Source organism: Hemicordylus capensis, chromosome 5 (genome assembly GCF_027244095.1).
Source record: "Hemicordylus capensis ecotype Gifberg chromosome 5, rHemCap1.1.pri, whole genome shotgun sequence".
NCBI lineage: Eukaryota > Metazoa > Chordata > Lepidosauria > Squamata > Cordylidae > Hemicordylus > Hemicordylus capensis.
In genome coordinates this window covers 32,743,043-33,319,758 of record NC_069661.1, presented here as the reverse complement: position 1 = coordinate 33,319,758, position 576,716 = coordinate 32,743,043, and the positions used below count along the sequence as shown (strand labels likewise).

The window sequence follows — 576,716 nt, the reverse complement described above, 5'->3', positions numbered from 1 at the left end:
AGGTAAAAAAATAATAATATATAATATAAGTCACTGTATAATATTAAGGCCCACTGGGAGTTTCTTGCTCTCTTTCTCTCATTTAAACTGTCTTTCTGAAATACTACAATATATATTCCAAGCAGTGACACAGTTTACTCTGCATATCCTTTAATTATTTACAGAGTATCTGGGAAAAGTCAAATTCTTCATTTATTTTTAAAACTTATGTAATGGTGATGCTACAATACATAGTAAAGAATTAGACAGGCACTTCTGTTCAGTTTTCCAAGTACACCACCACATAGTATTTGGGTATTTCATGAGCTCCAGCATACAGAAATTTGTAGTTTTCCAGCATTTTTTGGTCTGGCTAAGTCCACTGCTGAAATAGTTTTTGAAATATTAAAAGATTAACGAGCCTGACTTGTATTTTTCAGCTGATATTAGGGTAAAGTTATCTCAAAGATGGTGTCAGATGCTTAGACAGGGGGCGCAATTTCAGTGTTTGCCCTAGGCGCTATTTTCCCTAGATACGCCTCTGTTGGCAGCACACCTTTAATTCTGGTTTCCCTTGAAGGAAGGGAGTATTACACATACACCATATGTCACTGCAGGCATGTGGTGTCTTTGTAATAGTTGATTTATTTATACAAATTTACAGATTGAGCCTTGGGATGGATGTTTGGAAGATAGCAGATCACACACAGAAGTCCGCAACACACAAGGCAAAGAGGCACCTTTCCAAGTGGTGATTCTTTTTAAACTAAGCAAGGAGTGAGCAGCTGGCCCTATTCAACCCCAGCACAGCACCCCTCCAGTGGCTGTGGTTGTTGCCTACCTTGTGTTTCTTTTTAGACAGGGACCATCTATTTTTATTCTTTTTCTGTGCAAACTGCTTTGCAAACTTTTCGCTGAAAAGCGATATACAAATAATAGTAGTTGTGGTGATAAGAGCAGCATCAGCAGCAACTGCCTGCATAAGTTTCCCATGGAGTGTCCTTTGCATCTTTATATGCTGCAGCCCCTGCAGGGCCACTTCCATTCCAGAATCCAGACTACAGTCTCTGTGTTCTCTTTGCAGCAGCTTGCCTGCTGCTCCTTTTCACAGTGACATAACACATCACTCCAAGGGAGCAGAGCGAGGGGGATCAGGTAATCTTACATCTTCTCTCTGACACAAGTTGTAAGAGAGACACGACATTTCAAGATTCCCAGTGGTGGCTGCTTTTGAAAGTGGTAGCAGCAGGGTCGTGGGACATCCTCCGAACCTTCAGGCATGTGAGCACTGTAAGGCATTCCCCTTAGAGGATGGGGCCATAGCTCAGTGGTAAAGCATCTGTTTTGTGTGCAGAATGTCCTAGGTTCACTCTCTGACATCTCCAGGTAAAGCTAGGAATGACTCCTGCCTGAAACCTTGGAGAGCTGCTGCCAGTCAGTGTAGAAGATACTGAGCTAGATTGACAAATGGTCTGACTCGCTATAAGGCAACTTCCTATGTGCCTATGATTAACTTACAAAAGAATGGCCATTCAGCTAACACACCATTTCATAACAATAACATCTGACCTCTCATGGTGTGACTAACTGGAATTTTAAAAGTACGGAACTCCATTTGCAAAGCATTCTGTCCTAATGTGTGCCTGTAGTTTGCCCCACTACAATGCGAATGGGTTCTTATACCTTTCCCCCTTCCGGGCCCTATTCAAAGTACTGATATTAACCTTTAAAGCCCTAAATGGCCTCGGACTGGGTTACCTGAGACTGGGTTACCTTTAAAGCCCCATATGGCCCTACCTGGACCTTTCTTCGGAGGCCCTCCTCCGAGTGGCCCTGCCAAACGAGGTGAGGTGGGTGGCTACTAGGGAGAGGACCTTTTCGGTGGTTGCACCCAGTTTATGGAATAACCTCCCCAGTGAGGTTCTCCTGGCTTCATCACTTTGTTCTTGGTTTACACCAAGTAAAGACCTTTTTGTTTACTCAGGCCTTTTAAATTTTGATTTTCAAATTTGATTTTTAACTGATTTTAAAAGAGTTTTTAAACTGCCTTGTATTGTATTTTGTATTTTCTTTCCTCTCCCCACCCCCACCCATGCCTTTGGTCTTTTATGATTTAATGTGTTATGTGTTTTTGTTTCATGTTTTATGCTGTGTTGTGAGCCACCCAGCGAACTATTTGTTACGGGGGAAACAAACAAATAAAGTTGCTTTATTAATTATCATTATCATTATTGCACTTGAAGGGGGATGTTGTACAAGCACAAATTTCTTGTACTATCTATTGCACAAACTCTGGAGCTTGTGTTCCAGACTAGTGTTGTGCTCCCTCAACCATGCTTGTGCAGCATGCAAAACCTGGACTTTGCCTCATCTGTTTTAAAGAGCAGTTTTGAACCAAAGCACTGTCATGCAAGAGCACAATTCTGCAGGTCTCCATTTTTTAGCAGTCTTCTTGCATTTGTGCAACATTGTTCATTCTGCAAGCACTTCATTAGTATGTCAGTCTATAAATTTTTAGACCGGTTTGATAATTCCAGCAAGCCAAGCAGGGAATAAATCCACTTGTTTGTTTGATTAGTTGTTTTTGTTTCGCTATATTTATGCTAAAAGCTAGTATCATGTAGTCACCAAGCGACAGAGCTATGAATCAAGAAATCCCTGGTTCAAATCTCACTTGAAGCACAAATTTGCCTTAGATACTTAAGCTCTGCCCCAAATCTGGGGTCCCCCAGCCAGAAGCACAAGACTTCCTGCAGCCCATCCCTGCTTTCAGCAAAGTTTCATCAGGAAAAAGCAATACTTTAAATGTCACAACTCTCGAGATCAGTCAAGGCTGGGCAAGGACCAGTTGTGCCCCTGAAAATATCCTCTCACACCTCCTCCTAGCCTGGGATTAATGATGCAAAATGGCTAGCACTGCTGTAGCAATATCAAATCAATAAAGTATTAAGGAGGAGGCAAGCCTACAGTACCTTCCAAAGCTGGGGAGAAGCTGGTTAAAATATTAGCAAGCAAGCATGAACTCTGTCAGTCTTTTAAATATGGTGATTTGGAAGAAGTCTAAAAAGAAGTGCAAGCCAAAATAAACCCCACTGGTTGTGTTCGCACAGTTCCAGTCTTCATATTACCAGCTGGAGCAAAAAGATCTAGCTTTAATTCTACCTTTGGCAACCAGTATGCTGCTGTTTTCCATATCTTGTATGTAGCTGTGCTCTTCATTCTTTTTTAACATTGGTGCCCAATGAAAATTTGCATCAAGACTATCATGATCTGCTGTTTGCAGACTGCCTTCCTGTCTGTCTGCTCTATTTCCCCTGGAGGGAATGGCACCAATGACAAGGGGAGAAGTTTTATTTTACATAAGCTAGCTACCCACTGTAAATGAATTTTAATAAAAGATTAGTCTGTGTCCAGATATTTGAAATTTAAAAATGTCTTTTGAAAGACTGGGTGCCAAAACATACAGTTCCTGCATATTTTGTTAAAGGCACTGGCTGACATACCACGCAATGCTCCGTTGGCCTAACTGCATTCACACAGTTGTGCAAGAGTGCTCTTATACAAGATTCAGCAATTACACGACACAGTTGCATAATAAGAGGGCCATTATTTCCAGTGGCCCTCTGTTGCTCAACTGCATCTGTGCATTTGTTGCATCTTACCCATGAGCACTCTTGCACAGCTATGTGAACATTCCATTGCTAGGCAGACAGGATATTGCACGACATGTCAGCCACTGGTCCAAACTTTTCTTAAAAGTCTAAAACCTCCCATCCCAGTAAGCTTAGTGCCACAGGCCAATTAAAGGAGGACAAGTCATGTATGGCTTCTGACAGTTACAGTTACACCTCCTCCAAGTAACAAAGTAGATCCATTTCCACTGAGAATCCCAGCAGGGGGCAAACTAGACAGTAGACATACATGTCCTCAGAAAGACTGCACAGGAGAAAGGTGTGTCTGTGAGAACCCATTCACTGTGTGGGACAAACTAATAACCATACACCCATATTTCTGTGTATGAAAATGAAGTTTGGTACTTTTAAAATGGCACTTAGTCATGTGAGGACTTCTCAGGGAGGTAGTTTTGGGAGGCAGAGGTGGCTGCAGAGGGAAGGGGAATCAATGGAAATTGCTTGTGCAGTAAAAAAAATTCCGGCTCATCCGCAGAAGTTTAGCCTGGATGTGGCTGTTCTTATTCCTCCAGAGATTCAGAATTTAACTGGAAATATGCTTTTATTGTTGCTTTAAGCTTGAATGGGTTTATTAAAACATCGTTGATGTATTACATTTAACAATTGTTTTAGCACATGTAAACTGCCTTGAGGATGTGTGTTAAAAGGAGGCGTAGAAATGTGGTAGATAAATATTAAGAGATGGAAAAGCAACATTTTAATGGTTCTTTTTGAAGCTAACAGCTGGAAAATCAGGACTACATTTGAGTTATGAGTCATTGTTTACCCATTTCTAAAGGTAGCTAATTCTGAATCTAGCAGAAACCCTTTAGTTTCCCATCTAATTACAGAACACAAACTACCAGAGTCTCTGATGAATGGCTATTTATTCTTCCTGTTTGCACTTCTTTTTGCCCTTTTGGCTGGTCTAAAAAACATCCCCTGTGCTGGAACGGTTCTGAATCCCCATGATATCTTGCATTATGTTTGGACAAGTGTAGTAAAACACTGTGCATGCTAAATTATTTAGAGGCTTTTAGTTTCCGTGAGGTGACAGTAACATACATCTTTAATGGAACTTGCAATCTGCCATTTCAAATAAATTCAGAATATTTACCATGACCCAACTATATGCATTTCAAAAAGAATAACTCATATTCAGCACAAAGAACACAAATCTTAGCACCCTCAATGCAAGTTCAGTGTACTGCTCTGTTGAATATTATGATGGAGTCCCAGCACAGCATCCCTCCAGTAGCTGTTGTTGGTGTCTACCTTCTGTTTCTTTTTAGATTCTGAGCCCTGTGAGGACCTGGAACCATCTCTTTCTTATTATTTTCATTGTAAACCCCTTAAGAACCTTTCTGTTAAAAAGCATTGTGTTAAAGATAATGATGACGGATTTCCTGCTTTGCCTAGGCAAGTCCTACTCCCAAGAAGGCCTCTGTTGACTTCCCCCTCCTCCTGAGGAGACCCATTGAGAGGCAAGCCCCAAGCAGCCAATCATCTCCTCCTCCTCCTCAGCTGGAACTCAGCTCAGGCATGAAGCTGTCTTCTCTCCTGGATGCTTGAGGCAGGGGGCGGTTCCCAGATAGGGCACAGCTGCCCCGTGGGAGGCACCTGGTTGCAAGTCTGCAGCCTCTGCAGGTGGCAGTGGAGTCTCCATGGGAGCAGCAGGCTCTGGTGGTCCTGGGGATCTGGTATAAAAAATAGCCCCCTCTGCCAAGTTTTCTCTTCCAGTAGTTTTTCTACTAAAAATCTCCTCCCCCACCCCACAGGATTTATTTATTTATTACCTTGTGGGGAAAATATACAGATACCCATATCTTATACGCTGTGAGACAAAAAGCAGTTGGGAGGGCACTGTTTAGAGAAAAGAATGCCAGAGTTGAAAGGGTTAAGAAGGCCCCTGCTGCTCTTCCACTTCAGATTGCACCAACCACCACGGTGTTTTCTAAAAGAAATTTTTTTGGTGATAAATGATATGCAAATGTGGATCACATATAGCTTGTCCCTCAGTGCAGCCCTGGATTAACCATAAGGCAAAACAAGAACGTGCTTAGGGCATCAAGGGAAGGGGGGCACCACAGAGTTTCCCCCCTAGCTATCATGCCCTTAACTCTTTCACTGAACATAAGAACAACCCTGCTCGATCAGGCCCAAGGCTCATCTAGTCCAGCATCCTGTTTCACACAGTGGCCCACCAGATGCCACTGGGAGCCTACAGGCAGGAGTTGAGGGCATGCCCTCTCTCCTGCTGTTACTCCCCTGCAACTGGAACTCAGAGGCATCCTGCCTTTGAGGATGGAGGTGGCCTATAGCCCTCCAACTAGTAGCCGATGATAGACCTCTCCTCCACGAAGTTATCCAAACCCCTCTTAAAGCCATCCAGGTTGTTGACTGTCACCACATCTTCTGGCAGAGAATTCCACAAGTTGATTATGCGTTGTGTGGAAAAGTACTTCCGTTTGTTGGTCCTAGATTTCCTGGCAATCAATTTCATGGGACAACCCCTGGTTCTAGTGTTATGTGAGAGGGAGAAGAATTTCTCTCTATCCACTTTCTCCACACCATGCATGATTTTATAGACCTCTATCATGTCTCCCCACAGTCATCTTTTTTCTAAACTAAATAGCCCCAGGTGTTGTAGCCTTGCCTCACAAGAAAGGTGCTCTAGGCCCCGATCATCTTGGTTGCCCTCTTCTGTACCTTTTCCAGTTCTACAATGTCCTGTTTGAGATGTGGTGACCAGAATTGTAAGCAGTACTCCAGGTGTGGCCTCACCATCATTTTGTAAAAGGGCATTATAATATTAGCAGTTTTATTTTCAATCCCCTTCCTAATGATCCCTAGCATGGAATAGGCCTTTTTCACAGCTGCCGCACACTGAGTCGACACTTTCAACGAGCGGTCCACCACAACCCCAAGATCCCTCTCCTGGTCAGTCACCAACAGCTCAGATCCCATCAGCGTATACCTGAAGTTAGGGTTTTTTTGGTCCCAATGTGCATCACTTTACACTTGCCAACAATGAAGCACTTTTGCAATTTTGTCACCCACTCCCCCAGTTTGGAGAGATCCTTTTGGAGCTCCTCACAATCTGTTTTGGATTTCACTACCCGAAAGAGTTTGGTCTCATCTGCAAATTTGGCCACCTCACTGCTTACCCCTACTTCTAGATCATTTATGAATAAATTTAAAAGTACCAGTCCCAGTACAGGTCCCTGGGGGACCCCACTTTCCTCCATTGTGAAAACTCTCCACTTATCCCTACCCTCTGTTTCCTGTCCTTCAACCAGCTAGCAATCCACACATGTACTTGTCCCTTTATCCCAAGACTGCTAAGTTTCCTCAGGAGTCTTTGATGAGGAACTTTGTTGAAAGCTTTTTGGAAGTCCAGGTATACTATGTCAACTGGATCACCTTGATCCACACACTTGTTGACACTCTCAAAGAACTCCAAAGGGTTGGTGAGGCAAGATTTCCCTTTGCAGAAGCTATACTGGTTCTCCCCCAGCAGAGCCTGTTGTTCTATGTGTTTTACAATTTTTTCCTTGAGGATGCTTTCCATCAATTTGCCTGGAACGGACATTAAGCTAACCGGCCTGTAATTTCCCAGATCACCCCTGGATCCCTTTTTGAAAATCGGTGTTACATGTGCTACTTTCCAGTCCTCCAGTGATCAGTTCTTCTCAGAAAGCAAGAACTGGCCAGTAGATGCCACTCCGAAATTTGCAAGAGGACCTGGCTGTTTGATTAAGCACAGTATGATTAAGCACACTCATGCCAGGATAGAAGATAGAAACCAGCATTAGTGTGTGTGGGGAGAGTATTTGCACTTGGCTCTTGAGCAAAATTATTGCCATCTGGACAGATCCAGAGACTTCAATTGTATGTACACTGTACTTACATGGGAGTAAGTCTCACTGAGCACAGTAGGATTTACTTAGCATGCATAGATCATGCTGTATGACTCTTGTGCCAAATCCAACCCTGTCTTTTGGGTCCTGCTTCTCACCTGTTTTGAAAAGAATGAAACTTGTATCTTCACAGTCTTATATTTTGTGACTGTGTGACAACAGTACATAATTTAGAATTTGACTGGGTAAAACCAGGATTAAGGGATTAGAAACAGTAGGGCTTACAAGTCAGTGTTTATTCATTTCTACCACAATGGCACTTATCTGGGGTGAAGTACACAGGGGATGCATTTAGTTTTCATCTCTTTTCAAGGAAGTGATAAAATTTTAACAGATGCTTATAGCTTGCAAGTTGGTGTGATCAAAACAAAAAAGGAATCCGCTGTCAATTTCAAAGTCTCATTGAAAGGATGAAGAAAAGATTAGCCCTTCTTCACCTCCATTAAGGGAAGGCAAAGAGGGAAAAGGTTGGGATGGAGGCAGGAATTACACAGAAGGAAAACAAATGATTGAAGACTAAAAAACATTATAAAAATCAATAAGCTTGTTTATGACAAAAAAAGGATTACACCCTAATAAGTGTTTGGATAAAAAGATAGACACAGTGAAATGACCCTGAACATTTGTAAGAGTATCAAATACTGTTGAGGAGTGGAATATAAAAATCAAATCAAATCAAATCAATCAATCAATAATATATCAGTTTGATCTAAATCTGCAGTTAAGTGAGCCACTGAACAAAAACACCTAAATGTGTCCTAGTACACTTTTTAAAATACTGACTCATGTCTGCTAGTCATAATTAGCTATTATATGCATGGAGTTAGGACAATTACTTCATAACTGTCCACTATATAATATGTAAATCAGCCTTGAGAAAATGTAACTGCCATCAGAAAGGGTGAGATAGTCTACTTCAAATGGCAGATTTAGGAATACCATTCGGTGGTAGCAAATTGTCAGCTATTTAATTTATTATTCAACTTAGATTTGGATTTTCTGCCTCAGAACTTGGGCCATCTCTGGCACTGAGACACTGGCCGCATTCACATATAACAGGAAACCAGAGGTAAATGGGACATAGGTTGGATTATCTTGAACATCCGAATGCATGGAACCTCTGCCATGGAAGCAACCAAAGCCTTCCCTTACCAAACTCCAATTTGGACCCTTGGGTTGTTGTGAGTTTCGCTGTTCCTACCTAAGGTTTGCGTTCAGCAGCATTACGTCCGAACGCTAAACTGGAGGCAGCCTTCTCTGACAGTAGAGTTGAGGAAAGGAAGCTCCTCCCTCCCTCTGTTCCAATTGGCTGCTACAGCTGTCCTTCATGTGAAGGAGGAAGCCTGGCAGCCAGTTCCCCCACCTGTGCAGCCAGTTCCCCCTTCTTTCTGCAATCTCCCTGACTTCAGTACGGGTCCTGGCCGTTACATCCAAACACGGACAAGTTAGCACAGAGAGGGCAGAACCACAGGTCCATTGGACCCTCAGTTCCACGTTACATGCAAATGCAGCCACTCACTTTGCCCAGGAGAAGACCTGACTGTGACACCACTTCCTGTCCTCCCCAAGCGGGACATAGAGAGATTGCTAGTGGTGCTGGGACAAGCCAACAAAGCCACCAAGTGTGCTAACCCATGATAGCCACACCCCTCCTCCCTACGTCAGCACGCTGATGCAGGGGGCATAGTCTGCATAGTGGCCCCTCACCCTCTCAATCCAGAGAAACACTTTCTTTGCCAGTTGGATGTTGCTTTTTTCTCTTTTTTCTCCCTGCATCATGCAGGAGGAAAGAGCATGGCCAGCATGGCCAACCTCAGTGGTGGGGGTGGGAAGCACTGTGGGTGCACGGGGGCACCCTGGTGGTTCCCACTTCCCACTCCATTGTCCCTATGTGCATGACTCCAAGACTAACAATAACTAATAAGATCGGGACCAGTTTACAGAATCACAGGGTACAATAGCAGTAAAGTAGTTCTTACATCCGGAGAGAATTCTGCTTCTACAAGACAGTCATCTAAGCCACTTGTCACTAGCACAGATTGCATTTTGGCACAGCACACCACTACTAACCTCCCTAAAGAGGGCAGAATGAAAGTGCTTCAAGCAATCCGTTTGCATGGCAATTAGTTCACATTAGCAATTCATTACATGATTGTTTCAAAACATGAGGAGCTAGCCATGAGCACACTAGCTGAGTGAATTTGCCCTTACTTACGGTTGATTATGCTGCTAGGTTCTCCTCTTTGTAAACCACGTCCATTTATAAGGTAACGCTGATAAGAATGCAGTATGGCATTTATTTGTATCCTACCTGTTTTATAACCACTTCCCTCGTAAACATGAAGCAATCATGTAGACTAAAACTAAGATTTTATTCAGAAAATTCAAATAAATAAATAAATAAATGCACCTAGCCAGCAAACACTGTCTGGGAATGAGCTCTGGAGGACTCTTATGGGCCCTCTAGTGAACAGGCCACACCCCTTTTGTGCATGATATCATGTGCAGGTGGGCATTGCCCAGACTCTGGAGGGCCCTCACAAGCCCTCCAGAGCTCATTCCCAGCCAGTGCTTGCTTGCTGGGTGCATCTATTTACCTTTCCCTCCCTTGCTGGAGGGGGGGAAAGTTAAATAAAAGCACCCAGCAAGCAAATGCTGGCTGGGAATGAACTCTGGAGAGCTTGCGCAGGCCCTCCGGTGATCAGACCACGCTCATGTGTGCATGACATCATGTGCAAGGTGAGTCATTGGTGTGTGTGATGGGGCTGCTGGGGACAGGGGAGAACCCGGGCCTCTGCTCCCTGCCTCACCACTGGCTGCTGGGGAAGCCAAGTCAAGCCTTTCCTCCCTCCCTCTCGTCGCACAAAAAAGTTCGTTAGAATGTGCTTCTCTTTTTCACTCACTCGGCCCTATTTCAGTGCCGTGTCTGACACTAGAGCAATGAGATAACAATAAAGAGAATGAGGCTGTTCTCACAGTCAGTGAGAAAAGCCTGGGAAGGGTTAGTGGAGAGAGTGGGCTTAGCCAGCTCTCCTTGCACATGAGCAGGCAGTATGCTCTGGGTGGCCGAAGCGGCTGCCCACACAACTGCCGGCTCCGTGCGGCCCCCGGAAGCTCCAGCATGCCCTGCTTTTCAGCCTCCCGGTCAGGGGTCTACTTTTGAGTTGCTGCGGGACGGAGCTGCACCGCAGCAACTCACGATTGGAAAGCCTGGGTTAGTGGAGCACTCGCTCCGCTAACCTGGGTTTAGGGGAGGGCTACTTAACCAGGTGACCCACTTTGGCTCAACCAGGCTCGGCTGCGAGCCCGGTGAGTCTCACGATTGGTGGGAAGCGGGCTAAGCACCCTTAGCCCGCTGTCCACTGATCATGAGAATAGCTTCTTTGTCTCTCTGAGCATGAGTCATAGGAACCACAAAGAAGCAACTTAACCGTGTTTATGTGTGTGTAGCATTTATTCCTCATCCAAGCTGTAATGTTAATTTTAGCAGGTGATTTTTTTTGTGGTAGGGGCGGGGGAGAGATGAGGTCAAGTCAGACCTCATATTACTCTGGGGGCACCAGAGCAAAATTCTCCATGTGTCTACTCTTAATAGTTGCAACAACTAAACTCTGCATTCTGCTCTGTAACTTGAGTCAGTACCTGCTTAGTGCTCTAATTAACTTGGGGTAAAAATTACAACCCCCAAGAGAGACAGCATTGATAATAATATTTTTTTTTAATGGTTGCTAGATAGAATTCAACACATCCCTCCCCTTTATAATAACCAGAACTGAACAGATTTAAAACTCTGTCACAACATCTCAAAGTCTTTTTGGCAGTCTCCTGTCATGCACACCGAATGTCTCCGAATGCTTTGGTTCTCTGGTACAGTTGCTGGTAAGGATTTGTTTTTTGGTACAGAGTATTGTCCATCACTTTCATCAGCCTCATCCATGAGGTCAAAACTGGAAGCAAGATCAAATTCCTCTACAGTTCCTCTCTTGAGATCTGACGCCCTTCCTTCTTTTCTCATAGTATGCATGTTTGAAGAAAGTCTCAAACTGTTCCATTTGTTTCCGTCATCCAATATGACAGAATCTCCTCAGATTTTGATTATTTGTTTTGGTCCAGAATACCGGGAACATCCCTTTTTCACTTTATAAGGCAGCCGTACTCCAACAAAGTTCTCCACCTGAAATGTCCGTTGTTTTGCACCCCATTTCTGATCAATTTGTATTTTTGTTGCTTTTCCCTTACCTGATCATGAATCTCTGTATCCTCAGGGTGAGATGGCACGGAAAGCCCTATCAGTTGTTGCCATTTAATAAGTGTGGTGGTAGATTTGCGTCCTCTCAGCAGTTCAAAGAGTGGTTTTCATGTTACTACATGAGGAGTAGTTCAATAAGCAAATAACAAACTGCCTCTTCCAGGGTTGGTTGTTGTTGCATTAGTAGCCAGTTCTAAACTTTCTATCACTAATCTGTTCATTCTTTCCACTAAGCCATTCCCTTGAGGATGGTACAAGGAAATTCATCTTGTGCCTCATGGTTCTGCAAGTATTGCAAATCAGATCCCATAAGAATCCAATGATAATCCTATATTTATTTATTTATTCATTCATTCATTCAGTATTTATACTGCCCTTCCAAAATGGCTCAGGGCGGTTTACAATTAAAACAAAACCATTAAAATCAGTTAACGATTAAAACAGAACTTATAAAAAAGCATAAAACAAAAACAATTAATTAAAACATCATAAAACAGCAATTAAACAATCAGAACAATTTAAAAACCCTGAAGACCAGGTTACAGCATTAAAACCAATTGCAAATATTTAAAAACCCTGGAAAGCCAGGCCATTAAGGGCTCTCCTAAAGACCAATAAAGAATTCAAATTGCGGATTTCTGCAGTCAGTGTATTCCACAGTCCAAGAGCAGCTACAGAGAAGGGCCCGCCTCTGAGTCGCCACCAGACGCACCAGTGGTAGCTGGAGACAGACCTCTTCAGATGACCTGAACATGAGGTGGGGATCACGCAGAAGAAGGGGCTCTCTGAGGTAACCTGGACCTAAGCCGTTCAGGGCTTTAAAGGTAATAACCGGCACTTTGTATTTTGCCTGGAAACACATTGGCATCCAGTGCAGCTGTTTCAAAACAAGCATAATATGGTCTCTCTGGGTTGTCCCAGAGACCAATCTGGCTGCCGCATTTTGAACTAACTGAAGTTTCCGAACTACATACAAAGGCAGCCCCTCATAGAGTGTATTGCAGTAGTCAAGGCTGGAGGTTACCAGCTAGTGCACTACTGTTTTGAGGTCGTTGTCCTCAAGGAATGGATGCAGCCGTCGAATCAGCCAAAGCTGATAGAAAGCATTCCTGGCCATAGCCTCCACCTGAGATACCAGGGTGAGTCCTGGGTCCAGGAGTACTCCCAAGCGGCACACCTGCTCCTTCTGGGGGAGTGTAACCCCATCCAGCACAGGAAGATCTAACTCATACCTCAGATTCTGAGCCCCTACAATGAGCACCTCTGTCTTGCTTGGATTCAGTCTCAAATTGTTATCCCTCATCCAGCCCATTACGGTCTTTAGGAAGGCATTTAGGGAGTGAACACCATTTCCTGATGATGCAGATGAAAAGGAGAAGTAGATTTGGGTGTCATCAGCATATTGATAACACCCAGCACCAAGCCTCCTGATGACCTCATCCAGCGGTTTCATGTAGATATTGAAAAGCATTGGTGACAGAATGGAGCCCCGAGGGACTCCATATAACAGCTCCCATTTTGAGGAGCAACTCTCACCAAGCTCCACCATCTGGAATCTACCCAAGAGATAGGAGGGGAACCACTGCAATGCAGTGCCCCCTATCCCCAACTCCCCAGGTGATTCAGAAGGATACCATGGTCAATGATATTGAACATCGCCGAGAGATCCAAAAGAATCAACAGTCACACTCCTTCCATAGATTATGCAGTAGAGGTCATCCATCAGGCCGACCAAGGCTGTCTCAACCCCATAGCCAGCTCTAAAGCCAGTTTGAAATGGGTGTAGATAATCAGTTTCCTCCCAAACCGCCTGCAGCTGGTTGGCCACCACCTTCTCAATCACCTTGCCCAACCAAGGGAGATTGGAGATTGGCCTATAACTATCCATCTCTAAGGGATCCAGTGAAAGCTTCTTAAGGAGAGGTCTAATCATTGCCTCCTTCAAACATGAAAGCATACTACCCTCCTTCAATGATGCATTTATGATATTAACTATGCCACCTCCAACAATGTCCCTGCTAGACAGAAGCATCCAAGTCAGGAAAGCATCCAGAGAACAAGTGGTAGGCCGCACCGCTTCAAGCAGTTTGTCCACATCCTCAGGAGTCACAGATTGAAACTGATCCAACCTAACACTGCAGAGGGATCACTGGCCACCTCCTTCAAAGACCCTGCCGAAATAGTGGAGTCCCAGTTGGCCTGAATACAGGAGATTTTATCTGCAAAGAACCCATTAAAAGCATCACAGCAGAACACCTCTGGGAACTGTTTTGGAGCAGAAGGAGCAGAAATTAAACTCCTCACGACCCGGGATAGCTCTGCTGAACGCGAACCTGCAGATGCAATGCGAGCTGACCAAAATCCCTTTTTTGCCACACGCACCAGTACTGCATAAGCCTTCAAATGGGTCCTATGCTGCATCCTATCAAATTTGAGCCAAGTTCTCCTCCACTTGCATTCCAGTTGCCTACCCAACCGCTTCAGCCCTCGCAGCTCCTCAGTATACCATGGGGTCATTTTTGAAGCAGGTCAAGAGGGACACTTAGGAGCAATCACGTCTACTGCCCTGGTGAGCTCCCTATTCCAGGTTCCTACTAGGGCATCAGCAGAATCACTGGCCACACCAACTTCAAGACCCTCCAAGGCCTTTTGAAAACCTGCAGGATCCAGCAGCCTTTTTGGGTGGACCATCCTAATAGGTCCATCACCCCTGCAGGGGTGGGTCGTGGCTGTGAAACCAACCTTAACCAGGTAGTGGTCCATCCATGACAATGGGGAAACCACCGGATCCCCCACCCCCCTGATCCGAACAAAAGACCAAATCAGCTGCACTTCATGGCCATTAAGCTTAATTTGACAATGTGGAGAAGCAGGCTCTGAGTCTGTCACACTTAAAACACTGTCAGGAAGTGGTTCATTTGCCTCATCCTTATCATATGGTGAATCACTAATGGAGCAGAGTAGACTTGCAAACCTTAGCAAAGTGTCTTCTTTTCTTGCCCCTGTTGAAAGTGACCTTTCAGGTAGGACAATGAGCAAAATTGGCTTTGTGGGCAGTGTGTCCACATTGGTAGAATGGGTCACTCTTCCTTTCTCGTGCTGCCACTTCCTGACATATGAGAAGATTTGGATTGGAAGAATTTAGTCTGAACAGCCTGGATTTCAAGAAGTTTGGGGGTACCAAAGAGAGCAATTTGGCACAGAGAAGAGCACTTTCCACCCTCCTAGCCAAGGTGAGTTTCTGTTCCAGTAGCAATTTTTAATGCAGTTTGGAGCAGTTTGTTTTCATTTATTTTTTATTTTTTGCAGAGCAATTAACCAGACTGAAAATCAGATGAACAGAGAATGTTTTAATGAAAGGTGGTATATAAATTTAACAATAAGTAAAATTATCATTAGGAGCAATTAGCATTTACTTAAACATTGGTGCTGCCAAGCAATTTGTAAATAAAACTAGAAGCCCTTTGAAAATAAGCTGGAATTAATTGTAGGTTGGGCAGGGGGTGAAAGTATATACTTCTAAACATTTATTGTTAAATTTATATACCACCTTTCATTAAAAACAACCCCAAAGTGGTTTGGTTTTAGTCATGGATTTTAATTTTAATTGCTCTTTTTGTCAATGTGATGAAGATTAGTTAAATCTGAGTGGTCTTAGGCAACCAATGTTGGATCTGAAATGCCATTTCATTTTTTTATTGTCATAAATACTCTCCAACCAATTTAAATGGCAAAGGTGTATATTATCGCTTTATTCAATTGCAGGGAATCTCAAAAAAGCAGGATTTGCAACTAAGGCAGTGCATATCTTCTCTAAAATGGCCCTTTTATAGTTTTTCTAACTTTGAAATCGTAACATAAAACAAAGCATAAATGCATAAATGCTTCCTCCTCCATTTGAAACCTTTTCTGGTGTAAATAGCGTGCAGTTTTGGAAAAGGGGAGTCTTTCTTTAACAGCGGGAGAATAAGGAATCTTTAGCACTATCACCCCAGTCCCTCGAATTACTCTGGAGTCCTTGGTTTTCGTTTTGTTAAAATACAGTCACTCACAAGGGAAAGTCAGGAACAGAACCAGGGCGTGAGGGAGGGGCATCATAATCATAATAATCATCATTGCATCATAATTCTGATGTTTGAGATACAAGCCAACTTCCAAGGGTTGTTGTGAGGAAAAACCTAAGTATAATGTAGTATGTATCATCATTGCATCATAATTCTGATGTTTGAGATACAAGCCAACTTCACAGGTTTGTTGTGAGGAAAAACCTAAGTATGTAGTGCATTTTGAAATTTTTGGTAATTTTTGTAATTTTTTAAATTTTTAAAATAAAAGTTTTCTGAAACATGTGTGTCAGTCAGATGTATGTTGGGGGGTGGGGGGGCGCGGCGGGGGGGGGGGGGGCGCGCAATTTCAGTGCTTGCCCCGGGCGCCGTTTTCCCTAGTTACGCCTCTGGATCTAGAACAGAACTTGTAACATTCAGCAATCATATTCAAAGTAGGGTTGAAATGATCATCTAAGGCTTGAAGAACAGCTTCATAAGGTTTATAGGACCTCCATTGTTTCCACGGAAGAGCAGTTTATCCTGGAGTGCACAAGGAAAAAAGTGGTGGTGGGATTTGAGCCATTCCACAGTGGGCATCCAGTGGACAACAGAGTCCAGAATGGATAAGGAAAAATTACCTTCAGGGCGTGGTGCAGGTCAGGAACCTGGAGAAACAATCAGCATCAGCAAAAGTAAATGCAACTGCAGTTCAGGAATGTAGGCCCAGGAATTTATTCAGAAAACAACTCAATTTCTCCTTCTCCTTTCCCTCCCTTTTCTTTCTGACTCCACCCTCAAACTCTAGAGGGTCCTCACTAGGACAAACTTCTAATTAACAAAACATAACAATTAGCTAGATAGAATACGACACTATCTTTCTTCCACGGATCTTGAGCTGGTGTTGTAGCAGAAATCCCCCGGGTTCTCATAGACAGAGACTGGCACCAACAGTTTGAGAGAAAGCAGATTTTATTGCTAACAATTAGACTCAGCGGAATAATTTCCCAAAGGCTGAGCCCCGTTTACACTGTGGCTTCGCCTTTTGTATACATAGCAATTTACATATTAGCAATAGCAATAGCAATAGCACTTACATTTATATACCGCTCTATAGCCGGAGCTCTCTAAGCGGTTTACAATGATTTTAGCATATTGCCCCCAACATTCTGGGTACTCATTTTACCGACCTCGGAAGGATGGAAGGCTGAGTCAACCTTGAGCCCCTGGTCAGGATCGAATTTGTAACCTTCTGGTTACAGGGCGGCAGTTTTACCACTGCGCCACCATATTGTAGATACAATCCTCATTAATAAGCACCGTCATCTTACAATTATACCAATCAGACACTAAGCTATAATTAAGCATTTCCCCCCTCCTCCTCCCTCCATACAGCCAAACTATTTTTCACTCCCTTCCAGATGTGGCCTTGAAGGTACTGCTGGCCAGCGTCTTGTTATCTAGAGATATCAGAGGGCCCCCTTTGCCTGCATTCCAGTAGGTCAGCAAGAATTATTGTGCTTTTAGCAAGTTGCAATTAGAGCAGTTTGCAGACCCTTTTAACCATTTCTTGACCACCACAAACCTGAGTCTGCCTCAGTGTACATAAAGTTCCTAAATTTATTTTCATCCAGGCACTGACCACACCCAGCAGGTCTGGCTCTAGGTTGAGAGGCCTTCAGCAAACTGCCTTCCATGGGCCCCTTCCTACCTAGGTGGGCCCCAATAAAGGCACTCTGCCACCACCATACAAACACTATGGGCCAGGGATATAACGATAGTTGAACAACGGGGAGAGAAATGTCCCCAGGCCCCTGATGGAGGGGGACTCACCTCCTAGGCAGGAGCTCACACTTTGCTCACTGTTGATATTGTATGAATATATTATGTGATTGTAGCAGGTATATATGTTAAAATTTTGTTTCTGAGCTAGGAGAATGCATGCATGTGTGTGTGTATGTTCATGGAGGGTATGTGTTATTAGTTGCATAAGAATGAGAGAAAGGGCATGCGGGGAATGTTTTGTTTGTGACCATGGCCTTACATTTCTTCTGGCCTTACATTTCTTCTGCAGCTAAAGCACAGTGAGGGGAGGGGGGAAAGGGGCAGGAGCCCATCTTCACTTCCAGGGCCCAGCCTAACCTTGCTATGCCCCTGTCATAGGCCTTGAGCTGGTCTCAAGCATCAGCAGTGGACTCTTCTGAGGGCCGTGGGCCAGGGGTGGTGTTTTCATGAGGCAAAGTGAGGTGGTTGCCTCAGGTAGTGGACTATTGGAGCACTAGCAGGGAGTCAAGATGACCCCCTGTAGCCATTAGAGCACCTCTTTGGGACTGAGCTGACCCTTGCAAGGAGTGTCTCTCCCCACATTCCCGGCAGAGCTTTTAAGAAGCACAAAGGAGAAAAGAGGTGGCTGGCAACCTTCCCTCATTCCCATTTCCCATTCTACTTTCAAAGCTTTAAGGGTGGGTTTAGAAAGGGGGCTGTCCCCCACCAGGCTTGTAAGACAGTGACATTTGGCACTTTGCCTCGGGCACCACAGTATCTTGGACCATGCCTAGCCTGAGCGTTTGCCCAACAAACCCCTGATGCCGGCTCTGACACCCAGACCCATTTAGCTTCAGCAAGGTAGGGCTGTCCTTAAGAGAGCCTTGGCAGGTTGCAGGGCCTGGGGCAAATCAGCCAGTGCAGGACCCTCTTCCAGTTAATTTTAATGGGGGTTAAAAGAGTGAGGCCAGGGCGGTCACTCTGCTTGCCCTGCCCTAAGGACAGCCCTGCAGCAAGTTTCCTGCATCACGTGTCTTCAGACTATGACCTAGTTCTTAATTGGTTGCATTAGCCCTTGAATGCTAAATGGAAAGGCAGTAAAGCACATCCAAGTGAATAAGAGGGGTTATGTCACTAGATGAACCAGAGAAGGGAGAAGCGCAATTTGGGAGAGTTTGTTTCAAAATCAGAGCCGGCTAACAAGAGCCCATAATATGTTATAAGCCTGTTCTTCAAAGGGGATGTGTCTACCTTTGGAGAAAGGTTGGTTATTGCTGTTGTTTTCCTAATTAACTGTAATAGAGCATTCTCCCATTCTGAACAGAGAAGAAAACAAAGGTACATGAAAGTATATCTTTGATGGAGGCCTTCCTGGACACATACTGTCAGCATGAGCAACTTGCTCCAAGAATTAATTGGTTGTGCTTCTATACTATGGGGAAACAAACAGAAATAATTCTGTGTTTGCAAGTAGCAATGAGTGGGTTGAAAGAGCCAATTACCCACTGCCACCTGATGTGAGATTCTGAGGGAGGCATATTATCTGGCTTCACAGACATTTAACAAGTTGTTCTAGTAAGAACTAATCTGCCTACTTCCCTTTCACTGTATCTAAAAGTGGACTAAATTTGGTCCAAATCGGTTAGGAAATTAGCCCACTTGCACCTCAAACATTCACGTGTCTGCCATTTTGAATTAAGGTGGATGGCATCACCATAAAACTATGTGTTTGAGGTATCCCTATGTGTCCCTACAACTGTACCAAATTTGGTCCGAATCGGTTCCCACACACCACAAATTTTCACATGTTCACCTTCTTGAACCAGGGTGGATGACATCATTACAAACTACACCCTTGAGCCATCCCTATTTGTCACTACACCTTTAGCAAATTTGGTTTGAATTGGTTAAGCGGTTCACAAGTTAGTCAAATGTTCATGCATCCACCATCTTTAATTGGGGTGGATGACACGATCACAAACCACACCACTGAAATGTCCCTGTGTGTCACTCACTACAACCATACCTAATTAGGCAGTCCACAAGTTAGCCCTCTTACACCTCAAAAGTTTGTGTGTCCACTATCTTGAACTGTGGTGGATGACATCATCACAAATTACACCATTGGTGCATCCCTGTGTGTCCATACAGCTGTAGCAAATTTGGTTCAAATTGCATAGGTGATTCACAAGTTAGCCCACTTGCACCTCAAAAGTTTATGCGTCTGCCATCTTGAATTCAGATGGATGGCATCATCATGAACTATGCTGTTGAGGTGTCCCTGTGTGTTCCTACAACTGTGCCCAATTTGGTTCATATTGGTCCAGGCATTGAGAAGTTGATGCCGGGGGAGGGGGTTACACAAACACACACACAGAAAGCCGGGTGATCTCACAAGCCTACTGGAAAGTAGGCTTTTAAAAAGCCTAGATGATTTTATTAGGATTAGGACTTCAGAACTAACAAGGTGACAAATGTCCCTCTTTTTAAAAGAGGGGATGAGTGAATAGCAGGTGGGAATTTTTGCTTTGCCTTACACCTACTGCTGAATAATCAGCGTGATGGATGGTGGTTATGATTTTAGTCATAATGATACAGAGTCACTGAGATAATCACCAACTAGCCCCAGTAACTAATAAGTTATGCATTGCTTACAGCACGTAAGCAAGTTCAGCACAACATCTGCTTTGAGAAGCAGGACTCTGAAGTTGGCTTTGGCCATAAAAGCACTATTTATGTTACACTTCAAAAGACTAATAGGATAGTTGTCTAAATTGCACAGAGAGCTGCAAAATACTACCATCAACTGGCCCGCCTTCCCAGGCCAGTGTCCATGATAAAAAAGCTTGTTCACCCCTTGCAATAAAATTATATGAAAAAGCGAAATAAAGTAGATTAGCAGGAGGAAGATGAAATGGTCTATGCAGGAAACAAGAAAGGACAGCTTCAGGCAACACCTGAGATATGTGTGTTTTATTAATGTGAACTCATTTTCCAAGTTGCAGCTTTTGACACTTTTGCTATGAACATGCATGCAAATACATGGTAGAATTATTATATTTAATGCCCATGATCTCGCATATTTTGCAATTTTCTTAGCTGGAAAAGATACTTGTAGAAAATAGCTGGAAAAGGTGCTTGTGTTATTGCAAAACTTTCCATTGGAGAGACAGATAGAGTCAGAGATCCATGCACAGTTAACATCTCATTGTGAGTTTTCCCAATGCCCCACTCTTTTCCTCTGATGCCCCCAATGTATGTCCCTGAACATAGGAAGTTGCCTTATACCGAATCAGACCATTGGTCCATCTAGGTCAGTATTGTCTGACTGGCTGAGGCTCTCCAAGGTTTCAGGCAGGTGGCTTTCCCAGCCTTACCTGGAGTTTCTAGCAAGGATTGAACCTGAGACCTTCTGCATGCAAAGCTGATATTCCACCACTGAGCTACAGTCCCATCTCCTAAGGGGAAATGTCTTACAGCAGACAGCCCTCACCTGTGGTCACTCATCCAAATGCAAATCAAGGCAAACCCTGTCTATTGTCAGGCCTTTGTTCGAGGACTCAGAAGTGGAGTGGGAGGCAATTAATTTACCAGAGGATCCCGAGGGCCAGTTTTATGATCAGAGTGAGGAGGCACTCGAGGAGGGCTTGGTGCAGGAGGCAGAGCAGAGTGACGAATCCCAGGAGGAACTTTCGCTGCTGGGATTCATCACGCTGCTCTGCCTCCTGCACCAAGCCCTCCTTGAGTGCCTCCTCACTCTGATCAAAGTGGGCCCTCGGGATCCTCAGGTAAATTCATTGCCTCCCACTCCTCTTCCGAGTACTTGAACAAAGGCCTGACATCTACCAAAGGGGACAATTCATGCTTGCTACCACAAGTCTGGCTTAATGCAGCAGGGATTAAGGAATGAAGGTCCCCCAGCCCTCAGAGACACACTTGGGGGAAGTTCTTTGGGAGCAGCAGAGGTAATGGGGAAAATCATTGCATGCAAGCAATGTGAGGGCAGTGTTAGTCTGGAAGCTACTTGCTGAATTTTGACTATCATGGAAATACCATAACTGGGTGTTTGGTCCTGCAGTTTTGCAGGCAACCTCCTGTATTGCAGTCAGGGACATAGCCATCATTGGGCGACCAGGTTCAAAGAACCTGGGCTGCTGCCCCACAGGGGCCGCGCCTTGTGGTCCCAACATGCCCCGCGCATCTGACATCAGACCCAAGGGGGCTGGTTTACCTCCTGAGCGGGGTCGTGCGGCCCCATTCGGGAATTAAATGGCCATCGCTGCGTTTGCAGCGTGGCCAGGAGCGGATCTTCCTTGCCTTAAAGGCAAGGAGACCAGTTTCTGGCTGTGCTGAGAACATAGCGCTGGCCTTGATCTAGCTCCCGAATGGGGCTGCATGGCCCCATTCTGGAGTTAGATGGCCAGCCCTGCATTCACAGCGCGGCCAGGAGAGACTCTTTCTGCCTTTAAGCCTCTCCCTGCGAACGCAGCACTGGCCTGAATCTAACTCCCGAACGGGACCACATGGTAGCCAGACCACGCCCCCTGTGTCTGATGTCAGGTGTGGGGGTGTGGCTAACATAGGGGATGGGGCAAGTGGGGCTGCGGCAGTGGCTGGACACAGGCAGCCGCTGGTCTGTCCCCGCTACTGGATGCAGTATGTCATAATCTCAACTATTGGCTACAGATGATGCCACTATTAACCAATTTGCCATTAGAATTTGCTTCTAGCCCAGATAGTTAGTAAACAATCATGTTCCCATTAAATGGGCCAGGTTTTCAAATGCCTCAAAGGCTGGCAAGTTGCTCCCAGTTTATTTTTTATTTAAAGATAGCTTTTTTTGTGCCACGTTTCACATAGTCTCCAAGTGGCATTTAATAAAAAAACTAACATAAAATATTCCCAGCACCAACAACAAAGCAGAAGTTACATACAGTCTTGACCTGTGTGAGGAGAGGCCTAACCCAGAGTAATATTTACCTCTCATGTTACCTGGCAGCACACACCTGGTGTGGGATTCCTTTCCTTGGACTTGCAGAGGCTTTAATTACAGCATCCCTCTTAGCCATCCCAGCTTTTATTGTGTTGTATAATTTACCATAAGCTGCCTTGGGGATGTTTTAGATCAAAAGGTGGGGTGTACAGATTTGAAATGATAATAATAAACAAAACCAGTAAAAACTATAGGTTTGCCCAGTAGTTGCAAACTTCTGCCACCTCTATAAAACATTAGCTCTTCATATGAGAGATGGACAAACTGCTAAGAGCATTCTTGAATTTGCTTGGAATTATCCAAGTTAGGAACATAGGAACATAGGAAGCTGCCATATACTGAGTCAGACCAATGGTCCATCTAGCTCAATATTGTCTACACAGGCTGGTAATGGCTTCTTCAAAGTTGCAGGCAAGAATCTCTCTCAGCCCTATCTTGGAGATGCCAGGGAGGGAACTTGGAACCTAGATGCTCTTTCTAGAGCGGCTCCATCCCCTAAGGGAAATATAGTGCTCACACGTTTCGTCTCCTATTCATAGGCAACCAGGGTGGACCCTGCTTAGCTAAGGGGACAAGTCATGCTTGCTACCACAAGACCAGCTCTCCAAACTCGGGAAGAATTCAGATAACTTGCTAAGCCAATTTGAGATGGCTCTGAGAAGTTCTCCACCCCTTCCTGCCAGTTTTCCACCACCACCTTTCTACCTGTCTCCATGGCAGAGGGACAGCAGAAAAAGCAGCAGCAACAGTCATTCATGCAGGCAAGAGAGAGGCTTTCCTTTCCTTCTCACTCTCCCCCCACCCTCCGTCCCCCTTCACAATTGCAGGTTTCTAAGAGTTCTCTGCCTGAACCCCTGGAGAGCCACTGCCAGCCAGAGTCAAAAATACAGGGCTAGATGGACCAGTAATCTGTCTCAGTATGAGGCCATTTCATAGGTTCGTAAATGAAAGTGTTTTCCTCACCAGCCAAATGCAAGGGCCAGGGGCGGGGTGCTTCATGAAAGAATCAGTAGGTGAGAAGGATGCTGAACCCTTCCTTTATCCACCAATTCCTCTCTTCAAATGCCCCCAACAATTTTAAACCTGGATTAGGAGGAAATAGCACCGGAGGGGGGTAGCATTTCCAGAGGCAAATCAACAGGTAGAGTTAGACGTCCCTCCCTGAGGGCTCCCTTCCACCCACTCTCTCCTACAAATACCCACTCTGCCCCCACAGTCACATTACCTGGACAAACAAAGGTTTGAGGACATGCATTTGCCAAGGTGACATATAGCTCATCCCCTGTTCTTCTAAAAGTACATGCTGGCTATGGATGTAGGAGACACAGGTTCAAGTCTGCCCTCAGTCCCAAAGCTCCCTCAGTGGTCTTAGGCAGCGTATTCTTATCTCAGCCCAATCTGTGATTGCGAAGATAAATGAGATAAAGATGGGGAAGCATTTGGTATGCTGAAAAAGATTATAGAAATGATTCATTGCTAAACACAGTTTATACAGCTCTCAGCTCATTTTGTTTGGAAACTTCTGCAGCTGTTTGGCTTGGTGGCTGTATTTCTTTTTCTAGAACACTTTTTGATTGCTTGTTTGGAGTTTTTATTTCCTTTCAAATGCCCAAGTTATTGCTAAATGTACCTTGGTTAATGATTTGTCATTAGTGTTTCAGAGCAGTAAAATCCTGACAATAAGAATGATGAAGTAAACAATCTGCCTGAAGAAAGAAGCACACATGTGAAGGTAATCAGATAATACTTTGAAGCAGAATTCTAGCAGCCTGCCCCTAGTTTAACCACTTCCCAAAGAGGTGAAGTGATGTTTTGGCCAACTTTGGACATAACGCCAAGCCGCAAGTCCAATGGACTCATGGTTCCACATGCCACGTGTGCACACATACACACACACACATACACACCGCTCTCCCATCTGAATTCATACAAAACAGAGAGCTCCCTCTCTGCAGTCTTGCCTACTGCAATCAGGAGGGGGAACTGCCTGCCAAGGCTTCCTTCTTTACTGAAGGATGGCCCTGGCAGCCAATAGCAGCCAGAGTGAGGGAGGAGCTTCCTCCCTCAACTTCGGTTGCAGAATGGGGAAACTGTGGTGCCAGCATTCAGATATAATGTTGGCACCACAGAGCCAGAGCTCCAGGGGACAGACTTTACTTCAAACTGAAGGTACAAATTATAGGAAAACAAGGGTCCATTTTTTTGGTGAAACTGCGGTTGCCCACATTCAGACGTGCAGTTTCCAAAACTGGAGGTGAAGGGACCTCTGGTTTTGTGTTATGTGCAAATGTGGTCTTTCTGTTGGGTCACAAAAACGTGCAGGTAGCCATAATGGTCCAATAGAAAAAAACCAAAAGAAGCAATTAGGTAATACCTTAATTAGGATCAACCAAAATAACATTGTTGTTAACTGCTGTTTACAGCTTTATGTTATTTGAGTTGATCCTAATATTGCCCAATGTGTCTGTTGAATCTGTTTCTGATTGTGAAAAGGCTCACCTGTCCAGAGTTGAGACAGCTCATCTTCATCAAAGGTATTGTTGCATGTTCCCCACATCCCTGAGCATGGAGAAGTTCCAAAGACCAGCACTAATGGGTTTCATTTCCTTTAGAGGAAGAAGTAACTGGAGACTTTTGACATTTTTGTAATACTTGTTTTATTTGCAAATATACAAGCAGCGCTTAAGTGGAGGCAATAGAAGACACTTCTCCAAGGCAGATCCACTAATGCACATCATATCTTTAGATATATATAGCCCCATAGTGCCTTCATCTCTCTCTGGGCCAGACATAATGCTAAAGTCATCATTGGTGCAACCACCTTTAAAAAACAAACTAACTAAAATAGCATTGGTAGCAATGGAAACTTCCTTCCTGGGACTTATAGCAGGTTAATAGAGACCATTGGGGGAGGGGGCGGCTATGACATTGGAAGAAGGGGTTATATTCCCTTTCCCCATGTGTCATGGTCCTGCTTCTGATTCCCCCATCCCCATGCTTGCTATTTTAATCAAGAAAAAAAGATGGGGACACACCAATGATGCATTTAGAACTGAACTGGTTAGATGCTGTCTACTCTCTCTAAAACTACTGCATACACACCTTTCATCATCCCCTCCCTCCCCTTAGCTATGGGGGGATGGACTCATCTTCACCAAACCCTGGTGGTATCTCATCCAAACACACAAAGAGATTGCCAACTATTTCCCAAACATCAGCTTCCACTGAGGAGAAATCAACCAAGTATTATGGGACTGCTAACTAGCATTCTTCCCTGGCCAACAGAAGTCTCCTTCTGCAACAGAAATCTTTGGCCAGCTGCCATAACAGTATTTTTAAAAAAAAAAATAGAATCTATTTAGGCCCACAGAGCAATTCAGCAGTGATTATCTTGTATTACCCTTTATCCTGTGTCATTGTTTTCACAGCCCCAGAATCCTCTGCAATGCACAAGGATAACCTTGCCAAACAAGTTGTAATGGAAAGAGTTTCTTCAAGGCAGATAGAATAAAAACTGCTTTAAAGGATAGATAATTCTGAAGCTCAGGGTGCCCTCATATATACCATATGTTCCATGGGATCCAATGTCCGTCTGACTGTGTTCATACTAGGGCATGGATAGTCAACCTTGGCTCTCCAGCTGTTGTTGAACTACAAGTCCCATCATCCCCAGCCACAATAAATTGAACTTGTATAGTTTAACAACTGGAGAGCCAAGGTTGCCTATCCCTGCAACCCAGGGCTGCTCAACTTCAGCCCTCCTGCAGATGTTGTCCTACAGTTCCCATAATCCCTGGCTATTGGCCAATGTGGCTGGCGATTATGGGAGCTGTAGTTCAAAAACAGCTGGGGGGCCTAAGCTGAGCAGGCCTGCTGTACCCCATGGCCAGAGCAACATTCTGGGCACAGGACCAGACACATTTTATCTGCCTACTAGAGAGAGAGAGAGAGAGAGAGGGAGAGAGAGAGCTGTGCATGTTTGTGGGTTTCCCACATGTATTATATTCTTATATTTCTGCCCAGTTAAGCACTAGTAGATCAGTAGGAAATGAATATTGTAATTCATACCCAGGATGCTGTTAAATAATGCAAAGAGCATTCTCTGTCGCTGCCCCAAGGATTTGGAATGCTCTCTCTGTTGAAATAAGAGCCTCTCCATCTCTGACAACTTTTAAGAAGACAGTTAAGACAGATTTGTTCACCCAAGCTTTTAATTAGATTTACAGTGGTGCAGCAGGGAAATGACTTGATTAGCAAGCCAGAGGTTGCTGGATTGAATCCCCACTGTTATGTTTCCCAGACTATGGGAAACACCTATATCGGGCAGCAGCGATATAGGAAGATGCTGAAAGGCATCATCTCATACTGTGCGGGAGGAGACAATGGTAAATCCTTCATGTATTCTACCAAAGACAACCACAGGGTTCTGTGATCGCCAGGAGTTGACATCGACTCGATGGCACACTTTACCTTTACAGTTTTTAATCATTTTAACATTGTGCTGAATTTTAAATTGTTTTAATTCTCTTTTAATTTGTACTGTTTTTATTGTAAATCTCCCAGAGACATAAGTTTTGGGTGGTATATACATTTGTTAAATGAATAAAATAAATAAAAGAACTCAAGAAAGGCCTTGATGAAGCTTCTGACCAAATCAGCTTCAGCAAAACCTCCCAGTCCTCAGCCACTTTGGTTTTCATTTTTTGTTTGCTCACCCAGGACTTTTACACACAATAGACTTTACCGCGAGTTTACTGGGAGGTTTTACTGCGAACTCATTTTCCCAAAAAACCAACACAAATAGTGGATTTTTTTTTACCCCGGATATAAATCAGGCTACAGTACACTATAAATCAGTGAAAATCCCGAAATGTGTGTGACCTGCTCACCGCTCACTCGTAGGGACTTCAGGGTAAATCTAGCCGATATGTGAATGCAAAAGCCCCATGTGAAAAACTTTCTGGGGCAGAGCTCCTAGTGTTCAAGGGAGCTCCCAGTATCCATCCACTCCCGCCTCCTGCCTCCAGCTTGTCCATCTCCTCCTCTTTCCCTCTCCTCCTCCTGTGCCCACACAATGCTTGGAAGCATTTCCAAGAGTCGCATGGACATCTGAGTAGGAGAGGGAAAGAGAAGGCTGTAGTCAAGGCGAGGAGAATCTTTCTTTCTTCTTCCTCCTCCTCTGACTGCATCACACTTGGAAGTGCTTCAGATGGAATACATGTACTCATTTCCTCCTCCTCTAATGAATACTGTACATTTGTTCTGTGAGTGTTGAAACATAATGTGTATGAACAGAGCTTATTTCTGTTTTAAAAGCTTGCAGAGATATGAAAGAAACAATTGGGCATAAATTTCATAGTTCACTGTACGGTTCTCTTAGAGAACCAATAGTAAGGAGGAGAGAGAGTATTGTATTTAATTTAATTTTAATTTAATTTAATTTATTTAACACATTTGTATACTGCCCAAAACTTACATCTGTGGACGCTTTACAATAAAATACAAATCTACTATATCTACAGATATTTATATACCGCTCTTCAACCAAAGTTCTCAAAGCGGTTTACATAGAAAAATAAATAATACACAGATGAGATGGTCCCCTGTTCCCAAAGGGCTCACAATCTAAAAAGAAACATAAGACAGATACTAGCAGCAACCAGTGGTGGGCTGCTGTGCTGGGGTTGGATATGGCCAGTTGCTCTCCTCCTGCTAAAATAAAAGAATCACCACTTTAAAAGGTGTCTCTCTGCTCAGTTAGCAGAGGTTTAATTTAATTTAATTATTTGTTTAACACATTTATATGCTGCCCAAAACTTACATATGTGGGTGATTTCTAAACAGAATTAAAATGTTAAAACATTAAAATTTAAAATTTAACACAATATTAAAACTATTAAAAATTGTGGATCTAATTAAAAGCCTGGGTGAACGAATGGGTCTTAACTGCCTTCTTAGAAGTTGTCAGAGATAGGGAGGCTCTTATTTCATCAGGGGCTGCATTCCAAAGCCTCAAGGCAGCAACGGAGAAGGCCTGTCCCTGAGTAGCCACCAGACGAGTTGGTGGCAACTGCAGACGAACCTCTGTAGATGATCTCAATGGGCAGTGGGGCTCATGGCAAAGAAGATGTTATCTTAAATACCCAAGGCCTAAGCTCTTAGACCCTCCCTGACCACATCCCCTCACTTGCTCCTCAACAGAGTACCCTGAAGGCAGAAGCTGGGATCAGACTGAGCCACCAAGTCTCTATGAGACATACCAGGTCAGCCCCTTTATCCAGAATCAGATCATGGAAGGTTTATGATTTATTCTGGACCAGCCTGGCATCACAAAGGAGCAATTTAAGACTCTGTGGGTGTTATAAAGGATGAGCATGCTTCTAATCCAGGCTCTGTTCTCTTTCTTTTCGAGCAGAAAATGAATCTGTAAAGAATCTGACCATCAAACTGTATGCAGTCATGCAACCTGGGTTATATGCTGCGATATTCAGCTCACTTGGGAATCTTGCACAGGCTACACATTTATTTTGTGAAGATAGGATTGAAGTGTGGTGCTATGGACAACAAGCAGAAAGCAAAAGAATAATGAGTATATTATAATGAGTATATTATTAAAGTTATTTTAAAATGCAAAAGAATGACTGTGCTGTGTGACGTTCTGTAGGGACTAGCATTCTCTTTTGAACGTCTTCAGCCTTCTGGAATTGTCTTTTAAGCAAATACACTGATCTCTCTGTATATTCAGGGAATTTGATTCTGTTCTTGTATTATTGGATCTGAAATGATGAGGCAAATCGGTACCTCTGTGGACAAACTGGATTAGAAAGATAACTGAATCTCTGTAAACAAATTCCATTTTATTGGACTTGATTTTGCCAAAGATGTGGGGAAATGTGCAGTTCTACAAAGAAAGGCTATCAAATGGATAGCCTTGGTGGTGCACACAATATCATCTCTGCAAAAGAACGCAGAAGCATACACATTCCTTGCTTGCTGTCCCTGCACTGCCTGCCCTGGTTTGCCTGCCAATTGCACAAAATAAAAAATAATAATTCTAGAAATTTAATTCTAGAATTAAAAATAATTCTAGAAACTAGACACGTTTAAAAGAACTTTAAAAATAATTCTAGAAACTTCATTTTGAAGATGTTAAAAACTAAATTTTTAATGTAAGTAAAAATACATGATTTTACTGCAAGTCTGCACATTTAACATACAGTATTGTGAAGCTAGTGGCTGATATTCGGCCTAGTATTGTGTGGGTACAGCAGTAGTGGAGAGCCAGTCTTGTGATAGTGGGCATGAATTGTCCCCTTTGCAGAGCAGGGTTCATTCTGCCAGTCAATGTAGACAATACTGGGCTAGATGGACCATTGTCTGACTCTTGCAGCAGTGTCTGCGACTCTGCATTGTTGTACCCGCACAGTTCTAGTCTGGATGTTGTCAACTATTGTATTTATTGCACTGGTAGCATATAAGCAAATTGTTACTAAAAAGCCCAAGGTCTAAGGTTGCCAGCTCTGACTAGAGCTCCTCCTGGAGATTTCCCTCCAATATTTCCCCCAGTATAAAATCATTAAAACTCATGAACTAGTTTCAGAACTGGAGATTGATGCTGATTTCTGGAAAGCCTAGGCCAGTCCTGGAGGACTGGCAGCCCCACCAAGGTCTCTTTGCTAGCAGCTTTTCAGACTCTGACACAAAGGCAGGGCCATCCGTTCAGAGGGTCATCTTGAGTCCTGAATCCACTGGACTTGGCGTGGAACTCCCCAAGGACCTCTCCGAAAAGGAGGGTACATTACCTGGCTCCAAGCCAGAGAGGAGTAGCTCAAACTCTATAGAGTTTAGAAAGAGGGAGCATAGTTCGTGTAGAGCACATATTTCTCTGTAGAAAGTTCCAGGTTGAGTCTGCCATCTCCAGGCACTGAAGGGAAAGTCCCTTATTGGCAGCTCTGGAGAGCCCACGCTGCTCACTGCAGACAGCCCTGAGCTAGATGGACCAATAGTATGGTTCAGTATAAGGCAGCTCCATATGATAACAGTCTGTGGAAGCAGCCGACAAATGAGATGGAGAGAGAAAGAACCAAGAGGGGAACAGGTGCTTCCTCTGTGAGAAAACCTCTCTCGGAACCATCTGAGGCTTTATCCTTTCTTCTGAGGGGAAACTGAATGGGATGGGGAGAGAGCCCCCTTTTTTCCTTTAGTTTTTGCTTTAGGTGGAATTCCATAGCCACACACCCCATCTCAGAAAATGGCAAGCACCTGCCTTTGGCCAGTGGTGGCCTGCACAGTTGGGGCAGAGGGTAGAAAACGAGCCCCAGGTGCATCTCGTTCCCACACTTCTCTCCCCGCCCCAGATACCTCTGTCTCCTTTGCCTAGCCTCACCATGGTATTAACCCTGCTTCTGTGCTGTGTTTCATGGTTTCATTGTGTATATGTTTTTTAAACTTTTTAGATAGGTTTGCATTTTTTTCTTATATTCCAGTGTAATATTTGTATTGATCTAACAATAAATCAAGCAAGCAGGCCAGCCCTGGATGTGTGGGCTGGTCATTTGCTCAGTTCCCAAACCAGTGAATGACCAGCCCATGTGCCTGTGGTTAAGGGTGGTGGTGGCACAACTACCGTATTTACCTGAATAAAAGGCGACTCTGAATTTAGGATGATGCCTTAAAAGAGGTTAAATACAGGTTTTACCCGTATTTACCCAAAAGAAAGAGGAATCTGAATTTAAGGTGAAACCCCTCCCCACCCACCCAATATTTAACAGGAAAAAACTGGGGGGGGGACTTCATATTGGGTTTGGGTAAATATGGTAAATGAGGAAGAGTGAGGTAACCGGGGAGGAACATAGGAAGCTGCTATATGCTGAGTCAGACCATTGGTCCATCCAACTCAGTATTGGCTACACAGACTAGCAGCGGCTTCTCCAAGGTTGCAAGCAGGAGTCCCACTCAGCCCTATCTTGGAGATGCCAGGGAGGGAACTTGGAATCTTCTGCATGCAAACATGCAGATGCTCTTCCCAGAGCAGCCCCATTCCCTAAGGGGATTATCTTACAGTGCTCATATATGTAGTCTCTCATTCAAATGCAAGCAGAGCAGACCCTGCTTAGCAAAGGGGACAATTCATGCTTGCTACCACAAGACCAGCTCTCCTCATCAAGGTGAGAAGAATAGGAACAAGATGCAACTGTGGCTTGTTTTCTGTGCGCACCCCACCCCCATGTGGGCCGCCACTGCCTGAGGCTCCTTTCCACCTCCTGTGCTCACAAAGCTCTGCTACAAATAAGTAAATATAATTAGAGGTCGGTTTTTCCCCCTTCAGATGGGCCATCTTTGGTGTTTAGTTCCTGGAGGCCACACCCTTTGAGTTGTAAGCCCAGCTTTCTCATGCCATCATCGAATCATACCTGTCCAAATTATTGCTACAGTCCTGCGACCTCTTGCAGGCCTGCCCACATATGTAAACAATTCTGGCAACGCTTTAATTAGACTTGCGATTTCTATGGCATTATTCCTAAGAAAGCTTGTTTATAGTGATTTATTTCCAACAATGCTTCCTCTGGGTATTTTCAGAAAAGTCTTCACCAATTAAAGGCACAAGAGAGTTATCATAAGCGCGGATGGCAAAATGGCTCTACTGATGCCAATCTTTGAAGAATACAATTGACTCATAAGCTCTGCTCCCTTGTACTGCCAGAATGTTTGAAGCTTATGCTAGGAGCGCTGCCGGGCAATTCCATACTCATATGGGGAAAACAAATGTGTCCCTTTTTAATCTCCCTAAAAAAATAAAAAATAAAAAAGCAAGCAATATTCCTGCACAAAATTTCCTGTCAGTTCATAGCTTTGAGAAAGAAAATTCAGACAGCTTCTGGGTGAGCAGAATTGTAGAATAAATGAGGCTGTGAAGCTTGATAATGAAGGTGATGAAACTCCCTTCTGTTGCTTTTAATTGGGGTTGATTCATTTGTCTCATCTTATCCTCAATACAACTAACTGACTATGCACAGTGTAGGCACAAACAGATCTGTGTGCATGGGCAGCTATTCACACATTACATTCAATGCATGTACATTAGTACACATCCTATCTGTACCATGCATTTGAGAGGGCCTGTACCCAGGTTCACTTCTAAAATGAACACATGTACAAATATGACAACAAATATTTATATACCGCTTGAAAAGTTCCCAAAGCGGTTTACATAGATATAAATAAATAAATAAAATGGCTCCCTGTCCCCAAAGGGCTCACAATCTTAAAAGAAAGAAAGAAAGAAAGAAAGAAAGAAAGAAAGAAAAGATAGGCAACCAATGGACCTGTGGTTTGCGCCCCTTCCCCCCGCTCTCCCGTCTGCATTCAGATGTTCAGGAGAGGGGCCTCTCTGCAGTCAGTGAGACTGCAGAGAGGCAGGGGACCTGGCTGTGTGAGCTTCCTTCTTTCCTGAAGGACAGCTCACACAGCCAATAGCAACCGGAGCAAGAGAAGAGTTTTCTCCCTCAACTCCGGTTGCAGAGAAGGCTAACAGTAGTGCCAGCATTTGAATGTAACATTGGCACTGGCACACTGGAGGTTGGGACTACAAAACCTAGAGAAAACTGAAGGTGACAAATGGAGTTTGGACAGGGAAAATGCAGGTCAATTTTTCCCCTTTAACTGTAGTTCACCGCTTTCATATGATTAGTGAAACCGGAGGTGAAGGGACCTGTGGTTTTGTATTGCATCTGAACCCGGTGTCTATCTCATTCTCAGTTTCCTTTCTGTACAATAAGTGTAATGATGTATTACAGGTAATGGGATAAAGAAATAAGGTAGTCAGTCTATACTCCTAAAAACCTGGTTTGAACAGCATCAGATCTAGTGTAAGCCCACTTTGATTGGTGGAAACCATGATATGCCTCTGCCAGTGCTTTGGGGTAATCTCCCCATCAGTCTGCACTCATGAGCTCAGTTACATCCCTCGGATCATCCTAATTCCAAAAGTCAACATCCCATATCCTTCTTGGGAAATCAGACGCTCAGGGAATGGCTAACAACCTCAGACTAACCACCCCAAAACTCATTGTTCACTGCCAGACCCCCAAGTAATCATTAACCTAGGGAAGCCACACTTCAGCACGTAGCTCACACTGCATGAAACATCTCTCACCCTATAAAAGTAGCTAGTAGAAACCCCTCCAATTGGCAAACCTCTGGGATTCATCTTGGAGACTGTAACCTTCTGCTTCCTCACCATCTCTTCCACCCTCACTGCCAAGGATCCAGGCTCCCCTTCATGCTGCTTTATAACTGTCATGGCCTGTCACCATCTGCTCTCCCTCCAGTAGTGACTCAGAATCAGAAACTGAGGGGATGGAGCTGGTGCTGACTCCCACCCTGAATCCAATCAATGCAGCAATCAATGCAGCAGATCATGGGAAGGTTGACCTTTGTAGACAATGCCACCAAGCTAGAAGCAGAGGAAGCCCCGGGGTTGGAAACCATCAAGGAAGCCACTTCAGAGACACTGTGTTAACATCTGGAGAACCAGAACCCACCACAGAACTGGCCTCTCCACCATCACCACCCCTAACATCAGCACAGCAGTGCCACCAGCAATCTAGGGGAGACCAGCAGGAACAGAGGGAGAGCACCAGACTCTGGGCACTGGCCCCCTTAATGTGGGAACACTCTGGGCATGGAGGTAGGGCCTGGGAGGAATAATCTGAGCTCAGGCAATACTGAGCTCAGTACAGTTTGCCTGCAGGCACTAGTGAGTCCACTTATTCCCTGGATTAAGTGAGTCAAATTATTCTGCAGGGTAATCTAGCCTTGCTCTGCCTTACATCCAGCCTTTCGCCTACGTCATCTTGCTTCGCCTCAGCCCTCACCACAGCCAGATCACCGCAAACCTCATGGGCATAAAGGACAGGTCATAACAGGACAACAACCACGCATAACAATCCCACAAGTAGGTAGATAGTTCCCCACATAACAATTAAGTCTTTTCTTTGCATGTGCAATGTTTGTTTATTGTTCTCTGTGCTATGCGCATGAAATGTTTGTTCTTTAATTATTATTATTTATTAAAAGTTATTAATAAAAATAATAAGATCAAAAAAGGTGTCCCAGGCAATGAAGCAAAAAGCAGAATCATATTGAACTAAGATTTCAGAGTAAATCAAACTCTTATATGTTATATTTAATTCATGCAAGGGGAGGGATCCCAGTGAGGCAGGGAAAGCCTCTTCAGCCATGTTGCGAATGCAGTGCTGGCCAGATTTTACACGCAAATGGGGGGCATGGTCCCATTTGCGAGCAAACCACACCCGACGTCTGATGTTGGGTGCGTGGCTGGGGTGTGAGGCGTGGTCCCTGAAGGACAGCAGCCTGTGTTATTTGGACCCATTCGCACTATGGTGGCTCTGCCAGTGGTTGAGACTTAGTAGAAAGCAGCTTCATATATCCATATGGTGCAACCTCCCTTACTACTATTACTACTGCTACTACTATTTACATACCACTTTTCAATGAAAGAGTTCTGAAAGCAGTTTACAGAGCAAATCATCATCATCATCATCATCTAAAAATAAGATAAAACGGTTCTCTGTCCCCAGAGGGCTCACAATCTAAAAAGAAAGACAGGGAAGACACAAGCAACAGCCTTGGACTGGGACTGTGCCACATCAGATGCAGTACTTAGCCATGTTCGGACCTCTCTGCTAGGGATGTGCATGGAGCTGGTTTTCCCGAACTGGACTGGACTAGGGGTGTGCATAAAACCAATTTTCTTGCTTTGGTTCGAAGTGTCCAAACCAGACTCAAACCAAACTGGGCATGTTCAGTTTTGTGGGGAGGCCCGGACAGACCCCCAGATTCACTTGAATTTGAGCTGGTTCAGGGGTTCTAAGGTTAAAAAAACACTTTCTCCCTCAAAAACACTCACTGTCATGACTGGGGTGCTGCAGCAACCGCGAAGGTGGTCTCTGCCATTTTCCACTCCGGGTCTTACCCTGTTCTTCCATTTCAGCCCATTTTCAGGCCATTCCTTAGAACCCCTGGACCAGCTCCAAGCCAGTCCAGGGGGTTTGGCTCAAGGTTGAGCCGAACTGGGCCCAGTCTAGCTCAAGGGTGAGCCCTCGAGCCAGCCCGGTTTAATGATGAACTGGCTTGACCTCGAGCCAGTTCAGCTGAGCCCAGACCAGGCTGGATTCCCCTTTACAAGTATATCCCTGAGCCAACCCATGACCTGGTTCTTCGAACCAGAGGATGGTTCAGTTCAGACTGGCTCCCTCCTTTGGGGGCCAGTCTGGTTTGAATTCAGAATGCCCAAACCAGGCCAGCATGCACATCCCTACTCCCTGGTCATGGAAAGTTACCATGGCAGAAAAGGATGAAAGTGGAAACCCTCATGTGTATATGTATATACAGGAAGCTCTGTAGTCCAAAAATAAAGGAGAGTGCAGAACAGTGAAAGAATGTGGAATATGGCGTGGGTTGGTATGGATTGTTCCAACTTCTTACATAATTTTCTGTAGCATATTGTTAAAAAAAAAAAATCTAACCTGCCAGTTTGGACACATCCCCAATTAGCAAACCATATTAGAAAACCTTATTTGTTTTTCATTTCCAAGTTTACAATTCCTGGAAGGAACCTCTTATTAATATTATTGTTGTTGTTGTTGCTGGAACTTATACCCTTTTCTTTTGAAGAATAAGCACAAGATGACTAATTAGCTCCATTTGTATTCTTTATTCATTTGATATCATCTTTATAAGTCAGGCTCTCTTAAGAAGTTGGAAGAGTCCTGATGGGTCTGTGAGACACTAGAAAATGGTATGATACCCCCTCTAGAGGAACAATAGAGAAAAGCACCAAATTTAAATCCCACCATACCTGTAACTTCATCAGAACTTTGTGGAAAATAAAGCATTTTTTCCAACAGATCAACTTAAAATTCACAATCCATGAAAAAGCTATTTATTCATCATTCTAAAGTATTCATCATTCTACTGTATGTGGGATAGTTTTTATTTATTTTCAAATTCTGAATAATATTTTTATAAACATGTTATTGGTATTTTCCCAATACATCACATTTTGTTATGATAAACTAGAAACATGTAGATCCCATGATATACATATTTAATTTAGGGACTGATGTAACTGATAGAAGAGTTACATTTTTCTGAACATCATCTGATGAATCATCAACATGTCTAGAGAAAAATGTCTCTTCCATTCCATCCTTGGGGTGGGAATTACCAGATCTAATCCACCTCCCCTCTCTAAATCTGATACAAAACATCAAGTTTTAAAATGCCAGTGCCCACAAAGCAACACAGACAAAAGCATACATCAGGCCATAAAAAAATCACTGGTTTAGCATGCTTAACTCTGCAATGAATTGTAGCTGGTGTATTCCATACCTTCAAATACTTTCATTTTTTTTTTTTTGTATTTTTAGAAGAAATTCTGAACATACCTGCCGATGCCAGAGTTTGACTAGACAATCCTCCCTGCCACTCTCCCCTCTCCCTTGCAGACATTTTGCTAAGTACGTAAAAGATCCAGGGCATGGGCCCACAGGACCTGACTGAGGTCCACAGCCTCCCCACATTTTGATATTTAAACACTTCATGCTCTCTAAAAGTATCCAACACTATCCTCCCCACTAGTTTACTTCACCACTAAAAATTAATCTTTTTCTGCTGCATCAGATTTCTCCTGCAATCAATACCCATACAGTTGAGAACCAGTGTGGTGTAGTGATTAGTGTTTTAAGACTAGGATTGGGGGACTTGCGTTCCCCACTCAGTCATGAAACATGCTGTGGGACTTAATTAAGGTGAGACACACACACTCTTTCTCCTCCAAACCTGCCTCAGAACTGTTGTGAGGATAGAAGTGGGGAGGAAGAACATGTACACTACCCAACTCTTTGGAGGAAGAATAGGATATAACATATACATATTTATGTTGACTTTTAGCCACATGCTCTCCAGTCCTAAGTATGTAAACTCAGAAGCAAATCCAAATAGTTTTGTTTTTTTACAGTGATCATAGCCCAGTTTGATCTCTTCTATGAACCACGTTTCATTTAAGCCAGAAGCATATGCAAACTATAGTGTATGTCTATACACTACAGTGTATGTACAGTGTATAGTGTGTCTACACTACAGAAGAAAAAGCCACCAATCTAGTTTGAAACAGGACAGCAGAAAAAGAAAATATATGAGCTACTGTTACATTTATATATGAGCTACCGTTGCAAACACAAAGCAAATAAAGTAGTAAGTATTATAAGCAGGAACATGTTATGAACCATTTCCTCATATAGTTTGCTATTTAAGCCATTTTGAGAACCTTGTTGCTAATCTTATATATATATATATATATATATATATATATATATATATATATGGAAAAAAACCAAAAAAACCAAAAAAAACCAAAAAAACCCACACGCAGAGAGCAGATTAGAGCTATAAGCATCTCAACAAACAGCAGCACATGTCAAACCAAAGCAGGAACAATAACAAATCCATTTTGTTAGAGCATTTTTTTCTTCCCTTCTTTTAAAAGTTTTAAATACTTTGGCACTAATTTCCTCACAAGAAGGCATATTGTTGTGCGGAAATAGTTTCGCTTGCTTGACCAAACCCAAGCCATTTTGCTAGCTTGATGCAAGAGCTTTTTAAGCAGAAATGCTATGCAAAGAGGAAACAAGCAGGCAGGCAAGAAATGGTGAGCTTGGGGTTTGGCTTGAAATAGATTTCGGGGAAAGGTCCCTAGAAATTGGAATAATCCTTAGCAGACAGTGATGGGAACTGCACTTTGTAAAACCCTGTCTAAGAGCATTCTGATCAGCAGAGTAAATATGGATTGTCACTTGTTTTAATATACACATGTAACCCTCAAGCTAACGGATTGAAATGTTTGAGCAGACTAAGACAAATGATGTAATTTCCTCTTTTGACAAGATAAGACGGTGTTCTGTACTTTGCAAGGGGTCTTTGGTAATCTGAGAGAGCACAGGCTCTCTCTGACCCATTTTCAGCTGAAACTGTCTTTATATCAATAAAGCAATCTACTTGGATTTCCAAACATAGCGTGAAGACCACATTTTCTTCCACAGTTGGGACAGGGAGGGTTTTTCTTACAGAAGTTTGTACTAGTTTTGTACAGCTTTGTACAGAAGTGTGTACAGTTTTGGCTTATACTTTACTTTGAAAATGATTTATTTAAAAGTTTAAAAAAATCTCTCTCTCTCTCTCTCTCACACACACACACACACACACAAAACAAACACAGGCACACAAATGGAGATTTTCAAGTGAGTTTGAGGCTTCTCTCACATGTGCACACATACAGATACAGGTGTTGGGGGAGGGGGGAGAGAAACACAGTGGCTGAAGCAGGAGAAACAAATCCACACAAACAAAACAAACAGTCAAGCGTTTACATAACATTCCATCTCTTTACGTGCCCTTGGCCACCAAAAATCTCTAGAGATTAAATGCAACATGTTATAAAGTCCAAAATGACCAGCAGGGTGACTATCATGACACTGTTTCAGAATCATGGCTCGTAATAAGCCTGAAGGCACGTATTGTCGATCTCTATAACATAAAAGACCATTTTTAAAAGAGAAATCTGACTGCTCATCAGGACCTGCTAAAGCCAATTCATGACGAGTCTGAGCAAATCAATCTTATGTTTGTTGATCCCGTAACTGCTCTTTGATTGCAGGAAACTGAAAAATTGCAGCAAAATTTCCCGGCTGCAGAATTGTGGACATCAACTTCAACACAGGCTCAGCTGCATATTCCGTTTTTTGCAAAAGAGCATCCGTCTGGCGATTGTGGGAGCTAGGTATATACGTGACTTTAAACTCAAAATGAGCATAGAACTGGACCCATCGGATCTGCCACTGATTGAGTTTGCAGGCTGTTTGAAGACATTCCATATTCCTGTGGTCTGTCCATACCTCGATAGAATGCTGCACTCCCTCCAGGGTGTCTCCAAGTCTCAAAAGGAGTCTTTATGGCCAAAAGTTCCTTGTCCCAGATGGTATAATTCTGCTCTGAGGTATTCAGTTTCCTGGAAAAATAGGCGCAAGGTAGCAACACCCCATCAAATTGGCTAGGCTGTAATAAACCCACCCCTATTGTCACACTGGAAGCATCTGTTTTCCACAACAAAGGGAGTTTGGGGATCAGGGTGTTGCAAAATAGGTTCTAATACAAAAAGTCTCTTTAACCCATCAAAGGCCTGTTGTGCTTCCAGTCCCCACTGAGATGAAGTTTTGCTTCTAAGTGAATCTGAAATGGGGGCTGCAAGGTGAATTAAGTCAATAATAAATCTGTGATAGTAGTTCACAAATCCCAGAAAGCGCTGGACATCTTTCACATTTCTGGGAGGTTTCCAGGATACTACTACCTCTATCTTTTCTGGATCCATCTTGATTCCCTTGAGTGAAATCCAGTGTCCTAAAGAGTCTACCACCGGAAGATCGAATGCACATTTTTAAAATTTAGCATACAAATGGTGTTCCCGTAGCCTCTGTAAAACAGCCTGAACATGACCATAACGGGCTTGTGGGGTTGGAGAATGAATCAAGATATCATCCAGATAAACAATAAATAAATCTATCTAGATAATCCCAGAAAATATCATTCATTAGATGTTGGGAAACTGTAGGGGTATTGCATAACCTGAAGGGCATTACAGTATATTCATATTGCCCATTCCAGGTCTGAAATGCGGTTTTCCATTCGTCCCCCATTCTGATGCGCACCAAATTGTAAGCACCTCTCAAACCCAATTTGGTGTAAATGGTGGCACCCTGGAGTCTCTTCAAGAGTTCTAAGCTGAAAGCCAGCGGATAATGATTTTGAATGGTAATTTTATTACGGGTCTGATCATCATTACAAAGTTTCAGTTCCCCACACATTTTCTTTACAAATAACACTGGTGTGGTGACGGGAGAAGAGGAGGATCAGATAAAACCCTTCCTCAGAGTCTTCTCAAGGAAATCTCGCAAAGCAGCCAACTCAGGTTCAGATAGGGAGTAAATTCTCCCCACCAGCAGTATAGCTCTAGGTACAAGATCAATAGCACAATCATATGGTCTATGCGGGGGAAATTGATCGGCTTCCTTCTTATCAAATACATCAGCAAAGTCCTGCTGCTTCTCAGGTAACTTCACTGTAGAATCTGAGGACTTCGATTCCATCCCTGCCTTAGCCGAGACTGTCCAGCAATACTCACAACAATGGTCTGACAAAAAACCCACCTCCCTTCAAGACCATGTAATATGAGGGTTGTGCAAAGAAAGCCAATTCACCCCACAAACCAAAGGATAGGGTGAAATTGATTGATTGATTGAGTGCCATCAAGTCAGTGTTGACTTTTAGCGACCACATAGATAGATTCTCTTCAGGATGATCTGTCTTCCACTTGGCCTTTAAGGTCTCTCAGTGGTGCATTCATTGCAGTTGTAATGAAGTCCATCCACCTTGCTGCTAATCGTCCTCCTCTTCTCTTTTCTTCAACTTTCCCCAGCATTATAGACTTCTCAAGGGAGCTGGGTCTTCGCATAATGTGTCCAAAGTATGGTAGTTTGAGCCTGGTCATTTGTGCCTCAAGTGAAAATTCTGGATTGATTTGTTCTATGAGCCATTTGTTTGTTTTCCTGGCTGTCCATCGTATCTGCAAAAGTCTTCTCCAGCACCAAAGTTCAAAAGCATGAATGCTTTTTCTATCTTGCTTCTTCAAAGTTCAGCTTTCGCATCCATAGAGTGTCACGGGAAAAACCATTGTCCAAATGATTCTAATCTTTGTAGGTGTAGACACATCACGGCATCTCAATATCCTTTCCAAGGCCTTCATTGCAACCATACCAAGTGCTAGTCTGCAGTGTATTTCTTGACTGCTGGATCCTTTACTGTTGATGGTTGATCCTAAAAGGCAGAAGCTATCCACCACTTCAAAGTCTTCATTGTCAATTCTGAGGCTGGTTGCTGTACCCGTTGTCATTAGTTTAGTCTTCTTTGCATTTAATTGTAGTCCCACTGAAATTGTATTCCCAGTGAAATAGTAGTCCCCAAATACTGAATTATCATCATATGTCTCTGGACTTCCAACTGGAGAGGCTCGGTCTGCTCAGTTACAGGCCCCAAAGAAAGAGGTTGCCCATCTATTTTTTCCATGGCCACAGGAGAGTCGAACAGTTTCCACTGGATCAGGTGGGCATTAGCAAAATCACGGTCTATGAAATTAGTGGAAGCTCCAGAGTCGACCATGGCAACAGTCCTCACTGGCTTTTGCCCCAGCTGACAAAATGTGACCTGCAAACAGAGTGAAGAGGAGCGGGATCTAATAGGAGTCTCTATTTGACTCCTACAACCTGGACATAGGATCCCAGCTAAGGCTGAGCAGAGTCATTTCCTGAAGAAGCAGGGCGGGACCACTTTACAGGGCAAGCGTTTGCATAGTGTCCTCCCTGACCACAATACAGACACAGTCCTGCTTGCCTGTGATGATTCTTCTCTTCCACAGTAAGTCGAGGATGAGCTCCTCCCAGCTGCATGGGCTCTTCCCCTGACCTAAGAAACGACATAGCCCCCTTCTTCCTGCAGACGTCTGGTGGGAAAGACGACAACTTTCCAGCCAGCTATCAATCCTTGTGCCTAGTTCTATCAAGGCTATGAGAGTGGGAGGTTGCTCCACCCTTACAAGTTCATCCAGGACTTCATCTGGTAAGCCCACCTGAAATTGGTTCATAAGAGCCGCATCATTCCAATCAAGGTCTTGGCTCAACAGACAAAAGCAGCTGGCATACACAGCAACAGAGTCTTTTCCTTGATGCAAACAGCGAATCTGCCTATTTGCAATCTCTGCCTTTGAAGGATCTTCATAAGCGGCCCACAACTCAGCCACAAAAGTTGCATAATTTACAAGAAGAGGTGCCCCTTGAAGCAAAAAGGGAGTAGCCCATTTGGCTGCAGGCCCAGTCAGGAGGCTTACCACAAAACCCACTTTAAATCTATCATCAGGGAAGTCATTCTGCTCTTAATTGCATGAAGAGTTCACATTGTGCTAAGAAAGCATAAAACCTAAACAGAGATCCATCAAACTTATCTGGAACTGCCACAGGGCACTTACGATTTAAAGCCAGTTGTTGAGCCACTACCTGCATTTGAAGAGCTGAAACTGCAGTAGTTAACTGGTCAACCTGGGTTTGGAGTTGTTCTGCCATCTTGTCCCAGCACCCCAAGAATTAATGGGCTGCAAACAAGCTGTGATGAGCTCACTCTACTGAAGAAGCTGACCAGAGATTTATAACACAATAGCAGAGGCGTATCTAGGGAAAATAGCGCCTAGGGCAAACACTGAAATTGCGCCCCCTGTCCAAGCATCTGACACCCATCTTTCAGATAACTTTACCATCACATCAGCTGAAAAATACAAGTCAAGCTCGTTAATCTTTTAATATTTCAAAAACTATTTAGCAGTGGACTTAGACAGACCAAAAAAGGCTGGAAAACTACAAATTTCAGTATGTGGGGGCTCATGAAATACCCAAATACTATGTGGAGATGTACTTGGAAAACTGAACAGAAGTGCCTGTCTAATTCTCTACTATGCATTGTAGCATCATTATTACATAAGTTTTAAAAATCAATGGAGAATATGACTTTTCCCAGATACTCTGTAAATAATTAAAGGATATGCAGAGTGAACTGTGTCACTGCTTGGAATATATTCTAGTCTTTCAGAAAGACAGTTAAAATGAGAGAAAGAGAGCAAGAAACTCCCAGTGGGCCTTAATATTAAGGGTTTCACACTGATTCAAAGACAAACTCACTATTAATAGCCATATTAGCAAGACATCACATTTAACTCACTTATCACAAGAAGCAAAGTAAGAGCAAATGAATACAATCCTAGCTCTTAAGCATCAGCTCAGTATTCACAAGCCCTGATTCTCTGTGCATAGTGCCATTCTGAATATGTGTACAGTGTCTTATATTATATATTTATTATTATTATTTTTACCCGTAGCCCCTTTGGGGGGCTTCCTAAAGGCTGGGGGGGTTGCAAAGATTCCCCCTCACCCCGCTGGCCTCTAGGGCCTTGCAGGGACCATTTGAGCATGTGCAGTGGCCGTTTTTAAAAATAATCTTTTTTTAAAAAAAAAAAAAAAGGCCACTGAAAACAAAATGGCCACCGCGCATGCTCAAATGGCCTCTGCAAAGCCTGGCATGACCTAGAGCCTCACAGAGGCCATTTGAGCATGCACGGTGGCCATTTTGTTTTTGGCAGCCATTTTTTTTAAAATTAATTTTACAAAATGGCGCCCCCTTCAAGTGGCGCCCGGGGCACGTGCCCTGCCTGCCCTACCCCTAGATATGCCCCTGCACAATAGCCAGTTGGAACTGTAACTAAAGTTGCAGCTTTACTGATAAATGGTAAGTTTTAACAGTCTCACCATGAATACAGAAACGAAGAGTGAAAGCACCATAGACCCAGTACATATCTGATAACCAAGGTTTTCCAGTAAACTTCAGAAGCCCAAACTCTAGCATCACAAAATTCTCTGACCCAAGCTCCAAGCAGATTAGACGTGTTGTTTCCATCAGTTTGTTCAAGGCACAGGCTGCCCGATTTATAGTCAGCAGCCACGTGCACTTAATCAACACTCCACCCGCAACAGCTGCCATAGATTCAATCCGGCTCGCTGTCTTCTTGTCACTCAACTACTTTTCTGTAATTCTTTCACCTACGGTTGCTGTTTTTCCCACCTGCATCCTCGAGGAGATAGTGGCCATTCAATCTCTGGCTCAGATCCTGACCCTTCTCTCCAAAGATCATCCGCCCCTGCTGGCCCCTCCTGCGACAAACACTCACCCTGCCCTGTCTCAACTATCTCCCAATTCAAATCACCGCCCTGCTCCTTCTCAAGCGCCTCCCCACTTTCTAGTAAGTCCCCTGCCCCCCATTCCTCTCCAACAGAGGCGTATCTAGGGAAAATAGCACCTAGGGCAAGCACTGGAATTGCGCCCCCTGCCCAAACATCTGACACCCATCTTTCAGATGACTTTACCATAATATCAGCTCAAAAATACAAGTCAAGCTCGTTATTCTTTTAGTATTTCAAAAACTGTTTAGCTGTGGGTGTAGCCAGACCAAAAAGTGCTGGAAAACTACAAATTTCAGTATGCTGGGGCTCATGAAATACCCAAATACTATGTGGAGGTATACTTGGAAAACTGAACAGAAGTGCCTGTCTAATTCTCTACTATGCATTGTAGCATCATTATTACATAAGTTTTAAAAATAAATGGAGAATTAGGCTTTTCCCCGATAATCTGAAAATAATAAAAGGATATGCAGAGTGAACTGTGTCACTGCTTGGAATATATTCTATTTTATATATCTATAATATATTTCAGAAAGACAGTTAAAATGAGAGAAAGAGAGCAAGAAACTCCCAGTGGGCCTTAATACTAAAGATTTCACACTGAATCAAAGACAAACTCACCATTAATAGCCATATTATTAAGACATCACATTTAACTCACTTGTCACAAGAAGCAAAGTAAGAGCAAATGAATACAATCCTAGCTCTTAAGCTTCAGCTCATTATTCACAAGCCCTGATTCTCTGTACATAGTGCCAAACTGAATATGTGTACAGTGACATATTATATTAAATTTTTAAAAATACCTATAGCCCCTTCGGGGGCTTCCTAAAGGCTGTGGGGTGGGTCTGCAAAGGTTCCCCCTCCCCTCGCTGGCCTTTGGGCTTTACAGGGACCATTTGAGCATGTGTGGTGGCCATTTTGTTTTCAGTGGCCATTTTTTTTAAAAAAATTAAATTTTACAAAATGGCGCCCCCCTTCAATTGGCGCCCGGGGCATGTGCCCTGCCTGCCCTACCCTAGATATGCCCCTGCTCTCCAATGTCCTCAGGTGGGGGCATGACATGGCCAGACTTGGCGGTAGTTGCAGGACGCCTCCTCCAATGCCCACCTACCAGTGTCCAGAGCGAGTGGGTTTTGTCCATCACTGAGGATGTGATGACACCCCATCTCTCGTGCCTGGACCCTGCCTTGGTGGAGCAACTGATTTTGATCAAGGTTAACTTCCCCCTGCTGCGCTACCCCGAGCTGGAAGTGGCAGGTAAATGAGTGACTCATGGTCCCCCTCCTCGCCCACCTGCAACACCACTTCAGAGCAGCTCACCCCACCCTCACCCTTGCCAAAACAGCTGTGTCACAGTCTGCCTCTAGTGCTGTCAACACATGCATGCACACACCCCACTGGCACCACCCATTATGCTGACCAACTGGTGCCCCTTTCCAGCAGCACTTGGGGGGCTGTTGTGGAGAACACACAAGGAGCCTGAGTGTATATATTGTAGATCGTTGACAATGTGTAAGAAATGTTGTATATAGTTGCTGTTGCTTTTCTTCTTTCCTAAGTTCTAGCACCCACACTCATACATGCATGCACCATACACACCACCAGTGATGAGTCAGTGGTCTGGTGCCACCACATTTCTGAGAGCCTTGCTATACAGGCTCTCAGCAAAGCGGTGGTGGCCCTGCCAGTCTGAGGCAGAATTTTCTTTCGTTTAGGATGCACGCACAAAGAGAAGAAAGGAAGACTTCTCAGTAAGTGCATAATTTTAAACATTTCTTAAATGTGTTAAATTAAATGTGTGCTGTTAAAATGTTTGCTTTGTTTTTAAATGCTGGTGTTTAATTGCTTTATCAGTAGTCTGTGATGCTTAGTAGTTCGTGATTAGGTTTATGGTTTGCATAGTGGTGTCTCTGTGTGGTTAGGTTTGTCGTGGTGGCTTGCTGGGTCCAGCAGGTTTATGGTCTCTCTTTGTTGTGGTTTCTTGTTAGTTTGGTTTGGGGTTTCTTGTCATCTTGCACAGGTAAGGTTTGTGGTTTGCAGTTAGCTTTGTGGTTTCCTTGATTTGTGGTGTCTGTAGTTGGGTTTGTTGTTTGCTGAGTCTAGGTTTGTAGTTCATTGTGGTTTTTAGTCTGTTCTCTGAAAGCCTTTGTTAGCATAGCAAATTTGCATGCAGTGCTTTTTGGGTTGCAGAACGCCTAGGGGCACCAAAATGGGTTGGGTGGTAGGGCAAGATGGGTGCCAACTACCACCAAACCCACGAAGCAGTCAGGCACTCCGGTAATTTTTAATGAATGTTTACTTTTTTTCTGGTTTCATTTTTCTGGCATAGGGAATAATGGGGATTTGAAGCAGTCCCATTATTTTCTGGGTAGCATCTAGGTGCTCCAAAGGGCACCTAGAATGGTGTCTAGGTGCTCCAAAGTGGGGCACATGGCAGGTCCCCATGGTGTCCAGCCATCACCCAAACCACAAGGCTGTGGGGCACTCTGTTGTTTTTCTGTGGATTTTTATTATTTTATTTATTTTAGATTCTTTGATGTCTCATAACTTTATATGCACCCTCAAAGAGTCTAAACAGTGTGGATTCTTGGTTGCTACATACAACTGAGATTCTCTGATGTTAACTAAGTTTTATGTAGCAACCAAGAATCCACACTGTTTAGACTCTTTGATTTGCATAACAAAGTTATGAGACATGAGAGCATCTAAAATATGGTTCGAGCTCAAGCCAAACCATGGGTCGGCTAGATCAAACCAGTACTTGAGCCTGGGCACCTGGTTTAAGACCGGTTCAAACACGAACCAAACCACTCAAACTGGTTTTGTACACACCCCTAGTACCCTGTTGGTGCTTAATATTAATAGCAACAACAACATTAAGAATGGAAACCGACACCTCTGACATGAAGAACAGATGTGTGTAAATGATCCCTTTGGCACATCTATCAAGTTCTATGAGTGGATTTGCCCTGACATTTTCAAAAGTTATGGAACATAGATATTCTTTATTAAAGCTTCCTACTGAATGGATTAAAGCACACCATATACCAGATTGGAGAGCAGGCATTTTCTTTCATAAAGCAATGCATTGTCAGCAGCAGTCAATCATACGCCTCTAATCTGTGCTGTTTGACCTTTCTTTGTATTACTGAAGTGTCTGCTTCCTTTTCAACTTAGTGCATAATCTAAAATTTCATCACAGGAGGCCATTTGGGTCTCAAGCTTTCTTAATTAGTTAGCAGACTGTCAGTGGATATTTAGAAGTTAAGGTTTCTCATAACAGTTTTTTCATCTTCAGTCAGCCTCTTCATCAAGGCTTTCTATTTATTTATTTTTTAATTTGAATACCTCCCTCATTTCAAAGGGCTTATGGAGTGCAGTATAATGATTTTCCTTCTTCCAAGCAGCACGATGCACCTTTTTAAAGTGGTAACCCATGGGACCCTCCAGCAGAGCTTCTTGTAGGGTTGGTGTTTGGAATATCGATTATAAATTAGCTAGGCATCCCCATGAGGACCCTTATTTCCAAAGATTTCAACCATGAGGGCGGTTGAATTCACCTTCTCCTGTTACCTGGGCTCTTTCCAGGACTGAATGTTTAAGTCTAAATTGGTCTAACTTGTAAGGATTATAATTATCAGTTAAGATTATAGTGAAAGGAAAGTAGGCAAATTAATTCGTGCCAGAATAATTTCTTTTGTTGTTAGTTTCAGACTCAGGTCACAAGGTTAGCCCAGGAAATTGTAACTAAAGGGGAAAATAGAACCTGAAGTCTTTGTGGAACATCAACAAAGAATGTCAAGTCTGTTTTCCTAACTGGCCAAATTTTAGAGTAGGTGGTAAAATTTAGGAAATACAAGGCAGAGTTTTAGGAAGGATTTTAGTTAAAGATAGAGACAGAAGAATCCAAAAGAAGAAAGCCAGAGAGGGAGGATCACAGGCAATCCAGGAAGAAAAGTGAATGAGAAAGCTGCTGGAAAGAATGAAAAAACAGTAAGGCTGTTTGAAAGAAGGATGCAATTTAAAGAGGGCACATTCATCCTTTGGTTTATTATTTTTTAATTCATAGGATTTTTTAAAAGAAGAAATTCATAGAACCATTTTGAAGAATATAAATTGGGTTAATGTTTTGTTTTTCTTTCTAAGTAAAGGCATATTTTTGTTCAGATATCTTGTAGTCTGGGGTTTTTCCCCCTCACCCCATGCTTGCCATCCTGCTCTACCTGAGTTATTTTGATAGATGGGTTGTTTGGTGGAGGTAGCCAAGCAGCCTTCCCTCTAACAGGGAATCCCAGATGTTGTTGCCTACACTCCCAGCATCCCCAGCTGCAATGGCCTTTGGCTGGGAATTATGGGAGTTGTAGTCAAAAACATCTAGGATTTCCTGTTAGAGGGAGTACTGCATCCAAGGAATAAAAGACTTCCACTTGGCAGCAATGGTAAAATCCAAAAAGTAGGAGAGGAAAGAGTATCCAGTGGCTGGCTCTGCTTACCTGCACCCTTTTTCACAGGGCTGGCTTCTCCTGGACTGTGACAGCTGCCTTGAATCCATTGGCAGAAAGGCAGATGTTCTGGGAGGCAGTTCCAGGCATGAAGCAATAACGTCTGGCCAGTGGCTGGCAGTGCAAGAGCTTTCCCCCTCTCCTCAAGCCCTGTTTGAACTCTACATTCTGGAAGTAGAATGGGAAGAGAGGGGAAGGGAAGAGAGCTGGTCTTGTGGTAGCAAGCATGACTTGTCCCCTTAAGCTAAGCAGGATCCACCCTGGTTGCATACAAAAGGGAGACTAGAAGTGTGAGCGCTGTAAGATATTCCCCTTAGGGGATGGAGCCACTCTGGGAAGAGCATCTAGGCTCCAAGTTCCTTCCCTGGCATCTCCAAGATAGGGCTGAGAGATTCCTGCCTGCAACCTTGGAGAAGCCGCTGCCAGTCTGTGCGGGCAATACTGAGCGAGATGGACCTATGGTCTGACTCAGTATATGGCAACTTCCTATGTTCCTATGAAGTGAAGCACTTCAATCTACCAAATTAAGATAACCAAGACAGTCTGAGGCAGAAAAGGCTCATTCACATGCTCAGTTCTACACTTGTGCAACGAGTGTACAGTGTGCACAGGTACAGATCTGTACACAGGTAGAGTTATTCCCACATTACGCTGAACTCAGAGGCAGCAGTACACTTCCTATCTGTACCACACATTTGAACCTGTACCCAGGTTCACTTTGAAAATGAACCCACATACACTCATTCACACACAAACATGTGTACATGTGTACAGACATCTGTACACTTGTACAACGTAATGTCTGAATCAGGCTAAAGTCCAAATAGGACCCCCAAGATAGTAGTAGAAATAGAGCTATACACAATTTGCTGCCCTTTAATGGTACTCCAAGATCTACTGCTTGAGAAAGTTTGCCTCAACCTGATAGGGTCAGCTCTGACTGCTCCTTCCTGTGCTTTGACCAAGAATCAGTCAATCAGCAAACTATTGGACACTGAAAAAGCAGAGCAGGATCTGGGTAGGTCATGTGAATAACTGACTGGTTAAGAATTGTTTATGTGTTTATATGTTGCTTGGCCTGGGAGTTAGTGAGTTAAGCATGGCAACCAGGGGCATCTGGATGGATGGCCAAAATGGCACCAGCCAGGGGCTCAGTAGGTTTATGGGTGCCATTCTCTTGCCACATGGGGGCTGAGAGGGCCAGGGACAATGCAGGAGACAGATCACTGGCCCTGAGGGAAGGACAGTAGCAGGGCGCTTTGCTGTTACAGCAGATGACACAGGAAGAAGCAGCAGCAACCTTCCTTATGTCTCCACCTCCTCCCCCAGTAAAAACAAAACAGGTCAAAAATCTGCTTCGCTGATTGGCTCTGTAGCCAATCAGGGAACTGGATCTTTCACGCTGGTTTTTGATGTGGAGGTAGTGGAGTGGAGGGCTGGGTAGGAAGGTGCTGCTATGGGGGGGGGCTGTTGAGCGAGGAGAAAAGGCTTGTTGTGGGCTGCCTGTGCTTGGGTAGGTGATTGGGGTGTGGGTTGAGCACAGGAGAAAACCAAGTTGCTTCTGCTTGGAGTGCACTGCAGTGAAGGGAGAGACACCAAATGAGGAAGGATCTATGAGGGTAAAATTTGTTACTCTTTGGATGAGTATTTGTTTGTTTGTTTGTTTGTTTAAAGCTGATATCTCTTTAAGTAAAGAAAAAGAGGTGAGCAGCCCAGCTTTGGTGCTGCAGGTTTTTATTTATTTATTTATCATATGTTTGTACCACTGCCTGATATGTAAATCTCTAGGTGGTGTACAGAGGTTTTCCTTCCCCACCGGATCATGAGCAGCTTAGTCATGTCTACTCAGAAGTAAACCCCATTGTACTCAATGGGACTTACTCTGAGGTAAGTGAACCAACACTTGAGAGGCAGTGTGGAGTAGTGATTAGAATGTTGGGTTAGGATTGGGAATGCCTGGGTTCGGGTCCCTCCCTGCTCAGCTGTGAAACTCACTGGGTAATCATAGGCCAGATACTCTCTCATCCTAATCTGCCTCACAGGACTGTTGTCAGAATAAATTGGGAGCGGGTGGGGTGGTACAAGGAGCCCTGAGCTCCTTGGAGAAAGGACAGAATATAGATAGTAAAATCCCCACATACATGTATATTTAGGACCGTCTTTCAATTTTGTGGGTCTACACGTGTTTGGAAATTGGCCCAGTTCTTCAGCCTCCAAGCCTGAGAAGCTCAGTTCTGGAGTGGGTATATGGTCAGTATCCTTGACCCTGAAGACAGATGCAAAGAACTCATTCAGCTTCTCTGCATTCTCCTTATCATCCTTAATAATCCCTTTCACATTTATAAAGGTGCCTCAGATTATTATGCATATTGTGAATTACACAGGCATCATTCTGAAACGTAGTGGGGTTTTTAAAATGCAAAACTAATTTTATTCAGGCACAGATGTACTCAGATTCATTTTTAAAGTGAACACATGTACAAAAACATGTACATGTGTTCACAGCTGTGTAGAAGGACAGTATAGAGGTCCCATGTGAAAGGGCATCTGTACTTTAAGCCCCTCTCCCCAACATAAAGCCACAGCCACATGGGGGCATTACCAGGTAACTTCAGTATGGCTGATGTATCAGGTTTTCACAATTTCTTTTCATTCTACCTACTGGTATGGGAGCTGCGGCAGCTACTTGCTGCTGTTGGAAGTATGGCATGCCTTCTTCCCACACCAGTGCCATTTCTCCAAGGTACTGCAGCAACACTGGCATGGGAAGAAGCTGTGGAATGGACACCTGCTCCTTTGTAATAATGGACTTCTGAACTTATTGTGCAGCATAGGAAGGAACTATGTTGAAGTGGTTCTTTCAGGCCTGCTTTTTCAAATTTGCCCCTGATCTCTACTAGTCCAAACTGAATATGGTCTAAGGACAATGCAAGGGAGTCAGAAATTGTGTCCAACATGCTGCTTGTCTGAGGAAGCAATGGTCCACATTGCTCCTTCTGAACCTGAATCCTGAGGTGGGGTGGTGGTGTCTCGGGGGGGGGGAGTAAACTAGCTGACCTGGTGCAAATCATCTGCGCCCCTAGTTCTCCCCATCTTTCCCCACATCCCTTCAGCCATTCTCCCCCGTCCCTTCAGCCCCAGTTCATTCTCCCCTGACCGCCAGCCTGGCCACAGCTTCCTCTCCCCACCTGGTCTGGCCACAGATTCCTCTGCCCAGCAGCAGGCTGGCCTGGCCGCCACTTCCTCTCACAACCCACTTCCTCTCACCATCCAGCAGACAGCCTGGCAGCCACTTTCTCTCGCTGGCTGCTCGTCTTCCTCTCCCCTTCCCCTCTCTTGTGAAATCTCGCGAGAGCTGCCACACATGGGATTAGCGAGAGATACGCCTTAGAGAAAGAGAGAGAGAGATGGGAGGGGGATGCCAGAGCAAAATTGACCAAGGGCACCACAACCCCTTGAGCTGGCACTGATGGCAACTGTTGCCAGGTGCTTAGACTGACAAGAGGAGTTCTGTAGAAGTGTGTTGTAGAGTCTGCTGGAACTTAACTGCCAAGGAAGAAGCTGGGAGAAAGGGATACAGACTGAAGAAGGGCAAACTGTAACTGGGTGTGCTTTGAACTGTGTATTTCTTGGAAAAGATCAACTTCTCATTTGTCTTTTCACAAAACAATAAATCCTTTTTATGTTTTAGAATTTTGGACTTCCTCATTGGTGTAACACCCCAGCCCATAGCATTCCCCTACTATGAAGGGCAGTAGATATTATAGGAGAGGACTATAGGAGATAAATAGTTGCAGTGGATACAGGAGCCATCACAGAGACTCACACAATAAAAGCAGATGCCTGTGGAAGAATAGTCTCCACAGGAGATATAATGCTGGCAGTTTTATTTGTATGAGTCCAGTACTGTTTCTAAGAGGACTGCAGTTGTGCAGATTTTAGGCAGTGCAGTCACATCACAGGAGCTCTTCCATGAATTAAAAAGTAGTTGATTATAATAACTGCTGGCTGTTCTGCAAAGTACTTTATTTCATGTAAACATTTGTTAAGCTAACCTCATACAAAAGGGTGCAAGTCCCCTTAAATACATATAGTGGGATGTGAATTTGGGCTGCTCTGCCAGAAACAATGGCGACACCAGTTTGCAGCAAAGTACTATATCTCTCTGAGTCATTTGCTTCACACTGTCTGCCCCCTCAGAATGCAGAGAATCTATCAATACTGATTTCTCATTCTCTCCCCCCACCACTTATCTTCTCTCCCTCCCTCTTTTGCTTGTGTTTTCAGAACTGAGAGGGTAAAATTCCCCACCCTCCACCAGGTACGTGGGAAGAGTTCCAATATATTGGCAGCTGTTGAGCCATCTGCTAATGAGACCAGCTGGTTAACACTCACTGTGTTGGCTGTGGAGATGAGAGGAGAGAGAGGAAACTGCATTTGCTGTATCAATATCCCAGCTCTTAAGGGGAGCATGCACTTTAGATTCCAAAGAAAGCCAGTCCTGAATGGAACTGCAGACAGAATGGAGACAGTTGAGTCTGTCCCATTTAGGCGTTGGGTTGAAACTTTGATCACAAGGCTGGAAAAACCTACAAATCTGAAAGAGCAAGTTAATTTTTTCTTGTCTGGGCTCTACTGCTTTATGCTGCTCAGGGGAATATGTAGCCCTATCCAGAAGTTCATCTGAGTACAAATGGAAGTAGCACATTCGATTATATGTCATCGTGGGCACTGCCGAGCAATTGAGACACATGAACTCAGATCTGGGATCATGATATTCTATGAGGGGAAGGCTGGAACCTATAGCTTCACAATGCCCCCACCTCATCCATAAAACTGTACAGACTTTTAATGAGTAGCAAATAAATTATGCAAAAAGCTGAAATCGTACTCCATTGTACATTAAACAAGTGGCCTTTTTGGCTGTAGCCCCTCAGCTTTGGAATGCTGTCCTGGAAGAGCTCCACCATCTTGAATTGGAGTGGATGACATCATCACAAACTACACCATTAGGGCATCCCTATGTGTCCCTACAGCTGTAGCAAATTTGGTTCAAATTGGTTAGGCAATTAGCTTGCTTGCGCCTCAGATGTTCACGTGGGTACCATCTTGAATTGGAGTGGATGACTTCATCACACACCACGCCAATTGTGCCTCCAAAGTTTATGCATCCACCATCTTGGATCAGGGTGGGTGACATCATCACAAACTATGTCATTGAGGTGTCCCTATGTATCCCTACAACTGTACCTGGTTTAGTTCATATTGGTCCATGTGTTGAGAAGTTGATAGGGGGAAACACATGGACAGACACACACATGGACAGACATACACACGGACACACACAGAGAATGCTGGGTGATCTCATAAGCCTACTAGAAAGTAGGCTAAAAATGGTGTTTCAGAAGCTGCAATCACATCAGGACCAAAGAGTGATGATAGTAAATACTTTAGCTGAATAAACTGCCCTGAATAAACTGCCCTTTAGCTGAATAAACTGCCCTCAAATGTTAGCATTTGAGGGTATATCCAACTCAATTCCCAAAGTGTTAATAGATTTAAAAACAGCCTGAGATCTAGTGTAATCATGTTGCGGGAGGCTCAGTTAACCCAATAAAAAGATTTACGAGCAATCTTCAAACAGGGATTCATCCACAACGTAGGCTTTTCATGCTGGAAAGGATCAAAACCATTTCTAGAACCCAAATTTGTCCATATATGCCTTGCAGCTTTAACTCCCGGTAATGACCCAGCTCCACGAACAAATGAAGAACTGAGCACCTGCCAAGATTTCAGTGGGGTCAAATAACTCTCAAGCTGTGCCCAAGGTGTGACGAAGACCTGAAGATAAAATAAATGCCCATTAATAAGCCTGAAAATGTGTAAAATTAAATCCTCCTACTTCAATAGGGTCTTGAACTTTACGAAGTGGAAATCTGGGCAGGTGTCAATGCCATAAGAAGTCATTGGCCTGGGTCATATGTAATCAGGGGCGTTATCTAGGGGAAATAGCTCCTAGGGCAAGCACTGACATTACGCCCCTGTCCAAACAGGGATGATGGGACTTGTAGTCAACAATATCTGGAAATCTCTATTAAAAGGAACACTGTACCATCTAGACTAGAACACTGTACCATCTTGACATGGTTGTTGATCAAAACCTGAAAACATGAGCCATCTCTGTTAAAGACTTAGAACAAAAGTCAGGAGTTATGTGAGGATTCCAAATGTCATTTTCTGTCTCATCTCATGCTTTTTAAAAAAACATGACTTTGTCCTAGAGCAGGGTTTCTCAACGTGTGGGTCCCCAGATGTAATTGGACTTCAACTCCCATAATTCCCAACCAAAGGCCACTGGGGCTGGGGATTATGGGAGTTGGTCCAATAACATCTGGGGACCCACACGTTGAGAGACCCTGTCCTAGAGGATCACCTGCCCAAATAGCCACTAGCAAAATAAGGGAAGAAGAAGGTGGCAGGGGGAGCCTATAAACCAGTGAATGATTCCTGCCATTCTTTGTCTTGTGGTGACTGTTGTCTCATGATGGGGTATATGTGCATTCACCACACTAGTGCTTACTTTGGCACCTGGAGAGAGGAGGATACATTAGTTTGCAACACTAGACAGAGGAATTTGCAACAGGAGCAGATAGCCAAGTTCTGCCAGGGCCAAAACCAGCCCCTGCCAAACTAAGAAATCATTGTCATTTGCCCCTTCCTGTCACAAGCAGTGTGCTGTTCTTTTATTATTGACTCTGACGCTCAGATATCCCAGTCATGGATGGAAAATTCAGGGTCAATTTACAAGAGACACATTTTCTACATGGAAGTTTCTTCTGTGCAGGTGTTGTGCAGAAACCCATGTGTAATGATCAATACATATGTATCTATTCTGCCAGGGGCATAGCAAGGTTGGAATGGGCCCAGATGAGATTTTAAAATGGGTCCCCAGCCCCTCAACGTCCAGGGCCTCCACACACCCCAGGTCCCCAAGGATTTAAGTCTGATATTTCAAAATAAGTATGTTGAATACACACACTTCACAATATATAGTGATATACATTGAGGCTATTCACACGATGGGACGAAATCGGGCTAGCGGAGGCTAGCCTGATTTCATCCCATCGTGTGGACCACTGGGCTCGTCTGCAAGCCCGGTAGTTCCTAAGCGGGTAACCCGCCTAACTACCCCTGCCCTTAAACCAGGTTTGCAAAGCGAGCGCTCTGCAAACCTGGTTTTAAAAATCGTGAGTAGCTGCGGCACTGCTCCACAGCACGGCTACTCACAAGGAGACCCCTGGAGGGGAGGCAAAAAGCCGCCTCCTGGCTCCAGGGGTCTCGGCAGCATGCCCTGCACGCTCATGCAGGGCATGCTGGAGCTTCCAGGGGCCGATCGGCCCTCGCTCCCCCCAGCCCCCGCCGGCTCCATCACAGAGCTGGCAATTGTGTGGGTGGCCGATCCGGAAATGAAATGAAATTTATCCAAAAACTTTCATTAAGTGTGTTAACTGAATCTTATCATATATATGTTTAATAAAATATGTTTTATTATGTATTATTCTTCAATACTAAATTTCTAAGAATTCAGAGAATTTTAATTAGATATTGTTTTAATTGTGTTTTAAATAGTTTTAACATTTTAAATTTTAATTGTTGTAATGTTTTAATCTTTTTATCTGTTTTTATTATTTGGTTGTAAACCACCCAGAGACTTGTGTTTTGGGTGAGCAACAACCAGGACAACATCTTGGAACAGGTGCCCAAATAAGCTTTTTGTTTAGATGACCATTCCACATGCCCTTTCACCATCCACTGAATGAGCAAAGCAAAGCAAAGCAAATACACAATTGCTTTCCTAGAGTCTTCTGTGCTAACGTCAGAAAACAGCAACTCTTCCAATGCCTCACGTCCAACTTAACTTAATGTATTGGATGCAGTTTTAGTGGCTGATAGATTTACAGTTACAGTCAAAAGGGAAATAGGAAGGGGAGATAGTTCAGCATGCTAAGGTGGCCAAAATCCTTTCCGGATGCTATATTTCAGGATGTCAGCCTTTAAATGTGTTATTTTTATGGCTGTGATTTATTCTAAGCCACTGAGTCAAACTGTCCTCTTTTTAAACTTTGAGTACCTATTCAGACCACTGCAACATTCCTTTTTAAATGAAAAGAGAAGTGAACTCAGAAAAATGACTGACCTTAAAGAAGTCTAATATATCCTTGACTGTCTTTGTTTTGCACATTTCAATTATTTCAGTCACAGCTTTGTAGCAGACTGAATTGGAATTTTTGAACATTCAGTCATAGTCAACTTGAATGCTACAAGCCAGGTTCTTCCTGGAGTGGGTGTTCAATCCAAGTCCTCCCAAACGGCCCTGTTCACATTGCTGCTCACTCCCCAAGCCCCAAGCAGTAAAAGGTAGGTTCCAAAGGAAACCGAACCTGAGAAGGTCCAAAGGAAATAGTTGATCCCAAATACTAGATTTCCTTTGGAGGAGAGAATACTAGAAACTTGTGCGGGTTTTTAATAATATTTATTTTTTAAACAAATGTATTAATGCAGAGGTGCAGACAAGCAGCATGTGCATAGTGAGCTCCTACATTCCTACCTGATGAGAGGGAGCAGCAGAGCCGCTTCTTCCCATCAAGATGAGGGAGGAGGGAGAAACTTGTGTACTTCAAGGGCCTTCAGTCAACTCCCAGGCACCTCCCTCCCTCCCTGTTTGTTTTGTTCCTTCACATACAGTACCTTACACCAGTCCTCTCCCCTTATCTGGAAGAGGGTAGGACATGTTCTACCCTCAATGGGGGATGGTGGGCACAGAAGGGGCAACTTGCATTTATGAGTGGGCAAGTTTTGACTCATGTGCTAGACTTCTGAAACAGAAATGGGGGGTGGAGGGGGGCAAACTACTTGTCTGAGGAGATGCTTGCTCACTCAACACACACACCCTACTCAGGAACCACCCTTGATAAATATCCCAGAGAGATATATGTGTCCAAAGACCATCCCCCAACAATTAGGGTTGCCATGTCCCCCGGAATTTAGGGTTGTCCCTGGATTTTGGCTCCTCAGCCCAGCTGCTAAATTCCACCCAGATTTACCAGCGTGGTGTAGTGGTTAGAGGGCTGGACTAGGACCGGGGAGACACGAGTTCAAATCCCCACTCTGCCATGATACTTTCTGGGGAACTCTGGGCCAGTCACTTCTCTCTCAGCCTAACCTACTTCACAGGCTTGTTGTGAAAGAGAAACTGTGAAAGAGTATGTAGTACACCACTCTGGGCTCCTTGGAGGAAGAGCGGGATATAAATGTAAGAATAAGAATAAGAATAAAAGCCACTGCATGGTCAATATTTGCACAATATAACTGGAAAATCAGACATCACCAAGACCTGACAATGGCTTAAGAATGGCAACTTGAAGAAAGAAACAGAGGGTTTAATACTGGCTGCACAAGAACAGGCACTAAGAACAAATGCAATAAAAGCAAAAGTCGAAAAATCAACAACAAACAGCAAATGCTGCCTTTGTAAAGAAGCAGATGAAACAGTGGACCACCTAATCAGCTGTTGTAAAAAGATTGCACAGACTGACTACAAACAAAGGCATGACAAGGTAGCAGGGATGATACACTGGAACATCTGCAAAAAATACAAGCTACCTGTAGCCAAAAATTGGTGGGACCATACAATTGAAAAAGTTGTAGAAAATGAAGATGCAAAAATATTATGGGACTTCCGACTACAAACAGACAAACATCTGCCACACAATACACCAGATATAACTGTAGTCGAGAAGAAAGAAAAACAAGTCAAAATAATCGACATAGCAATACCAGGGGATAGCAGAATAGAAGAAAAAGAAATAGAAAAAATCACAAAATACAAAGATCTACAAATTGAAATTGAAAGGCTGTGGCAGAAAAAGACCAAAATAATCCCAGTGGTAATTGGTGCCCTAGGTGCAATTCCAAAACAACTTGAAGAGCACCTCAACACCATAGGGGCCACAGAAATCACCATCAGCCAATTACAAAAAGCTACTTTACTGGGAACAGCCTATATTCTGCGACGATATCTATGATAACAGCAACAACACTGATAATAAAATTCAGCCATCCCAGGTCCTTGGGAAGGACTTGATGTCTGGATAAAACAAACCAGTCAATAACACCTGTCTGACTTATTATTAATTGAAAAAGTTAAAGAAAATGAAGATGTAAAAATATTATGGGACTTCCGACTACAAACAGACAAACATCTGCCACACAATACACCAGATATAACTGTAGTCAAGAAGAAAGAAGAACAAGTCAAAATAATCGACATAGCAATACCAGGGGATAGCAGAATAGAACAAAAAGAAATAGAAAAAATCACAAAATACAATGATCTACAAATTGAAATTCGAATTTGCACACAGTCGAATCAAATTGGGTCAAATTTGACCTAATTCTATTTGACTGTGGGCAAATTCGGATCGATCTGAGTGAACCTCCACTCTATTCAATGGTTTTGAACGCCAATCAATTTGAGTTAGATTCAAATTCAAATTGATTCGAGCTAGATTTGCACTCATCCCTAGAACTTGCTCTTGATTAGTCATACAGAAGTATCTCTCCGTCTTTACTCATTTATCCCTTTGTATTTGTCCTGCTGTGTCTAAAATTGTCATGGAAGATGTTGCTAACAGCTGATACCGGTGCCGAATAATAGCAGAAAATGTTTAAACTTGATTCAGCTTTTCATCTTGACTTCCTATAAATTATCATAAACTGATCTGTCAACTTGCAAAACTTGACAAATAAACTATGGCTTTTTCAGATGGCTTGCTACCCAATGAGAAGGGCCTAGATTTTTCCAATATCACACCTCATCTCTGGCATTGTGTGGAAAACATCTATGAATGCAATGATCCCCACTGTGTGGTTTAATAACATATATATATATATATATATATATATTTTCCTCCTAGGTGTGCCTGGGGAAAATGCGTCCTGGAAGCCCAGCTGATTGGCTGGGCTGCGGAGGCGCCTGATTGGCTGGCACACCCAGGAGGAGGAGAATTGGCTGGCCCACGCTGGCGGGCCTGGTGGTGGCTGAGAGAGCGACTGAGAGAGGCAGGTGGGGGGGAGACAGGGTGAGCAAGAGAGGCGCGCGGGGGTGAGAAACAGAGCGAGCAAGAGAGGCGCGCGGGGGTGAGAAACAGAGCGAGCGAGAGAGGCGCGTGGGGAAGGGGAGACAGAGCGAGTGATAGAGGCGCGGGGGAGAGACAGAGCGAGTGAGAGAGGCGCGCGGGGAGGGGGAGACAGAACGAGCGAGAGAGGCATGGGGGAGAGAGACAGCGTGAGTGAGAGAGGCGCATAGGGGAGAGAGAGCACGAGCGAGAGAGGCGCGTGGGGGAGAGAGAGCGCAAGCGAGAGAGGCGCGTGGAGGAGAGAGAGAGCGTGAGCACGTGCGGCGCGGGGGGGGAGAGAGAGCGCGCGAGCACGAGCGGCGCGGGGGGGAGAGAGAGCGCGAGCACGAGCGGCGCGGGGGGGGAGAGAGAGCGCGAGCACGAGCGGCGCAGGGGGGAGAGAGAGCGCAAGCACGAGCGGTGCGGGGGGGAGACAGAGCGAGCAAGAGAGGCGCGGGGGGAGACAGAGCGAGCGAGAGAGGCGTGCGGGGAGGGGGAGACAGAACGAGCGAGAGAGGCATGGGGAAGAGAGACAGCGTGAGTGAGAGAGGCGCATAGGGGAGAGAGAGCACGAGCAAGAGAGGCGCGTGGGGGGGGAGAGTGCGAGCACGTGCGGCGCGGGGGGGGAGAGAGCGCGAGCACAAGCGGCGTGGGGGGGAGAGAGAGAGCGCAAGCACGAGTGGCGCGGGGGGAGACAGAGCGAGCAAGAGAGGCGCGGGGTAGACAGAGCGAGCGAGAGAGGCGCGCGGGGGAGACAGAGCGAGCGAGAGAGGCGCGTGGGGGAGAGACAGAGCGAGCGAGAGAGGCGCGCGGGGAGAGACAGAGCGAGCGAGAGAGGCGCGCGGGGGAGAGACAGAGCGAGTGAGAGAGGCAGTGGGGGGGCGGAGCGAGCGAGAAAGGCGTGGGGGGGGCAGAGCGAGCAAGAGAGCTGTTGTGGGGGGGACAGAGCGAGTGAGAGAGCTGCGGGAGGACCAGCCAAACAAACTCTCCCAACTAACCCCCAAAAGGAAGTGAACTACCGCACAGATGCTCTGTGCAGGTTCAGCTAATGTTACTGGTTTATTGCTAAGGAGATGTACTATGATGCTGAGAACAAGAAGAGCTCCAACTACATGTGTTTGCATAGTCCTTCCATAGGGTTTAAAACTGTCCACAATTTCCTTGCAGAAACCTCATCGTATCTGCTATGCTAATATCATCCATCATCTTGGCTTTAAGCAGAAGCATGGGTGCAGCTGGGAAAGATGGGATAGGTCTTCTTCACTCAGTGGAATGTAGGAACATAGGAAACTGCCTTATACCGAGTCAGACCATTGGTCCATCTAGCTCAGTATTATCAACACTGACCAGCAACAGCTTCTCCAAGGTTTCAGGAAGGAGTCTTTCCCAGACTCCATGGAGATGTCTGGGACTGAAACTTCAACCTTCTGCATATAAAGCAGATGTTCTACCACTGAGCTGTTCCCAGACCTGTTCACCTCACCATTTTGGGAGTACTTCAGTGTACTTCCTAAACTCAAGCCTCAGCCATTTCTTATATCTATGATTGCTTGGAAACTGACTGCATTTCAGGTATACTGACAAGGGGTTTTGCTAAAAAGTCAATACTCAGGTCCATTTGAAAAAACTTGCCACAAAACCAGCGTGGTGTAGTGGTTAAAGTGCTGGACTAAGACTGGGGAGACCGGAGTTCAAATCCCCGTTCAGCCATGATACTTGCTGGGTGACTCTGGGCCAGTCACTTCTCTCTCAGCCTAACCTACTTAACAGGGTTGTTGTGAGGAGAGACTTAAGTATGTAGTACACTGCTCTGGGCTCCTTGGAGGAAGAGCAGGATATAAATGTAATAATAATAACAACAACAAACAACAACAAACATCTGACACACAATACACCAGATATAACTGTAGTCGAGAAGAAAGAAAAACTAGTCAAAATAATCGACAAAGCAATACCAGGGGATAACAGAATAGAAGAAAAAGAAATAGAAAAAATCACAAAATACAAAGATCTACAAATTGAAATTGAAAGGCTGTGGCAGAAAGAGACCCAGGTAATCCCAGTGGTAATTGGCGCCCTAGGTGCAATTCCAAAACAACTTGAAGAGCACCTCAACACCATAGGGGCCACAGAAATCACAATCTGCCAATTACAAAAAGCAACTTTACTGGGAACAGCCTGTATTTTGCGACGATATCTATAATAACCAACAGTATTGATGATAAAATTCAGCCATCCTAGGTCCTTGGGAAGGACTCGATGTTTGGATAAAACAAACCAGTCAATAACACCTGTCTGACTGTGTAAACAAGAAATAATAATTTACACGGATTTCAAATGCCCTGCCCAGATTGCCTGGATTTTACTCTGGATGCGATCACATGGAAGAGCAGAGAAGAAGGGGAAAGTATACAAATCTGTCAAATAAATAAATAAATAAAATGCAGATTAGTTGCTGCATAATTTGCATAATGTGCAAATTAGGCCACCTGGGTTTGGGAAGGTTGAATATAGCAACCCTACTAACAACAAACTCCCATAAAAGAAAGCTACTTACCATCAAAGAAAATTAATGTTCTTTTGTCAGATCTCTGACACTGATTAGGCACAGCTTTAAGACAAACCTGTAACAATAAATTGTCTTGAAACACAGAAGCCAAGTCATATGATCTGCTTATGCTGGTACAGAACTGAGGAGAACAGGCCTGTGATAGGTGCAATGACATGGTTGTGTGGAGTCACACAGTCCCAGAGACAGCTCTGAAACAGGAAGTAACCATGGTAGCACACTCATACACTTTGGTTCTTATTTTCATATATTACTGGAGTAATACGGGACTATATGATGTGGAAACAGCACCTAAACACAAAAGTAACATATGAACTGCTTATGTCACATCTACAAGTAGACTGAAGCATCACTCTGTGTTGGAATGCACCATGATCTAAAGGAATGCACCATGAGCTAAAGCAAGAAACAGAAAGGACCCTGACCTGGACGTTTCTCCTTTAGTGAAATTCTCCCTGCACTAGGCTGAAGGATCAGCACTCTATCATCACTTCACAGTTTTGAGCAGTAGACATGTATTATAATGCAACTTTATGCTTTACTAGATATTTTAAGCATCTGCTGTTTATTTCTGTATTATTTAGACAGCTGCTTCTGCATATGTATTTGCATTATTTTTGTTAGGATTATAGGAAGCTGCCGCATACTGAGTCAGACCATTGGTCTATCTAGCTCAGTATTGTCTTCATACTGGCAGTGGCTTCTCCAAAGTTGCAGGCAGGAATCTCTCTCAGCCCTATCTTGGAGAGTTGAAAGCCAGATCTTCTGTCTAGTATGGCACACAGTGTCCTTCCCTTTGGCCTGTGCGGTAGCATTTAAGGAGGTTGAGCAGGGAGGCCTAGCCCTCATATCTCATGGCTTTCTATCAACCAGTGGTATATCCCTAGGATAAGGCTCAGGGCTGTTGTAAGAGATTTTTGCTACCAATTAGAGGAGTTATAGAAAGCAAATGCTTTCCTCCCACCCTGCTAGACAAACCTGCTTAGCATGTTTTATTATGTGGTCACATTCAGATGTAACAACAAATCATGTTTTGTCATTATGGGAAGAAGCTGCAATGAGCCTGAGGCTTCCTGCCCTTTGCACGTGAAGGAATGAGATTATAAGCCCCTGTCAGTAGCTTGCAGCAAACCACAGTTTTACACTGACCGTATTCACATGTAATGCGGAACCATGGATCCAATGGAACATAGGAAGGTGCTGTATACAGAGTCAGACTATTGGTCCATCTAGCTCAGTATTGTCTACACAGACTGGCAGTGGCTTCTCTAAAGTGGCTTCTCCTTGTGTGTAAATCTTGCAGGCAGGAATCTCTCTCAGCCCTATCTTGGAGAGTTGAAAGCCAGATCTTCCGTCTAGTATGGCACACAGTGTCCTTCCCTTTGGCCCGTGCGGTAGCATTTAAGGAGGTTGAATGGGGAGGCCTAGCCCTACCTGCCCTGCAACCCTATTTTGTAACTGAATTCATGTCCTACAATTTTGGAAACTGGATTTTCGTGAATGTCCATGATATGTTCAACCTCCTGCAAAAAACCTGGGTCTCGCTTTTCGCTCTGCGTTGGCGCAAGTCAGCATGGGGCATAGCATGGTGGGGGAAAGGATCTTTCAATGGCAATATCACACAAGTATTAAAAAGAGAACACCCAGACTACTTGAGAGATTTGTTATTCACACTTAAAAAATGGAAGGTTGAACCGGATCTATTTAAAGGATCCTCCTCAATTAAGCAGCTAAGGAAAACAATTTATGGAGAGATTCTAGAAGTGGGTTTCTTAAAACCTGATTTAGAACGTAAACGCTACAAACACCGCACTTCACAGTACTTGTTGCAACCCGATCACCCTATCGCTCTCTTTAAAGAGAAAAAAGTCCCTTTCCATTTATGGGAAACAAGGTGGCGCTTATACCATCAAGTACTACCACTTAATGCGGCTAAGCCATGGCTCCCAGAGGACCAGCAAGAGTGCCCTAAAATCACCTGCAAACAGAAAGCTAGTGAGCTAGGCAAAACATTCAGGGAAACCCACTCACATTTCTTAAAAGAGTGTGTGGTAGCCAAAAGAGTGTGGCAGGGAGTAAGCAAGCTGTTAGAGTGGCCTGATTTGGAAAAACAGACTTGGGAAGAACTAACCTCAGGTTTGAGCGATAGAACCTCCTTTCGAGGTCCCAGAAAGAAACCTTCAAGGAAACGGGAGGGAACGGGTGCCCCCATACTAGGGAATTGGAATGTTCCCCTTCTCGTAATCAGATTAGTAAACTTGTATGTCATTTATGCAATGCTCGTGCATAGGAATAGGGAGGGAAGACGCAACCAAGAGGTTCACGCAGATGAGACAGTAAATCTCTTCTGGAAAAGTTTGTATGGTTATGTGCAAAAAGACAAGAGTATCTCTTCTAAACAGCAATGGGACAAATTATGGAAATGGACGTCGGACGTAACCACCACCACCCCCCCCGATTACCTGATGTGCCTTGTAATCCCCCACCCCTGAGTTACAGTACTACCTGCATATACTTCATAACTTGTGTGTTTCCAAATCCTTGTGTGTAAATCTTTGTAGATATATCATGTACAAACAACCACTTTGTATATAATTGTGCTTTGGCAATGTACTGTGTGCTTTGGTAGTTTGTTGGTTCAATAAAAAAATCTTGTCCTATAAAAAAATCTTGTCCTATCTTGGAGAAGCCATGGAAGGAACTTGAAACCTTCTGCTCTTCCCAGAGCGGCTCCAACCCCTGAAGGGAATATCTTACAGTGCTCACACATCAAGTCTCCCATTCACATGCAACCAGGGCAGACCCTGCTTAGCTAAGGGGACAAGTTATGCTTGCTACCACAAGACCAGCTCTCCCCTAACTAAGTTACCTTAGAGAACCTTTTTAAAATAAATCTATTAATTTTAATGTGTCACAAGTTAGTGTATTAGCTACAGCCTCAGATGAGAGCTAATAAGAGATTGTTCCAAACCAGAGCAAGACTGTGAGATTCCAACTCCTATCATTGGGTTTTGCAAAGTGCTGATGAATGTAATTGACATCTATAGAGCTACTATGATTAACCTCATCCAAAAGTATCATCTTCTGTAAACGAAAGGCTATCATTAGCATGATGAGGCACAATGCAGTCCCCGATCCTTTGATGAACTATATGAACTTAGACTTCACAAGAGACCAAAATGCTGCAGAAAGTAATGAAGGACATTGTCTTCCAGCAATTATTTTGCACTATAGCAAAAAATCAAGTGCTTATAGAGTGAATGACAGTCTGAACTGATTTCCTATATCAGTTACCCAGCTCAAAGGCAATGTTTATCGCAACAGTCCAATAATTTTCTAGTTTTTTGCTCAAGTTCTTCTTAAGAAACTGGATTGTGAAATGGATATCTTGTGTGCTACAGACTACTAAGTGATGCTGAGAAGGGAGAAGGGGTAATGAAAGTTGAAATTAATCAGGATTCATTTGCATTTCAAATAGATTTTCCAATGCTGCCTGAGTGTGCTAAATTCAACTACTGTAGAAGGTCTTGAATAAACTATCAAATGTAGCAAATCCGTATCCTCACAAATGCAGAAATTAAAAGTGCATTAGACTGCTTATCATTAAGTAATTTATTTTTTATACTGCTTCATCAGTGTACATGGCACCTTAAAAGAGTTACACAGGCAATATACACAAGCCCCTGTCCACAAGGAGCTTACAATTTTAATAGACAGTGAGGGAACTACAGAGGGAGGGAGGAAGAGAAGGGAGCGTAGAATGTGGGCAAGCTGCAGTTGGAATGAAGATTAAAACAATAAGCCAAAGGCCATATCCATATTGTGAAAATCCTATTTGCAATACTGTGGTCAAATTTCATACAAAAGATCCAAACCTTAAAATCAGTGGCTGGCATGATAGGCAGCCCTCCATTGATGACAGGGACCATCAGACGCATCTCGCTTCAACAGGTTCACTCATCAAAACATAGGCAGCTGCTCCCCAACAAATAGTCGCCTTAACTCTGCCCAGCCCTATTCTAATGTTCTTGGGGAAAGAATAATGAAGAACTCATCATTTACATCTGCACAGTAATTTGCAGAACTCCCAGTTCTGCATCTGTTCAAAGAAAACTTAACTCTATTGCAATTTCCCAGTCTCTCCAAAGAGACTCTCCAAAGAGGCTGCATTAAAACAAAAACCATACACTATGTATTTATGAAAAGGAAAGCCAGTTTTGTACAATTTCTATAAGAAAGGAAACAAAAATATAACATTATTAAGTAGGGTAGAAGAGATACAGACACCGTTTATTATTACTATGGAACTTAGTTTAAAACTCAAACATTAACAAAGGGTGTCACATTGTAATTATATCTGACCAAAAGAATTAAAAAGCACCTTAAGTGACGCAGTGGGGAAATGCCTGACTAACAAGCAGAAGGTTGCCGGTTCGAATCCCTGCTGGTATGTTTCCCAGACTGTGGGAAACACCTATATTGGGCAACAGCGATATAGGAAGATGCTGAAAGGCATCATCTCATACTGCGTGGGAGGAGGCAATGGTAAACCCCTCCTGTATTCCACCAAAGAAAACCATACAGGGCTCTGTGGGGGCCAGGAGTCGAAATCGACTTGATGGCACACTTTACTTTACTAAAGATGTAGAGAAAGGGAGGGAAACAACAAAAAATGTAATGAAGATAAAGGTGCATTTCTGCAGAAGGTGTTCTCTTTAAAGAGAAGGCTCCCTATGCAATGGATCTCTCGGGAGGGAAAAGGAAATCTACCATCTCCTGCTGCTTCACACTCTGCTTTGTATTCACAGGAACTCAGTCACTGCCACATCAATTTTTAATCCTGCTGTTTCTCTCTGCGTTTCAAGGGTAGAAAAGGATATGTGTGTGAGACTCACCCCCATCAGCTTGCAACCCAGCACGCTGCAGGTCAATGTAAGGGGAGGGGGTCAGAGAGGATTTTTAAAAATGCCTACTGCATTTGCAAATTATTAACAGTGAAGTCTTAACGATCATTAATACTGATCGTCAAGACTATTTCAGACCCTTCTCCACCCTGGGCCTGCAGAAAAGTATTTGACAGATGAAGTATCCTATACCCCGACAAGGGAAGGTGAGAGACAAGGAATGAATAGCACTCGAAAGATCATCCTCACAATCATCCTCACTGGGTAGCTTTTCTTCCTACCTTCCTTCCACACAATCCCTTCTACCCAGGTTTTCCTCTTACCTTGCTTCCACACAACCAAAAATTGGGAGTACACACAGCTCCCAAACCTGGGTAGAACACAGTTTTTGATCGTGTGAATGACCTCATTGTATTGCAAGGTTGTCATAAGTAACTTTCCATCCGCTTCAGCCCATCTTCCCAGTCAGCAGCAGCAACAGTAGCAGCAGCAGTATTCCACTTTTCAGCGAAACAGTTCTCAAAGCCATTTACATAGCAAAAGGAATTTTTAAATGGTTTCCTTTCCCAAAAGGGCTCAAATTCTAAAAAGAAACACAGGTGCAGCATACATGGATATTAGTGGACATTGTTACAATGTAAGCCTCTCTCAGCCATCCATCTATAGAGTGGTGATAATAACACTGGACTATATTACAAAGTTATTATTAAGTTCTTCATCTCAGCACTTCCCCCACCCCCTGGTATATGGAGTAATAGCAGTGGATTATGTTGCATAAGCCATTTGCTCCAGCCTCACTGTCCAACACTACAATCCCTAAGAGAATAACAGAATATCAGCATTGGAAGGGACCTTGGAGATGTTCGAGTCCAGATCTCTGCTAAGAGCAAAAAAAAACCTGCTACAGTTTATTTGCAGAATATGGTGATGGGAGCTGTCGTTCAACAACATCTGGCCTAGCATCTCATACATTTTAGAAATACCTAAATTTGCTTCCTTGTAATTTCAACCCATTGTTGCCCTCAGGTAGTGGTGTGCCCGGACCGGTCCGGAGCCATGGAAAAGGCCTCCGGACCGGTCTGGAATTTGGCCGGTCCGGCGGTCCGGCAGCGGGGGGGAGTGTCACTTTAAGGGTGGGGGGGTAGTACTTACCCCTCCCGCTGCTCTTCCCCCTCTGGCGCTCGTCTTCTAACAAACATTTTTGGGGCGGCAGGGTTCCTCCCTGCTGCCCCTGCCCCCATCATTGGCTGCAAAGTTCTGAAGTAAGTATAAGCTGGTGCTACGCATGCGCCCGGCGCGGCGCACACACACCCATTGTTGCCACCAGCGTGCGCGCATGACATATGCAGTGCGCGTGTGCCGGCGGCAACAATAGGGGTGTGCGCGCCACGCTGGCTGCATACATAGCACCAGCTTATACTTACTTCAGAACTTTGCAGCCAACGATGGGGGCAGCGGTGGCAGGGAGGAACCCTGCCACCCCAAAAACGTTTGTTAAAAGATGAGCGCCAGAGGGGGAAGAGTGGTGGAAGGGGTAAGTACTACCCCCCCGCCGCCGTTAAAGTGACACTCCCCCCAGTGCCGGACCACGCCTCCATGGTTCCGTGCACATCCCTACCCTCAGGAGCAAAAGAGAAGACGTCTACTCCTTCGATGTTATACCCCTTCATATATCTGAAGACGGATATCATATTTCCCCTTAGTCTTTTCCGGGCTAAACATGGTTATTTCCTTCCACTGTTCCTCATAGGATTTGGTTTCCAGAACACTTGTCATCTTTGTTGCCCTTCTCTGAACCCATCCCCATTTACCAATGTCCTTCTAAACATGTGGTGCCCATAACTGGCCTCGGTATTCCAAGTGAGGTCTGACTACTGCAGAATATCTTCTAACCTCAACTCCATCTCTGGCAGAGGTGCACCTAGGTAATTTTGGAGCCTGGACCTAAAGGCCTTTGGAGCCCCCCCCCCAAACTTTCCTGCAAATTTAGCATCATCATGCTCTGCCAGGCGACCACACCCCCTGGGACAGACTAAAGAAGATTTGAGGGGGCCCAGGGCTATGAAGTCCCTGGATTTTGGCCCCGAAGTTGAGGGGTAACAGCACCTCTGATCCCTGCATTCATAATATGGGGGTTTTATTTATTTGTTTTGTTCTGTTCTGTTCTGTTCTGTTCTGTTCTGTTCTGTTCTGTTCTGTTTTGCTTTGTTTATATGATTGATTGACTGACTGATTGATTTATATACTGCCCTTCCACAAATGGCTCAGAGTGGTTTACATCAAAATAAAAACAATTAAAATCAATTAGCCATTAAAATAAAAACTATAAAAACAGCATAAAACTAATTAACAGTTAAAACATTCAAACAGTTAAAAAAACCTGGAGAACCAGGCTGAACATTTACAACAGTTAAAACAGTTTGCATCCATTTAAAAACCCTGGTAGGCCAGGCCAAACAGATAGGTTTTAAGGGCTCCTAAGCCATTCAGGGCTTTAAAGGTAATAACCAGCACTTTGTATTTTGCCTGGAAACATATCGGCAGCCAGTGTAACGTTTTCATAACAGACATAATATGTTCCCTCCAGGTTGTCCCAGAGACCAATCTGGCTGCCGCATTTTGAACTGACTGAAGTTTCCGAACTACGTACAAAGGCAGCCCCCCATGTAGAGCTCATTGCAATAGTCAAGCCTGGAGGTTACCAGCTGATGCACCACTGTTTTGAGGTCATCCTCTTCAAGGAATGGGCGCAGCTGTCAAATCAGCCGAAACTGATAGAAAGCTCTCCTGGCCATGGCCTCCACCTGAGATACAAGGATGAGGCCTTGGTCTAGGAGTACCTGCAAGCTGCACACCTGCTCCTTCCAGGGGAGTGTAACTCCATCCAGAACAGGAAGCTCTAACCCATCCCTCAGATTCTGAGCCCCTCCATCTTGATTGGATTCAATAAGCACCTCCTTCTTGCTTGGATTCAGCTTCAATTCGTTATCCTTCATCTAGCCAATTAATGCCTGCAGGCAGGCATTTAGAGAATGAGTGCCATTACTTGATGATGAAGATGAAAATGAGAAGTAGATTTGGGTGTCATCAGCATACTGATAACACCCAGCAACAAACCTCCTGATGACCTCACCCAGCGGTTTCATAATATTCAGATACTAAAAAGCATTGGTGACAGAATGGAGCCCTTAGGGACTCTATATAACAGCTCCCATTCTGAGGAGCAGCTGTCACCAAGCTCCACCATCTGGAATCTACCTGAGAGATAGGAGCGGAACCACTGCAAAGCAGTGCTCCCTATCCCCAACTCCCCCAGCTGATCCAGAATGATACCATGGTCAATGGTATCGAACACCGCCAAGAGATCCAAAACAACCAACAGAATCATACTCCGTCTGCCAATTCCTCGGTAAAGGTCATCCATCAGGCCAACCAAGGCTCTCAACCCCATAGCCAACTCTAAAGCCAGTTTGAAATGGGTCTACTCTAGACAATCAGTTTCTTCCAAAACTGCCTGGAGCTGGTCGGCCACCACCCTCTCAGTTACCTTGCCCAGCCAAAGGAGATTGGAGATTAGCCTGTAACTATCCATTGCTAAGGGGTCCAAGGAAGGTTTCTTGAGAAGCAGTCTAACCATTGCCTCCTTCAGATAAGGATGCATTTATGATATTAACTAGGCCACTTCCAACAATCTCCCTGCTAGACAGAAGCAGTCACGTCGGGCAAGGATCCAGAGAACAAGTGGTAGGCCACACCACCCCAAGCAGCTTGTCAACATCCTCAAGAGTCACAGATTGAAACTGATCCAACCTAATCCTGCAAGAGGGATCACTGGACACCTCCTTCGTAGACTTTGCAGAAATAGTGGAGTCCAAGTCAGCCCAAATACAGGAGATTTTGTCCATAAAGAACCCATTAAAAGCATAACAGCAGAACGACCCTGGGGACTGATTTAAAACAGAAAGAGCAGAAATTAGACTCCTCACAACGTGGGATAGCTCTGCCAAATGCAAATCTGCAGATGCAATGTGTGCAGACCAAAATCTTTTTTTTACTGCATGTACCACTACCGCATAAGCCTTCTTATGTGGTAGTGGGATAACTTAGCGGTCATGGGATAAGGGGACAAGTACATGTGTGGATTGCTAACTGGTTGAAAGACAGGAAACAGAGGGTAGGTATAAATGGAGAGTTTTCACAATGGAGGGAAGTAAGAAGTGGAGTCCCCCAGGGATCTGTTCTGGGACAGGTGCTTTTTAATTTATTCATAAATGATCTAGAAGCAGGGGTAAGCAGCAATGTGGCCAAATTTGCAGATGATACCAAACTCTTCCGGGTAGTGAAATCCGAAACGGATTGTGAGCAGCTCCAAAAGGATCTCTCCAAACTGGGGGAGTGGGCGACAAAATGGCAAATGCGGTTCAATGTTAGCAAGTGTAAAGTGATGCACATTGGGACAAAAATCCCCAACTTCAAGTATACGCTGATGGGATCCGAGCTGTCGGTGACGGACCAGGAGAGGGATCTTGGGGTTGTGGTTGACAGCTCGTTGAAAGTGTCGACTCAATGTGCGGCAGCTGTGAAAAAGGCAAATTCCATGCTAGGGATCATTAGAAAGGGGATTGAAAATAAAACGGCTAACATTATAATGTCCTTATACAAAACTATGGTGCGACCACACTTGGAGTACTGCGTACAATTCTGGTCACCACATCTTAAAAAGGACATTGTTGAACTGGAGAAGGTACAGAAGAGGGCAACCAAGATGATCAGGGGCCTAGAGCACCTTTCTTATGAGGCAAGACTACAACACCTGGGGCTTTTTAGTTTAGAAAAAAGACGTCTGCGGGGAGACATGATAGAGGTCTATAAAATCATGCATGGCATGGAGAAAGTGGAGAGAGAGAAATTCTTTTCCCTCTCACACAACACTAGAACCAGGGGTCACTCCATTAAATTGATTGCCAGGAGGTCTAGGACCAACAAATGGAAGTACTTTTTCACACAACGCATGATCCACTTGTGGAACTCTCTGCCACAGGATGTGGTGACAGCCAACAACCTGGATGGCTTTAAGAGGGGTTTGGATGACTTCATGGAGGAGAGGTCTATCAATAGCTACTAGTCAGAGGGCTGTGGGCCACCTCCAGCCTCAAGGGCAGGGTGCCTCTGAGTACCAGTTGCAGGGGAGTAATGGCAGGAGAGAGGGCACGCCCTCAACTCCTGTCTGTGGCTTCCAGTGGCATCTGGTGGGCCACTGTGTGAAACAGGATGCTGGACTAGATGGGCCGTGGGCCTGATCCAGCAGGGCTGTTCTTATGTTCTTATGTTCTTCAAATGGGTCACATGCTGCATCCTGTGAGATTTGAACCGAGTTCTCCTCCACTTATGTTCTAGTCGCCTACCCAACCACTTCAGCCCCCGCAACTGTATATACCAAGGGGCCATTTTTGAAACAGGTTGGGATGGACGCTTAGGAGCAATCATGTCTACTGCTCTGGTGAGTTCCCTATTCCAGGTACCCACCAGGGCATCGACAGAAGCACTGGCACCAACATCAAAACCCTCCAAGGCTTTTTGGAATCCTGCTGGGTCCAGCAGCCTTTTTGGATGGACCATCCTAATAGCTCCACCACCCCTGCAGGGGTAGATTGTAGTTTGAAACCAACCTTAACCAGGTAGTGGTCCATCCATGACAATGAAGAATCACTGGATCCCCCCACCCACGGAACACCCCCTGATTAGAACAAAAGACCAAATGGAATGTATGGCCGGCAATATGAATTGTTTCAGAAACTAATTGGGATAGGCCCATAGTTGTCATGGCTACTATGAACTCCTGAGCCACACCAGACAAGCCAGCCCCAAAGTGGATGTTGAAGTCCCCCAACACCAAAAGCCTGGGTGACTCCAGCACCAACTCCAAGACCAGCTCTGTTAGGGAGTCAGTTGAACAGCAGGGTGGATGGTACACCAACAGAATCCCCAATCTATCCCTAGTTCCCAGCCTCAAAAATATGCATAATAATCCTGGACAGATTATTTCTCCCCTCCTAGGGCATGTCTGTGACCCTACACAGTTTACTACACAACTATGATGTGTTATGTGTGAGGGCCCAAAACATGCTTTCCCACCACACACAAAATGAGCGAGTGCAGCATGCCCGCACATGAAAGGCCTACAGTACCCACAACTTGAGGTGCATGGTGGAGAGAGGGACACATGTCTACTTCTCCACATTGGGAAAGGGTTGACCGCCTGAGTGTCTGGCCAGAGACCACGACTTCTATGTACTCTCAACAAATTGGCTAAACACTTGTGATTAGGATTTCCCCTAAAATACATAATTTGGGGTATTTGAATTGCTAATTCACCCAGCTGATGTTCTGAGCTAGCCGGCTAGCTTTTTTCATTCTACCTAGGGAAGAGTTTTGTGAAGCATCTCTCTGTGATTCACAGATGTAATAGGTTGCCTTGGGAACAGCTGATAACATCTGTTGGGGGTAGGGATGTGCACAAATCGATTTTTTTGATTTGATTTGTGCACATAACAAATCACCCGATTTGTTTTGTGTCCAAATCTACCCCCTCCATATCACCCCCAGTTTCTATTTGTATTTGATTCAATTCAATTCAGATTCAGATCGATTGGGACCACTTAACAAGGTCCTAGGGCACCAAATTTGTATGGTGGGTAGGTCCCCATGGGTGCCACCTACCACTCAAATTTTCAAGGTGGTGGAGTGCTTGGTTGATTTTTAATGAATTTTTCAGTTTTTACTGATTTTGTATATTTTCACCATAGGAAATAATGGGGATTCGAAGTCACCCTGTCCTAAGCCTAACATGGATCCCCAGCTTTCATTAAAAAAAAGAAGAAGAAGAAGCTAAGCTCTAGCCCTTGTAGAAGCGGAGTTATGGAGCAAAATGTGCGGTCATTATTTTTCAAGTGTTTGGTTTCTTTGGTGTATGATAACTTTTCCTCATAATGAATCCCTATGAGGATTCATTGCACACCGTCATTTCTTCTGTTCATTTTGACTGTCATTGGACAGTGCCAACTGTCAACTGCCATGTGCCAACTACACACACACCCCACCTGCAAGAAAATGGGGTACTCGTTTTATTTTTTAGGAATTTTTAGGAATATTGAAGTGTTTAGATTATTTTGGTGTCTAACAATTATTTGGTGTCTAATAATATAAGACACCCTATGAGGATTCATTATACGCCTTCGTTTCTTCTGGTCATTTTGACTGTCATTGGACAGTGCCAACTGTCAACTGCCATGTGTCAACTACAACCACACACACACACACACACACACACACACACACACACACTGGGGTACTCAGGGTTTTTTTAATGAATTTTTTAAAGTGTTTAGATTCTTTAATGTCATCATTTCTTCTGTTCATTTTGACCCACTGCTTTGCAGGTGGGGGTGAGGAATTAGTGGCATCCCATGTTCCAACTACCCCCACATCCCACAAGCCACTGGGTACTCAGGTTATATTTTATTTATTAATTTATCACATTTTTATACTGCCTAAAATGCGAATTCTAGGAATTTTTGAGGTATTTATACACTTTTGTGTATAATGAATCCTCATAGGGATTCATTATGAGGGAAGGTTATTAGACACCAACGAACCTAAACACTTGAAAAAATTCCTGGAACATAAACTGAGTAGTACCCCCACTGCCTTGCGGGTGGGAGGGCGGTGTAGTTGGCACATGGCAGTTGACATTTGGCACTGTCCAAAAGACAGTCAAAATGAATAGAAGAAATGAAGGTGTGTAATGAATCCAACACTTGAAAAATAGTGACCACACATTTGCTCCATAACTCCACTTCTACAAGGGCTAGAGCTTAGCTTTAAAAAAAAAAGAAAGCTGGGAATCTGGAGGAATTAATGGGAGGGAGCCGAATCTCAAATCGATTCGAATCGAATCAGGCGTGATTCAATTTGTACCCAAATCTAGCCAAGGGACCACTGGGGTGATTTGTTTTGTCTCCAAATCACCTGGATCAGCCAGATTTGGATACAAATAAATTTGTACCCGAATCAATTCGCACATCCCTAGTTGGGGGTAGTTCCCATTGCCAGGGGCGGAGCCACCATTGGGCCAACGGGTTCAAAGAACCCGGGCCGCTGACCAATCAGGGGCCACGAGAGCGGCCCCGACACACACACACCCACGTCTGACGTCAGACGCGGGGGTGGTAGTTTAGCTCCCGAGCGGGGGCCGCACGGCCCCTTCGGGAGCTAAACTAAGGCTGGCGCTGCATTTGCAATGCTAGCCAGGAGCGGCTCTTCCCTGAAAAGGAAGGGAAGAGTCGCTCCTGGCTGTGCGCTGAGAATTCAGCGCCAGCCTAACTAGCTCCTGAAGGGGCCGCACGGCCTCTTCAGGAGCTAAAAGACTGGCACTGCCTTCTCAACGCAGCCCAGGAGTGGCTCTTCCCTGCATCGAAGAGCTGCTCCTGGGCTGCACTGCGAAAGCAATGCCAGTTTAACTGCCGAAGGGGCCGCGCGGCCCCTTCAGCAGTTAAACTGCAACTCCCGAACGGAGCCTCAAGGCTCCATTCGGGAACCAGACAACGCCCCGCCCCGTGCCTGACATCAGGGGCGGGGGCGGGGCTAGCGGGGGCGCCTGCCGCAGCCACACACGGGCCGCCGGCGGTCTGGCTACGCCCCTGCCCATTGCCTATGAAGCCCATTCATAACATTGCAAGGAAACTGGCAAGAAGAGAGACTCGATTTCATTCTATATTATTTCATTAGTGTATGACTTCTGTAGGAATATTGTCAATTTATCCAGTATTTACAGAAAGAGATGATCCAGTGAGAGATAGCTGCTACCTAATCTAGTCAATAGGGTGATTCATAGGTCATGCATGCCTGTAGTAACAACCTGATTGGACTACTGTAATATACTCTCTGTGGGACTGCTCAGTTGGTTCAAAATGCAGCAGTGGTTTCTAGGTTAGGGAGCCTGGACTGATTGAGGAGAAACTGTATACATTAAGGTTGTCTAGATAACATTAGAAAATGCTATAAACAGAGTTTGTGAATATATATAAACCAAGAGTATACAGAGAATCCAGATCCTTCCACAGATTCCCACTCTCTTTTTTCTGGGATCTGACAAGAAGGTGACATTGGAAGAAGGCTCTTGGTGTGATTTAGGCTGTGCCCCCTGCTGGCCAGCTATTGCTTATCATCATCATCTATATATATATTTCTCTAAGGCGTACCCGTAGATAATCCCATGCATGGCAGCTCTCGCGAAATTTCACAAGCAAGAGGGGGGGAGGAGAGCAGCCAGTGAGAAGAAATTGCAGCCAGGCCTGGTGGGCGGGTGGTGAGAGGGAGTGGCAGTCAGGGCAGCCGCCAGGGGAGAATGAACTGGGGCTGAAGGGAGGGGGAGAGAACAGCTAAAGGGATGGGCGGAGAGAGCCAGGGAGAACTAGAGGCACAGATGTTCTGCACCAGATCAGCTAGTTATTAACTAATTCACCAGAAGAGAAGTTTGAAAGGCGTTTAGTTTATTACAAAAAGCCAGCAGGGAAGTGCAGTGGAAATCACATCAGAAGCCTTCTTCCAATGTGACCTCCCTATCAGAGGCATCATTAGTGGGTGGCCAATGGAGCTCAGAGCCTCAGATCTCATCAGCTACGTCCGTCCTCCATTACCGCTTCCAGAAAGGATGTGCAGCAGTGGAGGCACCTGCACAGAGCATGGGAGAGAGCTTGTCAGCTAGCTCTACTCTGCTTCCACCTTCATAGAGCTTGCTTGCTTGCACATACTTATAAACCACCCAAAACCAGTGTCTCTGGATGGTGTACAACAAAAAAACACAAAGTTTAAAAAAGGGAAAAAATGATTAAAACATTAAAATCATTTAAAACCCAACATAAAAATCTATTAAAACTATAAATCTAATTGAAAGCAAGTCTGGGTGAACAAATGTGTCTTCAGTGCCTTTTTAAAAGTTGCCAGAGATGGGGAGGCCCTTTTCTCAACAGGGAGTGCATTCCAAAGCCCAAGGGTAGCAATGGAGAAGGCCCATCCTTGAGGATTAGAGACTTTAAAAAACATTTGTAGTTATTCTTGGGGATGAAGTATGATTATCAGAAGGAGAGTTGTGGGCCCAAGCCCCTGACCTTTCAAGTACCTAGCAACGCCCCTGCTCCCCATCAATCCTGGAAGAAAAGACAGCAGGAATCTGCAGAAGGATCTGGATTCTCTGTAAGATCTTGGTTTATATTTATTTGCAAGCTCTGTTTATAGCGTCTTTTAATGCCATCTGGAAAACTTCTGAATGGCTTCTTTCCTCTGATCAGTAGCATCAGAAAGCCTATCTGAATATAGATTGTTGTGGGCTGATGCAATCTTGCATCCCACTGAGTTAGTTATGATTAAACATCGTTGAAGTCAATGAGAAAAGTTGGTCATGACTAACAAAAGTCCCATTAACTTCAATTTGACGTCACCTGAATGTGCCCATATATTTTAAATTTCACTTCTTTGGGGATGTTGCTGAACAAATTTGCAGCCTACACAATATTAAATTAAATTAAATTAAAAATGGCTGACATGAGGAAAATTACTCAAAGTAATTGACAACTTGTCCTTTAAATTTTGATGAGAGTATTCTGAGCAATTTTCCTCATCATGTCAGCCAATGACTCTGATTATTGGTTTCCCCCAAGAGATTGTGACTTGAATTCTGCCCTTTGGAAAACCCAGCATTTGCAATCAGAACGTTTTCAAAACATTATCTATATATTTATTTCTCCTGAGTGTGCCATGGAATGTGCGTCCCGGCAATCCATCTGATTGGCTGGGGCTCAGGCCAATGGCAGCGGCGGGCCGGCCTGTTGGCCCTGGGACTGGCTGGCACTGGGGGAGGCAAGCGGCAGATGCGGAGGCCAGCGGCGGGCCACCGAACTGGTACTTGGCCCCCGGCCCGGCAACGGTGGCCGCGAGCCTGGTTGCGGCAAAGCGGCGGTGGGCCTGGCCGAGGTGGTGAGGCGGGCCTGGATACTGGGCCGGAAGGTGGGGTTGGGGGAAGAGGTGGCTGGCCCCAAAGAGACCAGCCACAAAGAGGCCGGGCGCAGAGACTGGCAAGAGGTGGCAGCGGGCCCAGCAGGCTGCGGAGGCGGTACTTGGCATGGTGGGCCCGGCCGCAAAGGGAGCACTCGGCCCGGCGGCGGGCCAGGCCGTGGAGGCGCTGGGCCCGGCGCGGAGGCAGCTCTCAGCCAGTCAGCGCCGGGACCAGCTGCCGAGGCCAGGAGCCCGTGGGAGGCTGGGGTGGGAGGGAACCGGGCGGCGGGACTTTCCTGTTCGTCGCCTGGGTTCGTCGCCTGGCGGCCTGGTAAGTAGAACTTTAAAAAATCCAGAGGGAGGAGAGAGTGGAGGAGGGGGGAGGGGAAGAGGGAGTGGGGCAGGGGGGAGGGGGGAGGGGAGGGCAGGGGAGGGCAAGAGAGCATGGGGGTGGGGGGAGAGTAAGAGAGTGGGGGAGTGCAAGAGAGAATGGGGCAGGGGGAGAGGGGGAGGGCAGGAGAGAGGATCAGGGGGGAGAGGAGGGAGGGCAAGAGAGGGTGGGGCAGAGGGGAGAAGGGGAGGGCAGGAGCAGGGGGAGGGGAGGAGAGAGTGGGGCAGGAGCAGGGGGAGGGGAGGAGAGACTGGGGCAGGAGGGTGAGAGAGAGAGGAGGGAGGGCAAGAGAGAGTGGGGTGGGAGGGAGGGGAAGAGGGGCAAGAGTGTGGGGCAGAAGGGAGGGAGGGGGAGGGGGAGTGGGGCAGGAGGGAGAGGGGAACAGCTGGCCCCAAAGAGCGCACAGATGCTCTGTGCGGGTTGGCTAGTTTATTGCATAATTCACATAAGTCTTGCTTCCAGATGCTGCATTTGTGGCAGCAAACAAAGTATAGCCAGAGTTTAGCTATGACCAGCTGCTGTAGAAATCATATGTTACAGTGTCCCAAACTAAAGTTGTGCAATTAAAAACACAACCGTATCATTCTGCTAACATGGGAGGCAGTCCAGCCAAAGCAAGCCTGCCCATTTCAAGTCCTCTTGGTTTCAGCTAGAAAGTGTTACACATGTGTTTCATTCTTCCATTGAAGTTAATTGGATCTAGAAGTACTTAGTTTTGGCTAAATAATATCCAATAGTATTATGTAGCCTCTATGACCCATTTTCTCCTTCTTCACTAAAATATTAATGCTGCTATGTCGGTCATATGCCAGTCTGTACCCAGGCTAGCTCAACTAGTGAATTTGCATGGAAATCGGGTTATTGAGCAACAACATGCTAATGATCTCTTCTAGTGCCCTCTCTTGATGGCAAAGCATCCATTTGCTCTCATCAGTTCACGGACTACCCTAAGAGCTCCACAAATGTATTCTTCTCCTCTAAGCAACAGCTGGGCTGCCTATCAGCCCCCTGCAGAGTCGTGGCCTCCTCATAGTTTCCTAATAGCATTTCCACGTAGGGAACAGCCCTTGAGTGCCTTCACTAATCTTTCTGGCTTGGCCCACAGCAGGGCTGCCGTTTAGCCTAGTCAGCCAGAGCGGGGTGGGGGCTGATCCGGGTGGTGTCATACCAAAATGTGTGTCACATTTAAAGAGTGATGAGTTAATGGCATCATTATAATTTGTTGTAATTAAATTTTAACATCCTAATTGTGTGATCAAGGGCTCTTTGAATCTCATCAACTTTGTTTGACTGTAGCCAGCATTCTGGAGCGATATTCATATAGCACCCAGTTTATCTGTGTTTGTTGACAGAAATCCATGCATTTGAATGATAAATAAATCCTTCCAGTGTGGGGTCGCCAAGCTTGTCCTGCAAATGAGAAACAAGGCAGGGGAGATAATTTTTGTTTTAAAATCTTTGAAAGGTTTTTAATCCATATAAAGTTCTTTGTGAAATGTTAGGTATTCAGAGCAAAGATGAAATAAAAATTGATTGGGGTTTATTTTCCATTTCTAGATTTTGTGGCTTGATGAAAGCAAGTCATGAGCAGACTACGTTAATTGTTTTACATTTGATCTGCCCAGAGAAAAACTGAAGCAAGTCTCAAGTTTCAAATCTTTTAAACTTCGCAATATGCTTTGTGGGTTGTACAGAACCTGTGTAAGGCAGGGTCCAGTGAGGACTGAAACACTGTTCACAGAGGGCATTGTCACCATTCTTGCATCAGCAGGAAGAATGAGTCAGATGGGAAGTATAAATAGCATTTTGCAGAGAAAGCAACTAAATAAGGTACATTGAATCGGTAAATGAAGAGGATCCTTGCAACCAGGGAGTGGTTTGTGCATGCTACAGCCTCATCAAATGTCCTCCATGTGACACGTGTTGGATACACATGCAGCTGTGAGAGAAGCACCCTGCGAAGAGGTTGTTCACAGTGTCAGGAGGAACTGCCAGGCCTAAACTGGGACCCCCCAGCTCTGTGCACAGATGCCCAGGCCCAAGGACAGACAGTAAAGGCAGTAGAGTTTTCCAGACATTAGAGACCTGCTACCCCTACAGACCAAATATCGGTTGTATAGGAAGAGCTAGAACGGCTTATGTTCAAGCTAGGAATTTGCCAGGGCTACGATAGTATTTCCTGGCACTGGTTGGTTCCAGCTCCCCACGCCCATCCTGGCTGTGTCTCCTGGCTGCAGCTCCTGGTTCCCAGCTCCCATCCTACGACTGCCTAGAGATTAGCTCTGACGCTCTGATACCAAGATCTGCAATAATTTTTGCCATCACAGCAGTAGCTTGGAGCTTCCAAGTGCCACTTATGTTTGTTATTTTTTATTTATTTATCATATTTATATACTGCCTGATATATGCATCTCTATGTTCTAGTTCGTCACCTTAAGTGGTGCAGTGGAGAAATGCTTGACTAACAAGCAGAAGGTTGCCGGTTTGAATCCCCACTGGTACTATATTGGGCAGCAGCGATATAGGAAGCTGCTGGCATCATCTCATAATGCATGGGAGAGGCAATGGCAAACCCCTCCTGTATTCTACCAAAGAAAACCATAGGACTCTGTGGGCGCCAGGAGTCGAAATCGACTTGACAGCACACTTTACCTTTATGTTCCAGTTCACACTATGCTTCCAGGTCACAAAGTAATTACTGGTGTAATCACAGGTATGTGAACTCAAGGATAGACATGAGTCAATCCCAAATAATCCCCCAGAGCCAAAGTACTGGTGCATGAAAACAGCCCCATCATGCCATCTATGCCCCAGGCTTTTTTGCGCAGCAAGGGCACACAGGCATTCATCGTAGCATCTTCTATGTAGACTATCTGTTGGGGGAAGTATGGGAGCAGAGCTGGTCTTGTGGTAGCAAGAATGAGTTGTCCTCTTTGCTAAGCAGGGTCTGCCCTGCTTTGCATTTGAATGGGAGACTACCTGTGTGAGCCCTGTAAGAAATTCCCCTTAGGAGATGGGGCTGCTCTGGGAAGAGCACCTGCATGCTTGCATGCAGAAGGTTCCATGTCCCCTCCCTAGCATCTCCAGAGAGGGTTGAGATAAACTCCTGCCTATAAACTTGGAAAAGTCACTGCAAGTCTGGATAGACAATACTGAGCTAGATGGACCACTGGTCTGACTCAATATAAACCAGTTTCCTATGTTCCTAAGTAGCTTAGAATCATGCAGTTGAAATGAACACAAAGGTCATTCCATTCCATTTCTTCCTGTCCACAAGAGAGTATCCATACATTTATTATTATTATTATTATTATTATTATTATTATTTCTTGTTTACACAGTCAGACAGGTGTTACTGACTGCTTTGTTTTATCCAGACATCGAGTCCTTCCCAAGGACCTGGGACGGCTGAATTTTATTGTCAATGTTATTGCTGTTATTATAGATATCGTCGCAGAATATAGGCTGTTCCCAGTAAAGCTACTTTTTGTAATTGGCTGATGGTGATTTCTGTGGCCCCTATGGTGTTGAGGTGCTCTTCAAGGTCTTTTGGAACTGCACCCAGGGCGCCAATTACCACTGGGATTATTTTGGACTTTTTCTGCCACAGCCTTTCAATTTCAATCTGTAGATCTTTGTATTATGTGATTTTTTCTATTTCTTTTTCTTCTATTCTGCTATCCCCTGTATTGCTATGTCGATTATTTTGACTTGTTTTTCTTTCTTCTCGACTACAGTTATATCTGGTGTATTGTGTGGCAGATGTTTGTCTGTTTGTAGTCGGAAGTCCCATAATATTTTTACATCTTGTGGGGCTCATGTGCTCTGAGGAAGGTGAGAGCTATGCCAGAGGTCCAACCATACTGGACAGGTCTCACCAGAGGAGCCAGACAAAGAGTGCCTCTCCCATCAACAATATGGTGAGACGTAACTTTAATAAATCTATACCGGATCGGTCGTCGCCCGGGTCAAACAAGGACCGCGCCAGGTGCTATAGTCCCCGGACATCTGATGGCAAGTGGGGAACAGGACTCAGGATCTTCAGTTGAGCAACCAGGGCTGGAGACCGCAAGGTTACTGGAAGAAACGTCGCTTAACCGAAAAAATATACGAAAAATGCCAACAAGGAAATAATGATCTGCTATTACAACTCTAGTCCAACTAGAAGAGGTTATTTTAAAAGAATGTACCAAATTTGGAAAGAGAAGCATCCAGACACAGAAATAACAGAACAAAGGCTAGCAGACCAGAGAAGATTCATAATAAGAAATAAAGTATTCACAGAAGTTGAGCTGGAAGAACTGCAAAGAGCAACACAGGCTCAAGATATGGAAGAAGAATTGCCACCAACTGAAGAAGTTGCTCAGGCGCAGGTGGAGGAGGAGGTGTTGGAAATAGAGGGTGCCACTGTTGCTGAACTGTTTCAAAATCAAAACCAGGCAACCTCCCCTTTGCCTTCACCTCAAAAACCTGAATGCCGTTTAACAGAAAAGCAACAAGAACTAAAGCAAAAAATAACTGAGCACATGAACCAAACAACTACCAGGGTTCGACTTCCAGCTCTAAAAACAGTTGCCAAAAAACAACTTGCTCAGGCATTAAAAGATGTCAATGCTGCACTTGCAGAAATAGCAACCAATAATTTGCAAGAAACAAACCAACGAATGTACAGTGCAGCAACAATAACAACACAAGAGCTCGGATATAAGATCAGTGGACCTGTCAAAAAAGAAAGCAGTACATCACCTAAATGGAAGATTAGATTAGAAAATAAAATCTCCAGGCTTAGATCAGATGCTAGTAAATTGAAAGATATGAAAGACAAGAAGCTGAAGAATGAAAACACCAAACAGTATCTGATCCAAAAATACCACCTAGATTCAAGGAAAATTAGAGAAGTCCTGGAAATAATAAAGCAGCAAATAACAGCAGTGTCAAAGAATATTAGTAGATATGAAGCCAGAATTACACAACACAGGCAGAATCTCCAATTCCAGTCAAATCAGAGACGTTTCTACCAAAGCATAGAAGGAGAAACTGCAAGAAATGTAGAAACACCAAATAAAGAAGAAACAGTGCAATTCTGGGGGAAATTATGAGACAATCCAATAGATTATAATAAAAAAGCAGGCTGGATGAAAGAGGTCAAAAAATGTAACCAACAAATGCAAGATCTAATAATAATACCAGAATTAATAAGTGAAAGAGCAAAGTGGTAAGTGGCGCCCTAGGTGCAGTTCCAAAAGACCTTGAAGAGCACCTCAACACCATAGGGGCCACAGAAATCACCATCAGCCAATTACAAAAAGCAGCTTTACTGGGAACAGCCTATATTCTGTGATGATATCTATAACAATTGACAATAAAATTCAGCCATCCCAGGTCCTTGGGAAGGACTCGATGTCTGGATAAAACAAACCAGTCAATAACACCTGTCTGACAGTGTAAACAAGAAATTATTTATTATTATTATTATTATTATTATTATTATTATTATTATTATTATTTCTTATTTACACAGTCAGAGGTAGTGCCTCACTGGGGGATGATGATGATGATGATGATGATGATGATGATGATATAGTATACCCCATTTACTAGTGTACCACAAATAGAACCCAAATGAACAAAGGACACTCTGCCCAAGAGCCCAGGATGATTCAGACAAGTAAGCCAAGGTGCGTTCTGCAGAAGGAAAAATATCTTTGGGCCACTAGCCAATCTGAACTGTGGATCCGTGCTGGATTTATCCATTTTTAAACCTGAAGTCAAACATCAACTTGCCTGCTAGTTTTCAGAGATATCTAGAAAATAAGATGGGAGAAAGGAAACAGTTCCTGCTGAAAACATCTATTTGTCACTTCATTATCATGCTGGCTCTGTTAGGAGGAAAATAGGCTTTCAGCCTCACTTGCATTGAGCAACTGGATCATAGAAATTAAGGTAATTCTACGGATATTTACTCCTCCAGTTAGATCTGTTTTGAGTCTCCTGCAAACAAAGGCACTCTTGCCCCTGGACTTCTAGGCTCCCAAATCCTCTTTAGTCTGTCCCGGGTGGTGTGGCGACCAGCCCACACTGCACCAGGTGGCCAAGAGTTATTGTGACCTACGCCAGCCACCAAGCATGACCTCTGCTTTAGAGACAGAGGGGGGAGTGGGGAAAGAAATATGTGGGATGGGAATATGTTAAGTTGTGTGTTTAAATGTTTCTGCTAATGCCTATTTGCATAAATATACCTGTTTTATATTCTTACATTCTTGTGAGTTCATTTGCTGTTCGTGCCCTCAAGAACCCATGAGCTAAAAATATTTTGTGTGTCTAACTGTGTGTGTGTGTGTGTGTGTGTGTGTGTGTGTGTGTGTGTGTGTAGGAGGAGGAGGATGCTTAACCTCCTCCTAGACACACCTGTGGGGTGGAAGGAGGCCTCCAAAGACCTTTAGGTCCAGGCTCCAAAATTACCTAGGTGCACCTCTGTCCGCATATAAAATATTATGTTTTCTGGCACAAGCCTACCTCATCCAACATCCCATTTCTGGGAGGGAGAGAGGGAGGGAGAGAAAGAAAGATTTATATAGCACTTTTCAAAGTTCTCAGAGCAGTTTTCATAGCAAAAGAAATGAGAAAATAGTTCCCTGCCCCCAAAGGACTCATAATCAAAAATAAACACAAGAAAGCACCAGCAACACCCACTGGAAGGGATGCTATGTTGTGCTGGGATGAACAGGGGCAAAATGTTATTTTGGTACATACGTTTCACAGCAACCAAGAATCAGACTCACTTCTTCAGTGTACAGTCGCCACCTGCTGGGCAAATGCCTTCCTGCATCCACTGTCTGTTTCCAGCCATAGTACGGTAATTCCCCAAGTTTTATTCATGGTTGTCCATAAGGAATGGCTTGAGGTTGCAAAGATTTTATATACATACAGACAGCATGACTTGTCCCCTTAGCTAAGCAGGGTCCACCCTGGTTGCATATGAATAGGACACTAGAAGTGTGAGCACTGTAAGATATTCTCCTCAGGGGATGGAGCCGCTCTGGGAAGAGCAGAAAGTTCCAAGTTCCCTCCCTTGCATCTCCAAGATAGGACAAGATTTATTTATTTTTTAATAGGACAAGATTTTTTTATTGAACCAACAAACTACCAAAGCATACAGTACATTGCCAAAGCACAATTATATACAAAGTGGTTGTTTGTACATGATATATCTACAAAGATTTACACACAAGGATTTGGAAACCCACAAGGTTATGAAGTATATGCAGGTAGTACTGTAACTCGGGGGTGGGGGATTACAAGGCACATCAGGTAATCTGGGGGGGGGGGTTTACGTCCAACGTCCATTTCACTGCAAGATATTCTCCTCAGAGGATGGAGCCGCCAAGATAGGGCTGAGAGAGATTCCTGCCTGCAACCTTGGAGAAGCTGTGTAGACTCAGTATATGGCCGCTTCCTATGTTCCATACATTCATACCATGAAATGTGCATTTATAAATCTAAATCTAGTGCTACTTGTTATGCTAGCAGGTAGGTAGTCAGCTCTAGTTTTAAAATCTGTTCACATGTTATAGTATTATTAATTTAATTAATATATTTATTATTATTATTATTACCTCCTTCTTCCATTTTTTTCTGCCCTGCTTTTACAAATATAATCAAGGTGGCATACAATCCAAAAAGGGAAAAAAATGCCATACAATCTAAAAAGATTTTTAAAAATAACATTAGAACGTAGTGCACCTGTGTACAATGTACACAGGTTCATGCCCTGTCCATGTGAACAGGGAATGCTGATTGTCTCTTGGGGGCAGCTTTGTTATAGCCTGTTCTTCTGGAATTTACCATGATTCCTCCTCCTTTTTCTTGAGTTCAATGCCTAGCCAGCTGCATGCCTTATTGTGCTGAATCTGATTATCTGATCCAGTAGTTAATTAATTAATCTCATTACAAACTTGTGAGTATTCAAGCAGTGTCACTCCCAAGCACCAATGGAAAACCTGATTTAGTTACTGCATAGGCAGAGAATTATCGTGCTTCTGCCAGCTTTCATGCTCTTCCAAGCAAGTGTGCGATACGATTGCCTAAAGAATACGCAGTCAAATTACCCAGCAACTGCAAAGGATACAAAGGCCTTGTCCCGAGTTAGCCCTTGCAGGGAAATCAGGGGCCTTAACTGAGCATATTCCTACCACCCAAGGAGTCAGGCAAGGTTCTCTGCTGGCACCTGCACTGTTTAATTTATTTATTAATGACCTGGTCCAGGTTTTGGGAAAGGTGGATGCCCATTCTCCTAAACTGGCAGATGTACAAGTACTGGCGTTGCTATACGCTGATGACACAGTGCTTTTATCTCAGTCTCAGCTTGGTTTAATGAGACTTTTGGAGGCATTTGCCTAGTACTGTAACACAAACAAACTTTCTATTAACTTTGATAAATCAAAGGTATTTTTGAATTCTTCGAATTAGACGCAGTCAAATTACCCAGCGGCTGCAATGGATACAAAGGCATTGTCCCAAGTTAGCCCTTGCAGGGAAATCAGTTTCTCGGTAGATCACCAGATGAATCGGCTGCGTGTCTAGCTTGGATGTAGACTTTGTAGGTCATGTGACGAAGCACTATTTAAATAAAGGGTGCACATTAGTCATGACTAACTTAAGTCCTATACCTTTCAATCGGATTTAGACATAACTTTGTGCGGGGTTGGGGATTTAAATCGATATTGCTGGATCATAAAGTTGCTTCGCTCTCATAGATGTCTTTGTGACGGATCGCTCACTGCAGAAGCGGTCAAAACATTTTAACACACAGCTTCCCGCAACCCATACTCCACACCTGCTTGGGAGCAGGAAGAGAGAATAGATCCCAGTATTGGTGGATCAGATGGCACAAAAGAGGGGAAAGAGGCTACTGTCAAAAATATTTGGCTGTCAAGATACCCTGGGTGCTGTTCCCGTTGCCATGGCAACGACAATCCTAATGGTGGTGCTGGGGCGTCTCCTTATGTAGCCGGAAATCTCCGCAAGAATGGCAGCCGGAAACAAGAAGTTCGAGAGAGAGAATGCAAAATATTGCTGAAGGTGCACGTTGTGCACGATCCACCCCAAGCCAAGAAAGCTCTTTTGGTCCTCGTCAAATTACATGTGAGACTTACCGCCCAGTCCTGTGTGCGTTTATGCGAAAGTCCCACTATGTGTCCAATGAGCTTTACTCACAGGTAAGTGTGCATCTAGGACTGCAGACTTAAATGTGCCAAAGGTTGCAATCCTATGCATACTTAACTGGAATTAAACTCAAGGGCAGCGCCGGAGGGAGGTGTGCGAAGGCAAGCGCCTCCCACCTGTTTCTGTCCCAGAAATCTAGTATCTACATAAATGCACTTTGCCCCTTCTGTGCCCCTCTAGCAAAAGGAGGAGGAAGTAGTGAAATCTGATGTGGTAGGGGAGAATAAGGCACTAGCGTGTCAGAAAAACCCTACAGTGTATGACTCGTTGATGGACAGGGGAAAGTGGTGCTACAACTCCACTCAATTTTTTTCTCTGGTGCCGCCCGCCGCTGATCAAACCATACTGAACACAATGAATGAGACTTACTTGCGACCATATTACGACGGTTACACAAAGGATTGCTCTGCAAGGCTGCAGTGCTATCGACCTTGAATTTAGGAGGATTTATTTCTGAGTTGGCGCAAAAGGCTGGAGGGGGCTCATACCCTCTCAAACATGTATTCTTGGAGAAGCGGGGGCGCGGAGAGCGGAATATTTGTTTATTGTTGGTTTTGTTTACAACAGCTCCTTCTGGCTTGTCTCTCACAAACGTTAAAGCAGGGGTGGCCATAACCTGCGGCTGCTGTACTACAACTCCCATCATCACCACCGGAGCGCCTCGGGTTGGCCATCCCTAAAGCAGGAGGAAGCGGTAGGATATTGGATTTGGAAGGGCGGGATAAAAGAAAGAATCCGCCACAAACTTTCTCCTTCGAGTTGTTGCCTTAGGTGCACATTTGATTGACACAGCACAGCAGCACCTTCTGGAAAGGGTGGAACATAGGAAACTGCCATATACTGAGTCAGACCACTGGTCTATCTAGCTCAGTATTGTCTACATAGACTGGCAGCAGCTTCTCCAAGGTTGCAGGCAGGAATGTCTCTCAGCCCTATCTTGGAGAAGCCAGGGAGTGAACTTGAAACCTTCTGCTCTTCCCAGAGCGGCTTCATCCCCTGAGGGGAATATCTTGCAGTGCTCACCCATCAAGTCTCCCATTCATATGCAACCAGGGCAGACCCTGCTTAGCTATGGGGACAAGTCATACTTGCTACCACAAGACCAGCTCTGCTCTCCTCCTTACTAGGGTGGGCCTATTAAGCGGCAGGAGGCAATAAACCCCTTCCCTCCTCGTATGCTGCAGAGCCGGGGGGCGCCTCCCCCCCGCCCCCTTCCTGCTCCTGCTCCCCGTTCTTTTTGCAGCCGCCGCGAGCTGCCCCTCCTGGCCTCAGCCCGGTTCCTCCTTGCCTGGGCCGAGCTTAGGAGCGTCGCCGCCAATCCGCTCGCCCTAGCAACGGTGTCAGGTTTACCTTAGCAACGCCCCTGCTGCTGCTGCTGCTGCTGCTGGCGCTGAGAGCCGTTGCTGCAGCGACCGGCGAGGCTCGGCGAAGAAGAGCGAGTCCCCACACAGTACACCACCCACTCTAGCCCCATGGCAGAGCCTCCTGGAGGACCCCCTGAGCCTGGGGAGAACCCCGAGCAGCCCAGCCAGGGCCCCGCTCGGCAGCCCAGCCAGGGCCCCGCTCGGCAGGGCAGCGGCCAGCAGCCGGAACCTGGAGAAGGCCCAGCGCCCCCTGATGAGCCGAGCTACATTCCCTATCAAGAGCAGCAGCCAGCCTTCCAGCCCCAGCGAAGCATCTACCCGCCCCAGGAGCCAAGGCTGAATGTCTACGATCAAGAACCCAGAGGTGCCCTCTACCAGCTTCAACAGGCACGAGGCCAGCTTTTCCAGGAGAGGGGTGGCATTCAACAGGAGCCAAGAGGAGGCATCCCTTGGCAGCCTGTGGGGAGAGACAACTTTCCTCAGCCTCAAGACCCAGCCATGTATCAGCAGCAACCAGATGCCAGAAGGAGCTTCAATGGGACCACGGCAAGGGGCAGCCAGGTTCAGCTGTCTGAAGCCGAGCATGGCCCTTATCAAACACATGAGCCCGGATATGGGCTTTATCAGCTCGGGGCCAACTTATACGAAGACCAGGTTGCTGATCCGGGGCCCAGAGCACTGGCAATAAAGAATGCTAAGGCCTACCTGCTGAAAACGAGCGTCAAGTCTGGCGTGAGCTTGTGAGTAGGCTTTGAAAGAGTTTTATTGCGGTTGTTTCAGGAGAGAGAGAAGTTTTCATGGTGGTTTACATAGCAAACGGAATGAGAAAATGGTTCCCTCTCCCAAAAGGACACACAGTCTACAAAGAAATACAAGGGTGGTATAGTCGAGAGCCACTGTGGTGTAGTGGTTAGACTGTTGGGCGACAACTCAAGGGACCCGAGTTCAAATCCCTGCTTAGCCATGAAGCTCAGTGGGTGACTCTGAGCTTCATCTCTCACATCTCTCAGCCTCACCAACCTACCTCACAGGGTTGTCCTGAGAATAAATATATCATGTACAGCATTCTGGGCTCATCAGAAGAAAGGAGACCAGGATATAAATGTAAAAATAAACAGCAACAGCAGCTAGAAAGACACTGTGCTGGGGTTGGTATAAAGTGGAATGGAAGGAAAGATAGGAACAGAATTGGCAAGGAATGAGTGACCTGAAGGGACTCTGCCATGATTTAATTTCATACACTACGTTGAGGATTATATGTAATTTAATGCACAGGGTAGGGTGAAAATAGCTTATTTAGCTGTAGCCAGTGACCTTTCATATTTCAGCCTTTTTGGAATGGCCCTTCAGGAGCAATATTTGGTCCATATGTTTTTATTTATTCATCATATTTTCACTCTGCTTTTCTGTATACTCTGCAAGATTGGCTCCTGGGGGAGCTTACAAATTATTTAATTAGCTCACAAACATACAATACTGTATAAGAAGAGATGTGTTAGTGCAGGGGTCCCAACCTTGGTTGCCCAGATGTTGTTGGACTACAACTCCCATCAGCCCCAACTCCAACTCAATTGCACTTAAATGCAGTGCTTTTATTTACTTATTCATACTAGTAAAACAGGTTTGCGTTTGCAAGTATTCTTCTGGTGACGGCAATTCCAGGGAGGCAGTGAGAGCAGGGGGTAAACAAGTTACCATCTCCACAGCAATGTTCTGCCATTTTGAGAAGTCTTTTTATTTTTTATATGCATGGACAAAGGAAGCAGCCTTATATCAAGTCAGACCATTGGTCCATCTAGCTCAGTATTGTCTACACAGACTGGCAATGGCTTCTCCAAGGTTTCAGGCAAAAGTTTCTCTCAGCTTTATCACCAGGGAGAGAACTTGGAACCTTCTCTTCCCAGAGCAGCCCCATCCCCTCAGAAGGAATATCTTACAGTGCTTACACATGTAGTCTCCCATTCAAATGCAAACCAGGGTTTAGCAAAGGGGACAGTTCACGCTAGCACAAGACCAGCTCTCCTCCCTTTCTCCTCATGAAAGGATCACCCCTGGAAACCAGTTCCTTAGAAAATTTACTGTAGCAAGCCACTAATGCATCTCCTTTTGGGAGGGGGGTCTCTTTCTTTAATTTGACAGGTATGATCATCTTGCTGAAATGTTGACCAAGATCCTGGATGAGCGGCCTGAAAACCCAGCCGATATAATTGAGAACATCAGTAAGGATGTGAAGTGTGCTCGGTTCCAGAAGAAATTAGATACCCTTCGAGATGAATATGAGAAACATCCTACCTTTGAGCTGGCTGAAATGTATAAGACTCTCTTCCAGAAGACTAGTGGAGAGGGAACAGATCAAGAAATTGAAGAGGAAATGGTGAGTCACTGTGTAGCATGTGTTCACTGGAAAATGCCTCCTGAAAAGGAAATTGTCTCCTTTTCAAGACCTATTGTTTTCTCTCCTACAGTATGTGTATTTTTTCATATACCTGGCTTGGCTTGCCCTGTGTCCTTGAGCCTTGGCATTGCTCTGTAGCAGAGACATACATATAGAACCATAGGGGAATATACTGCTTTAAATGTAGAAGCAGCCAGCCCAGATTCAAAGGCTTTAAATTGTTTTCAAAAGATTCTCAGGCTTTAGTTAGTTTCTAGAAGAAGCAGGTCCCTGCTAGACAGACATGTCACACATAATACATTCACAAAAGAAAAACTAGTTGAGATTGAGACAGGCCATAGGGAAAAAAAACCCTGGTCTTTTCATTTTATCTTAATTTCCAATTCTTTGTGAATCATTTAAAAATCCAATTTCTATTGCAATTTCATCCCATTCATGTTTCTTGTTGACTGGGTTTTTTTAATACTCTTATTGGCTCTGAAACTATCTGTTTTGTATTGATTTTGAAATGTGCATTATACTGTTTTTTGTGTACTGAAACGAAGCCCATTGTTGAATTAACTGTTGTTGAACTGGCTTTTAGGAGTATAGTAGATTTTTGTATCATTGATTTTGCTTTGCTGTGAATTTGTTTATATCCAATTTTGATATATTGCCCTGACATTGTTGCATGAATTGTCTTCTGCTTGCTTATTTTACTTATTTACTGTTTACTTATTTGTAAAGTAAGCCGTTTACTTATTTGGAATTCCTTTGGGAAGGAAAAGCAGATTGCAAATATGAAGTGGAATGTCCCATAGTTGAGTTCCCAACTATGGGTCAGATGTTGTTGGACTGCAACTCCCATCATCCCCAGCCACAATGGCCAATTTATAATTTTACTTGTCTAATCCATGCATATTTTTCTCCCTTAGCCAGAAACGCCTTTGCCCAACGTAATGGAGACAGCCTATTATTTTGAACAGACTGGAATTGGGTTGAGCTTGGAAGAATATTACCATATATTCCTTGCCCTCAAACAACTGGTCACCACACATCCAATACAAACCTGTCGCTTCTGGGGCAAAATTTTTGGTATTGAAGCAAACTACATTGTAGCTGAAGTTGAGTTCCGTGAGGGAGAGGAAGAGGAAGAGGCAGAGGAGGAAGAAATGCCTGAGGAGGGTATAAAAGAAGGGAGTGAGATTAGAGAAGATGAAGAGGATGAAGAGGAAGAAAAAGATGAGCCACCAAAGCCCAACTTCAAGCCACCGCCGGTAATTCCAAAAGAAGAAAACCGGACTGGCACTAATAAATACACTTATTTTGTGTGCAATGAGCCTGGCAAGCCCTGGGCGAGATTACCCCAGGTGACCCCTGCACACATCGTGAATGCCAGGAAAATCAAGAAGTTTTTCACAGGGAAACTAGATGCCCCCATTGTGAGCTACCCGCCATTCCCAGGCAATGAGTCTAATTACTTACGGGCTCAGATTGCTCGCATATCAGCAGCAACCCAGATCAGTCCACTGGGGTTTTATCAGTTTGGAGAGGAGGAAGGGGATGAAGAAGAAGAGGGTGGAGCTGGAAGAGACAATTATGAAGAAAATCCTGACTTCGAACCCATATCTGTGATGGAGATGGTGGAGTCTTTTTCCAACTGGGTGCACCATGTACAGAATATTCTAATGCAGGTATGTGTAGAAATCTAAGTTGATCTCACAGTAGTACTGATGGTATCGCAGGGTGAAAACAGTGGCTGACATCCTAACTAATAGTGCACTTGCACAAGGACATTGTGTTTGCCCAGGGACCAATTGTATACTGTTTGCACTACTGCAGCATTAAACTGGTACTCAACTAATTCTGGAGCATGTATTCCAACTTCATTCCACTGTTGCGCTTGTGCAAACATTTTTGCACTTAGGAACATAGGAAGCTGCCTTATACTGAATCAGACCATTGATCCATCTAGCTCAGTATTGTCCACACAGACTGGCAGCGGCTTCTCCAAGGTTACAGGCAGGAGTTTCTCCCAGCCCTATCTTGGAGATGCTAATGAAGGAATTTGGGACCTTTTGCTCTTCCCAGAGTTGCCCCATCCCCTCTTATACTGCTCACATGGAGTCACCCATTCAAATGCAAACCAAGGCAGACCCTGCTTAGCAAAGGGGACAATTCCTCCTACCACAAGACCAGCTCTCCTGCCACGTCCAACAGGTGCACAATTTGTGATACACCTCAACTGTTTTAAAGGGAACTTTTGCAAAATAGCAAACGTTATAACTAACACTATAACTAATTGATAACTTTATAATAAATAACACATTGCTGAAAATGTCAATAATTTAGTACAGCTACATGATCTTCTTGCATTAGCACAACTGTGTTAATTGCACAAGCATACCAATAGTCAGGATGTCAGCCAGTATTTATTTGCATTGCTGGCTGAAACAGAGCTGTACAGTCCATCCATTTCAACTGTACTTTTTTCTAGTAGTTCCACTGAAATCTTCTCTGTGATTGGAAGGAACGGTCAAGATTGGAGAGGCTTATTGCTTTTGCTCTCCTTATTCATAGCATTGTGTTAGCCCAACTGCATAAGGAACTTAGCATAGCAATACAAATATTTACTTAGACTGCCATCCTGCCCATGTGAAAGCAGAGCTGGGCACAGAACAGCCTCTCATAAAAAGCCTGCGTAGCTCCTCTTCTCCAAATAGGGCATCTCTGCACAATGTTCTTCTCTTGCATTTTGTTACACCACTCAGAAGGCCCATGTCTCTAAATGGCTGGATTGTGGTTTTATTGCACGCTGATTTTTAATCTGATATTTTATGACTGCAACAAAAGATTTGTCTGACTTTATTTAGTTATCATATTTCTATACTGCCTGATATTTACATCTCTAGGCACTGTACAAATTAGAAAACACAACAAATGTAGACAATAAAAGAGTTAAAATTCACAAAACAAAACAATCTCCCAAGATAAAAACACATTAAATAGTTTTAAATTTTTCAGTTAAAAGCCTGGGAAAACAGGTATGTCTTGAGGGTCTTCCTAAAAGCAAGCAGAGAAGGAGATACTCTTATTTCAACAAGCAGTCTATTCCAAAGCCCCGGGGCAGCTACAGAGAAGGCCTGGTCCCGAGTCGCCACCAAATGAGCCAGCGGCAACTCTAACCGGACCTCTACAGATGATCTCAATAGGTGACAGGGTTCATGACAACTTATTATTTGTAAGCTGCCTTGAGTTATTATGAAGTGGAATGAAACATTATTGTTATTTCTTAATCACATTTATATCCCACCTTTCCTCCAAGGAGCCCTGGGTGGTATATATAGGTCCTGGCCCTCCATGCTGCACCCTCAGACTTCTAACAGTCTGCTCATCTCCAAAGCACTTGTGGCTTCCCTCAGTAGAAGCAAGACCAGAGCCAAAAATGGCAACCTGTGCATGGTAGCCAGTACCAGAAGCAGAGCCTGAAGCCAAATCCACATCCTGCTCCATTCAGCCAGAGTGCAGGCGGCCTACAGCCAAAGAAGATTGTTTAGGGTCAAGAGCCGTCATAAACGATGGAAGTAAAAATATGCAACAAACATTCAAGAAGACAAACAGTGCCAGATGTAGAGTAAAGGAAAGGGGAAATCTGCTAGCCAATTTTAAGGGTTATTATAAAACAACCTGATGAAACTGTACTCCTGTTTTGGCTGCAACCAGGACAAAAAGCTGTATGCTCTATTCTATAGGAGGTACTCTTAAATGTATAGGATTGCAACTCTGCTCTCTCCAGTGGAAAAGTAAGTAAATCCACCTCTCTGTCATCAATGCAAAATGGCTTGGTGAGCTGGCCACATACCAATACAGAGCTGTGTGGGGACTTGGTGTGCTAGAGAAAGTGTTTAAATGCTTGTTTACATGAATGGCTGTCCTCAGATAACCCCTGAATTTACTTTTAAGTGCTGAAGATCATTTAGGAGTTGAAGGATTTATTTCTTCAGATATTGGATATAGGATGGGGGGCAGCCACATGGGGCATATCTTGGCAGGTTCCAGGGAACTGACATTTGGCAGCCACAGCTCTCCCTAAGTTATCATGGGCTGTGGCTCCCCTCCAGTCTTAGTGGCATTGTTGTGCTTGCTCCTTTCTCGCAACACCATAAGCAAGTCACAAAAGTGATGTGTCTTGTTCTGAGTCACAAGTTGCCACCTCAGCTTGAAGTTTCAGGACAAAGGCTAAGCAGTCTGCCCAATGACTGGACTACATGCATCTCTTGTGAAGTATTCTCTTCTGATAAACAGAATGACAAAGCAGCATAGATGGAGCTAGCACTGCTACTTACACCATTGACTTATCTGTGGGATCTGGCCTGTACTGAATTATAGTGGTTTGAATTATAGTGGTTTCCATTATATTGGTCATCACATTACCATCATCACATTACCAATAATTAGCATGGTCTCGGTCCTCTTTAAGGGCTATTATAAAGGTCCTTATGGAGTTGTATGGGAAAGAAGAATTTTGCCTAATATTGCTATGCATTTGGCGTAGCCTTTGGGATCTGATCTGCAGTAGAATAGCCTCTGCTTTTATGAAGCAATTAACTCTACACTACTTCAGAGCAGTAGAACAAGAAACATAAAATATTACCAGAATTCTAATGCAGGAAGACATATTTAAGTAATCAGCTGTGAATTATAGACAGATTTTTTTCCTAAAGGACACTCTCCCTGAATGATGATAGTATTTAGATTTAACACTGTTCATCAGGTCTCAGTTTATATGCAGAAGAATGTTAAGTATGAAAGAGCTGATCAAGCGAGGAATGAAACAGTTTAAAATACCAGCAGTTTACCCACAGCACTTTGGGAATTTTGTGGGGTAAATGTTAGCTTCTTGTTTTCTCTTTTGCTTCTTTAAGATCATTATCTACAGGTGAAACTCGGAAAATTAGAATATCGTGCAAAAGTCCATTAATTTCAGTAATGCAAATTAAAAGGTGAAACTGATATATGAGACAGACGCATTACATGCAAAGCGAGATAAGTCAAGCCTTAATTTGTTATAATTGTGATGATCATGGCGTACAGCTCATGAAAACCCCAAATCCACAATCTCAGAAAATTAGAATATTACATGGAACCAAGAAGACAAGGATTGAAGAATAGAACAATATCGGACCTCTGAAAAGTATAAGCATGCATATGTATTCAGTACTTGGTTTGGGCCCCTTTTGCAGCAATTACTGCCTCAATGCAGCGTGGCATGGATGCTATCAGCCTGTGGCACTGATGAGGTATTATGGAAGACCAGGATGCTTCATTAGCGGCCTTCAGCAATTCCGCATTGTTTGGCCTCATGTCTCTCATCCTTCTCTTGGCAATGCCCCATAGATTCTCTATGGGGTCAGGTCAGGCGAGTTTGCTGGCCAGTCAAGCACAGTACACTGTATACTTTTCAGAGGTCCGATATTGTTCTATTCTTCAATCCTTGTCTTATTGGTTCCATGTAATATTCTAATTTTCTGAGATTGTGGATTTGGGGTTTTCATGAGCTGTACGTCATGATCATCACAATTATAACAAATTAAGGCTTGACTTATCTCGCTTTGCATGTAATGCGTCTATCTCATATATCAGTTTCACCTTTTAATTTGCATTACTGAAATTAATGGACTTTTGCACGATATTCTAATTTTCCGAGTTTCACCTGTACTATACTGAGTGAGTTCCCACCAATCTTGCTTTGTATCCTTGGTCCCTTGAATATAGGGACGCTGTACCTGGATTAATCCCTATCAAAAATCAGAAGAAGAAGAAGAAGAGGATGAGGAAGAGGAGAAACCAGAGGATCAAGAAGAGTCACAGCAAGAAGTAGGACCCCCACTTCTCACTCCACTCTCTGAAGATGCAGGTAGAGGACACACATAGCTAATCCATTACTCTTTGCAGGTATAGTGAAGATGCAGTTTGGGGCCAGTACAGTGGGGAAAGCAGGTGCTGGCTTGGGACTGCAGATAACCGAGCACATGGTTTTGCTAACATAAAGTGACATGCTAATTTTAATTGTTATAGTGAACCTTCTGGTGGAGCAAAAGGGCTATATTTTTCATTTCTCATTACTCCAGTTGCAAGATGTACATTTTATGTACAGCTACAAATTTTGCCATTGAACCAAATCTAATAACTCAGTGATTAGCTTTACTAATCTATACTAGCTTTTTCTAGGACATCTATAAAAGTCATTAGCTCACTTGACCAAAGCTTAATGGTAGAGCATCTGCAGAATGTCCCAGTTTCAGTTTCTGGTATCTCTAGGCAGGTTCAGTAAAGACTCCTGCCTGAAATTTTGGAGAAGCTACTGTCAGTCAGTGTAGATGATAATGAGCTAGACGGACCAATGGTTTGACTCAGTATAAAGCAGCTTCTTATATTCCTATGTTCTTTGCATAAAACCTACATCACAGGATTGCTTCCCAATGTACATTTGACGGATGTAGATAGATTCTCTCAAGTGTGAAAATCAATGAAATTCTCAGGTCTTAACACATTTATATCAGACAGACAACATCACCAAATGCAACATCACCAGATGCAGCCCTGGGGACACCTTTTTTCTCTCCACAGAGAATGTCAGTATTATCTCACTGTATTTTCACAGATGTTTCAAGAAAGTTCAGAAACCACTCCAGAGATTGTTCCCATATGCATTTCAACATTATGAGAAAAACCTTTTGTTAAATATCAGCTGTGGAATGTTTGAGTGAGAGCAGGATTGACACCATGAGGAGGGGATGTAGGGAAGTGTTAAAACCTCCCTCCTCTCCCACCACAGTCCTGATTTTGATCACCCCACCCTCCAACTGATAGTTAACAACAACAGCAACAAAAACAGAAGGACAAATGATATGATTAACGTCACATGTAGTCTGGCACATGGACAAACTGTTTCATATTTGCCAACCAAATAGTTCTCAGACAGCCAAGAACCAGTTTGGTTAAATTAAGTATATTTTTTAACAGACATCCAGACCACCCCTCCATGGACGGCGGAGACATCAACAAACTTGGTTCCTCAATATGCCCTCGCAGTTCTTTATGCCAACTTGTGGCTTGGAGCATATTCCTTTGCTATTGGCAGGTGGGTAGCAGAGACTGACTTAGGTTCTTTGATGAACAGGATAAATACATAATTTGTTACTTCTTCCTGTTATTGTAACATTTCTTTTTTAGAGTTTTCCAAATCAACTTTTAAAATCAGGTTGGCTTTCATACTCTTTTACGTGTTTGCAGAAATCCCTATTAATGCTAAATTATGCACACTTATCAAGGAGTAAGTCCCACTGCAGTCAAAGTCCATAGGGCTTACTTCTGAGAAAACACGTATAGGTTCATTTAATACACATAATTATCATGGCTCAGCCAGATTCACATAATATACTTTAACATAATGCAATACATATTCTAACTCTCCCTCTTCTTATAAGTAGCCACAGCACATGCGTCAAGGTAGTCCTAAGAAGGATAGGGTCCCTCCCATCTGTGGCTGTAGCAAAAATGCTACCGTGGCAAGGATGGTCCTGGATGCTGCATTTAACACCCCAGAGTGATGGCAGGTCAACCTGAACTGAGTTATATGCACAGATCTGGGGATCTGCCAATTGAAATAGATCATGGATTATAGATTAACAAATCATTAATTTAGGGTTCTAAAAAAACCAATATTTAATGAAGGGTGTTTAAAAAATGTGTTTGCTAACATTAAAATGGAACAACTAAGAACTGTATGGGCTGCTACTACCTTATGCATCCCATTTTTTTTTCTTTCAGAAAAAAAAATTATGAAAAGAAAACCATGGCTAATATGCAGGAAATTAGTCAAAATAGTATCACTGAAATTAGGACTAACTTGTCCTTTTAATTTCAATGGGACTATTTTGAGTAATTTTCCTCATCACATCCCCCATTAAGTATAACAATTAATAAACTATAATGGATTTCAAATGAGTGATGTTAGTTTCAGCTATATTAGAGGCAAAGCCATAAATAATTATATTAAAAAGTCATGTCGAGCAGTTTCTTTTTCACCAAATATGGGAGAAGGAGGAGGTGGCAGCCAGCATATCTGTGTCACCTAGGCTGCAATGTGCCATCCCATTATCTCAGTCTCATCAATTAATTGGGAGAAGCTTGCATCACATTATGCTATCACCTTGTGAGCTACTCTGTCTTTACTTAATTTAATTGGCTTCCTCTTCTGGGGGTAGAGAAATGCACTGTCACATCATGTTTTGCTTTAGTTAAACTTGTGGGAGGGAGATGAGAAGGAATCATGGGAGGTTTAATTTTCAGCAACTGCCATGCATCAGGCGTAGTGTACTCACCTTAAACCTTGAAAAAAAGCAATTTTTATTGTCTCTTTCCTTTAGGAGATTTGATAATATCTACATTGGCTGGGGTCACAAATACAGTCCAGATAATTACACTCCTCCATTGCCACCTCCAGTGCAGAATGAGTACCTTAGTGGACCTGAAATCACAGAAACAACTGATCCAACTGTTGAAGAAGAGCAGGCACTCAAGGCTGCACAAGAGGAGGCTTTGGCAGCTGAAGAAATGGAAGAGCTGGAGGAGGATGAGGATGAAGATGAGGATGATTAAACTCCAAAGTGCTAGATTTGTTGTATTTTTTTAAAGACTCTGTACACTTTTCTACTAATGTATTAGAATAAGCACAGTTTCATAAGAACATATAGATACCATTGAGTTCAGTACAAAGAAGTGTTTTCTGATGTTTTTGTTCTGGACTGATACTTTAACTTTAGAAAATAATATCTGTTGAGGCTGTTCTCATGCACAGCCTAACCCAGGCTAGAGAAACCCAGCCTGGGTTAGGCTGCATGTGAGAATCACTGGGAGTGAGCCAGATTCCAGTTGGGCAGCACTGCCTAGGCTGTGTAGCTTTGTAGCTTTTAGCTTGGGTTAAGGCAGAGTATTCCCGTAACCCAGGCTCCATGATCACAGAGACAGGCGCCTAGAGTGCACGCCCGTCTCCTGGGGGAATCCCCCAATGTACCATGCTTAGCACACAATGCACTGTGGGATACATGAAGGCCAGGACATATTGTCCTGGCTCTCCAGTGATCACTTGTCTGGGAGCACAGTTTGCGCTCCCAGCAACATTCTTGCAATGTTCTGGGTGGGGGGTGGTGATCGAAGCCAACCACTCCACTTCTATCACTGCCAGAAAATGACAGGTGCTTCAGTCAGTTTCTGAAGTGGAGTCATGCTCTCCATACTAATCAGCTGCAGGAAAAGAAGGGTGGACAGAAAAGAAGAAATGGCCGGTGAGAAATAGTATCTATCCAGTTTTTTTCTAATGTTCTTTGCTGGGGGACAGCAAGGGTAACACTCAGAAGAATTATTTCCCATTGACCATCTGTCACTTCTCAGATTCTACATACAGGAATAATTAATGTATCCATAGATGGCTCTTTGCAGGCATGGCTAACAAAGGAAGCAGATGCTGCAGAATACGTTAAAGAGGTAGAGGGGCGGGGGGATATGAATTGAGACTTCTGTTTTTTTAAAAAAAGACTCTACCTGCAGTGAATAGATTCTATTTTATTTTATACAGCAATTTATGAACAGCTCACATTTTTCCAGAGCAGAGAAACAAAGCACAAATTCTTTCTTGTTTCTAGAGAAATTTTGTCTGTAGTCACAGTAATTTTATTGGCAATCCAAAGGAGTGTCCCTAGCACTCTGCACCTTAAGAGCCAATTTTACAAAACAAATACTGGTTAAAAGCTATGTAGTACCACCCCCAACCAGCCCTGTGTCCCTCCCTTAGTCAGAATCCCCTCTTACCATACCATTGCCCCAGTGACTCAAGAGGAGGAAGGCACAGAGATGAGGGCAGGAGATGGGGTGGCAGCCGCAGGCAAGCAAGTGTAGTGATGCCCATGGTTTACAGAGCCAGCAAGGAAGTAGAGTGGTACCAATGCCAGTTCTGACTCTGGGTGGGGCAAGGCTGTTTGTTGCCAAGCTTAAGTGGTGAACAGCCATAAGATGGCACTGAATGGAATTCCCCAGTGACTGCCCATCCAAGCACTGGCCAGACCTAGAACTGCATAGCTTCAGCAAAGCTACTGCATCATGTGCCTTCAGACCATGCCTTGGAAGATGTAACATCAGAATATTGTGGAGGCAAGAGGGGGGTAATTTGGATCAACAGCAGCACAGTGCAGGAGAGCGGGTTAACTCTCCCACACCAATGCAAATCACACCCTGACCTTGGGTGTGGAGGGAGGCCAGTGGCGGACTGGGCTCAGCCCGCCGCCACAGCCCCCGCAGCCCTGCCCCCTGTATCAGTGTCTGACGTCAGACTCGGGGAGCGGTTAGCGCCCCCTGCATCTGATGTCAGACGCGGCGCGTGGTTTAGCTCCCAAACAGGACTGTGGGGCCCATTTGGGAGCTAAGCCATGCCCCCCACATCTGCCGTCAGATGCGGGGGCATGTCTGGGGTGGGAGTTGTAGCCCAAGGGCTGGCGGCCTGGGTTCTTTGAACCCGTTCGCTCAGTGGTGGCCCCGCCCCTGCCTGACCTGATTAGCTAGAAAGGAAGACATACAGGCACACAGATTGGCCCGGTTCATACATTACAAGAAACTGGGAGTCCTTTCAGTTTCCAAACCCAAACGTCCAAACCAGGGGAAATGGAGTTTGCGGGGGAAAGCGACCCGCGTTTTCCCTCGCCAAACTCCACTCTGAACTTTCGATCAGAGTGAGTGGAGTTCCGCCACCGCAAATTCCATTCCTGTTGTGCCAGCATTATGTAAAAAGGCTGGTACCACTGTTTGGGTCCCTTGGAGCTGGAATCGAGAGAGGAATCTCCTCCTTCACTCCAACCCCATTGGCTGTGCAGGCTGTCCTTCTGTGAAGAAGGACATCCACACAGCCAGCTCCCCCGTCTCTTGGCAGTAAATTTTTTATTACAGTCATCGACCATAATCAACATATGATTTATAGGAAACCAAAAGAAGCTACATCAAGGTAGACATCACTGGCCTCTCTTGACTGCAAAGAGACGCTCCCCCCCAATGTCTGAACATGGATAAGAGAGTGGAGGAGGGCACAGAACGGTAGATCCATTGGACCCGTGGTTCCATGTTATGTAACCGAGCATAAACTACATTTCTTACTCAGCCCCCTCCCACACTGCAATATGGGAATAACCATATTGGACATAAGGTTGTTGTAAATCTCCTGTTCTCTGCCGACCTTCAGTCCAAGCTATTGAGAGCAAAGGAAACCACATGGCTCTGTGGTCACCAGGAGTCGACACTGCTTGACAGCCAACTTTACCGTTACATTACAGGGGTGTCAGCGGCCACTAGCTTAGCAATTGCTGTCCCCAATTTTCCATGTGAGCCTCATAACTATAATCTATTTTCTTTTGCAGAACAATCTTCCAAGCGTTTTAAACCTGAAATCCACTTTTCCCCACACAAAATAAGGCTTGTGCTATGTGCCGAAAGAGCACGAGCTCCTTCCTGTCTTTGCTTCGATCTTTTCGGGGTGCAAAATTGACTGCTCCTCCCAGTCCCAGTCCCAACCATGCTGATATCTCCCGAGTTTCTCCACGGTTTCCTATGGGCAGCTGACAATTTACTATGCAAGCAAAGAGGGGGGGGACATCAAAAATAGCAGGGCAGTCTGGGTAGCCTTTCATTTATATAAGTCTGTGTGTACCGATGACAATACCAACCACAAAGCCTTCCTCTTGCGTAACAGTTGCACCAAAAACTTCTTTCACAGCGCCCAGCTCTTTAAACGCGGCACATTTTTAAAGCAACGCGGCTGTGGCTCCATTCAGCGAATCAGCGTGTTCTTGCCTGTCCAGTCAGATAAGAGAGCTGACGTAAAAGACCCGCCTTTTTAACCCTTTCACTCCCTCGCTCTCTTACCTGAAAGAAAGAAGGAAACAAGGAAAACTTTGCCTGCTCCTTTTCTTTGAGCAGTGGGAGGGAGGGAGAAAAGAAACGCTTCGGGGGAAACGCGCTGCCTTTCACGACTGAACACTGTCTTCCTCGATCTCCCTTTAATGCCGAGGTCGACCCGTCCATCACCCCTACACACCATAATAGTACGGTCCATCGGTGGGCGGGGAAGCGCGATGACACCTCTGCTGCAAACGTAACCAACGGACCAATATAAAGCGACCTCGGTCGAAATTCAAACTCAAGAGCGGAAAGACTAGGGCAAGATGGCGGAGGAGGGAGCGGTAACTGTTTGCGTTAGAGTGCGGCCTCTTATTGCAAGGTGACGATGTGATTGTCGTGGAGAATGGGGTCTTGTCTGTTGCATGTGTGTTTTAAATAAAGTATATTGTTCTCTCTTGGGGAAACTGAGAATCCTATGCATGTTACTGCCTAAGTTCTACTGATCCCATAGCAATAGCAATAGCAATAGCACTTACATTTATATACCGCTCTATAGCCGGAGCTCTCTAAGCGGTTTACAATGATTTAGCATATTGCCCCCAACATTCTGGGTACTCATTTTGCCTGAACTTTGCGTACATTTATTTATTATACATACTTATACGCTGCTTTACCGTCTTCAATAAAGTGATAGAGCAATGCAATAGATGCAATGCAATAGATGCAATGCAATAGATGCAATGCAATAGATGCAATGCAATAAACAAGTAACTCATGATCGTTTCATTGCACGTCTGTGCTCTTAACCCTTCTCTAAAACGTCTTAAATTGTGATTCCTTAAATTGTGTAGACTGCCTTGCAGCATTTTAGTTTCTTAAAATGATATACAATGTGATCATAAATAAATGCAGAATAGGATAGGGCTGGTTAGTGTTTAGGGGGCTTCTTGAGTGGGAGAGATAATCTTTCTCTCCTCCCCTGCCCTGCCTTGTCTCATTTATAAGCATCAGCTTTTTCCTGCCCTTGAGAATGTTTCTTTATAAACATGACTAGCATACTTTCCCCATCCTCAGCAACAGTACTCCTAAATTATCTGCTAATTATTAGAAAATTTAAAAGTATCTCTGCTTCTTGCAAAAACTTTCCTAGCTTCTGCCACCATATTTATGATTTGCTGAATGATTTACTTGGCAAGCTAAAGGAGCTTGTATAAACATTTTTTTCAAAGTGTATGTCTTGCAAATGTGTGCCAAAAAGGGTCTCTGTATACACTACAGCAGGGCTGACAAACCGGAAGCTCTTCAGCTGTTGGGCTAAAGGTTCCATCATCCCAAGCTTCAATAAATTGTGGCTGGGTATGATGGGACTTGTAGTCCAACAACTGGAGAGCTTCAGGTTGGCTACCCTAGTTTAGATCCGTGTTAAGAGTAGGGATACTTCTAAATGGCATTTGACTAAATGGGAATAAATTTTGTTGAAGGCTGTTCTCAAAGCTGTTTGCACATGTACATGGTAGTAGCGGCCGATGAGGGTGCCGGTGGAGGGGTGGTGAGAGGCACTTTTAAGAGTAAATGAATTGGTGCTTACCTCCGCTCTCCAAGCAGTGTTCAGGTGCTGTGAGAGCAGAGGTAAGCACCAATTCATTTAAACTTAAAGGTGCCTTTTGCTGCCCCTCCACCGGTGCCCTCACCAGCTGCTACTGGTACATAGTAGGATCTCCAGTCTTTGGGTAAGGGAGGGTTGCTGGTCTTGTGGTAGCAAGCATGAATTATTTGCTTGGATAAACAGAGTCTGCCCTGTGCATTTGACTGGGGAACTGCATGGGAGCACTGTAAAATGTCCCCCTTAGGAGACTGGGTTGCTCTGGAAGAGCATGCTTGCAGAAGGTCCCAAGTTCGCTCCTTGGCATCTCCAAGATGGGGCTGAGAGAGACTTCTGCCTGTGACCTTGGGGAAGCTGCTGCCAGTCTGTAGACAATACTGAGTTAGATGGACCAGTGGTCTAACTCAGTATATGGCAGCTTCCTATGTTCCTATTTAGCTTTTTAAAACGCTGCCACCACCCTCAGAAATGCATTCTGCATGTAGGAACAGGCATAGGAAGCTGCCATATACTGAATCAGACCATAGGTCCCTCTAGCTCAGTTTTGTCTACACAAACTAGCAGCAGCTTCTCCAAGGTTGCAGGCAGGAATCTCTCTCAGTGCTATATGATTTGAGCTTTGCAAAACAAGATACATCCTAACAATTAAGGTGAACATTCAGAAGCTGTCAATGGTAGGACAACTACCATTGGGACAACTTTCAGGACTGAGAAACCTTAGAATTATTGTGGGGCCGAATATCTCCTTTAAACATGAGATCTATCTATAATTCTAAAATAATTTAATGACCAGGAAACCTCTTCTGTTTCTTCAGAGAGAATGCAGACAATGATAAGGGGACTATTTCATGGAGAAGTGAGAACTGTAACATCTCTCAAGTTGATGGGACCAAGTCCTTTACTTTTGGTAAGTTCTGGCTGTGCACTTGAGTACATATTGAATGACTTTTAACATAGCCATTGGAAGTGGAGAAAGGCACATATAGCATCTTCTCTTGAATTACTAATTTTTCTGATTCTAGCATGTTTAAACTGATTAGCTGGAGATTCGGGGCTGCTGATGGAAACTACCTCGAGGGTGATTGGTCTGCACCCCCAGTTCGGTCGAATGTGGAGAATTTAGCTCAAAAGGAGAGAGAGTTCCAAACGGCCTTAATTTGTGCAAACATATGAACTCAAGAAAATCAGCTTGAGAGAGAGATTTTAATTAACAAAAAGGAGTTTATTGAAAGAATATAATTTACTAGGTGGTTCTAATGTAAAAGCATTGCAAATATGTTTAAAAATAGAATATTGTAAGGCACATTTAGCTTAGTTTCAAATTATGAGTAAATTTCTGGGCAGGCTAGAGAGGTACTTCAAGATAGAGGGGCAAGATTTCAGAAATAAGAGAAAGGGATAGATTCAGCCCTGGAGGAGCTGGGCAAGAGGCTATGCCACCTGTCCTGAAGAGAAGAACACCAAGGTGGTCTGCTGGAGTTTCTTGTTGCAGTCTGATGGAGTCTCAAGCGAGAGGCATTGAGATGTTTTGCAGTGTACACTGGGTCGTGGAGTTAGGGATATTTATATCTCAAAATGTGCCTTGAGGGCACATTTCTTTTGTCCTGCTCTGCTAAATAGGGGAACCCCCCAGACAACCTGTTTTGTGTGATGTTGGGGAGGGATTGCATTGTGCTTCCTGGTTAGGAAGGAGTGTGAATCGCCTATGGTATTTAAGGCTGGTTGTAATGAAAACTAGGGGTGTGCACGGAACCGCGGAGCTGTGGTCCAGCACTGGGGTGGGGGGTTCCTTTAAGGGCAGGAGAGGGTTTACTTACCCCTCCCACCTCTTTCTCCCCTCTGGCTCACGTATTTTCTGTAGTGATACCTTCCTGCCGCCCCCCTGCCTTGGCTGCAAAAGGCTTTTAGAAGCCTTTTGCGCGTGCTCCTTAAAGCCTTTTGCAGCCAAGCAGGGGAAGGGGCGGCAGGAAGGTATCCTGCCGCCCCAATTACTACAGAAAATGTGTGCATGCGTGCGCAAAAGGCTTCTCAAAGGCTTTTGCTGCCAAGCGGGGGGAAGGGGTGGCAGGGAGTTATCCTGCCACCCTTTTACTACAGAAAATACATGAGCTGGAGGGGGCAACATGAGCTGGAGGGGTAAACCCTCTCCCACCCTTAAAGGAACCCCCCACCCCAATGAACTCGAACTGCCCATGTCCGGACCAGTCTGGAGGCTTTTAGAATGGCCTCCGGATCGGTCCGGGCACATCACTAAGGAAAAGTCACTATGCAGATGCATCAAAAGAGTTCCCAGTGCTGAGACTGACTCTCCCAATAATTCTGTCAACAGTTTTGATAGGCACACTTTCAAAATTGCATCACTAACTTATCCCTTTTGTAATGTGGGCTGCAATTGCACTTGTCTTATCTGTCTTTTCTGCCTTCACTTCCTGGCCTAAGTGCTTTGTTAACAACAGGTGTTACCTTTCTTGCAAGAGGAAGAGGGGAGTTTAGATTTCATTCCAAGTCTGAAATGATCTTGAATGCCAGACCCTTGCAGTAGCTAGTTTTGGACCCTGCTTAGCCAGGGCCCCCTCACAGAAAGAGGGAGTGTCAATCTAGCAATAGCACTTAGCAATAGCACTTACATTTATATACCGCTCTATAGCCGAAGCTCTCTAAGCGGTTTACAATGATTTAGCATATTGCCCCCAACATTCTGGGTACTCATTTTACCGACCTCGGAAGGATGGAAGGCTGAGTCAACCTTGAGCCCCTGGTCAGGATTGAACTTGTAACCTTCTGGTTACAGGGCGGCAGTTTTACCACTGCGCCACCAGGGGCTCATCTAATCCCCTTTCTAATCAATCTAATCCCCTTTCCAATTTATGGGGCTTGCAGCCAAATCTAGGGGCAACCAGTCCACTGCCAACTAAGCGACTTGTCCCCGTGTATAACATAGACTGGGAGCTCACATTGCAGTGCAGCTCCTGAACATAACAAAAGTGCAGTCTCCAAGCCTGGAGATGCAGTTGCAACCAGGAAGGCTTCTGGTAATGGGCTGAATAAGCTCAGCTGGTACCAGAGTAGAAAAAAGGAAATTTTTTTCACATAGCATATATATTTGTGGAACTGGCTACCTTAAGATGTGCTAATGGCCATTAGCCCAGATGGCTGCAAAAAGGGTTTAGATCAGGGCTGCACAACTTCCTTCCTCTAGCTGCTTTGAGCTAAAGCTCCCATAATCCCCAGACACAGTGGACAACACTCGGGAATTAGTCTAGCAACAGCTTAAGGGCCAAAGTTGTGCAGCCCTGGCTTAGATAAATTAATAGAGTTCTGTGGAGAATCTGAACCATATTTGTGTAAGTGTGGTCAGCCAGGTTATGAGACCAAGCCTCATTGCAAATAACTTTCACTGAGAGTGTGAATTTGTATTCACACAGAAAACTGCCTTATACTGTGTCAGCCCATTGGTCTATCTAGCTCAGCATGGTCTTCACAGACTGGCAGCGGCTTCTCCAAGGTTGCAGGCAGGAGTCTCTCTCAGCCCTATCTTGGAGATGCTGCCAGGAAGGGAACTTGGAACTTTCTGCAAGCATGCTCTTCCAGAGCGGCCCCATCCCCTAAGAGGAATATCTTAGTGTTCACGCGTAATCTCCCATTCAAATACAAGCATACAGATGCTCTTCTGTTAAGCATTCTGATTCAAAGCTTCCCTTGATTATCAGACTGTCTTCCTGGCCATTTCGGACAAAATATCCAACCAGCTTTATCCAGCATACAGTTAGAGTTGTGAGCATACACATCCTGTTCCCTCCTCTCGGCATGCCTTTCTATACACTTGTGAGAGTGGGCAGTTTTGAACCATTCTCACACAATTATTTTTTTTTAATATTTGAATTGCTTGAAGAGAGTGGTTCCACGCAAAAAGTGGCATGGCACCCTGGGAGGGGAGTGGTGAAGATGCACTCACACACTTAACTGGTCAGCTCTATAATGGCTCTCCATAACGCTCATGTGTTAGCCTGATGCATCACATTATGTGCCTGAAGGCCTTGGAGAGCTGCTACCGGTCAGAAGAGCTTGTGCCGGGCTTGAAAGATCAATGGTCTGACTCTGTATAAGGCAGCTTCTAGACTCGACTGCTTTTCAGCAAATACTCTCGGAATGGTACACAATAAAACAACCTATAAGCACATATCAAACAGTGGATGGCCAACAAAATGAGGATTACCACTTAAAAGCAAGATGCGGAGTAGAAAGGGTAGTTTTGACCTCTCTGTGGGATACCATAAGAGGGAGCCAAATGAACAGCCTACAGAAACCTGGCACATATAACAGTTCAGTTGGGGGAGGAACTATTTTGACTTCCCTGTCCAGCATCTTGGATTTTGTTGCATCTTGGATTCATCTTGGGAGAGTCCTGCAAGTTAGTTCCAGTTAACTCTGAGATATTACTATTTCCTGCTTGCTTTAATAAAATTTTGGTTCAAACAATTGTCATTGGCATACTATAAAATCGATAATACCCTTTTGCTGTGTTAAAGGTACTAATCAGTTTAATGTCCAAGCTGTCAAGCTGACAGATCTTGGTGGTAGAGGATGATATCTACGTGCTTACCCTTCTTTCTTCTCTTAAAGATCGGGTGTTTCATTCCGAAGACAGTACTGCAGAAGTCTACAAAGGAGTGGCTGGTCCTATTATCAACTCTGCTGTTCAGGGATATAATGGTATATGGATGTTCATTTGCATGCTTGCGGTAAATCTAGGTATTGAGCCGAGCTAACTATTGTCTTTTCTCTTTAGGCACTATTTTTGCTTATGGTCAAACTGCTTCAGGCAAAACCTATACTATGTTAGGAACAAAAGATTCTCCTGGTATCTTGCCTATGGCAATTGATGATGTCTTCAGGACTATCTATAGTGTAAGTAATTTAGCTTAATTTTATCTTCCAGATGCCAAGCCTTTGTTGCAAAGCTAGGTCATCGTAGTATCGAACCTGCTCTGAGAGGTACTAACCTTCACATAGAACAGGGCTGCACAGTGTCCTATTAGGGCTCTTGGCCACAGTGGCCAATAGTCAGGGATGATGGGAGTTGTAGTACAACAGCTGGATGGTTAAGGTTGTGTGGCCCTGACTTAGAAGGAAAGGCTGGTACACTCGGCCTCATGTCTTCACCTTACTCGTTTGTGCAAGATGGTAGGCTTCTGACCTCCTCTTGGCTTTAGGAGCATAGGAAGCTGCCATATGCTGAATCAGAACTTTGGTCCACATAGCTCAGCATTATAAGAGCTGGCAGTGGTTCTCCAACACTCCAGACAAAAGCTATTTCCTGCCCTACCTGGAGATGCCAGGGATTGAACCTGGGGTCTTCTGTATACATAGCAGGTTCTCTACCACTGAGTGACAGCCCCCATCCCTGCTTTGTTTCTGAAGTCAGGGTTTCTCAGACTTCGGTTCCCAGATGCTGTTGTACTGCAACTCCCATCATCTCCAGTCACAATGGCCTTTGACTATTGTAGTCCAACAGCATCTAAAGATTCAAGTTTGGACTCCTTGGAAGCAAGGAGATGGAGCCAGGATCCCAGTACAATTGGAAGGTTTTGGTGTGGGCATCAGTCTTGATTCTGCATTTGTAGGGAAAAGTTCTATTGTATCACTTCTCAATCTCCAGGCTTTCTAATACATGCTGCTCCTTCTGTTTAGATTCCAGACAGGGAGTTTCTACTCCGTATATCCTATATGGAAATTCATAATGAGACCATACAAGACCTCCTCTGTAGTAATATTAGGAAAAAGAAACCATTGATGGTTCGTGAAGACATAAATGTAAGTAACTCAAGGCTGGAAGAGCTCTGTCCCCTGGGAATGTGTTCCAGCAAGTGCTTGTAATCTGGAGACCCACCCGTATAGTCAACTGCCTGCTTCTCCTGATGCTGAGCCCTGGTTAATATCTTTGCATTGATTTCTTGTTCTTAAAAAATGGACAGGGTTGTGCATTGGATTATAAACTGTTTAGAGAACTTAATGTTGCTTTGTGTGCAAGTGATACAGAATCTAGAAGAAGTGTAGAAAGCTGAATACAGGTTGAGTATCCCTTATCCGGACATCCGAAATCCAGGCACCACACCGTAACTAAAAGAAAAAACAAAACGCCTCGGCTCACTCACTCGCAGATTCCCAATTTTGCTGCTTTTAAACATGCAGTCAAAACTTACTTATTTCAGAAGGCTGTTACTGGCAGGTTTTGTTTGTAATTCTCTCTAGTTGCAGCTCTGTGTTTATTGTGAAGCTTTTTAATGTGTTTGATGTTCTCACTTTGGCACTAGAGGGAAGAGGGAAAGCCCCCCTCCTCCACTCCCTGCTCAGTTTGGTGCCTGCTCTGTTGGAGTCTGTTTTAGAGCTCTGGGTCCCATGCCCAAGATATATCATTATGCAAATATTCCAAAATCCAGAACACTTCTGGTCCCAAGCAGTCTAGATAAGGGATACTCAACCTGTACTAATATATATACAAATATATATCTGCTCTCTTGTAGAGGACCATATATGTGGAAGACCTGAGTGAGGAGGTGGTGGTTGCTCCAGAACAAGTGCTGAGCTGGCTCCAGAAAGGCGAAAGTAAGGTTTCACATCCAACAATGGATATTTATATACCACTTTTCAACAAAATGCTCCCATAGCAGTTTACATAGAGAAATAAAAAATAAAGATGGATCTCTGTCCTCAAAGGGCTCTCAATCTAAAAATAAAAATAAAAATAACACCAGCAACAGCCATTGGAGGGATGCTGTGCTGGGGCTGGATACGGCCAGTTGCTCTCCCCCTGCTCCCAATATAAGCAAATCACCCCTTTTAAATGGTGCCTCTTTGCTCTGTTAGCAGGGGATGTGTTAACATATCCAGTGTGGCTTAACACATGGGGAACTACTTCATGCACTTCTGAGACTTCTAAACAATTAATTCTGTGTATTAAGCCCTCTACTTTGCTGTGGCTTCTTCTGTACAGAAAACCGGCACTATGGCGAGACAAAAATGAATGAGAGAAGCAGCCGTTCTCATACTATTTTTAGAATGGTAAGTGATTGTGGATGGTTTTCAGGCTAAGTGCTTTTCAGCACCCGGCATACTACTGCTGCTCAAACACACATGACGTAAAATACCAGTTTCTAACGTTCTGCCACACAATTGCACCAAATGAGATGACTCAAGTTGGAGACTGGGGTAGCTCAGTTCTTGGTGTTGGGTTCAGAGCTTAACGGGCTGCAGGGTGGAGTGTGGAAGAGAGAGAAGATGCAGTTCTAACCTTCACTACCGATAATGGAGTGGGTTTAGCTTCTCTCCCACTGGTGAGTCTGTATTGCTCAGGCACAGGAATGCCTGTATATAGAAAAGTAAAACAGCTTCATGTCTTAGAGAAGTATGTAGCTAGCTTTAGTTCACATACGTTATGTGGAGCTGGTGGAATAAAACTTGTGCGCTAACATTGCAGAGGGTGTCTCTCCCTTCACCACCAAGGAGTGTCTGTTGGATGGAAAACGTTCTGGTGAAATGCAGCTCTCCTCTCCCCAGTGACTCCTGCAGCAGATTCTTCTTCCCTCTGAGCTCTGACTCTCACAACAATGAGTGGTTCTGCTGCTGTATATATGTGCATTGTTCTAAAACTGTTTTGTGATTTGTGACTTTGCTTACTGTTTTGAAGATTATTGAAAGTAAGGAAAAGACTGATGCTTCCAGCTCGAGCTGTGAGGGGGCTGTCATGGTCTCTCACTTGGTGAGTTTTGAAATGTAGCATGGGAGTGTCAAATGTGGTCTGAGATGGCAATAGGTAGCTTGGGGGTGTTAAATCTCACTGAATGGAATTGTAGCTTGACTACGTATGTGCAGCTTGGGTGTAAGTCCAGCATCTGATTCAGAACGTAATTCTTGGAAAGCAAAGATTACAAAAAGTCAAAAGTCATACATCAGTATGTTTCTATCTTGAAAAGAACTTCAGGGTTTAATAGCAATGTGGTATTTGCATGTGAGCATTCTGAATCTCACTCAGTTCAACAAGCCATTCCTAATGTCTGTTCAAAAGAAAATCCCATTTGCATAACTGCCGTATGCTTGGGATTTAGCTGGCGTCCCTATGTATACTTCAGTATTTGGCAATGCAGAAAATACCAGGGTGGGGAGGATTCTCAAACTGGTCACAACATCAAAATAAATGCCATACAGATTTCATCCCCCTCTTCAATTTCTTTTCCAAAACCAGGCTCTTTTTGCAGACCCATCCTAGTTCTGAGAAAGCTGGAAACTTCCGTGTTCCCTTTCATTTGATGCTTGCTTTGTTTGATGTTATATGTCAAGGTTTGACTAAAATACACATGCTTCCTTCTCCCAAATGTGACACACACTTTCACTGACCTGCATTTTAAACTTCTAGAAAGGGGCTCATATCTGATAACTTATTTAATAAATAAATTTGATTCTCTGCTGCTGCTCTTTATAGTCTGTATTGCTTTTATGCTTTTGTTTTAAATTTTTAATCAGGTTTGTTTAATTTTTTTTTCACTTAATATTTTAAGTGTCTTTTTTACCATCTTGTGTTTAATTTTTTATTTTATTTATTTATTTATTTATTTTTTGCTGTAAACCACCTTGGGATTGCTTTAATGAAAGGCGGTATATAAATTTAACAATAAATAAGAACAATAAATAAATAAACTTCTACCTCTATCACTGTTTCCCAGAATTTCTAGTGCCATTGTCACTAGAATCAAACATCACTTGCAATTCTAATAAAAGCTTTAATTAAATTTGCAGAATCTGGTGGATCTGGCAGGAAGTGAGAGAGCTAGCCAAACAGGCACTGAAGGTATGTAGCCACTATAAAAATCCCAGTTCAATAAGTCTGCTTCTGACTTGCGCCCAGCCCTTCTTCCAAAGAGCTCAGGATGTAGAAGGTCTTTGCACTCTATCTTTACTACAACAACCCTGTAGCAAGTTGGGCTGGAAGATTGGCACCAAGTCACCCATTACGCTTCGTGACTGAGCTGGTAATGGTGCTATTGCCCTTTACAATGTCATTTACTAAATGAATGCCTGTTGCTAAGCAGATGAGGGCTGCATTTGCACATAACACGAAACTGAAACGAAGGGGCCTCCGGTTTCCATTTCTGTAAGTCTGAATGCAGGCAACTGCAGTTAAGACACAAAATCGACCCGCAGTTTCCCTTCCCCAGACTCTGATTTATACCTTCGCTTTGTAGTGAGATGTGCTTCCTGGACCTCCCAGTATAGTAGTACCAGCACTGGATCCGAACACAGTACTGTAGTCTGGCAGTTTTGCAACTGGAGTTGAGGGAGGAAGCTCCTCCCTCGCTTTGGCTGCTGGGGCTGTCCTTCAATCAAGAAGGAAGCCCAGGCAGCCAGTTCCCCCTCCTCCCTGCAGTCTCGCTGACTGCAGAGAGGGAGCTCTCCATGATGTCTGAATTTGTCTGGGGGGTGGGGGAGCAGAACCGCAGGTCCATTGAAACTGTGGCTCTATGTTACGTACAAAGGCAGCCATTGAGTCCTGATCTTAACCATGGTTGGAAGTGTTCTTATTTACTGCTGTGCCTTTGTGGTACTCGTGGTGGCATCTCTAGGATTCTAGGTGGTCACCCACGTAATCATTCACTAGACCTAGTTCTGCCTACCTTCACAGCAAGGTGGCTTCACTATGCACCCTCAGGCCATGCTCTAGGAAGATGAGAAGGTTACATCTGCACCAAGCTCAGCTGGCAACTGCTAGGCAGAAAAGTAGCTCCTCTCATAAACAATCCAATAACCAGCCTCTTTAGAGTGAATTCTGCCTCACTTGCTGTAATCCTGGAGAATTTTAAACAACCGATTTACTCCATCATGCCACTAACATGCTGAAGATCTGACTTCTGTTCTGTTGCAGTCAAGAAACAAATGAGTTTGAAAGAGTTACACTACTCAGATTAAGATGGTGTTAATATTTACTCCCTAGGACTTCGACTTAAAGAAGGCTGCAACATAAACCGGAGCCTTTTCATCTTGGGCCAGGTTATCAAAAAACTTTGTGATGACCAATCTGGGTAAGGATGGTCTCATTAATGAGGGCTTTTATTTTGAACTATAGTCAAATGCTCTCACTTTGTTCTGGATGTAACTGGTTGGCTTTTGGAACAATTCTGCCTTTTCTAATGAGGACAGGTTCACACTGTCATTCTCTTTTTGCCAGTGGTTTTATAAACTACAGAGACAGCAAGCTGACACGAATTCTGCAAAACTCGCTGGGTGGCAATGCCAAAACTGTTATAATCTGCACAGTTACTCCAGTGTCGCTGGAGGAAACACTCAGTACCCTCCAGGTAAAACTAGTTCTTTTTTCTTTTCCTTAAAGAGTTCTGTGCAATTACTCCTAGAACCAGAAGAGTCATAAAGGGGTTTTTGCTTCAGTATGGGATGCCCATCTGTATGAACCATGAAGTTCATTAATTTATTTCTAGGTAACACAGTAGTTGCAAGGAGAGGAGGGTGGGGATTTAAGTACATATCTTCTACTTGAGTGTTCCCTCTTTGGTCTCTCGAGCTGTGGTGTTCCCAGACATGACAGCTGTGCTCCGACTTAAGCCTAGTGTTGGTTGGCAGCAGTCTACATCTTGGAGTTCTGTGCTATGAAGAGCAAGACATAAAATCTAAAAAGAATAAAACAAAACAATTGCTTCCCAAAGGCTGCAAAAACCATAAGTTGATCACCTTTTCTGTCTTGGTGTAGGTTATTCTGCGATCCTAGTCCACTGGTTTATATGGGAAGGGCTCAGTGGTGGCAAAGCCACACCTGCAGTTCATCAGCATAATAACTAGAATAGCAATTGGGTCTTCGTGAAAGTGGATTTTAGGCAGAAGGATCTCACTTTGACTCGTTCTAATACAGAGATTTCTTGGTCTTGACTCGCATGCTTTTCTCTTCTAGTTTGCAAGTACAGCTAAGAAGATGAAAAATAGCCCCAAAGTGAATGAAGTGCTAGACGACAATGCCCTTCTCAAGAGGTACCGTAAAGAAATAGAAGACTTGAAACGGCACCTCGAAGAAGTAAGTTTGGTATCTAGTTAGATTTCTGAATAAAATTCAAAAAGCATTCAAGGGTGATGCTCCCTGCTCCAAAAGACACTAAAGTTGTCCACGCGAACATAATACCGAGGTTGGGGAGGACTGGAGGGAAGACAGGTTCGCACCTTCCTTTCCCCCACATGACCGCTTGTTCTCTACAGGCGCTGCCACTCATGCATCCACACAATCAGTGCCATAGCAAGCAGTGTCCTGATTCCCAGGCCAGGGGAAGGATGCCCAGCCTCTGGATATCCCATATTGCACCACACTAGCATTGTGGTACATTAGGGTATACGCTAGAGGCTGGGATGCTCCTTCCCCTGGTCTCTATGGTAGAATAGGCTGCCGGTAGCCCAAATGTGGCTGCATGCAGTCTGTGCTGCCACACAGCCGGGGACTGAGGTAAGGGGATGCCTGTGCCCACCTTCTTACCTCTTCAAAAGCCGGGTGGGAAACCCAGGATACCCACCGTGGCACACCAGGATCGGCCAGAATCCCTACGCTTCACACAAGCAGCTGCACAAGTACCCCGGTAGGGCTGTGTGTGTGTGACTAGCCTTATTCTCCCCTCTCCCCCTCTCTCACTGCTTGCATGCAATGCTGCCCTTCCTCGTGACATAAAACTTGCACTTAGCGTGTTATCTCAAGAGCTGAGTGCTGGTTACAGAATTGTATTGGAGTTCCCATCTTAAATGTTTACCAAGCACCTATCAGCAGTGATCCCTCTAAGGCGTGTGTGCGTGCATGTGCTCGCATACCTTTTGATGTCCACTTAGTTAATTTTAGACTCCACTCAGGTTGAATCAGGAAGGTCCCACTCTGAATGCACGTGCACACATACTGCCTTGGTACTGCCACCCAGAACAAAATTCATTCCGCACCCAGATAAGAAAAAATTAGAGAGAACACTGCCTGCCAGTTATTTCGCTGGAAATCTTTTGAACTGGAAGAGTGAAGGAGGCAATAATCAACTGGAATTTTTGAGCATATTCTGGATCAAAATGGCTCCTAGGTGAGCCAACTGCACTCTCCCTAGCTCGTCTCCATTTTAATCCAGTTCTAAGTGAATGGTATGGCAATTCCATACATAGCCACATCCCCTTTAGGGGGCAGTGTGGCAGTGATTTATTGTTAAAAACACTTCTGTAATTGACTGATTTCCTTAATAAATCGAACATGGTTTTCCATGAAAGTGTGTTGCTGCTTCAGTTTACAGTTTGTGTTTGTTTTCAGCTTTCTTCACATTTTCACACCAGAGAAGTAGAAAAAGATCACCTTGCACAGCTCCTAGAAGAGAAGGACCTGCTTCAAAAGCAGCAACAGGACAGCATAAGAGCTCTGACAGAGATGCTTGTCACATCATCCTCTTGCTTACAGCAAGAGTTCAAAGTAAGCTGGAAAGGAAGATATTGGGAGAAGCTGTTGAATCTCTGGGGAAAGTTAATGGTTTACTGCATCTTCTCTAGCAGATGTACTGCTTTCATTCTTGAGCAAATGGTGCCTTTTTAGAGAAAAGGTAGTCTGGAGGGTTGCCAAAAGTGCTATTTGATCAGTTTTCCTGCAACTCTTCTGTATTTCACCATAAGCTATATGTATACATCTTCCTGAGTGCATCTCTTAACTGTACATTTTGTTCTCATTTCATAGTTTATCCTTTTGTAAGAAAGGCTGGATCACTGTATAGATGTATGCTAGCTTTTTACTTAGCAAATTCCTTTCTGATATTCAGAAGGCTTCCCAGTTTTAGGAAAGCCCTTGAAACTTAGAAGTGGCAAAAAGGCTGACTTATTACTGCTAGCTTATATTGCTGTCAGAGGGTTTTTTCAACTTTGCTTTGATTTTGATGTATGTTGTGAAAAGAACCCAAGAGTGACTGAGGAGCCTCCAACTTATGTTTAGTCTTAAACCTATTTGTGAACTGCAAGTACAGGTGGACCTTGTTATGCATTGGCAATCCTGCTGATTTCCATGGATAACAACTGCAGATAACGAGACACTAAGTTTATGGCAATGCGGGGAGTGGGGGTTAGGTTTCTGGAGGGTACAAAGAGGCTTAAAACTGCTAAAATAAAATGAATAAATCAGATAAAATGTTGTACCTTCCAGGTTTCCAGCCCCCGCCCCCCCACAAATGCCAAATTTTGCTGATTTTCTGCAAAAAGTCACAGGAATTTTTTTTTTTATAAAAGAGCCACAAAATGGCTCCATTCAACAAAATGGTAATTGGAGGTTATTTCCGGCCACCTAGGAACTGCAGATACATGGGTATCAACCCTAATGTTTAGCCTAAATCTGTTTCTCTGTGTTCTGTAATTGTTGGTTCTCATCCTCTTGGGAGCAACAGAGAAAAAGTTTGCTCCTTCTGTGTGATAGCCCATATATCTGAAGCCAGGTATTGTCTCCCAGCTAAATATACCCAGCTCCTTCAATGTGTTTAGGTAAAGGTTCTTTCCAGAGTTGCACTTCATTGTAGGTTTTGCCAAACGATTTTGATAGAAACTAGTGTTTGACCGTCTACTGGAGTTACCTCTGCAAAATGGATAAATTGAGGTGGAAGAGAGCCTTATGCTGAACTCTTTGCAGGAAGGTCAAGAGTCTGATGTAACTAATGAGAACTTCATGTCGGCACATTCAATTAAGATCAAACAAGATTTAGCTTGCTTCTAGTTCTCCTATGTGTCTTGACTATTGTACAATTTTACATTTTTAAGGCACGAAAGAAGAGGAGAGTTACCTGGGCTCCTGGTGGAGTATCTTTCCTGCAAGACTTGCCTGGCAGAGCCAAAAAATTTAAAACATCTTTGTCTGTCCTGCCAGATATGGAAGAATGTAAGTGTGTTTTAAGTGTGGTTTTTTTCGGGGAAAAGATTAACAATACATGATACAGCCAGTGTGGTGTAGTTAGAGTGCCCAAGAGCTGCAAGAAACGAATCATTGTTTGACGATGAAATTTGCTAGGCACCCTTGGGCCAAGTGATACCTTTCCACATAATCTGAAACCAGGAGCTGGAACTGTACCCCAATAGTAGAGCCTATGCTTTGCACGCAGAAGGTCCCAGGTTCAATCCTGGCTTCTCCATTTTGACTGGAGATGATGGGGGGGTGGACAGAGGGCCAACTGCACCCTTTTCTGGAAGGGAGTGACCTTAAGACAGTGGTGCCCATGCTGGTAACTTCCAGGCTTGACTACTGCAGTGCTCTCTACATGGGGCTGGCTTTGTACATTGTTTGGAAAATGCAATTGGTGCAGATTGGTCTCTGGGACGTCCCAAAGAGGCAATATTAGTCTGGTTTTAAAACCTACACTGCCAGCAATAGGCTTCTAGGCAAAATGCAAAGTTCTGGTTATTCTCTAGAAATCCCTTAATGGCTTGGGCCCAGGGAATTTAAGAGAGCACCTTCTTGGTTATGAACCCTGCCGTCTATTATGATCTTCAGGGGAGGTTCGTCCGAGGTTGCTGCCAGCCTGTCTGGTGACAACTCAAAGGAGAGCCTTCTCGGTAGATGTCCCAGAGCTGTGGAATACACTTCCTGCTGAGATTAGAGCTGCTCTGTCCCTGTTGGCCTTTTAGTGTGCCTTTGAGTTGGTGTTGACTCCTGGAGGCCACAGAGCCCGGTGGGTTTTTTTGGTAGAATACAGGAGGGGTTTACCATTGCCTCCTCCCATGTAGCATGAGATGATGCCTTTCAACTTCTCGGCTGGTGTAGGAGGTCACCCAACGTGGGATTACATCCCTCCACATGCTCCAGAAGGCAGGAAGTAGAAAGAACTGAAGACTTAACCCCGTGCATGTGGGCGTATACCTTCAGTTCTACTTCCTGCCTTTGCTCCAGGAGGTTCTCCTACTCAGCTCGCTTCGTGATTGTCCCTGTTTTTTCTTCTATTCTTCTAAGTACCCTACCTTTCAGCTTCTTCTTTGTCTTCTGCCTGGTACTGTTTCTACTACTGTCCTAAACCTTAAAAAAAAAAAAAAAAAAGTTCTCTTTTACTTTCCATCCTCGCTTCCCTACTTCTTTGCTGCTACCTTTTCAACCTCCCCTAATTCTCTCACCTCTGGTCGGTCCTCTGTTCGATGGCCGCGAGGAAGGTGGTAGGAATTTTGGCATTGAGGGAACAAGCGGCCCGCCAACGGTCTTTCCCGCCTAAGGCCCGAGCGGGTGAAAAGGACGCAACTAAAATGCCGGCCACTAGGGGGAGTCTTGCTGGCGCCTCCAGGCCACAGCGACTATCCCCTCAGCCTGAAGGCCAGGGTGTGGATGCCAGGTCCGTGACCGGGCACGATCACCTCCGCTCGGCGTCGCCTCCAAGGAAAAGGCACAAGAAAAAGAGTAAGCACGCCGAGCGGGAACGATTGCCAATCGCGCGCAACCATCGGTCGGCCTCGCCTGAGCTGCTGCCGAAGCGCACTGTGGAGGAAGCGGCCTTTCGATCCCCGCCCCCCCTATCGCCGGCGGCCGCGCGCCCAGCACAGGACCCAGCGGGCGGGACATCGGAGGAGCGGCAGCCAGATCAGCTCAGCAGCCCCAGCCCAGCGGAGCATCAGGGCGAGGGGGATCAAGCCGCAGGGCAGCAGATCGAGGACGAGTCTTCTCTGGTGAGACCAGGGCCCTCGCGAGGGAGCGGGGAGGCGCCCTCTCAGCCATTGGGTTTGGGCTCCCCTGGCCGTTCAGCTCCGGGTGGTGGCGCCTCTGCGGGCAGGTCCGGGAACGCAGTAGACCAAGAGGCCTTAAGGAGCTGGATCGAGGAGGCAGTACAACGCTCCCTGGCGGCTGCGCTGCAGGGGCGGCCTAAGGAAAGAGCACCTAGGCGTCGGGAGGAGGAGTCCGCATCCTCGGACTCCCAGGACCGTTCCCCGGTCAGAAAGAGACTAAGAAAATCCATGAGGGTCCCCTCTTACCATCGTTCTCGGGGACTCCGCTCTTCGGAGGAGTCGGGAGAGGAGTCTCCTGATATTATTTACCACGGAGAGGAGGGGGCCGCTACAGGGAGTGGGGATCCTGAGTTTTACTCTTCTTCTGATGAGGAGAGTGAGGCCCCCGAAGAGCAGGGGCCTGATGCTCTCAGTCAACGTCTCTCTCTGAAGGAGGATGCCCAATCTATTATCAACCGATCTCTGCTTGCTCTGGGCCTTAAGCCGGTGTCCCCTGAGGAGGATAACCCCATCTCCAAGGGCTCCCTCGTTCTACCCAGTGCGAAGCCTGTGCAGTCTAAGGCAGTCATGCCTGAGGGCTTCTTGGCCACTATAAAGGAGGAATGGGCCGCCATCGCCACCGCTAAGCGTGCGCCAGCGGCTGCCTCTAAGCTTTATGACTTTGATGAGGAAACTCTGAATCTTCTGAAGACCCCCCTCACGGATGCCCCCTTTGGAGCCCTCCTTAGCGGAGTAGTGGTTCCCAAGGATGGGGATTCCACCTTTAAGGACCCCGCAGACAGAAAAGCGGAAGCTGCTCTACGCAGGCTTCATGATTTGTCTGCTATGGCTATCAGGGCCGACACTACAGCCTCTTTGGTGTCGAGGGCTTCAGTGTTATGGATTGATGAGCTGCTCAATGACCCTCCGTCTGATGAGTCGCAAATGCGCCGCAAGCTAGTACGTTTACAAAAAGCGGCCGCCCTCGCAGCAGATGCCACTTTCGACAGCGTGCGCTTTTCAGCTCGTGCTTTGGGCGCAGGTGTGCTAGCCAGGCGCAACATTTGGCTCAAATATTGGAAAGTTGACAACACCTCTAAGGCAAACCTGGCATCAGTTCCCTATGCTGGGGGTAAGCTCTTTGGGGACGAAGCTCTCAAGGAGGTGCTCATTGAGACCCAGGACAAGCGTAAGGCATTGCCATCTGTCTCACGCAAGGAGGATAAGACCTTTCCTCGCAGATCTAATCAAACTTTTAGAGCCTTCAGACCGCAATTCAGACAGAGGGACTCCTTCCGCTCCTTTCGGCCCCAGTGGAATAGATCTAGGGCACAGGGCAGGCAATCGTTTCCTGCACAGAATCGTCAGTCCTTCACCTCCCAGTCTCGGGGCCCCAAACAGCATTCCTGACTCGCCGACCGACAGGGTAGGGGCTCGACTATTGGACTTCTGGCACGTCTGGAAAGAGTCCATTGCAGACAATTGGGTCCTATCTATCGTGAAGCAGGGTTACAGAGTGGAACTCTCCAGTCGCCCTGGCAACAGGTTCCTTCTCACTCCAAGATCAAAGAAAGTCGCGAAGCACAAGGGCCTACTGCTAGCCATCCAACATCTGAGGGAAATAGGAGCCATAGAGGAGGTCCCATTGCGCCAGAGAGGCCGGGGCGTATACTCTGTAATTTTCACCGTGCCGAAGAAGGACGGCTCAGCAAGGGCGGTGCTGAACTTGCGCCCCGTCAACAGATTTGTGATAAAGAGGCACTTCAAGATGGAAACTCTACGCACCATATCAGAGACTCTGCAGGCAGGGGACTTTTTGGTCTCCATAGACCTTCAGGATGCTTATCTTCATGTTCCCATCCATCCACTCAGTCGCCCTCTTCTGCGCTTCTGTTACATGGGAAGGCATTTTCAGTACCGAGCTCTGCCATTCGGTCTGTCATCGGCCCCCAGGGTCTTCACAAAGATTCTGAGCCCCCTGGTAGCCGTCCTTCGCATGGAGGGCATTCATCTTTACTTTTATTTAGACGATCTGTTGATTTGAGCAAGCTCGGCCGAAGCCGTGAGCTCCGCCCTGTCCAGGACCCTCTCTCTGCTGAAACAACACGGCTTCCTGGTGAACTTAGCCAAAAGCCACCTGACACCATCCCGACGCCTGCGTCATCTGGGAGTCATCATGGACACAGCGGTCTGCAAACTGTTTCTGCCAGAGGACAGGATGGAAGTGCTGTCATCCCTTGCCAGCAGAGTGTTGAGGAAAGACCAGGCCAGACTCCTAAAGCTAGCAAGACTGCTTGGACTAATGGTGGCGGCCATGGATTCGGTTCCCTGGGCAAGGCTCCATCTTCGCAGATTGCAGTGGGCTCTTCTTCCCCATCAGAGCAGGATTGCTCTGCGGCGAGACAAGAAAATCCCCCTAGGCTGGGATCTGAGGGAGGCGATCAGGTGGTGGACTGTGAAGGAAAACCTCGTCATGGGGAAACCATTTCTGGAGCCAGAAAGGATTTTGGTCACGACAGATGCCAGCCTGTGGGGCTGGGGGGCGCACTGCCGGAACCAATCTGCTCAAGGCCAGTGGTCCAGGGAAGAATCGCGTCACAGTATCAATTGGCTCGAGCTACGGGCAGTGTTTCTGGCCTTAAGATCCTTCCGGCCGCTCGTCGAGGGACGAAACGTGTTGGTTCGCACGGACAACACTGCTACCAAAGCCCACATCAACAGGCAAGGGGGGACGAGGTCGAGGTCCCTCCATATTCAGGCAGTGGCCCTGCTGGAGTGGGCGGAACAGAACTTGTCGTCCATCCTGGCGCATCACGTAAGTGGGGCCTCCAATGTGCAGGCGGATTGGCTCAGCCGGCAGCGGATTCAGCCAGCGGAGTGGGGCCTCCACCCCTCCGTATTCCACTGGGTGACAGAGAGGCTGGGAGAGCCATGCGTGGACCTTTTTGCGTCCAGGGAGAACGCCAAGCTGCGGAGGTTCTACTCGCGCTTCCCGTCGGAGGGAGCGGAAGCAGTGGACGCCCTGTCGACACCGTGGCCTCCTTCGCTGCTGTACGCTTTTCCTCCGATTCCCTTACTATCTTGGTGCCTACGGAAGCTTCGGGGGTCCCGGTCCTCCATGATTTTGATCGCGCCCTTCTGGCCCAGGAGACCCTGGTTCTCCGAAATTGTGGCGCTGGCTGTGGAAAGGCCCCTCAGACTACCTTGCCGTCCGGATCTACTACAGCAAGGCCCAGTTCTCCATCCAGAACCAGAATGGTTGCAGCTGACCGCGTGGAAGCTGAGCGGGCTCTCCTAGGCCGGGAAAGTCTATCGGAGCAGGTTATTGAGACTATCCTCGCTTCCAGGAAGGCTTCCACTAACAGGATCTATCAGTCAACTTGGAGGAGTTTTCTTCGCTGGGCGGCTAGACGTGGCCTGCAGCCCGACAACTGTAAGTTGCGGGAGCTGTTAGACTTCCTCCAGGAGGGTCTCTCCATGGGCCTAAAAGCAAACACCCTCAAGCGACAAGCGGCGTGTTTGGTTCAGATGCTGTTTCCGCGTCAGCAGGCCTTCCAAGCTAAACACCCTCTATTGCAGAAATTCCTGAGAGGAGCAGCACACCTGTCTCCACCTATCTGCCATCGTTTTCCATCCTGGGACTTGCATGTGGTTCTCAGAGGACTTCAGTTTCGCCCGTTTGAACCGATTCACTCCATCTCTCTCCAGCTTCTTTCATGGAAGGTGGCCTTTCTCGTGGCCATTACATCAGCCAGAAGGGTCTCAGAGCTGCAGGCCTTGTCTGTTAAGAGTGGCCTGTGTGTCTTCTCTAAGGACGCAGTTCGTCTCATTCCTGATCCTTCCTTCACGCCAAAAGTAAATTCGATCTTCCATAGGGCTGCGGACATATTTCTTCCCTCATTCTGTCCGGATCCTAGACATCCTGCCGAGAAAGAATGGCATCGATTGGATGTCCGTCGAGCACTAAAGGTCTACCTGCGCAGGACGGAGCCGTTTAGAAAATCCGATGCCCTGTTTGTGGCCTTCAAGTCATCCAAATTGGGTTTGAAGGTTTCGAAGGCGATCATAGCCAGATGGGTGAAGTCCTGTATTGGAGAGTCGTATAGATCACAGGGCCTACCAGTTCCCGATCAAATTACAGCACATTCTACGAGATCAGCGGCTACGTCGGCGGCGCTGTCTTCCGCGGCGTCACTGGAGGAAATCTGCAAGGCAGCTACGTGGTCGTCTCCTTTCACGTTTTCAAGACATTATAAGTTGGACGAGCATGCCTCGGCAAGGGCGGCCTTTGGTCGGAGGGTCCTTCAGAGGGTCCTTCCGGCTCAGTAGATCCAGTGTTTGGGGACTCTGTTTCCCTCCCGTGGTTGGTGCTGTGGTATCTCCCACGTTGGGTGACCTCCTACACCAGCCGAGAAAGGTACATTGGTACTCACCGTGAAGGTGTCTTCTGGCTGGTGTAGAAGAGGTCACCCAAGGCCCACCCGGGGTTTGTTTCTTTTCCTTGGCTGGATCTCTGACCCGGGAGGGAGGGCTACTCTGTTCTGCTCTTCATCTTCTCGTCCTGGGTTATGTTATGCTATTTTCCTGTTCATGTTGTGGTTATGTTATTTCTTCTGGAGCTTGAGCTGTTTTAGGTACTGAAGGTATACGCCCACATGCACGGGGTTAAGTCTTCAGTTCTTTCTACTTCCTGCCTTCTGGAGCATGTGGAGGGATGTAATCCCACGTTGGGTGACCTCTTCTACACCAGCCAGAAGACACCTTCACGGTGAGTACCAATGTACCTATCTTCCTATATCGCTGCTGCCCAGTATAGGTGTTTCCCATAGTCTGGGAAACACACCAGTGGGGATTCAAACTGGCAACCTTTGGCTTGCTAGTCAAGTCATTTCCCGCTGCGCCATTAGGTGGCTTTCTGTTGGCCTTTTAGGAAACTGCTAAAGACACATCTCTTCAGCCAAGTTTAAGCTACTTAGCGGTCCTTATGGTTTAGTTTTAATTTGAATGTTTATTTGTTAATTATTTTTACATTTCTTGGTTTGGTTTGTTAACCACCCAGAGACATCAGTAGTGGGCACTATACAAATATGTTAAATAAAATAAACAAGTTTGAAAGTCCCTGCTTGGCATCTTGAGGGGAACTTCTTACTCACTCACTTTCGAGCTCAGAGCCCTTTTGTCCTGTCTTGAGTGCCAGTCCTGCTGCTGCTAGTTTTGCATAACTTGTTTGCTTTCTCTAATAAAACATTTTATTTTTAGCTGTGTCTTCGTTGTTCTCAGAAAGTGATGATCTAGGCATGGCAGCCTGTGCTCTAATACCAGAGGATGAGTGGATTCCAGGGGCTGATATTAGCATAGTAAGTCACCAGAAAGCTACATATCAGTGTTTTGGCTAGTGGGCCTCCAGTATGAATGGCTTTAGGGCAGGGGTGGACAACCTTGGTGCTCCAGCTGTTTTTTGAACTACAGTTCCCATCATTCTCATCCACAGTTTATCTTGGCCAGGACTGGTGGGAATTCTAGTTCAACAGCTGGAGCGTCAAGGTTGCCTACCCCTGCTTTAGGGTAAAACTAAGCCTGACATCTAAATGTTATCCCAGCTGACTACCTATTTCTCTAGTTAATAGGCAGATTGGGACCTCATGCAGATTGGGGGTGGGGTGGGCGCTTTGACCCTACTTTGTCCCCTGCCACTGTATTGATGTGTTGGCTTCCATTGGGTTGGAGGGGGTTTGACCTATGGATCAGGGCTGTAGACCTAAAGCTCCCCTATCCTCCCCTCCACCCATGGTGTCAAATCTGTGGGTATACCCAGTATGTCTACTACTTAACGAAAAGAAAACCAAGCTCTTCAGGGCTAATTATACTTGACATTTAGAGTATTGTTTGGCCTCTAGATAATTGCCTTTATTCTAGCAACATATTTCTGTGAGAACATACAATGTCTTGGCAGAAAAAAAGGAGCTTTGAGGGGAAGGAACAAAGGAAGAATTGTGTATCTCACTTAGGTATTCTCTCTGTTCTAGGTTCATAAAGGTTTTGCAGATTCTGTCCAGCTTTGTGAAACTCTTGTAGAAGAGAGGGTAAGCCGGTTCATTGTGTTCTAAGAATTGGTCTGAAATGCAAGTATAAATCTCTGATTCTTGGCTGGTGTAGGAGGTCACCCAACGTGGGATTACATCCCTCCACATGCTCCAGAAGGCAGGAAGTAGTAATACTTGAAGATCCGTAACCCAACACATGTGGGCGGATCCCTTCAGTTCTACTTCCTGCCTTAGCTCCAGAGGACTCGTTTGCTGTAGCTTGCTTCATCTCTCTATTCCTTCTTATTTAATCTTTGACTCCCCTTTCTGAAATTATTCACTGTATTCTCACTTCTCGTGTAGCCTTTTCTTCTACTGTTTAAAAAAAAAAAAAAATTTGTGATTTCTCTGTCCCCTGTGGTTCTTCTTCTCCCTCTGCTGTCACCCCTGTTGCCCGCTCCCCTCCCCCCCAACCGCTCTGAGTTGGCAATTGATGGCCACCAAGAAGGGCCTGGGCCTCCTCGCAAGAAGGGAGCAATCGGCCCGCCAATGGCTTTTCCTGCCAAATCAGCGGGACGCCACGAAGGGTGGAGACAAGATGGCGGCCACTAGGGGGAGCCTTGCTGGCGCCCTCAAGTCTCAGCGGCCATACCCCCGTTCGGACGGATGGGATTTGGATGCTCACAAACTGGTTGGGCACGATAATCTTCTTCAGGCTGTGCCCCCCATCAAGAAGAAGAAGAAGCACACCGACAAGGAGCGCTCACCAGTTGCTGTTGAGCGGCGCGCGGTTCCGCCGCCCCACCCTTCCATGGTGCTGGAGCAGGAGGTGGTCTTTCACTCGCTGCCCCTTCTCTCCCCGGCGGCCGCTCGACCCGCCACAGAGGCCGTGGGTGGGCTGCAGCAAGAACTCCCAAGGTCCTCGAGCCTTCTCGGGGATGAGGCTGGGGCGGAGAGGCCATCAAGCCGCAAAGCAGCAGAGGCGATTATGCCGCGGAGGCAGTCCGGCCAGACCAGTCTTGGTGAGAGCTGGGCCTGCTAGGGGGAGTGGGGATGAGGCCAGCCAAAACCCCATAGGGAACCACCCTGGCACCCCACAGATAATGGGGGAGCACTCCGTGGGCAATTCTGGGGGCACTTTGAACTCAGCAGTCTTGAAGGGCTGGATTGAGGAGGCAGTGCTTAAAACTGTTAATGCAGCTCTCAAGGGGCGCTCCTCGACTAGGGCATGCAGGAGACGGGAGGACAGCCCTTCATCGTCAGACTCACATGAGGAGTCTCCACTGCATAAGCGCCTCAAGCACACTATGCGGGTCACCCCCTATGCAGGGTCCAGGGGACTGCATTCTTCCGCAGAATCGGGGGAGGAGTCACCGGATGTTTTCCAGCCTAGAGGCTCCCAAGCAGGCTCAAGGCTCGGGGACACGGATGCGGAATCATCCTCTTGTGAAGAGGGGGAGATTCCTCAGGATCAGGATTTGGGCACTAACAGCCAGAGACTTTCCCTTATGGAGGATGCTCAACCGGTCATCAACCAGTCTTTGCTGGCTTTGGGCCTTAGACCAGTTACACGTGAGGAGTCTTAACACGGTTACAAAGGGTTCCCTGGTACTCCCACAATCTAAAGCCCCTCAGTACAGAGCAGTCATGCCAGAGGGGTTTACCTCTTCTATTAAAGAGGAATGGGAGGTCTTGTCTGCTGCTAAGCGTGCAACAGCATCCGCCGCCAGATTATACAATTTTGAGGAGGACATGCTGCAGCTGCTAAAGGTCCCTTTTACGGATGCCCCTTTCGGGGCCCTTCTCAGTGGGGTGGTGGTCCCAAAAGATGGGGACTCCATGTTCAAGGATCCAGCCGATAAGAAGGCTGAAGTGGCCCTTCGCAGAGCCCATGAGTCATCTGCCATGGCAATTCGGGCTGACACTACTGCTTCCCTTGTCTCCAGGGCATCAGTACTGTGGATAGATGAGTTGCTTAATGATCCACCTGCAGATTAGACCAAGATGCATAAGAAGCTTCTTCGCTTGCAAAGGGCTGCCGCCCTTGCGGCAGACATTACCTTTGATAGAGTGCGGTTTTCAGCTAGAGCCATAGGTGCAGGCGTTTCAGCCAGGTGTAATATTTAGTTAAAATATTGGAAAGTGGACAACACGTCCAAGGCTAACCTGGCAGCTGTCCCTTATGTGGGGGGGGGGAGCTGTTTGGGGATGATGCCCTGAAGGAGGTCTTGGTAGAGACCAAGGATAAGAAAAAGGCACTCCCTGCAGCACCACGTAAGGAAGAAGGGCTCATCTCGTAGGTTCCTTCAGGCACCTAGAGCATTCCGACCCCAGTACAGGCAGAGTAACTCCTTTAGGCCCTATAGGCCACAGTGGGGTAGGCCTAGAGGCCAGGGCAGGCAATTTTTCTCTCACCAGAGTCGGCAGTCCTTCCCCGCCCAGGGTAGGGGGGCCAAACAGCAATCCTGACTATCCAAGCGTCAAGGTGGGGGCTCGACTTTTGGAATTCTGGCCCGTTTGGAAGGAATCCATCACAGATTGATGGGTCCTGTCCATAATAAGTCTAGGCTACAAAACAGAGTTCCTCAGATCGCCTGGAAACAGGTTCCTCCTCACTCCCACGTCTTGGAGCGTGGCGAAACACAGAGGCCTCGTCTTAGCCATTCAGCACCTGCTGGTCATAGGGGCCATAGAGCGGGTCCCCCGGCACCAAAGGGGATCAGGAGTGTACTCTGTCATCTTTACAGTTCCAAAGAAGGACGGTTCTGCAAGGGCAGTATTAAACCTTCACCCCGTCAACAAATTTGTAATAAAGAAGCGCTTTCGAATGGAGACCTTGCGTACAGTCGCGGAGGCGCTGCAAGCAGGGGACTTCATGGCGTCCATAGACCTTCAGGACATGTATCTACATGTCCCTATCCATCCTCTAAGCTGACCCCTTCTTTGGTTCTGCTACAGGGGCAGGCACTTTCAGTATTGGGCTCTGCCTTTCGGTCTGTCCTCTGCGCCCAGAGTCTTTACAAAGGTGCTGAGCCCCCTGGTGGCCATTCTTCACACAGAAGGCGTCCATCTTTATTGTTACCTGGACGATCTTTTGATTCGAGCAAGATCAGCAGAGGCTGTGGAAGTGGCACGGACCAGGACCATGTCCCTCTCGAGGGAACATGGGTTCTTGGTAAATGTGGGCAAGAGTTACCTCGTCCCGTCTCTATGTCTCCGTCATCTGGGAGTGGTTATAGACACCACAGTCTGCAGACTTTTTCTACCACAGGACAGGAGGGAGGTCCTTGTTTCCCTGGTTCGAGAGGTCTTGAGTCACCCGTCCATCAGCATCCTAAAGTTAGCACATCTACTGGGTCTCATGGTGGCTGCCATGGACTCGGTGCCTTGGGCAAGATTTCATCTACGTCAGCTACAGTGGACGCTCCTTCCTTTTCAACCAGGATTGCCCTCAAACGCGACAAGTGGATCCACCTGTCCAGGCGTTTACAGGAGTCTCTTGTTTGGTGGACTCAAGGGGAGAACCTGGTCAGAGGGAAGCTGTTTGTGGAACCAGATCGAGTTCTAGTGACGACAGACGCCAGCCTTTCAGGCTGGGGGGCACATTGCCTGAACAGGACCATGCAGGGCCTATGGTCAGCGGAGGAAGCCCGCCATAGTATCAGTTGGCTGGAGCTGCGGGCGGTCTTTCTGGCGTTGCAGGCATTCCAGCCAGCAGTATCGGGAAAGAACATATTGGTGTGCATGGACAACATGTCCACAAAGGCTCACATAAACAGACAAGGGGGAACGAGATCCAAGTCTCTTCACCTACAGGCCGTGGAACTTCTATCTTGGGCAGAGCAACACCTCCTGTCCATTCTTGCTCATCACGTTAGTGGAGCATCCAACATCGAGGCGGATTGGCTGAGCAGGCAGGAGATCCAACCGGCGGAGTGGAGCCTGCACACTTCAGTATTCCACTGGGTGACCCAGAGATTAGGCACGCCGCAGATAGACCTCTTTGCTTTGCCTCAGAACTCCAAGCTGCGCAGGTTTTACTCTCGTTTTCCAACCAGGGGAGCAGAGGCGACAGATGCACTCATTTCGGTGCAATGGCCTCCATGTCTTCTGTATGCCTTTCCTCCTGTGCCGTTGCTCTCCTGGTGTCTCAGAAAGCTGCGAGGGTCGGGAGCTTCGGTGATTCTCATCGCACCCTATTGGCCCAGGAGACTATGGTTTTCCGAGATTGTCGATCTCGCAGTGGGAAAACCTCTCAGACTTCCGGCGCGTCCAGATTTGCTGAAGCAGGGGCCCGGACCCGCAGTGGTTGCAGCTGACCGCTTGGAAGCGGAGAAGTCATTGTTAAAGAAGGAACGGTTGTCGGACGGCGTTATCCAGACCATCCATGCCTCCCGGAAGACGTCTACTAACAAGATTTACCAGTCGACGTGGCGGTCGTTCTTGCGTTGAGCTTCTAGGCATTCTGTGCAGATAAAGGATTGCTGGCTTAGGGAATTGTTGGATTTCCTTCAAGATGGCCTGTCGTTGGGTTTGAAACCCAACACCCTCAAAAGGCAGGCAGTCTGTTTGGTGCAGATGCTGTTCCCTCAACGCAGTTCGTTCCAGGCTAGGCATCCCCTGCTACAGAAATTTCTGAGGGGGGCGGTTCATCTTTCACCGCCAGTCTGCCATGGTTTCCCTTCATGGGATCTACGTGTGGTCTTTAGGGGGCTGCAGTTCCCCCCGTTCGAACCCCTCCGGTCCATATCTCTGCAGTTACTGTCCTGGAAGGTGGCCTTCCTGGTCGCGATTACGTCCGCTAGAAGGGTGTCTGAGCTGCAGGCCCTATCAGTGAAGAACAACTTGTGCATCTTTTCCAGGGATTCGGTGAGACTTATTCCAGATCCTTCGTTTGTCTCTAAAGTGAATTCGTTCTTTCATAGGGCTGCGGATATCTACCTTCCCTCGTTTTGTCCTGATCCTAAACATCAGTCGGAAAAGGAGTGGCATTGTTTGGATGTTCGTCGGGCATTGAGGATTTACCTGGATAGGACGGAGCTCTTCCGGAAATCCGATGTGCTGTTAGTGGCCTTTAAGGAGTCCAAGCGGGGGTCCAAGGTGTCGGCTGCAATCATCACCAGATGGGTACGATCTTGTATTTCAGAATCATACAAGGCCCAGAGTCTTCCAATGCCTAGTCAGATCACAGCTCATTCAACCAGGTCGGCGGCGACATCTGCTGCCTTATCGTCCGCTGTGTCCCTCGAGGAGATTTGTAAGGCGGCAACTTGGTCTTCTCCGTTCACGTTCTCAAGCTACAAGCTAGATGACTACAAGCTAGATGACCACTATGCGGCCAGAGCTGCTTTCGGTCGGAGGGTCCTGCAGAAGGTCCTTCCGGATCAATAGATTTTCTCTGTCTTTGTGTCCCCCCCCCCCCCCGTGGTTGGTGCTGTGGTATCTCCCACGTTGGGTGACCTCCCACACCAGCCGAGAAAGGTACATTGGTACTCACCGTGAAGGTGTCTTCTGGCTGGTGTAGAAGAGGTCACCCAAGGCCCACCCAGGTTGTTTTTTCTGGATCTTTGTTTGGTGTTGGAGAGGTCTTCGGACTTCTCTGTGTCTCTGCCTGTTTCTGAGGTTTGTTTCCTACAACATGGTGTTGCGCTGGTTGTGGTTGATGATTTTTCATGTTATTGATGTTTATTCTGAAGCTTGAGCTGTTTTAGGTACTGAAGGGATCCGCCCACATGCGTTGGGTTAAGGATCTTCAAGTATTACTACTTCCTGCCTTCTGGAGCATGTGGAGGGATGTAATCCCACGTTGGGTGACCTCTTCTACACCAGCCAGAAGACACCTTCACGGTGAGTACCAATGTACCTATCTTTTTCATTTTCCCCTGCCTAGGACACAGCTGTCACTGAATGGCAAACCGTGAAAGCAAAACTAGACAGTGAGCAGTTGGAGAAAGAACAGCTAGCTTATGAGCTCAGGGAACTGAAGGAGAAAATATCAACTGATGAGTTCCTGACTCTTGAAAAAGAGACCAAACAAGAACAGGAGGTAAGAAAATGCCATAATGAGATTCCTCCACTTAATTATTTTCATCTAGAAATAGCTTATCCCAAAAGACAACACAGACGTTCAGAAACAGCGTCTGAATCCAGGGTATGGTCTCAAGTCACATAATGCAGCAACCAATCATGGATGGGACCATAGCTCAGTGGCAGGGCATCTGCCTTGCATACAGAAGGTCCCAGGTCCAATCTCTGGCATCTCCAGGCAGTGGAAGATCCTTGTCTGAAATCTCAAAATTGGCTGTCAATTGGTGTAGACAACACTGAGTTAGATGGACCCAATGTTCTGAGTGGTATAAGGCAGCTTGCTGTTCCTAACCTTGCTGAATTTCAGCGGGTTTGGCCAGTGCTGGGTGGGCGGGGGCCCCTCTGTTGACCATCGGGGGGTGGGCATGAAAGGCAGGTTATAAATGTTGCAAACAAACCCCTAAAAGAGATCAGAATTGTACTTTGTGAGCAACACTTGGCACACATCCATCCTTCTATTCAAAGGGCTAAAAAGTAATGAACTGTGTGTATATTGCCATGCTGAGACTTTTTCCTAAGGTTTCTCACCAGAAATGGAAGACTACAATATTTTCTATGATAACCACTGGAGCCCTACATCTTTTGAGTTACTGCAAGAAAATTCTTGCTTGCTGTGGGTGATGGGCAAACTACACTGAAGGGTGCTTCCTAACAACCTAAGCAATTCTGCTTCAATTGCTCCACAGATGCAACTAATGCATGAAATTTCCAGCTTAAAGGCTATCATTGCAAATGCTGAAGTTTACAATCAAGATCTTCAGGTGAGCTGGTGGTGGTAGTGGTGGCCTTGCATGTAACAAAGCTGAACCCCTGTATGGACCTAAGCTGAATATTTACTCTTTTGACCAACCGTCAGCCATCTAAGGCTCCAGGATGCTCCAGTCACTTCTGCAGTTCTACTTTACCTAAAACCCTGCTAAGGTGGGGACTGGAGCAGGGTACCTAAAATCCCTTTACATTTATTGAATCCTTTTCTTAATAGGAGGACATAAAAGGAAAAGACATGCAGCTCAAGGAGCAAGAGGATAAAATAAAAGCATTGGAAGAGCATGTCAGTGAGCTAAAAAACTTTGTGGAAGAGTTGAAGACAGAAACTGGGAAAACGGATGCATCCTTCTCAATGGTAAGCTTGAGTTTGTTGGTAGCTGAATGGGCTGGATAGTGTGCTTGGAGATCTCAGACACTGGTTGTGTGTAAAGCTGTTTGTTTTTTAAAATAAATGTGCTGCTTTCTGCAGCAGCGTTGCAGGGTTTTAGACAGAGGACTCTTCCAGCCTCGCCTCTGGCTACAAAGGACTGAAACTGGTAGTCTCTCTCTCTATATATATATATACACACACACACACACAGCATGTTCTCTGCTACTGAGTAGGGTTCCCCCTCGCAAGTCTGAGTTGGTATCAAGCAAACACATTTTAAATCTTCTACATCTGGAAGCCGCATCCACATTGCAAAGAAGTCAAAGTAATCCCTGCCTGTCTGCAGTGCAAAGTAGAGCCCATAAAGAAACCCCTGGAGTGGGCTCTAGGGGGCTCACTAAACACACATGGAACTCTGGTGGCACCTGTTTGTCTATGTGAACTGAGACTACTCGGGAGACCCCTGTGGCTGTGCATTCCTGGACAAGCGGAGTAGTGGTGGGCATACTGAAAAGGTGAGACATAATGTGAAAGATTGCTGTCTCCTCATTCGAAGAGGGAAGGACAGTAACTCGATAGATGAGCTTCTCTGTTGCTGGATGAGGACCTCTCGTGCGGGTGATCCTTCCCACGTGCTCCAGAGGCAGGACTTCAGTAAATCAAGTGAAAGCTTTAAGAGCCTGGAAAGGATGACCCCACCCAGTTCTCTCATTCTTGTTATCCAGCTCCAGAGATGGCTCCACTCCTTACCAATCCAGTCATCTACAGGTGAAACTCAGAAAATTAGAATATCATGCAAAAGTCCATTAATTTCAGTAATGCAAATTAAAAGGTGAAACTGATATATGAGACAGACGCATTACATGCAAAGCGAGATAAGTCAAGCCTTAATTTGTTATAATTGTGATGATCATGGCGTACAGCTCATGAAAACCCCAAATCCACAATCTCAGAAAATTAGAATATTACATGGAACCAAGAAGACAAGGATTGAAGAATAGAACAATATCGGACCTCTGAAAAGTATAAGCATGCATATGTATTCAGTACTTGGTTTGGGCCCCTTTTGCAGCAATTACTGCCTCAACGCGGCGTGGCATGGATGCTATCAGCCTGTGGCACTGATGAGGTGTTATGGAAGACCAGGATGCTTCATTAGGGGCCTTCAGCTCTTCTGCATTGTTTGGTCTCATGTCTCTCATCCTTCTCTTGGCAATGCCCCATAGATTCTCTATGGGGTCAGGTCAGGCGAGTTTGTTGGTCAATCAAGCACAGTACACTGTATACTTTTCAGAGGTCTGATATTGTTCTATTCTACAATCCTTGTCTTCTTGGTTCCATGTAATATTCTAATTTTCTGGGATTGTGGATTTGGGGTTTTCATGAGCTGTACGCCATGATCATCACAATTATAACAAATTAAGGCTTGACTTATCTCGCTTTGCATGTAATGCGTCTGTCTCATATATCAGTTTCACCTTTTAATTTGCATTACTGAAATTAATGGACTTTTGCACGATATTCTAATTTTCCGAGTTTCACCTGTACATTCTCTTTTCTCCTTACCAATCTGGGTTTTTCTTGCCAACATTCTTCTGATGCTTTCATCTATTATAAAAGACAAACTTTTTCTTCTATTCTGAAGCATTGCTCCCTTCTCCCCTCCCTGCCCCTTTACCAATCTCAGGGTGTCGATGGGGTTCTGTGGGGTGTGGGGAGCATCAGGAACATCTTTGTTATAAAAAGGACAAACTCCTGCTCGGCATGCAGAAGGTCCCATGTTCAGTCCCTGGTATCTCCAGGTGCTGGTGGGAAATGTCCACCTAAAGCCCTGGAGAACCACTACCAAGTCAGGGTAGTCAACACTGAGCTAGATGGACCAATAGTCTGACATGGTGTAAGGCAGCGTCCTCTATATAAGCTATGACAAACTGCTGAGAAGCACAAAAGTTGCCCAAAACAGTTAAGTACAAGTACTCGTAGCTGCCTTGGTAAACTTATTGACTGATTCTTGCCCCTCGTAGAAAACTTGAATGTGTGATGTTCATCACATAAACCAAGCTTACAGGAACACATTGCTCTTGGATGATTGTTAGTTGGGAGGCCTGCCAAACTTAACCAGTTCTTGTATATTAACAATGAATGCAAATGTTTAGTCCTTCCAGGAGACGTCAAATAAAGTGACAGATGAAATCCAGCAAATGAAACGCTCTCTAGCGGATGCTGAAGCAGTGGCCTTGGATGCCAAGAGGGAATCTTCATTCCTCAGGAGTGAAAATCTAGTGCTAAAGGAGAAAATGGTAACCGTGTTCTGTAGCATTTGATGATTGTGCATGGATCAGTAATAAAATAATGTAAGATAATGTCCTTGTTGTACATTAGGACAACAAACCTCAGTAGTCTGGGAACCGGAAAAGAGTGGATATTAAGTCTCCTTTTGGTTCTTCATGTAGACTCTGAATGAACGGATATGACTTCTGTGGCCTCCCACGGAATATTTAGGATACCTTTGACTTTTCAACAAAGTTTTCAAGTAGTTTGCATAGCAAAAGGAATGAGAAGACGAATTCCCTGTCTCAAAGAGGTGCACAAGCTAAAAAGAAACACCCCTCTAACAGCTCAGGGAGGCATACTGGCCTAAAGTTAGGAGTGGTAGCTCTTCTCCTTGTTAGTAAACGAGAGCCACCACTTTACAAGCTGCTTCTTTGCCAGATAGCAGGTGTGTTTTCCTAACAAGCGTGGAGGCAGACTAGACGTAAGCCTTTTGGGTGTGTACATTTGGGACCTTGCTTTGTAAGTTGTGCTGGTTTCCTAACATAATCTTGATGACAGTTCTGAGGTAAAGGTGGGTGGGGTGGCATTAAAGGAAGCTTGAAGATACTGCTGTGAATCCTGCATACAGGGTGTTAAGCATCTTCCCCGCAAAAGGTAACAATAAATTGTTTCCATGTAGAAAGAACTCTTGGATACTTACAATCAAATGGAAAAAGATGTTCTGTGTTATCGGAGCCAGTTAGAAGCTGGGAAAACTAGCAACAAAAACATGCAATCTGACTTGCAGAAAGAACTGCAATACTACCTGCAAGAAAATGCAAAGTTAATTTCGCTCCTGGAGGGTAAAGTTCCCAAAGGTACTGTAAACGAGGATGCCTTGGAAATGTGCTTGCTCTATCTTTTACTTAGTCCCATGTTTCCCAAATATCTGGTGGCTGAGGCATGACTTTCCTGCATTAAAACTGGTCTTGTAAGAGCTCTTGTTCAGTCTTGTAAGAGGAGATTATTTATTTATTGAGTTTGAGAGTCACCATTTTGAGTGCAGCTCCTTTTGAGGGCAGGTAACTTGGCGCAGTGGGAAAATGCTTGACTAACAAGCAGAAGGTTGCCGGTTCGAATCTGCTGATATGTTTCCCAGACTATGAGAAACACCTATATCTAGCAGCAGCAATATAGGAAGATGCTGAAAGGCATCATCTCAGACTGCGCTGGACGAGGCAATGGTAAGCCCCTCCTGTATTCTACCAAAGAAAACCACAGGGCTCTGTGGTCACCAGGAGTCAAAATTGACTCGACGGCACACTTTACTTTTTAACTTTGCTGGAGCTATTAAGTTGGGATTGGTGGGATAATTCAATCTGTCTTAATAGAAACACAGCAGAATAACCTGCACCCAGCAGAGGCTGCTCAGGCCAGAGCAGTAGCTCATCAGACTTGGTGGGCAGCTGCCTCCTATTTATTTTGTTTTTCAACAGAAATCTGCTTTTCAACAAAAGTTCTGAAAGCAGTTTACATAGTAATGGGATAAAAAGAGAGGGTTACCTGTCCCTGAACATCTTGCAATATTAAAATACACACATATTGTTATCTATATTGTTATCTATATTGTTATCTATATTGTTATCTATATTGTTGTTGTTTGTTCTATGTACGTACACACACACACACACACACACACACACCAGCAACAGACTACTGTCTATGCACTGACATCTTTAATGGTGTGGGTTTTTCCTAGACTTGCTGTCCTGTGTGGAATTGGAAGGGAAAATCAAAGACCTGACAAATGAATTGAATAAAACCCTGGAAGAGAACACAGCTTTAAGGAAGGAAGTGACTACATTGTCGGCAGCTGGCTTGGAATCTGACCTTGAAACCTTACAGAAGGAGGTAAACGGTACAGGTTGGGGGTTGTTCCAAGGCTGCTTCTCACGCCAGGGCTTTCTAGAATAGGGTTAAGGTTCTGGAAAACCTTTTCAAGAACATCAGCATTCACCTGTACAATTCAGGAAGACAGCTGGTAGACTGGAAATCTTCCCTTACAGATGTAGTAAGTGGCACAGGCAACACTAGTGATTGTGTCCTAGTAATTTAATGGATGTGCATTTCTTGGTGTAACTCTTGGAAGGTTACTTTACTCTAGTTCTAGTATGTAGTGTCCAAACTGAATCATGGCTTGTTAGTGCCTTGGTATCTGGGATTCGGGTGACTGAATCTGCTAATGATTTTTTAAAAACTTTATTAAAACAAATGTACAATGCTAAACAATATTAATCTGAACACAAACAGCAAAACCTAATATGACACACCCCAATTCATCAATCCATCCACACTCTAATATTGTCTGGGGTAAGAAAGGGACTTGCTTCAAAGAGCTGTGAAGAAAAGGCTTCACTTCTTAGGCCTGGACTACGTCTGCTCCTCTGCTTAGACTCCATAACAACCATATGAGCAGATAGTATCTGGTTTTCTTGTATATTTTCCTGTTTTCATTTGCAAACTTTATTGCTTGGAAAGTGTTATCCTCTTCCCCACCCGCACCCCTTTCTTGTTTTAAACAAACTTATCACTTTACTATGCTGGGTTTTGTACTTACCACTCCAAGTTAAGCGCACATAAAGGATTCTTTGTTTTGGAATCTTTCTTTGGCTCCAGGAGATTCCCAGTTAAGTGGCTGAACACCCCACATCTACTTTGGAGGTTCAGGACCGTGTCCTGCCCTTCTATAAAGGACAGGTAGTGACTGTAATAAGCATTGAAAAAAGTGTTAGATTACACCTGAGGTTTGGGACCAAGGTGTGACTTAGGCATTCGGATGCCTTAGGAGAGGAAAGCTGGTCTTGCGGTAGCAAGCATGACTTGTCCCCTTAAGCTAAGCAGGGTCTGCCTTGGTTCCATATGAATGGGAAACTAGAAGTGTGAGCACTGCAAGATATTCCCCTCAGTGGGGATGGAGCCGCTCTGGGAAGAGCAGAAGGTTCCAAGTTCTCTCCCAGGCTTCTCCAAGATAGGGTTGAGAGAGATTCCTGCCTGCAACCTTGGAGAAGCCGCTGCCAGTCTGTGAAGACAATACTGAGCTAGATAGACCAATGGTCCTACTCAGTATATGGCAACTTTTTATGTTCCTCTGTTGGTGCATACACCAGTCCTCAACCACAGCATGGTTACCATATAGGATATGAAAAGATTAGATGGTTAGTGATTGTGATGTAGAGGGAAGAGTGTTGAATTTGACTCAAGGTTTAGATGCCTACTCAGTCATGCTGCTTTCTGGGCCAGTGGGTATATTTGTCTGATCTACCTCACAAGTAGATATTTCAAAATAAAATGAGATGCCATTTAATCTTTGGCAATGTGCTCTTTGGAGAAGAATGTTAGAAATATGAGAGTATTCTGGACTGCAACTTCCAGTCTTGAGGAAAGAAGCTTAAAAACACACACCCCTCTCTTTTCTCATTCAGCTAGAATTAATCTTATCAAAAAGGGTAGCCGAGAATCTGTCCCTCATGCTTGTACTCCTATTTAAAATATGCAGTGATTGTTCCTCTTAACAGATCCTTGAAAAATCTGAGATGATTGCTTCTCTAACGTCGGAAAGAGAGACCTTGCTTTCTCAAGTGTCTGAAAAGGAGGGACTACTCAATGAAATGACCGAAGCACTAACATCAAAAGAGGAAGCACTGAGAGAGAACGATGCAGCTTCTCAAGAGCTGAAACATCAGTTTGATGAACTAGAGCAGAAATTCTTGATGGATTCAGAAGAAAATATGCAGAGGAAAAGCCAGATAGATCTTTTGTTGGATGAGAATGTCAAACTAAATGCAACCATTGGCATTTTGAGAGAAGAGGTGAGTCCCTCCTGGTTCTAATAGAGCCCCTTTTTTATATAGTTGTTAAGGACTTGGTCTTAGAAGTAACCTGGCAAACAGCTTTGCACTTCAGTGGCAGTATAGTGAGATGCTTCCTCTGAGCCCTCGTGGTCTTTCGCATATGCCTCTCGGTTCATCTTACAGCAAAGTCTGACCTTTTGTGCAACCGCACAGCAGCATGTTCTCAAACTCTCCATCTGCTTAAAAGATGCAAGTGTTCATGCCTTTGCTATGCAAGGACTCAAAAGGGGAAGATGAACTACCTGTTAGCCCTTGTAACCTGGGACATTACATAGTTCGCACTGCAGGAGGCACGTTTGGTCAAGCAGTTCTGTGAGGGCATGCCTCTGCCAATAAACATGGAACTTGCTTCACTTTTTCCTCTGACCTGGCTTGATTATGTCTTGTATCTGCAGCTGATGGTGTTCTAGTCATGTGGATTTTTAGATTAGGTGCCTTGGAGTGTCCACCGTGTAGTACAGGATGACAATCTTTTTATGGGCAAATGATGGATCGGTCTGTGCGCAACTCATTTGTGGTTAAAAGTTCTTGGACAAAAAGGGACCCACAAAACTCTATGGGAGAAAAGCTGGTCTTGTGGTAGCAAGCATGAATGTTCCCTTCTGCTAAGAAGGATCTGTCTTGGTTTGCATTTGAATGGGGGCTACATGTGTGAGCACTATAAGATATTCCCCTTAGGGGATGGGGCCATTCTGGGAAGATCATCTGCATGCTTGCATGCAGAAGCTTCCAAGTTTCCTCCATGGGATCTCCAAGATAAGACTGAGAGAGCTTCCTGCCTGCAACTTTGGAGAAGCTGCTGCTAATCTGTGTCAACAATACTGAGCAAGATGGATAATCGTTTGATTATCCATCAAACTATGCAGCTCATCAACCATGTAATGGTTGTCATGCCATGTGCTTGAAAACTGTTGGTGGGTATGTGTGAGTAAGTGTGTGGAGGGGGGGGGGAGAAATGCAGGCCCTGGAAAGCAGCAAAACAGGAGGTTTATTAAACTCCAAGTGGGCTGTATTTGGGTTGGAATGTTCCAGGTTGATGCAGGCCTGAGTTGTATGACACGTCTTGATAGGATTTGGATAAGCATACACTAGAACTGGGCTAATGCACTTTGTCTGCAAATAGATGCAAGAGAAGGACCTGGAGCAAGAAAGGTTTCTTAATATGGAAGAACAACTCGGCCAAGCACACCAGAAACTGAGCGAAATGGAAAAACTGAAAGATGAACTGAAGGCCTTGGAGTTGAAAATGGAGGCTGGGGAAACTGAGAACCTGGCCCTAGCTCAGAGGCTTCAGGATGGCAAAGAAGAAATAAGAGCACTGACAGAGGAAAGGGATGACCTGAAGTGGAAGCAGGAGGCTCTTGAACGTGAAAAAGAGCAGATGAAAGAAGATATACAAGAGACAGTGTCGCTGGTAAGCAGAATTAGCCAGTGTAAAATGAGAGCATCTTTTGTTTGTAGCACCTCTGCAAGGAAACTCCAATGTCACATTAATGCTAATGCACACACTTTGCTTTTTTTGTTTTGAAACACAAGAACATTGAAGCACAGGAAGAACTTCGAAATGCCCAAAACTCCCTGCAGCAGTACCTAAATCATATTGAAGAACTAAAACAAGCCATTTTGGAGAGAGAGGCTCAGATTTCAAGTGCGAAAGAAAGTCTGGGGATCATCGAGGAGCAAAAACTACAGGTAAGACCCCAGTTTAGCAACGGAAAGTTCTGGGTCAGACTTAGTGTGCTTTTTCAATGCCCAAGCAAGGTCATGTACCGGGAGAAAGAAGCCAAACCTTTTGGGCGGAGGGGGGACTTGGAAGTAGTGCACAGAGCTGGTTTGGTGCTGCTTTTCGAACCGGTTCGAAATGCTGGTGTTTGAGCCAGTTTGGAGGCCAAAAGGGTTACTTTTAAGGGGCAGGGGGGTGCCTCTTACCTGCCCATCCCTGCCCTGCCGCTTGCCTTCCGCCAGTGCTCTCCCAAAAGGTGTGGGCGTGGGGCTGCAGCATTCCTCCTTGCTGCACCGTTCAGCATCACGCCACACAAATGGCCACCGTGCATCAAATAATGTTAGAAATACAGGACCATGGAGGTCTTGTACTCCAACGCTCTGCTCAGTGCAGAAAACTGCCCAGCACCCCTGACACATGGTGGGGAAGGAACAGCTCTCTATTTCTCCTAACCTTTTGCCACTGCCACCAAGTAGCCTTTTTTGTATGGCTGAGTCCACTCAGAACAGCCCTTCAGAAATACCAGAACATTAGTAGTGTGGAAAGCCTTTATAGGTGTGGGGTGGAGATAAATCCACCAGCCTGATTTTTATATAAGAAGTTTAGATTTAGGGGGAAAATTGGTTCAATTGAAACACTACTCCAGTTACTTGCAGAGCAGGTCAAGGAAAACAAAAAAGCTGGAAAAACACAATCACTACCTAGCTCTATACTGGTCCCTACTCAGTCCTCGGTACTTTCTTTCTTCTCAGCTTCTGGCTTGCTGGTTACAGCACAGCTCTGGGGCACAATCCAGCCTGGCTCTTCCTTTTCTTCTAGTGATTTCAGCTAGGTTCCACTTCTTGCTGGCTGCTCACTTTCTGCTTTCCTGGGCTCACTTTAGCATAATTCCAGACTCTCTTCCTTCTTCTGCAAACTCCAGCGGGGATCCAAATTTATCAAAAAAAAATTTTTATGTAAAGTACTTCTGGAACTCTGAAAAACACAAGTCTGGATGTCAACCTGTGCCTGTGAGTGTCTCCTTTGGGGAAGCATTCAGACATATGGTTCCCCACCTGTAGACTTCAGGATACTTGCAAAACTGTGACCATGTGCAAAGGTTGTTAAAAGACAGTAGTGAAACTGATGGTCTCTCCCCACTCCACCCAACTTCTGATGCAGAAATCTCATCACTGTAGAGGCAAAATTGACAAGTGCTTCAAATAGTATTTGGTTTCCCAGGGCCAGCAGCTAGAGGCACAATGATTGTGTCTCAAGCGGGGGAGAACACGTGCCTAAAAGCTGTTTGAAAATCTTAGATATTCAGTAGTGTTGGGAGAGTGGAACTGTGGGGAAACTACATGGAACATAAGGAAGCTGTCTTATACCAGGTCAGACCACTGGACTGGCTAAAAAGCCTCTTCTATTCTAAAAACAGAAACAAGACTCAATAAACAACTCTTAATTTTTTGTTTAAAATTCAAGTTCTAGCTTCTCCGTCTTCTATCTTTAAAATAGAAGCTCTTTTAACTAGCTAGCTTAAATGAATTCAGAGACTGATCAGTGTGAAGTGAAGAGCTAACGTATCCTTGTAGTAATCTCAGAATAGAGCAGAAAATGTGAGCTTACAATCTAAGAACATCAGTGACTTAAATCCTGTGTCCATTTCCTCCTTTAAAAAGTTAGCCAGCAAGATCCAAGAATTGCAAATGCAAATTACGGAAGAGGATGAGCTTAATAGGAGAAAACTCAGCCAAGTACAGGAAAATCTGGGTGAAATAGAGCAACTGAGAGAGCAACTCCAAGCCAGCAAGACTCAAATTGAAGCAGAAATGATGGACAAAAAGGCTATTGCTCAGAAACTTCATGAGCACGAAGAAGTAATTAAAACTCTAATCCAGGAAAAAAATGACTTGAAGCACAGGCAGGAAGTTCTCCAAAAAGAGAAGGATCACATCAAAGAAGAGATGCAAGTGGCCCAATCAATGGTAAAGTAGGACTGGTTTCTGTTAAACTTATTACTCTGCAGACTTTGAAAAAAAGGTGGTGTTCGTTATGTAGCTGGAGTAGACATGCATTTGTGAGTGTGGCAAAAGGAAAAACTGAAATGTGCAGAGCTCTTCTTCAGTTGAGGATTGTAAGCTGCCATTGCTTAGACCTATAAGCAGGTCTAAGCGAAATGATCAGCTATATTCCCATCCATCAAAAGGGAGCCTTTCCTCACCCAAACTCTGGTTCTGCAGCTGCAGGGCTTCTGCAGTGCAGGGAGCTTTTCAATCTGGTTTCTGATTGGCATTCAAGCAGGGTGGATAAAAATCAATGGTTTTTTATTTAAATCTGATTTTTTTAAATAAAATGCTTTGAAGAAAAAATCTATCTAAAGATAGTTTTCTGTTTAAGATACATTATAGTCCAAAGGTTATTCATCGTGAAATAAGGATTAGTTTTTAATTATGTAGCATGAGGCTGTATATATTCAATGTGTAAATTTTTTGGTAAATGAATTCCATTAATCCATTCACAATGTCATTCTTTTCCAGAGGCTTCTGTAAGATTATTTTGAGCAATATTTCTATCTACAAGATATTATCACAGATGCTTGGTTTTTCAGTTCTCAAAACTGTGATTTTGTGTCTGCAGAGATAACATGCCGCCTCTTCACAGCAAAAATGTTGTAAAATAGTTGAGTTGAGAAAGACCTCTTAATCCCATTGTTCCTTTGCAAATCTATGTACATAGAATCAAGTTGATTAACCGATTAAACTGGAGATAGTTCACCTTGCAATAATTTCATAATTATCTATATATTTCTAATAGTATAACCAAATGAGTAATTTTTGATATAACTGTAACTAATCTGAAAAGTTGTTATTCCAAAAATGAAACCTTCATCTGGTTGTAAATATTAAGATTATACCAGCAAGAATGACTTTACCATGATTTAAATCTAGTCTTACTGACTAGTGATTTAAATCGAATCCACCCTGCATTCAAGGTTTCAGTGTCAGTCCTGACCAGTTTCTGTCATTAGTGGGGAAGAGCCTGAAGTAAAAAATAGTGGTATTTTTTAGCGAGTTTATTTTAATGATAGAGTTCTTGCTCTTTATAAATAGAGCCCCAAACCACAGAGCAGCTTTCTCTAACCTTGCATTTGGCAGAGTTTGCAAACAGGGTCCTCAGACTTGTGGACTCCTGGATAAAAGCTATTGACTTCATTCTCTCTTCAGTACTAGAAATAAGCCATGATCACACGTTGGGTTCAACACATGGAAATCTGTGTATAGCCTGTACACATACAGATCGGTATGCCCATACAGTTTCATAAGTTGAATTGCACTTCCGATCTGTACTTGTATTTAAGAAAGTCTGTGCCAGGTTCACTTTTTAAAATGAAGGCATGGTACAGTCACTCACACTAAAGCATGTGCGTGTGTACAGACACTTGAATGCATAATTATACATTATCCTAGCTGGAATCCTAGCATGAAGTAAGGCCAGACATGTGCACGCTCCCTCCCTCTCTCTGTTATGGGCATCGAAATGAGACTGATCTTGAGCACACGGGAGTCCATAACTGACTGCAAATACCCTTTAATATGTTTAAAGTATTAAAGTTCTGTCTCAAGATGCAGGACCAAGGCGGGGATCAAGAGGAACTGCTGCTCAAGATAAAGGAACAGTTCCGTGAAGCCCAAGAGAAATTGAGTTCATTGGAACACCTGGAAGGACAATTAAAGGATAGAGAATCTGAGCTTGAGGCTGAAAAGCGAGAGAAGTTGGAAATGACTCAAAGACTTCATGAAAGTGAAGAAGAGAGGAAATCTCTAACCCAGGGGAAAAATGACCTGGAGCAAGAGCGTGACTCTCTCCATTTGGAGAGAGAGGCACTCAAAAAAGAGGTGGAAAAGATCACCTCCAAGGTAAGCAGGAACGAGCCACAAAAAGGGCTGCTTCCTCTGTCTGAAGCAAGCCTGACTTTGAAGATGGGGAGATACAGGAGAGGGGACATCTTGGCTAAGGGACGTCCCCTCTCTTCAGTCCAACAGCTGGACTGAAGCTCTAGGCAAGTGTTATGTGCCAAGGGCAGGCAATGGGGGAGGGTGGTTTGCTAACAGGGATGGGAATGATTTTGAGCAGACATTCTTGCCACACTTGCTCGGGTACCTGTCCACTGTCACCTGTTAACTACACTGTTAGTCAAGTTGGAGGAACTGGCTGAGTTAAATCTTACAAGTGTGTAGAACGGGTCTGCAGTGTGCGCACAGGCAAATGGCAGAGAAATGAGGAAATGACACATAGAAATAACAGTAGCACAGTTCAAATTGAGGTAGTTGGCAAACTTGGTGATCCCGGGAATTTAAACAATCTGAGCAAAATGTGTACAGGGGAGAGGAGAGCAGGGCAAGGGAGTAATGGGTAGGAAGGAGAAAGAGGTAAAAAGCATAGATTTGGGAGAGGCGGGGTGAGGGGAAGTCCTGTTACCTTTCCTGAATTTGCTGTTTTGTGTGCGTGAAGGAACAAGGCCTAGACCTCTCGGGTTTCTGTAAATAAGCCCTGCTAAATGAATTGTATTATATTCCCAAACCTTCATTATTGTAAATAGGATTCTTGGGCTGCAAATCCCGATGCATGGAGAAGGCTTGCAGGGACAAAAGTTCATTTGTGTTTCACTTTTGGTTTAGCATTTTGACAGTTGATTTTTTGGAGGGGAAAGGGTTTTCTCTGTTTTGTTTTTTTAATGAAGAGGGAATTTTTGTTCTGATTGGCTGGATTAAGGAACTGTTGGGCCAGAAAAACTGTATATATTGATAGGGTTTAGAGTGGTCAGAGTCCTGGAAGGAGAAGTCAAGGGTTTGCACCCTCGAAGGGAGCTGTGGGCCCACTGCCGCCGCTGCTGCCACCTCCTCCAAAAGGGAAACTTCCTTGTTAAAATAAAAAATAGAAGTTTGTGGATCTGTCTCCACCCCACGACTACAAACCTTTCCACATTACTAGAGTTTTGGAGTTCTGGTAATTTTTGAAGGGCTGTTGCAGTAGACTCAGCCACTCAAAAAAGTCTACTTGGTGGCAGCAGTAAATAGGTTAGGAGTAATAGAGAGCTGTTCCTCAGTGTGCAACGCCAAAGGAGTGCTTCCTACCTGTTGGGAGGGTGGAAGCTGGAGTGAGTCTTCCTGGGGTCACGCTAAGACTGCAATGGGGTGCAAACACAGTACCCAAGCTGTGTTTACATGAGCCTACAGCATCCGGGGGTGTGTGTGTGGGGGGGTGACACTGAGACTCCCAGGCAATCGGGCACAAGAGGTTAGCTTGTGACAAGCTCATCCTGAGAAGGATTGGGCCTCAGAGCAAGCCAGGGAGGGAACTTGGAACCTTCTGCTCTTCCCAGAGCGGCTTCATCCCCTGAGGGGAATATCTTGCAGTGCTCACACTTCTAGTCTCCCATTCATATGCAACCAGGGCAGACCCTGCTTAGCTAAGGGGACAAGTCATGCTTGCTACCACAAGACCAGCTTTCCTCTCCTCCAAGATAATCTCCAATGATTGTGTGGAAACCCAACTCTGAGTCTTCCAAAAGCTCTGGTGGTTGAGAATGGCCAGGGCAGTACTCTTGGTCTGGAGTACTCAAAGCTACTGATTGCAGTCCAGTCTTCTCAAGGGGCTTAGCAGCCCAAATGATTCAGCCTAAGGAGAGGGTTTGGTGCAGTGCAGGTGCTCAGCTTTGGCCTACCTTCTGGAACAGTGAAGTGGCACAAAAGCAGCAGGCCTTGACAGCCTCTCGCGGGAAGCATCTTTTCCCAGGAACAAAGTACTGAGAGAACCACTGATTGGGGGAAAGGCAGGGTTTTTATCGGACTGGTTCACCTTAAATCCCCTCAAAGGCAGGAAAACATGTAGGCTATTCCTTATTCAGGTGACAGACATGGCGATTTGGACAGGAGGAGCATGCCTATGTGGCTGATGATTGGGACAAAAGGACACTATTGTCTCAATCTACATACTTAATTGTATGTTCCTGGATATGACTGCATTCTCAATAGTGATGTGCACGGTCCGGAGAAGTCCGGACCGGCACCGAAGGGGGGCCTTGTTTCTAGGGCGGGGAGGGCTTGCTTAGCCCTCCCGCCTCCTTGCCCCCGCCAGCGCCCGTATTGAACAGTATAGGGGCGCTGGAAACCAGCCGCCCCGCCGCCGCCGCCGCCGCGGCGAAATAACCCCCAAAGCCAGCCAGCCAGCCCTCCCTCCCTCCCAGCTAGCTGCCCACCCACCCACCCGCTCGCTCACCCGCTCGCACACTGGATAAAAAACGAGAGGAGCTCTGGCACAGAGCTCCTCTCGTTCGGAAGGCCTCCTGCAGAATGGCGGCTTGCGCATGCGCGCACCGCAAAGCACGCCGTTCTCCGGAGGCCCGGTCTACCCGGCGGGAAAGGGCCGGGTAGACCGGGCCTCCAATCGCTGAGTAGACCGGGCCTCCGATCGCCGGAGGCCCGGTCTACCCAGCGATCGGAGGCCCAGTCTACCCGGCCCTTTCCCGCCGGGTAGACCGGGCCTCCGATCGCTGAGTAGACCGGGCCTCCGATCTCCGGAGGCCCGGTCTACCCAGCGATCGGAGGCCCGGTCTACACGGCGGGAAAGAGCCGGGTAGACCGGGCCTCCGATCGCTGGGTAGACCGGGCCTCCGGAGAACGGCGTGCTTTGCGGCGCGCGCAAGCAACCATTCTGCAGGAGGCCTTCCGAACGAGAGGAGCTCTGTGCCGGAGCTCCTCTCGTTTTTTATCCAGTGTGTGAGCGGTGTGAGCGAGCGGGTGGGTGGGAGGGCAGCTAGCTGGGAGGGAGGGAGGGCTGGCTGGCTGGCTGGCTTTGGGGGTTATTTCGCCGCGGCGGTGGCGGGGGGGGGCGGCTGGTTTCCAGTGCCCCTATACTGTTCAATACGGGCGCTGGCGGGGGCAAGGAGGCGGGAGGGCTAAGCAAGCCCTCCCGCCCTTAAAGGCATACCCCCCACCCAGACCCGAACCAGGCAGGGCCGGACCGGTCCGGCAGTTCGGCCATTCTTTGGAATGGCCGCCGGACCGGTTCGGGCACACTGCTAATTCTCAAGGTAACCAAATAGTACCTTGAGAATGCAGTCACATGTGAAGCTCCTTGCAGCTTCAAGACACTTCCATTTCCTTGGTCCACCAAGAACTCATGCTTCCTCTGAAGCATGCTTAATTCAGCCTGGAGCAAATCTTTCTGCTGCAGCCAACTATCCTACCAATCAAACTCTTTACCTGGCAGAACCCTCTGGTCCACCGCAAAGTCTAATCCCCTCTCTGTTGCACCAGATGCCTCCCTGGGCTTAGGCTACTGAAAGGCAAGGCTTTGGTTCTGGACACGGATAATATGAAAATGGAATTGTGTTTTAATAGTTTGATTTTAAGTGTTAATTTGTTTTAATTGTTTTTATCATGTTGTGAACTGCCCTGAGCAATTTTGGAAGGGCAGTATATAAATCTAATAAATAAACAAATAATATGGGAAACACTGTTCCTTCTAAAACATGTGCATGTATGCGCACTCACACATTTTCTGATATCCACTCAGCTACTTTTAGATCCTGCTCAGGTTGAATCAGGAAGGTCCCACTCTGAATATGTGGGCGCACACACTGCCTTGATACTGCCACCCAGAACAAAACTCATTCCGCACACAGATTAAAAAAATTAGAACACTAATGGGAAAGCAGGCTGTCTAACGATGTACAACTCCACAACAGACTACTAACTAACAATCTTTAATATGTTAAAACTTTGTCTCGAGATGCAGGGCCAAGATGGGGAGCAAGAGGAATTGCTGCTCAAGATGAAGGAGCAGCTCCACAAAGCCCAAGAGAAACTGAGTTCATTGGAACACCTGGAAGGACAATTAAAGGATAGAGAATCTGAGCTTGAGGCTGAGAAACGAGAGAAGCTGGAAATGACTCAAAGACTGCATGAGAGTGAAGAAGAGAGGAAATCCCTAACGCAGGAAAGAAATGACCTGGAGCAAGCACGTGACTCTCTCCAATCGGAGAGAGAGGCACACAAGAAAGAGGTGGAAGAGATCACCTCCAAGGTAAGCAGGAATGGGCCAAGAAATGGGCTGCTTCCTCTCTCTGAAGCAAACCTGACTTCAAAGATGGGAGGTACAGGAGAGGGGATGAGCTGGCTAAGAGTAAGAGTTGGTGGATTGAAAGTGCAGTTTCAGGACTAAAGCTCTAGGCAGGTGATATGCCTAAGGGGGCTAATGGGAGTGTGCTGATCAAATGCTCTCCTGCTGGACCATTGTGTGTCCAGCTCTGTAGACACTCAGGCTGTGGCTGGCTAGTGAATCTGGTTCTGCTGCCCCACCATGCATTCACTATCAACTGGCCCCAGTTTGGGAGCTGGAGGATGTGTAAGCCCTTGAGGCAAAGACCCCACTGACATGAACAGGGCCTGCATGCTCCAGCATGGGGAATTCTTGGAGATGGGCTTGCACCATGGCAACCTGGAGCTGGGTTTGCACCCCCGAAGGGAGCTGTGGGCCCATGGCCGCTACCTCCTCCTCCAAAATGGAAACTCTTTCTAAATTGAGTAAAAGAGCAGGAATAAGTGCAGAACTGCTTGGCCCATCTCAGGTCAAACAACTAGAAGAAAAGTCCCTTGACCTGCAGCAGCTGCTTGAGCTGAGAGAACAGCAGAGTCTGCAGGCTGCAGAAAGGCAGAATGAAGTGGAGCAACGGATAGTCAAGAATGAATCCAAAATGGAAGCTATGCAGAAGGAACAAGAAGAATTGCTTCAGAAGCTCCATAGCACTGAAGAAGACTTCAGAGCTGTAACCCAAGAAAGAGAGAAGTTGGAAACCACGGTAGAAGTTCTTCAGGCTGAGAGGAGTAACATGAGCCAAACTCTACATCGTCTTGGCGAGACTGTGGAGAAGGCAGTTGCAGCGGTAAGAACTCTCTCTTTTAGGAGAAATGCTCTGTCTTGGTGTTTATTACCATTAATATAAACATTCTTGCTGACTTAACTGTGTGTGGTATTCTTATGTATTTAAAGAACTTGCAGCTCCAAACACAACTCCAAAATGCTAATTGTTCTCTTGGAGAACGTAACAAAATGGTAGAAGAACTGAAACAACAAATTGCAGACAAGGATTCCCAGGCTTCAAAACTGGAGGAGAAACTGGGCCAGACAGCTGTTCAGCGGAAGCAAGAAGTAAGAATGCTTTAGTATTTGAAGAGCACTTGAGTATTCAAAGTGTTTCACCTACATTCTCAGTAATTCTTAAACCAAAGCACTTGTGGTGAGCAAGTCCTTTAACAATTCTGTTTGCCTGACATTTTTGCAACATTTTGGATTGGCTTCTGGAAATGCAGCTAATGTCCTAGCTCGCTCCATTTTGGAGGTACTAGTTGATGAGCCTGACTCCATATTTGTTTTGTTTATTAAGGCTGAGGACAGTCAAGAAGAGAGACAGAAATTACTAGCAACACTGAAACATCATGAAGAGCAGGCTGACAGACAGAAGGACTTGATTGCTGAGAAAGACGAGCTGCTTCAGAAACTGGAAGCAAAACTTGTAGAAGAGACAATGCAGCTAAGAGATAAGGTAAGGAAATGACACAGTACACAGCTGAGGAATGTGGAAATGTGCAACATAGAAAGAAACAAGATCCTCTCATCAACCATGTTTTATATTCTAAAATCTTATAAGGCTTTCAAACTTTGTGTGGACTTTAAAATGATTTTTAATGATAGTTTTGCTTCTACCTCTTTTGCTACTTTTTAAAATAATCTTAAATAGTGTTTGATTTTGATATTGTTTGATTATTTCAAGTCTCTTTGCCCTGGGCAAAACTTGCATCTCTAACTTGGGAGTGGGGTGGAACATAGACTTAAAACACATTTTACTGCTCTTGCATTTTTGAAAAACTTTGAGTAACACTAAACCTTAAAAATAGTAATGTAATGGGGGGGCAACGACGGTGTGCAAGTGGGGAGAGGCTGGGTGAGAATCAATGACAGCAGAGGAGGGAAAGAAGGGAAGAGGACGAGAGAAAGGAAGAAACAAGGAGAGAGCAGCAAGAAGCAGGGTGAGGGTGGGGCAGTATCTGGGGTGAGGGGGCTGTGGCGGGTGCCAAAGGGAACAAACAAGCCCTAGGGCACAGATGCTCTGCATGAGTCACGCCAGGTTTTTTAAGATAAAAGGATTCACTTTGTTCATAGGAGAACTTCTTATTCTCGGGTGCTGGAAGCCAGGGGCATCTCATTAGGGTTATCCCTCTCAGGAGCTCCAAAGCAGGACAGAATTTGATTGGATAAAAAACAAGTCCCGCCTACCCGAGCCCGAGGGGGATAACTCCTCCCCAGTTCTTTCTGTCCTCGGCAGCTCCAAGCAGTTTCTTTTCCTCTCTCTGCACCTTTAGCGTGTTTGTTTGTTTGTTTGTTTTTGTTTTGGCTTTTCCTTGCTCTCCTTTGCCTTCTTTATCCATTCCTTTCCAATATCAATTGCTTCACTCCTCTGCCTATATATATTTTTTAAAAAGAAGGAAGAAAAATCTTTAAAGCTTTTCGCTCGTCTGTCCTTCCCCCCCCCCCTCCCCTTCTATCTCTTGCGACTCCTTTAGAGGGCAATGGTTCCTCGGGAAACCACTCAGGTCAACTTCGGCCCGGCCGCTCTCAGCCTTTCCAGGGCCCGCCCCTCGCGTCACACGCCCTGCAGGCTGCAGCGGAACTCTCCAGGCGGGAGCTACATCACCCTCCCGCCGGGCAGCCGTTCCGGCTGCTCCACAAAAGCAGCACTCTCAGACACCCCTGACCCGCCCGAGCTCCCTGCCCGGATTGCGTGGGCGTCGGCTGCTCTGCAGCCTCCTTCGCCTCACACCTGAAACCCGCTGAGCGTCTCCCGCCCTTGGGCCACGAGATGCACTCGGTGGCAGTGGCCTGCAGACGAGCAGGGGCTGAGTCCCCTAAAGAGCTAGAAGAGCTCCGTTTTAGGAGACGCCTGTCCACCTACCCACCACTGACCGTGGAGGAGATACGGGCTATCTTGCTGCGGGCCCAAGAGCTGAGAACGGCAACCAGCACACAGGAACGAACCGCAAGTACCGCCAGTGGGGCAACGGGGGATGGGGGCGGACAGTCCTTCCCGTCTTCATCAAAGGATCGGGGGCAAAAAAGTGAAAAATCTGCTGCTGCACGCCCGAGCCCATCCCCTATAGTTGCAGCTGCCAGCCAGAGTCCAACCTTGTCTCTGCCAAAACAATTCCCCCTGAGTGGCAGGCCTGGTTCAAAAATGCCATGGTGGATACAGGGTTTCAGGTCAGACCACCCAAGAAACCTAAGTCAAAGAAAAATAGGCGTAAATCTAGACACAGGTCTTCCAATCCTGCGTCCTCTCGGTCACCACTATCCCCGCTGGTACAGACCCCCTCTCTTCTGAGGCTTCTGACCATGAAGGGGAACCCCCACTGGAACCCCAACACCCTGTCCCTGACTTGGACACTGTCCCAGATAAACAGGAGAGCAAAGGGTCAGATGGGGATGGAGGAGAACCATCAGCAGTATCTCAACACCTGTTTGGGCAGAGGACTATCCCTCTCTTATGACAAAAATTAGTGAGACCATTGGTCTACAGCAGGCCTGTTCAACTTCGGCCCTCCTGCAGATGTTGGCCTACAACTCCCATAATCCCTGGCTATTGGCCACTGTGGCTGGGGATTATGGGAGTTGTAGTCCAAAAACAGCTGGGGGGCCTAAGTTGAGCAGGCCTGGTCTACAGTCTAAGGCTACACCAGAACAGGAGACAACTAAGGGTGATTTGGTCTTCCCCAGAGCAAAGCAAAAGACTTCGTGTTGCCTATGCCTGAACTCTTTGCTAATGTGGTGAAAGAAGAATGGCTTCTGCCAGCTAAAAATCGTAAACCCATGGTTGTAACTAACAAATTTTACTCTTTTCCAGCAGAAGCCTTTAGATATAGGCGAGAGCCAGCGTGGTGTAGTGGTTGGAGTGCTGGGCTGGGACCAGGGAGGCCCGAGTTCAGGTCCCCATTCGGCCATGGTGCTGGCTGGGTGACTCTGGGCCAGTCGCACTCTCTCGGCCTGGCCTGCTCCGCAGGATTGTTGCGAAGGAGAGACTTGAGTATGTGGTGCACCGCTCTGGGCTCCTCGGCGGAGGAGCAGGTTATGAATGTAAAATAATAATACTATGCTTAGGACACCCAGTACCAATGCCCCCTTTGCCCAGCTGGTGTCAAGTTCACTGGTGCCAAAGGATGGCGCAGCATCCCTCTAAGATCTGGGAGACAGGAAAGCAAAACTCTCATCTAAGAGGGCCCAAGACAACTCAGCACTGGTGACATGTGCCACATCAACGGCTTCTATGGCAGCCGGGGCCTCCCTCTTATGGGTAGTCGAGTTACTCAGTAACCTCCCATCTGACCCAGTGCGCATGCGCCGGCAGCTATTAAACATTCAGAAGCCTCAAGCCTTTATGGCTGACACTACCCTAGACGCCATCCACTTCTCAGCTAGGGTCTCCACAGCCGCAGTGGTCGGCAGACACCATTTATGGCTCAAGAACTGGCAAGTGGATCCTTCATCTAGGGTCAGTCTTACCTCTGTAACATATGACTCCACTAAACTATTGGGGAATCTGACCTACAGGACGTGCTCATAGAGTCCAAGGCAGAAAAAAGATCATTCTGACCTCTGTACGCAAAAGGACCGACAAGCTCTCCTTTCGTAGGCCAGTCCAGAGAACATGTCATTCCTTCAGAGGTGCAAGGACCTTCAGGTCTACTTCACCCTCTAAGCCCAGACAACAGCAACAACAATGTCGCCAGGCCTACCTGGCATGGGGGGCGTTTGCCACTCCTCCTCCATCCTACAGGTTCCTCCCGACGCCAAGGCTTTGGTCCTTCGAGAAGCACCCCAGAATGCTCCAGGTCATTCATCATCTCATAGAGATCAAGGCAATCAAACCTCGAACCAGTTCCCTCAGAAACCCTACGATCAATAGCGGAGGCACTGCACCGCTACAACCGTCTGGCGTCAATCGACCTGAAGGAAGCATACCTCCATGTTACAATACACCCGGACAGCAGGAGGTACCTTCGCTTAAAATATGCGGGTCGCCACTTCCAGTATAGAGCTCTGACATTCGGCCTGTCATCTGCCTCCAACGTATTCACGAAGGTTCTTGCACCACTAATGGCATGGCTATGCATACAAGGGATCCAGGCCTTTGCGTACCTCGACGGCTTGCTTCTGCAATCTTACTCCACTCAAGAATCCCAGAGGGATCTCGAGGCCACTTTCTATGTCCTGGATCTCCACGGGTTCACAATCAATGTGGGGGGACAGACTATCTGACCTTCTCTACAAAGTCACCTTATAAGAGTCGTCATAGACACAACAGCAGCCACTCTCTATACAGCCAGACCGTTGCATATCTCTCCAATCCGAGGTCAGACATGCGTTAGTAGTCCCAAAGGCCTATCTTAGCGTTCTACCGAAGTTCCTGGGCCTCATGGTGGCCACAATAGATGCAGTACCTCGGGCTCGCTTCCATCGCCGCGACCTACAATGGTTCCTCCTTCCACACCAGAAGGCGATCGCCAATGATCCAAGATCCTGCTGGTTATTCCATCTCCAATCCGGTCATCTCTCCAATGCTGGCTGATACCAACAATCTTATAAGCGGCAAGCCCTTCTTGGTTCCTCCCTGGGTCATCGCCTGCACAGCTGCAAGCGACCAAGGATGGGGAGCTCCCCCCAAAACATATCCGCCCAGGGTCTCTGGTCCCCCCAAGAAAGGGATCACAGCATCAACTGGAGGGAACTCAGCCATCAGGCTAGCCCTCTTAACCTTCCAGTATTCCACACAAGCGAGCCATGTCCTGGTAAGACGGACAATATAGTGGCCCAGGCTTATATCAACAAGCAAAGAGGGACCCGATCTCGGTCCATGCACCAAGAGCCAACACTTCTCCTATCCGGGGCAGAGCACCACCTAGAGTCCATAATGCTCATCATGTGAAGGGGAAACTCAGCGTAACAGCAGACTGACTTAGTCACACTGTCATCGCACCAGGGGAGTGGAGTCTACATCCCACGATCTCCAAACAAATCACAGAACGGTTGGGCATGCCAGTCCTAGACCTCTTCGCAGCCCTGTTCAACAGGAAACTGACCAACTTCATGTCCAGATTCCCATGCCCAGGCGTGACTGCAACCGACGCCATGTCAGCACCCTGGCCAGAAGGGCTGCGGTATTCATTTCCACCAACTCTGCTGCTAGCAAGAGTGTTCCGCAGAATCCGACTGCTCCGGGTGGTAGTCATCCTCTAGTCACATTCTGGCCCAGGCACCCCTGGTGTTCCGGAGCTACATCCCATGGAGGCGTGGACGCTAGATGAACACCCTCAAAATCAAGACCTGCTGTCACATAGACCCATTCTACATCCCGATCCAGCCTGGTTGCGCCTTGCCGCTTGGAGACTGTGCGGCGCCTCCTCAGGCGGAAAGGCTTCTCTGGCACACTCCTGAACACTATGCTGGCCTCTCGCCGACCCTCAGCTGAGAGAGTATATCAGTACACGTAGAGGATGTTCCTGCGTTGGAGCTCTAGACACTCCATTCCACAAGGCTCGGAATCCATCCGACACCCTCTTCAATTCCTTCACCATGGCCTAGAGAAAGGCTTCTGTCCTAACACCTTAAAGCGACAGACAGCGTCCCTGCTTCCTATGCTGCCCAGCACGGACTCCCAGATTTCTCAGGCTCACGCTGACCTTTGTCGGTTCCTAAGAGGCGCTTCCCTCCTGTCGCCACCTACAATGCATAGGTTCCCCACCTGGGAGCTACACATAGTCCTGCGAGCTCTTCTATCATAACCCTCTGAGCCACTTTGAACCATTCCTATTCGGATTCTCACGTTTAAGTTGGTTTTCCTGGTGGCCGTTATCTCAGCAAGGAGAGTCTCTGAGCTTCGGGCTCTGTCTGTAAATAAATCCTTCTGCATCTTTCTCGAGGACGCGGTGCGCTTGATACGGACCCTTTCCTGCTACCAAGGGTGTCATCAGCACTCCATCTCTCCCTCACTCTGCTAAAAAGAAGTGGCACAGGCTAGACGTGCCCCATTGTCTCAAGGTGTACATCACACGCTCTGCCTCGTCCCAGACCTCGGACGCGATGTCCGTCTCCTTCCATCCACTCCCTAAGGGGTCAGCGGTGTCGTCAACTGCCATTGCAAGGTGGATCAGAGCCTGCATCTCGATGGCATACGAGTCCCAACGCCTCAGACCACCAGCCTCTATTGTAGCCCATTCCATGAGGTCAGCAGCTGCATCGGCGGCTTTCTCTACTGCTGCTTCGGTCGAAGTAATTGGCAGGGTGGCCACATGGGCTTTTTTCATCTACATTCATCAAGCATTACAAAATCGTTGAATTTGCATCTGCCAGAGCCTCCTTCAGGAGACGGGTGCTGCAACAGGTCCTTCCTCAATAATGTCAGACCGCCCCTGCCCGCGTTGGTCAGCTGTGGTATGTCCCAATGAGATGCCCCTGGCTTCCAGCAACCAAGAAAGGAGCATTGGTTTCATTTACCGTGAAGGCTTCTTCTGGTTGCTGAAGCCAGGGGCATCTCGGCCTACCCAGCTACGGCGCTCTGACCTACTCGCTATCAAGGAATGGGATTCATAGGGCCCAGGCCTGGGGTTTCCTCCTGGTTTCCCCTTCCTGTTGTTTCCTGTTCCTTCTCATTCTTCTCTATCGGGTGCAAGCCTAGTTCGCCTATCGGCCCGAAAGAACTGGGGAGGAGTTATCCCCCTCGGGCTCGGGTAGGCGGGACTTGTTTTTTATCCAATCAAATTCTGCCCTGCTTTGGAGCTCCTGAGAGGGATAACCCTAATGAGATGCCCCTAGCTTCAGCAACCAGAAGAAGCCTTCACAGTAAGTGAAACCAATGCTCCTTTCACACCCATTCATATGAATGCAGTGAATCCTCCCCCCCTTTTTTAAAAAAAAATCTGTTTGGAATTTTTAAAAATTGTCTTAAGTTCCCTACTGTTTCCTCTACTAGATAGACAAAATAAAATGTCACTGATGGCAATGAATACCAGAAGTCTGATCAGATAGGCTCGGGAAGCATCCATGATATTTGTATTCCATGTACCTTCTTATCTTCCTAGTTAGAAAAGTTGACGGAAGAATTAAGCGTACAGGCTAGTGAAAAGAATCTGTTGCTAGCCGAGCAGAGAGCACAAGCACTGAACCTGCAACAGCTGGCAAAGGAAAAAGCCTTGCTTCAAAAGGAGAAAGATGACCTCCAGCTGACAGTGGAGAGCATTAGAGCAGAAAATGACCAACTTCGGGATAACTTGGATGAAAACACTGAGAAGGTATAGGAAGCTGTTCAGCACATGGAATCCTGGTCCTGTGTGTTGCCCTTTTGGAGTCAGATGTTCAGATCCAGCACCTGCCTTTAGACTGAACCCCCACAGTGTGACTGTCAAAATGCTGCATATAGTTTAATGTGCTCCTGGGAAACTTCCTAAAAGTACCGCATCACAGTGGTGAGGCAGGGTGGTTACAAAGCTGTATCAGGGCCTTAATCTTGATTGTGTATTAACTTGTAAATGTATGGGTTGGATCCAAAGCTTCTGTTACTTTTACAGAAGTGCTCCTTGCACTGTGGGTGCTGCCCATTATACAGGGCAGTCAAGGAACTTGGGCATATGCCCACATCTTCTAGATTAAAATGCTTACGTTGGAAGAATCTTGCAGTGTTAGAGTAAGAAGAAGAGGAATTGCGGTTTGTAACCCCAGGGTTTAGATACTTCTGATAGTTGCTCTGGTTTGAATGTGTTTAAGAGATGGAGACGCTAAAACTGATGGAAACTCCTATTTCCTTTCCAAGGTCAGCTTGCTTGGTAGATAGAGCCCTAAGCATAATGGGGCTTACCTAGAAGAAACAAAGCTGTTAAGCCATAGGTTCTCAAACTTGGATCCACAGATGCTGGTGGACCACAAATCTCCAGAACTTGGCACCCCAGTTGCTGGTGGACTACAGCTTCCATTGATGACAGGAGTTGCATTGTTGGATAGGCTAGGTTTGTCTTCAGCTGAGTTTGATCACCTAGGTATTAGAAGGACAATATCAGTTTCATCTTGGAGGTGACATTTAGTGATGTGCCTGGACCGGTCCTGAGGCCATTCTGCAGGCCTCCGGACCTGTCCAGACATGGGCAGTTTGGGGTTCGGATGGATTGGGGTGGGAGGTTCCTTTAAGGGCGGGGGAGCATGCACGCACGTCACAGAGATGTGAAGCACGCGTGTGACATACACACGCTCAAACGGCTTCTTGAAGCCTTTTGCAGCCAAGCGGGGAAAGGGGCGGCAGGGAGGTATCCTGCCACCCCGATTACTAACGAGAATATGCGTGCCGGAGGGGGGGAAATGGCGGGAGGGGTAAGTAAACCCTCCCCTGCCCTTAAAGGAACCCCCCCACCCCAGTGCCGGACCGCAGCTCCGCGGTTCTGTGCACACCCCTAGTGACATTATCATATGCATCACTGCTTAATCCATAGTCCATGTCTTCCAGTTCTCCGAAACTAATGCCAAGCAGGAGTGTGCTTTAGATGAACTGAGAGAGCAACTAAAAGCCATCCAAGAAAAACTGCCAGAGGGTAAAGATGACCACCACAGGGAACGTTTGGAAGGCAAAGTGTTAAAAATAAAGGTAAAATAGAATTCCACAACTTTTTAATGTGCACATAATACTGTGTCCTTTTCCTGTACTGATGTGCTTAAATTATCCTGTTTTGCATGCCTTGTTCATCAAATTCCCATTATAGGAGGACACACTGTCTTTATATGATCTTGTAATTAAATGCGGGGGGGGGGGGGTGTGATATGATAAACTTAGTTTGTTAGCCGCTCCTTAACAAATTATTCTCTGGGTGGCTCACAACAGAGGAGTGTCCCTATAATACAAAGCTGCTTGGGCCTCACTGACAGACATGCAACACCCAGATCAAACCACAAGAGATAGAAACATGCCATTCTTGCAAGTAGGTTCCAGACCTTGCCCAGACTACCAAAAATACCCCAGAAAAACACATTAATACCCCAGGAAATTAGCATGGCTCATGGCCAGTGTGCCCTCTAAGGTGTGCGTGCGCATGTGCCTGCGCTCACAAGTTTTCTGATGTCTGCTCAGTTAACTTTAGATCCTGCTCAGGTTGAATCGGGAAGGCCCCACTCTGAATGTATGTATGCACACACTGCCTTGATACTCCCGCCTGGAACAAATCTCATTCCACACACAGATGAGAAAAATTAGAGAATACTGCTCATGGCCTCATAGAGCTAGGAAAAGACAAGAGGCATGGCAACATAAGGCATATGTTTGCAAACTGCAAGGCATATGTGTCTTTCTGCCTGTTACTAATTCCATGGCCACAGAAGGCACTATGGCTTGGATTCAATGTGCCCTTCTGCTAGCTAGAAGCCCTTTCTATTCACAGAAGGGCTGTTCCTGACATAGTGTGGAAAAAGCAAGCGTGACTTGTCCCCTTAGCTAAGCAGGGTCCACCCGGGTTGCATATGAATGGGAAACCTGATGTATGAGCACTGTGAGATATTCACCTTAAGGGGTGGAGCCACTCTACGAAGAACAGAAGCTTCCAAGTTCCCTCCCTGGCATCTCCAAGACAGGACTGAGAGAGATTCCTGCCTATAACCTTGGAGAAGCCTCTGCCAGTCTGTGTAGACGATAGGGATGTGCAAATTGATTCAGGCACAAATCAATTTGAACCCGAATCTAGCTGATTCAGGTGATTTGGAGATAAAACAAATCACCCCTGTGGTCCATTGGCTAGATTCGGATCCAAATAGAATCGTGCCTGATTCGGATCGATTTGAGATTCGAATCCCTCCTATTAATTTCCACAGATTCCCGGCTTTCATTTTTTAAACAAACGCTAAGCTCTAGCCCTTTTGTAGAAGTGGAGTTAAGGAGCAAAATGTGTGATCACTATTTTTCCAGTGTTTAGATTCTTTGGTGTATAATAACTTTCCCTCAATGAATCCTTACGAGGATTCATTACACACTTTCATTTCTTCTATTCATTTTGACCATCTTTTGGACAGTGGGACACTAGAACCTAGGAAGCTGTCGTATACTGAGTCAGACCATTTGTCTATCTAAATCAGTACTGTCTTCACAGAATGGCAGCAGCTTCTCCAAGGTTGCAGGCAGGAATCTCTCTCAGCCCTATCTTGGAGATGCCAGGGAGGGAACTTGGAACCTTCTGATGCTCTTCCCAGAGCGGCTCCATCCCCTGAAGGGAATATCTTACAGTGCTCACGCTTCTAGTCTCCCATTCATTTGTAACCAGGGCAGACCCTGCTTAGCTAAGGGGACATGTCATGCTTGCTGCCACAAGACCCGCTCTCCTTCCATGACACTGCCAACTATACCCCCCTCCCACCCACAAGGCAGTGGGGTACTACTCAGTTTATGTTTTAGGGATTTTTTCAAGTGTTTAGGCTCTTTGGTGTATAATAACCTTTCCTCATAATGAATCCTCATAATGAGGATTCATTACACACCAAAGAGTCTAAACATCTCAAAAATTCCTAAAATATAAACTGAGTACCCAGTGGCTTGTGGGTTATGGAGTAGCTGGAACATGGGATGCCACTAATTCCCCACCCCCACCTGCAAAGCAGTGGGGTCAAAATGAGCAGAAGAAATGAAAGTGCATAATGAAGACACAAAAGACTCTAAAGACTCCAAAATATCTAAAAATAAACTGAGTACCCCAGTGTGGGTGGAGGAGGGGGTGTAGTTGACACATGGCAGTTGACAGTTGGCACTGTTCAGTGATAGTCAAAATGAACAGAAGAAATGAAGGTGTGAATGAATCGTAGGGATTCATTATGAGGAAAAGTTATTATACACCAAAGAATCCAAACACTTGAAAAATAATAACCACACCTTTTGCTCCATAACTCCACTTCTACAAGGGCTAGATCTTAGCTTTTTAAAAAATGAAAGCTGGGGACCCATGTTAGGGTTATGGTTGTTGTTGTTTTATAAATCAAATTAATAAAATAATAATATGATGATGTCGAATCCCCATTATTTCCTATGGCGGAAATGTTCAAAATGTTCATGGGGAACTACCTACCATTCAAATTCGGTGCCCCTAGGACTTTAAGTGGTCCAAATTGATCTGAATCTAATCAAAGCAAATACAAATCAAATTGGATGCTTTGGGGGCGGGGGTAGATTTGGACACAAAACAAATCAGGGGTGATTTGTTTGGGGCACAAATTGAATTTTAAAAATCAATTTATGCGCATCCCTAGTAGACAATACTGAGCTAGATGGACCTATGGTCTGACTCATTATATGGCAGCTTCCTATGTTCCTATGACTTTGCACAAACTCTTTCACATGTCCTTTTTATGTTCCTCTAGGCTGTACGTGCTGCTATATGTCTCTCCCTTATTCAGCGCTACTCATATAACCCCAATGCATTGTGCCATTGTACTGCAAGAAGTTTGCTACTAGCACTTCTGCAAGAGAGCACTAATACCCTTTCTCCTGTCCATGCTTCTGTGGATTCTAACCATTATCTCAAGTGAGTCCGGTCTTTGAATCCTGGGTCAGAGAGAAAGGGGTCATCCCTCGGACTGATATAACATTCATTAATTAGACAAAATAACTTTGTCCTACAAATTCATTCTGTAGCAGGCCGAGTTACTTCAGTTGCTTATGATCAAGCACTACTGTTGTGGTTATCTGGACTCTTGCATTTTGGTCGTGCAGTACTTAAAATTCTCCCGTTGGAATAGGTAGGAGTTAAATGATTTACTTTGGCTGAGTTGTGCCCTATGAGCAGTGAGGTATATTTAAATGGTTGATTGGCCCCCCAGAAAGCCCACAAAAATGGAATTTCCTGATATAAAAATATCAAGTTTTTCCCAGCATGCCCAGCAGATCCCCAGCAACTTCCAGTTTAAAGAAATTTGTGTGGTTAACTACTTCCTAACACCATTATTCCTCAACAGCTTGAACTGAAGCTTGTTTGAACAAATAAGTGTGCATGCTCCCTCCATCTAGTTCTGTGACAGGAAATTAGTTAAATATTTTGACAGTATGGGAAACTATAGGATGTAGATGGTGGACTTCTGTGGGCAAAGACCTGTTGCTTTTATTTCTATATAGCACCTAAAGTGTAGTAGTAATTTTGTTGATGGGTTAGAACTATAGATGTTGAACTATAACTCTCATCACCCACCCACCCATCCACAATGGCCCATTGTGGTTGGGGTTGATGGGAGTTGTAGTCCAACATAATCTGGGGTCACAGGGTTGTGGAACTCCTGGGTTAGAAAGATTCGCTTCTGTCAGTAATCCTCTCTAATAAAACGCTTGGTGTCCGTCCGTGGACGGACACCAAGCGTGCGTTCGTGCCTTGACTGTTTTGAGCATGCGCAGAGCGCATGCTCAGAACAGTCCAAGAGAGACATGACCGCCAGCACCCGGCGGCGATGTTGAGCGGCCACAAACGGCCACCCCGAAGAAGCCGGGACTGCGGAGGAGGAAGAGACTGGCTGAGGCGGCGGCTCTGCCGCCGCCTCGGCCATTAGCGGCGGCAAAGGACCAAGCGCCAGGAGCCGCCAAACATCTTGGGTGGCCAGAAAGAGCCGCCCCAGGAAGACAGGAATGGGCCCGGGCAGCGGAGGGCCCGGCCGGAGCCGCGGCGGGTGGCGGGCCCGCCGGAGCCCTGGATGGCCGGCCCGGCCGGAGACGCAGGCCGTGGTGGGTGGCGGGAGGGGGAATGGCGGCGGGGGTCCAGACCGGCCCAGGGAGACAAAAATGCTGCCGCCGCCGAAGTCCCACCCTTCCTCCCTCCCAACTTCCGAAACCACCTTACCCCGGCCCGTGACAGTTGAGGAAAGGAAGAGCTCAATTGAAGAGGGAAAGAGGAGCTCGCAAGCAGTGTTCCTCCCTCTACAAAGGCTCTGCCCGAACTGGCGCTTTAGGCAGAAAGGACGTAAGAGGCGTCCTTTCCGCCCCAAGCGCCAGTTCGGAAAGAGGCTTTGCAGAGGGAGGAGCACTGCTTGCGAGCTCCTCTTTCCCTCTTCAATTGAGCTCTTCCTTTCCTCAACTGTCACGGGCCGGGGTAAGGTGGTTTCGGAAGTTGGGAGGGAGGGTGGGACTTCGGCGGCAACGGCGGCAGCAGTACTTTAAAAAAAAGGGGGGGGGAGGAAAAGGCTAGCGCCCGTTATTATAACGGGCTTCAAAATACTAGTATATTTATAAATTCGTCGACTGACTTGCAGCTAAATGTTCATTGTCTTTCCTTTTCAGGAGATTCTGAAGAAATTTCCTGTGCTGGAGAAGAGGTCTGAATATCTTGAAAGAGTCTCTCTCAATGTAAAGTCTGATCTCAATGGTCCAAAAGAACTTGTAGCCAAGGGACTTGTAGATCTTTGCCGTGAGGAAGCAAAAACCATCAGAAGGCTTCAAATGGAGCATGAACTCATCAGTAACCGTCTTCACAGGTTGCTGAACAAACTTCAGGTATTGTATGCTACTGGTTAAACAATTGCTTGTTACTTCTGAAGCACCTCACTTATACCTATACAGTTGCTTATATGAAACATATAAAAACATCTCTTGTGGGATGCCTTCACTTAGGAGTGTGCATGGACCAATTTTGGCAGTTCGGCCCAAATTTCGAGGGTTCGCGCTTATGTTTTGTGCATTTTTGAACCGCAAGCTGGTTGTCAAACAGACCATCCAGTCCATCCAACCAAACCAGCTCAACCCAGTCTGAGGGGCTGTGCTTGTAAAGGGAGTCCTGGCTTGAAAGGGCTTCTAAAGGGCAATGGAGGGATTGGCAGTGAGAGGGCAACCTTTGAAAGTAGATGTAAGCCGCTTATTGGGGCAGCTGTCACTCCTCAAATCTCCTCTGGCGCAGACCCAGTGCAGAGCTCTTCCTGCCCCCCGCCAGCAGACCACCCACATAGTTGCAGCACGGTTCCGTGACTACCTGGAATGCATGGAGGCCAGTCGGTTATGGAACCACGCCACTGTGTGGGTGCGCTTCTGGGAGGAGCCTTGTGCTTGGGGCTGTGCTAGGAGGGTTTTGAGGAGTGGCAGCAGCCATCCCAGTAAGCACCTTACATCTACTTTCAAAGATGTCCTTGCACAGCCCCACCCCCTGCCATCCTTTGGAAGCCCTTTCAAGCCTGGATTCCCCTTTGCTTGTAAAAGGGAAATCTCCCCAGATTCCCCTTTTTACAAGCATAAGCCCTTGAACCGGTCCACCACAAAATGGTGGGCCAGTTTGATCTCTGACCAGACCGCCTTTCCTGAAGGCCAGTCTGGTTCACGACTGAACTGGACCAGTCTGCAGCTCACTGACTTGTGGTTGAACCATTTGTACACACCCCTCTCTTCAATGGCTTCGCCACTTCTATAAATTTTGTGCTTCAGAGAAGTGCAATTTGGATAGTGACGGAAGTGCTTCCCTCTCATAGTTGGACTACTGTGTTGAGTTCGCTTGAAAGCCAGCATATAAGGGTTCCTTCATAAAAGGTTGTGTAACTGAGTGGTAGAGCACATGCACTGCATGCAAGAGGCCATTCTCTGGTATCTCCCCAGAGCCGAAAAGGCCCCCTGCCTGAACTCTGGAGAGCTGCTGCCAGTCAGTGTTGACAGGGCTGGCCTAGATGAACAAGTAGTCTGACTCTGCCCCATACTGCTTCATGTGTTAATATAATTCTGTCTTCCAGTCCCACACAGGCTTGTCTGCCAAAGTGTCCTTTTTGCATCTCCCCAGAATTCCTGCTGCTGTTACAGTGGAGACTGCTTCTGAATTGGGGCATCTCTACTATGGACATAGGCCAATTCTTTGGCTTCATACCCATACCAATGACTGGCAGTGGCTCTCCCAAGGTTTTAGGCTGGAGTCTTTCCTAGCCCTAACTGGAGATACTGAGAATTGAACCTGGGACCTTCTGCATCCCAAACATGTGCTGTAATGCTGAGCTATGGCCCCTTGATATACTGTCACGCCCAGGACTACCTGCAGCATCTCCTGCCCCTCTCCTTCTGCAGGCAAGAGCCTGGAGCCTCATCAGAATCCCCAGTGGTCAGGGCCCAGAAAAGACCCATCAATACTTCATGTATCCCTATTACATTGTACCTTTCAAAATCTAAACTATAAAGTCAGGAGCTAATCTTAGCTGGAAAGCGGGGTGCCATTTGGCTTGGGATGATGGGAGTTGTAGTCCAGCTTCTGGAGACTCAAGGTTGGGAACCCTGATGCAGAGTTCTTTAGCTCCTTTTTTAACCTCATACCTTTTTTCTAGAATGCTTTCAAGAAACCTATTCAAATGGTTGGTTGGTCTTTTCTCCCACCCCCTGAACTGACATGGAGGATAAAATTCAGGCAGACATCTTAGATTTCTCACTATATGTTATTTAAAATGCTACATTCTCCCTCCGAAGAGGGTTGTATCCGCCATTAGTATGGGTTGTCTCGACCTCCTGCTCCTAGATAGGGCCAATCGCTGAGTTTTCATGTGACCAGGAAGGAGGAGCAATCCCTCAACCTCAGTTTTTCACCTTGTCTTGCTCCTACAGGTTCTACCCATCTGCTTCAATAAGCCAGTTCCTGGGGGTTTTGCAGAAGGGCTTGGTTGAGGGGCTCCAGCCTAATACCCTCCTATGTCAAGTCTTTGCCCTGTCCTTGGTAATGGAAGGGCGAGGAGGCTCTTCCCTGACCAGACACCCACAAGTACAGAGGTTCCTAAAAATGGCAGCCATTCTTAAAAAAAACCCCGCAGTACACAGGTTCCCCACGCGGGACCTGAACTTGATGTTGCAGGCTCTTGCCAAGCCTCCCTTCGAGTCTCTGAGGTCTGTTTCACTTAAGCTCCTGTCCTTAAAGGTCTTCTTATTATAACATCATCTGCAAGGACGGTATCTGATCTGGGACCACTTTCCGTGCGGAAGGACTTGGGTTTAGAAGAAGAATATGATCTTCTTCAAACTGACCCTACCTTCTTACCCAAAGTTAACCCTGTCTTTCACAGCTCTCAGGAGTTAATGCTGCCTTCCTTTTGCCTCAGGCCTGCTTCCCTGAAGGAAGAGCAGTGGCGTACCTTGGGTGTGTATAGGGCCCTAAGGGTCTATTTAAAGAGCACAAAGACCTTCAGGGTCTCAGTCTCTTATTTCTTTTCAAGATTGCTCTCTGGGAAGGAAGGTGTCTACTTCCACCCTTGCTAGCTGGATCTGCCAATGTATTGAACAGGCTTACGCAGCAAATGGGGTGCCTTCTCCACGGGGTACTACGGACCACTCCACTAAGAGTTTAGTAGCTTCGGCCACTTTCTCCACCTCTGCCCCATTGGTAGACATTTGCCGGGTCGCCACCTGGTCGTGTTTGTCTACCTTCTTGAAACATTATAAAATACTGGGCCTCAGCCGCTTCTGCTTTTGGCAGGAGGGTTCTGCAGCAAATGGCTCCATCTTAGGGACCAGACTCTCCAAGGCCCACCCAGTATCTTTCAAGGGGCTCTAGAAGATCCCGTACTACTGGTATATACAACCCTCTTCTGAAGGAGAACGAATCGTTGGCACTTACCTAAAAGGTTATTCTCCTCAGAAGTATGGGTTGTATCCACCCAACCCGGGTTCATCTGGGTCTTATTCTTCTGTCCTTTTGACTGTGAGCAGTGTTCCTTTCTGGGTGGACTGTTCTCCCTGGAGGGTATTGTGTTATTGTTAAGCAATATTCCGTGTGGTACTCTCTTCCTTTTGCATGTATTGTGGCTTGTCACAGTGGGAAGTTTATTAATGGTTTCTGGCAACAGAGCATAGAGAGCTGGCTACATACCGAGGTTGAGGGGATTGCTCCTCCCTCCTGGTCATGTTGAAGCTCTGTGATTGGCCCTTGTCTTGATTGGAACAGGATGTCAAGACAACCCATACGATTGTCGGATACAACCCACACTTCTGAGGAGAATGATCTTCCAGTTAAGTGCCAATGATTCATTCTTGAGTTATGTAATCCTACAAAATAATGCCTGGTGTGCTCATGAAATGATCTTTCCATTTCAACAGTACTATTATAGCCGCTTGTACAAAAAGAAAAGTGAATACTATGTTAATATCAGCAACTACACCATGGAGCTGCTTGATGAGAGGAAAAAACAAGAGGAGCTGCTAACTCAGATTCAAAGCCTGAAAAAGCCTGATTTGGAGCAACATGGTGCTGTTTCTGAACAGCTCGATATCCTTGAAATGAGCCAGAACTTGGATTCCTACATAGAGGTAGCACTCTGTCAAAAATCTCCTGTGGGGAGCTAGCCTGTCTTAAGCTGCTGTTAAATTTGAGATGTCAAATCCTTTTCCTTAATGCTTCTTTCTAGACATTAAAGAAAACGAAACCACCAGTCTTTCTAGAATATCCAGTATAAACTTCGGCCAGTACTCTTATTTCTAGTAGATGTATTCCATGCTAGGGGTGCGCGAAAAACTGGAAAACCTGGTTCAGTTCAAGTAGAACAAAACTCGAATGAAACCAGGTCCAGCCCGCTTTTGTGCACACTGGGAGCCAGGCCCAGTCTGGCTCAAGTTCAGGCCTGGGGGGTGGGAGAGGAGAAAAAATATTTGTCCCCCCCCCCCAAATGGCCAACTTACTGCCATTGTGGGGCTTTGGGGAGTGCTGCCATGGGGGGGGGTCTCCTGAGGTTCCCACCCCCCATGGCAGCACAGCTTTTTTACTGGAAAAATCTCCCCCCCCCCCCCACCAGTGCAACAGGTTGCAATGCACTGATGGCCAGTGGCTGGGTCATAGATGGCCAGTGGGCATGCGTGGCAGTCTCCAGATTGGCCACCGCCAACACTGAGAGGCCAGAAATGGGCTGTTTGAGACCCGGAGGGAGGGGGAACCTCAGGACACACACACACATAGCCACAGCAGCACACACACCCAGAAGCCCCGCAATGGTCGTAAGTCCGCCATTTTTTGTGTGAATTTAAAAAAAAAAACCAAGCCCCTGGACCGAACCGGTTAGTTTGGCTCAACCTCGAGCCACATTCTGAGTGCAAGCTGGCTTGCATACCCCTAATCTATGCCTATCAGTGATAGGGCAGGATTGATTGTACTCTGTACTTCAAAAAAGGAAAAGCAATATTGCTGCTGTCGCTGCCACCTCCACTCGCCAAGTGAAAGAAGCTTCTAGAAATCTTATTGCAAAGGTGGAGCCTAGGGAGGTGGACAATAAATAAGGCAACTTTACGCGCTATGGGGACAGGAAGTAAATGTTTGAGATGCAGCAGAGGCAGACCCAGGCACATGCTACTTGAAAGCATTTTCTGTCAGAACTCTCATTTTCCTGAAAATGAAGACTGAGAAACTTATTTCTGTTGCTTCCTAACTTCTCCCCCGCCCCAAAGCTGATATTCAAGTTACTTGCCTGATTCGATGCTACACAGAATGCAAAGTCTACCCAAGGCACAGCATTGGTGTCTAAACTAGCTCAATACACTAATCATATGTTTGTATCTTTTGATGCAGCAAGTTCTGAAAGATGCCTCAGAAGCTGAGGAAGAATTACTTGGTATTGAGATGACGTTGCAACAAATGGAAAGTGATGGTAAAGAAGCAAAGCAGTATTTCGACCAGTGTTCAGTTCGTTTTGATTTACAAGCCTTTGAGGCAGGAATAAAGCAAGACAATGAAAGACTTTTGTCCGTGGGCCGGCTTTTGAAACCTAAATCTCAGGTACAAGGGACACTTTGATATATAGCTGTAAAAATATTGTGGTGTATGTGTGTCTGTTTAAACCCACTTGCATATGTGCAATTGGAATAATGTTCGTATTCAGAATATTGTTTGAATTTGTGTTTTTTAGAATGTCTTTTGTCTATGGCAGCTTACAAAAAAAAACAGCAAAGCCTAAGGCAGTGATGATGGATAGTGAGTGCTGAGTGGAAAAGATTCTTGGGAGCTTCAGTCCTATTGTAGTCTGGAAGTGTAACTTAGATCCAGGAAGTAATGTTTGAGACGAAGGGATGTGTGCGTGTTATCAGGCTTGCGCACGCGCCCTCTCTCTCTCTCTCTCTCTTATTTTTTTTATATATATATATATATATATATATATATATATATATATATATATATATATATAATATCTCCATATGGCTGCTGTGGGGGAGGATATGATGAATGGGACTGATAAGTTGTCAACCCACAGTGCGTGCATTTGTGTACACACACACACTCTCTCTGTACATTTTACACCTACTTTCTGGGGGCATTTTTAAAAGGCCAGGCCAGGACTGGTGAAAGGGAATGGAATGGTAGATCTAAGGCATGAGATGAAAAAGTAGTATTTACAGACTACAGAATGAGACATTCATAGAGTAGGAAACTATTTATTCTATATTCTGCTCCTCCAGTGCAATACTGCTCAAGGTGGCTCACAAATAATAAACACGATAAAACAATATATAACATTAAAATTAGTAAAAATAGACTTTGCAGTCCCCCAACTTGGGAAGAGGAGAAAGGACTATGGTCAGAAAAAGATGTGGAATATTCTACATCTCTCTTTTGACAGCAGGTAAAAGAACTGGATAGATCTGAAGTATATCTAGCTTTCCATGTGCATGTGCACATGTGTGCCTCAACTGCATGATTGATGTTGCATTCTAGGTTTTCATTCAAGCTAAATCAGAGCTAGAAAGCAAAAATGCTGACTACTGCAGAGAGACTGAAGCTGCACTGAAAACATGTAAGGAAAGAACTAGAGAACTTCTTCAGAAACTGAATTCACTTAAGGAACAACAAACACCTTGTGGCATTGCTAACCTTGCACTAGAAGAAGAAAACTATAAACTTGGAAACGAACTGAAAGCCTCTCAACAAGGTATTAAGGTATGCATTTGTTGAAAGGCCTCTTTTATTCTGAACATGTGTGCTCTCTTTCAATCAAGTCAAGAACATGAATGTTAAACAATGTAAGCACATCTATTCTATTGATCCATGTTTTGTGAGGCTTTGCCTAGTGGATCTTTCCGGGATTACTTTTATGTGAAATAACAGCAAAACCTATTGGACATTTGGCCTCTGCCAATTCTTAGATGTTGATGTGTGAAGACCAGCAGTTCTGCTTTTGCCTACCTGGTAGTGTAATGTTAAACGTGTGTGATAACTAGTTTAGTTTCCCTGCCCCACTCCACCTCATTCACTACTGCTTATGTGGGTGCAGAAATGTGAATGCAGTGTCATTCTTGCATTTTCTCTTAGGAAGAGAGGACAAAGGGCACACAAATATAAACAATAGCAGGTACAATACAAAAAAACCCTTAAAAATGGATCTTGCCCTTAAGCTTATTTTAAGACAAGGCACATTAGGGAATAAAGACAGAATTCGTCAGAAAATCATGAGGCTGCTTTCCTGAGCTGTAGGTAGATTCCCCCGCACCGCCCGCCCCCCCCCCCCCGAGCAAGCAACAGGTGTCAGCCAAGATCCATCCAGGGGAAATAACTGGGTCCACTGGTACTTTATATATTGCTAAATACATACTGGTTTCTCCTAACTGGAGTCCTAGAACTTGTTCGATCAGGGCCAATTCACTTACTCGGGTTATAGACTTTTGGGCTATAACTGTAACATTTTGTGTTCCAAAGTGAGTATTTAAAAGAAGTGCAACAGGCAAATGCTGAAGGAAAGTCTGGACTGATGGCAGCTCCCTGCTAGGTAGACCCATATGAGAAGAGAGTGCTTTTTACACACAACATGTAAACTGGCATCTGATGAGGCATGCTGATCTAAATGGGTTGTTTTTAATCCATTCTCTTGCTCGATATTTTACCATTCTTTCCCACTCCAGTGGACAACGGGGGGAGGGCGCGGCACTGGTATAGCTTTCTGAGCACCTGCACCAAGCATTTGGGTCACACTTCTCTAAAGCGTCCAGAATTCTGACAGTACTTGAGTTGCCATGATTGTCCTTGAGATTCTATACCAGATACTCAAAACCAGCTGTCACTAACACTTTGTTACATTGGACTGGTGTTTCCGATTGCCGAACGTTGATGGTATTGGGTTGTCCACAGTTTAGAGCTGCTTGTCAAATATTCAAATAACTGGTGTGTTTGCTTGTTCAAAGGCTCTGAAGCTGAAAATTCAAGAGCTGGAAAATGTAGCAAATGAAGCCCTAAGGAATCTCCAGGAAAAGGAGAAAAGAATAGCCATGTTAGAAAATGAACTTAAAGTGAGAGCTTCCAAGAGTGAGATTGTCCAACTGAAAACTACATTAGAGGAGAAAGAAAACTGTCTAAGAAGTGCACTAGTGGAGAAACAAACTCTTAAGGTATGTGCGAACCTATTAGCAAAGCTGTTCTCCAATTTTGTGTTTCCCATTTCACATGAGTGACAACTCTCTTGAACCTACAGTTTGCAAATCAATATGTTGCAATGGGGGGTTGTAGCTCAGTAGCAGGCTGTATGCTTTGCACTCAGAAGTCTGCAGGTTCAGTCCCTGGTATCTCCATGTACGGCTTGGAAACACTCCTCTCTAAAGTCCTGGAGAGCTCCTGCCAGGTAGCATATACAAGATTACAAATTCAAGATTGGATTGACCGATGGCTTGATTCAGAAGGCCGCTTAATGTCGCAGACAAGACGTCTTATCCAGAGCTATTGCTCAGCTTTACAGAGTGATGTATTGCCCCCCCCAAAAGACATCCAGACCAAAGTGCAGTAGTAGTAAGTGACCAACATTTCCTGCTAAGAGGAGCATTGTGCTACAGTTCAGTCCTCCTTGCATATTCTCAACAGTACTTGAAAAAGAGAAATATTTCTAAGTATTGCCTGTAATCCTTTAAATCTGTACGCAAGAATAAATAGCACACTTTTCCTTTCTCATTGCACATATTCCTTTCTCCCTCCTCAATCTAGGCACATCTAGAAAAAGGAGCTGAATTATTTAAGGAAGAAATTGAGGACCTCAAAACTCAGCTTGCGAAAGCTGATATGGCAAGAATGAAACAGTCCAAATATTTCGATCAGGAGTAAGTCTCATTTTGCTTAGTGGCAGTTGTATATAGTCTTTATTTTCAATGTATTTCCTGGTTTACAATTCCAAGAGCAGGTTCAATAAAATGCTGTCTTGGAATATTGGAGGTTCTCAAATGCTTCCTTCTGGCAACAACCCATGGAGCATCTTGCAGCAGAGAATGGCAACACTCCTAACCTCCCTTTGTTTTGCTTGTGCTGTATACGTTTGCATCTCAAAACATGGCCGGAGGTGGGGGGAGCTATACCTTACTCCCTGGGTCCTTGAAGTCTTCTAAAAGTGCCAAATGCCTCCATTTTGAGAGAGTTTCTATTAAATATAGAGTACTCTTTAGTCTACATACTAGAGGCATCAGAAATTGGTTGGTATGGAATATGCGTTAGAAGGGCTTGGGACAAAATAAAACTTAAGACGTGTGGCAATGCCTCATCTGTTGTGGAGTCATATGCCTGGAGATGTCTCAGGCTGCCTCTGGCTTCTGCTGGCAAGTAAAGACTACCTTATTTTTGCAGAGATTTTTCATTATGGATGATATTTGGACTGTGGTTTGACAATAAATACGGTACTGCAGGCCACAGTCCTCTGCTGCTTTAAAATTTGTTGTGTTGAAAGCTTTCATAGGCCAGAGCCCACTTCGTCAGATGTATGACCTATAGGGCCATGAAACTTTGTGCCACAATAGCCTTGAAGATGTCACTCAGGATTCTTCTGTTGGTTTTTGCCACAATAAACTAACATGGCTACCCCCCACTGGAATCTGTCACAATAAATACTTCTCAGGGTGTCTGCTCTGTGTTGGAACATACCATGTATTGAATAGTTTCCGAAAGGGGGAATGTATTAATATATTTGTGTAAGTTGCTTTTGAGTACATTTTTAGATTATCTATAAGCAAAATGTAGGACAGCAACCTTGACAAGACAGTCTAAAACTGTGGTCTCTTTATTAGAATGGCAAATGCAAATGCTGTTGCAGAACACAGAGAGGAACAATTAAGAAAACTAAGAGAAGAACTCCGTAGAATGCAGCAAGAACAAGATGTAACTGGTAAGAACAAAAAAAAATGTCCAAGACTGGTTCTGTTTCAAATGTTCTGAAGGTGTAATTGCAACAAAGAACAAAATGTAGCAATCAAGCAGCCAGTTATAGACCCATGCAGTGGGAAACGGAGACTGTTATGTGCTACAAATATCAAAGCATCCTACATAAGAAATGAACTTTGCATCTTTGCGTTAAGGCTAGCATTCACAAATCCCTTTATCTGCACCCAACATGCTGATGAGCATCATAAACTCATTTCAATAATGTTCCACTTGAGACTATGGTATGTAATGCCTGTGGTTGGACTGCATAATCAACATTTGTGTGCATTAGATCTTAATTTGCAGTTTTTGTTTTTTGTTTGGCAGGTTTGTTTTGTTGTTGTTTGGAAGGTTTGTTTTGTAAACTGCCCAGAGAACTTGTATTTGGGGCAGTATAAAAATATGTTAAATAAATAAACATCCAACCCTTTTCTAGCCTTCACGGCAGCTTACAAACATTCAAATAAAACCTAGTTTCAGCAAGGCAGGCTCCCATATGTAGATCCTCCACCTAGAACAAACCAATAGACTCCCATTTTACTTGGTGGAGGGTTATGCTTGGTGTTGCCTTCCACCCTTGCCAATGTGAATGACGGTTCTGGCTGTCCCAGTAGTGGAGGAGAGAAGAACAGGTCCTTCCTAGAAGCATCCACCCTAACTCCCAACCAAATCTGGAAGCAAAATATGACGTCTATGTCAGGTCTGCTCCTGTTGCATAGTTCTTCCCACAAAAGGTTGGCTTCATAGCAGTTAAAATCACTGCAGGCAGATTTGGGATGGAGTTGCTTCTGCCGTTACCAATGTCCATGGTAGTCCTGGGCATCTTGGTCTTAGCAGCATGGCAAAGAACAAGCACACCTCAGGCCAAATCCTGAAGCAGAGAAGATAACACTTTAATGTCTGATGCTTGAAACTGTGCTAAAATCTGCAGCTGGGACAGATCTACATGCTTTGAAATGTTTTTTGATGAGATTCTTTTCCACTACAGTTCTTCAGGTTGGGGGAGTAATACTTGCAGGCAAAGCAGTGCTGGTACATGATACCCTCACTACCCACTATTCTCTGTGTTTATCCAGAGTGCCTTTTTTTATTTTTGAGCTTCTAATACACTCCTCTGCACTGTTTTCAGTAATAACAACAGACAAAGATATTTCTCGGCCATCCCTACCAATTACTTGTGGTGGTGGAAGTGGAATTGTCCAGAATACTCAAATACTTATGCTAAAATCTGAGCAAGCAAAATTGGAAAAGGAACTCTGTCAGCTAAAGAAACAATATGAACTTGTGTTGAAGTAAGTCTTAAGAACAGGTTTGAATTTTTTGTTTCCAGTTACCTTCATCCCATGTCTACTCTTTGAGCCTTGATGTTTTTACAAATGAGTCTTCTGATCTTGGATTTTCAAGAAAATTAACTTTTCATTCATGGTCAGGTCATGCAACTTGTGAACCACCAACAAGGGACTCAATGAGCCACCCTTTGTGGCTGCTTGCCTGTCTAGGACTACAAAGCAGATGGCTAGTCAGCCAATCAACAGGCCACATAGGCTGCACTTAACTTGGTCACAAGTTGCATAACCGGGCTTATTGAAACATCCTATGACCTGGCACTTATTCTCTTCACAAGAAGTCACTTCAGTCTCCTTTTTAAAAGATAGCTTTTTCCATTAACCTGGGGAAAAGTCAGTTTTTACCTCCGCAGTCTCATTTCATTTGTGTGTTTATAAAGTCATTTCATGACATCCCACTTCCAGTAGACAAAAGCCCTGGGCAGCTTGAATGGAGGCATGCTGGGGCATATGAAGCTACCTTATCTCGCTTTCTCGCTGACATGAAACTCCCAGACCAAACCATAAAAGATAGAAAATGCCAGCCTGTGAAGACAATACTGAGCTAGATCTGACTCGGTATATGGTAGCTTCCTATGTTCCTATACAGTTTTCACAGTTGGGTTCCAAGCCTCTCCCAGCACACAAACAAAAAAGAAAACCCTGGGCTAATTAAGCTCCCCCCAAATGCAGGAAAACAATCACTTTGAGAAAGTATGGGTTAGGGTCAGTGTAAGCATGAGAGATGGCATAAGTGTTGGGGCTGGGGTTGTGGTTCAAACAAATTCTGGCAGTTTTCTTGGATACTTCTACACAAGTCCCAACTTTGATACAGGATGCATTCTTGCAAACTGCAAGCCATTTTACTAGCACTACATAAGACCATTGGTCCATATTGGTCAATGTTGTCCACTGGCTAGTAGTGGGATCCCAGGGTCTCAGACAAGGGTCTTTCTTGGCTCTACCTGGAAATATCAGGAATTGAACTTGGGACCTTTTGCATGAAAGGCATGTCCTCCATCATGGAGGTACAACCTCCCCAACATTTCCCCCCCCCCCTTAAAGCTAGTGATGGTGCTGAAATACCGAACAAGGAATGTATTGATCAAAAATGGATTTACCTCTGATTAGAGAATGAAACAGTACATGCAAGGCTCAAAAGGTCAGGCCTATCTCATTGGGATGTGCACGAATATCTTCGGCGCTGGCGGGGGTAGTACTTTAAGGGTGGGGGAGGGTGTACTCACCCCTCCCGCCACATTTCCCCCATCTGGCGCTCTTATTTTTCAGCCCCTCGGGGCGGCAGCATTCCTCCCTGCCGCCCCGTTTCCCCTATTGGCCGGAAGTGGCCAGAATTGGCGAGCGCGCATGCACCTGATGTGTGCACGCGCGCTCACTACTTCTGGCCACTTCCGGCCGACGGGGAAACGGGGCGGCAGGGAGTAACGCTGCCACCCCGAGGGGCTGAAAAATAAGAGCGCCAGTGGGGGAAATGCGGCGGGAGGGGTGAGTACACCCTCCCCTGCCCTTAAAGTACTACCGGCACCAGAAACCCTCCCACAGCGCCAAAACGTTTCAGAGGCCTTTACAATGGCCTCCGAAACATTTTGGGCACATGCCTACTACTCCTAAGACCAGTCCTCCCTACTACCTAGTCACACATTTTTCCACAGTAGGAAGTAGTAGTACAAATCATAGGCCAAGAACACATGCCTTAAAGCAGATACAACTCATCTTGGCCATAGCAGCACAAATTCCTTCACAGAGCTATGAGCAAAAATTTCTGTGCAAACATGAAAATACTTGGAATAGCAACCAAATATCTTTCCCTAGCTAAACAAGAAGTCATACCTTGTTTGCAAGACACGAACTTCTAGGGCAGGCATCCCCAAACTGCGGCCCTCCAGATGTTGCTGAACTACAACTTCCAGCATACCCAGCCACAAAAAATTGCGTCTAGGCATGCTGGGAGTTGTAGTTCAGCAACATCTGGAGGGCCGCAGTTTGAGGATGCCTGTTCTAGGGTGTGATCTCTAAGCATTCTGTGTTCAATCGTACATTTTTAACATGTCTCATTCATTTTCTTAAGAAATGAGCACATCTTGAAAGAGGAAGTTAAGAAGTGGAAGGAACGAGCTTTGAAGAGGAGAGAGCAATCCTCTACTGATGACCAAAGACTAAAATCTCCAAGAAAGACTGCACCTCCCACCCTCGCAGTGGCACCATCCTCCCCCTCAAAAGGATGCTATTTACAACCAGCCTTACCATTGGAAACTCCTCCTCCTTTGGCACTGAATTATCCAACAAATTTCTTTGATAACTCACATTTAGGAACCTTTCCAGGTAGGTAATGGAGGTATGGTTTTAGGGCCCACTTCTTAAAGAAGGGCTTAGAACCCAACGTTGGTTCCCCAGAAGTTATTGGACTTCAACTCCCATAATCCCCAACCAAAGGCCGCTTGGGCTAGGGTTTATGGGAGTTGAAGTCCAATAACTTCTGGGGATCCAACGTTGAGAATCCCTGGTTTAGAGTAATAAATTAGATTACTGCCTTCTAACTATAAAACACACAAGAGTCGCATAAAGTACCACATACATGATTGGCCTGCTAAAGAAATTAGGTCAGGTGGTGGTTTGCCCACCACCCCCAAGTCATCTAGTGGGTTTGGCATATGCCAGCCTACACCCCCCCCTCCTGTCCATCCCACTCTACCTCTTTCTGAAGGCAGAGAGTGGCAGACAGTGTCTTTGCATCACTTCCTGCTGCTCTATTCCTTGTCCTCAGCCTCTTGAAAAGTGGAGCAAGACAAGGAGTCGCATCAGCTGCCACTGCCACCAGATAAAGCAAAGTTGGAGGAGAGATTGAGTCGGTTGGGGGATAGGTGTGCGCCAAGAAGAGACGGAGGCAGAGCAGCTTGCCATGCTGCCTCCGGTACTGGTGCGAGGAGCAGCAGGCCTGGCTATAAAGTTGACTGTGTGAAATCTTCTGAGCTGTCGTTCCCTCCCCCGCCTCCAAAAAAAAACGCCCTCTGCTATAGGTTACTTGAATGTTTCAGTTCCTAAGGTGCTATTAGACTTCCCGAATCTAGATCTAAAGACTAACTTTGAATGCTTCAGAGCAACAAGGTGGCAGCACCAGCGAAACTTCCCTGCTTATTGCTCAGTAGGTCTTTTGGCTCGAAAATCTCTCATACCTTCTTCAGGAGGATGTCCAATTCTAATTGAACAAGAAGGAAGAATAACAGTGCAAGAACAGCCTTTTGAATACCAGGTTCTAGAACTCCAAGGAGACCTGACATGCGTGCTTCCCTAGAAGTACTAATAGCACCTGTGGCTGATGTGCATGTCTAGGACTGTGTTCTTAGAATTCTACAATATGCTTCAGAGTAAATGGTCCATTCATGGATATTGGTAGATCAAGGCTCTTTGCACTGTCTGAATCGGATTTGATTTTTCTTGTTGGGATAGGTTGGCTTTTTCTTAACACCTTGCAGGAAATGCCATCCTTGGCAATAAACTGAGGGAGTAAATTCTGTCATCCCCATGGGATCACACAGCTTCCCCTCTGCATTGTATTTAACTCTTTGCAGCCATCTTGATTTGATGTGGAACCATGGCACAGAGCTGGTTACAAATTGTATTTGTCCCCTTTTAATCTCAAGGCATATAGAAGCTTTAAATTTTATATTTGGAAGTTAGGATATAGTAGGGTTGTCACAACCAAAAAAACTCAAATCCAGGAAACCAACACTGTGAAACACTTCCTGCCTGTCACTTAGACACTTCCTGTAACATAATTTCAGTACATTCCATCTTTCATTGTCTAAGAGCTTTGGCTGTGTAGATCCCTTAACAATCTCTCCCTTTGGTACAAGTCTTTATCTTGTGTACAAATGAAGCTTGCTTGCAGCTGTATGCAAGTCATGGTTTAATTGCAAAACATCAGACACCCAGTACACTGACAGCTGCGGCAACAAATTGCAGTGATACAGCTGAACTCACTGTCTTCTACTCACTCGCTTACCTGGAAGCAAGCACCATTGAATTCAATGGGATCAGCTCGATTCAGGGGCAACTGCCCCCATTTGCCCATGCAAGTAGACTGTGCACCTCTGTCCTCAAGTGCCATACTTTCTCTGTTTTTGGATGAGGATATCTCCTGTGAGTTATCCTTCCCGTGTGCTCCAGAGGCAGGGTTTATGTAAATTAGCTGTAAGAGGCTGGGAAGGATGATCCTACCGAGTTCTTTCTAGTCCAGCTTCTAGCTCCAGAGACAACCCTTCCTTTACAATTCGGGCCTTTTCTCTATAGTTATTGCTTGCCCTTTTTTTCTCCGACCTTTCTTTCTCTGTGTATTTACATTTGTTTTTCTTATGTCGTTGGTTTCTAAAAAAAAAAAAAGCCTTTGCCCTCTATCCCTTCCCTTCTTTGCAATCTCTATCCCGCCATTTCTCTTTGCGGAATGCAATCCTCTGGGAAGCGGACCAGGCATGTCCTTGTTCCTAAAAGAAAAACAGCATTTTGCAACATGCCTCGCAAGCCGCCTGGGGAAATGCTGAACAGCACACCAAGCTTCACTGGGCCTTCATCTCTGCCTCTCTCCCAGGCCACCAAAACCTACATCAGGAACTCCCGACAGAGGGCCCCTCAGGTCTGCCACCCAGCACAGAGTGAGGAGACCACACTTCAACAGGCCCCAGATGCCGACCTGTAACCACGGTCCAAAAAACAGCCTTGTGGCATCTTACTAGGCATTTCTGGCCCAACCTACCATCTCAGAGTTCCAAATGCCATGTTTTCTTCCCAGGCAGTTCACAGGGCTCAGCAGGTCCAGCCACCCCCACAGATATTGGCTGCGCCACCTGGAGTAACAGGACCATCAGGACGAGCGCACACCAGGATATCTCAAAGAGTAGTCCCAGGCAGCTGCCGCCAGAGGGCCCTGGCCACAACACCACTATCATTATTACCAACTCTGGTCCTGACACCAGTCTGGTGAGGCCTCCACATCCCCCACACTCCCCCTTCACAGGAGCCCCCACCACCTTCTCTTCTTCCTCCCTCCCATCCTCTTCCTTGATGGACAAGTTTCTTCCTGCTTGGTGGGACTAGTTTCAATCTGTGCTGTCCCAATCCCTTAGCCAGAACAAAAAATCCAGAAGAGAGAAGCACAAAAACAAAAGGAAATCTGCTGCTGCTGCTTTTTCTTCCTCTGCATCACCAAGTCCTCCACCTAAAAAGCAGAAGAATAAGCATAAACCTGCAAACAAGTCCTCCAAGTCTCATTCTGCTGCCAAAAATAGCAAAGAACAACCCTATTCATCAGAACATAGGAAGCTGCCATATACTGAGTCAGACCATAGGTCCATCTTGCTTAGTATTGCCTACACAGACTGGCAGCAGCTTCTCCAAGGCTGCAGGCAGGAACCTCTCTCAGCCCTATCTTGGAGATGCCAGGAAAGGTCCCAGAGCGGCTCTATCCCCTAAGGGGAATATCTTACAGCGCGCACACTTCTAGTCTCCCTTTGTATGCAACCAGGGCTGATCCTGCTTAGCTTAAGGGGACAAGTCATGCTTGCTACCACAAGACCAGCTCTCTTCATGGCTAATCCCTCACTTGACTCTTAGATTTTTCAGCTCATTCTGCAGTTGTAGCCCAGCATAGTTTATGGCTTAAATGCTAGCAAGTGGACACGGCATCCTGTTCCAACTTAGCTGCAGTGCCAGATGATGCGGCCAAACCTCTTGATGATGACTGACTTCAGGCAATACTGGTTGGAACTAAAGACATGCGGAAGGCCTTATCCTCAGCTCCTTGTAGAGATGAGCACAGACAAAATAGGAAATCTTTTCAGTCCTTTCATCCATTTTAGAACTACATTTAGACCCAGGGGTAGTGACCAGCACCCACAGTTGCTCTCCTGGTGCCACAAACAAGCCCAATACTCAATCCCACTCAGATTTCTCCAGCCGGCCCATAACGGCCCTGTCCAGTAGAGGGTTGTCTCACTGGTGCCATCACCATGACATCCCTGAGGGCTCAGCCAACATTAGAAGACTTGTTATTCCTTCAAGACTGACTTTAATGGTTTTGTTTTAATTGCAAACCGCCCTGAGGCATTTTGGAAGGGCAGTATAAAAATCGAATGAATAAATAAATAAACAATAAATTAATAAATAAGACGGCTTTGACAAAGAACTGAAGGCCAACACTCTTGAACATCAAGTGGCATCTCTATGGGGTCTCATCTCGGGTATTAAAAAAACTCCTTACCCACCATTCACATCTTAAACACTTCAGGGGAGCCACTCTACTATCACCAACTACAATGCACTGCTTTCCCACTTGGAATCTTCACACTATCTTATGTTCCTTCACGTTGCTCCATTTGAGCCTATCCACTCCATTTCACTTCAGCTACTTTCCTTCGAAACTGCTTTTCTCAAAGCCATAACCTCTATGAGACACATTTCTGAACTTAAAGCCCTGTTGGAGAATAAAAAAACTCTGTATTTTCTCATGGGACTCAGTCCGCCTCATTCCTGACCCCTCATTTTGGCTAAGGTTTGCATCTGTAGCAAATTAAAGCCTTTGTCTCAGAGCAAGCACACGTGAGGGAAAGAAATGCTGAATCATCTCTGCTGAGCTGCCTGGCTAGGCTTCTAAAACTATTCTGTATTATCGGTAGGTTCAAAATGCTGTCACCACCACCACCCCTTATCAATGGAATGTGAAACTCACTGGGCTTGGGGTGGAATCCCAGGGGAAACTCTGGGATTTATTTTGTTTTTTAATTTATTTTTTTTGCTATTGGAGAAGTACAAAAATCTTCCACGTGCAAGCCTACATGGTGAGAAAACTGATAGCTGCTGGATGTGTTTGCACCAGAGACATCCTCCTGTGTTCCCGCCCCCGTTTTTTCCCTGAGTTAAAAACCAACTTGGAGAAGCTTGTAAAAAAGATTGCTTCCATCTGAGGTTTTCTTGCATTTAGATGCAGTTAAGAATACTTAGTAGGTTACAAAAATAGGTTGTCTTAGGCACACTTAAATGCTTATAGAGTCTTTTGCAATGCCCTAGATAGGGTGAGTGTAGGCTTGTGTTCTTTATTTTAATTACGTTACAGGTAAACAATAATGGCGTGGGGGGAAGTGACTTGACTAGCAAGCCAGAGGTTGCTGGTTCAAATCCCCACTGGTATGTTTCCCAGACTATGGGAAACATCTATATTGGGCAGCAGTGATATAGGAAGATGCTGAAAGGCATCTCATACTGTGTGGGAGATGGCAATGGTAAATCCCTCCTGTATTCTGCCAAGGACAACCACAAGGCTCTGTGGTCACCAGGAGCTGACACCGACTCGATGGCACACTTTACCTATATCAGGAGGTAAAAGAGAGGAGAGCTGGTCTTGTGCTAGCAAACATGACTTGTCCCCTTAGCTAAGCAGGCTCCACCCTGGTTGCATATGAATGGGAGACTAGACGTGTGAGCACTGTAAAATTTTCCCCTTAGGGGATGGAGTTGCTCTGGGAAGAGCAGAAAGTTCCAAGTTCCCTCTCTGGCTTCTTCAAGATAGGGCTGAGAGAGATTCCTGCCTGCAACCTTGGAGAAGTCACTGCCAGTCTGAAGACAGTACTGAGCTCGATAGACCAATGGTCTGACTCAGTATATGGCAGCTTCCTATGTTCCTATCAGGAATATGCAAAATACACACACGAAAGAAATATAACATCTGTAATGCAAAGCCTGACTAAACAGACTTTCCCCTAGATTAAACTTCCTGAAGCCGTAAGCCCTGGTTCCTTGCACTGAACTCACCAAACACCTGATGAGAGTTCAAGCTTCCTGCCCTAATTTTCAAGGATCTGCAGAGTTATTCTCCTGCAGCCAACCTCCATGGCAACATGTCCTCCTCAGCACCTCCAGCCTAGCTTCTCTACAAAAAACTCTTTCTCCTTGCAACTGCTCTCTAGGTCCCACCCACCTGGTGTGCTGATTGGCCGGCCCCTGGAGTTCACCAGCCTGTCAAACAAGATGGGGCTCAGTTCCTGTTAACCCTTTAGGGGAAGCGGAGGCTGATCACTACACCATCAGTCGCAGGATGTTTTCCTTCTGCCCATGTCCTGTCAAACCTGATGAAAAAGCATGGCACAAATTACACATCTGTAGATGCCTCAAGGTTTATATTCAATGTACTGTGCCTCACCGTCTGTCAGAGTTGGTGTTTGTGTCCTTTCTGCCTACTTCTATGGGACAAAATGTTTCTGCTCTGACCATCAGCAGATGAATTAAGGCATAGCTTATGAGATACACAATCTTCAACCTCCTACTCATATTATGGCTCATTCCACTAGATCCACATCATCTGCCATGCTTTCCAACAAAGCTCCTCTCTGAATTCTACAGAGCATCCACTTGGAAATGCCCCTCTGAGTTCACCAGACCCTACAAACTAGACGCCTAATTGTCGACACAGGCAGTATTTGAAGGAGGGCAGGATGCCTCCTTGTCTTAAGGAGGCAATCATTAGACTGCTTCAAACTGGCTTTTGGGCGGGCTATGGGGTGGAGACTGCCTTAGTTGATCTGATGGATGATCTCCAATTGGGAATTGACAGAAGGAATGTGACACTGTTGATCCTTTTGGATCTCTTGGTGGCTTTTGATACTATTGATCATAGTATCCTTCTGGAACGTCTGAGTGGAAGGCACTGCTTTGCAGTGGTTCCGCTCCTACTTCACAGGCAGATTCCAGATGGTGTCTCTAGGAGACGATCATTCTTCAAAATCTGAGCTTTCCTATGGTGTCCCTCAGGGTTCCATATTGTCTCCGATGTTTAACACCTACATGAAACCGCCGGGAGAGATTATCAGGAGATTTGGTGCAGGGTGTTATCAATATGCTGATGACACCCAAATCTATTTCTCCATGTCAGCAACATCAGGAGAATGCATAATCTCTCTAATTTCCTGCCTGAAGGCAGTAATGGGCTGGATAAGGGATAACAAAATGAGGCTGAATCCAGATAAGACGGAGGTACTTATTGCGCGGGGTAGGAACTTGGGAGATGATTTTGATCTGCTGGTTCTGGATAGGGTCACAGTCCCCCAGAAGGAACAGGTATGCAGTCTGGGGGTGTTTCTGGCTCTGAACTTCTCCCTGGTGTCCCAGGTTGAGGCAGTGGCCAGAAGTGCTTTTTATGAGCTTTGGCTGATATGCCAGCTATGTCCTTTCTTGTGATGAACGACCTCAAAACGGTGGTACATATGCTGGTAAGCTCTGGGCTGGATTACTGTAATGCAGTCTATGTGGGGCTGCCTTTGTACGTAGTCCATAAACTGCAGTTGGTCCAGAATGCAGCAGCCAGGTTGGTCTCTGAGTCATCTTGTAGAGACCATATTACTCCTGTGTTGAAAGAACTACACTGGCTGCCGATACGTTTCCGGGCAAAATACAAGATGCTGGTTATTACCTAGCCCTAAGCACCTTAGGTCCTGGCTATTTAAGAGAACGTCTTCTTCACCATCAGCCTCATAGCCTGTTAAGATCATCTGGAAAGGTTCATCTGCAGTTGCTGCCAACCCGTCTGGCGGCCACTTGGGAACGGTCCTTCTCCATTGCTGCCCTTGGGCTTTGGAATACGCTTCCTGTTGAAATAAGAACCTTCCCATCTCCGACAACTTTTTAAAAGGCATTAAAGACACACTTATTCATCCAGGCTTTTAATTAGATTTATTATAGTCTTAATTGTAATGTTGTGTTTTAACTGATTTAAATGTTAGTGATTTTAATTGTTTGACTTATTGTTTAAATAGTTTTAATTGTAAACCGCCCAGCTATGCAGGTTCCAGGCAGTATAGAAATGTGTTATAGATAGATAGATAGATAAAATTTGGCAAGCAAGCACTTACCCCTGAGCACATGGGAATGATAACCCACAATGCTCCTTTATGAACAAACCCTTATGTTCTGATTGTATCTAATGTTACAGGCATTTTTCAAGCCAGTACTTTTAATACATGCCCACTGTTCTTATCTCCAACAGACACAAGGACTGCACAACCAACCTCTTCAGAACAAGGTCTTAAGCACTGGATTGAAACCACTGGGACGGCAGATAAAGATGTGTCTCAGTGCAAGCCACAATAATCTTGCTCTTTTATTTTATTCAAGTGTTCTTTTTGTATCTTTTGTAAAACTTCTAAATAAAGGCTAAATATCCCAAAGCCTAGATTGTTCACCTGAAGTCATCTTTCTAAAGTGGTGCCTTAAAATGAAAACTCTATTTTAGTGTGTGTTCCTCCTTTCAGTTTGCTGCCTCTGTCTTTCTTTTGTCCTCACAAAGAAATGATAAATGTGTAGAGAAGTCTCCTGAATATAGTGGGCACAATGTTTTTCCCATGACATTCTATGGATGTGAAAGCTGGACTTTGAAGAAGCAAGATAGAAAAAGTATTGAAGCTTTTGAACTTTGGTGCTGGAGAAGACTTTTGAGGATACCATGGACAGCCAGGAAAAAACAAACAAATGGATCACAGAACAAATCAATTCAGAATTTTCACTCGAGGCACAAAAGACCAGGCACAAACTATCATACTCCGGACACATTATGCAAAGACCCAGCTCCCTTGAGAAGTCCATAGTGCTGGGAAAAGTTGAAGGAAAGAGAAGAGGACGACCAGCAGCAAGGTGGACGGACTTGATTATGACAGCAATGAATGCACCACTGAGGGACATTAAAAGCCAAGCTGAAGACAGATAATCCTGGAGAGAATCTATCTATGTGTCCCACAGAAAGTCAGCCACAGTTGAGTGTCCCAGACCTGAGTCGCAGTGGGAAGTCGGCAGGACCTTCCAGGTCCTGGAAGTGCACAGTGTGCACTGAAGCACGGTTGAGAAAGACTGAGGAGATGAGGAGTGGTGCAGCCGCATATAGCAGCTGGGGGTGGGGTTCCCGCCCAAAGCAAGGAATTGAGCTTATTAGGTTCCAATGAGATCTCTGTGCAGGCGCATAGCCCATTGGTGTAAAAAACAGAGACCACGTCAAAGAAGCAACAAGATACTAGATATTTTATTTAGTATACTCAAAATCTAAGTCTCTGGGTAGTTTACAATAAAACAGCACCAATTAAAACAAAATTAAAATGTTAAAACTTTTAACACAATTTAAAATTTAACACAATATTTAAACTTCAAGCCTCCTGGAGCAGCCCAGGTGCTGCTTTGTGGAAACCTAACCTCATCTTTTTGTATTCAAATATCAGTTTTAACATTCACAGACTTTTCTGGTAATGTTAATCTTAATCTATGGAATTCTCTGCTATGGGATGTGGTGATGGCCACTCACTTGGATGGCTTTAAAAGGGCATAGACAAATTCACAGGAAATCGGTCTATCAATGGCTACTAGTTGGTGGATATAGGCCATCTCCAGCCTCAGAGGCATGATTCAGCTAAATACCAGTTGCAGGGGAGCAACAGCAAGAGAGAGGGCATGCCCTTCCCACTTGTCTGTGGGATTCGCAGGAGGTATCCGGTTGGCCACTGTGTGAAATGGGGTGCTGGACCAGATAGGCCTTGTGCCTGATTCAGCTGGGCTGTTCTTTGTCAACATTTTATTGATTGATTAAGTGCCATCAAGTTGGTGTTGACTCTTAGCAACCACATAGATTTAAGGTCCCTCAGTGGTGCATTCATTGCTGTCATGATCAAGTCCGTCCACCTTGCTACTGGTCATCCTCTTCTCTTTCCTTCAACTTCTCCCAGCATTATGGACTTCTCAAGGGAGCTGGGTCTTTGTGTAATGTGTCCGGAGTATGATAGTTTGTGCCTGGTCAGTTGTGCCTTGAGTGAAAATTCTGAATTGATTTATTCTGTGATCCATTTGTCTGTTTTTTCCTGGCTGTCCATGGTATCCTCAAAAGTCTTCTCCAGCACCAAAGTTCAAAAGCATCAATCAATACTTTTTTATTTTGCTTCTTCAAAGTCCAGCTTTTGCATCCGTAGTGTCATAGGAGAAACCATTGTCCGAGCAATTTTAATATTTATAGGTATAGACATATCATGGCATCTAAATATCCTTTCCAAGGCCTTCATTGCAACCCTACCAAGTGCTAGTCTGCGGCGTATTTCTTGACTGTTGGATCCTTTACTGTTGATGGTCGATCCTAAAAGGCAGAAGCTATCCTCCACTTCAATGTCTTCATTATCAATTCTGAGGCTGATTGCTGTACCCATTGTCATTAGTTTAGTCTTCTTTACATTTAGTTGTAGTCCCATTTTTTCACTGTGCTCCTTGACTTTCATTACTAGAGCTTGCAGATCATCCACATTCTCATCTATCAGAGTGGTGTCATCAGTGTAGTGCAGGTTATTGATATATCTTTCTCCAACTTTAAAATCACACTCATCTCCTTCCAATCAAGCTTCCCTCAGTATATGTTTAGCATATAAGTTGAATCAATAAGAAAGTATACAGCCTTGTCTTGCTCTTTTGGCTATCTGGAACCAACCTGTTTCACCATGTTCCATCTGGACTGTGGCTTCCTGTCCTGTGTATAGGTTTCTCATGAAAACGACGAGATGTTCTGGGACACCCATTTTCCAACTTGATATGGTCAACACAATCAAAGGCTTTTCTGTAGTCAATGAAGCACATATTGACCCCTTTTTGGTATTCTTTGGCTTTCTCAATTATTCAGCATACATCAGCAACGTCTCTTGTTCCTCAGTCTTTTCTGAAACCAGCTTGAACGTCCGGCATTTCCCTTTCCATGTAGGGCTCTAATTTGCATTGGATGATCCTGAGCATTATTTTGCTAGCTTGTGAAATTAAGGATATTGTGTTATGTTATTGTTTGCACAATCTGTTAAGTCTCTCCTTTCTTTGGTATGGGTAGACTGACCTACATACATCCTCTAATTAATGCCTGCCATTAATTAAGGAGCAGATTTCTATTTAACTGCACAGTGCACAGCATTCACAGTACATGCACTGCATTATCTTATAAATGAAGCGTGTCCCCACCTGCACAGAATGTCTTGATGTGCATATGTGTGCTTTGACAGCTCATGTTCAATGTGCATAACAAATATAGCTTGACCAGACCATTGTTCTAGATTGTGTCTTCCAGTTCTGTCAACTGCCTAAGAAGAATAAAAATTTGGCTTCTTGACAATCTTAATCCTAGCATATTGGTAAATCTATTCTTGTTAGCAACAGATACGTGTATCTTGGATAACCTGCACACATTAGCCCTATTCAGTCTGTCTTATATGAGTGTGTAGATGTCTGTACACTCATACATGTGTTTGTGTGAATGACTGTACTTGTATTCATTTTACAAGTGAACCTAGGTATAGGCCCTTCAAATGCATGGTGCAGATAAGTGTATTGCTGTACTTTTGTTCAACATAACATGTGAATAACTGTATCTATGCACAGATCTGTACCTGTGTACACCATAAACTTGTATGAGTGTTCAACATAATGTTGGAATATTCCTATTCAGATGTTATGCTAAAAGACACTATACTCACAGTGTCTAAAGCAAGGTCAGAAGTCGTGGCCCCATCACTCACCCCTGCAGTGTGGTGTTCATAATTACAGTGGCATTTTGTCTGAAAGGGTAAACACTGTATCTGTGAAATGGCAGACACTCCCAATTATGGAAGTGCCCCGCCCACCCATCTTAGATGCGACATTGGTATCTCCAGATGAGCGGTGCGCTGTAGGGGTGAGTGATGGGGCCAGGGCAGGCTTCCAGCCCCACTTTAGACGCAGTCTTTTAGTATAACATCTGAATAGGGCTTGTGTTGTACAAGTACTCTGTGTGTGTGTGTGTGTGTGTGTGTGTGTGTGTGTGTGTGTGTGTGTGTATCTATCTATCTACACACACACCCCACTTTGGGTATTCTTGTTTAAAAGATATATAAATATTCATCCTTGTAAGTGTACAGATGTCTGTACTTGCACACATGTTTTGTGTAAAACTGAATGTATCTGCATTCAGTTTAAAAGAGAACCTGAGTACAGTCCCTCCCTGAAGAGCAGGATACAGATAAGAAGCGTACTGTTGTACCTGTGTTCAAAATAATGTGTGGATAGCTGTGCCTGTGTAAACTGCACACAGATTGTGCAAGTGTTGAACATAACATATGAACAATTAATTAAAAACTGTCCAAATGGATACTAGGTTACCTTTTTCACTTGTAGCTGTCTTGATGCCAGAAACACTGTTGCAACATTGTTCCTCCTTGTTGCAATAAACCTATAACTGTAAATCTCACTAGATGGCAGCAGATACACTTCTACATCTGTAAATGGAGTCTTGACTTGGAAGTAAATTTTGCCAGTTCACTCAACTACAAATCCCAGCATCCTTTCAGAAAAACATGAAACCGCCTCCTGGGCAAAGGTCTTAAACCACTGGTTGCTGAACTTCCGAGGTAAGTCATGTTTGCTCCGCTGGCAAATCTTATTAATACAATCCCCAAAATACAATTGGGGACAAACTGGTTTGCAATCATGCACATCTTTTTGAGTCTTTTGCATACAGAAGCTGTTAGGAAGTATTTCCAGACTTAAGGTTTTTGCTATGTGAGCTGTAAAGGAGACAAAACTTCTCCATGTAGAACCGTCTGCATGCTTGATCAGTATCCTGTGTGTGTTAGAAGGGTACACGTATTGAGTGCCTCTTATTTACACTTCATAAGATATGATCAATGTCAAAGCTATAGGCTTGACTACTGCAATGCACTCTATGTAGGGCTTAGTTCAGAAACTACAATTGGTACATAATGTGACTGCCAGATTGCTCTCTGGGTTTACCCTGAGGGACCATATAACACTGATTTTGAAAGAAATTGCACTGGCTGCCAATATGTTTTCAAATGAAATACAAAATGCTGCTTATTACCTATAAAGCCCTAAATGTCTTGGGTTCAGGGTACTTACGAGAGTGCCTGCTCTGTCATGATCCCTGTCACCTATTAAGATCAAATGGAGAGGTCTAGTTACGGTTGCTGCTGACTTGGGACTGGACCGTCTCTGTGGCAGCCCCGGGGCTATGGAATACATTCCCTGCTGAAATAAGAGCATCTCCTTTTTCTTCATTTTTTAGGAAGGCCCTGGAGGCATACCTGTTTTCCCAAGCTTTTACCTGAAATTAAAATTTCAATGTTTTTTATTCATTGAGATTGTTTTTACCTGTGTTATGAATTTTAACTGTTTTATATTGTTCTTATATTATGTTTTAGCTTGTACACCATCTGGAGAGTAATATATCAGGCACTATAGAAATAGGATAAATGAATAGTAAATAAATAATAAATGTGGAGGTTAGGAATGGGACATTCCGCTGTGATACTGATTTCCCCCATCATGCACTGACGGTACCCGCTTTAAGAAAGTCCACACAGGTTTGCTAATTTTCTCATGAGGCTCTTAATGATGTCTGGACAGGCTGTGGTAGAAATACTGTACCCAAAGCTTCAAAGGGCACTTCTAGACCTACCTGTGAATAAATGTATTTGCAAGAAGGCACTTCTTTGGTGCATTTTGTTTCAGTGTAGTTCCTTTTGTTGTTGCGCATGCATAAGTAATGCGCATGCATAAGTAAAAATAAATAACTAGCTGGGCCGGGCGCAGAGCATCTGTGCCCCCAGCCTGCCAGCCGCCACTGTCTTCCCCTGCTGGCCTGCACACTGCCTTTTTCTACACACACACACACACACACACACACCGCTTTCTAGCTGTCCGCGCACGTCTTCTTCTCCCTCCCACTGCCCTCCTCGTTTCTGGTCAGCTGAGCACCAGCTTCTCTCCCCCTGCCTGCCACTTTCTGGCAGGCTTTTTCTCCCTCCCCCTGCCCCCATTTCTGGTTGGCTGGCCCGCCTCCTGTTTTCTGGCTGGCAGGTGGGTGAGCCGACTTCTCCCACCCCAATTTCTCGCCACCACTACCCGCTTCTGGCCAGCCTGCCGGCATTTTCTTCGCCGGCCACAACCACCATTTTCCTCCCTCTCACCTGTCCCATGGCTATCCGTCCACTCTCCGAATTCTTGCGAGAGCTGCCACACATGGGATTCGCCACATGTATGCTTTAGAGAATTAAATATATAGATAATAATACACTTTATTTGTTAGCTGCCCCATAACAAATTATTCTCTGGGCAGCTTACAACAGGGAATTAAAACATACAATAAAAACACATATCATGTTAAATCATGAGACTAAAAAAAAGTGAAAAGCAAATATACAATACAAAGCAGCTTGAAAACTTATTTAAAAATTAGTTAAAAATCAGAATCAAATCTGAAAAACCCAAGTTTAAAAGTCCTGGTTGAACAAAAAAAGTCTTTATCAGGCATCTAAAAGAGCAAAGTGATGAAGCCAGGTGAACCTCACTGGAGAGACTATTCCATAAATGGGGTGCAGCCTCCCAAAAGGCCCTCTCCCTGGTAGCCACCCGCTTCACCTCATTTGGCAGGGGCACCCGGAGGAGGGCTTCCGAAGAACTTAAAGTACAGGTAGGGGCAAGTAAAGTGCATATGAGGCAAGGCACTCCCTCAAGTAACACGATCCCAAGCCATTTAGGGCTTTAAAGGTTAAAACCAGGACTTTGAATTTGGCCTGGAAACAGACTGGGCCCTATTTTGTACCAGGTCCAGTTTCAGGACCATTTTCAAAGGCAGCCCCAAATACAATGCATTGCAGTAATCCAAGCAAAAGGTTACCAGAGCATGAGTAACTGTGGCCAAGCTATCTCACTCCAGGTAAGGTCGCAGTTGGCGTATCCGCTGAAGCTGATAAAAGGTGTTCTGAGCCACAGAGGCCACTTGAGTCTCTAGTGACAGTGCTGGATTGATGAGCATTCCCAAACTGTGAACCTGGTCCTTCAGGGAGAGTGCAACCCCATCTAGAACAGAAGTGATTCTTCAGGAGTAAACTACAAAGTAAAGAAATAGTATTTATTATTTATCTTTTTAAAAAAAAATCTATAGCACCCAAAACTTGCATCTCTGGGCAGTTTACAATTAAAATCATTTAAAAGATTAAAAACATTTAAAACACAGTATTAAAATTATTAAAAACTATACATCTAATTAAAAGCCTGGGTGAATAAATGTGTCTTCAGTGACTTTTTAAAAGTTGCCAGAGATGGGGAGGCTTTTATTTCAACAGGGAGCGCATTCCAAAAGGGGCAGCAGCCTCAGGCGAATCTCTCCAGATGATCTTAGCAGGTGGTGGGGCTCATGGCAAAGAAGATGTTATCTTAATGACATCTATTAAGCATTTCTTTTAAATACATAAACTACACTTTCTCATCAGAATTCAGTCAGTCATGTTACATCTAATTGATCTTTAAAAGATCTATTAAAATCAGCTGATCACATTTATAGATACAAAGTACAGAGCATTCAAATATATTTTAGGTATTTACATAAACAGTTCCTGCAACTAGTTTGTTCCTTTCATTGGCACCAGTGAATAAGATTCCACAACTTATTTGAACCCACAGGGTGTGTACGATGGGTCGGCTTGAAGGGAAGGTGGTATTGCTCTCTGCTGCAGCACAAGGAATTGGCCGAGCAGTCGCTATTGTAAGTCTGGAAGGCATATTCCTTGGTTTTCTCCTTTTAATGTATTAGGTTATGGCTTCCATAAACAGCTGTTACAAAAGTACTGGTACTTGTGCTTTATGGCATTAGATCAAAAAATGGAATGAAAGAGAGAAAGAAATGCTTAGAAGAATGATCACAACACTGGGAAGAGTGCTCTGTCTTTTTGTAGTGATCAGCCACCCTTCCTTCTATAGCAGGACTTCTCAATGTTTTGGTCCCCAGATGTTACTGGACTTCAACTCCCATAATCCTCAGCCCCAGTGGTCTTTGGTTGGGAATTATGGGAGTTGAAGTCCAGTTACATCTGGGGATCCACAGGTTGAGAAGCCCTGCTCTATAGCGTTAACAGGGAGTCAACCCTTGTCTTGACTGACACTCTGGTGAACTCCAGGGCAGCCAATCAGTACATCAGGTGGGTGGGACCTAGAGGGTGGTTGTAATTTGTGGGGAATTCTGTGTACAAGAAGGGCAGTCTTTGTTGGAGAGAAGTGGGTGCAGAAAGGCTTAGTGAGAGGCAATGGAGGTTTGTTCCCTTGTTGGTCAAAGCCAGCATGGAGGTTTCTCTCATGGGATAACTCTGTAAATCCTTGAAAGAAAGGATTACAGGAAGCTTGTTTCTCATCAGGAATTTGGTGAGTTCAAGGGAAAAGGGAAGTTTAGTCTAGGGAAAATTTGTTTAGACAGACTTTGCATCAGGGAAGGTATGTCTTTGGTGTGCGTGTTTTGCATATTCCTCATACTGTTCTATTATTGTTTACCTGTAATGTAATTGAAATCAGAAACAATAGCCTACACCCATCCTACCTAGGGTGTTGCAAAAGTGCATTAAGACAACCTATTTTTGTAACCCGCTAAGTCTTTTTAACTTTATTTAAAAGCTGAGAAAGCCTTAGATGGAAGCAGTCTGTAGTAATTGAATAAGTCTGGGTTCTTTTCTTTTAAAAAAGACACAAAAAACTCTCCCAGTTGGTTTTTAACTTGGGGGAAAGTGGGGGCAGAGGGGGATTTTTCTCTAGTGCAAACAGGTCCTCAGATATTCAGCAGTTATCAGTTTTCTCATCCCGTGTAAGTTTACACATGGATGGTTTTATTGGATTTGCCCAATATCCTGTTAGCGAGGAGCCTGGATTACAGCACCCAGTCCACTGAACCAGTTCCCTGCATGTTTTAGGGTGACTGGTGGCAGTATTTTGAACCTACCGATAATTACAGAATAGTTTTATGAGAAGCCTAGGCAGGCAGCTCAGCAGGAATGATTCAGCATTTTCCCTCATGAGCTTGTTCTAAGACAAAGGCTTTAATCTGCTACACATGTAAACCTAAATTCTTCATGAAAGCATCTTTAGAGATAAGCTGCATCTTTGTAAGTGTGCCTCCACTGATTTTACCAAATGCACTGCTGTGGACTTGCTTTGTTCCATACAAGAGGTGGTCGGTATGAATGGTCATGTTGGATCACTGCCATCTAAAAGTGAGCACTCTTGAATGTGAAAATCAGGGCAGATGCTGTAGGGCAAAGGTTCCCAAATTTGAGCCCCTAGATTCATGTTTGACTACAACTCCCAGCTTCTCCAGCCACAATGTCCTTGTGGCTGGGCATGTTGGGAGCTGTAGTCCAACAACATCTGAAGACCCCTGCTGTAGGAGAAACTTCTTGTCTTTGTTCCATGCTGCCCTCCTCTCCAGAAGAGAGATCTAACGTTACTGTTAAAGCAGATTCTTAGCAAGCTCCCTACCAGAAGAAAATGTTTTACATTGGGGAGCGACCAAAAATTATATCCCCCACCTGATGCCTGAAGTTGTACATCCCATTCTCCCACCTCATTAGGCACTGCAGCAAAGCCCTAGCACGCACAAGCTTTTAGCATTAAGAAAAGTTTTGTGTGTTTTTAAAAAAGCTGGTGCGAAAATGCTATTGTATTAGAAATATGTTTCAGAAACAGAAGTTTAGTTTGTCTGACACTTCTGAGAACTGTAAATTGTAATGGGGCAGCACACAACCCACAGGGTTTTCTTTTGAAGATTCCGTGGGTATGAAACCCAACTTCTTAGTCTTGTCCCTTCTTCCCTCTGTCTACCTCCTGTTCCTAAGGCTCTTTAGGGAGGGGCTGGAGGCTAGTCAAGATTGTTCAAAAATACTTTCCCCTGAGCTAGGGCCAGCTGCTTCAAGCTGCCCCATAAGGGCAAAGGGCACAGAGATGGTCTTGGGCCTTGCTAATGGGCTCAATAATGCTAGCCCTGCCTTAACTCCATTCTAGGACATGTTGCTTCTTAGTCGAGTATGTGCAAAGATGCATGGTGATTAATTACAAAAAGGAGGCTGAGTAGGCCAAGAAGACAATCCTGCTCACAGGAAGTAGATTCCCATTTTATTTATTTTTTGGCTAGCTCTAGGAGCTGATGGAAGCCCTCCCCTCTTGGTGTCATTTGCAAAAGGACCCTGCCTGTTATCCAGAGGAAGTGCTTTGCCCAAAGTAAAGATTGCCCAACTCTTTCTCAAAGTATAGAATTAATATCCCCCACTGATATTGGGGATTTACAGTAAGGTGAAGTTTCCCTTCTCAAATTTTGTTTTCATTTTGTTTGCTTGCTTGCTTGTTTGCTTGCTTGCTTGCTTGCTTGCTTGAGTGAGTGAGTGAGTGAGTGATTTATAAACCTCCCCATCCAAGGGCTCTGGGCAGTGTGTGGGGGACAATACTCTTTGCCAAAAGAGAAAATGATCAAACCAGCCAACCCTCAGTTTTGACCAACAAGTTGGAGGCAGCCTATGATTTAATGTCTAGCCAGCGTGGTGTAGTGGTTAGAGTGCTGGACTAGGACCAGGGAAACCAGAGTTCAAATCCCTATTCAGACATGATGTGAGGAGTTATCTTGAGGAGAAACCTAAGTGTGTAGTACACCGCTCTGGGCTCCTTGGAAGAAGAGCGGGATATAAAATGTAATAAATAAATAAACAATTGATACTTGCTGAATGACTCTGGGCCAGTCACTTCTCTCTCAGCCTAACCTACTTCACAGGATTGTTGTGAGGAGAAACTTAAGTATGTAGTACATTGCTCTGGGCTCCTTGGAGGAAGAGCGGGATATAAATGTAATAAATAAATAAATAAATAAATATTAACTGTTGGTGGTTTTGTTTTCTAAGGCTTTTGCAAAGGAGGGAGCAAAGGTCATCGCAACAGACATCAATGAGTCCAAACTCCGAGAACTGGAAGCTTGTCCAGGTACTTCTTTATCTGGAACCTAGATCTCCTAGGTTCAAGATAAATGTCTTAATCTCTATGCCAGGGGTTCCCAACCTTGGGTTCACAGATGTTGTTGGACTACAACCCCCATCATCACCAGCCAAAGTACCAAGAGGATGATGGAAGTTATAGACCAGGGCTGCTCAACTTCAGCCCTCCTGCAGATGTTGGCCCACAACTCCCATAATCCCTGGTTATTGGCCACTGTTGCTGGGGATTATGAGTGTTGTAGTCCAAAAACAGCTGGGGGGCCTACGTTGAGCAGGCCTGTTATAGACCAACATCTAGGGACCCAAGGTTGGGAACCCCTACACAATGCTACTCTGATGCAAGGTGAAATCCTATGCTTGCTTACTTGGGAGTATGTGTAAATTGACTCTGGGAGAAATGCTTCGAAGTGAGCATGTATCAGATCTAGCTGTAGAATCGGTCTTTAACATTGCTTGCCAGCAAATTCCCTAGCAATTCCTCTTCCCTTTCACCAAACCCCTCAAAAGTTCAAAAGCTGTTAACTGAACCCTTTTTCAGAGTTTAGTCTGGCTTCAGATGAATCAGGAGCTTGAAGCAAAAAAAAAAAACACCCAGTGCCAATTTAATAGCACATTCTGTCATCGGTGTTCAGTCATGATGGCTTGATTGCAGTTAATAAGCTGCAGGCAGCTGGGGATGAACAATTTTGACTTGAGGTGCAACACAACAGGGAAATTATTCATGATGATTCAGTGGGAGGTGCATGTGTGAGGCCTTTGTCTTTGTGTCATAATTGCTGGAGTCTGGTGCTTGAGGCATGATTTACTAAGGTGGCGGGGGGGGAGCCACAATTTATAGACTTGTCAGAGTCTCTTGCAATAGTTCTAAAGTTCAGTCAGAGGATAATGGTGTTCCATTCAAATGACAATATGACAGTTTCATTGCTGACTTTAGTTGTTCCTCTCTTGTCATTGTAGTCATTGGGCTGCAATACAAGCACAGTTCTTGACAAATAGTTAGCATTTGTCTTGTGGGTGTATGACACACTGCCTACCAGTAATACAAAAACATTCCAGTGCTAAACATGAGGACATCTAGACATCCCTTAAAGCTAGTGGAGACGTGGCAACATAGCTTGGTGGCAGAGCACATGCCTTGCATCCAAAAGGTGCCAGGTTTGATCACTGGCATCTCCAGTGGTGAGCAGATTATGTGGGTGACCCCAGAGAGCTGCTACCAGCCAGGGTAGATCAGGAGTTCCCTTCCCAACACTGAGTCTCCATAAGTTATTGGACTACAAATCCAAAATCCATTGTGGCTAGGGGTGATGGGAGTTGGAGTCCAACAGCATCTGGGACCCAGAGTTGGGAACCCCTGGAGAAGACAATACCAGGATAGATGGAACAATACATAATCTGATCCAGTGTTTTTGTTCTAGTTTTAAAAATTGTGGGTGGCTTTTCATATAACACAAGTGCAAAGGAGAAGTAGGGACCTTTCCAGACATGAGTAAAATGTAGGCTTTGTAAAGCTTCTGCCAATTTTTTTAAGATGACATCTCGCTCACAATCCAGATTGTCTTCTAGAAAGCCAGAGGTCCTTGTTCTCCTTTGCAGCATGATATTTATTATTTTATTTATTTATTTATTGGATTTCTATACCACCTAATATACAATCTCAAGGCGCTGTATAAAACGAAAAACATAATAGAAAATATAAATATTTAAAATTCATAAAAAGAGAAAAATTATAATAAAATTATAATAAAATTATAATAAAAACCCACACAGTATGAGATGATGCCTTTCAGCATCTTCCTATATCGCTGCTGCCTGATATAGGTGTTTGGGAAACATACCAGCTAGGATTCAAGCCAACAACCTCTTGCTCCCTAGGCAAGATACTTCCCCACTGCACCACCTTTTAATTAACCAAATGATGATGCTTCAAAAATCCCAGGAGCTCTTAGGCTCTAGCCATAGAGTCATGATCCCTGCTAACTTGGCAAAGAGGCACCTTTTAACATGATGATTCTCTTTATTTAGCAGGGGGAGAGTAACTGGCCCTATCCACCCCCAGCATAGTACCTCCAGTGACTTTTGCTGGTGTATAGCTTATGTTTCTTTTTAGATTGTGAGCCCTTTGGGGACAGGGATCCATCTTATTTATTTGTTATTTCTCTGTGTAATAACTGAGCCATTTTTGGAAGGGTGGTATAGAAATTGAATTTATATTGTACTGCAAAAGAGAATGTGTGTACTGCTTTCACAAGAGTCATATTATGAATGAGACACAGTTAGAAACTTGTGTTGAAGCATTAAAAATCCCACACTTTATATGAAAAGGTTCCTATTCAGGAGCTTGCCATACTTTTTTCTCGAGTAATATTCAAAGAGGGTTTGTGCATGTAGGGAGATGTGTTCCAGATGTGGCAGCAGAAAGAATGAGAACTCAAATGTATACAGGAGACTAATGTACTGCCTAGCACATTTCAAGTATTAATTCTCTTCCTCAAGGGTGTTTCTAATGCAATTCTTACAAACAGAAACCAAAACTGTCTTCCATACCAGCTGTACATTGTGCAAATGCCAGACTGACTGCTAACAACAAATAGGGTTGTATTGCTAAGTAATATTGAAATGGAATAAAATGTAATAGTTGGAGATATGAATTAGAATATGAGAAACTATGACCATTCTTCTGGTAAAGGCTGGACATAGGAAGCTGCCTAATTTGGAGTCAGACAATTGGTGGTTGCCTCCTCTTTCATTCCTGTAGTTGGAGGAATGTAGAGACAAATAAGTTACACAGAAATATGTATTCTTCAGCTAAACTCCAATAACAAGAGGAAAAATTTCTGGCATAGACAAACATACACAACAGCAGTGTGTTTTCTCTACATGAACTTTGTGGAAAGTGAATCATTTGGAAATAATGGAAGAATAACTGGTTCATGTGGTTATTATTCACTGGATTTATTACTGTGATTTTATGTAGTTCTTGGATCAGAATTGATATAATTTTAGATTATTTGTTTTTATTAAAGTTATTGGATATATAGTGGAAAATAAAATACCTGGTTTTCACATTTAAAATATACTACGATTTATGTCATAGCATAAAGAGGGTGGGTTGTTTTGATACTCCAGTTGGTTTCTTTACCTACAATTCCTTATTGAATGGTTTAATTATGAGTCAGACCATTGGCGCTTGCCTCCTCTTCCATTCCTGTAGTTGGTTCCTTCCTTTCTTTCCTCTGGAGGGGAAGTGAGCAAACTTCTTTGCATTTTACATGGGAAGTCTGCGAAGAATGACCAGAGGCACGCTGGGGTCATGTACTAAGGCAGACAAGCAATTGCTTGGTCGAGTAGCACAATTTGGCTGGAGAATCAAGTCTGAAGCAACCTATTAGGCCCTCATTGGTTCCTAGGGTCACCTGACCTGGGTGGAGGAGCTGCAGTACCAGTTCCAACCATTATATGGGTGGCGCTGCTCTGCAGGCTGATTACTCCCTCTGCCTGGGAGCTGCTATGTTACACAAGGAGTAAGGCACCTGAGCCCTTACTCCTTAGTTCATGACCCCCAGCACTTAACACCTTTACATGCCATTTCTGCAGAACATGCACAACCACTTTGCAGTCTCAGTGAAAACAATAGTAGCATTGTCTGAATCATGGCCCAATGATTTCTGGGTGTGTTAAATATTTATTATTTGTCACATGCAAGCTAATCCTCTATCTCAAGATAATCCTTTTTAATATCACAGCATATATGTTCACATCTTTAATAGGCATTCAAGTTCGAGTACTGGATGTCACCAGTAAAGAACAAATTGAAAATCTGGCCAAGGAACTGAAGAGAATTGATGTTCTTTGTAATATTGCAGGGTAAATATTGTGATGCTTTCACTGCCTTTCCTTTGCAATAGCCTTTATAAAATCATTCTGGTTCTGCTTTTTATTTCCACAGAAATATTAATACGGCAATCTTGGTTACTTAGTTTCAGCAATACTGCAACATCTGATCTCCCAGACCGTTCATTGGGCTCCATTTTCTTATGCTCCTAACCACTGAGTTCTTGCAACACTCTTATTTTACTAATGTTTGAACCTAAGACTGCCCATAAACTTCAGTTTGTTTGGAGCCCACAAACCAGGATCTGAAACCACAGTTTGGAATTAATTTGTAAATTATAGTTTGTGCTAACTGTGTTTTCCTGTTATATCTCTACTTGCTGGTCATTGACTAATCACAATTTGGACTACTGCTCCATCTCAGGAGGTTGCTGTGCTATGGAGACAGTAGTGAACTAAAGAGACTGACTCCTGAGCAAATGGGAAACAAATGCAGACAAGCAACTCTAAACCAAGGTTTGCTTGTACATCTGGGATAGCAAACCACGGTTTGTATTCTTTAATTATGGTTAGTGCAAACCATAGTTTAGATCAGCTTATCTGCTTTTGTTTCCCATCTGGTCAGAACTCGGCTCTGTATATTCAGTCATGTCTATGGCCCTCACTGTGGTTTGTCAATGGTCTATGAATTCAAACACAATGGGAAATAGCACAAATTAGCAGGCAAACCATCTTCATCATCTCAAATCCTGGTTTGTCCATTCCACACAAGCCATGGATTGTGGGAAAGTAGGGTTCAGGCATAATGCAAAGCCATGGATTAGCTAAACAAATGGCTAACTACAGTTCCAGGGTTCTCTTTGAGGATGTGCCATGTCTGTTAAGTTTCTATAAAATCCAAGTGGGTTTGTAGTGTAGAAATACCATGAGTGCTACAAAACAAAAAAATACCATGAGTTATATGAAATTGCTGTATGGCTTTGTAGTTGGAAGCTACACCTTGTCACCCAGCTATTTAATATTCAGGATCCTTATTGTGATACAGAGTTAAGTCCTGTATTCCTAGAAAATAATCAATTGTTTGTTTTTATCATTTATACCAGAACTGTCCATCATGGAACCATTTTGGATTGTGAGGAAAAAGACTGGGATGTCACAATGAATGTCAATGTTCGCAGCATGTATTTGATGATTAAAACATTCCTTCCTAAGGTAAGGCCAACCTGCCTTCCTCGTCAGACTAGATACATTGTTCAATCAATTTAATACAAGGCTGGTTTAGGTGAGGGAGCAGGGAGCAGAAAAACTACAAGAAGGGAAGACACATATTTATCCCACTTAATCTAAGCAGAGGAGCCTATGAAGAACTGACACCATCTTTTTAAAAAGTTGAGTTACAAATTGTGTTTATATATGTTGCTTGGGTTGGGAATTTAGTGAGGTAAGTATGGAAACTGTTGCCAGGTACCTGAATTGACAGGAGTTCTATAGATGTCAGAAAATATGCTGTAGAGTCAGTTGGACGTTAACTGCCAAGTAAGAGACTGGCAGAAAGGAACAAATGAAGGACAGAAAACGGTAACTGGTTGTGCTTTGAACTGTGTTTCTTGGAAAGGATCAACTTTTGTTTCATTTTTTTTTTCTTTGTGAAACAATAAATCCTCTCTATTTTAAAAATATTTGGACTTCTTCTGCTGGTGTCACACCCTGTGCCCATAGCATTCCTCTTCTATCAAGGGCAATAGCTATTATGAGAGAGGACTGCTGAAGAGAAATGATAGCAGTGGATACAGGAACCATCACAGTGCCAAATTAAAAAATAATCTTTTGATCACCTTTTCAAAAATAATTAAAGTCTGATTACACTGCTGTTCTAGGAAGACCATTGCAAAACACGTGTATAGCATTAACAGCAGGGGTTGCTGTATTAATTTTGGTACAAGTTTTAAAGTTTAGTATTGTCTTACCACTTGACTAGCAGCCATTTAAAATCCTCCAGCTATTTTATTGCATTAGGCCCACCAACATAAACTTTGAAGCAGGAATTTGCTTTAAAAATTTTTATTGTTTTTTACAATAGCTTAACAATCCCATTACATCTAATTAAGTAAATATTGACTTCCCACTCACCAATCTGTGCAATTCATTAACTATACAAATCAACCATTGCTATAATAATTAAAAGCATATATCCTACACATTACAAACTCGATTTTACTCTACCCAACCTGCTATTATTACTAAATTTCAAACCCTGCTGAAAAATTGATATTAAAAAAGTAGTTCTTTAAGTATAGTAAGAATGGTTTCCAATCTTCTTTAAAACATTCCAAATTTTCATCCCTTATCAGTACTGTAAGTTTTGCCATCTCAGCATATTCCAAATTTTTTATCAGCCAATCTTCTTTTGAGGGCATTTCATTGTCCTTCCATTTCTGCGCATATACTATTCTGGCTGCTGTGGTTGCATACATAAAAAATGTTAAATTTCTTCTGGAAAACTCTCCTTGCATTATTCCCAGCAGGAAGGATTCTGGTTTCTTAGGAAATGTCATTTAAAAAAATTTCTTCAACTCATTATATATCATATCCCAAAAGGTCTTTGCCTCCCCGCAAGACCACCACATATGAAAAAAAGTTCCTTCACAGTGTCCACATTTCCAACATTTGTTTAGAACATTTTTATACATTAATGTTAATTTTTTGGGTGTCAAATACCACCTGTACATCATCTTATAATAATTTTCTTTTAAAGTATAACATGCAGTAAACTTTAAATCCATTTTCCATAATTTTTCCCAAGCTGCGATATCTATATTATGACCCACATCTTGAGCCCATTTTATCATAGCCACTTCATCTCTTGTCTCCTCCAGAAGCAGCAGCTTATACATCTTAGAAACTAATTTTTCATCATTTTCACACCTAATTGAAGTACAAAACTTGGTTAGTAACTGGTTTCAGTACCATCAGTTAAATGAAATCTATAAGAAGGATCTTAAAGTTGGATTTGAGGATCAAATGTTGAGATTTGAGAAGGACCTGTGTGAAGCAGGAATTTTAGACAACCACCTTTTCAATGCTAGCATAGCTGGCAACCATGCTCAGGGACACGACATCTAGTCTAGTTCCTCTTTGCATCAGAAGTTTAATGTATTTGAATGCTCCAGATTCAATAGCAGCTTTTAATATATGCTTGTGAATCAAAAGTTCTGCTCTGTTTGAAACTGATACTACTTACTACATCACAACATTCTGTTTGGTTTTGGTAAACAGATGCTTGAGCAGAAATCTGGTAACATTATTAACATGGCTTCTGTGGTATCCAGCATCAAAGGTCAGTAGCTTCTTGAGCCTGGTTCTAGTATTACATTGTTCACATGATACTGATATACCTAAACAGGAGCTGAACTTGAATTTATAATGGTTCAACTTCCTGGAAGGGGACTGTTGGTATGTGCAAACACATGTTTTAGTAGAGATAAATGAACTGAAGTTCAGAGTATCTCAAGATTATTCAGAGAGCCAATGAGAAAGCAGAAAAAGGACCTATAGTCAGATGCATGCAACATGATCATTTTCTTGCTTTTAACATGATTGGGTTTCCTTCTCTCTCTCTCTCTCTCTCTCTCTCTCTCAGGAACTACTAACAGGTGTGCTTATGCTGCCTCAAAGGGAGCAGTTATTGGTCTCACCAAGTCCATAGCTGCTGACTTTGTTGACAAAGGCATCAGATGCAACTGTGTTTGTCCTGGTAAGTACTGTTGCATAATCTCTGTTCTGTCTGCACTTTTGAACAACTTGAAGGAGTCCAAGCTTTTCAGATCAGCCATGAAGACCATCCAGCCGATTTTATTTCAGTCTCTTAAGCCAGGATTTTGATACTGCAAAAATTACTCTCTAGCTGTTTGGAAGCAAATCTAGGATTGCAAACAGCAAGATTGGAGGCCTTCAGGAGAGCCTTAAAGACCCATCTTTGTAGCCTTTAAATGTGTTTGGATTTTAATGTAAACCACCCCGAGCCACTTTAGGAAAGGTGGTATATGCACTGAATGAGTGAGTGAGTGAGTGAGATTGGAGGCCTAGGACAAAAGCTGGACCCCTGTCCCCAACTCTTCTTCAGAGAGGCAGGAGGGGGAGAGTGAAGATGAAGCTGTTACTCAGCTCAAAGGCTCCCTCTTCCTTAAGGGCCCAGTGACATTTCACCGCACGCACACACACCTTGTTGAAGTATAGCTATGCCGCTGACTGCAAACAATTATTAAGGTATCTTTAACACTTGTATGGAGAAGGGAATTTTAGCAGCAGGGCCACTTTACCATTACAGAGTACTGCAGATGCTTAAAAAGACATGCCTTGCCAGAATCCCTGTGTGTGTAATCTCATTGGTTAGCCTTTCTTTCTCCCAAAGACAAGCAAACACTCTCCACTGTGTCGCAGGCAGCAGGGCTGGCCCTAGGATAAATGGCCCTCGAGGTGAGGAGTGCTTTCAGTGCCTCTCCCATGGATAGTTTATCTGTGTTGCCAAGTTGTGTGGCTTGCAAGCTCATCTCAATGCTCCCTTTAGATAGGTGCCCTGGGCAGCTGACCAGCTCTCACAAACCCCTAAGCCTAGTGGGATCTTCTAGAAAACTCATTCTAAGAAGAGCAGCTTGAGCCAAAGAGCCTAGATTGAATGGAAACTTTCCACATCTTTTAGCCATCTAAACCAAGATTTTGAGGATGAAACCAGAGGATGAGTGAAGAGCCAAGAAAAGGTGCTAGCCCAAACAGGAAATAAGCCTTTATATGCCATCCTGTTTAGGAGGGTCCAATGGCTAATCCAGGTGGGCAGAGCCAACCCAGAACTTGAAAATCTGTAGTGCTAAAAATGTACTCCTGGTGGCTAAACCCATGGGATAGATGTGCACAAAGCTGAAGGTTCCTAGTCCTAGTTTCAGGGGCTCCTGACATTCTGCCTGAATTATGCACTAATCAGACCTCATCTGGAATACTATGTCTAGTTCTGAGTGATGTCCTTGAAGACAAATCGGAATGAGTTCAGAATGGGCAATGAAGATGGTCAGGAGTCTGGAAAACATGTTAGGAGCAAACATTAAAGGAGCTATTTAGCCTCAAAGAGAAGACTGAGGGAGACAAGATAAGAATACCTGAAGGACTGTTACATAGATTAGATATCAAAGACTTATTCCCTGCTGCCCTAGACAGGGCTACATCTAATGGGTTCAAGTTACACAATTCGAGGATAGTTCTGCCTGTACTTTAGGAGAAACATAATGGTAAGGCAGTTTGGCAAAGGAACCAATTACCTAGAGGGGTGGTAAGTTGTCCTTCACTGGAGATCTTCAAACAGAGGCTGGACAGCCGTCTGTTGGAGATGCTCTAGTTCTGGATTTCTTGCATCAAGCAGAGGTTGAACTAGATAGACTACTAGGTCCTCTTCAACTGATTCTGTGAAACACATTCTTCTGTAGGCCCTATTCAGGCATTAAATAAAACAAACAAACCAGGGATCACCCCAGGTTGCCTATCATGGATGCAGCTGCCATCACGTTTAAGGCACTTCCCTCTTCACACAAATGCTGCCCTGTCCATGAGCAGTGAGGGGAGCAAAATGATTGACATGCAGAAGTGGGACTTCCAATCCCCTCTAGGCAGCCATAATTGTGTTTGGGGCTTAAAAAAAATAAAATAAAGCCTGGACAGGGCTAATGAGGTCATTGAAGCCTACCTTCTGAGGGGGGTTTCTGGAACATATGGAGGCAGTATAACTATGAGAGCAGGGAGGTGGTTGAATGGCAAACCCCTTAGATTGGGAGTGGGAAGTAAAGTGGCCTTTCCCCTCAGAATAAACCCCTGGGAATTCCAATGATGGGGATTTCTTCCTGACATTACTTCTAGGACACAGTGGGCACTTGTGCTCACCATACCTAAACTGATGTAAATAGTCTGTGATTATCCAGTTGCTAGGGATGGACCTGGACCGGTCCGGAGGCCATTGAAAAAGCCTCCGGACCAGTCCGGACCTGGGCGGTTCGGTTCAGGTGGGGGGGTAGCTTTAAGAGCAGCGGGAGGGTTTACTTACCCCTCACACCGCTTTCCCGCTCTGGCGCCGTAATTCTAGGAGTAATTGGGGTGGCAGGATACCTCCCTGCTGCCCCTTCCCCGCCGTTGCTGGAAAAAACTCCCAGGAGTCCTTTGCGCACGCGCATGCACGTCTCAGAGACGTGAAGCACGCGCACGATGTCTCTGTGACGTGCGCGCGCGCAAAGGACTCCTGGGAGTTTTTTCCAGCAACAGCAGGGAAGGGCGGTAGGGAGGTATCCTGCCGCCCCAATTACTCCTAGAATTACGGTGCCAGAGCTGGAAAGCGGCGGGAGGGCAGGAAGTAAACCCTCCCGCCGCTCTTAAAGCTACCCCCCACCCCAGTGCCGGACTGCAGTTGGCGGTTCCATGCACACCCTTACCAGTTGCTCCTGGACTGTTTCATAGGTTACAGATTTGCTGAATGCAAATATACTCAAAAGTCAGGAAATGCACTTGCCTGCAATGAGGGTCCCATATAAGTGTCAGCTCTTCCACATCTGAACACTTTTTGCTGCCCACATTCCTGCTGGATATGTGAATTGGAGCAGAGGGGACTGTCGCACATAAGGACTACTTACACTAACAATAAGGACATTTCCCAATGGGCAGATGTACTTGCATACTTGCAGTTATGGAAACTGCATCATATACAGCCACTGTTCGAATAATAGAATTGTATTTATGTTTTTATTACTTACACACACAGACACACCTGATTCTTCTTCCAAATATTTCAAAGGGGCTTGTATGGGTATCCCAGGCTTTCCCCTTTGCTCCAGCCAGTTTACAGAGCGAGCTCTCCCACCAGTCAAACTTCATCCTATGCCTTTTCACCATGCTCTCTGGCATTCTCATGTGCCTTCACCATTCTTATACATACAGAAGTTGGGTCGACCAGACTAGCTCTTCCTTGCACGTCAGAGAGGATCCTTATTTATTTATACATACATACATACATACATATCCCTCCAGTACACTACTGCTTGGGGCAGCTCACAATAAAATAGATACAATATATAATAAAATATATTTTATGCCCGATCATTTTAAAATATGCACATCAGAGAGGAACCTCCATGCCTGATCATTTCAGAATCGCTAACCATTCAGTTCATATTGTGGTGCAGGCAGAGTTCAAGAAGGACTCGGGTGTCTGTAGGAAGCCAACTCAGAAAGACTGCTTCAAGGGCTTGTGCAGTTGAGTTATGTTTGCCACATACCCCACATTCACATTAGTGGGTTAGAACAGGGAGACCCAGGTTCAAATCCCCACTCAACCCTGAAATTCATTGGGCCAGTCATATTCTCTAAGCTTTCCCTACCTCACAGGGTTGTTATGAGGATAAAGGGGTGGAAGAACCATGTGAACCCTAAGCTCCTTCAACGAGCAAACAAGTAACAAATGTTATCAAGACTTTTTTTGTCAGGGAGTGTATTTGTCTTCATGTTCAGTGCTGTAGCATTCTGTTGATATTGATATTTGAATATTTTCCTAGGCACTATTGACACTCCTTCTCTACGTGAGAGAATGCAAGCCAGCTCTAATCCAGATCAGGTGAGCAAGCTATTTAATATTTCACACACAATGACACAATAGGGACCTTCAATAGGACCTAGTTTTCTAAGGGGCACTTCAAATGTTCTTTTTTTTTAAAATGGAAAGTACTTTTGTATGGAGGAATACCTGTGAACACTGAGAAATGTAGATCACCAATTCATGCATCTCTTAAATGTCTCAAAGTCTTAATGTGTTCCTTATTTTGAAGCCCTTTAGGTGGCAAGCCTAGTCTGAATTTGCATTTTAAGGTTTTTCTTTGTTTTATATGTGTGTTTCTTTCTTTAGAACAGGGCTGTACTCCAGCCCTTCTGCAGATGTTGTATTATAATTCATATAATCCCCAACTATTGGCCACTGTGGCTGGGGGTGATTCAGCAGTCCCTGAACAGCTGGAGGACTGAAGTTGTGCTGCCCTGCTTAAGAAACTTATAGAGCCAGTTCTCATGACCAGACATTCCTCGGAATCTTCTTCTACTACTACAAATATTTATATATCACTTTTCAACAAAAGTCCCCACAGTGGTTTACATAGATATACACAAATAAACAAACAAAGATGGCTCCCTGTCACCAAAGGGCTCACAATCTAAAAGAGAAACAGGATAGCTACCAGCAACAGCCACTGTGCTGGGGATAGATAGGGCCAGTTGCTCTCCCCCTGCTAAATAAAGAGGACCACCGCTTTAAAAAGGTGCCTCTTTGCCCAGTTAGCGGTGGTCTGTGGTCATCGGGGGCACCAGGAATCCTCCTGACCCAGCAGCCCAGATCCACTACCCAAGTTAAAAGTGAGGCAGGACAAAAACGAAGTCCATCCTACCATTTTGTTTTGGTCATCTCTGCTGCTGTGCCTTTTCAAACTGTTCCCAGGCAGCAGCCAGCCATGTTTATCATAGAGTCCTGTGACTTGCGGGGCCAGGCAGAGAAGAGCTGCTGCAGTACTGAGGATGGCTTCCCTGCTGCTTGTGCAGACTGTTGTGGGGTAGCTGGCAGCCCCAGCGCCTGATGTTGGCAATGGCGATCCCCTCTGTAGCATTCATGTGACTGTGCAAACTGCAGAGCCAAAAAGGAGGCTCTGGTTGTCTGGGAGGCACAAGGCAGGAGCGTGTCTTCCCTCCAGCCCATCCCCATAGGGTTGTGAGAACAGGCCTATAGCCCAAAGTGGCATTCAAAGCCACTTACAAATCATCCTCAGCATAAAATCCCATTAAAGCATAGGTATAGAAATCATGTGGTTTTCACATAAAAGGTAAGAGTGTCGTCGAGTCGGTGTTGAGGCACCCACAGAGCCCTGTGGTTTGCTTTTGGTAGAATACAGGAGGGGTTTACCATTGCCATCTCCCGCACAGTTTGAGATGATGCCTTTCAGCATCTTCCTGTATCGCTACTGCCTGACATAGGTGATTCCCATGTCTGGGAAACAAACCAGCAGGGATTCGAACCGGCAACCTCTTGCTCGCTAGTCAGGTCATTTCCCTGCTGCACCATTATCATAAAGTTATTTGGGCAGATTTCCCCGCTTCCATCCTGACACTTCATCTGCTGGAGGCGTTTCTGGGAACTGAGGCTGAGCAGCTGGAACTCAGTCAGCTCTTCACGAAGGCCAGTCTGTGTTTTGCCGGCAGCAAGCCTGCTGGCAGGTGCGAACCAGCAGCAGCTTCTGAGGAAACAGAGTGGAGTTGAGGAGCTGGAACTCGCTACCTGCAAGGATGGACTGAGATTTGTGTCCGACCATGAAGGGCTGAGCAAGTTCCAGCCATCGGCCCCACCCCGTTGCCTCAGGAGGAGCTGCTGTCTAGCGAGCGCCAACAAGGGAAGACTTGTTGCCAGCAAGAGGAGACTCCCCCCCCCCCGCCGCCATGAAGGGGGACTGATCACACCCTATACACACGTTATGTTCGTCAGACCTCCAGTTGATGTGCGGTGTACACATGGACCAGTACACATGTAGCTATTCACATGTGATGTTGAACACACACGTACAGTATCACTTCCCATCTGTTCTCTGCATTTGAGGAGACCTGTACTCAGGCTCACTTTTAAAGTGTCCACAATCATTTGCATATATGTACCTGTGTACAGACATCTGTACGCAAGTCTGAACAGGGCTTCTGTCTTCTCTTGCTGGCCGTTGGCCGTTGCTAAGCGACAGCTCCGACTGAGGCCCTCGGCAGCAAGGCAATAGGACTGAGTAGCTAAAACTCACCCAGCCTGTGAGGGAGGCTAGTCTGCCCTTGCTGACTATTGCTGAATGGTGTCTTGGGAGTGACACGGATATGGAATTTTAGCCCTGTTCAGGTGCTCTTCTGCTTGTGGATGCTGTACCTCTGAACCCAACCCTGCATCTCTGGGATTACAACATTGGTCTAAAGAGACAAATGCTGGACTTGTGGAGAGATTCTTCCCATGATTAGACTGTTGGAGTGCATAGCGTTCCACATCACAGGGAGGATCTCTCCACATGTACAGTACTTGCCTCTTCAGACAAATGTTGTAATCCTGGAGAGGGGATGGGGTTTCAGAGCAGGGACAGAGCTTCTAAGCACACACTCATGGATGCTGTAAGCGAATACAACACCCCCACTTTCCAAAAACAGCACTTTTGAAGCAGTTCAAACTACTCCTACTATGAATATTTATATACTGCTCTTCAACCAAAGTTCTCAAAGCGGTTTACAAAGAAAAATAAATAATACATAAATAAGATGGTCCCCTGTCCCCAAAGGGCTGAAAATCTAAAAAGAAACAAGGTTGACCCCAGCAACAGCCACTGGAGGGATTGCTCTCCCCCTGCTAAATAAAGAGAACCTCCACTTTAAAAATATGATTCTTTTTTCAGTTAACAGGGGGAGAAACCATCCTAAAGTAGTCTAGGTGTGACTCTTAAGGCTGTGATGGTGCAAAATAGTTGGAGGTAGCTGTGGTGAGGACTGATAACAGAGAATGTTTTTCATCTCCAGGCACTGAAAGACTTCATAGCCAGGCAAAGGTTGGGTAGGCTTGGGACACCTGAAGAAGTAGCCCACCTCTTTGTATTTCTGGCTTCTGATGAAGTAAGTTCTTGGGACAGCTACCATGTCATGTGAAATGGTTCTTTCAACCACTCAAGTTATGGCTGCTTATACAGATTTTTTTAATTTGCTTATTTTCCTATTATATTTCTGCAATCATTTTGTAAGATGATAATTCATGTTTATACTGGGAAGTTTGTTCTTAAACTCCTCTCCATGCTGCTCTTTCCTATCAGAAAGTAAAGGGTATGTGATATCAAGCAATGGCTTGTGGATAAATCTTTGTAATAATAATTTTTCTGATCATATAAATTAAATATTTATATACTGCTTTTCAACAACAAAAATGTTATTTGGACAGCTACCAATCTCAAAGCAGTTAACACAGAAAAATAAGATGGCTCCCTATCTTAAAACAGCTCACAATCTAAAAAGAAAATAAAGTAGACACAAGCAACAGCCACCAAAAGGATATTGTGCTCTCTCCCTGCTAAAAAGAAGAGAATCACCATTTTAAAGGTGCCTCTTCGCTCAATTAGAGTTTATTATCATATGATTAAATAATAAACATGTTGTGAATGTAATGTTGTTTCCCTTACAAACTGCTTCAGCGCAATGCAAACAGCACATGGTAAACATTGTAGCACATGAAAAATATGCTACATATGTAAACTCATTTACCTTAATGCATACAGTGGAAAAGATAATGGTGAGCTTGGATAGAGTAGATTAACTCCAATAGTCAATTTTATTTAGGACTTTTTTGCTCTGCCCTTCTCACTAATATTTAATGTGGCTTACAATCAATTTTAAAAACACATACAATCTTAATAAAAACTACGCCAGAATATTAAAACCGAGACAGAAATAAATCCAGACAAAAACATTATCCAGAAGCAGCTTAAACAAGACAGACTTTAACTGGTCCTAAAGACAAGCAGAGGGAACTACACAAATCTCTTATTGGGAAGGGAATTCTAAAGTGTGATGAAAACTACAGAAATGATGAAAACTACAGAAAAAGACCTCTCCCATGTAACCTTGGGGTGATTCTCCAATGGAGCTGAAATATACAGGCTGGCCTCTCAATCTTCTCATAATGGGAGCAGAATCATTGGAGGAAGGAAGTCCTTCAAGTTTGGCCCAATCTGTTTAGGGCTTTAGGGGTAATAATCAACACTTTGAATCATGCTTGGAAGCAAACCAGCATCTATTGTGCGCACACACTAAAACATGCATTACGTGTTCCTAGAATCATATACTAGTTAGAATGCTTGCAGCCACATTGTGTATTACACATGTATTATAGGTTTTTGAAACAGGGTGAAAAACATGTTATTGAATTTGGCATGCAAAATTTTTAAATCTTTAATCAGCTATATAGTCTGCATAGTGTTTGCTTTTTCATTCCACTTGATGAGGAACCTGATGCAATTCAAAAGTTTGCATACTCTTGTACCCTGTTTTCCCCCACTGAATCTGGCATGTGGCCCTATCCCTCCATGTATGGTTAAAAACTCTGCACACGTTTTTATTTGTTTGATTTTTATACTGCCTTTCATTAAAATAATTTCAAGGAGGTTTATAACACATTTAAAATATTGAACTATTAAACAGTTAGATACAATTATTAATTTGGAATATAAAATACAAATCTAATTAAATATTTTTTAAAATACACAATAAGACCATAGAATACAGAGCAGCAGCAACAAAAACACTCAGTGAGAGATAGGAACATAGGAAGCTGCTGTATACTGAGTCAGATCATAGGTCCATCTAGCTCAGTATTGTCGACACAGACTGGCAGTGGCTTCTCCAAGGTTGCAGGCAGGAATCTCTCTCAGCCCTATCTTGGAGTTGCCAGGGAGGGAACATGGAGCCTTCTGCTCTTCCCAGAGCAGCTCCATCCCCTGAGGGGAATATCTTATGGTGCTCACACTTCTAGTCTCCCATTCATATGCAACTAGGGTAGACCCTGCTTAGCTAAGGGGACAAGTCATGCTTGCTACCACAAGACCAGCTCTTCTCTCCAAGAGGAGAGGAGAGCTGGAAAAATAAACGGGCCTCAATTGCCTGGACAGTTTCCCTCTGCAAAGGCCTGCCCAACTCCCACCACCATATCTCCCTCTGCCCACTATCCGGTGAAATCACCACTCCTAAACCTATCTCCTCAGCCGAACCACCCCCAGCTCCTGTGTTTCAGTAACGCCAGGCAGAAGAGCAGCAACTATATGGCAAACCCACCCACAGCCAGGAATGCTCACACAAATCCTGGGCTGAGTGATTCCTGCCCTGCCCCACTCCCACTCCCATAACAAACACTCCAATCTATGTTACCTTCACTCATAATAAAATACCATTCCCTAGAGTTGAAAGGGGGAAGATTTTTAAACTAAGGCCTCCGACATGGGGCAAGTCCAGAACAAGAGCTGCTTTCACCAGTCCCCATCCAGCCCTCTCCCCACTCCAGAAGCAATCAAATACTTGTCGTCCCCCACAATTCCCTAAAAAGAAAATAGCCCCTCAACCATAAGACAAACCTCCACCAGCAACTTGCTGGCACAGAGTTAGCCAATACTGAGGAGGTGCTACCGTTACCTTCCAACGCCTCCACATCTCCATTGGAGGCAGATGATAAACAATGGCCCTGGGCCAATATCTCTTGATGCTCTGTTGAACTTGCTAACTCTTTGTTGAAAGCCAGGGATGTTCCATTTGTTCTTTCTGCTTCCGAGGCCCCAGTCTGCTCACCCTCAAGGCTGAGAGCTGAAAGGGTTAGAGCCCTTGGGCTCTTGCTCTCCGGCTCTCGCCAAGAGGCTTTTGCCCCTGGTGCAGTCTGTTCTTAAGTAGCAATCGATCACCTGGAGGGGTTGGAGCAAAAGCAAAGGTTCCGAACATGAATGTTCAGAGGCACCTTTTATTCACCTAGGCAGCTCCTGGATGGCAGTCTGTGCTCAAAGTATTGCATCATTTTAAAACGTTTGCCATTTAATGCATTTAGTTTAAACAAACCTGAAATGCTTAGTGTTCAGTTTATTTTGCTCTTGTGATGTGAGTATTTTGTCCATGGTTATTTCAGTCTTCATTTGTGACTGGCAATGAATGCATCGTTGATGGTGGCTGGAGACTGTGACTTTGTGCCAGAGGCGTCCATGTGCAAGTGGCAAAGAGTTTCCTGGAGAACGGGAAGAAGCTGCTGCTTACATTCCAACAACCATGGCCTGCATCACTATCTAATGGGTATAAAATGACTGTTCCCCTGGGCTTATCCATATTCTTGTTCTATCTAACCATGTAGCTTTGTAAGCTGGTTCACAGACAGAATTTATTTCATTTCATGAAATAAATATGAAATAAATTAAGAATAAAAATTAAATAATGAATTGACTGAAAGTAACAATGAATGAAAAAATGAATGAATGAAAGAAACGATAAGTCAAAACAATGAAATAAATGGCACCTGCTGCTCTGCTGTCTTATGTAACTTTCAAAAGCATGGGAGTCCTACTGAGACAAGAAGGTTGCTCACCATATTCACCTATGCTGCTTCCAGAAGAATTCCACTGCTAAAGCTCTTCAGTTGTTTTTTTTTTTAAATTAACTTTGTCACAGCTGTTATCTCTTTGTTATTGGGGATTGACAGCTGGAGATTCCTCTCCACCCTTGTTCTATCATATCCTTAGCTTACTTTCAGAGGGGGACCCCAAACACTGTCACCAGGGCCCAGGATTTGCCCTTTATTCACCCTCTAGCTATCATAGGTCCTTGTTGCCGTTTGGTTTATAAACCATGCAAAAAGTGGGCATGAGTTACAGATAAGAAGGTCTGCCATCCTAAGAACTTACAATTACCAGTAATTTCAGACACTCAAGCAAAATATGTGTGTGGGCATATGTGATTATATGAGAAGGCAGAACCCAGCAATGCAAAAGGCAACAGGAGTCACAGAAGATCTAGGCCATTGGCCAATGCAGTGCTGTCTTGCTTGGATCTTGCACTCTCTCAAGCATGCCTTTGTGTGGGGACTCCTCTCAGCCTTTTTGAGTGGAAGATCACCGCTGCCACAGTTTGAACCAGGAACCCTCCCTCCGGCATGTAAAGTGCTGCTATTCTCCAAATCTAGCACTCTTGATGAAGTCCTCTTGGTCCTGATATATATTTTTAAATTTATATCCCATTCTCCTTCCAAAGATCCCAGAGCAGTCTACATGATTTATCCTCACAACAAGCCTGTGAGGGAGGTTAGGCTAAGAGATAAGTAACTGGCCCAGAGTCACCCAGCGAGTTTCATGGCCAAAATGGGATTTAAACTTGGGTCTCCCTAGTCCTAGTCCGGCACGCTAACCACTACACCATGGTGGGCCTGTGATCCAGTGACTGAAGGATGATAGGTATCCTCCTCTTGCCTACTGCTTTGGGTTGATTAGATAGAGAAGTGGTCTGTGAAGGGTGTGATGTGAGTTCTATTCCTGCCTGGTCCCTCTCTGACATGACTGTTGCTGACTAGGCATGCAAGAAAGCAGTCTGACCTTAATTCTCCTGTTCCTCCTACCTCGCCCATTTTCTATCTTTGTTTTCTATGCCGTGAGCTAATGGGATGGCTCTTGTAAGTTTGCAGGTATGACTTCTCTTGTTCACATTTACCGTGTTTACATGAATCAAAGATGATTCTGAATTTAAAATAACCCCCTTAAAAAATACAGGTTATATTGTATTTACCCAAAAGGAAATGGACTCTGAATTTAAGACAACCCCCTGATTGGAACTTGGAAAAAACCTAATCTTGGATTCAGGTAAATACAGTACTTGTTAGGGATGTGCATGGAATGAAATTCACATTCCATTCTGAGCTCGAAACAGAATGTGAATGCCCGGAATGTTCCATTGGAACAACTGGGCAAGCCGGTTGTTCTGACAGAATGAGCTTGGAACATTTCAGGGATTTCGAGTGCCATTTTGGAGGTCTGTTTTTCCCCTTGCTGACTGGTTTTGGCACTGGCTTCCGATTGGCTTGCGATCTCCTTGCTTCTTGGTTGGCTTATTTGCATACGAATCAACCATTCGTAAAACTATATTGTTGCATGGGTATGAGTGACATTATATTCCTTCCTTCATGTTTCTGTACTGGTCAAAGACTGTAATAAAGTGTATCTATCGATGATGTCATGCTGCCATCAACATCTAAGGCAGGACTACCAGCATGGCAGGACAAGAAAATTGCCCAGCTCGCCCCCTCGACAGTAAACGGATAATTTTACTACTACTGGATGAGTAAGTGTGCAGGTTCTGTTCAGGTTTCCCAAGGCCAGAAAAACAGCTGCTCTCTACAACTGGCTCAAATAGACTGTGAGTGGCTGTCTGGCAGTGGGTGGTTTTCCTGTCATATTTCCTATTCTACAACAATTTATTTAAAATATTTCTGTTGGTTAGCAGAACACATTTTTACACACTAAAAAATATGGGACAGGCACAAGCAGAACATCACAATAACTCAATAACTAGGTATACTTTGTAAAAGTCTGAAGTGAGTAGTGGTGTGTGTGTGAATGGAGGGGCAGGGAGAACAGGGACACTGACACCTCTTCCTAATCACGTGACAGGATTTTGCCGTGCTCCTAATAACTTCTATGTTTACAATCAGATACAAACCAGATTCACAGCACACAGGAAGGGGGCCTAGGCTATTCTGGCAATGGCATTTTCTCCTCTCATCCGCCATGTTGAAACACAGAAGCAGTCAGTCACTTTATAAACAGCGCTCTTTGAAATCTGTTTTGGAGAAGAAGAAAAAGGGGACAAACAAGTCAATTTCCAAGAATAGTAATCATACTATCAAATGGATTTCATTCTAGAGCTGTACTGCCATGTGGATGTTGAAGGGGAAGTAGAAAGGCTTGTTCTACTTAGAACTACTGAATGCTCCCTCCTGTAATAAATAAACAAAAATCACCCCCTCTTTAGCTATAATACTAGCACTGTAGGAGGGAGGGGAGAGATTCTGTTTGCAGAGGGTCACTCACAAAGGGGACCATTAAATATGTGATTCCAATGGCTGCAGTCTGATGAGTAGTTAATTGTATCACCTCATTCTGTGACAGGTGTAGACCAAGCCTGTATTGACCAGTGTAGCCCTTTCCCATGCTTTCCTCTTACAGCTCTTAAGAGGAGGGTTCCCTCTCACCTAAATGGCCGGGATGTGCACGAATCATGATTTGCTCACCGATTCGAAGCACAGCCCAGGGACCTTTAAACGGGAGGAGGGCAGGTCTGTACTTGCTCTGCCACTCGCTGCAGCTTCCTGTGCTGGCACATCCCCCAGCGGCCCTCGCACGGCAGCACACACATGGCTTCTGCACATGTGCAGCAGCCATTTGCGTCATCAGCAACTGACCACGCAAATGGCCAGCAACCACGCTGACGATGCAAATGGCCACCATGCATGTGTGGAGGCCATGTGCATGCCACCGGCATGTGAGGGCAGCTGGGGTGGGGGGCACCAATGCAGCAGAAGCTGCAGCAGGGCTGGACTGGGGGCACTGAGAGGGCAGTGGAATGTCTGTGGGGAGGGCACTGGGTTTTGATCAGAATAGGAAATTGAGGGTGGGAGTTGGGGCGCAGGGGCACCACATGGCCGGGGCGCACCAGGAATATGCCGTGTGGGCCAGTAGGAGCCTGAGCTGCAGTGAGCGGTGGAAGAGCAGGTACAGACCTGCTCTCTTTCCTTTTAAAGGTGCTTGGCTGTGCTTTGCATTGGTGTGAGAATCACGATTTGTGCTCATACCTACTAAAGGGCTCTCCCAGCACAAAGAAAAGTGCAGTACTGTGCAGGTCAGCACAGTGGGAAACAGTTCTCACATTGAAGGGCTTTTCCATCCTTAATGGTTGCCACTTCAAAAATAGTGCAGATCCCTGGTATGTATTTGGTGAGGGAGAGTTAGCAGAGAATTATTTTACAAATGAGGGGACATTCAAAAAAAGCCCTATCCCTAGTGGTACAGTCCAGTAGGATTGTTCAACTAGGAGGACTCTACCATCATTGGTAGTCTGCACGCTGGTAGGACCATATTTGCTACCCTCCTCCTCCTGCTTCTGAAAATACGATTCTCTCTTCCTCCCTTTAACAGCTTTTCCCCAGGCGTGGGAAATTTCTCGCCATTGACGTCCGCTGCTGCTTTGGCAATTAATCTCTTGCTCCGGGTACCGGCGGCTCTCTCCTTCCAGGCAGGCACTCCTCTCATGGCGGGGAGAAGGGGGGGCCCGTTACTCACACCGGCGCGGCAGAGGAGGAGGAGGAAGAAGAAGAAGAAGAACTGGGAAAGGCTCCGGAGCGAAAAGGACAGCTCTGAGCCATCGGCTCTATGTTTTACCACAGCGCGTTGAGTTACTCGGTAGGAAGAAGGAGGACTCTCCGTCTCCCACCGCGAGCAACAGCAGTGATCTCAGCCGGGGATCCTGATTGATCAGCTGCCGCTGCCTCGTTGTGGTCACTAGGGAGGTCCTCCCCACCATCAGCCGTCCCTGAAAGCCGCCTGCCGCTGCTTGGTAGGGTTTTGTTCCTCCTTCCTTTTTTCTCCCACGGCCTAAACGCGGAGGCACGCCCTAACATGCCGTCTGCGTAATTAAACCTCCTGGTTCAGTCCAGGACTGTACTTGGGGTTTGGGTTTGAGCCGACTTAGCAATCTTATGCACCCTTACGCGCGAGGGAGTCAGGCTTTCTCCTGTGCCTAAATCGGCGCAGTGGGACTTGTTTTTTCCCCGAGTGTCCGTGCGTGGCGTGTCTTAGTCCAAGTAAATGAAGCCGAGCTGGGAGGATGCATTTGTCAGGGGGCGTCTTGGCATCGCCTTTTGCAAGAAGAATGGGTTTGCCCAGTGCTCCACCGTCTGGCTTCAGTGGAAGCGTTGGCTCTTCTTGTCCTGCTGTTGCACCTGCAGATTTAACCAATGTATTATTATTAATAATTATTATTATGTGCTGTTTTTCAACCTGTGAGAGCAGTTTTACGTAGAAAAAAGGATGAGAAAATTGCGCCTTGTCCCAAAAAAGGCTCGCCATCTAAACACAACGGAGGCAGTGGAGCTGGAGGCACACTTGGCTGGGCTGAATAGAGACAGTTGCTTCCCCCCACCCCCTGTTAAATACAGGAGATTCTCCACGAGTTTACGCTTTGCCCAGATAGTAGGGCACACACTAGTACTGTACCTTTAAAACTCTCTAGGATGTGCATCACACACCAGAGATCTGGGATTGCCCACATGTCCTTGGCAAGTCGGGATGTCTGCACAGAGTGAGCTTATTATCAGTACAACTAAACAAAGATGCCTTGTGCTTAAAGAACAGAATGATCCTTACAGTACACAGATAGGAAGGAGCAAAGTTTCTGACTTTGAAGGGTGCTCCTTCATATTTGCATAAGGTCTGTGGTGGCAGCAATTCTGGCACATGAACTAAATAAGGTACTTGCAAGTTTCGAAAAGTCCTTTTGTTCATATTTTAAAACAAAGCAAAAATATCAAAATAATCAGGGAAGAATATTCAGTTTTGAACGTGTTAAAAAAAAGGCTGATTTATATATCATATTTATATACCGTCTGATATATACATCTCTAGGCTGTGTACACAATCCAAATTAATATATATATATATATATAAAACATTTGCACAGAATAAAAACAACGAAAAAAAATTCACAGAGTGAAACAATTAAAAATAATAATTTGACAGGGTTATGTGGCTGCCCCAGGGCTTGGGAATATGCTCCTTGTTGAAGTAAGAGCATCCCCTTCTTTGTTTTTAGGAAGATGCTCAATATGTACCTGTTTTCCCAGGCTTTTAACTGAATTTTTAAAAATTTAATGTGTGTTTATCTGTGATTTCATTTTTAGTAGTTTTATGAATTTTAGTTTTAACTGTTTTAATATTTGATGTGTTTTATTTGTACACCTAGAGCTGTTTGAGGTGCTTGTAACGTTTGCCTAGAGTTGTTTGTATCAGGTGGTATAGAAATATGATAAATTATGTGTTCCCAGCCACACCCTCGGATATGCATGTAGATCAGGCCTGCACAAATTAGGCACCCCCGCCCTGCTGCTTTTGGACTACAACTCCCATAATCCCCAGCCACAATAGCCAGTAGCCAGGGATTATGGGAGTTGTAGGCCAACATCTTCAGGAGGGCCAAAGCTGAGCAGCCCTGATGTAGATGCATGTAGTTCCTGGCTTTGAAACTGAAAATCTCTGTTACCAAAACACTGAACAAATTATTGAGAGCAGATAGCAACTGCTGAGGCCCAGGTAAGGTAGTGCCACTCTGTTTACCTCCCTATTTAGAGAGGTCAGTGTTTGAATATGATTTGATACCAAAAAGTCCTAATGCAGGTGAAAAATATCTGAATATATGGCACCTGAAAAATCAGTTTCACATGGTCTTTTGTGTGTGTTTAAATCTTAGGTTGGTCAACATGGGAGAGGACACGGCAGCTGGGAGAGAGGATGTAGTCTCATCTGTAGCTATGAGCAATCATGATGTTCTCATGCATCAAACAACTCAGGTATTTGTTGGTCTCTTGTATATCTATAGTGATGATGTAAATTAAAAACAAAACAAAAAGCCACAGACATAGGAAAGTATTGAACTCAGTGGGCTTCAGGATGAGAAGAATTACTCAAAGTAGTCCCATTGAAATTAAAAGGACAAGTTAGAAAGACTCCTACCTGAAACCTTGGAGATGCTGTCAGTCAATGTAGACAGTACTGAGCTAGATGGACCAATGGTCTGCAGTCAGTTTGGACTGTATCCTCAGTTGTCTGGTATCTCAGTGGAAACCTACAGATTACTGTTTGTATGAATGTTTCTTTGTTTTGATTCAGGGGAGCAATCGTTTAGACTCCAAAGCTGCCAATGGTAATAGACAGACAGAAGAAACTGCTCTGCTGAACAACAGTGGACAACAGCCTCCAAAACTGGCTGAGTCAAAGACATCAGGGAAACTGAGGCAAATATGGGCTTGTCCTCCACAAGGCATAGCTGCCAGAACAGTAACACATGGTAGGTAAAATAAAGGGGGAAGGCTACTTTTCTGTGGACTAATTTTTTTTATGTATTTAGATGTTTAACCTGATCTTTCTGCAAACATTAAGGGTAGGGAACTTCTGCAGATGGTCATTCATCCACAGTTATCTTTGCCTGCCTGGTACATGGCAACCTCAAGTTTTCTCTTCCAGCACAAGCAGAAGGTGCATGGAGTTTCAGAATATTTCATTTCAGTGTATTTCTCCCACACCCACTTACACTCTGCCTTATCAGCTCTGTTAGCTATCTTGAATTACTCATAGGCTACTGTTTTCCCACTATAAATTCCACCCAGTGCAAGAACTAACAGCACTGGCATTGTTATGCGATTTCTCATTCTGGGGTGAAAAGACCCCCTGATTTCTCAAAAACTGTTGACTCCTTCAGCCTCTGATTCCCTTCTACCATGTGGAAGAAAATCAGTGGTTCTAAGCAAACCAGATGGTGATTATTCCAGGGGGATGATGTAAATTGGACCTTAGCATCACTGAAAAATATGTGCCACTTTTCATGGCTAGAGAATGGTATGAGGGCACATATGCAGTTCTGCTGCAGAAGCCAAACTAAGTGTGGGTTCATAATGCAGAACCTGGTTCCACCAACCTGAAACATGGAGGGAATCTCCATATTTTGTGCTGCAAAATTCATATTTTGCACTGCAAAAGATCACCTATCTTGGCTACTTCCAACAAACCAAGATATGTAATCCAAGATATGTGATCTTGGTTTGTTGGCTACTTACAACAAACCAAGTTTGAGCCAAGGGTATGCTCCCTGGCTGGGCCTTCCAGCAAGGCCTGGATATTATCCCAGCCTGTCTTGCACTGTTTCACAGCCATTGGTGCTGATTACAAAGGGGGTAGGTTCACCTGAAACAAAGCAGAGGTTCATGAAGAGCATAGGTTCAGACATAACACACACACTTTAGTGGGAGCAGCACTTGGTTTGGCATTGGCAAGCCAACTTCAGATCTTGGTTACACATCTTGATTTGATGCTCCGCCCCCAAGGGACCCTCAGGTTCCTGTCTTGATGTGGGTTCAGAGAGTTGCAGACAAGTTGGTTACTGACTTTGCAAGTAAGTTCCACTTTATTTATTTATTTATTTTATTATATTTATATCCCGCTCGTCCTCCAAGGAGCTCAGAGCAGTATACATGGTTATTTTTTATTCTCACTGCAACCTTGTGAGGTAGGTTAGACTAAGAGATACATGATTGTCCTAGAGTCACCCAGTGAGCTTCATGGTTGAATGGGGATTCAAACTCAGGTCTTCCTGGTCCTAGTCCAACACTCTAACCACTGTGCTATGCTGGCTGTGTGTGAACCCTCCCTAAATGTGATGATGTTGCACAGATTTAGTCCCATAACCTGATAGTAACAGATAAGAGACTGCCTGAGAACTAGATGTCTGCTGCTCTGAGCTCTTTGAAAGGAAAATGGAGCATGTGTGTATGGTAAATAACATTTTAGGGTCCTGAACCAAACTCCACAAATATCCACTGCATTTTTTTTGCCTCAAATAAAACATGCCCTCCATTTTGTTCCATTAGTTTTGCAGTTCATTGGTTTTTGCTCATACTCTCTGTTGTTTTAATCTTATTGTAAGCCTTTCATATGCCAGTTCTTTGTGTTCTCACCCATAAGTGAACTGCCAGAAAGACTACAGTGAGACTTCATTTCTTTTGATGTGTTGAAACTGGTCATGATCAGGGACGCTTCTTGAGATGCCTTGCTTTCTCACGCAAGCAAAGTGTAGTCCAAGAACTTAATGCACTGATATCAGTAGGACCGATGCCTAAAGCACAGAGTTGGTTGTCTACAGATCCTGGCTTAAATGCACTCTGGCCTACATAGGAAAAAGTTCCAAGCAAAATCATTGCATAGTCAGCATTGATTACTCTTTCCCCAAGTTTGACAGATATCCTAGACATTCCCAGCTTTATCTTTTGTCAGCCCAGATATTATTCTTGAGCAATTTTAAAATTTGCTTCTCTCCCCTAATCCTGTCTGGATAATTTATTAACATTGCAGTGAGTGTTCTAGAATGCTTGTTAGTGCAGTCTTGCTGAATCTGATCAGTAATCTTAAGGGAGACCACAAGGATCCCCAGTTGTTAAAACTAAATTTAATTTAACTAAATTTAATGCAAACCTGTTCACACAGTGGCCTCCAAAGGCAGTCTCTGAGGAACTGCATTGCTCCACCATCAAGGAGCATCAGGAGGTGCTCTGGGGGCATCCTGAAACAAGATGCTTCAAAAGGGATCTGCATTATAAGTTGCTACACTGCAGTCATCAGAAACGTATAATGTAAACAGGAATAGAGCAATGTGCAAAGGAAATATTTATTGCACAATAAAAGAAAAGAATAAGTATGTGATAACATACTTGTTAGCCTCCTTTCCAAAGGGAAGAAGGCATATGAAATCGCCATGCCTGTATGTGTCTGTTTCTATCCTACCCCTAATAACATTTGTTGTTAGTTCATTATAAACCAGATTAACAATACATGGGATGGGGTGCTAGGAGATTGTGATGGGGATACACTGAATTGCAGCTCACATATTGAAACAAGATGGCAGCCACTCAACTTATAAGCACCACCCCTTTAGAACTCATGTGTTTATGCTCCGATACAAATCCATCTTTGATGTTTAAAGAAGTGGAAGGTAGGCTCTGTTAATTCTACTTGGAACCAAGCGTACTAGGCCCAGTGACATCCTTAAAATAACATCTAGTTTGACTCCTAAAGTAATGCTTATGAAGCTAATTCATGCTTGTAGAGTTCTATGCCTGGAGTATTCCCCACTCAAACCTATGTTTTCTCAAGCTGTTTCTGCACTTTCCAGTACCGTCCCCTGGCTTGGCAGGAAGCAATAGGAGAGTTTGCAAAGCAATTGGTACCCATGAACAGTTTATGATATGGGAAGGCATGGCACTTGCATCTCGCTAAACCTCATTGAGATGCTAGCACAGCAACTACATCAGCAGTCGTACCAGTCTACGTCCCATAGCTTGGTTGCACATCAGTGCATAGTTGGTTTTCAAGTGACTTATTGCATGGTGCAGTACAGCGTGGAAACAAGCTGTAGTAATTGGCAAAAGCCATAAATAATATATAGGAACAAGGCATAGTATTTAAAACGACACTGAAAATCCTGGCATGAGAATTACAATTTTTGTTTCTTGCAGCACTTGAATTACAATTCACTTTCCCCTATGAAGTTTTTATAAACTTATTGTCCATTACTTAGAAATTTTCTAAGGAATTAGCATTAAGCATTTGTTTTCCATTTTCTTCCAGTGGCAGCAGCTGCCCTGGTTTGGGCTGTGGGCTGGTCCATTACAGGCCGTGAGTGTCTTCCTGGTGGGAATCTCTTTGGAATTTTGTTTCTTTTCTTTTTTGCTGTGATTGGTGGTAAAATCATGGGGCTAATTAAACTACCTGGCCTGCCTCCTCCACTCCCTCCCCTTCTTGGTGAGTATATTATTGTAAGGATGCATCATTTTATTGTTATACATAAACTTGATTTGTTCAAAGAACAAAGGGCTTAATCTATAATCAGATTATAATCTGTTGATGTGAGCTAGGAATGCAAGTTTAATTGGCAGAGTAATCAGCTAAAGCTTTAACTGATTAATTGATGAGAAATAGGTTTCATTGGTGCAGGCAAACTTTAATTGCTGAGGCTGTAAGTAACAGAGTGTGTGTGTGGGTGGGTGGGTGGGTGGGGAGGGAGGTTACCCTATATTGTTTCTGGTATTTCTGTAATAAGGAATGAAAATAAAATATTAAAAATGGCCTTACCTTCTAACCAATGTCAGCTTTGTCCTATTACTGTAAGTTAGCTGATGAAGATCCTTCAATATTTCAAATGTCACCTTTGCTGAGGCACCTCTGTACATATTTGATTAATCAACTAGAAATTCTTTTTTACTAGTTGCTTTTTCTGATGTGAATGTATTTTGTTAACAAAGGTTCCCATTGGGGATTGGCCATAGATTTGCTTCCTGCAGGTCACTAAAATGTTTCACAACACGTTCTTGGCTCTTAAGAATGTATTTTTGGTCATCTCCCCGCCTCATTTTGTGTGTCTTGAATCAAGCTGATCCTTCTACTTTGAATATTATATTTGAATGGCCCACTGCATGGTCGCTGGATTACCTTCTCCCTGTTAAGCTTTTGGTACAAGTTGCATTTTTGACATGGTAGAAAGGTTGCCGCTGTAGGCATCTGACTTTCTTCAGAGCTCTCTAAATATTATCACTGCCTACCTGTGATATAGATAGTCAACAAGATGCTTTTCTCCATTCCTTTTAGGAATGTTGCTTGTTGGGTTTCTCCTCAGAAATGTCCCAGGATTCAGCGATATAGTCCGGATCGATGTGAAATGGTCAGCTTCCCTGAGGAATATTGCTCTCTCCATCATCTTGGCCCGTTCTGGTCTTGCACTTGACCCAAAGGTGGAGTACGAAACTGTCCTTGCTTAACAACTGCAAAACCTCATGCTAGAGCACAGAGGAACTCATAGGAACATAGGAAGCTGCCATATACTGAGTCAGACCATAGGTCAGTCTAGCTCAGTATGGTCTACACAGACTGGCAGCGGCTTCTTCAAGGTTGCAGGCAGGAATCTCTCTCAGCCCTATCTTGGAGAAGCCAGGGAGGGAACTTGGAACCTTCTGCTCTTCCCAGAGCGGCTCCATCCTCTGAGGGGAATATCTTACAGTGCTCATACTTCTAGTATCCCATTCTTATTTAACCAGGGCAGACCCTGCTTAGCTAAGGGGACATGTCATGCTTGCTATCACAATACCAGCTCTCTTCTGAATGGACTCTCAGATGGAGCAGACTTGGGTCTGGTTCCTTCTAAAATGGAAAATATGTCTGGACTGTAAAATCTCAGACTGCAAGTGAGGACTCATACATTGATTTTTCCTTCATTAAAAATAAATAAATCACACAACACAGAAAACTAGCATGTTAAGAAGAAGGCTTAACATGTTTGAAGCCTACTCTAAGAAGGACTCAGGAGGTAAGCAAGCTTTTCTAAACAAAACAATATTAAGCCTTGTTCCTTCAAACTAACAGGAAAAGGGGAGATTTTGAGGGGCTGCTTTCTCTTTAAGGGAGAAGTTCTAGTGTGTCTGTGTTTCTTTCTTGCCAGGGCTAGCATTGGGGGGTTGTCTGGCATTTAGTTGTTGTTTCTCCCTGCCTGGAGGGGGACAGAGGCAGGAGTCAGCTAGGGCTGTAGTGAGTCACATCTGGTGGCCACATTCCTGTGAGCCACATTACTATATCTCAGTTTGAAGCCTCTCTCTATATAAGAGGTGAAGACCTGAGAGCATAGTGAACAGTGATAGCAAACAGAGCATTGGAATTTTGCATGGGGTTTAGCGGGGAAGTGTGCGGGGGAGCCTGAAACAAGTACCCTTGTCACAAGGAGCCCAGTGGGAAGAGAAGGTAAGTACTACTCCCTCCTTCATATTCTTGAGAAAGGAAGTTTGAACGGTTAAATAGCTGACCAATACAGCTAAGACCTAACTTTCTAATAAACTATCTCGAAGTATAACAAAACCAGTTATGCAGATAGAAATCTGGCAGGGGAGGGGACACTTCCCAGTGTATTGCACAGAGTGTCGCATGTATGACTATTTGCTCCGTGGGCAGAAGTCATGGGTTTTTGCTCGGTGCAAGGAGCTCCTGGCTCTCAGGGAACAAGTTCATTCCCTTGAGACCAAGGTGGCAGATCTAGAGAAGCTCAGAGAACAAGGCATGCGGATGAGACCTTCAGGGACATGGTTGAGGCATCCCACTCCAAGGCCAGTAGCTCATCTGCTGTGAGGGAAAATGAAGGTCTTGGGGAAGGAGGACATTGGTTTGAGGAAGAGGGAAATGCTCCTTTAGTAGGGACCCCTTCTGTGGATGATGAGCCCATATCCTCTCACACAGAGGATACTCCTCCAGGGAGTGGGGGGCCTCCTTGTAGTGGGCGATTCAGTCATTAGAGGTATAGAGAGATGGGTTTGTGTCCCACATGTTGACCGCACAGTGACTTGCCTGCCTGGTGTGAAGGTTGCGGACATCACGCAGCACCTAGATAGGCTGTTAGGCAGTACTGAGGAGGAGATAGCTGTCGTGGTGCACCTCAGCACCAACAATGTGGGGAAATGTAGCCGACCGGTCTGGGAAGCCAAATTTAGGCTGATAGGTAGTAGATTGAAGTCCAGAACCCCCAAGGTAGCATTCTCAGAAATGCTACATGTTCCACATGCAGGTTCAGCGAGACAAGCAGAGCTGATGGGTCTCAATGCGTGGATGAGACATTGGTGCCGGGAGGAGGGGTTTAGATTTGTTAGGCACTGGGATACATTTTGGTGTTGGGAATTCTCTCTGGTAAGAGCAACCCTTTTTCATTATAGCAGAGGGCACAGAGGCACAACACAGTGGAATTTAGTTAGGCATGTGTGTATGCTGAGAGTAAAGTAACTTGGAGCCAGTTCATAGTTTCAAATCAATATACATGGCATTTATTAGAGAACTCCATTCTTGTAAAAGAGATCAAAGGGTCAAAAGAAAGATAGCATGCACCAGGTAAGAGATTCAGTGTATAGGTTTATATGCCAATGCCAGAAGCCTCTGAGCCAAGATGGGAGAGCTGGAGTGCTTGGTTGCTAGTGAAAAATTAGATATAGTTGGCATAACAGAAACATGGTGGAACAGTGAGAACCAATGGGATACTGTTATCCCTGGATATAAACTCTATAGAAAGGACAGGGAGGGGTGCCTTGGAGTAGCACTGTACATTACAGTGGAGTAGCACTGTACATTAAAGAAGGTATAGAATCTAACAAGCTAGAAAACCTAGGAGGACCAGAGTCCTCCACAGAAACCCTGTGGGTGACAATACAAGGCCTGTTCTTATGATGTAATGTTATGGCTAGGCTAGAACATTTCTCCCCAAAACTTGTTTTTCATGCGGAAGGGATGTTTTATATGAATGTGAATCCTTACCTGCAGTCTGAAATGGTGCAGCCCAGAGAGAGGTTTACCACTTTGGGAACTTTTCTTGAAAAGCGGTATATAAATATTCATTGTATTCGTACTTCAGTGAGAACGAGCCCTGTGACAGAATGCACTGTTGTAGGATCTATTTAGTGCCCCATTCAACATTGATGAATGTGTGATGCTCTTCTTTATGGTGCATGTTTAAGAGGCATGGTTTAAGTTCTTGCACAAGTTCCATTAGGAAAATAGTTGCTCTGTGTATGGAAGCCTTTCTCTCCTACCCTCTTTGCAGAAGTGATTCTCTACATCACTGCCTTTTGGGCCCGTAGTTAGTTTCAGTCTATTTCTCAACCAGATTCAGGTGGCAGTGAGTCAATTCGGATGATACTTTTCCAGCCTGTACAATTTGAAAGGGAATGTGTTGAGAGCACACCCTTCAAAATGTCTTCCATGGATATCCCAATGTCCTCCCATCATGGAGAGCTGGTCTTGTGGTAGCAAGCATGACTTGTCCCCTTACCTAAGCAGGGTCCACCCTGGTTGCACATGAATGGGAGACTAGAAGTGTGAGCACTGTAAGATATTCCCCTTAGGGGATGGAGCTGCTCTGGGAAGAGCAGAAAGTTTCAAGTTCCCTCCCTGGCTTCTCCAAGATAGGGCTGAGAGAGATTCCTGCCTGCAACCTTGGAGAAGCCACTGCCAGTCTGTGAAGACAATACTGAGCTAGATAGACCAATGGTCTGACTCACTATATGGCAGCTTCCTGTGTCCCTGTGTCCCTTGTTCGCATGGGGGTGGGCTATACACCCAAAGGCTTGGCAAACATTGAACAGCCCATCCCCATGCAATAAAGGGGTATGCCAGGAGGGCACTGGGTGCTCCCAGAAGATGTTCCAACAGGTGTGCTCTTGGTGCATCTGCTTTGTAATCATGTGGGTCAGTAAGATATCATCCAAATTCGCCGTGTTACTAAGCTGTCATAACTTCAGATCAAAGGGAAATCCTCTCTTCCACTACCGTTTCCAACCTGTATGTTTACTTGACAAGATTCTGACTTTAATTCCATATCCCAATTTTGTCCCCGTAGTGGGAACATTTGCTGAACCCAGAGCAAATGACATGACATCCCATAGATTCAAGCTCCCTCCTTCTCCATTGTGTTACGGAAATTGTGTAGAGCTAAGCAAATCTCAAAGGGTGTTTTGTCTGCTTGGCATTTAAGAAGTGTCATGTGAATGTGTTTCATCTCTCGCTGTCAATGTGTTTTATCTTTCAGGCGCTGAAAAAATTAAAGGCTGTCTGCTTAAGATTAAGCTTGGGGCCGTGTGTCATTGAAGCCTGTGCGGCAGCTGTCCTGGCTCACTTTCTCATGCACCTACCTTGGCCATGGGGATTTATGTTAGGGTAAGAGATGACTCTGTTTCACCTGCTTACAAACTCTGTGTTGCCTTTTCTTGAGCTGAAGGTACTTTCCCTCTTTTATGAAAACATTGATTGCAAGTCAGTCTCTCTCTCACACACACACACACACACTCACACTCACACTCTCTCTCTCTCACACACACACACACTTCTAAAGTAGTGGACATGAGTTCTAGTGGTATTTGCATCCCAGTCTTAAAGCACAACAGCCCCTTCAAGGTACGTACAGGCATAATATTATCTGAATGGTAGAGCCGCTCACTTGCTGTGTTCTGTTCAAATTGGGCCACAGTGATTAGTGAACTGACTGATTTAAGACATTTTGACGGACTGAAAATAAATCAGCCAGCGGATTAAAAAGGCAACAAATTATTTTTAATACAAGGAGTTAGGGAAACTGCAGGTGACAGGCACCGTCTTAGAACAGGCTTCCCTCCTGCATGAAAGAGAGCCGAGAATGCTGTTGTGAGATGATGCCTCCTGCAATGAATGTGTGCAACATCTAAAAACAAGATGAAGCTATTCTCACGATTGTTCAAAACTGGGCTAACGGAGTCCAGCCCAGCCTAGTTCTGATCAGTCATGGGAACCACCAGGCTCATGGGCAAGCCCAGTGGTTCTCTGGCAGCTAGCCCGCCTTACAACCCCTCCCCTTAAACGAGGTTAGCAGAGCAAGTGCTCTGTTAACCTTATTTTTTGGGTCGTGGGTCAGCTGCGGCTGCTTGCAGCCATGGCTAGCACACTCGGGGTGGTGGGGAGTGGGGGGGCCCCCTGGAAGGCACTGGACACTTGTACATTGCCTTCCTGAGATTCGGGGGCCAGGGCGCTGCACAGCGGCATTCCCTTTCCCCCGACCCCTGGAGCTCCCAATGGAGCCACGGCCGGGCACAGGAGCGCCCGACCCGAGCAGCTGCTCATCTGGGCGGCTGGTTCGCCCACCCAGCAATGAGCGACTGCTCTAAGTCCGCTCTCCCCGCCAAACCCCGTCTGGTGCTTCACACGGATCACGTGAAGTGCCTCAATGTGGTTTTTTTTCTTTTTATGGTGTACAAATGTATGCAGTTTTAATAATCTACCACTACCACAATCCTATGCATGCTTACTCGGAGGTAAGTCTCCCTGGCTGACATCCTGACCCATGCTGTAAACTTGTACTAGTTAACCCAGGAATCTCTGGTTGTCTGGGGCAGTGGGACCCCTCCCATCCCAGCTGTACTGAACCTTACTAGCCCAGATTCGCTACCCACTTTAAAAGTGAGGTAGGAGGACAACCAAGCCTGTCCTACCTTCTTTGGTTGTATGTCTAGCCATATTGTTTAAAGCTGCTCTCGGGCTGCCAGCGGCCATTTTAACCACAGAGACAGATGGAACGAGAGGCCAGGCAGGGTGGAGCTGCTGCAATAATGCAGGCTGCCTCTCTGCTGCTCCAGCACTGGAGTATGATATTGTTGGAGGTCCCAGCTCCCGATCACAGCTCCGGAAATAGAACTGCCCTGTGGTGTTCGTGTGGGGTGTATCCAGCAGAGCCAAGAGCAGGCTCCGGTCATCTGGAAGCAGGAAGGCCGGATCCTTGTTATCCAGGCACAAACACGTTTGTGATAGAACAACACTGGTCTGGAACACAAGCTCCAGAGTGAGCACGACTAGTTACCACAATAACCTTGTGTTAGTCATCATGTTGGCTACTGTTCTTAGTGGCCGTTTGCTCCCTGCTGTGTTTAGGACTTCTTAAAACTCAGTAATCAAGTAAGATTTCTTGAATGTTTGACAGCTTTGATTCAAACGAACCGCCTCTGGCTGATGTCTCCTTAATCACTTTTATGAAGCTGTTGATTGGATGCGTGGGCCACAACCCAGTGTGATCCTTTGGGTTGTGCTTGTTTCTTTGTTTTTGTTTTTTGCACAGTCAGAATTTATATCTGCTATATTTATATTCTATTACATGCAAATCCAAAGCACAGGGGGCAGCTTGGCACATGCTGAGCCGTCTTGTTCACATACTTTATGTTCTTAAGTGTTAGCAATGCATAGTTGAGTGTGGGGAACTAACTAGCTTGCACTGCTGCAACTGGAATCTTTTTTTTTTATTTTTTGCCTCCTTCAACCAATGCAGAGAACAAAAATGTTCACAATGTTGCATAGAAGGTTGTCCAGTAAATGCAACACTGAGAATGGAAATGCAGGGAAGACATGATGTGCTCCTCCGTCCATCAAAGGCCTGATATTGTGTGCTCTTAGATTTGTTCTAGGTGCTGTGTCTCCTGCTGTTGTGGTCCCCTCGATGCTCATTTTACAAGCGGGAGGATACGGTGTTGACAAGGGCGTCCCGACTTTGCTCATGGCTTCTGGCAGCTTTGATGACATCCTGGCCATCACAGGCTTCAACACTTGCTTAGGAATGGCCTTCTCCTCGGGTACCGTAACTGGCTGCTCTGTAGAACAGATGAGCCCCTTCGCATGCTTCTCTCCCTCATGTGCTGACTTACCATCTGCACGTTATCTTTTATATGCAGGGACGTTCAAAAATATGACCCACCCTACTTGTACTCTGAAGTGGTACAGAAGCCTTTGTTGCTGAGGTTTAGAGCAGGATAGAAGCTGATCGTGCCTTGTCACAGGGCCTCTTGACTCCTTCCCATGCTTTGTGATCTTGCTATGTGCAAATTGTTGACTAGTATTGTTGATATTTTTTCTGGCAGCAGAGACTATGCAGAGCCAGCGTGGTGTAGTGGTTAGAGTGCTGGACTAGGACCGGGGAGACCTGAGTTCAAATTCCCATTCAGCCATAATACTAGCTGGGTGACTCTGGGCCAGTCACTTCTCTCTCAGCTTAACCTACTTCACAGGGTTGTTGTGAGGAGAAACTCAAGTATGTAGTACACCACTCTGGGCTCCTTGGAGGAAGAGCGGGATATAAATGTAGTGGTAGTGGTAGTGGTAGTGATGGTAGTAGTAGTAGTAGTAGTAGTAGTAGTAATAATAATAATAATAATAATAAATAAAATACTAGTGTAGAGAAATAGCATAGAAACCCAATTGAAGCTTCTTCCCCTGCCTTATACAATGTCAGACCATCTAGCTCAGTACTCTCTACTCAGTGGCTTTCCAGGGTTTCAGTTGGGTCTTTCCCAGCCCTACCTGGAGATGCCAGGGATTGAACCTGGGACCTTTTGCACACAAAGCATATGCTCTTCCATTGAGCTACAGTCCTTCCTCTGTTTGCTTTGCCCAGACAGGCTCCACCCTTGACAATATCCTCCGTGGTTTTCTGGAAGTTGCAATTGGTATAACAACTGGTGGTCTTCTAGGAATTTTCGTTCATTACTTCCCAAGCAAGGATCAGGTAAAGAAAGACATATTTTTTAACTATCAGTCTCTCATCTCCAAGTGTGAAAGCAGAGAATTCTTAAAATTAAACTACATGCTATGACTGAGACTAGTAAAACATAGTAGATGAAGTCCAGAGAGGTTGCTCTGAACTCAGCCTGAGCGTTGCCAAGTAGCAGAGCATGATTTTTCTGCCCGCCTGCCCCTGTAAGTGCTCTGTGCCTTCCAAACATATGGCCTTGAAGGCTGTGCGACCTTCAAGGACATATGTTTGTGGAAAGCAAAGACCACTTACAGGGGCAGGGGAGAGCAACAAAAATCACTCCCCGCACATGCTCTTTGGCAACACCCTGGCTTAGTTCAGTGCAGCCTTTCTGTGTGGGGACACAGCTTGGTTGCACCCCAAATGGCTGCTTGAATAAATAATGTTTTCTTATCTCTTGAGAGTAGCAAATTACATTTCTAGCACATTCGTTATTTGGGAGGCAAATCCATTGAATTTTTTATCCTCTAATCTTTCTTCTTATCTATGTTACATCATTTGTGGAGATCTTGCTTTCCCTCCATCTTTATTTCCTGGTCCCAGGCATCTCTTGTGTGGATAAGAGCATTCTTTGTGGTGGGCCTATCCGTGCTTGCTGTTTTCAGCAGTACATACTTTGGCTTCCCTGGAACTGGAGGGCTGTGCACTATTGTCATGGCATTTCTGGCTGGTATGGCATGGTCTGAGGAAAAGGTAAGCATTCGCACAAGAGAATTCACTTGGATTCTAAAGCATTGGTTTGTGTGAAATAGACTGCATGCCAGTAAGCCTGCTTTACAGTAGTACTGGCCACACTTAGCTTATGACCAGAGTCAATTGCCCAGGGTAGCAAAGGAAATCCTTGTACGGAAGTAAGCTTCTGTGCATGCACCTGATACAGATGCACTCCCGAATCTGCCTTGTGATGATCATTCAGGCTCCATTGAACTGGATGGATGCTGCTCTTGATGCGAAAGGAGATGTGTGTTGTTGTCCAAGAGGACCACTATTTCTTGCATCTATATCCAGGCTAGTGAGTTCCAGTGAATAGAGGCTGAAAATTGGGCAAACAGGCAACTACATTTTAGAACAACCTGTTTGAAAACTTTGCTTGTGAAAAAAAGTTTCAGCTTGGCCAATTAAGATCTTATCTAATCCATGTTAATGGTTGATGTTATCAGAATGATCCCTTCTGCCCTTCTTATATTTGACGGCTGATGATGTCCTCTTTATTAATAATGGTAGAATCAAGCTTCTAGGGTGAGATCAAACAACTTAATAGTTCATTTGGGCCAACTAATGTTCAAAATTAGTTGTGCAGTGCTAGGAAAGGAGTTAATGCCACACATGCCTTCTTTTTTTTAAACATTAAATAAAACCTTTCTTACAGTGCTGTGCATTTTTGCTCCTTTGTTACAGAGGAAGATAGAAGAAATTGTTGGGGTTGCCTGGGAGATTTTTCAACCTTTTCTTTTTGGTTTAATTGGAGCTGAAATATCCATTACCTCTCTCGTACCTGAAACAGTTGGTAAGTCTGTTAGAATTGCTGTAGCACTTCACTCTGGCTATTTTACGAGGGGCACTAAATAAGTGCCTCTCCCAAACTGGAAATGCCTGTATTTCTCTAAGCAAAGTTAAAAGAAAGTAGCCCTAATAATAATAGTACTTATTTTGTGCCTTACAGTGTTCCGGGCACTTCACATACATTTTCTCGCTGTAGTCCTTACTGCAACCCACATTGCAATTTGGGATCTGGTAGTAATTAGTATGGCTTGCCCAAGGCCTCCTAGTGAGTTCATGGCAGAGATAAGACTCAAAGCAGGGAGGGACCTTCTGATTTTGACCTGAGTGGGCTGAGACAGGACCTGCATCCCTCTGTCAACACTGAGGATGGTTGTGTCCCTCACCTGTTTTCCTTTGAATAACATCACAAAGGTGGAAATCCGTAGAGGTTATGTCTCAGAAAGGTGTGTGAATTGGACCCTAGGTGTTTTAGTTTATTTTCTAGCTACTATGAATAAAACACACCTGCCTTGAGTTCTTTGGCTCATCCAGACAGTGGTACAGTATATTCCACCTTGAGTGCAAAAAATTAAAATGGGAAATTAACGTAATGTACAAGGATGCCATGTGGTAGTGGTAGTGCAGTCTGTGGCAATCCATGAAGCGACTGTATTTTTCCCAAGCTCCTTTTATTTTCTTGGAAAAGAAAACCCAGTTCCCTGTTTTGTTTTGTTTTTTGTTGTAATTTGTACTCAGGTTGGAATATATCAATATCTGGAATCACTATCTCTTTAAAAAAAATAGAAATATTTAAGAAATATAAGGCAGGGTTTGCCTATATACTAGTAACCAAACGAGTATTTCTGGTTCCACTAACGGATCACTTATGTCATGAGGGCCTGGTTTGCAAAAATAGGTGCAAACATGTTCAATAGGTTTTAAACTGCAGTTGTTCTACAGCTGTTGGTCTCCTCTGACCACAGCCATTGTTGCCTGACTCAAGACATCTTTACTCTCCCCATTAAATATAAGAAAGTCCCCACTTTATAAGGTATCTCTTTGCCTACAAATGGCTCAAATATTCATCTCATTAGAAAGCACAACTGAAGAAAAGTGCTTCCCTTGTGAGTCTTTTGAGGTCCCCCTCCCCACATTTCTTTAGCTATGTAAACCACTTTGAGCACTTTGTTTTGTTTAGAAGTGGTATATAAATGTTTGTTGATGATGATGATGATGAATTTCTCGGCTGCAGGGCTGTGTGTGGCCACATTGAGTATTGCATTATTAGTACGAATTATTGCCACATTCCTGATGGTGTGTTGTGCTGGATTTGACATCAAGGAGAAAGTATTTATTTCATTGGCATGGATCCCCAAAGCAACTGTCCAGGTGGAGTATTCCTTTATAGCACTTGGTGTTTTTCACATAGAGCTTTTAAATGCCTTTAGCTTGCATCTCCTCCAAAATGGAGGTACCCAAAGTCCCTATGAGCTATCGAGGAGCACTTCACACATGATTCGGGTTTTTCACTACCCGTTAGAGTGTAGCCCGATTTATATCCAGGGTTAAAAAATCCACTTTTTACATCGCTTTTTGTGGGGACAACTTCGAGTTCACAGTAAAGCCTGCTGTCTGGGAAAGCTCCTGGTGTTGGTCCCGAGTGTCAGTACTTAATTATTAATTTCAAAGTATACTCCACATTTCTTACGAAACAACCCAAAGTAATAGTAAAAGTGATGTTATTTATTAGGCTCACCTTTGGTTGGTATTATTTTTGCTCCTCATGCACTTAATGAGTTTTAGTGGGTCAGTGCAGCTAGTAGCAACCTGTTATGATGTCAGAGGACGTTCCAACGTACTCTCAGTGCATCCCTTTATTGAGTGGGCAGGCTCTTCATCTGAGTTGACCTTCTATTCATGCTCCTGCCTTCCTTCCATCATGCAACTCAAGGTGGCATACATAGGTTGCCCAGGAGATCACCAACCAGGCACTGCCTAGACCTAGATCTGCTTAACTTCAGCAATGATGCTGCATCACACATGCTCTGGATTGTGCTGGTAAGGCTCTGTAAGAGCCAATGCAGATTGTGAACCATTATTGTAATGTGTGAAGAGGCAAGTTACTAAGTTCTATACCCCTTGTAGCCTCCAACTGAAGTCCATTATGGTTCTCGGGCTTTGAAGGTAGTATAAAAGGAAGGAGCTGTTGACCCCCTGTGAGACAAGGAATTGTGCTTCCTTGAACCTCTCCCTGAAACTTCAATACTGGGAGACTCTGAACTGGCCAGGTTTTTAAAAAAGTTTTCTTAACGACAGTTGTTCTTTTTTTGTTTTTTGTCCCCCTGCAGGCTGCAATTGGTTCTGTTGCCTTAGATACAGCACGAGTGCAAGAAGATCAAAAGCTAGAACAATATGGCATGAATGTCTTGACGGTTGCTTTCCTATCAATCTTGATCACAGCTCCAGTTGGAGCTCTGATCATTGGCCTGGCCGGGCCCAAGCTGCTCCACAAGGCTGCTGATGTAGGCAGTAAAGATCCTAAACATGGGAGAAGAAGAGAAGAAGAAGAAGAAATTGAAACATCTGGATGGGTATAGGGAAATGAATGAGCCGAAGAACACCCAGTTGGCATTCCAAGCTGCCTAGGAATCATGACTGCAGAAGTTATGAAGGCCTATGGAATGCATCGCATTCTGGCTAAAACAGCAGAAGTACTGATAGAAAAACAGACTGTATTAAACCAGCATCCAGATTTCTTTTCAACCTAACCCAGGTATTTAAGGAAAGAAGTCACAAGCCAAATAGTATTTGGCCAAACCATTGACTGGTGAAAATATACCAGTGGCCCAATTTGGAGACATGAATGCCAGCAAGACAGAAGAAATCACTTGAGATGGTGCCTAAAAATATAACTTAGTCAGTAAGGTGGTCTTGAAGTAGAAAGAAATATAGGATCCAGAACTGACAGTAAATTACTGATTGAGATCATGGGTTTGGAAATTAAATGGTAAGTTAATATTTTCAGAGGTAGTATGTGCTGACAGTGGGTGTACAGTCTTTAGAACAACCCAGTACCCTTCTAGGAGATGGATATTTCTTTTCCCTTCTTGTACCTTTAAAACCTAAAGTGACAAAAAACACAAGTACTTGTAATTAGGGCTGTCACTCAATTAAAGAAATCTTCATTAATCAACCGATTAATCTGCATATATTTGCGTATTTTAAAAATGGTTTTAAAGGGAAAAAGTACTTTCTTAGTCTTTAGATCTTCATGCCCATGTTGTAGCAAGCATCATCTTTGAAGAGGCATTTACCGTTCTCTCACACAGGACAAAATGCTTCTTGTCATCTGGAATTTTTAGAAGTACTTCTAAACATAATACACTTAAAATTAAAAGCAGATGCCCAATTAATTGGGGGTATCTTTTTAGATTCACCAAAGTGTTTTAATCTTTTTTAAAATCTCCATTTTAATTTCCATTTCCAATGTAATCTCCATTTCAAGTTGGAGATGCTTTGGAATGCACTCCAAATACTGTATAGCTCAAAATAAGAGCTGCTCCATCTCTGATTGCTTTTTAAAAGACTCTTAAGAAACAACTCTTTTCTCAAGCTTTTAAAATTAGTTTTAAATTGTTTTTATCCTGTGAAATTATTTTAATTGTTGCACTCTGTGAATTGTTTTTAACTGGTTTTTATTCTGTGAAAGGGTTTTGTTTTTATATTGTAATTTGAATTGTGTACACTGCCTAGAGATGTATATATCAGGCGGCATATAAATATGACAAACAAATAAATTTTGAAGCAATGAAGATCTGTGCTGCCAGTAACCTATTATAAACTATTATTGTAGCCTCACTTGTAATGGTGATGGGATCTAGATCCCTCACATGAAGCTGATAAAGCTCCTTAAAGTTTTCTCCCTAGTTCCATGCATCATACCTGCATTTAACTGCTGATACCTTTTGTAAAGCTTGACCTTATAGAAGAAGATTATGTTTGGACTGAATGCAGTGAGGGCTCTTCCAGAATAATCTCCTTCTCTAAAAAATTGATATGTCTTTTCACTAAATGTATGAGCACCTCTACGTTTTATGAAGGTGCATCAAGTATGTTTTTGCATCTGTGAAGCAGAAAATAGACAAATGTCCATGTCTACAGTGGAAATTATACAAGTTGGTCTGTTACTCCTACAAAGGAGCATGGGAATTATAGTTTTTTCAGAGATTATGAAACCATGCACACTGATACAACTGGCTATAAGAATCAGCAGTGAAAATATCTTCAACTGCCTGAATTATCCAGTATTGGGCATTTCACAAAAGGTCTAGGTTCAATAGCCATCTACAGACTCATAAAACCTATTAAGGTGTAGGCCACAGCTGTCTTTGCTTGTGAACAGATCATGATAATTGCTAACTCAAATTGCTACGACATGGAGCACATTTAAAGATCTATGCTCAGGCGATACGTGCGGCAAAGAAGCGGTTCTTTTCTGCCCGTATTGCCTCTGTGAGTTCACGTCCGGCAGAGTTGTTCAGGGTTGTGAGGGGACTAGTATCTTCTCCCTCTCCCTTGAACCAGAATTTGGAGGCATCAGTTACCCGCTGTGGTGTGTTTAATGAATTTTTCGCAGAAAAAATCTCTCGGATTCGGGCCGACCTAGATGGAGACTCCACAATTAATTTCATGTCTGAACTGGAGGTGTCCGACAACTCCTCTTATACAATTCGACTGGATCAATTTCAGTTTGTGACTCCTGATGATGTGGACAAGCTGCTTGGAGCGGTGAGGCCTATCACTTGTCCTCTTGATCCTTGTCCAACATGGCTTGTTCTATCTAAAAGGGAGGCTGTTGTAAGTGGCCTGGTAAAAATCATAAATGCTTCTCTGAGGGAGGGCAGGATGCCTCCTTGTCTTAAGGAGGCAATTATTAGACCTCTTCTAAAGAAGCCTGCGTTAGATCCCTCAGAGTTGAGCAATTATAGGCCAGTTTCGAACCTCCCATGGCTGGGCAAGGTAATTGAGAGGGTGATGGCCTCTCAGCTCCAGGCGGTCTTGGAGGAAACTGATTATCTAGACCCATTTCAAACTGGTTTTCGGGCAGGCTATGGGGTGGAGACTGCCTTGGTCGGCCTGATGAATGATCTCCAATTGGCAATTGACAGAGGAAGTGTGACTCTGTTGGTCCTCTTGGATCTCTCGGCGGCTTTCAATACTATCGACCATAGTATCCTTCTGGAATGTCTGAGGGGGTTGGGGATGGGAGGCACTGTTTTACAGTGGTTCCGCTTCTACCTCTCGGACAGATTCCAGATGGTGTTGATTGGAGATTGTTGCTCTTCAAAGTCTGAGCTTAAGTATGGTGTCCCTCAAGGCTCCATACTCTCTCCAATGCTTTTTAACATCTACATGAAACCGCTGGGAGAGATCATCAGGGGATTTGGAGCTGGGTGTTACCAGTATGCTGATGACACCCAGATCTACTTCTCCATGTCAACTTCTTCAGGAGCTGGCATATCCTCCCTAAATGCCTGCCTGGAAGCAGTAATGGGCTGGATGAGGGAGAATAAACTGAAGCTGAATCCAGATAAGACGGAGGTACTTATTGTGCGGGGTCGGAACTCTAGATACGATGTTGATCTGCCTGTTCTAGATGGGGTCACACTTCCCCAAAAGGAACAGGTTCACAGTCTGGGAGTACTTCTGGATCAACGTCTCTCCTTGGTTTCTCAGGTTGAAGCAGTGGCCAGGGGTGCTTTCTATCAGCTCCGGCTGATACGCCAGCTGCGCCCGTTTCTTGAGATCAATGACCACAAAACAGTGGTACATTTGTTGATAACCTCCAGACTAGACTTCTGTAATGCACTCTATGTGGGGCTGCCTTTGTACGTAGTCCGGAAACTTCAGTTGGTTCAGAATGCGGCAGCCAGGTTGGTCTCTGGGTCACCTCGGAGAGACCACATTACTCCTTTGTTGATGGAGTTACACTGGCTGCCAATAGGTTTCCGGGCAAAATACAGAGTGCTAGTTATAACTTATAAAGCCCTAAACGGCTTAGGCCCTGGGTATTTAAGAGAACGTCTTCTTCGCTATGAGCCCCACCGACCGTTGAGGTCACTTGAGGAGGTCCGTCTCCAGTTGCCACCAACTCGTTTGGTGGCTACACAGAGACGGGCCTTCTCGGCTGCTGCCCCGAGATTGTGGAATGCGCTCCCTGCTGAGATATGATCCTCCCCATCTCTCGCAATTTTCAGAAAACACCTGAAAACACACCTCTTCAACCAGGCTTTTTCAGCTTTTTAAAAACTTGTTTTTAAATAGTTCTGAATATTTAATTGTTGTTTTATGATGTTTTTAATTGTTAATTATTGTTTTATGTTTTATAATTTTTGTTTTAATGATTAATTGATTTTAATGGTGTTTTAATGTAAACTGCCCTGAGCCTTTTGGAAGGGCGGTATAAAAGTTTTAATAATAATAATAATAATAATAATAATAACAACTACTACTACTGTGAATTCTCAACAGCCCCCCAAAATTACAGGCTCACATAACTGCACAGCATCCTGCTGACAGAAGAGCAGTGTGCAAACGCTCCTTCTGTCCTGTCCTCCAAACCCCATGGATGCTGCTTGCAAACACATCCAGTCGCTGCAGTAGTAGTATTTCTATATAGCTTTTCAATATTTCCAAAGTGGTTTACAGAGAAAAATAAATAAATAAAGTCTGTCCCGTCCCGAAAGGACTCTCAAACTAAAAGAAACATAAGGTAGACATCAGCAACATCCACTGAAGGGATGCTATGCTGAGTTTAGATAGCGCCAGTTGCTCTTCCCTGCTAAATATAAGAGAATCATAACTTTAAAAGGTGCCTCTTTGCTCAGTTGGCAGGATGACAAAATCCTTAAGAGCCATGGAGGCTCTGCGCATTTGCAAGCAGCGTCCGTTGAGTTTGGAGAAGGACAGAGTGAGTGTGTGTGCCCCGTTCTTCCATCAGCAGGACACCGTGCAGTTATGTGAGCCATTGTTCCCAGAGTTCTTTGGTGGAAGTCATGCCAGTTAAACTGGTTCTGAACCTATTTAAACTGGTAGTGCAAATGTGCCTAAAAGCCTACATAGTCACCCATATATACAAAAAGCGGGCTAATTTCTTCTTATAGGATGTTAAACTGCCAAGACTGGGAGCTTCAATGGAACAGCATGTCTAGCACAGTTTATACATCTAAAGGAACCTGAAAATATTTAAAAACTCAAGTCTGCTATTACAGTTGTTGGACTGAAACTATCCCATGTGAGTACTGGACCCTTGTCTCCTGTTGTTGACTCATTGTGCTTCTTGTGAGAGCCATCAAAGACTGATAGAGAATGCCAAACTATATATTATATTAAAAGTGTAGTTTGGTTGGGGTGTGTGTGTGTGTGTGTGTGTGTGTGTGTGTTATAAATAAAATTATAATTACCAGCAATAAATTCACAAAGTGGCTTACAGTGAAAAAGGAATAAGATGGTTCCCTGTCCCACAAAGACTCACAATAGAGAGTGCAAATTAAGTGTAAATAGCACTGTACTCTAAAACAAATGTAATTATGATGCTAATTTATGTAGTATTACATGCTTATTTCATTTGGCATACATGACTGGTACTAAACTCATCACTGACAGTTGGAGCCTGTAATTTTGCCAATTTCAGATGGGTTCTTTCAGCACAAAGTGTTCTCCGGAGGACAGAAAGAAGCTGCTTGCACTCTTAACAATCATAACTTGCATAATTTCTAATAACTAAAATGATAGATTCCCTGGGCTTACCACAGCTGTTTGCTAAGTGCTAGTACTCTTCCTGAAGGTCTTGCTGTGTACACATTTATTGTACAATGTGTATTTATTTCTCATTTTTTTACACCCAGTCTGTGAGTCTCGCTCTCAAGGCTGTTGCAAAGATATTGCATTTTCCAAGTAAAGCACAATCTTTTGAAAATAAGACGCTACATCTCCGACACTAATATTCATTTCTCTTGTGACTTCTGCTATGAACAGCATGTAGTTGACTGAGGAATTGTACTGCTAAACCAAAGGGAACACACAAACCCACTCACATCTTGTACCATATTAAAGGCAAACAGGTTTATTATGGCATAAGCTTTTATGGGCTATAATCCATTTCCAGTGATATAATCTCTTTAAAAACTATGCCAAGAAAAATGTTGACTTTCAGATGCCACAGGCCTTCATGTCTGTTGTAACATAGTTTTCCCCTTAAGAATTTGAAAACCAGGGGAGTATTTTGAGTGGAATGAAAAGTAATAGGTAAAACGTGGTGTTCAATAATCACTGTTTGAGAATCAAAGGCAGGCTTGAGCTGTTGGAAGTGTAAAACCCAGAAATAATCTCCAGGTCTCCTTTCCTCCTGACTCAACAGTTATCTTCAGGCTCACTTCTGTTCATATAATCAAACTGAACCTTTATGTACACTTTTCTATAGGTGGTTTGCTGGCCTCTGCCAGAATTGTGCCCAGTATGGGTGTATATTTTCTGTATGAACCTGTTCATTATAGCTTTTTGGGGTTGGATCACACCTCCAACAACTAGTGTATATTTTGCGAGGCTCAAGACATTAAGCATCTACAAAGAGCCCTGCTGCATCCATTCAAAGGTTCATCTAGTATAGCATCCTGTTTCCCACAGTGGCCAACCAGATGCCAACAGAAAGCCCACAAACAGCATAAGGGCAAAAGCCCTCTCCTGCTGTTCCCCAGAAATACTGCCTCTGAACATGGAAGTTCCACATAGCCATCATGACTAATAGTTATCAGCAGGTGCATTTGGGTTTGAGGGAGAAACTTCAAATGGAGTCTACGTTGATTTTTTTAAAATGCCACAAAAGTATATGTATATTTAATATAGTAATATTTTAGATTGCACTTGGTGTGTAGATGCTGGGAAGGTGCACCCAACTGCACCATCCTTGTGCCTACACAGAGTTGAAAAGCTACAATTATCCTTGTTGCCAACAAAGGATTACACAGGGGCTTTATACTAATTTCTGCAAGGATACACTTTGTGTGTAGGAAAGTTATCCTATACAGTTTGTATAGGGTTTCTACTATTATCTGTGCTTCTGGTTTCCCTCTAAGCCTAGGCAGGCATTGTGGAGTATGGATGCTTGACTGTCAGCAGTTGCAAGGTACTGATTTGGCCAAATGTTATGTTTATTTTTAGATGCAATTCTAAAAATTCTGCCATTTTGGATTTTAAATATACTCTAGCGGCTATATCTCTCCACTTACAAGATTTTATTTTACCTTCCAGGAACAAATTGCCTTCCAGACCCAACTTACATTAAGTTCTTACACACAATTTTTTTAAAAATAAAAAATAAGCACAAAGACTGTGACCAGTATGCAGTCCTCACTCACTACAGATCAAATAATTGTTGGGGGTGGTTAGTTTTACCCCCAGTAGGTAAACAGCAGAGCACTAACGAATGAGCACACACTCCAGTTACAGAGTAGGTAGCAGAGGGTTGTTGCGTTGTTGCAGTTATTTAGAGAAAACACATGGGAATTCTTCTAGAACTAAACACTATTTATTGATTAAGTACACTTGGATAGGAAAGTCATAATCTAAAAGACCACATAATGAAAAGGTGAAGAGAGAGAGATGTTTCCGTCCGCTCTCTAAGAGGAAAGGCAGGATTGTGACTCAGCACAGGAAGGGCTGAAGAGTCCGATCAGGGGTCATAGATTAGGGGCAGATAGGGAGACCCTGACTCACTGTCTCTACTCCCAATGTGGTCATTAGGACAGTTGGTGCAAAAGGTCGAGGCACCGGAACTCCATCTCCAGCAATAATAAACCCCGACTGCTCATCTAGCAGAAGGAACCCTCTCAGTAGATCCCTCTCTCAGTCTGTAACGGCACGATCATCAGGATCTCCAGCCCCGTGGTATTAAAAGAAACAGCACCCAAGAAGCCGAGGAAGCGAAATTCGAATCGGGGCTACTACAGTCGTTTCGGAAGAGACGGCCAACACCCCCACCCCGGTCCATTTGCCCGATTAAAATCGTCCTCCACTCACAATTGCTCCGTGGCAAACAGAGAGAGGAGAAGGATGGAAAGAAGGATGGAGCATCGCGCGTGTGAGTGGAAGAAGCAGCTTCCCCCCCCCCCCCCGCAGAGCACACCGAGAGCGCTGCTGCTGCTGCACACTGTGCACGTTTCGAGCCACAGTCGAATCAGGAGTCGCCGCCGCCGCCGTTCTGCAGCGGCCACAAGCCAAGGGACGTTTCCGGAGAGAACTCTCTCTCTCTTAAGGGAAAGAAAGCTGGATCCCATCTCCCTCTGGAGCTCAAACGCCCGGCGACCTTTCCCTCTACGCCCTCCTCGCACCAGCGGGCTCCCTCTTTTCAGCCGCGCTGCCTCCCAGGGCAGGGAGAAGCCGTTACGTGCCCCCGCGCGGTCTTGGAACTAGGCGGGCGTGCTTCGGGAAGGAGGAGGAGTAGGGCGCCTCCGGGTGGCGAGCCACCTACTCCAGCCGTTTGAGTTAAATTGGCCGGCAGAAGGGATCCTCCTCCGGCAGTCAGCGGCAAGAGGTAGCAGGGAGAATTTAGTAAATCAGCCGGGCTGAGTCGCAAGCGGTGGTCGGTCCGCCAGCGCCAGCCAGACCCCTTTTCTCCCCCTGGCTGGCTGGCTCCGACTAGCCACTAAACGGCCTCTGCAGCCTTTCGACGATTGGTAGGCGCGGCGGTTGCTTTTAAATGAAATCACATTACGAAATAGAATTAAAAGAGGAGGCGTGTGTAGAGCTCAGGTCAAGGGATAAAAATATAGAGAAACCAAAAAAAGCTGGGTGTGGGGGAGGAGAGAGATCCGCCCCTTTAAAAGCTGCCTCTTTGATCATTTAGTAGCCATAAGCTACTTTCAGCACATCTCATCTTTCATAATTATTATGCCTATTTCAGGAATTGTTACCAGAGATCAACTCTCCCAAGAAATCCTTGCTAGGTTTTCTTCCTATCAGCACACACAGATGACAATATACAAAATGAGGATTTGTTTTCACATGGACCATTTAACTGATCCTGCAGGTTCAGTTAATCAAGTTGCTTGGGATTAAAACTTATATTCAGACATTACGCTGTACAGGTGCCTGTACACATATACTTTGTGTGAATGATAGTCCATGAGTTCATTTTAAAAGTGAACTGGGCACAGGCACCCTCAAAGGCAGGGTGCAGGTAGGTAGTATACTACTTGTATGTGCATTGAATATAATGTGTGAATAACTTACATGTGTACAAATCTGTATGTGCGTACCCTGTTTGTAGATTGTATGTGCACTGAATGTAATGTATGAATAGGGCTCAATTTACAGCTCTATTTTACTTAAGGAATTTTTATCCCACCTTTTGGCTTTAAAAAGGTCCCTAAGGCGGCTTACAAAATTAAAAATACTAATTTAACTTAATTGAACATAATACAGTTTTAAAAAATAAAATAAAAAATCTAAAGCATTGCAAACCCATTAAGCAGCAAATTAACACTAAAAGGATTGAAAACAACAGGCTATGTATTTATGCTTATACAGAAATAAGTTTCCCACTGAGTTCAGTTGTGGTGTCTGTCTGTAGTAAGGAATGTAATCTATAGTTATAGTGAAATTGTCACAATCTGATGTAAAATCATGCAAATTCACAAGGATTGGTTTAGATTCAACTAGATCCAAGTTTTCCTTTTCTTCGGTTGGGCTTACTGCCAAGTAACTGTGGATTAGATTGAGCTGTGCAGCCCAATCCTTTTTCTGTTTGGAAGTAAATTTCACTGAGTTCAATGGAACTTACAGGTAAACAATTACGTTTGACAGAGAGTAATGAATTCAGTGGCATTGAGTTCCAAGTAAATATGTATAGGATTGGGCTATTGGTTTCATAAAATATTAATTGGGACACATGTTAGATATCTTGGCACTAAATTTAATGTTTTAAAGGGAAAGTGTTTTGGTATCAGTTTGCATGCAGATCTGCTAATTATCAGGGAGAATAATCGGATGCAGAAGTGCTCCTGTTTTAAGGAGCCAAGGAATCCCAATAGCCTTCCAATTTAGCAATGCCTGGCTGGTTGTTTTTAGCATTTAAAATATATTTTGTGTATTTTCAGAATCCTTCCCAAAGCAGTTTGAAATCAAACCTTCAGGATTTTAATTCTTACCAGTGAGATACCAGTGGTATATTATAGGGCAGTGGTCAGGCATACCTTGAGGTACTAAAAGTCCTGCCTCTGTTTCCAAGCTACTCCTATCATGTCTTCCCTTGAATCCAGCCTTCCCAAAGTTCCTTTTATATGCTTCATCCAAACTCTACATATGAAAGTTCTTCAAAGAGATAGTGCCTCTGAAAATGGAGGTTCCACTTAGGCAACACAACTTATAGGAATATGCTGGAGACAGGGAGGGTTATTGCCTTCATACTCTGCTTATGGATTGCCCGGAGGCAACTTCTGGGAACAGAGTACTGGACTTGATAGAAATGAATGACTTGTCTAAGACCACAAACGGAGTACAAGGCAGAGGTGATGTCTGAGACCACGCCTTTGATCTTAGATCTGATGCTGCAATGTCCGTTTCCAAGAAGCCACACTAGTGAGGCAGAGGGTAAAAGTAGATGTTGTTACATTCCTGATCTGGATGGGTTTACACCACAGAGGTTGGAGTATTTAACCCTTTCTTCCCATGCTGTTTCATGCTGAAATTGATAGTTATTAAGGCTGTCACCTTAAAGAAAAGAGATCTAATCAACTAGATTGGCATAAATTGGCATATTGCTAGAACAATCTGCCAAGTACTTAAACATGGTTAATAAGACTTGTCTGAATTCTGCTGGAAAGTATCTTAAGCAGGTAGGATATACAGCATCTGAAAAGTCAGTTTGTTAATTAGAAACCACATTTTTTAAAATCTTAGGTCGGTCAATATGCCAGAGGATGTGGTGGTGAACCGTGAGGAAAACACATTATCTGGAAATATGAGCAATAAGGTTATGCCCATGCAGAACACTACTAAGGTATATGTTGTTAAGATCTTATAGAACTCTCTTGATGGTGTGCAGGGAGAATTGGCAAACTTTCAGAAGTGCCAAGTGCGGGATGGGAACTCAAGGCATGCCCCCTTCTGAAGCATGCGTGCACAAGGCCGGGGGGGTCAATTGCAGCAGTGGCTTCAGCTTCTGCCATGGGAAGGGTCTCTGTCCTTTGCTGCTGCCTCCTGTGCTGCCTCCGCTAACACCTCCTCGGTCTACCCCTCTGCCGCGACTGCAGTGCACTCTAACTCCCCGATAGCAGCAACAGAACTGGTAGCAGCATTGAAGCCCTGCTCTGCTCTGTTTTCCCTTCCTGCTTCCTGTTGACAAAAGGAAGGGAGGCTGTATGGAGCAGAGCAGGAGGTCGATGCTGCTGGCACTGCTGTTACTACTATTGGAGAATTAGACAGTGATAGAGGCAAAATGGAGAGCTCTCCACTTTTGGCACACATGCCATAGGTTGCTGACCCTGGATTAGTAATTTAAAGAAAAAAGAAAGCAGGTATAGAGGACTGTGGTACATTTGCTTAGGATGAAGTTCCATTGAACTACATAGGATTGGGCTATAGAAGTATGACAAATATCATGATGCTCCTTTTGCTCTCCCCACATTTCAGCCACATCAGACAAATTGAGATGAATGTTTCAATATGGAGTTTGAATTTAGATTTTTTAATTTGCCTTATTCCATACAGTTAAATATGTATGGCAGTGTCAGTTTGTTTTGCCGTGTAAGTATTGTTTTGCCATAACGTGTTTATACCTACAAAGATTAGAATCGTTCGGACAGCGGTTTTTCCCGCGACACTCTATGGATGCAAAAGCTGGACACTGAAAAAGCAAGATAGAAAAAGCATTGATACTTTTGAACTTTGGTGCTGGAGAAGATTTTTGAGGATACCACGGACAGCCAGGAAAACAAACAAATGAATCATAGAACAAATCAATCCAGAATTTCCACTTGAGGCACAAATGACCAGGCTCAAACTATCATACTTTGGACATATTATGCAAAGACCCAGCTCCCTTGAGAGGTCCATAATGCTGGGGAAAGTTGAAGGAAAAAGAAGAGGAGGATGACCAGCAGCAAGGTAGATGGACTTGATTACAACAACAATGAATGCACCATTGAGAGACCTTAAAGTCCAAGTTAAAGACAGGTCATCCAGGAGAGAATCTATCTATGTGGTCGCTATGAGTCGACACTGACTTGATGGCACTTAATCAGTCAGTCAGTTTGTTTTAATTAAAAGTGTCAGAGCTGACTGTACAAAACTATCCATCTAGTTTTGTACAGTCATACAAAGTCATACAGTCATAGTTTTGTACATATCTACCAAAGCTGGCAACAGCTCTCCAACATCTCGATTTTTCTCGACCCTGCTACTTAAGATCACTTTTTAACTGGAGGTTATTTGGAAGATGTTTGTTGTGCCCATGCTACCTTTTGAAATTTCTTCATATAATAAAAGCTCTAGCATATAGTAGAATATCCTCATTGTAAACATTTATTTGCTATCGATAAAATCATTACTCTAGTAATTGCCCAGTTTCATTGAACTAAGATGGTCTTAATCATTTCTGTCTACTAGCTGAACTATTAAAATGGTTCTCCCCTCCTGCAGTGGAGCCTTCATATTTTTCGCAGGGCAGCTCCTGGACAAATGTAGCATAATAGTGAAGAGTGTGAGCCCCTCTGTTCAAATCCAACTAAAGCCACGTACCATTCAGTTTAAGCCCACCCCATCTGAAATACAGGAATACTAAAACGGGTTTACTGGTATAAGGTAAGCTGGTGTAAGGATGGCTGAGGGCCTGTTCTGACAATACCAGCACAGCGGCACTCACCACACATAAAGAGGGTGGGAATGCGCTGACATCAACGGAAGGATGAGGGGACCCATCTAGAGGGGTGTTTCAGATGAACACCCCTCTAGTCTCACGCTGTTGTGCAGGGGCATAAGAAGTGGCCGGTGCCTGGGAGACAAGGTCTGGCTGGTGGCCCCACCACTCTGGGAAACTTGCACATGCAATGCGCATGTGTCCTGACCACACCTCCTGCATCAACATGAGCTGCAGGGGGCTCAGCCAGTATCAGGAATGGGGTGCTTGGCCTCGCTCCCATTTCTCCCTAGTAAACGCTGTATTCTGACCAGGGAGAAATAGGAGCGAAGCTGAATGCCCGTTCCCACCACGCCCCCTAGTATGTCTGATGTTGACTCAGAAGGTGTGGACAACTACCTAGAAGAGGGTCCCCTGCTCTGATACTCCTCAGTCAGCATTTTGTTCCAGTGCTGACTTGCAGGGGTTTGTTGTTGTTTTGTTTTTGCCTTGCTGGGAGCAAGGCAGGGAAAGAAGCTGCCAGCCAGCAGACACTGGAACTTTGTTTGCCAGGTGCAAGAGGAGGCAAGGGGGTGCCCAGGGTGGGAGGGTTGCCTTGACACACCCCCAACCCCAGCAGCCTGGGAATTCTTGCCCTTCCTTGCTCCATTGTCCCCATGCCCCTGAGGACACCTGGCCTCCTTCACTTTCTTATTCCTATTTCCCAAAACACGCTTAGCTAACCAGTTCCCTTTGCTCCACAAAACGTGTCCTGGTCTATTCAAGCTGTAGCATGAGGTGGTTCAACCTGAGATGGTAGAAATGGACTGTATCACTTAACACTGAAGGTAGAAGAGACACTTTTTGAATACTCCCTCATGAAAGAAAGAAAAAGAAAGAAAGAAAAACACACAGCACAACAGGAAATAAATTCGAGGCCACCCTCCTTCCTGATATATTAGGTTTATACTTGGATTGAGTCTTCTGTGTTGGACAGCATTCACATACTATGAGCCCCCATATGGTACAAATGATACAATTCTACCATGTGTCTACCACCTCCTTCTGCTGCATATGTGGACCAGGCTTCAGTGAGTTCTAGGAACATAGGAAGCTGCCATATACTGAGCCAAGCCATTGGTCTATCTAGCTCAGTATTGACTACACAGACTGGCAGCGGCTTCTCCAAGGTTGCAGGCAGGAATCTCTCTCAGCCCTGTCTTGGCGAAGGAAGTCAAGGAGGGAACTTGAAACCTTCTGCTCTTCCCAGAGTGGCTCCATCCCCTGAGGGGAATATCTTACAGTGCTCACACTTCTAATCTCCCTTTCAAATGCAACCAGGGTGGACCCTGCTTAGCTAATGGGGCAAGTCAGGCTTGCTACCACCAGACCAGTCTCCTCTGGTTCTTGCTGACTGGCTGTGACTTCTCCCACCACGGACTCACAAGCAATCCTGGGTTTACTGGGCCCCTTAACTGCAAGCCTGTTAATAACACTCCTTTAGAGATTTAATTAACTGCTTTGCATACATGGTAGCTACTGAGCACTGAGCTGTGAAACAGGAAGTCCTTGATTTAAATCTAAACTGCAGCTCTGAGTTCAAAAGAGGGTATCAAACAGCCCGAGCCTCTTCCTCCTCCTTCAAAACAAAGGCATAATAATACTAGGCAACTTTACGTGGTTCTTCTGAGGTAATGCAGGTGAACATTTGAAATGTGCTCTTACGATTGCTAACAAGTGCTATCTCTCAGTAGTGCCTGTTTCTGCAGCTTGTCAGGCCTGTAAGTAAGATTGCTGTCACCTCTCCATCCCTACAGGCATGCCACCTAGCTTACCCCTCTAGGTTTTTCAGCTCAACCTCTTGCCTCCGGGTTCTAGTTCCTGCTGGTTGCTACTTTCTCTATTTCTAGCCATCGACCCATTGGACATTCTGCCTCCTACTTTTGGTAATAAGATGTTTCACCTGTTTCCTGGAGTTCCCATTCCCCATAATAATAATTAACAACATGTATATGTCCCTTTAGAGTTTTTTAATTGCTTTACCTACATTATCACCCAAGTCCTTACAACAACCCTAGAAGAACAGAAACTTGTGCACCACAGTGTGGGAGAGTAAGGGACAGGAGGGTGTTTTCTCTGATGCGTAAACACTGATGCACGCACACACACAAAGTGCAGCAAAGACCCCTATTTCTTTCCCAAAGCAACACGCTAAAGTTGCTTAGTGGTAAGGCCAACTTTGTATGCTGCCTGACATGACATGAACATCTCTGAATGTTAGCGCCGTCTTCTTTTAAAATCTTATTCATTTGAATACTGGTTTCTTTTTACATTTCAGAGACATCACCCACAATACTGTTTGTCTTGATGCAAAAATGTATTTTTTTAAAAATCAAATGAGGGGTTTGGGGGGGGGGGCTTGTCACTCCAGAATCAATATACTGGATTACTTGTTTGTAAGCACCCCTCAAAGCAAAATCTCTCTGTATGTTGACAGTTTATACTTCAGGGGGCAGTTCTTACTTTTTATTATCCCGTTGTTCCTTTACAACTCTTATCTGATATCTTCTGTATTAGCTACTTCTCTTGGCTTTGTTAGTCTAGTTGTCTTCTGCTACACCAATGGGGCACAGCACCCTTTTAATGGGACAGATGGGAAGCTAAATGCAGAATAGAATCTGTTCTCTCTGGTCACTGGAAGAAGCTGCATGTTTGAATAGCATTTATTAGATGCTGCCCACACATTTTTAAAAAACAAACTTTTCTACCCCCATGAGGACTAGAACTTTTTCCTATTTGTTGAGGTTGTTAAATAAGACTGATAACTAGTTTTACTGGTAATTAGAGTCCCACATATTCCATTGCTCTTGAATTTCTAGGATAAGACTGTAAAACTTTGCAGCATTGTTCACTGCTTGTAGAACTCTTATTCATCTTGATGTATGATCACTTACACTTAATTTTTAATTTAAGTAAGAGCCCAAACTGAAACCTATTTACCTACCTTATTGGCAGCCAGACACCACTGGCTGCTGATAAGTTTCCGGACAAAGTACAAAGTTTGGGTTATAACCTATAAAGCCCTAAACAGCTTGGGCCCTCGGTATTTAAGAGAATGCCTTCTTTGCTATGAACCACACCGCCCATTGAGATCATCTGGAGAGGTTTGTCTGCCCTTGCCACCGGCTCATCTGGTGGCTACTCGGGGACGGGCCTTCTCCATTGCTGCCCCGAGGCTTTGGAATGCGCTCCCTGCTGAAATAAGAGCCTCCCCATCTCTTACAACTTTTAAAAAGGCAGTCAAGACACATTTGTTCACCCAGGCTTTTAAATAGACATTGTTTTAACTGTGTTTTAATTGTGTTTTAATAGTTTTAACATTTAAAATTTTAATGTGTTGAGCTTTTTATTGGTTTTTATTGTCTTGTAAACCACCCAGAGAACTCGCGTTTTGGGCGGTATAAAAATGTGACAATTAATTAATTAATATTTTATCAGAAGCAAGTCCCCATGGAATTCAGTAGGATTTACTTATTATTATTATTATTATTATTATTATTATTATTATTATTAATAATAATTTATTCAATTTCTATACCGCCCTTCCAAAAATGGCTCAGGGCGGTTTAGGAAATAAAATAAATAAATAAATAAATAAATAAATAAATAAATAAATAAGATGGCTTCCTGTCCCCAAAGGGCTCACATTCTAAAAACAAGATAGACACCACTAACAGCCAGTGGAAGGTTGCTGTGTTGTGGGTGGATAGGGCCAGTTACTCTCCCCCTGCTAAATAAAGAGAATCACCACGGTAAAAGGTGCCTCTTTGCCCAGTTAGCAGGGGCAAAGAGGCACCTAGGGGCAAAGAGGCATTTACTTCCCAGTAAGAAATAAAGCATAGATGACAGGCTTAAAGTAGCTGCAGCAGTGTGCAGCCAATTTGGTGTGGAAGTCTAGTGTGTTGTGATGGTTTCAAAAACATTTTTCTGCTTCACTGTTTTTGTGCTGAGCCTGCCCTGCCCCCTCCACATCAATTTGCTCCAAAGAGTCGATTTACAGAAATAAGCACTTTGGGGGCAAATAGTCACTTCAGAGAAATTCTCAATGCAAAAACAAATGGGGAGGAACATGTTAATCTCCCCCTTTCTGGGCACCATGCTTCTGCACCAAATCAGCTCCCCACACCCTGCAAGGCTGTTTAAGGGCTTAATAAGACTATATTCTTGATCCACTTCCTAATTTAAGCCCATCTGTTACAGACAGGTTTAAGGTAATGTACGGTTTGGCCCTCAGTTATCTGATATAGGAGGTCCTCAGATTTATGATACAATTGGTTCCTGAAAACTATTTTTGGAAGCTGAGCCTAGAGTAGGAGGAGCTGAAGTGGCAGAGGTGGGAGCATCTTAGGCAATCAGTCAATCAGTAAGTCAGCCAATCCCTGCATAGCTTAGACACTGCAGCAGCTGCCACCAGGACCACCAATTTCAATGACAATGTCGCCTCCTCTTCTATTCGAGCCTCCCCTCCCGCAACAACTGTTGCAAAGTTGAAATGCATTGTGAAGTTGAACCAAGGTGTCAATTTACAAATGTCTAAAGTGCCATTCATCTTAATTCAGAGTGTCAAGTCAAGGACTTCCTGTATCTTGTTGGAAAGCTGTGTTTTACTGTTATTGAGAATATTTCTTTGTTTTAATGTAGGAACCCAGTCCCTTAGAATCCAATGATGCCGATGGAAAGCAATTTCAGGAACCTGTGGCTGAGTCAAAGAAACCAGGGAAACTAAGGCACCTATGTGTTTGTCCCCCACAAGGCATAATTGCCATAACAATAACAAATGGTATGTAAGAGAAAGGAGACAGGCAGGAATGCTAAAGTAAGAGCAAATATAGCCCTCCCCCTTTAGTTCTCTGTGGATTGCCTGCTTTTTATGGATTGTTCATCTGAACAAAAGAACAGCCCCGCTGGATCAGGCCCAAGGCCTATCTAGTCTGACATCCTGTTTCATACAGTGGCCCACCAGATGCCTCTAGGAAGCCCACAGTCAAGAGCTAAGGGCATTTCCTCTCTCTTGCTGTTGCTCCCCTGCAACTGGTTTTTAGAGGCATCTTGCCTCTTAGGCTGGAGGTGGCCTATAGACTTGATAGACTTGTCCTTCATGAATTTGTCTAAACCCTTCTTAAAGCCATTCATGATGTTGGCTGTCACCACATCTTGAGATAATTCCATAGGTTAATTTAATTATGCATTGTATGAAAAAGTACTTCCTTTTGTCGGTCCTGAATTTCTTGGCAATCAGTTTCATGGGATGACCCCTGGTTCAAGTGTAATGAGAGAGGGAGAAAAATTTCTTTTTATCCACTCTGTCCACACCATGTATAATTGTATAGACCTCTATCATGTCTCCCCTCAGTCCTCTTTTTTTCTAAACTAAAAAGCCCCAGGTGTTGTAGCCTATAATTGTAGGCTGCAGTTGTATAATTCTTGTAGCTTACATTCAGGATGGGTAACTCTTAAAAACAACAAATGTCTATAAACACACATATTATCTTAAGAAATACACTTGATAGTTAAAGAACGTTCTGTTTAGATGTGAAATACTTGCTCAGTGAAAAGCTTTGGGGGGATCCTTAAGATCGGTTCAAACTATTAGTGCCTGACACTGCACAGTTCTCTCACAGCTGTAATACGATTTTGTGTATGTGTGGAGTGGGGTGGGAGTGGGTAGGAGGGAGACTAGTTTGCGACTGCCTTCATGTCATAGTTGTGCTCCATATGGAAAATTTCCATGTTGGAGAGGAGAGAGGCACCCCAGCTCAGTGAAAGAGTACTTGCTCTTGCATGCAGAAGTCCCAGGTTCAGTTCCTGGACTGGCACCTCCAGTTAAAAGGATCTTAGACAGCAGAGCTGGCAAAGACTTCAGCCACTCCCATGTGAAATCATCTCCACCTACTCTGTGACTGCTATTCACCATTGAAGGGAAACTACCATTGGCACCAATAGCAACTCTTAGGGGTGTCCAGTCTCGATTACAATCATGGTGGGCGCCAAGGGTTAACGGTCCTTTCCCCTATCTGGATTCCGCACACCCAACCTAGCCCACCCCACCCCACCCCACCCACATTCAGCAAACAAATCAAAGCACATCAGCTTTAATGACACACTTAACTAAACACAACATGTAGTTTGGCCTGAAGGACAATAAAAAATTCAATCAGCAAAACTCAATAGGATTCAAACCTAAGCAATGAGTGAAATATCTACTAAGCATCCTGCCTCAAAGGCATTTGCTGGGGAAAGTTTTGCTGCTCAAGCAAAATTATGGCACAGCTAAAGTTGATAGTTCTTCTTCCAAGAACAAGACTGCCTTCTGAAGGTTCTCAACCATTTTGTCAACTCAGTCATACCTCTGCTTCAGCAGTGTGTGCATAAATAAATAAATAAATAAATAAAAACAAAGAATATTGCGTGTGTGTATGTATACAGTATGTGTGTTTGTGTGTATACACACACACAATATTCTTTGTTGCATTTATTTATTTATTTATTTATTGGGGGTGGGGTGATGTCTTGTATCTAAAGGGTCTTTCCTCCAGAGGAAGATGCCCTTCCATTGGAGAAACCCTGCCTCTAGAGAAAGGGAACCTTTGGATCCATCCCATTATTTATGACATAGTATAGAAGAGTAAGTGTGAACATTCCCTTATGCTAATAAAACTTTATAACCTAAAATATGACAGACTGCAAAGGCTATTTCCGCTCTGAAATGAGGAACAGTGTGTTGTGGGAAGATATGGTACTTAAATCTCTCTAAACCCCATTCAGATTCTAGGGCAGCAGTCCCATGAGCATTCACACTGGTCTATGGTCTCAGTTGCATGGCATGGGTTGTACATCAGCCAACTTGCAGGTAATCCAGTGGATGGTGCAGATTACCTAGGAACAAGCCTTAGCATTTGGTGAAAGCCATAGATGAAAAAACAGATAAGGAAATTTAAAATGGCACTGAAAAGAATTGGCATTACAAGCACCATTTTTGTTTCTTCCACTAGAGATCACCTTCTATTCTAGATGCTTTATGAATGTATCAACAAAAGCTAAAAAGTATTCTGAGGAACGTTTAAACTCACCTCCCGCCCTCCATTTCTTCCAGTGGCAGCAGTAGCCGTGGTTTGGGCTGTGGTTTGGTCTGTTTCAGGCAAGGAGAGTCTTCCTGGTGGGAACCTCTTTGGACTTTTGTTCCTCTTCTTTTGTTCTTTAATTGGTGGTAATCTTATGCTGCTAATTAAATTACCTGGTCTGCCTCCATTCCCTCGCCTTCTTGGTAAGTATTACATCGTCGATGGCTACTGAAATAAAATGTCCTTAGCTCTTAAACATTTCTTTGCCTTTCCCCTTCTTAAAGAATAAGAATGCCTTGACACAAGCTCTTAACAGCTTCTTTATGACTGATATTTATTTGTTAACTACACAGAGGTGTTTTGCACTTGATCCCTTGAGCAATCCGTAACTGGGATTATAATGTGAGCCAAACAACAAGGGGTACCTCTTAGTGCACCTTAAGTATAAATGGGCTTGGTTCATAAAGCTGCCAATGAAACTGGTGTGGCCTGAACCGGAGCATACGATTGACTTGTTGTGAGCAATATCTTTAGAGTCGTTCATATGACCTTCTTTGCCGGGCTGGTGGGGAAGGCATGAGCACCTTCCCCTAGACCCGGGTTTCTTAACCTTGGGCCCCCAGATGTGGATGGACTACAACTCCTACAATCCCCAGCCACAATGGACATGGCTGGGGATGATGGGAGTTGTAGTCCATCCACATCTGGGGGCCCAAGGTTAAGAAACAGTGCCCTAGACTGTCTTTTCTTTGTGGGCTGCACGGCTTGTGCGCCCACACAATCTGTGCAGCATTCTGAAGGTTGGGAAAACACAGCCCAGCTTTCAGATATCCCTAAATGCACCACACGAGGAGTGCAGTGCATTGAGAGATTCCCCCTCAGCCAGGTGCTCTAAGCACCCAAGTCTGTGTCTGTGTCTATCTCTAAGCAGCCCAAGCAGACACACGACCGGGGATCTGGGTAGAAGGGTGCACCTTCACCCTTTTACCCAGGTAAATGTCTGGGTAAAAAACCCTGGACTACCCAGTGAGGCAGAGCTGGAATTGGCTACAATCCCAATGGTTCACACAAGCAGCCCTACCCCTGTAGGGCTACTCATGTGAACAGCTTCATATGTATCACCACACCTCGAGGCATTAATCCACTACCTGTGCAGGTGAGTAATGCAGGAAACTAAGGTGGGTAGTATGTTCCACAATGAGATAGTTATGGCCATATTCACATTTACAATTACTTTGCACATGACCCATAAAGTTTTTATTTTGTTGTAAACAAAATTTAAAAAAAATTGTTGTAAACCACCAGACACTTGCGTTTTGGGCAGTATACAAATATGTTAAATAAATAAAATAATAAAATCAAGTTAAGCACATTTACTCAAATTCAGACCAAAGTAGAACAAAGGGGAAAATCCATGCTTGCTACAAAGCTAACTCTCCATCCAGGGAGGAACAAAAATTTGCTGACCAAAATTGACTGAAACCAAAAGCACGCACAAATCAACCCCTCTATTTCTGCTGTCCTGTGGGATGAACAGAAACACTTCTTCTGCTCAGCCAGCTTGCCTACCAAGCGGCAGTCATGATTCCATATGCTTGATGGAAAACTTGGGTGTGTTTGCACAGAGTGCAAAGTCCAGCATTGGAGAAGACAGAAATATTGTCAACTTACCCCTGCCATGCCTAAAAATAAAATAAAATGAACAAACAAAAGCTGAGTGTGGCGGTGGTGGTGGGGCGGGGGAAAGAATTGAAAACTTACAGTTTTGCAGGAGGATTGATGCCGCGCCACAGATTCCACCCCCTCACTGGGGCTGGCCTGTTCCTACTACCACTGTTTTAGTTCTCCCAACTCCGCCTGTGTGCCTGCTGCAATTTTTAGAAGCCAGAGGCATGGTCATGCGGTGCGACTCTCAAGTCCTGGCATGGCATAGTATGGTCCTGCCAGCAGGCCAGAGGCAGCGCCGCACTGCATGGCCCACCACTCCTCCGCACCCAACCAGGGAGGGAATTTGGGAGCCCCCAAGGTGGGGGTCCGGACTTCCACCTGGAAGCCCAATGGAAAGGATGCCTCTGTGTAAATTGCATTGATTACATCTACTTAACTCTCATGGAAACTTATGGAATATAAACTTGCTTGATCTTGACTGGACTGGACTGAATAACTCTCACAATCAAATGGAACCCCCCATTTTTCACCCCAATCCAGTATTCCTGCCCACTCCACGTAAAGGAATGTATCAGTACTGAACTGATTCACTGAACTAAAAATAACTCCTGCAATCAGCTTCTATTTGATTGTAGAGTCCATGAGGTAGAATACTCATTATTCTGCTGACATGCTCTTTCTCTCTCTCAAGCTTTTGGGACATATTGAGGCCATGCACACAACCTCTGGCTGCCGCTCCCAAGGACTGCAGAGAAGTCAGGCATTCCCTGGCAGATGAGTGGTGGCCATCTGTGCCTTTGCCGTGCCACACGCTCACATGAGCGGTGGTGTGGCAAATGCTGTAGCCGGGAGTGGAAGAACTTCCCCCTCCCTGCATCCCAGGATGTATTGCGTCCGGCATGGCCACTCCTTCCCCCTGGCTTGCTTCTGGCCTGGCAGGCCAGGGAAAAGCCTTTTAACCCAGCGGCAATTGTTCTTATGATCACTTGCCAAGGTTAAATGAACCTCAGGTTAGTATAACCGCAGGTTTGTTTAACCCCAGCTAAAGGCTAGGGTTAAAAGTTGGATTGGGCAGGAGGGCAGTGCCGGGATTGGGCTCAATCCCGGCGCTGCACACGAGCAGCCCAACCCAGGCTGGGCTGCCCTAGCCTGGGTTCGACTGCTTGTGTGAATAGGCTTCATATGTTGCTTCCCCATTTGCAGGTGGGTGCTCAGCATTCTCTGGCTGTGCTGCAGAGGCAGCGGCAGTGGCAAGATGTGAGTACCCTCAGATCGTCCCACCATATAAGGCAGGGGTGATTCTGACTCCTGACGGCCGGGGATGAGAAAAACAAAGAGTCACAGGATAGCGGGACAAGGAGAGGAAATGAACAGTATGCTCCAGTGGAGAGGACAGGGAGGCCTGTGGGGTGGTACCCATGGTGGCAGGGGGCAGGGGCGTAACTACCATTAGGCAAGGGGAGGCGGCTGCCTGGGGGCCCCCACGCCTCAAGGGGGCCCCCAAAGGCAAGTCAAATGTGAAGTGAGTGTGTGTGTATCAGCGAGGAGCCCATTTTAAAATTTTGTCTCTGGGCCCACTCCAGCCTCGTTACGCCCCTGGCAGGGGGGTCTGAGCTTGCCTCTCCTCACGCCTACATCTGAGGCAGCTGCCTCATCTTGCCCCATGGAAAAGCCACTCCTGGTCTAAACAATCTCACAGGTTTGGGGTGAGAATAAAGGGTAGAGAGAACCATGTATGCTTGTGCTCTTTGGAGGAGAAAGAAAACAATCAGATAAATGGAACTTTCCAGATACTGTTGCCACCTGTGATGGAAAGTCAATAATATTGCCTTTCTTTGTTCCATTTAGGGATGTTGCTTGCTGGATTTCTCATTAGAAACATCCCATTCACCAGTAAGATAGTCCAAATCAACGTGAAATGGGCAGCTGCCCTGAGAAATATGGCCCTCGCCATTATCTTGGCCCTTGCTGGACTTGGCCTTGACCCAAAGGTGCAGTATCAACTGGTCTTTAACAAATACAAAACCGTATGCTACAACTCTTTCAGAAACTGAGGATAATTAAACCCTAGTGAGGCTTGACCAACTTGATCAGAGCTCTACTCAACAGTTCTAAATGTGAAATGTTGCCCATTATGAAGGCCATCAAGAAAACTGGTGCAGTGATTTTTTTCAATAACCGCATAGAAGCAAAGTGAAAACTACAACTAAGAGTAATGTCCTGTATTCCAGAACCATTCCCTATCTCATATATCCCTTAGATAATATCCTGGTCTTAATTTCCCATCCCACTCCTCTCTAAACACTGGAAACATTTGCTGAATACAGGGAATGAGAGGAATATATGTAGAAGTCAAACCAGCTTCCTTTGGATTCAGACACTGTCCATAAATGTTGCAGTCTTAGTTAAGCATGAAAACAGGCGCAACATTTTTTAAAAGGATGGAGTGCTGTGAAAGCATCCCTACCTCATTCAGTACAATTGTATCATTTTTTCTTCTGAGTCAAGTTCTGAAAAACCTGTTCTGCACATTTCCACCATATGTTTGAAATGGACAAATGATAGCTGTGGAAGGTGTCTATTGGCTAGCACCAATGATATCACAAACACATACCTTAATCTCTGAAGCAACTTTACCACTGTTTTTTTCTTTCTCCAAATGTTTGTGGGGGCTATTTTTGGTAGAAAATGAGCATATAAGAAAATGTATTGTTACAGCTGCTGGCCAGCCATTCCTTTGTTTGGTAGGTTCATAGTCCATGATAGTCAGTTAATGTTTTATTAATGAGAGCTAATGGTGAAAAGATAGTTTCCTGATATGGGGATTTCCTTTGAAAGAGATACCCATCAGAGTTGGGAGCAAGTGATGCTGTCTAGCTGAAGGGAGGGGGCAGAAGTGTGTGGGAGAAACAGGAGTTCACAGTTTGGAAGAGAGAGAACTGTTTCTAGCTTGAGTTTCTAGCTTGAGTTAGATGCAACTGGAGGTTCAGTATGGAAGTCTGCCCAAGTTATGCACGTATGCATGAGTGCGTCTCATTTTATGCAAAAGATACAAAGGATCTTCAGCCTTATAGGAATGCCTGTTGTTTGTCTCCACTTATGCTCGCTTGTAAATAGAGCAAATATTACCAAAACACTGCTAAGGCTCCAGTGAAGTCATTAGAAGAGAACTAAGCCTGTTAGCAAAGCCTGTGGAACTCTATACTGCTGAGGGAAGCAGTGTTCTCTCTGTGTTTTCATCTGTGTGCGGAATGAATTGTTCTGGGCAGCAATATCAAGGCAGTGTGTGAGCAGGGATATTCAGAGTGGGACCTTCCTGATTCAATCTGAATGGGATCTAAAATTAACTGAGTGGACATCAGAAAGCCTGTGCATGTGCGCATGCCTTAGAGCAGGGATTCTCAACGTGTGGGTCCCCAGATGTAATTGGACTTCAACTCCCATAATTCCCTATGGGAGTTGAAGTCCAATAACATCTGGGGACCCACACGTTGAGAAACCCTGCCTTAGAGGAAACACTCAAAGGCTTGGGGAAGTGGGGCGTGGGGAAGTGGGCAGAGTATAGCAATATGTACACATGAAGCTGGAGAGAGGAGGGGGGCACCTAATGCATGAGGGTAGGGGCAAGTCTTACTGCTGATCCAGTAAGCGATTTGCTGGAATGTGTTTGTCTGGAATGTAAGCTGAGAAGCTGAGCTCACACTGCAGAGAAAGACTAAAAATCTTACATCTGTCTTCACCCTAAACAGCTGGAACCAGCTCTGATTCTCTATTAATCCTGCCTAATAATACTACTATATAGTAGAAGCTGTGTCCAACAGAGCATATCTCAAAGGGTTTTGTTTCTGACGGACACGAACATTCTTCTGAATTGTCAATGTGTTTTATCTTTCAGGCTCTGAATAAGTTAAAAGCTGTCTGCTTCAGATTGAGCTTGGGGCCCTGCATCATTGAATCCTGTGCGGCAGCTGTCCTATCTCACTTTCTCTTGAAACTTCCATGGGAATGGGCGTTTATGTTAGGGTAAGGGGCAACTCGGGATTATCCTGCTTGCAAACAATATGTTTCTTCTAGTAATGCTTCCATCCTAATCTTAAACACAGAAGGCAACATCCAGAGTCCTGTATATTTAGGGCCTTCCTGTTTACTTGTTTGGGTTCTTTGAGTGTTGATAATATAATAATGGGAAGGATAACTAGTTTGCTGTAGTGTAACTAGAACCTCATATTGGTTTGCATTCTCCAACCAATGTGATTGACAGTGCTTGGAATGCTGCATAGTGGATTGATTCGGAAATGGCAGTTATGAGAATCAAAATGCAGAAAAGATAACACACTTTTTTCTTTCTTTTTATAATTTGGAGAGCAAGATTGTGACTGTGGGGAGAGGAGGAGGAAAGAAGTGTCTTTCCACAAATGCACTCTTAATTATTGGGCAGTATCCAGACTAAGTACTGACTTAGTCCCATTAACATTTATGGGAGTTAAGTTAGTCTTGACTAACTTGTTTCATTGATTGAAAGGTGCTGGGTCAGGATTAATTAGTCTGGATGCTGTTCTTTTTTTATTTTTATGTTTACAAAGGGCTGATATTGTCTACTTTCAGATTTGTTTTAGGTGCTGTGTCTCCTGCCATTGTTGTTCTTTCAATGCTAAGCTTAAAAGTGAGAGGATATGGTGTTGACAAAGGCATCCCAACCTTGCTAATAGCTGCTGCCAGTTTGGATGATATCGTGGCCATCACAGGCTTCAACACCTTCTTAGCCATGGGCTTCTCCCAAGGTACGGTACATGATTATTTAGCAAAGCACTAAGGAAGCTACCACACCAGTTACAGATTGCAGAGTTTAGTTGTTGCAGCTATTTCAGTAACACACATGGAGATCACTGTAGAGTCCAAACTAAATTGATCTATTGGTGAAGTACATTTGAGATAGGAAAGACCTATTCTATCTATCAGCTACATAATGACTAGGTAGGGAGAGAGAGAGAGATGTTTCCATCTTCTCTCTAGGTGGAAACGAAGAGGACTGACTCACTACAGGAAGTACTTGAGGAGTCAAAGCAGGGGTCCTAGAGTAGAGGCAAGCAGGGACAGGTAAAGAGAGGGCCAGTCTACCGGGAATATGGCTGTGCTGTGCCGTGCCCATAGAAGGGTAATTCCTAACCCATGGAATGCGAGCTCATGAGTATAGCCAGCCCATTTACCCACCAGTGAACCCAAGGGGTAAAGGTAAGGTCAAGGAAAAGAACTGTTGTTCTCTGCAGCAGGTGACACTTTCTTGAGCCCATTCACACTAAGTCTTGTGCAAATACCTTTCCATACTGCATTTTTTCTTTGTGATGCACTGGCATTTAAAGATTGGTTGATCTCCAGGAAGGCTGATACTGTCTTGGAAGAGGGGCTTGGACCTGAAGACCTTTTGTTTCTAGTCCTACCCATTTTCTGCCACCTCACCTTTTGCCACACGAGTCAATATTTTGGACTATTCTTATAAAGTGCGAGCACAGCTATTATATTACAAGCAGTTTGAACCTTTTTTCCTCTGCTGTGTTTGGACAGGCTCCACAATGTACTCTCTCCTCCAAGGTCTGATGGAAGTTGGACTTGGTATAGCAGCTGGTGGCTTTCTAGGGATTTTTATTTGTTACTTTCCAAGTAAGGATCAGGTAAAAAAAAAAAAAAAGCTGTTGAAAAGTGGAATGGAAGAGAAGTGTTAAAACTACCCATGATCTGATTTGTAATAGTCAAGACTGCTTGACTTTTAGAGTAGACTGCTTCCCCCTAAGCTCTTTCTCTCCCTTTTTTCACTCATGGTGACAGTGTCAGATCAATGGCTTGGGCCCCCAGGTACCTTAGGGGCCACCTGCTCCCAGCTGCATCTAACCACCTGACTAAATCGGCTGGGAGGGCTTTGCTCCACATAGTAACACCTGCTGAGGCCTGTTTGTCGAGTACACGGGACAGGGCCTTCTCAGTTATTGCCCCCAGGCTGTGGAACTTGCTCATGGATGAGATCTGTATGGCTCGCTCTCAGGCTTTTGGCCAATGTGCTGTCCCTGTTCTTTTTAAATTTTTGGCTACATTTTGTTCTGCGTTCATGTTTTTAATTGAGTTTTATTGTTTTATCTTGTTGTTAACTGCCCTGAGGTCTTAGGATGAAGGGCAATATAAACATATAAATCAAAAATTACAGTCCAGTATTTTGTTTGTGGTCTTCCCATATTTTTGGCAAGACTCATTTCTGTGATTTTATTTTCCTTTCTTTTGTGTGTGTGTGTGGAGGGGGGCAATAAAACACAACTGCAGCATCAGCCTGTCCAATGTGTAAAGGTAAAATCCTGTTGAAGCTTTCCAGGGTTCATGTGCTTAAAGTTGTTAAAGACTTTGGAATGTGCTTCCCGCTGACATAAAACTCTCCCCATCCCTAGTGGTTTTTAAAAGGGCTCTGAAGACTCATCTTTTTAACCAGGCCCTTTAACCTTTTAACTTTTAAAATTTCAAATACTGTAAATTGTTTTTGTTTTTAGGCTGCTTTTTGGCGTTGTAATTGATTTTAATGTTTCGTGTTTTTGTATTGTTTTATTATTGTGAACCGCCCCGAGACTTTGGTTTGGGGCAGTATAGAAATGTATGTAATAAATAAATAAATAAATAAATAATCTGCTGTTTGCAAGCCATGGCTATTTTATTGTTTCTTGTTGCATGAGTTTGAGGATTAGTGATGAATTGTCCAGGAGTGTCTGTTTTTGTTCCTGAAGGATTGGGTTTTAAATACTTTTTTCCTCCATTATTCCTTTATTTTCATTTTTAAATAGTGAAATAGTGCTATTTCACTTTTAAAAAGTGAAAAGAAAGCAAATAATGCAATAATTTGCAATATTTTAAATGGGGCCTTCCCACTTTGCACTCTTCCACTACACTAGATCATTTCTAATGTATTGGTATAATAAAGTTCCTCATGCATAAAAGGTTGCTAATGGACATGGGAAAATGCTGTGTTTGACCTCAAAAATTTTTAATGTCAGCATCTGATTTAACACATTCCTTTCATAGGCCTTTCCTTTCCTGATTTAACACATTCCTTTCATAGTTTAAGACTGAAATTCTTGGAAACAAATCCAACTGAATTATTGAGGCTTACTTCTGCATCATTATGGTGAGGGCTGCAGATATGTAGATAAATAAGATTAGGATTGAGCTTCAAGTCTGCAAGTGCTTAAAATTTGGACTCAATGGACTCAATGTTACCTTGACACCATGAGTCCATCAATTTGGGGCAGCTTCCTAGTAACATTGTAGTAGGTTTTCTTTTCTTCAAACAAATTTAAATGTAAAGAAATGTTTTAATATTCCTTTCCTTTTTCTTCCCTGATCCCAGGCATTTCTTGTATGGAAGAGAGCATTCTTTGTAATAGGTCTATCTATGGGTGCTGTTTTGGGCAGCAAATATTTTGGTTTCCCTGGATCTGGGGGGCTATGCACAGTTGTCTTGGCCTTTCTGGCTGGGATGGCATGGTCTGAAGAGAAGGTGAGCAATTAGCATACAGCAGAGAAATCATGGAATTTTTTAAAAATGTGAGAAATAAACTAGATTGACTGCTTTACAGCAGCACCGGTCATTCGTAAGTTCTCAGACTCAATTGCCCTGATTTGTCAAGGGAGGTCCTTGTACAGGAGAAGGTTCAGCATCTGCATTTTGACATTCATTCAAGCTCCACTGAACTGACTGGTTGCATCTTTTGAGCTTGATGAAGAGATGAAAAAATCCCCACTGTGACTGCTATTTGTGCCTGTGACTAGAGTTGGAATGAGTTCCAGTGAATAGAGTTTGACAGTTTACGGGAATTTATACAAATGGAAAATCAGGCTGTAGAATGTCCTAAGTAAAATAAAAGTTGGACAAATAATTATATACTGGGACAACCTACTGAAATTCACTTTAAAAAAAAAAAGCAACCTAGTTTCAGCTCAGCCAGTACATGCAATGGTGTTATAAAGTTTTCTAATTGGTGTACTTTAATCCATGTTCTTGTAATTCTTCTAGCCTTGAAATTTCTCAAGGGTATGATGCACTCTTGTAAATAATGATCAAATGAAGCATCTAGAGTTGAAGCAAGTTAATTATTCAATTTGGACTAACTACCTTTCAAAATCCACATGTAACATCATGAAAGGATGTGCTACTATGTCACATGTGCCACATCAAAACACTTCTTGTAATGCTCCACTCTTTGTCCTGCAGAGGGAGGTAGAAGAAATTGTTACAATGGCCTGGCAGGTTTTCCAACCCTTTCTTTTTGGTTTAATTGGAGCTGAAGTATCAATTGTCACTGTTGGAGCTAGAACGGTTGGTAAGTCTTGTTTAGAAGAGCAGTAGCATTGAATGATGTGATAGCTCGCTTCCCTTTGGCATAAGCTAATGGACTGGCTCATCCAACACTGAAAATACTTGTAGTTCCTGAAGCAAAAGCAAAGTTAATGTTAAAGATATCGGTTAAGATCATACAACTTTGTCTTGGTGTAAGGTTCTTAGTGTATGTGGTAGGCTTCAGAAGGAGGTTTAAGCAATTGTTAGAGAGGGCACACGCGATTACTTGGCACTATGATACCCTAGTCTTATATTTTTGTTTGTCTTGAGTGGATCGGAGGGATTACCTGTGAGAAAGATATGTGAATTTTGGGTAATATTTTAACTATTATGAACAAACATACCCACTTTGAGTTCCTGTTTTAAAGCACAAAGGAGGTATATAAATTTTAAAATAAGTATGAATAACTAAATTAGTGTATTATTCCATCAACAGATAGCTTATATCAATGAGGATGTGGATTGCAAAAAGACGTGCAATCGTAATTAATTAGTTTCAAGCTGCACTTAAAAGAACCATTTATATTCTGCTCTTCCTCCAAGGATCCTACATTTATATTCCGTTCTTCCTCCAAGGAGCCCTAGAGCAGTGTACATGGTTATGTTTATCCTCACAGCAACCCTGTGAGGTAGGTTAGGCTGAGGGTTAAATGACTGGCCCAGTCACCCAGCAAGTATCATGGCTAAATGGGGATTTGAACTCGGGTCTCCCTGCTCCTAGTCCAGCACTCCAATCACTGCACTACAGCACTGTCCCCTAACCTTGCTCCATCGGATTTTTTTTTTAATCACTTGTTCCATCTCAATATTTGTTTACTGTCACTGTTTACCAGGACCATGGTCACTTGCCTGACAAATGATCCATGCTTTTGATGGAACCTACTAATGAAGATCAGGGTGGGTTTGGTTTGGTTTGGTTTTTTTAAAGGGATAATCAAGTATATTTCTCTACTGCAGGGCTCTGTCTGGGCACAGTGGGTTTGTCTTTAATTATACGCATTACTGTCACATTCCTGTTGGTGACTCACACTGGCTTTAATTTCAAGGAGAAAGTATTTGTTGCACTGGCATGGATCCCCAAAGCAACTGTCCAGGTAGAGTATACCCTTTGTAGCAAACCTGTGATTTGGCAAAAAAGCGAATTAGCTGTTGTTAGTGGGAAGGACATTATTTTGATCCTTGCAAGCTACTTGAAAAATAATTACCTTACACTCCACTCATCTGTTCCTGGATCTGAAGCATCTTCCATCTTCTTCTAGGACCTTCTCACTGACGACTGTCACTCCTGACTAAGTAGCAGAAGTACTGACTAATCTTCTAATCATGACTAGAAGGCCAAGACCGTATCTGGGGCTCATAAACTTCTTCCCCTCCTTCCTATACAAACCTTCACCTCCCTTTGTGTTGCCCTTTTACCATGGTCAGCACAAACTGGGTTCCTTCATATGTTTGCAAACCCACTTTAAAGCCTGGTTTCAAAGTCCAATTCTGAAGATAATCCTGGTTAGTATTAACCATGGTTAGCACCAATACAGAGGTAATTCTGCGCAGTGGTTAAAGCAGACTGTGGATGGGTGAGGGAATTCACACAGGTGGGAGAAGATGGGAATGTGTGAGCCAGTGACATGCTCCTGATCTCTTAACCATGGTTAGGAGATTACATTTGCACTAGGCTGGTTAGTGGAGCATAGGCAGCCACTTTCTTAAAAATTAGAAAGCATGGTCTTCCTCATCATAGAATGTTAGCGTTAGAAGAGACCTTCAAGTTTTCTAGTCCAACCCCATTCTCAGTGCAAAAAAGTGCCTTCCCAGAAGCAGCAGGAAAGTGCAAGTCTGAAAATCCTGACTGTGGCCAGGAATAAGACCAGCTCTCTATCAGACCATACTGACTGTTAAAAGATTCATCAGTTTATGTAGCTAGGTTCACTAAGAGAGCTAAGCCAGCTCTCCCTGCAGACGATCAGCAAGCCTTGCCTGGGCAGCCACATCGGCCGCCCACACGACTGCCAGCTCTGTCACGGAGCCGGCGGGGGCTTGGGAGTTCGGGGGCTGCAGGGCCCCGTAAGTTTTTTAGCCTCCCGGTCGGGTGTGTGTGTGTCTCCTCATGAGTTGCCGTAGTGCGGCAGCACATGATACGTTAACCCTGGTTAGCAGAGCGCTTGCTCCACTAACCTGGGCTAAGGGGAGGGCTTCTCAAGCAGGTTAGCCACTTGTAAACCACCGGGCTTGCCTGCAAGCCCGGTGGTTTACATGAGCAGCAAAAATGAACTCAGAGGTATTAAAAGCTCAGTCTGTCCCTGACTGTTGTTGGGTCAGTGTATGCCATAGATCTGTTCATGGTGCTGTCCTGACCAACCCTGCTTTGCCTTATTTATTAGCTGCAAGACCTCATGGGCTCTGCACTGGCCACTGAGCCCCACTGAAATTATTAAGCCGTGTAACTGAAACACTGGCCACATTTCAGATGTTCCTATGGGGGAAGTCAAAGTGATAGGACAGGGTTGAGACTAGGGACAAGATTCATCGCTAGGTTCAGAGGCTGATTCTTCCATTTATTAAGTTACAAACAACCAAACCCAAAACATTTTAATAAGAGCAGTTGCTTTAGTTAAACTATCATCACTGTAACAATGTTATCTAGAAAGATCAATGTCACACCCATTTTAAGCAAAGGGATTCCTACCTTTGGCGTGCAAAGGCTCACTTAATTTATCTATAACAATAGTTGCACTTCATGTGTAGAAGCTGTGAGCTGGCCAGATAAAAAGTGGTCCTGAGGAATAAAGATATCATGTCTGAAATCTAATTGGGAAGAGAATAAATTTTTTCCTTCCACCACCTACTGTGGATGAATAGCTACTGTGGAGATGCTCCCAAGCATCAGAATATTAATTTGGGGCACAATCCAGGCAAAATTGTGCAGATTTAGGTGCCATGGGAGAGTTAAAATAATAGATAGATCTCGCCCATTGAAATAAATGCATGTTAACTGCAGCTAGTTTGTGTGTGTATCTATCTGTCTGTCTGTCTGTCTAGCTATCTCTCCTTCCCTCCATCTTACAAAGAATCCAAAGCAATTATAGTAGTACTTAAGGTGATTGGGACAGCTTTTGTTGATGAGATTGTTGGTGGTTTTCCCATTTTAGCACTTGGTGGTAAAATATGGCCAACAGAGTTTAGGGAAAGCTAAAAAGATTCATTTAGCTAGACTTTATTAGGCCTCATATATATACAAATGCCCACTGAATCTCCTGTCACACACAGCGAATACACTGTATTGCAAAGGACAAGAAGGCCTGATGAACATATTCTATATAAAAAGTTTTAATTGGCACTCTAAAAGCTTAAGGCATGTAAAGGTAAATTGGCGACCACAGAGCCCTGTGGTTTTCTTCGGTAGCCCAGAGCGGTTTGCAGCTCAGCAACTAATTTCTATTTGCCTGTGAGCCAGTTTGAACCCCAGGGCTTGACTATCCCTACTAGGTGAAAATGGTTAGCTTGAATTGGACTCAAAATGGTGTTTAAGAGGACAGATCATGGGGCACATTAGAATAATGTATTCCCGTGATCTACACCAATTGAGAGGTGAATAGCTATGTTCTGTACCCATTGTGTAATCAGGCTTCAGCAAGGGATGAGCTGTTGGCCTTGCAAACCCCTACATCAGCTCTAAACAATGGCTTTGGTGGAGCCTGCTGGTTGCCACAAGGTTGATATTGAGGCTGTGGAAATCTCCCAATCCCCCTCGGTGCGAGGATTGGGTACAGGACCTGCTTAAGCTTGCGGCACATGAAAAATGGGCCCTCTTAAAAGTAAATAAATTGGATAAATGGTCTGAAATTGGGGATAACTTTCTTAATCTTTTCTTAGAATAAGAATCCTTCTGACCTATCCACATCTTCTAGTGCAATGGTGATTCTCCCTTCTTCTCTTCCTTTTTTCTTCTGTTTTTCTTTCTTTCTTTCTTTCCCCTTCCTCTTCTTTCTTGGGGGGGGGGTATGGGGGCGGGGTAGAGGGCAATTTGGGCATGTTGTTGCAAAATATAAAATGTTATAAAATGTTTTAAAACATTAAAAAAATTTAAACCCTGCATGTGACAAGGACTTGCACTTAAATGCCCCCTCCCATCCTCTACACACCACAATGGGAGTCCCTCAACTGGCCACTTAGGATTCTTTTAATCAATTTTCTAAACCATATTACTTTTCCTTTCTTGCAGGCTGCAGTTGGTTCTCTTGCCTTAGATACTGCACGAATCATAAAAAATAAAAAATTTGAAGAATATGGCCTGGATATCTTGACAGTAGCTTTCATGGCAATCCTCACCACAGCTCCAACTGGAGCTCTGATAATAGGCCTGGCGGGACCCAAACTTCTCCATCAGACCGATAAAGGCAGTGAACAAGAGAATGGAAAACAAATTAAAATACACTCGCCAATATAGAGAAGTATAAGTGAATGGCCAAAGACAGCCTAGTATTTATTCCAGGCTGTCTATGAATCATTGTGTCCTGTACTAGTCTGAAGAAGCCTGACGGTCTATAGATTGCATTGGCGATACTGCTAAAACAGCAGCCCAAATACTGATCGAAAAATATTATTATATGAAACCAGCATCAAGGATTTCTCTCCATCTGTGGCTTAGAGGTTTTGGAGGAAAGCATTCACAAGCAAGATTTGTAATTTGGTCACTGGAATATATCAGTGGTCTGATTTGGAAATACGAGTGCTAACAGGAAAGGAGGAAGCATTCCAGATCGGGAGTTTACAAGGAGGTCTTGAAGCAAGAAGAAAGGCAAGACCAGTACTAGATAAACAACTAAGAAGGTGATCATGGATTTTGGAACAGATATGAAAATCAACTTCCTGATTTTCAGTAGATACGGATAGTATATGCCCAGTCTTTGGAACTACCATAAACTGTGTGAAGAGACTGATGCTTTGTTTCCCTTCTTGCGTCTTTAAAACAAAAATACCCCCCAAAACCCAGGCAAGTGCTGTAATGGTGGAATAAATATAGATCTCATACATGGAGCTGACAAAGCTCAAAACTGATCTTCTAATCCTGTGTATCAGATATGCATTGAAATGTGACATTGCAAATTTGTCTTATTCCCAATTTCCTACATACATTATACAAACACAAACAGTGAAAGTTGCATTGAAGCCATCTGCAACAATATATCTCACCTTTATAATGGTATCTTTGATCCCAAAGGACTAATGATTGATCCCGATCATAGTGAAGAACTGATGTTTTAGTTTCTTAAGTTTGTAGGTGCAGACATGAGAAAAATGAGGGCAAGGGAAACTTCTGTGTCTCAAGCAACACATCTTAGTAAAACTCCAGTCAAGAGCCACACTTAGACCTTATAATTCTGCCTTCTTCACCACAGTTGTGATAAAGTGCTGTTTTAAGAATTTGTAGTTTCATATCTGCAAAAAATATTTTCCATACTCCAAAGCTGAGCATTTAATGGATAAAAGAAAAGTGGTATCAGGCATTGTATAGAAACAAATTCACATTTTCTATGCTTTCCCAGCCCACTGTGCCCCAGTAGATATGAAATCTGCTGTTTAATGGCAAGTAGTTGCCATTCCCCTCAGAACCATTAGAAATTGTAGCTATTAGAACATTTCCCTCATCCCTGCTCTTTAATTCTTTTCCCCTAATAGCAATACCTGCTAATGTTGCTGTCATAGGTGCGACACAGATCTACTTAGATACCAGCTCTTAAGGAATACAGAGAACAAATGCTAAAAATGTGCATTTTGTATTCTTTTCAGAAATATTTCACCAGGGGGAGCAAAAGGCTCAGATATAGTTTATTTTCCTCCATTTTGGTTACAATGGATGTATTAGTCTTTCCAGACCTAGTCTTTATTCAGACCACATTTCCACAATTCTTTAAGGATGCTCTTGTAGATTCTTTTTCTCTTAAGTGGAGACAGACCTTTAGAAACCATCTTCATACATCAAGGCCAAAATCAACCTTCCTGCAACTTCAACCCTCCTGAGGTGTGAAAGTGCAATAGAATCCGACTGCTGTCTCCTGCTGAGGGTTCAGTTGTCAGTCAACAGAAGTGCACCATGTTACTGCAGCAGGCTGTGCTAGCTCAGTCCTTGAACTACCTCCCAGGTAAGGATTCTGTAAAAGGTGAAGTTGCATTCATTTGCTTTATTTATTATTAGCTCCCCGCCCCCCATAATTCTATGAACTGAATTTCATTTCCCAGATAACCAGTACCAGTAAATCAATTGTATTTTCCTCTTGTTTTATTTCTAGTTCATGACAAATTTGATATTGAAAATATATAGAGAGAAATAAATGAAAATGTTTTTATAAAAGATGCAAAGTGGTGTATTATGTCCAACTGCATCATGTGCAAAATTATTATTTATAATTTAGAGTGCCAAAGTGCCTTATTGTCGGCTGTGGAACCACAAGTGTTTCCAAATTACATGAAACATTCACAGGTAAAAGATTGTATGTACTGAATGAACATATGTGCAGAACATGGCTTAGGTACTATGTACAGAAAAGCAAAACATTAGATATTGCATGGGAACGCCACACAGCTATTGGCCCAGAACTGAGCAGAGTCTCAGGAGTGTCCATACACCGAACACCCAGATCTCAAGGTGGTATATTAGCTAGATCAACTTTTACTTAAAATTTGGGTACAAGCTTTCAAGTCATCCTGACCCTTTTCCAGGCTAGGTGTTTTGTGGAAAGTTGTTGCAGATCAGGTAGTGGCCTACATCGAGTTATGCAATGTGCTTTTCAGTCCAAAAATGGTGGACTGAAGTTGAGACATTTCTGAAAGAGCAGGTGTGCAGTCTGGGAGTCCTTTTGAGCTCGGCTGTCAGATGAGTTGTGGCCAGGAGCCCCTTTGTGCAGCTTAGGCTTGTACACTAGCTTGTGACTCTTCCTGGAGAAAGCAGATCTTGCCACCATCACCCATGGTCTTGTCATATCCTGGTTAGACTACTGTAGCCTTCTGTGTAGGGCTGCTTTTAAGGAGCGCTTGGAAACTGCAGCTGGTATAAAACGTTGTAACCAGGATACTGGAGGCTTCTCAAGTGGAACATGCCACTCCTTTGTTGTATGAGTTGTATTGGCTCCCCGTTTGTTTCCCATATGTTTGCAATTCTGAGTTATTACCTGTAAAAGTCTAAACGGCTTGGGCACTAAATATTCAAAGGACCACCTGTTCCGACATGATTCTGCTTGTGCAAAAGCCACTGGCAAGGATGCTCTGCTAGGATGAATAGGGACAGTTCTCCCCCTGCTAAATAGAAGAGAGCTCCCCTAGAGGACATGGCCTTCTGTATGGGAGCCTCTAGAACTCCCTCTCTCAGTTGGTTGGTTCTGCTCCTGGCCTTCGGGCAGCTCAAGCAAACAGACTTGCTCAGCTGTGCCTTTCGATTAAATTGGGTATGGAGTGCTCTCGCTCTCTCCCCCTTTCATTTTTACTCTGTTCTTTTAACTAATTTTGATTGTGCATCATGATTGTATTGTATGGACATTGTCAGCTGTTTAGAGGCCAACACTCCTGCAGAAAGTATTACTCTTGTATTGTTGTGCTAGTGCAAACAACTCTGTGCACCATCATAGCTGTGCTTATGTGTAGGAGAAAGGTGATTTAACATGATGTGCAAGTGCTCTGTTGCTCCATGAGCCTGAAATGAGACTGGGCTTATATATGGCAGCTTCCTATCTCCAGACAATTATGTATTTATTTATTTTAATACATTTATTTATAGCAGCAATAGAGTATAATGTTTATCTTCTGTGAAACCTTTAACCCTTGCCTGCAATATGGGGTCCCCTTTTTCTATTTAACTATAAAAGTCCCAGAATTTTTCTTTCTCTGTCACCTTCACCTAAAAAAATGCACCAGTTGTGACGCAATACAACTTCTGGCATGATCCTCATTAAGTCAGTCCATAACCCAGTTTTGAGTCATGATCCACCAGCTAAAGAGAGATGGTTTATGTAAAATTCCTAAAGGTCTGAGGCCATAGAAATATGTTGTCAAGTACTAAAAATAAATAAATAAAAGCAATAGATTGGCTTAATGATGAGCCAGATCTCTCTCTCTTCCACATACACCCTTTAAAATCATTCAGTTGCTCATCATAACACCTTTTGTAATGCCTGTGTATAAAAATATCAGTCCCAACAAGAGAGAGACATGCATGTGGCTGATGCACATACAAATGCATACATCTGGTTCCTTTTAACTTAATGAAGGCATCTGATGCAGACAGGGATGCATATTCCCTATGTGGATCCACTAGCCATAGACAAACAGTACAACTAGAACTACATTAGGGCCATTGTTTGTATATACAATGAGCAAGCATTGCAAAATTAAAATCCTATCCAACAAAGTTTGGATACAACACCAAGTCAGCAACCTGTCCAAGCATATAAGATACCAAAGGATCAGGCTAGGTGTGTGTAGGTGACATGCTAGAAATCCTCTTAAACTGAAATCTGAGCCTGCACCTCAGGCTGGCAGCACTTCATCCTTAGGAAAGGAAAAGTCTGTTCTGGCTTTCTTCAGATCAGATTTCAAAAATAGCACTGCTGGAGGACACGAAGCTCCTTCATTCTGATGGTGAGGACACAAATTATATGCAAAGTCCAAATACAATGTGCATCTGCTCTACTTGCTTATGGAAGGCCCAAATACTGTGAATTTTGATTGATGCGCTTGGAATTATATTGTCAAATAATGATAAAAATTTGAAAGCTAACGCCCAACCAGTTGGGATTTTAGGAAAGGTGAGCAAGTTCAATACCCAGGTTTGATCCTCATTTGCAAGCAAACTATTGTTTATGTAAAACATTATTTGTTGGGTTCAGACAAAATGACAAAGTATAGTATGTTGCAAACCACAACCAGAAGCTTCTATTCTCCTCTCATCACACGTGGAGGAAGGAGCATGCAAGCATGAGCATGCAACCATGATTTGGAACCACAACATCTGAATGCAGTCCATGGTTTGATATCCCAGTTTGTTGGAATTGCTTAAACCAGACTTGCCTGGTGTGGACACTATGGAAAACATTGATCTAACAAATCAGGAAGTTTATGTTTAGCTGGGAGTGCAGAGAGAGAGGACAATTGAGCACATGAGCTCATCACAATCCAACACTATGATTTGTTGGATCATGTGAACTGGGGCTAGTTCACAAACAACTCTTTCACCTGGTAGAAGTGAAGTAACAGAGCAAGTTGTTTCAGTAGAAACCTGGGTTTTATCTGCAGTGGGAATGTTTGGGGAAAAGGAACTGGGGCAAGTCTTTGGCATTTGCTTTAATGACATACTGGCAAAAGACACTTTAATCAGAGCCCTGAGCCCCCAGGGGACAAAAACCACTTGAGATTTAGCTGAGTCAAGAGTCTCTTCCTATCATTAATACTGGTCTGACTATCATTAATAGGGCACTGAATGTTTTCCATACCATAAGAAGGGAAGCAATCAAATACTGTCAGTAGAATTCAGATTGTGACTTGTCTAATATTGTAAAGCTTATGGATGGAGTTTGGGACTAGTTGGGTATATGCTGGTACATATAGGAAGGAATTAAATTACAGACCCAAGGAGATCAGAATATGATGGGAAGTGTACACAAAAATGAGACGCTGGGCGAAGAGGTCCAGAGGGTACATAAGTAGAATGATATAAATTTAAATTCATTGTTGTCCTCTTGTTTCACACACATTGGTGTAAACTTATTTTCATTGGTATGAACAGCAGTGTTAGTAGTTATTGCCTATGGAATAATAATAATTAACAATAAAGCAAATCATTATCACATTTTATCCAATATAGGCAGCAGCTTTGTAGCAATATGGACTATATAAGCAGATTGTGCTGTTTTACAGAATTGGGGCACATGTTCATTCCATTGCTGAGATCCAGAAGTTCCCTTGTATGAGTGGAAGGAACGAGTGGGATTTCACATGAGAGCCTCTGATTTCTGCCCATTTCCACTACTGCCATAGCCCCTTACACTACATCCCACACCATTCTGGAGGGTCCCTTGACAAAGGGTGAGGGTAAGGGCCTCCAGCGTGAGAGGCAGGAACGCCCCACTACTTTAGCAGAGTTATACTTGCACTTTTCTGGTGTCCCAGCACCACAACACAAATGTTTCACGTGAAAGTCCCACAAATAAAAGGGCAGCCATTAATATTAGGAAGGTGCAATCTCTAATGCTCCTGAAAAGCAGCGAAGTGGCACCAAAGTCATGTCTACTGTAGAAATGTAAATCAATTTGTAAGCCAACAGTTAATCACTCCCCGTCACGGAGCCTAAATACTGCAGTTCTTTATGGGGCTATGAAACCATGCACGCTCAGCCTTCCACTGGTCCAAACAGTAATCTGACATTGCAGGCCAGGACTGGGTTTATTAGCTGCTATCTCCAGAATCATAAAGCCAAGGCTGACTTCACTCATGAGATGAGCATGATGGCAGAAGAAAAGGAATTCTCAACAGTCCCAGAAAGCGACAGTGCCCAAAGTTCTTTGGAAGAAGACATGGCAGTTAAGTTGGCTCTAAACCCATTTAAATTTGTAGCATAAATGTGCCCATAAGTAATGTAGTGGCACATATATGCTCTTTAAGAGTGGTCTAAGTTTTGTTTTTTGTATTAGAGGATGCTCACACTGAACAGGTTAAACTGCAACTCTGGGAACAGTGATTTTGTTATGGCAGTAAAACACACTTCTTTTACACAGAAGTTTATACAGCCTTTTTATGTTAGACATGATTTTTCAGACCATACAAACTATCACAACATGTCTAGCACAGTCTATAAATCTAAATGACCTAAAAAGATATCAAAAAGTCTACGGCAATTATTAGACTGAAAGCACTACCCCACGTGGGTATAAGTGAAACTTCCCTTCAGTCGTGGTTTAATTAGGAGTTTGCTAGACTTCTTTCTTCTTGAGTATTAATGGACCCACATTATCTCCTGTTGACTCATTGTGCTTGTTGTGAGAACCATCACAGACAGGGAACTGAAAAAGGAAAAAAAAAAGATGAGATAAATTTGTGTCCTGAAAGCAGGGCTGTACTATTGTTTGAGAAGGGCTTTGCGCACATGAAGCACAGGCTACTTATAATCAGAACTGAATACAATCTACACAGCTAGAATGGGATGGCAATCTCTTGTTGAATCAATGAGACAGAAAAAGACTCAGGCTGAGAGATGCCCCTCTTCTATCTGAGAAACCAGATGAGTCACTGTATGCCTTAAAATATCACCTGTACTTGTTCCATCTGCATTACTGGCTGTGTCCTGACAAGGCAACCACCTAACGTGCCCCTGTAGCCCAAAACCTATAGGAACTTGGGACTCCTCTGGGCCTTTAGATTATTTGCTCTTCTCAAAAGGAGTTTAGATTAAGAATTGCCAGTGGGACTCTCCCCAAAGTCTTGTTGCCATTCAGTGCCTATTATCCAGTTGTCTGGATTTTGTGGCACCATCTTTTTGGGGGGCTTTGCTGCCCCATTATATGAGCTGGCATGTGGTGGGGCTGGGTGACCCCTGCCCTCAGCATGGAAGAGGAGTCAGAGCCCTAATCAGTTGCCACCTCCACTCCACCACGCTAGACACAGAGTGGGCAGCCTGACCTGAGCTAGGCCATCACTCTATAGGTGTCACTTCATGTGGGAACAGTGGGTGGAGTCCATCCCTGCCCCCTCTCTGTCCAACTCTTAAAGGGGCAAGCACAGCAAACCCATATGGGCCTGGTAGCAAGAACCAGGGGTATGCCCTCCAACAAGCAATAGCCAGAAGGAAGTGGGGAAGAGCTAATGTAACCCCAGGGGCCACTGGCACCACTCCCTATCGTCTGAGGCCCAAAGGGGACGTTGTAACATCTGTCCACATGGTGACCCCAAAGCCATGACGGAACACATTCTGTATTTCTGTGCAGGTGTAGTGTTGTGCAGTCAACCACCACCTACTGGCTTGCAATGAAACCCTTTTTAGGAGCAATCTTAGCTGTTGGCTCTTTTTCAGGGCATGGACATGCATAATTCCCCTGGGACTTTTCACAAGGAACTGCTATGGTTTGTTCTGATGTCTGAATGAGCTATAGTAAATGCTCTTGACGTTCATACAACTGACCTCTTCTACAAAATGCATCAATGGTATATTTCCTTCCTCCAACTGTCTTGGAACTATTTCCAGAATTATAAGGACAGTGATACACAGTTCACATGATTGGAAACAGGGTAGGAGACGCATCCTACCCAAGTCTGGGAGCTGTGTGGTCTCCTATTTTCTGCTTGCGTGAGTTAAAAATAGGGGTGTGCACAGAACCGCAGAGCACTGGGGTGGGGGGTTCCTTTAAGAGTGCTCAGTAGAGGGCACTGCTCTACAGAGAAAGAAGGGCAAAGTTGAACCTGGCATGAAAATTAAGTGCGGGGGCCGCCCCTTCCCCTCGCTTGGCTGCAAAAGGCTTTAAGAAGCCTTTTGCACGTGCACATGTCGCTTTCCCAACATCACTTTCCCAACTCCGGCAGACTTTCCTCTAGTAATTGGGGCGGCAGGATACCTCCCTGCCACCCCTTCCCCCGCTTGGCCGCAAAAGGCTTTCTTAAAGCCAAGGGGGGGAAGGGGCGGCAGGGAGGTATCCTGCTGCCCCAATTACTAGAGGAAATGCATGCACCGGGGTTGGGAAAGCAGCGGGAGGGGTAAGTAAACCCTCCCCCACCCTTAAAGGAACCCCCCACCCCAATCCACCTGAACCCGAACTGCCCATGTCTGGACCGGTCCGGGCACATCACTAGTTAAAAACAAGCTAGGAGGTGCTGGCAGTGATCATCACCTAGTCTCCTGCTGGGTAGGAGGGCTTTTCCTCCTCCATTGTTAAAGTCCTGGGTACAGCTGCTGGGTTGGACGGAGCTCTTCTTCCCAGCAGGGGACTAGCTGATTATCACTGCTGGCACCTCCTACCTTATCTATCTATCACATTTCTATACCGCCTCTTACCAAAGTCTCATTGCGGTTTCCAAAATAAATGGCAAAACCAGAGTTAAAACCAAATAAAAATAATAAAAATTCAAAACAGCAGCAGAACAATAATAAAAGCCAACTTACAGCTGATCAAAGGCTCGGTGAAATAAATGCGTCTTGAGCGCTCTTTTAAAAACCTTGTTTCAGTGTGATGTAGTAGTTAGAGTGTTGGACTAGGAGTTCAGCTCCCCATTCAGCCATAAAGTTCACTGGGCCAGTAACATATCACTCAACTTAACCTACCTCAAAGGGTTGTTGTGAGGACAAACAACCATGTGCACCACTCCTGGGAGTAAGAGTGGGATATAAATGTAAAATAATAATTATTATAATAAATCTGCTAGAGATGGGGAAGCTCTTACATCAACAGGGAGTTAGTTCCAAGCCTTGGGGTGGCTACAGAAAAGGTGCAGGCCCTGAGCGGCCACCAGATGAGCTGGAGGCAGCCACAGGCGGACCTTGTTTTTAGCTCACACACAAGCAGAAATTGGGTGTGCGCACAGCTCCCAAACTTGCTGGGTAGGACGCGTCTCCTACCCAATTTCCATTTGTGTAAACTAGCCTAGTGTTTTATGGGAGGGACTTGTGAGTTGTGCCATAAAAAGTTGTGCAGCAATAGTGATATGGAAACTGATATCTCATAAGAGAAAATGACAAACGGCAAAACCCTGTGGAAAAATCCCACTACATGATTATGACAATTAAGAGAAACAAGCTACTCTATAGCATGCAAGGTAGGAACCACAGCAACAAAAGGAGAACCTTACACACTGGAGCAATATGACTCACCGTTTTTGAGCGCCAACACCTGCAATACACCGCCTTCGTGTGACATAGGTCCTCAATGTTGATTTCATTCACTACTTTGGGATTCTCCTTCTGGATCTTGAGATTGATCAAGCTGTCTTTCTGCTGCTTCTTCTTGGGAAGGAATGGACGAATAGCGAGGTATCCAAGCAGAGCCAGGACACCCAGGAAAGGCAATAACCGCAGCCATTCTGAAACTGAGCACATATCAGACATTTTTTTAAGAAAGGTATTCAGTACCATAAAGTTTAGTCTTTGGAGCTAGAACACAACTTAGAAATATTATATAAAAATAACTGGTTGTGCCTTCTGCAGGATGACTTACTCTTGTGGCAGCCACAATGTGTTGTGCTGAACAGCACAACATTTTGGCATCTGGAGTGAAAAGCATTAACCACTCCTGGAGCTAGCAGCACTGTGTAAACTCTTTAAGGTATAACACTGTAAACTCTCCATACCAAGTGCTATACCTTACCACTCAGGGAAAAGTCAGTTGTCATGTGAAAGCCATTTTGAGCTACATGTGTGTGATGCTTGTAAAGTTGTAAAGGATATAAAATTACATACCTGCCAACATGTCCCTATTTTCCTATTCAGGTGAATGGGAAAATAGGGACATGTTGACAGGTATGAAATTATGCACAGCATGGATCAAGTGGACAGAGAGAGATGTTTTTCTCCTTCTCTCACTATAAGAACCCAGGGTCATCCACTGAAGCTAAATGCTGGGAGATTCAGGACAGTCAAAAGGAAGTACAGTACTTCTTTACACAGTGTGTAGTTAAATTACAGATGTGGTGATGGTTAACAATCTAGATGGTTTTAAAAAGGAATTGGACCAATTCATGGAAGATAGGGCTATCAATGGCTACTAGCCCGGATAGCTGTGTATTTTCATCAGGATCAGAGGGGGCTTGCACCAGGTGCTAGGAAATATCAACAGGAGGGGCAGTTGCCCTTTTGCACTACTTGTGGGCTTCCCAGATACACCTGGTTGGCAACTACATGCTGGACTAGATGGGCCTTTAGCACGATCCAGCAGGGCTTTCTGTAAAGTGGATTCCCACTCTTGTTTCAGTACTGGCAACATTCTAGATCAGCAATAGTGACAGTATGAAGTGGGCAACGGTGGTGTTGTTTGACTTCCAAAGCTGATATATTTTATGTAAGCTTTTGGCTTCCTAGGGAATTTTACAGCAGTTTGATCTGCTTGTGCACAGGTCAAGGACAAAAATGAGCACTGCCAGCTCAAAGGATATCAAACCGGTTTTCTTAAGTGAGGCTCTCAACAGATTCCAAGAGCACCAGAGCCACAGAACTGCTTTGTGCACTGACATTTCTGAACGTTATTTAAAAGAGTACATTCTATAAATGTTAACCGTCCTGAGCCGTTTTGGAAGGGCGGTATATAAATCTAACAAACAAACAAACAAACCAAACAAACTAGTTTGTGCCTTACCAGCACCAAGCAAAGTTTCTCAAGATTTTTTTAAGATGTAGCATATACCAGAAAACCAGGAAAACCATGCGTATTCTGTATCAGTCTCTGAAAGTGATGTGCATTAAATTCTCTCAAAATTGTGATTTTAGATATGGGAGAACCCACAGCATCTCTTATCTCTATATGAAATTCCAAGAACTGAAATTCCAAGAAATTCCAAGAACTTCCAATGAACTGAACTTTAAGAATGTAGAGCAATAGTTCAAGAAGCAGAATGTTAATTCTGCATTGCTATTTAGATCATAAAACTTTATTCTCACTCCCCGAGCATGTTTCCTGGTTATTTGGATGAGTGTGTATATATGATGAAGTCATAAAAGAAAAAAAGCAGTTTGCAATTTATGTGAGTAAATAGCCATGAAGCTCAAACTTAGTGTATATTTGCCTAGTACAAAAAGATAACATTAACCCAGTTGTCTGTCTTTGCCGTTCAACAAAATTCCTTTTTAAACTGGCTTTCGTCCAAAATTAAATAAAGACACTTGATTTATTTTATTGTCAAATATGAAAACAGAAAAGCATATCTGCAAAATGATATAGCAGAAGGCAAGGAGGATATGCCCCCCAATAGCTGAGAATAATTAAAAAGACAGCAGATTTTATTAAAAGTGAACAGCAGAGTACATATGGCAATAAACAGATCACCTTTTCAGTCCTACTTCAGAATGTATAGGTCTCTCCTGGAACAAGTTATGAGAACATATATCATCATGAAAGTTTTGCCTAATGACAGATTTATTCACTGGCTACTCTTTCATTAGCCTTTGGAGTTAAAGACATGCCTTCTGTCTCACAAAACAACAACAAAAGAATTTAAAAAAATACTATGGCAAATCTAGTGATGATATTTCATTTCAGAATACAACTATCAATGTTTAAATATTCCTTTTCTAATATTGACGTACCTTCCACAGTGAAAAGAACAAACACCCAAACCATGAAATTGCTCATAGGAAGAAATAATTATTGGGACAATAAGGTATTCTATCCGTTTACAAGGCCTAATGTGGTTCTCACACAATATACCAAATTAGCAATAGCTTACTGATTCTTGTATGCAACCCTTTATTTACATTCATATCCCTTCCCTGCTCCCCCATCACTCAAAGCATATGGTTTCCAAGTGATCTCCCACCCACTTACAGTCCAAACTGAGTCCTGCTTAGCTTCAGCAAGGTTGCTACTTCATCTGCCTTCAGACCATGCCCTGGTCTACTTTACAGGCTGCAAGGCAAGGATAACATACAGTTGCCCTGGACAGTCCATCTGGTATGTATTTTCTCCTCCTTGGTTAAATAACCTAACAAAGACTCTTGTCAGAAGGGTGCTAGATAAAGCAGGGTGCTGTATTGCACAGACTTCCTTTATCTTGGCTAGGCTGCATTGTTAATAGAGACCCTGAGTTAGGGGACACTGGTTTTACCTTGAGGTGATGGAAACATTAACCACTGTTGCTTAGTGCAGATAAGCAAGCCCTTAAAACATACAAGAATAAACCTGTGCAAAAAAAACTCTCTCTTTGAAATACCTTTTTTAAAAATCACATATAGAGATAACCACAAATATATGTAAAGTTATCTAAACAAACAGCAGCACTAGACACTAATAGAATTTGGATTGCTTAAGATAGCCACATAAACTACACTATAAGATAAGATGAACTTCAAGGAAGGATCAGAACTGAACCAACAGGGTATTAAAAGGGAAAAACTACTGAACGACGGCAAACATGGAAACTTTCAAGCGAAGAGTAGAACAGGGAGCACAGCAAACAAAGGAAACCCTTGTCAAGTAAGTTTATCTATCAGTCATATTTATATGCCACCATATATCTCTATCTCTAGACGGTGTCTCTGATATATGTTCAGTTTAGTGGTAAAAATGAAGTCCTTCCTAGGTAGGTTCATAGAAGTGCATAATTACTACAACTACTCACAACAGACTGAAATAAAAAGCCATCCTATTTTCAAATCTAGGAGGCTGCTCACACGAGCAGCAAAGACTGGGCTTGGGAAGACAAGCCTGGTCTTTGCTGCCAATGTGACCCGCCAGGAGGCATGCAGCTCCCAGCACTGGCGTGGTGGCAAACCCTGTATGGAGCCCCAGCAGTTAGCCAGGGTTAAGGGTGCAAGCACACTCTTACCCCAGGCTAACTGATCGTCACTGTTTCCTCTAACAGGGATTCCCAGATGTTGTCGACCACATAGGAACTTAGGAACATAGGAAGCTGCCATATATTGAGTCAGACCATTGGTCTATCTAGCTCAGTATTGTCTTCACAGACTGGCAGCGGCTTCTCCAAGGTTGCAGGCAGGAATCTCTCTCAGCCCTATCTTGGAGAAACCAGGGAGGGAACTTGAAACCTTCTGCTCTTCCCAGAGCAGCTTCATCCCCTGAGGGGAATATCTTGCAGTGCTCACACATCAAGTCTCCCATTCAGATGCAACCAGGGCAGACCCTGTTTAGCTAAGGGGACAAGTCATGCTTGCTACCACAAGACCAGCTCTCCTCTCCTTAAATGGAACTCTAGATGGTCGTGCACACAACCATAAGCTGCCCATAAAGGTAAAGTGGGCCGTCGAGTTGGTGTCGACTCCTGGCGACCACGGAGCCCTGTGGTTGTCTTTGGTAGAATGCAGGAGGGATTTACCATTGTCATCTCCTGCGCAGTATGAAATGCTCTTCCTATATCGCTGCTGCCTGATATAGGCGTTTCCCATAGTTTCCCATACCAGTGGGGATTCGAACTGGCAACCTCTGGCTTGCTAGTCAAGTCATTTCCCCGCTGTGTCATTAGGTGGCTGCCCATCATAATGTTTATATTCCTAACTCAGCTGTTCCCCTTAACTTCTAAGGAGATGCAGATTAGAATTGTTGAAGGAATCTACACTATTCAGAGGCTGCCATCCAAAATTAATATCACCAGGACATCTCCCATAATCCCCAAGCATAAGCCATTGCAGCTGGGGATTCTGGGAGCTGTAGCCAACAACATCTGGGAATCCGTTAGAGGGAACACTGCTGATCATGTGTCGGTTCCATGTGGTTCCATGCGGTGCCAACACACAAGTAGCCTCCCAGCCTGTGTCAGGAGGCTCCCCATAATGCACTGCACACTCCCATGGTGCAATATATTATGGGAGTTCCAGGGGCCTCCTGGCCTCCAAACCTCCTTGCTGCCGGGAGCAGCCAGCAATCATCCGGGTGGGCGATCCGCCACCCAGCAAAGTCAGGGAGATCGTCTGCGGGGGATGTAAGCATTTCAAGGCTTCCTCCCCTTAAGCCCTTTCTTCCAATTGTAAGGAAGGGCTCTAGGTCTTATGCCAATTCTAAGATCACTCCCTGAATTACTTTCTCCCCAAATTAACAGAGAGAGGGGCGAGTCTCACAATCAGTGAGACTCACCTCTAGGGGGTTTGTGGGGGGAAAGTAATTCAGGGAGTGATTTTAGAATTGGCATAATTCTAACATAACTCACTCCGCTAACCTGGGCTAAGGGGAGGGAGAATTAGCGGGGTTTGCTTCCGGGAGCCACGCAGCTCCCGTTGCAGCACATGACCGCCAAAAAGCGGGCTAGGCTCCCTTCTCAGAATTCCATTCTAAGAATAGCCTCAGAATGTTCTCTCTTCCAATTTCAGATTATTTATTAGTTAGTTGTTAGTTCAGACAATCCTCAAGTTAGCTTGCCAACGTAGTCCTGTGAACCTCAACAACATTGCTGCAGAGTAAGCTAAGTGGTCTGCAGACGGCAGGCAACTTCAAAAGATGGGAAGAAGTAGAAATAACAAGGTAGTGGCTCTTTCGGTTTGCTGGTTTAGTGCCAAGAATAAATCAAAAGCCTCTCACAGATTCACAAGATGAACATGTGTTTTTAATATGGAGACTTCAGTGATGATACCCATAAATGGAATTTCATTTTAGGTAAGGGGATGCACTAGTTGGTCCCATCCTGTAACCCATAAGTGAAACCTTAGACATTGCTACCATTCCTTAACCCATAAGTGAATCAGACATTGCTAGTATCCCAAGTCTTCTGTGAACCACCATTTGGGAAGTTAAGCACTATGAGCCAGTGCAGAAACTGAACTGAAACCATACACATCTGAGAGGCACCAAAAGGATGCATGAATAGAGAAAGCTGCAGGGGTGAGGCATGCAGAAGGCTCCTGGCTCAATCCCTAGCATCTCCAGGTAGGGCTGGGAACAGACCCTGTCTGAAACCGAAGAGTCACTGAAGACAATACTGACCTGACCTAGATGATCTGACTCAGTAGAAGGCAGCTTCATATCTACTGAAGAATCACTTAGAACACAGCCTTGTAAGATATTAAGAATGTGAACGAGCAAATTCACAAATATGAATTAAATGAAATACTCACAGGAGAAGAATTAAATATATAGGAGACTAAAAATGGTTGACAGTGTGATTCAGCACAAACGCAACAAAGTATTTCAGTTAATGAATATTTAACTTATTGGATTCATTACCATAAAGCACAGGTGTCCAACTTGAAGACTTCTAGCTGTTGTTGGACTACAATTCCCATTATCCCCAGCGACAATAAACTGCAGCTGGAGATGATGGAAGTTGCTAGAGAGCCTCAGAGTGGCTACCTTCACCATAGGGTGTTGTGGTGGCCACTGACATGGGATAAGACCTATTGAAGGATACCATATCAATGGCAATTGGCCATTTAAGTTAAAAGTAGACCTTCTGTTATAAGAAGCCATCTCCAGTTCCTAAGGTCAAGGGTTAAGGGTCAAACAACAACTATCACTGATTTGCCCTGTTTGGGAATGTCCTAGGCCAGGGATTCTCAACGCTGGGTCCCCAGATGTTATTGGACTTCAACTCCCATAATTCCCAACCAAAGGCCACTGGGGCTTGGGATTCTGGGAGTTGAAGTCCAATACCATCTGGGAACTCAACATTGAGAATCCCTGTCCTAGGCTACCAGTGCTGGAGTCAGAATACTAGGCTAACCTTTTCCCTGGTTTAGCAAGGCAACTCTTGTGTTCTTGGTATCTTTTGCATGAACAGAGAACAAGGAGGAAAGCCTATGATCAATCTCTATATTTTCCCTAGAAATTGTCAGTACTTTCAGTGCAATATTCAAAGAGAGCTAGTCACATTACTTTGACTTAATCACAAACACTGTGCAGAAAACAGATCAAAGCAGTCTAATGGAAAGAGATCTCCAGTTTATTATTATTATTTCTTGTTTACACAGTCAGACAGGTGTTATTGACTGGTTTGGTTTATCCAGAAATTGAGTCCTTCCCAAGGACCTGGGATGGCTGAATTTTATGGTCAATGTTGTTGCTGTTGTTATAGATATCGTCGGCATAATATAGGCTGTTCCCAGTAAAGCTGCTTTTTGTAATTGGCTGATGGTGATTTCTGTGGCCCCTATGGTGTTGAGGTGCTCTTCAAGGTCTTTTGGAACTGCACCCAGGGCACATAAGAACATAAGAACAGCCCTGCTGCATCAGGCCCAAGGCCCATCTAGTCCAGCATCCTGTTTCGCACAGTGGCCCACCAGATGCCGCTGGAAGCCACTAGGGGTGTGCATGGACCCGCCAACTGCGGTCCGGCACTGGGTGGAGGGGTACCTTTAAGAGCGGCGGGAGGGTTTACTTACCCCTCCCACCGCTTTCCTGCTTGCCGCCGTAATCTTTAGATTAATTGTGGTGGCAGGACACCAGCCGCACCCACCGCCCCCGGTTTAGCGGCCAAATCGGGCCAAATCGGCCCAAACTACTGCCGCTGCTGCCGACCACCCACCCAACCGCCCAACACAAGGCCCGATTTTGGGCCAAGGCAGCCAGTGGTTACTAGACCGGATTAGGGCCGAGACTTTGCAGAGAGAGGAGCTCTGTTTGCGAGCTCCTCTCCTTTTCGAATTGTGGGGCCCTGATCGGCCCGACTGATGCGGGCCTTCTTGCAGTGAGGACTCGGGCGGCTGGGAGGGCGGGGGGCGGCGGCAGGGGGCGGGCGGCGGCTGTAGTTTGGGCCGATTTGGCCCCTAATCCGGTCTAGTAGCCACTGGCTACCTTGGCCCGAAATCGGGCCTTGTGTTGGGCGGTTGGGTGGGTGGTCGGCAGCGGCGGCAGTAGTTTGGGCCGATTTGGCCCCTAATCCAGTCGTGGGGGGGCGGCGGGGGCGGCTGGTGTCCTGCCGCCACAATTAATCTAAAGATTACGGCGGCAAGCAGGAAAGCGGTGGGAGGGGTAAGTAAACCCTCCCGCTGCTCTTAAAGGTACCCCCCCAGCCGAACTGGACCGCCCAGGTCCAGACCGGTCCGGAGGCTTTTTTAATGGCCTCCGGACCAGTCCGGGCCCATCCCTAGAAGCCACAGGCAGGAGTTGAGGGCATGCCCTCTCTCCTGCTGTAACTCCCCTGCAACTGGTACTCAGAGGCATCCTGCCTTTGAGGATGGAGGTGGCCCACAGCCCTCCGACTAGTAGCCGATGATAGACCTCTCCTCCATGAAGTTATCCAAACCCTTCTTAAAGCCATCCAGGTTGTTGGCTGTCACCACATCTCGTGGAAGAGAATTCCACAAGTTGATTATGCGTTGTGTGAAAAAGTACTTCCGTTTGTTGGTCCTAGATTTCCTGGCAATCAATTTCATGGGATGACCCTTAGTTCTAGTGTTATGGGAGAGGGAGAAGAATCTCTCTATCCACTTTCTCCACACCATGCATGATTTTATAGACCTCTATCATGTCTCCCAGCAGTTGTCTTTTTTCTAAACTAAGAAGCCCCAAGTGTTGTAGCCTTGCCTCGTAAGAAAGGTGCTCTAGGCCCCTGATCATCTTGGTTGCCCTCTTCTGCACCTTTCCCAGTTCTATACTGTCCTTTTTTAGATGTGGTGACCAGAACTGTACGCAGTACTCCAGGTGTGGCCGCACCATCGTTTTGTATAACGGCATTTTAATATTAGCAGTTTTATTTTCAATCCCCTTCCTAATGATCTCTAGCATGGAATTGGCCTTTTCCACAGCTGCCACACATTGAGTTGACACTTTCAACGAGCTGTCCATCATGACCCCAAGATCCCTCTCCTGGTCAGTCAACGACAGCTCAGATCTCATCAGCATATACTTGAAGTTGGGGTTCTTTGTCCCAATGTGCATTACTTTACACTTGCCAACGCTGAACCACATTTGCCACTTTGTCGGCCACTCACCCAGTTTGGAGAGATCTTTTTGGAGCTCCTCACAATCCATTTTAGATTTAACTACCTGAAAGAGTTTGGTATCATCTGCAAATCTGGCTACCTCGCTGCTTACCCCTACTTCTAGATCATTTATGAATAAATTAAAATTTATGAATAATTAGTAGTAGTAAGTTCAGAACAGAGTTTATGCATGCAGCACTCCAGCCAAGCCAAGCACTCCCTCTCACTCGCCCTGCTACCTGTCGCGTGTGTGTGTGTGTGTGTTTGTGTGTGTGTGTGTGTGTTTTCCCCACTGGCTGCATACCAGTGAAATTACTTGCTCTCAGTATCTCCTCTCATCAAGTGAGAGACTGGAGAGATTAGCTGGGAGTGGCAAAAGGCTGCCTGGGATTCCAGAGGAAGGCAGAGTCCTGCAGCAAAGGCTGCCTGGTTAAAGATTAGCTCAAGAGAGCTCCCGGTGGCGGCGACCCCCACCAGCTCGAAAGGGGGTGTGTTCAAGGACTGGCACGGACCAGCACTCAACCCCCTGAAGAGTTAAGAAACAAGACAAAGTGCGGGGCCCTAGGTTAATCCGGCACTGCCTCTTCCATTGTTGGTGGGCAGGGGAGATTTACCTCTCAGCCACGGACCACCACTCAAGTCTGCGCAGACCTGCAGTGGTCCCTGGACCACTGGTTGAGAAACAGTGGGCTACAGCACTGGGATTGCCTTTTAACTTGTACAACCCCTAATGGGTCTAGCATTCCCAACAGTCCCATATTACGCAGGAAGTCCCATATCTGAGGCAAAAATCTTTTGTCCCATAGGGGAAGCTGCCCCCCCCCCAATTACCACTGGGATTATTTTGGTCTTTTTCTGCCACAGCCTTTCAATTTCAATTTGTAGATCTTTGTATTTGGTGATTTTTTCTATTTCTTTTTCTTCTATTCTGCTATCCCCTGGTATTGCTATGTCGATTATTTTAACTGGTTTTTCTTTCTTCTCAACTACAGTTATATCTGGTGTATTGTGTGGCAGATGTTTGTCTGTTTGTAGTCAGAAGTCCCATAATATTTTTACATCTTCATTTTCTTCAACTTTTTCAATTGTATGGTCCCACCAATTTTTGGCTACAGGTAGCTTGTATTTTTTGCAGATGTTCCAGTGTATCATCCCTGCTACCTTGTCATGCCTTTGTTTGTAGTCAGTCTGTGCAATCTTTTTACAACAGCTGATTAGGTGGTCCACGGTTTCATCTGCTTCTTTACAAAGGCGGCACTTGCTGTTTGTGGTGGATTTTTCGACTTTTGCTCTTATTGCATTTGTTCTTAATGCCTGTTCTTGCGCAGCCAGTATTAAACCCTCTGTTTCTTTCTTCAAGTTGCCATTCTTCAGCCATTGCCAGGTCTTGGTGATGTCTGATTTTCCACTTATTTTGTGCAAATATTGACCATGAAGGGGCTTATTTCTCCATTTTTCTGCTCGGTTCTTGACTTGTTCTTTCTTGTAGGCCGGCTTTGTTTCATTGGTGTTGAATAGTTTCGCATTATTGACCATTTTAAGTGCATCTTCTTCACTGTCCCTTAGATATTCTTCAAGGCCTCTTTTCTCCTCCTCAACTGATGGACTTGCAGCATTCCTCTTCCACCTGAGCTGCGAGGGAGGTATAGCCTATCTACATCACTGCGGGGGTGCAGTTATTAATTAATTATTAATTATTAATTATTAATATTATCATACCACCACATTTATATCCCTCTCTTCCTGCAAGGAGCCCAGAGCTGTGTACATGGTTATGTTTACCCTCACAACAACCGTGTGAGATGGGTTAGGCTGAGAGATACATGACTGGCCCAGTGAGTTTCATGGGTGAATGGGGATTTGAACTCAGGTCTCCCCAGTCCGATCCAACATTCTAACCACTACACCACAATCAATAACACCCAGTGTCATCCCTATGATATGGCAAGCCAGGGTGATTGCCCGGGACACCATGCTTAGGGAGGTGCCTCACCAGCTCCAGCCACTTGGGGTCAGTTTCCATATGCCACTGCCGACAACCCGCTTACCCATCCCTCCACCCCAGCACCACACATGTATGGCTTGTTTCTAACTTTCAAGCACCCATGAGCCTTTCTTCTGTGGGATGCTTGAATGGAGGAAACAAAGCAGTACAAGTGCTGTATTGGAGCGAGTGACAGAAGGATGGATGAGCAAGTCCGCAGTGAGCAGAGACAGATAGATAGAGCAGCTGTGGTGGGCACAACATGTGCTGGGAGAGGGAGGGTGTTGAGAGGGAAGAGGGGTGGCATCAAGGAGCAAGGTAAGAGGGATGGCCAGCATGTTCAATCATTTGCTCTGAGCCATGCACTCTGCCAAGGACATTCCTGAGATAGATAGATAGATAGATAGATAGATAGATAGATAGATAGACAGACAGACAGACAGACAGAAAAAAATGATTTATTGCATTTCTATACCGCCTAGTATAGAAATCTCTAGGTGGTGTACAAATTAAAACATAATATAAAAACATTTAAAACTTCATAAAAACAGATAAAAATCACAGTAGATAAAAACACACATTAAAATTTAAAATTGAATGTCTGTTCCCTATACATTCCCACACTCTTTGAGCTACTGGGACCAAACTTTGCAAAGTCGCTTCCTATGATCCTACGAGTAACATAGGGTACCCAGGAATCCCGACAACCACCCCGCACAGACAGACAGATAGATGGATATATAGTGGGTTTGGGTTATGGCTGAAGGAGAGTTGTCCATCGATATGCTCTAAGTTTCTATACCCAAGCAATGCCAGAGACTTAAAGCTAGTATCAGTATAAAAAGCACAGTCATCATGAGACCATAGCATATATTTGTGCAGAATTACTGAGAACATGAACAGGAACTGAAAGAAGGAAGAGCTCCTAACTAGAAGACGGTGCAATGCTGAACTATCTGCACATTGTTCTGTATTTCCTGACTTTTCACCTTTAACCCCAGACTTTGGAATGCTCTCCCAGTGGCCATTTGCTCCTCAGACTCCATCACAGTTTTTAGAAAGCTTCTTAAATCTTGGTTTTTTACCCAGGCTTTTATATGACTGTTTCTACTGCTGCTTCAATGTGTTTTTACTCATTTATAGTTTTTATGCTTGTATTTTATAGTTTTTTAGATTTGTTTTATATTTTTAGTTTAATATTTTAATTGTCATTTTTATTGTATGTTTTTAACTTTTGTAAACCGCCTTGGGGTTGTTTTTAATGAAAGGCAGTATAGAAATTCAACAATAAACAAACAAACAAACATTCTGGGTCAACTAGGTTCTCTTGTAGATATCAAAGCTCTGCGAAAGTTAGTACCAACATCCAACCACATTCACATTTGATGTGTGTGTCCAAATTCATTCTCGGATCAAAACCCACGTTTATTTTTTTGAGAGCTCATGCAGTTCATGTGCAGTCAAGTCAGCCCTGAACTTTATCAAATGACCTCAAACAGCTGGACAGAATTCAGCCTACCCAAGGGGTTATTTTGTGAAGACTAATTGATTATTTTTCATTGAAGGGAAACTTTTAACTATCAAAGCAGTAGGTACTAAGAACACAGAATAAGGGCAGAGAGACCCATATTAATTATATGCAAAATCTCATGCCAAGTAATCCCCTTGCATGATGTTTAGGTATTTGAGGCTCACATTCACATAAGTTCTTCAAATGAATGCTTGCCCTTTGAACTGGGACTGCAGTAACTTGTCTTGCAAGTTTCAAGACCATGTCATAAATCTTGGTTGCAAACCATATTGCAATCTACAAAAAAGGAGCTCACACCCTACTTCCCAAGCACGCATGCACACTGAGTGAAATAACCGTATGTTTCACTTAGAATCTATTCTCTTCCAGAGTCTCTCTCAGCTAATGCCCACTATAGAGGTCACAGGCAAGAACTTTAGCTTATCCTGCTCCTGAATCATAGAGTGTAGGTAGCAGCAGAAAACTTATTTATTACATTTTTATGCTGCCTAACCCAGATAGCTCTAGGCAGGTTACATAAACCAACAGCCTGATCCTATGAGATGTTGCACTGACAAGTTGTGCATAAGACTAGGCACATGCACTTGTGGCATTGCATTTATGGAGCTGACCCAGGATCAAAATGACAGAGCTGGCAACAAGCACTACTGACAGATAAGGCATACAGTGATAGGCAAAGCTGCTGTGTGTCACAGAAAACGAGAGAAGGAGCTTGGCAATTCTGAGTCAGAGAAGATGCATGTAACTATGCATGCATCAGTGCACTCTTATGCACCTGAAATACTGGGATGTCAGGCCTGGTTGAATATAATGTGAGCCGTAGGCAAAGCACTTCCCTGTGTAGGGCTTCCATGAGGCGCCTGTCTTCTTTAAAAGGGCTTATCACACATGCTTTGTCACACATGTGCAGCATTAGCAGGCCAATGGCACATCAAACTGGCAGACATGCCACTGGCATGCTAACACTGCATATGGCTAGCACATGTAGAAAGCACATTTCAGTGAGATGGGAGCCATGGGAAACTCTTACATGGGGAATTGCTTTACCAGCGTTTCTTCACAAAATGCATAATTAATTAATGGAATGTACTGGCACAGGATGTGGTGATGGCCACTAACTTAGGTGGCTTAAAAGGGGGATTAGACCAATTCATGAAGGGCAGCTTTATCAGGGGCTGTTAGTCACAATGGCTCAGTGGAACCAGTAGGTTCAGGGACATACACCTCTGAACACTTCTTGTTGGTGAATAGCAGCAGGAAAGGGCTCTTGTCTTCATGTCCTGCTGTGGACTTCCTAGAGGCGTCTGATTGGTTACTGTGGAAAGCAAACTGTTGGACTGGATTTGCCTTTGGTCTGATCTCAAATAACTCTTAAATAACCCCTGCTAACTTGGCAAAGAGGCACCTTTTAACATGGTGATTCTCTTGATTTAGCAGGGGGAAACTGGCCCTATCCACTCCCAGCACAGTACCTTCAGTGACTGTTGCTGGTGTCTATCTTATGTTTCTTTTTAGATTGTGAGCCCTTTGGGGACAGGGATCCATCTTATTTATTTATTATTTCTCTGTTTAAACTGCTCTGAGCCATTTTTGGAAGGGCGGTATAGAAATCAATCAATCAATCAATCAAAATTATGTTGTATGACTCACATAATGACTAAATCGAGTCATACAGCAGGGCAGATTTGCCTTTGGCAGGATACTGCTTTAGCCATATCTGCTCCAGCCACTCTTTCCATCACCACACCGTCCTTAAGGGTGGCACACGAATGGATCTAGAATTTTCCTGTCTCCCCTGAGAAAAGGACTGTGGGTAGCTGTTTGCAGACTGTTTTTGGAAAGGAATATGGAACTAATTCAGAGTCAGAATACAGGTTATGTTGGCCATTCTGGTGCAGCACCAGAAATAAGTTCTGTAAGGCAGGGGTTCTCACTTTTGGGCCCCCAGATGTTGCTGGACTGCAATTCCCATCATCCCTGGTCACAATGGCTGTAAGATACAGCCACTGGGATCAGTGCAGTGCCAAATACTGGCTTCATGGCTGGGACACAGTGGAAGTGCTCTGGCACAGCTGTGGGTTCAGGCAGTACAACAGCCCAGTGATGAGAATACTTGCCCAAGAGGGACATCTTGCAAGGCTTTGGAGGTGTCTGGATTACAGTGTTTGAATTACAAAGGGGAAGCCTTTCAATGGGCCTCTAAGATACTGTTTTTAGAAGGCTACAGGTGGAGGAAGCAGCCACCTAATGGTGCAGCAGGAAAATGACTTGATTAGCAAGCCAGAGGTTGCCGGTTCGAATCCCCACTGGTATGTTTCCCAGACTATGGGAAACACCTATATCGGGCAGCAGTCATATAGGAAGATGCTGAAAGGCATCATCTCATGCTGCGTGGGAGATGGCAAAGGTCACCCACTCTTGTATTCTACCAAGGACAACCACAGAGATCTGTGGTCGCCAGGAATCGACACCAACTCGACGGCACACTTTACCTTTACAGGTGGAGGTCTAAAACTGGGAGAATTTGAAGCTTGCGGATTTCATGAAGCCCCACCTTCCCACCTATAATACAAGTACTTGTCTGGACCTGGATGTCATGCTTGGATGCCATGGGACTGTGATCATTAGACCTGAGGCACAAATACATGAGCTGGAGTGGCTCTTCTCCAGGCTGGGCATCAGCAGTTGATTTCAGGGGCTCCAGCTGGCAACAGGGACCCCCTTGCTGGCATGTAGGAACATAGGAAGTTGCTTTATACCAAGTGAGACCACTGGTCCCTTTAGCTCTGTCTTGTCTACACTGACTGGCAGTGGCTTCTCCAAGCTTTCAGGCTGGAGTCAGTCTTTCCCACTCCTACCTGGAGATGCTGCCAGGGAGTGAACCTGGGACCCTTCTGCATGCAAGCAGGTGCTTTACCACTGAGCTACAGCCCCATCCCCGAAGTGGAGCATCATACACAGTGTCAGGGCTCACATGTAGTCACTTATCCAAATGCAAACCAGGGCAGACACTGCTTGGCAAGGCGACAATTCGTGCTCGGTACCACAAGACCAGCCTCAGCAGCTGTCCAACCACACTAGCCACTGCTGCTGAGCCTGACACAGAGGCCAGCTCTAGTGCTGAAAGGTGTTTAGGCAAGGAAACAAGTGAGGAGCATAGAAGGAAAAGGCAGAGCTGAAGAAACTGGCCCCTTAAATTTGTTAGCATGAAGCTGTACTGTGCTTGAAAACTGATGAATGAGATGAAGCAAGAGTGAGTAACTCTATGGTTGCAGTCAGCAAAGGTCACTAAACACTTCTGCTCAAGACCTTTTCTCCCTGCAGCCTTCAAATTCTGCTGAGCCCGATTAACTGGTTTTCAACCCCACTAGGCACGAAGAACCCACACAGCTGTTTGCAAAAGCTAAAGCCTATTTATCCTCCAGTGGCTTTAGATTTATTAGCTGGTTCAGCCTGCAAATTGTTCATAGCTGGAGGCGAGATGTAAAGAACAGAGATAGCAAAGACCAAAATGCTGAGTTGGTCTAAAAAAATTGCTACAATTTATAAAAGTGTGCTTCTTTGGTGGGAAAATTTTAGTGAACAACAACAACAAAAATCAAAACACACAATTCTAGGTAGTTGCATTCCTAAATTTGTACAAACAGGTCACTGTTCTCTGGCTGCATCAATAAAAACCTCTCACGAGAAATCAATGTGCTGAAGGCATTGGGAATCCTCTTTTGTGTCTCCCTGGTGACACGAAAATGATAAAGCAGTAGAGATTGCACAAGGAATCCATCTTCACTGCTAAGAAAGAAGTGGAATAAGTGGTGACTTTTTTTATTGGATCACAATAACCACAAGTTCTTCATGAAGCACAGGCCTCTGAGGGTGGGAGGAAGGACAACAATATAACACAGGGAGCTGCCTTATAGCAGAACAAAGCATTGATCTGTGTAGCCTAAAACTGGAGTCAGTGTGGTGTAGTGGTTAGAGTGTTGGACTGGGAGAATCCTTGTTCAGCCATGAAATTCACTGGGTGACTGTAGGCCAGTTACTTATCTCTCAGCCTAACCTACCTCACAGGGTTGTTGTGGGGATAAACATAACCATGTACACCACACTCTGGGCTCCTTGGAGGAAGAATGGTATATAAATGTAAACAAAGAAACATTACTCCAAAATCTATTATCATAACCTCTCAAGCAACAGCTCTCCAAACAAGAGGAGAACTTTTTCAGTGCTGCTGCCTGAAATCCTTAGCTACATAACACATGAACATTGGTAACTACTAGCTATGACCCTTCCTTCCTGTTCGGCCAATGGAAAGTATACAGGTGAAACTCGGAAAATTAGAATATCGTGCAAAAGTCCATTAATTTCAGTAATGCAAATTAAAAGGTGAAACTGATATATGAGACAGACGCATTACATGCAAAGCGAGATAAGTCAAGCCTTAATTTGTTATAATTGTGATGATCATGGCGTACAGCTCATGAAAACCCCAAATCCACAATCCCAGAAAATTAGAATATTACATGGAACCAAGAAGACAAGGATTGTAGAATAGAACAATATCGGACCTCTGAAAAGTATAAGCATGCATATGTATTCAGTACTTGGTTTGGGCCCCTTTTGCAGCAATTACTGCCTCAATGCGGCGTGGCATGGATGCTATCAGCCTGTGGCACTGATGAGGTGTTATGGAAGACCAGGATGCTTCATTAGCGGCCTTCAGCAATTCTGCATTGTTTGGTCTCATGTCTCTCATCCTTCTCTTGGCAATGCCCCATAGATTCTCTATGGGGTCAGGTCAGGCGGGTTTGCTGGCCAATCAAGCACAGTACACTGTATACTTTTCAGAGGTCCGATATTGTTCTATTCTACAATCCTTGTCTTCTTGGTTCCATGTAATATTCTAATTTTCTGGGATTGAGGATTTGGGGTTTTCATGAGCTGTACGCCATGATCATCACAATTATAACAAATTAAGGCTTGACTTATCTCGCTTTGCATGTAATGCGTCTGTCTCATATATCAGTTTCACCTTTTAATTTGCATTACTGAAATTAATTGACTTTTGCACGATATTCTAATTTTCCAAGTTTCACCTGTACTTTATTTTGCTCAGTTAACACTCCTATAATATTGATGTTCTGCCAAGAGAATTACTAGACTCACTTCCTTTTCACACATCACTTAGGGACAGTTCAAGTATGTGACAATTGCACGTGTGTGCTTCTACTGCATGTACACAAGCATGCTTCATGGCTTTTCAAAGTGCAGACATGCAGCAAAATACAGGTATAATGAATAATTGTCACAATTAATTACTTGCACTTTCTGCATTTTACTGTGCAGACATGCATTCCATATAGGAAAATCCTAACAAATTATGTTGTCCTTTGCCCAACAACACTGGAGAAGACAGCCAATAGCATGTAAAGTCAGCTGTAAAGAATTAAAGCACAAATACAGAATAATTCAGCAAGAAAAAAAGGAATTACAAAACAATTGCCACCACTACTATGTACTGACAACTGATATGGGTTAGAATGATCACGCTACACAGTCAGACACAGAAAGGGAATAAGGACAAATATCCATCCATCCCAAGTCACACCATTGAAAGAATGGAAGAGTAGTTAGAGCATATTATAGACAAACTAATATTCATTAAGTACTAGACTTGGATGTCTGTTGAAAATCAATTGTGCAAAGTACACAAGGTGAAACAATTTACAACATGTTAATTAATGGGGGGGATCACATATGCAAATATATATGTTTCCATATACTCAGCTACCAACAACATAGATCAAGAGCCACTTTACTTATAAAGAATACATTGAAAGTAAGGGGGAGAGGGGGAAACCAGTCTTCTGATTTATTGTAAGGACAAGATAGTTAGAAGGCTCAAGGAGATACTGGGTTACATTAAAATGATCCTATATATGCACATATAGTTGGCATTTTCATACATAATACAAAGGCTGCAATGCAAGGCTGTGTAGCCCAATCCTCTATGGGGGTTAAATGTCCCTAAGTCTATTTATATTAAACAGCAGGAGAGCAACTGACCCTATTCAGTCCCAGCATAGCATCCTGCAGTGGCTGCTGGTGTGTCAGGGGCGGATTAAGCTTTTTGCCACCCATAGGCAATAAGGCTTTTGCCGCTTTCACCTTCTTAAAAAACCACTGCTGTGGGGCGGGGTGAGGTGTGGTGGTGGTCACAGTGGCTGTGGGGAGAGGGGAAAGTTCCCCCTTTTACCCTCTAAAAACAGGATGGGGCATGGCAGTGGCTGCGGGGAGCGTGGGGCAGGGAACAAGGAGGGGAGAGTTCCCAATTTTACCATTTTTAACATCACCGCTGCCAACCCCAGAAAGGGGCAGCAAAATTTGAGGAGCACAAGATTTGCCGCTCCTCAAATTTTGCCGCCCTAGGCAAATGCCTACTCTGCCTCTCCATTAATCTGCCACTGGGTGGTGTCTACCTTATGTTTCTTTAGACTGTAAGCCCTTTGGGGTCAGGGAACCATTTTGTTGTTGTTCTTTTTCTATGTAAACCACTCTGAGAACTTTTTTTTTTTTTTGCTGAAAAGTGGTATATAAATTGGAGAAGCAAGCAGTATGTAAAGAGGAGGAGGAGTCAATGCACTAAAATTAATGAGTTTAGGTGCATCTAATCACATAGGAGTGCAGCCTCACCTCGAAGCAAGTCCTACTGAACTCAGTAGGGCTTACTTTCAAGTAAACAATCCTTCTGCAACTCTTGCGATTTCTATAATTCAGCAAAACAGTAAACATGAGTTAGAAATCACTCTCCTCTGCTCTCTGTCCATGGACATCATTTACAAGGGCACACAGCCAGCAGGAAAGTGTGACAAAGGTCCTCGGTTAACTCGGGAATAGCTGAGCGGAAAGGAGCAGAGCCAGCGAGGAAGAGTCTGACCAGGAAAGAACTGAGTGGGCCTAGAAGAATGAGGAAACGGAATCCAGCGGAAACCAGGATGAGAGGGGAAAAATGAATCGAGGGGAGTGTTTATGCGCGATTAAGAGGTGCTCTTTTAAGATCTCTCTGTGGAACTACTCCGCAATCTTTTCCCTGGAGTTGGCGAAAGTTTTACAATGAAGAGCCTTGCCGTTGTTCTAAGGAAGGGTGCTTTATTTTCCCCAGGGAAGGAGGACCTGCCCACAAGGAAGTTGCAGAGGAGGGCGCTTTCCGCGCATATACTCGCCCTTCCTCCCACATACCTCCCACCCCTCCCCAAAATCATAATCCTGTGCCCCCTAACCTGTCAGTCTGAGGAAGCCGCTGATGCTCTCTGGCAGCGGCAGGCGCTTGAGGTAGGCAGGCAGCTGCACTTTAATGATACGGGCCAAGCTGTCCAGCACCATGGCGCTGGGTGCTGCAACTGCTGCTGGTGGGGAGGAGAAGGAAAGGAGATATGGGGTGCAAAAGGAAAGTAGAGGGGCACTGCTCGGCTACCGCCCGCCTGCGCGCTTAATTTTCATGCCAGGTGCGACTTTGCCCTTCTTCCTCTGTAGAGCAGTGCCCTCTACTGAGCATGCGCGCGGCGCTGCCGACGATGCGATGGATCGTACGTTGCCCGGAAGGAGGAGGCGAGGATGGCGCCGGCCTCTGAGTCCGGCCTCCTGCACTCTCGTAACCTCAGGGGGCGTTTTTAGCGCCGCTTTCCACGCCCCGCGTGAAGGAGGGGCGAACGGTGGAGAAAATCCTGCTGCTGCTGCTTCGTCTTCTTCTCCAGACCAGCTGCCAGCATCATTTTGCAAGAGGATGTGCAAGCTCCAAACCCTGCTATAGTAGAGAAGAAGAGTTGCTTTGTAAAAGTTGAGCCTCGCCATCTTTCTTTTCTACCCGCAAAATGTACGAGCCTGGCGCTGAATCAGCGCCGCTGATAAGAAAACTAGCTGCCTTTGTAGATAGCGGGAAGAAGCACTTCTCCGCCTCCCGGGGAAGTTTCTGCACTTGCAAGCGCTCCTGGGTGCATCCCGGGGTTGCTGCAGTGCTGATGTTTTCTTGTGGGTTGGTTTGCTTCTGCTGTTCTTTGCAGATTTAGAGGCGCTCTTGTCCCTCGACTTCCGGACCTCCAAATCCCTTTTAGTCTGTCCCAGGTGGTGTGGTCACGTTAAAAATACGGGGTGGGGCTCCAAAAACCTTTAGGTCCGGGCTCCAGAATTACTTAGGTTAAGTGTACCCTCATGACGTCCAGAACGTCATCGAAGAAAGCTCAGCCTTTCCAAAATGGAAAGGTACCTCTCAAGCGCAGTGAAGTCTGTTCTGTGTAGTCTCTGTAGGGAACAAAAGGGAGGGAGCTACTGCGCACCCTTCCTACATTGCTCCAACTGGCCCTGTTTGCCAAGGGCTCGTTCACTAGTATCCGTCCCTATTTTGTCTTCTGAAAAGATGTTTTGTAAAGTGTGATTAGGATTCATATTCACATGCTAAAGTTTTAATTCAGTTTTATTAGCTGGCTAAACTTACTAGAGGAAGTCCTGTTGACATTTAGTACTCCTTTTGGAGTAACTCCTGATTTATTCACCTACTCTGAGGTGAATAAACTAGGATGTCATTTTATTTGAAGAATCTCTGTGCTGCCTTTCAACTTTAAAAAGTTTTCAAGGCAGAGCTCTTTAGGTCTTGGCCCCTCCACGTATTTAGTTTTTTAAAATTATAAATCCCTTTCTGGAGGACAATTCAAGGTGGCTTACAATGATCAGTTGCAATACATACATGCAGTTAAAATTATGAGTAGTGAGCAGGTGCAACTTGACATGCTTGGAAATGTGCACACACAGAGATAAAATACTAGTCTACTGTTTCTTTTTGGGCTTCCTCACCCTCTTACCCAGGTAGTAGATGTTCCTCCTGACTCTGTTTTTTAAATTACAGATTGCAACAGTTCCATATGACCTATTATTTCATTTAACATGCTATATAGGACAGAACATGTCAAAGGAAGGTAGGTAACCTGCCTCTAATGAAAGTTTAAAAATACCCTTGATATAAAGCAGTCACTTGACACTCATTAGATGTATTTCAAAAAATAAATATTGTTCATTCCATCTTTAGATCCTCCCCCCTCCCTTATTTCTTCAGAAATTTAGTAAGCGCACAGTAAATTACAGCCATATTAAGTTACTACTCAGGAGTTACTCTAAATAATTACTAAATTTCAGTAGGACTTTCTCTAGTAAATTTAGCCAAGATGTCAGCCAGTATTGCAGAGAAAATGAATGCAACAAAGCACAGGAAGAAAAGAGCTTTTAGTAATGGGGAAAAGAGTGGCCATGCCTGAGGGAGTGATCCTTAGTGTCTGAATCAGTGTTTCCTCTAACAGAGATTCCCAGATGTAGTTGGCTACAACTCCCAGCATCCCCAGCTGTAATGGCCTTTGGCTGGGGATTATGGGAGATGTAGTCCACAACATCTGAGAATCCCTCTTGGAACACTGGTCGGAATAGGGGTGTGTTACAAAAGTGTCCCTATTTTCATATGTGAAATGTTAGGGATGAAAGTATGTCACTATTTTAAGTCCTATTTAACTTCCATTCCTATTTTCCAGTTTATGTGCCATAGGATATAAGTCGGTGCTACGGTGGACATCTGGGACCAACCAGTTGATTGATTGATTGATTGATTGATAAATTTATATACCGGCTTTCATTAAAATAATCCCATGGTGATTTACACAAAAAGTAAAAACAAGGCTATAAAAATGACACAATTAAAATATTAAGCTAAAATATAAAACAAATCTGACTAAAAAGATTTAAAATGCAAGCATAAAAATTGTACAAAATACAAAGAAGCAGCAGTAGAGACAATTATATACAAGCCTGGGTAAAAAGCCAAGATTTAACACGCTTTCTAAAAACTGTGATGGAGACCAAGGAGCGAATAACTACCAGGAGAGCATTCCAGAGTCTGGGGGAAGCAACAGAGAAGGCCATGTCCCACATGCATGACAACTGAGCCTCCTTTATTGTCAGTACCCGGAGCAGAGCCCCCTCAGATGACCTTGTCAAGCGGGCAGCAAACCTTGGGAGCAGGCGGTCCCTCAGGTATCCTGGGCCTAAAAGGTTAAGGGCTTTAAAGGTCAAAACTAGCACCTTGAATTGGACCCAGAAACAAACTGGGAGCCAGTGAAGCTCTTTCAAAATGGGTGTGATCACTGTGATGTGATCTCAACAGGCAGCTCCAGATAGAACCCTAGCTGCTGCATTTTGCACTAGCTGCAGTTTCCGGATATTCTTCAAGGGCAGCCCCATGTAAAGTGTGTTACAGTCATCCAGCCGTGATGTGACTAAGGCATGGGTTACTGTGGCCAGATCTACCTTCTCAAGAAAGGCGCACTAGCCAAAGCCATGCAAAGGCACCCCTGGCCACCGCCTCCACCTGAGCTTCCAGAAGCAGAGCTGGGTCCAGTAATAGCAATAGCAATAGCACTTACATTTATATACCGCTCTATAGCTGGAAGCTCTCTAAGCGGTTTACAATGATTTAGCATATTGCCCCCCAACATTCTGGGTACTCATTTTACTGACCTCGGAAGGATGGAAGGCTGAGTCAACCTTGAGCCCCTTGGTCAGGATCGAACTTGCAACCTTCTGGTTACAGGGCGGCAGTTTTACCACTGAGCCACCAGGGTCTCCACTGGGGGGCACCAGTAATGCCCCCAAGCTGCATACTTGCTCCTTTAAGGGAAGTGCAACCCCATCCAGAACTGGTTGAATCCCCTCATCCCGATTGGCTCTCCTACTGACCAGCATTACCTCCATCTTGTCCGGATTCAGTCTCAGTTTATTAGCCCACATCCAACCCATCACGGCCTATAGTCCCTGATTTAGGACATCCACTGCCTCCCTAGGATCAGGTGACAAGGAGAGATAGAGCTGAGTGTCATCTGCATATTGCTGACAACTCAGTCTAAGTCCCCAGATGACCTCTCCCAGCGGTTTCATGTAGATGTTAAACAGCATGGGGGACAAAACCGAACCCTGCTGGACCCCACAGGCCAATGGCCATGGAGCCAAGCAATAGTCCTCCAGCACCACCTTCTGGACCTTCCCCCCAAGAAAGGACTGGAGCCGCTCCAACGCAGTACCTCCAATTCCCATACTCAAAGAGGTGATCCAGAAGGATACCATGGTCGATGGTATCAAACGCCGCTGAGAGGTCCAGCAGAACCAACAGGGATGCACTCCCCCTATCTAGTTCCCGGCGTAGGTCATCCACTAGAGCAACCAAGGCAGTTTCAGTCCCATATCCGGGACTGAAAAGTTATTCTTATTCAGCATTGGTATACCATGCTTGTTGGGGTTTAAAAAATGTATATATTTCTATCCCACTTTTCTGCCTAACAAGAGGCATCCAAGGTCGCTGACAGTGAGCCACAATTAAAATACAGAATTAAAAAACAAGGAGAGCTGGTCTTGTGGTAGTAGTTGTGCTGTCGAGTCACTGTCGATTCCAAGCGACCACAGAGCCATGTGGTTTTCTTTGGTGGAATACAGGAGGAGTTTACCATTGCCATCTCTTGCACAGTATGAGACGATGCCTTTCAGCATTTTCCTATATCGCTGCTGCCCAATATAGGTGGGTCTTGTGGTAGCAAGCATGGATTGTCCCCTTTGCTAAGCAAGGTCTGTCTTGATTGCAGAAGGCCCCAGGTTAATTCCCTGGCATCTCCCGGTGGTAGGTCTGGGGAAACTCCTGCCTGTAACCTTGGAACACTGCTGCTGGTCAGTGTAAACAAAACAGTACTGAGCTAGATGGACTATTGGTCTGACTTGGTATAAAGCAATTTCCTATGTAACAAGAAAAAGCAAAGGTGAGTAATAACAGTCTCTGGGAGGAAGGTGATGGCAAATGTCCACTCCTCGGATCTCGGGTGCTGCTGCAGATCTTCCAGCTGATGCTCTTCAAACATTCTGTGGTGACTATAAGAGGCCACACACACACACACACTGAATTGTGCTACTTAGCAAGGGCCAGGTAGCACCAGATGTTTTTGTCCCTGAGGAGCACTGGATCTTCTCACCCAGGCAGCTTGTGGCTCCTGGCTGTTATTTCGGGAATCCCACCCTCCTGGTGGTAGGGTGGAACTTATGAAGGCTCAATGGATGATGATGATGATTGTTGATGGGAAACATCCGCTCTCTAGGCCTTAGGTGTTATATCTGCTTTAATGTTGTTATGTAGGATGTCACTCAAAATCACTTAATAAAAATCTATATATACTAGCCGACCCTGCGTGCTCTTTGGAGCTGGCGGTTACCTCTTCCCCCTACCTTCTGCCCCAGTGTTCACTTCCAGGCCCAGCAGCCTCTCCTCCCCACCTCCACTTCTGCCCCCCCTTTCTCCCCCCCCCCCACTCCTGGGCCTTGCCTCTGCGGCCAGGCCTGCCGCCGCCATGGCAACCTATTCTCCTGGGAGCACCTCAGCCAATCAGGCCTGTCTGCCGCCCAGCCAATCAGCTAGGCGCTGGGATGCACATTCCAAGGCACACCCAGGAGAATTAATATCTATATATATAATTCTCCTGGGTGTGCCTTTCGAATGTGCGTCCTGGCAGCCCAGCTGATTGGCTGGGCTGCGGGAGCGCCTGATTGGTCCTGGCGCACCCAGGAGAATTGGCTGGCTGGGCGGCTGCAGAGGCAAGGTGGCGGGCCAGGCTGCGGCGGAGGCAAGGTGGCGGCGGCGGGCCCCAGCCCGGCCGCATATGTGAGGCGGTGGGAGCAGCCCGGCCCGACAGCGCGGTGGTGGTGGTGCGGCGTGGGCGGCCCGGCCCGGCAGCACGGTGGTGGCGGCGGCAGGCCCGGCCCGGCTGCGGGTAGTAGGCGGGACTCGGCCCAGCAGCGGCACTCAGCCCAGCACTCTGCCTGGAGACGCAGATGTTCTGCGCCCGGGCCCACTAGTAATAGATAATTCTCCTGGGTGTGCCTTGGAATGTGCACAGCGCCCCCTGATTGGCTGGACAGCAGACGTGCCTGATTGGCTGAGGCATACCCAGGAGGATTGGTTGCCGCTGCTGCGGCCCAGCTGTGGAGGCCAGAGGCAGTAGGCCCGGCGCGGCCACGGAGGCAAGGCCCAGGAGTGGGGAAAGACAGTTGTGGGGGCAGAAGTGGCAGTGGGGAGGAGATGCGGCTGGGCCCGGAAGCAGAGACTGGGGCAGAAGGTGGGGGGAGAGGTAACCGCTGGCCCCAAAGAGCGCACAGATGCTCTGTGCAAGATCGGCTAGTATGTAATAATATAATCTGCGCATCTGCGCCCCTTGTTCTCCCTGGCTACCCCGCCTTCAGCCCCTTCTCCCTAACTCTTCCCCCAGGTGTCTCTAGCCACCGCCCACCCTCTCGCTTCTCTCCCCCCCCCCCCCGCTTGTGGTTTCTGTCCGGCTTGCTGGCCCTGCTGCCGCTTCCTCACACTGGCAGCGCGCAGTGCCCGCCACGGCTGGTCCCACCACCGTCTGCCCACCCATCTGCTATTTCCCTGGGCAGCAGCTCAACAGTGAGTCTCATGAATCCTGCCGCACGTGAGCTCCACCGCCCAGCCCATCCGGTGCCTCGGCTTCTCAGCCAATCCGCTGGGTTGCCGGGACGCATCCCCACAGAGGCACGTCTACGGGGATTAATAATATAGATGATGGTGATGATGATGATGTCTGAAAGCATTCCCTCAGCCCCTTCAGCTCTTGAATTTATTATTCTGTTTTGTTTAGCGTATTTGTATACCGCCCAAAACTTCTGTCTCTGGGTAGTTTACACTAAAACAATACAAATTACAACAGAATAAAAAGGTTAAAACACTACAACAATTTAATTTTTTTTAAATGTTAAAAACTATTAAAACAGTATTTAATTAAAAGCAAGGGTGAACAGATGCATATTTAAGGATTTTTTAAAGGTTGCTAGAGATGGGGAGACTCTTATTTCAGCAGGGAGTGCATTTGAAGTGTATTTAGGCATTTACAACCACATACTTTCTAAGGAACTCAGGGTGGTTTACAGAAATTACAGTCATACAAAAAATAATTATTCACCATCAACTGAGCCTCAGATGATAGTGGGACACAGAGCAGAGTCTCTTTAAAAGATCTTAGGAGTTTTGTTTTCCTGTTTCACATTGGCTGGGTTAACATGAATGGCAGTGCATGAAGCTCACTCCACTCCCACTTGAGTCTGTACTTCTGATATACTGAGATTGGTTGTGTTGTCCATACCCATCCATCTCAGCGTATCCTGCCCTACTTCCATCAGGGAACCTGACATCTGTACCTTAGATCTGAAGCAAGTGGCAGATATTGGGTTCCTGACAGAAACAGGACAGGATATGCCAAGACTGGTGGTTTCAGATGACATGACCAGTCTCAGCATATTGGAAGCTGTAATGGGACTGCACGAATCTTAGGTCCCAGTGAATCTTAATATCTAATCACTGAATGGAAATGTCCAAATACTTTAGTTGAGGATCAGATCCTCTCCACTAGAACTCATCTACAGCCTTGCTTTTGTAGTTTCCTGGGGAAGGGCAACACAGAAGACCTGAAGGTGCAGCTTGAAATCGAGCAGTGCCCCATTCAGATCAAAGTTATTCTGTATCTGTCCTGTCTGCTTTCCCATGTTGCTTGCCCCTTCTTGATTCTGCCTGTGACTGAAAGCACGAAATGTATATCTGAAGCAGCTGAATCTTGCTGAGCTGCCTTTGATCTGGGCTCTTTTTAGCACAGGGACACACACGGAACATGCTGAGCAGAGGAAGAAGGTTTTTATTGCTTTTCCATTCACTGCATGAATGTCAATAGTCAGTGACAAAATCCCTGGCTGTATTAAACTAAAGGGCTTATTGAGGGAAAGAGATAGAGTAAGTTAATGGAATGTTGCTCCAAGTTCCCTCCCTGACATCTCCAAGATAGGGCTGAGAGAGATTCCTGCCTGCAACCTTGGAGAAGCCACTGCCAGTCTGTGTAGACAATACTGAGCTAGATGGACCTATGGTCTGACTCATTATACGGCAGCTTCCTATGTTCCTATGTAATGTCAGTCAATTTTTTATATTGGATGAAAAATGCACTGGTCTGAGATTCTGAAGAGCAGGGTTGCATTCCTAGTTCTGACCCCTCTAGAATTTTGGGTAATTGAAGGAAAATTCACATAATTGCTTGTGGGTATTACACACTGGGGTACTGCGAAGCCTATGCAACTCATCTCTTGAGGCTTTTTGGGCTATCCTTAATGTATAACATGCTATCAAAGTCGCTATGGTCTATTATGCTTTGTCACAACTTTGCAACCCACTCTTACCCTTGAGAAAGTGACATACTTTCTGGTTGATTGTATGTGTACTGGGTGAGATGATGCTTTACTATAAGCAAGACGTGAGGAGCTAAAGCTGAGTAGTAGCACATTTACATGCAAAAGGTCCAAGGTTTAATGTCTAAATAGAATCTTCTTTAGTTAAAAGGATATTAGGGCTAGAAAAGAGAGCTGCCGTAACTTGAGCAGATGGTACTGGTGCAAGAGTCCAATTCAGTATAAAGCAGCTTCATATTGTTATGAGACTGGGATTAGGATTACAAATACTGGCTGGACAACTGTTGTGGGGGGCAGATAGTTTAGGAGGTGAACCTGAAGGGGGTGATAATGGATGAGGGTTCTGCAGAGATTTTTCTGAAAGGGTGAAGCCACCAAAAGCTTCTTTTTCCAGTCATGGAGGGGGCTGGGAAATATATTCTTATTAGCCTACTTTTCAGGTGAAGCACAAGTGGGCTAACTTGTGAACCGCCTAACTGATTTGAACCAAATTTGCTACAGATGTAGAGACACATAGGGATGCCCAAAAGGTGTGGTTTGTGATGATTTTATCCACTCCAGTTCAAGAAGGCGGCTGCGTGAACATCTGAGGCACAAGCAAACTAATTTGTGGACTGTCTAACCAATTTAAACCAAATTAGGTACAGTTGCAGTGAGTGACACATAGGGACACCTCAGTGGCATAATTTGTGATGATGTCATCCACCCCAATCCAAGATGGCAGACATGTAAACTTTTGAGGCGCAAGTGGGCTAACTTGTGAACTGCCTAACCAATTTGAACCAAATTTGCTGCAGCTGTAGGGACACATAGGGATGCCCAAATGGCATGGTGTCTGATGATATCATTCACTCCAATTCGAGATGGTGGTTGCATGAACATCTGAGGTGCAAGTGGGCTTATTTGTGGAGTGCCTAAGCTATTTGAACCAAATTGGGTACAGTTGCAGTGAGTGACACACATGAACACCTCAATGGCATACTGTAGCTTATGATGATGTCGTCCATGCCGATTCAAGATGGTGGACACAAATTTTGAGGCTCGTGGGCTAACTTGTGAACCATTTAACCAATTTGAACCACATTTGCTGCAGCTGTAAGGCCACACAGGGGCACCTCAATGGCGAAGATTGTGACGATGTCATCCACCTCAATTCAAGATGGTGGGTGTACAAACTTTGGAGGCGCAAGTGCACTAACTTGTGGACAGTTTAACCGATTTGAACCATATTTGCTACAGCTGAATGGACACATAGGAATGCCCCAGTGGTATAGTTTGTGATTATTTCACCCACTCCGATAAAACATGGTGGATGCACAAACTTTTGAGACACAAGTGCACTAACTTGACGACTGTCTAACCGATTTGAATCAAATTTGGAACAGCTGTAGTGAATTACACACAGGGGTACTTCAATGGTGCAGTTTGTAATGATGACATCCACCCTGATCCAAGATAGCAGACACATGAACATTTGAGACGCAAGAGATCTAACTTGTGGACCTTGATTTTCACCAAATTTAGTCCAGATGTAGAGACAGTAAAAGGAAAGTAGGCTGATTAGTTCTTACTAGAACAACTTGTATTTCTTATATTATTATGAAGAAAAGCCTTGCTGGATCAAGCCCACCTAAGCCCTCTCTCATCCAGGATCATGTTTCCCACAGTGGCCCATCAGATGCCTCTGGAAAACCCACAGTGAGGCTCTCCACACGAGCAGTGTGGAGAGCCCAACCGGGCACGGAGTTAGGGACAAGCAGGGAGGATCTGCCACCCACACAATTACCAGCTCTGTCATGGAGCTGGTAGGAGCAGCGGGGATTGGGGGCCGCTTGAGTGCGCAGGGCATCCTAGGGAGAGCCCCAAGGTCAAGAAGCTTGTTTTAGCCTCCCAGCAGGGGTCTCCTCGTGAGTCACTGTGCTGCATCTCACGATCGGGTAAATGGGGTTCACTAACCTCATTTAAGGGGAGGGGTATTTTCAGAGGCTTGCTGTCGGGAGCCGCACAGCTCCCTTAGCCCGATTTTTCCTGGTCGTGGGAATAGCTTCATTGTTCCCACATTAAGAAAATGTAGGCTTGCCCCTTCTCCTGCCATTGCTCCCTTGCAACTGGTATTCAGAGGCTTGCTGCCTCTGGTCTTGGAAGTAGCATATAGCCATCAAGACTAGTAGCCATGGCTAGACTTGTCCTCTATTGGTAGACTTGCCCTCCAGTTAAGGGGTGTGTGTGTGTGTGTGTGTGTGTGTATAGAATAAAATAACAGGCTGAGAGAGACTGGGATACTGAGGGAATAGAGAACAAGAGAGACAGATCTGAAAGCTGATTGAAGGCACCTTTCAAGTGCAGGGGTGTCTCTCTAGATATCTGCTGTGATCTGTTGTTTCTATGAGTACACTGCTACTTAACTCCACTTGGTGCTCAGCATGTATATTTGTAAACAAAATGTTGCAAAGACACTGTAAACCTCCAGCAATTTCTCCTCCAAAGGAAACCCAACCTGGGTAGCACTACCCCTAGAACTTTCCACCACTTGGTGAAGTGGGGAGCAGGGATAACAATATATTCTGAGAGACAAGATTGATAGTATTCATGATCACCACATGCTTACAAGCCTTCTAGAAGGGGAAACATAGCGAGGTCATTCACATAATCAAAAGCTGTGTTCTACCTGGGTTTGAGAGCTGTGTGTGCTCTCAGTGTTTTGGTTGTGTGGAAGCAAAATAGGAGGAAAACCTGGGTCGCTTTTCCTCCTATCTTGCTCCCACACAATCACTTCTACCCAGGATTTCCTCTTACCTTGCTTTCACACAACCAAAAAATTAGGAGCACACACAGCTCCCAAATCTGGGGAGAACACGGTTTTTGATTGTGTGAATGACCTCAGTGTATCTTATAAGTCAGGTGTGTGATAAGGCAGGTGCATAAACTGCTTCACCATGATTTCTGCAAGCATGCGCAACTGCATAATTAGCCCTTACTTAGGAGTTAGGTTTGTGCTGTGGTGGTGGGATTTCATATGGTTTTACTTAGGGTCAGAACTCTTTGCTAACTGAAGGTTGCCAGGTTGAAATATTTAAAACTCAAGTGTGTGAGGGAGTGAAGAGAGATTGAGAGAGTGAGAGAGAGAAGAGAGTGAGAGACAGAGAATCCAGGAGAGAGCAGGAAGAAGAGATTGGGTGCAATAATTTGAGTGTGTTTTCTCTTCCTCCCTCTCACACTAGGAATATCTCCAAACATTTGTAGGCATCCTAAGAATTGTCATGCTGGGCCATACCAAAACCCTTTCATCTCATCTCTGACTACAGCCAGCCAGAATCTCTGCAGATGTTGAGAACAGAATGTCAGTGCAATAAATCCTGCTCCTGGCCTTTCACTTTTAACCTCCACTAGAAGCACAGCAAGTAAGACAAAGCAATTAGTTACCTTTTCTTTCTATACTGAAGCCAAGATTGTCACAATGTATCAGTCAAGTACTACCAGCAGGTGGTGTGATTATAAATATCATAGAAACTCTTATATGAAATTGTGTCTATTACCATTTCATTTTTAAACTTTAGTAAGAGAACAAAAACATAACTGGCTACAAATTTAAAATACATTTGGAGATAAAATGCCAACAAGTGCAAAAGCAACGGATGTCCTTCTTCCTTCTAAAAGTTTGCATTTAACTTTACATTCAGTTTACATCTCAGTCCTAAAGACATTAATTATTAATATTTAATAATTTGTACTCTGCCTTTCTACACAGAAGTGCACTCAAGGTGGCTTACATTCAGAATCATGTGACATTTATATATTAATATAAATTGGCAATATAATACACACACATTGCAAAACAGAAGAATTATAGTGAGACCGCTTTAAAAGGCAGACAGTGAAGCTATTCACACTCAGGCAAAGCCACCTAAACAAGGTTAGGAGAATAAGCACTCTCCAAACCCCTTTTTTCTGATCATCTGCCCGCCCTGCTGCTTGGGCATCCTAGGGAGACCCCCGAGACCGGGAGGCTTATTTTAACTTCCCGGTGGGGGTCTCCCTGAAATTCACCAGAGCAACTCATGATCGCCAAAATGGGCCGGGGGGGGGGGGGGCTTAAGTGGGCTAACTGCTGGGAGCCGCACAGCTCCAGTTCCCATGACTGCAGGAAAGTGGGCTGGGCTCCCTTAGCCCACTTTCCTGTGGTCATGAGAATAGTCTCTGGGTCATGGAATTAGGGATACTTATCTCCCCAAACATGCCTTGGAGGCATATTTCTTTTGTCATATTTTGCTGAATAGAGGAGTCCAGACAGGCTTTTCCAGAATGCATTGTGTCTGATCCTCTTTCCTGAGTAGGAAGATGTGTGAATCACCGATTGTATGCAAGGCTGATTCTAATGAAAATCAGAGTGTGCAGGTGCATCAAAGAACATCCTGTGTTGGGACTGACTCTCCCAATAATTCTATCAAAAGTTTTGATGGGCACCTTTTCGAAGTTACATCACTGACTCATCCCTATTGTGAGGGAGTCTGCTGCTGCACGTCTTATCTGCCTTCCCTTCCTGGCCTAATTGCTTCATTAGCATAAGGTGTTATCTCTCTTGTGAGAGGATGAGGCGAATTTAGAGTTCATCCCAAATCCAAAATGACCTCAGATGCCAGATAACTCGCAATAGCTAGTTCTGGAGTCTGCTTAGCCAGACCCCCACGTAGGGAGAGGGCGTGTGAACCTAATCTCCTTTGAAATTTGTGTTGCAGCCCAAATCTAGGGGCGACCAGTCCACTGCCAACTAAGCAACTTGTCCCCATGTATAACATAAACTGGGTGTTCACATTGCGGCGCAGCTCCTGAGCATAGCAAAAGTGCAATCTACAAGTCTGGAGATGCAGCTGTAAACAGGGAGGCTTCTGGGAGCCGGGCAGGATAAGTTTAATTAGTAACAGGTGATCCACCTGCCGAAGAAGGAGGAGCCACCTGCCAGAAAAGGAGTAGTTTGTGGGGAGGTAAGCTTTTAAGGCATTCTCCCCACTAGCCCTTTCTCACTGGTCGTGAGAAAGGGCTCAGTATGTAACTGTTTAGGGAGGACATTTCAAAGATGGGTGCCAGAGCTGAGAAGGCCTTATCTCTCATGGACCTCCTCTGTGCCTTGGTTGGAGGAATGCCAAAGGAGGGAAGGTCAAAGGTAATTTCATACAGGCAGTTCTTGAATTCCCCGTACCCAGGTGCTACAGGGCTTTAAAGGTTAAAACCAGCGCTTTGAATTGAACCAGGAAACAAACTGGCAGCCAATAAGGATTGCTGTGATACAATCCAATCTTCTGACCCCAAATAAAACCCTGGTGGCCGAGGCCTGGATCAGCTGAAGTTTTCCAGGCTGTCATCAAAGGCATACTGGTATAGACATACGAGATGCGGAAGAGGTGATAGGATACTACTGAGTAGGCAGCAGTGTTCCCTCTAATAGGGATTCACAGATGTTATTGACTACATCTCCCATAATCCCCAGCCAAAGGGCATTGCAGTTGGGAATGCTGGGAGTTGTAGTGAACAACACCTGGGAATCCCTGTTAGAGGGAACACTGGTAGGCAGTATATGGTGTGCCACTTCAGATTGTGGGCAGGGATCAAAATAAATAAATAAATAAATAAATAAATAAATAAAATTCTAGTTTTGCATTTTCCTCCATTTTTCCCCTGAAAAGCAACAATACCCCCACCATTTGAGGATATAAGATTTGCACAACAGGATGAAAAGTTCTATCTAAGTTATTTATGCTCATTTTCTGTTTGCAAGGGGGTTTTGATGTAGGGGAGCATTCAGACAGGTTACCTATCTCTGTCATCTAATTATGCTGCATTGGTAGACCAGGTCTCAGTTGGGCAGTCATTTGAAAAAGTGACTGCAATTGTATAACAAAATGTGATGCCCTGCAAATTATTATTATTATTATTACATTTATATCCCGTTCTTCCTCCAAGGAGCCCAAAGCGGTGTACTACATACTTGAGTTTCTCTTTCACAACAACCCTGTGAAGTAGGTTAGGCTGAGAGAGAAGTGACTGGCCTAGAGTCACCCAGCTAGTTTTATGGCTGAATGGGGATTTGAACTCGTGTCTCCCCGGTCCTAGTCCAGCACTCTAACCACTACACCACGCTGGCTTTCTAGCAGACAAACCCAAAATAATGGTTCATGACAAAGTTTAAGAATAGCTCGGAAAACATATCAAATGGAGAGGTAATTACATTCTTGAAGGTTTGCTAAAGAAGAACAAGGCTTGAAGTGTGGGCACTTCTAAAAGGTGGGCTCCACATAGCCTCTCTCCATGAGGAATCGGTCCAAATTTTTGCAGGTAAGTTGGAGAGCTGGCAGAAGAGAATGCACATTATATCCCCATGGAATGGGATTGGGGACACATCCCAAAGAACTTGAAATGTTAAGTGATTAGAAAGAGCCTTGCATAAGGAAGAGTTTACCAAGATATAAGGTGAGTGTCTGTAGAAATCAATGCTGTCCTCTGCAAATATGATTTGAGATTTATTTCCTTTCTGGTCTCTTATTTTATGGCACACTGTTGTCAAGTGCTCAGTTTTCTTTTGAGAACAGAAATGTACTTAATTTAGGGCTGCACAACTTTGTCCCTCCTGCAGACATTGAACTACAACTTGGCTGACCCCTGCTAACTGGGCAAGGAGGCACATTTTAACGTGGTGATTCTCTTTATTTAGCAGGGGGAAAGTAACGGCCCTATCCACCCGCAGCACATTACCTCCAGTGACTGTTGCTGGTGTCTATCTTATGCTTCTTTTTAGATTGTGAGCCCTTTGGGGACAGGGTTCCATCTTATTAATTTATTATTTCTCTGTGTAAACCACCCTGAGCCATTTTTGGAAGGGTGGTATAGAAATCTAATAAATAAATATAAATATAACCACCATCATCTGACTATTGATCATGTGGTTAAAGAGTTGTAGTCCAACACAGCACCTAGAGAGCTGAAGTTGTACAGCCCGGATAAATGTAAAGCCATTAGGATTCTAACATGTCTAAAGCCAGTACCAAAATGTCCACTTTATATTGTGCATCCCTTACAACACAATGAAGTTCTCCATATATGCATGTATGCATTTCTTTCTCAACTGGGGCACTGGTTATTTATAAGATAAATTATATTATCCCCTGATGAGTGGAACTACAAATGTTTGGTTTTTTATATGCAAAGTGAAAGGAATGTTATAAATAAAAAGTAAGGGAGTACAAGACTTGAGTATAAGACAGATCTAGTATTTAGATCTGAGTGCATCAACAGATCATGCCATTTAATAAATTAAGGACCTGACCCTGCAGGTAAAAGTGAAGCACATTCTGCTTTGGGAAGCTATAGTTAGCTGAGGTCAGTTTGGAATTGTTGTTGCTCCCTTAGTATTGTCATCTCCCCAGTCTCTTGACCCTCCCATTATTCTCAAATAGCAGGTGTGTTCTTCTCTTTATTGCTGTAGATCAGCAATAAAGCACAGAGCTAAAACAGGCACAAGGGATGAAAAAGACAACCACGATAAGAATAGAATTTTCACCCAAAGGCCAGTCCAAAGGAGAGTTTGCTGATGAAAGAAAACTAGCAACAGAGAGGCAGTCGGAAGAGCCTGTGGAGAAGCCTTTCCTTCATCCATTGGGAATGGAACTAGTGGTGGTGGTGGTGAATACGCAAACAATTTAAAAATACATACCTATTTGGCAGCTAGATGTGTACTATCACTGCCATAAAATTCAGGCAACAACACTGGTACTGAAAATGTTCAAAATTCTAAAAGCCAAATTCTGAAATGTTCAAATGCATGCATTTTGTTTCAGTGCTAAACTTAACTCATAGGATGAATGATGGAGAATTGAGAAGACAAAAACAAAGCACTGGAGGGCTTGGTCTCAGATTCTTATTAATTTTTTAAAATCATAATTTGACCTCAATTCATTGTATTCTCAGGCTCTCTCTTAATGCTTTGACATTGCAAGGTGTGATTGTTACACAGATCCCTATGGTATTTTGGGGACATATGGTAGTCAAGCAGTTAAGGTAATGGGCCATGTTCCTGCAATGTGACATTTCAAGTCACACCTGCAAGTCACCTACACATGTAAATTATTACTTGATTAACTGGGTGGGAATGTCCAAGTCTGGTGGATTTATAATAGGCCACATTATTCCCTTGTGTATCATGTGGTGGTGACTGGGGTGCTTTAATTATGCCATATGCAATAGGCAGAGTGGCCTTTGACAGTCAGCACAACTGTCACTATTGACTTTGCTCAGCTGCTATGCTATTGAATGATGAGGAAATGGCAGTCTGTGGGCATAATCCCTCATTTCCAGTCTGCCCTTCTATGCAGTACAGCCAGGGACTTAGCTATAATTGAGCTCCACCCCTCCCTATTTTCCCCATTATCTTCCTAGGAGCTGCTGGGGAGAGTGGCGAACACGGGTCCCCTCTCCCCTAGCTATGCCCCTGAGTACAGCATAGTACACTGGTTAAACAGTGAGAACATATGACAAATGTTGAATTTATCATATAGGTGGCTGCTGTCACACCGCTACTGGATGTTTCTGGTTGCTGCTAGTAAGGAGATGTTTGACATGAGGATGGTAAAGTATATGTAAGCATCACGAGCCATTAAAATCAGGGCAGGGATTGCTTGCAACAGGAAGACATTGTAAGTGGCATCCCTGAGTTAGGTGTCATGTGTGTGCCATTCTGTTTCCATCTTGGCTACAAAATTCCATGGTGCCTCCTGAGTAGAGAGGAGAGCTGGTCTTGTGGCAGCAAGCATGACTTGTCTCCTTAACTAAGCAGGGCCTACCCTGGTTGCATATTAAAGGGAGACCTGATGTGTGAGCACTGTAAGATATTCCCCTCAGGGGATGGAGCCACTCTGGGAAGAGCAGAAGGTTCCAGGTTCCCTTCCTGGTATCTCCAAGATATGGCTGAGAGAAGCTTGGAGAAGCTGCTGCCAGTCTGTGAAGACAATACAGAGCTAGACAGACCAATGGTCTGACTCAGTATATGGCAGCTTCCTATGTTCTTAATTAGTACTATGGCCATGGAACTATCATTCCAGAAAATGGTATGAGCCATTTTGCACAAGTCATTTCATCTTGTAAAGCAGGTGTGCAAATACTTCCTGCAAATTCTAACATGTGTAAATTATCAACTGATAACCTCTCCCTTTCACTCCATATGACTCAGATCTGAGTCTTTTGTGTAATTTTCAATATAACCAAAACAATCCTTTATTGTTCAAGCACATATGCACCTGTGATGTTATAAAAGACTCAGTCTCTCAAGGTGTGTACACATGTACATAGCCTGTGATGGGGAAGCACACTCACTGCAGATATATACATTTCTCTGCAGGTCAGAGCTGAGAAAATAAGGCTTCCATGTTTACAGCAGATGGTTAACATACATAGTGCTAAATGGCTGGAATTGATTATGCCATTACTAGCTTTCCTCCTCCCTCTCCAGAGCAATTTTTGATCTATTTTAAAGCTTATTTGGTTTTATTTTAAATATAAGGTGACATATATATTCAATTGTTTACATGTACACAAGGTGTTTGAAAAATAATTTTTAAAAACCTGCTTGCTTGAAACAGGGAGGTGCAGGATAGACTACAGAACTGTTGAGAATCAGTATGGTATAGTGCTTAGGACAGGACTAGGATTGGAGAAGCCTATGTCCAAATCTCTACTCAACCATAATGTTCACTGGGTGACTTTGGGCCAGTTGCTATCTCTCAACCTAACTTACCTCACATGTTGGTTCTGAGAATTTAAAAGGTGGGTTGTATGTTGCCTTGAGCTCCTTGGAGAAAAGCTGGAATATAAATGTAATAAAGAAATAAAACTAGAATTTGTATCGCTAGCCAGTACATTTACCACATGCACTGAGTGGGAAGTCAGGCCAGGGTCAATCCAGGAGAGGAAAAACTGCAGTGACTCCTATGGTGTGTTTGCTTGTATACAGCCTTTGAGTTCCTTAGCTATCTTGGTTTCATTTGTTCTTCTATAGTCCTATATACCTTGTTGGTATACCAACACAGAAAACAGAAAAATGGCTTAAAATACTTCCATACTGAATAAACCATACAATTCAATGTGACATGGAATTAACCATAGTGTATATACTTTCTTTACATGTATCCCAGAAATCAGACACAAGTGTTAACCTAGCCAGATGACTAGAGTGCTTTAGTTTACACAGTTGACTGCAAACCACAAACCTCTTAAAGGTATTTATCTGCATCTGAATGTTTTAATGCACTGATTGAATCCACTAACTATAGTGCTGAGCTGGCACTACAAAGGAGGGGTGATTTTTTCCAGTCTTCCCTCCCCTCTGAAGCCCATTGTGGTTCCCAACAATATTCCCTGAGGGTCACGTGAAAAATCTGTTGCTTCATAAATTTAAATGTTTAGCCTTTTTCTGGGGAGTACTTAAAGAGGGAAACAATATTTTGTTTTGTTTTGGAAGCAGGCCATTGTGTGTTGATCCCCAGAGTATAGGGATGGAGAGGAAGTGATTCATGCTTCTTCTTCCATTCTTGACAATGACGGAACCAAAATGCACATCTCTCTCCACATCTGGAGCTCACACTTCTCACTATGGTGGGAAATCCATGAAGTCTTCAGAGGTACAGCTGAAATTTGCTCCTCCTGTCAGCTACCATAAAAAATGACATGTAACAGGAAAAATGCTAACTTTTATAGAAGCAACTGATTTTAGAGTATGCAATATAAAAATGAGGGAGATAACGTTTTGCATAAAGTGGGAATTAGCAGCTAGCAGACTGGAAAGCAAAGTAGAAAATGAGAATAATAGAATTCATTTTGATACTATCAAATTATAGGATTTTTAAAAACTGACTTTAGATCTAGTGCCGACGTGGCCATCCTTTATGCTAAACCACTACCATTTTCCTTCACATCAAGCAAGAAGAACATAGTGATCAAAAACAGTCTATTTTATCCCCCCGCCCTCAACAGAGTTTGAACTCTGTGTTTGTGATCATACTTATACTTTTTTTAAACCTTGCTTTTCGACCTACAGGCCTCAAAGTGTCTAGCAGAAATACAAACACAAGTAAAAGACAACTTGCGATTCAACCCTACACCTGCAAGTTAGGAAATAAGCTCCATTAAACACAGCGGGGCTTATTTCCGAGAAAGCACACATACACAGGATTGTACTGTTCAGGTTGCCAGCCTTATGTACCTGCCCGTCCCAATCTTATACGCGTTTATTCGCAAGAATATCCCAGGGAGTTCAACGGTGGGATCCACTTCCAAGTTCAGAAAAGCTGAGAAGGGGGCTAAGAAGCCGACAGGCCTATCCCCTTGGAAGACCTTGTGGCAAACCTGAACTCGCTTACAAAAGAGTCAGTCCCATCGGGCTCCGTGGAATTTACTTTTAAGGAAACGTGTTCAGGATCCTCCAAACTCGGGGGTGGGGAGACAGAAGGCTCCCCCCTCCCACCCCCAGCTGAGCGGAGGGATACGGAGCAGGCGCCTTCTTGATAAATAGATCTGGCTGGCCGCGACGGCCATTTGGTGAATGCGCGATCCCGGAAGCGGGGCGCGGAAGGCTGAGCGGAGAAGCGCTGGCAGCGGCAGTCCTGAACGGGAGAGCGCGCCGCATCCAGGACTCGAACAGCAGCATCGCCGGCTGGCTCGTAAGTGTCCCTCGGAGCCCTTCGGGACAGGCCTTTCCTGTACGGAGGGAAGGGGGGAAGCAAGGGCTGCTTCCTGCCTGAGGAATGCGCCGCGGTAGGTCTTATTTTCTTTTAAAACCCCTTCGCTAGGCAAGAGCGAGCGCTCGAGGACGCGCACACTCACTCGCGCGCACTCATCCTCTCGTGATAGGTGAAGACGAGCACGAGTCCCCCCACCCCCGCTTTGGCAGCGACCGATGCACGCGCGCTTCTCCTCTCGCGAGAGGAGGAACCGCGAAATATCGTTGTTTCCCCCTTCACTTAATTTTGGGGAGGGGGGGAACCCAAACATAAGGAAACGCGCCTGCGCCGATCCTATGGCTTTGCCTTACTACTCTCTCCGGCCTTTTCTCCCTGAACGCGGCGCCTGTTTCCCACTTTACGGCGGCAGTTGAGCGTTGCTGGCCTCAGCCAATCGGAAGCGCCTTTGGGCGGGGCCTCACGCGGCTCGCTATTCTGAGCCCGCCTTCGCCCCAGGAGGGAGGGCGGTGGCGGAGGGCGAGGAGGTGGAGCCTATATCTAGCGCCGCCCTCTCCTTCGTCGGCCTCGCCTTCGGCGGCGGCGGAGGCTGCGCCCGAGTTTAACTGCGCCCTTCCTTCTCCCGTGTCTGTTCCTCCACATCAGCTCCCCGCGGCCCTCTCGAGTTCTCTTGCCGTGGAAGCCAGGCCGGACCCACCCGCTGAGGAAGAGAGGGCAGAGGAGGCGGCGCCGGTGACGTCGCGGTTGGCGTTCGGTGCGGGCGGGCGCCCCCGGCTGTTTCCGGAGGAAGGAGAAACGCAGGCAGCGAGTGAGCGAGAGCGGCTCCATCCCCCACCCGCAGGGAGGGAGTGCGGCAGCGGCGGCGGCGCAGACAGGCCCGACCAGGAGGCGGCGGCGGCGGCGGAAGAGGAGCAGCAGTAGCAGCAGCAACAACCCCCGGCCGCGGCGGCCACCGCTAGAGCAACCCTCGCCCACCCCTCGCAGAACAAAGGATGGCGCTGAAACGCATCAACAAGGTGAGGGGCCAGTCTCGGGGGTGCTGTGAAGCCGGCGTCGCGGGGAGCGGGGAAGGAGGCGCAGGGGGCGCTGCTGCCGGAGCTTCCCCTCCGGACTTCCGCCTAGGGCTCTCCGGGAGACTGGGCGGAGGCCTGTGTTGCGTTTACCCCGCGGTGGCCCTCGGCGGGGGGCTGGGACGAGGCGCAAGTGCCGGGGATGGGACGCTGGACAGTCGGGGGCCGCCGTGGGGGCGTTCTCCCCGAGCCGCCTTGTCTCCATCGGGCCCTGGCGAGGCAAGAGAGGGGGCAGCCTGCCCCTGTCCTGCCTCGGCCCTCGAGCAGGCGGTGGAGGGGGGCGCCCTCCCGGCGGGAGCGGGGCCCTGGCAGCCTGGAGTGTCTCCGGGGCCGCTTCCTCGTGTCGGCTTGGCCCTCGCCACGGTGGAGGGCGCTCCGTCCTGGGCTGCCGTATTGTTGTCAAGCTGGAGCCTGCTCTGGCCGTCGCGGTTCCGTCAAGCGGGACGGGAGTCAAAGTGGGGGTGGGAAGGGCCAAGACCCCGGCCCCGTCTCGGCGCGGAATCCGCCTCCCGCTCTCGCAGGCAGTCGGTTTCTCTGTTCTGGCCGGGAACTTCTTTCCCGCATTGTAAGATGGCGGCGGGTTTGCCTAGCCCGGGCGCTTCCCTGGGATCTCTTTCACTCTCTCTTTCTCTCTCGCCTGCTCTCGGCGGTAACATATGACTGACACATACGCGCCCCCATGCTCGGCTCCCTCGATCGCAGCTGCCGATCGCCCTCGATCCCTGTCTCCTTTAAATATCCCGGCCCTTTTTGTTAATGCGGAATCGAGGGCTTTTGCCTCCGTTCTTGACAAGGGGCGGAAGTATGTGGCGGCGGCCGTGTGTGATGCATCGAGAATTTCGTTCTTGCACAATCTAGAAGGAGGGTGGAGTAACCAGCTAATGGCCGTGGTGAGGGAAGTCGGGCCGTGTTCCGAGTGGAAGCCTCGCTTGTGGTGGCGGAGGGTGCGGTTTAGGCAACTCCGTCACTCTCCTAGTTTCACTGGTGACGTTCTTGGAATCCGAGGGGTCAGTGGTGAAGGAAGCGCTGTTTCTAAACGGTTTGGATCCTGGAAACATGATACAGGATTTTTTCCTGCTAAATGTTTTGGACCTCCTGCCAAGCAGATGTGAATTTTAAGCTATTAATAACCAGAACTGGGTTTCTGTGTGGTTATGGCCACTGATCACATTGGTGGGCCACTGTGTGAAACAGGATGCTGGACTAGATGGGCCTTGGGTCTGACCCAGCAGGGCTGTTCTTATGTTCATGGAGTTAATAGTGTCACACAGTTTCTAGAAGTATCTGAGATCCTGGTGCCTGTGCTAAATAAAAAATGCAGCCCTTAACTTCCTATTCCCACTACTAGTGTGCTTAGATGGAATTACTATTAAATCAGATCGTAATAATAGCTTCTGGTGAACTTGCTTTCAAACTTGTTTCCCCTGCAGTAGAGAATAACAACTCTTAAGGGAGTTGCCCAACTTTAATTAGTTTTGTCAACGTATACAAGCAAATGTTTAGCAACCTGACCCTTAAGTGCTTTGTTGATTAGTAATGTATGAGGAAATGCCTTTGAATTTTGAGAATTAGATGTTTAGAATAGTCACTGAAGTTGGTGACAGCAGATACTGATTTGACTGGTATTTTGTTAATTGGGAAGATCTGATATAAGCTGTTACACTTTGTGGAGTAGGAGCTCAGATAATATTATCTGATATCAGATATTTGTGGAGTTAAGTTATATTATGCAACCCTGTAGGGTAGGTATTCTCAATTCACCAGCTACAATATGGGGATGAAGTAGAGAGGCCTGATGCCGCTTAGTGAGTTCATGAACTAGGCAAGATTCAAAATGGGGAAATCTAGAGACTGAACTGCAAATCAAGAACTAGTGCAATCTAGAGACTGAATCAAGAACTAGTACTGAAACAATTTTCCCATTTGTATCTAGTCTGCCAGGGTATGATAAATGTAAAAGAGCATTTTGATCAAAATTGTCATGACTTGACATATCATGAGGTTAGGCAAAATTACAGTTGAATCTTGTAGTCCAATTTATTTATTTATTTATTTATTTATTTATTTGATTTCTGATGAATGATGTACATCCAGAAGTGTGGAGGCTCTCCATAACAGTCCCATAGCTACACCTACCCTGATAGCCATGCCCATCCCAATATCCACAACCCCCACTTAGATACAATAATTTGGGAGTTCTGTTACAAGAAGTCAAGAATCATGTAGACTAGAATGAATAAGAATTAGCCCTGCTGGATCTGGCCCAAGGTCTATCTAGTCCAGCATCCTGTTTCACACAGTGGTCCACCAAATGCCTCTGGGGAGCCCACAAGCAAGAGATGAAGGTATGCCCTCTCTCCTGCTGTTGCTCCCCTGCAACTGGTGTTGAGGCAGGTGGCCCACTGGTATTGAGGCAGGTGGCCCACAGCCACCAAACTAGTAGCCATTGATACACCTGGTCTCCATGAACTTGTCTAAGCCCCTTACAAAGCCATCGCCACATCCCATGGCAAAGAATTCCATAGATTAATTGTGTTATGTTGAAAAAGTAATTTCTCCTGTTGGTCTTAAATTTCCCAACCTTCAGTTTCTTGGCATGACCTCTGGCTCTGCTGTTGTGAGAGAGGGAGAAAAACGTTTCTCTGCCTACTCCTGCTAACTCCTAACCCCTGCTAACTTGGCAAAGAGGCACCTTTTAACATGGTGAGTCTCTTTATTTACCAGGGGGAGAGTAACTGGCCCTCTCCACCCCCAGCACAGTAGCTCCAGTGACTGTTGCTGGTGTCTGTCTTGTGTTTCTTTTTAGATTGTGAGCCCTTTGGGGACAGGGATCCATCTTATTTATTTATTATTTCTCTTTGTAAACTGCTCTGAGCCATTTTTGGAAGGGCGATATAGAAATCTAATAAATAAATACTCTCTTCATTCCATGCATAATTTGATACACCTCAATCATGTTCCCCTTAGTTGCCTTTTTTCAAAGTAAAGAGCCCCAGATGCTGTAGCTCAGCCTCATAAGGAAGGTGCTCCAGGCCCCTGATCATCTTGGTTGCCCTCTTCTGCACCTTTTCCAGTTCTGCAATATCCTTCTTAAGATACGGTGACATAGCTGTACGCAGTGCTCCAGATGTGGCTGCACCATAGATTTGTATAAGGGCATTATAATATAAGCATTTTTATTTTCAGTCACCTTCCTAATCCTTCTATAGCATGGAATTGGTCTTTTCTGCAGCTGTCGTGCATTGAATTGATACTTACAATGAGCTGTCCACCACGACCCCAAGATCACTCTCCTGCTCAGTCACCGACAGCTCAGATTCCATCAGCATATATTTGAAGTTGGGGTTCTTTGCCCCAATATGCATCACTCTACACTTGCTTATATTGAACTGCATTTGCCATTTTTGTTACCCACTCGCCCAGTTTGGAGAGAGCTTTTTGGAGCTCTTCACAATCTGTTGCGGATTTCACTACCCTAAATAATTTAGTATAATCTGCAAATTCAGGCACTAGCTATTCACTCCAACTTCTAGATCATTTTATGAACAAGTTAAAGAGCTCAGATCCTAGTACCAATCCCTAGGGGACCCCACTTCCTACTTCCCTCCATTGTGAAAAGAGTCCATTTATTCCTACCCTCTGTTTCCTGTCGTTTATCCAGTTACTGATCCATGCATGAACCTGTCCCCTTATCCCATGTCTTGAGTTCACTCAAGAGCCTTTGGTGGGGAGCTTTGTCAAAAGCTTTTTGTAAGCCCAAGTATACTGTGTCAACTGGATCACCTTTATCCACATGCCTGACACTCTCAAAGAATTCTAAAAGGTTAGTGAGGCAAGACTTGCCCTTGCAGAAGCTGTGCTGGTTCTCCTTGCAGAAGCCATGTTGGTTTCAGGCATGAGTCTTTGCCTTCCTGGGGATGCCGTTGACTGTCATCATGGAACATAGGAAGCTGCCATATACCAAGTCAGACCATTGGTCTATCTAGCTCAGTATTGTCTTCACAGACTGGCAGTGGCTTCTCCAAGGTTGCAGGCAGAAATCTCTCTCAGCCTTATCTTGGAGAAGCCAGGGAGGGAACTTGAAACCTTCTGCTCTTCCCAGAGCGGCTGCATCCCCTAAGGGGAATATCTTACAGTGCTCACACATCAAGTCTCCCATTCATATGCAACCAGGGTGGACCCTGCTTAGCTAAGGGGACAAGTCATGCTTGCTACCACAAGACCAGCTCTCCTCTCCAAAAAAGGTGCCTCTCTGCTAAGTTAGCAGGGGTTGCAGGCAGAAGTCTCTCTCAGTCCTATCTTGGAGAAGTTAGGGAGGGAACTTGGAACCTTCTGCTCTTCCCAGAGCGGCCCCATCCCCTGAGGGGGATATCTTGCAGTGCTCACACTTCTAGTCTCCCATTCATATACAGCCAGGGCAGACCCTGCTTAGCTAAGGAGACAAGTCATGCTTGCTGCCACAAGACCAAGTCCTATGGTGGTCTAGTGTCAGGACATTCTACAAAGAATGACAGGGTATGCCTACTGAAATGCATTTGTTCTTTCTAAATGGCCATAGGAATGCATGGAATTTCCAAATGGCAAATTCAATGCAATCCATGGCCATTTGGAAGGAACCAATGCATTTCAGTAGGCATACCCTGTCATTCATTGTATAATGTCCTGTTACTAGTCCACTATAGGACTTGCGTGCTGGCGGTCCCGTGTTCAATCCATGGCAGCATCTCCAGGAAGGGAAAGACTTGTGCCAGAAACCATTGAGCGCTGCTGCCAGTAAGTGTAGACAGTAGGGATGTGCAAACAGGTTTGATGTTCAACGTGTTCGGTTCGGTTGGGGGTCGAACTGAACCACCCCCTGTTCAGTCCAACCTGGACCAAACCTTCTCCGGCCCATTCACAGAGGTGTTCATGAGTGTGTCCCCGCCCCCCAAAAATCTTTAACATTTTTAAAAACTTAACACCTCTGGGGGTGTTCTCTGACGTGGTGGGGTGTGTGTCTGCAGAGGTTCCCCCTCCCCCCGCTGGCTTCCCTTAGATTTAAAATAAGCCTGTTCAGGCATTTCTCCCCAGCGCGGCAGCAATTTTGGAGGCCGCTGTGCCTGCACAATGGACCTCTGCATGGCCTGGGTCATCCTAGGCCACACAGAGGCTCATTGCACAGGGGCAGCAGCCTCCAAAATTGCTGCTGCTGCTCCGGGGGGAATGCCCGATCGGGCCAAAGAATGGCTGAACAGGCTGGTTTTAGACCTAAGGGAGGCCAGTGCGGGAACCTCTGTGGACACACACACACACACCCGCCACCTCGGAGAACACCTCCAGAGGGGGTAAGGGTAAATTAAAAAGTTTGCAGGGGGGCTCCCCCCCCACTGAACTGGCTGGTTTGAACTCGGGCCGGACCAGCCGGTTCCGTGCACACCCCTAGTAGATAGTACTGAACTTGATGAATCAAGGATGTGACTCAATATAAGGTGGCTTCCTATGTTCCTAAGATGGAGAGAATGGTAATAAACAGTTGGAATAGCAAGACTAGAACATTATTTCCATGTAGAAAGCCAAAGGCTTTCCATCCCTGCTGAGACACTGGAGGAAAAAAGTACCAGGACTACATCCCTGCCTGTCCCTGCCCACCGTTGTTCATGAGTAAACATTTTAGTTCTATTTTAGAGCAATTAAAGTATTGTTTCTAATGGAAGTATTTGAATCCACAGTAGACAAAATAATTCTTAAACTGCTTTTCAGTAGCTAGTTTATTTGGTACATCTGTACCTTCAGCTACATGCTCAGGCCAAAACACTTCTCTAAAACAGTTAACTTCACCATTGACATAAATCATTACCCTGTTTAAGGTATAAGTTATATGGGAACAAAACAATTGGTATGTTGAAGTAACAGATAACGGTTAGGTTTTCATTACGTAGAGGAATCTTGGACATAATCTACAAACTGAAAGGTTGAAGATATATAAATTATTCCTTGTGTAAATTCTATACTGACTTTCAGCATCTATCCAAACTTCTTCAGATAATCTTGGTTTGAGTTAATTGAACTACTCATGTGGGATTTGCCTCCCTCATACCATATGGAACTTTTAGTGTAGAAGAAAATTGAATCTTTCAAGCATAGATCATGGTGTACATTTGATGGGTGGCTTATCACCTCATTAACCCAGTTCAAGTGAGTTACATAGAGTTGGTCAGTCTTATGAGACTATAAGTTATAGAATTCCAATTTATGTGGATTTACCTGTGCTTGCCATAAAGGGCTTGTCTTATGTTAAAAACAAAATAGTAATTGAAAGCAGAAATCTAAAATTAGAATCTAAACTAATCCTAGGTCGATTTGTGTAATTAGAATAAAATATAGTTGGGCTGATATTAAACTTGATTGAATTTAATTTCTGAGAACATGGAGCTAGTTGATCAGCTTGCCAACCCTGGTTCTGCTTGCTTGTTACTGATGCTACTACGAAAATGTTTAACAGCTATATGTATTCCTAGTAATGTTATACTTTCACCATACTTGTCTTACTGAATTGAATAGCTTTTAAAAAATTGTAATCCAGTTCTTTTGTATTTTGTCTCGAAGTGCCTTACTTCTTGCTCTAGATCTCTTGTTGTTCATGTCTTCATTCTGTGAATGATGTCTGCAGAACCACTTCAGGTTCCGTAGATCATGTTGACACACACTTTAAATGTCTTTAAAACAAGAAATCTCAGGTCCTTGTTTCCTTTGCGGGGCGGGGGGACTATCCCAGAATCCCAAACCTTCAGATAGCATTCAACAGTTAAAATGTTTTTTGTAAGATGCTAAATCATCATGAATCTTTCTGAACTACATATCCATATTAATAGATTTTCTAATTTTTATTTATTTTTTGGATGAAATTGAGTTTCCTAGAAGTTGTGTTGACTGTTCTCCCTGGCAGATTGGTTTGATCATCGAGAAAGGAAAGTAGACTGAAAGCTTAGCACAGTATTTCCCAACTTTTTGAGTCTGAGGCACACAGCACACACCCCCAAGTACAGACATAAACCCTTTTGCCTCCCAACCCACCCCCCTTTCTTCTTCTTTTTTGCACTGGCAAAGCCACCACCAATAGTCCCTCTAATTTTTTTCATCTCTGTGCGGAATGAGTTTTGTTCTGGGCGGCAATATCAAGGCACTGTGTGCTCACATGCATTCAGAGTGGGGGCTTCCTAATTCAATGTGAGCTAGATCTAAGATTAGCTGAGCAGACATCAGAAAACTTGTTAGCGCGTGCACTCCTTAGAGGGAACAGTGGCCACCACACATTTGTTATAGACTGGGAGGGGCAGAGCCTCCCAGTGCATTACAGGACTACACTTGTGCAAAAGCAGGGAATTTAAATTCCCTCCTTTTGGTGCTGACTCTGAAGGCAGTGCACCAACCAGTGTTTCACAGCATACTGGTTAGGAAATGCTGATTTAGCATACATCTGTCATTACCCTCTTCACCGTCTTCTTTCTCAACAGTGTTAAAAGCAAATGGATGGTGGTTATTTTTATGAATAGCCTTCCTTTTTAAATGCCACTATATTCATATTTCATGGTGGCAGGAGGGACACCTCTTAAATCATTTCTGTGATCACCACCAGCAAAGAGCAATGGTCATATTGCCTGAATTTGTCTCCAAGCATGCTTTGTGACCTTGATTTGTTGTCTTGCATGCTGTTCCACCACCTGTTTTTCTTTCAGTTTGGATTGCATGATCTATCGGGTTCACTGTCTATTGCCTTTGTCTTCAGACCCATCCATCAAAAAAATGCCACAAAGCATGTTCATCTTCTATGAACGTTTTGATTTGACATGTTCTGTTCACTATTTGGCACCACTTAGTCTGCTGTCCCACACAACACAGACCTCCACTGATGTTAGTGTGAAGTTTAATCTACACATTTGGCATTGCATATGAAGGCTTCTTAACACTGCAATAAATTAGTTTGCATTGCAGGTGGGTACTGCATGTTTGAATGCTTGTCTCACTCACATCAAAATCTCCTTGCTGATAGAAAACTATTATGTTGGGGTAAATGGTGTTGCCTGCTGTTTTCTGTCTACATGGAAATATTTTGTATGGGAGAGCATTCAGACATGCTGTCTCTTGTATGGATGGTAATGCTTTAACTGCATATGTTCTATATTTATAGCTTACCTTTAACTCTTTGCTGCTTCTTGGACATTTTTGCTTCTTTTTTAAAAGTTAAAGCTTCTCACGTCTACTTAAACACTTACAAAACTATCACTGGCTGACATGATGAATTAGTCTAACTTGTCATTTCAATGAGACTATTTTGAATAATTTGTCCTTTTAATTTCAATGGGGCAATCCTTTTAGTAGCTTTTCTCGTGTCAGCCAGTGATGGCAAAATAATTTGGCTTTTGACTGTGGTCTTATTATTGTGCTTTGCTTTCTTGGTTGTGCAGTAATATATCATGGTCCAAAACTGTAAGCAACCTTTGTGGACTGTTGCAGTTTGCCTAGCAGTTGACTTCCTCCTGAGTTGTTTTACTTTGCTTAGTTTTATTAAGTTTAATAAATTGCAGCCAAGAATTGGAAAATGTTTTGAGTGAGAAAAACTGAGCCCAACTGTACAAACTGTCGAGTTTGACAAAACATTTATCCAGAGAACATTAGAATTCTTAAATTGACCAGTCTGAAAATAAATGGTCACATGATAACTTATTGACAGCTATAAACTAATATTTTGGATCTTGATACTGGATTTCTTGGTTAAAAATGAAGCTGTCTTGTAGATTTAAGACTAGTCCACACATTTGCATTGTCTACATGTTTAAAAACAATGATACCTTCCCTGCCCAGTTGCTTGAATGGGTTCCTAACTTGTTCATTGATCGATCAAGTGATTAGTTAAATACCTAGGAAAACTACTTAATATAGATTCTGAAAACAGATTGGGTTTGAAATTAGGAGAGCTGCAAGTGACTGTTCTAACAGAGAAAACTGCCTCTAGCACTGAGGTATGTTTGCTTTAATTAGAAAAACGGATCTTGCTTATTCATCATGACAGTTGGGTCTAAGAATCTTTCCAGATGGCCCTGTGGTAGTGGGTTCATACTTGCCTTTAAAAGAGGCCTATCCCTTAAATGTTCTTTTCTGAAGTGCAAATTAGCACACCAAGAAACAAGGGTCCCTAAACGCTGCTGTCCTCGGTAACTTGTGTTTTAGGCTCTCCCTTGCTCTCTCTCACCTGAGGTGCTCAGAGGAAAGCTGGAGCTAATCTGGATTCTGAAGTGACCAGAGTACCTCCAGCGTATAACCTGACAAAGGAAGGCCATGACTCCATGCATGGGACAAAGAGGTACTGATTATGGCAGCCAAACCTGTCCTTGCTAGAATATCGCAGAAAAAATATTTTAATGATAGTAGTGAAAATATGTCTAATTTTGAAGCCTATGCAGAGTTATGAGAAAAAATATTTAAGCCTAGGTATGCCAGGATGATTTTTAAAAAATATCCCATTCAATGCCAACTTGAAGTGTCCCACAAACACTTCCTTGGTCAACTTTCAAAATCAAGGAGACTTCATTCTACATGTGCTTCTGTAGTTAAAGCTCCCAAGTCATACCCTTTCATACTGGAAATTCAGTTTACAGTTTAACAGCTTCTCAACTGTATAGGTATCTCACATTCATACAGACACAGAATATAAGTATTTACTGTAGGAGTTTAAGTACATGCTGCAGATGCCACAGTAGACTAGACTGTCATTTTTAAGCCTTATGTTCTCATGCAAACCAAATTTTAAGTAAAAAGACTTTCACTGCTGCTATTCAGTACCCATTAAATCTTTAGATTGGCAATAGTCCCATTAATTTAAAAACAGTTCTTGGAAAATGTTGTTCCTTAGCAGTCTTGTTCAGCTGAATTTATTGCTCTTACAGTGGAAAAATAATCTCAATTGTATCAGTCTTCAGGTTGAGGCCAGTGGTAATGGGCTTCAGCACTGTACTCGCATACAACAGGGAATCCCCTTTGAAATGTTCTTCCATCACATGCCAAGTGGCTTCTTCCGCAGGTGGACATGCTGAGAACCTTGCTGTGTGCATACAGCCTGTCACTGCATGCAAGGATCTGTACATTGGGATACTAATCCGAACACTGGATTTAGAAGAGGGTATCTGACCCCCTCCTAAAACCATACAGGGAAAATTTCATATGAACAAAGCAGCAACTCTTCTTGGAACAGTCACCCCTTGCGCATCTAGCTGGGATCCGTGAGTTTCTTCCAGAGTGTTTTCTCTCCTCAGTCTTTGGTGCAGAAAATATCATCTTTCTCTGTCTCTCCCGGAGCACTCTGGCCTCCACCCCAGACTACTTTGGAAGCAAGGGAGACCTGATGTCTGAATTAGGGGGAATGGAGTGAATTACTCCAAGATGGCTAGAGATACAACTGTTCTTGTGGCTGTGCAGGATAGCTAGTCTCCCCGATCAGAAAAGCCTTCTGTGAAACTAGTTTTATTGACCAACTGATGGAACTCTTTCATACTGTTCATTCTGTACACCAACTGGAAATCTATTTATGGGTTAAAACTTGTTACCTAGCTACCAAGTTCTAAAAGGTATTTTGGACTGTAGCCATAATGCCAATTTCATCTCTGAACTGATTTTGCAAAGGTCAGTAGTAATATGGCAATAAGTATGTCTTCCTGTTTCTTAGACACCAGGGAGCCATGCTGCCTAGAAATCTAGCTCTGGTGCTTAGTCTAGAATATTCAGAGGTGGAGTTGTTGCTTTTCGAAGAGTGTTATTTGTAAAGGGGACATAGAGAAGTCAGTTCACCTTCCTGCCCCACAATGTCTGTCATGGGTAATATCCAACCAAATTTTCTAAATCTAGTTCCTAGATTTGGTCTGGCTCCTAGTTTCAAAGAAAATTCATCAAGGCCTGCTGAATTAAACTTATTTTTCCTTGAAAGCTGCACTCTGGCAGGTCATGGCCATTTTTGCATTGGATGTCTTTGCCCTTAAAGTCTGGGTACTACAGTACGAATCTTCAATATAAATTAACTGCAATAAACCTATTAAACTAATATAGGATAATGATGTTTGGGCATGAGGTACAGTTGGGGGTCCAAATCTCCACACAACCCATGCCACCTAATTGGCTTTATGACCAAATCACCTAGCTCAGAGTGGAGACTGAAATACTGTTTTGAGCTGCTTAGACCAGATTATAAACAATATAAAGTTGTAATCATGGGTTGTAACAAAGTGAGCTAAAAGCACTAGTCCCAAGTCCTGTGAAATTTTATTAAGCATATCTTAAAAACCCTGCTCTCGGTACAGAGTCTTCACATGGTGTTCTTTTGATATCTTTAACATGGCTTAAAGTACTATTCTGCTTTGACAAAACATGTCATAGTATGTGTGACCAGTGTTTGGTATGCGTTTTTAAATGAAATGTGGTGTTTACTTTTGTAGCACTCAGAGAAGCCATGCTTTAGTATGAGCACATACTTTGTGTAAGGTCCCAGGTTCAGTCTTGATCATGTAATCAAAGATCTCTTAATCAGAGATCTTTGATTAAAAGGATCTCTGATAACAGGACTGATAAAAGCCACTATCTGGATACAGTGTTGGGCTATATAGACAAAAGTTACAAAAAGACCTATTTAATGCACAAACACAAGACGTTAAAATAAACTTAGACATTAAGCAAAGCAAATGTTATGGTGTAAAACGCCATCATTGGTTCTCATTTTGGCATACCAGCTGGTAACACTTCAGATGTTAAATACAGTACTAAAAACCATGAGAGTTGGTCACTGAAGAGTTTAAAAGGTTTGCTTATCAGTTTTGTCTTTTGGTTTGGCTACTCTATTTCAAGCTTGAGGTTCTACCAGCTGGTATGCTGAAACACACTGATGGTGTGTTATACCGAAACGTTTGCTTTGCTTACTTTCTGTAAGTTTATTTTAACATCTTGTGTCTGCACATTAGAGGTTGTTTTGTAACTTTTGTGAAGTGTTGTCATGCACATTTCATCGCTGTTATATCATTTTATATAGACAAATCCATTATCTGACTTCATATAAGGCAGCTTTCTATGTTTATATTCTTATGCACGTCTCCATTGTTTACTGCTTTGAGGCTTAGATAATGCAGGCTTGTCCATGTCCAGTTATTCCTGCTCCTGACTTGTCTTGCAATGCAAACAGCACTAATTAAGCTCAGTTACTGTTTAGACAGAGAGCAGAAATACAACACTCTTTTTCTCTTCCTTCGTCTGTCACTTGGACAAAAACTATACTGAGATCACTCTTCTTCAGAAGCTCAGCATGTGAGTAAATCATGGAGCACAGTTTTTAATGGAATGGTATTATGTAGAAGTATGTCCTGAGATTGCTAACAGTAATTACTGTTGGAAAAGAAAAGTGCTGATACATCCAAAGTTGTTGTCATTATTGGCTGTTATAAAGATTAGCACATATAGGTTGCAACAGGAGCTGAATTTTATAGTTGACAGCTACAAGATGGCTGTGTGTGCTGAACAAAGTGATGAAGTAGCTCAGTTGCCTATGGCAGTGGCTCTCAATCTGTGGGCCCCTGAAATCTCATGGGGAGGGGGATCTGGAAGCAGGTGCTGCTGCTGCCTTTGCTCAAGCTAAAATCTGAGTGGATTGAATGTCTCCTGGCAGAGGACCTTCAACTAGTCCACACTGGGTATATGTGTGTGTGGGGGTACAACTTACTGCCTCACCTTCCCAGAAACACCTCCCTTGTTCTTGAGGGAGTAGATGGGCGGGGAGGGTCACAGGTTGAAAAACTGACACAATGCCCTATCACTCTAAGGAAAAGAGAACCCTTCAGTAAGGTGGTGGTGGATGGGCAGTGTTGCTGTTGCTCACATGTAAAATATGTCTTGGAAGGCATCCTGTGTAGAAGTTCATGGGTAAGTTTTAATGCAGGTTGTAGGGAATGTAGAATCTTGATGTAAGTGTGGGGGCAATTTTTTTGAACACAGTTCAGGCACGTATGATTTTTTAAATCATTACACTTTTATACTGTCTCAGTTATCTCTTGGGAGTAAACAGATGTGCATCATATGGATTTGGCATTGTTTTGGGCTTGAAATGAAACAAAATGGCTGGAATGTTTCACCAAAACAGTGGTTGAACTGGCTGTTTCAGTAAAACAACTTAAAACATTTTGAGTTTGGCCCATAGGGAACAGCTGGGAAACCTGAAACACCTAATTGTTCCCCATGGGTAACTCCTAGTGGGTTGGGTGGTAGGGCATGATGGATGCTACCTACCACCCAACCCACAAAAGAAATGTGTTTTTACACATTTTTAACCTTTCCCCATGGCGGTTTCAGAGAAAGGTTAAAAATTGCCTGCTTGTGTGTTCTTTTGTGGATTGAGTCACTGTAGGTAGCATCCATCATGCCCTACCACCCAACCCACTTTGACATAGCTAGGAGCTACCCATGGGGGACAATGGGGTATTTCGTGTTTCCCCATTGTTCCCTATGGCTGGAACAAGCGGGACTCAAGAGTGCACACAATTTGCAATGCATTTTGCAACCTTGCCTTGAAAAACACTGCAGAAGCACACAGTAAAAGAGAATCTGTCCCTTTCAAATAGTCAAAAAATGACCAAAAAAGAATCTCAAACCCAGAATCCACTGCCAGCCACAGTGCCTGCACTGCAGTAACAACGTTGGCACATTGTGCGTTCACACAATTATGACTCCTTATGTTACTTTCTATCATTGCCACAGCAGCACCCTTACTTCGCAGCAAGCACAGCCATAACCTCAACTAGAGTAACTTCAGCCACATTTTGACTGATTACATCTTGCAATGCAGATTGCTGAGCAGTGAGTGAAGCACAACAAGTTAGTCTCAAGGGTGCACATGAAGCTCATCACAGCAATCTCCAAGAAATATCTCACACACCTCTACCTGTCACTGTCCATATCGCACCTCACCACAACACTATCTCACAAACTAAACCTCAACTCAAGGCAGGCATGCACCCAAATTCTGCCTTGGTCAATCTGAGATCCAGCAAAACCATAGCAGCAATACACAGCATATTATATTCGGTGCTGAGAAAAGAGAACCACAGAACCAAACCTTTTATGATTCCTTCCTCCTCTCTTGATGCTGCATCCTCTTCAAGAGAGGCAGAAAGGCACTCCCTGCCTCCCAGTTACTTAGCATTTTTGAATTCCCTCTTATGTCCTCCCTCCCAGCCAGTGGGGACACAGTTGCCCATAACAAACCAAGCAAGGAGATTGAAAACCAGTGCCAGAAAACCAATTGGCAAGAGAAAAACCGGCCTCCAAAATGGTGCTCAATGTTGAAACATTTTGATTGAAACAGGGTTGTTCTTCTTCAAGCTCGAAACAGGCCCTCTTTTAGAGGATGTTCTGTTTCGAGCTCAAAACAGCCCATTTCATGGTTGAAATGGTCTGTACTTCCCTAGTAAACAATGGTGATCCTCATGGAGAAACTTGTAGAATGGTCATAGAGTAATAGCAGAGCAGCTGTGCTGGCTGCTTCCACTCTGGGATGGAGTTGGAATGGGACCAGTTGTTGAGCAAGAGGGGAAACAACTTTCTCGATGCCTGCAGGCCAAAAAAATACATTCAGTGGGTGACATACACACACCATGCACACAGAAGACTATTTCACATGCAAGGAGAAGGGCCATTTTCACAGATTCATCCTTTCCTTCGGTTGCCCCTTAGTGTGTCCCTGGATGTCAAAGGACATTGTTGAGGGCAGCAGAGGGAATGAGAATAGTGACAGCCACTCTTTCCCCCTTCATGTGCACAACATTCTGTGCTTGCAATGTTAGTATGTTGCTGGGGAGCCACAAATTTGGTCTTTGCTCACTAGCCAGTCATTTGTGGTTGCCACCAATCCTCTTTTTCTTCAGATCATTTTCAGACATACAGGTGGTCTTTTGTCATTTGTACTGTGGTATGGAAATAGTAGGAAACAATGAGTCTCTGCTACTGCTCAAAAAGAATTCCTGCTCCTCCTTTACTTACATTTTAAAAGGCAGTGGAGATGAGACTTCTGGTGAGAAGATCTGTGTGGTGCTGGGCGCCCTGCTCACCAGAGGGCTGGCGGCATTTGCCACTGGTGAGCTGGCAAGTGGATTTGTAGCTGCTTGCCTGCCTGTATGTCATCATCTGAGTTAAGATTTCTTTTCAAACAGTGGCTTCCTACCTCAGCACTGCAAGTCCACATAGCCAGGAATATTGCTTTATTTTTTGTGATTGTCACTGAACTCCTTGTATATTTTTAACACTAATTGTGCCTGTTTTTCCCCATCCCATAGCCCTTTGACCCCACCTTTGCAGGTTTTTTGTCTTTCTCTATCTCCATGTGCACATACATATACACTTTACTGAGGATATTGTGCATTTTATTGAGTGGGCTCTGGTTCATGAATACATCTGCTGAAATTTGTCTTGTAAGTTGCTGCAAGGCTCTATGGTATTAGGATCATCTGCTGATGATGCAAAACATTGAAATCTTAAAACTATATACAAAATGCATGCTTCTAATACAACATTGTAAAGAGCAGCCTAAGACCTGACAGCCAATTCCCACCATTGCTTTACTGCTGCTGGTTTAAACATTATGTTCATGAGCACACTTTGTGGGGCAGGATTGACCATCCAAGTACTTGCTTAGCCATGGCAGTGGGGTTAGGAGTATACTATGAAGATGGCCCACACAGGAACAGGGATCCACAAATTTAGTCTTGGCTCATTAGCCAGCCATTACTTGTGGTCACCAGCAATCCCCTCTTTTCCCCTCTGATTCTTTTCTGGCACACAGGCAGCGGGGTTGGGAGAGAATAAGATCTTACGTTGGTTGTGCTGGGAGATGGGGATGGTAAGAGATAGTGGGAGCCCTCTTCTACAGTTCAGTAAGAATTCCTGCTGTTAACTCCTAGCGGGTGTGGAGATCTGTGTGGTGCTGCATGTCCTGCTCGCCAGAGGGCTGTGGCACTTGCTGCTGGCAAGCACATTTGTAGATGTCTGCAAGCGAATATACTGGTTGACTTCAAAGCAATTGTTGACTTTCTATACACAATTAAACAAGTGTTAAATTAATGTCTGCATTTTTATGTGAACAGACAAATACATTTGTATTTGATATTTATGTGAAAAGATGTATTTTCCAGACACTATGTTTGAATGCTCTCCCTAGAACTACACATGTGTGTTCCTCGCCTATACTGGCAAGCATGGGGTAGTAAAATACATTATTATACTAAAATATTTTTTAAAATCTTATCTACCTTGGAAGCGTATCTAATATGGAAAATTGTATACAGGCTAGAGCTTATGGCTGCCTGTTGCGTACAAAATAAGCAGGAATTTAATGTCACCAGTTTCGGCTGTCATCAGTAAAGAATGTTGGTGAGTAAGACTGATGACACTAGTTGTAGGGGCGACATAGTTTCAGCTGGTGGCTTGGGCTGATGTTTAGGTATGACTTCCTGCCTACAGCTAACTACACAGTAATTGGCAATCTTCAGAATGTGCATGCTATGACCAGGGTCCAAATATTGTTGGTTTGGTGGACCAAAAAGCCAGACTAAGAGCAACTCACTTCTTGTCTCCACTTCATCCTTCTTTGTGATGAATAACCTTTGAAAACTGAGGAGTCACAGAAAGTTATAACATGGAAGAATGTTTTTCAAGAGAACTTTCTTAAAGTTACTGAGTACAAACACTTGTACTAGCCTAGAGTAACTTATCTGTCTCCTAGCGGAAATAGCCTGCATAAATGTATATAGATTTTCAGAATCCTTATGTGGGTGCTAATTTACCAAAGCAGTAAGTATTTGCTTCTTAGCTTCACTACTGGAAGTAGCTTGAACAGAGACTAGTTTTCAGGTTAACATAGTCACCTTCTTGAACCTTGAGTGCTTTTAGTGCAGAGTATGCCATGATCCTTTTCTGCCTGCTGTTTTGTGAACTTCAGGAGGTGGAAATCGGTGGCTTGGAAATGTACTTTAACTGCTCCTGTTGCTTGTTTTGAACTGAAACAAGCAGATAACCCATTAATACTATGTTTAGTGACTGATGTATAGGTTCTGAAGTGATAGTTAAAATAAGCTAGTTTAAAGATACTAACTGAAATATAATTATAATTTAGTTTCATATCTGCTAAAAGGGGCTTGTAAACTGTCCTCCTATGGCAAGTAAGTGTATCTTGGAAGCTTTATAAAAACTGTTTTTTCGACGTGGTATCTGTCTTCTACACAAATGGGCTGTGTGCCTGCACAGAGACCTTGTTGGAATCTAACAAGCTCAATTCTCCTGCTTTGGGTGGGAACCCTGCCCCAGGTGCTATATGCGGCTGCGCCACTCCTCATCCCCTCAGTCTGTCTTCGTCTGTGCTTCAGTGAACATCATGGAGTCTGCAGCTTGGCAAAGAGTGGGATCTTGCTATCCCCTTGTTGTTTTCTCCCTGCTTCTTTACAAATTTTGTTTCTTCCTTTATTTATTTATTTCCTTAATCTTTGTGTGTTTTCCTTTGGGGTTCTGTTTTTTGTGGGTTCCCCTCCTTTCTTGGAGCTCCGATCCCGGCCGGGACAGAGTGTGGTGGCTGGCTGGCCTTCGGCTTTTATGCTGGGCATGACAAACTTTAAAAAATGTACTCGATGCAGATCTAAGATCCCTTCCCCCGATACTCATACTCAGTGTCTCTTGTGCTTGGGGAAATGCCACATAGTTGAGACCTGTCTTCACTGCCAGAAGTTCATGAAGCAGGCTCACAAGAATAGGGCTTCTCGTCTGTGAGCAGCCCTGTGAGATCTGGCTCTCTGTTCTTCGGAAGCCTTATTGAAGTGGTCTGTAAAAATGGCTTCATCAGTACAATCAGAGCGTGTGGCATCTGCTTCTGTGGAGACAGAAAATCTGTCCCTGATACTGGTATCGGCAACCTCTGCCGCCTTTGACAGAGTCTAGTGAGCCAGTCCACTTGGAAGACCTCCCTCACCATCAGGCGCCTGTGGTACCAAAGTCCTCCCCAAATTCCTCGGGATCGGTACTGAAGATAAAAAAGAAGCTGAAGCTGCATTGTGACTTGCCAGCAAGTTGACACCTCCCTCCTATACCCAAGAAGAAGAAAACAGCGGAGGTTCCTGTGTCGGAGGCCCCGGTGGCCAGGAAGGCTAGGGTGGCCTCAGATCACCCTGTACAGAAGTCATTGGTGTTGACAAGGCCTAGCTTGCCTGTGGTGGCTGAGTCAGTGGATTTGGCCCACAATCAAACTAGATCGATTAGGGAATGCTTGGTGGCATTGGATGAACCAGGTTATGCATCATCAGAAGAACAGACCTATTCTCCAACCAAGCCCGCAGAAGACACATCATGGCTGCCTAGGTGCCGGACGCCCCCTCGGAAGCACCAGGAGAATGTCCCTCTTAGAGAACGTGGTGCCTGTCTCCCCGTCGAAGGACTTCAAGCTGTACTCCACTTATGTGACCCGAATGGCTTTGGCCTTGGGCGTGAGCCTCGGTGCCAAACAGAAGGGACAACTGGACCTTTTATTTAGCCTCGTTGATTCGGAGGCCAAGATACCAGCTGCTTTGCCCCTGAGTTCAGCATTGTTAAAGTTTATGTGGGCTCACTGGAAGAAGCTAGCTACACTTTCTTAGCCAAACAGGCGTTTGGAGAATTTCTATCGGGTGCAACTGCAGGAGGATACGACCTTTTTGAAAAATAATCTCACACTGAATTCTATTGTCATGGAGGCGTCCTTACAAAGGACCAGAGGTCATGGACAGTCGGCACCAAGCGATAAAGAAGGAAGGAAATTGGATTCCTTCAGGAGGAGGCTTTGCTCTGCCTCAGCCCTTCACTTATGGGTAGCCAATTATCAGGCTTATAACGCCTGATAAAACCACTTTTTGTGGGGAAAAGTGGGTCCCTTTCTGGATCTTCTCCCACAGGACGAGAGAGATCCGGCAAAAGCATTTTTCTGTGGGGGCATTCAGGTGGAAAAACAGGAACTCTACTCGGCCCAGCATTTGTAGAATGTGCGGCTAAGGTAGTGGCCACATCAGTGGTGCTCAGATGACATGCCTGGTTGTGTTCATCAGGACTGCACTATGAGGCCCAGGCTAGGGTCGAGGACCTGCCCTTTGAAGGCTCTAGCCTCTTCTCTGAATAGACTGATGATACGCTCCAGAAGGTTCAGAAGTTGAGGAGCATGGCGTGCTCCATGTCATATGCTTCGCTGGCTAGCAAAATGTAGGGAACTGCCAAGTGATCACCTTATCAACCACGGAAGGCCCCTTCCCAGCAACAGTTGCCTTCGGGGACAGTCCTTTCATGGCAACAAATGCCAATCAAGATACAAGTCGGGTGGCCAGCCCAGTAAGCTGGCATTTCAGAAACAGCGCCTAACTATCTCCCAGAAGAAGCAATGACTCGGGGCGCTTCGGGCCTGGCCCCATTCTCAGTGAGCTGGGACAAGGTGACTATGGACCAATGGTTCCTCACAATTATACTTTTGGGCTATGCCCTGGAGTTTTGTGGGACACAGCTGTTGTCCAGGATTGTGGTGACTCATTGCACCCCAGAGTTGGATCAAGAGGTCGCTGCTCTCCTGGAAAAGGGTGCGATCGAGAAAGTCGCTAACCCAAACAGCCTCGGGTTCAATTCCCGGTACTTTCTTGTGCTGAAGCCATATGGTAGTCAGCGCCCTATACTAGACCTCAGGTCCCTGAACAAACATTTGTTCTACAAAAGGTTCCAAATTCATTCAGTACCAACCATTATGACCATCCTGGATGTCTGCAGGAGCTGGATTTCCAAATTGACTTCAGAAAATCTCAGTTGGAACCCACCCATCAAATTGAGTTCATTGGACTGATCTTCGACACAACCTTGGAAAAGGCCTTCTTTCCGATGGGCCGCATAGTTACTCTCCAGAGGCTGGCGGCCGTTTTTCTAGCCGGTGGCCCACAGACTATGCGATCCATACAGCGCCTGTTGGGTCACATGGCGTTGAGTACATACAAACTACCTCAAGCATGTATTTGAATGCACATCATTCAGAGATGGTTTTTAGACATGTCTAATCCTCTTCGGGATCTGGGCCATCTAGAGCACACGCCCCCTTGATGGGTACGGGTGGCAACGGAGTGGTGGATGGAGTTTTGGCACTTTGAGTATTGGTACTCCCTTTCAGGGCCCTCAAGCCCGATGGGTGGTCACATCGGAGCTCGGTTGGGGGGCACACTTGGAAGGACTTCGTCTGAGAAGGCTTGACACAGAAGAAGACTTGAGAAGACATTATCTGGAGCTGTTCACCATTTTCAACACACTCAAAGGCTTCTTGCTGCTGATTGGGGGTCATTCAGTGATAATACAAAGAGACGATATGACGGTGAAAGCCTATGTCAATCGACAGGGCGGCACATCCTCAAGGAACCTTCTGTTCCTGGCTCTGGACCTTTGGCATTGGTGTGTGCCACATGCGGTAATGCCTCAGGCGGTTCACATACAAGGTTCCCTGAATGTTCAGGCAGACACTCTGAGCAGGATGACGGTGGTCTCCCACAAGTGGGCATTGCATCAGGGTGTTTTGTATCTTGGGGGTGGGGGTCCCAACTCTGGACCTATTTGCATCCAGGGACAATGCATAATGTGCCTCCTCCAGCGCGGGAGTGGGAGGGTGTGAGGGTTCTCTGGGCGATGCCTTTGTCTTGTCTTGGACTGTATGTGTTCCCCCGTTTCCCCTCATTCAGAGGGTCCTGTGCAAACTGAGGGTGGATCGGGCCTGGGCAATCCTGATAGCCTCATGTTGGCCCAGGAGGCCTTGGTTTCTGACCCTGAGGCGCTTGGTGATGGAATGGAAACACCTACCTGTCCTACTGGACCTCCTGTCTCAGGAACAGGAATGGGTGCTCCACCCAAAGGTTCGGTCCCTCCATCTGATGACAGCATGGAAGGTCCTGCCAACTTCCTGTTGAGACTTAAGGAAGTTTTTGTTGCTGCTAGAAAGTAGTCCACACAGAAGTCCTACTATCACAAGGGGACTCGTTTCACTTCCTTTGCCTCCCTACATGGGTTTGATGCATTTAATCCATCTGTACAGGATATATGTAACTATCTATTGTTCCTTAAGGAATCTGGTTTAAAGCTTTCATCCCTTAAGGTGTATTTGGCTGCCATTGTAGCACGTTCCCCCTCTGATTGGGCCTCAGGGTTTAAAGATCCAGTGATAAAAAGTTTACTATGGCTGCCATTTGAGCCTTTGGCTTCAATTGATCCCCATCATCTGACCTGGAAAGCCACCTTTTTGGTGGCCATTACCTCCGCTAGGAGGGTGAGTGAGTTAAGGGCCCTGAGGGCTGACCAGTTGTACCTTCAGTTCCATAAGGAAAAGGTCGTACTCAGGACAGATGTCAAGCTCCTGCCCAAAGTGGTGTCTGCTTCGTCCACGCTCACTTTGTCCATGTTTTTTTTAAATCCTTCATCTGATATGGAAAGGAGGTTACACCATTTAGACGTTTGAAGGGCATTGTCCTTCTATGTTCAGAGGTCTGCTGAGTGAAGAAAATATCCTTCCTTATTCGTTCTGTACCATGGGCCATGTAAAGGTCTCCAAGTCTCGGCCCAATCCATGTCTAGCTGGATAATGTCCAGAACTGAATTTTATCAGTTGACTCATAAGCAGTTGCCTGAAACAGTTAAGGCACACTATTAGGTCCGTGGCGGCCTCTGTGGCCTTTGATCGGGCGGTCCCATTGGACCCTAAGTCCGGTAACTACTTGGGCTTTGCCCCATTCTTTTATCTGTCATTATGCAATTGATACCAGGGCATGGAATGATGCCGCGTTTGGCATGAGTGTCCTGAAATCTATTTTCAGTTGATGTACTTGTTTCTGAAATAAAAATTTTGGCAGATTATATTCGCTTCTATTCTTCTCTTCTCCTTGGGTGCTAGCTTGTTATGCACCTATTTGTGTAGAAGACAGACTACGTTGAAGAACAGGTTACTCACCTGTAACTTTGGTTCTTCTAGTGGTTATCTGTACTTCTACACACCCTCCCTGTGCGGTTCACTGAAGCTTGGCTCTGTGACTGAGGGGATGAAGAGAAATGTGGAGTTCCCGCCCAAAGCAGGAAAATTGAGCTTGTTAGATTCCGATGAGGTCTCTGCGCAGGCGCATAGCCCATTTGTGTAGAAGTACAGGTGACCACTATAAGAACCGAAGTTACAGGTGAGTAACCAGTTGTTTTTTAGGGTATAGTGACCCGTGTAGATATTTTACAGCAGATGAATTGTACATTTTTGTCACTTCTGTAGCATGGATGGTAGACCTATGAAGAATTTTGGAAATTTGCTGTTATGGACCAAGCATCAAGATACTATGGACCAATTAATTGGGTTATTTGATTTGTATCACTATAATCGACAAGTATATTGCATTATAAGCTTTCAGAGTTTTACCTGTAACAAGACTTCAATTAGCATAACGTTGCTACTTTGTTATGCTATGTTAGCATTCCAAGAAAGAAAATAAGTATTCGGGATGTTGCGGGATAGTTCACAAATGCTAACTTTACCCTGAAAAACTACCATCTGATAAAAATGGACATTCTGCCATCAAGTCAGTATTTTGACTTTCCAGGCAGAGGCTGTGCCCATGTAGGGTAGAATAGACTTTGCGTTTCTCCTAGCCAGTTTTCTGTAAGCAAATATAAACTCCTTGCCTTTCAGAGACACTACTGGTAACACATACAACTTGCTGAAGCAATTCTAGGGCATGAATACAGTGACTACTTAAATATTGTAGCTATAAGCATTAAAACATGAGCAAGTAATTGCATGAGAATATTCTTATTTTGCTCTTCCGCCAAGAGCTCAGGATAATGTACGACAAATATTTATATACCACTCTTCAATGAAAAGTTTGCCAAAGCTGTTTACATAGAAATTAAATAAATAAATAAAATGGCTCCCTGTTGCCAAAGGGCTTACAATCTAAAAAAGAAACATAAGGTAGACATCAGCAAAAGCCACTGGAGGGATGCTGTGCTGGGGATGGTTAGGGCTAGTTGCTCTCCACCTGCTAAATAGAATCACCACTAAAAAGGTGCCTCTCTGTTCAGTTAGCTCGGAGAATATCTGTTTTTGCAACACACCTGTTTTTACACTCATGTTTCTCCCCTTCTTCAATTCTGTTTTTGCAACAATGCTGTTGTTGCAATCCTGTCCTTGCAAGGGATGGAGTAGATTGAGAGGTGGTAGCTCTGACCGGTCATTGGGTGTGTGAGGATTCGAACCTGGACCTTCCTGCCTCTAGTCACTCTAAGCACTGCTTTTACATTAATACAGCAATTTTGGTTTGCATTGGCAAATTCAGCCGGCCAGAAATTCTGTATAGTTCTGTGGTTCGCTTGTGTCTTCTCTTTTTTGAATCTCTGTCGTCTTGTAGTCACCTATATCGGGCAGGTGCTGAAAGGTATCTCATACTGAGTGGGGGGGAGGCAATGGTAAATCCCTCCTGTATTCTACCAAAGAAAACCACAGGGCTCTGTGGGTGCCAGGAGTTGACATCGACTCAAGGGCACAACTTTACATTTATTCTTGAAGTACAGCCATCAACTGAGGTGACTTGAAAGACTTGGCAAACAGGCTCAACTCCTTGCACTCCAGTACAGCTTTGCACGGCCTTGCTAGATGGCAGGTGGGTGTTACTTACTAGGATTGTAAACAGGTCCTGAAGTGTTTGTTACCCTCTTGACTGACACATCCTGGTGACTTGATGGCAAAAGGAAGGGGTTTGCCTTGTCTTGCTTGACTCGTATTTACTTGGTAGTCTAGGTGCACAGGTTTACAATCTGTTGCAGGATTAATTGAGGTAGTGTATATGAACATGATGAAATAATCTCTCTGAACAAACAGTTGTTTGGGAATGAGTTAAACTTGAAACAGTTGTCAATATGCCTTGCACAGAAGTGGGGGCAATGAACAAAGGTGATCCATGGCATTCTCTGAAGATAGCTTTTATTGTTTTAGGAACTTAGTGACTTGGCCCGTGACCCACCAGCGCAGTGTTCTGCAGGTCCTGTTGGAGATGACAGTAAGTAGTAGCTGGGCAGTCATTATCATGCAGCCCAAACCACCAATTTTATGTTTTCTGGATGGAAACGTATAGAAATACTGACTTCTTCTTTCTTCCCCCCTGCCCAGTGTTTCATTGGCAAGCCACAATTATGGGTCCTGTAAGTATTGCATCTATTTATGAATGTTGTTTCTAAACCATTAGAAATATTTACTCTTCTTAGAAGACCATTTCTTCTCTATTCTTGAAGTCAAAGCAGGGGCTCTTGACTTTTTTGCACCTGTGGGACCTCGCAGACCCTGAAGTATTACTCAGGGACCCATTTATATATTAATATAAATATATAAATGGGTTCACTTATATATTTACTCCATTTATATATTTCATAACGCTCCAGTTAAAAAAGGGGGGGAGGATTTTCAGAATAGTCGTCCCTCGCCAACTGCAGGCTTCCCAATCATGGATTTGAGTATCCGTGAAGACGAAATTGTGATCAGTCTCGCCAACTGTGACTCAAGTATCTGTGGTTTGGTGGGTTTTTTTAATTTCGGGGGGTGGATTTTTTCTTTTTTACTGTATTTTTAGATTGTTTTGCGACCGCGATTCCCTTAACCTATTGCTTCCCAACCACAAATTTGCCAGCTGCAAGGGTTTCCTGGAACGGTGCCCTCGCGGTTGCCAAGGGATTGTAGTTCGCTACAAGGACTGACTCGTCAGGAAGCAAATTAAAGTCAGTGCAGCAAAGATTTTCCATGGGCCACCTGAAATCTACCCAATAGACCAGGCTTCCTCAAACTGCGGCCCTCCAGATGTTGCTGAACTACAACTCCCAGCATCCCTAGACACAATTTTATGTGGCTGGGTATGCTGGAAGTTGTAGTTCAGCAACATCTGGAGGGCTGCAGTTTGGGGAAGCCTGCAATAGACCCTGGGTTAAAATAAGAAAGCTGTAGTTTGGTTTGTCTGGAAATCTTTACTACTACAAATATGTACTGCTCTTCAACCAAAGTTCTCAAAGCAGTTTATATAGAAAAAGTAAGTAATTGTTCATTGGGCCAGTTAAATTTGACCAGTGAAGGTGTACTGTGCTTCTCATCCTGGAAAGCTATCAATATTTCTATCTTCTATTGAGTATTCTTGCATCTCTCTTGAAAGCACAGAATTCATACATCACTCTCTCCCTCTCCCAGATTGTATCCAGTAGACAAGATTATTTTTGGAAACCTGCAGATCTGCTTGTGCCAGGGGGACGTTTAAACTATATTGTCATATGCACTCCATGTTAAACTTGGTGAAATGAAGTGCATAAGTGTTTCATTTTGACATGACTTGCCTTGGAATTGACTGATATTTAGTCTTTGAGCTGAAACTAGTGCAGCTATGCTTAACTGTTTATAGCACCTGATGAAATTATTGTAATCATAGTAAATACAGACAATCTGTAATCATAATCTGTTTGATTTTTAATTCCCTTGTTCAACAGAATGACAGTCCATATCAAGGTGGTGTGTTCTTCCTGACAATTCACTTTCCTACAGACTACCCTTTCAAACCACCTAAGGCAAGTATAACTTCGGAGGAAGAGATTGTTTCTACTTTAAGTATTGAACCTCTCTCTGCTCAGGCAGGTGGATAATGGGCCATGAGCTGTAGAAAGGGGCATTCAGCACTACTTGCTGCTAAAGAGGCAGGCCTCTCTGGCAAAACTATCAAATAAAACTCTGACTGTGCATGTACATCTTGTCTGTACCTATTCTAAATTGCAGTTCTAATGCACAAATTATGCTTAATGGATTCTTTAGTGCTGTTAACGGCAGACAGAAAATGTCATTTCTTAAGTGTCTCTAACAGTCCTGTTTTAGAATTGGGTAGTCGTTATGAATCTCTGTTTGTATAGCAGTCATGGTAGTTTTAAGAAATTTTCAGTGATGACTGGGTTTGTGAAATTATCACAAAAGTCTAAATCCTGTGTGAACCAAAGATGTTTGGACTTGTCTTTTCAAAGCAAGTCCCCACATTGTACAGCAGGCCACTCTTGAAACTCAAGAAAATTCTAAAACTAGTCCATGGATGTCTGCTGTTCCAGAGGAGAAATAGTTCTATTGGCTTGCCTTTTGATAATGCTCAAGCTTTGTGATTTGTGAAAATTCAGCCACGATGCTGAATGTATTCTCCATTTTGTTCCTTGCAAGAGAGGAGACTCCACACAGCATTATCTAGAAGCAGTATAGATGTATCTGAATTTCCTGATAGTGCTCATACTTCTTTGACTTCACCTATTTCATTATTGCCCTAGAAAGCACTGAGTAAAAGGGAAGGTGAGATGAAGGCTTGATGACAATATTAAGTGGACTATCTTGTTGCAGGAAAACCATCTTCCCATTGTTCTAGGAGCTGAATAAGATGCATTTTTAGTGCTGTGTGATGTGCTTAAAAAAAAAAAATCCTGGGGAGAAAACCTCTTGTTCCTCGGGTGTCAAAAACCTGAGAAATGCTGGCTTAAGGATTGCAGGTAGTTCAAACCAAAATACAGGAGTGAGGTGGGGAGATGAAGCAACATAATTCTTGTGGTTGTCAAATTTGAAACTGAGTGCTATTTAAGAGACTAAAACTGGTTTATTGCTAGGTTCTCTAGTAGCAGGTTATACCTCCTCTGAGCATATATCTCACTGACCTGTGCTCAGGAGATAACTTTACACAACTGAAATTCAGGCTCTTAACCCTAGAAATTATAGTTGAGTTCATAGATCAAGACTCAACATGTCCATTCTTATAGCACCAGGTAGAGATGTGCAAATCTATTCAAGTTGAAAAGATTTTAGCTCGAATCTGGGTGGTTCAAAATCTAATCACCCCTGATTTGACTCTAATAGATCCAAGCACAGTTTTGAGGCCATTATTTCCAGGGAGAGCTGGACTACCGATTGGGATCAGGGGGTAGATCAGCCCTCTGCCCCAAACTTAGTGCATCAACAGGAGCTGACCCAATTGGTAGACCAGCTCTCCCCAGAAATAATGGTGCTCAAATCACTCAAATTGATTTGAGTGATTCAAGGTTAAGTCATCAAAACAGCCAGCCAAGCCAGGTGTTCTGATGAATTTATTTGATGATTTTGCAATTCAATTTGAGCTTGAATCACAATCAGATTCGTGCAGATATCTAGCACCAGCTGGGAATACTGTATGTGTATGCACTCTGACAACCAGATCAAAAAGGCATGTGTGCTAACTTGGATGTAAATTTATCCTAGGTTGCATTTACAACAAGAATTTATCATCCAAATATTAACAGTAATGGCAGCATTTGTCTCGACATTCTAAGATCACAGTGGTCTCCTGCTTTAACTATTTCTAAAGGTAGGTCAAGTATTTGGGCAAAAATACCACAACGGGGTTAATGTCTTTTTCATCTTAAATGTATGTTGATTTTCTCTTCTCCTCCATGTGTTATCATATTTGAGTTCTGTTTTGGTTTAGCATACTGGCCATGGCTACTAAAACTCCATTGTATTTGTAAAAATTTTGCTGTTCTGGATACTGGCTTTTAATTCGAGAAAATAACCTAGCTTAAGTTTTTTAGTATGCTGAATAAATGCATTCTTTAAGCTTTCTTAGTATACTGATGATGCAGTTGATGGGCACTTAATGTGGGCTATAACTACAACTGAATTTATAACCCTATGCTGGGTCAGTTGCAAGCGTTCCACTATCGAAACTTTCGAAAGCTCTTGGCTATTGATTTTTGCTTCACTGAGCTGTATCCTTGTGGTACTGACAAGTGGAATTGCCTAGATTTACAGATTATGATCTTAGTCAGGAGCAGCAGGCTTTATATTTGAACTTGGACGAATCACTTGAGCACACTGAACTTTAAGCTTTATGAACAGGCTGAGAAGAAAGTGGACAATATGGCGATTTGAGGGGGAAATCTGCTGAATTAACATTGGTGGTTATAAATTTAATTATTGTCAAAGGAAAAATCCATCTGTGTGAGACACTGGCTTTGAAAGAGCATGTAGCTATCATTATGAGCCCATTTGGTCAAGTCCTCTCTATTCTAAAAATGTTGACTGTAGATTGGAATAAAATTTGTGTGCTCGTGTTGCTAAACAGCCATGCTGGGGAGAATGTTAACTCTAAACTACTTGACAGTCGTTCAGATTTCCACATAAATGTTACTCTTGCTGTTGCAGTTCTCTTATCCATTTGTTCACTGCTATGTGACCCAAATCCAGATGATCCCTTAGTGCCAGAGATTGCACGTATCTATAAAACAGACAGAGACAAGTAAGTATAACTTGTTTGGAAAGACTGAGTTAATGGAGAGTTGTGGTCAGTAAACAGTTGAGTCACATTTGCTCATTCTGAATTGGATAGTGACTTGGGTAAAGTGTTCCACTTCTATATCCTGAAGGTTCTGGGAGAATGCTAGTATGGAAGTGTTAATTTCCACTGACCAAATTAAGTTCCCTTTTTTGGACTCGCTCATGAGCCAGTTTTTAAAAACCAAAGCAGATTTAGAGTTTGGGGGCAGGTGTTCAAGTTATCTACTATTCTTATGACTTAACTACTGCCTTTATATTTTGGACTTACCTGTGGCTGCATCAATACCTATTGGTGTTGTAACTGCTTTCTGCTTCAAGTTTGCAATCAGATCTTGCCCAGGTAGACTTAAGAGGGATCCATTGGCTTGGTTTTTTCTTACTAAATATACTTATCCAATTAGGTACAATAGGTTAGCAAGAGAGTGGACAGAGAAATACGCTATGCTGTAGGGTAAGACTGTCTGCACTTCATGGTGCGTTAATGATGTGGGGACTTCAGCACTTGAGTGCAGCATGCGTTAAGACACTGGATTAACTAACAAGAAAACAAGTGCACCACTGAACTGAAATACAAAATTTAACTGCCTGATTGGAATTCGGTGTGAGCACTGAACTATTTTTTGCATGGCGCAGCAAATACAGCCAAATGTAAGAATAGGTTTTCTAAACTTGTTGCTTCTGCGGCTACCTATTCATCTGATAAGTTGGATTTTGTTGCAAATTTAAACCAAATTGTTGAGCAGATGAAATTCCAAGTTCATGAACTACAAGAACCTACTAGGCATGTATAGATACACTAATGTCATAACTGATGAGCATGTAACTATGGCACAACTCTTACTGTGGAGTGCTGCACAAGTCTGTCTCTGTTTTTGCAAATGGTTGGCTGCATTTAGTATTAAAGGGCTTCATGACTTGTTTGTAATGTTTGCAAAGTGTGGAGTTCTGCATTATTTGACACAATGTAACTGAACATCCACTTGTACTTGCACATTGACTTACAGTATGCAGTATTTAATATATTTTGGACAAAAATGCAACGTGTGCCTTGTCATAGGGTTTTACAGATCTAGTTAGCTTGGCAATTTTAAGAGGAAATGCCGACAGTAGAAGAATGTCTGGGTGGGGATATTTTAAGGCAGGCAGAATGACTCTTCTCCCCCACAATCATAGCAATTCACAGGGCCAGGTTTGTAGAACACTGGAGTTAATGCCAGCATTGCTTCCCACTATATGCTAATTTGGAGTGCTTTGCTTGAGTCAGTTAAGGCAAATAGAAGTGTAGGGACACTGTAGGTCAGAGATTCTCATTGGTTAGATTGCTGCAAAAAAACTGTTTTGTTTAAAGCTGTGAACTTAAAGAGATGAAACTAGGATAAACTGCTCCTGTATCAAGAAGTGTATAATAGATTTTCAAGTTTCTACCTGAAATCAGCAACTACTTGGCTTCACTGTGTTATGAGTTTGCCTATTTGAGTGAAATGTGGCTTCCAGTTAGTAAGGGTTATTTTTCTAGGATTCTTAGGAATACATAGGTAGCATATAAATGAGCATGTTCCTAGGGAGTGGAAAGCATATTTCAATGTGTGTAAATACCTTAACCTTGTATTGCTGATAGATTCGGGTTTCACTGATTTGCTTAACATATTCTCTTTTTACAGGTACAACAGAATATCTCGGGAATGGACTCAGAAGTATGCCATGTGATGCTACCTTAAAAGTCAGAATAACCTGCATTATAGCTGGAATAAACTTTAAATTACTGTTCCTTTTTGATTTTCTTATCCGGCTGCTCCCCTATCAGACCTCATCTTTTTTTTTTTTTATTTACCTCTATCCATTCATGCACATGCTCATCTGAGAAGACTTTAGCTCTTCCAGCTTTGGACAATAACTGCTTTTTAGAATCTGTAAAGTAGTTATACAAGAACAATTGCCCAAGATTCAGAATTCTTTAAATGGAGCATGTGTGTTGTGGCCAATGTCTTCACTCTAACTTGGTTATGAGATTGAAATCATTCCTCACTGCTCTAACAGTTCTACTGAAGATATCACCCAAAGGGAGGGGAGATGGATGTTTCAGATTGCTCACATCACAAGGAAATAACATTGCTGTAGCATCATCCATCTTGTTTTAAAACCTTCCAGTGTTAGAGACTGAGGTTTCATGACATACTTGTGCTCATAACTGGTGTGGCTGGAGAATTGGTACAGAACTTGTAGCATCAGCAGAACAGAACACGTGATGTATCTTATGCATGTCAATAAAGGAATGACCAGTTCTTGTTCTACAGAGAATGGAAATTGGAAGTCCAACATCCCTTGTATTCCAAAATAGGGTCTCGGAACATTTTTGTAACTCATTTAAATTTTGTTAGGATGCTTGGAGCTATTAGTTAATCTATCTTCCACAACAGTTTAATATAGCACTGAATAAATGATGCAAGTTGTCAATGGATGAGTGATCAACTAATAGCTCTCCTAGTAATTGATTTTATTTTCTTCAATAAAGTTACATAAACCAATGAGTTAGCTGCCTGGATTAATCAATATGGGAAACAATCTTTTGTAAAAGCAGAGGTGGTTTTTGTATATACTTGTTGGGATTTGCCTCATTGTTTGACATCAAATAATGATGTGAAGTTAGTAGAGTGAACCTTTTGCCATGTTCAGTTATAATACTTGGTCTGTTTTCAGGTTGACACATTGATCAGCCCTGGAGTATGCACAACTAATAAGCTAATCTAGTAGTGTAGACTTTAGTGTGCTACACAAGATACTGGGAGCCAAGAGTTCAAATGTGGACTTGGAGCCCAGTTGATATATGTACTGGTGTATTTTGGAGAAACTTCCATGTGCACCCAGCTTGTTGACTGAGAAGCTTTTCTTCACAGTGTACATTTGACAGCTGAAAGATCATTATGTGGGAGTAATGAGGCAAAAATTTCAAAATAAAGTACTGTTTTGATGTGGGAATTGTCATGAGGTTGTGTTGAAGTGACTTTTCAATGTGGGATGTTTACTATCAATTGAAGGACTACCTACCATGCTGCCACTTACATTATGAACATTTTTGTTGCAGTGGTCACTCTTATTTCTGGTGACTAAAATGAATGAATAAAATCATTGCTATTAGGTTTTTGTTTGGAGAAGCACAGTCCTGTGCCACTCATTCTTTTTAGTAATTAAGGTATTGGTTATCTTTCTCCTCTCCTACACTCATGATTTTGTGTCCATCCTCGTCTATAGCTCAGCATTTTCTAGTCCTGTACTCAATTTGTGCTTCTGTGACTTTCTAGCTCCACTTCTGGCACTGCTTATAGTTCTGTGCATCCTAATTCCTTGTCTCCACATAATTGTGGGAACCTAGATGTAAAATAAATGTTAAACTGTAACTTTTATAAAAGTGAAATATGTAGTTTGACCATGGTTTGTTTCAATTTTAAAGCATGGTGAAAACCTACCTTTGGGAGCATTCAGTTGCCTATTCAAGATAAGCTCATCACAGCTGAGCATATTTTGCCGTGGGAACCCAAAACGTGCTTTCAAGCATATTTTCCCTGCTGCTATTACAAGACAACTTTAGGAGACAAAGAAGTATTACTTGCAAAATGGGACTAGTTTCTAGAGTGAGGCTTTTCTGTTCAATTTGCAATACACAATTTGTACTAGGTAGAGTGACACCTTTGTAAAAAATGTTGAATATTTTTGGGAAACAAAAAAGATCTAAGCAAAGCATTGCATTTGCCTTATTTCAAGGGTGAAATTTTGATATGTGATGCTTTTCCTATAGAGGTCAATAGGACTTTGACTGGATTGTGGCTGCAGTTCTAAGCACACCTGGAAATAAATTCCATAGAAAGAAACACTCATAGAAACATGTTTTGGATTGAGGAGTAAAGTTAAACAGACTGTTTTGGGCTCAGACAACACTATGTAAAAAAGTTAAGCTTTTAATTACTACCTTATAATCAAATACATTTCCTCATCATGCTTCTAAAAGTCTAGATTGCTGCTCTTTTGAGAGACTGACTGCTGAAACTGTGCTTAGCAAATATTGTCATGTATAATCTGTGGACAAATTTGAACAAAGCTATTAACATGACCAGTGTTGAAGGAATAATTCTTCTGTTCTGTAGTGTCTGCTTGCTGAAGCTCCAAATATCCTATCAATCTGAAGTCTCTAGACATCTGCATATAGAAAACATAAATGAGCAGTCATTGTAGGAGAGGAACCACTACCAACCTTTGTTCATATAGTGCAGTTTCTTACTGAAGAGGGCGAAAATATCAGGCCGTATGTTGTGCACAATTTACTACCTCATAGTAGCAGTGAATTAAGCTATTGCTCTACCTTAAGTCAAGCAAAGGTTTACACGCATGTAGGTTTTGATGTTTGAAAGTTGCAATTTCAGAAATTTCCTGACTTAGTCGAAGTAGCTTATTGCTGCCAGTTTTAATACATTCTCCCTCCAGGAGGAGGTATTGCCCATCAGTAGGCACTTTCTCTTCACACATGGCTAGCTGATAAAAAATATCTGTATATATTGAGATCTTAACCTGTATTCAAATAACTTGATTGCTGCTCAAAACCATGTTTGTCTTAAAGTCAAAGTCTATACCTACTGACCTCTTTCGAATAGCTAAGATACACTTGATTCCATCAGGTACCTCAGCCTTTGATTGCTTTTCAGATATTAGTTAGCAATATCTGCTACTTTAATTGTAGCAGAATAAGAAATCGAATGAGATTATCCTTCCACTTGAGCGATTCCAAGTAACTGTGCTACTGTGACTTCCCCGAAAAAAGAATTACTTGGTATTATGGGCCTAACCAATATAGGGACCACTTACAGGTGAAACTTGGAAAATTAGAATATCGTGCAAAAGTCCATTAATTTCAGTAATGCAAATTAAAAGGTGAAACTGATATATGAGACAGACGCATTACATGCAAAGCAAGATAAGTCAAGCCTTAATTTGTTATAATTGTGATGATCATGGCATACAGCTCATGAAAACCCCAAATCCACAATCTCAGAAAATTAGAATATTACATGGAACCAAGAAGACAAGGATTGAAGAATAGAACAATATCGGACCTCTGAAGAGTATACAGTGTACTGTGCTTGACTGGCCAGCAAACTCGCCTGACCCCGACCCCGACCCCATAGAGAATCTATGGGGCATTGCCGAGAGAAGGATGAGAGACATGAGACCAAACAATGCAGAATTGCTGAAGGCCGCTAATGAAGCATCCTGGTCTTCCATAACACCTCATCAGTGCCACAGGCTGATAGCATCCATGCCACGCCGCATTGAGGCAGTAATTGCTGCAAAAGGGGCCCAAACCAAGTACTGAATATATATGCATGCTTATACATTTCAGAGGTCCGATATTGTTCTATTCTTCAATCCTCGTCTTCTTGGTTCCATGTAATATTCTAATTTTCTGAGATTGTGGATTTAGGGTTTTCATGAGCTGTACGCCATGATCATCACAATTATAACAAATTAAGGCTTGACTTATCTCGCTTTGCATGTAATGCGTCTGTCTCATATCAGTTTCACCTTTTAATTTGCATTACTGAAATTAATGGACTTTTGCACGATATTCTAATTTTCCAAGTTTCACCTGTAAGTCTTATCTATGTTCTATTGGACTGAGGTGACATGAAATGGTAAGTAAATCCTTACGTTTGAATGCTCCTTAGACTCTGGCTTAAGCATCTGCAGAGAGGAAACTGTTGGATATTGTTCCCTTGATATGCTAATTTGTAGGTAGCTGCTTATGTGGGACAGCATTAAAGACATTCCCCACTTGTAGCTTGAAATGAGAGAATGAACTCGTCTCATTCTACATATGTATACCAGCCATCCAGCTTATAAATGGAAATGCTAAAAGCAATAACAGTTTGCTCATGTTGAGATGAGCATCACCATCCTGCTTGTCTTGCACTTCTACCCTCCAAGGAGCTCCAAGTGGTAATGTATATGGAAACTGTCTCTTGAGTCATGCACCAGCCTTGTGACTTGCTTAAGGCTACCTGGGGGGGCATGAGTGTGGATGTAGAGTCCAGGTCTACAGAACCACTCTGATTCACTAGCTTCATAGGCTGATTTCTTCAGCTATATTAAGGTACATCCAGTGGCATGCTGCTCTAAACACTACAATATATCTGCTTGCTTCCCGTTTACAATGCTGATAAACATTTATTTTGTTCTGTACTAAAATATTTATTGGCTAGTATGCCAAGATTTTTCATGCAGTTATCAATCCTGTTTTCCTTTTGGGTTCTGTTAATGTAACTCTACGGCAATCGTTCTTACTCTACTGCCTAAACACTCGGAAAAGCAAGAGAACAATTTCTACAGCTGCATAGGAATTATAGGGTATTATTGCCTTCACACCAATCCTGGAGACTGCCAATTCATTCTCTTTACCTTTAGAATACTGGTCTTCACAGGAAGATGTAGTCGATACTTTGCTAAAGAATATTCACTTACTGTAGTCTTAAGGCATAAACTGCAGTTCAACATTTGGGTGGAAGAAATGAGATTTGAATGTTACTATTTAACACATACTTTAAACTATTGAATCTTAGATTCAAAATGAGAAAAACACTTTGAGAGTCCTTTCACTTGCATAAGTGAAAACTATTAGCACAATAAAAGGTGTAGCTGTTGGAAAGTGCCACACTAGAAAATTCTTAGTTCTGTGCCATTCCAGTATACCAGAGCCTATATGAGATCTAGCCTTTGAGACCAAATGTTTTTAGTGGGTGTTTATCCCTAGTCAGCAACTAGCATTATTGACCACTTGAAGTAGATGGATGGTAGGTCTGGGTTTTGTTATGTATTTTCCCACAACTTGCTGTTAATAGTGGTGGTTGCTTTAGCCACTGCTGCTTCCACACATCCCCCTTGCTTCTGAATTGGCAGATGAGTGAGCCAACTGATGCTTGGCTGGATTTTGTCATGAAGCCTCCAGTTGCTGATTCCTAAGATATTCAGTTGGCTGTTGGAGATGGCATCTGCAGCCCTAAGCATAATTCATGGCAATACAGTGGCTTATGGATCAGGGTTGTTACCTTGGGAGGAGAATTGGATGCCTTTTAACAGTTGCATGATAGGCAGAACTTCAACTGATGGACTGTATCTTCATTTGAGGGAATAGCCATGGAATTGACCTGCAGGCAGATGGCCCTACCCTCTACTTACAAAAGTATCAATGCTTTTGTTGAGACCTCGGAGGTCTTGGTTTGTTCTCTGTGTTGCCTGGTCTCCTGTTTCCTGGAAATAACTTGGCAGAGTCCAATATCCTTTTTATAGATCTAGTTAAATCACCCTGCAAAGACATGCTGCTACTACTCATGGGCAGGGGTGCCTTTTTACAGTAGTGTATAAAAGGGAATCAGCCTGTCATGTTCCTATAATGCTGGAAAAATTGTATTGCTCGGAGCTATACTTTAAAGTTAACCCCTGTGGTTTTCACTATTGTCTACTAACTGGTTCATAAGCACTTATCAATCCTTGCTCTTCTCTTGGTGAGGAGTTGCTGTATTATATAGAGTTGCTCCCTGTTACGCAACTGCTCTCTAGTGTTGCTTTCCGCTGCTTGAGATTATTTTTATAGAAGGGATAGCACTGGTTTCCTTTTAGAAGTTAAAATGAAATATGGCAGAGGAAGTATGTGACTTCCTAGTGCACCTGTTATTACCACTTCTGTGTAACATCGGGAGCAGTTGTGAAAGTTTGAAGTTTATATTACACCTTCTTTAGGACACCCTAAAACTTTGCTATTAGTAGACAGTGAGTTTTGATGAGCCCATACACACTTCTAGAAAAGGACCCATGAATGGCTTTTGATTCACATTTGGCGTCTAGCTAGTTGTTTAGAGATTGAAATAAATTTACCCTTCAGCCAGTTTGAATGATTCTTGTTTTTAGAGTTTTATCCTTGCTGTGTTCTGCTTTCCCCTATGGTATGTAGCTTAGCTTGTTTGTGTAAGAGCTGGATTGTGGCGGTGAACTGTTTTGGCATGGGATGTTTGGTGTCCCACTAGTGATTAGAATATCTAAAAATGGGTTGAGTTGTGTCGCTTGCCCCCTCTTTTTTTTTCTGGCAGGGCATAACTAGAAACTTGTAACAGTCAACACCTTTTTCTCATATGGAAACGAGATGATAAATGCTTTATTTCTGAATTTGTCACAGAACCAGTGTCTGTCATGCAGTCTTTGTTGTGTATGCGGCTTAGGGCACACCATAACATTTAGGTTAAAACCTAGGATTTGTATGCATAGGTTAGTTTTTTAATTATAGAAGAAAAGGTAAGCAGGAGGAGCTTCATGACATCCACACAGCTACCCCTGATGTTTTCTATCTCAATTGAGCCAGATCATTACTTCCTCCATAATGTGCTTCAAAATCATAGATAAAGGGACTGGACCTTTCAAGTACGGAGACTAAACATAACATGTGAACGTGGCAGCAGGTAGCTGACTGTATTATGCAGATTCACCCATCAAACGGTTAGGATTGGATATGGTTTCTGTGTTGCTGCGTTCACATGTTCATTGCATATAAAGTAGTACACTTCCTCTCTGTACATTTCCCTCTCATTTGAGGGAACTTGTACCCAGGTTCACTTTTAAAATGAACACATGTACATGTGTACACATGTAATGCCTGAATAGGGTTTTGAATATGTGAAAAGGCCCCTCATAGGTGAGCAATCCTGACACTAAGAAAGAGCTAGATTAGGTGACTTGCAGGTACTTCAGAACCCTACACATTTCTTACCTGTGATGGTGGCGCTGGCTCTTTAAAATTTATTTGGTATATGTATATCTTGTTTTTACATGGTGTTCTCAGTAATTTACCATTTAGCTAGCTGAGTACTTGCTTAGCTTCAGTCAAACACATCTGTTCTCAAACTGGGCCCCCTGCTACCTTAATTTATCTTTGTGAAATTACTCTTTTGGGAAACAGCACAAACCACTTCCTGTGTAAGATTCTTCCTGTTTCAAAATCAAGTGAGGCAGATTGTAGTTATTAACCACTTGTATTTCAGTAAATTGGGAAGGTTTTTTTGTGTTAAAAGCATAGCAATGGGACTGGGAAACTGATACTGTTCTCAGTTCTTTTTGCTCTTGGATTATTTTTGTTGGAATAAAATGGGAAAGAAGCAATGCTCTGCTAAATTACGACCACACTTACCAATGTGGGGGAAGAGTATAAGCGTGAGAACTGAAATGGCTGTGAGCTACACAGACTCAGCGTAGCAATATGCAAATGATTAGTGAAGCTTGTCCTGTGTTCCTCTTGTGGAAGATTGCATCTAAGCAGAATTGCAAGAGGAGTTGGAGTGACGAGGTGCGAGTGAGCAGTTTAATAGGCTGGATTGAATGCGGATATTAACCCTGTAACTCTTAAAAGGATAAAAGTTGCAAGGATGTGATATGCTGATCCTTATCTTATTAGCCTTGCAGCTGGCTGCTGTTGTTAACCAGTTTGTGTCAGGGTTGTGTGATTGCTACACCTTCATAATAGTTTATTTCAAGAGATCTGGCCGTAAGGTTTTTTAAAAAACAACAAAACCCAAACTTTTTGTTCTGTTGTACACTTCTTATTTTTTGTGCTGTTGAATTACTTCTCATAATCAACATTCCAACAGACAGCAATAAATTTCATACAAATGATGAATTTTGCTTTGGATAAGCTACATGTTAAATTGGGATTTTTTGCCTTGAGTCCCCAGATGATGGAAGGGGAGGGACTTTGGGAGGGGAGGGTCAACCCTTTGTTTCCATCTGCATTCTTCCCACAGCTGCTATTTGCTTATGTTTGTTGGTTTGCTGATTTCTAACCCTCTTGATTTCCTGTTCATTTTACCTGCTGGCATGCTAAATTGAAAGTTCCTTTACTTTTTTTTTTTTTAGTATGATTCTCTATTTTGAACTAGGCAACAGTTGAAGGGCCACAGTGTTGGTTCTGCCCACTAATCAAGCAAAGATTTGGCCAAAGGTTCCTTATCAATCCCATTTCTACAGCAACCAGGGCTTTGGAAGAGACTTTCCCATATTATGTGCCTTGGCTGCCTACTCCCCTGGGTGAGAAGAACCAGGCAAATGGCTCTGCTCAGATGTATAAGGGAAGAGCTCTGCCAAGGGCACTGTTGCTTGTCATGTAGTATAGGGAAGAGCTACTTTGCACATCCATTGCAAGAGCATTTTAGGTGCATAACAGGGTTGGCCTCAGAAGCCATTAGGGGGCCAGATGGCCTCTAATTGCTTAGCCTTAGGTAGGACTGTCCATGATTTGCCAGTTTTAAAAGTAGCAATTCTGGTTGAACATTTGGTGACTCTACTGGTCTCCCTCTCCCTCTCCCTGAAATGTGAATGTCTGCAGAAGCTCATGAACAACGTGATGATGGTTATAAAGCAAGTTTACTTTGAGAACACAAGACCAAAGGTTCATCTGGTCTAGTATCTCCCCCTCATCATGGCCAGCCAGACACTTAGGGGAAGCGCAAAGCAGTATTCAAAGCTCCTCAATATTTTACACCCAGCCACTAAACATGGAAGTTCCGTTAAGCTACCAGGGCTAATAGCTGCTGAGGGACCTATTCATGTTGTTGCATAATGCCCCTTTAAAGCCATCTTATTTATTTATTGTTTCTCTGTGTAAACCGCCCTGAGCCATTTTTGGAGGGGCAGTATAGAAATTGAATGAATCTATGAATCTATGCAGTGGCCATTACTGCATCAAGTGACAGTGAATTTCATATGGATTATCTGAAGTGCTTTGTTTGTCCTGAGTCTACTGCATGTCAATCATATTGGGCAAAGCTGAGTTCTAATGGTGTCCTAGTATTTTAGTAGCTATTTTGTTTGGCTGAATTTAGATTTTAATGCTTGTCACTCCAAACTCTTGGGAGGGGTGGATTGGAAATAGAAATAGTGAAATAAACAAGTACGTCACATATTGAAGTACTGTACGAATATTCATACAAATTAAATATTTAAGTGATAGTTCTGATGCTGCTAGCATCTACCTAACCTTACCAACAAATTAAGGAGTTAAATTATTGGCCATATTAAACTCTTATCTGTTCTATGGATAAACAGCAGGCAGGAAGAAAGCAGCTGCCTTCTGCTCAAGCTGCTGGCATGAGATAAGCAAAGCTAGTTTTTCTGCTAGAAGGAAACTGGCCTAGGCTGAAGTTTGCTTTCATGAGAGGATAAGCAAGGATTTCAGTGTGTGTTGTGGAGGTGGTGGGGGGAGGTCTCACACCCAATAGTAATTAGATGTTTTGTTGAGCTGTTCTTGAGTAACAGCACTGACTCTGTTATTAATAGTGACAATATTTGTTTCCAAGGAGTTCAGGGAGGAATACATAGGATTATCCCATTTTTATTGGGGTTGGGTGCATTTTACCAGGAACTTGTAGGCCCTAGCCTGAGCTGTATGGCTGCTGTCATGAGGAAAACATGAAGCTAAATTGTAGATCACCTTCGAAGATGCTTATGTGAACTGATTTTCCTGTATCTCTATGGGGCTTCCACATCATCTGACAGATCTGATAGAGCCAATCAAAAGCAGTGTGGTAGCAAGCAACATGCTGAATAGTGAGTTTTTGGTTGGTCCAGGTAAGGCCCTCCTGTAGATGCAGAGAGGGCAGGGTCAGGGGCGTAACTCCCATTAGGCAAGGGGAGACAGTCATCTTGGGGCCCCATGCCTCGAGGGGCCCCCCAGAGGCACATCACATGACTCCCCGCCCACCCATGTTGCACCCCCTATGAATTATGTTGAGTCTCTTGGAGATCGACAGTAGCAGAGAGTAGAAGAGAGTAAAAAACCTAGATTCAATGTGAACTAGATATTCACCGTATTCAAAATGGGGATGTGAGTGTGAGTGCACTATATATTGTGAAGTGTGTTTGTGTGTGTATATCAGTGAGGGGCCCATTTTAAAATCTTGTCTCTGGGCCCACTCCAACCTTGCTGTGCCCCTGGGCAGGGTGGTGATGCCAAGAAATACTAGCACTTCTAGGCATGTCCTCTCAAAAACTACAAGTCCCAGAGTTCCTTAGTTCCTGCTAGTATTTCCTATATATAGCCAGGAGGACCAACAGGAGCTGGTATCCAAAGGGCAGCTGGACAGTCAGAGGCATAACATTCAGGAACATTTAGAGGATGGAGGAAGCCACAGCTGATGGTAGGATTCACAGGCCTTAGAAAATGTGTGAGTAAATGAGTTTGGCTAAGGGCACAGAATTGGCGGTAGGTACCAGGAACAGAGGATTGATAATATCCACCAGCCCCACTGATCACACTACGAAGGTGTGAGCACACACATTCCACCTACCCCTTTCTGGGGTGCTGTTGCATGCTGCATAATCATAGGATGGGGTGGAGTGTCTGAACGCAATCATTGTGGGATTTAAGTAGGTTAAAGCAGCATTTACACTGTGTGATAAGGGGCATCTAGGACATCTCCCCCCCCCATGTGATTATGTTGTGGCAGGATGTGGAGAGGAGAGCTGGTCTTGTGGTAGCAGGCATGACTTGTCCCCTTAGCTAAGCAGGGTTTGCCCTGGTTGTATATGAATGGGAGACTAGAAGTGTGAGCACTGTAAGATATTCCCTTTAGGGGATGGATCCGCTCTGGAAAGAGCAGAAGGTTCCAGGTTTCCTCCTTGGCATCTCCAAGATAGGGCTGAGGGAGATTCCTGCCTGCAACTTTGGAGAAGCCATTGTCAATCTGTGAAGACAATACTGAGCTAGATAGGCCAATGGTCTGACTTGGTATATGGCAGATTCCTATGTTTCTATGGATGCTCTGGCCCACTACATGATTTGCCAGGGCTGGTGGATGCTATCGTTCTAGCCATCACTCTCTCTAAAGGGCAGAATGCCATACTGCCATGCCTGCCTATAGGTACAAACTGGGAGCTTAAACACCAAGCAATCCGCCCAGTTTTTCAAAATAAAAAAGGTTGTGCAGGAAGTGTCACAAACTTGTACTGGGCCCACAGTGATGAAGTTTAGGTTCTGTCCCGCATGACTGGTTGCTCTTGAAGACTAGAACCAAGGAAGCAGATTTAGACTAGATCTTAGGAACAATTTCCTCACTGTAAGAACTGTTCAACCATGGAACGGTCTGCCTTGTGCAGCTGGAGGCTCTTTGCTGGAAGCTTTCCAATGGAGGCTGGACAACACTCTCTCGGGGATGCTGTGGTAGTTTCCTGCATGGAGCAAGGGATTGGACCAGAACCTCTGGGGAATACCTGTGCACAATAACTGGGTGAGGAGGAGTCAGTCACAAAATGGCAGCTTGTATGCAAATTAACATCAACATAAGTGATTTTAACATCAAAATACCTGAATTACAGGATAATTTTGGTGCAGGACATAGGAACATAGGAAGCTGCCATATACTGAGTCAGACCATTGTTTGGTCTAGCTCAGTATTGTCTTCAAGACGGGCAGTGGCTTCTCCAAGGTTGCAGGCAGGAATCTCTCTCAGCCCTATCTTGGAAATGCTGCCAGGGAGGGAACTTGGAACCTTCTGCTCTTCCCAGAGTGGCTCCATCTCCTAAGGGGAATATCTTACAGTGCTCACACTTCTAGTCTCCCATTCATATACAACCAGGGCAGACCCTGCTTAGCTAAGGGGACAAGTCATGCTTGCTACCACAAGACCAGGACAGTAGGGGAGCAAGAGAAGCTGCTTTCTGGGAGAAGACACTGGAGAGGAATTAATGAGAAAATAAAAGAAACCTGAAGGGCTGGGGAGGGCGGGGGGAGAGAGAGAAACTGGAGAGCTGCTTCAGATAAACTCAGGAACTGCCAGTAGCTTCTGAGCTATCTAATACCTACCCCTAGATAGCCATGTCTTTGCATAAAGTGTCTTTATGCCTTTTTTAAAAAAGGAAATCCAAGGTTTTTTTAGCCTGTGCACATGCTGGAGGAGTCTTTTCTCCCGAAATAATTCACTTTTTAATTGAGGCTACCACAATCAGAGTTGGTAACTACAAATGTTGACTTTGAAGCCTTTTAAGTGTGTCTTTTTCAAATGGATTGGTTTGATTTTAATACCCTTTAACATTCATAAGGCCCCTCAAGGAGTATTTGCCACAGGCAGTCAGGATTCAAAGTATAAGGGATTTTCTTCCTGATAAGGTTGTGCTGGGATAAGAGTTTTCTGAAGTGATGACATATTCCACCTCCTCTGCAGGATAATAAATGATAAAGAGCAGGGCATGTTTTGAAAGTCTGTAATAGAATATGGAATGTGAATACATATACTGAAAAATACTCTGTAAAGTTGAATGAAGTGTGGCTATTGCCCCATAAATGGGAAGTGAAATATATGCTACTTCCTCTTCTGCTTTTTAGCTCTTGCACCAACTTTCAGAGGTCCTTCTACAAGCTCCAGTCCAGTCTCCCTACTGGAATTTTTCTCCCACAGTGCTTGAAGCAGTGTAGCAAGCTGCTGTTTCTATTCTGGTGTGCAGTGTGCCACACACCAATCACCTTCAACATCCCTGGTCTCAGCTCCCCACAGTGGTGGAGCACACCTCAATATCTCTCTCAACATCCACCCACTGATCTGCCCTCCAACCCCAATTTCGCACTTTATCGTTGCAGAGGCTAGTCTGATCATCTGGATGGTGAGGCAGGAAAAGGTATCTACTGCTGGAGGCAGCGGCTTCACCATGCCTCATGTGCTGTCAGTTCCAGAAAACTCAAGGGGATGGATCTTGAAGCTCATCACTCACACATGTTCTGTGGCCAATGTATGGCTGTATTTAGTTGCTTAGTTAAGCTGCTCCTACAGAGCTCTGTCAGATGAATTGGAAATTAGGAGCTAACTTCAGCCTTGTGAGGATAAGAAGTACCTCACTCAGCTACACAAACTGATACTGCTGCGTAGTTTCACCCTAGTGTGTATCTTCCCTACCAATCACCTTTTAGCTCAGATCCATGCTAGGCAATGTGGATTTCTAAATGGGATGGGTACCATGTGCGAATAACCACTGCACAACTGCAGGCTGTGTGGATCGCAAAGCAAAACAAAACAAAGCACTCCTGAAAACAGAAAGGTAGCATGTCAGGGAGTAGTCTGTATTGGTATGTTCTGCTTGTGGAGAATACTCTGTTTGTAATCCCTGCTAACTGGGCAAAGAGGCACATTTTTAACATGGTGATTCTCTTTATTTAGCAGGGGGAGAGTAACTGGCCCTATTGATCCCCAGCACAGTACCTCCAGTGACTGTTGCTGGTGTCTATCTTGTGTTGCTTTTTAGACTGTGAGCCCTTTGGGGACATGGATCCAATTAATTAATTTAATTAATTCTCTATGTAAACCGCTTTGGAAACGTTTGTTGAAAAGTGATATATAAATATTTGTTGTTGTGCAGGGAATTTGTTTTTAATATAGGGGGGCATTCAAACATGAAACCTCTCACCTTTCAGCAGCTTGAACTGTCAGTCTAGAAACAAACAACAAACCTGGCCTTTGGAGAGAATGGCTGAGGTGCACTATCAAACCCTGTGTTGCTATCCATGCTTGGGATGACAGAACTAAAGGTAGATCTAAAGCTGCTGACCAGTCAGCCCTTGCTTAGTGCAGAATTGAGCTTTTGTTAGAAATTTAGAAGGGTGGCTATATTATTCTGTTACAGCAAACACACACACGAAGAGCCAGCTTTTGGGCACATTACAGACTGCCGGATTTTCTGCAACAAACTTTCATGGGCTAAAGTCCATGCCATCATACACATGAAGTGTTAGCCTCAGTTGGCATAATTATATATAAACACACACATGCAAAAGTGCAGAGAAAAAATTGTTAAAAGTGGCTGACAGCCTGACTAATGTACATGCCAAATCAATATGCATAAGGAGAGAAACTCACTGGGTGAATCGGGGCTGATGACCTTTCTCTCTCAGCCTAACCTACCTCACAGGCTTGTTGTGAGGATAAATATAACCATGTATACTATTCTGGACTCCTTGGAGGAAGAACAAGATTTAATGTAATAAAATTTTCACTGATCCCCATAATTTCTTCGGCAGCCCTCTGTGCCTCCCAAAAATATGTCTATGAGTATTGCAGGATCCTTGGGGACATATTTTTGGGAGGCACAGAGGGAAGAGGAGATGGTCAAAAATCACCTTTCCCCGGTTGTGTGCATGAAATTTTATTTGGCACGGTCAATGTTCATCTGGATGGTGCCAGTGAGGCCAAGCATCCAAGGAATTCAAGTAGTGCAGTCTGTGACATGTTGCAAAGCCGTTGTATAGTGGTTAAGAGACTGAATGGTGTATTTGGAAGTGTCTAGTTTGTATCACCCTTGCAAATCAATAGGTGGCCTTAGGCAAGGCATTTCCTTTCAGCTTCAGCACCCTCCATCTGTAAAACAGAGATAACATCTTATAGGGCAATTATATGAATTACAATAAATGGACAGTTTTCACAATGGAGGGAAGTAAGAAGTGAGGTCCCCCGGGATCTCTCCTGGGACTAATGCTCTTTAACTTGTTTGTATATGATCTATAAGTTGGGGTAAACAGTGAAATGGCCAGATTTGCATATGACACTAAACTGTTTAGGGCAGTGAAATCCAAGACAGATTGTGAGGAGCTCCAAAAGGATCTCTCCAAACTGGATGACTGGGTGACAAAATGGCAAATGCAGTTCAAAGTAAGCAAGTGTAAAGTGATGCATATTGGGGCAAAAACCCCAACTTCACATATATGCTGATGGGGTCTGAGCTGTTGTTGACTGACCAGGAGAGATCTTGGGGTTGTGGTGGACAGCTTGTTGAAAGTGTTGACTTGGTGCACAACACCTGTGAAAAAGGCAAATTCCATGATAGGGATCATTGGAACAGCACAAAATATTTATATACACTGCTTTTCAACAAAAGTTTCCAAAGCGGTTTACATAGAGAAATAATAAATAAAAACTAGCTTAACACATGCAGAGCATCTGTGTGCTAGTACTTGATTGCTCCCCTCACCTCAGCGATCTCTCCACCCTCACCTGAGCTGTACCCCTCCTCTTCCACCCAGTTGCTTCCATCCCCTTCACCCCTCTTAGTCACTCCTCCATCTCTTTACTCCACCCCCTCACCCCTTTTTGTGGAGGCTGCAGTATTGCTGGCCAAGCTGCAGCCCCCCATCCCCAGAGACCACCTCAGCCTCACCCTGCTCCTGCTCCTACCAGAAGCAGCATTAGCATTGACCGAGGCCCTTGACCGTGCTCTTCCTTGCTGCCAATAGGTGCTGCTGTGGCTGCTCGTTTCCCTCAGGCCGCTGACAGGCTCAGGCCCATCCCTCGCCCTCCCTTCTTTCTCCCTCTTTCCTCCACTCGCTCTTCCCCATTGTCTTTCTCCCCTCCCACCCCCAAATTAACAGATCTTGTTTCCTCATCTAATTCACACAATGGCAGTCTCCTTCACCTGAAGGGACTCTTTCCTAGCTCACAACCCCTCTCTTCACAGACCCCTGCCCACTGTCCTTTTATTTATTTGCATAGATTCCTCTCTCCTACAATCAAGAACATCTTCCAACCAGTAACAGTTGCATTCCAACTGACTTTAACCATCACAGGCTCCTCCCCCCAATCTGCATATGGAATCTCCACTTCCCAATCACCATGGGGCTTCTGTTTGCGAACTCTCGCAAGAGCCACCACACATGGGATTAGCCACGGGAATGCCTTAGAGAATTCTATATATTTTTGTGTATATGATGGCTCCCTAGCCCCAAAGGGCTCACAATCTAAAAAGAAACATTAGAAATATTAGACACAAGCAACAGTAACTGGAGGTATTGTGTGGGTGGGTGGATATGGCCAGTTACTCTCCCCTTGCTAAATAAAGAGAATCACTATGTTAAAAAGGTGCCTCTTTTCCAAGTTAGCAGTGGTTAGAAAGGGGATTGAAAATAATAATACTAATATTATAATGTCCTTATACAAACCTATGGTGCAGCCACATTTGAAGTACTGTATAGGGTTCTGGTCATTGTATCCTAAGGAGATCATTTATAGAACTGGTAAAGGTGCAGAAGAAGGCAACCAAGATGATCAGGGGCCTGGAGCAACTTCTTTATGAGGCTAGGCTACAGCATCTGGGGCTTTTTAATTTGGAAAAGAGGTGACTACAGGGAGTCATGATAGAGGTGTAAAACATTATGCAGGGAGTAGATAGTGTGGACAGAGAAATGTTTTCTCCCCCTCTCACAACACTAGAACCAGGGGTCATCCCATGAAACTGAAAGCAAGGAAATTTAGGACCAATAAAAGGAAGTACTTTTTCACACAGAGCATAATTAATCCATGGATTACTCTGCCACTGGATGTTGGGGATGTGCATGAACCTGTTTGGGCCTACAAACAGGTTCGAACACCGGGGGTGGTGGTTGTTTTGAAGTTGAAAGTCGAGGGGTGCCACTTTAAGGGCAGGGGAGGGTGCACTTAGTCCTCCCCCCACTTTCTGCCCGCCAATGCTCATTTTCCAGAAAAGCCTTTGGGCCTCAGGCAGGGGCGGAGCCACCATTGGGCCAACAGGTTCAAAGAACCCGGGCCGCTGACCAATCAGGGGGCGTGAGAGCGGCCTCGACACGCCCCCCGCGTCTGACATCAGACGCGGGGGCTGTAGTTTAGCTCCTGAGCGGGGACCGCGAGGCCCCTTCGGGAGCTAAACTAAGGCTGGCGCTGCATTCACAGCTCCAGCCGGGAGTGGCTGTTCCCTGCAAAGGCAGGGAAGAGTCGCTCCTGGCTGCATGCTGCAAATGCAGCGCCAACCTAACTTGCTCCTGTAGCGGCCGTTCGGCCCCTTCAGGAGCTAAAAGACTGGCGCTGCCTTCACAACGCAGCCCAGGAGCGGCTCTTCCCTACAGGGAAGAGCCGCTCCTGGGCTGCGCTGCGAACGCAGTGCCAGCCTTCATTTAACTGCCGAAGGGGCTGCGTGGCCCCTTCAGCAGTTAAAGTGCAACTGAACTGAGTCGGCCAAATGGAGCCTCAAGGCTCCGTTCAGCCAGACCATGCCCCCGCGTCTGACGTCAGATGGGGTGGCGTGGCTAGCCCCAGCGTCTGATGTCAGATGTGGGGGTGGGGTCAGCGGGGCCGCGGTGGCCGCCGCACACAGGCCACCGGTGGTCCCGCTCCACCACTGGCCTCAGTGTAACTCCTTGCTGCCCCTTCCCCCTCTTCGGCCGGGAGTACCCCGTGCGCATGCGCGATGTGCGCACACGCACCCAGTACTTCTGGCCGAAGAGGGGGAAGGGGCGGCAGAGAGGTGCTCTGAGACCTGAAGGCTTTTCTGGAAAACGAGCACCCTTTGAGCCACCCCTGCCTGGTTCTGTGCACATCTACTGGATATGGTGGTAGCCACTAGCTTGGATAGCTTTAAAGGGGGCTTAGACACATTCATGAAGGACAGGTCTATCAGTGGCTACTAGTCTGTTGACTAAAAGCCATCTCCAGTCTCAGAGTCATGATAACTCTGAATACCATTTGCAGGGGAGCAACAGCAAGAGAGAGGGTGTGCTTTCACCTCTTACCTGTGGGTTCCCCAGAGGCATCTGATGGGCCACTGTGTGAAAGAGGATGCTGGACCAGATAGATCTTGAGTCTGTTCCCCCAGAGTTGTTCTTATGAATGCATTATTTTAATTGAGAATCTATCATCTTCCATGCAGCTCCAACATGTGTCACACATCCAGTAGGGCTGTTCTTATATACACAATAATACAAGAGCCAGCATGGTGTAGTGGTTAGAGTGCTGGACTAGGACTGGGGAGACCTGAGTTCAAATCCCCATTCAGCTATGTAACTAGCTGGGTGACTCTGGGCCAGTCACTTCTCTCTCAGCCTAACCTACTTCACAGGGTTGTTGTGAAAGAGAAACTCAAGTATGTAGTACACAGCTCTGGGCTACTTGGAGGAAGAGCAGGATATAAATGTAATAATAATAATAATAATTTTGTACACCGCTTAGATATGCACATAACAGGTGATATAGAAATATGATAAATAAATACATCTGAAGTGCTGTGAACTCTCAAAAGTGCTATGTAATTATTTCTTTGCAAAGCTAAAAGGTATAACAGCAGCACAGGAGCCATTCACAACAGCAGTAATTGCTAATACCATATCTTTCTAGCTGTGCTATATTAATATTTCTAGTGGGAGAGAAAATCCTCCCCTCTGTTGAGTCCTTAACAGAATCAAACTTGACGATCAGGGACCTATTCCCAGGGATGCAGATTCCCCACCCCATTTACTGAACTTCCTCCAAACTTAATAACTCCTCTTTAATCCCCACCCCAAAACCTTTGTTTCCTCAACCCCAAAGTGCCATTCCTCTCACTCCAAACGAGTTGCTCCTCAAGTTTTCCCACTGTCTACACCCTCGCTATTTGTTTGTTATTTCTCTTGTAAACCGCCCTGAGCCATTTTTGGAAGGGCAGTATATTAATCGAATAAATAAATAAAATAAATAAATGTTCCCATCTGTAAGAAAATGGGAGGACTACAGCCAGGGAGCAGAAGATAAATTCTAGAGGCAAGTCCCAAAACGTACTGCGCTCTGATACTATTTAATAAGAATAATTAAGAATAAAATATTTATATTTATTAAGGGTAACTTCATGCCGACTGACTGCTAAAGACAAGCAAGCAAAACACAGAACTGTTTCAGGCAAGAACAGGCTGTGAATCCAAAACTGATTAATTGCGATGAGTAGCCAGGGCCGTGAAGTAATGGCCAGCCATGTGTGTGCTAGAGCCGTTGACGAGATGAGGCTAGTACTGGCCTTAGGCTGGGTGGGGTGGCTGATGCTGGAGGAGACCGAAAGGGGCTGCGCAGGTCGCGCGCTGCAACAGGGTTTAAGAGCGCACCCAACCACCCCTGCCCTGTCAAGAAAGGATGGGCTCGTCCAACTCCCCTCCCTCCCCGCACAGGATGGAGGAGGCAGGTCAAGCTGCTCCTTCGCCTACTACGGTACAGCAAACGCTTGAGAACAGCTTCTCCTTGTTCCTCCCCCACCTCCGAGACCATGAGATGCCGCAGCCGGAGGGAGGAGGCGGAGAAGAGTACGCAGGCGCGTTTTTTCTCTGCGCAGAGACCAAAGGCGCAGGATAGTCCCCACCTTCCCGGAGGCGCTCAGCTGATCTGGGCCAACTCGTGGTTGCTTTGGCAGGGAAGCTCAGCAGAAGTTGTGGAGGTGCCTGGAGGGAATTTTGCTGCTGCTTCCTTCTCGACCTCCTCCATCGCCACCATCCCCGCCCACCCATGGGGCTGTAACTGCCATATATCTCGCCCGGTTAGGCTTCGCTGCAGAGAGATCCAGCCAGGATGCAGCAGGAGGGAAGAAGACGCGACTGGTACTGGTTTGTGATCGTGCTCTTAGTTGCCTGGAGAAAGAGCGGCTCGACGGAGCCTCCAGCCCCGCCGAGCCCGGCAGTGCAAAGTCTGCAAGGAAGCTGGCGGTTGAGCAATGGGAACGGCTCGCTGGTGCTGAGAGGGGATGTCCCGGGCTGTGCGCACACCGCTTTGTACCAGCGGGGTTACATCCAGGTACGGTATTATGCCAGTCTGCCTGCAGGTCATCCCGACGAGATTAGCCTGAACTGCCGTGGTTTGGGTGTCGGATTGAGAGTGACTAAATGGCCGGGCAAACGCACAGTTTGTGGCGACAGCCCGTCGTCTCCAGGGGTGGTGGGTGTGTCTCTGCTTCATGTGTGGCTGATTTGACAGCCTCTACAGACTGTCAGAGGAAACCCGTAATGCTAAGAAAACCATTCCGTCGTTCTCACACGTGATGCTTAAGAAGTGTCTTTCTGCAAGTGGATTTCTTCTCCGGACCAGTCGAACAGTGCGCTTCTCTGGGCCCAAACAGATGTGATAGCAGCAACAGGAAACGTGCTTGCCTGTGTCACACGTAAATAGCAACTCATTTACACATGAGTTGGCCCATTCGGTTGGTGGCCTGGGTGGGTGTGCTGCTGGTATGCTGACTTGATGGTGTGTGAATGGGCCAATTTACACCACTTTTGTCTAATACAAGATGCATGGGGAATGTTTACATATAGCCGCTTCTAAGTCAGTTTCACATCAACATGACCAGATGCAAGCAGAACACTTACATTGGCACACGCTTTACCCACAGCTGCCATTATATCTGTTTTGGTTCTATGTGGTGGCATCCCACTCCATCTCAGTAACACCTGAAAAAAAGCAGAAGTTATGTGCGAGGGACATATTTTGTGGTTACTCCCACACCACCCTAGTAACATCTGAAATTCAGAAGCTGTGTGGGAGAGAAATGTTGCGTGTTTACTCTAAGCTACTTTTCTGTCCAAAAAAAGGAGCTAATTCACACTCATCGTCTGATGTTGTGGCATCAAGTAGCAAATGCATGTATGAATGAATAGTCGTAGATCAAAACTGTTTCATTTGCATTACCCATCCACCTCCACTGAAAACTTGCTCCAATCACCTCTACTTGTTCCATCCATCCACCTCCACTGAAAATGTTCCTTATACACTAGGCTACATAGTTGGTTACCTGCCATAGTATAGTAAAAAATCAACCACCAAACCCATCCCTGTTCTTCTTAGCCATATTGAAATGAGTAGGAGCAGCTCAGCAGTACAAAATTGCTATCATCTTTTTGCACTGCTCCCATTCCTTTGGGTGGAACATATGCAAGAGAGCATCCTGGCATGTGTGCTGCAACCAGAAGTTACCAGGAACCAACAAAAAGACAATTTTATTCATTTATTTATATCTATGTAAATCGCTTTGGGAACTTTTGTTGAAAAGCGGTATATAAATATTCATCATATTTGTATTTGTACAAAGGCAGCCCCACGTAGAGTGCATTATAGTGGTCAAGCCTGAAGGTTACCAGCGTATGCACCACTGTTTAATGTCATTTACCTCCAGAAATAAGCCACCTAATGGCGCAGTGGGAAATGACTTGCCTAGCAAGCAGGAGGTTTCTGGTTTGAATCTCCGCTAGTTTGGCATAGTTTCCAGGAATCAGAAGACAGAGCTTCAGTGCCCTGAATACTGCAAAGTATTAGCCACCTAATGGTGCAGTGGAGAAGTAATGTGCCTAAGGAGCAAAAGGTTGCTGGTTCGAATCTCCGCTGGTATGTTTCCCAGACTATAGGAAGCACCTGTATCGGGCAGCAGTGATATAGGAAGGTGCTGAAAGGCATCATCTCATACTGCACGGGAGATGGCAATGGTAAACCCCTCCTGTATTCTGCCAGAGAAAAACCACAGGGCTCTGTGGTTGCCAGGAGTTGACACCGACTTAAGGGCACACTTTATCTTTACCTCCAGAAATGGGTGTAGCTGACATGTCCCACTGACACACTCATTGAGATCATCTGGAGAGATCCGTCTGCAGTTGCCACCGGCTCATCTGGTGACTACTCAGTGACAGGCCTTCTCCATTGCTGTCCCGAGGCTTTGGAACACACTTCCTGTTGAGCCTCCCCATCTCTTCCAACTTTTAAAAGGGCAGTCAGGATGCATTTGTTCACCCAGGCTTTTAATTAGATACTGTTTTAATTGTGTTTTAATAGTTTTAACTTTTTAAATTTTAATTGTTGAAATGTGTCAATCTTTTTATTGGTTGTTATTTAAACCACCCAGAGAACTTGTGCTTTGGACGGTATAAAAATGTGTTAATAAATAAATAAATAAATAAATAAATAATAAAAAAATATCAGCTGACACTGATAAAAAGCACTTCTGGCCACTGCCTCAACCTAAGGAACCAGAGAGAGTTGGAGAACCAGGAGCACTCCCAAGCTATGTATCTGATCTTTCAGGCAGAGTGTAACTACATCCAGAACAGGCAGATCCAAACCAGATCTTGGGTCCCAACCTGCGCCCCCATCAGTAAAGTAAAGGTAAAGTGTGCTGTCAAGTCACTTTTGACTCCTGGCGCCCACAGAGCCCTGTGGTTTTCTTTGGTAGGAGGAGTTTACCATTGTCTCCTCCTGTGCAGTATGAGATGATGCCTTTCAGCATCTTCCTATATCGCTGCTGCCCGATATAGTACCAGCGGGGATTTGAACCGGCAACCTTCTGCTTGTTAGTCAAGCATTTCCTGGCTGCACCACTTAAGGTGGGGACGTAAAGTCAGTACCGCCATCTTATTTAGATCCAACTTCCGTTTGTTATCCCTCATCTAGCCCAGATTAGATGTTAATAAATGAATACTAAATCCTGAAATGAGCAAGGTAGTAGGATTAGGATGAAAACACAAACTCAGTAATATGTGGTGATGGCCACCAATCTGGATGGTTTTAAAAGGGATTAGACAAATTCATGGAGGTTAGGGCTATCAATGGCTACTAGCCATTATATTGGTGAGGTGCACACCCCTGAACACCAGGTGCTAAGGAACACCAATGGGAGAGGAAGGTTCTCCTGTTTCCCTTGGTTGTGGGTTTCCCAGTTGTACCTGGTTGGCTGCTTTGTGAGATTGTTGGACAGAATGGGCCTTGGGCTTGATCTGGCAGGGCTTTTTTATGTTCTTTCTCAGATGTATAGAGAGATTTTAACAATCGAGCATTTATTTTTCGTTTGAAAAAAGGCACTTCAAGAACACTGAAGAAAGTGTTGTTAAGCTTGTGCAGTGCATAAGCTTTAATGCTTTGCCAACACTTTTTAAATTGCGTAGGTCTTGTGGCCATTTTTAATGACTGTAATATCAAACACCTATTTATACAAGTGTACGGCAGTGCTGTTTTCCAGGTGCTGCTGCGTTTTGTACTAACCCTGTTATTAAACTGTTCAAGGCTAATGGAAGGAATGACTCACTGGTCGATGCTTCTGTTGTAAATGAAGGCTCCAGTGTTTAAATGCTGTTTTTTGAAGTGGCCTGTGATTTCATTAGGCTGTTGTGGTTTTGACACTTAGATTAAAAGTCCCAGTCCAGCAGCAGCAAATCTGCATGCAGACATGAGCTTCTACGGGCTAGATTACATGCTCTGGCAAGCCCATGCTTGGGGTAGACTTGCTTGCTTTTTACAGCTATGAAGTGGGGTCGTAGGAGCCCTGATCAGAATTGGGACCATGGCATGGGTCGGAGGAGGGCTCTTTGCTCCCATTAAGATCTCGGTTCAGATTGGCCTTGCCCCTTGATTGCTCTTTCCCCTGGGAAGTTACCCCCATTGGTGCCAAATAGGAGCCATGGAGGGGGAGTCCTAATCTGGATCTGGACCATGGTGGGGCAAAGGGTTAATGTCCCCCATGCTGTGGCCCCAATCCTGTTTAGGGCCCTCCACAACTGTGATTTAAGCTGTAAAAATTGAGCAAGTCAGCCCCAGCCAGGAGCATCAAGTAGCATGCAGTTTGGCCCTTTAGCGCAGCCCTGATGTAATAAGGGTTCAGCAGGCTACTGTGCAAAGCGGGGGGAGGCCAACATCCTGCCATGGGGTGATGCATGCAGAGCCCCATTCAGCTCCCTGTGCCACAGCCTTGTTCTGGTCTGCTGTGACAGAAGGCCCAGGCATGCACTTTCTCATAGCCCTGGATTGGGGCTGTAGTTGGAGGAGGAGTAGTAAGAACCATTATTTACTTACTTATTTATTCCATGTAAACTGCTTTGAGAACTTCTGTAGAAAAACAGTATATAAATATTCATAGTTATAATAATCATGCTTAGCATTACATTCTGAGTGTACAAAGCATTTCTTGTGTATTAACTTGATGTAAGGTGTATAAAGGTAAAGTTGCACTGTCGGCTCCTGGAGATCACAGCGCCCTGTGGTTGTCTTTGGTAAAATACAGGAGGGGTTTGCCATTGCCATCTCCCATGCAGTATGAGATGATGCCTTTCAGCACCTTCCTATATCGCTGCTGCCCAATATAGGTGTTTTCCTTAGTCTGGGAAACGTACCAGTGGGGATTCGAACCGGCAACCTCTTGTTCGCTTGGCAAGTTATTTCCCTGCTGCGCCATTAGGTGGCTGCCTGTAAGGCCTAGAGTAACCCTTTAAAGTAAGTAAGAATTCCCATATTGCATGGCTAAGGCCACCTAGTGAATTCATGGCAGAGGGGGGATTTGAAAGGGGGCTGTTCTGATTTGCCGCTTGGTCTCTTGCCTGCTGCAGTATATCAGCTCTATGTGCTCAACATGTAATGATGCATCAACATTCTGGGCCAATTTTGTGACCTGTAGACATTCAGTGAATTAATTCTGTTGAGATTTCACCTGCTTAAAGAAATCTTTCTTGAGTTTTAATTACTGGTAATTAAACACTTGATTAAATCTGCATATAAGAAAAAATCTTTTAAAGAAGAAAAACATGCTTTATTTTTAGGTGATGCACAGATGTCTCATACCAGGCATGTTTTGTAAGAGGCATTCCCTGTTTTCTCCTGCACAAGAGGGAATGCCTCTTCTCTAAGACAGTGCTTTAAACTGGCAGTATTTGTAAGTACACATAAACATAATTGAAACCTGCTGTTCAGTTAATTGGTAGTACGGTGGCACTTTTTTAGTAGATCAAAATGTTTTAAAATGATTAATCTAGCCGTTAGGCTGTGGAAGAGTCTGCTTTGTGCAGTGATGGGCTCTCCTCCTTTAGAAGTTTTCAAACTGAGATTGGGGAGCCATCTGTCAGGGATGCGGAGGCCGTGTTTCATGCTGAGTAGGGGACTGGACTAGAAGGCCTCCAAGAGCTCTTCCAACTCTAATTCTGTGGATGCTTTGACTAATGTTACAGCCCTAATAATTCGCATAACGAATCCTTCTCTTGTTAGTAATGGGAATGCATAAGGTAAAGTTGTGCCGTTGAGTTGGTGTCAACTCCTGGTGATCACAGAGCCCTGTGGTTGTCGTTTGGTAGAATACAGGAGGGGTTTACCATTGCCATCTCCCGCACAGTATGAGATGATGCCTTTCAGCACCTCCCTGTATCTCTGCTGCCCAATATAGGTGTTTCCCATAGTCTGGAGGGCCTATGTTTCCCATAGGTGTTTCCCATAGTCTGGGAAACATACCAGCAGGGATTCGAACCAGCAACCTTTTGCTCCTTAGGCACGTTACTTCTCTGCTGCACCATTAGGTGGCTAATACTTTGCAGTATTCAGGGCACTAGCTCTGTCTTCTGATTCCTGGAAACTATGCCAAACTACATGTTATGGGGCCAATATATTTTAATTAATCACACATAAAATGATTCTACCAGTATATTTTGTATGACTGACCAAGTAATAGCATTCTGTTTATAGCTGCTTTGGGGACATACAATAGTTTGGGAGCTAATTTCAGCAGGGAAGTAGCACAGGGAGGAAGGACTCTGTGGTCCTCATCCTCTCATGCTGTGATCTTGATCGGGATTGGGCTTCTCTGCTGCAGCTGCTTTTGGCTAAACAAATGACACTTGCAGATTTTAGTGTGTCTTTTAATTATTTATTTGTTATAACATGTTGTTTAGCTCTCGTTCTTTTTCTGTGAATTCCTTTAGATGTGGCGTTTAAAGGTGAAGTCAGATGAGAAGGCTAAGTGTTGTTTTCTGTGCCTTCACTTTTAAACGAAGTCACTGCCTTAAAGCTGTCACTTCATTTAAATGCTAAACCTGATTTGAGATGAGCTCAGGGTGCTGTGCACTTGGCAGCAGGGTTTAGCAAATAACTATTTTTGAACTTATGGCATTGTGGAGCGGGGCGTGATTCTTCTTTGTCTAGTGAAAACTGTAGCTATGATGGGGCCCAAAAGTCTTATGAAAGAACCCTCACTCCCTCTTTTATTTGAAATAGAATGTTGGCTTTTAAAGCTGTATATTTTACGCATATTTTTGGGGTGGAGGGGGGACAGGGAGGAGATCATATATCTCAAATAACATTTTTTATAATGAAAAAGACATACTTTCAACCAAAATTTGATAATTTGCCCTACAAGAAAACCAAGGAAAATTTTACCATCCAGTTACCAACTCCTGTTTCATGTTGCAAGTTGTTCTGAGAAGGAATAGGATAACATATCTTAGGAATCAACACAAACCGCATGTATGGCACTGATTATTCCACAGCTTTGTCCAGTTAAGGGAGAAAAAGAGCACAATTTCTCTTCAACTATACTTTTCATTTCTATGAATGCAAATCTCGTAAGACAGCTAGCTGAACAAGAATATTTCCCTTCTGCAATTCTTCAAAATTAAACTAGTTTTCTTTGCCATTTTCTGCATGTTAAAGCATAATTTCCTAGTTATTTTGGTTAAATCTTGATTACTTTACATATTCATGGAAATAAAGGCAAGGGAATGTACCCTCTCAAGCTAGAAATCAATGGCTTGGAAGCAGAAAGGATTAATTATTTTTGAGCTTTTTTCCAAGAAGTGGTAACTTGCAATCTTACCACTTTGAGGAACTTTGACAGGATTCACATGAATATTTAGGAGGTAAGCTACAGTCACTCGTGTGACTCCTCCATCTACAATATGAACTGGTATACAGTTGGACCTTGATATTCATGCAGGTTCCATTCCCGGCTGCAGCTGTGGATATCGAAACCGCGAATATTTCATTTATTTATTTGTTTGTTTGTTTGTTTGTTTGTTTATTTATAGGTTTCTGGCCAGCTGCAAATGGCCAAAAATTGGCTGATTTGGGGGAGGGGAAACATGTGGGGGTGGGAGCTCCTTACCCTGCTTTGCTGCTCCCCCCGAGTTGTGCTGTGTTTTGGAATGCCCCCAAATTGCCGATTTCCCCTCTTAAATTGAGCCATTTTGTGGCTCCGAACAAAATGGTGGCCAGAAATAAATAAATAATAATAAATAAATTATCTCTGTGGTCATTTCCGGTCACCCTGATCTGCAGATATGCAAGGTCAACCTGTCTTTCTCTCTCCCACCCCCACCCCGCATATGCCAAGGTCAGGTGTATCTGAATCCGTGGATAACGAGGTTCTCTTGAACTGTAGTGTCTCAACTGAATCACCTGGCCCTGACTAGAATTTATACCCTGCTATTCAGTTTCCTCAGCCATGGTCAAGGTGTGACTCGAACAATCTGTGGCAGAGTCAACTGGTTAATGGTTTTCCCAGACTGCTGAAGGCAGGGTTGTGTATATGTATATTACATTTATATTCTACCATTCTTTGATGTAGCTCAGGACTGACTGCAGGTTTCATTGTCCATTTTATCCTCACAACAACTCTGGGAGGTAAGATAGGCAGAAAGTGAGAGTGATTGGTTCAAGATCACCCAATGAGTTTCCTGGCTGAGTGGGGATTTTTATTCAGGTTTTATCATCTGCTTTCTAACCACTACACCACACTCGCGTGCGTGCGTGCGTGTGCGCTACTACAGAAGCAGTAGCACAGAAAAGCTGCAATATATGTTGATCAGCTGCAGAATTCAGTTTTTTAAGAATATCAATGTTCTCTCTTCCTCTTTCTTTCTTTTGCAAGCGTCTAGTATTTCTGGTTGCAAAGATATGCCTGAAAATGTGCAGGTAGATTCTTAGAAGTCAGAACAGTTACTGAATCCAGTGTTTGTAGAAGAGAGGCATCAGTGCCCTTGTGTAATTCCTTACCTCACCCCTTGACTAACAAAAGGGGGATAAATTATGCAAAATAGTACAAACTGCAAAGCAAATTATGCAAATGAAGTCATGCAGGTTGGCCTGATTTGCATCATTTATATTTTATAGATCACATGCACAGCTCTGGCTACAGGGTACAAAGAAACAGACAGGGCCAGTTTGGACAATACTACCCGACTGGCCCATCTAAATGGATGCAGAAGTATGTGTGCGTATGTACATTCCTGCCTCTGCATAATGACTTGTGGACCAGAAAATCCAAGCTTCCCCTTGCACAAAATGTAAATAATGTTTAGTATTTTATTACTAAATACATAGAATTGCTTTCCCATTTCAACCTGAGTGGGATATAAAATTAACTGAGCGGATATTTAAAAAGTGTGAGCGCGTGCACATGCACACGCCTTAGAGGGAACACTGGTAGTGTTTAAATTATTGTGTGGGGATGGTTTGAATATCTGTTCCCTTGCATGATTATGCAGTGGTGGAACAGTGCACTGGCGTGTGGCAAGACACATGTGTACATGTGCCTTACTACACATTTGGGTGGGCTGGTAGCATGATATCTAGACTGGGCCGCTGCTGATAGTCTTCCATATCATATGTACTAATCTTTTTTGGCTTCAGGAGTCAACCTGTCAGATGTGCACTCCCATCCACCAGCATAAAGAGAGAACCAGAACTCAGAATGATGGAGACAGGAGAAGAAGAAAAAAGAATATACTGACTGCTCAATTCCTTAAACCCCAAAATTGATAGGAACATTCTTGGGCCTTTAAAATTTCATCCCATGGCTAATAGGCTTATGAGACAGGAAATTGTCTTCTCCATCTCAATCTAGATCAAAACAATTCTGGCCAGAACTCAGAAAGTTGGACATGCCCTGTGAAAACCTGAGGAAAGAGCTTACCCTTTCCAGTTTGAGTTATGGGGTGGAAGAGCAGGCAGTTCCAAGCTTTGACATAATCTTAAACCTGAGGGCCAAACTAGAGGAATATGGGGTTTATTTAGAGTATAACTAGCAGCTGTGTGTTGGCCTGAATTGAATGAGGTGTTTATCCTGTTACTTCCTGTGAGGGGTCACCCTACTTCAGAGTACCTTTGCTGCCATCATTCACATCTTATTAGGCAGGATCTGAGACCAACTTTCACTTCTTCCCCCTCTTGTTTGTGTAGTAGTGTGTGGGGTCTCTCTTCAGGTGAGGTGGGAGAGGAAACAAAATGCACGTGATGAAACTAAATAACAGGATTTTATTCTTTAACAAATGTTTCTTAAGCATGATGGTTACAAGTTACAAGAGGTACATAAGTGTAGTGGTTTCAAAGAGCTTTCAGAGATGTTACATAGGAAGCTGCCATATACCTAGTGAGATCACTGGTCCATCTAGCTCAGTATTGTCTACCCAGACTGGCAGCGGCTTCTCCAAGGTTGCAGGCAGGAATGTCTCTCAGCCCTATCTTGGAAATGCTGCCAGGGAGGGAACTTGGAACCATCTGCTCTTCCCAGAGTGGCTCCATCACCTAAGGGAAATATCTTACAGTGTTCATGCATGTAGTCCTGCTTGCCCTGCCCTAAGTAAGGACTGCCCTGTGCCCCAATTAATAAGGCAGCAGATTTTTATTTTTATTTTTGTCATTTGGACTAGGTGGCCCTATCGATGATTCTACAGTATTGTCTAGAGCAGAGGCGTAACTAGGGAAAACGGCGCCCGGGGCAAGCACTGAAATGTCGCCCCCCCACCGCGCCCCCCCAACATACTACATTATACTTAGGTTTTTCCTCACAAGCGCCCGCCGCCAAGCCAGGCCACTGACTGGCCGCCAGGCGCCAGCAAAGCAATGGGGGGGCGCAGGCAGCGCGGAAGGGACCGCTCGTGGGGAAGGGGGCACCGACGCGCTCCCTTGACTGCTGCAGCACTGCTGCACTGAGCAGGAAACATTTGTATTAACAATTTTTTTAAAAAAATTTTAAAAAAATTTGGTCATGACGGCGCCCCCCATGTGACCAGAAAAGATGGCGCCCGGGGCACGTGCCCCCCCTTCCCCCCCTATAGTTACGCCTCTGGTCTAGAGTCCTAGAATATTGCTGAGGCACACTCATTTTCTGAATTAAAATGACAGAAACACTTCATTCTGAACACACAGAAACAATGGAAGGTGGCACACCCAGAAACAGCAGGTGTTCCCCTCAGAGGGAAGGTAATTCTGGTGCTTCTTTGCATTGTGTGCTGATTGGAACAGTTGGTCACTTCTGATACAGAGGAACAGTGGAATTTACCTTTCCTCATGGGAGGCACTTCTCACAGGAGCCTTTACTTTTAATTCATGTATTTCTCATGGCATGCTAGCAGTTCTCTCAAATTGCACTAAGGTTTTACAGCACATGCTTTGGGGATAAACAGTCTAAAAGCTTTCTCTGCCTTAAAATATCAATTGGTATACAGAATTCTCTGCCTCTCCCCCAGATGAATTGAGCAAAACCAGTAGGAAGGAAACTGCACGAGATGCAATTAATTATTGCTTTGCAAATGACACCTCTGTCACTGAAAATGCCTCTAATAAAAAACACACACACACACACTCTGCAAGGTGTGATCTCTGCTTCTTCATTTCCTACAGTTGTGCTAAATATTCCTTTCAGGGCTTATATTTAGCACTGGCTCACTAAAATATGCATTGCGCTCCCACATACATAGATTGGATCATGTTGTCTTTTTAAAAAACAACCACCCTTTTATTTAAATGGCAGGTTATCTTCATGAAATGCTGCCAGGGAAAAATTGTACCAGGCTGCCTGCAAAGGACCTCACTCCTCCTCTCAAACACTGACTTAATGAGGATAAAAACTCGGGGTCTATCAAGTGTATATTCCCCTGGGGTTGCCTAATTAATGCCTCGCCTAGGCTTTGATAAGGGAATTAATTCTTGATTATTTAATGCTTGTTTTCTTGATTCCTCTTTTAAGAGGCATCAGAGAGAATGCGAGTGGGGAGGGGGGCAGTGAAGAGAAATAAGGGTAGGAGACATTCCACAGACTTGCAGTACCATTTCACAGGCATGATTCAACAAGCTGTATACAAGCCTGCTTAAGCCTATTGCTAATAATAGATAGAGACTCTGCTTTTGAATCACATTTTAGTGCTAGGAAGAATTTATTGCTAGAATTGGCAGCCATAGGTGTCATGATACAGACGTCATTGAACCAACTAATATAAGCAAATAGCTTATTTGTGAAAGGGTTCATACTGGCACTGAAAATTCTAGGGCCCTGGCGAGTGTCAATGGCAGCCATGTTGAATTAAGCAAGGTCTGGAGGGCAAACAACATTGGTGCAGTTTATTACTTAGCACCCATTTGAGTCAAGGCAAAGGACTTTGCCATTCCTTATACCACTGTGTGAACAGCAGCAGCAGCATTATGTGAGGTCTGGTAACCCCCATTTGTCTGAGTTCATGTTACAGCCGCTGATAGCTAAGGTGCCTAGTGGAAGAAGACTGCCTGAACTGCTCATGTTCAAAGGAGAAGGACTAAACTGCAGGGATCCTCAACGTTGGGCCCCCAGATGTTCTTGAACTTCAACTCCCATAATCCCCAGCCAAAGGCCACTGGGCCTGGGGTTATGGGAGTTGAAGTCCAAGAACATCTGGGGGCCCAACGCTGAAGATCCCTGGACTAAAGAACCCTTTTACTAGCCTTTTCCATGGCAGACTATAGGGTTGAGCCATTAGAAATGGCTCAATCAAGACTGCTTTCTACAGTGAGCACTGATGTAAGCAAAAACCAAGGTCTCTGCCCCTAGGAACTTACAATTTGAATTTCAACTGGGGGAGGGCTCAAAAAGGGAGGAAGGGAAAGGGGGGAAAGGACAATGGTAGTGGGAGAGAAATGCGACTCTTCCCAGTAGAAATTATTCACAACTTTATGGTCCTCAACATACCCAATAATAACATGTCACTGTGTTTCTTTTGGCTTAATAGAGTAACAAGAATTTTATAGCATTGTTAGGAATTGAAGGCAGCAAGCAAAGAATATTCAGATGTGGTGCTTGACCTTGTGCTTCTGATCATACCAGAAAATAGTGGTTGTAAAAAGAAATAACACCTGTAATGAAATCCTTGAGAGAGTAGTGTTAATATGCTCAAAACCTATTTAATTAATGGCCCACATAATGTGCAATGCCATGCCGATGTTCCCAATTGGCTGGCACTGCTGCACATGTGGAAGCCAGCCCTGGCAGGATTGTGTAAGAGTGCCGTTGTGCAGCGACTTAAAACAGTGCATCTGTACTTGCTAAGTGCGACTTGCATTGTAAACAATGTAAGTTTGACTGTGCACATGCAGGCATGCTATTTTAAGTAGTTGTGCAACCTCACCCTTTCATAGTGTTGCCAGGGCTGACATCCATGTATGCAAAAGTGCTGGCTGATTGGGAACGCTGGTGTTGGCATCATGTGGGCTATTTATGTAGGTAAATACGTAAGGGGAGAAGAATTGAACATAAATTGCATACTACTACTACTTATATAGAGCAACCTAATGGCGTAGTGGGAAATGACTTGCCTAGCAAGCCAGACGTTGCTGGTTTGAGTCCCCGCTGGTGTGTTCCCCAGACTATGGGAAACACCTATAGTGGGCAGCAGCAATATAAGAAGATGCTGAAAGGCATCATCTCACACTGCGCGGGAGGAGGCAATGATAAACTCCACCTATATTCTACCAAAGAAAACCACAGGGCTCTGTGGTTGCCAGGAGCCGACACCGACTCGACGGCACACTTTACCGTTACTTAACTATTTGTATACTGTCTTTTAACAAAGAGAAGTTCTCAAAGTGGTTCAAGTAGAAATAGGATAATGTTCCTTCTTTTTATACAGGGCTCACTGTCTAAAAAGAAACACAAGGTAGACTCCAGCGACAGCCACTGTGGGGATGCTGTGCTGGGGTTGAATAGGGCCAGTTGCTTTCCTCCTGTTAATATAAAGAGAATCACCATTTTGAAATGTGCCTCTTTGTCCAGTTAGCACACTTTTAAATATTGGATATTTGCTTTGGAAAAGTAGTGGATAAACATGAATATGAATCAATAATTGTTAATTTGTTAACCTTGACTATATTATCCAATGAGTCCTTAATTGGGACCAGATGTAGTAACTTCTCTCCTGTTTACCAGTTGAAGTGGCATTGCAGATGCAAGGCAGCCGTATTAGCTACTAAGGTCATCCACACCGTCCTTAACCCAATAACTCCACAATTGGAATGTGTTACAAAGTTCAGTTCAGTTTTATTTTGGTCTGTGACCAGCAATACAAAGTAGTCAATGTGTTATATATTTGTTTCCTTGCTGCCTTTCAACAAGCAGTTTTTTTGTTTCTTTTGTGTGGTCCATGAATAGGATCCGTATTATAGGTTTAACGACCTGGCCTACAGATGGATCTCCCTGGATAACTGGACATATAGCAGAACATTCAAAACTCCTTTTGCTGTAAGGTATGAGAATAAAATGTTATAATATAGAGCTTACTGGCACCTCTCTAATTATGTGTATTAAGCATGAGGATCTCTCTGTGTTTCAGTGCAGATGCATCACTTCTCAATCTCTTCTCCTATGGTTATGAGATCAAGAGCACCCTCTACTAACACATTCCTTCTTCCTGCTGCCTCTTCTATTGTGCAAATTCCTCTCTAACAGCTAAGCATTATGCAATTTTATGTCTGCACTGGTGTTTTTCCTAACCATGGTTACCTCAACCACTTCCAAAATGATTTCTAACCATGGTCTCAAAAACCTTAACCTGCTAACAAAAGGCAGTCAACAAAGGAGAGTCAGGCTTTACTGGAAAAGAATGCTCTATAAAGTATGTGCTACTATGGAAAGTGATATTTTTTTTGTGGATTGCAGCCACACTGGCAGAAGGCCTTGTGGTGCTTTGGGAAGTTGCACTATTGCTAGCAGAAGAGGAATTGCTTGAATGCATGTTGCACAAGGAGTTCCCCATTTGCACATATATTGACTTGCTCAAGAGGTTGAGCAAGGAGTTCTCTATTTGCGTATATAAGGAGCTGCGTAAGAGGTTCCATTAACTCAAGAACTAGTCTGGACCAGAGGTAAATTTCTTGATGCAACGACTGTGTGCTACATTCTTATGATAGCGCAAGACTAGTCTGGGTGCTACCCGGTTTCATTTCTTATCAAATATATGAGGCTTGTTAGGCTTGTATGTTTGATTCTCGCATTGCACAGAGAAAGTAGAGTGAGTGGCAGAGGTCTGGAAACAGAGGAAAGCAAAAAGGAACAGAAAATCACCAGGGCATGGAGAGGTGAAGTAGAACTGGCAAAGACTGAATGAAATGGGAAGTCATGTGGAAAGAGACTGAACAAGGAACCTGAGACCCTATGTCATCCCAGTAAAGTGTGAATGAGAAGATCACACGGAAGGGGGTGGATCACATAGAAGGTTCCCACCTTGGCACCTAACCAGCTGGTTTAGTCACAATACTAATCGGAATGCATGTGGGAGCCTCCCATGTGAACATTTTATATGTTATCAGCATAGCATGGGATGCAGTAACAAAGAAGGGGCACTTATGGAAATGTATGCCCTAACCAAGCCTTATGCTTCTCACACCTTTGTACTGCAGAGATTCCTATGGTACACCAATTTGAATCTACATTGGAGAAACCAAATTTGACTGCCTCACAAATTTTAATAAAATGCTTTCAAGTCTCTCTTCCATTATAATTATGTCTTCCAAATTGCCTACTCTTGAAACACCGTAATAAAACCAATGTGAGGTGTGTAAACAGATGTCTGATACCTGTTTGAAAATCTGATCTGAACCTTCTTCCTGACCTATGTTGGCTGTCTCTTCGGAAGCAATATGATAACATAATTTGGAACAGTACAATTAATAATTTGGGGATGTGGCTTTTGGTGACCTGCTGGGTCCCTGGAAACCATGGTTTACCAATCAGGAGTCCTCCTCAAAAGCATGTGCTCTCTTTCTTGCCTTCTACCCTTTCCGGTGCAAATTTCTCTTCCCTTCCCCTGAATGTTTTAACCCATGGCTTAGTGCACTGATTCGCCAAATAGTGGTGATTAACACTAACTAGAGTTCCCGTTTTGACCAGAGTTCACAAACCTACATCAGATCCTGGTTTCAAATGCAGATCAATCTGAGGATCTTGGTTACTGTTAATCATAGTTAGCATCAGTGTATATGTAATATTAAGATAGGGAAGGGAGGAGGTCATATGTGCCAGAGACAGCATGAGGGTGGCGCTGGCGATGTACCTTCTAATTTTGGCTTTGGATTTGCAAACCATAGTTTGTGGGCAGTTATCATTATATCTGCAAAGGCTCCCTAGCCTTTATTGAGGGTACCTCAATAAATCTGTGTGTTTTGTTCTCTTCCTGTAGCACATGGCAGAAAGTAAATTTGACTTTCGAGGGAGTAGATACGGTAGCAGAGGTTGTCATTAATAATGTTACTGTTGGAAGGACGGACAACATGTTCAACAGATATGTGAGTGTTGTTTGTTTATTTATTTAATACATTTCTATACCGCCCAAAACGCAATTTCTCTGGGCGGTTTACAAAACAATAAAAACAGCCAATAAAAGATTAAAACACGTCAACAATCAAAATTAAGAAGTTAAAACTATTAAAATGCAATTAAAACAAAATTAACAGTATCTAATTAAGAGCCTGGGTGAACAGATGCGTCTTGACTGCCTTTTTAAAAGTTGTAAGAGATGGGGAGGCTCTTCTTTCAGCAGGAAGTGTGTTCCAAAGCCTCGGGGCAGCAATGTAGATGGCCTGTCCCTGAGTAGCGACCATACAAGCCGGTGGCAACTGCAGACGAGTGCTGTGATTCAAGTTCTAAGGGGATTTCTGTGATTAGGCCCTAGGTCTATCTTCTGCTCCCAGTTTTTCTGTTATTTCTTTTGTCAGCAGCTGGGTAATCCTGCATATTTATCCGTAAATCTTGTCACATACTTTGTATAATTTATCTGAGTAGCCTGCAATCTTTTCTCTATGAGAGATGTATGTAGCACATACACTTTTTGGGGAAACTGAAAGTAATAGATAAATATATTGCACAATAATGCCATTTGCATAAGAAGACAGTGACAATGGGAGGGGGACAAAACAGGGAGTTTAAATAGCCCTGGCCTAAGCAGTGATGCATGTTGTAATGGTTAACTATCAAGGTCCCACCACAGGTGAGGAAGATCCTTTGAATGCAGTGTCTATTGTACTGGATGGTGGCCAGGAAGAAGTGTCCTGTGTTGCCTGCACAAAGACCTCTAATGGCCTAGAATGGTAAAAAAACCCACTGGATCAGGCCTTCTGCATAGTTGTCATCCAGATGTGGGTGCTAGTGTATGGACAAGGCTTCCTCTCTGTTCCTGCCTACTTAGGTGCTGCTTGGTGGGGTTGGTCAGGTATTGCAGTATGCATCACTGCACAAAAAACTTCAAAGCTGAGATCAGGCCTGCACAACTTGAAATCCACAAAGCCAAATGAGGCAGGCCACCAGCCTTGCATTGTGGCTTGTCAAGTGCTTGTCAAGAAGTCTGTTTTTTGCCAGATCCAGGTAGGAAGCAAAAACCTAAATACTTGCCTGGAGGGCTGCATTTGTCTTAGTAGGTTGCAAGTTGTACAGACCTAGTTTAGATAAGGGTTGGCTTATATGTTAGTCTCACTGGCGTTCTTCACTCACAGGAATAAGTTAGTTGCATGAACAATGCCATGTGACCAGCCTCCTGGATCTCTCTGCTTTGGTAGCTTCCACAGTCTCTGCCTTCAAGAGTGCCTCCTTCCACATGAACATGCCGATGCATTTAACAAGTAGATTTGAGCCCCTTCTCCAGGTTCCCCTGCCATCAGAGGTCAAGGTGTGGCAACAGAGGGAAGGCCTTTTTATTGATGATACCATGGAATGCTCTTCCCAGGACTGCTTGTCTGGTGCCTAGTTTGAATAGTTTTGGGCACCTGGCTAATTATAAAGATATAGATATAAATTCATATGCATGCCTAGGTCTCCAGTTCATGTTAGAGCTGTTGCTTTTATGGTGTTTTCGTGTTTCACCACTGTTTGCATTTGTAACATGATTATCTGTCTTAATATGGTAGCTGACATGCTGCACAGTCTAACGTTCATAAGCAAGATGCCCCCATGCTGCTCCATTCCACTCAAAAGGACTCCACTGCTACTTGCAAACAAGCAGTGTCTCCATGGCTGCTAAGCACAGCATCACTGTAGCAGTGCAGCTCCCATGATTCCCAGTGGAAGCTGCGTCTCTACAGTGATGATGCTGTGCTTAGAAGCCACAGAGGCCCTGTGTGTTTACAAGCTGGGGGAGTGCTTCTGAGTGGAATGGAGCAGCGTGGAGGAATCTCACTTAGAAGGTTAGACTGTGCAGCATGTCAGCCAATATTATTTTAATTTACAAGCTGCTTTGGAAAATCTTTATTAAAAAAATCAAATATTAAAGGATAAAAGTGTGTGTGTGTATTTTTGCACATCTCTGAAGCATATAGATTCAAAAATATATGCTTCAAAGATGTGCAAAAATGGATGTTTGGGCATATGGAGATTGATCACTCCTATAAATGAAGAAAGAAATGTCTGAACCAGACCTCTGATAATGGGATCAATCAGCAGATGCTATATGTCAGAATGATTGAGTCTATCATTTTTACCTTTTCTGTCCCTTACACAGAGCTTTGATATTACTAATGTGATTGAAGAGGTCAATTCAATTGAAGTTCGTTTCTTCTCCGCTGTTTGGTTTGCTGCTGAGCAGAGTAAAATTCACCAAGCATACAGGGTGCCTCCAGAATGCCCTCCACCTGTGCAGAAAGGACAATGCCATGTTAATTTCATCAGAAAGGTAAGATCTGGGTGTATGTGTGCACGACACTTCAGCTGGTTCAGACACTTTGGCTGGTTCAGAAACTCAGAAATAATGAAGATAAAATCTGGATAGTGAATACACGACATATATAAATATGGGTTCTGCGCCTGCGCAGACCTGCTTCGGGTAGTCATCATTAGCTCCTCACGACGCCTTCAACCGCCACTGCACGAGCCTGCAGTACCTTCTATTGGTGGTTAGGCGTCTCATGTGAATCCTGAAGTTTCTGACATTATTTGGCAAAAATCAATACAAAGATGTGCAATAATTTTTTTTCATTGATTTGGTATCTTCTGTCTTCTACAGCCCTATATCTCTTGGTGGTGATGGCCCCTATCAGGCAAGGAAAAAGAACTCCATAGTTAAAAATAAAATTGAAATGAACATCGGTTGTGAATGTTACCTTATAATGTAATGACTGCACTTGAATTAGATATTTAGCTGTGAAAAAGGAGTTATTTTTCTTACAACAGTTAATTAAAACAAGGTGGGTCATCTTTCTGCTCTAGAATCCTTACGTTGTTTCTCCTGTGTTGATAGAAATGAGTGTGGGGGTGAAAACAACTTGGAACAGCTGTAGTCCTATTTTTAGAGCAGAAGATGCAAGGAGAGCAACTTTTGCATAGAGCTGGACTGTGTATTTTCAGTGTGTAGAAAGTATTGCTTTTGGGTAGAGCTTGAGCTTTGAAGCAATGATGTGATCATGTTAGAATACTGATATGGAGTGAATTTCTTTTCTATATCCCCAACCCCATCCCATTTGCATCTCACCTTTGGTGCAAGGAACTCAGGACAGCACTCATGGGGCTGAGGGACAACGAAGGATGGCATTAAGCAGCAAATGTGATCTGATGTGTGGGTACATGTGCTTGATTCAGTGGTCTCGAGCAGTAGAGCGGACCTCTCTTGTGGGCTGCAAGACTGCTGAAAGGGATTCAGAAGAAGGATACCCTTAATGGCTTGGGCCCAGGGTATTTAAGAGAACGCCTTCGCCTATTAAGGCGATGAACCCCGTCAACTATTAAGAACTTCAGGGGAGCTTCAGCTAAGGGTACCACTGGCTCGTCTGGTGACAACTCAGAGGCGAGTCTTCTTTGTAGTTGCCCCAGAGCTGTGTAACACACTTCCTGCTGAGATTAGAGCTGCTTCATCCCTGTTGACCTTTAGGAATCAACTCAAGACACATCTCTTCAGCCAAGCTTTTTAGCTATTTAGTGGTTTTTAGCTATTTTAATTTGAACTTTTTTTGTTTTGAATTGGTTTTTTTTTTAAAATTGTGTTTTAATGTTGTAAACTACCTAGAGACTTTGGTAGTGGGCCGCATCAAAATATGTTAAATAAATAAATGAAATTAAAGGAAGAGATAGGATCTTGAGGTAGCTAGAACCTTCCTCTACTACCAGCCAAGGCCTGGATGGTTGAGTTACCTCTGGGAAAGGACTCTTATTGATCCCTGTTGATTTGTAACACTCCATAATCCTAAACTGATTTGGGAAGAAGGAAGCACAGGAGGAGCTGCTGCTTTGTACTAATGAGAGGTCCCTGTGTCTAGCTTTAAGAGTGGGTTAGGTACTTTTGAAAAGTTATAGGTACAATAGAGGAAATGTCTTCTTTGTAGGTTCATCCCATGGTACTACAGTGATGTTTAAAGGCCTACAACTGTGTGGATGGGGCCAGTTTTGAAGGCCTGAGTCATCTTCCTTCCCAGTGATGTACTCATTTCATGTTAAACTTTTAAACATGACTTTAATGCTGTCATGGTGCTCCAGTGATGTGTAAGTGTTTTATTCCTTGCCAGAATTGAACTAATACTCTAATCCACATATGATGGTAACATGTGTTTCCCAGTTTTCAACTGAAATGTTCTCAAAATGGTTTGCATCATAAAAAGAATAAAAAAAGAAATGGTTACCTGTCCCCAAAAGGCGCATAATATAACAAGAAACACAAGGTAGACAACAGCCACAGGAGGGATACTCTGCTGCAGTTGAATAGTGTTAGTTGCTTCCACCCTGCTAAATATAAGAGAACCACTGCTTTAAAAGGTGCCTGTTCTCCCAGTTAATGGGGTAATTCTTGCATGCAGCAGTAGGAGGTTATATACAACTAAACCTGAAAATCTCTCTATGCTCACCTGTGGAATACATCATTTGTGTTGAGATGGGACACACACACAAGGTTGACATTGACCTTGTGTGTGTGTCCCATCTCAACACAAATGATGTATTCCATAGGTGAGCATAAGGAGATTTTCATGTTTAGATCCAGATTTTCATGTTTAGATCCACTTGGGGGATAAGGTGGGAAGATCCTATGACCCAGACCCCAGGTGACTTCACACTGTTGGGACTCCCCTCAGCAGGAGAAACAGTAACACCACTGTGACCTGAGGACACAGCCCAGTCTTCATCCTTTGACTCAGAGGAATCTGCTCAAGGACCTGCCAGCCCAGGTAGAGGCCCCTAAAGCTCTTGGAACCAGCATCTGGGAAATTTGGCAAGATCTATTTAAACAGAGCCTTCCCCAGGGAAGTGGGGGAGGCATAATCTACTCTTCCTGAGTAACAGCTATAAAAACCAGCAGTCAGCTCTAGTATCTGCTGGAGCAACATCCATTTCATGCTTATTGTACCCAGCTCTCTTGATTGCCTGCTTGGAGCTGTCTGAGGTCCTGATCTCCAGAGTTACTGCACACAATGCATACATTAACTTGTGCTTAGGACCGCGTTACCTGGCAGAGCGCCGTCTTCAGAATGATCTCCACCACACATTAAGGTCCTCGAGAGGTCCGTCTCTGGCTTCCGCCAACTTGCCTGATGACCACTCAGGATCAAGCCTTCTCTGTAGCTGCTCCTGGGCTCTGGAATGCACTCCCTATGGATAATAGAGGCTTGAGATCTTTAGCAGCCTTTAAAAGATCCCTAAAAACATTTTTTTAACCTGGCCTGTAGTGATTATTGAAATGATTTTAAACTGGTTTTAATCTCGTTTGTTTTTAATGAGTTATTTATTTTGTTTTGGTATTATATATGTGAGCCATCTGGGTGAGGCAGTATAAAAATCCAATAAATAAATGAATTAAGTAAAACAAGCTTATGGCATCCACTACCACAAGATGTGGTGGCCACTAGCTTAGAGCCCCACTAGATGTGTGGGGCAACCAAATAAGAACATAAGAATAGCCCTGCTGGATCAGGCCAGGCCCATCGAGTCCAGCATCCTGTTTCACACCAGTGGCTTGCTGGAAGCCTCCAGGCAGGTGTTGGGGGCATGCCACGGAATGGGTACAATGCGAGTGTATGTTGAACCACATGTTTATCCAGTTCGCATACCAAGCAATGATAGGGTGGGGCTACTCCTTATAAGAAAAAAAAAATGAGCACATGGAGGAGGAGAGTGAAACCTGCCCCCTCTCTGCCTTGCCTCACTGTGCTTAGCATAATTAAGCAATTTTCTCTCTGCCTGGCTTGCTCCTGATATCAGAGTTGGTCTGGGGAAAAACTGCTTAAAAGCCGCAGAGTACAGTGAGGTAAGGCAGGGAAATGGACAAAGAGGGACATTTTCAGGTAGTGGCTATCTTATATTTAGCAGTGGGAGAGCAACTGTCCCTATTTAACCCCAGCAGAGCATCTCTCCAGTACCTATTACTGAGGTCTACCTTGTGTCTTTTTAGACTGTTCCCTGACCCTTTTGGGACAGGGAACCATCTTATTCCTTTTTCTGTGTAAACCTCTTTGAGAACTTTTTGTTGTTGAGAAGTGACCTATAAATATTCTTAATATTAACAACGAAGGAGGCGGGCTTTGCTTCTCTCCTGGCTTTTCCTTTTTCTTCTCTTTTAAAAATATAATATAGATCTCATACCCACTCCCACTTTACATGTGAATGTGGCAAACACATTCACCAGCAGGGCTGGCCCTAGGGTAATTAGCCTTTGGCACCCCTCCTGGTTAGTTTCAGGGTAGATAAAAATCAATGACTTTTTTAAAAAATTGATTTTTTTAAAATTTAAATTGGATTTTTAAAAATAAAATACTTTTTGAGAAAAAAAATCTATCTAAAGATAGTTTTCTATTTAAGATACATTATAGTCCAAAGGTACTCATCATGAAATAACATTAGTTTTTAATTATGTAGCATGAGGCTGTATATATGCAATGTTTAAATTTTTTGGTAAATGAATTCCGTTAATCCATTCACAATGTCATTGCTCTTCCAGAGGTTTCAGTAAGATTATTTTGGGCAATTTTTCTATCTAGAAGAGGACCAAAAATGAAAACTTCATCTGGTTGTAAATATTAAAATTATGATTTCAATCTAGCCTTACTGACTAATGATTTAAATTGTGATTTAAATTGATTTGATATAAATCAAATTCACCCTGGTTAGTTTATTAACTTAATGCTCTCTGTAAGTTGGTGCCCTGGTTGACCCACCTGAGTCATCCCTTGATAGTCACTGCTAGTCAGAGTAGGCGGTACTGAGCTAGATGGACCCATGGTTTAAAAACAACAACAATAGCTGAAACCCTACATTTCTATATAATAGCATCCACTAATGCTATTATTGGACCACACTGGGTGCTGTTGGTTGAATGATGAATATAAGAACAGCTCTGCTGGATCAGGCCTGAGGCTTATCTAGTCCAGCACACTGTTTCACACAGTGGCCCACCAGATGCCTCTGGGAATCCCACAGGCAAGAGATGAAAGCATGTCCCCCTTCTGCTGTTGCTGCCCTGCAACTGGTATTTAGAGACATCCTGTCTCTGAGCCTGGAAGCAGCCTATAGCCATCAAGACTAGTAGCCATTGATAGACCTGCCCTCCATGAATTTGTCTAAGCCCTTTTGAAGCAACTTAAGCTGGTGGCCATCACCACATTCCGTGGCAGATAACTGCACAGATTAATTATGTGCTGTGTGAAAAAGTACTTCCTTTTGTTGGTGCCCATACCATGTATGAAGTGGAGGCCAAGAGATACTTTCTTTGCCCCCTTTACAGACACCACTAATATGGAGATATATATATATATATATATATATATATAGAGAGAGAGAGAGAGAGAGAGAGAGAGTGAGAGTGTGTGTGTGTGTGTGTGTGTACACACACATACACACACACTCACTCACTCACTCACTCTCAAATCCTAGGTTTGCAGTTCTGAAACAAGGATGTGCAAATATATGAGAAATATACCAAGTTTACTTCCAGTGGCAGTGAGTATCAAAAGTGCAGTTAAATGAAAATGAGTTATTTTTTTTTATCAATCATATTTCTATACCGCCTGATATGTACATCTCCATAAATTTAATATTTTAAATTTAAAATATTTAAAAGTTACAAATTAAAATACATGACAATAGAATACAATAGATATTAAAACAAGGTTTAAAAATTATTAAAATTAATTCTGATTAAAAGCCTGAGAAAATATGAGAGTCTTGAGTTTCTTCCTGAAAAAAACAGAGAAGGAGATGCTCTTATTTCAATAGGGAGCATATTCCAAAGCCCTGGGGCAGCCACAGAGAAAGCCCAGTCATGGGTCTCCAGCAAACGAGCCGGTGGCATCCGTAACTGGACCTCTCCAGAAGATCGTAACCGACAGCAGAGTTTATGACAAAGGACGCGCTTTCTTAAATAGCCTGGACCTAAGCCATTAAGGGCTTTATAGGTAAGAACCAGCACTTTGTTTTTCACCTGGAAACATCAGCAGCCAGTGCAGTTCTTTCCAAACTGGTGTCATGTGGTCCCTTCATGTTGTCTCAGAGACCAATCTGGCTGCCGCATTCTGTACCAATTGTAGTTTCTGGACTATGTACAAAGGCAGCCCCATGTAGAGCACATTACAGTAGTCAAGCCTGGAGGTTACCAGCATATGTACCACTGTTTTAAGGTCATTCACCTCTAGAAATGGATGTAGCTGACGTATCAGCCGTAGCTGATAAAAAGCACTCCTGGCCACAGCCTCAACCTGAGAAACTAGGGAGAGCTTTGGGTCCAGGAGCACTCCCAGCTACTTACCTGATCTTTCAGGGGGTTGCTTGGACTCGTGAACAAAATGGACTTGTGCTGGAATCTCATGAACAAATTTCTAAGGGTTTGTGCTGGAAATTGTTCCTTGTAGTTCTTCAAGTCACAAATCGCACATTTATTTTTGAAGTTGTAAAGCCTGCACATGGTGACTTTATCACCTAATTTTCCCATGGGGAACATGGCTGTATCACTGTGAACAGACTTAATACTCTGAAATTATATGAATCAGTTCTAAGATGAATACCCTTGTGTCCTCTTCACAATAACTTGTATAAATCCTGTCACTCAGCAATCCATAGCTGGTAAAGAAAAAAAAGATCTTTCCCTTGCAGGGCCTGTTTTCTAAGAAACGGTTGCCTCTAGTATTAATAAACTAGAAATAGTCCCGCTGCCTGCTCCTTCGTCTTTGCAACTTGATACGTTGGCAGACACACTGATTCCCTGAGTACAGGGAACAAGCTAGGCGAGCACAGTGCGGGTTGCCAAAATTAGTATGGCTCAGCTGCCAGTTATTAAGATTATAAATTTAGATCTGTAGGTCACTACGCAAGACTTTAACAAGATCTATTGTATATGTGCTCCAGGGTGGGGCGTTTTGAGGTCAAGTCAAGACACATCTTCAAATTGTGGTCAACAACATTTTTTTCTCCTAGGGGACTGCACTGGAAATCTAGCACCAACTTAAGCTGCATGCTATGGCCATCATCTGCATACTATGTTAATCAATTTTGTGACAGTCAAGCTACTGCTGGTGGTGGATATGTTGCACTTAACTGTGTTATAATCTGATTCTGGGTTTTATATGATGCTTTCCCATGATGTTTTGGAAGCTGGAACTGTGGGTGGGTGGGGCCAGTGTTGTGGGCCCCCTCCCTTCCAGGAGTGACTCTATGAGGCTGGTTTAGGTGGTCACTGTCAGAGGTGCAGCTAGGTAATTTTGGAGCCTGAACCTAAAGGCCTTTTGCCCCATCCCCCTGCCGCCACAAGATAAGCATTACCTCCCACTGCAACATAAACACTAATATGTGGGTTATTGAGGACCCAGACAATGGGACTCACAAGAATGTAAGGATTTAAAACAAGTATGATTTATGTAAATATGCATTAGCAGAAACATTTCAACACACAACTTAACATATTCCTATCCCACATGTTTTCCCCACTCTCCACTCTTCCTCTAAGGAGCCCAGTTTTTAAGAGATCCAAACAGGTTTTGAATCTCTCCCTTTCCCTCACCCACTCCAAGGCCAACTCATAGCATAACATAAGAACTCAGTTGACTCAGTGCACACAGAACTCAGTTTACCAGTTGTTCTCTCTCACATTGCATTGGTGGCCTGGGGTGTGTGTATATGTGTAGCGCTGTGCAAGTTGGCCCAGCAAAGGAGGCACACACTGGCTCACTGCACTGCAGCCGTGCCTGCTGGGCTGCTGCCTCTCCCCTCACTCCAGAGGCCAGTAGGTCTCCTGCTGCCCCTGTAGCCGTGGTGGCCCCCAGTGCCTTTTGGCTGGGCACTCCTGCTCCTCCGGTCCTCCTTGAGACAGGAGAGTCAGTGGCTGGCTGGCTGCCTGGCTGGCTGCCTGCCTCTTGCCAGTCCTGCAGAGCACCCATGGACTCACCTCTCCTGGTTGCACTTCACTCTGTGCCTCCCTCGCGTGTGGCTTGTGCAACGACACCATGTGTGCAGGTACGCAGGCACATGCTGCTATGGCCAGGCGGAACTGGCTCGGCGGGCTGCATACAGCCCAACCTGGCCCGGCCCGGCCCGGCCCTGCACAGCCACACACACAAGTAGTTCAGGCAGGCTGTGGCCGTACATGTGCTCAGCCCTCGTCCACGCACGATGGGAGGAGATCAGGCAGGCCATGCATGGCCACCGCCCTCACCACAGTCATGCTCGGCTGCCCGGCAGTGGCCCCTCTAATTTTTTTCATCTCTGTGCGGAATGAGTTTTGTTCTGGGCGGTAGTATCAGGCAGTGTGTGCGCAGCTGCATTCAGAATGGGGCCTTCCTGATTCAACCTGAGTGGGTTCTAAAATGAACTGAGCAGACATCCAAAAACTTGTGAGCATACACACAAGCGCACGCCTTAGAGGGAACAGGGCCACCCGACCCAGAGCGGGCTGGTGGTGCAGCTCGGCCACGACTCAGGACATTTCAAAGAGGATTTGTGGCCCCCTAGGGGGTGTGGAGACCCCGGACCTGCCCAGAGGTCCACAGGGAGGAGCGCCTCTGGTCACTGCAGATGTCAGGAGGGGTGGCAAGTGCTGGGTCTCCACCACCACAAGCATGATCCTGCAGTCCATGTCACTGTCCTTCCACACCCCGCTGGCATGCTGTTCATTTTCTCCTTCCCACCCTGCCGGGGTGCCTCTCCTCACCTGACTAGAACTAGGAAGACCTCTGCCGCCACTGCCTGGATTGGTGATAGTCTGAGAGTGCTCGCATGTTGCTGCTGCTTCTGAGTACCCATCTGTCGATGGGAGGGTGTCATATTGACCACTCCTGCTCCCTTTCATGTGGGCACCAGCTGACTAGAATGGAAATAGGCCATTAGTTCCATCCACACGATTCTGACTTCCAAACATGACTGTAGTCACGTCGGATAAGGCCATAGAAATGCATTTCAGGAGTTCTACATCCGATGTAACCACCTGAACATATGGGGCCTGGAATTGTTTAAGGAAGTGTGGCTGAAAGAACATCTGAACTGGTCCCTGAGGGTGAATTTGGATATCTCCTCTTGTTCCATTGCATAGTGACTTTTGTGGTCACCACATGATGGCTGGAAAATCAAAGATGTGATAGGCTCTGATCCCATTGAACATTTGGCAAGCCTTGTCGGCATTCTTGTCGATAAATCACATCACTGTGTATGTCCAAAGTCTTGGATCGTGTTTTGGTGACATTCTCTTTTCAGTGCTACAATGTGCTCTTTGTGGAATTGTTCTTAAAAACGGCTTGGAAACTTCAGCTGTTAATTAGCTATGAAAACACAGCAACTAGTGTGTACTATTGTGATTGTGCCATGCTGTTGCCATTCCTGCTGTACTGGTTGCCAGTTTGTTTTGGGGTACAAATCAAGGAGCTGGTTATTACCTGTCAAGCCCTGAATGGATTAGGGGCAAGGTGCCTGAAGGGCTGCCTCCTCTTTGATGACTCTGCCTGTCCCCGAGATCTTCTGGGAAGACTCAAAAGTCCCCCTTCTTTCTGAAGCTCATTTGGTGCTGTCACACAAGAGGACCCTTTTTCTTTTGGCACCCACCCTATGCAATTCCCTTCCTTGGCAGCTGAGATGGGCTCCCTGCTTGTTGGTGCTTCTGAGACTGAAAACTCAATTGATAGTTATTTATTTTTGAAGAAATTTGTTCTCACCTTGATTTTGTTTTTTGGCTACAATGTTTAGTAGTCCTTTGTTTTTGTTGTTCTTTCATTATATTGAATTGTTGCAAGCTGCTTCAGATACGCTTTAAGGGGAAAGCAAGATGGTTGGTTTTTTGTTTTTGTTTTTTTGTGAATCAACAAACCTATCTGATGCTTGTGTCTAATTACAGGAGCAGTGCTCATTTAGTTGGGACTGGGGCCCCTCTTTCCCCACTCAGGGAATTTGGAAGGACATTAGGATTGAAGCATATAATCTTTGCCACCTGCTCTATTTCTCTGTGACTCCTCACTATGGTAAGTCTTTCCCCCCTAACTCTAGAGTGGATTGGAAAAATGGAATTTTGTCCTATGGGAAATTTAGTACTTCAGTATTAACTAGTCCAAGGCTCTTATTTTTAATGACCCAGCCACAGATAAATGATATCCTGAAATAACCTTTGACAAATGTCAGAGGAAAATTATCCGTACTCTTTAGTTAGCCCAGAAATCATTTGCAAAACTTACTGTTACCTAGAATTACAGGAGGCTGCTTATACTGAGTCAGACCATTGATCCATCTAACTTAATACTAGAATGGCAATGGCTCTTCAGGGTCTCAGGTTAGTCTTTCCCAGTCCTTCTTGGAGATGCCAGGGATTGAACCTGACTACAGCGCCATCACCTCAGCCCCATGCCTTTTAAATGGAGACATATTGTTTTCTCCCACTACTGTGATCACATCACCCCTCTTCTTGAATACCTAACTGGGCTCCCTGCCATGAATATCATCAGTTTCATGCTTTGAGTACTCTTGTTTAAAGCTCTGCACTACGCTCTCTCAATATAGCTGTTAAACTGCATTTTTATTTATTATATCCTCTTCTTGCATTAGGGTCCTAGTGGTCTGTTGAGGTTATTGATCAAGTCTGTACCTGCTTAGGCTGTGTGGCAATATTGCCACATTAAGTGCTCTCAAATCATTCACTGGGCTTTGTTCTCTCCATGTACACCCCTCCTCATTCCTTCTATTTATACAAAAGTTGATCTACCATCTCCCTACTTTTCTTGTTCTTTTACTCTTTGTACTTTCTTTCCTGTTGCTCCTTATGTTTGAAATAGATTCTTCCTCTCAGTTTGTTACTCCATCTCTTTACCTTCATTAAAGTTTCTTCACAAACCCTGTTTGTTCAGTGGAAGCTTTATTAGGCTGCTTTCACAATAAACCGCTGATAAGACTGGTCTCCATTAATATTTTTTAAACTCAGATTGAAACATCATTCACATCAACATTCAGACTAATGCTGGTCTGGTGCTACTGGGAGGGGTGATTTTTGTCAGTCCCTCCTTCCTTCTTCTGCTCACTGTGACTCCTGAGAATATTTTGGGGCATATTTTGCGGAGACAGTCTGCTTCAGGGGACGGGGAGATGGTTGAAAATTGTCCTTCCCTTTTAGTACCAGCACAGTGTCACTCCACTAATGCTTTGTTTGTCTGGATGTTGGCCATGGCAAGCGTAAGGGTCACTTGAATCGGCTTTTAGCAAATATGAAGAGAACCAGCATCATGTAGAGGTTAGTGTTAACTAAGATGGAAAAGACCTGGATTCAAATTCCTCTCAGTCCTGAAGCTTGCTGGATGGGCCAGTCACCCTCCTGCCACCTAACCTGCCGTGGGGGATGGGGAGTGGTAGTGGTGGTAGTTGTTGTTAGGTGGGATGTACACTGCCCTGAGCTCGTTAGAGAAAAGGTGGGGTAAACATGTCATAAATAAATATGGAATCGGGGAATAATAGTCTTGAGTAACTGAAGCAAAAGCATTTAATCCTGTGTAACAACTTCCCAGAAGGACAGTAGTGTTAGTGTGTTGCAGCAAATACAACAAAGAGTTTTGTGGTTCCTTAAGGGCGAACACATTTCTTCTAGCATCAGCTTTCACAGAATACAGCCTATTTCATCACTTGAATGTAAATAAGAGAAGCACAAGGACTGATCTCTGTGAGTGTCCTGTTTAGCTGCCCTCCCCCATAGTACAGAGACACAGAGTCTTGTGTAGGTGCCTCAAATGCCCATGTGATTAGGATTTAACCAATGAAAAATGGGTTCCTCTGATAAAATTGCAGGAGCTGAAATTGTGGAAAGATCTTTAGCTTAGCTATATTTTGAACTGGTTGGGAGATATGCACCCTTTCTGCTTAGTTGATTCCTGTGCAGCATGGGCGTTAACAGGGCTTTTTTTCAGGGGTGGTGGTGGGTGGGAAGCAAACGATGCAATCCTGTACCCACTTACCTTAGAGCAAGCCCCACTGAATTCAGTAGGACTGGCTCAATCCTGGGCAAGAGACAGCTGCCCTCTCTTCTTCCCCCATCCGGATGCCCATGCTGTGCAGGGAAGCAAACTGGAGGGTGTGCTGGGGGTGGAAGTCTCACTCTCTGGACATTCCTCTGTAGCTCTGAAGTTCTTCCAGTATTGCATTTTAGGAGGTTTGTGGTAAAAGCAGAGGCACGAAAGCAGCTGCATGAGGATGGTTTGATCTTCAACTGTAACTTGAGAGGAGTTCCTGTTCTGTGTTTGCCCAAAAGCCACCTAACTGGTTCTTGTGGCTAGTAATCACTTGTTTGTCTTCTGGCTTATGCTTAGAGTGACTGAAGCAAAACTGAAACAAAGGCCAGGTGGTTTCTTGTAATGTAATTTATGTAAATCGTAATGGAACCAAGGTCAGAAAGTCAACCTGGTGCCCTCCATGCTGTGATAAGAAAGTAACAGTTAATGGTGTTTTTTTTTTTTTTTTAATTTTCCAGTGGGAAACCAGCATAGCATAACTTTACGAATGTGAGCTAAGAACTTGGAGGTTCCTGGTTCAAAAACCACTTAAACCATAAACCTTATTGGCTGGCCTTTGAAAGGTTGTAATCCATAATCTTAGCCCCTTCTCCTTTTGTAATATGAGATCATTTTGAATGGATTATTAAGCGAATGTGTGTAAAGTGCTTTGAGGAAAATCCACCATATGAATACTGAGGTTACAATCAAGCCAAAGTTAAGCACTTTTGAGTCTCTCTCTCTCTCTCTTCTTTAAAAAAAAAAAAAAAAAGCTAAGCGTGCTCACATTTCTCCCACTGAAATCAATGGGACCTAAAAGTGCTAAATTTGGATCCTGCCCCAAATATTACCAAATTAGGTACCTTGCGCAGGGATCATACTGGAAAGAAGTCAGCCTTTAAAGCTTCTGGAAATAGCTCCAGGCCTCTGCCAGAGTTAATGGAAATTGAATTCCCATGGAATGCCACTGCAGATTTATGAGGCGCCCAGTTTTTGGCCTTCCATCTCCACCTATTGGTAACCAGGTATGCAGCCAGATATGGTTTCTTTTCAGTTAGCTGAGCTGGCAGAGTTTTTGGAGGCTGCATTCATGCATTCATTCATTCATTCATTCATTCATTCATTCATTCATTTATTTATAACTTGGAATAATGAATAACTCTGTCTTTTAATTAGTGATGCGAATCCATATCATTTTTAATGGTACTAAGCTTTTATCCAGGTGACCCAATATATCTGTTGAAATAATCAGTGCTTGCTGGGATAATCACATAATGTGCGTGCGTGCGCGCACGCAAACACACACGCGTGTGCGAAAGAGAGCTGGTCTTTTGGTAGCAAGCATGAATTGCCCCTTTTGTTAAGCAGGGTCCACCCAGGTTTGCATTTGAATGAAAGATTACATGTGAGCAGTGTAAGATATTCCCCGTAAGATATTCCCCTTAGGGGATGGGGCTGTTCTGGGAAGAGCATTTCCATGCTTGCATTCAGAAGGTTCCAAGTTCCCTCCCTGGCATCTCCATGATAGGGATGGGAGAGATTCCTGCCTGTAACCTTGGGGAAGCTGCTGCCAATCTGTGTAGATGACACTGAGATAGTTCGACCAATGGTCTGACTGGATTAGAAGGCAGCTTCCACCTATGTTCCTATCTATAAAAACATGAGAAAACCTTTTGTTTGTCTTTTCCATGGCTCCTACTTCCAAAGCCATGGATATTGAGGAAGATAATGGGAGGCTAGCTGAGCTTTGAGAAAGATGATGGGGTACTTGTGGGTTTGTTTGTTTATTTAGAAAATGTAAATACTGCTCATTCATAGACAAAGGAGCAGACAAAGTCCCAGGGCAGTCAACAATATCCAATACCAATAAAACAATAGCTAAATCAAATATTTATATAAAACCTAAAAATGCTGGTCAAAAATACTAAGATAAAGTTTCAGAAAGTGCTTGAGAGAGAAAAACAAACAGTCAACCCACCAGATTAAAAGGTTGTCTGAACAGGATCATTTTCACGAGGCCAACCTCACCTCGCCTTGTTAGGGAGTTCCTGATTGAGAGGACCACTGTGGAGAAGGCCCTGCCCCACATGGCCATCAAATAAACCTCCCCAGAAGGCAGCACACACAGTATTCCCCCTGTTCAAAGGAGAGGACAGTACAAGGAGGCACACCTCTACATTTCCCCCAAAGCTCCAGCAGCACAAAACACTTCTAGAATTCCAGAAGAGGAGGGGCACCTCTCTATGGTTTCCTCCCACTGTCCATATTCCAGCCTAAAGCTTTCTCTTCTAAGTGTTGCAGCACCTGAACTTGGACCAGTATAGCATACCATGTGAGAGCCCCAAGGTGGTGAAGGCCACTGTGCTGAAGGGACAAGAGGCTGGGCAGCTCCCTTGGCTGGGTGGGCAGTATGGACCCTGCTCCAGCTTGCTTGATGTTGTATATATTTGGTTATTCCTAATGTATTTTCTTGCCCTCGCTCTCAAAGGGCTTTACAAGGACTCAAAGGGAGGGATGTGCATGAATGTTTCAGCAGGGTGGGGAGTGGTACCTTAAAGCATGAGTAAAGCAAATCCTTCTCTACTCTGCTGCCCACACGCTCCTTTTCCAGGTGTGGTGCTGTGCCACTCAGAAGTCTGTGTGCGGCTGTGTGCGGTAGTGGGACGCACATGGCCACTGTACACGCATGGTGGCATGTATGCCCCACAGCCACATGCGGACCTCTGAGTGGTGCAGCAGCGTGCCTGGAAAAGCAGTAGGGTGGTGGAGGATCAGCTAAGGACCTTCTTTACTCATGTTCAAAGGGTAAAGGGTAAAATCATCCCCGCTCTGCTGAAATGATTCGGCGGGCTGCGCCAAATCGATTCGTGCACATCCCTACTGCAAGGTGCCAGTAATGTGACATCTGAATAATAGATTGGGGTGTGATGGGGGAGTATGTAAGACATGAGCTATATGTTATATACGATATGAAGTGAAGTGTGCCGTCGAGTTGGTGTTGACTCCTGGCGACCACAGAGCCATGTGGATTTCTTTGGTAGAATACAGGAGGGGTTTACCATTGCCTCCTCCCACTCAGTGAGAGATGATGCCTTTCAGCATCTTCCTGTATCGCTGCTGCCCGATATAGTACCAGTGGGGATTCAAACCGGCAACCTTCTGCTTGTTAGTCAAGCACTTTCCCCCTGCGCCACTTAAGGTGGCGAGCGATATCTAGGGAGAGATATTTTCTAGTTACCAGTTCAGAGAAGCCAAAGACTTTTAGATGTTTGTTTTCTCTCTTGTTACATTTACACTGAAGGAGAGGGCAAAGGGAAGCACCGCAGCTACCTTATTTCTGAGACCAGGGCAGCTACCCAGGCCATTAAAAAGGCATCTGGCTTCTTGTGTTTTCTGATACACAGGATTTGTCTATTGCATGCCAAGGAGATGATTAGCAGAGCTTTGGCAAGGAACAGGTAGCTTATTCAAGCCTAGAAAGAGGGCTGAATACACACTTGCTGAGAAGGTGGTGTGAGTGAGTCATGCTTTAAGCTGAAGACTCTTTGAGTCACTTCAGGGGGCCTTCCCTGACCAGTCATTAGCATGCTGATGTGTCCCGCACACTTGTGTGTCCAAAAGAGATAGGTGTGGCCAAATCCAGACACAATGGGCTCAATTCATTCCCTCAAGTCTCATTCCACTCACTTCATAGGCCTACAGGGGAGAAGAATTTCATGCCTTTTCTTTGAATACAATATTTGTTTGGCATATAGAAGTGGTTACATTGCCCAGAAATTGTGATGATGTTTTCTGAAAGCAGCTGTTCCTATGAAAACTGAATAAACATAAAGCTGGGGAAAGCTTTCTTCCTAACTTATCATAGCTCTCTTTGTTCTCCTGAAGCCATGTGGATGAAAAATGGCTGCTGCCTTATTCTGAGTTCTCTTCTGTAATCTGGACAAATGGCTATTCAAAACCTGCTTTACCAAAGTTTACTATGTCGGTGGTTCTAGATTTAAATGGCATTTATATACCTATACCTGTTTCTGGTAAATAGGATGGGTTCTTCCAGATGGCAATCCATTGCACAATGTTGAAAGCTACTGCTCAAACTCAAAACACCATCTTAGTGACCATACGCTCACTCCCGTAGGCTTCTGTGCTGCTTCCTGTTGGGATCTTACTCTCTGGCCACATGCTGATTAGAGACCTCGCATGATTTTTGCAGTGCCACTTGCTAGCCATTGCTTGCATAATGAGAAGTGCCTGTTTCCTTTTCAACTTTTGTGTTGACTGCTGGTTCTTTTCAGAATGCAGGCACTGACCAGCAGATTAAGCTGCGAAAATTGCACAAGGACTCTGATTTGATCCTGGGTCTCCCTAGTCCTAGTCAATCAGTCTGTCCACTGCTCCACTCTGACGTAACAATCTCCTTTACAGGTGAATGAAGTTCTATATAAAATAAACATAATTTGTTTTGTTTTTCTGTGTTTTGTTTCAGCTCAAAATGCACAGCAGTGGAGTCTCGAAATAGAGTTGGATTTTGATGTGGTCAGCTCAAAACCAGTTGCTGGTCTTGTGACTGTGAGCATTCCGGAGCTGCAAACACAGCAGACACATGGTATAAAACTTCGCCCTGAAGAAGGCAGCATTGTATTGTTCGTAAACATAAGTAAGGTAAGAGTCGCTGACAGTTCTGCTGAATGTAAAAGATTTCTTCCTGCACAAACTTTGCTGCACTAAGACCCATAAAGGGTTACTAGACCACAGCAAGTTTTACACCTTGCATGTCCATGTGTGACTATGGACACAAAGCATGCAGTTAAACAATTTTAAGTCCCTTGGCTTTCAGTGGGAGAGTTAAGCACATGCTTAAATTCCTCCTGTTGGATTCAGAGTCTTTCATTTGGATATGATCATGCTCTGTATAGTTTGTTTATGGCACATCAGTGACCTCAAAGAGAGAGGGGGAAATGGAAGAGAACTAGACCTCTTCCAGTTTATTAAAGCCCGCTTGTTTGGTTACCTGAAAGTGATTCTCAGTCTAGCTGATCAGGCAAGTAGCTATTTGCAAGCCTGAGCATATGCTGAGTTCTGTTTATACTTTTCCGTCTCTTTCATTAGCCTATTTTCCTTAAAGAAAGTAAACCTATGAGATCACCCAGTATAGCATGTGTGTGTGTGTGTATCCCCTTTGTCAACATCACAATAGGGATGTGCACAGAAATCTTCGGCGCCGGCGGGGGTAGCGCTTTAAGGGCGGGGGAGGGTGTACTCACCCCTTCTGCCGCATTTCCCCCACCGGCGTGCTGTTTTTTTAAAGCCCCTCGGGGCAGCAGCGTTCCTCCCTGCCGCCCCGTTTGCCCCGTCGGCCGGAAGAGGCGAGTGCGCGTGCGCCCGTCGTGCGCGTGTGCACACACGGCAGAAGGGCGCGCATGCACGCAACAGGCGCACGCGAACTAGCCACTTCCCGCCACTTCCGGCCGACGGGGCAAACGGGGCGGCAGGGAGGAACGCTGCTGCCCTGAGGGGCTTAAAAAAAACAGCGCGCAGGTGGGGGAAATGCGGCGGGAGGGGTGAGTACACCCTCCCCCGCCCTTAAAGCGCTACCCCTGCCGGTGCCGAAACCGCCCCCAGTGCCGAAACGTTTCGGGCACATGCCTACATCACAATGTCTGGACCAATTTGAACCAAATTTGGTAGTGCTGTAGGGACACATAGGTATATCTGAATGGCTTAGATTGTGATGTCATCCATGCCAATTTAAGATGATGGATATGTGAAAATTTGAGGAGCAAGTGTGCTAACTTATGAACTGCCTGATTTGAACCAAATTTGCTACAGCTGTAGGGACACCTCAAAGGTATAGTTTGTGATGCCATCCACCCCAATTCAAGATGGTGGATGTGTGAACGTTTGAGATAGAAATGGGAACTGTTTTGAACCAAATTTAGTACAGTTGTAGGGACACATAGGGACCCCTCAACAGCATAGTTTGTGATGATGTCAGCCACCCCAATTCAATATGGTAGATGCATGAACGTTTGAAGCTGAAGTGGGCTAACTTGTGAAGATGGTAATTATCTATTAAGAGTTTAGTGAAAGGAGATGTGGTGACAGCCAACAACCTGGATGGCTTTAAGAGGGGCTTGGATAACCATGGAGGAGAGGTCTATCAACAGCTACTAGTCGGAAGGCTATAGGCCACCTCCAGCCTCAAAGGCAGGATGCCTCTGAGTACCAGTTTCAGGGGAGTAACAGCAGGAGAGAGGGCATGCCCTCAACTCCTGCTGTAGGCTTCGAGAGGCTTCTGGTGGGCCACTGTGTGAAACAGGATGCTGGACTAGATGGGCCTTGGACCTGATCCAGCAGGGCTGTTCTTATGAGAGTAAGTAGATTATTTCTTACTAGAACTTATTATTTATATTGCACTGTCAATGTGTATTATGCTTTGCAGAATATAAGGGGATGAGTCCCTGCAATCTAGAATTTTAGAATTCAACAGAGGGAAGACAATAGAGGAAGGGGTGGGAAATAGGGAAGCGGGGGAGGACTATGCGATTATTTCATTTGCATGCCCTGTGGCTTTGTTATAGTGAGGTATGGTGACTATGCTAAGGGCTTCATGGACAAGGTTAATTCTATGCTTCTGTGTGCTCATTAGCTCTTGTGTGTCAGTGAGTTTTGGAAAGATGCAGAAATATCACATGTTTGCTTGATGATATTAAAGACTTCTGTTCATATAGAAGTATTTTTTAAAAATACAATTACCCCCAGAAAAAGACTCTAGATGTTTCACTTGCAATAACCATGAACTTGTTCAAGATTGGGTCCGACCAGTCAGAAAGTACACTGATGGGATTGTATGAGCTAAAGAAATAGGTTCATTCAAATGTAGAGAACTGTTTTCCTTGTTAGACACCTTGACAGGGCTGCCTATAATGGTGGCACAGGTGGGACAGGTATATAGCCAGGGACCCCACTCCCAGGAGAGGGGCTTAAATACAAATAGCTTGTTGGCCTCAGAAGATCCTATCAGCAGCCCTTTCCTTGACCACAATATTCAGAAGCATACAAACATTCTCATTTGTGAGAAATGCACGTCCTCCACGTCACTTATGAAAACATCCTTAGAACTGATACTAGTATACAAAGCAAAGATATGTGGTGGTGAAATGCCTCCCTCCATTGCTTTTTGTTTCTGTTGGCAGAGAAAATTTTGTCTCCTAATTCATTTCTGAGCTTGCTGTAATGACTCCAAGTCTTTCCTGTCCAAATTTCCTGTCCAGTGTACTTGGCCAACAGGATTGGAGATTACTCCAGTTGCCTTCTAATCTTTCTGTGTAACCTTGTGATAATCTGCATTGATTATTGTGTGCAATCTTGTGCGAAGGGACTACCAGCTGTCTGAGATGTGTTTGTTTATCCATGAGGAGGACTTAAATCTGTAATAAGTTTTGAATGTAAATCCTGAGAGTTGTTGGGCAAGGTCAAAGCAATAAAAGGGCTCTTCTCTTGGCCCCAAGTCTGCCTCTCATTGATCTTGGCACGTCCAGCTTGGCCTTCTTCCAAGGACTGAGTTATTGAATATAGAAGTGATACTAGTCCTTTTATGAGGGTTCCTTGATGATATAATGTTTTTATACTTAAAGGGTATGATAAAAGGGTCTTGGATGCACAAGTTGATCTCTACATTCTTAGGGATTTACCTCCCCGCCCCGCCTCTCAGAAATGTACTAGGCAGTCAATATGGAACATAGGAAGCTGCCTTATTCCATGTCAGACCATTGGTCCATGTAGCTCAGAACTGCGGACTTCACTCATCTTGCAGCAGGGGCCAATGGCGGCACCACTGTCTGCTGCAGGTCTGTGCTTGGCCCAGTGGCCACCCCCCCAGTGCTGTGTGACCCAGCGGCAATGGTGGAGGGTGGGTACATGCACTCAAGGTGCTGGCCAGGCAACTTCCTGTCTTCACCGCTGCCACCGCTTCTCCTGTGGGCTGCTGCCACTTGCAGAATGCGCAGGGGAGGGTGTGCACCCCATGGGCGGCGGAGAGGCAAGTCAGGGGCCGCTAGCAGTGTCTGCATGGGCCGCCAATGGGCCATGCAATGAAGAACCCTGGTCTACATTGACTGGCAGTGGCTCTACAAAGTTTCAGGCAAGAGTCTCTCCCAGCTCTACCTGGAGATGCCTGGGTGTGAGCCTGGGACCCCTATGCTATTCCACTGAGCTATGGCCCTATCCCTTACAGCACTCCCATGTAGTCTCCTATCCAAATGCAAACCAAGGCAGACCCTGCTTAACAAAGGAGAACAAGTCATACTCTCTACCAGAAGATCAGTTTTCCTCCCCTAATATACATGACCTATATGCAGGAATTCCCTGTTATACAAACATGATATTCCCTGATTTTTCGAATGGAATGAAGTAGTCTTTGCACTTGTGAGATGTACATATGCATATGAGCCCCCAATCCACACCTAAATTTCCAGATCATGGGAGATGTGAGTCAGCTGCAGCTGAGTCTCTTGTGGTTGACAACATTTGACTTGTTCCTTTCTGACATCCCTTCTGTGCCAGGCAGCAACCTCTTCAATTATTTATTTATTTATTCATACATTCATTCAATTTCTATACTGCCCTTCCAAAAAAATAATAAATAAGTAAGATGGATCCCTGTCCCCAAAGGACTCACAATCTAAAAAGAAACATAAGATAGACACCAGCAACAATCACTGGAGGTACTGTGCTGGGGTTGGATAGGGCCAGTTATTCTCCCCCTGCTTAATAAAGAGAATCACTACGTTAAAAGATGCCTCTTTGCCAAGTTAGCAGGGATTAACTTGTGCTTCTTATCAACTGTAGCCCAATTGATAGGGTTAGTTATAGCTGGAAGATGCAAATTCAGTCCTCTTTCTGGCATATGATGTTGTCATCTCTGGCCACACTGACCTTAACACCATCAATGTTTTCCATACAGAATATAAAGATCATTATCCACAGATTGGGAATAAATTAAGAGTAGGTCTGACTTGGTAGAAGCTGTCATGAGCTTTGAGCTTGTGTACCTCCCTCCATTTCCCTTTTCTTTTGTGTGCAACAGAAAGGGATTGGAAGCTACAGTTGGTGGTTTGTTACAAACTGCAGTTTCCTATTACCTCTGAACACAGGAAACTGGTTTGCACAAGAAGTCAGGATATCAAACCAGGCTCTGGTCCAGTTTCCCCAGTTCTAACAAGTGTGTTCAGGCCATAAAAGGAAGCTTAATCTCCTCTTGTGTGCAAGCCTGAGGCTCATGCTCATTCATAACAGCAAACCATGATCTCCCCCGCTCGCCCAATCTGAACTGGGCCACTGAAGGCTAAAGGCTAAAGATTAAAGCAGGCAGCCTCTTACCTGCTGCAAAAGTGAATTCAGGAATGATGCATTAAGGATTGTCACGGATCCACCCATGCTACAGCCACTTGTCACAGCCCAGTCTCAATCAGCCCTGTGATTTTTTAGTTTTACCACTGCCACCAAGTAAACTTTTTAGACTTTTCTCTGGCTGAGTACCACAACAGCCTTCCAAACCTCTGTTGTATCAAAACAAACTTTAGTAGAGTGGTAAAGGCTTTAGGCATGCGGTGGATAAAATGGACAGAAGCTACTATTTTTAAATATAAATAAACAAAAAGAATTCAGTTTAAAAATAGTTCCATTTAAACCAATAGTTACTTTGAAAAGTTAGTACAAAAACAGCAACCAAATGAACATAAGGAAAAATGAAATGTGATCAAAGTGTAACCAAACTGGCCTAACATTGGGCACTAACTCAAGAGTCCTTTGCAGTCACCTCTTTTTCCAGCAACCCAGCTTGTCCCTTGTTTAGCCTCAGGTCCTACTCTCCTTCACAGTCGAGAGGTTTTCAGCCCCAGAACAGGTCTTCTTGCTGTTAAGTGATTTTAACTCTCCAGAGAATTTCCACACTCTGCCAGTGATTTCACAGCTCTTTCCAGCCCCATCTCTGATTCTCTCTGACCTTGCCAGCAGCTCCTACACTTGGACTTGTTGGTTCTTTACTTTCTTCTTCCCACTCGGATTGCACTCACTCATTTTTTTCTGACTCTGAACTAAAACTCTGCTGAAAGCAGCCCCCTTATTTACACAAACTTCCTTCCCCTTTTCTCCAAACAAACCAATTAACTCAACTTAGGTCCCCTCCATTTTTCAAAACATAACCAATAAAATCAAACCTCCCTTTCCCTCCAAACTTCTAACTGTCAAACTGTTCTCCCTCAAAAATGAAACTACAGAGCAGGAGTCGTGAACTCTGGAATCCAGCTCAGTCTTTCTTAGTACAATAAATAGCAAGGCATTTTACAACATAATGAGGTGGGTCTCACAATCCGTGAGACCCGCTTTCTGCCAAACTGCGGGGAGAGCGGGCTAAGCTCGCTCTCCCTGCAGACAACCGGGCAGGCAGCCCTGGGCGGCCGGATTGGCTGCCCACACGGTTGCCGGCTCTGTGACGGAGCTGGCGGGGTCTGGGAATCTCAGGGGCTGCGTGGCCCCTGGAAGCCCCTGTATGCCCTGCGCAAGTGCGCAGGGCATACTGGGGAGACCCCCAGAGCCGGGAGGCGGCTTTTCGCCTCCCGGTCGGGGGGTCTACTCGCGAGTAGCCATGGTGCGGAGCTGCGCTGTGGCTACTCATGAGCAGATAGCCCGGGTTTGCGGAGCACTCGCTCCACAAACCTGGGCTAAGGGCAGGGGTTCTTGAGCGGGTTACCCGCTCTAGAACCACTGGGCTCGCAGCCGAGCTCATTGGTTCTGACGATTGACAAAAATCGGGTTAGGCTATTCTAGCCTGATTTTTGTGATCATCAGAATAGCCCCAATATCTTAATTACAAAAAGAAGAGGTTTAGGCCTTGTTCCTTCACAGGGAGCAAAAGGATGAGTTGACATTCTGCTCCTGCGGATGCTGCCCTTTCCCCTCTCACAGCTCCAAATCTAATCCCATGGGTGGGGGAAAAACGGTTTTGTGTTGATTGCCATTCACTAAATACTAGTTTTGAGGGAAGAAGTGTGAAGGCAATAAGAGAAACCAAATAACTCAGGATGCAGTAGGACTACAAACTTGGCATCACATTCGAGAGAGCAACCTCAGAACTACTTGCTGGCAGTGGCAGATGTGCTAAATGAACATAGTAATACCCCTTGTTTCGAGGATGCTTGGCTATTTCCCTAATCATTTCCTTACAAAAGCACTTGGAGATGTGTTTTTGTATATTGAAGGCAATCTATGTCTGTAATTTTTGATGCTGGCTTACATTCTATATGCAGAACAATAGGAAATATACAAAACCAGAACTTATAGCTCTAGGTAGTGTTCAAAAACTGAGAGTGCTTGAGCTGTCTGCAGCTCTCTAAAAATGTGTAATTCTCACCCTGCCCCCTACCAAAATTGAGAGCACATTGTGTTTTCCAGTGAAGTAGCAGCAGCAAATGGGTATGCAGGGATATGACCTCACTAACAGCCAATGAATAAACTCCAGCAGTTTTTGCTTCTAAAGCTGTTCTCCGTTTTATATAGCACAGTGGAAGATACATATAAATAATGCTTCATAACAGGAATTCATGAGCATTTGCATGCTACTGCTTGAAATAATTCCTGATAAAAGATGAAGCATTAGTGACTAAACTGTATAATCATGCCTTGGTTAACAGGCATGACAAATCAAATTGTTAAAACGGGTTTCTCTCCTTGTTGTTTGAAATACTCAGGGACTTGATGCTTTTGTATGTTCAACACTGATCCATCCATTTTGTGGTCTGTGCATCCTTTTTATCCTTTCACACAAGCACAGCTACCACTGCAGTTAAAAAAATGAATTTTTTGTTTTATTTGCAAGACATAACTAAATGGCAACACAATTATAAACAAAGAAGTGTCACATATGCCAAAAAAATTGGGATTGGGGAAGTTTGATTCTCTTGTAATGCTCAGATATATGTAAGGGCTTACGCGTGCACACATGCACACAGGGCATGATCCACTGAGAGCTTCTCTTCACAAGAGTACATCTTTTGTGTAATATATCAAGATAAGCCATATAAAGAACATAATGAACTTTGCATGTCGAGATGCCATATGAACAATTTCTGATTATAATAATTCTAATATGGATAAAAGTGAGCACATATTGTGTGATGCCAAATTAACTTAGCTTACTTTTCCAGTAAGCATGGGAAACGAAAACTGAATATGTTGTGCCTAAGAAAATCTGCATTATAGGCAAGTTCTTCCATTCTTAATGTCACACTTTGGTTATCACTTTCTGGCATATTGGAGTATAATTGGGTTGGGTTTTTTTGTTTGTTTGTTTCCCCTTTCAAAATAGTGGGTCCTGCTGAAGAAATCTCAGGTGTGAGGAACCCTCTTGATCCCATATTTTGTTGGCTGCTTATCAGTAACCCTTCTCAAACATGTCTTGAGTGACTTCATGGTCTAATTACCAGGAATGTGTTTGTTCCAATGTCTCTGTGAACCTCTGCTATTATCTCCCCTTCTAGTGTGAAGCCTCAGCCAGCTTTGGTGATTGGCACTGAGGTTTAGGTCAGCTTAGGCAGACAGGGATCATGTTGTTTGGGGAAATAATGGCATTGGATCAGGAAGCAGTTGAGGGTCAATGCAGCTAACAGGGATCGGTGGTCCAGGCAGGTAGACAGGCAAGCTTAGGAAAATGGTTGGGTTCCCAAAGATGATGGTCTCACAGGAAAAGAAGTGATGCAATGGAGTCTGTTTATGGCTATTTATAAATGTTAATACGACAGCAATGAATGCACCACTGAGAGGCCTAAAAGGCCAAGTTGAAGACAGATTGTCCTGGAGAGAATCTACGTGGTTGCTAAGAGTTGACACTGCCTTGACAGCACTTAATCAAATAAAGGCTAAGCAACAGTTATAGAGACCCAGATAGGTAACCCAAGTTACCTGGCTGGTGAGTAGCTCCCAAGGCTAGGGGGTGTTGCACAAAGTCAGGAGCTAATCCTGGCTCGATGTTATGTCTGAACTGTATTGAGCTAAATGGACTAATATTCTGATACAATATAAGGCAGTTTCCTATGCCAAAAAGTGAAACTCTTGTATTCCTAACACACAGTACAGGTAATCTGAGGGGTATCCAAAAGGGCTCCTGCCACATGCTGGTTATGCTAGAAACATTTATAGTACATTAACCTTGTTAGTTTTTAAGTTGCCACAAAATTCTTCATTGTGTTTACTCTGGTGGGCATTGGTCCATTGTTTGAGAGAAACTCATTTCAGGTCTTCATGTGTGATGAATGTTTATCTTTTAACTTCTCTTTCATTTCCTTTTCTTTTAAAGAGCGTAGCAGTGGAGACTTGGTGGCCAAGAGGACATGGAAACCAGACTGGATACAACATGACGACAACATTCATTCTTGAGGGAGGATACAAGATTGAGAAGTTTTCTAAGGTGTGCCAATGCTCCAACTTAACAGAACACATAAGAAACTAAGGCTGCCTCTCTGCTGCATACCCTGTGTGAGACTACTTAGGATGGTAGTCCAGTCTTTAAATCCTGAAGTTCTATGTTCAGTCAGGCTGCTTAAATATCACAGAGTTCAGTTGAGTTCACGATTGCCTAACATGATAGCCTTCCCAGGCACTGATGATCAACCCAAGTGTTGTCACATGTGCCTGTATAGACGATCTATTCAGGAATGTGGAAAAAAGCTGGAGTCTCCCTTGGCATTTGGCTATGCCTCCTCAGGGATGACTAATTTATACTTTGAGAGCCAGTTACTCAATGCCAAATTCAATGCTGTGGTCCCCACACATTACTAGGGGTCATTGGAGTCACTGAAGAGTGTCTCTCTGGGTGATCATGCCAATTCATGTGATAAGCAGCTTAAAATCATGATGGCCCTCAGATGGAAGTGGTTTTTAGCAGGCTTCTGCATGAGGGATTGCATTGGCTTCTTGCATTGGCTTCTAGAATATTGCATTGGCTTCTAGAAGTTGGAAGGTGGCTGGAATACAGAGAGTCAGTTTTTACCTCTGCTTAACACCTGCACTACCAGTCAGACTGGGAGACAAATTGCTGCAAGGCTCAAATTCACAAAAGGGAAAGGAGTTTAATTAAAACATTTGCAGCTTTGTTTTCCAAATTCTCAAATGGGCACCCTTTCTAAGTAATTGCTAGGCATAGGTATCTCTAGCATAGATATGAAAATAAAAATATAATGACTTGGAACTTTCCGCTAATGTTTAGGAAATAAGATGTGTTCAAAGAACTCTCTTACTTTCTGTCTCTTTATCTGTATAAGACTCCTGGCTCCTCATGTCAACGTTAGCATAAAAAAGAAAGAAAGATATTCACGGATTTTCGGTAAAGCACTTTGCTTAGTAACTGTGCACCATACAAGAACACATTTGGCACTTGGTGTAGACATGATTCAGACTGTGGAGGAAGACTGTGATCTACTCATGGGCACAGTTCATTTCAGGTAGCAGAGCATATTAATAATTGTATGACTTCACTAAGCGGGAACGAGGAACAGTGAGGATTGAATGTTGGCTTTTCTCCCCTCTAATACAGGGAATTCTGTGCTCTCCTCGTCAGCAGGGTTGATAAGATATAAGCTTGTTCACTATACAATGAAGTTGGGGTTTAGTTAATGATTTCCTAAATGACTAGACTTCTTTGTTATGTGGAGTTAAAATAAACAGCTGTTCTCCTCAGCTGCTAGGAATAGCAATTTGGTTTTAGATTTTGGTTGTATCCCTTTGCCCAATTCCAAAGGCTTCTGAATGCAGTTAATATTTTCTTAAGTAGAAAAGACTGTCAAATATGAAGGTCCATTAATATAGGGAATATTATATATCCAGATTTTTTTAAAAAAGCAGATTGGAAACCTGCCATCTGAGCAGATCATGTTTTAACTATATAGTTATTACTGGGGTTTTTTTGTTTGGTCTTTTTCCTATGCTAGCATTGTATTGTTTGTTTCTTAGTAAAGAAACACCTAAGTGTTTTGCCTTGGGATTCTAAGAAATGTTACCATCCCCTGAAGGAGACTGCTTGGTTTCATGCATATAGTGCTTATGAGAAAACTTGATTTTATAAAGCTCATGAGTTGGACAGGAAACACTGAAGAAAAACTGGGTAGTTAGGCTTATATGATCCAGGGATAACTTGTGATTCACACAACCAAACAAAGCTGACCAATGCTTTATTGTTACCTGCCACAGCCTTAACAAACAGCTTGTTTTTGCAATCTAGGCAGTCAGCAAAAGCAAAAGTTTATCCAGTTCCTGGTGGGCTGCATTTGGCTTGACAAGCTGCAAGGTGTGCACACCTGAGATCAGCCCTACACATTGCATACTTTCATGGTCTTATTCAGACATTATTAATGGAGGCTGTAGTTGCAAACAGCCTCCAAAGGTTTGTTGGAAATCCTGCCCATTGTTGTCACTCATTCAGTTCCCCTGATGCTGTAGTTCACGCTTACAGCATTTGTCTGAGGAGACGGATATTTTAAGTGTGATTGCACGCCTTCCTGTAACAGGGAGAGTGGGGCACCCCAGTCTCTCAATCACAAGAAGGTACACAATCATGCTTACAGCCTTTGCTTCTTCAGATGAAGCCTGTCAGTGTGACTGACCTGCCTGGCAGGGGAGAGCACTTGACATGCTGGGCGGGACTTCTACCTCGTTTTCGAAGGCTATACGTAAGTACAGCCTCCTCTGGTAATGTCTGAATGAGGCTAGAGTCTCCTTGTAAAGAAAGGCTTTTGGGGTAGCAGCACAAGTCTCAGCTCAACTTCCAGATGAAGACTGTCAGTTTAGGCGGTGTGTCTAACTTATTGAGAATGCTCTCATGATAGTCTCCTTCTGTGACAGGCAGGGAGATGTGCTTAAAAGGGCATATTTTTGCAAGCAGGTCAATATTGCCTTAGCTACACAACAGCTCATCTCAGTGTCTTGGCCCTAATTTGTTTTGTATTGATTTCACAGAGACCGGGACAGAAAGAGTTGTCTTTAGTAAGGTGTACTGGTTTAGTCTTAATATATGCAGTCCAAGTACATCATTCCTGAGGCCTGCTTTTATGGCCTCCCCTCAAATAGACTAAGTTTTCTGGTATTCTGTAGGAGGAATTCTGTCCTTTGTTGAGAACAACTAGGTAGGAACAACTACCACTTTTTTGTTAGGTTGTGGTTGATAGGACCCTGTCGTCATGGAATGGTTCAGTTCTTCAATTCCTGTTTAAAGAAATCCTATTAAATGCCTTCTTTTCTCGCACAGTGTAGGAGGGTTGTGGTTCCCCCTGTTCCATGTTGGCAGGCCTTATGTAAATTAGCTTTCTTCCCAGGATGCAGTGGAAGCAAGACCCAATTTTGGTCCTGCCTTGCTCTGGTTTAACAGGACTGCAAGAGGCTCTTGCTTTTCCAGTGACAACTAGCTGTGCTTGGCTTTTTTGCCTCTCATCCTTACTCCTGAGAAACCTTGGAAAGGAATGCCCTGCCCTACTATAGGTTCCTATACTGAAATCATTTCTTACTAGGTTGGTTTTGCCTTGAATGTTCTGGAGAAAAGGTTTCTACACTTTAGGTAGGTAGGTAGCTTGTTCTAGTAGTTGAGCTGTTATTTTAAATTAATAAAATATCGCTCTTTTCCCACCTTGGGTCTTCCACTCTGATCAGAAATGGCATTTGTGAAAAGATTTGAGCTCTTTTGCAATCTGACTTTGGGTTTCTGTAACCTTAAATGTGGTTTGATTACAATTACTGTTCAGTAGTTCCATTAAATCTCTCTCTCTATAATCGCAAGCAGGCTGTGTGGGTATGTGCAGCACTGATACATGTTATCTGTTGGAGGTAGGGGTGTGTGTGTGTGTGTGTGTGTGTGTGGTGTGAAAACACTACAATCTTCCAGCAATTTCCAGTTTTAAACTCTGTCTCAGGATGAAATTTAATTTATTCCATACTGTACATGAGAGTGAAGTAAGCAAGTCTTGCAGTAAGACAGAGTTCTTTCTTTTTATTTTATACATAGAAAAATAAATATATACATTGTTTTTTGCAGAAGGTGCTCTGATTGTTTCTGAAGGTGCTCTCCTCTGTTATGTTCATATATGCAACTGCTGTAAACCTGCCTACATTTTAATCTTCTACAGGTTTATTTCCGAACAGTAGAGCTTGTAGAGGAGCCAATTTCCAGGTCACCTGGTCTGAGTTTCTATTTCAGAATTAATGGACTTCCAGTTTTTATGAAGGGATCCAATTGGATTCCAGCTGATTCCTTTCAAGACAGAGTGACCTCTAAAATGTGAGTTTGACTGAATGGTTTTTAACCATTCTGTGTGGAATTTGCCTTTGCCCATTTATATTGTGTAGATCTTCTCTCAGAACTGATTCAACCCTGTGCATACAGTTCTTTTGTAGGACTATACCAACTGAGAATTCATGTGGGGATTTCTTGTTTGAAAGAGCCACTGTGTCAAAAGCTCTTTGTATGTGGAAAGCTAGCAGTTCAGGACAAAGGCTTCTAGTCTAGCTATTGGCCTTGAATGCTAGCTTTCTGCATACAGGGAGATTTTGACATGGGCCTACTTCCAAACAAGGATTTCCCCATGTGCTTTATGGAATATGCCTATGTGGGGGCTGTACCACATGCCTCCTTGTGAGTCCCTTCACAACTGTAGGATATCTACACTTACAAAGCAATGCTGCTTCACAACTTCCTTCAGTTCAGTGTGGCTTACAGGGCAATCCAGTGCAAGCCCCATTGAAATGTAGAAAGGTTAGGCATGCACAGTGCTTAGTAAACTGCACAGTTCAAGTGAATTTCTTGTACTTTTCCTTAAGCCTTTGTACAACTGATGCAATTTTCCTCCAAACCACATCTCTACTCAACTGCAGTTTTGCTTCTTTCTGACAGGCTAAGGCTCCTCTTGCAGTCAACAGTCGATGCCAACATGAATATACTTCGGGTGTGGGGAGGAGGCATATATGAACAAGAGGAGTTTTATGATATTTGTGATGAACTAGGAATCATGGTAAGAACACACACAAGCTCTTTTATCTAAAAGTAGTAAGTAAATCAGAAATAGGCAGCCAGTTTGTGCCACAAGGGGTGTAACAAGATTGTGTGGGTGTAAATCTGGGCTTGAGGCCTTGCTGTTGCAGAATCAGGCCTGTGCTGTTTTCTGCTGTCTGGGGCGCACTCCTCTAATCCTGAACGGGCCATGGGAGGATCCTACAGCAGTGTGGGAGTCAGCAGGGCTTCCCCCACCCACTTCATCAGGCGGCATGAGGCTAAGCAGGCAGGGGTGCACCTGCCCACTGATCAACTGTGGGTCGAGGAGGTGGGGCTGGCTGGGAACAGAGCAACACCAGCACAGGGAGGTGGGCTCAGCCTGTAAGCAACCACCCCATTTGAGAGGGGAGGAGAACGAGGTACTCCAGGCACCACTAACCCCCAGGGATTCAGAGGCAAGGAAGGAGTGAAGCTCAGCACTACTGACCACTGGGGATAAGGCAGCCTTCTAGGAAGGGAAAAAAAGGCATGAGTAGGAAGGGTGGGGGCTTAAGGGCTGTAACACTTGTACTGGGCTATGTAAGGGAGGCTGTGCCATGGCAGTTCTTGTGCACTCCAGGGAGGACTCAGGGCCTCTGGAGAGGGACTGGATTCAGGCACTGACTGTGGCTTGGAGGAGGAAAAGCGGGGCTTAACCCCCTAAGCAAGACTTGGAGGTGCATGGGTACCAACAAGTAGACTATAAGTCTCAAAAGCTTTACACCTGCCTTCCTCTGCACTCTTGTCCACCTCTAGTGCTGTCTCCGCTCTGAAGAACCATACCAAGGCATGCACAGGAGCTGCATAAATCCATTGCTGTGTGTGCTACAGTGGCACTCTCTTGGGACTTGACCCTTACATAGTTACACAAAGATTGGACATCATCATAATAAGGCTTGAAGAACACAATAAAATAAAATAATCGGGTTAAGCCCGACAAGTAAGCATTGTCTGTCCGTCCATCTATATGTACGTACATACATGCTTTTGTTCAGATCTTAAAAATCACACCATATCCTATAAACTTCACTAGCAAGGCTACCTCTTGACGTCTTCCTTGCGGTGTCTTGACACTCTCTGCCCTATAAATCTTTAAATTGATTCCCTGGCACGGTTCTGCCTGACCAAGAACTATCACTTTCACTCCCCCCTCCCGCCCCCACTTCCTTACAACTCTGCATGTAGCTGGCTGGCTGAACTGCTGGGTGATAATAGCAGCCCTGATACTATTTATCTGTCTGGCACAACCTGAATTTCACAACCAATGGTTCCTCCCTTGGTCCCTGCTGCTCATAAGGCAATTTCTAGCTAACAGAAGGCTTCCCAAGCCAAGGCTTCTAATCCTTTAGTAGTCTATTTCAGTTTCCAGAACATGATCCCAAAGTTAGCAGGCCTAAAAAAAATTTCATGCTAGTTCACTAATTTTTAAACCTCTCATCCATCCTTCATTTCTTGATTTCTTGTGTCATGCCATCCTGGTGTGGGCTTCTCAGAGGCATCTGGCTAGCAAATTGCAGAAGGCAGGACCTTAGACCTGATCCAGCTCAGCTCTTCTATGTTACTTAGCTATAGACCGTAGCAAGTTAAGGTTATGCCGGACGTTCTTGGCTTTTGTCTCAGTTTTAGGGTGGAGTGGAGGAGCCCTCCCTTCCAGCTCACTTTCTCTTTTCTTTTTCTTTTGCCATCTCCATGTTTTGCAGTGGCAGTGTTCCTCTGGATGACTGACAGCTGTCTTTTTTTTAAAAAAAATATCTTGGCCTATCAGTTTCCTAGAAATGGTGCAACTTCATTGCACTGTGTCATTCTCATGACACTTATGGATAATAAAAATGTCAGCCTCTGGGAAGATCACTGCTGACACAGATAAGGTCCCTCCTTTCACCCACTGCCAATTGCTTAGCTCTCTATTTTAGCTACCTGCAAATGGGGTGGTGAAAACAGAGATCATGTGGAGCAGCCCTAAGAACTGTATTCTTATAAAGCTGAGTCTAAATGGAAGTTATCGGAGTATCATAAACAGAGAGTTAGATAAGGTGTCCACATCTTATTTGCTTCGCCCAAATGAATCTTGGCATGACCTTTTCTCCCCTACATATGCAGTGAGATTTTAACTCACTTTGATAACTTAGAGCAGCTTCAAACTTTGCAAAGATGTCCAAGTACTTTTGATCTTTCCCCTTTCATGAGACAGTTTGATGTCTCCCTACTATGGGGAAGTGCAAAAGATCTAGGGGGAGGATTTGGGGGAGCGAGAAGTAAAAGACACTTGCACTTCCCTTTCTGTCATACGTAGCTTTGTCTGTGCTCTTAAGATCTTGGGATATTCTATTAAAACCAATGGTCAATCATGACTAAGCAATCATGACTAAGCAATGGGCCAGTCATGGGTGGTGATGGTGATGAACATGAACATGAACTACATTTTATACTGCCTTTCTGCCTTGACAAAGGCACCCAAAGCTGTTTACAATATTAAAAGAAGCAAATTACAGAAGATTAAAAAAAGTTGTCTCAGGCTGTTGGTCTTTTCAAGAGCTGAGGACAAGAGCTCCATGACCTGGGTGCCTCCTTTCTTGCCTTCCTCTGAGGGCACACTGGTCTTTCCGTACTCCTGGGTGGGGGCTGCCCCAACATTCCTCGCAGGCCAGAGCTGGTCTCTATGGGGGCTGATGTGATGCTCTCCCCTGGCCTGTGTGCCTTCTTTCATGCCTTCCTCTCAGGGCACACTGGTCTTTCCATACTAGTCATGACTAAGCACTATTGAAATCAAGGAGACAAAGTAGTCAAGACTAATTTAAATCCCATTAATCACCATTAATTGAGATTGGATGTTGCTCAATATGATTATTTAGATCAGAGGTAATAAATGCTAATTGTGGCTGTTCTTTCTAGCTTCCAGTGGGGTGCCCTTCAAGTGATACAGGCTCAAACACAAATGTCTGTACTACTGCCAAAGAGGTCCATGATATTTTTTATCATTTCAACAATTCTTGCTTAGAAGGCAGATGACTCTTTTAAAAAAAAATCAGTTTTGGCTTGAGAAGAGACACAGAAAGTTCCAACCCCAGAGGAACACTTCTAAGAATGCTACCTGCAAGCATAAGCATGGCTTGGAGGGGGGCACATGTTGCAAACCGTAGAGCAATAATACCTGCCTAACCTTGAGTTATAGCCCATATGCATATGTTCCTGAGCATATTATTAAACATGTAGGCAGGTGAAACTTGAGTTTTGCTTTGGATACTATCCAAAGCAAATGATTCTACTTGCTTTCACACCCCCACTTCCTAAACCACAAAAACAAAATGTAGCTGCAATTAGAGAATGAAATATATACCCTTTTGGGGGGTGGAGGGGAGAGGAGGCTCATGTTCTTGTAACAGAACAGGCAGAAATCCAGCAGGGAAAGATATTTCCTTACTGCATAGATGCAGGGATCCCTGTGTTGGAAAAGAGCTACATGGTTGGATGTCTGCCTGTCATTTAGCTGTTAAAGGCATAGAAACTCAACATTTCCAGATTTGAACAACACAGAATGTCCAACGCCTATGACTCATGCCAGGAGCATGCACCCTCTGGGAACCGAGGTTCACACCAACTTCGTTAGTGCTATTGTGTATGAAGCTGCCCATAGGCCCTCATTGTTCATCGCTGATTTACCATCCTCTACCTTGTGTACTCTTTATGCCCCCTAGCCAGAGAATTCCTGGCTATGGGCCTGGTCCTTCTCTCAAGCCACTTCTTCCTCATGGCATAATTGGAACTAAAACTTCATCAGAGATGGGCATGGTAGTTGAACAAACAAGAATTTTCAACCCTTTTAAACAAGCTTGGTGTGAGATGGTTATTTGGGATAGCAACTCTGTTTAAAAAATAAATAAATACTAAAATCCATCTGTTTCTCCATGACAGTTTCATAGGAAATGGTATAGCTTCCTCAGCTGCCTGCCTAGAGGCAGTAATGGGTTGGATGAGGGATAATCAATTAAGTAGAATCCAAACAAGACAGAGGTGCTCATTGTGGGGTGTCATAATTCAGGATATGGATAGATCTGCCTGTTCTGGATGGGTTTATACTGCCTCAGAAAGAGCAGGTATTCAGTCTGGGAGTACTCTTGGATCTGGTCCTCTCTGCTACCTGAGTCTGTGGCCAGGGGTGCTTTTTATGTGGCTGATATGTTAGCTGTGTCTATTTCTGGAAGAGAGAGACCTTAAAACAGATTCTGGTAACCTTTAGGCCAGGGATAGCTAACTTTGACTCTCCAGTTATTGTTGAAGTAAATTTCTTATCATCCTCAGCCACTGATTATTGTGGCTGGGGAAGACAGGAATTGTACTTCAGCAACAACTGGAGAGGAGCCAAAGTTGGCTATCTTTGCTTTAGGCTCAACTACTGTAATGTGCTATATGTAGAGCTGTCTTGGTACAAAGTCCGAAACTTCAGTTTAAAATTCAATGCCAAAGTGCTCTTTGGGAAAACTTGGAGAGGGCACATTACTCCTGTTTTTAAAATATTGCTGCTGATATGTTTTAGGGCAAATCCAAAGTGCTGGTTATTACCTATAAAGCCCTAAGATGGCTTAGGTCTGGAACATTTATGAGAACATTTTCTTTGGTATGGGCCCCCGCTTACTGAGGTCCTCTGGATAGGTACACCCAAAATTGCAACCAGCTCATCTGGTGGCAACTTGGGGTCGAACCTTCTCTGTAACCACCCTTGAGCTTTGGAACACAGTCTCTGCTGGAATAAGAGGTTTAACATCTCTGGTGGTTTTTAGGAAGGCCTTAGAAACATATCTATTTAACCAGGATTTTGGCTGAAATTTTAATTGTTCTAGCTGTTTTAATTATTTTAATTAGTTTTAATTATCTGTGAATTTGTTTTGTTGTAAACCACCATGAAATTTTATGACCTGGAGGTATGGAAATACAATTAAAAATAAATAAATACTTGGGTACCATTTGCTTGTGTAAGCAATGCCTAGTTTTTGTGAGTTATTTTTTTTCTTTTGACCAATTACATTATATATAGAGATTGTGTTTTGAAGGGGAAACTTTTTCAATTTTGTTTCCCCCCAAAACAGCCCCTGTGATATGTGAGCTGGAAAATATGTGCTCTGTTTACATGGAAAAATTCCTTATTCATGGACTTCTTTCATTTTTCTCCTCACTTTCTAGATTTGGCAGGATTTTATGTTTGCCTGTGCCCTTTACCCAACTGACCAGAGCCACTTAGACTCAGTAAGAGCAGAAATTACTCATCAGGTATGGTATTCCGTCTGGTAGGTTTGAGGATCTATATTTATACAAACTAGTGTTGACTAATCGCACAATCTTTCTGCTTTTACAGAAGTAAGCATGTTAGTCATTTGTAGCAAAAACAAACACAGATTCTTGTGGCACTTTGATAATAAGTTTATTGTAGCGTAAGCTTTCATGAACTACAGTCACTAGACTTAAATATCTATATGTGTCTATTTTATCTGCCAACTCACGGTAACTCTTCATGCATTGGATGAAGTGGCCTAGAAGTTTGAGGTGCCACAAGACTCTTAATCTCTCTGCTTTCTCTGTTGGATATTTCACACTTGTGCAAGAGTTGGTGCTTTGGTAACCATTCCCGGATGAAAAACCAAGGATATAGAGACTGCCACCTGTAGTGATTTTAAGGCTGGTTTACACATTACCTTGTCCCCCTGAGACAGGCTGTTTCTGCCTGGTGATTCTTCTCACTTGCCAAATGGATACTTTCTCCCAGAATGCTCTGGGAAATGTCCATAGAGTTTTGTGTGGAAACTCTCCATCCCATGGGAAATCCATGTGACAAGGTATTCTAGATGTTACAGTGAATAAGGACGATTACTTGCCTGGTTGCTAAAGAGATATAGCAGTATGCATGGAACTCCTTCCCAGAATGTCTGGTGCTGCTTCTCTCCTTCCTGTTCTCCCCCCCGCCCCCACCGCTTCAAAACCCAGCTAAAAGCCTACCTCTTTTGTGAAATCTTCAGTTTACCCCCTTAATTCTCTTGCTGATCTGAAGCAATAACTGTATTTGTATTTGACATATTCTTGCCCAGAGACTCTTGATTTTTCTCTCTCTTCTCCCTTCCTCCCCATCCTTGATTTTATGTCTGTCAAGATATATATGGTAAGCTCCTTTGGGGCAGAGATTAGTGTTTGATCTTTGCTTGTATGACTCTGTGATATGCCATTGCACATTGATTGTGCAATATACATGTATCTGCAGCCTGCTCCTAGTAAATATGGCAGAAAAATATTTGTGGATTAATTTGCATGAATGAACATTGAATGCTTTGATCATAGATGGCAAAACGATGTCAATATGATTTTTGCTGGCTGCATTGGCCTGTTCATTGCCATCTCTCATATTTGGCCAGATCTTTTGCTGCTTGCTTCTTTCCCTTTCAGTTCTCTCCCTCCTTCCTTCCCGCTTGCACCGTCTGCCAAGGAATGAGCCTGCAGTGATTCCAGTGGAACCTTTGGTGCCACATAGTCACTAGGATGCATGGTGCTTTAGAAACATAGGCGCATAGGAAGCTGCCCTATACCAAGTCAGACCATTCGTCTATCTAGCTCAGTCTTGTCTACCCTGACCGGAAGCAGCACCTCTAGGTTTCAAGCAGGACTCTTTCCCAGCTCTACCTGGAGATGTCAGGAACTGGCAGATGCTTTGCCACTGAGCTAGGGCTCATTGTGGAGAGGGGAAAACCCTGTTCACCTGGCCTCTCCTACCTTGCTGGTTCCATGAGCACTACTGTTGCAATCCCATCCAGCAAAAGCTGGCCCTGTCAAAGGAACAGGAATGATTGTTCTTATGCAACAACCACAAATATTTATATACTGCTTTTCAACAAACATTTCCAAAGCGGTTTACATAGAGAAACAAACAACAAACAAACAGGAGATGGATGCAGAAGATGGACTTGGGCTTTTCAGATCAGACCCTATGAGCTGCCTCCACAGCATGGCAGTTCATAGAATTAGGTCGTATGTTATCTTTATGCTTGAGGTCTGTGTTCTTAATTCCTTCAGAACAAGGAGGAGTCCATGTTTGTTTCCAATAAGCCTAGCCCTAAAATCTGGAGTTAATGTCAAGTTAGGCTTCATGGAAAGGAGGTTTAATTCTCCCTCCTCTTTCTAACTCGAATGAGTCATATCCTCCTCTTCAGCTGGTGCAGTGAGAGCTCCCCCTCCTGTTTTCTCCTACAAATGTGGAGCTAAGTGATGCAGTTTTGCCAATCCCAGCGTCGCTTTGCACATGATGTTTTTTAGGTGTAAACCTATGAAGTTTTAAGTGTGTACCTAAGAAAGTGAAGTATTAATGCTATAAGAGATCAGGATTGGCTGAGACTCCCTAGGCTGTGTAGACTTGTGGGCTTGCAGCTGTGTAGAGGTCTGTAAAGGCAAAACATGGTTTTGTGTATATGCAGGGCGTTTCAAAAAATGCCCTCCCTCCCATCCCCATGGGGACCCTGGGGAGAAGAAAATGTTTCTTATCAGAGCCTTGTGCAGTGTGTTTGATAGGACGTTAATTTGTTAGAGGCTGAACATTTCCATTCTCTTGATGAAAATTTCAGTGTAAACATATTATTTATTTGCTTTAACAAAGATGAGTGTAAGTGGCAGGTTTAAAAAAAAAAAGTGCAAATACTGCTAATGATAGATACTGCCAAGATCTGGGTTGAGCAAAGTAGCTGATTTGCATCTCTGTAAGGCTAGCTTCTTGGATTTTTCTGAAAACAGAAGCCACTTCAAATGCTGAAAAGCCAGCACCAGTTAGTAATGTCCAACTTGCAGATGTGTGAAGGCATTTGGTAAAATCCTGTCCCCACTTATATCAGTGTAACTAATCCATTATCATTTCTGACTTTACCCACATATCTTTTTTCTTTTAATATGTAAGTATTAATGTTTGAAGTTGAAAGCTTTGCCTTTCTTTTCAGATAAAGAGACTAAAATCTCACCCATCTATCATTTTATGGAGTGGGAACAATGAAAATGAAGCAGCGATTGCAAGTAACTGGTTCTCCATTCCACATGCAAAGTTGGACATTTATAGGAAAGATTATGTGACGCTTTATGTAGAGAACATCCGACAAATTGTTCTTGCTGTAAGTACTGTTATTCAGAAGAGTGAGAAAGAGTGTGTGTGTTAGAAGGTTTAAGCTTTGCTGAATTGCAGTTTGGCAAACTAAATTCTTTAGTTTGGAAATGAATGGATAGTTTGCATATGTTGTAGGCAAATTCTTAACCTTAAAAATGCAGCAGGCGAGATCTAGAAACATCTGTTCTCTTTGAGCATTCACTGATGTACTCAAATCAGTCCTGACAGCCATTTTATCTTCTCCTCTGCCCTGCATTTATCAAAAAATGCTCAAGGTTTGTGCTTCTTTTGTAACATATATATTAAAATATGCTCTCTGTTTTATTGCCCATTTTATAGTTAAAAGGAGCTTGCTTTGGGGAAACTGAAGTTGGTGAATAGCCAAGCTTGCTTAATGTATGCCAGTGTTTCTTGCACTAAATGCAGATCAGGGGAGGTGCACTTCTCCAAATGGTTAAGAAAAGTGGTGGACATGCACCAGAGAACTGCAGTTAGCCTTGTAACTCTTAGCATGTGGCCTCCACAAGTCTCTGCACTTGGAAAGTATGTCTCCTCTGCACACTTTATGGCGTTTAGCTCCATAAACACCAATGAACCAGTTGCAGGCATACTTGCTGTGTAAAAGGTTAATTGGCCTTTAATGAGCAGAAATAAATGTAGAAAACAAGAGATGTTTATACACACACATGTGCACGTAGCCATAAACAATTCCTCGAAATTGTGATTGCAGTGTTCTGTATTCAAGGCATAGTTTATCCAGCCAAGTGCTGGGCTGCAGATCACTCTTATAAGTTATACTCACAGATAAATTATAGTACATCGTTTCTCACACGCATGATCTCTTGATCTCACTCACACTCGCCCCTCTGCCAAACTAGACAGCAAGGGCACTATTATTCCTTCAGGGACTCAGCTCCTGCTGCTTTATGTAATGCAACCTTCAGTCACTGAAGCTGAGTTCACCACATCTCTGCTCTCTCTTTGTTGTTCAGAGTCCCTTTCTTCTCACCTTTTGAAATATTCTGAGTATGACTATAAGAATGGATTAGCTGGCGCAAAGAGGTATTTAGGGAAGGTCGCTTGCTGTGGAGAAAGAATCAGAAGGGGCTATGGTAGGGAATTTTGGGAGGGCGGGTTGGAGGAAGAAGCATGGCAGCTGAGGACTGGTTTTTGGCCCTATGCATGTTCGGGAATGCCACTCCCAGGGAAGCCAGATCCAGCCATCCCTATCATAGACTATCACAATGATGTAATTAGCTATTGCTCTGTCATTGTTGCAAAGTGACTGGGTTGCAAGGAGACTGCAGAGCTTATCTATTTCATGAGTCCCTGAAGACCAGAAAACAAAATTGCTGGAAGAAAGTAGAGATAATGCAGTGAATCTCTGGGTACATCCAGCTTTACTTTCATAACTCTGATTTCCTGTTTCAGCACTTCCACTTCCTGTGTGGACCAGAAAGCAGGGGCTTCAGTTCACACTGGTCCCACACTGGTCCATGTAGATAGCAAGACCAGCATGGAAGCATTGTGCTGGATGTCTGCATAGCTGGCTTCCCACAATGAAAATGGGAGATCTCCAGTGAAAAAATGCAGCTACATTCCACTGGAACATTTCAGACACTCCTTCTTGAGTGTAGGAAGCTGCCATCTTGATATGTTCTTAGATGAATTTGGTTAAAGTGGTTTGCCTGTCTGGTTTCCATATTAATGTTGAAAATTAGATTTCTGAACATGGCTTCAGAAAAACGTGTTCCTGAAGGGTATCTCCTTGCAACTCATTAACTGCTGCTGTTAAGATTGTGAATGATTATGTAATATTAATATTGAGGATTTAATTAATATAATTGATATTTAATTAATATAATTGAGATTCTTCATGAAAATGTGTAAGAGATGAAGTCATTCTCTGAAGAGTTTTTGATCTCTCACGGAAATGGTATTGCATTGGTAATGATGTTATTTTTATTTGGCTTAGTTCAGTCTAGCAAATGATGATGGAGTGCTTCCACTATGAGAAATCCACCCTCTTTTATAAATCTAAGGAATTAGCTGCTAATTGGAAAAGAAGAATTTGTTCTGAACTTGTCACATCCTTGTGTCCCAACCTGATAACCTTGTCACAACGTTCACTAGGATGCAACTTTTTCTTTTTGTGGGGCGGCGGGCTGTTTTTAATTTGAATATGCATTTACATTTTCCTCCTAAATCAGGCCTACACCTCTTGTGAGCCACCAAGCTGAATGCAGCCCAACTGTCTCACGTTGCGGGCTTCTTTTTGCAGTCCCAACTAGGCAGAAAACATGGGTTTGGTGAGCACACGTTGGGCTCCCATATTTGGATAGTGAAAACTGCATTTGGTTTGGTCAGTCCCAAGTTGGGTGGGCCTGTTCTGAATGGCTATTGGTGGGTTTTTGGCATTTGAGCCTGCACAAACCTTTTGAGGGGAGCAGATATATAAAGCTGATTAAGCCAGAGGCACTGTTTTGGATACAAACATTGCTAATTCTCTTGGATGCAGACAACTTAGCGCAGTTCTTTTAACCAGTGGTTGGTGGAATAGCAAAAGATTGCAGATTGTATTGCTTTTTTGGCGGGGTGGTGGTGGTGCGGGAGTTCTGTTCCTTACCATCTTATTCTTTTTTCTGTGTAAACCACCTTGAGAACTTGTTTGTTGAAAAGCAATATGTAAATATTCTAAATAATAATTAATAATACCATCTTCACAAAGGGATATGTGAGCGTGTGTGCATGTGAACACACCAGGGGGAAAAAATCCCCAACAAGCTTGTGTGCTTCATCTAGAGTGCAAGGACAGTGCTCTGCCCCTCCTAAGAGATGCTCAGCCTTGCTCATTTATAGAGGGAGGGAAGTGAGCATCCAACTTGGTCTGAGTGCCCCTCCTCTCACCACCATTGTCTGATAGATAATGAGTGTTGATATATCTGCTATGCAGAAGCTCAGTGGATGTGCAGCTCCCTGTTTCTCTCTGTCCTCACAATTAGTTCCTATTTTAATACTTTCTCCCCTCTTCTGCTAATGCTCCTTACCTGCCTGAGGCAAGGGATCTGATGAAGGCATAGTGTTACCATGGTGGCATGATTGCTGCTGAAAAAGAAAAAGAAAAGATCTCCCCATTCCCTTGTGGACAGGTTCTTCATTGCCTGGGTAGTATATGGAAGCTCAGGACTCATTGGCACCAGTGATTGCTTCCTATTGCAGGCAAATGCAGGGGTGGGGGAGAGATTTTTATACTAGGCGGTATATAAATAAAATAAAATAAAATAAAATTAGCTTGCATGCTGGGGATGGCTTGATCCAGATTGGGACCATGGTGGGGAGAAAGAGTTAAAGCTCCTCTTCCCTGGGTGCCTGGTCCAGATCAGAACCACATCTGTATTGCTTCCTTGGGCTGACATGATGCTCAGTGAAACAGGGTGAAGGATGTTTGTTTCCAATGGAAGTAGCTCTGTGCAACTGTGTGGATGCTGTTTTAAGTTGTTATGCAACTGCCCTGTTGTGCAATACCATTGCGGCTGTCTGCCATGTTTGCAGCAGCCTCAGTAGATCCCTAATGTTAACATTTCACTTTGCATCATGTAGGCCGCTAAAAAAGAAGCAGCATTGAATATTCCTACTACACATTTAAATTAACATGTAGGTTGACCGCACTGCACCAGCACAGTGGGGACCTCTCTGCCATGTTTGTGTGGGAAGTAGCAATGTAATTGGGGCGACCCCCTATGATCTGAACTTCCATCCGTTACACAGGGGACTACTACTCTTTTCAGTGACCATCGTACCATTGTAATCGCCTTTTTGTATTTTGCTGGTAGAGCGAAATCTCTGCTCTCTGCTTTCTTCAGAAGGGAAGAAATGCCTTTCTCCCTGCAGGTAGATGAAAAGCCAACTTTCTATTGCTGACCTGGAGAATAGTCTCCAAGATTCAGCCTAATAGCAAGGAATATGCCAGCCAGGGGTGCTGGCAGGGGGAAGAATCACACATTTTCTCTCTCTCCAGCAGTGTATCGACTGACATACTACACAAGGAAACGCAGGTGGCTTGAGCACAGTCCACGCCCCTGTGTGGTCATAAATGCCGCCGATAGGGCTGCGCTGCAGGGCAGTCTTACTCCATCCAATGGGTGTTGCGTTGCGTAACTGCGTCCACGGAGCCTTTATGACAGAGTGAAGCAGCCCTTCAGTGCAGCTCCATCAGTGATGCTTATGAGTGTGCAGCACTGTGGTCGGTGCTCAAACTGTCCACTTTCCATGATGCTATATGTGAGGCATTGTGAACTGAATGCTGGGGAAATGCAATGTTTTGAATACAGCTGGAGAGAAGGCATCTGGACTTGACAGTATGGTATGGTGTGCAGCCGTGAGTTTTTTAAGCAATAATAATTCCCTGGAAAGACCTTAATGTTCTTTCTACCTAATCAGCTTTTGGGAGTTTTTTTTGGCTGACAAAGCTGAACAGAGTTATCCTAAACTGTGCAATCTTTTCCCTTTTAAATGTAAATACATTGGCCATGACAAATGTTTTCCTTAGCACTAGTCTCGCGATCTGAAGGTAGTCTTCTTCCTGAGCAGATTGTTTTCTTTTGAATGCTGAAATGCATTGAATTGTTTCTCACAGCTGAACATTTGATTCCAGGAAACCGATATTTATTTGTGTGTTAGCAAGTGATGTGGCAGAATGTGAGAAAAGAGGTATGACTCAGCAATTTCAGATTTGGGGTGGCTTTCTTTGGCTTTCCAAATTACTGCTTGTCTAGCTTGTCCTTTATTATCTCCCAGCCCCACTTATTCTGTTGTGTTTTGTTTAAACCCAGGAGGATAAGAGCCGTCCTTATATTACCTCAAGTCCTACAAATGGGTTAGAATCAGCTAAGGAAGGTTGGCTGGCCCATAAGCCTTATGACACCCATTATGGAGATACTCATTACTACAATTACATTGGTGACTGCTGGGATTGGACCACATACCCTAGAGCACGGTTTGCCTCGGAGTATGGCTTTCAGTCCTGGCCTTCCTTCAACACCCTGGCAAAGGTAAGGAACTGCTGTGTTTTGCTCCTCTCTCAAGTTCTGAGAACATAAAAAGAGGCTTGCTGGATCAGACCCCAAATCCATCTAAGGCTGATACTGTCCCAGCACACGTGATAAGGAAGGTGTCACACAGAGAGCGCACCCATTAGGATGCCGACAGCAGAAGTCCTTATCATGTCAGTGGGCTAATCATCTAAATGACCCACTAAATGTGCTCCAAGTGCCTGTTTAAACAGGCATTTGGAATGTGTAGAGAAGAGACATTCAGATGAACAGCCCTCCACATGAAACATAGAAAGCTGCCTCATACTGAATCAGACCATTAGGAACATAGGAAGCTGCCATATACTGAGTCAGAACATTGGTCTATCTAGCTCAGTATTGTCTTCACAGATTGGCAGCGGCTTCTCCAAGTTTGCAGGCAGGAGTCCCTTTCAGCCCTATCTTGGAGATGCCAGGGAGGGAACTTGGAACCTTCTGATGCTCTTACCAGAGCAGCTCCATCCCCTGAGGGGAATATCTTACAGTGCTCACAGTTCTAGTCTCCCATTCATTTGTAACCAGGGTGGACCCTGCTTAGCTAAGGGGACAAGTCATGCCTGCTACCATAAGACCATTGTTCCATCTAGCCCAGTTTTGTCTACTCTGGCTGGCAGCAGCTCTCAAAGATTTCAGGCAGAATCTCTCCTAGCCCTACCTTGAGGTGCAAGAGATTGAATTTGGAATTTTCTGCATGCAGAGCAGATGCTCTACCACTGAGTTATGGGCCCCATGGTAAAGGGACACACTGCGAGCATGTTGGGATATCTGCTAACATCACCTCTTCCATGTAACTTTTGTCAGGATGGTATTGGCATTGCCAGCCTCATGTGCATCATCCTGTTTCCCACAATGGCCAGTCAGATACTGCCAGAAAGCCCTTAAGGAGGGCAAGAAGTCTATCTCCCTCTCCTGCTTTTGCCCTCCCACCAGTTGGTATTCAAAGATATTCTGCTCCTGAACATGAAGGTTCCTTTTAACGATTATGGCTGGTAGCTGTTGATATACCTACCCTTCATTAATATGTCTAGCCCTCTTTTGAAGCCAGTCAACAGTGGAACTAGTTACATGAGGTGGCGGGGGCAGGGATCTCCAAACCGAGGCTGGATAGACATCTGTTTGGGAGGCTCTAGCTCTGGATTTCTAGTATTGTGCTTGAGGTTGGAATAGATGTCCTACAAGCAGACTTGTAGCTGGGGGGTATTGGGTGGCCCGGGCAGGCCCCCACCCCCAACCTTTTGCAAATAAGTGTTCCAGGTCAGGAGCTGTCAGCCTCCCACCCAACTTCTTTGTGTGTCTCTCCCACTGTCCCCACTCCAGAAATTGTAGGCTGGCTATGGGCTTGCCTACAAGGCTACCTCCGGCTCTTTGATTCTGTGTTTCTAAGCTGATAGCCATTGCCATATCTTCTGGCAGTGCTTCCATCAGTTAGAAACATAGGAAGCTGCCGTATACTGAGTCAGACCACTGGTCTATCTGTAAGCTCAGTATTGTCTTCACAGACTGGCAGCAGCTTCTCCAAGGTTGCAGGCAGGAATCTCTCTCAGCCCTATCTTGGAGAAGCCAGGGAGGGAACTTGAAACCTTCTGCTCTTCCCAGAGTGGCTCCATCTCCTAAGGGGAATATCTTACAGTGCTCACAATTCTGGCCTCCCATTCATATGCAGCTAGGGGGACATGTTTGCTACCACAAGACCAGCTCCCTTCTCCAGTTAGTTATGCACTGTATGAAGTACTTTCTTTTGTGTGCCCTGAATTTTCTACTACTACTAGGAATATCTATATACTGATTTTCAATTTTAAAAAGCAGGTTAACTTAAAAAATAATAAATAAATAAGATGGTTCCCTGTCTCAAAAGGGCTCCCTGTCTAAAAAGAAACATGGGGTAGATACCAGCAACCACCACCAGAGGGATGCTGTGCTGGAGATGGATAGGGGCAGTTGCTGTCTCTCTGATAAATAAGAGAGAATCGCCGCCCTAGAAGGTGCTCAATTAGCAGGGAATTTACAATCAGTCAGAATAATGGGATGACCCTCACATTCCGGTTTATGAGGGGGAGATGTTAAACACATTGGCCCATATGTTGGGCAGGACTCCAACACTGTAGACCTGCCAGGACTTGCATCTTCCTTCCAAGTTGCACAGCAGCCCCGGCAGGTCCCCAGTGTCAATGTACGGCTGCCCATCATGCAAGCCCTTTTGTCGCTTTCAACCTTGTAGCTGGATTTCAAATCCTTGCTAACTAGATATTCAGCCAGCTTTCAACCAGCAAAATTCCAGTACAAAACATAACCCCCACCCCCCACCCTCCCCAAATTGCTGTGGTTTTTCTTGCTTTTAAAACTTCCTATAGGCTCTACCCCCAGGGTAGTATGCAGTAAGGGGGTGAATAAGAGGAACTAGGCAATAGAAGAATTCTGTGCATGCAAAGAACAAGTTCTGCAAAAATACTCAAGTGCATAAACTCTGGTTTGTGCTGTTTTCTGTGGTCTTGATACTTTTTTATAAGTTCTCAGTCATTTCTGTGTGTGATTGTGTGTTGGTTTTGCTTTTTAAAAACAGGTGTCTTCTGAGGAGGACTGGTCTTACACAAGCAATTTCTCACTACATCGACAGCACCATGCAGAAGGCAATGAGCTAATGCTTCAGCAGGCTGGGTTTCATTTTAAGCTGCCTCAAGGAAAAGACTCACTCAAGAAATTCAAAGATACAATCTACCTCACTCAGGTAATTAGATATCAGACTTTTAAAGGTGACTTTTTTGGGTATTTTTTCTGTTAAAAACTGTACAATGTGGTATATTCAACACGTACTGCAGAAAGTCTGGAGCAAAATCTCACTTCGATACGCTTTGTGTTAAGTGTTTGAATTGGGGATGTGCATGAACCTCTGTCTGTGCACGGGTTCGAAGTCAAAGCGGTTCAGCAGGTTGTGTGCAGAGCGGGGTGGTGGTAGCAGCGGTAAGCAGCACCTTTAAAAGTGAGGACAGCAGGTCCTTACCTGCTCCACTGCTGATCCACGCAGCTTCCTGCTGCGGCGTTGCACCCCGTATCACCCTGTATCACCACTGTCGTGTACGGGCTGATGGGGGAGGGGCGCGTGATGCTGCAGCAGGAAGCTGCGTGGAGTGGCAGCGGAGCGGGTGAGGACCTACTATCTCACTTTTAAAGGTGCCACTCACCCCACACGACCACCTCGCACCACACTTAACCCACCGAACTGGTTCGGCTTCGAACCAGTGCATGAACCGAGGTTCATGTACATCCCTAGTTTGAATTATAGTGATTAATTCTTGGGTCCAACAAGAAAAAGCCAAGTTGTCTAGGGGTTTCTTCATCTTCGACATTTTTGCTACAGTGACAAAAGTGCTGTACAGAAAATTCATACCTACCATCATGTATGAAGTGTGGGAAGAGGTTATTCTGCTGTTTCTATATAATTGTGCACGTTGGTTGTCCAGTTCATGCACTTGCTGTGAACCAAACTTTCACGCTATGCTGCACGGCAGTATCTGATAGCAAAGATTTTTCTCCTAATAGGGAGATCATGCTGGGAAAATATCACATATGACATAATCCTGCTGTATGTGTGAAAAGAGGCAAACTTTAGCAAAGCTTTAGCCTCCTTCGATAACAGAGAAGCTGAGAAGAGTTCTGGTTGGTTTTTGCTTGCAATGTCCTAGAGGTGGTGGGGTTTTGGTGAGTGATTTCCTGCTTGCACAAGTCTGTCAGGTTTACTGACAAGGACTGACTTTCTCACCTTACTATAAAGTGTTTTGCTCCCACACAGTTTTCAGCATGTTGGCTGAATGATAAATAAGCCCTAAGTACCTTCTTAAGGTGTGCCTCCTACCATGTAAACCTGTCCAGGTCCTGTGCTCATCACTCCAAGCCCTTCTCCATCAGGTGTTAGGTGGATGGTGACGAGAGAGGGGGCCTTTTTGGTCATGGCTCCTTGATTGTGAAATTCCCTCCCCAGAGAAGCTTACCTGGCCTGATCTGTGGATGTTTTCCTGTCACCAGATGAAGATGTTTTTATTTGCTCAGGCATTTGTTTCATCATTGTTTCATACACACATGTGGCCCCTCCCTCCCTCCCTCCCTCTCACACACACTTTCACATACACTCCCACACGCACAGCCCTACCTCTCTATTGCTCGCTGCTGGTTTTGTTCTGCTTTTTTTATTTGTATTTTGCTGTATTTATTGGTTGAAATTCTCCTCAGGGCCAGGATTTTCCTGAGGTAAAGTGTAAAATAAAGATTCCCAGAAGTATAAAACAAAGTAATCCACCCAAACAGCAGATTATGTGGTAAGACTGTTCCTGCAGGAGGTGGAACTCTACCACTTGAGACTGCAAGGATGTGTGGAGGGGGTTACATGAATACTCCTCCTACATAAGTACAACATTTTGCACATAGAAAACGAGGATCTCAAGGAGAAGCAGCCTCACCTTGACTGTGGAACACCTTCCCCAGAAATATTGTTTTTAGCACCCATCCTTTCATCCTTTACGTGCCAAATGAAAGCTCTTTTCTTTTCCCTAAGCTTTTTACTGAGTAATATAACGATCTACTGTATTGTTACCACTGCTAGTATTTGCTTAACTTGTATTCTGTCTTTTGGTAGGGTTGAGTTGAAAAGTCTCCCTCACTCATAGGTGGCAAATGGGGGTGAGCTGGGGAGGAGAGCTTTCAGTTCTAATGAGGGAGGGGGATTTTGAAAAGTTTCAAGGATTGAAAGCGGGGTTTGTGTGCACATGCGCATGTTTCCTGGTGGTAGAAAATTGTTTTTCCTGAATCTGCCCCCTCCCTGTGACTAACTCTCTAAGTCATCGTGTAGTGTTATTACTGTTACACACTGGAACCACTGCTGCTGTGAAACTGGAGGCAGTGGGAAAGGTGTGCCTGTTATAATTATAAGCTGCCTGGGGAACCTCCTGGTAGAAAGGCAGGGCACAACTTTTGAGATAAAATAATAGTTTTGTTCCTGATGCCCTAGTTTTGGATGAATAAGGAATGTTTTTACAAGAATGTTCAAACCTTTCCGCCTGCCACTTCCAAAGTCAACTGGTAGTCTCCAGGAAGAGTTTTACCATATGATTAGTTGCTTTTGTAAACTGGTCTGATAGGGTTGCCAACTGTCCCGCATTGTGTGGGATGTCCCTTTTTCCTGGGGCGGGGGGAATGCTCATCCCATTCGGGACTCAATTGACTTTATAATTTTACTTTGTTGTACTTTTAATGCTGCTGCTGCTGCGTGGCGGCATCGCAGCAGGGATAGTGGCAAGAACTCCGTGCCCGCCTCCCAAACCATGGCAGGTGAGGTTGCGGCGGGAGGCAGGCAGGCGAGCGAGCGTGCTGGAAGCAGGTGGAGAGAGAGCGGCAAAGGAGCTCCTCGCTCGTGCCCGCCTTCCTCCCAAACAAGGCAGATGGGGCCGATTTCAGGCCTCTGCGCACATGCACAGAGGCCTGAAATCAGCCTGATCTGCCTCATTTGGGAGGAAGGCAGGCCAAGGGAGGAGCTTCTTTGCCGCTGTCTCTCCACCTGCTTCCAGCTCGCTTGCCCACCCGCGCCCTCCACGACCTCACCTGCCATGGTTAGGGAGGCGGGCACAGAGCTCTCGCTGCTATCCCCACTGTGCTGTCACTATGCAGCAGCAGCCCACTATGACCACCAGTAAGCACATGCCCTTGCCACCGGGGGCCAAGTCCCGCCCCTAGGTTTCCCCGCCCCCTGACTCCCCCCCGCCCTTGTGCCCCATTTTTGGCCAACATAATGTTGGCAACCCTGTCTGAGAGACATACTGCTCATAACGGTACATAAAGGTGTTAGTTAAATAAATAAATAAGTTTCGAGCCATAGTTTGCTCTTCTGTGCCTATTTTTTTCCTTTTAAAATTGCAGCTTTGGGGTGGCAAGCAGAACTGGGAACACAATATGCAGGCAGGTGGAGGGAGTGGGTTAACCCTTTACCCCTTCGCTGTGTGTGTCCTAGGGAAAAATGTCCCCCACCCCCTCAAATAGGAGCTTCAGGGGGCACCAGATAGTGCTGTGGGGACTCCCGCTCCCTGAGAGTCCTGGCTCTGACCCTTATTGCTCTCCTCTGCAGTTGATTCTGTAGAGGGGGAAATGCATGCTGCCAGGGCAAACTACTCAAACGACATATAAAGAAAAGTTGAGTTTGGCCCGCAGATACCCATAGTCTCAAGATCTTTAAGTAACTCCATGATTATTCAAAAACTTAATACTGAGATTTCTCTCTCTCTCTCTCTCTCTCTCTCTCTCTCTCTCTCTCTCTCTCTCTCTCTCTCTCTCTGCCTTTGCTGAATTAGATTATGCAGGCCCAGTGTATAAAGATTGAAACTGAATTCTATCGCCGCAGCCAAAGTGAGATAATTGATGGGGAGGGAGAAACAATGGGGGCCCTGTATTGGCAGCTCAATGATATCTGGCAAGCTCCTTCGTGGTCGTCTTTGGGTAAGTCTTGTTGGGCCCTAACCTAACTTAAATTAGTAATTGTGCTTCCTTAGAAACTTAGATGGGTTCTGTGGCTGCGGTCTTCAAGCGGGGTGGAGTGGCTGAAGCCATGGGACTAGCCGCAAGCAACGTCATCAGCACTGATTCTTTATTTGCTATGTTTATATACTGCTTTTTTTTTGCCAATGCACTCAAAGCAATCAGATGTTACTCACCCCTGCGGTGCTCATGCTTACAGCTGCAAAACTAGGGAGGAACTCCCGCCCTCGAGCTGTCACTCAACCCCTCCTGCCAGGCGCTCATGGTTACAGAGCTGTTTGTGTGAAAAAAGAAGCGCTGTAACTGTGATGGTTGGCACTTCTGCGAGTAGCAACCCCAGGCAGCCCAGGTTGCTGCTCACAGAAGTGGGTTGCAGTGCTGCTTTCATCACACAAATAGTTCTGTAGCCATGAGAGCCTGGCAGGAGGGGTTGAGTGACAGCTCCTGGGTGGGACTTCCTCCCCGCTTTTGCAGCTGTAAGTTTTGAGTGCCACAAAGGTGAGCAATGTCTGAAGAAGGCTTAATATGAAAGTGGGGAAGGGACAGGAAAGGAAGAGGGATACATGTGAAGATTAGGTGAAACAGCCAGTGGAGAAGAGTCTTGGGAGGAGAAGAGCAAAGTGGCAGTTATTTATGAAATTAGGAAGCTGCCTTATACCAGGTCAGACCATTGGTCTATATAACTCAGTACTGTCTACACTGACTTGTAGCAGCTCTCCAAGGTTTCAAGCGGGAGTCTTTCCCAGCCCGACCTAGAGATGCCAGGGATCGAACCTGGGACCTTCTGCATGCTAAGCAGATGCGCTACCACTGAACTGTGGTCCCAGTCAAGCTCTCTCTAGCTTGCTCGCAATCTTGCTTTCCTGCTCTCAAGCACCCTGCTTAGCGAATTCCCTAATATCTGGAGCTTCAGGCCGTAGCTTTTGTGTCAGCTGCCCATACAGGATTTCTTTAGCCACTGAGTAGCATGTATTAGGGAAGCTGAATTGCAACCAGCATTTTCTCAGCCTCTTCCTACACCAATGTCACCTTGACATCCTTGATTCATACCACACATTGTGCTTGAACAGATGACTCAGTTTCACTCGCATCCAACACTTACACCATGCAGTGAGCTGAAACCAGTGGTTGCCAGAGAGAATAAAGATGTGTGAATGTATGAGTGTGAGACGGACACAAGGAAATTGTGCCTTGGTGGTGTGGCACAAGGAACACAGTCCCAGTAAGGAGAGAGCTACCTGCTCTAATTCTGGCTGTTGATGAGGAGAGCTTCAGGGAATACTGCAAAAACTGGAAATGTGGGGCTTCCTGTCTTTATCCTTATTGTATCCTGAAGTACAGCTGATTGAAATATAGCACTGCCTTTTGCTTTAAATAGGAGAAATCTTGAGCAAGACTAAAATGTGACCATCACTACTGTATTAGTGGCATTACTGTTGTATTACAAACTGCTGTATTCCTGGCAGCCACCTAGGAACACAGGAAGCTGCCTTATTTAGACCATTGGTTCATCTAGCTCAGTATTCGTCTCCACTGACTGGCAGCAGCTCTCCAAGGTTTCAGGCAGGAGTCTCTCCCAGCTCTCCCTGGAGATGGCAGGGATTGAACCTGGGGCCTTCTGCAAGCAAAGCAGATGCTCTGCCATTGAGCTATGGCCTCACCCATTAGATCTGATTCTCCCATGGTTGGCGCATTCTCCCATCCTGTGTGCAAAATCTGTTGACATCTGTTTTGAAGTGTTCATTCAAACTGTGCCTATTGTGGGACTAGAGAGTGGTCTATGTAGAAGGCACGGGTACTGTAGGATTTTGGCCAGTACATATGCTCGGTAGCATGGTTGCTGCTAGTGATGTTGCCAAAATGTATAATGCTTTGGTTTGGAACACGAACTTCAGTAGCTCTTAATTCTTGCCTTCCATATGAAGGCAAGCAGTATGCCTCCTGAATTCTTACCCACCCAAGAACTCTTCCCTCTTCCGACCACCTGGTGGCAGCAGGCAGAGAAAGAGGGATGTATTTTCCTTCTCTTTGGCACCTGGAGCTCTGCTGCTGCAGAGACTCATGGACCAGGGGGATGAGGAGGAGAGAGATGGACACCCATTCCTTTGGTGTTGAAGGAGCAGCCATCATTATTAAGGGGCTTGGGGAACTATGTGAGGATTTCGGGGGAGGGTGAGATTGTGCTCCTGATGATGCCTGATTTTTGCTCATAATTGGCTGAGAAGAAATGAAGCTAATTTGCTATTTTTAAGGAAAGTAGTTCAATTTCCCATTATTAATTATGAATTGAACGGGCTCATCATTAGCTGTGGCTCCTCATGACTGCTGCTTATGGGGGAGACAGTTTATGGCAGGGGTTAATTCCCCACCCTGTTGGTTCTTAGGGAGGTGCAGTGCTTATGTGGGAATAACAACAACATCACACACACCTCACTCATGTCTCTCAATCACATATATTATTGGAATAGTGTGGGAAGCAGCTATGTGTAATTAACAGCCACACCTCTAAGGTAATATATTACTCAGCCTTTGATCTTCTTCAGGCTCTAGAAAAGAGAAGAGGCCTCATTATTTGAATGCTTGTATAGCATTGTCCAACCATAGGTCATTACGGAGTATGGCTAAAATTTCTCTTTTTGAAAACTTTTAGAATATGGTGGCAGATGGAAAATGCTCCATTATTTTGCTCAGCATTTCTTCGCTCCTTTATTGCCTGTGGCACATGAGGCTGAAGATGTGCTGTATATATACAGTGTCTCAGATCTTCACTCAGACTACATGATGACACTCACCGTAAGTGCAAACTTGCCATGTGCTGGTGCTAGAATTGGAAAGGATTTTTTTTTTTAGGAAACGTTTATATAATGGCGGACATGATGCACAGTGTTATGGAGCCATAATGCTGTGACCCCCACAGGCTGCTGTGGGTTTCAAAGGAAGCCCCAGCACTCTGCTGCGCTGCTTCAGCTTTCCCTACTTGCAGAGATGGGGAAAGTAGTGGCAATGCTGCGTCTACACTTGCTGCTTCAGAACAGTGTCAGGGCTTTCTTTGAAGTCTGCAGCAGCCCTGTGGTGCAGTGTTTCTGTCCCATAATGCTGCTTATCAGCAGAGGCGTATCTAGGGAAAATAACGCCTAGGGCAAGCACTAAAATTGCGCCCCCTGTCCAAACATCTGACACGCATCTTTCAGATAACTTTACCATAATATCAACTGAAAAATACAAGTCAAGCTCGTTAATCTTTTAATATTTCAAAAACTATTTAGCAGTGGACGTAGCCAGACAAAAAAATGCTGGAAAACTACAAATTTCAGTATGCTGGGGCTCATAAAATACCCAAATACTATGTGGAGGCGTACTTGGAAAACTAAACAGAAGTGCCTGTCTAATTCTCTACTATGTATTGTAGCATCACTATTACATAAGCTTTAAAAATCAATGGAGAATTTGACTTTTCCCACATACTCTGAAAATAATTAAAGGATATGCAGAGTAAACTATGTCACTGCTTGGAATAGATTCTAGTATTTCAGAAAGACAGTTAAAATGAGAGAAAGAGAGCAAGAAACTCGCAGTGGGCCTTAATACTAAGGATTTCACACTGATTCAAAGACAAATTCACCATTAATAGCCATATTATTAAGACAACATATTTAACTCACTTATCACAAGAAGCAAAGTAAGAGCAAATGAATACAATCCTAGCTCATAAGCTTCAGCTCAGTATTCACAAGCCCTGATTATCTGTACATAGTGCCAAACTAAATATGTGTAGTGACTTATATTAATTTTTTTTAAAAAAGTTTTTACCTGTAGCCCCTTGGGGGGGATTCCTAAAGGCTGGGGGGTATCTGAAAAGGTTCCTCCTCCCCCCACTGGCCTCTAGGGCCTTGAGAGGGACCATTTGAGCATGTGCGGTGGCCATTTTTTAAAATAAATTTTGTTTAAAAAATGGCCTCTGAAACCAAAATGGCTGCTGCACATGCTCAAATGGCCTCTGTGAGGCCTGGCATGGCCTAGGGCCTCACAGAGGTCATTTGAGCAAGCACAGTGGCCATTTTGTTTTCAGCAGCCATTTTTTATTTTTTTTTTATTTTAAAAAATGGCATCCTCCTTCAAGTGGCGTCCGGGGCACATGCCCTGCCTGCCCCACCCTAGATACACACCTGCTTATCAGGCCGCCCAATATACATACATAAGATTAATCTCTATCCCACCTAAGCGTTGCATGAAAGGAACCCTTCTGCACATATATGGGCTGGGGTGGAGTGGGGTGATACTGGCAACTTCCCCCTTCCCTCTTTAGCTTCTTTGCCTCCTAAAAATATGTCCCTGAGGGTTGCAAGACATGGGGGAGGCATGGGTGGCTGTGGGTCAGGCTTGCTCAACTTGGGCCCTCTAGCTGTGTTTGAACTACAACTTCCATAATCCTCAGACACAGTGGCCAGTAACCAGGGGTTATGGGAATTGTAGGCCAACATCTGCAGGAGGGCTGGGTTGAGCAGCCCTGCAGTGGGTGGATGGAGGTGGGGATATCCTCAAAAATAACCCTTCCAGCTGTGCATGTGCAGAACTTTCTGTTCACAACTCTTGGTTGGGATGTCGGCCATTATATAATTTTGATGATATATTTAACGCTTCCAGCAATGGATGTTGTAGTTTGAGGTTTTTCAATGCAGGGTGTCAAATGAATTTTCCAAGCTAATGTGTAGCATTATTGCCTCGGCACGGCACAGCCATCATTAACCTCTTTTAAATGCCATTGATTTAAATGGGGGGGGGGAGGGATTTAAGCATGTGTTTGAGCTGAGCATAGGGCTTGTTGGAAAGCAAGCATCAGTCTGTTTTTGTCACCTTGATTTCTTAATGTACTCCACAGGTCAGTCTGTACCACTGGAGTTCACTGGAGCCGGTGTGTACCTTGGCTAAAGCGAATGTGATTGTTAAAGCAGGGAGTGCTGTCCCCATCTACAAGAAGCCAATTGGTGATCTTTTGAAAAGATGTGGAAACTGTACCAGGGAAAGGTGTGTTGTCACCTTTTACCTTGCAGCTGAAGGCAAGTTCTCCAGTCCAGTCAATTACCACTTCCTGTCCTCACTGAAGGATGCAGTTGGACTGCAGAAGCCACAGCTTACCGTAAGCAGCAGAATTACTCTTTTATTGTTCCAGTAATACTTTCTTTTCTTGGTAAGATAGGCTGTTATGAGTAGATGATTCTTGTTTATAAACAATAGAGCTGGAAGGAACTTAACGAGCTGCCTTGTTCCTGACAAATATTCAAGGATGTGTATGAAATTTAGTAGTGGGCACATAATTCAGCATCTTAAATTTCCACTTGCTTGCTCTTTCTTTCTTAACGAATTTCTAGTCCTTTTAGCTATGAAAATAAGCTTGAAATCTCATCTAGAAATGGTGCTCATTAAGTTCTCCAGTGTCTAGGTATGTGCCAATAGTTGCCCCCCATAGTTTTGGCTCCTTCAGCTCCTCTGATGCTATAGGTGAAGGTCAGAACAGCTGAAGAAGGTGGAAATCAAAATGTCTTCCCCATTATATTTCTGTTTTGTTAATCATGTACAGTATAGTATTCTTTTTGATTAATTGTATCCGTATGGTATCCATATGATACTTGTACCAGTTTGCAGCCTTTCTGCAGTCTTTCTCTCTTTTTCATTTTGTGTAGTGTAAATAAGGCCTTAGTATAAAATGGTACTTTATATCATATGCTATTTTGTTTTCTGCAAGCAAGTTTGTTGTGTGGACGAATATTATACAGCACATCATATACTTAAAAAAATCAATTGAAATTATAAATAGGAGCAAAGATAACCACCAGGACAATGTTTCAAAACCTTTCCCCCTTTTTTAGGTTTCTATTTCCCAAGACAGAGATCAGTTCCAGCTTGTCCTGGAAACCACGGCAGTTGCTCCTTTTGTTTGGCTGGATGCTGGGGACATCCCAGGGCGATTCAGCGACAATGGTTTTCTTCTCACAGAGAAGCGAAAAGTCATATTGTTTTATCCCTGGGAGACCACCAGCATCAAGGAGCTGGAAGAGTCACTCAGATTAACATCGCTGACAGACGTTTCCTGAGGAAAACCCTGAAGAAATGGAAGCCAAAGGGGAAACCGGAAACAGAAACATGACTCGCCTTCTAGAGATGCACAGAATGGGACCATTAAATGTTGTTCTTCTGCCAGCTTCTTTCACACTCAGGACTCTTTGTTCAGTGGACTGCTGCCAAGAGCAAATTATGCACATCTTTAGAGGGAGGCTGCTCTCAAAGTCAGAGGAACGTGCATGTTAAGAGAGTTTGATGGGAACAGGAAATGAAGTCTGTAGAATATTGAAGCCGCTTACAATGGCTTCACTTCCATGCCACTCCCTGCATTTCATAACTAAAAGTTTTCTATTTCAGAGAGAGAGGAGGAAAGATGTGCTGCTCCAGGAATAGGTTGGGGCTTCATATTACTGAAACCTCCCCTGCCCCACTCCAAGCTGCAGTGGAAGTTCTAACACCGGAAGGCTGATAGACATTGGTGTAAAAATACCAGCACTACTTTCACTGGGCAAATCTAGATTGGCAAAGAGGACAGGAAGCAGATAACCAGAGCAGCCTGTGGGCTTCCCTATCCTTCACTACCAAGTTGTCACAATCAACAGCCACTCAGCAGGAGGGCTCTTGAGTCAGGGGCTATGGTTATTGTAGGGGCTTCCTAAATGCACAAGTCTTGCCTCAAGAGTTTTAGCTACATTGTGCATTTCAGGTAGGCTTGAACTGCGTGGGAAAAGGCAAGGAGGAGGAGTGAGGAGGGATGGGGGTGGCAGCAGTGAAAAGAGTACACCCAATTGATTTTATTGACCATTTGTGAGTGGTGAAATGGGGCAGAGAATGAAACAGGCAGTCTTACTAATGCTGACAGCTGACACCCCACTCCCCCACCACCCCGATTCCAATTGGGGCTTCTCTAGGCAGGGGGTGGGGGGGAAATGACAGCTGCTGGTCACAATTCTCCCACCCCACCCCAGGAGTCTCCATAATGCTATGTTATGATAGTATTATTTCAGATGCTTTGTTGGGTAGAAAGGTAGGGAAATGGTGGATGCTGGGATAAGCACTACCATGAAACGGGCAATGAAGAAGGGTGGACCAGGAGATCTGGTTTTGGTCCCTCTTTCACCTTCCCAGCCCCTCCTCAAATTCTCAGCCTTAGTGAGAACAGAATCCCTCCTCTCACGGCTAAAAGGAAGTGTACCATTTTGTCCCTCCCTCCAAGGTGCTTATTAAGTTTTGCAAAATGTTTGTATCACTGTCCCACCATATGCTTGCCCATCAGAGTATACATGAGTATTCAGGACAGATGTATCATGCCTGTCTTACTCCACAAGTAGAAACAAGTATAAATGTTTCTCCCATTAGTTATTATGATGAGTTCATGCCGTTATACTAGCTACCATACTGTACAACGTTCAGTGAGTGTGCAATGTTTATTGCACAGCTACAAATACACTCTTGCACAGCTGTGCATATGTTCCATTAAAATGCACCCTGAACACTGTGCAATCTGCCAGCCACTGCCATGAATACATATATTGGTATCTGGCTTTCACCACCTCTAAAGAGTTAGGCGGTAGGCCAGCCCAGCCGAGCCGTGGGTGCAGCACAGATAACCTCTCTGTCACTCTCCAGTTGGCGTGTTGAAGAAAAATATTGTAAAAACATTTGAACTAGACCTTAGGTCTTGCTCAGGTGTGATATTGGGGGGAGATACCTCATTTCACAACTGGTGCACTTTAAAAACTATTCTCATAATAAACTCTGGTCCATGGAGCCAATTCACCACTAGTTGCTTGGTAGCACCCATGTAAGCTGCAGAACATAGACACTAAAAATGATCTCAATTTTGCTTTTTATTATAAAAGTAAAATAAAAAAGCATTTAAAAAGCACAAATTTCTCCTTAAGAATAGTTCATGCAAAACCAAAATATTTACAGTAGAAATATGCTGAGATAGTATGGGGGGAAACTGGTTTGAGGCTTGAATGAGTGCATAGGTACCACATGGGGAAAAAAATTAAATACATTCACTGAAATATACATTATCCGTATTGGCATAAGTATCTACTTTGATCAGAGTTTGACTAGTTTTTGTGCTTCACAGCTTTGGGCCATAGTTGATGTCTTATGTACCTTTCTCTGAACATGAAGAGGGCACTTAATTTCCATGATCTTAGGCAAAAAGAAAATTCACCCGATCCTCCTGTTGTCCTGAGCCTCCCACTTTACTGGGATCTGGTCGCTGTTGAAAGGCCCTGCTGATGTACGTTTTAAAGAGCTTTTTTCTTCTAGTGCACTTTGGATCCTTAACAACTCTGCACAATCATTCCGCATGACTAGGTGGCTTCAATTTTGCCTTGTAGCGAGTTGTCCTGTACGTATCCTGTGCCCAGTTTCTTAACTGTTACTGGTGAGCTGCTGGTGAAAGGCTCAGAATATGTGAAGCTGAGTTTGCGGAGGGAGATCTCTACACCACTGTCACACATGCTTTCAACATCTTGGAATTTGAGACTGCACACTTCACCTGATTGGGTGGGGGGAGGGAAAGGAACACATTATGTCGTTTAAAATATAGATAGTACAGAACTATACAGTCCAATAAACAACAGAGCAATACAAAGGCCCTTTTGCCTTCTCTCTGACCCTTACCTGTACTTTCACTTGGAGTAAAGGGCTGACATGATGCACAGTGTTAGGGAGTAAGCAGTGCAGCCCAGGGCATCTGCAAAGCTAGAAGGCAGCCTTGATGCAGTATAAAAGGGCTGTTTGCATCAATGGGGAAAACTGCTATTGCACTGCTTGTGCAAGCACCTGTTCATAACAGTATCGAGGAGCATTACGAGTCCGCAGCAGCCTTGAGGCACAATGTTATGGCTCCACAGTGCTGCACATCATGTTGGCCAACTTGCAATTCCTGACAGGTGCAAAAGGGACAATCAGGGTAGAGCTGCCCCTCAGGCTCTTGGAGAGGGACAGTAGTAGAGAATAAGCTTTGAGTGTACAAGGCCAGTAGTTCAGGACAGAACCTGGAGACCATCCTGGCTGCCAAATTTTGTACTAATAGAAGTGTCTGGACTACATTCAAAGGCAGCCCTATGTAGAGTGCCTTGCAAGAGTGAAGTCTAGAAGTTACCAGCATACACACCACTATTTTAAGATCAGTGGCTTAAGAGCCAAAGCCCTCTTGTGACAGAAGGAGAGCTGCAAGTCCATAAGGAGCTTTCAGCATCCCTGCACTGAAGGCTTCTTTGTGCAGAGGGGGAGCGATTTCCACATCTCTCCTGATGATGAGGATTGCCCAGCTCTCAGCAACATATTTATACAAGTACATAGGGCTTTGTGGGGGAGGGGAGAGAGGTAGAAATAGTTCTGTCTGTGCCCAGTGTGCTGTGCAAAAAAGCATTCAGCGCAGAGACACTGAAGGCTTCTTGCGAATCCTCAGACCTCCTTCCATCACTGGAGGGCTGAGCATCATGTATGCCATTCTCTTCTAGAAATAGGTGCAGCTGGTGTATCAGCCACAGCAGATAAAAACACACAACCCGTGCACAATAGCACAAGAGTGCATCTTTTTGAACTAGCACAAACAGTCCTGCTATGCTACTCTGGAAGCCAGCTCCAGATTTAGTGCAACATGTTTACACAAGTATTTTGTTAATCTGCAGGCCAGCCATTAGTTTCCCAAGACCACCCAGTTGGGCAGGGATTTGAAGTGGGCTTCCCACATCCAAAGCAAACACTCTTGCAACCATCCACTGCCATGGCTTTGCCACCACCTCTGCCACAAGAACTACAAGTTGCTTACCTGTAACTTTGGTTCTTCTAGTGGTCATCTGTCCTTTTACAACAATGGGCTATGCACCTGCACAGAGATCTCATCGGAATCTAACAAGCTAAATTCTCCCGATTTAGGCGGGAACCCTGCCCCCAGCCACTATATGCGGCTGTGCCACTCCATATCCCCTCAGTCACAGAGTCCGGCTTCAGTAGACCCAGCGGGAAGGATGGGAGGGCGTGTAAAAGGACAGATGACCACTAGAAGAACCAAAGTTACAGGTAAGCAACCTGTAGTTCTTTGACGTGGTCTCTGTCTTTTACACCAATGGGCGCATAACAAGCTAGCACCCAAGGCGGAAGGAACAACCAGAAACAGGGATGCACTCTGCAAGAAGTATTTATTTCAAAGAAACAAAGTATATCATCTGAAAATAGATAGCAGGACAGTCCTGCCAAACTTATCATCATTCTGTGCCCTGGCATCAATAGCATAATGACGAATAAAGGAACAGAGCGAAGCCCAAGTAGCCACTTGACTGATAATGTCCAAAGGGACCGCACGATCAAAGGCAACAGAGGCCGCCATGGACCTAACTGAGTGCGCCTTAATCGTTGCAGGCAATTGTTTATTTGCCAAGTTGTAGCAAAGTTCAATAATAGAAACAATCCATCTAGACAAGGACTGAGAAGAAACTTGCAAGCCTTTGCAAGGCCCATCATACAGAACAAACAGAAGCATTTTCCTCCACTCTGCCGACCTTTGAACATAGGACAATGCCCTCCGAACATCCAAGCGATGCAACCTGTGTTCTGCATCAGATGAAGGGTTCTGAAAAAATACAGGCAAGGTGAGTGGCAGGGAACGATGAAAGGTAGAAACTACCTTTGGAAGGAACTGAACATCCAGTTGGAGTACAACCTTATCTTTATAAAACTGGAGGTACAGCAAATCAACCCTCAGGGCCCACAGTTCACTAACCCTCCTAACGGAGGTGATTGCCACTAAGAAGGCAACCTTCCACGTTAGAAGATGAGGATCAATCAAAGCCAAAGGTTCAAAGGGCGGGCGTAGCAAACCAGCCAGTACCACAGACAAATCCCAAGCCGGTGACATGACAGGGTCATCTGGTAAAACATGCGACAAACCCTTCAGAAAACTCTTTACCAGTGGGTCCTTGATCCAGGAAACCCGAGTGATGGTTGAATGCGCCACAATGGCCGCCAAATGTACCCTGAGAGAGGAGAGCTTCAAACCAGACTCTTTTAAATACAAAAGATAGGTACAAACATTCTGAACGAATAGGTTAAGAACATTAAACCCATTTTGAGTAGCAAATGTATGGAAACGAGTCAATTTATGTCCATATGACTTTCTCGTCGAGGGCTTTCTAGCCACAAGCAAAATGTCTCTGAGTCTCACCGGGAAGGCAGAAGGATCTTCTAGGCAGAGATGGATGTTCGGATGGATCACCAGACCCTTTTCCTGTGACAGCTGGTGAGGTAGAGTGGGAAGGCGCACGCAAGTCACAGCCATCCATCTCAGAGCTGCAAACCAAGGCCTCCTGGGCCACCAAGGGATTATCAGGATGGCCCTGGAGCGGCCCTCCCTCAGTTTGTGAAGAACCTTTGGTATGAGGGGGAATGACAGAAACAGGTAAAGGAAGGGGCCTTTCTAGGACAGGACGAAAGCATCGCCCAGAGATCTCCTCTTCCCCTCCCCTTGAACAATAGAGGGCACACTGAGCATTGTCCTGAGATGCAAAGACATCCAGAACCGGAGCATCCCACATTGTGAATAGGTCCTGGAGTACACCCCGATCCAACATCCACTTGTGGGAAACCATTTTTCATCTGCTCAGTGTGTCCGCCTGGACATTCAGGTTCCCTTGGATGTAGACTGCATGTGGCATCACTGCATGTGCTTTACACCAGTGCCATAGGTTGACTGAAAGAAACAAGAGGCTCCTTGAGGTTGTGCCTCCCTGCCAATTTATCTAGGCTTTCACTGTCGTATTGTCGGTTTGAACTGTCACCAAACAACCCACAATTACGGGTAAGAACCCCTTGAGGGCATTGAATACGGCCAACAGTTCCAAGTAACTGATATGCCGACCCATCTCTGTTATCGTCCAATGGCTGCTCAGACAATAATTGCTCATATGAGTGCCCCATCCTAGCTCCGATGCGTCTGTTGTAATCACCCAGCATGGAGGAGACACCTGGAAGGGAGAACCGAAATCCAGATGACAGGGCTCAACCCACTAAGCCGCGGCTTCCCGCACCATTTGAGGAGGCGTGCGCTCCAGCTGAGCGGAGTCCCAAAGTGGGTCGAACACATTCAGGAACCACATCTGAATGATGCGCATCCAAAGATGCGCAAGCGGAAGCACGTATGTGGTGGCAGCCATATGGCCTAACAGGCGCTGCACCGAGTGGTCTGTGGACCTCTGGCTAGGAAAGTGGTAGCCAACTGCCCAAGTGTCTCTAAGCTGGCCTCCGGGAGGAAAACCTCTCCAAGTGGGTGTCGAAGATCAGCCCTATAAATTGTATCATGCAGACCGGATCCAGCTGGGACTTCTCAAAGTTGACCTGCAAGCCCAGGCTCTGCAGAGTGTCTATGACTGTGTTGAGAGAGCCCCAAGCAGCCTGCTTTGAACCTGCTAGGATGAGCCAATCATCCAGCTATGCCAGTATTTGTATCCCCTACTCTTGTAGAAATGCCACCACAGGGCCCAGACATTTTGTAAAGATGCTTGGGGCTGTCGTCAGGCCAAACAGTAAGGCCTTGAACTTATAGGCGATTCCCCCATCTGGAAACGCAGAAAACAGCGATATTGAGGGCATATGGAGATATGATAATACGATCTTTCAGGTCTAAGGAAGCCACCCACATTTATTTATTTATTTTATTTGTCTACTGCCCTTCCAAAATGGCTCAGGGTGGTTTACGTGTCCCTCTCCAACAGGCACTGATAACATCCAGAAACATTTGTACATAAGGTGTTTGTTTAGGCCTATGAGGTCCAATATAGAGCGCTGACCACCATCTGGTATCGGAACGATAAAGTAATGGGAGTAGAAACTGGGGCACTGGTGACCTTTTTGATTGCATCCTTCAAGAGGAGAGTGGAGACCTGTTACAACTCTGGGGTCAACGGTGTAGTCATGACCTGGACAACGGTGGTGTCTGGCAAAACTCGAGGACATAACTCGTGCGTATGACACTGAGGACCCACTGATCCATAGTCACCTTGTCCCAATTCGCCGCAAAGGGAGCCAGGCAGGTCAGAAAGTCCCAATAGTCATTGCTTTTTCTGAAAGGTATTTGGACGCTGCTACTGAAAAGCAGGCTTACTGGCCTGGAAACCAGACTTCTATCAAGGCTGGAACTTGTTAACTAGAAAGGAATGCTCTGATGAGGATTGTTGCTGTGAAGGAGCTTTAGCCTGCTGGTAAGGAAACCACTGGGCTGCCTCTGTGGCTTAGGAGCAGAAGAAGAGTAGGACACAGATTTTGCCATGCTCCTTAGCTTCTGCACCTTCTGTAAGGTGTCATCAGTCTGTTCCGTGAAGAGGCTTGAACCTTCAAAGGGAAGATCCTCAATCCTAGCGCGGGCCTCATAGGTCAACCTGGAGGAACGCAGCCAGGCATATCTCCTGAGAGCCACAGATGTGGCCATCACCTTTGCTGCACACACCAGAATGTCTCGCTAAGTAAAGTTCTTGCTTTTCCACCTGCATAGCTTCACGCAGAAAAGCCTTCACCAGATCTTGCTTATCCTGGAGCAGGAGGTCCAAAAAGGGGGGCACCTTTCCCCACAAAAAAATGGTTATACCTGGTATTCTAGGCCTGGTGGTTGGCAACCCGCAAATGAAGAGCTGACGCCGAGTAGAGCCTCCTCCCAAAGGAGTCCAACTTCCTCCCCTCCTTACCTGGCGCAGAGTGACTGCGACCTTTGGACTTTTGCAGGGAGGCCTCCACCACAATGGAATTAGGCGTAGGGTAATTCAAGAAGGCTGTATCCCCCTGTATCTGCACCCTGTAGAAATTCTCCGAATGTCTGTTGGGTTGTGAAAGGGTTGCTGGCTTCTTCCAATGCCCACGCATGACTCCCAATAAAGCAGTGTTCAGTGGTAGAGAGACTGGTACTTTAGCCTCGGCATCAATGAGACTGAATAAAGGGTCCAATCCCCCTTTTTGTTGTGTATCAAGGCTCACACCGCGAGCTGAGGCCATGTTGGCCACATAGGCACAGTATTGCTTCAGATCTTCAGAGCCAGCATGGTGTAGTGGTTAGAGTGCTGGACTAGGACCAGGGAGACCCGAGTTCAAACCCCCATTCAGCCATAATACTAGCTGGATGACTCTGGGCCAGTCACTTCTCTCTCAGTCTAGCCTACTTCACAGGGTTGTTGTGAAAGAGAAACAAGTATGTAGTACACCACACTGGGCTCCTTGGAGGAAGAGCGGGATATAAATGTAATCATCATCATCATCATCATCATCATCTTCCGACGGAGACAGAGGTTTAGATTCTGATTGATTGTCCAAAAGGGATGACCCCAGAGAGACTACGTCTGAGTCTAGAGACTCAGGTATACTTTCACTTTCCGTCTTAAGAGGGCAACTGGATCCGGAGCTAAGTCCAGAGGAACAGCTGTAAGCTCCGGATGGTTACCCAATGGGTTTGGTACTGACCCATCTGCTGCTGCAGTTGGTACCGAGAAAGGTTGCGGCACCAGATGCCGAACTGGAACCGCCAATGGCGATCCGCACCTACTAGTGCGGTTGCGAAGGTCTCATTGAGGAGAGTGAGGCCTCCCTTTTGAATGCTTAGAGGCCCTACGCAAATCACGATTAGTCCCAGAGTTTCCATAAGCAGGTTCCTCCTGGTACCGAGATCTGTACCGGGGCTTCCCATAGTTAGAACAATCCAATCAATAACCAGAGGGATACTGTCTATAAACGACAGCTTCCTGGTGCCAATCTCCTTAGGAGAAGGGTTCATTATCTACATCTGTGGAACCCCGCACAGAGTCACGGTATCAACCAATGTATGACGGTCCACGTTGATTCCAATCTCTCCATCATCTGTATTCGGAGGAGCGATCCTCTGAGTCCCAACGTGCTCTCCAATCCCCATGGAGAGGCTGTTCCACGCGGCAAATGGGAGACGAATGATGTCTAGGCAGCCACATCGAATTCGTGGCAGGCTTGTCCGGTGAATAGGGTTCATATTTCCTGTCCTAGAAAGATATGGTCAGGTATCTGGCTCAGACATCGAAGCCATCGGAGAACTAGTACGAAGGCGAGGATCAGTAGAACTTGGTATCAAAGGAACTGTTTACATGGATGGCAGACCTTCTGACGCCTGATCAACAACTACTGAACCATGCTCCAAAAGAGATCAATTTTGGCTTCTTAGCCAGTGGCGCCTCTGAAGAGACTGGCGGGGGCTTCTTCTTCTTGGGAATAGGCAGTAGATGTTGTCATGCTGGTAGATGCGGAACTAGTGCCAGCTTCTTCTTCTTTGGTACCGAAGGGATCGAAGAGGGGTTTGGTACCTAAGGTAAAGTGCGCTTAGGCAAGGCATCCGGCAGTACAGAAGGGGCTGAAACCATGGGCAGGTCCAAGGCAGGCGCCAACAGCACTGGTACTGAGGCCGGGTGTTCTAGCGCCTGAGGAGTGGAGTCAGAATGCTCTGAGTGTATTGAAGAAGCCATTTTAAACAATTGCTTCAACGACAAGGCCTCTGAAGAATGAAGGGCAAGTCCCACAGGGCAGCGCGCAAGCGAGAAGCCCTGTTCTTTCAAGCCTGCTTCATAAACCTCTGAATGAATGTAGGTCTCAACAGTGTGGAATTCCCCCAGGCACAGAAGACACTTGGTATGAGTATTGGGGGAAGGGATCTTAGATCCACAACGAACACATTTTTAAAAGTTGTTTGTGCCTGGCGTAGAAACTTTTGGCCAGCCGGCCACAAAGCCCCGTCCCGGCCAGGATCGGAGCCAACGAAGATGGCGGGGGTGGGGGGGAGAGACACCATGAAAATAAACACCAAGAAAAAGTCGCTACTGTGCATAGAAAGAAACACAACAGGCGTGAAACAGGGAAAACAGGAGAAAAAAGAGGATCCAAATCACAGTCCTACTTGTTGCCGAACCGAAGATTCCACGACGTCTACTGAAGTGCGGACGACAAAGACTGAGGGGATATGGAGTGGGGCAGCCACATATAGGGGTGGGGTTCCCACCTAAATCAGGAGAATTGAGCTTCTTAGATTCCGATGAGATCTCTGCGCAGGCACATAGCCCATTGGTGTAAAAGACAGAGACCACATCGAAGAAACAAACCTACTGGCAAAATGGTACTGCAAATGCATGGATCAGCAAATGTTAGTTACCTAGTTGTGTTTTCACAGGGGAGGAAGGTGGTTCACATGATGGAGATCTGTCATCTTTCACCTTCTCTTGGTTGGACTGGCTTGATGAGATGGATAATGCCTTTTGAATTATTTCAGCAGCCTCTGGATAATCCATTTCTCTCAAGGCATCAAGCAGCTCTCTTATTGTACCACCAGAAACCTGTATGGTAGGACAAACAAAGGGAATGTCATTGAGGTAGGCTTGCTTCCCAATAAAGACTAGGGATGTGCATGGAACCGGTTTGAAGGCCCTTTTATGGACCTCCAAACCAGTTTGAATGTCTTGCTCCACCAGTTCGAAGGTGGGGGGTGGGGATACTTTTTAAGGACTGGAGAGGATGCTCTTACCCCCCCACTGGTGATGTCATTAAAATCGGTCCTGTGGGGCAGCAGCATACCTCTTTGCCGCCCCAGAATGTCGTAGACCAGAAGTGGCCGGAAGTGTCTGCTGCATGTGTGCACACACAGTGGCCACTTCTGGTCCGTGACATACTGGGGCAGCAAGGAGGTACACTGCCGCCCCGTGGGACTGATTTTAATGACCACGTCAGCGAAGGAAATGCGGTGGAAGGAGAATAAGAGCACCTTCACCAGTCCTTTAAAGGTATCCCCCCACCTTTGAATCGGCAGTCACCGGTTCCGTGCACACCACTAATAGACTATTATCAGCTTTTTGTGCAGAGGTTTGTTCTCCAGCATGGATGGTGGCAGGTACAGGCAAACCTCGCCATTTGCGGATCTGACACCCACAGCTTTGTATATCTGTGGCTGGGTGACACCCAACCTCAGCATATGCGGGGGAAGGGGGGATGTTCACAAAGGGTTAGTTTCACGTATCCATGGGTTCGGGGTGGCCGGAAATGACTTTTGAGGTAATTCCCAGCCACCAGTTTGAGGAGAGGAGCAATTTTGTGGATCTTTTGTTTAAAAAAAATTCAGTGCAAAAGATCACAGAAAAATGGCAATTTTGACATTTGTGGGGGCACTGCAGGATAGATGCAGACCCACAAAGCATGGTAGGGCACTTTGCATTATTTCTGCCAATTTTCACTGGTCCCCCCTGCCATTTTGAATCCTCTGGGAACATGACCCCCTCAATCCCATTGACTTAATGCCGTGTTATCTGAGGTTCCAGCGGAGAACGGAACCCCCACTGATAATGGGATTTGCTGGCACGTCACAGGTCACTGGAATTACTTCTCATGGAAACCAGGAATACCAACACTTATTAACTAGCTCTCTCTCTCTCTCTCTCTGTGTGTGTGTGTGTGTGTGTGTTTAAATGTTTTTAAAATGGAGGTCTCACCATTACAGAAATTGTATCACCCAATAGTTCCCTGTTCATTCTGATAAGCATTCACATGGTGAAGTAAAAGATATAACAATGTTTGGATGTGAGATGCACTGTTTCATTTCCAAATGAGAGACATCTATGGTTGTTTCTTGTTAACTGTGTGAAGCGTATGGTAACACATTCAGAGATTACAGAATATAGAGGATCTTTCACCATACAAGTTCTCTGGCTGATATTTCTGCATAGCAAGTCACTCATCTAAGAGGGATGTGGAATCACTGTTCCTGTGGCACTAACCAGCCCATTAGTGCTCCTAGCGAAGGTGGGGGAGGCTCCAAGCAAATGACACTGTGTCATCGCTGCTACAACCTACTGCTACTGGGAACAATGGGAGTAGGTTGCAGCAGTGATGATGCACAGTGTCCTTCACACAGATGGGCTGGTGATTGGCCCAGAAGCAGCAATTCCACATCCTGCTTGGATGCATGGCTTCTGCACAGAATGTCAGCCTCTGAAAATAAATGACAGTATTAAATCCTAAAATGCATAGGATTATCCTCTTAAGTACAGAACTTCCAAGGGGAGTACACTTAATAACAGACTGCTGGAAATAACTGACAAGGACATAGGAAGCTGCCATATACTGAGTCAGACCACTGGTCTATCTAGCTCAGTATTGTCTTTACAGACTGGCAGCGGCTTCTCCAAGGTTGCAGACAGGAATTTCTCTCAGTCCTATCTTGGAGAAGCCAGGGAGGGAACTTGGAACCTTCTGCTCTTCCCAGAGTGGCTCCATCCCCTGAGGGGAATATCTTACAGTGCTCACACTTCTAGTCTCCCAATCATATGCAGCCAGGGCAGACCCTGCTTAGCTAAGGTGACAAGTCATGCCTGCTACCACAAGACCAGCTCTCCTCTCCTGACCAAAATTCTTGATTGCACGAATCTAATCACACCCATCTAAATCCATAAATCCAATCACAATCAAACCAAGTACACACCCTGTGTGCACAGAACTTCTGAACATGCAGCCCTCCCATTCATCAGTGGAGGGACCAGCTCAGCACGCCTAAAGGAGTGCGGGCAGAGGCTCCGTCAGAACCCATGTGATGGCTGAAATTGTTGGACTGAAGTACTTTGCGGCCTGGTGCTCCAGCATGCCTCATGTCATGGCAGCCCTGACATATTTTCTAGCACAGAGATGGCTAGATTAGTCATTGGCCTGATCCAGTGAGAATGTTTGTAGGGTTACCTCATAATTATCCAGAAGAGTTTTTGGTGGAGATGGACTCAACCGGAAGGCATTGTTGAGTATTCCTAGACCCAGCTTTTGTGCCAATCTGGACCAATTTTTATTCAGATCAGGCACCTCAAGTAACTTGTACAGCTGTAACCTGACATCCTCGTTCAGGTCTTTCATATTTCCTGGGGAAAGTGAAACAAACAAAAAAGACAAAACCACAAACCATTCAATAGCCATAATTATGGATGTTACTACTGTGAATTTACTTGCCATTGGCAATATTCTCTTTCCCTCACATCGCAAGTGGAAGCAAACACCTGGGCATTGTCTAAACATTACAGAGTGAGGCAGCAGAATTCTGAGGGCGATAGAACAGATTGTACCACTTCAGACTGTAGGGGGGAATGGGGTCACACATTTTAGTATACAACTAGCACGGGGGGGAAGGTTGTAGCTCAGTCAATTTCTTATTAGCTTGGTTGCCCACTATATATATAATATTTATTTTTCATTACACACACACACACACACACACACACACACACACACACACACACACACGAATTGTATCTATACATTTTAAAAAATGGTATCTTTACCAGCAGTATGAAGTCGTACAATCCATCTTACCAGCCCAGAACACATCCTGAACAATTAAGTAAAATAGCATGAAAAGCAGACTGTTTACCACAACTAGCAGCCGTAAGTGAGCATGCAGTTCAGTGCTCCCCAAACCCTTTGTATAGATTTGGATGCCAGATATGAGAGGGTTTTTTCTTCAAAAGGCATGTCATGTTGGTCTATTTCTGTTCAACTGAAAATAGCAATTAAATTCCACTGACCACTGTGCTTAAAGTGAGGTCATATTATGTTGATCATAATAAATGATTCCTTTTAAAGGAGAAAAATGCAAAAGTAAATCTTCCAAAGGACTATAGCTTCATAAGGTGAACATTTTGTTTAAAAAATCCACCTTCTGTTCACAGCTCTAGTGAAGTTCATCTACTGCCTAGCCTATACATGTGAGTAACGAGTTGCTGCTAAGCAGCTGTCTCTGTTGTGAGGGCCAGCGTAGGACTATAGCTCAGGCCTGAATGCAGAATATGAACCCTACAGGGTTCATATCACTTCTCATCCATTCAGCTCATGGAAAAATTATTCTCCAAGCCTAAACACCTTCACGGGACGGTTGAAAAGATGCTCAGGGAAAGGTGCTACAGAAATACTTAAAATTAATAGCAATATTTATACGCACTATTAATTATGGCTGTGTCATCATTAAACAAATCTTAGTTGATCATATGAGTTTCAGCACATTATTTATTGCATACATTTTCAAATACTGTTCCAAAGCAAGGAACATACCGCCTTTGTTCTTAAATTATGCACATGCGTATCATTATTATTATTATTATTACTATTATTATTATTACAATCACTGAAGTGGTTTATCCTCCTATGTGAGAGAAAAGGGGAAATGCCCTTTTAAGATGCCATCTGTAGTTTTTATAAATGCGTGTATTAAAAACGGCTGACATGATGTGCAGCCTCCTCCTATCTCCATAATGGTCTTTCCCGGGGCTGATGCAGACCTCAAAGGCAGTCCCAACACTATTCTGAAGGAGTGCTTGAGGAAGCTGCACTTTCAGAGGCCCCCCCCCCGCTTATTGCAAAGGGGGAAACTTCCAGAAATTAAGCTTTCACACTCGCTGCTCCAAAACAGCATTAGGAACTGTTTTCTGCAGCAGCCCCAGGGCAGACCATTAGGCTGTACATCATGTCAGCCAACATTTTACCAAAAAAATCTGCCTAATCATGGGGGCACGTGTTTAGTGAGTTAAAAGTTTAAAAAAATCAAACTGATGAATCTATTAAATGTTTCAGCCCTATAAAGGTGCTTTTTGTGTCACATAAAGTGCAGGTGTGACACAAACAGGCTCGGCATTGGTACACAGCAAAAGTTAATTTGTAGTTCAGGGGTTCCCAACCAGAGGTATTCCAGAAGTTGTGGAACTACAACTCCCATCATCCCCAGCCACATTAAACAAACACCGGTTGGGAATCCCTGTTCTAGACCAACCTGCCTGCCTAAGGCAGGTACCTTCAACCAAAGTGCTCAATCAAGGTGTCTTTAGCAAATGCTCTCTAGTAAAGTACCTGAGGAGTAATAGCAAGCCTTAGCCAAGTAAAATGTTAGAGAAAAAGACAAGATCACAGTCAGGTTTTTTTGCCCTTACCTCGTGTCAATAGGACATCAGAAGCCACCTCCAATTCAGTGGGTTTCCCATTCAGGATATCATATACCTGTTGGGAAAGCGCAGAGTGAGCTACCTGTCTGCACATCATGAGAAATCATGATCTTATGCTTTTAGGGTTCATTTCAAGCTAACAGTTATATAAACACTGCTAGTAGTTATACTGCATTTTTCTTACAGATTCTGTAATAATCTGTAAAAAAACTTATTTTAAACGTACTGGACAGCATCCAATTGAAATTATGTGATGACTAATTTATATTAATTTCTGTGGTGCTTAGTCATTGAAAACTAGATGGGGTGGTGCCCATTATGTACCTCCTTATTTAAAGAGTGCACAAATTTTTAAAAATATAGGAGAGAACCAGAATTGATCTTCCGAGTACACTCTGTTTTCCCTCCTCATTTCATGTGCAGTGATAAGAAATGAAAACAGAGGTCTCCAAGCTTGCTGAGAAACTTTAACAAGAGATGCTGGTTATTTTATGCAGTCTGTTGCTCTACTTACATTTCTGTAGAATTCAAAGTATTTTAGCAAGGATGGGACAAATGTACAGGGCAAGGAAGATCAGGCTAGGGAGGCATCGGCAGGGCTGTGTGCGTATTCTGCCATTCTTTGAAATCCTGATCCATGCGCACTGGCCAGAGAGGATTAGCACAGGGCCCAGTGTAGCCCCCTTTCCTCTCTTTAGGGTATGATTCACAAGGCTCCAGCTATCACATATAACCAGAGGCCGGGATGAGATTCATACTCATCTAGGCATCCCGCTCCTCCACCAAGGCCCTGGCCTCCAAGGAGAGCTCTGGGAATGAATAATGAATTGTAGGGACCTCTGGAGGAGAGGGACATCCGGGTGAGTATATGCAGCAAGGCATACACGAGCCAGCAGTATTAGCTGGAATGCTGTGGTGCACATCTAAGGGGCAGCCAGGGAGAGAAGGTGCCTCCTAAGACCCCTCCTGTTTGCACACCTGCACCTACAAGGGGATGGACTGTACCCTCTGTCTATCAAATCCCCCTAAACTAACTTCCATTATGATGACACTATTACCTCCCTTCATTCAGCCATACTTGAGGATGGAGTCGCGGCTCAGTGGTAGAGCATCTGCTTTTTGTATGTAGAAAGTCCAAGGTTCAGTCCTTGGCATCTCCAAGTAAGGCTGGGAAAGACGTCTGCCTGAAACCAAGTCAGGGTAAATGGGCCTGACTCCATATAAGGCAACTTTCTAAGCTCTCATGTTCTCTATGACACAAAGATTCCTAAAAATTATGGATCCAACCCATATGCAAACGTGTGCTCACACACACACACACACACACACACCACACAATATCCCTTTGGTGACTGTTGCGGGTGTCTGCCTTGTGTTTCTTTTTAGACTGTGAGCCCTTTGGGCAGAGGCGTAACTAGGGAAAACGGCGCCCGGGGCAAGCACTGAAATTGCACACACACACCCCCCGCCGCGCCCCACTCTCCCTCCATATTGCCCAGAGTGGTGCACTACATACTTAGGTTCTTCCTCACAAGCAACAACCCTGTGAAGTTGGCCTGTATCTCAAACATCAGAATTATGATGCAATGATGACACTAGAGTAATTGGCTCTTGACTGTGGGTTCTCCTTTGGAGTTATTTTCACATGGAGAAAGGGGGTGGGGAACAAAACTCTGAATGTATAAATTAAAAGGTTCTCAGAAATTCTGTACTTTGAGAAATCTGAACCTATTAGCAATTTTGGCACACAACAGTGGATGTTTGATTCCAATGTGTGCAGATCATATTGGACCCCAGCAGCCATCACATTAAAAGGGCCATTTGACAAATAATATTAAGAATATGTTTAGCCTCTTGTGCAAGCCTGACAGGAAGGCGGATTTATATTAATTAAAAATACTTGGTGCACTGCAAATGAATGTGATTATGATGAGGTGCATTAGCACCTTCTGTGCAAAAGAAGTATCCAAATGACAATCTTTTGGCAGGAGGCACAGCCTCTTTTAATCTAAATTACACTAACATGCTTAATATAGGAAGAATGATTAGAAGCAGGGAAAGGATTGCAAGTGAACATTCATTGTGAAGTTGTGGCATTACCGAGGAGTGTGACATTTAAGTTAGCAATTGCTAACACACATCCTCACCATCCCATTAAATGATTTTAGCAAATGCTTCATTTTGTACCTGCTGGCACTGACACACATCCACTTTTGTACTTTTTTGATCTTTACACACACATGGTAAAGCATCCTACAGGAAGGAACCAAAAACATCACAACACAATAGTTATGCACTTACACCACTACCCACAAAAGGAGGAAATGCACAAATCATTCACAGTGCAATCCTAAGCATGTTTACTCAGAAGTAAGTCCCACTGAGCCTTACTCTCTAGTAAGTGTGTTTAGGATTGCAGCCTGTTTATCTTTGGACAATTTCCACAGGCATGGCAATGTAAAGCTAATGAAGTTGCCAACGCACCAGTAGTTCTATCTAGAGGAGAGTAAAGGAGCTCCCCTTAAATTTGGTAGTTCCTTGAAAAACAACAGCACTAGATACCAAATGAGCATATACGTGACCTTGTCCCAAAACACAATACCATAATAATCTCCTTCCAAGCTCCCTTCGATCATCGATCCACTAAACTGTGTGAGAGACTTCTCTTGCCGCGTTCGAGCTACTTCCGGCTTTCTTTTTCCTCTTAAAGGTACACTGCTTTTATTTATTTTGCTCTCACTCTCTTGTGTGTTTTTAAAAACTTTTAAAGTTTGCTCAAAGAAGGACCAGCTCTCTGGCAATTAAGTTATCTTTATTATAGGATAAATAAACGGGGTAGAGTCTGAAGGTGAGACCCCTTTGCAAAAAGCTGTCTGTTATGTTCTTACTACTCCCTCCCGGTGCTGCTTAACAATACTTTGCAATCTGGATAAGGTTTTATCCAAGGGAGGCAGCGATGGACAATCTCTCCCCCCCCCCATTTTTGATGAGCTACTTGGAGAGGGGGCCAGCACTCTTTAGTTGCTGGTAAAGAAGAGGAGGAGGTGGGAGGCATATAAAAGGGAAGACAAGCAGCACGATTCTTGGGGGAGGAAATGGCGCTATCCCTTGATTGCTCAGGGTTTGATTTTCGCTGCAGATTTTCCTTCCTGCCCCCAATATAGGCACAATTCAGCCTCCTTCCCACCCACATATCTCCTGTAGCTATCTGAGTAGGGAGGGAGAGCTGCCGTGACTCGCGGAATCCAAGCACTTGAATTAAACAAAAAACCCAGCCCTGGGAAAGGAGGTGGCAGGGAAAGAAAGGGTAGGGTTGTTTTTGAGGGACACACAGCTCTAGGAGAACCATACAAAAGGGTGGGGGATGGCAGGGGCTTTAGGGGAAGGATCGTGGACGGCGAGATTCCTGTGCAGAGAAGAAAGCGAAAGCAATATCTTTAGCAATGGAATCAGCCTTCTCCAGGAACTTCTCCCGCCCAGCTGCCCTTTAAAGCTGGTTCGCTCTTGCTGTTGCAGGGGTGGGATGGAGAGGTGCATACATTACACCCTCCAACTGCAGCTTGTGCGGAAAAAGGTTCTCCTCCCACCCGCACTCTGCTGTGCTTTAAATCAATGTGCTTCTCATACCAAAAGGCAGTCCCCGTCCCCTGGCAGCACTTTGCTCCCCACCAGGCTCCCTGCCATTTTCGACTGCCAGAGCCTGTCGTCGCCGCCGAGCTCCCTCGTGGGGCTGCTTTTGCCGCCGCCTCCTCCCCCTCCCCCCCCATACCACTGCCGACTGCCTTACTTTTCTCACTTTTGCTGCCCGCCGGGCTCCCTGCCATTTTTAGCTGCTCCCTCTCTGCCAGGGCCCGCCGCTGCCGAGCTCCCTTGTGGGGCGGCTCGCCGCCGCTGCCTCCTGTTCCCACCAGCCTCACAGCCCCCAGGCAACACAAACGCTCTGAGTCCGACTCCCCTGCCGACGCACGCGAAGTCCATGCCACCTGCTGGTGAGCTGGGAGGAGGACACACATGCGCGCGGCGGCGGGACGGGGAGTGAGCGGACTAGTGCTGCTGATCATGTGACTGACGAAGAAGACAAGAGTAGACGAAGAGGTCCGGAACTTGCCGACGCTGAAGCAGCAAGCACTGAGCAGGCAGGCACTGGCACACTGCAAACTTTAGGGGGCCCGCGCTGGGCGCCGGAGCTGAGCAATGGGGGGGTGGCGCCGGGACCAGGGGTCCGGGAGAGGGGGCGCCACCACGGACTGTGCGGAGCGGACTGCTCTTTGCAGACTCGACTGTTGCTGCATTTTTAAAAAAAATTTTTTTGGGAAAGGGGATCGGCGGGCGGGGGCACTTTTTGGCGCCCTCCCACGTGATCTGCCAGAGTGGCGCCCAGGGCACGTGCCCCCCCTGCCCCCCCTATCGTTACGCCCCTGCCTTTGGGGGACAAGAGGGCATATTATTATTATTCTTCTTTTTCTAGGCCACCTACTTTGAGAATTTTTCTGTTGAGAAGTGGTATACAAAAGTAGTAGAACAGCTGTGAATTTCATTTTCACAGCAAAAATCAAATTTTAACAAAAGCCCACAGACCTTCAGTTTCAACAAATTACAAACAAATGTATTTGACTTGGCAAACAAGGCATTCTGGATCCTTTTGTAGTTTCCACATTGGCCGTATTTTTCTTTTACACTACAGACTAGCTCACATGAGAACTAGCTTCATTTTTTATCCTCCATGCAATCCCATTCATGGAAGGAAAAAGAAGAACCTAGTCCATGTGTGAAAATTGTCCCTAAACAAAATATTTACTGCCTTTTGGGATATGGGGTCCATGACCACTTGCCTCCCAGCTGGTTGCCATATCCAAAGGTGTTGTTCCAGGTATGATGCCTTCATCTTCACCATCGTCATCTTTCACATCTTCTAGTTCAAACAATGGCTCAAAGTTCTCAATGTGGGGATCTGCACCTTGAGGGTTAAAAAAAACAGGTTGATGAAATGTGCTAAGCAGATGGGGGCAATTTGGATGATCACTGGCCACACTGTCGAGACATCCTTTAATCACATGAGGGGGGCTTCATCTGAAACGCCCCTGTACATGTTCTTCAAACTCTGTTTAGGGTTTTGAAGGGTGTGTAGAGGGGCAAGTTAGATAAATGTCCCCTAATGCAATTAAGGGGTGCCTCAACTAAGCATTAAGACCTCCTCCAGCAATATCAGGGTAGGCACACTTTTGGCACAGCCCTGTCCTCACTGCATGTTGCGGCCACTGTTTGTATGAACTGGCTCTTCTACTGCAGTTTACTCTTATAGTCTAATCTTCAATCAAGTAAGAAAGTCCCAAAGGAACCCAGGAGTTACTGGTGTGGCTTTGTGTTATGTAGATCTCTCTGCCAGGGCACAATCCACGAAATAATTCTTCTGGGAAGTTGAAACGAATGGGAGCTCCACAAGACCACATGCTGGTGGATTGGGCTGTGAGTACAGGCTGAATATCCCTCATCCGAACTGCTTGGGACCAGAAGTGTTCCGGATTTCGGAATATTTGCATGCTGGAATGAGTAATCTTGGGCATGGGATCCAAGTCTAAACACGAAGAGTTACTGTACACTGTATTTTATTTTTTTTAGGTTTTATTTAAAGTATAAAAACAAATAAGCATTGCATTTATGATAACTAAAGGTAGCTGTAAATGTAATGAAAACGAATTGCAAGGAAATTTTCAACACAATGTTGCTGATCATGTTAGACTCAAACATGGCAATTTAGGTGGAGATGAAATTCAGATTTCATGTGAAAATAATGTTGAGTTGGTGCTGCAGGCGCATGCCATGGTGGTTTCTGGATTTTGGAGCATTCCGGATGTCCAGATTAGGGATACTCAACCTATACTCTCTCTTTTCAAGCTTGGGGCATAGCTTGAGTCAAGGGCCCATTATAATAGTCTGTAAATATTTTTACCCAAGCAAGCAAGATGAAGAGGTGCCATCGTTTAGTGGAAGATCACATACTCTGTATGCAGAAAGACAATCTCCAGATAGGGCTGGGAAAGACCCCTACCTGAAACCAGTTTTGCTTCTACCTGCACAGCAGCTTTGAAGAGCCACTTCCAGTCAATGTAGGATATACACTGAGTGAAATGGACCAAATGGTATATGGCAGCTCCCTATGTACCTGTTAATATATTATGCTGGATCTAAAGAGAAGTGACTTCTACTCAGACACATATGAACTTAGAGACAGAATCCCAAGTCTACCCTAGCTGGTTCATTCCCACCAAAAAGAGCAACTTTCTGTTTAGGACCCCCACACACCGCTTTATCACTTTATCTATTAAAAAAAGAATTCCATTTGTTAAAAGATGTCATGCTATATTAAAAAACCATGTTAAGATTTTATTACACACACACACAAAATCTTTTTCAAATGCTAGAACCAGAGTCAACCAGTAGGGGGAGCTCAAGTGCCATATGGTGATAAACATTTCTAACTCTATTCCCATTGTGTATAATTAATCTGTATTGCACTATGCTTATGGTTGCAAAGCTCCTATGAAGGCTTGGAATGTTCAATTGGTCAGGGAAAGCTGTGTGCAGTCCAGCTTCTATGAGGCAAAGGAAAGTTGTCAATTTGGCTGCAATTAAAACCTCACACATGATGGCAGAGGACTGGGAAGAGATCCTGAGATAAAGGAAAGCTAAATACAAGGAGTCTGAAAGGAAGGTGCAGATTAGCAATATTATTTATTTATTTATTATTTGTCTGGTTTATATACCACCCTTCCAAAAATGGCTCAGGGCAGTTTACATCAAAATAAAAACAAAACAATTAAAATCAAAACTATGAAAACAGCATAAAACCAATTAACAGTTAAAACATATATTTATTATTTATTATTTATTATTACATTTATATCCCGCTCTTCCTCCAAGGAGCCCAGAGCGGTGTACTACATACTTAAGTTTCTCCTCACAACAACCCTGTGAAGTAGGTTAGGCTGAGAGAGAAGTGACTGGCCCAGAGTCACCCAGCTAGTTTCATGGCTGAATGGGGATTTGAACTTGGGTCTCCCCGGTCCTAGTCCAGCACTCTAACCACTACACCACGCTGGCTCCCATATAGACAGTTAAAAACCCTGGAGAACCAGCTCAAACATTTACAGCAGTTAAAAACCATTTATAACAAATTAAAAACCCTGGAAGGCCAGGCCAAACAGATTCAACATCTGGGAGTTGTTATAGACACGGAACATGATTGGCTTTTTCTACCATAGGACAGGTTCTGGACACTGTCCACAGAGGTCAATATGGAGCATGCAGCCCTGGCGGTACATCTCTTAACCTTAGCAAGACTCTTGGGCCTGATGGTGGCAACACTGGAGGCAATTCCCCGGGCAGGATTCCACCTCAGGAAACTTCAGTGGTTCCTCCTCCCATATCAGACAGCCATTGCCACCAAGAAACGTCTGCTCCTTACCCTGCTTACTCCTGTATGCCACTCACTTCTGTGGTGGCTTTCACCACAGAACCTGCTGGGAGGGAAGAGATTCCTGGATCCTCCAAAAATTATTGTGACAACCAATGCCAGCAATAGAGGCTGGGGGGCACATTGCAAGGACAAGACGTTCTGATCAAGACCGACAATACAGCAGCAAATGCCCATGTAAACAGGCAGAGGTGAATTTTGCTGGCCAATGGCTGTAATAAAATTGATGATGATGACGATGACAGAGGTGAATGAGATCAAGATCACAAGGAAGCAACCCTTCTGATGACACGGGAGGAACTACACCTGACCTCCCTCTCGGCACATCACGTGAAGGGAGATCTGAATTATCTGGCCAATTGGCTCAGCAGAGACGACCTGTTGCCAGGAGAATGGTCTCTAAACACAGACGTCTTCAACCAGTTATCTTGCACGTGGGAAATACCAGTAATCAACCTGTTCGCAACACCGCAGAACACAAAAATACCAAGGTTCCTGTCCAGGTTCCCATGGAGGGCAGCAGAAGACACAGATGCACTGTCGGCCCCCTGGCCAACAGGGGTGCTATATGCCTCCCCCCTGACCCGGCTACTAACGTGCGTGCTGAGGTGCATCAGAATCCTACAGGCAGAGGTCATACTAGTGGCTCCCTTCTGGCTAAGGAGAACTTGGTTCGCAGAGCTACTGCATCTCAACACATCAGAGTCGTGGTTCCTTCCACTTATTCCAGACCCACTGCTGTAGGGACCAGTGAGACATTCCAACCCGGGCTGGTTACAGCTAGCCGGATGGAGACTGAGCGGCGGATCCTAAGGAGTCAAGGTGTCTCTGATAATGTCTCCAACACAATTCTCACTTCCCGTAGAGCCTCCACGAATAGAGTGTACCAATGTACCTGGAGAGCATTTTTACAATGGTCAGCACATCACAACGTCCCCAGAGGTCAAGCTACCATTCACCACCTTTTGCAATTTCTGCAGGAGGGCCTTGATAAGTTTGGGTTTGAAACCTAACATGTTGAAAAGGCAGGCAGTGTCACTGGTGGGCCTTGTTTCTGGCATATCTACAAGGTTGAATCTTTCGCATCCCCTCCTTAGACTTTTCCTGAGAGGAGCAACATTGTTATCTCCACCTACGTCACACAATTTTCCATCTTGGAGCCTGAAAACCATTTTGAGGGCGCTTCAATAGGCACCATTCAAGCCCATAAAACCAATTCCATTAGGATTATTGTTTTGAGGGCACTTCAAGCCCATAAAACCAATTCCATTAAGATTATTGTCTCTTAAGCTGACATTCCTAATTGCTATTACTTCAGCTAGACGTGTGTCGGAACTGAGAGCCTTATCTATACACAAGGCCTACTGCATATTTACAATGGACTCAGTTTGTCTGATACCGGACTCTTTTGTCTGTGCTAAGGTGATATCACAATTCCATCAGTCACAAGATGTTTTTCTTTCATCTTTCTGTCCACATCCGACACATCCTCAAGAGAAATTGTGGCACAAATTGGATGTTCGACAGTGCCTTAAAATGTATATCAACAGATCAACGTCCTTCTGTAATACTGACTCTCTGTGTCATTTCTACCAGGAACTATGGGCGAGGCGGTAACTTCTCCAACTATTGCCAGATGGATTAGAGCATATATTGCTCTGGCATATGAAACACAGAATCCCTAAAATGTAACGGCTCATTCTACAAGGGCGGCGGCTACATCAGCTGCATTTTCAACCAATGCACCAGTCCAGGAAATCTGCACGGCTGCAACCTGGAAGAATCCGTCCACTTTCACATGGCATTATAAGATGGACATTTATGCCTCTGCTCAGGCGACTTTTGGTAGACGGGTGCTGCAGGGGGTGCTTCGCCAGGAGTAGTCAAGAGTGTATCCCTCCCTTGCAACGTACAGGCTTTGGTATGTCCCATCAAGATGTCCTTGACTACAGCAACCGAGAACATAGCATTGGTTCACTTACTGTGAAGGCTTCTTCTGGTTGCTGGAGTCAAGGACATCTCGGCCCACCCGGCTCAGAGCTTCTTGGCTTACACCTGGGAGATCATTCCCTTAGTTGACTTCGATTAGTGCAAGTACGGAACCTAGATCATACCTCAACTTGCAGGGGATGTTCAATATTGGTTGCTTACGCAACTTACGTTTTTATTCTAATTTTATTCACATATATTCTGTGTTGCTTGTTCTAATCGTTTGGAACATATGGCAGTCTTTATTTGCTAACTTGGCTTGTAAGAACTGGGCAGAGTCATCTCCTTCAGGCTCTCTAGAGGCTTCTTTTTTCAGCTAATTAACATAGCGAGATGTCCTTGACTCCAGCAACCAGAAGAAGCCTCCATGGTTAAGTGAACTGATGCTCCATTTCTGCCGATGTAGGCGTTTAGATATATTTGTAGTTCATCAGAATTTTATGTCAGAAGCTTGGGAACAATGACGACTGGACTATTTAATGGCTCCCTGTCCCCTGCTAACTGGGCAGAGAGGCACCTTTTTAACGTGGTGATTCTCTTTATTTAGCAAGGGGAGAGTAACTGGCCCCATCCACCCCCCGCACAGTACTTCCAGTTACTGTTGCTGGTGTCTGTCTTATGTTTCTTTTTAGATTGTGAGCCCTTTGGGGACAGGGAACCATCTTATTTATTTATTATTTCTCTACATAAACCATTTTGGAAACTTTTGTTGAAAAGTGGTATATAAATATTTTTTGTGGTTGTTAAAGGTGAATTTTTTTTTGTTCATGAGAAACTCATGTTTCCTTAGCCAGTCATGTGCTGACCACTTCCTTACCTGCTGCTTTGAGAAGAGTTGTCAGTTTTGAAGAGCCCCTTCCAGCTGCTATGTGAAGTGGAGTGGTTCCATCATATGTAGTGCTGTCAACAAATGCATCGCCCTAATTTTTTTGGAGGGGGGAAAAAGGCCTGGTTCAGCCACTTGCATCATGCTAAGTTTAGCTGAATTTCAGTAAACATTAAGTAAAAAAGGAGACAACACATCAGAAACTAAAACTTGGGACTGAGCTACATGTTATATTGAAGTTCTGGGATTAAATCCTCACAATGTAATTTTCTTCTTGTAAAAATGGTGCAGCGGTGGTGGGGTGGGGGCAAGGTCATAGGTATAATATCACAAGGGGAGGAGAAAAGTTCCAGTTCCCTGGGACCCCAAGTTGCTCAGCTAGTGGGCCCCCTCCCCGCCAGGCTTCCTGGGAACTGGTGTGTGTGTTGGGGGGAAGGGTTGGACCTCCCCTTTGCCAAGGCCTTGATCCAAAATGGTTGCTATTCAAAGAAGAAAATTACATTAGAAGTTCCAGTAGTAGTGGGGATGGGGCAGTATTATTTATTTAAAATATTTATACCCTGGCTCCTCTAGTAACTACTGCTCAGGGCGGCTTACAACAATAAAATAGATACAATATGCAATAAAAGTAACACAATTAACCCAATTAAGTTAACGTTAAAAGTCAGGGTAAAAACCACAAACAGCATTAAATTTCAAATTGAAAGTTACTTTAAAAGCTAAAAATTGAGAATTATAAAAACTAAAGAACCTACCAGAAATAACCAAAGATGGAGCATTAAAAAGCCTATTTTAAAAGATGCATTTTTAGTTGTTTTTAAAACACTGAGGGAGGGGGCATGGCGAAGCTCTTCAGGGAGGGCATTCCAAAGCTGAGGGGCCACAACTGGAAAGGCCCTGTCTCTAGTCCCCACCAACTGGATCTCTTTAGTGGCAGGGCCATGAGCAGGACCTGAGATGATGAGCAGAGGGCCCTGGCAGGTTCATATGGGCAAATGAAGTCTGACAGGTACCCTGGCCCCAAGCTGTTTAGAGCTTTAAAGGTCAAGACCAACACCTTGAATCTAAACCAGAAGCAGACAGGTAACCAGTGAAGCTGCTGCAGGATGGGTGAGATACTCATGAAGCGATTTGTGCCCACAAGCATACTTACAACAACATTCTGGACCACCTGAAGTTTCTGAACAGTCTTCAAGGGCAGCCCCATGGAGAGCGAATTACAGTAGTCCAATCTGGCTGTTACCAACACATGAGTGACTGAGGTCAGAGCCGACTTCTCCAAGTAGGGTTGCAGTACTGTAGCTCAGTGGTAGAGCATCTGCTTTGCATGTAGAAGGTCCCAGGTTCAATTTTTGGCGCCTCCCTGTAGGGCTGGGAAAACCTCCTGCCTGAAGCCTTGGTGAAGCTGCTTCCAGTCAGTGCAGACAATACTGAGTTAGATGGACCAATGACCTGGCTTGGAATAAGGCAGCTTCCTATGCAGTGTTCTCTCTAACTATTTTCATTGTGTGCGGAATGAGTTTTGGTCTGGGCGGCAGTATCAAGGCAGTGTGCGCGCACATATAATCTGAGTGGGACCTTCCTAATCAAATCTGAGCGGGATCTAAAATCTGAGTGGACATCCAAAACCGTGTGAGCGTGCGCATGTGCGCACAGCTTAGAACGAACACTATTCCTACGGCCCTATCCTCAAGTATTCATAGGAACTAGCTCCAGTATAACAGATCATCTGGCCCTCAGCTTTGCACCATAATACTTGAAAGGTTTAGCTGCTTGGCAGTTCTGCTGGCTGTGTTAATTGGCATCACAGCTTCTCAGCCAAAGGCCATTTGATAATCCTAGATCAAAGGCAGGCATTTTACTAACCGTGGGCGAAATCTACACTCCTGGGCCCTAAAGACAGGTCAGGTGAAAGGGATGTTATTGTTTAAACAAAAGGTCTGTGTTGTTTATACTTTAACACCGAAACAGGCCCTTTGCAAAGCAGTTTGAAATATGATCTTGTTTTCACAGTGCTGAAAATTAAAAGCAGTCAACAAATACTTGGAAATTTTGGATGGCGGAAAACATCTCAGTGACTTTACTGTTGGGCGTGGCTGTGGGTTGTATGTTGCCAAATTTGACCTAGGTGGGAGGATTACAGTGAAAAGCACAGCTTCTCCTTTCAAGAAAGGAACTGAACTAGAGAACAAGTTTTTGCCCCCATGAAGCTCACCTCAAGCAAAAGGCAACCTGCCAAGGAAATATTCCCTTGTTCAACAGCCAAGTGCAAGGCAGTTCTCCCAGATTTTTGTTCCTGAGCATTGACATCAGCCCCAGCAGCAATGAGCTGTCGGAGGCAAGACACACTGTTTGCCATCACAGCCAGGTGAATGACATTCAAACCTGCAATACAAAAAAGAGCAAACACAGTACTGTAAGGATGAGGTTTCAGGCTAAGAGAAGGGTCAGATCAGTTTTGAAAATAGATAGGCAGTACAGCAGAGGAGGAGGAGGAGCAGAACTGGACCAAGGGAGGAGGCAAAGCTGTCCTACCCAGCTCCTGCCTTCCACACAATCACTTCTCCCTCCTCCTACCTAGTTGTTTGCTTCCACACAACCAAATATTGGGAGTGTACACAGCTCCCAAACCTGTGTAGGACACTTGTTTTCAGTTGTGTGAGCAGCCTCAGTAATTCCCCTTGAGGCAATACTACACAAGAGGTTAAATGCATCACTGGCCCTGGTGTGCTTTAATTTTCTTGGTAAACAAGAGCCAGATTGCACCCCCATGCACATTCATGCTGCAGAACAGAGTTAGTGGGGATTTAACCCATCATAGTCTTGTGCATAAATACAAACAGCAACCAACAAAACGACAATTCTTTGAATGAAACTAGATGTGACGTTGAATGAGTCACTGGCCTTGACATGTTTAGATTTTCTTTGGCAAATAGCAGCAGGGAGTTATGGGGGAGTTTAACCCTGCCTGTGCATTTAATTTATGTACAAGACCTGATTGCGCTTCTGCAGCTGCTATTTGTCAAGGAAAAAATCTTCAGTTGGCACCAATGAGAGTTTTTCCCTTTGACAAATAGCAGATAGCATTTGGAACAGAAGGATCCAGATCACGACCTGAACAAGTGGGTCAGGGTTAAATTCCCCCATAATTCCCTGCTATTTGCCAAAGAAAACCGAAACCTGTCAGGGCCAGGTTTCATTCAACATCACAGCTAGTTTCACTCAAAGAGTCAAATTGTTGTTGTTTTATTTGTTACTGTTTGTTTTTATTTATGCACAAGACTCTGTAAAGCAGCCTGTCCGACATTCCCTGCAGTGCTCTGACAATGGAAAAAACCCTGTGGGTATGCAAAGAACTTGGAAAGTAGCAGCATGTTGTCCTTCTTCCACAACCCAAGTGGGTAGAAAGGGAGGGGATGTGATTTCACTGCTTTCTACTCCCTCCTAAAGGGCTATTCATTTGCAGGAATGTGCTCTTGAGGGCTACATTACCCTCAAGGACACATTCCTGCAAGTGAATAGTCCTCCTGTGGGGAGGAGAGTGCAACAGAATTTGTGTCCCCTCCTCTGCCCATGCTAGGCTGAGGAAGAAGGACGACCCACTGCTAGTTTCCAGCCTCTTTGCCTCCCAGCAATGGACTTCTTCCATTGTCGGAGCACAGCAGGGAATGCCAGCCACTGTGCATTGATGGTACTGTATAACATGACAACTCATTAATCTGGAGGCAAATCTCATATGCCAAAACATCGGGACAAGGACTATTCTGAGACTGACTCAGGAGGAATCTACATGGTATGGAAATGACTAATAACCCATGATCGAAAGGATACCACAACCCCGTATGTTCTGCATAAGCTACAAAACAGTACAGAATTAGAGAAACATTCTGCAGAATTTCTAGTTTTTGCTTACCTTCCCCATTAGGAAGGTCTTTCATCACAGATGTCTCTTTGTGGTTAAGCAGCACATTTAACACTTTCTCATCTCCCTGTTGGGCCGCCAGATGCAAGACTGAATTGCCGTGGCGATCCAAAAGGCTCACATCTGCCCCAGCTCTCAACAAGTCTTTCACCACTCCTGTCTGCTTTGTGATAACAGCCAAGTGTAAAGGGGTCTGTTTAACAAAAGGGAAAAGGGGAAGAAATAACTAGCAGAATGTGATTGTAAACCTCATATAAATACATGTTAAAAAATAAATACTGTAATAATTGATAGGTAAATGTACAATACAAATGATAGAAGTTTGGATTTCAAACTAATGAGCATGAGATGCTTGCGAAATGAGTGTGCTTAAGATAAACCTTGCTAGCTGAGCAAAGAAGCATAATTTAAAGTGGTTAAATCTCTTATACAGTATTTAACAAGAAAGAGCAACTGTTCATATGACACCTCAGCACAGCATCCCTTCAGTGGTTGTTTCTTATGTTTCTTTTAAAATGGTAACCCCTTTGGGGTCAGCAAACCATCAAATTTCTTTTTCTATGTAAACCACTGAATTTTTTTTTAAAAATCAGCACATACATATTTGTAATAAGAAATAAAAAAGGAAACATAGGATGTCTTACATGTGCTTCTACTTCTTCCTAGCAAAGTGCATATATTCCTTCTGACAAGCTTCCAGACTTCTGCCACCTGCAAGTGCTACCTTTACTAGGTTGTAGATAAAAGTGAAGCCTATTCTCCCATGTGATTTGCATTCCTATTAAGATGGAAATGCACATCCCAGAAGGCAGTAATGGAAGAAGCTCTTGTTTAAGGTCTCCAGTTCTTTCAAACATAAATATTAGTTGCTTTCAGAATAATACTGGAAGTGGTCTTGGAGCCTGATCTCTTTATGGCTCTGGATCATGGGCGTAACGATAGGGGGGGCAGGGGGGGCACGTGCCCCAGGCGCCACTTAGTAAGGGGTGCCAAAAAGTGCCCCCACCAATCCCCTTCCTTTCCCCATTTTTTTTTTTTTTTTTGTTTTTGCAAAAAAAAATTTGGGGGGTAAAATTTTTTGAGTCCGGGTCAGCGGCAGCGCCCCTCCCCCCCCTCGGCGCAGGCGCAACTTGCTAGTCACTCTGCTTCGTTTCCTGAGCAGCAGCAAGGAATCTCTTTTTCTCTAGACAAGCAGGCGCCGTGCTAATGGGACTACCACTACTTCTCTTCGGCTTGCCTCCGCCTCCTCTAGCCTCCGCAGCAGCTTGCGCGCCCTTTGCTCCCGCTTACTAGCAAGGCACCTGGTGTCTTTGAGACGCCAACCGCTTTTAGTAACCTGAACTAAGGCGTTAGTGCAGCAGTGCGCCGGACTTCCTCTCTGCTGCTTTCCTATCACTAGGCGGGATGGCGGTAAACACACGGTACTTTCTGGCAGCAGCCGTGACTTTTAGCCGAGCCTTGCTCCTCTGCGTGCTCTTCTCCTTGGTACGGCCCAGCTCAGGTGAGTGAGCAGACGATGCGCGTGAGAGCAGCAACTCCTGCGCGCTCTTGACTCCCCTTGGAAGCCTTCCCCTCTCTGTGAAGCTGCGGTCCTCCTAGGCACGCTTGAGCGGGACTCGGGACAGGGAGTCACTAAGACTTCTTTTTCCTGCGTAGAAGAGCATAAAATTGCGCCGTGGGTGCAGCCTTTCCCGCGCAATCTGCCTGTAGCAGTGGTAGAGTAGAGATTGTTCCCATCGTTTCCTAGGATTTGCTTGTTCATTCTTTCATTAGATTTTTTTTTTTTTTGCAATGCCGCAGTAAATTTGTTAAACTTTAGAGCTTCTCAAGGGCAGCTCTGGGGTGGGGGACAAGAGGGCAATGCGTGGGGTTGTTGTGTTTCCCCCTCCCGCAAAGCGCGCTCCCGCAAGTAACTGGCGGAGGCTTCTGAGGAGCCTTCGCTTTGGCTTCAGTAAATGCTGCTAAGGACTGAGATGCCTGTGGCGGGGCGGGGGCGGTGTGGAGACGAATACCTTTGCAATTGTTTATCTTGCAAATCAGATGGAACAGATTGGGTTGGGGGAGGCGAAATGTGGAAGAAATCAGTCCCTCAACCTGGGCGGGCACATTTGGAAAATCTATTGCGCTAGGTTTAGTCTTGCAGTGGTTTCCTTTATTGTTTTCATTAGGGGATCTGAAGCACAGCAGAATTAATCTAACTCTCGACCTTCCCAATGGTGGAAAAGGCTTTGTGGTGGAGTAGGAATATTATTTGCCTCGGATTTTATTGAGGATTTAATGCTTGCTGCCTGGGAAGGCTCCGTGGCGGGCGCACTTTCCCCCAGGGTGGAGGAGCCTGCCTCGCCTTTCCCCCAGTTTGCTTTTCCGGTGCGTGTCCCCTGGCTTAGGGAGCGGGCGCGCGCGCACACACACACCCCTTCGCTCAAACAGAAGCTGAAGTTGGGAGGGGTTTCTTCTCTTCCACCACACTCCCCGCCAGCAAGCAAGTCTTCCCTGCCTTCTTGGGTATGTTTTGGTGTTGGTGATCCTTTTTAGTGGCCACCTTTGACTTCCAGTCTCTGGGATTTGGCATGTTTGGACCTCTTCTTCTTCCTCTGCTGTGAGTTTTACAGTTATTTCAAACAGATGAAATGCATTCCACTTACTGACCATTCTTCTGCAAATCAGTTTCTTTCCACTGAAAGATTAGCTAGAAAACCAGCTAGAATTTCAAATGGGATTGTTTAGGCACTGAAGAATAAGTATTAATAGCAAAAATGTATTCATAGTATGATTGTTTTCTGCTGATGAAAATGAATTGCTACTTTAAAAATAAGAAAGAAAGCAGCCTATTCATTATAGAATATTTGTTCTGATCCTCTGCAATCACATTCCCAATTTATAAATAAATATGTATGTATAGGTCATTATAGAGTCTAGAGCAGTAAGCCCCAGTTATCCAACTTCTTGCAAAACAGTACGGCTTTCAATCAAAGTTATTGATTATTGTTCCACTTTATCCAACTTTTTTGCTTTTTCAAAGAGAACTTTGGTTGGGGTGGAAATAAAGAGAGAGTGTTTTCATTCTTATTTACATTCAAACATAATCAACAAATTGAATTAATTGCCAGAAGATGTAAGCCCCTTTCATTATTTATAATAATATAGTATCATTGCATCATAATTCTGATGTTTGAGATACAAGCCAACTCCACAGGGCTGTTGTGAGGAAAAACCTGTCTTGGAGATGCTGCCAGGGAGGGAACCTGGAACCTCCTGATGCTCTTCCCAGAGCAGCTCCATCCCCTGAGGGGAATATCTTCCAGTGCTCACACTTCTAGTCTCCCATTCAAATGCAAACCAGGGTGGACCCTGCTTAGCTAAGGGGACCAGTCATGCTTGCTACCACAAGACCAGCTCTCCTCCTCCACAACATAGGAGTATATACTGCATGTTGGCATCTGATGTAGGAATCTGCTTATGGTGGGCAAACATGTGTTATGTATGCACAGTATGTTGGGGGTGGGCGGGAGTGGCACAGCGGGGGGGGGGGGGCAATTTCAGTGCTTGCCCCGGGCGCCGTTTCCCCTAGTTACGCCTCTGCTCTGGATTACATACACCTGGGTCTCTCTTGATACAATTCCTGAAGAGAAGCATCACCATGGGCAGGCAATGTCTTCTTTTCAATGCCATCCAATCAGAACAGAGTTTCATGCTACAGAGAAGGCACAGATGTAGCTCAAATCTCAACCTCTCAGTATGTAAATGGACCACATTAATAATCCCATTCTTGTGTGCCCACAACCACAGTAATACCAGAAAGTCATTAAAAATGACTAAATAAAATAAAATGCTGACTCAAGAACTATAGACTGAAAGGCACAACAAGAGATTATCATAAATAGCCAATCTCATATATATGCATTCACCTGTATTTCCTCTCAGTTTCTCTGGGTGCCCCAATGTATAAATAACATAACTTCACACAATTTGATTGGATTTTAATAAACAATGGCCAATATCTTCACTAACCATGCAGAGGCATTGTGTGCAAAGTGCCTCTACAGCATTAAGTAATCCAGAATCCCACTGCACACATGGGGGGCATTTTGTAATCTGTCCTTCCCCCAGAAGTTAACATATGGAAATATGTCCCCGAATGCTGCATGGCTGTCAGGGACATGTTTACGGGTGTTAAAGAGTGCTTCTGGGGGAAGAAAAGAGAGATGAAAACTGCCTCTTCTGCCCATGCAGTGGGTCTCTAGATTATGAAATGCTGTAGAAGCACTTTCCACACAATGCCTCCACACAGTTAGTGAGGATGTTGGTTAATAATTGGGACAGTCATCAGTAAGAGCAAAGTTACCATGGAAGGATCCTCCTCTCCTTTGCGTCCATACCTGATAAATGTCATTCCTCACATTGAGAACATCATCAGCATGCAAATCTGCTACCACTTCTAAAAGGTTCCTCACCAGTTCCATGTGAAGATGAATAATTGCCAAGTGAAGGACACTGCCATTAATCAAGAGAGAGAAAATAATTTTAAGCTAGAGAAAGCAAACATATACAGAAAGAGATTTTGGTTTAAGTTCTGCTAACTAGCCAAAGAGGCGCATTTTAAAGTGCTGGTACTAGACATAGGACAAATGTGCCCACAAAATATTCTTTGAAGATTCTCTGGGGTAGAACATGAGGTGGGAAATTCTGAGAATTATCTGCTGAGTTCTAAAACATTCTTTCAATATCCACTGAGTAATTCTCATGGTATCATTTCCAGAAATGGTGTTCTCTGAAATAAGAAAAAAGCCCCAAATAGGCTTATTTTCAAATTCCTTAGAAAAAAAGGAAGATAATTAATGGACTTAATTGGAACCAATTAAGGTAGAGAGCTTTGGATTAGCCTTTATAATATATGAATCTTTCTTTATATACTACCAAAGCATATCCTTCAAAGAAGTTGAGAGATTTGGTCATTCTAATAATATCTCTCTGTCTCCACAGCACCGAAACAGAAACTCCTAAGGAGCCCTTTTGTTTTGCTAAAAGCAGGCATTTTTTGTTTTGGTAAAAGTAGGTGCCTGGAACAACTTGAAATTGCAAATTAACAAAGACCTGAGTCTAGGCCTCCAGGCTTAGGAAGTCCAGACTTCCTAATTTTCTTTGCTCTTCCCAAAATGTTATTTTGTTCATTAAATAGACTATCAGCTATTTATGAAGCTTTTTTTTTTTTAAAGAAGTCTTCCCCCCCCCCCGCAAAGTATGCTCTTTAAGTACTTTGGAGCTCTGAATTCTTTGTTAAAATGCCCCCAAGGAGCCATCTATGAATAGATATGCAACTTCAAATTATTCCTGTGTGAAAAAAATCTAAGAGGTGAGAATTTGGGGATTTGGAGAATAATTCTTCAAAATAACCCCCATATTCCCCCCCTCCCCCACCGATGAAGAATAATAAAATAAATTCAAATTGGACACTATTCTTTTCCAAGTCTAGCTGGTTCTCATTTAGTGGGGGGAGAGCAACAGCCCCTATTCAACCTAGCACTGCGTCTCTTGATGGTGTTTCCCTTGTGTTTCCCTTTTAGATTGTAAGGCCCCCCCCCATTCTATTTCTCACTCCTTTTACTCTGCAAACTGCTTTGTGATTTTTTTGTTTGTTGAAAGGCGGTATTTAATATTCTTTCCCGCTCACATACTGTGCAAGGCAATGTGGGCGATAGATGCCTTGCCTGCGCTGCTGCTTCACACAAGTACACACAAGAGTTGTGCTGCAGAGCAGCTCTGTTGCTGTGTAAAATTGCACAACAGGACACGCACTGGAAATAACAGGCATCCTATTGTGCACAGCTATATCCCTGCAACTTTATGTTGCAGCAGGGCTGCCCTGCAACGCAACTCTCCCTAACACTGTTTACATGTGTGCAGCAGTGAGGGCAGGGGCTTGCACAACCAATAACAGCAGCAGCAACACTTTGCAATACTTTTCAAACACGTTTGTTGATATGCGATGTGTAGTCGTTAAACAGATTGTGTCAGAACAGTTAAAAAGATAGATCTATCTCTATCTCTATCTGTATAACTACTGAAGCTCAGTTTCTAAATCTACTGTTTTAATGACTGTAGTAACAATATTTTGCAACCCAAATTTGTGCTCCAGCACATCATGGCTTCAGAATGAAACATGGCTAACAAGTTTCGTGAGTCCAAGAGCTGTCCTTGAAACTGCTGGAGGAATTGGTCTTTTCTCTGGGGATTTCCCTAGCATTTGGCTGACCATGACTGTTCTTCATTTTAATACAAAATCTGACTCAGGATCACAAGATTCAGATAAGTAGTTGGCATGTAAATTGAAACATAGTACAAAATCTAACCAAAACATTTGGAACAGATCAGTGGCTGTTGTGGATTCTTTTTAGCCTTTGGGGTCATTTTTAGCCTTTGGGGTCCAAGGAACCATCTTTTTTCTAGTATTCTTTTTCCTGTGTAAACCACTTTGAGAACTTTTCTGTTGATAAAGCAGTGCAACAATAACAACAGTGGCTGACATTCTCCACAGTGCTATGGCAGCGGAGGAAGTCTTGAGATGTTGCAAAGAGTCTGGAATCTAGCTGCGGTTCTTCCTTCTTTCACAGAGCCTGGAGCCTATTTTTACTGCTCTCCCCTCCCTCCTAAAGGACTATTCACTTTCAAGGATATATCCCTGAAGGCTGCACAACCCTAGGAAAACATGCAAGTTCTACTGCACAGGCACACTGTATTAAGTAGTTGCCTAACTGCACTCTTGCACAACATCACCAGGGCTGGCTTCTATGTGAGCAGCACAACCACCAGGTGATGGGAATACTGGTATTGCCTTGTGCATCATAAGGGTCAACAACAACAATAATGGATGCTGGGATGGGAATTAACCACATTATTTGCCTCCCTGGCACAATCACTTCCTTTTAAATGTTTACCAGAGCAGCATTGCAAATAACTACCAATATTTGGGAAATAGCTACCTGTGATGGCTCAAGACCTCAGGCAGGGCACCAAATGCCTTTCCCTTTAAGCACACCCTCCTCCTGATGATCTTCTTCTTCTTCTTCTCCTTCTTCCAGCAGGGGGCAGCATCTTGCTGCCTTACTGGTGCCCCAATAATCTGCCACCTGAAGCAACCACCTCACATTGCCTCATGGAAGGGTTGCTCCTAACAGATACACAATGGCAGCTGCTCCCATGCCATTCAGTTAATGAATGAACTGGAGTTTGTATCATTTACCAGCATTTAACTTCCACATTTGAAAGAGAACAAACATCCATTCTTTGCTCAGCACCCTATTTGCCTTTCACTATTTGAAATAGTGAAGTATTTCCTTCACTAGAACATCCTGGGGTTTCTCTCTCTCCCAGAAGTATAACCAGTTGTCTAAGAAGTGCACAGTTCATCTGGAGACTCTACATTTCATAGGGCACTGGGTGACTGGAACAAACAAAAATGTGACGTAAAAACGTTCCCCATAGTTACTACTTTATCACTGGCTATGTTAACTAGACCTCATGTTGCAACATTATTTTGAGGACACATATTACAGCTGCTAGAACTGAATACATTGACATTACAAATCTGCAAAAACCGATTTGTTAAAGACAGTTAGTAGCTGTAAAGCAATGCACTTAATTTTGGATGGCAGTCATTTGACTAATATAAACATGTTAATAAGCTGCATATTCATGGGACTGCATCCTGCCTGCATCAAATTATTTTACAGCCTATAGGGCTACCTACCAGTGTATACCAGAAAGCCTGCCATGTTAGTGCGGTCTTAATTGCTAACAAAATTATCTGAAGAGCATGGAAATAGAGGACTTCATCCAGCTATAAAATGTGGCTACAGAAGCTAATCATACGTGCAGAATGTTTCGGTGGTGAAATGTTTCGACTCAAAACAGGCCGTTTCAAGGGTTTCGAGCTTGAAACAGAACACCCTTTAAATAAAGGGCCTGCTTCAAGCTCAGAGTAGAACAACCCCATGGAGACACTTTGTTCCAGTTCTAGGTCTCTTTTTTAAAGCACTGCACCTTCAAAATGGAGGGATGGAAGGGCCAAGCTAACACTGGCCCAGTGGGTGCTTGCGGGGCGGGGCGGGCTACCTTGTAGGGATGTGCACGAACCTGTCCGGAGGCCCTTTTATGTGCCTCTGAACAGGTGCGAACACTTGGCAGTTTGGGAGGTTCGAAGGCCGGGGGAGGGGGATAACTTTAAGAGCGGGGGAAGGTACACTTACCTCCCCCACACATTTCCCCCACCTGTGCTCACTTAAAAACCAGTCCGGCAGAGCGGCAGAGTACCTCCCTGCTGCCCTGTCCACTCCTCGGACCGGAAGTAACCCATGCACACGTGGGGCACACGCGCAACGTTCTTTTTATAACATCGTGAATTAATTAAATAGTTAAAAGGGGGCATGGTCATCCCAAATAAAAATGTGTTGCAGTACTTCTGGAAATGGTTTAGGCTTATACCTTGTTGCATCTCCAAGAGAAGCAGATTTCATAATAGTAGAACAATCTGCTTCAATAATGTCCCTTCTTGTGTAGATTTAACAAGCAGAGGGCACGGTCAAGAGTGAACATTCTTCATTCAGCTTAAAGACTGGTAAGCCTATTCTGTACCTAACTGGAAGCTGGCATGTTACCTGTCTCCAAATATCTTCTTCTTAGTGCAGACAGAAGCAACTGGGTTATCTCACTGTAAAGATCTAATTATGTTGCAACATATGCCTTGAAGAAGGTATACCATGACTAATACCAAGGACAATCCTCTCTCAAAGGGAATTTCCTGTTTAAGTGTACTTTCCTGAGAGGAAAATGCATCCAAACCTTGTCCCAGCTAACTCTGCACAGAACAAGGAGGAGCTCAAATTGCAAATGGTGAATTCACAGGAACCCTAACCCTAATTAGCCAAGAATAGATAGAATCATCTAAGGGAACCCAGTAAGTTAAGCATTCCAAGATGGCAGCCAGCCAAAGAGTTGTGCAGACTCCAGTGTTCCAGCAGGGAAAGTTTTAACCAGATTAAAAAAAAAAAAAAGGCCGACAAGAACCAAGGGATGGGCTCCCAAAGGATGCAGATTAGACACTTCTTCCTGCTGCTTTAGAGGAGGATTTCTGGCATAACTCCCAAAGACTGTTCCAATACCAGCACCAGAATCAACCACTCCTACTGTAGCAGCACCAGCACCAATAAATTTGGCAGCTGTGTCAATGTCCCTGTTGAGAGCACTAGTCTGAAACTTCCTTTGTGACAATTGACTGCCAGTATTGTGAGACTGCCTTCAGTTTCTAGCTTTTTAAACACATTTATAGTTTTCAGCTTTTTAAATAACTTTTAATTTTGAAACTTTTTTAAAAATTGTAATTTTAAATGTGGTTTTAGCTTGATATTTTAACTTAACTTATTGGTCTTATTTTTATTAATGTTGTGAGCTGCCCCGAGCAGTAATGTACTGGAGGGGCGGGGTATATATATTTTAAATAAATAATCAATCAATCAATATGAAACATCAATTGACTCAGTCAGCCCAATACTGTCTATTCTAATTAGCAGTAGTTCTCTCACACATTTCCAGCCTTGCTATCTGAAACCCTTTACCTGGAGATACTCAGGAATGAACCTGGGATCTTACAAACACAGGGCATGTGCTCTGCCACTGAGCTACGGACCTTCCTCATCAATGAGCAAAGGATTTGATCCAGCAACCTCTCCCACTCAATAAATAGACTGGTGGTTTTCGGACTGTATTTTAGGGTTCCTTAGGAGCTTGTTAGAGCTCCATCAGAGCTTCCGGCGGTCAAGGGTAATTTCCGGGGGTCAGGGGGTGATTCTTTCAATTTTTTTACCTTGTTTTCAGTCGTCATGACTACGATTCCCCTAACCACCTGTTTGCCATTGAAACCAATGGCTCGTCTACTGCGAATTCGCCAGCCGCAAGGGTTTCCAGGAACAGAACCCTTGTAGTTGGCGAGGGACAACTGTATAGTGATGGAATACAAGCCCCCATGACTGTATCTGTGAAATGAGCTGTATTGTTTTGTTTCTGTTATACCCATAACAGAAACAAAACAATACAGCTCATTTCACAGATACAGTCATGGGGGCTTGTATTCCATCACCATTGACCATCATAAAGATTCATTCATTCATTCATTCAAGCCCCCATGAAAGTTGGCTTGCTTGCCTGTGGCTAGCATTACCATGTGCAGTCACAGAGCAGTGGGACGTGTATTCTAGAGCACACACTCGGTTCACGTGGGATAATGCAGAGGCCCAGCAGACCTGCCAGCACTCCACATGAAGTGCACATCCTAGAACATGTTGGATTCCAACTCCCATCACCCCTGACTATTGGCCACTGTGGCTGGGGCTGATGGGAGTTGTAGTCTAAGGTTGGGAGGCCAAAGTTGTGCAGCCCTGCCGTTAAATATTTCCCTGTCCTTAGAACCTTTTGCCACACACAGGGGTTCCTTGGTACAGATAAGGGCTCCTTGAAGATAGATGTTTAAAAACAAGGTTTTTGCCTCATTTGGATTACTTCCCACTGGATCTTCTGGTGGTGCCTCAGGAGGATGTAAGAAACTGGAGGACTCTTGAACCACAGCAAGGTTAAAAGTGGGAGTCCTTGGGAATGGGAGGGAGTCACTGCACAAGGAGTTGGGTTGTGGTTGTAGCTTAGCGGGAGAGGATCTACTTTGCATGCAGATGCTCCCAGATTCAATCCTTTGGCATCTCCAGATAGGGCTTTCAAAGACCCCTGCCTGAAACCTTGGGAAGCCACTGCCAGGCAGTGTAGCCAATACTAAGCTAGATGGACTCAGTGGTCTGACTTGGTACAGTATAAGGCAGCTTCTTATACTGGAAGTGCAGACAAGGAATTATGTGGCAAGGCCACGACACTTGGAATTTGCTATCAGGTGTCCTCTGTCACCCCATTCTATGAAGACTTTCACAGAATACCCTGGGAAGCTGAGGCTCACCAGTATAAGAGTCAGGCAGACCTTTTGTAGAGAGATTATCTCTAACCTTCTGAAGAAGATGATCCCCCCCCCCCACTTTGGAAGCTTGGGCTAGCTCATCTTAATCCCAGTCAATCTTTCAACAGCTTCTTGAGCTATTTCCCTGGTCCTCTTTCCCCTGCAAGTGGGTCTTCCAAAAAATAAATCCATTTTTGAAAGGGAAGCTGATTGGAATAACTATAAGGGAAGTAGACTATGGTTTGAAGCCTCAGGCTTGCTGGAAAAGGCCTGGGATTAATTGTATCAGATCTAGAACAACTAAAGGGGCTCAGGTGTCAATAGATACATCATGTTTTGGAATGCTACACTAGATGAGTCAAATCATTTTGTCCCTTTCTCTAAATAAAAAGCACTGACGTCTGAATCACTGTGGTGCAACCTCATTCTGGAAATGCTACTTTCCCTTCCTGCATCATCTCAGAAGCGATGAGCTCGATGTATGTAAGAGGATATGACATTTATCACTCACCCAGCAAAAGTGGTGGGAGGAGAAGCAAAAAATAGTAAAACAAAGAAAAGAACATGAAACAGAGGAATACACATATCTATTCCCTGGTGTCCTAGGTTGAGGGAGTTGCCAGAGGTGCCTTTTATGAGCTTTGGCTGCTACTCCAGCTGCGTCCATTTCTTGAGATAAATGACCTCAGAACAGTAGTACACCTGCTGATCACCTCCAGACTTGATTACTGCAAGGCGCTCTATGTGGGGCTGCCTTTGTACGTAGTCTGGAAACTGCAGTTGGGCCAGAATGAGGCAGCCAGGTTGGTCTCTGGGTCACCCCAGAGAGACTATATCACTCCTATCTTAAAAGATCTACACTGGTTGCCAATAGGTTTCTGGGCAAAATACAAGGTTTTGGTTATAACCTATAAAGCTCTAAACAGCTTGGGCCCTGGGTATTTAAAAGAATGCCTTCTTTGCTATGAACCACACTGGAGAGGTTGGTCTGCAGTTGCCACCGGCTCTTCTGGTGGCTACTCAGGGATGGGCCTTCTCCATTGCTGCCCTGAGGCTTTAGATTAGAACACACTTCCTGCAAAAATAAGAGCCTCCCCATCTCTTGCAAGTTTTAAAAAGGCAGTCAAGACGCATTTGTTCACTCAGGCTTTTAATTAGATATTGTTTTAATTGCATTTTTAATAGTTTTAACATTTTAAATTTTAATTGTTGTAATCTGTTGTGTTTATTATTTTGTTGTAAACCACCCAGACACTTGCATTTTGGGCGGTATATAAATGTGTTAAATAAATAAATAAATAAATAAATAAATAATTATGAAAGAGCTGAAAGCATGATCCTTATGGACGCATAACCAGAGCACCTGCAAGTGAGTGGGAGGTACCGGCAGTCTAGAGGTGATCTGCAGATGTGTTGGTATTAAAAAGAATCTGACGGGGGAGGGGGAGACACGTAAAGGGGCCAAAACCCCTCAAAATTGCCCCCATGTAAGCCAATGGGGCAGAATGTTTGTGTCCTCAGAGTGCAGTTAAAAGACAAGCAGATATGTGGAGCTAATGGAACTCTATCGTGAGGGTGGTGGGAAGGAGGGTTCGAACAAAAAGGTGGAACATTTCTCAGCTTGAAAAATACTCCCTCAAGACAGTCTTCTGCTTCTGAGGGGGAAAGCTGCATAAAACCTTCACCATGCTCAGGTACAGGCAACACATTCCCACCAGGGATATACCACAACATTTTTCAGTGGGTCTGTATTTGTTTCCTATTACATCCTCTGAATGAAAGAACTACTCTCAGGACCTTGAAAAAGGGTATTGGATACAAAATGGTCACCCATCACTTTACAGAAGCTCATGATATGAATGCTACAGCAGACTTACTTGTCACCATTTTCATCTTGGACAGTTGTAAGATGGCGCTGAACAGATAGTAGCATCTTCACGTCTCCAGTTACCGCATAGTCAAAAAGGGCATTGGCATGACGCTTAGCAAGCTCCAGGGCCTTCTTCCAAAATAAACCATCTGCAGGGGGTGGGGGCAATATCAATCTTCAGTATAAACAAATATACAAATAATATCTCAGATGCAATACAACTGTGGTATATATGACCGTTACCACCAACCGATATCTCAGTGCTAAAGAACACAAAACATTGCCGTTCTGCTGAGCAAACCACTTAAGCTGGTGCTGTCTCAATGAACAAGTCACTCTATTAAGCAATGAGAGCGGGTAAACAGGAATTATCTTGCTAAAGAGGTCACTCTTGCTACAGGGGCTTTGAATTATCGCAGTTCTGGCACGCCAGCAGTGTTGTTATCCTGCATGCTGATTTTGCTAATCTTGGTGGTCCAGCAGTGATAAACAGGGGAATGACCCTGTTTATGGTTGATGATTCAGGATACCGATCATCCACAAACTCTTAATGAGGCAGGACCTTCAGGATGGAATCAGACAGACAATGAGCCGATGGCTTATACAGGTAGCAGCTCAATTGACAGTGGATAATCTGGGCTCTCATTTCTTGCCACCTAATGGTGCTGCAGGGAAATGACTTGACTAGCAGAGGTTGCCGGTTTGAATCCCTGCTGGTATGTTTCCCAGACTATGGGATACACCTATATCGGGCAGCAGCAATATAGGAAGATGCTGAAAAGCATCATCTCGTACTGCATGGGAGATGGCAATGGTAAACCCCTCCTGTATTCTACCAAAGACAACCACAGGGCTCTGCGGTCACCAGGAGTTGAAACCGACCCGACGGCACACATTACCTTTACAAGAAGGTTATTAAAGAGCCGATGATGATCAAGTAATGTTATTTATAATATAAAAAGCACCTAAGATTTTCTATGTGCCATAAAGTTGTGCCTCTTACTCCCTAGGCAAATTACTTCCCCATAGGCCCTGCCCACAGGCTTACAGTGGATGGGGAGAGAAATGGAAAACAAGCCAATTCAGGCACAAGTGCTTTCATGTTACATAACAATCAGGTGGAATGGGCACTGAGGGGAAAGTTTTAGAAGGGGAAGAGCCAAGTGTCATGTGGCCCCAACTGAGCCAATGGAGTGGGTCACATTGCCTCACCTCTCCCTCTGCTGCATCATAGTGAATGGCTACTAATAATAAGCACAGGAACAAAGGAAGCTGCCTTATATTGAGTCAGACCACTGGTCCATTTAGCTCAGTATTAACTACACAGACTGGCAGTGGCTTCTCCAAGGTTTCAGGCCAGAGTCTCTCCCAGCCCTATCTAGAGATGCCAGGGATTGAACCTCGGACCTTCTACATGCCAAGCAGATGCTCTGCCACTGAGCTATGGCCCCATCCTTCTCAGAGAGGAGAAGCCAACGGCAGTTGGTCCCAGTTGAGCTGATGAAGTAGCCTCTGCAGACCACTCCCTCAGCTGCAGCCAAATGGAAACGTGCAACGGAACTTTAAAAAGGAAGGAAAGAAGGAAGAAACCTCTTAGTTTCTTTCATTTTAATGCCACTGGACTAGCCCAAGTCCATTGCATGAACCGAAGAGGCTCTTTGGATCATTGCCTAGGAAAACATTTTTAGGAAAGAATGATCTTTTTACTTGTTGAAGAAACCTTTTTACTTGTTGTTTTTATTGTTTTGTTGTAAACCGCCCAGAGACTTGTGTTTGGGGAGCTTTCAACCCTTAAAAAAACCACAACCTCCACAGACTCAAATCTAAGGCAAAAATGGCCAACACTTCTCCCAATTTATCCTTGGTTTCTTTGATGGAACCTTTGATCAAAAAATTTCAAAACTGATTCACTATTCACCCATGAGATGTATGTCATGCCATAATATTTCATGATTAGGGACGTTCATTAAATATAAAGCCACAAAACTTTAGCAAGGTTTCAGATTTAATAAACTTCCTTAATCATGAAATATTATGAAAAGACACAAAACTAAGTTACCGTACACATAATTCTCCCATGTCGAATTATCAGTTATTCCTTCCAGTACACACTCTAAAGAGTCAGTTTACTTTAACAGAACTACAGAGGAAGTAAAAATGCTACTATAGTTCAAGAGAGAAGATGTGTCAAAGACTACTTTCTCCCACATGAAATCTGAAGGCCCTTTTTAGGGTGCAAGGTCAGTGCCACTGGTGGGACGAGCTCAACACTGGCCCAAAGGCACACGAGGACTCAAGAGACAGAAGTCCCACGGTGCTGTAAACTTCTTTATTTTGAGCCCAACACGTTTCGGCTGAAGGCTTTCATATTTTACCAAAAATGCATAAAAATATTCTTCCTGCTCCAGGTGACCCTATAATCTCAGGATGTAATTATTATCTTTATTTTCCTGTCTTTATTCTCTTTTATGAAGCTATACTTCATATTACATTCATATTACATTGTATCTAAATTGTTATTATACTGGTACTCATTGTTACTTGTTCTTGTATCACATTTTTGTTTGGAATACTTCTTTTGTATTCCTTACAGAGCAGATCACACACTACTTCCAAGACCAATCAAACATTGCCATTCTGGACGTGAATGCTGCATGCAAGCCTTTGATCTGAGGTTCTCCTTTCTAGATGAACACTATAACGGCAACCCAATCCTATGCATGTTTACTCAGAAGTAAGTCCCAGTGTGTTCAGTGCTGCCTACTCCCACTCGCCCGCCTACTTGCATAAAACAGCAATCTAAAGTAGCAATTCTAAACACATTTACTAGGTCAGTGTTTGTCACTGTAAGGTCTGGGGGATCGTCACTGTAAGGCTTGGGGGTCAGTGACGGCCCCCATCAACCCTAAGTGTGGCTCTCCGACTAATTGTTTATTGGGGCTGTGCGATGCTTCAGCTAAAGCTGAACACTCCGCACGGTCGCCTGGCCTGGCACCATCTGGAGATGACCATTCCTGTGATGCAATGCTACACTTTACTTAAAGCCAGGGGGCATGGAGCAATCTTGAGCCCCTACACTGTCTTGGAAGGAATGCACAGAGTCCTGGGAAGTGTAGTCCTTCCCAAGGCCTTCCTCCTAAGAGAGGGCTCTCTCTCTCTCTTAGGGCCCTCCTAGCACTGAGAAAAGTGCAGTACTGCGTGGAGGCCAGCACTGTGGGAAATGGCTCTTGCAAAGAAGTTGCTGGGTTTTTTTGCCAATGCGGTCCCTGCTTGAAGAATAGTGTAGACCACTGTACTAGGGAGTGAGCTCCATGAGGTCTTACTTCCAAACACACACGCATAAGATTGTGCTGAAAGTTAAGCTGTTTGTCCACCTACCTTGTAAACTAACATCTGTGTCAGCACATGACAAAGTAGCTTCTTCTGCTTTCACGTCAGGGGCAGCACCAGTTCCAGTGTTGCCTGGCTCTTCAACCTTTACTTTCTCCTTGAATTTCACACTGTGTTTTTTGTTGCAGTGGCTTTCACCATCCTTCTCAGGCTTGTCATCTGAGAATCCTTAAAAACAGAAGTGACATTAATTTCCTCATGCTGATTAGGCATTACAGGTAAAACAAATTTAAAGGACGTGGAGCATCAGCGTCTGCACTTGTCTTTCCTATTGCCAATGTCAATTCAAACAGCAGCAAAAGGCAACTGGCAACATTCCCCATCTCTAGAGATTAATGCTAAAGATAGGAATCATTTGATAAACCCAGTTTATATTGTTTATGTAGTATACAAAAGTAACACTGATTGTGATGATATTCCCCTCTTGTAAAGCACACCAAAGATGGAAAACACCTTAGATACTTACCATGTTTCATTCCTGCACCACCAGCCTTGTTTGTGCTCGAATGGAAGTGCATTGCTCCATAACTAGAAAACCCATATGGTGGGTACCCATACCCTAAAACCAGAAGAAGAAGAAAAGATATATCAGTAAGTTATACTTGTTATATATTGTGTTTGGGTGAGGTTCCCAAACACAAACACAGTAGGTTATACTTCATTCATTCATCTTTGTACACCTCCCCAAATTTCCTTCTCTGGGCTGTTTACAGCAAAACAAAACAGAAATTAAAACCTTAAAACAATTTAAAACCACAAATCTAGTTAAAAAGCTTAGGTGAATAAATATGTCTTTAGAGACCTTTTAAAAATTGTCAGAGACAGGGAGGCTCTTATTTCAGCAGGGAGTGCATTCCAGAGTCTCATGGCAGCAATGGAGAAGGCCTGTCCCTGTGCAACCCACCAGACGAGCCGGTGGCAACTGCAGACGAACCTCTCCTGAAGATCTCAATGGGCGATGGGGATCATAGTGAAGAAGACGTTCTCTTAAATACCCTAGGCCTAAGGTGTTTAGGGCTTTATATGTTATAACCAGTACCTTGTATTTTGCAAGGAAACTTCTTAGTAGCCAGTACAGGTGAAACTCGGAAAATTAGAATATTGTGCAAAAGTCCATTAATTTCAGTAATGCAAATTAAAAGGTGAAACTGATATATGAGACAGACGCATTACATGCAAAGCGAGATAAGTCAAGCCTTAATTTGTTATAATTGTGATGATCATGGTGTACAGCTCATGAAAACCCCAAATCCTCAATCCCAGAAAATTAGAATATTACATGGAACCAAGAAGACGAGGATTGAAGAATAGAACAATATCGGACCTCTGAAAAGTATACAGTACACTGTGCTTGATTGGCCAGCAAACTCGCCTGACCTGACCCCATAGAGAATCTATGGGGCATTGCCAAGAGAAGGATGAGAGACATGAGACCAAACAATGCAGAAGAGCTGAACGCCGCTAATGAAGCATTCTGGTCTTCCATAACACCTCATCAGTGCCACAGGCTGATAGCATCCATGCCATGCCGCATTGAGGCAGTAATTGCTGCAAAAGGGGCCCAAACCAAGTACTGAATACATATGCCTGCTTATACTTTTCAGAGGTCCGATACTGTTCTATTCTACAATCCTTGTCTCCTTGGTTCCATGTAATATTCTAATTTTCTGGGATTGTGGATTTGGGGTTTTCATGAGCTGTACGCCATGATCATCACAATTGTAACAAATTAAGGCTTGACTTATCTCGCTTTGCATGTAATGCGTCTGTCTCATATATCAGTTTCACCTTTTAATTTGCATTACTGAAATTAATGGACTTTTGCACGATATTCTAATTTTCCGAGTTTCACCTGTATAGCTCTTTTAGTATAGGAGTAATATGGTCTCTTCGAGGTGACCTGGAGACCAACCTGGCTACCACATTCTGTACAAACTGCAGTTTCTGGACTATGTACAGAGGCAGCCCCACAGAGAGTCCATTGCAATAGTTAAGTCTAGAAGTTACCAACATATGTACTACTGTTCTGAGGTCGTTTATCTCAAGAAACAGACGCAGCTGGCGTATCAGCCAAAGCAGATAGAAAGCACCTCTGGCCACTGCCTCAACTGAGACATCAGGGAGAGGTTTGAGTCCAAAAGCACTCCCAGACTGCGTACCTGTTCCTTCAGGGGAAGTGAGACCCCATCCAGAACTGGCAGATCAAAATTGTCTCCTGAGTTCCGACCCCGCACAATAAGTACCTCTGTCTTATTTGGATTCGGTCTCAGTTTGTTATCCCTCATCCAGCCCATCACTGCCTCCAGGCAGGCATTTAGGGAGGTTATGCCTTCTCCTGATGATGTTGACATGAAGAAATAGATTTGGGTGTCATCAGCGCATTTGTATTTTGTACTTACCAAATACAAAGCAAAATGCCTGTAATTTGACATTCAGATATTTAAAAACACTTTTAACACAAGTGGCTCTGATACTTTTTTTTGTCTTTTTAGGTGTGTTCTAATGTGACCAGTTCTAGACTCTGTTATAGTTTTCCTCATTCCTTACTATAAGGACACCTGTGGCACCTCTAAATGCCCAAGGAATGGCGGAGCACATGCTTTGCATGCAGAAGGTTCCAGGTTCAACCCCCAACATCTCCAGTAGGGCTGAGAAAGAGACTGTCTAAAAATGTAGCGGAGTGCTCTTGGTCAGCGAAGAGAATACTGACCTAGATGGACAAATGGTCTGACTCAATACAAAGCAGCTCCTTATTTTCTACAGTGAGCAAAGGAAGAGAGGAAGCTGTCTTATACCGAGTCAGACCATTGGTTCATCTAGCTCAGTATTGTTTACACTAACTGCCAGCAGTTTCTCCAAAGTTTTAGACAGGAGTTATTCTCAGCCCTACTTGGAGATGCTGCCAGGGAGTAAACCTGGGACCTTCTGCATGCAAAGCAGATGCTCTGCCACTAAGCTACTGTCCTATCCCCACAGTGCATGGAGAGGCAGTACAATCTGTTTCTCTGTACAGAAACACAGACCAATTGCATGCCCCTGCAAGGGCCCTTGCCATCTACATCCTCTCTCCAAACATACCCCACCCATGATGCTGATGAGCAATTCACTGGTCTAGAATAAAAGGGGACTATATCATACCAGCTGCCATTTCTCTTTACCTGATCCGGCACCACTACCGCCGCCTCCACCTCCTCCTCCGTACATGCCACCTCCGCTGGCACCTGCACCGCTTCCACCGTAACTATCAGAGAAGCTGGGCATGAGTTTCTGACGTTTTCTTTGTACTTCTTCTTTATCTGCAGTTTTTAAGCAAAGAGGAGGGATGAAAGAAAGATGCCCCCAAAGATGAAGATGCCCCCATTCTATCTACAAGGCCATTGGCTCTGAATGAATTCTAACACACACACAAGGAACAAATCAGGTCTTCCATATCCAGAGAGCCAGCGTGGTGTAATGCTTAGAGTGCTGGACTAGGACTGGGGAGACCCGAGTTCAAATCCCCATTCAGCCATGATACTAGCTGGGTGACTCTGGGCCAGTCACTTCTCTCTCAGCCTAACCTACTTCACAGGGTTGTTGTGAGGAGAAACCTAAGTATGTAGTACACTGCTCTGGGCTCCTTGGAGGAAGAGTGGGATATAAATGTAAATAAATAATAATAATAATATCACAGACACTAGTAAAGCTTCTTCACAGTGCAACTCTCCTTAGTGAGAGTTTTTTTTTTAAAGCTATGCCTTTTACCAAGAAAGAAAGAAATCCAATGTGCCACCATGGGAAGTCTTCACTTGCCATGGGTAATGGAAGCATAGCGGCAGTCAAGCTGTTTGTGGCAACTCATGGGAATTCTGGGCACAACCCCCAATGCACTACGGACAGTTGTGGCCAGGGCAAAAAAAATAACCACAGGGAAGCCCCAGTGAGTATGTGGAAGTGCTTGAATGTGCCTAGAAGATCCCAGATCAAGGCAGAAACCTTATTACATATGTAGATGGAAGCAAGCTCTTGTGAAATCTGTGGAGTTCATTTAATGCATTTGATGCTGGGCGTGAGTAATGAAAATCTTAAGGTCCCCCGCTGCCTTATAACAAGGCATTTCTTGGCTGGATGTATTTTGCAGGTACAGAAGCAATAAAGGCTATGCAGATACATAGGAATATAGTAAGGTAAAGTGCGCCATCGAGTCGGTGTCGACTCCTGGCGACCACAGAGCTCTGTGGTTGTCTTTGGTAGAATACAGGGTGGGTTTACCATTGCCATCTCCCACGCAGTATGAGATGATGCCTTTCAGCACCTTCCTATATCACTGCTGCCCGATATAGGTGTTTCCCATTGTCAGATGTGTTTCCATTGTCTGGTATGTTTCCACTGTCTGGGAAACATACCAGCGGGGATTCGAACCGGCAACCTCTGGCTTGCTAATCAAGTCATTTCCCCACTGTCCCATTAGGTGGCTTGCAGGAATATAGTAGAAAAGTTGAATGTAGCGAGAAGTAACAGATAAGAGAGCGAGCACTCTGTTACACAGCTGAGCCTCCTCCAGTAAAGAAAAAGAAGGAAGTAAAAGCCTTCTAACTTTGAGAACTTCCTATTAATCAAAGGCAAATAAAAAGCCTAACTGTAGTTGGCCTCAGACTACAACAGGAGCAAGACACAAGGTAAGACAGGTAATCGCTTTCTTTCACTGGCAGCTGAGGCAAACTTCAAACAAATTCAAAAGCTAATCTTATCTATCAACCAACATGAGGCTAATAAAAAGAAATTACCTAATCCACTCTAGTTTTTCTCATCTGAAGCATGTAACACATTCAGTCAAAACACGAAGTATAACCCAAATCATACAATACATACTGCTATGACAGATGTCATCTGTATCAATCTAAATTCTATGGAACAAAAGGTTTTTATGGAACAAGAAGTCAGTGATTGGCAATGTCACAGAAGAGGGAAAGGGTAGGCAGTAGGATTTCTGGCTATCACTGGCTCAGATATTTATTTATTTAAGAGATTTGTATGCTACCATTCTTCATGCATGAATTAATGGCAGTTTACAACAATCTTATTTTAAAAACCTCAATATAATACAATAACTTCTTAAGTCATAAGAAGAGCAGATGCTCTAATATTACAAAGGGGCACAGCAAGAAAGACGGGCCAATGAATGAAGGAGAGGAGAGGAAGGAGAGAAGGCATAGGCTGGAGAGGCAGCACACCACGGGAAGCTGATAGGAAAGTCAGTGGTCCATAGGAATTAGGGGGAAAGGTGGCCAGGAAAAGGAGTCTAAGAGGCAAAGACAAAGTGGGAGAGGAAACAGACAGAGAGATATACAAGGCCAATTGCTACAGGGATGCGGAAGGCTAAAGATCACCCCTGCTAACTACCCCTGTTAACTGAGCAAAGGGGCACCTTTCTAAAGTGGTAATTCTCTTTATTTAGCAGGGGGAGAGCAACTGGCCCTTATCCATCCCTAGCACAGCATCCTTCTAGAGGCTGTTGCTGGTGTCTATCATATGTTTCTTTTTTAGATTGTGAGCACTTTGGGACAGGGAGCAATTTTATTTATTTATTTGTATCTATGTAAACTGCTTCTGAGAACTTTTGTTGAAAAGCAATATATAAATATTTGTCGTATTTGTAAGATCACACCAGATCTGCAGTAGCATGCCAAATCCTTGGCTTCTAGAACCCATTACAACAGGTTAGCAAAAAGCATGCTAAGACATTATGAGAATAAAAGTGAACATTATTAGCTTGCAATTACTCTTCCTGAAGCTTCCTTAGAGGAATATCCAAGCATGTAAGGTCTCTGACTTTGATCAACCAAAACAAAAACAAAAATACAACCTACACACAAGTGTTGAATTTACACAATGGTTTCTATATTTAGATATAAAAATATGCTCACATATTAAGAAGCAAGAACCCTATACGAGAAATAGGTATTCCCAATTTTGGACAAAATCCAATGTTACAGTTAACAGAATAGTGGATTAATATTTATACCGGATGAATAAAATATATGCCTATAAGAATAAATCATCTTCTGTTATTGGGGCATTTCCACACCCACCTCCCAAAGTACACATACAGTCAGCCACCCCAGGATAGATCTGGAGGTGCTGAGGGAGTTTTTGAAAGTTTCTGTAAAGTTCATAGCATACCACAAAGTTTTCGGTATCCTAAAAGCAAAAAAAGAAAGAAAGAAAAAAGAAGTGCAGAAGGTTCATCAATTCAGTGCTAAATCTGGAAATTCCCTGGTACACATCACTTCCTGCCAGTTATGATAACAAGTCATCAGCTATGAACATAATTCTTCCCCTGTTTGTCCACTCGATCTACGTGCTGTTGCTTGTTACATGCCACATTTTCAGTTCTTTAAATGCTTATTGTGGGTTTGATACATTTCAAACCCTCACATTGTCCTAAAATCAACTCTGTATGTCAGTGTGTGTAAGAACAGGATTTAAGCTGAGGTTTTGGCTATGGAAATGGTTCTGCTTCATTTCATGGTTTCATGCATGGTTGAAGCTAAGCTCAGTGAAAACATGCCTCCTTTACTACTATATATAGCCCCAAGGGCTCATCCAGTTAGCAGAGACATCCCCAAACTGTGTACCAGGGCACACTAGCACAACTTGGAAGCACTAATTTGCCACCAGAAATACACTAAATTAAAGAACAAAAAGGTATTTCTGAGGCTGCTGACATGCCTTTTCCCATTCAGTAACTAATATAAGAACAGCTAAGTCTTTCCCCCCATCTTTATTTCAACTAAACAAAAAAAATTTAATAATGATCCATATGAATAATTACATAATAGAAGAAAAGAAGGAGGGGGAAAACCCATAGCTATTTACATAGTACGTGCTAATTTTAATCCTAGTGGGGGGGGGGGCGGGAAAGGGAAAGGGCAGCTAAGTCTGCCTTGTGTCTTCATGAGGAATCTCCGAAGGACCCAGTCACTGCTCACAAGGCAGATGTACCAGAACAACCTGCCCCCATAGAAGGTGCACTACTGCTTCTCTGAATGCTATGTCCAGAGCTTTATAGAAGGTTCAAAAAACAAATGTTAGGATTGATTCTGTTCCACCCATTAAAATAGTTGAGGATATCACAATGTTCTGTTTTATGACTATACTTTGTTTTTGAAAGCTGCCTTGAACTGCTCCAGCAAGAGGGGCAGGATATAAATATTTGAAATAATCACACCCTCTTTACAGTAATGCACAATAATGTGTCATCATAAAAGTTGTCAGTGAGGAGTCATTATAAAAGTTGGATTTAACCAACACATGGAAGATTTCTCTTTCCCCCCCAGGGCTAAGAGGTATGAAACACTCTTACACCAAGCCCACACCAATTGCTTTTTGAATTCATTCTGTGCAGTGGACAGAGCTTTGCTTGAGTGCAGCTATTTTTCTACTATGCTATTATCTACTATGCTCGCTACACCATATTTTGAAATATGTGAGCATTCCAATGCTGGTGACATTCTAAAAGCTGAATGGGCAACCCATACAATGTTGATAAATTACCTTTGATTTCAGGATAGTACAGAAAAGGCTTTGGTTCACTTGTCTCTAGGTCAGATTTCCGCCGCAGCTGGACAAAAACGGATGCTGGTTTTGTGATATTGACGTCTCGGTATTTTGGTGTTTTGAATACAATGGCAAACTGTAGGTGAACATGAATTAGGCATGTCAGTCAGGGACAACACATTTATTTCTATATTAGTCACATTTCCATCCTGTCCATTTTTCAAGGAGCTCAGAGCAGCGTATTTGCCCGGATATGACTTATCGCATAAGTGTGGTGGCTGATCTCGCTGAGCAGCTGCCGCACTCAGCACAGCCGCTACTTCTCCCTAGCTGACTGCTGGAAATGCTAGCGGGCTGGGGGGATGCTGGGCGGTGGCCTCTGCCCAGACAAGTGCTGGCTGAGGTTAAGTGAATGATAGGTTTGCCTAACCTCATCTAAATGGCAGGCTGAAAACTCAGGCTTGGCGTGGGAGCAGTGCCAGGATCGGGCTTGATCCCGGTGCTTCACATTCGCAGCCTAACCCTGCCTGGGTTAGGCTGTGCATGTGAAAAGAGTTTTCACATTATTTCTCTGGAGCAATGGGAGGGATTTCCTCGTTATTGCTAACATGGCAACAGCCCTGATCAAACACTGGTGACTTAATAGCTGTTTAAGCATCATGGGAGTCTTGCTGCTCTGGGAAAAACCCCAACCGCCTCTGCTTTCCTAACTGAAGTCCTCCTCTTACTCCCATTCAAATCAATGAAATATGAAATTGATTATATCTGATTGATGCCAGATTCACACAATAACAGAATTGCATCTTGCAAATATGGCTTACTTGTCTGTGCACATCAGTAGGTGAAAAGTCACCGAACCCTTCCCAGAAGCCACCATTTTCATCTTCTTCATAAAAACGGATCTGAATATCATCTGCATTGAGGACACAAGTTAGTAACTGGTTAAGATTTATATTCCTCTCTCTTAATCTGGTAGGGAGCTTTGGTCTAGAATGTGGCAAGCGAGAGTGCTAAACGGAGCAGGTATCATAGAGCACATTATATAGAACACAAAGAGCCAGTGTGGTATAGTGATTAGAGTGTTGGATGAGCACCCAGGAGACCCGAGTTCAAATCCCCATTCAGCCATGAAGCTCGCTGGGTGACTCTGGGCCAGTCACTTCTCTCTCAGTCAAATCAAATCAAATCAATCTTTATTTCGGTCATAGACTAGCACAGGTTATAAAACAGTAATACTATATAATACATGCTACATAAAAGGGGAAAAATGTTACAGTATTACGGAGATTAAGATTGATATAGCAGATAAGGCTGAGATGGGAGGAATCTAAAAAATACAAAATGTTTAAAATATGCTATAAAGCACAAACAGAGTAGCTAACAGTCTGAGTAGTCTCTCAGTCTAACTTAGCTCACAGGTCTGTTGTGAAGGATCATAACCATGTATACTGCTGTGGGCTCCCTGAAGGAAGAGCACAATATAAATGTAAATAAATAAATGCAATTTTAAGTCAACTCTACTGGCTTACAGTTGGTTTCTGGTATCAAATCAAAGTGCTAGTTTCAGCTTTCAAAGCCTTAAGTGGTCTATAGCCAGGATATCTTAAGGAGTGCCTCCTCCTGTACAACTTACCAGCTTTCTCAGATCATCTGCTGAAGCCCCACTGTATATCTCTCCACTATATCTAATGAGCAGTAGGTGGCTATGAATGACAGGTATCTCTCAGTGGTGGTGCCTAAACTGTGGAATACCTTTCCAAGGGAGGCTTGCATTCATTAATATGGTTTAGATGGCAGCCTGTTCCATGAAGCTTGGCAGCAATTAGATAATTAGTTCCTCCTATGCCTGATCTGGTTCTCATTGTGCTGCATACTACACTTGGCTTTTAAGATATGTGTTGTTTCTCTATTGCATTTTTAAGCGATTTTTTCATTTAAAAAAAAATCTTAAGCTACCTTGTGCATGGACAGAAAGGTGAGGTATTACTATTTTAAATAGATAAGATTAATAGATGCAGCAGCATCAGACTGGTGATATAGCTGACAGCAGTTTGCTTGACAAGGCAGTGAGATAACATTGCTCTGCCATCGCACTTCCTAGAACCGGTGGGGATGGTGCTGTAACTCAGTGGTAGAGCATCTGCTTTGCAGGCAGAAGGTCCCAGGTTCAGTCCCTGGCATCCCCAGATAGACTTGGGAGAGACTCCTGCCTGAAACCTTGGAGAGCCGCTTCCAGTCCACATAGACAGTACTGAGCTAGATGGACCAATGGTCTGACTCAGTATAAAGCAGCTTCCTATGTTCCTTTGCCTAGTGCAGTACGTATCTGCCTTTTTGGCTAAGTGAAGAAAGACTGCAATCCTGTGTGCAGTTTCCAAGAAGTAACACAACGGGATTTACTTCTTTATAAACAGGCACAGGACTGGGCTGTGTACCACAATTCTACCAATATTTATTTTATGTCCTGCTCTACCACATGGACTCTGAGCAGCTTACAGTATTCTTTTCTAAATTATATTCTTTTCTGTTCCAAAGGGGCTCACAATCTTTAAAAAACAACAACAAACCTATCATGCCCATTGTCTTGGCATACAACAGTTTTGCATGATGCTGCCACTGCTAATAGTGGTAGCTGCCAATGCAGCAGTGTGGATACTATGTCGCAAAGGCAGGGAGCATCATGTAGTAGCAGAGGCTATGAGCATGTAGTATCATAGGCACTGATGACAGCAGTGGTTGCACCGAGAACTTTATTCGTTTTTGCTTCAGTTCATAAGACTGGCTTATGACTTGGGTGTATTTGTATGCAAATTCGGCAGGAAGCAAATTCGGCAGTCAAGTATGGATGTACAAAAGTGGGATGAAAAACAACTCCAAATCACTTTATTCCAGTTTATCCAGGCTACAGACTGGAATTGTCCTTACTATATTGAAGAAAAATAGACAGAGGAAGAAAAGTTCCTCCTTGGCCCTGAGAACTTACATGCCTTTAAACCCGCACCTACAATTCCACTCGCAACTCTGTTCATTTAGTAGAAGCTCTGTACACAGGGTGGGGATACAGACTCATGTAGGAGCTCCAGGTGGACAGTGAGATACCCTCAGAGCTCTGGAACAGGATATTACCTTGAGGCTGCCACTTCTGTAAAAGAGGACCATGATTTTCATCTTTGGGTGTGGGCCAGATAGGTTTTCCCCCTTTAAAATTACTGGGACCGCTTTTGATTAAGGTGGATAGAAGATCTCCTGCTAGCTTTTACTGAGAAACACCTCATTAACTTTTTCATCATACATTTCAATTATCTGAGACTGAACAACAGATGATGTCACAAGGGAAAACCTTAATTCAAGTTAAGGGAAAACCCCACTTTGGGGTTTCCATTTACTCAGAGGTCTTTTTATTTTTTAAGAAATCTGTTAACACGTATCTTTCACTTCCCTTTTTTGGATCAGGAAGGACTTTCTCAGGCTTCAAGGAAGTTATGTACACAAAGTCATAACAAGGGAGTAAACTGTCCCAATTTAGGTCCTTTTATCACCTTTTGGATGAGCACCAAAGAAAAAGAAAAAGAAAAAAAGGTCTGATTGTTTATTTTTATAGAATGCCTAGGCTGCCTAATTGGACCCGATACACATTATTAGCATTTAAAGCAGACATATACATAATTAAACATTCCACGATCGACATGATCAAGTTTCACAATAAAACACCCAGAAAACAGAATGAAGGCTATAATCCTATACACACTTACATGAGAGTAAATCCTACTTAACACAGTAGAACTTACTTCTGAATAAACATACATAGGATTGCACTGCACAAATAACAAAATAAATCATAATAATAATAACAACAAATAAATCAAAATTAAAAATACTGGCCCACATCTTTTACAATGCCATGAGGACAAAAGGAGGACTCTGTCCTCGCAGAGCAGCTGGAGAACAGTTGAAGCTTTGCACTACAGTCCAGCGTGGGCTGAGGGGAGGGGGAAGTGATCTTCGCTTTTCTCCTCTCCCTGCAGAAGCCCTTTTTGCTGCCAGGAATATGCCCCTGAGGTCTGCATGACCCTCAGGGACATATTCCTGGCAGCAAAAAGGACTTTTGGAGGGCGGAGAAGAAGCAAAATATAAATATTCACAATAGTAATCGCAGTTACTCAGGCATCAGCCTGTTCTTATAGCAGTAAACAATATCATGGATCTTTCAACAGAATTGCAGAGTCACGCTGTACAGAATGAACCATGAATATTTGATCTTGCTTTCTATTTGCATCACTATTTATTGAAAAAATCTTGAACATTAATGTGAAAGTTTCTAAGATCACACATGTCCAAACATGTCTATGGGCCAGTCTTGCCATATTTAACCTAAGACATGTGAGCAAGATCCAGATCACTTAGTCATGACTGAGCATCATTGAAATCAACAGGACAAGTAGTAATGACTAACTTAAATGCCATTAATTTCAAAACAACTTAATACATAGTTCTCTTCCCCACCCCTCTGAGGTTGGTTAGGCTGTGTGTGTGTGTGTGTGTGTGTGTGTGTGTGATTGGCCCAAAGTCACCCAGGGAGCTTTCATAAGAACAGCCCTGCTGGATCAGGCACAAGGCCCATCTAGTGCAGCATCCTGTTTCACCCAGTGGCCCACCAGATGCCTCTGGGGAGCCCACAGGCAAGAGGTATATGCATGCCCTCTCTCCTGCTGCCCTCTCTCCTGCTGTTGCTTCCCTGCAACTGGTATTGAGAGGCATCGCGCCTCTGAGGCTGGAGGTAGCCCACAGCCACCAGACTAGTAGCCATTGATAGACCTGTCCGCAATGAATCTGTCTAAGCCCCTTTTAAAGCCATCCAAACCGGTGGCCATCACCACATCCCATGGCAAAGAATTCCATAGATAAATTATGCGCTGTGTGAAAAAGTACTTCCTCTTGTCGGTCCTAAATTTCCCGACTTTCAGTTTCATGGGATGACCCCTGGTTCTAGTGTTGGATGTGTGAGAGAGAAATTTCTCACTGTCTACCCTCTCCACTCCATGCATTATTTTATACACCTTGATCGTGTCTCCCCTTAGTTGCCTCTTTTCCAAGGTAAAGAGCCCCAGATGCTGTAGCCTAGCTTTCATGGGGATTTGAACTCCGGTCATCCCAATCCTAGTCTAACCACCTCACCACTCTGGCTTCCCATGCTCAAACGTGATAGCTGAAACATCCAGGGTTCTCACCTTTCTGAACCTTGTCACAAAGAAGGTAAATCTCTTCTCCTCCTGTCACGCAGCCTGCTGTCCGGTCCATCCGTACAATTTTTAAATTGGATGCATTGGGGGCTTCTGTTGAGCGTAAGCAAGAATTGTTAAGCCAAGAAGTCATGACTATTCTAGCAAGAGGGGGTGAAGCAGGTCACGGCTGACAAGCATGAAATGGAATGCACTCGCAAAATAAAGACACACTCCCTAACATTGCAATTTGAGAAGTGACTAGCCAAAGAGGTCCCTGTTAAATCATTCTTCAAAGCCTCTAAAAGGCATGGGCGGGTGAGTCTTGAACCAGGGCACTGGTCAGGACCCAGACCCTTACTTCCTGTACCACCCCCAACTCTCTACCTCACCTGCAAGTCCAACTAGGCATTACCGTGCATGGGAGTCACCCAGGTGGCAGTACTTGTCAGCTGGGTCCACAGGCCAGAGATAAATGCATTTCTGATTGAGATTTGGCCATGGCAGAATGAAGAAAGGACAAGACACTCACTGCTATCATATATAGGATCCGATAAGACAGGCTGAAGTCTTCTTGTAAAGCAGCCAGTGCTGTCAGGAAGGAAAGCGGTGAACATGAGCCGCACCACACTTAGGTCCATTTCTTTAGTCTGTTGAATTGCGGCCTGGTGTATAATTTCTTTTTCACGTTCTGCAACCAATGAAGAAAGCAGGTGACCTGATACAGCCGTGTGTCAATGGTGTTGGTAGAGAAGGATGGTGACAGGTAGTCAGAATTAGGAGGAGTTCTATCCATTTGCTCATCAGAAGCAAGGGCATTGTGCAAAGTAACATCAGGGCTGACATCTTGACTAACAAATCACTGATGCGATTGCAGAACATAAGAACAGCCCTGCTGGATCAGGCACAAGGCCCATCTAGTCCAGCATCCTGTTTCACTAGATGCCTCTGGGGAGCCCACAGGCAAGAGGTATGTGCATGCCCTCTCTCCTGCTGTTGCTCCCCTGAAACTGGTATTGAAAGGCATCATGCCTCTGATGCTGGAGATGGCCTACAGCCACCAGACGGGTTGCCACTGAGAGACCTGCCCACCATGAATCTGTCTAAGCCCCCTGTGTGAAAAAATACTTCCTCTTGCCGGTCCAGAAGCATCGGCATAGTACCAGTGCTTGTTAAGAGTTACAGAGAAACGCTGCACCGGTGTGTGTGTGTGTGTGTGTGTGCGAGAGAGAGAGAGAGAGAGAGAGAGAGAGAGAGAGAGTGAATGAGAATTTCAATTACCTCCCCTTCCTCCATAATCCCTCTGTATCACCCAAAAGCATGTCCCTACAGGCTGTGGAACTCTCAGGGACATATTTCCAGGTGGCACACAGAGCGCTTCCTGGGGAAGAGGCAGTTGTTGGATTTGCCCCCACTACTGGGCCAGCAGTGGAGCTGAATTAGTTGAACTTTTTAGAAGCACTGGTGCTTCTCCCATTGCACCAGTACTTTCTTAGTCAGGATGTCAGGCAGCATATTGAAGCCAAGGCTTTTAGGCAACATAACTGGCATTAGACTGACACATTATGGCAGTTCTATTATTCTCACCCCCGACCCTGCTTGTGTTTATTAAGTAACCTGGCTGCATACAGTTTCAGGATGCGTGGAGGACTGGGGAGGAATCCTATAATGGCAAGGGTTCCCAACCTGTGGTACTTCCAGATGCTGCTGAACTACAATTCCTATCATCCCCAGCTACAATCCCCAGCTGAAAATCAGGTAATAAATATTCTAAACAAACAAATCCTATCTTTCCCAGCTCTCTGTCTTCCCCAAACCGTCCTCTCCAGCTCCTTTCCCCCACAGATATACAAGATATAGCATCATGGAATTACATGCAGTAGTCTGCCCTAACTCTCAAGCCACCCACATTATAATAAAAAAAAGAAGATTAAAGAGACCAATGCTATTTTATTATCAGTTCAAAAGAATTCTGATGGATGTTGGTCAAGATTATGAGACCTTTTAAACATATATATATACAAATTATTATTTTCAAGAAAAGTACTTTGAACATAGGATTAAGAAATATCATCATTTCAATTAATACATTACAACAAACCAAATAAATGTAACATATAAGAGGAAGTGTATGCCTCCAGTTTTGAGCAAATTAGTTATATTTCTTGCCGTCTTCTTTTGCTTTATTATAAGAATTCAATTTAGCAATTTTAGTGATATAATTTGGTTTCCCATTCAGAAACTGGAGGGATTTATCTAAATTCCCACAATTTAGAGTAACATATTCCAGCAGCTGTTAACATTTCTGAAAACAGTTCAATGAGTTTCTTTGGTAATTTTTTGTGTAAGACAATATAAAAAGAAGTGGCTCTAGATCCAGTTTAATATGAATTATATTTCCAATTGCAATCCAAGCCTAATACTATATAGCAGACTAAAAGGTCCAACACATATGAAAGAAACTTCTAAATCAGTTTGACATTTCCAGCACTTTTCATATGTTCCTCTGGTCTCATATAAGTTTCTCAAGAATATATCATGTGGTCATAAATTTGATACGATTGTCCTATATGTTTGAACATAATGAGAAAATTACTCCCATATATACTCCCAGATGTCAAATATTCCTATATCTTGCCTTCTTAAGGCTGTTTCTTATGGCAGAGATATTGTCGACTGAGTAGTAATGTGCAGCACAACAGAGAAAACTATTTTCTTCTTTCCCAATTCTATCTTATTTATGTTAGGAACCTCACAAGACATTGTTCTCCTTTGAAAACATTCAGTGCATGGACACAAGGAAGGGGACAGTCTACTTATTTTAGAAATCAGTAAAACTACAGTTGAAATAAACTATAAAAAATTATTTTGTGTGCCAGAGAGATCAGAGCTGTTTGTTTAATCAATTAAATTCTCACCCACCTGTTAGCTGCCTCTCCCCGCCACCTTCCACTTGTATATAGCTGAGTTCAGGGTGTACCAGAAGACCTGGATTATAACCTTTTTTACATGCATCCATCATGCGTGCTTCCAGTGTATCGAATACTCTCTTCTTTGTAACGTGAAGTATACCCAAATTTGGAAAACTACACAGAAATAGGAAATATTTGAAAAAGTTCTCTGAAATACAGGTGGCCCTCATTACCTGTGGTTTCAACAACCATGGTTTTGTATATCCGCGAATGGGTTTTAGAGACCTGGTTTCTTTATCTACAGTATACAGACAGACTAGAATTTGCCTATCTGTGGGTTTGGGTGGCTGGAAATAACTGGAAATGACTTCTGATATCTTTTCTGGTTGCCACTGTACAGTGCAGAGCCATTTTGTGGCTCTTTAAAAAAATTTCCTTCCCCCACCCCCGGCAATTATTTGTGGAAAATCAAAGGAACTGGGGTTTTGGGGGAAGGTATTGCTGGAGACCAGGAGAGCAAGATATAGTACTTTCTTTCTATTATTTCTGCCTCCTCCCTGCTTTTTTTTTTAGTCCCCACCTTTTTGTTAGGACCCCAATTATGAGGGCCACCTGTATTTTATATTACAGGAATATGCAGTTTTCATCACCATTTCTAAAAAAAATGCTTCCCTGGCTCCAGTTAATGCAATTTAGACAATGGGATTAAAACATTTATTCTGTCTGTGCTCACTCATTCAAGACTGAGAACAGCAACAAACTCCAGTCTGTATTCACAAAATTCACCCAATGCTTCCCCCCCACACTTTTGTAACTGCCCTGAGATTTATATAAGGTGGTATAAAAACACAATATAGATAGACAGATAGATAGACAGACTAAAAGGTCAGGGAAAGTGTTAAGGACTTTAGTTTTAATAGTAAGAGGTCATCAAACAAGATGCACTGAGGCAGCACAATGTTATAAAAATTTATTCAGAAATAAGTCCTACTTAGCTGAATGGGACTTACTCCTAAGTAAATGTATAAAGGACTGAAGCATTAGACAAGTAATTGCAAGTTATACATCCTGAACTCAGGGGGAAGTTGCAGGCATTTTTAAAACTCTATTATCACTAATGAAAGCAAGAAAGATGCCTACATTCCAACATTTATTTATTTTTTTGGCTCCTGGGGCAGGTCTATTATTTCAGAGTGTTTGGGGTGGGGGGCACCAATGGAAATACTTCACAGAAAACATGACATATCTTTCAAGATTAGAAGCAGAATCTCAGAGTAAATTTGAATTCTTGCAATCACTTGCTGGCATGTTGAGTCTTAACATCAAAAGTAAGAGCCTTTCAAGTGAAAAGAAGCCTTTGTCTCGCCATGATTTTCAAGACTGGCATATATGCTCCAAAAGCTTAGGCATAAGACATCAAACTAGAACTTATCTGAAACCCGATCCGCTCCTGGAACTAATCTCATATGTACTTATTTGAACAATCTCTTTAGATTAAATGGGATTTAGTATACCCTTTGTTGATTTGCACATACAGCCTAAAGTTTCCAATGTTTATACAAACATCACATTGATTTTGATGTTGCTGAAATGCAGTGACAATTTGACCTAGGAGTGAGTGAATGGCCCAGCGAATGCAACAATCTAGGCTGGACCTGAGAAACTGTAGTGGGAGGGAACATTTAAGGAGAGTTCAAAGGGACCCATGCAGAATTTCTCAAACACCTCTCCTACTACAGCCCCACTCCCCAACGTTGCACCTGAAAGTTAGGGAAGCATCTCCAACATGGTGCAAAGAGTTCAAGCTAATGTGCTTGGACACATGGAAATCTTTGAATCTCAGTCGTTGATCGGGCAATGATGGACTGGATAACCTTGGGCAATGTGCAACGTAGCAGATATTCAGGGTAACCAGCATGTGCTTATTAAACACAAGCTTACTCTTTACATAAAGTGGAAGTAGGGGGAGGAATGCATACAGGGGGTGAGAAATGAAAACCCACACCTATCCCATTTTACCTTGCTGTATGAAGCTATTTTAGTCATTTCTCCCTGCTTGGTTCATAATGGATCCAAGCTGTGGGGCAACTGCTTAAAAGCAGCAGTGTGGCAAAGTAACATGGGGTGGGCTTGCGGGATTGTTCCATTTCCCATATGCTTCCAACAAAAGGAGCACTGTGTGGCTGTTGTTCTGCAGCTGTTCTGTCACATCACACCATCAGGGCTCCTTTCAAATTACGTAGCAGCCTTGATATAGGGCTGACACTGACATAGGGCTGCCCATCATGTCAGTCAAGGAGGCTCTTCACACGATCAGTATGAAGAGCCGTAAGGGGGTTTGCGGGGAAAGCGGGATTAGCCCGCTCTCCCCGCAGATGATCAAGAAGCTTCCCTGGGCGGCTGGATCAGCCACCGACACAACTGCCGGCTCCGTCACGGAGCCGGCGGGGGCTGTGGGGATCAGGGGCTGTGTGGCTCCCGGAAGTTCCAGGATGCCCTGCACAAGCGCATGGGGCATCCTGGAGAGACCCCCCGAGCCCAGGAGGCTGCTGGCAGCCTCTCGTGGGGGGGGTCTACTTGTGTGTCGCTGCGCACTGCGGCGACACACGAGCCAAAAGATGAGGTTTAATGGAGCGTTCGCTCTGTTAACCTCATCTAAGAGGAGGGGTACTTTGGGATCTTTTCTGCCAGGAGCCGTGAAGCTCCCATTGCAGCACATGATTGCCCCAAAGTGGCCTAGGGTCCCTTAGCCCACTTTTGGCCAATCATGAGAATAGCCTCAGTGTTTGCAATTATGCAAACATAATTATGCAATTATGCCTAATATATTATTTCAATAAAATCAAATATCAGTTTCCTCAGCTAGCTCAAATGATCTCTCTCTTTTGGATATGGAAAATACCAAAATTCCTAATGAAGTTTATAGCATAATGTCAAACATTTATTTCAACCTCTCTCTATTACACATGTTTTTTGGAATGACAAAAATAACCAACTCCACAAGTTGCTAGTAAGTAAAAGCAAAGAATGTTAAAGGCTTCTTCACATATTTAGCAAAGAGTGGTCCCCATCTGAAGAAAGAGATTCATATCAAAGACATCTGGAGATATCCGCCTCTGGTGGTGGCTTGTCTGGTGGTGACTTGGGACTGGGTATTCTCTGCAGCTGCTCCTAAGCTGTGGAATCCACTCTCCGCAGAAATCTGAGGTTTAACTATATCACTGGCCTTCAAGAGAGCCCTTATGTTTCTGGTCTGGACTTCCAAGTTTTAAAAACTATTTTAAAATTGTTTATATTGTTTTAATTTTTGATTGTTTTGTGGGTTTTAATTATGTCTCTATTTTGCTTGTTGTGATCTGCCCAGAGCTGACAGATGGGGTGGTATATAAATATAAATATAAATAAAAGACTTTTAAAAAGTCTTTAAAAACACATCTCTTCACCCAGGCTTTTAATTAATGTTGTTTTAATGGTTTTAATGCTGTTTTAAAATATTATTTTAAATTTTTTAAATTGTTGAAATGTGTGTGTCCCCCCCTCCCCCCATTTTTGTCTTAACGAATGTTTTACTTTGTTTTTATTCTGTTGTAAACTGCCCAGAGACGTAAGTTTTGGGCGGTATAAAAATGTTTTTAAAAATATATATAAAAATATAATAAATAGTTTGAAAAACATGATAAACTCTCTGAAGCCACAATAGATCAAGGTAAAGGGCCCATATGATGTAGTGCTAAATGAATGGCGAGTGTTCAATTTACACTTTTGTTTTTATGATTTCTGTCTCCCCATTTATATACACTATTCAGTTCAGATGCAACACCAAACCATGGTTCGACACAATGTGAACAACTCATATGCTAATACTTTCCCTTCCATTACCTCCCCTTCCACACTCCAATTTCTCCTCTCATTTCCAATTTAGTTCCAAAGTTAGAGTAACCTCATGCCTGAAAAATAGGACTGGATGCCCGTAAACTGGAAGGAAGAGAGGAAAATGGAGCACACAAATACTGGCTTCATTGACATGTGCTAAAACATATTTTTGATATTATGTCTGAACCATCCTAACACATCTGCACATAAATCATATTGCAAAAATACATTGGTGCACTTACCCTACGACCATATCTTTTGGTCCTGCATTAGCTGTGCATACTCCATTCTCGCAGTGCTTCCCCACCAAGCTGTGAGCATGCAGATGGGCATGTTTTCCATTTGTGACTAACTGTACAATGACTTTTGCAGGCCCAACATAATTACAGATCTATAAGAAGCAGAACAACCACTTTAATACTGAGCAATTATTTATTGGTTGATTATCCAGTTTTGATATAGTTATATTTATTTATTTATTTATTTCTATACCAATTACAATTTACAATTAAAATCATTTAAAACATTAAATCAATTAACAATTAAAATCATTTAAAACATTATAACCCACCCCAATATATGCATATTTCATATTGGGGTGGTTAGGAATTAATGTAGGTCTTCTAAGTGCAAAGATGTAATAAGGTATCATATTAATTTATATTACAAAAATTACAAAGAAATATAACCATGGCATGAGTCACACAGACACAGGTTCTTCACCCCCACCTGAAAGAAAATCCTTTGAGGATTTTTGATGATGCCTGTGAAAACAGTTTCCAGTTCTGGAGATGGCACATATAAGTTCTTTCAGAAATCTCAGTGGCAGTAAATGATAAGAATTCCAACATTTCCCCAGACAATTATTTAGATGAGGCAATCAGCTGTACCTGGTAGAATCTTGCATCCAGAAGATAACTTCTTTAGGCCATTGACGAAGTACAAAAAATGGGGAAATGCTATTTTCTGCCAGTGCTTAAGTAATATAGTTATGAAAAGTAAACATGAAGGATTCATGCCTAACTTATATAAATAGTTTAGGGCATACCATATTTCTATCAGAGAGACAGACAGCAAGTGAACCTTAACTTTTTCAGACAGAAGATTCACTTGCCACATATGCCTAAATTAATTCAGTCTCTGATGCTGAATGAGGGCATAACCTATGGCTGTTTACAGAGACTGGATATGTTGTTTCATCAAAGGGCTGCCCACTTTCCCCAGTCCATGCCTAAAAACCAGTAGCTGGAGACTAAACAACGTACTGTGAACTTTTTGAGGTAAGAATACTCAGAATGACCCAACTCAGAACATCACAATTGTTTGTAATAAAACAAGACCTTTTATATATGGAAATAAGAACAAGCATAACCATCAGACACTGGGCTACATTCTGTGCAGCTCTCCTTTAAGGTAAGGGACTCTTTGCGGCTGTTGAACAACTTCAAAGCTGCCCCCAATGGTATAGCAATGAGGCAGCTGTGCAAATACTGTAAAGTAGGGATGTGCGAACTGGTTTGGGGGTTCAATTCAATGTTTCGTGGTTGAATTGAAACCCGCCCCCCCGTTCCATCCAGACCGGGACTGAAACCTGGTCCCATCCAGACCGGGACCGCCAGTCCGCGATTTTTTAATTTATTTTTTTACTTATAGCCCCTTCAGGCTAGAGGTAAATGTAATTGAATTGTAATCAAATTTGCTAGCAATGTAATCGAATTTGCTAGGTTGTGGTCCATACCAAGGCTCAAATTACTGGAGCCCTTAATGAAATCCACATGCTTCCCATGAATCTTTGCAATTTTAGCCAAATAATGGGTTCCCTCTAGCACATGGGTTCACAACCTCGGGCCCCACCAGGCATTTTTTGATGACAACTCCCAGAATCACCAGCCACAGCAATTCCTATCTTCTGCAGTCACAATGGCCATTGTGAATGGGGATGATGGGAATTACAGTACAAGCACATCTGGGGACCCAAACTTGTGAACTTCTGGGTCAACCTCCTAAAAAATAGTAGGTAAGGGTACAAAAGTTTAAGAGGGCCAGGCTCCCTATGCAAACCAAGCACCATCCCATCTATTTTCTTAACCAAAAATGAACATCACCACCATCACCACTGGAAACAAAAAAATAAAACAGTCCCTAGCTTGAGAGCAGGAGGCACTTGGTTTGAATCCCGGCTGGTATGTTTCCCAGAATATGGGGGGAAAGCGATATGGGAAGGTACTGAAAGGCATCATCTTACACTGCGCAGGAGAAGGCAATGGTAAACCACTCCTGTATTCTACCAAGAAAACCACATGGCTCTGTGGTCGCCAGGAGTCAACACTGACTTGAGGGCACAACAAACCCAGCATGGTAATTCTTACATCACTCACAGTCAAGAGTGTGAAGCACCATTCAGAGGATCTAAACTGATCATCCTTTAACTCTACATAGCTAATTTAATTCATTCTGGTTGAGAGAAAGTTTTGTTGTACAGATTAGAGGGGTAGTGTCAATTTGAATCATATTGAGAGAACTTTGAAATATCAGTTTCGGGCAGCATGGCAGCCCAATTCATGCATTAAGCTTGGCTTCAAATACCCAGTTGTTTTTCTGTTTACTTGTAAAAGCAGTAAAATCGAAACCCACAGAAGAAGAAGGAAACAAAATAAAAACAAACAATCTGCAGGTGATAAAATAAACCAGCTGCACACAATGGGCACGATCCACTCATATCATGGGCACAGCACACACACACACAGAGGACTCTAACAGGGCTCAACAGAACTCTGTTCCCTCTTCTCTCACCTATATATGCAGAGGGACACACATTCGGGCAGCACAATGTCTTATGCAAAATCAAAGGAATCCAGCCCTTCCCTCTCAGTGCCTTGCAAGTTATTTATGTGCCAAGCTACTTCAGTGTTGCTCCAATAGCCCGATGCCTACTTGGAAGCAAGTTGCCCTGTTCAAGTGGGCCTACTCCACATTTGAACAGGGAGTATGCATAGGATTGCTGTTTCAGGATTACCAGTCACAATGCTGCAATGACAGCAGTGGCTACAGTGGCCACAGCTGGGAGAATTCCTCTGACAATGTCTCCATCCAGCAACCTCTGCATCCTCGCATGCCTACTTTATTCTGGATATTATTTCAACAGAGTATAGACCCTGGAGGGAATCTAAATGTGGGTTGGAGACAATCACATTACTTGGTGTGTTGGAAGTAGCCAAGTTGAGCCAGAGGTATGTCCCCTGCCCATGCTTCCCAAGGAGGACCTGGATGCTATCCCTGTGCTGCCTTTTGACTAGCAAGCCTTCTCTATGTCAGGCGTTGTGCAGCCATTGGTCCTATTAGCAAAGGGGTAGGCTCACCTGGAATGAACCAGAGGTTCATGAGAGTATGAGTTCAGACATAATGTGCCCCTCAGTGGGAGCAGCACTTGGTTTGGCAAGCCAAATCTTGGTTACACATCTTTGTTTGAGGCCCTGAGTGAACCTCAAGTTCCTGCCTTGATCTGGGTCAAGGCAAATCAGTTATCTACCTTGCAAATAGGTTCAGCATTATTTATGTGAACCCCACCACCCTTTAAACATCTAGCCTTCTTTCACATTTTTTTCTCATGCATACTATTGACCTTCCATCAGCTTCCCTGCCTTTGGATTCCCTGTCTATCATCCTCCTTACCTCCCAGCCCTCTTCCTAATCCTCACTCACTTCTTGTGTGAGGTTAGTCTCAGCCAAAATGACAACCTTGCCTTCCCTCACAGATACTGCACTGCAAACTGCTTTGTTCCCTAAACAGCTCAACAGCTCATTCCATCTTACCAGATCAGTCAATCAGTATTAAATAGTTCACTACCACAAGCACAAGAACTTTACCAAAGCATAGAAAACACACCCCCAGAAGGGCTTACCAGCATTGGTCCTATTGCAAGAGCAATAAAAAGGCTATTTTGTGACTAACCAACATTCCACTGAAATTAATGGCCCTTTGAACTGAGTAGTTTTGGATTGTACCCATAGAATGCAACTTTTCTTGTGAATGCCTTGTGATTGCACTAAGCATATACAAGGCAATCACACACCAACATTATGAATAAGGCTATTCAGATGCCTCAGGGTATTCATAACAGATCAATTAAGTTTCATAATCTGGCCAATGACCCCTGGACTAGTCAAAGAACAGGATGTTGCCAGACACCTTGTTAGGCAAGGATAAAGGCTTGCAGATAATAGGCATGGCTGTAAAAAAATTGAAGGTGTAATTTCAGAGCTGTTATTAAACATAAATAAGTTAAACCACCATACACTCTCACTGACTATTGTAGATTATTCAGAGATAAATGTGTTTCTTTATGGAAGTGTGAACCACCAATAAAAAGGCTATGTAGGATTTCCAGTATTATGCAGAATTCTTGGCTTCCCATGCTCCATTATCAATGTTTACATTTCCTTCTTTTGAGTTCAACATTAAGCTACAGTTTGGAAGGCCATAACATAAGAACATCGTAAGGACCTTGCTGAGTCAGGCCCAAGGCCTATCTAGTCCAGCATCCTGTTTCCTACAGTGGCCCACCAGATGCCTCTGGGAAACTCAGAAGCAGGAGATGAAGGCATGCCCTGTCTCCTGCCCTTGCTTCACTGAAACTGACATTTAGAGGCATAATACCTCTGGAGGTAGTATATAGTCATCAAGAGACTTGCCTTCCAAGGCCATATTGACTAGCAATGATTTAGAACAGGGATTCTCAACGTTGGGTCCCCAGATGTTATTGGAGTTCAACTCCCATAATCCCCATCCAAAGGCCACTGTAGCTGGGAATTATGAGAGTTGAAATTCAATAACATCTGGGGACCCAACGTTGGGAATCCCTGATTTAGAATATTGTGTTGAACATACTGGAGGAACAATGCCAGGTTTTGTATCTTCTGTGATCTCTGCAGAGTTCTTGTCATTCATGAAAATGAAGCACCTGGGGCAGAGGACAGACAGAAAGAAACCAATATGCAAAGTATTTCTCTCTCCTACTGGCTAAACTTGAAACAAAAACAGGCACTAACAAGCCAGTAAGTAGCCTTGAGGAACTTCCGTGTATTTCTTTTCCAAAAGGAGTTGCAACGGGAGAATTTATACACGCAAAAAATAAGACGACAAAAAAGGAGAAGCTTTAGATAAACTTTAAAAGGCAAGTCAAGGAACAAAGCTATAATAAAGAGGAAACACAATGCAAGGAGAAGTATCCGTACAACAAAAAGGAGAAAAAAAACACTCACACACAAACAAAATCCCTTTCCATAGGTCTCATGACAATATTCAGGAATGGCTGCATGGGCTGGGTCCAGGGGCCCATGGCTATCAGAGGGTACACTCAGCTGAACTCTGGAAGTCCAATACTCACAATTTTTGTGATGGAAGTGGCAGCATGTGACTCTCTCAGTTGAGAGAGTAACTCTGCCACTACCTCCTACTGCACTCTCCATCAGCAAATAGACGTCCTCCAGAAATGCCTGTGCAGGTAGGGACAGAGGATCTAGAGAAAGCCCATTTGCAGATGCAGAAATTGGAAGGAGATGACAACAGATGAAACTCTTTTGGGTAGTGAAATCCAAAACGGATTGTGAGGAGCTCCAAAAGGATCTCTTCAAACTGGGGGAGTGGGTGACAAAATGGCAAATGCAGTTCAATGTTGACAAGTGTAAAGTGATGCACATTGGGACAAAACCCCCAACTTCAAGTATACGCTAATGGAATCTGAGCTGTTGGTGAGTGACCAGGAGAGGAATCTTGGGGTCGTGGTGGGCAGCTTGTTGAAAGTATTGACTCAATGTGTGGCAGCTGTGAAAAAAGGCCAATTCCATGCTGGGGCTCATTGGGAAGGGGATTGAAAACAAAATTGTTGATATTATAATGCCCTTATACAAAACTATGGTGCAGCCACACCTGGAGTACTGCGTACAATTCTGGTCACCACATCTAAAAAAGAATATTGTAGAACTGGAAAAGGTACAGAAGAGGGCAACCAAGATGATCAGGGGCCTAGAGCACTTTTCTTATGAGGCAAGGCTACAACACCTGGGGCTATTTAGTTAAGAAAAAAGACAACTGTGGGGAGACATTATAGAGGTCTATAAAATCATACATGGTGTGGAGAAAGTGGATAGAGAGAAATTCTTCTCCCTCTCACATAACACTAGAACCAGGGATCATCCCATGAAATTGATTGCCAAGGAATCTAGGACCAACAAACGGAAGTACTTTTTCACACAACGCATAATCAACTTGTGGAATTAAGAAGGGTTTGGATAACTTCATGGAGGAGAGGTCTATCAAAGGCTACTAGTGGGAGGGCTGAGGACCACCTCCAGCCTCAGGGGCAGGATGCCTCTGAGTACCAGTTGCAGGGGAGTAACAACAGGAGAGAGGGCATGCCCTCAACTCCTGCCTGTGGCTTCCAGCGGCATCTGGTGGGCCACTGTGTGAAACAGGATGCTGGACTAGATGGGCCTTGGGTCTGATCCAGCAGGGCTGTTCTTATGTTGTTAACAGCAGTGCTCTCTTGTTGCTCCTCTGGTACGGCAGTGATGATGTCACTGAAAAAGGAGCATTCACTGTTGCCATTGGTGAGCTTTCCCAGACAGCAGGCTTTACTGCGAGTTTGAATTTGCCCCCCCCCAACTGACACAAAACTGGATTTTTTTAAAACGCCGGGCATATATTGGGCCATGCTTTGATGCGTAAGGAAAAAGCTGAATCATGTGAGTGATGTGCAAACACACTCCCTTCATTCCTGTGGAGAAGCGAGCTAAAAGCCCCATCTGGGAATGCTCCTGGTAAGCACCCCCATTAGGCCCTGGAAAGTTTACCAGGGCATTTTCCACACTACAAGATTTGCAATGCTTAAAGTGTTGCAAAGTGTAACGGAGTGAGGCAGTGGTAGTTTGAAACCGGGAGCACAGCGATTTTCAGGAAGTAATCTGTCTGATTACTGCAGTGGTTTTCCTAGGCAGGGAGCTTCCATACTCCACCTCTAGAACGCATCCACTGGCCCCTCCTCCTCCTCTGTCTCGGCCAATGGGGTTTTGTAGGGAGAGGGGGCTCGCTGACCTGGCGGGACTCTTTTTTAAATAAACAATTTCTTGGTGTACTTGCGCAAATCCAACAGGAGGGGAAAGAACCTTTCCAAAAAAATTCCTTTTGTCAATGCAGGCTAGCGCAAGACAAACAAACATAATTTTTTATTTTAAAATTCCAATGGTGGAGAGGGAGGGAAGAGGCAAAGAGGAGGCGAGCAGTCTGAAGACGCAGGTGGGGGTTCTGCTTAAAACGTTCTGCCTGCTCATGTTGGTATGTTGGAGCGATAGAAGGCTGAAATGGGGGTTGGGGAGAGAGGTGAGGGACGTTTACAGCCATTTCTCTTCCATGCCTTCCACCACCCCATCTCTGCCCCCCCCCATTTCCCCTCGGACCGAGTTCATTCACGGGGATTAGTTTCAAATGCTTCAAATTAGTTTATTTTTTACAACAATGTCCTTATCCCAGCAGCTGCTTGCAAGTTTACTGACCAGCAAAAACTCTTTTCTCTCTCCTCCTCCTGGCTTGTTTTGTTCCCTTCCAATTATTCAATGTGTTTGCTGCTCTCTTTATTTACACTGCAGCTTTTGCAATCTCTCTGTAGAATATTTCCCCCCAGGTCCTTCATTTCTCTCAGCTCCCATCAGGGGCATAACAAGGCTGGAGTGGACCCAGAGACAAAATTTTATAATGGGCCCCTCGCTGATACACACACACACACACACACACACACACACACACACACACTTACTTCACATGTGACTTGCCTCTGGGGGCCCCCTCGAGGCATGGGGCCCCCCAGGCAGCCGCCTCCCCTTGCCTAATAGTAGTTACGTCCCTGGCTCCCATCAAGTCATCTTCAGGGAGGAAGAAAAAGCTTGAGACATTTCCTCTCGCTCTGATTTCTCCGAAACACCAAGAAACACCCTCCCCCGTCCGCTAAGTGGAGACTATATTATCCGAGCTGATTTGAAAAAGGGAGATGTGAGCACTGGCTGGCGGGAGCTCCTAGTCCTTGGAGGGGTTGCAGTGGGTTAGGAGAAGGGCTGCAAGAACAAAAAATCGGGAGGTTGAAGAAGGGAGACTATTCCCCTGTGCCGCCTTAAGCAGCTTCCAGTAGGGTTGGAAGGGGAGGGAGACTGCTGTTGCCCTTCCCTCCATATGTTGCCGCCCCCACCCATGAGAGCTAAACATTTAAAGAGGCAGGAGGAAGCAGAAGATGTCATTTTCAGAGTAAATATAAAAATCTATCCAGACTGTCACACGTTGCAGTGCGTTAAGTACACTTATAGCCTCCCTAATATGGAACAATACAGCTAGTTTCCTGAGACGCATTAAGAGTGTTGTAGGGCAAAAATCACATCATTTTGATTCGAATCCAGGTGTGGGGAATGTGGACGGCACCCTTCTTACAATGCGGTGACACCGAGGGCAATCTGGAGAGGCACTCAATAGAAACGTTTTTAATACGTTGCAGCGTCCAGTGTGGAAAACACCCAGGTAACAGTAGACAGCTATTGATGTTTCTTCTTCAGAGCCACAGTTTCCACAACCAAGAAGATCATGTTGAAACATACAGTGGATGACACCTAGACTAACTTACTGAATAGTACTACTCAGGCAAGAAGTCTAAAGGACTACTAAATTTCAATAGTACTTCCTCTAGTAAATTTAGTCAGGAAGTGAGCCACTGAACCTTAAGTGAAGCCATTTCAGACTTAAGTCAAATATGGTTGATGGCAACTAAAATAATAAACTTACTTTAACTTGTGGATATGACTTTTTGTTCTTTTCACTAGATGCTCCAGGAAGTCCACCATGGGATGGTCCTTCACAAACATAGCGGAAACGAAACCCCCTCTACGGAGAATATTTTTTAAAAGGTTAATAAATCAACTTAAAACAGAAATACAGCTTTTTAAAAAACATTGGACAAATTAATAGACAAGTTCACCCATCTTCCTTCTTCATTTATTTTCTTTCTATTCTTATACAAATATTCTCATATATATGCAGCACTACTGATGTACAGTTATATAATGTAACGGTAGAAAAGTACATGTCAAGTTGAATTGTGTTTTGTTACCATGTTGCATGGTCATCATTTTATAATGATAAATGAAATTATTATTATTATTATTATTATTAATAAAGTTTTTAATGGGGTTATTAAAGGTTAAATTTTAAATGATTTTTTTTTTAATTGTGAACCGCCCTGAGCCATTTTTGGATGGGTGGTATATAAATGAAAAAATAAAACCTTAAAATTCCACACACACCCTCTAGATAAAAAATAATAATCTTGGAACCCCTTGTATATATTTGGTAAATAAATTCACAGCATGCTAGATAAATAATGCTTGAATATTCTGCAAAAATATTTTGTCTCATCACACTGTAAAAAGACATATTAACTGCTACAACATTCTCAGAAGAAAATATTTGTAACTAGTTGGTTAAAGAAATGCCAACTGATCTATGAAAGAGAAAAATGCTTAAATGTTTGTTTTACAAACTCAGCTTACAGATAAGTCAGTTGCATGACCTTAGTATCAGAATAATGCAGTAAGAAATTAATGAATGTATATTTTATACAACTCTTAGCTGAGTGCAGTACTGAAGCCAATCAACAAATGCAACATTTTAATCAAAAAGGCTTTCACCTTTTTGTTCAGAACTATCCTTACTAACCATCCTTGTATGTTCACTGATTAGATAGAAGTAATGCTGTATTTCAGACACATGGGATAGACTGGGAAGCTATCAGAGATAAGAAATCAAAGTTTCTGGACCACATGACTTTTGTAACAGGAAAAACAGCAAAATCTTTAACTGCATGCACCAAATCCTGACATACGGCACATCTACCTTAGACATTATCTTAAAAAGATGTTATGATATACTCAGGTTAAAGGAATGAAGAAATATTCCAGTGGTTTCCTTTTCTTTATATTATTCCAGTTTCCCCTTAAAATGGGATGGAGGATAGGATACAAAGTAGAACTTCAAATTCATAAAACTGCAAGAATTTCTTAAATGTCCTAAACATATATTCAGATGCACACAGACATGCAACCTTCGTCTTATGATGTACATATTTTGTAAGAATATAAGACCACCCTGCTGGATGAGGCCAAGGCCTATCTAGTCCAGCATTATGTTCCCTACAGGGACCAACTGTGGGAAGCAGGCAGGAGAATAAAGCCCCTTGCCATTGCTCCTTTGCAGCCGATATTCACAGGCGTACTGCCTCTGAACCTGGAGGTAACCACTGAAAACCTGTCCTCCATGAATTTGTCTAATCCCCTTTTTAAGCCATCCAAGCTAGTGGCCATCACCACATCTTGTGGCAGCAATTTCCATATACTGTGTATGCGTTGTCTGATGAATTACCTCCTTTTGCTTGTCAATCTCTTGCCTGGGTTTTAGCGTTACGGGAGGAAAAAAGTCTCTCTATCCACCGTCTCCACACCATGCATAATTTCATTAGCCTCAACCATGTCCTCACCATTCACCTTTATTCTAAATTTAAAAGCTCCAAATGATGTAGCTTTTCCACATTAAGGTAGCTGCTCCAGTTATTTTGGATGCTCTCATCTGCACCTTTTCTAGCTCTGTAATATCCTTTGTGAGATGCAGGAACCAGAACTGCACAGAGTATTTCAAATGTGGCTGCACAATAGATTTTTGTAAATAAGGGCATTATAATACTCATGGTTTTAATTTTCAGAGCCTTTCCTAATATCTCAAGGTCTTTTCATAGTTGCCACATACTGGATCTACATTTTCATTCAGTGATCCAACACAATCTTTTTCTGGTTAGTTACTAACAGCTCAGATTCCATCAGTGAATATGTGAAGTTGAGGGTTGGTTTTTTTTGTCCCAATGTGCATCACTTTACACTTACTTAAACTGAACTGCATTTGCCATTTTGTTGCCCACTCACACAGTTTGGAAAGATCCTTTTGGAACTTTTTGCAATCCATTTTGGGTTTCACCACCCCAAATAGCTTTTACACACTTGATCATCCAGATTGTTTATGAACAAAGAACAAACTGAGCAACTAAATTAATCAAATTATAATGAATGAATATAGGGATGTGTCAAAATGTGATTTGGCAGCCGAATTGCGTGGCACCTCCCTTTAAAAATGAGGGTTTCCCCAGCCCCTTTAAAGTGGAGGAGATCAGGTCCATGCCTGCTCCCCCTCTGATCACTGCCATCACTGTTACCCCCGGCATTCTCCCCAGGATTAACTGTGTACTGGTGGGGCACCCGTTGCCAGCAAGCACATGGTCTCTGTGCACGCGCATCAGCCATTTGCATGATCAGCAGCAGCATCCCAACTGTATACTCGAATATACATGGAAGTAAAATAAAATGTATCATATTTCATTTTTATTTTTTTACATTTATATCCCGCTTTTCCTCTGAGGAGCTCAGAGCAGTGTACATGGTTATTTTTTATCATCACAACAACCCTGTGAGGTAGGTTAGGCTGAAAGATACATGACTGGCCCAGAGTCACCCAGTGAGTTTCATGGTTGAAAGGGGCTTCGAACTCACGTCTTCCAGGTCCTAGTCCAACACTCTAACCACTACTCCATGCTGGCTTCATGAAACAGTTGCATATGGACATGTGCTAAAATTTATTTTACACACTGAAATTTGTTTTTGGGATGGTTCATGCATTTTTACTGCGACTGTTAGCAGTCAACAGAGCCTATTTTTGGCTTAGCCCGACAGATATTCATTTTAGGATAAAGATATGCATTATTGTTCCATACCAGACTTCTGTAGCATATGAAGCAGTTCTCCACTATGAAGCTGGCATTGAGCAAATAACATTTCCTCATCCTAATGCCTTTCAAAGTTATTGTAGTGATTACATGAGGTATAGCTATATTATAACCTCCCCTAAATCCTTGATAGGAAAAAGACCAAATAAATAACCAGGCTCCAGGCATCCATCATATAGGTTCTCCAAACTGAAATCATTGACCAATCTACAGCTTGGCATACGACTCATACAGTAGCTCTCAAAATGAGTAATCAACCTCAAAACCTAGGCACTAGCTATCCTGTTCAAATCTTTTTTCCGTTTTAGCACTACAACGGATGTTTGGCTTTCACTCAAAATGTGCTGCAAACATCTCAGCAATTTAAAGGGTGGAAATCATACTTGGTGAATGTAGGTAAAAGGACTGGGGAAATCCTTTCCCCCAGTTTGATCCAATTTCAAACTGAGGCTACCACGAGGCAGGCTACACAGGCCATAGTCTATTAGTTGCTTCAGGGCTAGATTCATTCAAGCAGCGTGTCTCTCTCTCTCAGCTGAATCATGCCATCCTCAACCACTGGCATTTGTAGCAGCCTATGAAAGGTGGGCTGAAACAGACACGGTGGAGGAGATCTTGTGGCTAGATCTCCCAAAGTTTTTTCTTTGAAAAATTGATAAAGTGGGATTGGGGGTTGATTTGATCAGAACGGTAGAATTGGGGGCGGGGGGGGATGTTTGCCGATTTCCAATCTAAACTGCCCCTTCCAAAGCTGCTTATTAGCCCAATGGGAGGAAAAACACAAGAACAATATAGGTGCCTGCAGCTAACTGTACATCAACTTGCACCCAAGCTATTAGGGTGACCTTGAACACTGCAAATTCTCCTCAGTTTTACAAGCCAAAGTTAGAGGCTGTTGCTTTAATAATGTTTACTCATGTCAGGACTGTAGAACGCAGAAGGGCTAGAGGAAACCAAATGTGAGTAAACGTTATTGTGGTAACAACCCCTAATAACTCTGGCCTGTTAACTGGTCAAAGAGGGATCTTTTTGAGGTGACTCTCTTATCTTAGTAAGGGGATAGCAATTGTCCTTGCTACTCAACCCCAACACAGTGTCCCTACAGTGGCTGATGCTGGTGACTGCCTTGCATTTCTTTTGCGTGGCCCTTTGGGGACAAGAAGACAACTTATTTTTGTTATTCTTTTTCGATCTAAACCACTTAGAGAATTTTTCATTGCAACATGGTATCATCATCATCATCCATCCCAGCATAGCATCTTAACCACTGGCTGTGGGTTGGTGTCTCTTGTGTTTCTTTTTAAAGTGCCTTTGGGACTCTTTTTAAAAATTCCTTTGCTATGAGAAGTTTTGTTGTTGAAAAGCAGTATATAAATAGTAATGATAATAATCTAGATCAGGGATTTTCAACATTGAGTCCCCAGATGTTATTGGACTTCAACTCCCATAATCCCTAGCCCCAGTGGCCTTTAGTTGGGGATTACGGGAGTTGAAGTTCAATAACATCTGGGGACCCAACGTTGAGAATCCCTGGTCTAGATTACTCAGATTTATTTACCCCCTTAAATCAGTGTTGGTCATTGCAAACAAGCTGGGAAACAGGACCATCAGGCACCACATCTGTGGCTAATTTTCAACCCCCCTCAGCTTGTTTTCAGTAGCTGACTGAAATCAGTTACCTTCTCAGCCATGTGTATAGTGGATGGCCACAGCTATGTCAACTGTACCTCAAGATTAATTTACCATCCATAAAACAGGAATTATAGCAACCTACTTTCAGAGAGCTGCTGTGATAATGAGCAAAGAGAATTATTTTCAAATCAAAACACTAGGTTAACCAAAAAGAACCAAGAATAATCTAGAAACGATCTGGTAAGGGGGGGAAATGAGTCCAAGAATATTTAGGGGCTCTTGATTTGCCTTTTGACTTTGAACCCATAAATATTTGTGCATTGCATTTTCCCTAAACTCTACTTCAGGAAAGTGCACATTCTGTATAGCAGGGATGCATACAAGTGGGGGGCGGGGTGTTATTTAAATCAGGGGGATTTAAATCACCAAGAAAAAAACCTCAGTTTAAATCATTGATTTAAATCAAGTTTCCCAATGATATTTCTTCACACATTTCTTTAAAAATGGTGCAAAGCTGATTACTAAAACACATGGAGCCCTTTCTCACGATCAGTGAGAAAGGGCTTGAGGGAAGATGATCCCTGGTATGGGTGCAGAGATTGCACACCCAGATATGTAGCTGCCTCACTGGCGGTGCAGAGGGACAAGTCGGGGGACAAGACACCGTGAGTGCACGGTGCATTAGGGGGATTCCCCCAGGACTGGCTGGGAGGCTACTGCTGTGTCCGAGCCACGCAGCACTGCCACACAATCATTGAGTCCGGGTTAAGGGTGAGCTCACGTCCTTAACCCTGACTAAGTAACAGGCCTCTTTGGGGGTTTGCTGCCATGCCACCACCGGGAGCCATGCAGTTCCCGGAGGTTCTTGCAAACCACCAGGAACAGGCTTGGTTTCCTTATGCTGGTTTTGGCTGATCGTAGGAACAGCCTCATTATGTTATAGTTCAATAGATCATTTACAACATCGAGGAGGATACACCGCATGCCATTTTTTAGATAATTTGAATTTTACTTTTTAATGTAATACTATGACAGTTTTTTGGTGGCAAATGTGGAGCAATACAGGAAGCTGTGTACTGAATCATGCCTTCCCCTTCCCCCATCCCCCACTGTTTTTCTACTTCAACTCTTTCCCTATATTGTATCTCTCTCTTAATTCCTCTGCTTTGGCTCGGCCCCACCACAACCACCAGCCTACTAGCCAGTCTGTGTCTTTGCACGTGAAAAACAGGGTTAGAAACGGAAACCAAAAGCCCAGAAATTTTCAGCATCAAAAGCTGGTAGTTTCTGGGTGCTGCTGGGCAGACTAGAGTCATTTTCATGAGATGACACTGAAATGAATTCCTATTTTAATTGGTAGTTAACTCAATGTGTGCAATACATAGTCAATTCATTTTTAGGAAACTTTAATTGTTGATGTAGCATATCTGCATCTTATTTATTTATTTATTTCTCTGTGTAAACTGCCCTGAGCCATTTTTGGAAGGGCAGGACAGCAATCAGATAAATACATACACACATGAGAATTGGAAATTTGGTATTTTAATTACTTTTTTAAAATCTGATTTAATTTTTTTTAAGCATTAATTTTTTTATCCCCCCTTCATACAAGTGTAGGCTCCCTTACCTCAGATTAGCATACAGCTGCCTTGTCAAGAACATGGTATGCTTATTAAGAATCTTTTTTGGGGAAAAGTTCTACAATATCTTTAGATTTCTATCAAAATGCCAATAAAACACCTCTTTGTCAACAAAAGCAACATTAATCACCCATAATAGGATGTGCTTTGTATGAAGCAGGATGACAACATATTATTCAACATTTCTACATCAGAAGAAGAATTCTTCTGATACACAGCAGAATTCAGATCTTGATATGCTAATTTTAAAAGTCTTTAGTTGCTTCAAAAAATGATAGATCTTCTCTTACCTGCTTAGGTTGTTCAACAATTTGAATGTATGGTCCATCAGCTAGTTAAAATAGAAATAAAGAGAAAATAACTCAGAGGGATTAAGAGTTTTAAAGTATTACAGTACATTTCATTTACAAAACCACAATTTTGCATATGATGCCTTAAGAAAATGAGGACAGATATACTCCCTTGATTTGTTTATATTATACTCGTATGATCTTTATCCTGCTCCACTAACAATTAAAATACGCAAGAGGCACCAAAATTATCTGAGCAGCCATATTTCCATAATAAGCACACACACACACGCACACACACAGGATTTCTGCAATAGTTATCAAGAATTCTCCATAGAAAAATGGCTCGAGTAAATTTATTTGTTTCAGGTGGCTTTTTAACCAGTTGTAGACTGAGGTTGTATGATGGCGCTCAGTTTATTGACAGAAAACCATTTATAGTTGTTTTATATTGCTTTCTGATAAAGCTTCTTTGAGCTTTAAGGAAAAGTGGTATAAATATATGGGTCCGTGTACAATGGGTCATATTATGGTGATTTACACATGCAAGGAAGATTCTCAGCTGCCCCCTATTGCAGACTCCTGTGCCCCACAAAAAGCTGCCCCCAAACATCAGCAGATCCACCAGAGTAAATGTTCTCAGAGGGGGTAACCGAGATGTAGAAGCACTTTGTGTGCACTCTTGGGCCTACCTGGATCCCAGCCTGGATCCCTCATTAAATAAAGCTTAATGAGTAATTATTAGCATGCAAATATGTGACCTTCAGCAGCATGAATGGATCGATACACCACTCACATTAGGCTGCATTGGACATTGGCCAGTATGTGTGTGGAGTTCATACATATCACAGTAGGGGGGGAAAAATGAGCAGAACCATTTCCTCCCCACGTCCACTTTCCACACTACACAAGAAGCCATAGCTGATATTCTGTGCAGCGATTCACTGGGGCGCTTTCCAGACTAGCTGCGCAACAGCAGCAAAATGAGTCCGTTCAGGCAAATCGCATTCAAAATGTAAACAGCAGCGCGGGGGTGGGGGGGGACAGTCTCACAAAACCTTGGAACCCGAAAAAACAGCAACTTTTTAACGCCGGATATACGACGTCATAGCACTATATCACAGCGATTAAATTAGAAACAAGGCACTGGAAATATGAATGGCACCTTGCTATCAGCGTAGAGACTGCAGTGTCACAACACAGGAAGTGTGGAAGCACACTTCAGAGATATGTCCTAACCCCATTGCAGGGTCTAATCTGGAAACAACAACTATTTATATACTGCTTTCCAATAAAAGTTTCCAAAGTGGTTTACACAGAGAAATAATAAATAAATAAATAATATGGCTCCCTGTCCCCAAATAGCTCACAATCTAAAAAGAAACAGACAGACACCAGCAACAGTCACTGTAAGTACTATGATGTGGGTGGATAGGGCCAGTTACTCTCCCCCTGCTAAATAAAGAGAACCACCACGTTAAAAAGGTGCCTCTTTGCCCAGTTAGCAGAGGTTAAAGAGCTCAGCATGAGGGACCCACTTGGGCAGCTGTGCAATATGAAAGGCAGTGCAGCTCGTGTTGCAAAACAGAGCATCTGCGCAATGACCACACTATTGTGTAGCACTACTTCCATTGTTTCCAATGGAAGCAGCACTGTGCAATGTCCTAGATAGTGCTTTTGGTCATTGTACAACTGCCCTATTGAGCAACACCATCAGGGCTGCCTTTCACTGCTGCAGCCTCAGTGGGTTCCTATCCTAATGCCAAGGTATCACTGCACAGGATGTCAGCCAGCATGAGCAAGTCATTCTCTCCTCCTATGTTTCTGATGGGCAAAGCTGCTCCAAGTCACTCATGGCATTTTACTTAGGTCGACTCAGAAAACAAAATGCAGCTAAATCCACTTATAGGACTGTGTCAACAAAAAATGTTTGGACTTTCACCTTTGGGAAGCTATAAGAAAACAGGGCATTTATGGCCAGAAAGTCCCCAAACTTCCCAAGCATATCTATATACAAAGAATTAACTGTGTAGCACTAATCCTTTTAATGTTAACATGTTCCTTGGCAACATAATTATTGATTGACAAAACACTGTGTCAGCTGGCATTTCCTAGTTTAATATGGGACAATGGTCCTGTGCCATTAAGTTGGTCTTATGGTAGCAGGCATGACTTGTCTGCTACCTTTGCTGAGCAGGGGACAGGTCTGCTACGGAGACTACATGTGTGAACACTGTAAAATATTCCCCTTAGGGGACGGGGTTGCTCTGGAAAGAGGAACTACATGCTTGCAATCAGAAAGTTCCAAGTTCCCTCCTTGGCATCTCCAAGACAGGGCTGGGAGAGACTCCTGCTACAGCCTTGGAGAAGCCACTGCTTGCCTGTCTGTGTAGACAATACTGAGCTAGATGGACCAATGGTCTGACCCGATATATAAGGCAGCTTCCTGTGTTCCTATTGAGAGTTCACAATTATGCTAGTTAATCGCACAGAATTCCTTGCTGTTTTAAGTCCAGCAACCTTAGAGATTGCTCAAATCTTTTTGTATGAAATAGGATCAGTGCGTCTCTCTGCTGCAGGCAAGCCTACGTTTACTCTCTATCCCCCTTCTAATTTTTTTCAAACAAACCAATCAGGACAACTCAAGTTCCCTCCATTATTTTAAAATATACTCAATCAAATCAAACTCTCTCTTCCCTCCAAAGGTTAACCAGTACAGGTCGAGTACCCCTTGTCCGGACATCCAAAATCCGGAATGCTCTAAAATCCAGACACCACGCTGTAAAACAAACAAACAAACAAAAACCTCAGCTTACTTTTAAAATGCAGTCAAGCCGCCTTCCTCAGGGCCAGGGCCATCCCGTTGCCCGCCCACCCACCCCCTCCCCGCTGCCACCACCACCACCTCCTCCACTAGCCTCCACCGCTTGCCCACGTCCGCACTACCACCGGTGCCTCCTGCCTCCTCCGCTACCCTCCTCCACTCACCCACCTCCTCGCCATCATTGTTTTTCCGTGCTGGAACTCTCGCACGCTCTCACGAGAGTTCCACCTCAGTGTACTTTAGATGGACGATTCCAAAATCTGGAAAAGTCCAAAATCCGGAACACTGCTGGTCCCAAGCAGTCCGGATTAGCGATACTCGACCTGTAAAACTCTTTCCCCTCCCAAACCAAACTGCAGAATGGGGCTGTGAACTTTTGACCCCTGCACAGCTTTTTAACATAGAGAGCAAGCAAATACATATGCAGTATAGAAATCCCTAACACAAAAAGGGGAGGTTCAGACCTCATTCCTTCACAACAGCATATTAAATTATTTTGCAATTAAAATATTTAAGTAGTAGTGTTGCCATTGTTGCCATTACATAATAAAATCAGTCCCAAATTTGCTCAAGAAGGAGATTTTCAGAAATGAAAGGCATGAAAATATTGACTAACCGCTGTACAGATTTTGCACACAGGCAACATTCCTTCCCATTTTATTTTAGTTTTTTTTTTTTAAAGTACAACAAATTTTAAAAAAATAAAATATGTTTGTTCATAAAGTATAACAATATTTGTATTAGTGTATAAAACTGAAGTACATCCTAAAAGGTACATGGGTCCACTGATCTCTCTTTCCATATGCACTATGGAAGACTGATCATCAGAGCAGAGTGAATCCACATTATTTTAGTGGATATGATGTATGCCAATTTGTGTGACAATCAGAAAAAAATCCAGAATAAGGCTTGCATTTTCACTTCTTAGGGTGATAACAGACGTAGAGGGTTTCATGATTTGACATCTGACAGGAAATACACAATTAACCAATATGGAAAGATATTTAAAAGATACAGGAAGCTAGCTTTACTGTAGACCACATTAGAAAGCATAATAGGATTAACAATTACTCCAGTAGATAAATGCCATCCAAAAACTGCATATGGTATCTGGGCTGGGATTTTTTTGTTTTCCTGCCACTCTGGAGGTGGTTGTGATTTTTGTGCAGACATACAGAAAATGGTCTATGTCCCTGTTTATATATATTCCATGTTCATGGAAATTGAACAGACAGAGAGGGTTTCTTGGATTCAGATCAAGCCCTAGCTTTGCCATTAACTCATTGGCAAGTACCCTTCTCTCAACCGCAGTTTTCCATATGTAAAATGAGAGCACCAACCACCTTGTGGTGAAGGACAATTGTAAAGCATACTGTAACTCTGTATATACAACATACTGTGCAGAGTACACAACGGTACAGCACCTTCGGAAGTAATAGATATAGCATTGCGTGAAATCACAGTTGCAGTTTTACGTTTCAGTAGAACAGCCCTGTTCTGCAACACCATGGGCAGTGATTTAGACAAGCATGCACTTGCAGCTGCATGGGTGGTGCTGTACCATCGGCATTACCTTGTGCAGCATAAGAAGGAGAAATGAATGATGCTTTATGTTTAACGGCTGTTCCGTATTACTATATTACATTACATTACATTATATTATATTACACATAACCATGGAACATAAATGCCCTGTATTTCAGAATGGAACTGCACAGTGCTCCTTATGTTATGAACTTTGATCCAGCAATCCTGAACACAAAGCACCATTTCAGAAATAAAGAACCAAACAGATTAGAGTATTGTGTACTTAAGCACGACACCCAACTCCAGACTTTGACACTTGCCACTATGCATTTTTCTCTTTAAAAAAAAAAGAAAGAAAGAAAAATAATAATCATGGAACATCTTTAGAGATGTTTGGTTAAACAGACTGTGGAACAATTATTGTAGTCTGTAAGATTTTTTTGGACAACAAAATGGTCATGCAAGATCAAGGCCCTTAAAATCAGTTTTCCTGATATTTTAAAATAATAATGGTTAAAGGTGCTGTAAATGTTGACTGGCATACCGTGCAACTTTATGGTCACCTTCTAATGTTGCTTTTGCACAACTGCGCAGGAGCACAATTTGCACAACCAGAGCTGTGCAATGTTATGGCCAATATTTCCAATGGTTATATCATTGCACAACTCCAGTTGTGCCACTTTTGTGATTGTGCAAATTGGGCTTTTCCACAACTGTGCAATTGTTTTAGAAGAAAACAGGCCTCTCAAAATCTGATAATCAAATCATCTTTCAAATAATCACCAACAAACCATTTTAATCAAGCAGCAGTGGTACTTACCTGTGCGAAGTGGTAGTTCTGACGTAATCATGCCCGTGTTATTATACAGCTGATTCATCCCCATGAAGTCCACTGCAAACATCTGCGTTGATAACATTTTCACTCAATAAATCAAGTTATTTCAGACTCCAGCAAGATTCAGTTAGCAGTGCTTAAACTCTACACAAATATTAACTAGCACAGTAATCCTAGACATGTTTACTAGGAAGGAAGTTCTACTGTGTAAGATGCTTACGCCCTAATAAGTGTGTTTTATTAAGGAAGCCTAAGCTTCCCAATATCCCTAAAAAATTGATATCACTCACAAAAATCTTTCCCCATAGGAATGCTTCTTGACCAAATTTTGCTCCATACTGTATCAACTCACTATTCAGCTTTTCATAGTACTTGGGGTGAATTACAGTGCATCCCGGTGAGGTTCACCTGGCTTCAGAGGCGTAACGATAGGGGGGCAGGGGGGCACGTGCCCCGGGCGCCATCTTTGCAGGTCACGTGGGGGGTGCCGCCATCCAAATTTTTTTAAATTAAAAAAAAATAAATTTCTCTGGCTCAGCAGTGGCACTAGCAGCAGTCAAGGGAGCGCGTCGGCGCCCCCTCCCCCACGAGCGGCCCCTTCTGCACCCGCCCACCCCATGGCTTGGAGGCGGCCCGGCAGGCGCCGCGGCGGGTGCCTAGTTTCCTGCTGCTTGCCTTGCTTCGACCGAACTTCGCCAATCACCAGCAAAGAGGCCCTCTAGTGGCTTGCAAGCCAGGGTGTGGGTATAGAGAGAGACTAGCCGTAGCAGCATTCGGTATACTACTTCCTTGTGTGGTGCTGCTGTTCGTTCCTTTTCTTGCCCACCATTGCTGACTGCATTCTCTTTCTGCTGCATACGAGTCCGACCATCCCACTGAGTCAAAAGTACAGTTCTCAAAAAGAAATATCTCAGTCTCAGTCTCTCTCTCTCTGTCCTGTAAGTCGCGCCCCGCCCGCTATGGGAGGGAGGAGGAGGAGGAAGTTTTTATTTTTTATTCTATTTGTCCTTGTGGAGGAGGGAAACCTCTCGCCTCCTCCCCCTGCATCCTTTTTTTAATGGCAATGTTGCTCCTCTCCTTCCCCCACCCTCGTGTTTTTGTTCCTCGGGGAGCCTCCGTTCCCTGGGGAGCTTTTAAATTCAAAAACCAAAGTTGGGGGGGGGATGCAGAGAGATAATTTTCTCTTTCTCCTTTTACTAAATGACTTCAATTAACAATATAGCCGGCTGCTCTGAAACGGGAGACTAGCCGTTTCCAGAGAAGCCTGGCAGGCTTTCCCATTTTTAAATGTTAAAAAAACCAACTCATTCGCTGTGAATTCACTTGGCAGGCTGATTTGGTGAATGAAAAGTGGAACTTTTTTGTTAACTAATGAACCACTTTAGACCATCCAAGGTTGGTAGATATTGATAATTGAAAGGTTTTATTCTTTAACATGCATTCTCTCTTTTAGTAAACTTTATATTTGGGACAACAATCCATTAACAATCCTCTATTGTTTCTCATATCATATCCTTGTTGCTTTTTCAAAAGTTCCTAGCATTGCTAAACTTGCTTCTTTGCTTGAGGTGGGCAGAAATGCAAATCTCTTATGCAGATTCTGCAGGTAGAGTCTGAAAGGGCTTAGAGTGGGAAGAGTATCAAAACACAGGAGTGGCTTTTACATATATATAGCTCCCCTTCCCCCCTGCATCTCTGCTAGTACCCGAATGACTAAACTTGCACTGAAGTCTTTGCTCTCCGCTTAGGTATGTTTGTCAGCCACAAGTAAAGAGCATATTTCTAGATAACTCTGCAATTTTGTCGTGTGGAAGGTTTCATTTGTCAAGTGCACAATACACCACAGTTCTTCTAGGCTCTCTCTCGCGCGTGCTCTCTCTCTCTGTGAGATGTGCTTGAAGCACATATGTATAGCTATAAATTATATACAGTAATTGCATTAAAAAAACAACAAAAATTCCAAGGTCTCCCCCATCCTCCCTAAAAAAACAAACCCCATTACCTTGTGTGTTTTCTTTTTACATCTTTATATTTTTGGAAATTCAGTTGTTTAAATATTGGCTGCTTTAGAGATAGAGAGGGGAGTGGATAAAGAATTGTGCAGGATGTGGGAATATGTTAAGTTGTGTGTTGAAATATTTCTGCTAATCCATATTTGCATGAATATGCTTGTTTTATATTATTACATTACTGTGAGTTCAGTTGCTGTTTGTGCCCTCAAGAACCCATGAGTGCCATGTTGTGTATGTATGCAGGGGGGCGATTACTTAAACATTGGTGCTGCCAAGCCCTTTGAAAATAAGCCCTTTGAAAATAAGCTGGAATTAATTGTAGGTTGGGCAGGGGGTGAAAGTATATACTTCTAAACATTTATTGTTAAATTTATATACCACCTTTCATTAAAAACAACCCCAAAGTGGTTTGGTTTTAGTCATGGATTTTAATTTTAATTGCTCTTTTTGTCAATGTGATGAAGATTAGTTAAATCTGAGTGGTCTTAGGCAACCAATGTTGCATCTGAAATGCCATTTCATTTTTTATTGTCATAAATACTCTCCAACCAATTTAAATAGGAAAGGTGTATATTATCGCTTTATTCAATTGCAGGGAATCTCAAAAAAGCAGGATTTGCAACTAAGGCAGTGCATATCTTCTCTAAAATGGCCCTTTTATAGTTTTTCTAACTTTGAAATCGTAACATAAAACAAAGCATAAATGCATAAATGCTTCCCCCTCCATTTGAAACCTTTTCTGGTGTAAATAGCGTGTGGTTTTGGAAAAGGGGAGTCTTTCTTTAACAGTGGGAGAATAAGGAGTCTTTAGCACTATCACCCTAGTCCCTCGAATTACTCTGGAGTCCTTGGTTTTCATTTTGTTAAAATACAGTCACTCACAAGGGAAAGTCAGGAACAGAACCAGGGCGTGAGGGAGGGGCATCATAATCATAATCATCATCATTGCATCATAATTCTGATGTTTGAGATACAAGCAAACTTCACAGGGTTGTTGTGAGGAAAAACCTAAGTATGTAGTGCATTTTGAAATTGTTGGTAATTTTTGTAATTTTTAAAATAAAAGTTTTCTGAAACATGTGTGTCAGTCAGATGTATGTTGGGGGGGCGGCGGGGGGGGCGCGGCGGGGGAGCGCAATTTCAGTGCTTGCCCCGGGCGCCGTTTTCCCTAGTTATGCCTCTGCCTGGCTTCATCACTTTGTTCTTTTAGATGCCAGGTAAAGACCTTTTTGTTCACAGTGAATAGCCTCCCCGGTGAGGTTCACCTGGCTTCATCACTTTGTTCTTTTAGATGCCAGGTAAAGACCTTTTTGTTCACACAGGCCTTTTAAATTCAGGTTTTCAGATTTGTTCTGATTTTTAAGTAATGAGTTTTTAAGCTATTTTGTATTGCATTTTGTATTTTATTTTTATCTTTTTTTCGTCTGTTATGATTTAATGTGTTATGCGTTTTTATTGTATGCTTTAATCCTCTGTTGTGAGCTGCCCAGAGAACAATTTGTTATGGGGCAGCTAACAAATAAAGTGTTGTTGTTGTTACCATTATTATTACCACCAAACTGATAAAAATATTAGTCAAAGCAATGACTAATAAAAAAGCAATGTATTTTTTCCCTCTTTATGGTACCCAGTGCCTCCAGCCTAGCATCAGCAATAAGACTTCCCTACTGCTAGCCTTGCAAAGGGAAAAGAGCTCCATGCACTGTAGCCAACAATGAGAGACCCACATGCACAGCGGGCTCAGGATTAGTGGAAATTCTGAGTTCTGTTATATGTGTACTTGAGCCCACAGATTTTAATGGTAATGGAGATGCACAGCTGAGCCTAGGACTATAGTCTATGGAAGAAATATACCAAAATATTGATAACACATTAAGTCTTTGTAATTGTATAAGAGTTTGACTATGGAAATTAACCCTCATCCTGAGTAACGGGGTACATTTCTTCCACCAGTTAAATGTGAGTAAACATACAAACCACTACACTCCCAGCTATGGCCTTGTTACATTAGCTTGTACAGAGGTCTGTACACTTGCAATGTGTTTGTGTGAATGATTATACCTGTATTTCATTTTTAAAGTGAACTTGGATACAGGACCTTCAAATGTGTATACTTCTGTAGCTGTATTCAGCATAACATTTGAATGATACAGATCTGTATCTGTGGTCATTGTACACTCGTACGAGTGTTGAACATAACATGTGAATGGGCCTACTGTTACCGGCACTTTGGTATATAACATATCCATAAGTATGGTCTCCGTTATTAATAAAAATATGACATAGGGTAGAAAACCACCCCAAAATGCATAGATACCTTATAGTGGGGTAGTTTCTATCCCAGCCCCATGTTAAATAGTTGAGAAGAAAACCATCCCAAAATGCAAGGACTATCTCCATTGGGTAATTTCTAATATACAGGTGAAACTCAGAAAATTAGAATATCGTGCAAAAGTCCATTAATTTCAGTAATGCAAATTAAAAGGTGAAACTGATATATGAGACAGATGCATTACATGCAAAGTGAGATAAGTCAAGCCTTAATTTGTTATAATTGTGATGATCATGGTGTACAGCTCATGAAAACCCCAAATCCACAATCTCAGAAAATTAGAATATTACATGGAACCAAGAAGACAAGGATTGAAGAATAGAACAAAATCGGACCTCTGAAAAGTATAAGCATGCATATGTATTCAGTACTTGGTTTGGGCCCCCTTTGCAGCAATTACTGCCTCAATGCGGCGTGGCATTGATGCTATCAGCCTGTGGCACTGATGAGGTATTATGGAAGACCAGGATGCTTCATTAGCGGCCTTCTGCTCTTCTGCATTGTTTGGTCTCATGTTTCTCATCCTTCTCTTGGCAATGCCCCATAGATTCTCTATGGGGTCAGGTCAGGCGAGTTTGCTGGCCAATCAAGCACAGTACACTGTATACTTTTCAGAGGTCCGATATTGTTCTATTCTTCAATCCTTCTCTTCTTGGTTCCATGTAATATTCTAATTTTCTGAGATTGTGGATTTGGGGTTTTCATGAGCTATACGCCATGATCATCACAATTATAACAAATTAAGGCTTGACTTATCTCGCTTTGCATGTAATGCGTCTGTCTCATATATCAGTTTCACCTTTTAATTTGCATTACTGAAATTAATGGACTTTTGCACGATATTCTAATTTTCCAAGTTTCTGTATAGCTGGCAGAAGCTCTTCTAATCAAGGAGTTTATCTGTGTAGGCACTATGAGACACAACAAACCAGATATACCCCCAGAAATGCAACCACATTCACAAAACGAACCACTGTCATCTGTGTTTGGCTTGGATGGACAGAGGTTGTTGGTAATGTATGAACCCAAAAAGGGTGTGCCCAAGGACAGCTGACAGGAAGCAAAAAACCAGATGTGACGATTGTGGGGACTAGCCTGTAGAATGCACTTGACTAGCAACCAGATCAGTGATGATTGCCTTTAGGTCAGTCATAGTGTGTACTTTCAGCTAAAATGCTGAGAACTGAGATGTTGAAGTTTAGATCCTCATTAGTGCTGGATTTAAAATATTTATTTTTCTTAGCTAGCAACTAACGTTTTCAGTGAGTTCTGCAGCTGCACAGGACACCATGCTTGCTTGGGTGGTAGGTTCACTGCTGCCCAAGCAAAATATACAATTATTATAGGCTCCATGGTCTGGAAAAGTGTGTGGCGGGGGTGGGATCCAATGTAATCAACTTGAGAGTATGAAGTCCTACTCGTGACTAAAATTTCACATTGGTTAAGTAACTGAAGTAATTCCCAGTAAGTGCATAGAGATCTTGCAGCAGTAATGTTTGGTGAACTGCAACTCCAACTTGGCCAGGATGTCAAGAAAAATTCAACATGAGGTTGGTAGCACTTCACAGTTTATAGTGGGTGGACGCTGTGTATTTGGAAAGTTTGCCTTTCACTAATTGGCGAATGTCAAAACGCTGCAGCTCCCACTCATTACAGAGCGAATGAAACAATTTCTAAACTATAACTATGACTCATACAGGATACATTAACCTAAAAATGCAATACTGAGCAAACATTTTTATAAGTCTGTCTCTCAAAAAGCTTGCTTTGCATTTAAAAAAATTATGAATATGAACAGGTGGTTGTTATTTGTGGCCAAAATCTGATCCCCTATAATTTTAGTGTGCCAGAGAGATGCAGTTATTTTGAAAACAAAATATTATAAGTCACTAGTATTTTTAAGCCCGTTATAATAACGGGCGCTAGATTCCCCCCCCTTTATTCCTTCTTCCTTTTCTCTTGCCTTTTTTTTTTTGTTTCTTTTTTATTTCTTTCTCTCTTCCTTTCTTTCCTTTCCTCTGCAGTTACCTCTTTGAAACTATGGTTTACTTTACATTGGCTGTGTAGGAAGTTGTATATCAAGTCAGAGACCCTTGATCCGTTCATCAACCTCACTATTGCCTACTACACTGACTGGCAGCATCTCCCCAAAGTTCCAGGCAGGAGTCTTTCCCAGCCCTCCCTGGAGATGCTGCCAGGGCTTGAACCTGGGGTCTTCTGCATGCAATAACTTACTATGGAGTAAGCCTTGTTGAAATCGGTAGGGCTTACTTCCGAGTAAATGTGCACACTGCAGACTCAGGCTGGAAGTATTCTACACACACCACCACCCATCTCCTTTGCAAGCTGCGGTGCGGGCAGCGACGTGACACAGACACACACTAAGCAAGCCAGCCTTGCCTGGTATATGCTTGCTGTAGTGTAGTAGAGAGAGGCTTGGGTTCGCGGGGAGAAAAAGTGCTGGTGTTTCTCTCCAGTGGGGGAAACAGCACAGAGAGCCTGACTGAGCTTCGCCCTTGCTGGAGTGAGAGAAGTGCAAAGAGGAAAGAGTTACCTCCTTCAGTTACCTCCTTGTTCTCTCACCTGCTGGCAAACAAATTGAGGAGGCTGGGAGCAGAAAAGCCTTTTTAGAGGAACCCCCACCCGGAAAAGGAGGCATAGGAAGAAGCCGGGCAGAGGCGCCGCTGCAGCCGCCGGCGCCGGACGGGGTGAGGAGGCGGAGGCAAGAGGACCGCCTCCCGCGCCTTCCTCCCCGCTGAATTGCCTCCCTGCGGCCGGGTAGGGTGCGCCGTCGCTGCCTCTGTGCTTCTGGTCGGATGGTGAGTGCCGGCCCTGCCGCCATCAGTGCCGCCCGCAACCGCCGTCTTCCCCTTGGCCCTGCCGCCCAGAGTGCCGCCCCGATTGCTGGCCGCCCCCGCCGTCTTTCCCTTCCCGGTGTCCTTTCCTCCGGGCGGACAGATGCGGCAGCAATAGAACCGGCCAGCATGGCTGCCTGGTGTTGGTGGTCCTGTCTCCCTTGGGCTGTTCTGGGCCTGCGCTTCGCGCAGGCCCAGAACAGCCCAGGGAGGCAGGGATGCAGATCCCCAACGTTCCAAGGCCACGGCCACTCACTTAGCCTTTTATTATATAGGATAAGCGTTCTTCATTGAAAGAAATACTTAAAATGATTAAATTTTATGTCGTTTACTGCTGAGAAAAATTTTAAACTAGAAATTAGTTTACATATTTACATAATACCTATTCACATTGTGCTTTGCTTTTAAGCTACTGCTTATCAGTAGCTTAAAAGCAAAGCACAATGTGAATAGGGATAGCAGTGTTACTCTGCCCTTAAATAACAGATATTCAACAGTTAGAATAAAGAACAGCTAAACAGTTACCAGGCATATAGTAACTGAAATATTGCAAGATGCAACGTTTTGTCATCCCCATAGTCAGAGTCCTCATTTATTTAGAAGTAAGCTCACTGAATTAAATGGGACTTCCAGGTAAGAATGTGGGGTATTGCCTCTTAAGAATATTTGACCATTCTAGCTTGCAAAGACAAGTTTGCATAGCCATGCATAGGCTTTCACTGTTAACTTTGCAAAAAGGTAATCTAACTTCACACATTAAAAATGATTGTAAGCAACATGACAATCACTGGGTACAGATACTCACCGGATGATCTCCCAAGAGATATGCATTCTCATCTGCCATTCTGAGAGCTGAAATGATTAACCAGATACTTTAAGTCAATGCATAGTTTAAAAAGCACCTGTCCTGCATCAATAAAATTGTTAGGTTAAACCAAGATGATCACTACCCTTTGTTTCAAAGAAATAATCCGACTATATGAGAAAATACTATTTAAAACTGTAGTACATGGAAAGCCTACAAAAGAAATGCATTTGGAGGCCGAAACCATTCCTTCATTGTTATCCAAGTGATATCAGAAATGAATTTGGTCTTCTACGTTTTTGGGAAAATAGCACAGAAATGCCTCCAAATGAATAAGGTCAGAGCTGATTCACACAACCATTCTGGCAAGTTAGAAATTCAGATGCTACCCTCAAGATCTGCTGAATTTATTTTGTTTTATTTTTAATTTCTGTGAAGTTGGTTAGGTTCAGAGATAGCACTTGGCCCACAGTCATCCAGTGAGTTTCATGGCTGAATAGGGACTTGAACTCAGGTCTCCCTGGTCCTAGTCCAACACTCTAACCACTACACCATGCTGGCTCTCATGGCTGTCCTGCTGCTTTATAATGAACATAAACATATTTTACTAATAAAATGTTTTGCTTGCCATTCTGTTAAAGAAAAAAGGACTCAAGGTACTATTACATAGTCAATAAAATATGGTGGCCTATTATATCCTTCCTTGCTTTCAGACACATGAGTTAAGAGAGATGGTAAGTGGGTGGAAATGCTGCACTTGTGATGAAGCAATCGGATAAGACCATCTCCCTCGTGGCATAATCCAGCAATAACCCTCCCTAAGCACAGCAGCCCAAAACACAATTTCTAATAACAGGGAGCGTTGCAACTGCACACTAATGCTCCTGCATTGCTCCCATGTCTTTCTAGCAAAGACTTCATGTGACAGTTAGGGTTTCAATGGAGCCCACAGAAAAACTTCCTGATAGATTGTGCCCTGAAACTGCAACTCACTGGTATCGTCGTATGAATCAGACCTAATTTCCAGATGATTCGACAATTGAGCAATGGATGAATATAAAAAACACACACAGTTGTCTAAGTTCTGATGGGAGGGCGGGAAGCAGATGGAGACAAACCAAACTGTAAACATTCAGATCCCAAAAGCAGATATATTTCCATATCATCTTTTAGAATCAATATCCAGTAGCTTCACCGATCAGGCCAATACATTGCAAACATTAGAACTCACATGAAGAATTATCCTGTTCTTATCCAATAAACTATCTGCTTAGGATTCAGTCCCTAAAGCATATGTACTAGGCCCACTGAACAGAGTGGCTGGCATCCTAATGAAATGCGCATTTCAAGGGACTGTGGGGACATGCTAAGAGTACTCATGCAACTCCCCTAATCCCCCTAAGTATGCACGGTTGTGCAAGAGCCCTTAGAGCTCTGAACTCTAAGGGCTCTTGCACAATAGTGTGCATGCAGGGGCAAGGCCTCCTGGCATGTCCCAGCAGTTCCTCAAAATGAAAACTTCATTAGGTGGATGTCAGCCACTGGCATTTACTTCTAAGTAAGCATGCACTGCACTATTAGTTTATCAAGTAAGGTAAGGATTTAGAACAATGACCATCACTACTTTTCAAGCAAAAAAACCTTCTGTGCCATTTCCCACTGAGAGCCATTTCCCACTGTGCTGACCTCTGCACAGTACTGCACTTTTCTCAGTGCTGGGAGGGCCCTTTAGGAGAGATGGCAGCCTTCCTTAAGAGCTCTAGGAGGAGAGCTCTAGGAAGGGCTACTCTTCCCTGTACACTGTGTACGCCTTCCAACATGGTGCAGGGTTCAAGAGGCCTATGTTTACCTTAAAGGAGCCCCCGGTGCTGGCCAAAGCACAGCACTGCATGGTGGGAATGGTCACTCCCACACCAGGTGGACTGTGCAGAGTATTTATCTTTGGCTAAAGTGAGGCACAAAGAACAGTTAGTCAGGGAATAGCATTTAGGGCTGACTGGGGCCACCACTGGCTCCTGGGCCTTACAATGAAGAACACTGATTTAGGGGAACACAGGCTTGGACTGGCCCACAGGGCAAGAGGGCATATTCCCGCTGCACCCTACCCGCGGGGCACCCCTGTGCCCCGCCGCACTTGAACTCCCACCCTTAGGTACCTACTCTGCCCAAAACACGATACCCTCCCCACATACATTCCACCACCAACTCAGTGCCCCCAGTCCGGCCCTGGGGGAACATGGAGGTTATACAAACCACTGGCAGCTGGTGCGGGCACTGCTGGGGGCGGGGTGGTGGGAGGCAAGTTTATGTGTAAATTAGTAGGTGCTTACCTCCCATGCCACTGCACCTCAAAGCTCTTCCCGGCAGCACCACCCAGCACCTGCTTCGGCAGAGGATCGGCTCCGCCACCTGGCTGGTGGAGGCCATTTGTGTGGCCAGCACATGGCTCTCACGCATGTGCAGAGGCCAGCTGAGTGGCGGAGTCAGTTCTCTGCCACAGAGGGTGCTGGGCAGTGTGCCATTGCTGGAAAGAGCTTTCAGGAGCGGCGGTAAAAGAGGTGAGCACCTACTAATTTACACTTAAGGGTGCCTCCTGCTCCCCCACCCCTGCCAGCGCTGATAAAGACCTATATTAATTAGATTGCAGATAGCCAGGCTTCCCCGCCAAAAAATTACTGGGAATTCAAGTTTCTTGAACCATTTGAGGCAACATATCAAATAAAAAAATACATAGCAGGTGAACATTATACAGTTTAAAGAGCAAGATGTTTTTCAGTCTTCCGTTCTCTCTTTCTATCCCAAATTAAATTTCAGATGCAACCTACAGGACTCATACACTAAAGTGGTTAAAGTCATTTGTTAGGACTAGTGTAGAATAAGGAGGCAAGGCACTTTAAGAAGAAACATTACAAGCAGCTTCACATGTGCATTAGCTGCAGGCGACTTCTTTTGTAGCGTGAATGGAGAAAAGCAAGTTGCCAAAAAATAAATAAATCAAAAAATCAAGAACAAGTTTGTTGTGTGCTGCCAAGTCCTCAAAACTTCATAGTTTGCAAAATGGTTAGGAGCACATGCAAAGCCAACCACAATGTTATGTAGGAGTCAGTAGTTCTTATCTTTCTTCAGACTGTAGTTTTAAACCATTTACAGTAAATAGGAAAAAAGCATAAATCAAGCATCTATTCTATTGTCATGCAAAAATATCTGGAAGTTACTACTTAGTTGGGAAGAATGAATCATCAGAACCTTCTATGTAATTTGTAGCCCAATCCCATTTCTACCTGAAAATAAGCTGCAGCAGGACCTACTTTTTGATAACTGTGCATAGGACTGAAATCATAGGCAAGAAGTGGTGGTCAACATATATCTTTGTACCTAACACCTTAAGTGGCACAGCAGGGAAATGCTTGACTAATAAGCAGAAGGTTGCCGGTTTGAATCCCCGCTGGTACTATATCAGGCAGCAGTGATATAGGAAGATCCTGAAAGGCATCACCTCATACTATGTGGGAAGAGGCAATGGTAAACCCCTCCTGTATTCTACCAAAGAAAACCACAGGGCTCGCTGGGCACCAGGAGTAGAAATTGACTTGACGGCACACTTTACTTTACCTTTACCTAACACTACAGCTGATACGTTGAAGGTTTTAAGGAGAACTGTTAATGCAATCCATGCGGGAAAGACGAGAGAACAGCAAGAGTAATAAATGAAGGACTTACTTCCAGAAACAACACTAGGAAAATGGGTTTCCTTAAGCATACATTACTTGGAAGCAAGAAATCAGAGCAGCTTACTTTAGGTAAGTGTGTTTATGGTTGGCATGTGCTTTTGTTTTTAACTTCAAAAACTACTTTTTAAAAAACAGATGGAAAAACAAAGATGAATAAGAATCTATAATAATATATTACAACCAAGAGCCGTCCCCAGCTTATTCGTAGCTGCAGGGTAGGAAAAAAGGTTCTTCTGCAACCACATTAGCTGCATGATACAAACTCTTAGTCAAACATGGATCTTCCCTGGGAAAGATCACCTTACATTTGGCTACAGAAACGTGAATTTATGTGCAAATGCCTTTGGTTCATTTAAAAAAGAATGGTAAATTGTTTAGAAGGGGACAGAGACATGAAAGAAGAAGGTGTTGTGGGGTGAATCAGCTCACCTACAAACTTTAGCCCTCAGCCAAAATGCCCATAGATTGAAAGCCCACCCATGTTTCAGGTGGGCTGCCTGCTCTCCCACACAGCGTCTTCCTCCTCAACATTATCCACTTAAGTCTGTTCAATGCTTTATTTTCTTCTTTAGATCTTTTTTTTAACTTGGCTTAAATACTGAAATCAGATCCATCAGGGGAAGGAAGTTGCTTCATGACTGACACAAGGGGCAGCCTGTCAGCACTCTATAAATCCGGGTCCTGTTATAAACTAGAACAACAGGTTCCCTCAGACCCTATCCTGGCTGTAGCACGTACTGGATATCCGGGCAGTGTGCTCCAACAGCAGACACACCACAATATACATCCGTTTTCAGCCTAAGACTTTAAAGCTTGTATTTTCACCATGTTACTGTCTTCTGAGCCAATGCTGTCTGAGCAAGGAACCATAGAACACTGGTGAAATATTGGAATACAGGGTTTAAGTATGAGTCAATCCAATCTTTTTTGTAGGACTGAAACTACAGCATTCCTTATTAGTACTGTAAATCCACCAGTCTGTTTAAATCTGAGAAGGTGATGCAGTACTTGAATAGCTCTATCTATGGCTTTCCACCTCAACATTTCCTGCTTTCCTCTCCCTTTGCCATTGGTTGGCCTAATAGTGGTTAGAGTGCTGGACTAGGACCGGAGAGACCCGAGTTCAAATCCCCATTCAGCCATAATAATTGCTGGGTGACTCTGGGCCAGTCACTTCTCTCTCAGCCTAACCTACATCACAGGGTTGTTGTGAGGACAAACTTAAGTATGTAGTACACTGCTCTGGGTGGAAGAGTGGGATATAAAATGTAAGTAAGTAAGTAAATAAATAAATAAATATAGTCCTTCCAATGCAATTTCCCAGGTTGGAATGACTGGTGCAGCAGTTTGCTTTCTGCAACCCTTTGCGACCCTGAGAGGGAGTGTGATGATATGGTGAAGTCATTCACACAATCAAAAACTGTGTTCTACATGGGCTATGTGTGCTTCCAATTTGTACTTCCACACAATCACTTCTACCCAGCTTTTCCTCTTATCTTGCTTCCACACAACCAAAACTTGGGAGCATACACAGCTCCCATACTCAGATAGAACACAGTAGGGATGTGCACGGAACCGGTTCCGTGCACTCCCGGGAGGGCGGGAGGGGGGCTCCTTTAAGAGGCAGGGAAGGCGCTGCCTACCTGCCAGCCTCCGCCCTGCCGCACTCCCCCCGCCGGCACTCTTCAAAGGCAGGTATGTGGGACAGCAGCATCCCTCTCTGCGCCATATTCTGCGTCACCATGCAAATGGCTTTTCCTCCTATGTTGCTTCCATACAATCACTTCTACCCAGTTTTTCCTCTTACCTTGCTTCCACACAACCGAGAATTGGGAGCACACATAGCTCCCAAACCTGGGTAGAACACAGTGTTTGATTGTGTGAATGGCCTCTATAAGTCCATGTGGGAGAGGGAACCACTTTATCACTCCTTTCGCTATGTAAACTGCTTTGAGGATTTCTTCTTGAATGCTTATACATAGAGCTGCCATGCCCCCCGAAATTCTGGGTTTCACCCAGATTTCAAGCATCTCACCCAGATTGCTTAGCCCACACAGATTTCAGATTTCTTTCTTTCTTTAAAGCTAAACTCTAGGACGTGTAGAAGCAGAGTTATGGAGCAAAACATGCAGCCACTATTCTGCTCAAAAATTATTTTCAAGCCAATTTACATAATATGCAAATTAGGCACCCGGATTTGGAAAGCCAGAATATGGCAATCCTACTTATATACCAATATTTTAAATAAGTATTGTCCTCCCCACCACATCTGTTTCTCCATCTGCTTTATTAATATATTCTGCAGTAGTCTATCCTGCAACAGCTTCTGAAATGGGTTTCATAGTAAACTGCCTATAACCTTTTTCTTTAAAACAAAACAAAACAAAACAGAAAAATAAGTCGCAGCTCCATCCAACATTCAGTGACTATTTGTATGATGTAGCGATGGAAGCAAAACAATGCACTGAAATTATGTTTTATGTGTTTGCACTTATACGCATGAACCCCAGAGCCAAGATGCATCCCACCCACCCACTCTTTCATTTTTAATATCTAGAAACCCAGGGGAAGGGGCTGAAACCTGAAGAACTCTAGTGCATGCTTGCAACTGCATACTAACATTTTAAAAAGACATCACTCCCAACCTTTCCCCAAAAGGCAAAATGACTTATTGCCCATAATAACAGTGCTTTAGCAAGAAAAGGTATTAGAAAACATGCCCGCTAAAGAGAGGCTTTTGGAGCATATGAAATACAGCACCTTATGGCTGAAGTAGATCTTCTATTAGAATTACAATTTCACATTTAGTTGCTTGGAAAAGATATAACTTGAGAAGTCAATGTCCAAATTGCTTCCTTCATTTCAGGATGATGTGCCACATCCAGAAGTAGAAATGAAAATTGATTACTAAGGCTAATAATTGCCTCCCATCGGGCTAGTATTTGTACCATTCACATATCAAAGCCATGATCAAAATACCACCTAAAGTGCTAGGGTAGAAACAGATAATCCATTAAGAGGAAGCTGCAGCAGCAAAGGTATGAAAATAAGGAAAGGTCTGCCATGTTTGTAATCGCCACTACACCACGATGCTTAGAAATTTATTTATTTAACATATTTGTATACCGCTAAATCCCAAGTCTCTGGGTGGTTTACAGTCTATGGGCGGTTTGGTGTGTTTAAAACTCCTTCTAGAAACATCCCTAGTAAAATCCCTTAATTGTTAGATAAGAGTCACATTCCTTTTTCAGCAGAATTCTTAGTTAGCCAGGAATCCACAAATGCAAATTTGTAACACAGAATAAGGATACACAGAGTTACTAAAATGTCTCTGCTTTCGCAGTAAGTCTTATGGGCTAGCAGACTTTCTAGTTTTCAGTTAGAAGTTCTAGAGAAACCTGTTAAGCCAGGTTCACAGCTCCTTTGCAATTCAGATTTACCAATGAACTACATATCATTTTACTTTTCTGGAGAATGTGTGGTCATTTCATAGTCCTTTTTGTTTCAATTAAGCAGAGATAATATGAAGAATCTGAATGTATCACATGTGACTCAAAAAAGGGAAGCATTGGCTATAACTGGATTTTCCAATTGTAGTCATTTATAAAAGAATTTTGGTTTCCATAGGAAAATTGACCTGAAACACATAAATGGAGACTGCATTGTTTTATTTATATAGATTGATGCGAAATAGAACTTTAGAAAAATATCTGAAATATTACTGAAATATCAAGTATGAAGAAATTAGAATGCCCAACAGCATAATATGTTGCCCGAAGAAATAAAGACTTGTTATATAAATAAGCATCAATTCCTGTACATAATTACTCTAAAGTAACCGTAACTAATTTCAGTGGCACATCTTTTTCAATATGTAGGATCACACGAAGGGCTTTCAATAAATTAAAGAATGTTGGTTGATTAATTTCCTGTCCTTGAACATATTAGTCAAGCCATTAATATCACAAAAGCAATCAATACTGAAGTTAGGATGTTGAAAGTAGCAAAAGATAACTTACAGTTTAATAAGCTAACAACTTCTTAGGAAAGGGATATGCTTAAAAAAAAAAATTCTTTCATTATTTTCAGCCTTTTCTCATCTTTTGCAACCATGGTCTTTCTTGTATAGGTCTGATCTTCGGTTATCCATGCCATCCATACCTTTCCTGTATAGGTCTGATCTTCAGATTAGACTACTGAAATGTGCTCTAGGTGGGGCTTCCCTCTGGAAACTTCAGTTGGCACTGCAGCTCAGCTGTGTTAGCAGGAATTGCCTATTAGGAGCACAGTATCTCAGCTTTGTGAAACATTATGGAATGCCCTTCCACTGGAGGTGCATATGCTCTCTATATTGCTTTGGGTACAAAGTTAAAATGTGGTTTTTTCCATTATGCTTTTGGAGTGCACTAGAATGCTCTAGTGCAGGGTTCACTCAACTTTGGGTCCCCAGATGGGCCAAAGGCCATTGTGGCTGGGGAGGATGGAAGTTGTCATCCAACAAAATCGGGGGACTCAAGGTGAGAATCTGCTGTAATGTGTTCTTTTTGGCTGTCTTTGCTGCCAGTTTTTCTGGATTTGGGGGGCTATTGCTGGGTTTGTATTTTATTGTATTGACTATATTCATTAAATATTATGTTTAATTGTTTTGTAAATCACCTTGGTGTTTGCCTTGGCAAGTGAGGAAGGATGTCAATGTTTTAAAATAAATAAGTCCCACCACACCAGAATGAAAACAAACCTCAAATACACCTTAAACTCACAACAAGATTCATAGTTCCAGTCACCAAGTAATCAGCTAAAGATAATTGGCTCATTAAAGCTTGCAGGCTTAATGGCAGTGCCCATCTCGAGACCTATCTGTCCACAGGTCACAATCTAGAGAAGGGCATGACTAATTTTGCATGCTTATTGGGGCTTTTATTCTGCTGCCCTCCCCCCATCATCAAATTTAAAAATTGCTATTAAACCTGAAGGTGCATCACAAACTATTTACATTGCAGTACCAGAGGGCAGTTAATGTTGGGGGAGGGATGCGCTGGATACTTCCACTGAGAATATGCAAGCCCCCATCATATATCTATCAAGTATTATATTAATATTATATTAAATATTAACAGTATTATAGCCCCAGTGTATTTGCATACAGAAATGGATAAGACTCATAAGTAAATATATGTGTGTAAATAACAAGTTGCAACTTCATGTACTTGCCGATGATTCACACCACCAGATTACTAAAATAGTCTCCATTTCCAGATAAGAATGCTTCAAAGTGCAACATAAAACACATCCATTCTTTGCAACACCTTGTAGGTTTTATATGAATACATAATCAAGTCTTTTCAGCCTTCTAGTTGGATCATTTCAAAACTGTCAGACTGACTGAAGAAAAAGAAGGAAAGCCTAGTATGAAGCATGCATATTGGCTTGCTACTATCCAGAGCTATTTGTTTTGCAGGCATCTTAATAAAATGTTCATGGCAAAACCATGGCCTCAGAGTAGACAGTCTTACCTTTCCCCTGCCTTCCCTGATGCTATGATTCTCTCAACACTTAACTCATGTACTAATTAATCCTGAATGCTCTCCTCTGCAGTCCTGGTTTGCCCTGTATTGTGAATCCTTGAAAAGTGATTCTCTGTACTACTCTTTGATGATATAATTCCCAAACACTACTTTCAGCAGGGAAATGCTTGACTATCAAGCAAGAGGTTGCCAGTTTGAATCTCTGCTGATACAGGGATATATCGGAGCAGCGATATAGGAAGGGATACGGGCAGCAGCGCTATAGGAAGATGCTGAAAGGCATCGTCTCATAGTGCACGGGAGATGGCAATGGCAACCCCCTTCTGTATTCTACCAAAGACAGCCACAGGGCTCTGTGGTTGCCAGGAGTTGAAACCGACTTGACAGCACACTTTACCTTTACTTTTAGTTAACTGGTCAGATGGAAGCTCAATATGCTCACAAACCTTAAGGGCTAAGCCATCTATGGTCTAATGAAGTGCAGTGCATGTTATTCAGAAGTAAGCTCCATTGTATTCAATCATGAGATTTATTCCCATGTAAGCAGGCATATAATTGCAGCCTTAGAGGTTCCATTCCTAAATCATTAAGGAAGCCACAGATGGACTATCTTTTATGCAATGTCTGTTGTGCCTGAGCTTTTGTAAGAAGATGCTTTTATCTACAATGCATTTTTTCCCCATGAGGGAAAATACTGCACTATCGATTTTACGTATCTTGCTTTTTCCAAAACCACTGCAGCAAGAGCAGAACATGAGACAAATGTCTTGATATGCTGAGTGACTGCAAAAATGCATCCTTCTTCCTCAACACAGCATGCATAATTGCCAACTGTGGCATTCAATGCTTTTAAATGTAATCTCTATCTTTTAATCCCTATAATTCTTCAACATTGTTAGAATTAACTGAAAATAAATCAGCATATATAGCATATAAACCAGCATATAAACAGGTAAACATTAGGGTCAAATTTGGCCCCCAATTGTAAGGCTCCCTAATGCTATTCTAATCAATATTTAAATCTTAAAACAAGAAACATCACCTAAATTATTATTTTACAGACATGCACTTTAAAATCAGGGCTGCCTATATGTATCAGATCAAAATTCCCCTACCATTTGCTGCTTTTTAGAAGGAGCACTTTTTATTTGATTGTATTTTATGGTTTTAAACTATGTTCTAAGCTACTCTGAACCTATTGAGAAATATATATTTTAAAATTTAAAAATATCTAACAAAATTCTGCATAGCCAAAATTCTTCTGCACAACAAAATTCTGCAGTATGAATAAATTATTGTTCTGGCCAGCAGTTGCTGTCCATTATAGAGGCGGGAACCTCCCAATTAGAAGTATACATTTAAAAACCTAACTAGTGGACATATTGTTCATACATTACTTATTTGCATAATTTATTTTTCTTCTGTTAGTCATGATGAAGAATCAAGAGTCGTGTTAGTCATGGGGAGGGGTGTCCAGGGTGATATGCAGCTTTTAAAAAGCACCGCAAGACAAGGCCAGCTGCACAGACTGGTACTGTTCATAATCCATTTAAAAAATATTTCTTCATCAAAGAAAAATTTGTTTATACTACTTAGTAAAGATTGCTTGGAAAAACTATTATGTTGGAACTCTCTCAAGCAGAATGCTTAAAAAAAAAGTATACATATTTTTGCACTTGATAAACATTTTAAAAAATTCATTGGGAATACTACCAAACAGTGAAGAGTTGCTTAAACCTGGTCCACTGAAATCTTGTCCATATCCACCCACTTATGACACCCCATCTTTATCTTAAGCTTCTATCAGGCTCCTGCCTGAAAAACCTTTGGAGAGTTGCTGCCAGTCAGTGTAGACCAGTGGTTCCTAACCAGAGTTTCTCCAAATGTTGATGAACTACAACTCCCATCATCCCTAGTTACAATTTATTGTGGCTAGGGGTGCTGGGAGTTGTAATTCAGCAGCATCTGGAGGAATTGTGGTTGGGAACCAGTTGTGTAGACAATACGGAGCTTGACAGACCAATGGTCTGACTAAGTATAAGGTGCCTTTCTATGTAACCATTTTAAAAACAGTATCATTTCAGAGATGCTGACATTTGCATCCAGAACCAACTTAAATTATTATTGCACTGCCTTTTCAATGAAAAAATTTCAAAGTAGTTTATGTAGAAAAAAAATAAGGTGATTTCCTGTCCTCAAAGAAAAACAAAAGGCAGACACTGCAACAGCCACTTGCATAGTACAGTCACACAGAGTTATTTGACATGTGCAGAAAGATAACTTAAGAATGTTTAGAAGTATGCCTGTTTCAATGATGAAAATTGCTTTCCTGAAGATGGTATTTGATGCACGTGAACATACATTGGCAACAGTGTTCCCTGTAACAGGGATGCCCAGATGTTGTTGACTACAATTCCCAGCATCCCCAGCTGCAGGGGCTGGGGATGCTGGGAATTGTAGTCAACAACATCTGGGAATCCCTGTTAGAAGGAACAGTGATTGGCAATGAAACATGAGATGTAAGCAGCAATTGGAAGGAACTCTAAAGAATTAGAGCCTCTTTTGCCTAGAAACTTAATTCATTAACATCATTGCAATAATTATCTGTCTAAGGGAGCAAGCAAAAGGAATGACGATACAAACACCACCACTGAACAGTCATCCCCAGCTCAGCCTGTGACACATGCTAGCATAAATGTTGGTACACCTTATTCTAAACACTTGGTGCAGAAATTTTATAAAAATCTGAATGTATGTAAACTTTTAAAATCTGAATGTCTGGATGCCATTTGCCATACAAATGGCAAGTAAAATAAGCGATTCAACATATATTTTCTTGGCATGTCTTTAAACATTAGAATGAAAACTTATAAATCAAGAAAGTCATTAAATGTTCAGATGTTTTCACAAAACAAAATAAGGCTCTATCTAATGCAGGCCTGCACAACATAAGGCCCGGGGGTCGGATTTGGCCTGCAGGGACTATTTTACTGGGCCCCAGGTATCTTGCAGCAAGACAGGAGATGGAGACTGCCTTATAGCACCATCCTGTGCATGCTTTCTCAGAAATATGCTCTATGGTATGCCCAGTGAGGTTTACTCCCGTGTAAGCATGCCTAGCATTGCAGCCTGAAAGCAACAATTTAGGGAGAGGAGAGGACTTGGCATTTGTTTGGGGCTGGCATGCATTCCAGGGCCCCACTGATTGAGCAGGGACGGGATCCATTTTCTGGCCACTACCCTTGGTTGAAACTATGGGTCCACTGACAGGGGGAAGGGATCCACAAGTAACTAATAATATTTTTAATTTGAACATAATAATGTGCTAAAAATTTGACCTTGGCCCCTGCACGCCAAGTTGTGGATGGTTCCGGTCCACCAGGGCATTTGAGTTGTGCAGCCCTGATCTAATGTCTGCAGAGGTTCAGATATTTAGATACTAATGAGTCTTAACTCTTACTCTGAAAACCCAAATAAAGGTTCAGGTGCACATTACACACAGTAACTGGTACTGATACTTAAAACGTTTCATGATTTGCAAATGAGACGTATATACACTGTCAAAGGAAGTGAAGAGAACAAAAGTGCACACAAAGAGGAACTTGAGTTTGAGAACGTTGATTTACCAGCTGTAACAGGGAACACACACAGTCTCCAATTTTTAAAAATCATAATATTAGAATAATGTTGCCTATTAAAATTAGAAGGTAGCGAAGGTTTTAGAAATACGTTTCTCAGTCAAATCATTCACACCTGAGACTTAATTCCTCCCTGACCTTTCACTTTCGTACTCCACTATGTTTCACAAAACTTGCTGAAAGATTCATATGGTACTAGATTTGCTGTAAGTCATGGAGCTACATCCACTAAGCTAAAAATGGATCAAAATCCATACAGTACAAAAACAAGCAATCTGAATTTATATATAAACCACAGTCTATATAACACTTCTTGTGATATAAAGCAAAACAAATTTTACTCAACAGCTCTGCATTGCTCTTACTATATATGGAGAAAGAGGGAAACAACCACATATTGCAAAATACTGTTTGTACTTTCAAAGTATTTTGAGTTAGGAACAATCCAGCAACTTATTTATCAATTGATGTGGCAGGGTTAGCCTTGTCAAAGTCTCTTCCAATAAAACTAAATAAGAAATCTTCATTATATTATATTGCTCAAGTGTTCAAAATTTTCACATATATTATGTCTATGATCATTACAGTCTGTAAATAAGGACAGTATTATTATTGCCATATCACACAGATAAGGGATTTATGCTAAGAGACCAGCGGCCAGCATCCAGACTATTGTTGCATTAATACAAACGTGTGCTAGAGAAAGGACGTGGCACAAGGTAGCTCCATAAAAATGAGAGCTTCTGTACCAACCTAGTGTTGCGCATGCACAATATGTTGCACATCCTGTTTCACAACCTTCTTTGCCTAAGCATTCTGATGGCACCACCAGTTGTGAAACTTCCTACAGTACCATAACATTGTACAGATTTGCGAACTTCTTAAGTGAGTGAAATTTTACTTGCTGCACAAGTGCAAGAGACATGAGTTTGGGGAGGTATATAAATGTGCTAAATAAATAAATATGGGGCTGGGTGGAAGTGACACACAAAAAGAGATGGTTACTGATGCTAATAATAATAATAATAATAATAATAATAATAATCCCCCAGTGAGGCACTACCTTGACGTGGTTGTGGGGCTTGCGTGCTCTGAGGAAGGTGAGAGCTATGCCAGAGGTCCAACCATACTGGACAGGTATCATCAGAGGATCCAGACAAAGAGTGCCTCTCCCATCAACAATATGGTGAGACGTAACTTTAATAAATCTATACCGGATTGGTCGTTGCCCGGGTCAACAAGGACCGTGCCAGGTGCTGGAGTTCCTGGACATCTGGTGGCAAGTGGGCTACAGGACTCAGGATCTTCAGTTGAGCAACCAGGGCTGGAGACTGAAAAGTTACTGGAAGAAACGTCACTTAACCAGAAAAAATATACAAAAAATGCCAACAAGGAAATAATGATCTGCTATTACAAGTCTAGTCCAACTAGAAGAGGTTATTTAAAAAGAATGTACCAAATTTGGAAAGAGAAGCATTCAGATACATAAATAACAGAACAAAGGCTAGCAGACCAGAGAAGATTCATTAATAAATGAAGTATTCACAGACGTTGAGCTGGAAGAACTGCAAAGAGCAACACAGGCTCAAGACATGGAAGAAGAATTACCACCAAATGAAGAAGTTGCTCAGGCGCAGGTGGAGGAGGAGGTGTGGGAAATAGAGGATGCCACTGTTGCTGAACTGTTTCAAAATCAAAACCAGGCAACCTCCCCTTTGCCTTCACCTCAAAAATCCAAATGCTGTTTAACAGAAAAGCAACAAGAACTAAAGCAAAAAATAACTGAGCACATGAACCAAACAACCACCAGGGTTCGACTTCCAGCTCTAAAAACAGTTGCCAAAAAACAACTTGCTCAGGCATTAAAAGATGTCAATGCTGCACTTGCAGAAATAACAACCAATAATTTGCAAGAAACAAACAAACTAATGTACAATGCAGCAACAATAACAACACGACCTGTAAAAAAGGAAACTAGTACATCATCTAAATAGAAGATTAGATTAGAAAATAAAATCTCCAGACTTAGATCAGATGCTAGTAAATTGAAAGATATGAAAGACAAGAAGCTGAAGAATGAAAACGCTAAACAATATCTGATCCAAAAATACTACCTAGATTCAACGAAAATTAGAGAAGTCATGGAAATAATAAAGCAGCAAATAACAGCCGTGTCAAAGAAGATTAGCAGACACGAAGCCACAACACAGGCAGATTCTCCAATTCCAATCGAATCAGAGATGTTTCTACCAAAGCATAGAAGGAGAAACTGCAAGAAACCTAGAAACACCAAATAAAGAAGAAACACTGCAATTCTGGGGAAATTATGGGACAATCCAATAGATTATAATTAAAAAGCAGGCTGGATGAAAGAGGTCAAAAAATGTAACCAACAAATGCAAGATCTAATAATAACACCAGAATTAATAAGCGAAAGAGCAAAGAAAATTAAAAATTGGACTGCTCCAGGTGATGATGAACTGCATGGCTTTTGGCTTAAGCACTTAACAAGCCTTCATAAACAACTATCAAAACAGTTCAATCACATTTTGCAAGGAGGTGATATTGAACAATGGCTAACAACTGGGAAAACTCATCTCATCATGAAAGACCCAGCAAAAGGTGCAGTTCCAAGGAATTATAGACCGATAACCTGCCTGCCAACCATGTTCAAATTATTAACTGGAATAATAGCACATGAAGTGATGCAAAACTTATTAACTAACAAACAGCTCCCAGTTGAACAGAAAGGAAATTGGCCAAACACCAGAGGCACAAAAGACCAGCTGCTGATTGACAAAATGATTTTAGAAAATTGCAAGAGAAGAAAAACCAATCTAAGTGTGCATGGATTGACTACAAGAAAGCCTTCAATTCATTGCCTCACACATGGATACTAAAATGTTTAGAAACAACTGGTGTCAGCAAAAAATTCAGATATTTATTTAAAAAGCAATGAGCATGTGGAGTACACAGTTAACAATCAATGGCGAGACACTTGGACAGGTTAGCATTAGAAGAGGCATTTTCCAAGGGGACTCACTATCCCCTCTGTTGTTTGTAATCGCCATGACCCCACTTTCACAAATTCAGATATTTATTTTAAAAGCAATGAGCATGTGGAGTACACAGTTAACAATCAATGGCGAGACACTTGGACAGGTTAGCATTAGAAGAGGCATTTTCCAAGGGGACACACTATCCCCTCTGTTGTTTGTAATCGCCATGACCCCACTTTCACAAATACTAAACAAAACAGGCCTCGGATACCAAACATCTAAAACATCAAGTAAAATCAACCATCTGCTGTACATGGACGATCTGAAGTTGTATGGAAAGTCCCAGTCAGAAATCGAATCACTGCTAAACACTGTCCGTATATTCAGTACCGATATAGCAATGGAGTTTGGACTAGACAAGTGTGCTGCATTAATAATGAACAGAGGGAAAATAATAAAAACAGAAGGAATAGAACTGCCCAATGGAAGCAACATCAAGAACCTGGAAGAGAAAGAACATTACAAATCTTTGGGCATTCTCCAGGCTGATAACATTGCACACACTGAAGTTAAAAGAAAAATGGGAAGTGAATACATCAGGAGAGTTAGAAAAGTCCAAACTCAATGGCGGGAACACCATACAAGCCATAAACACCTGGGCTATACCTGTTATCAGATACAATGCAGGAATAATAGACTGGACCCAGGCAGAGCTAGAGACGCTGGATCATAAGACCAGGAAAATCATGACCATCAATCATGCTCTGCACCCCCGCAGTGATGTAGATAGGCTATACCTCCCTTGCAGCTCAAGTGGAAGAGGAATACTGCAAGTCCATCAAACAGTTGAGGGGGAGAAAAGAGGCCTTGAAGAATATATCAAGGACAGTGAAGAAGATGCACTTCAAATGGTCAATAACGTGAAACTATTCAACACCAATGAAACAAAGCAGGCCTACAAGAAAGAACAAGTCAAGAACCGAGCAGAAAAATCGAAAAATAAGCAACTGCATGGTCAATATTTGCACAATATAAGTGGAAAATCAGACATCACCAAGACCTGGCAATGGCTTAAGAATGGCAACTTGAAGAAAGAATCAGAGGGTTTAATACTGGCTGCACAATAACAGGCACTAAGAACAAATACAATAAGAGCCAAAGTAGAACAGTCAACAACAAACAGTAAGTGCCGCCTTTGTAAAGAAGCAGATGAAACAGTGGACCACCTAATCAGCTGTTGTCAAAAGATTGCACAGACTGACTACAAACAAAGGCATGACAAGGTAGCAGGGATGATTCACTGGAACATCTGCAAAAAATACAAGCTACCTGTAGCCAAACATTGGTGGGACCATACAATTGAAAAAGCTGAAGAATATGAAGATGTAAAAATATTATGGGACTTCCAACTACAAACAGACAAATATCTGCCACACAATACACCAGATATAACTGTAGTCGAGAAGAAAGAAAAAGAAGTTAAAATAATCAACATAGCAATACCAGGGGATAGCAGAATAGTAGAAAAAGAAATAGAAAAAATCACAAAATACAAAGATCTACAAACTGAAATTGAAAGGCTATGGCACAAAAAGACCAAAGTAATCCCAGTGGTAACTGGCGCCCTGGGTGCAATTCCAAAACAACTTGAAGAGCACCTCAACACCATAGGGGCCACAGAAATCGCCATCAGCCAATTACAAAAAGCAGCTTTACTGGGAACAGCCTATATTATGCCGACGATATCTATAACAACAGCAACAACATTGACAATAAAATTCAGCCATCCCAGGTCCTTGGGAAGGACTCGATGTCTGGATAAAACAAACCAGTCAATAACACCTGCCTGGCTGTGTAAACAGATAATAATAATAAATAATAATAATAAATAAGTAGATCAGGAAGAAGGCAGAACACGGAAGCATATCTGAGGAATCTGCATAACAAAAGAAGGGAGTGGCTCATCATGGTGGTAGACAGTGAGGTTGTTCTTCTCTAACTTGGTAGGGCATGCTAGGCCATAGGGATGTGCACGAAATGCAATTCACAGACCAAATCATGGCACATCCCTTTAAAGAGCAGAGATTATTACACATCCCCTTTATCATGGAGGAGAGCAGGTCCATATCTGCTCCTCCACAGCATACTGCCACTTCCATAATCATATTGCTTAGCCCAACTATCAGAGCCTGCATGGTAGCCATGTGGTGCCAGCGTCTCACAGGGGCATCTGAGGGAGAGCGCTGCAAGCACGCGCTGATAGCTGGGGCGAACACCATGAGTGGCAGCATGCAGCAGAGGAGCAGGTATGGACTTGCTCCCTTTCGTGTTAAAGGGGATGTGTAATCCCTCTGTTTTAAAGGGAAGTGCCATGATTGGGACTCCAAATAATGTTTCGTGCACATCCCTACTAGGCTGGGTAGGGCTGGTCGTGGGAACTGCCGGGATTGCTCCTGATCTAAGTCTGCCAGGTAAAAGTGAGGTAGGAGGACATGAGTGTGCCTTCTACCTCACTGCCTGGGTGAGCAGGCTGCCAGCAGCTCCTTTCTGGCTGCCAGCAGCCATACTCACCATAGAGCCAGGGGAAGGAGTGGCCCAGCAGCCAGGCAATATCCCAATCCTGCTCACATGGTATATTGTAGGATATTTGGTGGCTGGGGTTTGCTCTCCCTGCTGCTCATCCACCCTGCTGCTCGTGTGGGCGCATGAGTGGCAGAACCCTGGTCAGGCTCTGGATCACATGGGGGAAAGTAGGTAGTATCCTGCCTCCCAGCCCCAGCGGCCATGTGACCAACCTTAGTGAGAAGATTCGAATGAGTCTCACAGCCTAATCCTTCCTTGCTTGGAAATAAGTTCCACTGATAAATATAAGCTGTTAACAAGAGATTGTAAAAGACTAACGTGAGCACTCAGTCACTCAAACATCTTATTGTAGGGGTTCCCAACCTTGAGTTTCCAAATGTTGCTGGACTACAAGCCTCATCATTCCCATCCACACTGGCCTTTGTGGCTGCAAATAATGGGTTTTGTAGTCCCATATCATCTGTTATGAACCCCTGTCTTATTGCATCAAAGATCACTACAAGTCCCTCCTAGTACAAAACTGTATATACAAAATAAATTTAAATGGACTTTGATTGTAAACATTGATTCCCAGGGAACAGCAGTCACCGCAGAGTTAGCAAAGTTGTCCTATATGCCACATACACACCTATAGCTGTGAGAAGATAGCAAATTTTCTGGGCCTCTGTAAAATGTGTTAATTTGGTTGCAAGATCTTAAACAAATCCCTCTCTTGGTTCTTTGTATAGCGGACATAAAAGTATACAGTATAGTGTGTTGGAACTTTCATTCCATTCTATCAGCATTCTAACATAATTTATTTTCACACCAAGGGTGGCTCCAGGGGGTGGGGGGTAAGGGGGGGCAAGCCCCTCCCCAGACAAATAGTCTGCTCCCATGCCCCATTTCTGTTTCTAAGATGTGGAATAGTGCTCACTCACCCAGAAATGCACTTTGCCCTTTCTGTGTCCCCTTCATTTTTTCCACTAGTGCTGTCACTTTTTTCACACATGACACTAAAAATATGCTTGAGCCTCTGTGCTTCTATTTGTGTGCATGTGTGAATGTTGTTACAGAGCTCAGTTTCTGAGTTTAACTTAAAACCTAAATTAACTAGAATACATCATTTCAGAAGGTCATCAAACTTTCCCTTCCAAGTAGAATTACCAGCAGATCCACCTTCCATCATCTTCTCACTGCAGATCATTACAGGTATGTGATAAGCAAATAACTCGTTTAGTGTCATGATCAAGAATGCCCTGAGACCCTTTGGGGGAAAGAGGAACTGTGAGTAAGACTTATTTCTATGATCCCAGAAAAGATGCCTGAGGGGAAAAAGAGAAAACCCATTGGAGATTTCATAGTCTCCAGTTGTAAGGATAGAGGCAACAAGTGTCTGGCTAGCAAGTGTATGGTCATGCCTCTAAGAACATATGCTCTAAATTGAGAAATGTATTGTCTAGACACTTCTTGTACTAGCTCCAGATAAAAGTATGCTAACTGCAATTAGTCAGAGGTGAAGGAAAAATATTTTGTACATGTGGAATGGTGCTTTCCTCCATTATTACTTTATATGTCTCGTAACTAAAGTTTTGAAAACAAGTTCAAAAGCCGAGGCTTGAAGACCGCTCATTCAAATTAAATCCTAAATTCTCGTTCTCCTCTGCCACTACTATATCCCTAACTGAAGTCACCCGATGACACATGGCAAGTGAACAAAACATTAATATTCCCTGTGCAGCACTAATAATATATGTGCATGTTTAACAAAGATAAGCGCAGGAGATATGCCTAATCTAAGATGTCACCATCTCAAACTTTCCCCTTTGTGTAAAGTAAGGTTGTGCCGTTGAGTTGGTGCGGACTCCTGGTGACCACAGAACCATGTGGTTTTCTTTGGTAGAATACAGGAGGGGTTTACCATTGCCATTTCCCATGCAGTATGAGATGATGCCTTTCAGCATCTTCCTACATTGCTGCTGCCCGATATAGGTGTTTCCCATAGTCTGGGAAACATACCAGCGGGGATTCGAACCAGCAACCTCTTGCTCCTTAGGGATGTTACTTCCTTGCTGCGTGCCTCTATCCTCATGACAAGATCATTCACTCCCAATCTGAAGCAATTATTCCTAATGCAGTTATTCCTGGTAGCTGTAGGCAACTGGAGAATGATGACGACGACTGGATGTGATTCCATTCATGCATCTCCTGGGGATGTTTGAAGTTATTGCAAGGAAGTGCATGGCAAGGATCTCAATCACTGGGATCTATTGCACTGAGCTATGGCCCCATCCCTTAAGAGCACTGTAAGATATTCCCTTACGGGGTGGGGCCACAGATCAGTGTAAAAGCACCTGCTTGCATGCAGAATATCCCTGGCATCTCCAGGGAGGGCTGGGAAAGACCCCTGCCTGAAATCTTGGAGGGCCACTGCCAGTCAGTGTAGACAATACAGAGCTAGATGGACTGATGACCTGACTCGGTATAAGGCAGCTTCCTGTGTTCCTACCCAACATTTATACACGCACGCACCCACCCACCCACCCACACTTTCAGAAGTTCACTCCAGCTGACGTGAAACAGCTGATGTGAAATTTTGATGAAAAAATAAAATAAGTTTTTGGAACAAAAAATGACTCCTTGGATTGTACCCCAACTGATTCCCATCATCAATGTCAATGTTATTAAATTTAAAAGGGGAGAGAATAATCTTCCCAGTTACAGGACCTAGTGTAAGCAAACAGTTTATTTTATTTATTTAAACCATTTCTAGCCTGCATTTTCACAGTGCTGTAAGTAGCCTGGCAGAAAACAACAAGCAAGCAGCAAATAAAATCAGGAACCAGAAAAGTAAAATGAGCTAATAAAAATAACCACTATGCATACCAGAACATCTACCAAATTCAAGTTTTGTAACCCATTTGAAAGATGGATTAAAAAACACAGCACCTCACCCTTGCAGAGCCTAAGGGCTACAGCAATAAAGGCCCTACTCCTGGTGTTAATGAGATTTACAGTATTTTGGACCAGAAGCAGCTTTACAGATATTTTTTACAGCTTTTAAATATCTAACACTTAGAGCGCCAAACTGTCAAAAATATTAGCTGCATCAGCATTTTGCAAGAGTGCTCTCTTCAAACGCAGAAATTAACATGGGTGTGAAACAGTAAAAGGCAGGACAATAACGCCAATAGCTAGCAAGGTACCAAAATCCCACCCTGTGGTGGGGGCAGATTCATTGGTGGGACTGGAGATATTTGCCTGCAACTGATTTATCATGCTAAACCAGAAATCAGTCTACGAAGGTGGTGGAGAGAGCAACTACCATATGGCGTAGGAGAATCCTGTGATCACATATCAACTCAGGGAATCTCACAGTAAAGATGCTGAAGACCCTGGCCTAAATCTGGATACCGTATTTACCTAGTGTGTGTGTGTGTGTGTGTGTGTGTGTGTGTGTGTGTATGTGTGTGTGTAAATACAGGTATACGGTGTATTCTTTTTAAAAAAAGAAATTGTCTTAAATCCAGAGTACATTTATTTATTTAATATATGTATACACTGCCCTTCCAGTACACTACTGCTCAGGGCCAGTGTTTCCTCTAAGGCGTGTGCATGTGCTCACACTTTTTTGATGTCCACTCAGTACATTTTAGATCCTATTCAAGTTGAATCAGGAAGGCCTCATTCTGAATGCAAGTGCATACGCACTGCCTTGATCCTGCTGCCCAGAACAAAACTCATTCTGCACGCAGATAAAAAAAATTAGAGAGAACACTGCTCAGGGCAGCTCACAACTTTAATAACATAGATACAATGTAACATAAAAGACTAATAAAGCTAAACAAGTTTAAAAACCAGGCTAAAACCACATTTAATTTTTTTTAAAAGTAATTTTCAATGTGGTTTTAAAAGAAAAAAGTTTCAAATTAAGAGTTATTAATAAAAAACTAAAAACTGAGAACTATAAAAACTAAACTATCTACCAGATATAAGCAGCAGATAATACATTTAAAAGCCTCTTTTAAAAGATGTGTTTTAATTGTTTTTTAAAAACATTGAGGGAGGGAACATGTTGAAGCTTTTCAGGGAGAGCGTTCCAAAACTGAGGGGCCACACCCAAAAAGGTCCTGTCTCTAGTCCACACCAACTGGATCTCTGTTAGTGGCAAGGCCATGGACAGGGCCTGAGATGCCGAGTGGAGGGCCCTGGCAGGTTCTTAAGGGTGAATGCAGTCTGACAGGTACCCTGGCTCTAAGCCTTGTAGAGTTTTAAGGGTCAAGACCAACACTTTGAATCTAGCCCGGAAGTGGACTGGTAACCAATGAAGCTACGGCAGAAAGGCTGTGACACTCTTAAAGTAATTTGCGTCCATTAAAATCCTTGCAGCAGCATGCTCGACCAGCTGAAGCTTCCAAACCATCTTCAAGGGCAGTCACACATAGAATGCATTGCAGTAGTCCAATTGTCTTCTATTCAGGTAAATACGGTAATGTACGTGACACTCTCAGAAACTTCAGTGCAGAGAAGCTCTCAAGACTACTTCTCATATAACAAAATTCATACAATGAATGAATATCAGTTCATTTAGGAAACTGTAAGAGACCTTCTGGATCCATCCAGTCTAGTAAACGGTTTCCTACAGTGGCAAGCTAAATATTTCAAAGAAGCCTACCAGCAAAGCATGCAAGCAAGCATACAGTCGTCCTTACTTGCTTATCCCACACCAACCATGTGCAGAGATCTGCTGCCTCTGAACATCCACCTTATTTTATTTTAAAATGTATACCCTGCTTCTCTTCAAAGAAACCAAAGCAGCTTACAAATTCATACACAAATTCACACACACACGTAGCAAAATTACCTAAAACCAATCAAAACTGTGGCAACATAAAATCTCCAACAGCATCCATTAACAAAAGTTCAATCTCTTGAAAGAGACACATCTTTGCACCTGAAAGCATATAATGTGGGGGCCTGAAAAATCTTGACAGGGAGAGTATTTCAGAAAGACAACACCATCACTAAGAAGGCGCTGCTCCTAGAGTCCGTCTTCGGCACTTCATACAGCAGAGGAAGCATGGCCTCAGATTATCAGCTAAATGTACAGGGAGGCGAATATGGGAGGAGGTGGTCCTTCAGGTATCCAGGATTCAAGGCATTTAGAGTTCTGAAGGTAAAAACCTGAATTACCTTGAATTGACCTCAGAATGTTGGCAGCATGTTCCCGATGGGCAGTCCCAGTCAACAACTACACTGCCACATTCTGCATCAGCCAAACATTCTGAGGTCAATTCATTTCAGCACTGAAAGAGATGTTGGGCCTTCTGCCTGATGAAGGCGTGGTCCAAGTTTCTCATGGTCCAAGTTACACCTCCATGAGATAGAGGACACCCCACATTCCTCTGATACCCTATCCCATCCATCCTTTGGGGGCAGGGGTACATATACATGAAAGCATGTTATACTGAGTAAGAGCAATTGCTTAACTAGCCAAGGGGTTCTCAGCTTTGGGTCTCCAGATGTGTCAGACTACAGCAGGGCTGCTCAACTTTGTCCCTTCTGCAGATTAATTAATTGATTACGATTAATTTTTAATTGTTAATTGATTACAAATGCTTTTCAAGGACAGCCCTTGAAAATGTGATGTAGAGTGTATCACAGTAATCCAATCTGGAGGCAATGAGCATGGATACATGTGGCCAGATCAGATTCTTCCAGGAATGCCCACAGCTAGCAAACTAGCCCAAATTGGTGAAAGGTACTCTTCATCATTTAGTTTCCAAAATAAGTCCCAAAGGAAGGACCAACAGCAAACTGTGAACCCAATTCTTCAAGGGGAGTGCAACCACATCCAGAACAAGCTGCAAACCCATCCCTGGACTAGCAGATTCCCTAACCAACAGTACCTCCATCTCAACAGGATTAAGTACCTAATGGCACAGGGGCGAAATGACTTGACTAGCAAGCCAGAGATCGCCGGTTCGGATCTCCGCTAGTGTGTTTCCCAGACAATGGGAAACACCTATATCAGGCAGCAGAGATATAGGAAGGTGCTGAAAGGGATCATCTCACACTGTGCAGAAGATGGCAATGGTAAACCCCTCCTGTATTCTACCAAAAACAACCGCAGGGCTCTGTGGTCACCAGGAGTTGACACCGATGACACACTTTACCTCTAACTCATGTGCATGTTAAACAAAAGAAAGGATTAACCAGATTCATATGGGTCTATCAACAACAATTAGCCATGACAGCTAAGGTAAGGAGACAGAATACATTTGAAAACCAGACACCAGGACAACTTAGATGATATGTTCCCCAGCCTATCCTAATCACAGGGGGAACAAGCATGAGTGTGCATGACTCTCTCTATCTGGCACAATGTCCTGCCATTGTCTAATAACTACTGCCTCTTCAATTACTACTACTACACCACCACTATGGATATTTAGATTAAATAAATAAATAAATAACATGGGTGGGGGTGTGTTCTAACCACCCTGCAGTAAGCGGATTAAATATTACTTTGAAGTAATATTTTAATCTGTGTATTAAGTGTTGTTCCAACAAACTACCTCCATGCAATTAGGCAAAGGGCAGGGGAAAAGGCATGGTGGATGGAGAGGCGGGGAAAATGAGCACTCCAACGCTCCTCTCTCATGGCACTGGGAGGGCTTGTTGGAGTATCACCCAAAGAGGCCCGTTGAGGACTAGCAACAGGGGAAAGCCATCACTCCCACACCTTGCTTGAGTGTATACAGAGCCGTCTGGCTGGCGACTGTTTTCAGAATAAAAACTTGGATTAGACAGATGCGAGTCTGACCCTGCAAGGCAATACTAATATTGTCACAGACAAAGATTACACCTTTTAAAAAAAAAAAATCACTGGGCATACATATAGCAGGAAGCTCCCAACTAGGAGAAAGTCACTGAAGCAGGTAGGTCATGAGTGTGCACACTCAGGGTGCTATGCACAATTGTCTGCATGGAAAAGAGCCAGCATGGTGTAGTGGCTAGAGTGCTGGACTAGGACCAGGGAGACCTGAGTTCAAATCCCCATTCAGCCATGATACTAGCTGGGTGACTCTGGGCCAGTCACTTCTCTCTCAGCCTAACCTACTTCATAGGGTTGTTGTGAGGAGAAACCTAATATGTAGTACACCGCTCTGGGCTCCTTGGAGGAAGCGCGGGATGTAAAAATGTAAAAATAAATAAATATTTTTTATTTTTAAAAAACTGTCATGTGTAAATGGTCCTTAGATAAAGTTGTTTTCCTGCTTTCCCCACATGTTTCTGAAAATTAGGCTTGCAAAAGACAAATTATTCTGCACACCAAGTCAAAGAAAAACGATTACATCATGGCTGATAGACCAACAGTTGTTAGTCCAATTCTTCCAAACATACACATATTTGCAATAGCTCTATAGTGTTTGTGTTGCTAAAGCTCTATTTTAGAATTAGCCTGTTTATTTCTTTTTTAGGAAGGACAGAGAAGTGTTCATTTAAAAACCATATTTTACTGAAAGTATCTATGATGACTCTAATCAATGTAAGCATTCTTGATCACTGAGAAAACTCTATAGCAGGCTTACTGTCATTAACCACTAACCTGTTTGCGAGTGGTGACCTGGAATGGCTCATATTGGTCGCCATGTTTTCCTCTCTAGCATGTGCCAGGAAATGACCCTACAGCATGATGTAAGATTATTTCCTGGCACATTCTAGAGAGGAAAAAAATGGTGACTGGCATAAATGGTGACTGGCCAGGAATGTGATCAGTGCTTCATTCATTGTTGAAACCACTGCTGCTCTCAGAGGTGAAGCCAAAGATACTTTTTAAAAAGGATATAGCTCCCTCGAGGACCCTTGAAGCAAGCAAGCAAAATATTTGGTGGGAAGGTACCTTTGAAGGAAGCTACCTAATGGTGCAACAGGGAACTAACTTGCTTAGGGAGCAAGAGGTTGCTGGTTCTAATCCCCGCTGGTATGTTTCCCAGACTTTGGGAAACACCTATATTGGGCAGTAGCGATATAGGAAGATGCTGAAAGGCATCATCTCATACTGTGTGGGAGATGGCAATGGTAAACCCCTCCTGTGTTCTACCAAATAAAACCACATGGCTCTGTGGTCGCCAGGGAGTTATTTGCACAAGAATTCATGCTTCGGAGTAAATGTTGAGCGAAGCCACTTCAAACTATATTGGCAGCATTGAAAGAAGCAGCCCCTCCCCTCTGCTCTCAGGTTTTGTTATGAAACAAGTTCACATGGCATGTATTTGTGTTTTCCTTCTAGCCAATGCGGGGTGGGGAGAGCTTCCTAAAGAGCAATATCTGCATTTCTAAAGAGAACATCCATCTTATCATGCTAATTGTCAGTGCCTCTCCCTATTTAATCTGGGGTCTCAGAAAAAGTAGCTTAAAACCAGCATTTTAAAAATCCAGAAATATGTCGAGATAAGCTAGAATTGGCATCACACAGACCGATTTGTGTGTGGAGTGGGTCCAAGAATAGGAATATAGGAAGCTGCCACATACTGACCATTGGTCTATCTAGCTTAGTATCGTCTTCACAGACTGGCAGCAGCTTCTCCAAGGTTGCAGGTAGGAATCTCTCTCAGCTTGAAGGAATCTCTCTCTCTATCTTGAAGAAGTCAGGGAGGGAACTTGAAACCTTCTGCTCTTCCTGGTGCAGCTCACACTTCTGGTCTCCCTTTCATATGCAACCAGGGCGGACTCTGCTTAGCTAAGGGGACAAGTCATGCTTGCTACCACAAGACCAGCTCTCCTTGAAGGGATTTCAGGGTAAGTTTGGCTGGTGTGTGAACGCACACACTGTCTTCTGAAGGAGATTCGGGGTAGAAGCCCTGTGTGTAAAGCCTCCAGGAGTCAATACCAACTTGATGCACAACTTTACCTTTACCTTTGGAGGACTTAGTTACAAGGCTGCCCAAAAGGTATCAACAGAAACAAGAGAGCCTCATGCAACTGTGTGGGAAATTTGTCAGCAGGGCATTAGTAACAAATATTGCATGCTAATAGTGAATGAAAGCAAACTAGGGAATTCTAAAATTGCTTAACATTGCAAATCTTAGTTAACGGACTCTGTCAAACAAAAGGCAAAGCCACTGAGTGTTTTCCTCAGCAACCTTATGAATTAATAAGGCAAATTAATTAGGTAACTTTGCCTTGCAATCCTTGTAAACTCTGCATAAGGACTAGACAGGAAGGAAAGGTAAGTATACAGACTGGATTGATAAACTTCTAAATATATAAAAAATCAGTCTGCTAAAAGCAACTGATCTCAGAACAAGCAAGGGTATACACATCATACTTCAACTTCATTTCATAAACCTATTCCACATGTTGAACCATACTAATTCTAATGAGAAGTTGAACCAAACCTGAACCCCTACCCAAAAATAAGTGAACTGGAATTAAACTTGAATATAAATCTAAGATCTCCTGGTTGCTTTGTACCTGGTCTGAACGCCTACATACAAAAAGTGGAAACAGGTTCAAAATAAAAAGTTCAATAATTGGGCACACAGCTCTCAGTTGTATTTTACTTTCTGGGTTTTTATCTTGTTATGTGTATTTAGCATCTAAAAAATGTTTTCTAATTCAAAAATAAAGAGTTCAAAAACATTTTTCTCAAATTTAATGACTATCCATGTACTCACAATTATAGAGTGACATTGCAAGCAAAAGCGATTTATTTATTTATTTATTTTTACATTTATATACTGCCTTTCGTTAAAAGACAACCCCAAGGCGGTTTACAAAAGTTAAAACATACAATAAAAAGGCAATTAAAAATCAAGCTAAAAAATATAAAAACATATTAAAACTGGCATTAAAACAATACAACAGGTAAAAACACACAGAAGCCGCAGTAAAAACGATTATGTAAAAGCCTGGGTAAAAAGCCAAGTCTTTACAAGCTTTCTAAAAGCCGTGATGGAGTCCGAGGAACGAATGGCCACTGGGAGAGCATTCCAGAGTCTAGGAGCAGCAACAGAGAAGGCCCTGTCCCGAGTGCACGACAGCTGGGCCTCTCTCATTGTCGGCACCCAGAGCAGGGACCCCTCAGATGTCCTCGTCAAGCGGGCAGCAACCCTTGGGAGCAGGCGGTCCCTCAAATACCCCGGGCCCAAATCGTTTAGGGCTTTAAAGGTCAAAACCAGCACCTTGAATTGGACCTGGAAACGAACCGGCAGCCAGTGCAACTCTTTCAAAATGGGGGTGATGTGTTCCCAATGGGCAGCTCCGGATAAAACCCTCGCTGCCGCGTTTTGCACTAGCTGCAGTTTCCAGATATTCTTCAAGGGCAGCCCCACATAGAGCGTGTTACAGTAATCCAGCCGCAACGTGACTAAGGCATGGGTAACCATGGCCAGATCTGCCTGCTGGCGCACTAGACGCAGCTGGCGCACTAGCCGAAGTCGTGCAAAGGCACCCCTGGCCACCGCCTCCACCTAAGCTTCCAAAAGCAGAGCCGGGTCCAGTAGTACCCCCAAGCTGCGTACTTGCTCCTTTAAGGGGAGTGCAACCCCATCCAGAACCGGTAAAATCTCCTCATCCCGATTGGCTCTCCTACTGACCAACAGTACCTCCGTCTTATCCGGATTCAATTTCATTTTGTTAGCCCACATCCATCCCATCACGGCCTCCAGCCCCCGATTCAGGACATCCACCGCCTCCCTAGGATCAGATGACAAGGAGAGATAGAGCTGAGTGTCATCCGCATATTGCTGACAACTCAGTCCAAATCCCTGGATGACCTCTCCCAGCGGCTTCATGTAGATGTTAAACAGCATGGGGGACAAGACCAATCCCTGCGGGACCCCACAGGCCAACGGCCAGCGTCGTTCCAGCTGTCGCCCGAGTTGCTTCATCGCCCTAATCTCCGAGCCAAACCAAGGAGCAGATCGGGCTCCACCAAGCCGGAGAGGGCGTTTAGGAGCAACCGTGTCAACAGCCCGGGCCAGCTCTCCATTCCACAGATCAACCAGGGCCTCGACAGGGTCACCAGCTCTGGACACTGGAAACTCCCCGAGGGCCGTCTGGAATCCAAGCAGATCCATAAGCCTCCGGGGGCACACCATCTTAATCAGCCCACCACCCCTGCAGAGGGCAGACAGAGCAGTCAAACTAAACACCACCAGATGATGATCTGTCCATGACAAGGGAGTGATCTCAAATTCCCCCACCTCCAGATCATTTATTTCCCGGTCGGCAAAAACCAGATCCAGAGTGTGTTCCGCCACGTGGGTAGGGCCCGATACCAATTGAGACAGGGCCATGGTTGCCATGGAAGCCATGAAATCCTGAGCCGCACCCACTAGGGGGGCCTCAGCGTGGACATTGAAATCCCCCAAAACAATAAGCCTGGGGGAACCCAAGGCCACCTCCGAGACCACCCCCGCCAGCTCAGGTAGGGAGACTGAAGTGCAGTGGGGTGGTCAGTACACCAGCAGAATCCCCAGCCTATCTCGGAGGCCCACCCTCAAGGACAAACACTCGAAATTCTGAGATCGCCTGACCAGGCACCTGGAAACGGGGAGGGTCTCTCGAAAGATGACTGCAACGCCTCCTCCCTGACCCTCGAGGCGGGGCTGTTGCACGATCTGGAAACCTGGAGGGCAGAGCTGAGAGAGACCAACCCCGCCCAGCGCATCCAACCAGGTCTCCGTCACACATACCAGGTCAGCACGCTCATCCACAATCAAATCGTGGATGAGAGAGGTTTTTGCATTAACTGACCTGGCATTCAGCAGCAGCACCCTAATCCTCGAGGGAGTGTTCTCAGAGCTCCCTGGGGTCAGAGGGTTGGGAGAAGGGCCGGAAAAAGGAACAGGCCTCAATTGCCTGGACCAATTTCCTCTGTAACGGCGTGCCCAACTCCCACCGCCATACCTCCCTCTGCCCGCTACCTGTGATATTGCTGCTCCCACTCCATACCCACTTTTTCGCTCTCCCAGACACATCTCCCCCAGACTAACCCACTACGGCTTCTTGGCTTAATAAAAACCAGAACCAGACTTGTGCAATCTCTTGCTGGCTTCTTGATTGCAGGAAGAAGGATCTTCAGGGCAGAAGGAGAAAAATCTTCTGGGCCCCAGGCAGCTCGCCCCACAGCTGAGAGCCACAAGGACGAGAGCCCTTGTGCTCTCACCCTTTGGCTCATGCCAAGAGGCTTGTGCCCTTGGGCCAGCCTGCCCTATATAGCAGCAGAAAAGCTACTATATAGCACGCGTTTGATATTATTATGCATGAAATGTTTTCTAAACTGGTTTAAACTGGTTACCAGAACAGTTTTTAAAGTGAGACTGCAATCTTAGATTCATTTACATGGACGTAAGCCCCACTGGTACACAGTGGGATTTACTTCAGAGTAAACATGCACAGGATTGCACTGTCAGTGTCTGAACCAGAACTGAACCAGAACAATAAGAACTACCAATGAACCTGATCTGGAACTGAAGAACCCAGATATTTAACTCCCTGCTATCTAGGGCGATAAAACACTAAAACATTTTACTAAGGAGGACATGCACCAATCAAATGGAGGTCTCAGTTCTCCCAGTATCAGCAACTCTTGGAGGCTACCTCTCTTCCCCTGTGAGATGCTGAATCCAAACAAAACATCCAGGAATTACTTTTTCCAGGCTTCCTTATTTTAAGGAAATGCAACATTTCAGACAGGGGTGGCCCTTCGGTGAGGTGAAGTGAGGTGAGGTAGTTGCCTCAGGCAGAAGATTATTGGGGCACTAACGAGGGGGGGAAAGGAGGAGAAGGGTGCATGGGGGCAGCAGCGTTTGGCACTCTGCCTCAGACACACTGAGGCCTTCAGCTGCCACTGATTTCAGAATACATATGCAAGCATTTGTGGTTTTTACAACACCTCATATCTCAAACCCAAATCTAACACATCTCTGTTCTGATAGTTATGTACCATGTTTAACCCCTTTTATCCCACAGTCTCCAACTTCTGTTGCTGATGACCCATCCACAAAATTCTCATATTCCTACAGTGCATCTCAAGGAAGCCTTTGGGCATCTTCTAATAGTCAATATGTAATCACAATCACACTCCCGTACTGTTCCATCTTGGTTTTCAGCTGCCTAGCGATTATCCATCTTGCTCCACGAATACAGCACATAGGAAGCTAACAGCAGCCAAGTCCCTGCTAACTTGGCAAAGAGGCACCTTTTAACATGGTGATTCTCTTTATTTAGCAGCGGGAGAGTAACTGGCCCTATCCACCCCCTCCACCTCCAGTGACTGTTGCTGGTGTCCATCTTACGTTTCTTTTTAGTTTGTGAGCCCTTTGGGGACAGGAGTCCATCTTACTTATTTGTTGTTTTTCTGTGTAAACCATCCTGAGCCATTTTTGGAAGGGCAGTATAGAAATCAAATGAATGAATGAATGAAGCTGCCATATACAGAGTCAGACCATAGGTCCATCTAGCTCAGTATTGTCTACCCAGACTGGCAGCGGCTTCTCCAAGGTTGCAGGCAGGAATCTCTCTCAGCCCTAACTTGGAGATGCCAGGGAGGGAACTTGGAACCTTCTGCTCAGCCGCGGAGCCAGCTGAATGGCTGCCTGGGTCTGGCCCCGCTCATCGGCCCCCTCTAGATATGCCCATGTGTGTGACATCACACGCATCCGCGAGTGGCTCGGGCTCCAGAGGAGCCCAGAGCGAACTCTCCCCTCCCGCCCAGGCTACCGACAGCCCAAGCGAACTCTCCGTCTGTTATTTCAGGCAGCGCCGGCTGCCCGATAGGACATTTCCCCCTTTCTCTCCCTTTTCCTTGGCGGCCCAGGTTCTTTGAACCCGTTGGCACAATGACGGCTATGCCCCTGCTTCTGCTCTCACCAGAGCGGCTCCATCCCCTGAGGGGAATATCTTACAGTGCTCACACATCTAGTCTCCCATTCATATGCAACCAGGGCAGACCCTGCTTAGCTAAGAAAAACACAATCTAGCTACCAAAACATACAAAAGGCTATACAACTCAAAGTGTTTCTGTTTTATAGAAAACCTCCCAATGTGTGCTGCTTTACATACAGTGTTGGCTTAGAAGAACACAATGGCCCTTTTTGGGAAATGTCAAATGGGTCTTGAATGCTTTACCAGTCACTAACCCTGACAGCCGCATCACAAGCTCCCCTCCCTATAGTGCGGTAATTTCGAACATCAGAGATGATGGGAGTCAAATCTGTTCAGATGTCATACCCATGAACATGAAATCCTTTCCTCTTAATTCCAGATATGTAAGCACACTTTACCCATGCTTATAAGAACTGTTTTCTTAATTGCTCCTCTGATGTACTCCAGAGTTGAATTTCAGCTTTGAAAGAGATGTTGAGCCTTCCACCTGATGAGCTCTGCTACCCTATCCCATCCATCCTTTGGGGGGGTGGGGGGGACATATACATGAAACCATGTTATACTGAGTCAAAGCAATTGTTTAACTAATCCAAGGGTTCTCCGCTTTGAGTCTCCAGATGTGTTGGTCTACAGCAGAGCTGCTTAACTTTGGCCCTCCTGCAGATGTTGGCCAAATGATTGCAGATGATGTTTTAATGTTATCTAGTTTTAATTGTAATTTTAATCTGCTTTTAATTGGTTTTTGATTGTTAATTGATTTCAATTGTTTTTTAAAATTTTAATGTAAACCACCCTGAGCCACCTTTGGAAGGGCGGTATATAAATCAAAACAAACAAAAACAAACACAAACAAACAAACAATCCCTGGCTAATGGCCACTGTGGTTGGGGATTTTGGGGGTTGCAGTCCAAAAATAGCTGGGGGGCCAAAGTTGAGCAGGCTTGGACTACAGCCTTCCATTATCCCCAGGCACAATGGTTGAAGACCGTCATGGCTGGGGATGATATTAGCTGTAGTCCAATAGCTGGAGATCCAAGTCCAGAAACTCCTGGCTTAGACCATACTGTCTACTGTGGCGGGCAATGGATCTTCATTATCTCAGGTCAGCGTCTTTCCCACCCTTTAACTGGAGATACGAGAGAACTGAGTCTTGCCACCTATTATGGCAAGTATGTGCTCTGTCACTGAGCTACAAGCTCAGATATGTCTAGAAGCCACAGTTTTGATGGGCAGATCCTGCTCCCTAATCCCAGACAACTCGTGGTCTAGGCTAATAGTGTGGGAAATTCACTCTACATAAGTTAGATCTACTGATTATAGGATTTCACTATGGCTGAGCCTTGGCATAGCAAATAGGCACAGGCTTCACCACAGGGCATGTTATTGATCACACTGAAAGATACACATCAGTAGGCCTAACCTACCTTACATGGTGGTTGTGAGGATAAACACAACCCTATACACCACTCTGGAAGAGCGGGATATAAATGTAAAAATGAAATGAAATAAATAAAAACATCTGGCCCACTCAAACACCATACAGCCATTCAGAATGGAGGGCAATAGGAATCCACCAGCCTGGATGGCTTTAAGACAGGTTTAGATAAATTCATGGAGGACAGGTCTATCACTGGGTACTAGTCTGAGGGCTATAGGCCTCCTCCAGCCTCAAAGGCAGGATGCCTCTAAATACCAGATGCAAGGGGGAGGATAATAGCAGGAGAGAGGGCATGCCATCAGCTCCTATCTGTGGGCTTGAGGGGGGCATCCGGTGGGCGATTGTGTGAAACAGGGTGTTGTACTAGATGGGCTTGATCTAGCGGAGCTATTCTTATGTTCTTATAAAGAATGCTTCCGCCTTTTTGACACTCATTTTTAAAATGACCTTTTCTTTCTCTTTCCTCTCCAAAGGTAAGGATCTGCTCTGTTCCCACCTCCAGTGTAAACTGTGGCCGTTCACTAGGTGTTGGTGGGGAGCTCCTGTGTGTTTTTAACAACTGCATGACAACCTAGCATTGAGGTGAAGCTCTTCCTGGAACTGAGATGAAGTGAAATGGGTGGGAACAGGCTTCACTGCTTGAGTGTCAGCCATTTGCACCACTGTAAAAAGGGGCAGGAGGTCTGCCAAAAAGAAAAAGAACAACATCCCCCCCCCCCTGCACTGCTTAGGAAAGGCCTCGCCATGTGCGCCCTTCTAAGTTCAGGCCCTAGCCCAGCTTTCCTATTTACAAGGAGTGCCTTGCTACCCTTGCACAGGAATGAGGAAGTCAGAAGAGCTGTTTAAACACAATAGACGGGGGGAAAAGTAGAAGAGCAAGGCAGGAAGAGAAAATGCAGAAGTCAACAACCCGGCACTGTGATTTCCCAAAAATTAGCCTAGTGAACGCCATGGCTACCATCTACCTAGCGCCAACTGCGGCAGTTTTCACACCTGAAGTTCAAACCCACTTCCCCCCTTTCTTAAATCAGTTTCTAATGCAAATAATGTAAGATCTGCCTAGGAAGATGGGGGTGGGGGGGAAATCACATTGCAAATGTAAGTTGACAGCTTCGAGACTTGACAGATTCATTGTGGCGCAAGTTTTTGGAGGCTAGCAGGACCCATTTCATCATTTCTCGAACGCTTCCGCCACAATCCATCGGTCTAGAAGGTGCCACACAAGCCTCTGCTTGTGCGTTTGCTCAAACGGTCTAACAAAAGCGGCGAAAACAACACCCGGCGCGGTCACTGCGCCCCGCATCCTTAAACATTCACATGCGGCACCAGCAGCGCGCGCGCGCAGGACAGCCGCTGCTTAGCCGGGTTGTCATGTCACGTGTGAACGCGGCGCTTTCTCCCCAACTGGCTCACCTCAGCGCCGGGAGCGTCGTTATTCCTTGTGTGGCTGTCCTCCTGGAGCACGTCTCGCTGAGGGAAAGGAACCCCGAAGAGTCGGTGCGAGAGCGCAACAGAAACACCCAAAGCCCGGAGGAGGGCTCCCAGTCAGAACAAGAGCGCCATGTCAAACGCCGCGGCTGGGAAAGGGCAAGGCGTTAGCAGCGTCGCCGCCGCAGGAGGAGTGACTGCCGCCGCGCGAGGCTCTAGCTGGGCTCCCCTTCGCGCCTCGCGGGGCGAAAAAAGGAAACAAAAAGGACGCTCCTGGCGCGCGCTGCTGTCACTAGCAAGGCTGGCGTGTGTGGACTCTGTTGCCCTCCAGCTGCCCCGCGCGCGCGCGCACACACAGGCACACACGCTCTCCTCCGCCCCCCCCCCCCGGCAGCTTCGCCTTCCTCTCACTTCCTAGCTGGAAATTCCCACTGACGTTGTGAGAGCGAGAAAGAAACACCCGCCCGAGGGAGGGGTGGAAACGGAGGCGGCGGCGGCACCGGCAAGCTCGGCTGGGTGTCTGCAGGGCAGGCACGCACTCGGACGTGCGAGCGGAGCCCAGTGCGTGTTTAAACTGGGAAGTTCTTCGCCTCCCCGCTGCAGACCGTGTGTGGAGTTAGTCCCATGTGAAAGGCGCTTAGCGGACGGGGAGTGCAGCCCCGGGGGAAACAGCAAATAAATATGGAGGAGGCAGAGGAGCCCCGGGAACAAGAAAGAGTTTATTTTAACATTTTATTGCTGTACTTTGCGTTGCTCAGGACTAGGCCGGACCGGAGGGAATCCCTTGCAGAACTGCCAGTTCTGAACTGCGGCTGGTCTTAGGTGCTCCCCTTCTTTAACCACGCCCTCCCCTCTGTGACCGCGCTGCTTCTTTTAAGAAACAAATAGGGAAGTACAGTATAATCAGGCATACGAGCATGTGCAGAGCGCCTTCCCCTCCTCTGCAATGACCAACGCCAGCCTGCCCACGCACATTTAACATTGAGGTCCTGCACTTTGTCTCTGGCAGCTCCTGTCTTTGAAAAAATATTAATTAGGATGCCGAAGATTCGCTTGGACAGAAATCTGACAGATTCCCCCCCCCCCTTTAAAAAGTGAACATTAGCGTCGACTTCTGTAACAACAATATTTTATATGGGGCAGTATATAAATGTGATAGGTAGGTAGATAGATAAATAAATAAAATTAGGGCTGAAACAATAGATTGCTTGGTTAGACTAATTGGTTTAAAACACATTTAAATCAACTCCAAAGGTGGCCCTGGTTAATTGGGCATATGATACATATGTATATGCCAACACAGTGTAATGGTTAGAGTGTTGGACTAGAACTGGGAAGACCTGAGTTCGAATTTCCATTCAACCATGAAATTCACTGGGAGACTCTGGGCCAGTCATGTATCTCTCAGCCTAACCTACCTCACAGGGTTGTTGTGAGGATAAAAATAAGCATGTACTCTGAGCTCCTTGGAGGAAGAGCGGGATATAAATATCATACATACATACATACATATAAACTGCAGTTGGCAGGTACCATCTTTAGAAAAAGTGATATTTTCTCTCACTTAGGAGAGAATGCCTCTTCCCCTTCCTATTATGCCTGCTACATCATGTGTCTATAACCTAAAACAAAGTACGCTCTTTTGTTTCAACACTATCATGTCTCCATATTTATTTTGAATATTTATATATCACTTTCCAACAAAAAGTTCACAAAGCAGTATACATACTAGAAAAATGGTGGGGGGGATTGTTTCTTGTCTGAAAGGGGCTCATAGACTTTAAACAATAAAATAAAAGACTGGCAAACAGCCACTGAGAGAGATGCTATGCTGGAATGAACACGGTTAAGTTGCTCTCCCCTGCTAGAGATTTCTATATTAGGTGGTATATAAATCCAATAAATAAATAAACATAGGAGAGCCACCATTTTAAAATGTGCTTCTTTGCCCAGTTAGCAGAGATTATTTATGGAAATTTATACTAATTTAATCAAGCAATTAATCAATTCCCTAATACGATTAATCGGCTAAGATGCATTTCATTAAGGGACAGCCTTAGTAACAATGCTAAACTTTATGCTGATAATTTTGTATTTGACACTCACTCATTCACTTTCACAGTTGTGTACAGCAGCAAAAATGTGTGTACACCAGTATACACTCACTTTCACAACTGCTTATGAGTTTCCTTGATACAGTTTTAATGCATTATTGCAGGAATTCCGCTAAACGTGTAATCTTCACTTTCGAGACTATTCTGGAGACCTGCAGGAAGCTGTGAAGAGAGCAACCGTAGTGCTTCAACATCTGTGTTCTTATTTTCTGGGAGAGTGTTCAGACATAACAGGTGTCTGGAGCAAGCTGCAGGGGATGGACATGACCTTATGGCTCTACTTGTGATTTTCCCAAGGCATCTTGGTATTCCCAAGGCATCTTGGCTTTTGGAAACAGAATGCTGAGCTATATTATCATTCATTCATTCATTCATTTTCATATTACATTTTATCCCACCCATCTTCTAAGGAACTTCTCCCATTTTATCCTTGCAACAACCAGTGGTGTTCTTACCCCTGGACTTTGGGGCCAAAGTCCAGACCCTCCACACCTCCTGGGGGCCCCCCAAATCCTCTTTAGGCTGTCCCGGATGGTGTGGTCACTGCTGACCTGCACTGTGCCAGGTGATCGAGTGTGATTATGACCTGTGCCGGATGCTCTAGAGACAGAGAGGAGAGTGGGGAAATAAAAATGTGGGATGGGAATATGTTAAGTTGTGTGTTGAAATGTTTCTGCTACTACATATTTGCCTAAATATACCCCGTGTGTTAAAAATACTGTGTTTGTCACGGTGTGTGTGTATGTGTGTGTAGGTGGATGGTGATTAACTTGCAGCGAGAGGGGGGCCTCCAGTGGAGGGGGTCCTCCAAAGGCCTTTAGGTCCAGGCTCCAAAATTACCTAAGTTCACCTCTGGCAACCACCTTGTGGGGTATGTTAGGCTGAAAGATAGAACTCGTAAGATTAAACCAACAAGATGATGTTCAACAGACACAAATGTAAAGTCCTGCATTTGGGCAAGAAAACTCAAACACACAAGAACAGTATGGGGGACAGATGGCTTAACAGCAGTAGATGTGAAAGGGACCTAGGTGACTCAGTGGACAACAGGTTGAACATGAGCCAGCAGTGTGATGCAGCTGCTAAAAAAAGCCAATGCAGTCTTAAGTTGCATTAATAGAAGCATCGCGCACAGATCACGAAAAGTAAATCATTCCACTCTAATTTGTGTTGGTCAGACCCCACATGTTTAGTCTGGAGCAGAGAAGATCCTGGGGAGATCCTGTACAATAGCTGTCTTCAAATATCTGCAGGGCTGTCACAGAAGGAGGAGGAGTCGACTTGTTCTCTGTTGATCCTGAAGGCTGGTCTAGAACTAATAGCTTGA

General features: G+C 44.1%; 9 protein-coding genes and 2 long non-coding RNA genes across 32 annotated transcripts; 8 read left to right on the top strand and 3 right to left on the bottom strand.

Moving 5' to 3' along the window:
- Positions 1-50,474: 50,474 nt before the first annotated feature.
- LOC128328473 (uncharacterized) lies at positions 50,475-53,923 on the top strand. The gene is made up of 2 exons (XR_008309235.1): positions 50,475-50,657; positions 53,326-53,923. It is a non-coding gene; the product is annotated as an uncharacterized LOC128328473 (long non-coding RNA).
- A 35,692-nt stretch (positions 53,924-89,615) lies between these two features.
- Positions 89,616-100,889, top strand: LOC128328287 (radial spoke head protein 6 homolog A-like). 2 transcript variants are annotated; one of them, XM_053258125.1, is made up of 6 exons: positions 89,630-90,460; positions 91,860-92,094; positions 93,030-93,788; positions 97,870-98,011; positions 99,121-99,238; positions 100,527-100,889. In XM_053258125.1, exons 1-6 carry the CDS (start codon positions 89,829-89,831, stop codon positions 100,756-100,758), a joined length of 2,118 nt encoding a protein of 705 aa, XP_053114100.1. In that variant the 5' UTR covers positions 89,630-89,828; the 3' UTR covers positions 100,759-100,889. The 2 variants fall into 2 exon arrangements, with proteins under 2 accessions (XP_053114101.1, XP_053114100.1); XM_053258126.1 differs by lacking the exon at positions 99,121-99,238 and having other exon boundaries at positions 89,616-90,460.
- Positions 100,890-104,264: 3,375 nt separating this feature from the next.
- On the top strand, positions 104,265-186,243 carry CENPE (centromere protein E). Of its 4 annotated transcripts, none has more exons than XM_053257477.1 (43): positions 104,265-104,419; positions 106,459-106,550; positions 110,267-110,356; positions 110,433-110,551; positions 111,335-111,457; positions 112,168-112,249; positions 112,638-112,705; positions 113,331-113,402; positions 114,437-114,488; positions 115,629-115,716; positions 115,863-115,992; positions 116,598-116,717; positions 117,969-118,124; positions 119,447-119,564; positions 126,626-126,723; positions 127,393-127,449; positions 133,280-133,435; positions 134,163-134,237; positions 134,459-134,599; positions 136,771-136,914; positions 137,568-137,745; positions 138,627-138,778; positions 140,443-140,736; positions 141,902-142,192; positions 142,315-142,470; positions 144,163-144,468; positions 146,107-146,400; positions 150,284-150,571; positions 151,116-151,430; positions 151,538-151,696; positions 151,932-152,090; positions 158,674-158,883; positions 160,086-160,223; positions 164,871-165,083; positions 168,636-168,845; positions 170,095-170,301; positions 171,235-171,456; positions 172,695-172,898; positions 173,485-173,597; positions 174,552-174,649; positions 175,814-175,976; positions 178,099-178,352; positions 186,058-186,243. In XM_053257477.1, the coding sequence occupies exons 1-43, from the start codon at positions 104,364-104,366 to the stop codon at positions 186,159-186,161; spliced, it is 6,765 nt and encodes a 2,254-aa protein (XP_053113452.1). In that variant the 5' UTR covers positions 104,265-104,363; the 3' UTR covers positions 186,162-186,243. The 4 variants fall into 4 exon arrangements, with proteins under 4 accessions (XP_053113452.1, XP_053113451.1, XP_053113450.1 ...); XM_053257476.1 differs by having other exon boundaries at positions 150,278-150,571; XM_053257475.1 differs by having other exon boundaries at positions 150,266-150,571.
- Positions 186,244-190,388: 4,145 nt separating this feature from the next.
- BDH2 (3-hydroxybutyrate dehydrogenase 2) lies at positions 190,389-214,747 on the top strand. Its single transcript, XM_053251307.1, has 10 exons — positions 190,389-190,459; positions 193,533-193,614; positions 196,781-196,859; positions 200,641-200,737; positions 201,808-201,916; positions 203,981-204,041; positions 204,345-204,458; positions 208,288-208,346; positions 211,307-211,399; positions 214,440-214,747. Exons 2-10 carry the CDS (start codon positions 193,543-193,545, stop codon positions 214,491-214,493), a joined length of 738 nt encoding a protein of 245 aa, XP_053107282.1. The 5' UTR covers positions 190,389-190,459; positions 193,533-193,542; the 3' UTR covers positions 214,494-214,747.
- A 3,635-nt stretch (positions 214,748-218,382) lies between these two features.
- Positions 218,383-238,531, top strand: LOC128328230 (sodium/hydrogen exchanger 9B2-like). 2 transcript variants are annotated; one of them, XM_053258019.1, is made up of 12 exons: positions 218,384-218,902; positions 220,811-220,910; positions 221,230-221,407; positions 224,737-224,910; positions 225,754-225,896; positions 229,718-229,845; positions 232,102-232,277; positions 233,100-233,206; positions 233,777-233,926; positions 234,632-234,740; positions 235,968-236,104; positions 237,064-238,531. In XM_053258019.1, the coding sequence occupies exons 2-12, from the start codon at positions 220,821-220,823 to the stop codon at positions 237,310-237,312; spliced, it is 1,641 nt and encodes a 546-aa protein (XP_053113994.1). In that variant the 5' UTR covers positions 218,384-218,902; positions 220,811-220,820; the 3' UTR covers positions 237,313-238,531. The 2 variants fall into 2 exon arrangements, with proteins under 2 accessions (XP_053113995.1, XP_053113994.1); XM_053258020.1 differs by lacking the exon at positions 233,777-233,926 and having other exon boundaries at positions 218,383-218,902.
- Positions 238,532-241,371: 2,840 nt separating this feature from the next.
- Positions 241,372-319,317, top strand: LOC128327415 (sodium/hydrogen exchanger 9B2-like). 11 transcript variants are annotated; one of them, XR_008308613.1, is made up of 16 exons: positions 244,836-244,853; positions 245,676-245,951; positions 247,673-247,772; positions 254,310-254,448; positions 256,762-256,932; positions 260,246-260,388; positions 262,293-262,420; positions 263,003-263,178; positions 263,960-264,066; positions 265,779-265,928; positions 266,643-266,751; positions 267,726-267,862; positions 270,988-272,908; positions 311,363-311,542; positions 318,320-318,403; positions 319,222-319,270. XR_008308613.1 is itself a non-coding variant. In XM_053256216.1 (12 exons), exons 1-12 carry the CDS (start codon positions 245,887-245,889, stop codon positions 271,210-271,212), a joined length of 1,650 nt encoding a protein of 549 aa, XP_053112191.1. In that variant the 5' UTR covers positions 244,887-245,886; the 3' UTR covers positions 271,213-273,117. The 11 variants fall into 11 exon arrangements, 1 of the variants encoding a protein (XP_053112191.1); XR_008308612.1 differs by lacking the exon at positions 244,836-244,853 and adding an exon at positions 244,887-245,306; XR_008308614.1 differs by lacking the exons at positions 244,836-244,853; positions 245,676-245,951 and adding an exon at positions 241,372-242,009.
- Positions 277,532-300,432, bottom strand: CISD2 (CDGSH iron sulfur domain 2). The gene is made up of 3 exons (XM_053256223.1): positions 300,104-300,432; positions 280,609-280,823; positions 277,532-277,813 (listed from the first exon to the last, which is right to left on the bottom strand). Exons 1-3 carry the CDS (start codon positions 300,204-300,206, stop codon positions 277,724-277,726), a joined length of 408 nt encoding a protein of 135 aa, XP_053112198.1. The 5' UTR covers positions 300,207-300,432; the 3' UTR covers positions 277,532-277,723.
- Positions 319,318-320,738: 1,421 nt separating the features above from the next.
- On the top strand, positions 320,739-351,885 carry UBE2D3 (ubiquitin conjugating enzyme E2 D3). 5 transcript variants are annotated; one of them, XM_053256222.1, is made up of 8 exons: positions 320,739-320,877; positions 344,990-345,053; positions 345,164-345,195; positions 346,519-346,596; positions 348,287-348,392; positions 349,229-349,322; positions 349,762-349,811; positions 351,022-351,885. In XM_053256222.1, exons 1-7 carry the CDS (start codon positions 320,854-320,856, stop codon positions 349,808-349,810), a joined length of 447 nt encoding a protein of 148 aa, XP_053112197.1. In that variant the 5' UTR covers positions 320,739-320,853; the 3' UTR covers position 349,811; positions 351,022-351,885. The 5 variants fall into 5 exon arrangements, with proteins under 5 accessions (XP_053112197.1, XP_053112196.1, XP_053112193.1 ...); XM_053256221.1 differs by lacking the exon at positions 320,739-320,877 and adding an exon at positions 321,438-321,821; XM_053256218.1 differs by lacking the exon at positions 320,739-320,877 and adding an exon at positions 321,438-321,938.
- Positions 351,886-370,414: 18,529 nt separating this feature from the next.
- On the top strand, positions 370,415-444,593 carry MANBA (mannosidase beta). Its single transcript, XM_053253002.1, has 17 exons — positions 370,415-370,959; positions 384,350-384,444; positions 386,376-386,481; positions 388,686-388,856; positions 398,469-398,592; positions 405,080-405,255; positions 413,948-414,058; positions 417,762-417,913; positions 418,526-418,643; positions 423,842-423,928; positions 426,628-426,795; positions 431,621-431,839; positions 434,439-434,603; positions 438,211-438,355; positions 441,045-441,187; positions 443,274-443,531; positions 444,262-444,593. The coding sequence occupies exons 1-17, from the start codon at positions 370,738-370,740 to the stop codon at positions 444,484-444,486; spliced, it is 2,685 nt and encodes an 894-aa protein (XP_053108977.1). The 5' UTR covers positions 370,415-370,737; the 3' UTR covers positions 444,487-444,593.
- LOC128326335 (uncharacterized) lies at positions 388,635-395,221 on the bottom strand. Its single transcript, XR_008307988.1, has 3 exons — positions 394,902-395,221; positions 391,611-391,753; positions 388,635-388,815 (listed from the first exon to the last, which is right to left on the bottom strand). It is a non-coding gene; the product is annotated as an uncharacterized LOC128326335 (long non-coding RNA).
- Positions 444,594-446,286: 1,693 nt separating the features above from the next.
- Positions 446,287-573,627, bottom strand: NFKB1 (nuclear factor kappa B subunit 1). Of its 3 annotated transcripts, XM_053252999.1 has the most exons (24): positions 573,261-573,627; positions 538,056-538,102; positions 530,037-530,118; positions 524,866-524,906; positions 518,264-518,362; positions 509,685-509,833; positions 505,580-505,743; positions 503,190-503,348; positions 502,667-502,771; positions 498,260-498,351; positions 497,436-497,574; positions 493,058-493,195; positions 490,366-490,458; positions 489,888-490,067; positions 486,517-486,658; positions 478,029-478,143; positions 473,641-473,842; positions 471,943-472,112; positions 469,719-469,821; positions 464,271-464,395; positions 459,427-459,493; positions 457,199-457,371; positions 454,632-454,812; positions 446,287-446,975 (listed from the first exon to the last, which is right to left on the bottom strand). In XM_053252999.1, exons 2-24 carry the CDS (start codon positions 538,092-538,094, stop codon positions 446,788-446,790), a joined length of 2,946 nt encoding a protein of 981 aa, XP_053108974.1. In that variant the 5' UTR covers positions 538,095-538,102; positions 573,261-573,627; the 3' UTR covers positions 446,287-446,787. The 3 variants fall into 3 exon arrangements, with proteins under 3 accessions (XP_053108974.1, XP_053108975.1, XP_053108976.1); XM_053253000.1 differs by lacking the exons at positions 538,056-538,102; positions 573,261-573,627 and adding an exon at positions 530,460-530,717; XM_053253001.1 differs by lacking the exons at positions 538,056-538,102; positions 573,261-573,627 and adding an exon at positions 530,404-530,424.
- Between the last annotated feature and the right edge of the window lie 3,089 nt (positions 573,628-576,716).

Excerpts from the sequence above, each read along its gene's own strand:
- MANBA (XM_053253002.1), top strand. The coding sequence starts at position 370,738 with ATGCAGCAGGAGGGAAGAAGACGCGACTGGTACTGGTTTGTGATCGTG. Across the intron at positions 426,796-431,620 it reads TCCGACAAATTGTTCTTGCT|GAGGATAAGAGCCGTCCTTA; the intron begins GTAAGTACTGTT and ends GTTTAAACCCAG. Across the intron at positions 441,188-443,273 it reads ACTACATGATGACACTCACC|GTCAGTCTGTACCACTGGAG; the intron begins GTAAGTGCAAAC and ends TGTACTCCACAG.
- CISD2 (XM_053256223.1), bottom strand. The coding sequence starts at position 300,206 with ATGGTGCTGGACAGCTTGGCCCGTATCATTAAAGTGCAGCTGCCTGCC. Across the intron at positions 280,824-300,103 it reads CGGCTTCCTCAGACTGACAG|TTTCAGAATGGCTGCGGTTA; the intron begins GTTAGGGGGCAC and ends ATATGTGCTCAG. Across the intron at positions 277,814-280,608 it reads GGTGTTGGCGCTCAAAAACG|TTCCCTGTCTGTGATGGTTC; the intron begins GTGAGTCATATT and ends TTCCTTTTTCAG.
- LOC128328287 (XM_053258125.1), top strand. The coding sequence starts at position 89,829 with ATGGCAGAGCCTCCTGGAGGACCCCCTGAGCCTGGGGAGAACCCCGAG. Across the intron at positions 92,095-93,029 it reads AAGAAATTGAAGAGGAAATG|CCAGAAACGCCTTTGCCCAA; the intron begins GTGAGTCACTGT and ends TTTCTCCCTTAG. Across the intron at positions 93,789-97,869 it reads TACAGAATATTCTAATGCAG|GGACGCTGTACCTGGATTAA; the intron begins GTATGTGTAGAA and ends CCTTGAATATAG.
- UBE2D3 (XM_053256218.1), top strand. The coding sequence starts at position 321,588 with ATGACTGACACATACGCGCCCCCATGCTCGGCTCCCTCGATCGCAGCT. Across the intron at positions 345,054-345,163 it reads AGGTCCTGTTGGAGATGACA|TGTTTCATTGGCAAGCCACA; the intron begins GTAAGTAGTAGC and ends CCCCCTGCCCAG. Across the intron at positions 345,196-346,518 it reads AAGCCACAATTATGGGTCCT|AATGACAGTCCATATCAAGG; the intron begins GTAAGTATTGCA and ends CTTGTTCAACAG.
- LOC128328230 (XM_053258019.1), top strand. The coding sequence starts at position 220,821 with ATGGGAGAGGACACGGCAGCTGGGAGAGAGGATGTAGTCTCATCTGTA. Across the intron at positions 220,911-221,229 it reads TCATGCATCAAACAACTCAG|GGGAGCAATCGTTTAGACTC; the intron begins GTATTTGTTGGT and ends GTTTTGATTCAG. Across the intron at positions 229,846-232,101 it reads CCATGGGGATTTATGTTAGG|ATTTGTTCTAGGTGCTGTGT; the intron begins GTAAGAGATGAC and ends GTGTGCTCTTAG.
- BDH2 (XM_053251307.1), top strand. The coding sequence starts at position 193,543 with ATGGGTCGGCTTGAAGGGAAGGTGGTATTGCTCTCTGCTGCAGCACAA. Across the intron at positions 196,860-200,640 it reads AGAACTGGAAGCTTGTCCAG|GCATTCAAGTTCGAGTACTG; the intron begins GTACTTCTTTAT and ends CATCTTTAATAG. Across the intron at positions 211,400-214,439 it reads TATTTCTGGCTTCTGATGAA|TCTTCATTTGTGACTGGCAA; the intron begins GTAAGTTCTTGG and ends TGGTTATTTCAG.
- NFKB1 (XM_053252999.1), bottom strand. The coding sequence starts at position 538,094 with ATGGCAGATGAGAATGCATATCTCTTGGGAGATCATCCG. Across the intron at positions 497,575-498,259 it reads CTACTGATGTGCACAGACAA|TTTGCCATTGTATTCAAAAC; the intron begins GTAAGCCATATT and ends GTTCACCTACAG. Across the intron at positions 469,822-471,942 it reads CAGGTTGCCTTTTGCTTGAG|GGCGATGCATTTGTTGACAG; the intron begins GTGAGCTTCATG and ends CAAAAAAATTAG.
- LOC128327415 (XM_053256216.1), top strand. The coding sequence starts at position 245,887 with ATGATAGTCCATGAGTTCATTTTAAAAGTGAACTGGGCACAGGCACCC. Across the intron at positions 247,773-254,309 it reads CCATGCAGAACACTACTAAG|GAACCCAGTCCCTTAGAATC; the intron begins GTATATGTTGTT and ends GTTTTAATGTAG. Across the intron at positions 267,863-270,987 it reads TCCCCAAAGCAACTGTCCAG|GCTGCAGTTGGTTCTCTTGC; the intron begins GTAGAGTATACC and ends CCTTTCTTGCAG.
- CENPE (XM_053257475.1), top strand. The coding sequence starts at position 104,364 with ATGGCGGAGGAGGGAGCGGTAACTGTTTGCGTTAGAGTGCGGCCTCTT. Across the intron at positions 110,552-111,334 it reads TCTTCAGGACTATCTATAGT|ATTCCAGACAGGGAGTTTCT; the intron begins GTAAGTAATTTA and ends CCTTCTGTTTAG. Across the intron at positions 112,250-112,637 it reads CTGGCTCCAGAAAGGCGAAA|AAAACCGGCACTATGGCGAG; the intron begins GTAAGGTTTCAC and ends TCTTCTGTACAG.